This window comes from Ornithorhynchus anatinus, chromosome 3 (genome assembly GCF_004115215.2).
Source record: "Ornithorhynchus anatinus isolate Pmale09 chromosome 3, mOrnAna1.pri.v4, whole genome shotgun sequence".
Taxonomy (NCBI): Eukaryota; Metazoa; Chordata; class Mammalia; order Monotremata; family Ornithorhynchidae; genus Ornithorhynchus; species Ornithorhynchus anatinus.
This window is the reverse complement of record NC_041730.1, coordinates 14,893,200-15,459,758: the sequence shown is the minus strand read 5'-3', so window position 1 is coordinate 15,459,758 and position 566,559 is coordinate 14,893,200. Positions and strand designations below refer to the sequence as shown.

Genomic DNA, 566,559 nt, shown 5'->3' with positions numbered 1-566,559 from the left:
TCGAGTCAGTTGGGCGGAGGGGAGGGCCCCGACGGCCTTCGGCTGCTTCCGGCCAGGAGGCGCGCGCGCGCCCCCGGGGATTTCCACCTTCGGCTCTTTCCGGCAGCGCGCCGAAGCTCGAAGAGGGCGCGCGCCCCCGGGGATCGTCGTCGGCCGTTTCCGCCACCGGGCCGAAGGCGCGGCCCCGGCGGCTTCGGGTGTTTCCGGCGGCCGCCGGCGGAAAGAGCCGAGGGCCGGCGGCGGCGGCGGCCATGTTGGGAGCAGCGGGTCCGGCGGCGGCTGCCTGTGTGCCGGGCGCGGAGCGGAGCCGCTGAGGAGCGGGGAGGAGCGGAGCGGGCGGCCGGCGGCGGGGACCAGGCGGCCCGGCCCGGCCCGGCCGACAGCCGGGACCAGCCAGCCGGCGGCCGGGGGTCGCGGGGGGCGGCCCGGAGCCCGCGCGGCCTAGCCCCAGAGGCGGATCCCCGGGCTGGCGTGAGCGGCCGAGCCGGCCTCCCTGCCCCCCCGGCCGGGGCTGATGCGGCCGATCCCCCGGCTGTGAGCGCCCTCCCGCTCCTCCTCCCCCCGACTCTCCGCCTTTCCCTCCCCCGAGGCGCCGGCGCCATGTCCAGCGCCCGGACCCCGCTGCCCACGCTGAATGAGAGGGACACGGAGCAGGTAAGGGACTCCTGGCAGGACCTGCCCACGGACGGCCTTCCCTCGCACCTTCCATTTAAGCCCCCTGCGCTCCTGGTCGCCTGGCCCCGGCTCTTCCTCCCTCAACCCCGGCGTCCACCCCTGCCTCTCTCTCCCCTTCTTCAGGATCGCCTTCCTTTGCTCTTCCGTGTCCCCCATTTCCCCTTTTTTAATCCCTGGCTGTCCCCCTCTTCCTTCCCTCTCCTCCCCCTCTTTGGCTAGTCCCCTTTAGCTTCCTTCCTGCCCGACCCTCTTTCCCCTCCTCTTCTTTCCCCTCCTCAATATCACCTTTGAGGTTTTCAGTTGCCCTTTGAATCCCTGGTTTATATTTCTTCCGTATATCATTTTCCTGTGCTCGTCTGTTACCCCCTTTATCTCTTCTCTCCCCCCCCCCCCCACCAAATTCAGCACCTCCCTCCTGCATATCACTTGCCAAAGCCGCCCTCATCACCTTCCCATTTCATTCGCCCACTCCTTGCTCATTACCCTTCTGTTTCTCTCCAGTATCATCCTTTTTCTCCCCCCACCCCCAGCCCTCATTTCTTATGGTTTTATTGATCTTTGCCCTTTACCTCCCCCTTTATTAATCCCCACTGTCCTCCCTCTCCTCGTTTTTCTGCACGTTATGCTCAGTTCTTCCCCGCTGCTACTCTGTTTTCCTCCTCCTCATACTCCTGATCCCCGGCCTGTTGTCATTTTACATTGTGCTCTTCTGTCCCCTTCCCTAAGGTAGATAGGAATACCCCACCTACTTGCCTCTTCTGCGTGCCACTTCGTCTGGTCATTTTTTGAGCCCCCGGGTATCGATCACTCTCCTTATCAAGTCGGCAGCCCGTTTCCCCACGACGTCAATCTCCCCAAGATGCCCTTCCAGCCATTCCCTCGTGTTGCCCCTCTTGGCAGGATCCTGCTGCTCTTCATTCATCCCTCTTTCCCTACCCTCGTTTTCAGGCCTCAGTTTCCAGCTCGTTAGTGTTCCACTGCTCTCACCTTCTTACCTCACATGTTGCCCTCCTTATTCTCCCCGTGCCTTCCTTCTATCCTCTCTAATCCTGCTCTTCCCTGCATGGGTATCACCCTCCCAAGTGGTCTCTTATCAGCTCTGGAGTGTCTGCATCACTCACACCTCAGTCCTGACCATCACAGGTTTCCTTTGTCTTCTAAAATATCCTTTTCCTCGTCACCTCACTGGGAGATGTGACAGGCCGTACTTGCGCATCCCTCCCCGTCTGGTTGTTGTTCACCCCAGCTACCAAGGCTTCGGATTTCGTGAGGATTCTCTGAGCGCTGAGGGAACCCTCCGTGAGGGATCCTTTGGCTGCCGTACCCCTCGCATCAGTGAACTGGCAAGCAGAAAGGGATCTGTCTTCATCGTATGGCTTCCTTCTATTTTGATAATAATAATAAAAGATATTAAGCACTTACTATGTGCCAAGCACTGTTCTAAGTGCTGGAGTGGATACAGGGTTATCAGGTTGTCCCACATGGGGCTCACAGTCTTAACCCCCATTTTACAGATGAGGTAACTGTGGCACAGTGAAGTGACTTTGCCCAGAGTCACACAGCTGACAAGTGGCGGAGCCGGGATTAGAACCCACGACCTCCGATTCCCAAACCCATACTCTTTCCACTAAGCCACGCTGACCTCCCTGGTACCACTTATGTCCTTCCTTCCCCCCATCCCCAAACCTTTCCTTGATTACCCTTCCTTCTGTTTTACCCACATGCTGCTTTCATGAGAACTCCCACCTTTTCTCAGGGAGAAATCCTGCTTAGTCATTTGTTTACCTTATATTAAGATATTCTTTTTCTTCTTTCCTAGTTTTGTTCTTGGTATTGCATTCCCCCTTTATATAGTTTCTTCCCCCCACTCCCTCCCCAATTTTGTTTGTACTTAGTACCTCTAACAAACACTTATCCCCCTGGCAATCGACACGTTTTTCCTTGGAGGGATTGCTTGTTTCTTGGTGAAGAGGTGCAAGTTGAGCCGGGTATGGGTTGAATTCTGGAGTCTGGTAGTTGGTTCAGCCTGGAGCTTTGGTCTCAAACATAAGAAGAGCTCTTTTTTTTTTCCTACCCATTACACTTGTCTCGTTCCCAATATACCTCTCCCCACTTCACCTTCCGCCTCCATTCATCCTTCCCTGTCAACCCTCCCACCTTTACCCTAGCCAAGACACCCTTCATTTCGAGCTAACTTTCCCAGTTTCCTGATTTTTGGGTTTTGGGAATCATAAATTGGAAGTCAGAGGTGTTTAGAGAGTGGTGTGAAAACCTGCTCTTCCAGAGAGGCCGTGGGCATCTCCCGGGAGTCCCTTTTGGATGCTGTTGCCTCAGGGGAAGCGGGATACCCGAAGTGCTGAGGATGAGAGCTCTAGACTGAACACTGTACTTGCCGAGGAGGTTTGGTGAGTTCTTTCTGCTGTCCGGAGTAGGATCGGCACGGGTTGTCCAGGGTCTGAATCGAGAGAGAAATACCGCCGCCATTTTGTTTCCTAGCTTTGTCCCAGCCAAAGCTTGATGAGGGCTTACCCTCAGGGCATTTGGGTGTTTAACTTGCCCCCACATGTGGATCCCTCGCCTGGACCCTTCAATTCATCACTGTGATGTACGTTTGCCGCTGAAGCTTCACTTCCCTTTTTGGGCAGGGATCCTCTAGGGTGCCCAGACATACCCAAGACACTGACAGAAATTCACCAGCTCCCCGCAATTTCCCATCTCAGGAGAAGGAACTGACCCCGGGCAGTGGCCAGCCAATCCTCGAAGGCACCTGTTACCGGCAGCCGAATAAAGAGCTTCTTGTAGGGTTTCCCGGGGTGAGGGAAGCAGTGTTCTTCAGAGTGGACGCTTATCCCCGAGAAAGGGATTATGTGGTACCCGTTGGCATCCCTTTAGAGAAGGTCCCAGGGGCTGCTGGAAGAGCAGGGCCCCATCTTGGACTGCCATTTCTCCATCTGGAAGCCCGGCACTCCTTGGCTGGAGAAATGAGCAGGCTGCCTCTTCTCGTTTTGTGTTGTAACATGATCGGGCAAAGGGAATTGGAAGGAGAGACCCTCTCTGTTAAAGGCTCGCCTCCTCCTTGTAGAGATTGAAGCTGCCTCAACCATTTCTCCAGAAATAGGTAAACAAACTTGACTGGCTCTTTCTTTTTCTTTTTTTCTCTCTCTCTTCTCCTTTCTTTTTAAAATGCGGTTGATGTGAAGCTGTTTCCAGGAGCTCTTTGATCACGTCTGCATTAAAAAAAACAAACCACACACACAACATCGAAGCATAAAAATAAACCTCGTGTTGCAGGGAGGAGATTGCCCGTTTGCTGTCGAGTCTGGACTGTGAACGCATCAGATCAGAGGAGTCAGACTTTATCTCTTGGGTGATTTGGTGACACCCGATCCCGGAAGATCTCCTGTCCAATCTGCACGGCCACAGACCCGGCGCCCCCCGCTTTTCCACTCCCTGTTTGCCGAAGGGGGTTGCTTGGGATTAGAGCTTGTTAAGTGCGCGGGTGGGGAGCTGGGGGAGGGGTTCAGGCTGTGGCGGTTCGTCCTCCCAAGGCGAGCTTTCCACCTTTTGGTTCCCTTTCAAATGGGTTTGCTGGATGGAGGCTTGGCAGGCATGAAAGCAATCAACAAGATGACAAGGTTGTCTTCCAGCCAGTGGAGATAGAGGAAGGTGCGTGATGGGACACGGCTCTGAACCCCTTAACTGCCAGCTAGGGCTCGCCATAGTAAAACGGAGGGGCCCTAAGCTGGAAACCCGGTCTCCTCTAGGGCCAGATGGGCCCGGGGCCGAGGGAGGAGAATTAGGGAAGACCGGGTGAGTGACGGATCGCTAACCCAGGCCTCTCCTGCAGTCAACTGACCGATGGCATTTATTGAGCACTTACTGCGTGCAGGGCACTGTACTCAGCGCTTGAGGGAGGACAGTACAACGGAGTCGGTAGACACGATCCCTGACCATATGGAGGTCTGCCTGCCGAGTAGTGAAGGAGTTGTTTTGGGTCTTCCAGGGGGCTGGTAGGATTGCTTCTTTCCCATGGTCCCTCTTCAGGAAAAGTTTCACAAAGTCCCAGGGAAAGGATCAGACCCAGCCCAGGAGATGGATGAGCCACAGCTGGGACCAAGCCCCTCCAAAACTCAACCCCCTGAGCTGGCTGCAGAAAGCCTGGAGTGCTGGTTGTCTTTCGTGCTATGGTTTTGGGCTTGGTTTTCACTTAAGCTTAGGTTTTTGACCGTGGCGGTTTTGGAGGGTTTTCCAGCCTGTCGGCACTGTCTTAGTTGATAGTTGATTCTCGGTCACTCCTTCCCAACCATTCGGATAGCTTTCGGTTGCACTTCCTGTTCTCTACTGTCCTTTGAGGTTCTGTCCCAGTAGCGCAGCCGTGTTCTCAGGGCACTACTTCCTGCTTGGGGGTGTGAGGAGAGTGTTGAAGTGAATGTCACATCGTGGTTTCTAATTTCACACTTGACTTGGAAAGGCAAAGAACCGAAGCTAAGGAATCTTAGGGAGACAAAACATTTGAGTCCCTGAGCGTCAGATGGGTCAAAAGGGACCCGAAATTTTCATCCGTTCTTCCCGTCCTCGAGCAGGTGAATGCCGAGGGGTCCTCTCCTACCTTCGGTTGGCGTGGGCAGGAGGGGGCAGCCGAGCTGATGGATGGGCTTGACTTATGAATGTCGTGGGCGCGGTCTAGTGGGTTCCGGTCACTGGTCAGCCAGCCCCAGGTCTGGGCCCGGCTGGCCTGAGGAAGCCAGTCTCGGGACGAGTTGGGTGATTTGACCGGTGGTTGTTTGAGGTAGGGCTTGGGAAGAGAACGGAGCTCCAAAACAGACAATGGAACGTACGTTCTGTAGGTTGGATGGGGCCGGGAGAAATCCTCTGAGCGAGTGGTTCTCCAGAGAGTCAAGAGTCGCTCCAGACCAGGTTATTTCTCCTTTGGATGGGATGACCCAAATGTCAAAGGACAGCTGACTGGGCCTAGGTTGGGTCTCCAGTAGCATTGTTTTTGCCTACCAGGGGCTAGTCATGTGGCTGGCATTTTTGCTTTCCCAGGAGTTTTTCTCTCTTGGGTATGCATTATGTCTACGAGAATGAATATTTTATGCCCACAGCGCAGCCGAGCTCTGGGCTCTCCGGCCCATTACTGACAAGTTGAGAGGAGGGGAGGGACCTTTGGCCTGTTGATGGAGCTTCTCCGCCAAATGGACTCCCCCAGCAGGGCCTCCACTGCCCGCTAATGGAGGGGAACGAAGGCCCCTCGGCAACCTCGGCGTCCTCCTCTGGCTTCGGCTCGTTGAAAGGTTCGGCAGGGGCCTCGTTTTCCCCCCTGACTCCGGTCGGGGCTGGGCGGCCGGGCCCACCCTTCACCAAGGGGAGCATCCCCCTCGGCTTCGTTTCGCTCGATCCCCTACCCGCGCGATGGTGCCGAAGAGAATCTGCGTGCCAGAGGCCGCGTGGGAAGGGTTGGATTCAGTTGTGCGCGTGATGCCTCTTCAGTGCTTTCCACTTTGAGAGCCCAGTAGGCTCTCCGGGGTCGGGGAGGAAACTGATTAAACTTGCCAAAATGATAGACCGATTGTGTTAAGCCCCACGGCTTTTTCATCTCTTTATGGGAGGCTTGGAACCTACCCGTTTTCACTGGGCCTGTGGGAGGCAGGGAAGCGTCGCGTCTTACTGAGGAGTAATCTGAGGCCCAGGGACCTGAATCATCCAGCAAACCCCTGACAGAGATCAGGTGAACGACTGGGTTTCCCTTCGTGGCCCAAACCCCCTGGACTTTGGTCCCCGCACCTAGGAAAGAACCAAGGAGTCCTGCCTCCCCGCACCCTCTCTTGCCCTCCAATCCGGCTCCTCTCTTCAGAGTATAAATAGACTAGATCCCTTTATCTGCATGTCTATTTTGGTCTTGGTGTTGGAAGTTTCTCAAGCCTTGCTAAGAAGCTTTCTCCAGAGGGGTCTGTCCTAAAGTCGGCACTCGTTTTAAGAATCGTTCTCTCCCCGACCCTTGTATTCCTCCCATTCATATTAGGAATTTCTCGGCGGGCAGAAACAATTGCTCCTTCCTCCCGTGTCCCAACTGGTTTTAGTCCTGAGAAATCTCGTACTCTCCAAGTCAGGGGCCAGATATTGGCGGGAAAGCGAATCCCAGAGGGAGAATGGAGCGGGAGCATTAGTCGACTGAGAGGCCGCCTTTCTCCTTTTACACAAGGGAGGTAGAGCGGGACTGGGGGCTTTTTTGCCAAACCAGTTAAGCTGGTTTCAGTTGCGGCCTAGGAAAGCCTGGAGCACAAAAGTCTCTTTCCACTGGGGCTGGGCTCACTGAGGCGTGAGCCCTCTCGAATCAGAAAGTCTTCTGCAAACAAACACCCAATGCCTAGTATGGAGATTTGAGCTTGGCCTCCTAGCTCTTGGGAGCGAACCCACTTTTCCATACCTCGGGTAGCCCTTTCTTTCCTGCATGCCTCCCCCACCCCCACAGGAGCACAGAACCCAACCCCTCGCCTTGCCCTTAAATTATTCGCCCCAATTTACAGGCCCAGTGGGAGCATTCAGGTAAGTGGAGAGGAGGGAAGGGGGGCAGTCTGAGCGGGGGAAGCTGGGTGGGGACAGGGTTGGCTCGAAAGGTTCCGGACGCCCCGATTCCCGGCTCTTTTTGCCGCCGTAATCTGACTCAGCAAAATCAGGTCTGGCCTGAGACCTCTCTTATTTTATTCAGAGCTGTTGCGGCGACGTGTTCGAGCCTGCCGTGAAAAGAAGCGAATGCTCTTTGGTCTCAGGAAACTAGGGCGGGTGGAAGCAGGTGGAATCCTCCACTCCCCCAAAGTCCCCCAAAACAGGGACGTCACCAAAGGAGGGGTGAGCCTCCCCCCTCTCCACCCTCCACCATTGTACCTAGGGCCCTGAGGACCTCCCCTCGACCACAACTGGAGTCCCCATGGCTGGAGCAGGTGGGAGCCTGCTCCTCAGAGATGGGACCGTGGGGAGGTTGTGCCAGGATTTTCAGCCCAGACGAAGTGTGCTGCTAACGTGGCCGGATTGTTTTCCCAGGCTGGCTGTGGAACTGAGGGAGCCCTCTCTGAACCCGGTGTCATTAGCCAGGAGAGCTGTATGTGAGCAGAACCCCCTGCTTGAGTCACCCAAGGCATCAGGGGACAGACCGCTCCCTCTACCATCAGAGCGACTCTTTAATTACAGCTTCCCTTGAGCACCTTCCCGCAGGGGTTTTGTTTGCTAACTGATATCCTGGACGAGGCACTGGCCCCTGTTTCCTCCACGCCTCTAACCGGACGTTCTGCTTTCTCCCTCTTTCTCCTCCCCCACCTCCCGCCAGCGGGACCCACATGCCCGTTTGTTCCCTCCACTGTCCATGTGTTTCCCTCTCATCTGCCGGAATGATTTTACCTATGAACCCCAGAACTTTGGCCCTTGTGAGGATTATTCATCCCGTGGCATGGCGGGGAAGTGAGGGATGGAGTACTGGGGTGGGACCAGCCCCGGGGCAGGTTCCTGCATTGGTCCTCCCTCCGCCCCTCTGCTGACATCACTGGCAATATGGCGCAGGGGAAGGAAGAAGAGTGTGTTAACTCCTCTTTATCTATCTATCAATCAATCAATCAGTGGTATTTACTGAGCACATGGTGTGCAGAGCACTCTACTAAGAGCTTGGGAGAGGACAATTCAGCAGAGTTGGTAGACATGTTGCCTGCCCACAAGGAGCTTAGAGAAGCAGCGTGGCTCAGTGGGAAGAGCACGGGCTTTGGAGTCAGAGGTCATGGGTTTGAATGCCGGCTCGGCCACTTGTCAGCTGTGTGACTTTGGGCAAGTCACTTAACTTCTCGGTGCCTCAGTTACCTCATCTGTAAAATGGGGATTAAGACTGTGAGCCCCACGTGGGACAACCTGATTCCCCTGTGTCTACCCCAGCGCTTAGAACAGTGCTTGGCACATAGTAAGCGCTTAACAAAAACAAATGCCAACATTATTGGAGGTCCAGCTGCTCCAGTGGCACAAAATGGTGGGGTGGTCTGGGCCAGCACTCCAAAAACCCTAACAGAATTGAGAAATGGTGAGGCCTGGTGGGTAAAGCATAGGCCTTGGAGTCAGAGGACTTGGGTTCTAATCCTGGCTGCGCCACTTGTCAGCCACGTGACTTTGGACTGTGCCCGTTACCTCATTTGTAAAATGGGGATAAAGACTGTGAGCCCTATGAGGGACGTGGATTGGGTCCAACCTGATTATCTTGTCTCTGCCCCAGCTTAACACAGTTCAAAAAAAAAAAACTGGGAAGCAGATCCCAGTCTTTAAACTTCGGTTCAGCTTCTTGGAAAGGTTTATGTACATATGCACATATTTGTAATTTATATATTCATATTGTTTGCCTCCCCCTCTAGACTGTAAGGTCATTGTGGGCCGGGAATATGTCTGTTTTTCTATGTTGTACTCTCCCAAGCACTTAGTACAGTGTTCTGCACACAGTAAGTGCTCAAATACAGTTGAATGAATGACTGAAAAGATTTAGTACCAGCCATGCTTCTTTCTCCCTTGAGTCATCAGCCTGGATTTCCCAGTTAATCGGTGCAGGGGAAGTTAGCCTGTAATGCCTCTGGAGTCCGACAAGGGACTGTTTTTATTCCTGGGCTGGTCAGGGGGACGACTTGTTCCATTACCTTCCTGTTCCTCTGGCTTAAATAGGTGGATTTGCTGAGTGTTTCCTGCCTCTATCCCTCTTTCATTCTGTAGCCGCTCCTGTTGGCTGGGAGTTACTTGAACGACCACCTGCAACTGCCCGGCCCTGCGGCCTCGCCCATCTGCAGCAGGAGGAGAGAAGGCCGCTGCTGGAGAGGCTCGTGCAAGGCTCAAGAGGCCTTGTTGGTCTCAGAGCACGGACCTGGGGTGTGTCAAGCAGCCCTGAGCTTGTTTTTTTCTTCTTTTTTCTCTCTCTCTCTCTCCCCACCCCCTTCCCTCCCCAACTAACTTTGGTTCTTCTCAAGAGATCTGACCTGGTGCTGGCCAGGATGCATAGGAAAAGAATGCAATATTTGTTGCCCACTTTCCCCTCTGGTCCTTGTCTTTTTTCACTTCAGCAGTGCCTCCTCCTTTCAGAGATAGCAGTGGGCACCTGGCCTTTTGGACCTTAGGTCCCACATTGAGGCACATAAGGTAGGCCTGTGTTTTCAGAGCTTATTCCCCCATGAAATAGAAAATGCATTAATGGCAGGGATCCTGACTACTGACTCCCAAGCACTCAGGGCAGTTCCCTGCACGTAGAAAGCACTCAATAAATACCACTACTTGATTGATTGGTGTGTATAACTATCAGTCAATCAATCTTTTGCATATGGAGCGTTTACTGTGTGAAGAGTACTCAAAAAAAAATATGTGGTATTTGTTAAGCACTTACTATGTGCCAGGCACTGTATTAAGCGTTGAGGTGGATACAAGCAGATTGTGTTGGACACAGTCCCTGTCCCACATGGGGCTCACAGTCTCAATCCACAGTTTACAGATGAGGGAACTGAGGCAGCAAGAAGTGAAGTGACTTGTCCAAGGTTACACAGCAGACAAGTCGGGGAGCTGGGAGCCCATGATTTTCTGATTCCGAGACCCATGGTTTAATCACTTTGCCATGCTGAATGCTTGGGAGAGGACAATGTAACAAGTGTTAGAAATGTTGCCTGCCCAAGAGGAGTTTCCAGTCTAAAAGGGGAGACAGACCCTAAAATAAATTACAGCAATGCATATGTTTTGGGGTGGAGAGTGGGATGAATAAAGGGTATAAATTCAAAGGCACAGATGATACAGAAGGGAGAGGGAATAGGGGAGATGAGGGCCTTGACAGGGAAGGCCTCTTGGGGGACATATGATTTTAATAAGGTTTTGAAGGTGGGGACAGTGATGGTCTGATGGATATGAAGAGGGAGGGAATTCCAGGCCAGAGGCAGGACATTGGTGAGGGGTCAGCAGCAAGAGCGACAAGGTTGAGGTACAGTGAGTAAGTTGGCATCAGAGGAACCAAGTTTGCCTGATGGGTTGTTATAGGAAACCAGGGAGGTAAGATGGGAGGGGACAAGGTGATCAGGTGTTTTAAAGCCAGTGGTCAGGGGTTTCCGTTTGATGTGGAGGTGGATGGACAGTGACAGAAGGAATATGACAAAGCTCTTGAAGAGCTTAAAGTTGAATGATCTATGGATTGGTCTACCTGAGAATTAGTTTATTTGCCCACTCCTCCCCTCCTCTTTCTTGCTGTTTTCTCTGGTCCTTCAGGTTTAGAAGGAGAGACTTTTCTGTATTTTCCCACTTTGAAACAATGAGCAGAAGACAGATTCTTTGAATATCCAGAATGCACCTGTTTTTCATTCATTCATTCAGTCGTATTTATTGAGCGCTTACTCTGTGCAGAGCACTGTACTAAGCGCTTGGAAAGTACAATTCAGCAATAAAGAGAGGCAGTCTCTGCCCTCACCGGGCTTAGAGTCTCATGTTATCTTTTTTGGCTTTTAAAGCCTTTGCTAACTCCTGTCTTGTGTTTTCTGTCCTTAGACTGTGAGTGCCATGGGGAACAGGGACCATCTTTAATTTCCATCTGTGTGTTTTCTCCCAATGCTTAATGCAGTGCTCTGCACACAGTAAGCTCTTAATAAATAATTACTTCTCCTGTGGCCTAGAGCAATACTTTCTTGGTTAGGAGGAACTAATTAGTACTCTTCCTCCTCCTCCTGCTACTAACAGTAATAATAATCATGACGTTAAATTGTGAGAAGCAGGTGGCTTACTGGGTAGAGCACAGACCTGGCATTCAAAAGGACCAGGGTTCTAATCCTGGCTCTGCTACATGCCTGCTGTGTGACTTTGAGCCTCTATCTGTAAAACAGGGATTAAGAGTGGGAGCCCCATGTGGAACAGGGACTGTGTCCAACCTGATTAACTTGTATCTACCCCAGTGCGTAGAACAGTGTGTGGCACATAATAAGCGCTTAACAAGTACCATATAATATAATAGTAATAGTTACTATCATTATTAAAGCGCATGGTGTGCACCAGGCACTGGGGTAGATGTCACATAATCAGGCCGGACACAATCCATCTTGCACATGGGGCTGCTAGTCTGAGAGGGAGTGAGAATGAGCATTTCGTTCCCATTTTACACATGAGAAAACTGAGGCCCAGTGAAGTGGGGGGTGGGGCCTGACGTCTCCCTGTTGGCAAGTGGTGGAGCTGGGATTAGAACCTGTGCCAGTCCTGTGACTCCTGGTCCCAGGTTGTTTTCTCTAGGCCCCACTGCTACTGGGGCTAGAATAATAATAATAATAATTATTATGATATTATTATGTGCCAGGCACTGTACTATGCACTGGGGTGGATACAAGCAAATCGGGTTGGACACAGGCCCTGTCTCATGTGGGTCTCACAGTCTCAATCCTCATTTTACGGATGAGGAATTTGAGGCACAGAGAAGTGAAGTGATTTGCCCAAGGTCACCCAGCAGACAAGTGACGGAGTCAGGATTAGAACCTGTGACCTTCTGATTCCCAGGCCCATGCTCTCTCCACTATGCCATGCTGGTTCTAAGCACACTAGTGCTTTCCTCTTAGTGCCTGCTCCCTCATAAACCTCTGAGGGCAGAGCGGTGAGGTCTCTGGTCCCGGAATCCTCGACCTCGGAACCACCAGGTTCTTGTTTCTGGAAATCGCTTGCTTTGATTTTAACCCCGCATGTGTGGGAAACTGTCAACGATGGGCAGTCAAATTGGGACAGCACTCCCAGTTTTCTTCAGCACCCTTCAGGAAAGAGCATGGGCCTGTGAGTCAGAGGACCTGGGTTCTAATCCCGGCTCTGCCACGTACCTCCTGTGTGACCTCGAGCAAGTCACTTCACTTCTCTGTGCGTCAGTTCCTTCAACTGCAGAATTGGGTTCAAACCTGTTCTCTCTCCTACTTAGATTGTGAGTCCCAGGTGGGACCTGATTATCTTGTACCTACTCCGGCATTTAGTACAATGCTTGGCACGTATAGGTGCCTTAACAGATACCACAATTCATATTAGTACAGTGGTTGGCACATAGAAAATGTTTTTTTAAAAAATACCCCAATTGTGATGATTTTGATTACCCTGATGGGCCACAATATATCATTCCTAATAACTGGAGTTTAGAGCCCCTCTTGCCAGGCTGTTAGGAGTCACCCTCTTGTGTCCTCATCTGATAAAAAGCCCCCTTTCTCTGTCTCTCTGTAAAATCGCAGAATTCCCGGGGGAACAGCTTTCCGCCCCAGGGCCGCTTCTGGGGCGGAAGAGTTGGGAACTTTGGGGTAAGCAGGGATGACACCTCCAATTCCCTATTGACTTGCAGCGGGCTCTTCTTTTCTCCCGCCTATCCTGCATAGTCCAGACCATCTCTTGAGGGAGGCAACTTGTGGTTTGGGACAGTGCTGTATTGTAGGCAAGACCTTGGGCCCTTTGTCCCGGAGCTGGAGCCGGGGTTGGTTTCTCAGCAGGACGGCATAATGAACCTTTGTTCCACACTTTCCCAGCTCCTCCTGCCCCTCGGCTTTCATAGCGTTCTCTAGGAAGGCGGTTGGGACTTACCTGGTTACCGACACCACTCCTATCTGGAGAAGATCCGCCACCATCAAGAACCTCCTTGGCCTTGAGCTGGGATTGCCTTTCAAGCCTTAGGTGGGTCTTTGTGTCCCCACTGACTCAACTCCCTTTAGCAGGCCATTGTCTTTTTTCAAGGACAGTTGTTAAGTGCTTACTCTGTGCCAGGCACTCTTCTAAGTGAGACCATCCTGAGATCATCAGGTTGGACACAGTCCCTGTCCCACATAGGTCTCAGAGTCGTAACCCCCATTTTGCAGATGAGGTAACAGAGACACAGAAAATAATAATAATAATGGTATTTGTTAAGTGCTTTCTTTGTGCCAGGCACTGTTCTGAGCACCGGGGTGAATACAAGCAAATCTGGTTGGACACGGTCCCTGGCCCTCATGAGGCTCACAGTCTCAATCCCCATTTTACAGATGAGGTCAAGGAGGCACAAAGAAGTGAAGTGACTTGCCTAAGGTCACAAGACAAGTGGGAGAGCCGGGATTAGAGCCCATGACCTTCCACTCCCAGGCCCGTCCTGTAGCCACTACGCCATGCTGCTGAGAAGTGAAGTGCTTTGCCCAAGGTCACGCAGCAGACAAGTTTTTGAAGCCAGCGCTTGACTACTGGTAGAGATCCAAATGACCGACTTTTTTCGGTAGTCTCAGGGCCGGTAGCCAGGCAATAAACTGCTACCGTCCCAACATCATCCTTGTGTTCCGGACTGAGCCCCGGCAAGTTGGGCTCCTGAGCTGTTAATGTAGCGTGCCCGCGAGGTACTACCCATCAAGCTCCGCTCACCTCGTAAAAAGGAGCTGAAGCTGCACCTTTGCTAGTCTGTAGCCTAGTTTAAAAACTAAACTCTTTCCGAAGAGGTTCCCAGTTCTTCCTTTCTTTGAGATTCGCTTATGCTCCTTCTCTTCAATTCCACGACATCCCCAACTTTATAAAGTACCGTATCAGGAACGTCAGTGACGGGCATTAGCATTAACTCAATGGTCAATCAGTCAGTGGTATTTATCGAGTGCTTACTGTGTGCAGAACACTGTACTAAGCACTAGGGAAAGTACAGTATAGCAGAGTTGGGGACCTGCACTTTGCCCAGGCTTTTCACTTGGGCTAGCCTCTTGTCCAAAGGCCACAAACTGTCTTCCAAAGCACCCCCTCTGTAGCCATCACAATTCCCAGCCTCTTCATTCATTTATTCAGTCACATTTATTGAGCGCTTACTGTGAGCAGAGCACTGCACTAAGCGCTTGGGAGAGTACATCATAACAGACAGCTGCAGTTCCTGGCCGCAATGAGCTTACAGTCTGGTGGGGAGACAGATGTTAATATAAATAAATGACAGATATGTACATAAGCGCTGGGAGAGGGGATGAATAAAGGGAGCAAAGCAGGGCAATGCAGAAGGAGTGGAAGGAAAGGAAAAGAGAGCTTAGTTAGGGAAGGCTTCTTGGAGGAGACGTGCCTTATGGTAGCCAGCCTGCGGGACTTGAGCTTGAAAGTCAATCAGTTGCATTTATTGAGGGTTTATCATCCACTTCTTAGTTATTATCCACTTATTTACTTCCTGTCATCTTCACGGTGGGAGGGTTTTATGTCAACTTCAGTGGTTTCCTTTTTGAACCTGGGAGGGGCAGGAGGAGGGACTAGATGACCTTTTCATTCATTCACTCAGTCATATTTATTGAGTGCTTACTCTTTGCAAAGCACTGTACTGAGCACTTGGGAGAGTACAATATAACAACAGATGCATTCCTATTCACAACGAACTCACAGTCTAGAGGGGGAGGCAGAAATTAATATAAATAAATTACAGGTATATATGTGGTGTGTGTGTGTGTGCTGTGGGTTTGGGAGGGAGAATGAATGAAGGATCAAGTAAGAGCAGCGAAGAAGGAAGTGGGAGAGGAGAAAAGGAGGGCTTAGGGAAGGCTTCTTGGAGGAGATGTGCCTTCAATAAGGTTTTGAAGTGGGGGAGAGCAATTATCTGTCTGACATGAGGAGGGAGGGTGTTCCAGGCCAGAGGTAGGATGTGGGTGAGAGGTCAGCGGTGAGATAGACTAGATGAAGGTACAGTGAGAAGATTACCATTAGAAGAATGAGGTTTGCGGGCTGGGTTGTAGTAAGAGAGTAACGAGGTGAGGTAGGAGGGTGCAAGGTGATTAAGTGCTTTAAAGCCAATAGTAAGGAATTTTTGTTTGATATGGAGGAGGACGGGCAACCATGGAGTTTCTTGAGGAGCGGGGAAACACGGTCTGAACGTTTTTGAAGGAAAATGGTTTGGGCAGCAGAATGGAGTATGGACTGGAGTGGGGAGAGACAGGAGGCAGGGAGATCAGCAAGGAGACTGATACAATAATCAAGGCGGGATAGGATAAGTGCTTACATTAATGTGGTAGTTTGGACAGAGAGGAAGGAGTGGATTTTGGAGTCTTCAGATCCCTTCTAGTCTGAAGACTTTGTGCTCTTGGGATTCCTTTAGAAGATAGAAGATAGTCCTCTCTCCAGAGAACTGCTGGCATCAGTCCCGTCATTGAACCTAGGGCTTTGCCTTCCCAAGTGTCCACTCTGTGTTGATTAGGAAATGAAAAAGGAAAGCTCACGTCCTACTCCTTGTGAATGCCAAAGGAGTAGTGGTACCGTGTTGTGAGTAGTGAGACCACTACTGCTGGTCTCGCCTTCACAACATCACCAAGATCCACCCTTTCCTCTCTGTCCAAACCGCTATCTTGTTGGTACACTCTCTCATCATATCCCAGCTGGATTTCTGCTTCAGCCTCCTTTCTGATCTCCCATCCTCCCTTCTCTCCCTGCTTCAGTCAATAATTCACTCTGTGCCCAGATCATCTTCCTACAGAAACACTCTGGGCATGTCATCCCCCTCCTCAAAAATCTCCAGTGGTTGCTTATCAACCTTCGCATGAAGCAAAAACCCCTCCCTATTGGCTTCAAAGCTCTCCACCACCCCGGCCCCTCCTTCTTCACCTCCCTCCTCTCCTTCTACAGCTCAGCCCGCACACTCCGCTCCTCTGCTGCTAACCTCCTCACAGGGCCTTGTTCTCGTCTGTCCCACTGTCGACCCCTGGCCCACATCCTACCTCTGGCCTGGAATGTCCTTCCTCCCTCACATCCACCAAACTAGCACTCTTCCCCCCTTCAAAGCCCTATTGAGAGCTTACCTCCTCCAGGTGGCCTTCCCAGACTGAGCCCCCCTTTTCCTGTGCTCCTCCTCCCCTCCCCATCGCCCCTACTCTCTCCCTCTGCTCTGCCCCCTTTCCCGCCCCACACCACTTGTGTATATTTGTACATATTTATTATTCTGGTTTTTTTATTTGTGATATGTATACATCTATAATTCTATTTATTTTGATGCTATTGATACCTGTCTACTTGTTTTGTTTTGCTGTCTGTCTCCCCCTTCTAGACTGTGAGCCCGTTGTTGGATAGGGATTTTTTCTATCTGTTGCCGAATTGTACTTTCCAAGCGTTTAGTACAGTGCTCTGCATACAGTAAGCGCTCAATAAATACAACTGAATGAATGAATAAAAGCGTTGCAAGCTCTCAAGGCATTTCCAGGTTGGCAACCTGATCGCCCGGCATCCTGATGGCGAAATACTGTTTTATTGGGACGAATTCATCCTTTCTCCATCCCTCTGGGAGACTGATGCCCAACAGTCAATCAGTGGTATTTATTGAGTTCTGGCTGTGCTCAGAACACTGTATTAAGCACTTGGGAAAGTTCAGTGCAGCAGTACAACTACCACCCATGGACCCTAATAATAATAATAATGATAATAATTAAGGCATGTACTAAGTGCTTACTGTTTGCCAAGCATGTACTAAGCCCAAGAGTAGATAGAAGATAATCAGGTCCCACCTGCAACTCACAGAGCAGTATTGGATCCCCATTTTGCAGATGAGAAGCAAATAGACTTGTCCAAGGTCACACAGCAGACAAGTGGCGGAGTCGGGATTAGAACTCAGGTCCTCCGACTCTGAGGCCCGAGCTCTTTCCACAAGACCATGCAGCTTCTCAACCGTGATCTGGTCCGAACCCGACATGTTCCTCCTATCTGATCTTGATTCTTCTTCCAGTCACCACTCTATAAGTCTTGTTTTATCAGCTTTTGTTTTATTGGGAACGTAACCTCCTCAGGGACGGGGATTGTGTCTTGGGCTAAGCTTTCCCAAGTGCTCCGATCAGGGCACTGCACCCGGTAGGGGTTCAGTAAATACCGCCACTCCTAAAGAGTTGGTTTCTTGGCCAGAGAACCCTTTTTATTCACTCAGATTTCCAGTTGAGCCCAGGCTTCGGGCAGTGAAGAAGGAGATGACGACCCATCCTTTTGAGTTGGCTTTTAGTCACCCTTGAGCCAAGATCTCCCAGGGGTCAGGTCCAGAGGAGCCCTGGTCATATGCCCCTTCCCCGTTTCTGTCTGGGCCGAGGGTGGTCAGTCCCTCGTCCAAGCGGCTGAGTACAATAGCAAGACAGCCAGGAGATAACACCATAGCAGCTTCAGCCGGACCTTCTACAAAACTCAAGGCACAAGTATTTTTGGCTCACAGCAAGCCGGGAATCAAGGAGCAGGGGAGACTCCACCTCCATGTTTAATCTCCGTCCGTGGCTCCCTTTGTCTGGCCCCCTTCCTCCTTCCCTTACTCCCTTCTTCCCTCCCCTTCCCCTGAGATTTTAGGAACAAGTACTACAGTGCCATCAAGGCCCTGGAAGCTGTAGAGCCGTGTGTCTTATCAGGTGGGAGTGAGAAGGTTGGTCTCTGTGGCCAATTTGCCCTCCCCACTGTGCCTCGCTCTGGGCTGCAGGTTCCAGACTTGCCTGAAAGTGCCCCTCTTCTCCCCTCAACCTCCCTCTCTCTCTCTCTCTCGAGAGAGAGAACGAGAGACGACAAGGGGAGGAGGAAAAACAAACTCCTCTGCCCCGAAACCTGTCTTTTGTGTGACGTTCCAAGGCTTGTACATGTTGTCCCATTAAAACCAGCTTTCCCTTTTCTCCGCTTCTCTGCGTGGTGCAGTCTGACGCCCGAATGATAACTCCTGGCCTTGGGAAGCCGGCCACTGGTGTTGCCAAGCCATTGTCTGTGCTGTTGCCAGTTCATCCCCGGGAGCCGAGAAGTGGCTATCTCCTCCAGTTCCCATTGATTGTGTAATGTGCCACTCCAGCGTTTCCTGTTTGCTCCTGTTTGGTCTCAACGCTTGTGTGTTCTCGCTCCTGTCTCTTAAGATGGTAGCAGTGGCCACTCAAAGCAGTGGGGCCCAGCGAGTAGACCAGTGGGCCTGGAAGTCACAGGACCTGGCTTCTAATCCCTGTTCAGCCACCTGTGTGCTGTGTGGCCATGGGCAAGCCACTTACAGTCTCTTTGCCTCAGTGTCCTCATTTGTAAAATGGAGATCATTCAGTTGTCTGTTGAGTGCTTCCTGTGTGCAAAGCATTGTGCTCAGTACTGTCGTCCTCCCTCCAATGACTGAGAGCCCCAGGTGAGATAGGTACTGTGCCAAACCCAATTATCTTGAATCTACCCCAGTGCTTAGTACGGCGCTTGGCACACAGTGAGCGCTTGACAAGCACCATTAAAAAAAAAAATCCTGGCAGGTTAGGTGGCTGATTTTACTCCGGGTCCATTGCTCATTGAGGACGGACTGTGCTGAGCGAGGATAGGTCATCTGAGTTTATAGTGTGATTCACCAGCACGGCCTTTCTACTGTGGGCTCACTACTGCTGCATGGGAATAGTGAAATACCATATACAAATCCATTCTTCCTTTTCTCCCTGTGAGATGGAAATGAAACCGAGGCCCAGGTTTTTCTCCATCAAGCAATCCACAGATTGTATTGAGCACACTTACTGGGTGCAGGATAGTGTACTAAGCGCTTGGGTGAGGGCCATACAGTAGAGTTGTTAGACCAGATCCCCGCCCAAAAGGAGCTGGACACTCTCAAATGTTCAGTTGGTTCATTTGTTGGAGATTTTTTAAAACGCCACCGTATGTCAGTCATATTTATTGAGTGCTTACTGTATGCAGAGCACTGTAATAAGCACTGGGGAGAGTACAGAACAATGAGCAGACACATTTCCTGCCCACCGCGAGCTTACAGTCTAGATGCTCATGTGTCATTGAGCCTCCTCAGTCCATCACTGCCCGAAACAGCGCCTTGAGCGGGTTACAGGTGAACCTGTCTTCTGCCCTGAATTCCACAGTGGCGGTCTCCAGAGATGACTGGACGTTTCCATCTGGCTTTCTCAATCAATAGTATTTAGAGATTACCTAGGCCAGGGACAGAGTATTCCGCTAAGTGGTCGAGAGAATGCGAGAGAGGGAGAAAGCACAATCCCCGCCCACAAGGATCGAATGAACTACAGTGGGGAGGAAGCAGATCTAAAAGAAATGAAAGGAGGAAGGGCCCAAGGAGTAGAGTGTATAAATGGAAAAGTGCAAAATTGATCAGGACAAAAGAGGTTGGGACGACAGACGTGCTACTGTAGTGCAAAGGGCCGCAGTGAAGGTTGGGAGAAGACAAATCCATCAAGGATAACCTTCTAGAGAAGGAGGAGGGTTTTCTGAAGGACTTTAGAGATGGGGGAGACCTGCCATCTGGCAGATTTGAGATGGAAGGGAGTTGCAAGGTATCTGTTAAGCGCCTACTGTGCACCAAACACCGTGCTACGCGCTGGAGTACATACGACATAATTAGGTTGGACACAGTCCCGGTCCCTCGTGGAACTTAGAGTCTGAGTTAGGTGGGAACCAACAGATCAAGGCAAAGGAATTGAGAACGAGGCAGTTAGGTGAGCCAGGGACATCTGGAAAGGGTAAGCTGGGGAGTAGTGGCGGGGGAAGAGTGGACGATTGATCCGAGGGAGAGAACTGGTGGACTGACTTCAAGTCAACAGAAAGGAGTCGGTTGGAGGCAGAGATGAATGGGGAATGGGGGTGTGTGCCGAGTTGTGGTTTAGAAAGACCATCCGGGCCACGGCGGAGTAGGGAGAGGCCTGAGGCAGGTACAGTATCCATTTATTGCTCGTCTTTCATGTGGAGAAATGGAGTTGAGTGAAATGATCAATCAGTTGTATTTACTGAGCGCTTACTGTTTGCGAGGCATCTTACTTAGTGCTTGGGAGAGGACAGCACAATAATATAGCAGGCACATTCCCTGTCCACAATGAGCTTACAGTCTAGAGGGGGAGACAGAAATTAATATAAGTATATATGGATGCGTACATAAGTGCTGAGGATGATTTGAGTAGGGCAAGGTATTGATTTTGCTCTTTATGGAGGGGAGTTGTTGGGATTCTTTGTAATAATGATTAAACATAATAGTGCTTACTGTGTGAAGAGCACTGTACTGAGCACTGCGGAAGTACTAAGATTTGAATTAGACATGGTCCCTGTCCCTCAGGGGGCTCAAGAGGGCATTTTTTTTTGTTTGGTTTTATTTTTTTAACCCTGCCTTCTTTAGAGGCAGCAGTAGAATCAGTCGCTTATTGAGCATTTACTGTGTGCCGAGCACCATACTAAGCATTTGGAAGAGTACAGTGTAACAGTTGGTAAACAGGTTCCCTGCCCACGATGAGTTTACAGTCCAGAGGGGGAGAAGCACCAGTTGTTTGAAGGCCGGTATTGTTGGGCTTTGGGGAAAGCTGGCCACTGGGTTTGGAGCTGTTCTCACTGATGTCAGTGACCGCCTTAACGGGTGGGTTGGGTCCAAGGGGGTCCAGCCCTGCCCTGCCTTGCCCTTCCCCATGCCTCCCCTGTGAATTCCCCGAGAGGAAAAGCTTACCTCAATTCCTGTCACGCGCTGCCAGCGGCTGCCAGAGAGGTGTGACTGCCAATCGATGAGGTGACCGTCCCTGGCATTGCTTTGGAGCTGACTTTTTTATTTTTTAAAGCTCGTAGGTTAAAGTAAGAGACAGTTTTAGTATTAATAATAATAATAATAATAATAATAATAATAATATGGTGTTTGTTAAGTGCTTACTTATGTTACTTGTTAAGCACTTAGGTATTATGTTACTTGCGCTTTCTGTGTGCCAAGTACTATTCTAAGCGTTGGGAGGAGGTACGAGTTTATCAGGTTAGGCACAGTCCCTGTCCCACATAGGGTTCATAGTCATCCTCATTTTACAGATGAGGTGACTGAGGCCCAGAGAAGTTAAAGTGACATGCTCAAAGTCACACTGCAGACATGTGGTGGAGCTGGGATTAGAACCTAGGTCCTTCCGACTCTCAGGCCCATGCCCTATCCACTAGGCCGTGCTTCTTCTTGGGGCAGTTTATTTGGGGAGGAAAGAGTAAAGCAGAGGGTGGGGGTGTCTCCCCCCCAAACACCCTCCCTCCACCCCCTGAACACCCCCCACCCCATCAAGCTGTTGTGTCTTCAATCTTACAACGTAGTGGATAGAGCACGGGCCTGAGAGTCAGAAGGCCATGGGGTTCTAATCCAGGTTCCGCCACTTGTCTGCTGTATGAGCTCAGGCAAGTCACTTACCTTCCCTGGGCCTCAGCTTCCTCATCCGTAAAATGGAGATTGAGTGTGAGCTCCATGTGGGGCTGGGACTGTGTCCAACTTGATTAACCTGTATGCACTCCAGCACTTAGAACAGTGCTTGGCACGTAGCAAGGGCTTAACAAGTACCATAATTATTACCTTCTAACTTTGTGGCCACCAAATGCACTGGCCGTAAGTCGATCCTCTGGTTGTTTGTTCCCCGCGGTGAGTAATATGCACTTTCCTCTCTGCCTGCAGGAGCATTTCCCCAGTGTCCAAATGCCTTTATTTAGTTGGGGCTTTATTCCCCACCCCCTGCCCCATCTCTGAAATATATGTATGACAGAGCTGAAAACCAAACACTCTGCCTGCTTTGAAACCACCAAAACCTGCTCGTGAAACAGTCGGCGTGGCCGCCAGCCAAATCCAGCCTGTTCAAGCCAATCCCTTAATGACAAAATGGCAAGCGCTGGATGTTTGGCCTTCATTAGTGCTTTATATGGGGCGTGGTAGTGGGGTTTTGGGGTGTTTTTTTTGAAGTAATAAATTAGGGACTTTAATCCCCATTTTCCCCCATAATCTACTTGAATGATTAAAAAGTTCTCCTGGTCAGACGACCTGTCCAGAAATGTTTGGTTGTGGTTGGTCTGTTTTCATCCTGAAGCAAGGGGAAGAGTTTCTGGGTTAGTAAGAATGGTCTTCTAAAACAAATCAGCTTTCTCCCCTTCCCCTCCTTCCGTGCTTTCTCTCCCCCCTCTCCTCCTCTTCCCTTTCTCCCTTCTCCCCCACCCCCCAGAGCAGGACTCCGAGGGGAGTTGTGTGGGAGACCTTCCAGGTGTGGCTTCCAGGCCCAGATCAGCCCTTATCCCTCGGAGCTAGGGGCCACCGGCTCTGCATCCAGATCCCCATTTTGCCACAGAGGGAGGATCCACCTTTGCCGAGATCTTACAAGGACCTGGGTTCTAATTAAGTGAGACGCAGACCGTGTCCAACCTGATTATCATGTATCTAGCCCAGTGCTTAGTGCAGTGCCCGGGACATAGTAAACATATAACAAATCTCATTTTAAAAAAAGCCACAGCCTCATGCTAGAGGCTGGGGTTTGAGCAGGTGCTCCGTAAAATCCCCCACGAGGTCGGTATTGTTGGTGTCACCCAGCCGAGTGGTGTGGGTCAGTTGGAATGCCTCCCTCGAGCCCTCTGTGTCTTAACCCCAGGCCGTGAACAGCAGAAATTGCTAATAATTGAATTTTGAAAAATCCCACAGGCCCCAGAAAGGAGCATCCTCACTTAATTCCGCTGGGGAATTTGTTCTGCCACTTAACCTTCTCTTGCACTTTCAGGGGAAAATGTTTGTTTGTTGGTTTTTTGTTGTTGTTTTTTTTCCTTTCCATCTTCCTGAATGGTTTGTTCAGAAAACCTGTTAAACTCCTATGGAGTAGTGAGGGGGTGAATGATGAGAAGCCATGTGGCTTAGTGGAAGGAGCATGGGCTTGGGTGTCTGAGGACATGGGTTCTAATCCCGGCTCTGCCACCTGTCTGCTGTGTGAGTTTGGGCAAGCCACTTAACTTCTCTGTGCCTCAGTTCCTTCATCTATAAAATGGGGATGAAGACTGTGAGCCCCACTTGGGACAACCTGATGACCTTGTATCTACCCCAGTGCTTAGAAAAGAGCTTGGCACATAGGAAGCGCTTAACAAATACCATTATTATTATCATTATTATTATTATGAGAGAAAGATTGAAGGAAAAGAGAAATTAGGTGGCTAAAGAGCCTGAGGCCAGGGAGAAGGATCACAGATGTAAATCATTTCAGCCTCCTCCCCCCAGAGTGGAAATAAAGGTGGGATGAGCAGCGCTGGTCCTGGGCCTAGCAAGAGTTGGTGTTTCTGGACTACCCAGTTTTTATTACATCCATTGGTCACCACTTTCCCTTTGGGGCCTGTGCTCCTCTCGCCAATTGTTTTACAGACCCCTGATTTATTTCCTCAGCCAGGAGGCCAAACTTTTCGTTGGAGACAGAGCTGGTGTTGCCAAAAGTTGGATCCCTCCGGAAGCTATTGTGGATAGAACATGGGCCTGGGGTCAAAAGGTCATGGGTTTGAATCCCAGCTCTGTCACTTGTCTGCTATGTGACCTGGGGCAAGTCGCTTCATTTCTCTGGGCCTCAGTTACCTCGACTGTAAAATGAGGATCGAGACTCTGAGCCCCACGTAGGACAGGGACTGTGTCCAACCTGAATTGCTCGTATGTGCCCCAGCGCTTAGTACAGTGCCTGGCACATAGATAATAAGTTAATAATAATTGTGGAATTTGGTAAGCACTCACTGTCACCCAGGCACTGTACTGAGCACTAGGGTAAGCTAATTCAGTCAATCAGTCATATTTATTGAGTACTTACTGTGTGCAGAGCACTGTATTAAGCACCTGGGAGAGTACAATATAACAATAAACAGACACATTCCCTGTCCTCAGTGAGTTGTACAGTCTAGACAGGGAAAGCAATAAGATTAAACACAATCTAAGAGGAGGGAGAGAAGGTACTGAACCCCCATTTTACTGATGAAGAAATTGGAGCATAGAGAGGCACAGCGACTTAGCCAGGGTCATGCAGCAGGCAAGCAGCAGAGCTGAGATTAGGACCCCCTGACCCTAATCCCGGCTGTGCACTTGTCTGCTGTGACCTTGGGCAAGTCACTTAACTTCTCTGTGCCTCAGTTACCTCATCTGTAAAAGGGGGATTAAGACTGACTCTTACGTGGTAAACCCGCTTACCTTGTATCTGCCCCCAAACAGTGCATGGCACATAATAAGCGCTCAGTAAATATTGTTATTATTGTCATTATTATGCCCAAACTCTTCCCATTGGGATCAAGTGTCCTCATTTCTGATCGTTAGCAGTGGGCTGGCGCCCAGAATTATTGAACCCCCCTCCCATGGCACCTCTGGTCGATAGGTGGCTGGTGCTGGTAATGTCATTTTACCGAGACCCGCCCACGGTCGTGACTCAGGAAGTCTCCGACAGAGCTGGCTTGCTGGCTTGTGGCCTTTCCTCCCTTGGCTGTACTTACCAGACCACTACCAATTATGGAGTCGAGGAGTTCTTGTCCCCTGGAGGTCTCTTTTTAAAGTTAGAATGCAGATACCATCTGTTGGGGATCGTTTAGGTGTAGTTCCCTGGGGGGGTGGACTGACTAGGCCACTTCTCTCAGTTCCTTCTATTCCAATTATTCTGTGCTTAAGAAAGGACAAAGGGGATTAGGGAAGAAAAACCCTCCCTAGGGATTGGCCACAGCCCAGATCCTTGGTGTTGCAGAGCTGAGCCAGAAACTTGGGCAGCTAAAGTCACAACTCAAGCCTGAGCGATGCTTGAGAGTACGGGAGAGAGGTTCCTCCCGTATCCCTGGAGGCCTGCTATTCTGGGGGCTGGAAGGAAAGTTTGGCACCATTATTTGCTGGGCGATAGAAGAGGGAAACAAATTGATGCAAAAATAGATGATTGCTAAGAAACAGTCAGTTTGCTGTCTCCGGTTGTCCGGGCCTACCCCTGGGAAAAAACAATCGATCAGTGGTATTTAGTGAGTGTTTACTGTGTGCAGAGCACTGTATTAAGCACTTGGGAGAGTATAATATAACCAAGTTGGTAGGCATGTTCCCTGCCCACAACGAGTGTACTGTCTAGAGAAAAGCAGGCTAGATTAAGTGGGCTTGGCCTCTGCAAAGTGATCAGTAGCATGTACCAGTGGTAATACAGTAGGGTGCCCAGCACCCAGTACACGGATTGGTGTGGGATTTATCTACGGCTTCACAGCCAGGCCTATGTGATTCCCGATCCCAGGAAGCAGTAGCCCAGAATTTGCCAACATGACTCAAAGTAGCCGAAACCAAGTGGGCCGGGGTGAGCGGTTTCAGCAGTGCTCCTGGGCTGGAATTCTTCAGGCCCAAGGAGGGCAAGTATAAGTATTACCCACTCCCTGGGGACCGGGTGGCTCTTCGGAGTCAGCTGGAGGAGACTCGTTCGCCGATTGTAATCAGGGTCTCTGCTGTTCTCTTAGCCCCTGGAAGGAATCACTTTCCTTCCCCTAACTCAGCCCGGTCCGGAGGCCACAGTAGAGATCTTTCTCTTTGCAGTCGTCTGAGGCTTCCGGGCAGGCCCCACCCAACTTGCAGACCTTCAGTTTTCTGAGCCACCAGGTGCCATTGTTCCAGCTGCAAAAGATGGCGGAACTCGGACCTGTTAAACTGGTCTGTTTCTCCCCCCTTCCCTCCCCGTTCTGGGCAGGGAGAGTGAAACTGCTGCTCGTCCGGTTGTGTTGAGTCAGTTTCTCCCCTAGATTACACTGTCGAAGGCAGTTCCTTTCCCCGGAGTCACCTGGGTAGAGGCTGGGGTGGGAACTGAAGAGGGGCGGGGAGGGAGGAGGTTGGGGAGGAGAGGAAGAGCAGGGAGAGGGTGGCACTTAGGTGCCAGGGCAGGTGCTGGGTGTGGCCCAGGCTCAAACCAGCCCTGGCAAAAGTAACAGGGGTTGTTCTTTCATTAATAATAATAATAATAATAATAATTACTCGTTAAGCGCTTACTATGTGCCAAGTACTCCTCTAAGCACTGGGGTAGATACAAGGTAATCAGGTTGTCCCTCGTGGGGCTCACAGTTTTAACCCCATTTTACAGGTGAGGTGATTGAGGCACAGAGAAGTTAAGTGACTTGCCCAAAGTCACACATCTGATAAGTGTCGGAGCTGGGATTAGAGCCCACAACCTCTGACTCCCAAGCCCCAGCACTTTCCACTAAGCCACACTTCTTTTTTATATAGCTTTTTCCCAGTGGTATTTGTAAAGCGCTTACTATGCTTTATGCACTGTACTAAGCACTGAGATACAAGCTAATCAGGTTGGACACAGTCCATGTCCCATAAGGGACTCACAGCCATGATTCCCGTTTTACAGATGAGGTGGCTGAAGCACAGAAAAGTTAAGCGACTTTCCCAAGATCACGCAGACCAATGTTGGAGTCGAGATTAGAACCTGAGACCCAGGCCCGTGCTCTTTCCACTAGGCCGCGCTGCTTTGTGTCTGTGGGCTTCCTTCGGGTCCACAGGAGCCCAGGCCGTGGAGTCCTGGGAGGTGGGAGCGATAAGGGAACTATCTCCCCTCTATTATTCATTCATTCAATAGTATTTATTGAGCGCTTACTATGTGCAGAGCACTGTACTAAGCGCTTGGAATGAACAAGTCGGCAACAGATAGAGTCAGTCCTGCCGTTTGACGGGCTTACGGTCTAATCAGGGAAGGCGGACAGACGAGAACGATGGCAATAAATAGAGTCGAGGGGAAGAACATCTCGTAAAAACAATGGCGACTAAATAGAATCAAGGCGATGTACATCTCATTAACAAAATAAATAGGGTAATGTAAATATATGCAGTCGAGCAGACGAGTATAGTGCTGAAGGGATGGGAAGGGAGAGGGGGAGGAGCAGAGGGAGATGAGGGGAAAAGAGGGTTAAGCTGCGGAGAGGTGAAAGGGGGGCGGTAGAGGGAGCAGAGGGAGAAGGGGAGCTCAGTCTGGGAAGGCCTCTTGGAGGAGGTGAGTTTTAAGTAGGGTTTTGAAGAGGGGAAGAGAATTAGCCTGGCGCAGGTGAGGAGGGAGGGCTTTCCGGGACCGCGGGAGGACGTGGCCCGGGGGACGACGGCGGGATAGGCGAGACCGAGAGACGGTGAGGAGGTGGGCTGCAGAGGAGCGGAGCGTGCGGGGTGGGCGGTAGAAAGAGAGAAGGGAGGAGAGGTAGGAAGGGGCAAGGTGACGGAGAGCCTCGAAGCCTAGAGTGAGGAGTTTTTGTTTGGAGCGGAGGTCGATAGGCAACCACTGGAGGTGTTTAAGAAGGGGAGTGACATGCCCAGAGTGTTTCTGCAGGAAGATGAGCCGGGCAGCGGAGTGAAGAATAGACCGGAGCGGGGCGAGAGAGGAGGAAGGGAGATCAGAGAGAAGGCCGACACAGTAGTCTAGCCGGGATATAACGAGAGCCCGTAGCAGTAAGGTAGCCACCTGGGTGGAGAGGAAAGGGCAGATCTCGGCGATATTGTAAAGGTGAAACCGGCAGGTCTCGGTAACGGATAGGATGTGTGGGGTGAACGAGAGAGACGAGTCAAAGATGACACCGAGATTGCGGGCCCGAGAGACAGGAAGGATGGTCACGCCATCCACGGTGATAGGGAAGTCTGGGAGAGGACCGGGCTCGGGAGGGAAGATGAGCTCAGTCTTGCTCATGTTGAGTTTTAGGTGACGGGCCGACATCCAGGTGGAGACATCCCGGAGGCAGGAGGAGATGCAAGCCTGAAGGGAGGGGGAGAGGACAGGGGCAGAGATGTAGATCTGCATGTCATCTGTGTAGAGATGGTAGTCAAAGCTGTGAGAGTGAATGAACACTACCCTCTGTTAGTGGGTAAGTGGAGCAGAGGGAGAGGAAGGGATTCACCCAGCCCGCATTTGAATCCGGGGCGGAACTGGGTCTAGAGCCAGGACTCTCTTCTAAACCACACTGCTACCCGGTGCCTTTATTTTGGGGCCTGCCAGCATCCCATCCTGGGAGGCTGCTGACTTGCTGAGCCCTGAGGTCCCAACCTCAGGTTGGGACCGGAAGAGGAAGAGAGAAACCTGGAGGAGGACACAAGATAGGACACTCACCCTCAGCTTGGGCTCAGATTTCTCCATGTGGGCTCTGAAATCTGGCCAGTGGCATAGTGCCTGGGCAGCTCTCCCGGGAGGGGAAATAAAGCCCTAGTGCCCGAGGGCATTTATTTAAAGCGTGTCACTCTTCTCCCAACCTAGTCCTTCAGGCTCAAGTGCCTCCGATCCAGTACAACAAGAGGGAATGAGGATTCAGGGAGCTGGCGAGGGCCTCCCGGAAGAACCCTGCTCCAAAACTGAGGTGTTGCCTCTCTTAGACTCAAGAAGAGCACGACGGATCTCCGGGTAGATCGGGACGACAGGGCACAGGTGCAATCTGTGCTCACAGTCGGAGTGTCCGTTCTGAGACCTCTCCATCTCCTGCCTGAGCCATCCACAGGAGGTGGAATGATGGGAGAGTTCTCTGACCCATCTCGGATGAAAAAGTCATTTGATTCCTTCTCATCTGCCCAACTGCCCCTCGATCTGGGCAGAGAAACGAAATTGGCAAGTTTGGCTTTTTATCAGAAGAGAAGCCTATGGAAGCAGGGCCTGGCGTTCCTTCCTGGAATCTCCCCCGAAGATCGCCAGGCCTTTGTTGAAATCCAGTAAAAAAAGCTTCTCTCTCTCAATTTGGGAATTCGTGGCATTGAGAGGGGTACCAGGTGTGGGCCTAGAAGAGGTTGGCAGGGGGAGGCTTGACTATCAGCAAGTGAACAGGTTCCTTCGCTTCAACTGTGATGTTCACGTTTGGTCACTGTGTGTATTGAGCACCAACCGTGCGCAGAGTGCTGCATTAAGCACTTGGGGGTGAACTCAAGAGCTAGAATACAACCCCAAGCACTTAGTCTTTAGGTTGGATGAGTGTCTGTGCATTCATCGGTACTGAGGATCTGCTAATAATAATAATAATGTTGGTATTTGTTAAGCGCTTACTATGTGCCGAGCACTGTTCTAAGCGCTGGGGTAGACATAGGGGAATCAGGTTGTCCCACGTGGGGCTCACAGTCTTAATCCCCATTTTACAGATGAGGGAACTGAGGCACGGAGAAGTTAAGTGACTTGCCCACAGTCACACAGCCGACAAGTGGCAGAGCTGGGATTCGAACTCATGAGCCCTGACTCCAAAGCCCGTGCTCTTTCCACTGCGCCACGCTGCTTCTCTAGCAGCGTGCTATGCATCTGCTATGGGCAGAGTCCGTACTAAACCCCGGGACCAGGTAACGAAAATAAAATCAATCCGAGGCATGCAGTAAATGGCAATAATGGATTCAACTCTGCTCACAGCGTTGCCTCGGAGAGAAGGGGTGCGGAGCAGGGGGCAATTTACCTGCTTCTGTCTGGTTCAGAAGCCCAGCATTGACCCTGAGGGAAGCCTGGGCCCTCAGGGAAGCGGCTGGCCTTACTCGGACTGAGCCGCTCTCCCTTTTCCCACGGAGACTGCAGCCCAGGTGGCCGCTGCCAGTGCTGGTCCGGCCGGTTCTGTGGGGCAGCCGGGAAGAGGAAGCTCCTGACGCTCAATTCCCTGCTGCTCCTGCTAAGCCTTACAACACCTCTCTGCACTGGCTGCAGGCATTCATCTAATCCTGGGGGGCTGGGCGGCTAGAAAAGGGTGGGGAGAGAAGGCAGGCGCCCCTGACCTTTGGGAGGAGTCGCCAACGTAACATAAACGTTTGTTGGTCTGGTCTCGGTCCCTGTTCACCAGCTGTATTGCCAAACGCCGGCTACCTGATTTCTCCCGCTTCCCTGCTTCCGCTCCAGGGCTCTAGTAGCCGACGGGGCACTAGACCAGGGATGGAAGCATAACCCGCCGCTCCCATGGCTACAGAGGAGAGAGCTCTCACATCCGAGCTTGGCCCCGACATAGGGCACGAAGAGGCAAGACGAGGGCTGTGAAAGGCAATTTTTGAGGTTGTCTTCATCAGAATGGAGAGATTTTTCACCTTTCCAGAGCAGGAGTTGCTTCAGCATAGTCAGCAGTGACATCTGCGTCTTAAAATGTCCCTCTCCCTGGGAAAAATTCTGTCTATCTTAGGGGCAATTTCACCCTTGACTGCTGAAGGCAGGGCTGTTGCCATGAAACGGTTGGTTGGAGCCTGTGCTTGCTGTCTCTCTCTCCTTCACTCTTAGAGAAAGCTGCGTTCTCCCTCTCTCTTTCTCTTTCTCTCTCTCTCTCTCTCTCATTCTGAGAGAAAGCTGCGTTCCCACGCCAGCCGTGGTAAACGGACTCTCTCCTCTCTCTGCCTTCTCCCTTAGACTGTAAACCTCCCCCCACCTCCTCCCTATTTGAGCTTGGGTTCAAAAATCCCTGGCAGGCAGCCAGCCCACCCCTGCCTGGCCTGGGTTGGTCTCACACCCTCCCCTCCCCCACTCTTCACAGCGGGTTTGATTCGGACACACAAAGTCCCAACTCTCTCCCCCGGCGAGACTCGTTGGCCGGAAGAAGGTCTATGCAGTGTGAACCTAAAAGCTCCGCTCAGGGCTGGTGGAGGAAGGGGCTTAGGAACAGGGCAGCACACTTTCTCCTCCTCCTTCCTCTCTCCCCCTCCTCCCCCCCCCCCCCCCCCCCGCCCTGGGCCGAGCAAACCGGAGGGACTGGCTCCCGGGGCACGGGAGGGAGCCCGCCTTAGCGCGCCCCGTGACGGCAGCGATCCGCAGGAAGATTAATGGCCGTGTCAGCGTGTGACTCGGCAGCTGGGCTGACCGGGGCAGTTGTGAAGCCGTCCCGGCGTTAGTCGTGGCAGGTGGTGTTCCAGAGAGATGATGGACCAGCCAGGTGTGTACGTCCGAACCCTTCTTGGTTTCTCCCAGCTCGGCTCAGGGAGGGCACTGGGGCTGGGGGTTGGAGGGGCGGTGGGGCAGGAGGCACCCTCCCTCCCTCCTTTGGCCCGTTCGTCATTTTTCTGGTTTGGGTGCCTTTCCCAACCAGCTGCCTTCAGTTTTACTCGGTGTAGGCGTGACTTCCCCCACCTGGGAAGGTGCCGGGATGGAGAGTCAGGGGAGCTGTAACCTCCTCCTTCCGTCAGAGGAATCGGGAGATCGAGACGGGTGTGAGTCGGGCATGGTCTTCCCAAGAGTGTGAGTTTCCGGGGGGGCAGCGGGGGAGATTGAGAGAGGCTGCCAGCAGAACCAGGATAGTCTGGGGTGGGGGCCCTGATGAGGTAGCGTCCTTTCAGTCCCTCAGGGCTGTCCATTGCCGAGGCACGGGACCCTGAGGCCAATATTTGCAAAACTGGGAGGGTTGGTTATTTAGGGTTTGGGACAAAGAGTCCCGAGAGGAGGCGAAAGAGGTCCAATTTCACCACCCGCCCCAATGGCGGGGTCGACAGCCCCTGATTCCCCGGAGCCCTCGGCTCAGTTGCCACCTGGCGCACCTCACTCTTGCCAGGTCCCCCAAGAGAGAACCCACGCTATCCGTCTGATGGGGGACAGGAGGGGTGTTGCCCCAGGCCTGACCCTTGAAGAGTAATCCGCTATTCTCTCCGCTCTGCTCCCACCAAGTAGCAGCATCTGGAGGTTGGGGGACTCTTTGAATGCGTGGGGAGACTCACAAAAAGGCTCCGTAGAGGGGACCGGGTTCCTGAAAATGATCGAGGGGGCGAGGAGGTTCTCACAACGTCTGCCACCTCCACTCCCCCAGCCTTCTTCCCGAGCCTTCCGTCCAATCACTTCCTCTTCCATCGAGACCAGGAGACTTTGCCCACCAAGACTGTGTGAAATTCATTCTTGTGGGTCTTGAGGAACTCTTCCCCCCTCCCTCCCCCCGCCATGCCCAAAAAGAACAGCGGAAAAACTTAACCATGTCTCAAGGTCACTCGATCGTAAGCGGCATCTGGCCCAGTTTGCTGGTTTGGCGTCCAGTGAGAGGTTTCTGTTTTATATTTGGGTAAAGACTTCTTGGCAGGAGGCCACCATGCTGTGTTCCCAGAGGGCACCCCTCCACCTCTCCTCCCCCCACCCCTCCCAGGTTTGGGGTGTACATGGCTGTGCCCCATTCCCTCCCCTGGTGGGTTGTTTTAATCCTTTTGCCTGTAAACAAGTGGAGCAGAACGGGCCTGCCCAGCTCACGTGAGCGTGGTTATCTCTCCGTGGGGTGGCTGGCACTGGAGCTGGAGATACTGCAGTCACGTGACCCGGCAGAGTTGTCTCCCGGAGGAGTGGCAGGACCCCTACCGGAAACTCAGAAGGGAAAAGGGAGTCTTGGAGGGGACTCTTGCTCCTTGTGGGGAGAGTAAATAGGGAGATGTGATTAAGGCCTCCTGCAAGGGAAGGGGAAAACGTGCCTTTTCTTGGTGGAATGGAGGCAGTTTGGTTCTTTGTTTCACTCTCCGGGTCCTAATTCTCGGTTCCTATTATCCCCCTCGGTTCTGTAGGTGCCTCTCAATTCTCCTTGCCTTTACTGCCCTCTCCGTAAGGGCTTAGGGCATCTCAGGTGGTCAGTCCATGAAATACAAAACCTAAGCCCCCAGCCTCCCTCTAGAATGTAAACTCATTGTGGGCAGGGAATATGTCTGTTACATTGTTACATCGTACTCTCCCAAGTACTCAGTACAATGCTGTGTATCCAGTAAGAGCTCAGTAAGTACAGTTGACTGACCATTCATTCAGCAGTATTTATTGAGCACTTACTATGTGCAGAGCACTGTACTAAGAACTTGGAATGTACAATTCAGTAACAGATAAAGACAAACCCTGCCCATTGACGGGCTTACAGTCTAATCGGGGGAGATAGACGGACAAAAACAAGACAACTACTCTTGGTCAATGGAAGACAGGTGGTAAGGGGAGGCTGCAGTGCTGGATGAGATTCCAAAACCAGAATGGGGAGTGATTCTTTGTGGGTTTTTTTTTTAAATCAACCTTTATCCCCTCCAGCTGTATGCTCCTCAGAGCCCAGCTTCAGCTAAAAGCAAACGAGAGACTTTGGCCACACTAAGTGGGATTCTGCTCCATGTCACGTCGTGTACCTAAGTGACCCTCAGAACTCAAGCGTGTGAGTGTCCTGTCAGCAAGGACAGTTCCGAAAGCCAGGCTATAAATTGTGCAATTTCTTAGTGGGGCTCCTCTGCTTGTCCAGGGAAGGATCTGGAAAAGAGCACTGTCCTAGCAGTTGGAGTGAGCTCCTTGAGGACAGGCACCAAGTTTACTGGCTCTGTCATTATTGTCCTCGCCCAAGCTTTTAGTACAGGGCTGTCTACACAGTGAACACTTGATAAAGACCACTGGTGATTAATTGATTATAGGTGAAGAGGGGTTCTGGTCCCTTTCCTGGTGGGCTCGAAATCCTCCATTTCCCTCTTGGGAAACATAGATCCCAAGAGCTGAAGGAGCGTGTAAGAAGCATTGGTCACAGCTCAAAGCTGTGCAGCTCATCCTCTGGAAATCCCAGACTTTGTTTGGAATCCGTGCCCTCCCTGGCTAGTTTTCTGGTCTAGAGCATGGTAGAGTGGTTTTGAGAGCTGCTTGCCAGCAGTCAGTGTGGGAAATGACCACTTAAAAGGGAATTCTTAGCTTCTGGTTGTCTGACTGACTCTTTAAGAGAAATGGGGGGGGGGGGGTGTGGAAAGGGGGAGGTTGTGCCATCTTGACAGGATTAGGTAGGTGGAGATCACACTTCACCTTGTGCTTCTCTGCTCAAGCAGCCCAGACTTCCTGCCTCTTGCTGGGAGTGGCCTGGGTGGGATTTGATTTGCCAAGGGCTGCCGTGCTTCCCTTCACTCCCGGAGCGAATTTCGAGGTGGAGACCCGCAGGCCTGGGTCCTTGCCGGCTCCAGACCAACCAACAGTCCGTCATCCTCAGCCTGTGCATTTGGACATGGGACGGTGCCTGCCATCTGCCTTCCCCTTACCGAACCTCTCAGCGGGGGTTTTTCATCTCTCCACTACCGCACCCTGCCTCCTCAACCACTTAGTATAGTATTCAGAGCTTTGCACTCAATAAGCACTCAATAAATACAATTGAATGAATGAATACCCTCAGTCCACTTCTCAGATTGTTTTGGTCAGTTTCCCCCTGCTCTGAGCTTTCCCTTGCCTCCGTCTTAGAAAATAGGACCAATTGGGCCCTCTTTTCCAGAGGCAGGAGGAAGTTGAATTCACTTTAGAAAGCACTTGGAAGAGGGAAAGTGCTAGGTAAGTGGAAGTGACTCCAAAGCTGGCCTCGGCTTCTTCCTGCCCGGGCCAAGAGGCTAGATGATGAAGGTACTTGTTAAACGCTTCCTATGTGTCAAGCACTGTTCTAAGCACTGGAATAGATACAAGCTAATCAGGTTGGACACAGTTCAACTTCACAGTGGAGTGAAGCCCACACGGAGCTCACATTCCTAATCCTCATTTTACAGATGAGGTAACTGAGACACAGAGAAATTAAGTAACTTGCCCAAAATCTCACAGCAGACAAGTGACAAAGCCGGTCACTTCTGACTCCCAGGTTCATGCATTCTCTATCCACTAGGCCATGCTACTTCCATGACACCCTAGACACCCCGGCCCTCTTAGGGGATGGCCTAGAGTTAGAATCCAGCACCACTGCTCTCATTCATAAAGGCAGAACGTAGGACCTCTGGAATATCTCAATGTCCGACCGTGGTTGGCCTGCACCTACCCCCCATTCCTGGCTCCCCCCAGTCCCCTCACTTTTCCTGTTCCTCTTTCTGAGGTACAAGCAACCCCTAGCTGGGAGTTGTGGTGTGTGTGCGCATGTGTATGTATACATATGTGCTTGCGTAGAGCTCCGTCCCTAATTTGTGATCGTTTAATAGAGCCAGGCCCAGGATCCTAATGTCATTCATTCAGTAGTATTTATTGAGCACTGTACTAAGCACTTGGAATGTACAGTTCGGCAACAGATAGACAGTCCCTGCCCAGTGATGGGCTCACAGTCTAAACGGGAGAGACAGACAGCAAAGCAAAACAGAACAAAACGAAAACAAGACATCGTCAAGATAAATAGAATCAAGGGGATGTACACCTCATTAACAAAATAAATTGGGTAATAAATAATATATACAAGTGAACACAGTGCTAAGGGGAAGGGGGGGGGAGCAAAGGGAAAGGAGGGCTCAGTTTGGGAAGGCCTCTTGGAGGAGGTGAGCTCTCAGTAGGTCTTTGAAGAGAGGAGAGAGTTCAGGACTAGTAATCACATTGTGGGGAACTTTCACCCCCCACCTCTCCTCCCTCACAAATTTGCAGCATCATTGCTGTTAGCATCAGTTGTATTGATGGGCAGATTTGCGTGGCTGCCTGAACTTGGAATTGTAGGTGCAAGTGGACCTGTTGCAAGGCAGAACAGGTCGGGGGGCACTTGTTTTGTACTTTCTAAGCACTGAGTTAACTGCATAAATACCAGTAATATAATACCAATTGTGTCTGTAATTTATTTGCAATGATGCCTGTCTCCCCTTCTAGACTGTAAACTGGAGGTAGGCAGGGAATGTGTCTATTTACTGTTATATTGTACTCTCCCAGTTAGTACAATGTTCTCCACATAGTAAGCGATCAATAAATGCAACTAACACTAAATACCACCACCACTACTATTTGGGTGCCCTGAGCTGCACAGGTTTTTAATGGCCTGTTATATAAGGGAGAAAAAACTTTCCCCTGTAGGCCGGAGGCTGGTGGGGTTTTGCTTTATTCAAAGAGCAGCCATTTGGATTGTTAATGGTCACTTAAGCAGCAAGTGGTGAGGCTGCAGTGAAGCCTGGGTGTGCAGAGTCAAGGATGGGTTGTGTCGGCGGCAGGGGTGGTGGGTGGTGGATCTGGTGGCTTAGACAGTTGCTGACGGCATTACCGTCTCACACCCTGACTCCGGCCTCGCCTACCTAAAGCCCAAGCCAAGAAGGCTCACTCCTGTTTGGTCCTGGGCCGACTGGGTCTTGTCCTGAGCGGCCAGCAATAACACCCCAATCTTGGGTTTAGCCTGCCCCTCCCCCTGAAGAGACCAAAATGCACACACACACATACACCCCCGCCCACTGGCCAACCCCGCGAAGAAGATATGGGTCGCTCTTCCCATTTTCCCACCTGAGGAACTGAAGCCTGGAAAGGTGCAGTGACTCAGCCAGGGTCATCCAGCAGGTGCATAATAAAGCCACTATCAAGATCCAGTTATCATTGTAACCCACAGTCCGGTCTCCTCTGCCCCTTCTGACCCCGGTGTGTCAGTTCTGCTGGAGCAGTTTAATCCGGGGTCTGCTTATAATCAGGGGTAGGGGTTGAGAGATGAACAAAGAGTTAAACCCAGGTGAGAGGCTGTTGCATAAATGCTGAGAGAGGTTTTCCAAGACCCCGTGTTTCTTTTTTTTTTCCTGGGTGTTGGCAAAACCCCCAGGAGGAGACTGGAGATTCAGGGAGGAGATGATTCTGCTTGGGTGAGTCAACCGGGCTCCCCAGCTGCCGTTTTTAGTTCCTCTGCCTCTCTGGAAGGAAAGTCGGCTCTGGGGGAGGGGGTGGAGGGGGCCGGCCGCGGAGTGGGAGGCGGGGAGGGCTGAGTTCTGCAGCAGGATGGGAGGCAGGTGTGGCTTAGGGCTGATTTTTGGCGGGGGTGGTTGAGGGACCATTTCATTGACAAGGTCGACCGGTCAGAATGTTGACCTGACAAGGAAATACTAAAATGAAGCTAGCAATTTAAGGAACATTGATAATATCCCCTTTTTGGGGGGAAATCACCCATCACTTCTCCAAATGGTTAAGGATGAGAGAAGCTGCTGTTTCTCAGTGGTATTCAATCTGTCCCTGTTAAGACAACAGTGGAGGAAAGAAGCTAAAGAGGCAGAAGGGGAAATGGTATCTTGAGGGACCTTGCAGTTGTACTAATTGCAGATGCTGGGGAAGAGAAGTCTCCCACGGTAGCAAGGTGGTTGGCAGAGGAATTGGGGTCAGGGGAGATGCTACCCTCGCCAATCCGTGTTACGGTGCCCAAACCCCAAGGTGCCATCCGGTGAGCCATTTCCTCAGACACATGGCGTGGATCTATCTCCGATACCTCCCCCCAACTTCCTTAGGCCCTTTGTCAAGAAAATCTCTATTTTATCTTCAGTAAAATATCTATCTACAGTAGAAAATATCTACTGTAAGTCTGCCATCTCTGTTATACTGTCTCTCAAAGGCTCAGGACAGTGCTTTGCACACAGTAATTGCTCAGTAAATCCCATTGATTGATTGACTCGGGCATCCCTAAAACGCATGGTCATTGAAGGGCGACAGTACTCCACCCTTGATTCCTCTCCCCCTCCAGCCTCACTTCCCCTCCCTCCCATTCCCAATGGTTCCAACCTGACTCAGAAACGGGTATCCCGCTAACCCCCATGAGCCTGCCCCAGACCCTCTTAGAGCCCCTCCTGGTTCTGCTGTTCGGATCTCCCCGCCAGCGACCGGGATCCCACGGCCTGGGCTTTGAGGTTGGTAGGCTGGTTCTGATGTAGTAGAATTCGATGACGTGAGCACCCGGCAAGGAAAAGAGATGTCCCTGCTCTATCTGGGGTTAGGCCACCTGGAAGATGGGGATACATGATTATCTTCTTTATGCCTCAGTTTCCCTCCTCTCAAAAAGGCAAACAGTGCTCTCCCCACCTTCAGGTGGGAGAGCTGGAGTCCTGTCAAGGGAAATGAGGTGAGCTGTGGGAAGGGCTCCGCGCACCCCAGAGGTGTGCTGAAAACACAGGATGCAGTTGTCACTTTCCCACCTATTTCAAAATTTTGGTTTAGAGTCCACCCTTTCGTCATTGTGCTTATTCGTGTGTGAATTGAGAACCGGAGTTTCTAGATAAGTAGTTCACCCATTTTGCCAGCTGTCAGCCCAGCCGGAGCAGGTGAGAACAAGACCTCTCTAACTCGTCCCAGGCTCTGCCCAGTTCTGAACTGGGGCTACCTGTGGGATGCGGTTGGCTAGAAGGCCTTAGCTGAGGGAGATGAAAGGGAGCTCAGACCAGGTGACTAAACCGAAGGGAAGAGTTAAGAGATCAATCGATCCACAGTATTTATCGAGCAGCCCTTGGAGAGGACACCGCGACGGAGTTTGAAGACACGTTCCCTGCCCTCAAGGAGCTTATAGTTCTAGAAGGGAGAGGTGAAAAGGAGCGGGGAGACTTGGCCTTGTAAATGAAGTTTTAACGAAGTGACTGGGTGGGGGTGGTGTCAGAAGTCTGCTCCTCTCGCTGATTGTCCCACAGATCTTCCCGGGGTTCTTTGGCAATCCACCACAGCTTTCTGCTGTAGTCGGCCGGTGCCACACAGCAAGGCCTGCCACTCCCACCTTCCCAAATCGGAGGACGAAGAAAGAGCAGAGGAGAACAGAGCTCAGAAAATACGCTGGGCCTCCTCGAAGAAGTTGTAACCCCCAAATATTTATCCATCATCCTGAAAAATAATCCCCAGGGTGAAATATGACCCCACTGTATGAAAGGGGAAACTCCAACAGAGTGACGAACACAGCTACACACCCAGCAAGCCTGGGCAGGGCTGGAACCAGGGCTGGAAGAGACCGCCGGGCCCCTTGTCTCGGGGGAAAAGGCTCTTATCATTCCTTGGCCTGACCTGGCCGAGGCGGAAGCTGCTGTAGTTCATGGTGCCCAGAGACTGGAAGAGCCTCCTCTGGAGACTTCAGCAGGTGCTGGAAGTTTCTGTTTTGCAGCTGGTCTGCCCTTTGTATTGCCACAACAGGTTAGGCACAATCCCTGCCCTCAAGGAGCTTACGTGAGGGTGCGTGGGCAGAGGCTATTACTTTCTCCCCCATGGCCCAACTGAGGGTGCTCCCGTTTCCTCAGGTGACTGTAAGGGCATCATCTAGAGCTGCGTTGTGACAGCTCTCGAGTTTTCCTGGCTCCCGGGGCGGCGTAACTAGGGATGGAGGGTGAGAGGAGGGGTCCGTACAGGAAGAGCCGAAGCCTGCCGCATCTAGTCCCGACTTCGCCAGGTCTTGCTCAGTAACCCCGGGGCCAGGGCCGCTTCCTCTCTGGCCCTGGTCTTCCCTTTACCCAACTCTCTCCCCAGCTAGCTTATGAAAACGATAAAGATCCCGTGAGCCCCTTGTGGGGCAGTCCCTATGTCCGAATCGACTATTTACCTCAACAGTTTTTGCCAGGCTGTTGTTGAACCGGATGAGTAGGGTGTGAAGATGATGCTGTCGACGGGTATCATTTAGAAGCCATCTCTTTCGCATTTTCCCTGTCAAAAGTCGAGGCCTTGTTTTCTGCCCCGATAGCCAATGGGGGCGCGTTCTGCATCCCTCCGGGAGGCTGCTTAGATTCCCTCCATGTTGCCAGTGGTGTGTCTGGCTCTTGGGCTTCCAGAGGCTGCTGCTTTCCTAGGATTTAAATTTCAGCTTTGGGGAAGGGGAATCAGTCAGTTAATCGTATTTATCGAGTGCTTACTCTCTGCAGAGCCCTGTACTAAGCGCCCTGGAGAGCATAGTGCAACAGAGTTGGTAGGCATGTTCTCTGCCCACAAGGAGCTTACAGTCTAGAGAGGAAGAGAGTATCCTTCCTGTCCAGAATTTGCAGTTGAGTTGTTTTTTCCAGTAGTAGGGAGGGTTTGCACACTGCCATCCACACTCTATCCTAAGCCTGGTACTAGGTAGTCAATAGTTCCAGTACAAGATATCACTCCAGGTTTGCGGCAGCAGCCAGTGGTCGTCACGGGACAAATGAACAAATGCCCAGAACATGCATTATCATTGAGTGGCACTCCAGCTGTCTTTCTGAGGGTGATGGTCTCTCAGCTTCTTGCTAAAACCAGTGGAACTGAACACTTCAGTCAGGTGGATATGTTGTGTTATAGAAATGGGCATGTGTTTTTTTCCTTTGGGTTTTTTTGTTGTTGTTGTTTAATGGGATTATGGGGTGGTGGGGGGATGTCTACTAATTTGATAACCTCCCCACCACAGGAAGGAAGAGGGGAAATTGGAGTTGTGTTCTTTAGGGGATGGGGGGCAACAAAAGGGGAAAGGGTTTGGCTCCCAGGATCACCTCAATTCTGGGGTTTCTGGAAACTGAGTTTCAGGGTCCCGAAAGTCTCTGCTCCAAGAGCCAATAGCTGTCCAGGGTGGGAAGGGAGGGAAGGACGAGCTCTGGACTTTCTCTCCTTCCAGAGGCCTCTTTGCAAAGTTAACCTGGGTGATGTCCCCTTCTACCGCCTCTTCTGCCTCACAGCCCAAACTGCCGGCATGGTGGCAGAGCCGTGGCACGGAGGAACTTGTTCGTTGCCATGGATACAGCAACCGGCTGGTGCGGGGCGGGGAAGCTAACACAAGACTGTGTGTGTGCGTGTGCTCACGCACACGTGCGAGCACACGCGCTTCCCTCCCACACCATGTGGCACCAGGGAGCCAGCAGCTCTTTTGACCTTTCCAGGGACGAGAGAGAAGAAATTGGGTTAAGCAGGGTGGGGTCGAGGGGCAGGACTTGGTCCAGCAGGATCTCCGTAAACCGGCTCCTCTTGGGAGCAAGTGTGCCCTCCCCGCCTCCCCCGGGTGGGGTTTTGGGGGCTCAGCCCAGCTCAGATTTGGTCCATCTGCCGAACCTCGGGGTCCAACTCCCCCCGGACACCGCCGACTCACGTGAGGGCTAAGGGCTTTGTGACACCGGCAAGCTTGTCCCTAAAAGAGTGTCTGCTTCCCGGAGTGGAGCAGATCTAAGTTGGCCAGGCTGCCTTAGCAGGCTGGAGAACAGCAGCACTCCAGGGAAATTGGCATTTGAATGTCTCCTTTCATTTTGGAGGAGAAGCATTTCTCTATTCATCCACCTTTTCGTCAGTTCTCCCCCACCCCCCAGTTCTCTGTGCCTCAGTTCCCTCATCTGCAAAACAGGGGTCCCATACCTGTCCTCCCTCCTTCGTAGACTGTGAGCCCCACGAGGTACCTGATTATCTCTCTCTATCCCAGCACTTAATGCAGCGCTTGACACACAGTAAGCATCTAACAAATACCACAGTTGTTATTGTTTTCCCCCACTCTGCCACCACCTAGATCAGGAGGGACCAGGGTGGGGAGATGGCCATTGCAACTCTGCCCAAATCCAAGTGAGCCAGCTCGTAGCTGACCTAAACTGGCCCCAGAACCCATGGGTTGAACACTGTCACACACCTGCTCTTGCAGGGAATGGGTTCAGTGGAAAAGGTTTTGGTGTTTGTTGTTACAGAAAAATCAGAACGAGGCAGCTCTGGTCCTGAAGTGTGAAAAGCAGCGGTGGATAGAGCCCGGGCCTGGGAGTCAGACGTTCATGCATTCTCGTCCTGCCTCCACCGCTTGTCCGCTGGGTGACCTTGGACAAGTCACCTTTCTGTGCCTCAGTCACCTCATCTGTAAAATGGGGATTGAGACTGGGAGCCCCACATCGGACAGGGACTGTGTCCAACCTGATTTGCTTGTATCCACCCCAGCGCTTAGTACAGTGCCTGGCACATAGTATGTGCTTAACAAATACCATCATCATCATTATTATTATTAACCCACACATCTTTGGGTTTCGGTAGTGGATGGCCAGCCTCGGGGAGGCCCAAAGAAACTGGGATCCCCAAGGAATGAAGCACTATGCACGGTGCTCTGCACACACTAAATGCTTAATAAATGCCGGTGATTGATTGAACGAGGTTGCTTCGAGTCAGGCGAAGTGTCACTCCCGGGCTCCTTCCTCCTCTGTGTGGCCCTCTCTGGAGCCCTAAGAGCCAAGAGTAGTTGAAAGCCCTGGTGGATGGATGTGAGAGTGAACCCAAATGTCTCCCGCTGGGCACATCTGTCTGGGCTGTCCTCTGAGTGTCCCCTGGGCTCCAAGGGAGAGATTAACATGACACTAAGTACATTATGGCTTTCGGGCACCGAGGGAGAGCTGGGGATGGCTTTTTGTTCTGTTCTCTGTCATTCTGGGTCACCTCTTCTCGCCCCTTGTCAGACTGACTCAGGCTGCTCCCGTCAAGTCTTCATTCCTGTGCGGCTCTTGCCGCCGGACCCGTTCACCTGTGCTGCCACAGGGTGGGCGATGGGGCCACCTCTCAGAGCGGGCTGGAAATGTGCCTACCTCCTTGCCCCTGGGGGAAGTGGGAAAAGAAGAGCTTTGGTTCCAGTCCTGGGTCGAAATGGGGGAGAACAAAAAGGAAGTGGGAGGACAGATCCTTCCGGTTGCGCTCCACGGTCTCAGCTCCAAGCTGGCTGGCTCCCCTTTTTTCTGCTCTGTTACGCTCTTCCCAGAATGCTCTTCAGCCTTTTTGAATCCTAGCAGAGATGACTGTTGCCTGAGCAGCACCACTGCTCAGGGAGACAAGGTGTGAGGGAAGAGCCCAAGCTCCATGGAGGATAAAGAAGTTCCCTCAGCCATATAATTTTTATTCTTTTGGGGAGCCCTGGAGATGGCAGTGGCCCTGACGAGACATCCCGCAAACCCTCCCGTCGGGCCGTGCTCACAGAATGAAGAGCCCCCTCTGCTCTTTTGCACAAAAGTGGGGCTTTGGAAATAGCCCCGCCAAGGTACTGGCCTTGAGCCTGGGCATCGGAGAGATGGAGCATTGTCATCATCATCATCATCATAGTAATAGTAGTATTTAGGAGAGCAGCATAGCTTGAGGGAAAGAGCACAGGCCAGGGAGTCAGAGGACCTGCTCTATGTGACCTTGGGAAAGCCACTGCTCTGTGCCTCAGTGTCCTTATCTGTAAAATGTGGATTCAACACCTGATCTCCCGCCTGACTTAGACTGCACCCCGTGTGGGACGGGAACTGGGTCTGACCTCATTCTCTTGTGTTTGCCCCAGCACTTAGAACTCCGTTTGGCCCAAGGTAAATGCTTAATGGGTACCATCATTGTTATTGTTAAGGATGGTATTTAAGTGCTTACTATGGGTAGCTATAGAATATGCAGATGGGACACAGTAATGGAGTCCTGCGTTTCAGTTCCACTCGCTTGGTGAACTGCCAGGTGGTTCTGGCAGATTCTGGGGCCAGAGAGTTCTGGAGGAAACCGCTTCTTACCCGAAGGTCTTGTCATTTAAGGGCCGGTGACCAGGCTGAAACAACCTGCCTCCTCTGTCTGGCATCGCCCCCGCTGGCTGTCCTCCCCGTTGGACTCTCTGAGAGCTTTCTGGATGCTCTTCCTCTTCTCTTCCTCCCTCTCCACACAGGGGAGAGAGAAGCAAGCATTTTCCTTCCAATTTGAACAAGCGGAGGGTGGAATGGGGAACTAAAGCTGCTCTACTGTTCACTTGTATTCATCTTTCCCATCTGCCCGAGGGCATTTGAGCCCGGCCTGGCCAGCTCAGCGGCTCTTGGAAGTCTTTAGGACCGGGCTGTGGCCAGAGCCCAGAGAGGTGGCATCCTGGAAAGGAGAAAGACCATCGTTTTGGGTGGGGTCGGGGGGCCTTCCTGCGGGGGGGCCTTCCTGCTTGCTGTTCAAGACTGTCACTCAAGACTTCTTAAAGGAATCTTACGCGCTTACTGTGTGCAAAGTACTATACTTGGGAGAGTGCTTGGAAGAGTACAGTATAACAGAGTTGGTAGACTCTGCCTAGAAGAAGCCTACACACAAGTCCATGTCAGAGCTGGGATTAGAACCCAGGTCTTACCTGCCACTCAAGGGATTTCTACTTTGTCGCCCAAGAGTTCTTAAAGGACGGTAGAGATAGGAAGAAGAGGGAAGTTGCAAGATGCAACTCATTGATGATTCCTGAAGCTGTGGAGCTAGATTATTTTAATAGTAATAATTAATAATTGTGGCATTAAGCCTTTGCTATGTGCCGAGCACCGTATTAAGCACTAGGTAGATACGTGATAACCAGAGCCTACATGGGGCTCACAGTCTAAGTAGGAGGGACAGAATCCCCATTTTGCACATGAGGAAACTGAGGCAAAGAACAGTATGACTTGCCCAAGGTCAGTCTATCAATCAGTCAATCATTTGTTGAGCACTTACCCTACGAGAGTACTATACTTGGAGAGTGCTTGGAAGAGTATGGTATAACAGAGTTGGTGGACATGTTCCCTGCCCATAGCAAGCTTACACACAGGTCCATGGCAGAGTCGAGATTAGAACCCAGGTCCTCTGACTCCCAGGCCTGGGCTGTTTCCACAAGGCCACAGTGCTTCTCTAAAGGATTTTAAGGGATCATTTAGAATCTTCCCCGCCTGCTTCCAAGGAAGACTGCAGCGTCCAGACATTCCACCCCCAAAAAGGCTTTAAGGAGAAAAATTGCTGATTTCTGCCTCATTTGAGTTGATAGAGATATTTCTTTCAGCCATTTCTCATAACCTCTGGTTTTCCCATTTTTGTTGAGAAAGCCACTTCCAGGTGTTCAGTCTAGGTGTCCCCTCTAGATTGTAAGCTCCTTGTGGGCAGTAATGCCTCTACCAACTCTGTTGCATTGTACACTCCTAGGCGCTTGCTACAGTGTTCTGCACACAGTAAGTGTTCGAAAGATACAACTGATTATCCTCTACCCCGTGGGGTGTCTTATCCTCTGGATGAAGCTGGGCCGTGCCGAAACCTCATCCGGTGCCCAATCCCAAGTCCCAGATCCAGAGTCCTGCCTGGGAGCGGCAGGGCCCACCTGCTGCAGGTGAGATAAGGACTTGATGACGCGCCCTGCTGAATCTCCTCCCCTCGCCCTCTCACCGGCCGTTACCACAGCAACACACCTCAGAAGGGTGGGGCAGCCCACTTCCTGGGGGGTGGTAGCGTGGAGGGAGAGAGAAGGAAGTTGACGCAAGTGTGTCTCTCTCCTTCTCCCCTTCCTGTCTCTCCCCTTCCCCCCCAACCCCCCCACCTCTCCCCTTTCCTCCCATCTGGCTGCAGTGAAGTGCTCTGGAATTGCCCTTCCTGGCACCGGGGCCCTGGGGAAGGCTTCTGTCTTCTCCCCTCTTTTCTCTCCGCTTCCCCCCGCAACCCCCAACCAAACCCAGTCTCTTGCTGCTGGTGGTGGTTTCGGTTGCGAAATAGCCAAAGTCGCTCAGCTTGGCTGCTGAATTACCTCTCTGGTTGAGGAGGTGGTGGAAGGTGTCGCCTGCTGAGCGGAGCTAGGGTGTGGACCCAGCCGGCTCCCTTCCTCCCTCCCTCCACCCTGGGCCCTGACTCTTCCCCGGCCTCTGTACTTTGCCCTCTCTCGTCGGCAGGCTCCGCTCTGGGCCCCACCGAATGGAAGAGGCCGTCGAGCCGGGCCCCTTACTCAGATCGGGTAGGTTTCCTTCCCCTTCCTCCCCCCCCCCATGTCCTCCACGCCCCCCACTCCCGCTTCGACCCTTTGCGCGGGGACTTGGGGGAGTGGAGTGTCCAGCCAGGGTGGTCAGACCCAATGGAAAATGCCTCGGAGAATAAGGAAAGGGACGAGGTGGAGGGAAGAGAAGTCGAGACTGTCAGAGAAGGAAGATCCACCGAGCCTCTCCCTGAGAGACGGCAGGCCAGGGTGTCACGCAGGGGGCGAGGAAGGGAAGGCTTTTACCCGAGGGGGCCGTGGAGCCGGTGGCCAAGACGGCCAGCTGGGAGAGTGGCTACAGGGGGATGGGCGGCCAGGACAATCAGGGTTCTGGGTAGCAGGGAGTTGTTCGGATCAGGCACCGCACTTGCTGGGCCCTTGAAAAATACCATTATCACTACCAGGAAAAGGAGAGAGTGGCCATGAAAGCTCCCAGTCACTCATTCGTTCATTCAATAGTATTTATTGAGCGTGTCACCGAGCACTGACCCAGCTGCGAAGGACGACGGCGGGCGGGGGGGGGCGGTGGTTGTTTGGTACACACTCAATTAGAGATCGAGATCGGGGCTCCCAGGGAAGCGTGTAAAAGTCGAGTGTCCTCTTGTCCTGGGGCGGTGGGTTGAGACCTTCCCTTTGAGAGCCCCTCCCCCTCTGTGCGGCTCACCTCTTCCTACCACAAACCTTTTGGAAATGAATGCCTCCTCACCTCCTAACCTCCTCACTGTGCCTCGTTCTCACCTGTCCCACCGTCGACCCCTGGCCCTCTCCCTCCTCACATCCTCCAAACAAGCTCTCTTCCCCCTCTTCAAAGCCCTACTGAGAGCCCACCTCTTCCAGGAGGCTTTCCCAGACTGAGCCCCCCATTTCCTCTGCTTCTCCTCCCCTCCCCATCGCTTCTACTCCCTCCCTCTGCTCTACCCCCTTCCCCGCCCCACAGTACTTGTGTATATTTGTACATATTTATTATTCTATTTTATTAATGATGTGTATACCTCTATAATTGTACTTACCTATTTTGATGCTACTGATGCCTGCCTACTTGTTTTGTTGTCTGTCTCTCCCTTCTAGACTGTGAGCCCATTGTCGGGTAGGGATTTTCTCTATCTGTTGCTGAACTGTACTTTCCAAGCGCTTAGTAAAGTGTTCTGCACACAGTAAGTGCTCAATAAATACTACTGAATGAATGAATAAATGTGATTGAGTGAATGAATGCCTTTCAGTCCCCTCCATGCTCCACTTCTCTCTCCTTCCCTTATCCTTTCCTGTTGAGCCCTACTTGCTGCCTCAGGTGCCTCCCCTCAAAAAACTGGAGAATAGAAGTTCTAGATTCCACCCCACCGCGAGGGCTCTTCAGGGAAGCCTGTGCCCCTCAGGCATTGGGGGAGGGGCCCTCCCTGCGTGCCTGCCTGAGTCAGGGCCCGTTCCCTTGGGGTGGGGCCGGCAGCCTGGCGCCCTGCCTGTGCCCGGCTGAGAGATCCCGGTCTGACATTCCCATTGGACCACAGGTCCTTTCTTTCTTCTTTCACTCTCTCCATCTTCCTTGTTCCCTCTTCCTCACAGGAATGTTGAAACTTTCCAGCTGCTGACCCTGGATCAAGCCCCACTTTTTTGACCAGCCAACGCCGTCTTCTGGGCCTCCAGTTCACCCAGTTCATTATCTCTTTCTTTCCCCCAGTTCCTCTTTCCCTGTCACTCATGCTCTTAGTCACAGGTCAGGGGCCGGACCTTGTATCTAAGGTGATGAGCGTTCCCCAGGGCTTCTCTGGATGGGTGTCTGGGTCCAACGGGTTCTGGAGGGTTGCAAATCCTCCCAATAACAATAATAATAGTAATAATAACATTAATTGCTATTGTTAAGCCCTTGCCAGATGCCAAGCGCTGGAGTAGATAAAAGGTCATGCCTGGCATATAGTAAGCGCTCAACTAATACAGTAATTGCCATCAGGTCAGACACGGTCTCTCTCCCACATGGTGCTCACTGTCTATTGGGGAGAAAGAACAGGAATTGAATCCCCATCTTACAGATCAGGAAACTGAGGCCCAGAGAAGTGAAGCGACTTGCCCAAGTTCCCACAGCAGGCGAGTGGCGGAGCTGGGATTCAAAGCCAGGTCCTCTGACACACAGGCCCAGGCTCTTTCCACTGTGCTGCTCTGCTTCCACTTCCCCTGAGCAGAAAAGAGATCCCGGGAAGTAGAGATGGGAGGAGACGAGCCCCTTGGAGAGGGGCAGGCTGCCAGGGGTCGGGATTGGATCTTCCTGCGGGGTGAGTGGCTGTGCTTTGCCCCGTATGCCGTGTGTATGTAGGTGGGGGACAAACCCGTCTCCCACTAGCCAGAGCAGCTTGAAGGAAGTACTCACTCTTGTCCCTCTTGAGCAGCAGTCAAAGTGAGAAGGAGTTTTGGTTCTCGCCAACAGGTGGAGACCGGTCTGGAGATGATATTTTGTGCCTCTACCTTTCCCTCAAGCGGCCCAGGTTGTCCACCCCCATTTATCTGGTCTCATCTACACCTTTGGTAATGCTTTCCCTGAGGCAGGCTGGGAGAGGAGAGCATGTTTGGTGACTTTGTTTGGTGGGTAGGTTGCTACTTACAGTATTTGTGTGGGTCTCTCGTCTTCACCGCGGGACGGCCACCCAGGCCGCCCAGCCTTCCTCTCTCCATGGGGCAGAGGCCGGAGGGAGTGGGCAGGGCCGGCCCAGGAAGGAAGGGGAAGGGACAGAACAGGAAGTGGTAGATGATCTCAGCGTGGGTCACAGCCCACTCAATCAATCATTTGTATTCATTGAGCACTTCCGGTGTGTAGAGCACTGTACTAAGCACTTGGGAACGTACAGTATGACAGAGATGGTGTTCACATTCACTGCCCACAAGGAGCTTACCATCTAGAGGAGTCCTAGCCAATAGGAAACCCAGGGATGCTGAGGGCGGCGGCGGCCACCCTTTCATCCAACAGTGTGCCCGCCTGTGGCCTCCACCTTCCTGACCCAACCCCCGACTTTGCCGTGGGCCCCGCGGACTGGGCCAGGCTAAGGGGAGATAATAATAATAATAATAATGTTGGTATTTGTTAAGCGCTTACTATGTGCCGAGCACTGTTCTAAGCGCTGGGGTAGACATAGGGGAATCAGGTTGTCCCACGTGGGGCTCACAGTTTTCATCCCCATTTTACAGATGAGGGAACTGAGGCACAGAGAAGTTAAGTGACTTGCCCACAGTCACACAGCCGACAAGTGGCAGAGCTGGGATTCGAACTCATGAGCCCTGACTCCAAAGCCCGTGCTCTTTCCACTGAGCCACGCTGCTTCTCCTGCTGGTCTTCCTTGGGATCTCTTCCAGGAAACCCCCTGACAGCTTGTTGGTCCCTGGCTCTGCAACGAAGGCCAAGCAAGTTCAGTGATCAGCGAGTGGAACAGAGGAAACAAGCCTTAGAGCCGGGAGCTCCGTCTAGGGGAGGGGCCAGCAGCTGTTGGAACAAGTCATTAAGCAGCCAAAAACCAGTACTTCCCTCTCTTCCGAAGCTCTGCGCCGGGGGATTACGAGGGGAAACCCTGACTCTCCCACTGATTATGCTCTCTACCCCTCTGATGTCCTGGCACCCTTTCACTTGGATTTAACCTTTGGGAGGGGTCCAGAGGTTGACCGTCTTGGGTTTCATGTATTGATGCCACCCGCCTCCCACCAGCATCCTGATCCCAGAAGGGCTCCCCGATCCCTGGGATGTCTTGGAGTTGGTGGGGGGATGGTGTGGTGGGCGGGAGTTGGGGGGCTCCAGTTGAGCAGAGAGCAGTGCCGTCCCTGCCCCCTTGCTTTTCTGTATCTACTTTTGGGCTCGTAGCCGCCTCTCCCGTGGGGTTCTGGATCTTGGGCTCTCTTTGGGCAGGAGGAGAGGACCTGGTTGCCATTTGATGGCTACATACCTCCTGCAGGCTGATGGTGGCCAAGGTGAGGCAGAAGGAGCTGGTGGTGCCGGGCCTGCCCACCTTGTGAGGATTGAAGCTTGTGGGCAGGGAATGTATTTATATTGTACTCTCCCAAGCGCTTGGTCACTTAACTTCTCTGTGCCTCAGTTCCCTCATCTGTAAAATGGGCATTAAGACTGTGAGCCCCACGTGGGACAACCTGATTCCCCTATGTCTACCCCAGCGCTTAGAACAGTGCTCGGCACATAGTAAGCGCTTAACAAATACCAACATTATTAGTGCTCTGCAGACAATAAGTGCTCAGTAAATATGGTGGACTGACGGGAGTGGCGCCTGTCATGTTCTTTCCGCGCCCCTGTGTTCCCTTCGGAGGCAATGCCATCCCACTCTCGGACATGTCAGGAGAGTGAATGAGGCAGCATCTCCCCGAGGCAAGGCTCCGTTCTCTCTGACGTGCTCCTGATTCGGGGTGTGGGGCTGGGGCGGAGCGTGCCTTTTTCCCCAAGGTAAACCAACTCAGGAGCCAAGGTTTTGGGTAGAACGTTAGATTCCTACATGATTCTGGTGCTTTTGTGAGGTCCTCGCGGGCAGGGAACGGACCTACCAACTCCTTTACGTTGTGCTCTCCCGATTCCACAGGACAGTGCTCTCTCACAGTAAGCCCTCAATAGGTACACTCTGGTCTCGGGCAGCCAACCCCCTCCCTGGCCCCTGCGGCTGGATTATCGCCTTCCATTCTCTAAGAAGTTTTCCCCGAGCAAGCCCTGACGGAGAGATCCTTTGCGAGTGGATTTGTAGCCCCTTCATGGGCCAGCGAAACATCTTGGAGCACACGGGGGGTGGTACTCAGGTCTGGTGGGGTCATTTACATCTCAGATGTGACGTGATATTTGCTTCGGTTTGCTTCTCAGTCTTATTGGAGAGGCAGGAGGGGAAGGAAGGAGATCTTTTCTCTTTCTGGGCAGAACGCTTGCAGAGACTAGAGCGCCACTGCTAGAAAGAGAGGAGTGGCCGAGGAAGTTCCCTCTTTGTCTCTGGGTATGTCCGGGCCTCTGGGATCCTGCAAAGTGGGCAGAGATGAGAAGCTACAGGAGCCCTTTGGACTCTGCAGTGGATTCGCATTTGGCATAGACCCTGTGGGGTGCAGGTGCCAGGGGACAGGCAACGGCCGGCTTTCCGTTGATACGCCCGGTCGGCCACCCTACCCTCTAGATCCTTCCGGGCCTTTCCGCCGTGGCCTGTCCATCCCACCAGGAGATCACGTAGGGGGCAATGAGTAGGGAAGGCGAGAGGTTTTAATGACCAGACTTGTGGGTTCCGCTCTTGGCTTTGCTGCTGGAACCCGGGTCCCCCGGCTTCTGGGGCTTTTCTGCCAGGCCTTGATGTGGGCGACCTCCCTCCAGGCCTCCCTGCCGTCCTCTGTGCGGACAGCTACAGTCTGGGGTTGGTGGATGGGCCTGAGAGGCTTGGGCAGCAGGATGATCTAGTGGATAGAGCATCGGCCTCGGAATCAGAAGGATCTGGGTTCCAAACCCTGCTCCACCACTTGTCTGCTGCTGTGTGACCTTGGGCAAGTCAGTTCACTTCTCTGTGCCCTAGTTCCCTCATCTGTAAAATGGGGATTAAGCCTGTGAGCCCCTTGGAGGACAGGGACTGTGTCCAACCTACCCTAACGCTTAGAACACTGCCTGAAACATAAAAAGTGCTTAACAAATACCATCGTGATTTTTATTATTGTTGGTATCCAACTATGAGGAGGAGACTATTTTTTATGCCCCGCCTGTGCCCCGGCTCAGCCTAAGTGGCTACTAAGTGATTTGTTACTGCTATGATTCAGGCAGGCCAGCTCTCCATGGAGCAGTGGGGAGGTCACAGAGGGCAACACAGACTCAACTCTGCCTGGCTCACACTCTCCCCTAATCCTTTCGGCACTGACCAGAAGGTTGGGTTGACTGTACCCTCGGGGCCTCCTGGAATTTGGGGAAGCAGCATGGTATAGCGGGTAGAGGACAGGCCTGGGAGTCAGAAGGTGTTGGGTTCTAATCCCAGCTCTGCCACTTGCCTGTTGTATGACCTTGGGCAATCACTTCACTTCTCACTGCCCCAGTTCCCTCATCTGTTAAATGGAGATTAAGATTGTGAGCTCCATGAGTCCCATGAGTAGGGACTGTGTCCAGCCAGTTTGCTTGTATCTACCCCAGTACTTAGCACAGTGCCTGGGACAGAGTAAGCACTTAACAAATACCACAATTATTATTATCATTATTATAATAACTTGAGGCTGGGCCTCCAAACCAGGGTGTTTGAGAGCTGGGCAGTGGGTCAGGTCCCGCACAGCAAACCGGAAAGAGTGAGGTGGCTTGGGAGACGCCCAGAGCGAAACTGGTTTGGGTCTCAGCTAGGAGTGCCAACTTTCATTTTGAGTACAGAATGGTCTTGTGCATAGAGTTTGAAGAGATGGGGAAGGGAGGAAATAGAAGAGGAAGAAGCTTACCATGGGCAGGCAATGTATCTACCAATCTTGTTGCATTATACTCCCCCAAGCGCTTTATACAATGCTCTGCACACAGTAAGTGCTCAGTAAATACCATGGATGGATTACAAAGGGAAGGAGAGGATGGGGGGAAGAGAAAGCCAAAAGAGCCAAAGGAGGAGCACCTACATCTCCTAAACTTCACCTCCCATACCCCGGCAGCTCCCTTTGCCCCCGCCGACCTGTCTCACCCCCACCTGATGGTACATGCAGCTCTAGATGCCCAGCTTCCATCTGCACCCCCAGGAGAACCCACCTGCCCGTGTTCGCGCCACGAAGCCCCCATGCGACCGGGGTCGGGGAGTAGAGCTGCCAACTGGGCTCCTCACCTGTGATTCTTTTTCAAAGCCAAGGGCGGGGCAGGCTGGTCATGCCACTCTTCTTACCTAAAAACTGGGCCTGAAAGATAGTGGCATACCCTTGCCCTACCTCATCCACCACACACACAGTGTAGGGCCATGGACGCCATTGTCCCCATGTGGTGGGTGCCACGGGTGGGGTCTCAATGCCTGAAGTCCCCAGGAGGTAGGAGGTGAAGATATCAGGCCAGGGGAGCCTCGGCCCTTGGCAGTCCTGAAGCCGCTGAGCAAACTGCTCAGATCAACCTGGTCTCCTTCCCTCTCCCTTCTCCTCCTTTCTTCCTTTCCTCCTTCTCTCTTCTCTCTCGTGGTGCTTCCCCAGCCCCTTTGCTAGGCCAATTGACTCTCCTCTAAGGTCATCGGACAGAGGGTCGGAAAGGCGAGAAGGCAGTCGGTGTGTCTTGCTGAGGCCTGAAGAATGACGATGATGATGAGCATCTGTCTTCTTCTTTCTGTCCCCAGCAGCCAGTCCTGGGACCCCTGGACCCCAAGCCCGGCGGTAAGTCCAATATGCTGCGGGGCCGCAACTCCGCCACTTCCGCCGACGAGCAGCCCCACATCGGCAACTACCGGCTCCTCAAGACCATCGGCAAGGGGAATTTTGCCAAAGTGAAGCTGGCGCGGCATGTCTTGACCGGGAAAGAGGTGAGTGCCCGCAGCAGGGAGCACAGGGTGAGGAGGGACGTTTTGTGACGACGATAATGATCATCGGTTAAGCGCTGGCTTCGTGCTGAGCCGAGCGCTGGAGCAGATACGAGACAATCGGGTTGGACAGAGTCCCGGACCCACGGCGCGTTCACAGTCTAAGTGGGAGGGAGAACGGGTACCGACTCCCCATTTTACAGATGAGGAGACCGTGCCCGTGTTCCCACAGATCCAGATGAGGCCCAGCCGGGTTTAGAACGCGTTCCCCCGACGCCTCGGCCCGTGCTCTTTCCCCTGGGCCACCCGCGCGGCAGCCGTTGTTCCTTTTGACCTGAAAGAGCTGGGGTCTGACCAGTGAAGGTCGTAAAGGGTGGGGATGGGCCTTAGTCCCACACTGAGTGTGGCCTTGATAGGTCAAAATCCAGTTTCTGAAGCCTCCCTTCCGTTCAGGTGGCGGTGAAAATCATCGACAAGACGCAACTCAATTCCTCCAGCCTTCAGAAAGTAAGCAACAGCGCCACCTGTCCCCAGCGCCGCCCCCTACCCCTTCCTCTCTCCCTCCCTCTCTTTCTCTCCCCCCTCCCTCCTTTGGGGGTCTAATTTCATGCCCCCTTCCTGACCCAGAACAAGTCCCTCTACTGGCAGCTTTGGCTCCTGGCTTCAGCCTTCGGTGGCAGGACAACCAGCCCTTGCCTCAAGATCAACTCCCTACCCAGCTGGTTGGCGGGCTTCCTGGATCTTACGTCTTGGGGTGGGTGACACTAGGCCAGGACCTGAGCAATGCCCCCTCTGGGGGTAGGGGTTACTCTGGGCCCCAGGGATCCTGCTGCAGAGTGGGAGAGAGGAAGCTAGGGGAAGCCTGTATGTTGCAGGGAGCTGGGAGAAGGGCTGGTTCTTAAAGCCCGACTGGACTCCAAGCCCTCCGATGCTAGGGTAAGTGTTGAGGATGTGGGCACCAAAGTTTATTCCGAGTCCCTCGCTTCCTAGCCCAGGACCTCGCATAATTTGCCAACTACCTCATAGACCAGACTGGTCCTTTTTTTCCCTCGCTCATCTCAGTCGGGGGTGGGAGGGGGGACTGTGGCTGACAGAAGAGTGCCAGGGAGGGGTTAGTTCAACCCAAGAAACAGTGACAAGTCAGTGGGAGCACGAAAGGAAGGGAAGCCAGCTTTTTTATTTGTAAAAAGGGAAAGCTTGCCAGTGGCTGGTTGTCGTAGCAACCCTGGAGCTGGGGACTCTCTGCAGGTCCTAACAGTGGAGGAGGGAGTCTCTCCCTCTCACCCTTTCTCCCCCCTTTTTTCCTTCCCTCCCTCCCTCTCTCCTGCCCTTCCCCCTTCCTTCCTCTGTGTGTGTGTGTGTGTGTGTGTGTGTGTGTGTGTCTCTCTCTCCCCCCCTACCCCCTACCCCCAGCAGAGAGAGTTTCTGATCTTATTAGCCCCATTTCCCTTGAGTCCTGGCTGGTAGCCCCAGTGCCACTTAGACTCTGTCCCTTCCTGCCACTCAACCCTCAGGCTTCCCCCGTCCCCCCTCCTATTCGGAGTTTTCCCGGAGTCTTTCTGGGAGAGAGGAAAAAACAGAGAACCATTCTTAGGCTGTTGGCTCCCAACCCTCTCCGGCATGTGTGCCTTCAGCCGGAGAAGTCAGAGTCGCCGCCCCAGTGACCGCCAGAGACTTGGAGCCAAGTTCCCACTTTTGGGCCTGCCCGGGCTGGACATTCCCCATTCCATTGCACCCACCCACCCCAGCCTGGGATTTTGGTCAAGATTTGCTCTCCCTTCAGCAGTGGCTCTAAAGGAGAACTGCAAGAAGCAAACGGGAGCCGGGGGATGAGAGTTTGGGAACCAGCTCACCCAAGGCAGACTTGCATTTTCCCCTTTGTGGGCCACGGAGCAGGGAGCTCTGGAATCGAAGCCTGAATCTCCGTCAGCACTTGCCTCCACCTTAGTGCCCTGGATTCTTGCACCACTGGAAAGGCCTCTCCCCCCACCCCCCCGCACTGTTAATTTCTTTCCACCCCTCCCCCCACCCCCCATTGCAGTGTGTGACTTTGGAGCCCCAGTTTCTGTTTCCCAAAGTGAGCATGCATGTGGGGGTGGATTTGATTAGAATCGGCATAAGCTATATATGTGTAGGAGGAATGGCTTCCTCCGTAACCAGACCAGGGTAGAGGCAGCTGGGTTGAGGGAAACTGACGATCCTTCTATCTCCCAGGAAAACCCTTTACCCCAGAGGAAACAGCTCTCTGGAGAAGAGACCTCTCTTTGGAAAACCCTCCTTTACTCCCCTCCTAAAACAAACCTGGTCAGGACGAGGATATTCCCTTCGCCTGTATGCACACACACTCACCCATCTTTCTATATGTCCATCTGCGTATGCTCTTCTATTTCCCCTATCTGACAATGATTTTAATGTCCTCCTCCCCCCATAGACTGTAAACTCCTTGTGGGCAGGGATCATGCCAACTCTCTTCCATTTCCCAAGTGCTCAAAACAGTGCTCTGCACACAGTCTCAATATATACCATCAAAATGATCGATTGATTTCTTGCTGCCTCGGAGGAAACCTGGGGTCTGTGCTCACCAAACCAGTGGTTGGGCAGATGGGGAGGCTTTCTGGGTACTTGACCTCAGGGCAGGAAGTTGGAAAGGAATCCAGTTGTCCCCTACCCTCACCCCAGCTTCATCCTCAGCCTCTCCTTTCCCACCTATTTCATTCAGCCATCTGGCACTAAAGTGAAGGAAAAAGAATGAATGCCCCTGTGGGGGAGCACTGGATTTATTCATTCATTTACTTCATTCATTCAGTTGTATTTATTGAGCGCTTACTGTGTGCAAAGCACTGTACTAAGCGGTTGGAAAGTACAGTTCAGCACAAATAGAGACAATCCCTACCCAACAACGGGCTCACAGTCCAGAAGGGGGGAGACAGATATCAAAACAAGTAAACAGACATTAGTAGCATCAATATAAATAAACAGAATTATCGATATATGCACATCAATAAATAGAATAACAAATATGAATGCATGTACACAAGTGCTGTGGAGTGGGGAGGGTGGTAGAGCAGAGGGAGGGCGATGGGGCGATGGGATGGGGAGGAGGAGCAGAGGAAAGGTAGGGGGCTTAGTCTGGTAGCCCCAGGAGGTGAGCCAGGGCGATGGCATAAGTCAGTGACGCATGGAGCAGAGGGAAACCATTCAAACGGTATGGGCAAGGGTGACCTTCAACTTCTTTTTTTGCAGCTTTTCCGGGAAGTGCGAATAATGAAGGTTTTGAATCACCCCAACATAGGTGAGAGCGAATACCCTGTGAGCGAATACACAGTCCCCTCTCCCACAGAAGATCGCATCCCACTTGCAGTTGCTGTGGACCCCCACCCCCAATCCTGCTCCTCCTCATTCCAGCCCTCTGACCACCCCCACCTCCCACAGCACCCCTCAGCTCACGGTTCCACCTTCCCCTCTGGCTTACTCTGCTGTATGTAGTGTGGACAAGAGAAGCCCATCCCTGGACGGGCGGGGAAAAGAAAAGGGCCATTGCATGTTGGGGTTTGGAAGGGGGAAGGGTCCCCTGCCGCCTCAGTGACGTGCTACCTGGGCTTTTCCTCTCTTGCAGTTAAATTATTTGAAGTGATTGAGACGGAGAAAACACTGTACCTTGTTATGGAGTATGCTAGCGGAGGTGAGCAGGGCTGGAACTCTGTCCCATTCCTTCCTTTCCTTGCCCTTTCCCTTCCCCCTCCCCAGTTTGCCGGCCCACTTCCTTCATCGTCTGGGACTCTCTCTCACCGCTGTCTCTTTCAGGGGAGGTGTTCGACTACCTGGTTGCCCATGGCAGAATGAAGGAGAAGGAGGCCAGAGCAAAATTTCGCCAGGTAAGTTGGCCTTCTGCTTTGGCTTTGGGGCTGCCCATCCTTCCTCCCCCTGGGAGCCTATAAGAGGGGAAGTGGGCTTCTGAGAGGTCCCTCCTACCCTGTTATAGGTTGGCAATCCCAAAAGAGTCAGTCGTATCTTTTGAGCACTTAGTATGTGCAGAGAACTGTACTAAGTGCTTGGGAGAGTATGGTATAACAGGTACGTTCCCTGCCCACAACGAGCTTATAGTCTAGAGGACTAGAGCCCTAGACTAGCTCGTGGTGGGAGACGGGGAGGGGGAACCTCTGGGTCCAGAGGTTCTCACCCTGCTCCCACATTTCCTTTCCAGATAGTATCTGCCGTGCAATACTGTCACCAGAAATTCATTGTACACAGAGACTTGAAGGTATGTGCTTCGGGGAAGTGGGGTTTCTGGTCCTCCATTCTTCATCTTGCTGTCGTGTTTGTGGGATGAGCTTGTCGCAGTTTTTTTTATTTGTCATAGAACTTGTGTCCCCCTGCAACCACTCCTTCCCTTCGTTGTTGTCCTGTTCCCTTGCAGCCCCCGACACCTGGGACCCCCAAAATGTTTAGTACAGTGCTCTGCACAGAGGAAAAACCATTGAATGATTGGGGTTGGGGATTGGAATTGGGGTCAGGGCTGGGGAGGAATGGTCTGAAAAGGCACAGCCACCCATCCCGGTCCCTTTTTGGTCCTTCCCCGGGTACATCACCCGCAGCTTCTTGGGGGGGTCGTTGGTGGCCCAGGTTGTGAGGGATCTGGCGGGGGGCCTGGAGAGACGTGAGCAGGGGTCATTGCAGTGCAACAAAGCTTTTAAAAAAGCTGTGGGAGTGGAGTTGATGTGTGCAGGAGGGGCGGGAGTTGGGGGGAAGATCAGGGTGGCCACTGAGATAAGGAGACATCACCCAAGTTAATGCCGGGCAGAAAACCTAATGTGATGACATCACAGGCAGGTACCATTTTCAGGGGCTTTGCCCATTTCATGCTATCATAGAGCAGTTTTTTGGAGAAGGACTCCCCCTTCCTCCCCCCGGGCCCTCCCGGCTTTCATGTGCTCCAAGAGCTTTGACATTCTCCTGCCAGGTGGAGTGCGACATCTGGCTCATGAGCTGCGGCAGAGAGAGGCTCAGGGACCAAACTGTAAAAAGGACATAAATGTCCGGTTCCGTGGCAGGACCAGCTGAGAAGCAGGCCAAGCCGCAAACCAGGCTGACCGGTGGAAAATCGGATGACTGACACCCCCCCCCCCCCCCCCCCCCCCCCCCCGGTAGGGATAGAGGGGAAGACAAGAAAGAAGAAAAATGCAGTGGGTTTATTTGGGCAACAGACAGGCCATGCAGTAGTCAAGGCAGTATATTCTCACTCTCATTCAGCCCGCACATTCAGTCTGTCATGAAATCCTGTAGATTCCACTTCCACATCATCTTCAGAATCCTCTCCATCCAAATTGCTACCATGCTAATCCAAACAACCTCATCTCCAACCTTGACTACTCAAGCCTCCTTGCTGACCTCCCTGACTCCTGTCTCTCCCCTCTCCAGAACATACTCCACTCTGCTGCCCAGATCATTTTTCTAAAAAAAAGTTCAATCCAGGTCTGCCCACTCCAAAGTCCTTCCCTGGATGCCCATCCACCCCTGCCACAAACACAAGCTCCTTACCATCAGCTTTTAAGGCATCCCATCAGCTCGCTTCCACCTTCTCACTTGGCTGATCTATTACAACCCAGTCCACACCCTCCTTTCTTCCAACTATCTTGTCCATCCCGCCGCCGACCCCTTGCTCATGCCCTTCCTTGAGCCTAGAACTCACTTCCCTTTAACATTGTACAGTCCACCTCTTTCCCTATCTTCAAAGCCCTCCTAAAATCGCATCTCTTCCAAGAGGCCTTCCTTGACTAAGCTGTCATTTCCCTTATTTGCCCTCTCCCCCTGCCTCAACTATACACCTGGCCCTTTACCCCTTCAGTACTTTAATAAACACTCCAGCCCCGCCATACTTCTGTAAGTATCTTCATGCTCTACTATTTCACTTATCTGTATTTTATTTTAATGTCTGTCTTCCCCTGAAGACTATAAGCTCCTTGTGGGCAGGGATTGAAACTACCCCTTCTGTTATTTTAATAATAATGGTATTTGCTAAGGGCTTCTTATGTGCCAGGCACTGTACTAAGCGGTGGATGTTCTGCACAAAACAATCATAATAAGAATTGTGATATTTGTTAAGCAATTCCTATGTGCCAGACACTGTACTAAGCGCTGGGGTGGATACAGGCAAATGGGGTTGGACACAGTCCCTGTCCCATGTGAGGCTCACAGTCTCAATTCTCATTTTACAGATTGAGACATCTGAGGCCCAGAGAGGTTAAGCGACTTGCCCAAGGTCACACAGTAGGCAGGTGGTGGAGCTGGGATTAGAACCCACCAAGACTTTCAGTTCCAGGCCTGTGCTCTCTCTACTAGACTACTCTGCTTCCCCAATAAGCACCCAATAAAAACCACTGATTGATTGATATGATAAATGCTTGGGTCAGCTTAGTTGCAGTTTGGATGGAGAGGAAGGGGCAAATCCTAGAGATTCTTTGAAGGTTGAACCAACAAGATTTGTGACAGATTGAATATGTGGGTTGAATGAGAGGTAAGTGAGATAATGGCAGGTTGTAGGGGCCTGTGACGCAAGGAGGATGATGGGGTTGTCTACGGTGATGGGAAAGTCAGGGGGTGGATAGGGTTTGGGTGGGAAGATGAGTAGTGGTTTTGGACACGATAAGTTTGAGGTGTCAGCAGGACATCCAGATAAAGATGTCCTGAAGGCAGAAGGAAATGTGAGACTGCAGAGAAGGGGAGAGGTCAGAGCTGGAGAGGTAGATTTAGGATTTCTTTGCTTAGAGATGGTAATTGAAGCCGTGGGAGCAAATGAGTTCTCCAAGGAAGTGGATGTCAATGGAGAATAGAAGGGGAGCTTAGGGACCCCCACCGTTGAGGTGGGAGGCAGAGGACCAGCCGGCGAAAGAGACTGAGAAGAAGCAGTCAGAGGGGTAGGGATAGTGTCAGTGAAGCCAAGATTAGTGTTTCCAGGAGAAGGGGGTGGTCCAAAGTGTTGAAAACAGCGGAGAGGTCGAGGATTAGTTTGGAGCAGAGGCTGTTGGATGTGGCAAGATGGAAACCACTGGTGACCTGCGTTTTCTGCGGAGTGAAGGGGATGGAACCCAGATCTTAGAGGTCAAGGAGAGCGCTTGGGAGAGAGGAAGTGCAGGCAGCGGGTATAGAAGACTAACTAGAGTTTGAAAAGGAATGGTAGGAGGGAGTTTGGATAATAACTGGAGGGAGCCGTAGGGTCAAGGGACTTAGTTTTAGGATAGGGGATACATGTATGTGTTTGAAAGCAGTGGGGAAGAAGCTGTTGGAGAGTGAATGGTTGAAGATAGGGAGGAAAACAGGGATGGGGTTTTGTTAAGGTATGGAAGGGTGGTGTCAGAGGTGCAGATGGAGGAGGTAGAATTAGAAATGAGGCAGGAGAACTCTTTTTGAGTTCTGGGAAGGATGGGAGAATTGAAGAAGAGGCAGGAGGGGGAAGGGACTGGGAAGGAGTGGGAGAGACTTTAGGGAGATCGCGCCTAATGATTTCATTTTTATCAATGAACTGTGTGACCCGATCATTAGGGGTAAGAGATGGAGGAGGGATTGAGGGGATGGGGTTGGAGGTTAGAGTTAAAAGTTTGAAACAGCTGGCTTGGGCAATGGGCATGAGATTCAATAAAAATGGAGAACTATTATTGCCGGACGGAGGGGAGGGCAGAATTAAAGCAGGTGAGGATGATATTGAGATGGATAAGCTGGTGTGTATGTATGTTTGGTGTCGCGCACGGGAGCAGAGGAAACGTACTGTGGAGGTGTTCCAGGGCCGTTCGGTTAGTGCCATAATAATAATAATAATGATGATGGTATTCATTAAGCATTTATTGTGTGCCAAGCCCTGTTCTAAGTGCTAGGGTAGATACAAGGTAATCAGATTGTCCTTCTCATGGCTCACAGTCTTAATCCCCATTTTACAGATGAGGTAACTGAGACACAGAGAAGTCAAGTGACTTGCCCAAAGTCACATAGCTGATAAATGGCAGAGTCGGGATTAGAACCCATGACCTCTGACTCCCAAGCCTGTGCTCTTGCCACTAAGCCATGCTGCTTCTTAGTCCATGAGGTTGGCATAGTGATGGGGGAGTGAGGGCGTTGAGTTCAGTGGAGTGGGCAGTATCGAGGCGTGGATTTGTGTATCAAGAGAAGATAGGTTGAGTATGGAGACCGAATGGGGCTTGATGTCTTTGGAAAATTGAAAGAGGTCAAAAGGTTGGAGGTCTTGGGGTGGGAATAGGAGGGAAGGCAGGTCGGGAGGTTATGATTAGAGAATACAATCTCAGGGGTTGGCCAAGTTGGAGGTCGTTCAGTGACTAGGGATGATGAGATGGAGCGTGGGAGCAAGTTGGAGAGTGGATGAGGTGGGGCCAGGGTAGTGTGGCTTGGGCCACATACTGCACCCTAGACTCCCTGAGACCCAATTTGCTTGTTTTTTGCACCATAAGAAACAGCGTGGCCTAGTGGATAGAGCCTGGGCCTGCAAATCAGAGGATCTGGGTTCTAACTCCTGCTCTGCTGCCTACCTGATTTGTGATCGTGCACAAGCCGCTTTCCTTCTCTGGGCCTTGGTTTCGTTATCTGCTTCCTTGAGAAGCAGCATAGCCTAGTGGATAGAGCACGGGCCTGGGAGTCAGAACGACCTGGGTTCTAATCCCAACTCCGCCACTTGTCTGCTGTGTGACCTTGAGCAAGTCACTAAACCTCTCTGCTTCAGTTACCTCATCTGTAAAATGGGGATTGAGACTGTGAGCCCATGTGGGACAGGCACTGTGTCCAACCTGATTAGCTTAAATCTACCCCAGCATTTGACACATGCTTAACAAATACCATTATCATCATTATTATTATTGTTGTTACCTGTAAGATGGGGATTTGCTACCTGTTCTCTTTCCTACTTAGAGCGTGAACCCCATGTTGGCCAGGGGCTATGTCCAACCTGGTGATCGTGAATCTAACCCAGTGTTTAGTACAGTGCTTGGCCCATAGTAAGCATTTAGCACTACTGTTATCATCATCATCTTCTGTCCGCTCGATCTCAGAAAAGCAAACTTCTGAAGTTGGGAGAGAAAACTTACAGGCCAAAGTCAGCTCCAGCTATGTTGCTTTACCCCCTCCTTGGCCACTTCCGTTCCTTCCCCTGATAGTTGTACCGGGGCTCTGCTGCTCCACCGCCACACTTCCCCTTTTCCATCCAGGCCGAGAACCTGCTCTTGGATGCGGACATGAACATCAAGATCGCCGACTTTGGCTTCAGCAACGAGTTTACCTTCGGCACCAAGTTGGACACCTTCTGCGGCAGCCCCCCCTACGCTGCTCCCGAACTCTTCCAGGGAAAGAAGTACGATGGGCCGGAGGTGGATGTCTGGAGCCTGGGGGTCATCCTCTACACTCTGGTCAGCGGCTCGCTGCCTTTTGACGGCCAGAACCTCAAGGTGGGGCCAGGTGCAGCCTCTCAGCCGGTCTCCTCTCCCACAGATCTGACTTTGGCCACCTCCCCTCTTCCCTTTTGTGCCCCACCCGCGACACATACAAGCTTTTCTGCAGGGGTGGTGGCCCTGTCCTGCCTCCCCCGGCCCAGATGCCCGAGTCGTCTCCAAAGGTGTCCTGACAGAGCAAGGTGAAGGGAGCCAGCAGTTGTTCTCGCTGACTTACCCCCTGTCCTCTGCGAGCATGGGTTAGTCTTCTTGTCGAGGAGGCCGCACGAGCTCTAACCCTCCATCCTACCTCCCCTCCAGGAGCTGCGGGAGCGGGTGCTGAGGGGCAAGTACCGCATCCCCTTCTACATGTCAACGGACTGTGAGAACCTCCTCAAGAAATTCCTCATCCTCAACCCCAGCAAGAGAGGCACGTTAGAGGTGAGAGGCTGGGAGAGTGGGGTGAGGGAGCAGGGGTAGAGGCTCCCGGGGGCAACCGGCCACCTTGACCCTCGTTCGCTTCCATAGCAAATCATGAAAGACCGGTGGATGAACGTAGGCCACGAGGAGGACGAGTTGAAGCCCTATGTGGAGCCGCTCCCCGACTACAAAGACCCCCGCCGGACAGGTGAGGCCGGCCCCGGGCCGAGATAAAGGCTCAGAAGCCGGGTCAGGTGGGAGTGAGCGGCCCAGTCATTGACGATCGTCTGTGGATGTGTCCGCCCTCAGACCTGATGGTGTCCATGGGTTATACGCGGGAGGAGATCCAGGATTCGCTGGTGAGCCAGAAGTACAATGAGGTGATGGCCACTTACCTGCTGCTTGGCTACAAAAGCTCTGAGGTGGGTGACCCTCCGCTCTGCCCTCTCTTGCTCCCTTTCCCCTGTGGGTGGGTCCCTCTTCTGGGCCATTTAATTCTACCTTAGTCACAAAACTGCCATCTGTCTCTCCTCAGCACTGACCGGGACACAGTGCTCTGCAGTCAGTCGATCAGTGATGTTTACTGGGCACCTGCTATGTGCAGAGCACTGTACTAAGCATTTGGGAGAGTACACCATAACAGTTATATGGTAGTGGAGTGGAAATTTTTGTTCTCAAATCTTAGCCTCAGGGCCTCGGTTTGGAAGTTCCCCTTGGCCTGCTTGCTCTCTGTCTTCACCCACTTTCTGTCCCACCCATCCTTTCGTCCCCTCTCCCCCCATTTGACCCGCCCCCCCAACCACTCTGACCGGGGACCTTTCTTTGCCTGCAGCTGGAGGGCGATACCATCACTTTAAAGCCCCGGCCATCAGCTGAGCTGACCAATAGCAGCGCCCCATCCCCATCCCACAAGGTACAGCGCAGCGTCTCCGCCAACCCCAAGCAGCGACGCTTCAGTGATCAGGGTGAGTGCCCGGCCGTGGGGGCGGGTGATCTGAGGGTCCCCTAGGTGGGAGTCGAGTGAGTGCTAGGATGTAGCCCCCGCGCTCACTCGCGGGCCTCGCCTTTCCTACTGGCCTCGGCCTCACACGCTTTCCTTCGGGCCCTTCTAGCTGGTCCTGCCATCCCCACCTCCAATTCCTACTCCAAGAAGACCCAGAGTAATAATGCTGAGAACAAACGGCCCGAAGAGGAGCGGGAGTCCGGGCGCAAGACTAGTAGCACTGCTAAAGTGCCTGCCAGTCCCCTGCCTGGCCTTGAAAGAAAGAAGACCACACCCTCACCTTCCACGGTCAGCCTTGCCCACCCTTCCCCAGCGTCCCAGGTCACACATGCTCTGATCCCTCTCCTCCATCCATCTGGCCCCTCCTTTTGAAAGAGGCGGCCCGCCTTGTCCTGACAACTGTAGCTTTGTCTTTCCCGGAATCCCTTTGGGGAGAAGAGTCCCTTTCCCCGGGGAGGGCCGGGGGCTGAGCACAGTTCTTGCCAGAGCTAAGAGGGCTGGGGAGGAGATGCTGAGGGCGGAGTTCCCCAGGCTTCCCTTTGGGGCAGAACCTTGCTGAGATGGGAAAAAACACCTTTGGCCTTCTGAACAAGGCCCAGCGTCGCCTGGCCCTCACCTCTCGTGCTGCTGCTGTGCCCTACAGAACAGCGTCCTCTCCACCAGCACAAACAGGAGCCGGAACTCCCCCCTCCTGGACCGTGCCAGTCTGGGCCCGAGCTCCATCCAGAACGGCAAAGACAGGTGAGCGTGCCACAGAGCGGGACAGGCCCCAGGGCCCCGTGGATGGTCTCGGAGTCCGACCGATCCCCTGGGACACCTGCCTCAGCCTCAGATGGGACTGGCCAAGGCAATCCCTTAGGGCCCTGAGAAAAATCCCCTGAACCACCCACCCTTTGGTCTTCCCCATTCCCTCACATCTGGGGTGCTATCCACCTCTTCTGGCTCTCCTCTTCCCCACTTCCTTCTTTCTCCCTGACACCTGCTCTTCTCCCAGTGCCCCCCCCCCCCCCCACCGGCACCCCCCGCTCCAGCTTCGCGTTTGTCCACCGACTGGCCCTCTCTCTCCCGGGAGCTGTCGCCGTGACTCCCAGGTGACTTCTTCAACCCTGGTGCTTTCCCAGCCTGGAGGGTGGAGCTCCTGGCTGCTGTGGAGAGCAGGGCGGGGACCACCGAGTAGAGTCCTGGAGATTGCGCTGGGCCTAGTGGGTGGATGCCTGGGCTCCCTTTCCGGCTTTCCCACCGAGCGAGCAAGCTAGGGATCCCAGCCAGCCCAGCCTTAGGAAGCCTCGGTCATTTTGGGGCAGTGAAGGACCTTCAGCCACACCCAAGCCACGACTCGGAAGCAGACGGTCTTGAGTTTCAGCTACCTCCTTGGTCGAACCCTTCCCCACCCCAACCCTCCTTCCCTTCTCCCTAGTCTGAAGAACCACGGGTCATGTCCTTGGAACTCTTCGGAGACAGTTGCAACTTGCAAACAATCATCTCCCGCTGCTCACTGTCTTCCTCCCTTCCTGATTTCCTGCCTACTGCTGCCTCTCTGTATGATTACTACTACTGTTGCTCACCTGCTTCCTGGTCCTCTTCCTCATTTCCCTCCTCTCCCCAGCTCTTGGGTTGTCTCCCTGGCCCCGCTTCCCTCCCTGGGACGTCTGAGCACCTCTGCTTCCCTCCCCTGGGCCTCTCCCCGCCCTCCCCCCGACCCCGCTCCCTAACCCCGGGCCTCTCCGCTGCTTTTTGTCTCCTAGCCTAACCATGCCGGGTTCCCGGGCCTCCACGGCTTCCGCTTCTGCCGCTGTCTCCGCGGCCCGGCCCCGCCAGCACCAGAAATCCATGTCGGCCTCCGTTCACCCCAACAAGGCCTCCGGGCTGCCCCCCACGGACAGTAATTGTGAGGTGCCGCGGCCCAGGCAAGTGTGCCGTGGCCTGCCCTGCCCCTGCTGCCTCGGCTGCTGCTCCCGGGCTGCCCCAGCCTCCTCCCCAGCCTCTGGCCCAGCCTCCTCCCCAGCCTCTGCCCCAGCCTCCACCCCATCCAAAGAGTCTGCTCCATTCTGGTTGCCCTGGCAACGCTGGCTGGCAGTGGCTCCACGTTACACAGTCAGGAAGCGGAGAGGATGGGCTCAAGGGGTTAAGGAGTTGGTTGCCCGCTTTCCCCTTCCCTACTCACAGTTGGAGCCAAGCTGCAGGAAGCATGGGGGAGAACAAAGGTGGCTCGGGCCAGAGACTGCTGGGGCACCGGGGCCTGGGACCCTCAAGGCCTTCCCAGTCTGTCCTGCTCTGGCGTCCCTGGGCACAACCTTCCTGTTTTTACCCCTCCAAGCCAACTAACTCCAGCAGCCCCCCCTAGTCCAGATGCTTTTACCCTCCGTGCCCCCTCTCAACCCATCTCCTCACACTGCCCTCACCCTCCCCCCAGGCAGATTCTACCCTTTTACCCCCCCCCCCCATCACCCCTCCGTGGTCTCCCGTTTCCATCAGCCCCCTCCCTCCCTGCCCGCCCGAGCCAGGATGTAGCCCCACCCGGGTGAAGGACCCCTGGGGCAGCTCCAGGCTCCACCTGGGGACTGACGGCTCTCCACCCGCCTGTTTCCCCACAGCACGGCCCCCCAGCGGGTCCCCGTGGCCTCTCCCTCGGCCCACAACATCAGCAGCAGCGGGGGCGCCCCAGAGAGGACCAACTTCCCTCGGGGCGTGTCAAGCCGCAGCACCTTCCACGCTGGGCAGCTCCGCCAGGTGCGGGACCCTCAGAACCTGCCCTACGGCGTGACCCCCGCCTCTCCCTCGGGCAACAGCCAGGGCCGGCGGGGCGCCTCGGGCAGCATCTTCAGCAAGTTCACATCCAAGTTCGTGCGCAGGTGGGTGACAGGGCCGGGTCCTGGGTGGGGTGGAGGGGGGCGGTCCAGCGGCTATAAACTCCAGCCCGAAGGCAGGGGCGCCCGAGGGACGGGGCTGGGGAAGGAGGAGTCGTGGAACTTGGGAAACCCCGGGGAATTGAAGCCAAACTTGGGGTGCTGAGGTGGGGGGCAGGGAGGAGGGTGGCAGAAGGCCCTCCACTCCACTGGGCCAGCCAGACCCAGCACTCCTTTTCCCCAGCCTTCACACAAACCTGCCGCTCCCAGGCCCCAGATGGCTGTTGCCGCCTCCTCCCTGAGAGTGTGAACGCCGCTGCTGCTAAAATAAAAGTCCCTCTCTTCGCCCCTGGGTTCCTATGGCAACGGGTGCCCTGGTGATGTAGCTGTGGAGTTGCGAGGAGGAGGCCTGCCTGGGGCTGGAGGGGAGAATGTGCCCTCTCCTGGTCTCTCCTTCCATCCCATTTTTATTCCGCCTCTCCCCCCAAGACCCTGTGACTCTGAGATTCTTTGGCCCCTCTCGGGGACTGAGGCCAGGACTCGGGGCCAGGCGAGGCCTGCTAGCCCTCTCCCTTTCCCCCTGCATCCATTGGGCAGTGCCCTTTGTCCTCATGGAGGACCATGGAAGCGTGGGGGACGGGGAGAAAGAAGTAAGAGGTGGCAGGGCCCCGAAAGGAAGAAGAGCTTGTGGTTTTGGCCTCCGAGCCACAGTCATTTTTCTCCGCTGGGCCCCAGAGCAAATGGTTTCATGGCTCCTCTGGTGACAGGGCCGCCCCCCACCCCACACCCCGAGCTTGCTGTCCTGCAGGGGACTTCGGTCCGAGGACCCCGCGGCAGAATTTTCTTCAGTGGTTTTTCCTGCCAGTCTTCCCGCTGCCTGGCGGGTCCCCCCTCCCACCAACCTCAAGGGCCCAGGCCAGGAGTGAGACGAGGGCAAGGAATGCTGAGTGACAATCTCTCTATCCCCTCCCCCACCTTCACCAGGCTTTTCCTCAGCCTATCCTGGTCCAGAAACCAGCAGGGTGGCTTGGAGATACGGGGGCCCTTCCCGCCCGCTTGTCCACCCCCCCCTCCCCCCCCAGCTGTCCAATGTCCCCCAGGCTCCCCTGAGCCACTGCTGCTCTTTCTGTTCTCCCAGGGACCCGGCCCTTGCTGGGCTTCTCCTTCTGGAGCGCCCCTGAGGAACTCCGTCCCCTTCGGGCCCCAGGGGGAGAGCTGGGAGATGGGGGCAGCGGGCCTGGGAATCTAGTCTCGTTGAGCGGCTCTCCCAAGAACAGGGTAACACTTTGTTCTACATGTAAAGCCCTCTCTTTCCCCTCCCCCACCCCACCCCCGCCACTTGTCCACACACCGTCTTGTTGTTGGTTTTTTTATTTTATTTTATTTCTTTTTTTCTTTTGTCTTTTTTTTTGTTTTTGTTTTTGTTTTTTTTTGTTTTTTTTTTTTTTAGAAATCTGTCTTTCAGGTTTGCCAGAAGGTAGGCGTCGAGCCCGTTGTGTGTCTGTGCCCCAGGTCCCATCTCCATCACTAACTCCCTTTTCTGGTTCCCCCTTCCTCTCCTATTCCCTCCTCCATCTTCTAACGGAGTCTGTGTGACCCTTCCCTCCCCTCCAGATGCCTTAAAGGGACGGTGGCCACCTCTATGTCTCTGGGAAGGGGACCAGCCGGGCTCTCTTCCACTCCGTTCTTTAGGATATGGGGTTGGGGAGAGATGCAGATTGAGGGCTGGCTGCCTGGGTGGGAGCCTCGCTGGCCAGGTTTTAACTCTGTCTCCTCCTCCCCTTCTCCCGTATGATTTTGGGAGAATCGGGGACCCCGTGATGACTCCAGTGAGATAGATCAGAGGGTTGGCTGCCAGTTCTGTTAGGGTAATAGCCAAAGAGAAGGATGCACAGTCTGCTGGAGTCAAGAGGAATCAATTATGTCTACCTAACAGAGAAGCCTTCCCAAGAGATGTCCCTTTAAGATTATCTTTCTTCTCTCCCCTCAAGCCTGATTTCTGGTTCTTGGTCTTCACCATTGAGCTGCTTTTTTCCCTTCCTCCCTCTCCTCTCTTTCTCTGCATTTTTTTCCTCTCTCCTCCTGTCTCTCTCTTCCCCTTCCCTCCCAGCCCCGCCCCCCCCCGAATGCATGTGGTGCAAGGAGTCCTCAGGGTTTGGGAAATCTGCAACCACATTTTGTTCTGCGTGTCCCCTGTTCACTCCCTATCCTCTTGAGCCTCTGAGGTGTCTGTTTTAGGGGAAGCATTATTGAGACACCTCAGAGAGGCTCCACCCCTCTCTGTCCTTCGGTAGGTGGTTATTGTCCACCCGCCCCACTGAGACAGAGCAACAAGCTGGGTTGGGGAGGGCGGGGAAGCATGGCATTGGGGCCTCCTGGCAGCCCCCCGTTGGGCAGTTAGACCCAAGATCCAGCACACACACATACACGCCCACGCCCTCCCTGTCCCCAAGATCTGCACTCCCCACTGCTGAGGCTGAGCCTTTCCACTTCCTCTGCGAGGACCTCAGAGGAACGAGGGGTTGGGCCGAGGGGTGGGGACGGCGCCAAAGATGCCATACCGTGGGGAGGAGGAGCCCGAGGTACACGGGCACCACCAGGAGGACATGTTCCCTGACCTCCCTCCTGCCTGTTGCAGTGGCTTTCAGGCCTGACCCTGGAGCCCGCCCTCACCCCCCCCCCCCCCCCGAAAATCTGAGCTCTCTCCATCCTCTGAGAGCCGCCTGTCACCAGGACAGGCTTCCCACTCTTCCTCAGGCCCTCGGCTCTTGCCAAATTGTCTCTGCTCTCTCTGTGCTGCCGTGTCGCCCTCTCGCCTCCCGTGTGTGCGTGCATGTGTGTGCGCGTGCACGTGTGTGGGTCTCTGTGCGTGCTTCTTTTCATGTTCTCCCCACACACACACCTCCCCGACCTCACCACCACCCATCAGCAACCAGAGAAGCCGCTCAGCGGGGCCAGAAGTGCCCCCAGTCCTGGGCCTCTCCCCAGGCCCCGGGGTGCTCCCAGCCACTGGAGCAGATGGCCTATCAGCTTGGCGGGCGGAGAGCGGGGTGCTGCCGGGGAGGAGAGGGCAGTCTCTCCCCCAGCTGCAGAAAGGCCCGAAAGCCCAATGGGCCGCCCGGCCGGAGCCTGCTGTGTCTCTCCTTTCCTCCCCCCACAGCCCTGGGCCTCCTGCCAGCTGGCTCCCACCCAGGATGCCCGACAGGGCCGTTCCGGTTCTCACCTCCTGGTGCCTGGATGACAGGCGATGGCCCTGCCCTCCCCTGGCCTGCTGCTGCCACCCGCCGCTTTCCCAGCCCCTCTTTAGCGGGGGGCCCAAGGGCATCCTGCCGTCCCTCCCCTATTCCTTCAAGGATAGCAGGCCTCTTTTGCCCTGAGCGAGCCCAGAAGAGAAAAGAATCAGGCCCCCTCCATTCCACCATTCTTCCCCTCTCCCTCCCTTTCCCCTCTCTCTCCCCACCCGCCTCCCAGAAATAGCTGCAGACCCAATTGCTGGAGACCCCAAGGGTAAGGTAGAGAGGGGTGGTTTCTGACCTTCAGCTTCGAGAACTCCCTTCCTTTTCCGTCATGTGCCCCCATCCCTCCCACCCCCACCCCATTCCCGTCAGCAGCCTGCCTGTGAGCCATGTTTAGTATGAAAGAAGCAAGAAATCACCTCCTGCCGAATCCCTGGTTGACCCAATACTGATAGCAGAGACAGACACACACTTCCCTTCTGCTCCCCATCAATAATCTGGAAAATAATGGTTTATCCTTCCTAGCCTGTGGGGGTTGGGGGGGAACTTGGGAGTCCAAGACCATCTTCCATACCTCAGTGGGATGGGAGAGTCGGTGATGGGAGGCAGGGGCCTCTCTGGGCCTAACCCCTTTCCCAGGTGGTGGCAATTTCCTTTGGTCCTGATTCCCACCAGATGGTGGCTCTTTTCCCATCCTTTCCTCTCCCCTCCCCCCTTCCCTTCCCCCTGGGGCTGGCCACGGTGAAAGGAACCATTGGTCTCGGCACTAAACTCTCCCCAACTCTGTTTTTTGAGGAACCCGAATGAGCCCGAAAGCAAAGACCGAGTGGAAACCCTCAGGTGAGAGAGAGCTGTGAGCCAGCAGCTGGTCGGAGGGGCCAAGCTCTAACCTCCTGCTCTTCTCTTCCTTCCACTTGGCTCCCTCCTCCTCTTCCTCCTCCTCTTCTTCCTCCTCCTCCTCCCTCCTCTTCCTGGACTGCCGCCTCTGGGTCCCTCCTTTTGTACATTTGGAGTCCGGGTGCTGGAGCTCCGGGCTGGAAGTAGGGGCTTCCTGGCTTGGGTTCCTGGCTCTGCTCCTAATTACTTTCCCTCCTTTTCTGTGCCTCAGTTTCTTCCTTAGAGAAACAAGGAGTGAGTGTGAGCTTTTTGGAACCGGTCAGAGGAGCTTGCTCATGCTCACTCTGCCCTCTCTGCTCTCACAGAGACCAGGCCATTGCAGCCGGGGACCCGGGGACTGCCCACGTGACTGCTGGGGGCAAGGCAGGGCCCTCCGGTCCCCTCTTACCCCTCCCTTTCCTCTCCCCCCAACTTTCGGTTCTCTTTCCCTCCATGTCCGGAGATACTAAAACCTACAAAAGGTTAGGGGAGGGAAGACTGAACGAAGCCAGGGTTTAAGGTTTCCTGTTCTCCTACCCCCTTTTTTCTTCACCTCCTTCCTCCTCTGCCCCTCCCCTCCCCACCTCAGCCCCCCAATCTAGGAACTGTTCCCTCTTTCCACTCATCCTCCCGCCCTCTCCCCCTCTGTTCCCTCTGGTACCAGGGTCTGGCAGAGGGGTTGGGGACTCAAACCTTCAACCCTTCCCCCGGGCCCTCACACTTGGCCTTTCCCATTACCAGCCCCCCGCCCCTGGGTCCCCCACCCCCACCCCGCCCCACGTCCAGCAGCCTGACAAGCACCCGTCTCTCCCCTTCCGGCAGACCTCACGTGATGGGGAGCGGGGCCGCCGACAAGGAGAAGGACGACAACAGGGAGGCCAAGCCCCGCTCGCTGCGGTTCACCTGGAGCATGAAGACGACGAGCTCCATGGAACCCAACGAGATGATGCGGGAAATCCGCAAGGTGCTGGACGCTAACAACTGCCAGTGCGAGCTGCAGGAGAAGTACATGCTGCTGTGCATGCACGGGACGCCAGGCCACGAGACCTTCGTGCAGTGGGAGATGGAGGTGTGCAAGCTGCCCCGCCTCTCCCTCAACGGGGTCCGCTTCAAGCGGATATCCGGCACCTCCATGGCCTTCAAGAACATTGCCTCCAAGATTGCCAACGAATTGAAGCTTTAACAGGCGGTGGGGGGGCGCGGGGGGAGGGGGCGGGGGCTCCCCCCCTCCACAGGACCAGCACGGGACAGAGCCCAGCCTCAGGGGCAGGGGTGGTGTACCCATCCACCCGGTGGGGCCAGGGGGGGACTGGATTTTTGTGTGTGTGACCTGCTGGCGTCCCCCTCCCGGCCCCCCCCTTTGTTTTTCTTTCGGCGGTGGGTGAGGAATATAGTGCCTCCCCACCCCAATCCCCCCTTGAGCTGACAGAATTAGGGGGGCGGGGCCGGGCAACCCCTGGGTACCGCAGTTGCACAGAGTATTTCGCGAAACCAAGAAATTTTTTTATAACCAAAAAAAAGAAACCCACCAGCCCCCCTCCATCCCCGCTCCTTGGGCTCCTTCCCCCCTGCACGGGTGGGACGTCCCCCTTGGTGGAGTGAGCCCGGGGCCGGCCTTCCCCCCCCCCCCCACCAGGGCCAAGAAGAGTACAGGGTTGGGGGCGGGGGACTGCCTGGGCTCCCTTAGAGCATCCATCCATCCGAGGAGGCCATCCCCACCCAGCTTGGGACTTCGAAAGTTGTTTTCCTGCACGACCCCATCCTGGACAGATGGGATGGAAGGGCGGGGGGTGGGTGGGCAGGGGGTGCCCTGCTTCCACAGGAGGCCGGTGGGGTTTGGGGGGGTGGGTCCGGCCCCTCCCTCGGGATTGCGGTTCCGGGCGGTGGCCACAGGAGGGCGAGCTCCTGCTGGGGCATCAGTGCGGTCCTGGCCCCGAAGCTGGCCTTCCTTTGCCCCAAAGCTGCTGTTGGGGGAGGGCAAGCTCCCTCATCCCCCCACCGCCTCCCTCTCCACCGAGGAAACCGTGCCATCCCCTTCCCCCCCAGGGGAGGGTGGGCCTCAGGGTGTCCCTTTGTCCCTCACCTCGTCTCCAGCCACCTGCCAAATACCCCAGGAACACGGTCCAGCGGGCAGCCAAGTGGTGTGGGGAGAAGTCCAGAGGGGGTGGGAGGGGTGTCTGTTTCCTATCCCCACCCTTGTCCCCATCCCTCGGGGGTGACACAAGCTCCCCCCACCCTTGTCCCTGGGTGATGATCTCCATTGTCGGAGAGCCCCTCGTCTGAAAGCACAGACCCCACCCCCAGTCCGCCTTTTCCCCTCCCCCTGCTCCCGTTCGTTGGCATTAATCCGGGCACTGGCTGGTTTCGTAGCAGTGGCTTCTTGGGGGTCCAAGCCCCGGTTCCCTGTGAGACGGTTCAGTTGTTTTCTTTCTCTCGACTTTCCGCTCCCTCCCGTGCCCCCCTCCCGTGGCAGACCGAGGGTCGGGTCTCGCCCCCTCCCCGCAGGGTGGAGTGGACGAGGTCTGCCCCGGTGCCCGAGGCCAAGGCAGGCCGGGGTTGGGGTGGATGGGGGGGAAGGTGGTTTCCAGTGGGCTAAATCATCCCCCTCTCCCCTCCGCCCCCCGGGCCTTTCGCAGTCGGGGCCCGGTGGGGGGGAGAGCAGCTATCGCAACCCTTAATTTATTTCTCTGCTGTTTCTAGTTTTGAGAAGCTGGGGCCGGGCTGACCCTACCTTTTCGGAGATGTACATTTTTTTTTTTGTGATGGGTTTTTTTTTTATTATTATTATTTTTGATTTACGGCTCTTCCTCCCCTCTTACCTCCCCAGCAAGAATTGGGGGTAAATCGAGCCACTGGTTTCCAGGAGCCACGCCCCCTCCCCCCCTTTCCAGCCCCCCCAAATGAGGGCTCCGGCTCCAGACCAAGGGCTTCACACCCCCCACCTCCCCTCCCCGGCCTCCCTCTCTCCCATCCCCCTCGAGGCCTTTGCCGGAGAGGACCTTCCCACCCCCCACGTCGAGGGGAAGGGGACGTGGGGGGGGGGGAGGGGGCACAGCGAGCCGGAGAGGTTCCCCTCTCTCCCACCCTCCCAGACCCCTTCCCGCACTTACTTTCTCCTCTGGATCAGACACGTAATAAAGAGAATGTTTGGAATCTGAACCGTCGCTGCCTTCCGCGGCCTCCTTTCCTTCCCCTAGGGCCCGGGGGTTTGCCCGCTGGCCCCCAGGGGTTGCCCCCCTCCCATGCCCAGGGGGCACGGCCCGGTCATCTCCCCACCCACGGGTGCCACCCGGCCTCCTCCTGGCTTGCCCAGAAGAGAGGCACGGAGGGCCCGTGGCCTATTTCCCCCACTCCGGCCAGCCCGGGCTCCCGCGAGGAGTCCTTCCTTCTCTTCCCTCCTTCCAAGCAGGAAAACGCCCCCAGACCCAGTGTGGCCGGAGAAGCCGCGGACCCCGTCCGAGCTGCTCCCCCCCACCCCCAACCCCTGCAGCGGCCTGGGACTGCGGCCAGGGGCGAAACGAGAAGCTCCGTGGGTGTTTTCCTTTTTATTTAAAAAACCGACGAAAAATAAACCCCGGGTTTGACTTTTCTTCTCCCCTCTCCCGAACGGGCCCGCTCCGGCCACGGAATGGCTCGTTCCTTTCCCGGCCGGGCGACGGGGCACGGCCCAAGTCCGGACCACCATCGTGGCTGCCTTGGCTGCGGCCCGGGTCGGATGCTGCCCAGTCCCGCCCACCCCCCTCCCCTCTACCCACCACGTGCCCCCCTCCCCTCCCCTCCCACTTGCGTTTATTGCTAAAACAGAAAGGGAAGGTGGCCCTCCCCCTCTACCGCTCCCCCTCCCACCCCACCTCTGCCCCTGCCCCTCCAGGCGGCAGGAGTCCGGTTCAGTCTCCCTTCCCCTTTCCTACAACCCTCCTCCCGCTCCCCTACCTTGCCTTGCCTTACCTTACCCCCTTTATGCTACTGTCACTAACACCCACTACTGGGGAGGGATGAAGCCCCGGAGCAAAGTGGAAAATCCCAGAGAAAATGTTCAGCTGGGGGGGGGGGGAGCCCGTTCCAGGTCCGAGCCCCAGGGCCGAGGCCCGGCGCGCGGGGCCCGGGACGCCGTTTCCCGGACGGTTCCGAGCAGGGAGGGTGCAGGCTGTCCAGGGGTGGGGGTCCCGGCTGTCCGGCACCCTAAGTCCGACGCCGCCCACGCGTCTCCCGGCGTCGAGGCCGGGCCGATCCCCAGAGCCGCGGCCCGGCGCGGGAGCCGGGTGGCAGCCGTCCTCGCTGATGCCGGCAGCGCCCACCTACGCGGCGGGGTACCCTTCCCGCTCCCCGGAGCTCAGAGTGAGGGGGGCGGGGGCTCAGGCGGGCCGCCCAGCAACGCGGGCGGGGGCTGGGGGCCGCCCCGGGTGTTGTGCCGGGAAGCGGCGAGGGCAGGACGGATGAGGGGGGGCGGGGGCTGGTTGGGGGCCAGCCGCGGCTGCAGGAAGCGGCCCTGCTGCAGGGGAGGCGGCTGGCGCAGGAGGGTGGGGGCCGTGGGGAGCGATGGGCGCAGGAGCGGAGGGGGCTGGGACAGGGATGCCGGGGGCGGCGGGGCCGGAGGCAGGGCGGGTGCCGCCGGCGCCAGGCAGGACACCGACGTGATCTGGACCTGCAAGAAGAGAGCGGCGCCGTCACAAGACGGGAAGGTGATCCCGTCTGGGTCCCGTCACCCCAACCAGCGGACCCCTGGACTGGTTTGGGGCTTTTTTATGGGACTTAATAGTAATAATATCAAAGGTACTTGTTAAGCGCTTACTCTGCGCCAAGCACCGTTCTAAGCACCGAGGTAGATACAAGTTAATAACGGCGGACACGGTCCCGGTCCCACGTGGGGCTCCCACTCTTAATCCCTTTTTTTTTTTTTTTACAGATGAGGTAACTGAGGCCCAGAGAAGTGAAGTGACTTGCCCAAGGTCACATGGCAGACAAGTGGTGGAGTCGCGATTAGAACCCTTGACCTTCTGATTCCCGGGCCCGTGCTCTATCCACTAAACCATGCTGCTTCTTGTTAAGCGCTTACTATGTGCCGGGCACTGTCCTGAGGACTGGAGTAGATTCAAGATAATGACATCAGACACAGATTCTGTTCCACATGAGGCTCAGAGTCTTAACGCCCATTTTACGGTGGAGGGAACCGAGGCCCAGAGGAGTGAAGTGACTCGCCCAAAGGCACCCAGCGGACACGTGGAGGAGCCGGAATTGGAACCCCGGTCCTTCTGACTCCCAGGCCCGGGCTCTATCCACCGGGCCCACGCCGTTTCTTTTCCCCAGGGCGACACAGCTCGTCTGCAGCCTGGGTGCCGTTCCCTGTCCTGGCCCCAGACCTTCCTCTCCTCTGGGAGGACCAAGAGGGCAGAGCCAAGGCCCAAGGGGAGGCTGGCGGGCCTCGCGCCTCACCTCGTCGTCCTCTTCGCTCGGGGGCGGGGGGGCGGGGGCTCCCCTGCGGGCCTCCTCTCCGGGGGACCCGTCCTGCTCCGCCTCCCACTCCTGCAACACCTCCTCCAGGTTGAAGCGGCGCCGGTAACTCACAAAGAAAGTCTTCACCTGGGCCAGGGTCTTGTTTCCGATCACTTCGGCAATGGCCCCGAAATCCTTCCCGTAACGGCGGATGGCTGCGGCCGGTGGGCATCGGAGGCGTGAGGCGGGGGGCGAGGCAGGCACCCGCGCCCTCTTCCTGGGGCTCCGCCGCCCCCCGTCTCCTGCTGCTGGGCCGCCCGCCCCCCCACCCCCTCCGACCCGCTCCCCTGCCCCTCCCCGGCCCCACCTTGCACGGCCAGGAGCTGCTCGTCCGTGGTCCAGCGGGAGTTGAACTTGGTGTTGGCCTGGGAGGAGGGGGAGGAATGGGGAGAGAGAAAGGATGCTGGGTCTCCCCAGATAAACCTCGGCGATGGCCTGCTGTGAGAAGCCAGCTCTCCCCGCCCCACTTCCCGTGTTGGGCCCTAGGCAGGCCAACCTCTCTCCCTGCCCTCACCTCGGGGGGCCGCAGGGGGTCGATTCCACCCTCCAAGACCTGGCGCAGGCTGCTGTTGGTCTGCTTCATGCTCTGCACCTGAGGAAACACGGCGGCAGAGATGACGCTACCGCCTCCCCGGCTCCCGGCTCCAGCCCGCCCCCGACAAACCCCTGCCACGGCTGCCCCGGGGAAGCGGCAGCGTGGGCTGGTGGTTAGAGCACGGGCCTGGGAGTCAGAAGGACCTGGGTTCTAATCCTGGCTTCTCCACTTGTCTGCTGCTGTGTGACCTTGGACAGGTCACTTCACTTCTCTGGGCCTCAGTTCCCTTATCTGTAAAATGGGGATTAAGACGGTGAGCCCTCTGTGGGACAGGGACTGCGGCCAACCTGATTTGCTTCCATCTACCCCACTGCTGAGTACGTTACCTGGCATACAGTAAGCACTTAAATAATAGCCCGTTGTTGGATAGGTTTTGTCTCTGTTGCCGAATCGTACTCCCCAAGCGCTTAGTACAGTGCTCTACATACAGTAAGCGCTCAATAAATACAACAATGAATAATACCACTTTTAATATTATTATTATTAGGGAGAGCCCTCTCTCTCCCCCCTCCGAGGCCACCCTGGGGCACCCCTGGATCGACCCTTCACCCCTTCCCTTCACGGGGACCGGGCCGCCCACCTGGCGCTTCAGGGCGATGAGCTGGGAGTCGAGGCCCCGCAGGGTGAGGCTGGCGAGGTCGGGGCTGCCGGAGACAGCGGCGATGCCCTCGGGGCTCAGGTACATGCCCTTGGGGGGGCGGCGGCGGGTGCGCAGAGGGTGGTGCCGGTACTGGGACAACTGGGCCTCTTTCTTGCCAGGGCCGGGCCGGGAGCTCAGGGGTCGCGGCGGGGGCAGTTGCTGGAGAGGCCGGGGGAGCAGAGTCAGAGTCATGGCCGGGGGTGGGGGGCTTGGGGACTGTGAAGGTTGGGGAGGGTCTAAGGGGTTGGGGAGGAGGTGGGCCTCACCTCTCTCTTGGGATCCCCGCCATCCGGTTCTCCCTCGCTAACAGCTCCTCTGCTCTCCTCCACCTCATCGCTGCCGGCAGAAGCCAGAGAGTGGGTAAGATGGGGGAAAAAACTCCCCACCCTCGCGATCCCCACAGATCCTTTCTCCACGTTCCACCGTGTACCCCGTCATCTCCCCCTTCCTCCTCTCCTCTCTGCCCCATCTCCCCTTCTCCTCTCCTCCTCCTTCCCCTCCTCTCTGCCTCATCCTCCCCTTTCTCTTTTCTCCCCTCTGCCTCATCTCCCCTTCCGGCCCGGCCCCGGCCCCCGAGCCGTTGCACCTGTCATCCCGCTCCTTGCGGCCGCCCAACCTCCGGGCCTGCCTGTCCATCACACTGGTGCGGCTCCGGGTCTTCTTCCAGGAGTAATAGTACTTCACCAGGCTGGGGATCAGCTTATCTGGGAGCTGGGGAAGGGAGAGCCGGACGACTGGGTTCCGGGGGGCATTGGGGATGGAGCGCTTGGGTTAGGGATCCTCGAGTTCGGGGCTGGGGGTCGGGGCCGTCGCGTCGTCCTCCCCAAGCGCTTGGGACAGTGCTCTGCGTACAGTAAGCGCTCACTGAATACCACCGATGGACCGACTGACTGACAGGGTGGCCAGGCCCGTACCATCTGCTGGATGCGCTGAAAGCACTTCCCGTGGAAGCCGAACGCCTGCTCGAACAGCACCTTGTCCTCCACCGTCCACTCGTCCGGGAAGGGGGTGAAGTTGGCGAGGTCGGCCAGAGACTTCTCCACATCGTGCTTGTGCCACAGCAACATGCCCAGCGCCTGTCCCAGGGGGCCCCGGACCCGCTCAGCCTCCGCCTCCTTCCCTCCCTACTCCCCATCTCCGCTCAGCCCGGGTCCCGCCCCCGACTCCACCCCTGTCCCTCCCCGCTTCGGTTCCTCCTCCCCTTCTGGTCCCTCCCCGCCCTTCTGGTTGTCCCCCTCTGATCCCTCCCTCACCCTGGTTTCCCTCCTCTGGTCCCTCCCCCAACCAACCTCCCCCCACCCAGTTCCTCCTCTCCGATCCCTCATCCCTTCCTCCCTCAGCCAGCTACCCGGCTCACTCCCATCCTTCTACCCCAGCCCCTCCCTGCCTCCCCTCCGGCCTCCTCCCACCCCACCCCTTCCTCCCGGCCCCTCTCCGACTCTGCCAGGGCCCCTCGCCACCCCTCCCCGGGCCCCCGGGTACCTGCTCAATGTTGTAGCCATGCTTCTCCTTGGCCATGGCAATGTACTTGTCCACTGCGGGCGGGGGAGGGGGAGTGGCTGGTCAGCAGGAAGCAGGGGACTGGTTCCCCTCCCCGGGCCCCGCCCCTCGGACCCAGGCCCCAACCCCCGCCCCGAGGCCCGGGGCCTGGCCTTACGTTTGGCATCGGATACACAGTGGTTGGGGGACCAGACCAGCATCCCCTTCAGCTCCTTGTTGCTGTAGCGAGCTGGGCTCTCTGCAGACAGACACATGGGGGGGCGGAGGGCTGAGAAGGGGGGGGTGGAGCCAGGCCGGGGGTGGGGGCGGGCTCCGGGAGGGGGGCTGAGGGGATCTCAGGACGGTGGGGCGGGGGCAGTGGCCAGGTCAGGGAAGGCGGAGGAGAGCCACACGGGCGGCCCACGGGGCTAATCGACCATCATCCCTTTAGGCCCCGGAGTCTAAAGGCCTCGGCCCTAGCCCAAGCCCCACGGGCTCTCCGGGCGGCCCCCTTACCTGGCTTGCACTCAGGAATCACCGCCTGGTAGTTGGTTCCAACCCGGATCATACTGTCTGGGGAGCCAGAGAGCGGGAGGCAGTCAGACTTCAGCTGAAGAGGCAGGGGGCGTTGGGGAGGCCTTCTGGGCCCCCCCAGGACAGAGGGCTTTGGCCTCCGGGGCTGTCCCGACCCCCTCCCCTAGGCTGGGTGGGAGGGGCCTCTGGCTCTGTGCTGGGAATGCGGGAGCTCTGGGAAGGGAGGGGGGCGAGGGGACAGCTGTGGCCCCCTTCTCCGGCCCCCCTACTCACCGCTTGGGTGTAACACAAGGGGCACAGCCCCACCTCTGACCTGGCCACAGGGGGACTCTCCAGAATCATCCCTCCCGCCCCCCACATCCCCAGGCTGGGCCCTGCACTGAAGAGGATGGGGGCTTTTTGGGAGGGTTGGGGAGGGATGACCACCATTCTCATTTCCTCTGTCCCTGCTTAAAAGGCTTTGTCCCAGACGGGAGGGCACCTGGGGCCGAAGCCGGGCTGGGGTGGGGAGGGGGGGCGGAATAGAGGCGCGGAAGGCATCTGGCTCCCGAGGAGGAGGAGGAGGAGGAGGAGGAGGAGGAGGAGGAGGAGGAGGAAGCAGCAGCAGTAAGGGCCTGGGTCCTGGCTCCAGTCAAAGCAGCACCAGCAGCCTCCCGGGGAGAGCCAGCTGTCCTGGGGGCTGGGCTGGAGCTGCCCCACCGGTGAGAGCCGCCGGGAGCCCGGTCTCCCCAGACCCCCTCCCCTCCAGCCCCCCCGGGTGGGGAGAGTCACCCCCTTCTAGCCCCCCTCCTTCCCTCCCTCCCGCCACCAGGGAGGCCTCCATCTATCTATTAGTGCCACGAGAGTAGAGGTCTCAGCTCTTGGCAGTGACCCCCCTCCCTCCAAAGCAGGGAGAGGATCCCTGAGCCTGCCACCAGCCACGGGCCAGCTCCCGGCCACCGGTCACCGGCCAACCAGGCCCGGGCCAACGGCCCCCGGCCAGTCAGAGCCGGCCAGCAGCCCTCCCCGGTCCCTTGAGATGGCATTAACCCCCGGCCCGGCGGGCTCTCACCATGGGAGTGCTCCTCCTCGCTGCTGTCATCCTCCGAGTGGGGCTGGCCGCCGTTGGGAGCCGTCTTGGCCCTGCTCCGGGACAGGATCCCCGAGCCGGAGCCCGGCTTCTCCATCACCGAGGGCATCGCCTGGCCGGCCTGCCCGCCGCCGCCACTGCCGCCGCCGCTCCTGGCCCAGGGAGGTGAGCTGGCAGTTAGTCCTTCCGGGAGCCGCGAGGCTCACCCCAGATGCCCCCGGAGAGGTCACCCCGAGAAAGGCAGGAGGGGTCCTGAGCGAGGCCGGAGGGCAACCGGAGGGGACGGGAGGGGAGCACCACAGGACGGTCGCTCCTGTCTTCCCTCCCTCTGCCCCCACCAAGCGGGTCACCAGAAAGTTTTGGTGTGTTCGGAGGAGAGTCGGGAAGGGGCTGGGGGGCCAGAGCGCCTGGGTCCTGGAGGGGCACCGGCCCTCTCTGCCCTCCTCCCCGGGGGGAGCCGGGATGCTCTGGGGGAGTCGGAAGGCTATGGCCCGGCTCTCTCCGTGTCCCGGCTCGCCCGGCCCTTGCCCCCCTGGAGCCTCCGGCCTTGCCTGCTGTCCCCAGCTGGGGGTGAAATCGGGGTGTGGGGGGTGGGAGGAATTCCCTTGGCTAGCCCCCCTCCCCCCAGCACCCAGGCTCCAGCCCGCCCTGGGGGCTGCTGCTCCTTCTTCTCCTCCTCCTCCTCCCAGGGTTGGAGCTCTCCTTTCTCTCCTGAGGAAGAAGGCGGGGACCCCCCCGCCCCTGGGGTGACCCTTCCCCCTGAGGGGCGTCAGGCCGGGGCAGGGGGGGCGTTTAGGGCCGGGGGGAAAGTTGCAGGGACCCAGGCGGGGAGCAGCGGCCCCTGCCTCCTCCTCCTGTCCCTCCTCCTCCTCCTCCTCCTCCTCCTCCTCCTTCCATCCCTCCCTCGCCTGCTCTCTCTCCTCCTCCTCCTCCTCCTCCTCCTCCTCCCTCGCTCACACAATGAAGCTGCTGGCAGGGAAGTAGTGCCGGCTGCGGCCTCAGCACCCCTCCCCCAGCCGATGCCTCCGCCAGATGAACATCTGGCCCCGGGGTGGGAGGCAGGGCCCGGCGGGGAGGGGGGCGGGGCCGGGCCTGCCCAGGGAGGTGGGGACGGGCCCGGGAGACCCGAGGGGTCTCGTCGGGGTGGCCGCTTCCAGGGGGCGCCCCCCATCCATCCTGGAGCACCCCGAGCTGGAATTTGGGGAGGGGAGGAGGGGGTCACAGCACATGCACTCACACGCCCCCAGACTCACAAAGGGGCACCCGCTTCCAGAGGGCACCCCCCTCCCACCCGTACACACACCCACACCCCATCCATCCTGGAGCACCCCGAACTGGAATTTGGGGAGGGGAGGAGGGGGTCGCAACACATGCTCTCACACGCCCCCAGACTCACAAAGGGGCACCCGCGTGACCGTCCTGGGAGGGGGCTGCCCCCTCTGTGCTGCAGCCCCTGACATCTCCTCATAAGGGGCGTGGGACCCCTCAGAGGCTGGTTCAGAATTAGGAAGTCTCTGGGGATTGGGGGGGGTTGGGGTCTCCTTGGAAATATTTATTTTCCCCTTGTCCCTCCCCCACCCATCAGAGGCTGGGCAAGGGGGGTGGGGAGGGCCTGGAATTGGGGGGGGCGGTCCTCCGGGGTGGTGGTCTTTTGGGAGGAAAGTGAAAGGGGGCTGGTGATCGTGAGGCTCCAGGGGTGCAGAGGCTGGGCAGAGGGATGTTTTGGGGGACAGGGGGAGGGAAAGGTCACTATTCCATCTGCCCAATTCAGCAAGGAGGAGACCCCCGCTCCCAGACAGACACATCCAGACAGACGCCCCCCCCATACCCACCCCCCCACCCCCCCAGAGAAACCCGAGAGGGGGAGGGGAAGAGAGGGCCGCTCAGAGACCCGTCACACAAAGAGACCCGAGAACCCAGGGACCCAGATGCAGAAACGGTCACATGGACATGCCGGGGCACACGGAAACACGTACACACATGTACTCAGGCCTGCACCCTAACATACACACACACACACAAACACAGACCTACAGGACGCCACCTTCCCCGACCCCAAAAAAACTTTTCCAGGGGTGCAAACCTGCACACAGTGGAAGGCCCTTGCACCCACCCAGACTTAGTGGTGCCGGAACACATGCCAGCTACACACACACATCACACACACACACACACACATCCTCCCCTCCCTCCTCTTCCCTTCTTCCTGGGCACACTATAATCAGATTCCTAAATTTAGAAGCGGCTTGTCCCTGGCCTTCCCCGACTCCCCGCCCCCACGGTGGCCGCCCCCCCCGCCCTCCACCCCCCTACCCCCCCAACACCCCCCCCCGGACCCAGGGTCTGTGGTCTCTGTGGGTTTCCAGGCCGACCCCACCCTCTGGGTCAGGGCCCTGGGAGGGGGCCGGGGGGCGGGGGGGGGGGAATGGGGACTTGGGGGGCCTCAGCCTGGGTTACCAGGATTCTTGCCGCTCCAGACAGGAACCTCAGCTGTGTATGCGGCAGGAGGCAGAAACACAGGGGCAGTGTCAACCGTGTGCCCGGAGAAATGTAGAGACGCACGCAGGACGGTACACACAGACCCCGAGAGATACATCCTGTGTGCATATAGAGACACACACAGATTCACACTACACCCACGGAACCAGACGCAGGCACACTTCGCACACTGCACAACACTGCACGGCACAGCTGCATGAGGCAGATGATCACTGCATCCACATCGACACATCCAGACTCACGCGGGTTCTATAATACGCACAGATACACTGCATACAGAAGACCCATAGACTCAGAGACATCCAGAATAACCACATCTCTATTTTTTTTTAAATAAACCACAGAGAATACATCAAGTCTGGGAGTCCAGGAAAGAAGGGAGGCCTAGAGGGGAGGGAAGGAAGGGGGGAGGGACGGGGGGGGGTGAGGTGGGGGAGGGGAAAACAGGGAGGGGATGTGGGGGGAGCCAGGACCCTGAACAAAGTCGAAACGCTTCTGCCTCCAGAGAGATGAAAAGAGCAACCAGGCCTGCCCCACCCCCTTGCCTCCGTCTGACACCCCCTCCTACTGTGCCCCCTCCCCCTCTCTCAGTGTACCCACTCCCCACCTCTGTCTGATGCTCTGGGCCTATCTCTGATCTCAGAGTATCTCTGATTCTCTGCCCTCTTCTGCCTCCCCTTCTACGCCGACCCCTCCCCACTGCTCAGCCCCCACCCCAGACGCACCCACCCCCACACTCCCGCAGGCCAATTTCCCCTGTCAGAGTACCCCCAGCACACTTCTCTCCCCCTCCGCAAGTCTTCATGCCCCTCCCCAACAGACACAGACCCCCTGTCCCCCTCAGTGAGCCCCCTCCCCACCCCCCAGACCAGGCCCTCTCAGGAACCAGGTGCCACTAACAATGGGGACTCCCAGGACCGGCGAGGAGACGCTCTGACGTGGACAAGCAGATTGGGGGGTGGGCCCTAAGGGGACCAACACCCAGGAGGGACCCCGGGGAAGGTGGTCGAGGGGCTGGGGTGCAGGGAGGAAGAGGAAGGCAGGCTCCCCCCCCACCTGCTGCAGCCTCTCCTCTCCCTCCCTGCCTCAGCGAAGGCCTCTTGTCCTTTGTGCCTGCCACACAAAGGACATGGGGCCCCAGGCACAGGCCATCTGCTCCCTCCAGCCCCGAGGCTCTTAAAGGAACAGCACCCCCTTCCTCCCTCCACCCCCCACCCACCTCCCTGTCCCACCCCCCAACCCGCCCCTCCAGGGAGCCAAGAGGGCGCTGGAGGAAGTGGGGGCGCCCACTGCCCTGGGCCCCCACCCTTGATTCACCCTGGCAAAGTCTCATTCCCTGTAGACTGCAGACTGACCGGTTGGCAGAGGGAAGGCTCGCCTTGCTGGGGCTTGGCATCACCGGCTCCACAAAGCCCCTCCCCACCCCAGGGCCTTTCCAACCTCCGCCTGGCCTGGGTGCAAGCCTCCTTCTGCTCCTCCTCCTCGGGCCCACCCCCCAAGGGCATCCTAGCCACCCCCTGCTCGTCATCTCTCCATGGCATCTCCCCGTGGCCTACCGTGCCACTGAGGAAGCGGTCAGAGAGCAAGGCCCGAGGACGGGGGGACCGGTTTCCACATGGCTCCCGCCTCCCCTTTGCCCTGGGGTGGGAGGGTCCTGGGTCCCAGATGGGGAGGAGGGGGCTGGCCAGGGTAGTTCAGAAGCCCACCATCATCCTTCTTCCGCCCTCGTCGCAGGCCTCTGAGCAAATACAAACCCTCACTGCATCCTGGGAAACGAGCCCAGGCCAAGTGAGCCCCTCACCCCCTACCCCCACTCAGCCTGTCCTGCCCCCTCTGCCCACCTCCAGCTCAGGGCAGGGGCTCCCTGCTCCCCACCCCACCCCTGGCCTCCCATCAGTCACCCACAGGGTGACTGCTTTAGGGACAAAAGGGAGACGGGGTGGAGGAAGAGGGTAGGGACAAAAGGGAGACGGGGTGGAGGAAGAGGCATGCTTCAATGGGGGTCTTCCCGGTGGGGGAGGGGAGAGGAGAGGATGGGGAAGGGGCGAGGAGAGGATGGGGAAGGGGCCTTTCACATCCGGAGGACTTAGGATGGAGAGAGAGGAGCAGGGCAGTGGCGTGGGCCACCCCCATCCTCCGACCCCTTCCCCCCTTCACCGGGGCCAGTCCAAGGGCACACAAAATCCAGCCACATGGCACTGGGAGGCAGGCAAAGTTTGGGGGACAGGAAGGCTGGAGGAAGAAAAGACCCAGCCAGAATGGGCAGGCAGAGGGAACAGGCTGGGGCACTGAGCCCGGGGGAGGCGGGGGCCGAGGCCTGGGGGTCAGGGGCAGACCTGGGGGCCAGGGGCAAACCCAAGGCTCAGGGTGGGGGGTCAGGGGCCGGAGGGCCAGGGAGCCCAACGCCTAGCTAAGATTGGGCAGGGGTTTGTCTCTCCTTATTGCTATATTGTACTTTCCCAAGCACTTAGTACAGTGCTCGGCACTCAATAATAGTAATAATAATGATGGTGTTTGTTGAGCACTTACTATGTGCCAAGCACTCTTCTAAACGCTGGCGTGGATACAAGGTAGTCAGGTTGTCCCACGTGGGGCTCACAGTCTTCATCCCCATTTTACAGATGAGGTAACTGAGGCTCAGAGAAGTGAAATGACTTGTCCAAGGTTACACAGCAGACAAGTGGCAGAGCTGGAATTAGAACTCACGCCCTCTGACTCCCCAGCCCGTGCTCTTGCCACTAGGCCATGCTGCTCAATAAATACGATTGAATGAATAGAGGGGCTGATGGACGGACTGGGGGGGGGGGACTTTGGTGGTATGGGGCGAGAGGAGGATACTTTCCAAGTGCTTAGTATAGTGCTCTGCACTCAGTCAGCTCTCAATAAATATGAATGAGCGAATGAGTCCGAACTGCTCCAGCCGGTGGGGGGAAGCGGGAGATGGAAGAGGGTTAGGGAAGCCAGGGAAAGGGCCATGAGGGGACGAAGGGGGGAGGAGGCATAGGGGCAGGGGGCAAAGGCCAAGAGCTGTTGGGGGAGGGAGAGGGGCTGCGAGGAAGTGAGGCCGGACCCCTGCCCCCTTCAGCATCCCACGGTGGGGGAGGGGAGCCCGGCCTGAGGCTTCCGGTCAGATTCCCCCCCCCCTCCATCCCAGGCCTCCCCTTTGAGGCTCCTCCATTCCAGAAAGATTCCTGCCATTCCCAGGTGCTCGGCTCCCCGAGACTCCAGGGCCCTCTGGTGGCCGGTGGAAGGGCTCTCGAGCCGGAAGAATTCCCATTTTCCCATCTCGGGAATACTCCGTTGTAATAATAATAATGTTGGTATTTGTTAAGTGCTTACTATGTGCACAGCACTGTTCTAAGCGCTGGGGTAATACAGGGTAATCAGGTTGTCCCCCATGAGGCTCACAGTCTTAATTCCCATTTTACAGAAGAGGTAACTGAGGCACAGAGAAGTGACTTGCCCACAGTCACACAGCGGACAAGGGGCAGAGCCGGCATTCGAACCCATGACCTCTGACTCCCAAGCCCGGGCTCTTTCCACTGAGCCACGTTGTATGGCACTCTGTCAGTAATAATGATAATTGTGACATCTGTTAAGCGCTTCCTGTATGTCAAGCTCCGTACTAACCACTGGGATAATGTAATAATAACTGTAGTATTTATTAAGCTCTTACTATTCATTCATTCAATCATATTTATTGAGCACTTACCGTGCAGAGCACTGTACTAACCGCTTGGAACGGACAGTTCAGCAACAGAGAGAGACAATCCCTGCCCAACAGCGGGCTCACAGTCTAGAATAGGGGAGACAGACAAGTAGTCAGGCATCAATACTGCCAAAATAGATAAATAGAATCATTGATTCCATGTGTTTACTATGTGCCAAGCACTGGTCTAAGGACTGGGGTAGGTACAAGGTAATGAGGCTATCCCACGTGGGGCTCACAGTCTTAATCTCCATTTTCCAGATGAGGTAAATGAGGCTCAGAGAAGTGAAGTGATCTGCCCAAGGTCACCCAGCAGACAAGTGGTGGAGGCGGAATTAGAACCCACGTCCTCTGACTCCCAAGCCCGGGCCACTAAACCACACACGAGTTATTCAGGCCTCGACATGGGGCTCACAGCCGGAGTAGGAGGGAGAAGGGGGACTGAATCACCATTTTGCAGATGAGGGAACTGAGGCCCAGAGAAGTTAAGAGACTTGCCCAAGGTCACGCAGCAGATAAGTGGTTGGAGAGGAAGTAGAATGCAGGTCCTTCTGACTCCCAGCACACTGCTTCTCCTGAAGTCTTAGTAGGGTGCTCTACATACAGTAAGCATACAGTACTGAGCAGTGTGGCTCAGTGGAAAGAGCCCAGGCTTGGGAGTCAGAGGTCATGGGTTCGAACCCCTGCTCTGCCCCTTGTCAGCTGTGTGACTGTGGGCAAGTCATTTCACTTCTCTGGGCCTCAGTTATCTGATCTGTAAAATGGGGATTAACTGTGAGCCTCACGTGGGGCAACCTGATGACCCTGTATCTACTTCAGTCCTTAGAACAGTGCTCTGCACATAGTAAGCGCTTAACAAATGCCATTATTATTATCTCTGCTGCCCAAACCCTATTTTTCTAGGGGAAGATGGAGGAGGCCAAACTCAAAGGGAGCTTCTCTGGGAGAGCCCTTTTCTCTCACTCTCTCTCACACACACACCTAGAGCCACACAAAGCCCCTCCACCAGGGCCCTGTGCCGGGGTGAAATCAAAGCAGGGAACCCTATCCGGGTCTCACTACCACGTCCCGTTGTCCCTGTGACTTGTAGCCGGGGACGAAGACCCAAGTTTCCTGACCCATGAGCTCGGGAGGTTGGAATTCCAGAGCGGGAAGAAGCCGAGCTGTTAGATTAAAAGGGGATACAAACTCTGGGAGTTAGCAGCATGGCTTAGTGGAAAGAGCACAGACTTGGGAATCAGAAGATGTGGGTTCTAATCCCTGCTCCCTCACTTGTCTGCTGTGTGACCTTAGGCAAGCCACTTTGCTTCTCTGTGCCTCAGTTACTTCATCTGTAAAATGGGGGTTCATGCATTCAATAGTATTCATTGAGCACTTACTATGTGCAGAGCACTGTACTAAGCCTTGGAATGTACAATTCAGCAACAGATAGAGACCATCCCTGCCCATTGACGGGTTTACAGTCTAATCGGGGGAGACAGATGGACAAAAACAAGACAACTTTATCGCGATAAATAGAATCAAGGGGATGTACACTTCATTAACAAAATAAATAGGGTAATAAAAAATATATACAAATGAGCACAGTATTGAGGGGAGGGGAAGGGAGAGTGGGAGGAGCAGAGGGAAAGGGGGGAAAGGAGGCTTAGCTGAGGGGAGGTGAAGGGGGGGCAGAGAGGCAGCAGAGGGAAAAGAGGAAGCTCAGTCTTGGAAGGCCTCTTGGAGGAGGTGAGCTCTCAGTAGGCGTTATGACTGTGAGCTCCACGTGGGACAATCTGATTACCTTGTAAACACCCCATCTTAGAACAGTGCTTGGCACATAGTAAGCGCTTAACAAATACTATAATAATAATAATTATTATTATTACAAGCACCTGGGAGCCAGAGGCTGGGGATACACAGAAGCAGTGTGGCTTAGTGGAAAGAGTGGAAATGCCTGTCTACTTGTTTTGAGATCTGTCTCCCCCTTCTAGACTGTGAGCCCGTTTCTGGGTAGGGATTTTTTCTATCTGTTGCCGAATTGTACTTTCCAAGCACTTAGCATAGTGCTCTGCACACAGTAAGTGCTCAATAAATACAAGTGAATGAATGAATGAATAAATCAGAGGTCATGGGTTCTTATCCTGCCCCTTCCACTTGTCAGCTGTGTGACTTTGGGCAAGTCACTTAACTCCTCTGTACCTCAGTTACCTCATCTGGAAAATGGGGATCAAGACCGTGAACCCCACGTTGGACAACCTAATAACCTTGTATCTATCCCAGCGCTTAGAATAGTGCTTGGCACATAGTAAGCAGTTAACAAACATCAACATTGAACAGAAGGCTCAGGGGGGATCAGGGAGAGGTGGGAGAATGAGGTGCACAGAGCATGCTGGATAAACACATGAGAAGCAGCGTGGCTCAGTGGAAAGAGCCTGGGCTTGGGAGTCAGAGGTCATGGGTTCAAATCCCAGCTCTGCCACTTGGCAGCTGTGTGACTGTGGGCAAGTCACTTAACTTCTCTGTGCCTCAGTTACCTCATCTATAAAATGGGGATTAACTGTGAGCCTCACGTGGGACAACTTGATTACCCTGTTTCTACCCCAGCGCTAAGCACAGTGCTGTGCACATAGTAAGCACTTAACAAATACCAACGTTATTAAGAAGCAGCATGGCTTAGTGGAAAGAGCCCGGGCTTGGGAGTCAGAGGTCATGGGTTCGAATCCCGGATCTGCCACATGTGTGCCTGTGGGCAAGTCACTTAACTTATCTGTGCCTCAGTTACCTCATCTGTAAAATGGGGATGAAGACTGTGAGCTGCACGTGGGACAACCTGATTACCCTGTTTCTACCCCAACGTTTAGAACAGTGTTCTGCACATAGTAAGCGCTTAACAAATACCAACATTATTATTATTGCGCTTTATTTCCCAGGTTTATTCTGGGAGGGATGAGAGGGGTCTTCCCTGAGCCCTCCACCATTCCCAGGCTCCGCCTCCGCTGCCTGGATTTTCTGGAGCGGGTTTGGCGCCCTCTAGTGGGGAGGGGGCAACATCATCCTTCTCTCCATCGGACACGCAGTGCATTCATTCATTCCATCGGATTTCATTCATTCATTCATTCAATCCTCTTTCCGGGTGCAGAGCACTGGACTAAACGCTTGGAAAGTACAATTCGGCCACAGATAGAGACCATCCCTACCCAACAGGGGGCTCACAGTCTGGAAGGGGAGGGGGAGACAGACAAGAAGACAAAACAAAACAATGCCCTCCCTCCTCACATCAGCCAAACTAGCTCACTTTCCCCCTTCAAAGCCCTACTGAGAGCTCACCTCCTCCAGGAGGCCTTCCCAGACTGAGCCCCCCTTTTCCTCTGCTCCTCCTCCCCTCCCCATCACCCCGACTCCTTCCCTCTGCTCCAGCCTCCCACTCCACAGCACTTGTGTATATATGTACATATTTTTTATTCCATTTATTTTATTAATGATGTGTATATATCTATAATTCTATTTATTTACATTGATAATAATAATAACAATGATGGTATTTGTTAAGCACGTACTATGTGCAAAACACTGTTCTACTAGCCGGAGGGATACAAAGTGATCAGGTTGTCCCAGGTGGGGCTCACAGTCTTAATCCCATTTTACCGAAGAGGTAACTGAGGCACAGAGAAATGAAGGGATTTGCCCAAAGTCACACAGCTGACAAGTGACAGAGCCGGGATTAGAACCCATGACCTCTGACTCCCAAACCCGGGCTCTTTCCACTGAGTCACGCTGCTTCTCCAATTGATGCTATTGATGCCTGTCTACTTGTTTTGAGGTCTGTCTCCCCGTTCTAGACTGTGAGCCCGTTGTTGGATAGGGATTTTTTTCTGTTTCCGAATTGTACTTTCCTAGCAGTTAGTACAGTGCTCAGCACACAGTAAACGCTCAATAAATACGATTGAATGAATAAATGACAGGCATCAATAGCATCCATATAAATTAATAGAATTATAGATATATTCACATCATTAATAAAATTAATAGAATATGTACAAATATATCCAAGTGCTGTGGGGCGGGGAGAGGGGGGTAGAGCAGAGGGAGGGAGAAGGGGGAATGGGGAGGGGAGGAGGAGCAGAGGAAAAGGGGGCCTCAGTCTGGGAAGGCCTCCTGGAGGAGGTGAGCTCTCAGTAGGGCTTTGAAGGGGGGAAGAGTTAGTTTGGCGCATTTGAGGAGGGAGGGCATTCCAGGCCAGAGGTAGGACGTGGGCCAGCGGTCGATGGAGGGTCAGGCGAGAACGAGGCCCAGAGAGGAGGTTAGCACCAGTATTTGTTGAGCGCTTGCTGCGTGCAGAACACTGTACTAAGCGCTGGGTGGAGTACAATACAACAATAAACAGACCCATTCCTTGCCCTCAACGAGCTAGCAGTCTAGAGGGGAATGACTAGTCAAGTGAAGCATTACGAGTGGAGAAAGAACAAAGAAATCTGTAACGGACTGTGATGGATTAATTAAAAATTCCCGGGCATTCGGACCAGGCAAGTTGCCTTGAATAAGTGTTTAGTTACGGTATGAAAAGGGGGGGAAACCCGCGGGTCTAGGAAAGGAAGCGTGAAGCAAGGTGGCTAGGTGGACAGAGCCTGGGCTTCACAGTCAGAGGTCATGGGTTCTAATCCCGACTTTGCCACTTGTCAGGTATGTGACCTTGGGCAAGTCACTTCACTTCTTGGGCCTCAGTTACCTCATCTGTAAAATGGGGATGATGACTGTGAGCTCTACGTGGGACAACCTGATTACCTTGTATCTATCCCAGCGCTCAGAACAGTGCTTGGCACGTAGTAAGCGCTTAACAAGTACCAACATTATTACTATTATTATTATTATTATTAAAGCTGCATTGCCTTGGGCTTCCCCTGGACCCTTCTCAAAGAACACAAAGTTTTTGACCATAATTGTGCAGACTATCCAGCGTGGTTTAGTGGCAAGAGCCCGGGCTTGGGAGTCAGAGGTCAAGGGTTCTAATCCCGACTCCGCCTCTTGTCTGCTGTGTGACCTTGGGCAAGTCGCTTAACTTGTCTGTGCCCCAGTTCTCTCATCTGTAAAATGGGGATGAAGACTGTGAGCCCCACGTCAACCCGATGACCTTGTATCTCCCCCAGCGCTTAGAACAGCGTTTGGCACATAGTAAGCGCTTAACAAATACCACCATTATTATTATTATCCTCCTCATCCCTCTTCCTTGCGTTCAGGTTTTGTGGTGGTGTTTTTCCCCCCCAAACCTTGCTGTCTGGCAAGTTGCTATATCCTCCTCTGCTTCTGTAGATCTCTCTCTCTTTATTTTTAACATTTTAACCGTAGACCGGCAGATTTGGCTTCCTCTCCCAGGACCGTGGGGGGAGGGATGGGTGGGTAGTGGCATTTAAACCACAACAGACACACCCACTGACCTCGAGGCTACGGGCGGGGAGGGTCCCCCCCGACCCATTTCCCGGGCAGGGGCATTCACCCACCCCCTAACCCTTCCCACTCCCCCACTCCAAACCCCCCTGGCTCACCCTCATGAGGATCCACAGTCATGCACCCCCAAAAGGTCCCATGCAAGGGGAAAATCCTTACCTAAGGCCGCAGGGACGGCAGCAGCAGCGGCGGTAGCATTGGCAGGAGCAGGTAAGGAAATGAGGAGGGGGAGAGGGAGGGGAAATGAGGGAGAAGGGGGTGGGACTTCGCCATGTGGAGGGAGAAAGGGGGTGGGGGCCTTTGCCACGTGGAGGGGAGAAGGACAGAATGAAGAGGGCAGGGGAGGCTTCAGCTCAGGCCCTTAAATGTCTGTGCGGATGTGGGGGGCATGGTGGAGGGGTGGGGGGAGATGGAGGGGAAAGCCTGGAGTAAGGGGGTCGAGCTCTTATAACGCCCCTTCACCCCAACCCACCAATCAGTCGAAGCCTCTGCCAGGGGAAAGCCAGTCAGTCAGGGCTCTTTGGTGGCCACGCCTCTTCCCCCCCCCGCCCCTCATTCACAATTAGATCGAGAGGATTTTAGCACTCATTTAATTAATAATAAGTAATAATGATGGTAGTTGATAAGCGCTTACTATGTGCAAAGCGCTGTTCTAAACGCTGGGGGGAATACAAGGTCATCAGGTTGTCCCCCGTGGGGCTCACAGTCTTCATCTCCATTTTCCAGATGAGGGAACTGAAACACAGAGAAGTTAAGTGACTTGCTCAAAGTCACATAGCTGACAAGCGGCAGAGTCGGGATTAGAACCCATGACCTCGGACTCCCAAGCCCGGGCTCTTTCCATTGAGCCACTCTGCTTCTCTTGAGGGCTTACCCTGTGCAGAGCACTGTACTGAGGGCTTGGCATACATGTTTAACAACAACCCCTATGAACAGTGTAACTTTTTCTCTCTTTTTTTTAACCGTGTGTGTTAAGCACTTACTACATGCCAGGCACCCTGCGAAGCACTGGGGTAATAATAATAATAATGATGGTATCTGTTAAACTCTTACTTTGTGCCAAGCACTGTTCTTAGCGCTGGGGTAGATACAAGGTCATCAGGTTGTCCCATGTGGGGCTCACAGTCTTAATCCCCCTTTTACAGATGAGGGAAATGAAGCCCAGAGAAGTGAAGTGACTTGGCCAAGGTCACACAGCAGAGAAGTGGTGGAGTCAGGATTAGAACCCATGTCCTCTGACCCCCAAGCCCAGACTCTTACCACTGGGCCCTGTACAAGCTAATGACGTTGGACACAGTCCATGTAATAATAGCTATGGGATCTGTTAAGCGTTTACTATGTGCCAAGCCCTGTTCTAAGAATTGGGGTAGATACGAGGTAATCAGGTTGGATCCAGCCCCTGTCCCAGTTGGGGCCCACAGTTTTAATCCCCATTTAACAGATGAGGTAACTGAGGTACAGAGAAGTGATAGGACTTGCCCAAGGTCACACAGCAGACAAGTGGCAGAGCCAGGATTAGAATCCATGTCTTCTGACTTCCAAGCCTGTGCTCTTGCCACTAGGCCATCCTGCTTCCCTACTCATGTGACTCACAGTCTTAATCCCCATTTTGCAGATGAAGGAACTGAGGCACAGAGAATTTAAGTGACTTGCCCAAGGTCACAGCAGAACGGCGATTGGAACCCAGGTCCTTCTGACTCCCAGGTCCAAGTCTTTCCACTAGGCCTTGCTGCTGCTTCTTAAATTTAGGCAGGCTAGGAGAATGCCTGTTTACTTCAGCATTTCTTTTCATTTCCTTGCATCACTTCTAAGTTAAAAGTCCTAGCCCCATGGATTTCCTTTACAAACTCCAACTTCTCGCACAACTACTCCACTGTCAAAACGGGGCATTAACCCTGGAATAATGCCAGAGAATGTTTCTCTCTTGAAGGTTTTGCTTTCAAAAAGAGTCCGTTGGTTATTTAACTCTATTTCCTGCTCACCTATTTGACTGAGAATGTCCTAGGGTGGAAGTAACATTCAGGAAGTCAGATTTCTTTGCAAATTTCTAAATTTCAAGATTACCCATTTTAACAAATAATGGTATTTGTTCATTTATTCCCCCCACCCTCCCCCCACCTTCTGCTCTTCCCCCTTCCCCTCCCCTCAGCACTGTGCTCATTTGTATATATTATTTATTACCCTATTTATTTTGTTAATCTCCTTGATTCGATTTATCTTGATGAAGTTGTCTTGTTTTTGTTTTGTTCTCTTTTGTTTTGCTGTCTGTCTCCCCCTTTTAGACTGTGAGCCCGTCACTGGGCAGGGATTGTCTCTATCTGCTGCTGAGCCCTTAGTAATAATGTTGGTATTTGTTAAGCGCTTACTATGTGCCGAGCACTGTTCTAAGCACTGGGGTAGACATAAATGAATGAATGAATAAATAAATGATTAAACAAATAAATATATATATATATTCAATAGTATTTATTGAGCACTTACTGTGTGCAGAGCACTGGACTAAGAAATTGGGAGAGTACAATACAACATTAAACAGACACATTCCCTGCCCCAGGCTCTGTACTAAGCAGTGGGGTAGATACAAGATAATCGGGTTGGACACACTACCTGTCCCCCATAGGGTTCCCAGTCCCAATCTCCATTTTGCAGATGAGGTAACTGAGGCACAGAGAAGTTAAGTGATATGCTTGAGGTTACACAGCAGACAAATGGCAGAACCTTCTGACTCCCAGGCCCATTCTCTGTCCATTAGGCCATGCTGCTTCTCTGAATTATGTATTATGTATCTATTAAATGCACCCTGTGTGCAGAGAACTGTACTAAATGCTAGAAAAACATACAGGGCAGCGTGGCCTAGTGGAAAGACCGTAGGCTTAGGAGTCAGAGGTCCTGGCTCCTAATGCCGGCTCCACCACTTGTTTACTGTGTGATCTTGAGCAAGTCACTTAACTTTCTGTGCTTCAGTTCCTCCTCTGTAAAATGGAGATTAAATCCTACTCCCTCCTACTTAGTCTGTGAGCCCAGTGTAAAACGGGGACTGTGCCCAATCTGATTATTTTGTATTTACCCCAGCACTTAATAGAGTGCTTAACACATAGTAAGTGCTTAACAAGTACCATACTAATAGTCATAATAAGGTGGGAATTAGACATGGTCCTTGTCCCTTGATTTCAATGATCACATTTAGTCTTGCAGTGCTAGTCAGTATTGCAATTTCTGTCTTTCCTAGCCTAAAAAAAAACCCCTCCTTTGACCCCCATGGCTCTCTCCAGTTATCACTTCTTCTCCCTCCTACCATTCCAATCCAAACTCATTGAGCGAGTTGTCTACACCCACTCTCTCAAGTTCCTCTCCTCCAATTCTCTCCTTGACCCCTGCCAATCTGGCTTTCATCCCTTTCACTCTACAGAAAGCGCCCCCTCAAAGGTCACCCATGGTCTCCTACTTGCCAAATCCAGTGGCCTCTACTCCATCCTAATCCTCCTCGACCTCTCAACTGCCTTCAACACTGTCGACCACCCCCTTCTTCTGGAAACATTATCCAACCTTGGTTTCACTGACACTGTCCTCTCCTCGTTTTCCTCCTACCTCTCTGGACGATCATTTTCAGTCTCTCAGGCTCCTCCTCTGCCTCCCACCTTTTGACTGTGGGACTCTCCTAATTCCGGGTCCTCGTCTATTCTCCACCTACACCCAGTCCCTTGGAGAATTCATCCACTCCCAAGGCTTCAACTACCATCTCTATGTGGATGATTCCCAAATCGTCATCTCTAGCCCTCATCTCTCTCCTTCTCTGCAGTCTAGTACTTTCTTCTGCCTTCAGAATATCTTGGATATCCTGCCGACCCCTCAAACCTAACATGTCCAAAATAAAACTCCTTATCTTCCCACCCAAACCCTTTCCCCCCAGCAACTTTCCCATCACTGTAGACAGCTTCACCATCCTCCCTGTCTCACAAGCCCATAACCTTGACGTTATCCTTGACTCCTCTCTCTCATTCAACCCATTCATTCATTATTCATTCATTCAATCATATTTATTGAGTGTTTACTGTGTGCAGAGTGCTGTACTAAGTATTTGGAAAGTACAATTCAGCAACAGAGACAATCCCTGCCCACAACGGGCTCACAGTCTAGAAGTGGGGAGACAGACATCAAAACAAGTAAACAGGCATCAATAGCATCAATATAAATAAATAGAATTAGAGAGATAAATACACACCAGAACAAATAAAACAGGCAATACTATAAATAAATAGAATTGTAGATAAGTACATATTTACACAAGTGCAGTTGTGGGGCGGGGCAGAACAAAGGGAGCAAGTCAGGGCGATGTGGTGGAGGGAGGAGGAGCTGACCCACGTATTCAATCTGTCACCAAATTCTGTCAGTTCATCCTTTGCAGCATCGTTAACAACCACCGTTTCCTCTCCATCCAAACTGCTACTATGTTGATCAAAACATTTTTGTCTATCTTGCCCTGATTACCGCATCAGCCTCCTTGCTGACCTCCCTGCCTCCTGTCTCTCCCCAGTCCAGTCCATACTTCACTCTGCTGCCTGGGTCATTTTTCTACAAAAACGTTCAGTCCACACTACCCCTCTCCTCAAGAACCAACAGTGGCCGCCCATCCACCTCTGCATCAAACCTAGACTTCACAGCATTCGATATCCGTACCCCCTTTTACTTTACCTCACTGGTCTCCTACTACAATCCGCCCACACACTTCACCTCTCTAATGTTAACCTTCTCACTGTACCTTCATCTCCTCTATTTCGCTACCGACCCCTCGCCCACGTCCTGACTTTAGCCCAGAACACCCTCCCTCTTCATATGTAACAGATGATCACTCTCTTCACCTTCAAAGCCTTATTAAAAACACATCTCCTCCAAGAGGCCTTTCCCGACAGACCCCTCAATTCCTCTTCTCCCACTCTCTTCAGCATCAAGCTTGCACTTGAATTTTCACTCCTTTATTCGCCCCTCCCTCAGCCCCACAGCACTTATGTATATCTCTGTAATTTATCTATATTAATATCTATACCCCCCTCTTGAGTGTAAGCTCATTGTGGGGAGAGAATGTTTCTACCAACTCTGTTATACTGTACTCTCCCAAGTGCTTAGTACAGTGCTCTGCACGCAGTAAGCTCTCAATAAACACGATTGATTATAATTGTGTTATTCATTAAGCATTTACTATGTACCAAGTACTATAATAAGTGCTGGGGTAGATGTGGCGTAAGCAAGTTAGACACAGACTGTCCCACACGGGGCTCACATTTAAGTAGAAGAAATACAGGTGGTGAATCTCCATTTTACAGATGAGGCACAGAGAACTTAAATGACTTACCCAAGGTCATACAATGGGGAAGTGGCAGAGTTGAAATTAGAACCCAGGCTGGCTGACTCTTTCCACTAGACCACACTGCTACTCATGTAACATGTTCTAACATGTCCAATCATACAGTAGTCAATGCTTAATACAGTGCATATAATATAATGGTGGATATAATAGGTGCTCAGTCAATACTAGTGTAGAAGATAGTACCATTTGGTTACCCTTTTTTAATAGTATTGTTAAGTGATTACTATGTGTCAAACACTGTTCTAAGCACTGGGGTAGGTACAATTAAACTAATAGCAATAATAATAATAATCGAGGTATTGGTTAAGCAGTTACTATGTGCCAGGCACTGTACTAAGCCCTGGGGTGGATATACACAAATCAGGTTGGGCACAGTCCCAGTCCCACATGGGGATTACAGTCTCAGCCCCCATTTTACAGATGCGGTAACAGGCCCAGAGAAATGAAATGATTTGCCCAAGGTCACATAGCAGACAAGTGACAGAGCCACGATTAGAACCTACAGCCTTCTGACTCCCAGGCCTGTGCTTGATCCACTATATCATGCTACTTCAGACATAGTCCCTGCCCTGCATGGGACTCATGGTCTAAGTAGGAGAAAGAACCAGTATTAAATCCCCATCTTACAGTTGAGGAAACTGAGGCACAGAGAAGTTAAGTGACTTGCCCTTAGGTCACACAGCAAGCAGTTGGCAGAGCCATTATTAGAACCCAGGTCCTTCTGACTCTCTTTCCACTAGACCATGCTGCTTCTTTGAAAAGTATCCCATTTATTATTCTTAACACAAAACTAAATTTCTGATAGGGTAATTGAATTCTGTTTGTGAAACTTCATACTTAAATTTCCCTCACCCCTTTTTTTCAGCATGTCATCTGCAAAAATCTTCCACAGTTTATCTTTGATCCAAATTTTAAAAATTAATTTGCATGAATGATATACAATTCAGACTCCAAGTTTATATTTATTTCACCACATGCTCTACAATTTTGCCTGTAGTAATTCATTAGCTTCCTGGAAGTCCACACAGCTCCTTATCATATAATTGCAGTTGAAAAAAAATAGGTTTTATAATCACAAAGGTGAGTTCACAGAAAATTTTCTTAATTTTTTTCCCAATGCTTTGCTTTCAATTTCTGTAAGGAAAAAGCTTCAGCACCAAGAGGCAGGAAGTTGTTTACATGCAAAACCAAGTACAAAAGGTTTCAATTCTATCTGAGCACAGTGATTTTCTGTCATCATCTTAGCCCTCAGGGTGTTTGTTTAACATTGGCCCCGACTCTGATTTATATATCTGTTTAAATTTGGCTCAATCAATCAAAATTATTTATTGAGCACCAGAAGTGTATAGACCAGTATACTAAGAGCTTTGGAAGCATACAATAGACTTGCCCAAGTATACAGGATCCTTGCCCTCGAGGAGCTCCCGCCTAGCCGGGGAGAGAGACGCAAAAAAATTTATGAGGTAGGAGGAAGTAATAGGGAATGTTGTGAGGATTTAAGTGCTTAAGTGGCATAGAGAAGCTGAGGTGACAGTTGAGGGATATGAAGTGCGATGACTAGAGATTAATCAGGGAAGGCCTCCAGGAGGAGATGGGATTTCAGAAAGGGTTTTTTGTAAATAAAGGAAAAAAATGGTACTTGTTTCTATGTGCCAGGCATTGTACGAAGCACAGGGATAGATAAAAACCAATCGAGTTGGACACAATCCCTGTCTCACCTGGGGCTCAGAGTCTTTATCCCCATTTTATAAATGAGGTGACTGAGGAACAGAGAAATTAAGTGACTTGCCCAAGGTCACAGAACAGACAAGTAGCAGAGTCGGAATTAAAACCCAGGTCCTCTGCCTCTCAAGCCTGTCTTCTTTCTACTAGGCCACACTTCTCAAAGATATTTTGAAATAATTACAGAGATTTTAGTTTATCAGCGTCACGATACCTTAATGTTAGTACTGTTTTAATCAACAATTTCCATTAATCAAGCTCTAATAGATTTCTCCCAATGCCACTGCACTTTTGGAAAAAAAGGTTTTAAATGTCTCTTTCTATTTTCCAGATTTGGATTGTACTTTCCAACAAAATTAAACAGTCCCAATGCCTTCTGTAATCTTTCTTTGTCTTCTGGAACAATGATATTTGTAATTGCATGTATTCTATTTTGATCTATTTCTACACCATCTGGAACCATTTTTTCCTCCAAATATGAAATGTTCTTCAGTCTAAATTTACATTTACTTTTATTAAGTTTTTTATGATATCTATGTGCTTACTGTGTGCAGACCACTGTAGTAAATGCTTGGGAGACAGTACCATCGAAACAGTGTGGCCTAATGGAAAGAGCATAGACCTGGGAGTCAGAAGGACCTGCGTCTAATCCCGGCTCTGCCACTTTTCTGCTGTGTGACTTTGGGCAAGTCACTTAGCTTCTCTGAGCCTCAGTTACCTCATCTTTAAAATGAAGATTAAGACTGTGAGCCCCATGTGGAACAGGGATTGTATCCAACCTGATTATCTCATATCTAGCCCAGCGCTTAGTGCCTGGCACATAGGAAGAGCTTAAAACAAACCATTTAAAAAAACAAACAAACTAAAACAGGTCTGGTAGACGCATTCCCTGCTCCCAAAGAACTCATATGTACTTATGGAATTTAAATAAATATCTGTCCATGTCTTCTATCATATTTCTCTAGTGATGCTCCCCAAGTCTTGTTGCCAAGGCATTCTTTGGTTTGGGATAAAATGGTATCAAGGAGTCAGGGAAGGTTCTTCCCACAAAGTACAGCTTCCTGGATGCGTCGGAAGAAGCAGTTGTGCACGTGGTCACAGAATCAATCGAGGCATGAGTATTATAACACGAGCTTCTTGTAACACAAGATTCTTTGGGAACGTAACTTCCACATTCTAGGATTGACCGTACTAATTGATGGAAAACTTTAAGGACAGAGCGCAACCTAAATGCCAACCAATAAGTCAATCAGTGGTATTTCTTGAGTGATTTCACTGTACTAAGCACTTGGGAGAGTATGATGCAACAGAATTAGCAGACACATTCCCTGCCCATAAGGAGCTTACAGTCTAGAGGGAGAGACAGACATTAATATGAGTAATTTATAATATATAATTTAAAGAGATGTACAAAAGTGCTGTGGGGTTGGGGGTGGGGCAAATATCAACTTTCCAAAGGTCACAGATCTAAGTGCATGGATGACGTAGCGGTGAACTCATTCGCTCTCACGGCTTTGACTACCATCTCTACGCAGATGACACGCAGATCTACATCTCCGCCCCTGTCCTCTCCCCCTCCCTTCGGGCTCGCATCTCCTCCTGCCTCCGGGACGTCTCCACCTGGATGTCGGCCCGCCACCTAAAACTCAACATGAGCGAGACTGAGCTCCTCATCTTCCCTCCTGAACCCGGTCCTCTCCCAGACTTCTCTATCACTGTGGATGGCACGACCATCCTTCCCGTCTCTCGGGCCCGCGATCTCGGTGTCATCCTTGACTCGTCTCTCTCGTTCACCCCACACATCCTATCCGTTACCAAGACCTGCCGGTTTCACCTCTACAATATCGCCAAGATCTGCCCTTTCCTCTCCCCCCAAATGGCTACCTTACTGTTACGGGCTCTCGTTATATCCCGGATAGACTACTATGTCAGCCTTCTCTCTGACCTCCCTTCCTCCTCTCTCGCCCTGCTCCGGTCTATTCTTCACTCCGCTGCCTGGCTCATCTTCCTGCAGAAACGATCTGGGCATGTCACTCCCCTTCTTAAACAACTCCAGTGGTTGCCTATCGACCTCCGCTCCAAACAAAAACTCCTCACTCTAGGCTTCGAGGCTCTCCATCACCTTGCCCCTTCCTACCTCTCCTCCCTTCTCTCTTTCTACCGCCCACCCCGCACGCTCCGCTCCTCTGCCGCCCACCTCCTCACCGTCCCTCGGTCTCGCCTATCCCGCCGTCGACCCCCGGGTCACGTCCTCCCGCGGTCCCGGAACGCCCTCCCCCCTCACCTCCGCCAAACTGATTCTCTTTCCCTCTTCAAAACCCTACTTAAAACTCACCTCCTCCAAGAGGCGTTCCCAGACTGAGCTCCTCTTCCCCCTCTACTCCCTCTGCCATCCCCCCTTTACCTCTCCGCAGCTAAACCCTCATTTTCCCCTTTTCCCTCTGCTCCTCCACCTCTCCCTTCCCATCCCCACAGCACTGTACCCGTCCGCTCAACTGTATATATTTTCATTACCCTATTTATTTTGTTAATGAATTGTACATCGCCTTGATTCTATTTAGTTGCCATTGTTTTTACGAGATGTTCTTCCCCTCGACTCTGTTTATTGCCATCGTTCTTGTCTGTCCGTCTCCCTCGATTAGACTGTAAGCCCGTCAAACGGCAGGGACTGTCTCTATCTGTTGCCGACTTGTTCATCCCAAGTGCTTAGTACAGTGCTCTGCACATAGTAAGCGCTCAATAAATACTATTGAATGAATGAATGAATGAACGTAGAAGGGAGAGCGAGCTGGGGAAAAGAGGGCTTAATCGGGGAAGGCCTCTTGGAGGAGATGTGACCTAAATAACGCATTGATGGTGGAGGGAGTGGTGGTTTGGTATATATGGAGGGGGAGGGAGTTCCAGGGCAGGGGGAGGATGTGGGAAAGGAACCAGTGGTGAGAGAGACGAGGTCGGGGCACAGTGAGTAAGTTAACATTTAAGGAGAGGAGTGTGCGGGCTGGGCTGTAGCAGGTTAGTGAAGTGAGGTAGGATGGGCCGAGCTGGTTAAGTTCTTTAAAGCCAATACTAAGGAGTTTCTGTTTGATGCAGAGGTGGATGAGTGGCCACTGGAGGTTCCTGAGGAGTGGGGAGACATGGATTGAACCCATCCCAACTAGTGAATAGACTACCCTCTGTTCTTCCGTAATGTATTTAGGATAGATTGTCATTTGGGGAATGTTCTTCCAACACCCATCTATCTGGATAGCTCACGCCACAGTGTCAGGAGAGATGGTTATGTGCCTATGCAGTGCCTGTCAAATCGCATGTACTAGAACCTGAGTTTTTCTTAACATGGATTTTGGCAAAAATAAAATCCTCAAGTTCTAGGAGAACTGAGAGTCCAAAGTTATATCTAGAAAGGAAAAATATCTGGCCACTGCTACTTGAGGAAATATTTGTCTCTTCTAGGAGTGGAAAAATACCCTTTTTTGATACATTTGTTCAGTTTAATGGGATCCAAATAATCTAAATAGCCCATATGAGTTTTCTACTATCAAACGAATGAATCTACTATTTAGGACTGACTACTTTTATAATATTCCTTATTGGATTGGATCCTCTACACTGTAAACTCACCGTGGGTGGGGAATGTGTCTATTTACTGTTATATTGTACTCTCCCCAGCACTTTGACAGTACTTACTGTGTACTTTGCACACAGTAAGTGCTCAATAAATATGATTGAATGACTGAATGAATCCCTAAACCAAGTATTGATGCAATACAAGCAGAGTGGGCACAGAGAGGCTCACGTCTAAAAGGGAGGGAGAACAAATGTTTGATCTTCAATTTCCAGATGAGGTAACTGAGGCACAGAACAGGGAAATGATTGCCCAAGGACACACAGCAGGCAAGAGGGAGAGCCAGAATTAGGACACAAGTCTTCTGATTCTAAGACCCATGCCCTTTTCAGTAGATCACACTGCTTGGCAATTAATCATGAAGAACAGCAAAGCTCCTGGAACTAATGCTGAGATCTGCAAGAATGGATGAAGTACATGCTTAATAATAATAGTAATGATAAGTATGGTATTTGTTAAGTGCTTACTATGCGCCACACACTGTACTAAGCACGGATAATAATAATTATGGTATTTGTTAGGCGCTTTCTATATGTCAGGCTGAGGTGGACAAAAGCAAATCGAGTCAGACAGTCCCTGTCCTAAGTGGGGTTCACAGTCTCAGCCCCCATTTTACATGAGGTAACTGAGGCACAGAGAAGTGAAGTGACTTGTCCAAGGTCACACAGCTGACAAGTCGTGGAGCTGGGATTAGAACCCATGACCTTCTGACTCCCAGGTCCATGTTGGGACTATGCTATGCTGCTTCTCTATCCCCTAGGCTGTGAGCTCATTGTGGGCGGGGAATGTCACCATTTATTGTTGTACTGTACTTTCCCAAGGCACTTGGTAAAGTGCTCTGCACACAGTAAGCACTCAATTCATATGATTGAATGAAGGAATGAATGAATGAACAAATTAATCTTGTCCTCATTCATTCAATAGTATTTATTGCGTGCTTACTTTGTGCAGAGCACTGTACTAAGCGCTTGGAATGTACAATTCGGCAACAGATAGAGACAATCCCTGCCGAATAATGGGCTCACAGTCTAATATGGGGGAGACAGACAGCAAAGCAAAGCAGAACAAAACAAAACAAGTAGTCTGGCACAGGCATCATCAAGACAAATAGAATCATAGATAAATACACATCATTAACAAAATTAATAGAGTAATAAATAATATATACAAATATGTGGACACAGAGGAAATGCTTTAGGTTCCATCGTCACCATTCTCAAAGAGAAAGGTGAAAGATCTTCAATCGTCAGTGTTATTTATTGAGCACATACTGTGTGCAGAGAACTGTAATGAGCATTTGGGAAAATAATAATAATAGTCATAATAATGGCATTTGTTATGCACTTACTATGTGCCAAGCACTGTTCTAAGCACTGAATGGATACAGGCAAAATGGTTAGAAACGGTGTCCCTGCCCCACATGGAGCTCACAGTCTCAATCCTCATTTTACAGATGAGGGAGCTGAGGCCCAGAGAAGTGAAGTGACTTGCCCAAGGTCACACAGCAGACAAGTGGCAGACCTGGGATTAGAACCCATGCCCTCCTGACTTCCAGGCCCGTGCTCTATCCACTACACCATGCTGCTTCTCAGGAGCTGGTAGACAGGATCCCTGCCCATACAAGCTTCTGACTATGTGGCAACCTTTTTTTATAGTATTTGTTAAGTGCTTACTATGTGTCAAGCACTGTTCTAAGCACTGGAGTAGATACAACTCAATCAGGTGAGACAGAGTCCCTATCCTATTTGGAGCTCACACTCCAAGAAGGAGGGAGAACAGTTATTTAAACCCATTTTACAAATGGGGTAACTGAGACAATGAGAAGTTAAAATGTTGCTCAAGGTCACCCAGCAGGTAATTGGCAAACCCAGATCCTCTGATTCCCAGGCCCATGTTCTTTCCATTAGGCCATGCTCCTCCTTTTGGTTCACCACATGTCTTCTGTATGACCTTAGGCAGATCACTTCACTTCTCTGTCTCAGTTACCTCATCTTTAAAATGGGGATTAAGACTGTGAGCCCCACATGGGAAATGGACTGTATCCAACCTGATTAGCTTGTATCTACTCCTGCACTTAACATTCATTCATTCAATCATATTTATTGAGCACTTACTATGTGCAGAGCACTATACTTTTTGTTCTGCTTTGCCTTGCTGTCTGTCTTCCCCGTTTAGACTGTGAGCCCATTATGGGGCAGGGATTGTCTCTATCTGTTGCCAAATTGTACATTCCAAACGCTTAGTTCAGTGCTCTGCACATAGTAAGCGCTCAATAAATACTATTGAATGAATGAATGAATGAATACGATTCGGCAACATATAGCCAACTATAACTACCCAACAACGGGCTCACAGTCTAGAAGGGGGAGACAGACAACAAAACAAAACAACTAGACGGGCATCAGTAGCATCAAAATAGATAAATAGAATTATAGATATATATGTCATGAATAAAATAAATAGAATAATAAATATGTGCAAATATACACAAGTGCTGTAGGGCGGGGAGGGAGGTAGAGCAGAGGGAGAAAGTTGGGGCGATGGGAAGGGAGGAGGAGCAGAGGAAAAGGGGGGCTCAGTCTGGGAAGGCCTCCTGGAGGAGGTGAGCTCTCAGTAGGGCTTTCAAGGGGAGAAAAGAGCTAGTATGGTGGATGTGAGGAGGGAGGGCATTCCAGGCCAGAAGTAAGAAGTGGGCACGGGGTCAATGGCAGGACAGGTGAGAATGAGGCCCAGTGAGGAGGTGAGCGGCAGAGGAGTGGAGTGTGTGGGCTGGGCTGGAGAAGGAGAGAAGGGAGGTGAGGTAGGAGGGGGCAGAGTGATGGAGAGCAAATCCATTTTTCAAAAAAGGCATCTCACAACTCTCTGGTATCAGCAAGATACTAGCCAGAGTCCTTTTGGACCAGTTAATGAAGACTATCATTGACTACATGCTCTCAAAATCCAAGAATGCTTTCAGACCACAATGTGGCATCGGAGACAATTTGTTTTCTTCACATATCACCAGGTCAGTTGCTGAATGAGCTATTAAAAATACAAATATCTTCTTTATTTACTGGTTTTAACCATGTCTGTGTCTGCCTCTCAAAGTCAGTTCTTTTGCTGATGGGTTTGAATGGGTTTATTTTGTTTTAGAGGGATAAGGAATAGGTTACATTTTGACCGTTGGTAGATGAGCAAATTATCTTAGGTAGCTGGGAATTGGGTATTTGAGAGACTTAATGTTGCACATTTAATCGGAGATTTTCTTGAGAGAGTCAGTTCACAATATTAAGGGCTGTGTGCAGAGCATTGTACCAGTCACTGAGAGAATCATAAAGGAGAAAAAGACCAATGTTTGTTCTCAATTTGTTTATAACCTAATGGAGAACTCCAGGTAGGCATTAAAATATAACACAAATGAAAGAATCACATAAACATATAAAAGAAACATAAAATCACGAAGGATAGTAATGTAAAGATAACATTTAGTGAAATCAACAGTACTCTCATGGATGGGAATTATTTTTTTTCTTAAATGGGCTATTTATGTATCTGTGCAGGATAGTAATGCCTAAATGAAACAGCCAAGTTTGTTGCAATTTGGGCAAACATTTCCATGGATGGGAAAGTGGTTGAGATTTTCAGTTAATTGGTCTGCCTCCCTCTTCTTACCGTCGCCTGAAAGGGGGGTGAAGTAGCACAGAGCTGAACTACTGGTGTTAGTTACTTTTCCATTTGCAGTGATCTTTGGTTTAAAAAAATTAAAAACCTCCCAAGATGCTGCATTCATTTTGCTTTTTTGTTTGCTTTGAAGATGCCTGTAAAATGTTTTCTTCTCTCGCTCCCTCTTAGGCATCTCTTGGGTGAACTCACGGAAGGGGGAGGTGGGATGTGTGTGTGTGTGTGTGTGTAAAGGGTTACAAGGATTTGGAGAGGGGTCAGGGATGAAAAATCTCATAGAGAAGAAAAGGTTTCAGAAGCATTTTGAAGGAATGTTTAGCGGAGAGGAGCAGAGGGGAAAACATGTGCATTAATATTGAATTTGGCAGCAAGATGGGAGAGACTTCCTCTTTTGTTTCAGGGTCCCAAGTTCCCAGTAAAGTGTTCTGCTCCTATTAGGTGCTCAGTGAACTGTTAATGCTGAAAATGGATTTGGGGCTTGTTTCAAAAGACTAAACCCTCATTTCCCCATCCATCCTCCCCTCCGCATCCACTATGATCTGGCTCTGTACTCAAATATTTTGATACTCTCTCCATCCCCTCAGTTCTTATGGACATAATAATAATTATGGTACTTGTTAAGCCCTTACTAGGTGCCACACGCTGTTCTAAGTGCTGGGGTAAATACAAGTCAATCAGGTTGGACACAGTCCCTGTCCCACATGGGGCTCATCTCCTTATATCCCTGTCTTACATGGGCCTCATCTCCTTATACTCTATTTCTCTTATCTGTAATTTATTTTAATGTCTGTCCCTCATTATAGATTGAAAGCTCCTTGTGGTCAGGAATCATATTTTCCCACTCTACTAAATTATAGTTTCCCAATCAATCAGTAGTTTTTACTGAGTACTTACTAATATTATTATTATTATGCAGAACACTGTGCTAAGAACTTGGGAAAGTACAGTAAAATGAGTAGGAGTGATTCCTGCCCACAAAAGACTTACAGTCTGTACACAGTAATTGCTCAATAAATACAATTGATCAATTGATTGACTGAAAGAGGGTAAGTAGGGTTTTGATGATAGTGAAGTGGGTGGTCTTTCTACACATGAGAAGTGAACCATCCAGAAGAAGCAGCATGGCTTAATACTAATAATAATGTTGGTATTTGTTAAGCACTTACTATGTGCCAAGCACTGTTCTAAACACTGGGGTAGATACGAGGTTATCAGGTTGTCCCATGTGAGGCTTACAGTCTTAATCCCCATTTTACAGATGAGGTAACCGAGTCACCGAGAAGTTAAGTGATTTGCCCAAAGTCACACAGCTATGTGGCGGAGTTGAGATTAGAACCCATGACCCCTAACTCCTAAGCCCTTGATCTTTCCACTGAGTCACGCTGCTTCTCAAGACCCTTTTGGGGGGGGTGGGGGATGAGGAAAGAAGCAGTGTGGCTAAGTGGCAAGAGCCCGGACTTGGGAGTCAGAGGTCATGGGTTCTAATCCCACCTCCGCCACCTGTCAGCTGTGTGACTTTGGGCAAATCACTTCCCTCAGTTCCCTAAGAGCCCGGACTTGGGAGTCAGAAGACGTGGAATCTAATTCCAGGTCCACCGCTTGGCTTCTGTGTGACCTTGGGCAAGTCACGTAACTGTAACTCTATGCCTCAGTGACCTCATCTGCAAAATGGGGATTAAAAGAACAAGCCCCTCGTGGGACAACCTGATTACCTTGTATTGATCCCAGTGCTTAGAACAGTGCCTGGCATAAGGTGAGTGCTTAACAAATACCATCATTATTACTATTCAGGGAAAACGATGGAAAATGTCCTGACAAGGATGAATAAGATAATAATAATAATAATAATAATGTCGGTATTTGTTAAGCACCTACTATGTGCCAAGCATGTAGGATGTGGGCCAGGGGTTGATGGTGGGACAGGTGAGAATGAGGCACAGTGAGGAGGTTAGCAGCAGAGGAGCAGAGTGTGTCCAAGGTCACAGCAACAAAGTGGAGAGTAGGATTAGAATCCAGGTCTTTGGACTCCCAAACCCGTGCTCTTTCCACGAGGCCAAGCTGCTTCTCAACTTAATAATAATGTTGGTATTTGTTAAGTGCTTACTATGTGCCGAGCACTGTTCTAAATGCTGGGGTAGATATGGGGTTATCAGGTTGTCCCATGTGGGACTCACAGTCTTCATCCCCATTTTCCAGATGAGGTAACTGAGGCATAAAGAAGTTGTGACCAAGGTCACACAGCTGACAAGTAGCGGGGCCGGTATTAATAATAATAATGTTGGGGTATTTGTTAAGCGCTTACTATGTGCCAAGCACTGTTCTAAACTCTGGGGAAGATACAAGGTAATCTGGTTGTCCCACCTGGGACTCACATTCTTCATCCCCATTTTACAGATGAGGCCCAGAGAAGTGAAGTGACTTGCCCAAAGTCACACAGCTGACAAATGGTGGGGTCAGGATTAGAACCCACGACCTCTTCCTCCCAAACTCGGGCTCTTTCCACTGAGCCACGCTGCTTCTCAAGACCCTTTGGGGGGGATGAGGAAAGAAGCAGTGTGGCTCAGTGGCAAGAGCCCGGGCTTGGGAGTCAGAGGTCATGGGTTCCAATCCTGCCTCCGTCACCTGTCAGCTGGGTGACTTTGGGCAAGTTACTTCACTCAGTTCCCTCATCTGGAAAATGGGGCTGAAGACTGTGAACCTCAGGTGGGACACCCTGGTTATCTCCCTCAGCGCTTAGAACAGTGCTTGGCACATAGTAAGCTTTTACCAAATACCAACATGATTATGATTGAAGAATAAGGGAGCAGAGGCCCGTTGAAGCAGTGTGGCTCAGTGGAAAGAGCCTGGGCTTCGGAGTCAGAGGTCATGGGTTCGACTCCCGGCTCTGCCACTTGTCAGCTGTGTGACTGTGGGCAAGTCACTTCACTTCTCTGTGCCTCAGTTCCCTCATCTGTAAAATGGGGATTAACTGGGAGCCTCATGTGGGACAACCTGATGACCCTGTATCTCCCCAGCGCTGAGAACAGTGTTCTGCACATAGTAAGCGCTTAACAAATAACACCATTATTATGATTAAGGGCATAGGACATTATCAGGAATTAGGGTAGGCCTGGAACCTGCGTTGCCATAGTAACAGACCCAGACGTGGGGGGCGGACTACGTCATTCCGTACGCGACGCTGCCCGCGTCTCCCGCTTCTTGGGGGGGAGCCGGCGCTAGGGGGCGGAGCGAGGCGCGCCCCCCCCCCCCCGCTCGCGCTCCTCACGCTTTCACACCTGCCGCCCCCTCCCGCGCCCCCTCAGGCTGGAGCGCTTCTGCGCCTGCGCGGCGGGAGGGAGGGCGAGGGAGGCGCGCGGCGCTTGCGCGGTGTGGGCCGCCGTCTCAGCAGCCGGTCCTGACGCCGCCGTCGCCACAACGGTTGCCGCCGGCGGGGGGGTGTGTGTGTGTATATTTGTGTGTGCAGAGGTGTGTGTGCAGGAGTTGGAGCCGCTGCCGACATGGGGGTGAGTCCAGGGGCTCCCCTCATCCCCCCGCTCCCCTCCCCCATTGTTCCCTGCCGCCCCCCACGTGACCCCGACCCCCTCCCAGGGACCCTCCCCACGTGACCTCCCCTTGTTGCCCCCCTGCCCCCTCCCTCGAAGCCCCCCCATCTTTTGCATCTTTTCATTCAGTTGAGTGTCCCACCCCCTGGTTTACCACCCCCCCAAAAACCCTCATGTGCCCCCTCCCTCACTGGAAGCCCCCACAGGATCCCTCAACTCCAACGAACCATCCCCCTGCCTCCGCTCTCTTCCTCTGCAGGCCCACCGCCCCCTTTTCCCAAAATAATGATGGTGTTTGTTAAGCGCTTCCTATGTGCCAAGCACTGTGCTAAGCGCAGGGGGCATACGAGGTGATCAGGTTGTCCCTCCTGGGGCTCTGGGCAAGTCACTAAACTTCTCTGTGCCTCAGGTACCTCATCTGTAAAATGGGGATTAACTCTGAGCCTCAAGTGGGACAACCTGATGACCCTGTATCTCCCCCAGCGCTTAGAACAGTGCTCTGCACATAGTAAGCGCTTAACAAATACCAACATTGTTATTCATCCCCATTTGACAGACGAGGTCACTGAGGCCCAGAGAAGTGACTTGCCCAAAGTCACCCAGCTGACAGGTGGTGGAGCTGGGATTCGAACCCATGACCTCTGACTCCCAAGCCCTGGTTCTTGGCACGGAGCCACGCTGCTTCTCTAAATGACCCCAAGGTCCCTTCCCCGTCTGCATCGCAGCTCATGTTGGGGGGGTTTCCCAACCAACTCTTTCCAAACCTCCCCCCAACAGGCTTCCAAGCTGGGACCACCCCTTCTCTTTTCTCCATCCTTCCTTGGAAGGGGGTGGTCTGCAGGGGACCAAGTTGCCCTTTTCATCTGGAGCCTGAAAGCTAAGCTAAGGAAAAAGCTAAGCTTTTTCCTCCTTTTTGGGCATATTTATTGAGCGCTTACTATGTGCAGAGCACTGGACTAATGGAGCTAAGCTTTCTCCACCCTTTCATTCATTCAGTCGTATTTATTGAGTGCCCACTATGTGCAGAGCACTGGACTAATGTGGGAGCTAAGCTTTTTCCTCCTTTTCATTCATTCAGTCATATTTATTGAGTGCCTACTATGTGCAGAACACTGGACTAATGTGGGAGCTAAATTTTTTCCTCCTTTTCATTCATTCAGTCGTATTTATTGAGCGCTTACTATGTGCAGAGTTAGGAGGGGAAGTGGAGGCCCCGCCGACTTTAAAGGGGTGGGGATAAAGCCGGGCCAGTCCCCCCTTTTGATTCTGCCCTGTCGCATTTTTTGGAGGGGAACCAGAACTTTACATTCCCTGCCTTTTTGCTTCTGGGACTAGGCAAGATGCGAAACTTTCTGAGTTCTCTCAGTGGAGCGAGACCCTGCCCAACTGCAATGGAAAAAAAGCAAGCCTAGTTCTTCGAAAGTTGATCATTTCCCCAGAAATGTGGTAGGATGTTGGGTTGCCGTCTAAATACTTCATTCAGTAGTATTTATTGAGCGCTTACTATGTGCAGAGCACTGGACTAATGTGGGAGCTAAGCTTTTTCCTCCTTTTCATTCATTCAGGCATATTTATTGAGCGCCTACTATGTGCAGAGCATTGGATCATGTGGGAGCTAAGCTTTTTCCTCCTTTTAATTCGTTCAGTCGTGTTTATTGAGCGCTTACTATGTGTAGAGCACTGGACTAATGTGGGACCTAAGCTTTTTCCTCCTTTTCATTCATTCAGTCGTATTTATTGAGCGCTTACTGTGTGCAGAGTATTTATTGAAAATAGAGCTTGTCGTTCTTTCCACTGGATGTTGTTTGTCCCTCCACTAACACCATTTTTCTGGGAACATTTAGAGGCACAATAATGTCAAACCCACTCTCCCCACCTTCATAACCTTATATATTAAAAGCATGTCTCCTCCCAGAGGTCTGCCCTGACTGATCCCTTATTTACTCTTCTCCCACTCCCTTCTGCAGCTTTTGGACTTTCATTCATTTATTCAATCGTACTTATTGGGCGCTTACTGTGTGCAGAGCACTGTACTAAGCGCTTGGAATGTACAATTCGGCAACAGATAGAGACAATCCCTGCCCAACAACGGGCTCACAGTCTAAAAGACTTGGATTTGCACTCTATTCAACCCTTCCTCGGCCTTAAGGCACTTATGTACATATCCATAATTTATACTATTGTTTGTCTCCCCCTCTAGAGTGTAAGCTCGTTGTGGGCAGGGAATATGTCTGTTATGTTGTTAAAATGTACTCTCCCAAGCGGTTAGTACAGTGCTCTGCATATATTAAGCACTCAGTAAATACAATTAATTGATTGGTTTCCTGTAAATGACCTAAACTAATATCAAGCACTGTAGCTAATAAGGTGCTGGAACACCACAGAGAAAAAGCCATTCCCCACTGGTTGAAACAGGCATCAAAGCTAATTTAATGCCTTTGGCCATTTCCTTTAAGTCACCCCTTAGTGCTGGAAGTAGCATTTTTACTATAACACTCTGGGTGATGCTTTCCTATTTGAAAATTTTTATTCGTGGTATTTGTGAAGTACTCCCTGTGTGCTAGGCAATGTTTGAGTGACGCTTTCCTTTTTGAGAACTTTGTTAATGGTATTTGTGAAGTGTTTATGATTTACCAAACTCTATACTAAACACTGGGGTAGATACAAGTAGGTTGGACACAGGTCCTGTCCTACATAGGGCTCACAGTCTAAGTTGGAAGGAGGAGGATTTAGTCTCCATTTTGAGATGAGGTAATATGAAGTCCTGAGAAGTGAAGTGACTTGTCCATTCATTCATTCATTCAGTCTTATTTATTGAGTGCTTACTGGGTGCAAAGCACTGTACTCTTGGAAAGTACAATTCGGCAACAGGTAGGGAGAATTATAGGTATATACACATCATTAAAAAATATGTACAAATATTCACAAGTGCTGTGGGGAGGAGGATGGAGCAGAGGGAGGGAGTCGGGGTGATGGGGAGGGGAGGAGGAGCAGAGGAAAAGGGGGCTCAGTCTGGGAAGGCCTCGTGAAGGAGGTGAACTCTCAGTAGGGCTTTGAAGGGGTGAAGAGAGTTAGTTTGGTAGATGTGAGGAGGGAGGACATTCCAGGCCAGTGGTAGGATGTGGGCCAGGGGTTGACGGCCGGACAGGGGAGAGTGAGGCACAGTAAGGAAGTTAGCAGTAGAGGAGCGCAGTGTGTCCAAGGTCACAGCAACAAAGTGGCAGGGTAGGATTAGAACCCAGGTCCTTGGACTCCCAAGCCCGTGTTCTTTCCACTAGGCCACACTGCTTCTCAACTTTATAATAATAATGTTGGTATTTGTTAAGCGCTATGTGCAGAGCACTGTTCTGAGCGCTGCGGTAGATACAGGGTAATCAGGTTGTCCCATGTGAGGCTCATAGTCACAGATGAGGTAATTGAGGCACCGAGAAGTTAAATGACTTGCCCAAAGTCACGCAGCTGACAGGTGGCAGAGCTGGGATTAGAACCCATGAACTCTGACTCCTAAGCCTTTGTTCTTTCCACTAAGCCACACTGCTTCTCTACTTCACACATTTATAGTAATGTGTGTCTCCCTATCTAGACTGTGAGCTTGTTGTGGGCAGGAGTGTGTCTGTTGTTATATCGTGTTCTCCCAAGTGCTTAGTACAGTGCTTTGCATTCATTCAATAGTATTTATTGCACGCTTACTATGTGCAGAGCACTGTACTAAGCGCTTGGAATGAACAAGTCGGCAACAGATAGAGACAGTCCCTGCCGTTTGACAGGCTTACAGTCTAATGGGGGAGATAGACAAGAACAATGGCAATAAATAGAGTCAAGGGGAAGAACATCTCGTAAAAACACACAGTAAGTGCTCAATAAATATGAAATGAATGAGTGCAGCACTTACTATGTAACAGGCACTGTAACAAGCATTGGAGTAGATAAAAGCTAATCAGGTTGGATCCAGTCTCTATCCTATATGGAGCTCACAGTCTTAATCTCCATTTTCAGATGAGGTAATTGAGGCACAGAAAAGTGAAGTAACTTGCTCAACACCCCCCCCCCCCCCCGCAGTCAAGCGGCAGAGCTGAGATTAGAACCCAGGCCTGTGCTTTATCCATATGGCCACTCCAACCCAGTCCCTGTCCCACAAGGGACTCACAGGCTAAGGGAGAAAGACAACAGGCCTTTAATTTCCATTCTTCAGATGAAGAATCCAAGACATAGAGAAAAGCAGGCATGTAGCATTTGCAGGTCTCTGTACCCAGACGCTCATTGTTGCACATCTTCAATTCCCTTACCTTGGTTGGGAGCAGTTCTTTCTGAAAAAGCCTTTTAATAATTCCTTGGGTTTTAGGAGTGCCTGTCTAAAAACCTGAAAAATTTCCATATGTGTTATTTTCTCCCTTTATTTTCCTAAAATCTCTGTGAGGTAGGAAGCAGCCTTATCATTATGCCCATTTTACAGACTTTTGTATTCTTTCAAGAGCATAGTACAGTGCTGTGCACATAGAAAGCACTCACTAAATGCCGTTGATTGATGGATTGTTTTTCCCTGATATTGGCATTCTGGCCCGTGAGGTCCACATTTTTTTTCTACTGGTATTTAAGTGCTTACTATGTATCAAACACTGTTCTCTCTGGGGAAAGTACAAATTAATTAGATTATTAATAATTATTATTATGGTATTTAAGTGCTTACCATGTGCCAAGCAGTGTTCTAAGCACTGGGATAGATGCAAGGTAATCAGGTTGTCCCATGTGGGGCTCACAGTCTTAATCCCCATTTTACAGTTAAGGTAACTGAGGTTCAGAGAACTTAAGTGACTTGCCCAAAGTCACACAGCTGATAAGTGGCGAATCCGGGATTAGAACCCACGACCTCTGACTCCCAAGTCCGTGCTCTTTCCACTAAACCACCCTGCTTCCCTGGATTAGACACAGTCCCTGTGTAGATTAGAGACAGTCCCTGTTCCGTATGGGGTTCACAGTCATGGGAAGAACAGATATCCCTATGTTATAGTTAAGGAGGTAAGTTCAGAGAAGTTAAGTGACCTGCCCAAGGTCACACAGCAAGCATGTTGAAGAGCCGGGATTAGAACCTAGGTCCTTGTGGCCTCCCGGGCCCATTCTCTTTCCATTAGGCCACGCTGCTCCTTGTTGCTGCTAATCCTCTTGACAGGAGATCTGACTTTAATGTTTTTTTCCCCAATAATAGTAATTGATGTATTGGTTAAACCATTCCTTTGTCCAAACACCATTCTGAATGTTGGGGTAGATACAGTATAAGCAGATAGGACATGGTCCCTGACTCACTTAGGGCTCATGGTCTAAGGAGGAGGGAGAACAGGTCTGTTCCACACCAAATCATGCTATTTTGATTGTGGGTTGGAAGTCTGAATGAGAATTCAAGTTTTGCAGAGTTCTAGTGTGTACGTTTTCTCTCTCCGGTTTGTTGAATATTTCCTTTTAAATAAATAATCTTGCACAGACCGTATGCCTCTTTACATTTCCCTAGTCTGATTTCTATGCTGGTGAGAAGAAAAGAAATTGGGTTTGGGTGATATGTATTTCATCCCAGCCCCCTTGCTGGTGTCAGAATCTTTCTACCTCGAAAATAAGAGGTGCAAGTCTATTTTATCCTAAAAAACGACTCTGCCTTTGAGCAGCCCAGCTTCTGCCTTTATGCTTCAAGTGCCCCCTCCCCACCAATTACCGGCAACCACTTGGCTTCAGGCTATGAAACTTAATCTTCGACGAGATTGATAATGGGAACCAGGTTTACAGCCTTGGAGTGAACTTGTGTCTTCTCTCACTGGGCTCTTTTCACTTCTTGCTGGATGAGTCTTCAAGATTTTGTTTCCCTGCCCTCTGTGGCATTTCCTTTGGCTGGTCGGGTGTAGGAGCAATTTTGAAGCAGTTGGATATCCTTTTTCCTGATGTTTTAAGAGCTCCTTACTTACTTGGGGCCAATAAGTCGATAGTATTTGAATGCTTACCAAATGCTTGGTAAGCTCCTTATGGGCAGGGAAGGTGTCTGCTAAATCTGTTGCATTGTACTCTCCCAAGTGCTTAGTAAGGTGCTCAGCACATAGTAAGCACTCAATAAATACCATTGATTGATAAGAACAGTACAATGCAATAAAATTGGTAGGCATGATCCCTGCCCTCAACAGACTTAGTCTTGAGCCCCATGTGGGACAGGGACTGTGTTTAACCTGATGATCTCATATCTCCCCCAACGCTTAGTACAGTATTTGGCACATAGTAAGCTCTTAGCAGATACCATCATTGGATCCATGTCAGGTTTTAGGCCTGGAGAACTTCCTCCAGGAAAGGGGTCCATAAATCTTCCATTGGTTATTAGCAGAGAGATGGCTAGGGATGCTCAATGCTCTTGGAAATCTGGATATAGAATATAGCATGTATCTAGAAACCTGTGTTGTGTTTTTTTTAATGGTATTTGTTAAGTGCTTACTATATGCCAGGCACTGTACTAAGCCCTGGGGTAGATACAGGATACAAGTAGAAGTTACGGTGCTCTGCATGTAGTATGCGCTCAATAAATACTATTGAATGAAGTTAATCAGGTTGGACACAGTCCATGTCCCATTTGGAGCTCAGTCTTAATCCTCATTTTTCAGAAGAGGGAACTGAGATCTAGAGACTTGCCCAAGGTCACACAGCAGTTGAGGAGTGGAGTCAGGTTCAAAACCCAGGTCCTCCGACTCCCAGGTTCATGCTCTTTGCACTAGATCACACTGCTTCTCTAAAGAAGTTTTAGAGTTTAGAATTTATTCTCCAGGTTTGTGCACAGTAAAGAGCCTCAACTGTGTCGGGCCCCATTGTTACTTCAGGAACAGTGGCACCCGATATTCCTCCTCCTGGGAGCTGAGGGATGGGTAGCGTGACTGGATGCCTTCTGGGTCAGCTCCACTCCAACTTCAACCTCACCCACTGTGGAGTCTGAGCCGTTTTCAGGGGAAAACAAAGAAATGGACACACCTGATTGAAAGAAGGGGCAAGTGGTCCCGGGCCTGGGGCAGGATGGAGAATTTATTCGTAGACGCTCATCCTGCAAGACAGTTTTGATAGCCAGTAGAAGTGGTAACAAATCCAATGGCCAGCTTCAGAATAGCCCGTCCAGGGCTAAGATGGAGCTTGTCTTCAGAACCGAGAGGGGACGAAATTTTCCTACCTTTCGGCCAGATGTAAAAAAGTGGTGGGGAAACGGAGCCGTCGAGCCTTTCAAATCACCAGGGGCAGCTTCTCTTAATATAGACGGACAGAACGAACACAGGCTGATAATGAAAATCAAGTGAAATGCAAAATTTATTTTGCCTGGGGTATCGCAGTCAGGACCGACAAGTGTGTTGGCCTCGGTTGCTCATGCGGGGCCGTTCACAGCAGGGAAACTTGGCATTCTCTCAAGTATCCTCTCCACTCTGGGGGTTGGCAACTGTGAACCCGGGGAAAGTTTACCCCCTGCCGACGACTGGCTCACTAAGAGAGAATCCCCACCCAGTGTTTAAAGTTGACCCCTGTAGGTGACATCAGAAATAATTTTCCATTGGATTCCCACAAGCCAAGGAAGAATGAGGCCTTGCTCCCATTTGCACTCCCTGCAGTTGGCAGGACTCCTGCCCCACTTCCTTCCCCTCGTGTAGACGGATCATTCTTCCTGGCCTCATGTCAGAGCCGCCACTGTCCCGGCTTGAACTCTTAGGTGTGCTTTGCAGCCCGATGACGGTGTCGACGATGTTGCTGGGGCCATGCTCCGTGCTGGGCTTGGCCACCTCGCCTCGGCTTCGGGAGGAAGGTGGGCCGGTAGATCCGCTCCAGCCTAAGAAGCCTCGAGCCTCACAGGGTTCTCGGCTTTTAGCCTTCGCCTGTAGGCACAAGCAGGTCAGGCAACCTTTGGGAAGCCCGGCTGTGGCCTGCAAGATGCTCCAGTGAGGCCTCCATAAGGCCGATTTCTGGTCGCCAATGCCATCAGGCATTAGGGGGATGCTTCCAACGGGGGTGTGCTTATGCAGAAGGGTTAGGGGCCTCCAATTGAGTAGCTCCGGTCCTACATAATTTCCAGAAGATCATCTGGCCTCTGAGAATTCTAGTTCCGAAACCCAGAAGGGCAAGATACCCTAGCTCACTGTCGTAGCTCGGTCCAATTACTGATGGGGAGAAAGGGGATGGGGGGCGGTTATTGGGGTGGACAGAATGAATCCCTGGTTCCCGGGGGCTGGTGGGAGGTGTCACTGCCATTTTTGGGCTCACAGGCTGTAGATATGGACTCCCATGGCACTATCTCACCGGCCTCCCCTGGGTGCCCCTGTCACCTGATCATCAGAACGCGTACCTAGAACTGTGGGTCCAAAGGAGAGGTGGTGCTTTCACCCTGGAAATGGGTGTAGCCAAAAGGTGGTGTGCCAGCAATGGTGGCTTGTCATGTCATCCAGGTGCCCACAGCAGAAGTTACCACCCCAGGGCCTTCCAGCTCTAATTCATCAAATGACCATAGTGGCCTATGGCTGTCTGGGATCTATTGTTCCCCGGGGGCAGCGGGTAATGAAAACAAGGGCAGCCATTCAGTTCTACGCAACCCCTCAGGCTCTAGTCTGGTTTTTGGTATAACATCCATGTGTCTGTGTCTCTCTCTCCCCCACCCCCTCACGTGTTGCAGAGAAAGTCAAGCAAAGCCAAGGAGAAGAAGCAGAAGCGGTTGGAGGAACGGGCAGCTATGGATGCTGTCTGTGCCAAAGTGGAGGCTGCCAACAAGGTGAGTCTTTCCCCTTTTCTAGCCATGCCATCCCACTCTGGCCAGGGCTGGCAGAAAACTGGGCTAGAGGGCAGATTTCATGTTGAGTCTTTAATGCAATTGATTTTGGCTCCCCCAAGTGGCCTGAAAAATGGTCCTGCTTTCTAAAGTCACCTCTCTCCAAACTGTTGGGATGGTGAAAGATGCTAAGATGCTGTGGGGAAATCAAAGCTTTTCTCTGGTAGTAAGATGGCCAGGAAGTACTTTCTGATCAGAGCTTATCATCAACAGTCAATCTAGTTCTAAAACTGTCCCTCTGCCATACTGCAGTGCAGTTTGGAAACCGGGGAAGGTGTTTGGTTAGGCTCTTTTCTTTCCAGTCAGAAAGATCCCCTCCAAAAGGGCCTGGCATATCAACCAGTGAGTGGAATTTATTAAGCGCTTACTGCGTGCCGAGCAGTTGGGGGAGTACCGTATAACTGAGTTGGTAGACACGTTCCCTGCCCACGAGAAGCTTACAGTTTAGAGGGGGGAATGACTGTTGTCTTTATTGCTGTTGTTGAGTGCTCATTGATCACCCAGCAGTGTGTCAGCCTGGGAGTTGGGACATTGAAGGAAGGACACTGGCTGGAGCCGGCCCATTTATTTCAGCTCCAAGCACTTGGTGCAGTAACACACGGCTTCATTCTGAGCCCAGTGAGCCTTCTGGGCTTCCCCAACAGCCCTGTCCAGGTTATTGTGGCCTTCGCAGTCTTCCCTCTAGATTGTAAGCTCATTATGGGCAGGGAACCTGTCCACTAATTCTGTTGTATTGTCCTCTCCCAGTTGCTTAGTACAGTGCTCTGCACGTAGTTATAATAATAATGGTTTTTGTTAAGTGCTTACTATGTGTCAAACACTGTTCTAAGCTCTGGGATAGACAGGATCATCAGGTTGGACGTAGTTCATGTCCCACATGAGACTCACATTCTTAATGCCCATTTTACAGATGAAGTACCTGACTGAGAAATGAAGTAAGTTGCCCAGGGTCATACAGCAGGCAAGTGGCGGGGCCAGGATTAGAACCCGGGTCCTTCTGATTCCCAGGCCAGTGCTCTAGCCTCTGGGCCATGCTAAGTTCCATTGTTTGGTTGACTGATCCACAGAGTTGAACAGAAGTTCTTGTGGAGGAAATCATTTCCGCAAGGGGGTGAGGGGAAAGCTTCCCACGCTTCACTCCTTCGCCAGTTTTAGAACCCATCCGGGCTGGAATGCCAGTGCTAACTCCAGGAATATTGGCCTTACTCCCCAGTCAGGTGCAGCTTCTAGGCTGGGGATAAGGCTGCCTATATGAGATGCACTGAGCATGTGAAATTGCCTGGATGTTCTGCTGGAGTTTGCCATCTCAGCCGGTGCACGATGGTTTTTATGCACATGGGATGGCGATTACTGATAAACCATCATTGCATTTAAAGTCATTTTCCTTCTCACACGGTACATTCTGCCCCTTCTATCGTGCTCGTCAGTAGCTACGGTCTCCATTGGCCTAGACCCACAAAGGGGAGACCCAAAATTGGAAGGGGCGTAGCCCTCTCCAACTGTTGCTGGTACAGTGCTTTGCACACCGTTAGAGGTCAATAAACAGAATTAAATTGAATGTCCAGGCCCATGAGGTGCTGTGCCAAGTTAGCCCACGATCTCCCACGTGTATATATATATATATATATATATATATATATATATATATATATATATATGTATTTCAGTGAAGACCCCACCAGTGGATGGTCCAGTGGATGTGAGCCCCTCACTCAATAATGGTCTACAGCCAGATGAGAGCACAGCAGAATCTGCTGCTCCACAGAGGATGCCCCCATGCCCTAACCAAACATTTCACAGTACATTCTGGGGACTGCAGGAGACTGCGGATGGCTCATCACAAACCATCACCATTACTGAAAAACAACTCAAGCTTGGTGGGAGATTCTGTGGGTGCAAAGTGTTATTGTGTTTGGGACTGGGGGTTCCCCAATGGCCTTCTCAGGCACACACACAATCCTGGGCCTTCATCCACCCCCAACTATCTCTACTCCTCTCCCCCGCTGTTTCCTTATTTTCCAGAAATTGTCGACAGCTAATCAGGAGGTGGAGTTTCCACCCGCATTTTCCCCTGCTACCTTCTGGGTCAGGAGTATGCTGGGAATTTTTAGGTTCTTTTTGGATTTGGTCAGACTGGATCCTTTCTAATCTGTCCAGGGAAAGGACAAGCGGTGATGTGTAAGTGAAGAAGAGTAAGAAGTCTTACTCGTTCACTGTGTTCCAGCCCCTAAGTAAAGTTCCCCTTTATTCTTCATTTTCAAGGGTGCACCACCCCCTTCCTCCCTGTTTTTCTCAAAACCTCCCACACTTTGAAATCAAGGGAAAATGTGAAAGATACCCCTTGATGAATCCTGTTGATGACGTGAATTGAAATCTCCCAGTGTTAGACTAGAGTTAGTAGAGGGCAAAAACCTGTTAAGTGAGGGCTGTAAACTTACCAAGGCCCATACTCTCTCTGCTTTGTCAAGTGACCTGTCTCTCTCTCTCTCTGTCTCCCTCTGTTTACAGCTCGGCGATCCCTTAGAGGCCTTCCCAGTGTTCAAAAAATACGATCGAAATGGGTGAGTTACAGAGCTCTTCTTTCTCCAGCTGAGTTGAACTGGTCCTATTTGGCTTTCGTCAGCTGGCACCCCTCTCCCCATTATTGTTGTCCTTCTCATTCGCTGGGAAAAATCAGCAGCTGTGGCAAGTTCTCAAATCTCCTGTCAGCAGTTGTCTGATTAACTTTTGGCATCTCAACGTGAATGTCTGCAGCCTTGAAGAAGGCTTTTGAATGCCTTAACAGGCCTCAGATATTCTCTAGTATTTAATCCACAAAACATATGCCAGAATATAGAGGGTATAAAACCGGTCTAGGCTCAGCGGATTCCAGGAGCCTTCCCATGGAACAGTCCCACATCCCCATTCCAGACAGATCATATATGCCCTATTATAGTTAACCTAAGAGTCCCAAGCCAGAAACATTCCAGGGGGTCATTCTAATAGAGAAAGTGAGAGCGCTGTAACTGGAAGTAAAAGTTTATAATATTGCCTGATCAGTACTTATTAAGGAAAGAGAGGCCTTCAGTAAATCCTATAGAAAAAGAACTCAGAATTTACCATAAGGGTAGAACTAGTGGATAGAGCATGGGCCAGGGAGTCAGAAGGACCTAGGTTCTAATCCCTGATCTGCCACTTGTCTGCTGTGTGACCTTGGGCAAATCACTTCACTTCTCTGTGCCTCAGTTCCCGCATCTGTAAAATGGGGATTAAAACTGTGAACCCCATGTGGGACACGGACTGTGTTCAACCTAATTAGCTTCTATCCGCCCCAGTGCTTAGTACAGTGCCTGACACGTAGCACTGAATAAATACCATTAAAAAAAAAAAAAAAAACCCAGAAAACTGAGGGATCCGAAGGCTCTTCTGAAGTTGCTTGTCTGTAATAATCAGGTGGCATCTGTCTGAGCTACATTCCAACAGGTCCTCAACCTCTGAGGCTTAGAGCTGCGTCTCCTCATGGAATAGTGAAATGGGAGAGTCTTCTCCTTCAAGGAGCGTGGAGTTTGTTTCAGGGCCCGATTTCAAACTTCAAGCCAACACTTCACAACTGCTAGTGAAGTTCCACACCCCACCCGTTAACCTGCTTCAACGCTACATTTTCCAGGTTCGGACAACGTCCTAGAAATTGTAGAGAAGATAAAATTAAACATGGCCCACAGTCCAAATTCAGGACTGGAAATTCAGGAGGAGAAACAGCTCCGATGAAAGGAGAGGGACCTCTACAGGAAGGCAGGTGCCAAATTGGCATCACAAAAACATACATTGTGGAAAAGCCAGGTGCATTTGAGTTCCCTCTGGCCAACTTTTGGGGTCTGCCATGGCTCGGGGTGGGCTCGGCAGAAGTGTATCCTGTAGAGGCTTTGAAAGAAGAGTGAAGGGACTTATTGGAGTGGGCATTGACAGGTTGTATGGGACATTGGGGTTTACAGGAAGAATGCCTGTGGGAGGGAGTCAGAGAGAAGAACACAGTGGGTGGGTAATAGGAGCAGCAGAGAAGAACAGGAGGGGAACCCAGCTTTGCTTTTAAGGCAAGAGCAAAAAAGTCCATGAAATTCAGTATTGATCTAGAGGAAGGAGGCAGTTCCAGTATGGATCTTGTGCTCTTGCCTTAAAAGCAGGAGGGAAGAGCATGGTGAGGTTGGAGCAGCAAGCAGGAGAATAACCATATTTTAGCGAGGGAGCCTGGGACAGAAACCCCTTCTAAAATGCCCTAAGCTCTGCCCAGGGAAACATAAAGATCCCAGACAGTGTATGACCCTCTGGCTCCCTTTTGAGCTGGCCTGGGTTTTTGTCTCTGAGTCAGACAAGAGATGGTGCTTTGGGCCCTGATGACCAGGTCCTCTGCCAGGTCCGTTTCAGGTGTGAGGCTTCCCACAGATGTTCATGTTTTCCCTCTTGACAGGTTAAATATCACCATTGAGTGTAAGCGAGTCTCCGGGTTGGAGCAGACTACAGTGGACTGGGCTTTTGAACTCACCAAAACCAATATGCAAACCTTGTAAGTGTCACCCGAAGGAGCTGTCAGCGATTTTTCAGAGGGTGCCAGGGAGGGTCAGGGTTGCCAGGTGTGTTTGGTTGGAGGCAGCCTGGCCTAGTGGAAAGAGCAGAGGATGGGGATCAAGGGATTTAGGGGATCAAGTCCCAGCTCAGCCACTGGCATGTCTGGGGCAGGTCCTTTAACCTCTCTGGCCTCCTCATCTGTAAAATGGGGGTGAGGTAGACTGGGAGCCCCCTGTGGAAAAGGGATGGTGTCCGGTCTGGTAACCGTATATCTACCCTACCTCTTGGCACATAGTAAGCACCTAACAAAGTCTATAATTATGTTTTATGTAGATTGTAATGGTAGAAAAGAGAGTAGGAAAGAAGGGAAGAAGCAGAGGGAAAAGGAGTACCGATGGGGAAGTATCAGGACAAGTATTGTTGGGTGTCCAAAGGGTGCCTGGGCTCTTGGGGGCTTTTTTTTTTTAATGGTTTTTGTTAAGCGTTTACTATGTGCTGGGCACTGTGCTAAGCACTGGGGTAGGTGCAAACTAATCAGTTTGGTCACAGTCCATGTCCCACATGGGGCTCACAGTCTTAATCCCCATTTTACAGATGAGGTTGCAGAGGAAGTGACTTGCTCGAAGTCACACAACAGACAGCAGAGCTGGGACCAGAACCTAGATCCTTCTGACTCCCAGGCCTGTGCTCTAACCACTAGGCACGCTTGCTTAGTAGTGAAGGGAATTCCTGCCCTCAGTGTGTGTGAGTGATTGAGTGGTAGGATTGGCCATTGTTTATATTAGCCAGTTAGTGAGAGGTAGATAGCATTAACAAGGAAAAGCATGCTGGAGGAAATGAGGCCGTGAACCGAGATTGAAGAGGGGTGGGGATTGGTATGTCAAACAAGCATGCCAGGGGATCTTGGGAAGGGGTGGAAGGGCTGGGACAAGGAGAATCCAGTCTCAGGCAGCGAGAAAGCAAGCTGAGCTGTAGCGGGTTGCAGGGATGGCTGGGGAGGAGAAAACATATGGTCAGCCTGTGATGAGCTTGGAGAGTAAGTCAGAAGTCTGTCCAGACTATAGAGTGGCAAGCTTCAGAAGAGCCTGAGAGACAGTAAGCTCCCTGTGTGCAGGGAATGTGTCTGTTATATTGTTCTGTCCTACTCCCCCAAGTGCTTGGGTCAGTCCTCTGCACACAGTAAGTGCTCATTAAATACAACTGACTGAGAGACAGTGACAGGGTAAATGCAGCAAGCAGGGAAACTGGTCCTGTCAGAAGAAAGAAACACAAGCTCTTTGTATGGGAAGATTTAGCAGAAGCCATATCTGAGTGACTACTTTGATCGAGTGTTGTGCCAGGTGTTGAGGACAGTTCTGAAAGGAGGGTCATCGCCAGTTACCTGAAAGGGAGTCCCCTCCTTCTCTGCAAGGATTGTAGTTGGGACTGTACTTCAGAGAATTTGACCAGCTTGGCTCCAAGAAGTTCTCAAGTTTCAGATTTGGGCTCGGAGCCCGGGTGTGCTGTATTGCGAGGGTGATGAATCCTGGAACTTCCCATGTTTGACCACCTCCCCCCCACCTCCTTCTCTCCCTCTCTCTCATTCCCTAATGTTAGAAGAGGAGGGTTGCTAAATGGCGAGTTCCACCAATAGGAACTGAAATGTTCAACAGAAATATACTCACGAGATTATCGGGGGAAATGTAAGTGTGGGGACAGCAGGGCCTGAGACCAAAGCTTCAGCCGGAAGCGGGGTTTTCTCCTTCCAAGGAGACTTGGTTTGGCAAGGAGAAGATGGAGGCCTCCCTTCCTTAAAGGCCGGCCGGACTAGTCGTTCCCTGCTGCAGCACAGCTTTGCATGGGTTTGGGGTGACGAATGTTAGGAGTGGGAGCAGACCCCTCTGAGCATCGACAGCAGCAGGGATGATTGTGGAGGAGCCCAGGCTTAAGGAGGCAGGACTCCCCGCTTCCTCCCTGGGGGAGTCCCTGGCCGAACCGGGCTCAAATGAAGCCTCCGAGTCCTGACATTCCCCCCGGGTGCCAGGACCCACCCCCGCCCAAATCTGCCCTCCTTTCCCTTTCTCCTTCCCCAGGTATGAGCAAAGCGAGTGGGGATGGAAGGACAGAGAAAAGCGGGAGGAGATGACAGACGACCGGGCCTGGTACCTTGTTGCTTGGGAGGAGTGCTCCGTCCCTGTCGCCTTCTCTCACTTTCGGTTTGATGTGGAGTGCGGGGATGAAGTCCTGTACTGGTATGCGCTTACCCGTGGACGGAGACACTCCCCGATCCTTTGCTCCCCACCACTTCCTCAACCCGACGGGCCGCCGTGCAGCGAGGGAGGGAGGGAGGGGCAGGGGTTTCTCACATCGCTTAGCACCAGGGGCCCAGGAGCCATCTTATCATCACTCTGCACCCCCCACCCCTGGAGGACATGAAGCTGTGGGGTAGGGGCTGTCAGTGGATGAGCCCAGCCGTAATATATTGTCTGTGTTGGTCCATCTGGGAGTCTGCCCTGTGTGCATGGGTTCCGTGGATGTCTCCTGCCTTCCTCGTGGCGAGCCCTCGGTTAAAGCCCTTCTTTCTTAAAACGTAGCCTCTCCCTTTCTCCCTCTCGCTCTTCCCCTTCTCCTTGTCGTCTAGCTATGAGGTGCAGTTGGAAAGCAAGGTGCGGCGGAAAGGTCTGGGGAAATTCCTCATCCAGATCCTCCAGCTCATGGCCAACAGGTAAAGTCTCCCTGGAAGGAAGGAAGGAAGTTTGGGAGCCAGGCAGACCTCACCTCCATCCCGCTTTCTAAGGAGCAGTCACTGCCACCCAGGGCTCCTTGCAAACCTGCCCTCAAGGAGGCTGGAGTTCCAAGAAGCCCACCACAAGCTCCCCAAGGCACTCTGCCATGCTAGATCATAAACTGCTTGTAGGCAGGAATCCTGTCTCCTAAGTGCTTCGTAGAGAAGCAGCTTGGCTCAGTGGAAAGAGCCCAGGCTTGGGAGTCAGAGGTCATGGGTTCTAATCCCGGCTCCGCCACTTATCAACTGTGTGACTTTGGGCAAGTCACCTAACTCCTCTGTGCCTCGGTGACCTCATCTGTAAATAATAATAATGATTTGGTATTTGTTAAGCGCTTACTATGTGTCAAGCACTGTTCTAAGCGCTAGGTAGATACAAGGTAATTAGGTTGTCCCACGTGGGGCTCACAGTCTTAATCCCCAGTTTCCAGATGAGGTAACTGAGACCCAGAGAAGTTATGTGACTTGCCCAAAGTCACACAGCTGATAAGTGGCAGAGTCGGAATTAGAACCCATGACCTCTGACTCCCAAGCCCGTGCTCTTTCCACTGAGCCACGCTGCTTCTCATAAAATGTAAAATGGGGATTGAGACTGTGAGCCCCATGTGGGACAACCTGGTTACCTTGAATCCCCCCCAGTGCTTAGAACAGTGCTTGGCACATAGTAAGCGCTTAACAAATACCATCGTTATTACAATGCTCTGCCCGTGATAAGTGCTTGGTGAATTCTCTCAACTTATTAACTGACTCCCCCAGCCAACAAGGAGCTGCTCCCCGTCTTTCCTAGCAGTAGGACTAGTTTCGCCGCGGCATGGGATAGAAGACACATCTGGTCTGACTCGTGCTTTCGTCTCTGGCCTTTTCCCTCCCCAGCACACAGATGAAGAAAGTCATGCTAACAGTATTCAAACACAATCACGGAGCGTACCAGTTCTTCAGAGAAGCGTTACAGTAAGAGGCGGGGCCCCCGGTTGCAGAGTGTGTGCATGTTTGTGTGAGCAGGGACCACCCTCCAGGGTTTGCCCCCTTGATCCCTTGGGGCTGCGGCCAGGGTGACGGGCAGAGGATCCAGCCCTCTACAGGTGGAGCCCCCAGGGTTGGGGGGCGGGGGAGCCGATCGGGCCGCCCTTCTACCTGCTCCCCCCGACCCTTTGCCAAATTTTGTGTCTTTGCAACCCTCCCCCGGATGAGTGTGGTGGGGCAATGAAGGGAGCCAGAGCAGCCCTCCTTAGCCCACCCCCCTCGCCTCCTCCCACAGGTTTGAAATTGACGACAGCTCCCCCAGCATGTCAGGCTGCTGCGGTGACGATTGCTCCTATGAAATCCTGAGCCGGAGGACGAAATTCGGGGACAGCCAGCACTCCCATCCCGGTGGGCACTGTGGCGGCTGCTGCCACTGAGGCTTCCCGCCCCAGCCCGAGCCGCTTTTTCCCGGCGCCCATCCCCTTTCGTCTCGCCTCTCGCCATTCTACCGACCAGCCACCTCTGCCTCTCAGGTTCCCCCAGGGCCCTGCAGGTGCCAGACTGCACCCCAGAAGCACAGAGTCGTGCCCCTCCCCACCGGGCGAGGGACACGCTGAGCTCCTCTCCCCTCCCCGCAGACTTGAAGGAGGGGAGCAGTACCCGGAGTGAGCGCTCAGGGGACAGAACCGTGTGGCACAAAACGGGGGAGTCCCCTTCCACTTCTCCAAGCTCCCCCAGGTAGGGGGGAGCCCTTGGGATCGAGCCAGCCTGTCGGACAGGTGTGTTTCCTGCTGCGTCTTTGGGAGGGGGCTTTTCCCCTCCCCCACCTGCCTGGAGCTTCCCCTCCTGCTCCCCGCAAAGAACAGGACTGTCCCATTCTCTTCCTCGGCACACACACTTCAAGCTGGACCTACTGGCCTCTTTGCGGTTTGCTCCCCCTGTTGAAGATGGGGTGTGGGGGCTCTTCACGGCGCTCAAGGGGGAGCACCCTGGGGGTCCGATGGCAACAGAGACACTGGAGCAGTCCCTGCCGGTGGTGATTGAGTCTTTCCTTTTCACGGCCCACAGCTCCCTTCCGGGGGCGATGTGGTGAAAGATCTTTAATGCAGGGATCAGGAGAAATAAGGAAGATGATTTGTGGAAAATTTTTTTAACATTTTTTAATGGAACACTTTTTTTTTTTTTTTACTTCTCTGCAGTTAAATGAAATCATCCCCTAGTGTCTGTGAAGGCCTGTGGGTCAATCACTTGATGCAGAAGTTTTCTGCGGCCTCCCCGCACATACACACACAAGTGTACACTCTCCTGCCTGGGGTCTTCTCTCCCTGGTGCCCGACACAACCCAACTGAGGGATAGAAGCAGTCCAGCTTGTTTGGAAGAGTCATGGAGGCAGTCGGGCGGTCAAGGCACCTGCTGAGTTGGGACTTACGGTTCCTCCGATCCTAACTTCCTGGTGCTGGGACATCATGGAAGAAAACCAGAGGACATCTCTGTTCCCTTTTGTCTTCCCCGCCTGCCCCATTCCCCTGAAGACTTCTGGGAGAGACAACCATCAGGAGGTCCCCTGAAGAGTTCTTGCCCCCCGTTTGTGTATGGACTGTCATTTTGCCGCATCCTCCCCCGATAACTTGGTGCTGATATCTCTCCGAAGGTGGGAACTCCTTCCTTCCCACTCCCCTCGGAGAGCCCCTGGTGGCCTGCAGATCCACGCTGCCTATAGACTCTCACCTCGCCCCATCTTTTGCCTCAATGAGGCAGTAGTGCCACTATCCCAACGCCCCCTCGCTGCCCCTCGAGACGACGAGGTGCAGATCTTCTAGGCCATCCTCGATCCGACCAGTCCTGGGCCGGAGGCGGGAGCAACCGTCACCCGGAGACCAGCCCACCCGGAGGGCTCCTCTTCTCCGTGGCTGCATGTCAGCTGAGCAATAGTCAAGGGAAGGAGAAGTGGAGGGGAGGAGAGCCGGGTGGAGCCGTCTTGTTGGTTGGCGCTCCCTGTTGTCCCTTTCTGTCTCCTTCTCCCCCGACCAGGAGAGGAGATGAACCTTTTCCAGAAAAACAGAACTCGTGATGTGCCCACATCCCCCACTCCAAGGGTAATTCTGCACAATCCTTGATGAAAATGGTAATAGGGAAGGCCTGCCTGAGGCCATTCTTTCCCCCGCAGATAAGGGGAAAGAAAAACTGGCTAGGAGCAGTTGCAGCCACGGATGGGATCTTCCCTTGAGCAGCTTCATCCGTAGATGTCCCCTTTAAAACACACATACAGACACGTGAAGACACGTGTCTCTTCCCTGACACCAGCCCTTGATCTACTGTAAACCCAGCAACCCAGGGTTGTGCCTGAGAGGTTTTTCCTTCCCCTTGCTTTGATTCAATCTTTATCCCCCATTCCCATGAAAAAGATGAGATTTTAATTTTTTGTTTTGTCTCTGAAGCTTTTACACTGGATCTCTGTCCCCATTTCCCCCAGTCCCTGGGGTTTCCCAGAGAATCTGCCAAAGGGTGAATTTTCCTTGCGTTTAGAAGGAGTTTGCTGGAGCTGCTTCTGAGAAACTAGTCAGATAAATTACAGGAGAGAACGGAGCACTGGGGCATGATTTGAGGTGTACTCAGATCATGGATTTCCCATAGTGCTGCCATTCCCTCAGACCAAAAGACAACCCTACAGAAATCCCAAGTAATTTGAGTTGGTACATTTATCTGTGTGTCTCCCTGTTGCTTCTTCCCTCCCTCCTGTCTCTTGGGTCTGTTTCTGTTAAGCAGGCCCACAACCTGAAGGCTCATTTTTTTCAAGGGGTTCTTAGAATTCACCCCCTCTCCCCTTTTCCTTTCTACCCCTTCCCCTCTCTCTACCATCCCTCCTGTCACCCCTCTCCCCATCTTTCTCCCACCACCCTTTCCTCTGTCTCCTCATCCCTCTCTCCCTCAACCTCCCCTTCCCCTTCCTTTCTCCACCCTTTCCTCTCTGTCTCCCCATCTCTCCACCCCTTCCCTCTCTCATCCTCTTACTCTTCTCCCTCTCCACTCCTTTCCCCTGTCTCCCAATCCCTTCTCTCTCTTCCCCTTGCATCTCTCCCCTTCCACTCCTTTCCTCTGTTTCCCCATTCCCTTCTCTCTGTCTTTCCCTCTCCCTCTCTCTTCACCTTGCTCCTTTCCCCCTCCACTCCTTTCCTGTCTCCCCATTCCCTTCTTTCTGTCTCTCCCTCTCTTCCCCTTGCTCCTCTCCCCCTCCACTCCTTTCCAGTCTCCCCATTCCCTTCTTTCTGTCTCTCCCTCTCTTCCCCTTGCTCCTCTCCCCCTCCACTCTTCCTCTTTCTCCCTATTCCCCCTTCTCTTTCTCGTTCCCTCTCCCTCTCTCTTCCCCTTACTCCTCTCCCCCTCCACTCCTTTCCTCTGCCTCCCTGTTCCCCTCTCTCTCCCTCCCTCTCCTCCCTCTTCCCATCCCAGCCCCATTCTCCAGTTGGCTCAGGGCTTCTCCGAGACCTTCTCCTGGTGGGATGGGATAATTTTGGTTTCTTTCTGTCCTCTGTTTTTCCTTTCAATTTTTTTTTTTTTTCCACCCCATCCACCCAGGTCTAGTTTTGAGAGATGTAGCTGGCTGTTGTACTGTTATCACTTTTTTTTTTTTTGGTTTGTGGCATGTTCAATTTTTTTCCCCTATGACTGATTTTTTTTGGTTTTTTTATGTTGTACTCGTCCTGTGTTTGTTCCTCGGGTTATTTTTGTTGGTGAGTGAGTGTGTGTGTGTATGTGTGAGAGAGAGAGAGAGAGAGACTCTTTTTAACCACTTTCTGTCTTTAGAAGAAAATTTGAAGAACTCCCCACCTCTTTATATATATATATATTTTTTTCTTAGTAAACTTCTCACTGGAATCAAAGGGAAAAAGCAAACCTTTTTTTGCATCAGTTTTATTTGTATGTTACAAATAAATGACACTTTGTTCAGCTGCTGGGTTTGCTTCCTGGCACCAAGGGAGGGTGAGAGATTGGAACTTAGTCAATGCATGCACCCAGTGGGGGCCGATAATAATAATTGTGGTATTAAGTGCTTACTGTGTGCCAAGCACTGTACTAAATACTGGGGTAGGTGCGAGATAATCAGTCCACATGGGCCTTCCAAAAAGTAGGAGGGAGAACAGGTATTAAATCCCCATTTTGCTGATGAAGGAATTGAAGCACCAAGAAGGTAAGTGGCCTGCCCAAGGTCAAACAGCAGACAAATGGTAGAGCTGGGATTAGAACCCAGGCCCTCTGACTCCCAGGCCGTGCTCTTTGCATTAGCCATGCTGCCCATCCCAGAGGTAAGCCCCAGGTCACCAGCCGGGGCTAGCGTTTGGGTGGGATGTCGACTCTTCCCAGCTGTGCTAACCACCCCTCCTGACCCAGCCACTTCCTCTTTGCACGGGGCTGGGGAGGGACCCTCGAGCGAAATCTGAACAGTTTCTGGAGCGCCTACAAAAGGAGCTTCTGGAGGCCAGACAATGCGGAGGGTGGCTTGGGCCAACCCTGATGCAAGGCCCGGGTCTGACACCAACCGCCGCCTCCTCTCTTGGTCTCTCCCAGCTGCCTCTCAGCCCGGAACCTCTTAGGGCCCAAAAGACATTGCTTTTGGCACCTGGGCCCCAAGACAGTTGGTCACAGTCCCACAAAGAAATTCCTGACAGTGTTGAGGATTTCTCCTTTTCGGACACTTTATTTCATTAGCGCAGTTGATGGTTTTTCTTTATAAATAGCCCATCCACCCAACCCTCAAAGAGTTCCATTAAAGTGAAAGAGCCTGCCCTCTGGCTGGCAGACCCCGGGTACTTCCCACTGTCGATTCCTCTTAGCAAGCAGACGAGTGGGTGGTCCAGGAGGCAGGGTGGGTGTGGGAGACTTGGGAGAATGAGGAAAAGACAGTTGACCCGAGGAGGAAAGAAGGGGGAAAAACGAAAACAAGAAACGGAGAGACAGGGTGGAAGCTGAATTGGGGAGGGGGCTCAGAAGCACTTCCGGTGGACGATAGAGGGGCCGGCCTCGTCGTATTCCTGCTTTGTTATCCACATCTGCTGGAAGGTGGACAGGGAGGCAAGGATGGAGCCCCCGATCCAGACGGAGTATTTGCGCTCAGGGGGAGCGATGATCTGGTGGAGAGACAAAGACAGGAAGTAAGTAAATGCCCCTCTACTTGCTCTTCCTTCTTGAAGGTGATCTCACTGCCAATGGGGCAACAGTCTGTCGGGCCCAGCCTGAGGTGGCCAAGTCAGGCCACCCCAGGGCGGTGATAATCATTTATATTTACTGAGCACTTACTCTGTGCAGAGCACTGTACTAAGCCCTTGGGAGGATACAGTATCACGATATAGCAGTTGGTACCCACATTCTCTGCCCACATAATGCGGAGGTTATGTTCTTAAACCTCGCATTAAGGAAAATGCTGTCCATACAGATGAGCCTAATTAGGCGTGGCCTAATGCCAAAAACAAGAGCCTGGAGTCAGAGGACCTGGGTTCTAATCTAGGCTCCACTACTTGCCTACTATGTGACCTTGGGCAAGTCACTTCACTTCTCGGCCTCAGTTTCCTTAACTGTTAAATGGGGATTCAATTTCTGGTCTCCTTTCTATTTAGACTGTGAGTCCAATGTGGGATAGGGATGGTGTCCAACCTGATTAACTCGTATCTACTCCAGCTCTCAGAACCATAATTGACACATAAGTGCTTAACAAATACCATTAAAAAAACCAAAAGACCCTTCTAGATTGTGAGCCCCATGTGGGGCAAAGAATGTTTCTGGTCTGATTATATTAGTACGCTGCTTGGAAAAGAGGGAGTGCTTAACAAGTAGCATTAGAATCACGTCTTCAGAAATGGCATTGTATTTTATTCAGGCACACGTGGTTAGAAGAAGTAGAGTGGCTTACTGGAAAGAGCAAGGGCTTGGGAATCAAAAGACTTGGCTTCTAATCCCACCTCTGCCATGTATGTATCTGCTTTGTGACCTTGAGCAAGTCACTTAATTTCTCTGGGCCCCAGTTACCTACTCCTTCCGACTTAAACTGTGTCCAACCTGATTTTTTCAATGGTATTTGTGTTTACTATTTTCCAGACACCGTACTATAGACGGTGGGGTAGATACGAGCTAATCAGGTTGGACGCTGTCCCTGTCCCACATGGGGTTTACAGTCTTAATCCCTATTTTCCAGATGAGGTAACAGGCACGGTGAAGTTAAGTGACTTGCCCAAGGTCACGCAGCAGACAAGTGGCAGAGCTGGGGTTACAACCCTGGTCCTTCTGACTCTCAGACCCATGATCTAGCCACTAGGCCAAACTGCCACTATGAATGACCTGTATCTAACTCAGTGCTTAGATCAGTGCTTGGCCGAGAGCGGTTAACAAGTACTATAAAAAAAGAAGAAAACAAGGGCATTCTCTAACTCCTTAATAGTGTTCTGGCCAAAACTTGTAGTAAAATTGCCCATTATGGGAAAACGGGGTCCTCAACCAACAGTCCCATTGATTCTGGGGACTCGCATGTGGGTCTTTTAGTTTCCAGCTGACCCTGCCACTATTTCAACTGCTTTACAGATTATGTAAGTAAATAAGGGAAACATTGTCAACCAAACATTTAGAAAAAATTAAAATACCCTCACATTTTTCCTTTCCCTCGCTAAACAGTTCTGCCTACAGATTGGCATTCAATCCATGGTATTTACTAGGTGCTTACTGTGTGCAGAGTACCATATTAAGCGCTTGGGAGAGTTAGTACAATTGAATAGGAATATGTCTGTTTATTGTTGTATTGTAGTCTCCCAAGCACTTAGTACAGTTTTCTGCACACAGTGAGTGCTCAGTAAATACGAGTGAATGAATGAATGCATTAGTTGACGTGATCCCCAGCCTTCAAAGAGTATACAGTCCCCAAGTTGATAAGCGGATAATCCTTCTCCAGGATTACCTGTCAGGACCGCAATTGCTAGAGAAGACCTTTGCCCTGGATTGCCAAGGGTACATGACCTCAGAATTTGGCTCTTTTCTTTTTCTTTATGGTATTTGTTTGGGCATTTACTACATGCCAGGTATGGTACTAAATCCTGATCATCATCATCAGTAGTATTTTTGAGCACTTACTGTGTGCAGAGCACTCTACCAAATGCTTGGGAGAGTACAAGAGACTTGTAGAGGTGTTCCCCGACTTCGACAAGCTTACAGTCTAGAGACCCAAGATAATCAGGTTGGATAAGGTCCTTGTCCCACATGGGGCTCACAACCCTAATTCCCATTTTACAGATGAGGTAACTGAGGCACAGAGAAGTTATGAGACTTGCCCAAGGTCATGCACCCAGTGGGGGCTGATGATGATAACTGTGGTATTAAGCACCGTACTGAAGACCGGGGAAGGTGCAAGATAATCAGTCCCCCAAGGGGCCTTACAGTCTAAGTAGCGAATCCCTTGCCCGGGCTCCATCCCTTAGACCTCGCTGTTTCTCTTCCCAATGTCCCCCTAACCACCGCCCCCCCACTCCACTGCCAGAACCCTGTTCTCGACAGCCAAATCAGCTAATGCAGTCAAATGGTAATTTGAGCCCAGCCAGGAACCCAGATATTTTCTTAAACCTCTCTGAGGGGAGGCCCTCACTCCATGTTGCTCCCCTGGGCTGGCCTTCCTTAGTCCAATCTTCTCTCTGGCCCCAGGGTGGGGATTTTGGACCCGGAGATTTAAGCAAGATGCTGGCTGGAAGGTTGTTTCTTCTACCCTCAGGCCAGTCCTCCTGGCCACAGCTAGCTCATGCCATGCTCTCTCTTTCTCCCTCTTCCTCTTCTCCCTTCCACTCTCTCTCTTGCTCGCTCCCTCTTTTTATCCAGCCAGGACCAGCCAAGAGCTCTCCCCCTGGAGCTGGAAGCCAGTTGAGAAAATCACATTTGATAGTGTATTATTATTATTATTGTTATGGTATTTGCTAAGCACTTACTGTGTGCCAAGCACTGTCCTAAGCACTGGGATGGATACAAGGTCATCAGTCTCATAGCTTACGTAGGAAGGAGTAGGATTTAATCCCCATTTTACAGATGAGGAAACTGAGGCACAGTGAAGTGACTTGCCAAAGGTCACACAGCAGATGTGACAGAGTTGGGATTAGAACACGGGTCCCCTGACTCCCAAGCCCATACTCTTTCCTTTAGTCCACACTGCTTCCCAAGGCTTTTTCTTTTTGAGCTGCAGCTGACGTGGCTCCGGATGAGTCCCGATGAGTCCCAGCCTGGACAGGGAATGGCGCTCCCTCCTTCTCTCCCACCCTCCCTCTCTCCCTCACCTCAGCTGCTCCAGGACTCACACCCTTCAGGGAACGCAGACAGTTGAATCCAAGGCACGTGCCATTCTTGGCCCTTAACCAGTCCAGAACTGGGCGGAGCATACGACTCCACTCCGCCTGGTGTGAAAAGGGCCTCTAGCTTGGTGTGACTCTTGGATAGGGGATTCTAAGTTTCAAATTACAGCCAGAGGGCCGCTGCTCCAGGTGATTTTCCCCAGGGATTCTGGCTTCCCTTCCCTTTCCGCCTACCTTGATCTTCATGGTACTGGGGGCCAGCGCCGTGATCTCCTTCTGCATCCGGTCAGCGATGCCGGGGTACATCGTGGTCCCTCCAGACAGGACGTTATTGGCGTAGAGGTCTTTGCGGATATCGATGTCACACTTCATGATGGAGTTGTACGTTGTCTCATGGATCCCGGCGGACTCCATGCCTGCAGGAGGGGATGGGGGGCAGGGAGGAGAAGAGGTGTTGGCTTCTGCTGACTCCCTTATCCATGGGAGATCCACCCTTCCCAGGCTTGGCTTGAGGGGTCCGAGAAGCCTGGAGAGTGCTTCTTTTTTTTTATTATTATTTATTGTGTTTGTTATGCGCTATATGCCAGGTGCTGTACTAAGCTCTGAGGAGATACAAGCTAATCTGGATGGACACAGTCCCTGTCCCACATACGGCTCACAGTCTTAATCCCCATTTTACAGATGAGGTAACTGAGGTACAGAGAAGTGAAGTGACTTGCCCAAGGTCACACAGCAGACACGTGACTCAGCAAGAATTAGAACCCAGGGCCTTCTAATTCCCAGGACTCTGCTTTATCCACTAGAAATGCTACATCTGGTCCAAAGCTTCTGGGCTTCCCTCTTTGCAAGGGACAAGGAAACCCCCTTTCGTGTAGGGTCAGAGCAAAGCAGCATGGCCTGATGGTTAGAGAATGGGCTTAGGGAGTCAGAGGACCCAGGTTCTAATCCTGGTTCTGTCACTCATCTGTTGAGTGGCCTTGGGCAAGTAATTAAGCTTCTCTGGGCCTCAGTTTCCTCATCTATACAAAGGAGATTCAGTACCTGGCCTCCCTCCTACTTAGACTATAAGTCCCGTGGGGGACAGGGACTGCGTCCAACCTGATTGCCACTTGTATCTACCCCAGTGCTCAGTACAGTACTTGGCACATCTTAGCTCTTAATGAATACCACAGTTATTCTACTTCTTTTTATTATTATTAGAGCAACAACCAAGATTTGGACTTATTCTCTGTTTGCCTGCTCTATAGAGCCTGGCGTGGGCAGTCCTTTATCATTGTTTTTAACGGTAATTGTTAAGCACTTATTATGTGCGAGGCACTGTACTAAACACTGGGGCAGATTCAAGCTAATCAGATTGGACACAGTCCATGTCCCACATGGGGCTCACAGTCTTAATCCCCATTTTACAGATGAGGTAACCGAGGCGCAGAGAAGTGAAGGGACTAGCCCAAGGTCACACAGCAGACAAGGGGTGAAGCTGGGATTAGAAGCCAGGGCTTTTGACTCCCAGGCCCATGTTCTTTCCCATGAACTATGCTGTTCCTCACATGAGGCCAAGCTGCTTCTCCTCTGTCTTCCCCACTGAGCCCTTGAAATAAAGGGAGAGATGGAACTAGCCAGGGGGATAGAGAGGAGGAGGGAGCGAAGAGACAGAAGGGGGTAGGAAGAGGGGAAAGAGGAATAGCAATCCCTCTGCTGAGGTAGCAAGGCGATGGTCCGGGAGAGGAGAGGCCCCCCGAGATTTCTGTGTGGCTCCCCGCCTGGAGGGGCTCTGGCCACGGGCTCACCCACGAATGACGGCTGGAAGAGGGTCTCGGGACAGCGGAAGCGCTCGTTGCCGATGGTGATGACCTGTCCGTCGGGCAGCTCGTAGCTCTTCTCCAGGGAGGAGGAGGAGGCAGCCGTGGCCATCTCGTTCTCAAAGTCCAGGGCCACGTAGCCCAGCTTCTCCTTGATGTCCCGCACGATCTCCCTCTCCGCTGCGAGCCAGGGCAGAGAACGCCGGTCAGGGCTTCCTGCCTACCTGTCTTGCCTCCGGTTCCCCGCCCCGTCCATACTCTCCCCTGGCCCTCAAGGGGGGTAGTCAGTCAATAATATTTATTGAGCGCTTACTGTGTGCAGAGGACTTTACTGAGCACCTTGGGAAAGTCCAACACAACACTGTAATAAACACATTTGCTGTCCACAATGAGTTTACAGTCTAGAGGGTGATGACGGACATTAATACGTTAGGCATGCTAGACACGTTAGATGTGTTAAACATGTTGGATTTTACTAGTCCAGCCTCACACTCTCTCCCCGCCTCGTCTCCTCAGTTGGCTTGGGCCAGGGAGGATGGGGAGGTGGTGGTCCCCAGCCTCAGGGACCTTGAAGAAGAGACTGTGGGGGGACTGAGCCTGGGCGTCCGGAGCCCACGGGCCATACCGGTGGTGACAAAGGAGTAACCACGCTCGGTGAGGATCTTCATCAGGTAGTCGGTGAGGTCCCGGCCGGCCAGGTCCAGGCGCTGGATGGCGTGGGGCAGGGCATAGCCCTCGTAGATGGGCACGTTGTGGGTCACGCCATCTCCAGAGTCCAACACGATGCCTAGGGGAAGGGGGACAGACCGACTGGTGGTTCAAGGGGGAGAGGTGTTTCCATCTGGGGGCTGGTCACCCACCTGCCGCCATCCCAGGCCACCGGCCCCCAGCGAGAGTGGAGAGAGGATGTGCGGGGGGATGAAGGGGCCAGTTGGAGGTCCAGCCGCCTGTCTGGGGGTCTCACCAGTGGTGCGTCCGGAAGCGTAGAGGGACAGCACGGCCTGGATGGCCACGTACATGGCGGGGACGTTGAAGGTCTCGAACATGATCTGGGTCATCTTCTCGCGGTTGGCCTTGGGGTTGAGCGGGGCCTCGGTGAGAAGGGTGGGGTGCTCCTCGGGGGCCACGCGCAGCTCATTGTAGAAGGTGTGGTGCCAGATCTTCTCCATGTCGTCCCAGTTGGTGATGATGCCGTGCTCGATGGGGTACTTGAGCGTCAGGATACCCCGCTTGCTCTGCGCCTCGTCGCCCACGTACGAGTCTTTCTGGCCCATGCCCACCATCACTCCCTGGCCGGGGGAGAGGTCAGGCAGGGGAGACCGTCAGGGGAAGCCCCGGGCTCCCACCAGCGTTCGTCTCCAGCCGACGCCCTCCTCCCCCGCTTCTCCCCGCCCCCCGCCTGGGCAGCTGCAGCTGAGGAGCGGCGGAGAGGGCCAGCGAGTCAAGCAGGTGGTCCCAATGGGGGTCGGGGGAAGGAATGCATGACGCCGGACAAGGCTGGCTTGAAATATTTGGGAAGAACAAGGAAAGGGTGGACGGAGCCAGAGGGGAGGGAAGGAAGGAGCGAGTTGATGGAGACGGCTGGGGGGCGGGGGAACCTCAGCCTCTCGGTAGGCCTCCGTCCCCCGATCCTCAAGGGCCCAACCGTCCTCCCGTACCTGGTGGCGGGGCCGGCCCACGATGGAGGGGAACACGGCCCGGGGTGCATCATCCCCGGCGAAGCCGGCCTTCACCAGTCCGGAGCCATTGTCACACACCAACGCGGTGGTCTCGTCCTCATCGCACATGGTAGCGGGCGGGTGGGTGGGTGCTGTGTGCGAGAAGGGGTTAGTTCCCTCCCAGAGGTACCTGTCCTCCAATCGCCTTTCCCTCTCAGAGGCTGCTGCGGCTGCTCCTCTCCCATCCGTGCCCTCCCAGCCTCTATCTCCTCTATCCCACCGCCTCCCATCAGCTGTCTCTTCTCCCCACCTCGTCTCTCAGTCAATCAGTGGTATTTATTGAGCACTTACTGTGTGCAGAGCGCTTTACTAAGCGCTTGGTAGAGTCCAACACAGCAGAGTTGGTAGAAGCATTCCCCGCCCACAACGAGTTTACAGCCTAGTGGCTCCCTCCAACAATCCTTCCTTCCATTCACCCCTACAGGAAAACCTGGTGGGAGGTTTAAAAGGACACTTCTCCCTCAGAGACAAACAGGCCAACTGACCCAGAAGTTTCCTCCTTCTTAGCCGTGGTCGCTCAGCTAACCTGCCTCCCTCCGCCGCCTTTCTCTTTCCCCCATCTCTTCCCCGTCCTTTTCCCATAGGGGCGGACCTCTCTTTGGAAGAGTAGAAAGGGTCCTCATCTTAGGAAGGGGACAATAATAATAATATGGCATTTGTTAAGCGCTTACTATGAGCCAGGCACTGTACTAAAAGCTGGGATGGATTCAAGTAAATCGGGTTGGACATAGTCCCTGTCCCACGTGGGACTCACAGTCTCCCTCCCTATTTTACAGATGAGGTAACTGAGGCACAGAGAAGTTAAGTGACCTGCCCCAGGCCACACAGCAGACACATGGCAGAGCTGGGATGACCCATGACCTTTTGACTCCCAGGCCCGTGCTCTATCCACCACATCACGTTGCTTCTTAGAGAAAGCGGTCTAATAATGTTGGTATTTGTTAAGCGGTTACTATGTGCAGAGCACTGTTCTAAGCGCTGGGGTAGATACAGGGTAATTGGGTTGTCCCACATGAGGCTCACAGTCTTAATCCCCATTTTCCAGATGAGGGAACTGAGGCACAGAGAAGTTAAGTGACTTGCCCACAGTCACACAGCTGCCAAGTGGCAGAGCTGGGATACGAACCCATGACCTCTGACTCCCAAGGCCGGGGTCTAGGGCTGGGAGATGGCAGACAGGTTTCAGAGTCCAGATCTGGGGTCTCTACTGGGAATTTTTAGCTCTTTTCTGCTCTACTCAGAAGCAAGGTCTGGTCAGAGGCCTCAGACAGCTGAGGCCGGGAGCCCAGCCCCAAGAGCAACGGCTTCAACCCCCTGCTAGAAAGCCGGGGGGGGCGACCTCCATCGCTCTCATGGAGCTGACATCTGTCTTGGGCCTTTTCCCTTCCTCTCCCCCACCCTGGCCCCTGTCCATTCCCCAGGTCCGGCCAGCGAAGACCTAGAAGCTGAATCCTCCCCGACAGAAACCGGACCAGCCGGCTCCTCATTCACGAGGGCCTCAGCGCGGCTTCCTTCTCCAGGGCGGCTCTGGCGTCAGGTAGTTAGCCAAGAATGGCTGTTTCGTTTCCTTTTCCCTGGGGCACAGGTCGGGGGGCACACCTCAGCTCTTGGAGCAGAAAAGTCGGGACCTGAGGGACCCTGGCACCATTGGCAGAGGCATGCGGCGGCCCCGCTTACTGCAGGAACTGGGCCTCCGGCCTCCAGGCATCTTGGTCCCCAGCTTCCCACCCTCCTGAGGGGGAGAAACAAAGAGGCGGCCAGGCAAGCCTGGCTTCTTACCAACTCCGGGGAACAGAAGCTCAGAGGAGAGAAACTAGCAGGTGGGGCCGGGGCATTCAGGGCCTGGGGTATTTATACGGTGGCCTTCCCCGGGGGCCTAGCAGGGACCCCCCACACAAACATACACGGCTCCATCTGTCCTGTTCCCCCCACTTTCCTCTACCCCCACCCCTTCCCGACGGGGGCCTCGTGGGCTCCATATTTGGATAAGGTCCAGAGCAGCTGTCTGGCTGGAGCCTTTCATGGGCAACAAGCCCAAGGTGGCTGTCCAAGTCTCAACTCCCCAGGCCCGTCCCCCTCCCCTCCCACCGGCCCTCTTGCCTATGTATGGGTAAAGAGGGGACTTGACGAGGGGGAAGCCTAACAAAGCCAAGTGTAGTGACCGAACCTCTCACCTGTCTTCCCTGGGCCCTAGGGGAAATTTCTCTTCTTACGAGAGGAAGTCTGGGGGAGACAGAGGGTCAGAGGTCAGATGAGATCGTATTGGGCAGAAGGACCGATGGTTCTCTCAGCTAAGCGTCCGAGTTCTTCCTTGCAATTCCCAGGGAGAGAGGGAGAAGGCAAAGCAGCATGGGCAAATGGAAAAAGTGGAAAAAGCCCAGGCCTGGGCTTCGGAGGACCTGGGTTCCAATTCCAGCTCTGCCACTTGCTTGCTGGGTGATCTTAGGCAGTCACTTAACTTCTCTGGGCCTCCATCACCTCATCCGTAAAATGGGGATTCGATGCCTGTTCGTCCTCCTACTTAGACTGTGAGCCCCATGTGGGTCAGAGAGGGGCTGTGTCCCAACTGTTGATCTACCCCAGCGCTTAGGACAGTGCTCGGAGTAGAAGCAAATGTTTAATGAACAGCGCAATTATTGTAGCTGCTATTGTTGTTATTATGAACAGGGAGAATGGGCTGAGTGGTAGATCTAATTGATGCTCCCTCAAACCCTTCTCTGATTTGCACATTACCCTCGTGGCTCCCCCATATCACCAGGTAACAACTGGGAAAAGAGGGGGTCACAAGGGGATTAGCTGGGGTTCCGATCTGCTCCTCTCTTCTCCCCTGTCCGTGTCTCAGCAACTCTGCTTCTCTCTGATGTCAGCTTCACATCAATCAGCTCAGAGAGTGAATGAATGGCCATGTTTACATTCTCCCTTTCCCAACCCTCACGGGGGAATGAAAGGATCGAGGAGGATCGTGCTAGGGTGGGGTGGAGTGGGGTGAAGGGAGGGAATTCCAAGTCCATTTGTGACTGAGGACATTGATCCTCATCTAGAGGAGGAAGGGAGAAACAGAGAGAATATGTATCTGCATGCATGGGGAGGTGGCTTGGTGTGAGAATGAAGGAGAGATTGACACAGAGGTCGAGAGATGTCTGCTGCGGCGCCTTGTCTCCTAGAAGAAGCTGAGAGCAGCAGAGATTAAAAATATCGAGGATCTAGGGTCCGGGCTGATGTAGGGGGCTGGGGTTGGTGGGCAAGGCCAGGAATAGCTTGAGGGGCCTCCTCCTAACTTCATCCCTTTTGAGGAAACAACGGGGCCTGGGAGTTACTGACTGAAGGGGCTGACTTGGCAGCCTTTTAGGGGAGGCCTGAAGGCAAGAGTGGTCTTGGTGATGGGGCCGGGGAGGGGCTGCAGGAATTGGAGAAAGTTGACTGCAGGGACTTGAGAAGTGGCTTAGACTTAATAGAAAGAGCCCGGGCCTGCAAGTCAGAGGACCTGGATCCTAATCCCCATTCTGCCACTTACCTGTTCTGTGACTTTGGACAAGCCACTTTCATGCATTCATTCATTCAATTGTATTTATTGAGCGCTTACTGTGTGCAGAACACTTTACTATGTGCTTGGGAGAGTACCATATAACAGTAGAAACATTCCCTGCCCACAGCGAGTTTACTTAACTTTTCTCTGCCTCAGTTGCCTCATCTGCAAAATAGGGATTCAATAAGTGCTTAGTACTGTGCTTTAAATACTTCAATAAATACTTCAATAAATGCTTCAATAAATGCTTCAATAAATACAACTGAATGAATGAATACCTGTTCTCCCTCCTACTTAGACTGTGTGAGCTCCAAGTGAGACATGATGATTTTGCACATACCCCAGCGCTTAGTACAATGCTTAATGATTACCATTTTTATTGTTATATTATTATCGTTATTACTCAGTGGAAAGAGCAGGGGCTTGGGAGTCCGAGGTCATGGGTTCAAATTGCAGCTCAGCCGCTTGCCAGCTGTGTGACTTTGGGCAAGTCGCTTAACTTCTCTGTGCCTCAGTTCCCTCATCTGTAAAATGGGGATGAAGACTGTGAGCCCCATGTGGGACAACCTGATCACCTTTCCTCCCCAGCACTTAGAACAGTGCCTTGCACATAGTAAGCGCTTAACAAATGCCATCATTATTATTATTGTCTTAATCCTCACTTGAGCAGCAGCAAATGAACCCCTTGGAGATTGTTCCTCCAGCACCCTGAATGGGTGGGGGCTGCAGGGCTGGAAGGAAATTCTCAGCTCTGGCGGTGATCCTTGTTCCCCTTCCTCCTCCCCCAATGCCCTCTGACACCGACCTCCCATCTCATGCGTCAACCTTCGTGCTCTGTTTGCAAACACTCCCATGAGCCGGGCCCCCACAACGATTCTAGGGAGTGAAACAAGGACTGCTAGTTGGGTCACTTTTGAGATCAGGAAATATTGCACTACTTGGGAAACTCTGATTTGTTCCCACCTGCCCAGTGCAGCACCTTAAACTGTGCCATCTGAGGTTAGCACCCAAGACTGTCCCTCCTGACCTCCTTCAGGATAGTAACCACTTTTTACTGACCACAAGGACAGTAACAACCCCCCATTTACAAAGCTGTTTGGGGCAACTGCCCAGGTCACAAGCTCCTGCCTCAGTTCGCCTTACCTTACCTGCCCCCTTTGCCCCTCACCATAAACACAGTGGAAACTTCTTTCTGCCCACCCTCCTTGAAAAAAATCGATCTATAGGGGCTTCTGCTAGGCCCACTAATGTCTCCTCCCCACCTTAAGGGCTGCTTTTTTTGGTCCAACTTAGTGCACAGCCAACATGACCCTGGGCAGTTTGCTGCTGATGGCGATGATAATAATTATTATGGTATTTGTTAAGCGCTTACTATGACCCAGGCACTGTACTAAATGCTGGGGTGGATACAAGCAAATTGGGTTGGGCACACTCTCTGTCCCACGGGGGGTTCACAGTCTCAATCCCCACTTTACAGATGAGGGAACTGAGACCCAGAGAAGTGAAGTAACTTGCCCAAGGTAACAGAGCAGACAAGTGCCAGAGCTGGGATTAGATGTCTGTGTTGTCCCTCACAGTGTCATGACCAACCATGATACGGTCAGGAATCCCAGGGGAAACGCTTCCATTTCCAGCCCCGACCTCTCCGGCACTAAGGAGGCTTGGGATTGGGTGAAGGGTCCCCCGAGGTGGGATGATGGGGAACTCCATAGTCTCAGGTCATGACCATCCAGGGTTACAGGAGAATTCCACGGGAAGATGTGTTGCCTAGTAGAAAGAGCACAGGCTTAGGAGTCAGTGGGGGGAGACCTGGGTTCTAATCCTCCCTCTGCCCCTTGCTTGCTGTGTGACCTTGGACAAGTCACTTTTTCTGTGAGTCAGTTTTCTCATCTGTAAAATGGGGATCAAATCCCTGTTCTCCTTCCCCTTAAGATGGAGAGCCTACCTTAATATTAATAACAACAACAATAATAATAATAATAATGATATTTTCAAAATCCTTACTACATGCCAAGCATTGTACTAAGTGCTGAGACTGATACAGGATAATCAGGTCCCACACAGGGCTCCCCATTCATTCATTTGCATTTATTAAGCGCTTACTGTGTGCAGAGCATTCATCTAAGTAGGAGGGAAAATAGGGACTGAATCCCCATTTTTCCGCTTGAAGTAACTGAGGCACAGAAAAATGAAGTGATTTAGTCAAGGTCGCACAACAGACAAGTGGCAGAGCAGAATTAGAACCCGGGTCCTTTGACTGCCAGGCTGGTGCTCCTTCTACTAGGCCACACTGCTTCCCATCTGGGACAGGGACTGCATCTGATTTGATTATCTTGTATCTACCCCAATGCTTAAACCAGTGCTTAGCACATAGTACATGCTTAATCTATTTTTTTAATTATATTTTTAAATGGTTGCCATGTGTCCAACACTGTTCTAGTGCTGGGGTAGGTACAGATTAATTAGGTCAGACACAGTCCTTGTCCTGTGGTCTAAGTAGGTGGGAGAACAGCTATTGTTAATGGGTACCATGTGTCAAATACTGCCATAATGCTGGGGAAGGTACAAATTAACTAGGTCAGACCCAATCTTTGTCCTGCATGGGGCTCACTGTTTAAGTACGAGGGAGAAGACCTATTAGGAGAAGCAGCGAAAGGGCTTGGGAGTCAGAGGTCATGGGTTCTAATTCTGATTCTGCCACTTATAGTAATAATAATAATTATGGTATTTGTTCAGCCCTTACTATGTGCCAAGCACTTTTCTAAGTGCTGGGGTAGATACAGGGTAATCACATTGTCCCACATGGGGCTCACACTTCAATGTAATGTAATTACATTTTCCAGCTGAGGTAACTGAGGCTCAGAGAAGTGAAGTGTCTTGCCCAAGGTCACACAGCAGAGAAGTGGCGGAGACAGGATTAGAACCCACGTCCTCTCACTCCCAAATCTGTGCTCTTTCCACTAAGTCACACTGCTTCTCAGCTGGAAAATGGGGATTAAGAGTGTGAGCCTCATTTTGGACAATCTGCTTATCTTGCACCTACCCCAGGGTTTAGAACAGTGCTTGGCACATAGTAAGTGCTTAACAAATACCATCATTATTATTATTATTATTATTGAACACCCATTTTTACAGTTGAGGAAACTGAGGCTCAGATAAGTGACTTGCCCAAAGTCACCCAGCTAGCACTTGTCAGAGGTGGGATTAGAACCCAGCGTGGCTCAGTGGAAAGAGCCTGGGCTTGGGAGTCAGAGGTGGTGGGTTCTAAATCCGGATCCCCTACTTCTCTGCTGTGAGACTTGGGGCAAGTCATTTCACTTCTCTGTACCTCAGTTACCTCATCTGGAAAATGGGGATGAAAACTGTGAGCCCCATGTGGGACAACCTGATTACCTTATATCTCCCCCCGTGCTTAGAATGGTGCTTGGCACATAGTAAGTGCTTAACAAATGCCATTGTTATTATTATTGAACACACATTTTTACAGTGGAGAAAACTGAGGCACAGCGTGGCTCAGTGGAAAGAGCCTGGGCTTGGGAGTCAGAAGTCATGGGTTCGAATCCCAGCTCTGCCACTTGTTGGCTGTGTGACTGTGGGCAAGTCACTTCACTTCTCTGTGCCTCAGTCACCTCATCTGTAAAATGGGGATTAACTGTGAGCCTCATGTGGGACAACCTGATTACCCTGTATCTACCCCAGCACTTAGAAGAGTGCTGTGCACATAGTAAGCGCTTAACAAATACCAACATTATTATTATTATAAGTGACTTGCCCAAAGTCCCCCAGCAAGCACTTGTCGGAAGCGGGATTAGAAGCAGCGTGGCTCAGTGGATAGAACCTGGGCTGGCTCAGTGGATAGAGCCTGGGCTTCGGAGTCAGAGGTCATGAGTCCGACTCCCGTCTCTGCCACTTGTCAGCTGTGTGACTGTGGGCAAGTCACTTCACTTCTCTGTGCCTCAGTTACCTCATCTGTAAAATGGGGATTAACTGTGAGCCTCACGTGGGATGACCTGATGACCCTGTATCTACCCCAGGGCTTAGAACAGTGCTCTGCACATAGTAAGCGCTTAACAAGTACCAACATTATTATTATTATTATTATTAACCCATTGTGGCTCAGTGGAAAGATCCCGAGCTTGGGAGTCAGAGGTCATGGGTTTGAATCCCGGCTCTGCCACTTGTCAGCTGTGTGACTGTGGGCAAGTCACTTCACTTCTCTGGACCTCAGTGACCTCATCTGGAAAATGGGGATGAAGACTGAAAGCCCCACGGGGAACAACCTGATGACCCTGTATCTACCCAGCGCTTAGAACAGTGCTGGGCACATAGTAAGGGCTTAAAAAAGACCAAAATGATTATGATGATTCTTTGACCTCGCGGGCTCCCAGGCGCGCGCTGGGCCAGGCAGGGGGCGGAGACAAAAGGTGACGTAACCGCCGGGGGGGTTGAGTGACAGGAGCCGTGCCCGCCTCCCGCCTCCGTCACTTCCGCTCCGGCCCGCCATTTTGTCCGGCCGCGCCCGTCGTCCTGGTCGACGGCGCCTGCGCTGTGGCCGCCGACCTCCCCCCGCCCCCGCCGTGGTTGTGGTCGCCGCCGCCATGTCCGCGCTGTGGTCGCAGCTGTTGCTGAAGGGTCTGGTGGCCCCGGGCCGGGGGCTCCTGCGCCCCCCGAGGGCCCAGCTCCACGCCAAGGTCGCCCGGGACCAAGTGGGGCCTCTGGTGAGCGGCCGCGGGGGATGGCGGGAAGGGGCCGGCCGCGGGGGATGGCGGGAAGGAGCCAAACAGGCCAGGACCGGCCAGGCCTCACGGCCGCCTCCTCCCTTCTCCCCTCCTTCTTCTTTCCGTGTCGGGGCTTCGGTGGGCGCCTACCATGGGCCGGACACTGTACTAAGCGCCGGCGTACATACAAGCTACTGAGGATGGGCCCAGTCCGTGTCCCGCGTGGGGTTCACGGTCACCATTCAGTCGTATTTATGGAGCGCTTACTCTGTTCATTCAGTAATAATGATGTTGGTATTTGTTAAGCGCTTACTGTGGGCGGAGCACTGTTCTAAGCGCGGGGGTAGACACCGGGGAATCAGGTTGTGCCACGTGGGGCTCACAGTCTTCATCCCCATTTTACGGATGAGGGAACTGAGGCACAGAGAAGTCAAGTGACTTGCCCACAGTCACTCAGCTGACAAGTGGCAGAGCTGGGATTCGAACTCATGACCCCTGACTCCAAAGCCCGGGCTCTTTCCACAGAGTCACGCTGCTTCTCGATAGTATTTACTGAGTGCTTACTATGTGCAGAGCACTGTACTAAGCGCGTGGAATGGACAAATCGGCAACAGAGACAGGCCCTGCCCATTGACGGGCAGAGCACTGTGCTAAGCGCCGGCGTACAGACAGGCTCATGAGGATGCGTCCGGTCCGTGTCGCACGTGAGGTTCACGGTCTCCATAATAATAATAATAATGTTGGTATTTGTTAAGCGCTTACTATGTGCCGAGCACTGTTCTAAGCATTCAATCGTATATATTGAGCGCTTACTATGTGCAGAGCACTGTACTAAGCGCTTGGAATGTACAATTGGGCAACAGATACAGTCCCTCCCCAGCGATGGGCTCATGCTGTAAACGGGGAGAGTAATGATGGTATGAGTTAAGCGCTTACTGTGTGCCAATCTCTGTTCTAAGCGCTGGGGTAAGGTAACCCACTTAATAATAATGTTGGTATTTGTTAAGCGCATACTATGTGCAGAGCACTGTTCTAAGCGCTGGGGTGGATACAGAGGTAATCAGGTTGTCCCATGTGAGACTCACAGTCTTCATCCCCATTTTACAGATGAGGGAACTGAGGCATAGAGAAGTGAAGTGACTTGTCCACAGTCCCACAGCTGACAAGTGGGAAGCAGTGTGGCGCAGTGGAAAGAGCACGGGCTTTGGAGTCAGGGCTCATGAGTTCGAATCCCAGCTCTGCCACTTGTCAGTTGTGTGACTGTGGGCAAGTCACTTCACTTCTCTGTGCCTCAGTTCCCTCATCTGTAAAATGGGGATTAAGACTGTGAGCCCCACATGGGACAACCTGATTCCCCTGTGTCTACCCCAGCGCTTAGAACAGTGCTCTGCACATAGTAAGCGCTTAACAAATACCAACATTATTATTAAGTGGCAGAGCTGAGATTCGAACCCACAACCTCTGACTCCCAAGCCCGGGCTCTTTCCACTGAGCCACGCTGCTGCTTCTCCGACTTGTCCGCCACTTGTCCGCTGTGGGATTTTGGACAAGTCGCCTCACTGCTCTGGGCCTCAGTTCCCTCAGCTGGAAAATGGGGATGAAGACTGTGAGCCCCACGTGGGATGGGCAGGGACTGTCTCTATCTGTTGCCGATTTGTACGTTCCAAGCGCTTAGTACAGTGCTCTGCACATAGTAAGCGCTCAGTAAATACTATTGAGTGAATAACCTGATCACCTTGTATCCTCCCCAGCACTTAGAACAGTGCTTGGCACGTAGTAAGCGCTTAACAAATGCCATCATTATTATTACAAGCTAATCAGAATGGGCCACATGTGAGGTTCACGGTCTCAATAAAAATGATGGTATGAATTAAGCGCTTACTGTGTGCCAACCTGTGTTCTAAGCGCTGGGGAAAGAACCCACTTGTCTGCTGTGTGACTTGGGGAAAGTCACTTCACTTCTCTGGGCCTCAGTTTCCTCATCAGTAGTAGAGTGCACATAGTAAGCACTCAATAAATACGATTGAATGAATGAATAAAATGGGGATTAAGGCTGTGAGCCTCATGTGGGGCAACCTGATGACCTTGTATCTACCCTAGCGCTTAGAACAGTGCTTGGCACATAGTAAACGCATACCAAATACCAAATAACAAGGCAGCATGGCCTAGTGGAAAGAGCATGAGCTTGGGGGTCAGAGGCTGTGCGTTCTAATCTCGGTTCCGCCGCTTGTCTGCTGTGGGACCTTGGGCAAGTCACTTTCCTTCCTCTGTGCCTCAGTTACCTCATCTGTACAATGGCGATTAAGACTTTGAGCCCCACATGGAACAAGCTGATTACTTCTGTCTACCCCAGCGCATCGAACAGTGTTTGGCATTTAGCGCTTAACATACCGCTATTATACGAGGTCATCAGGTTGACCCATGTGGGACTCACAGTCTTACCGTTTTAGTGGTGAGACTATAAACTCATTATGAGCAGGGAACGTGTCTGCTAATTCTGTTGAATTGTACTCTCCCAAACGCTTAGTAATAATAATTCTATCTGTTAAGCGCTTACTATGTGGCAGGCACTGTACTAAGCGCTGGGGTGGATATAAGCAAATCAGATTGGGCACAGTCCCTGCCCCATGCGGGGTTTATGATCTCAGTCTCCATTTTCCAAATGAGCTAACTGAGGCACAGAGGAGTGAAGTGGCTTGCTCAAGGTCACACAGCAGCAGACAAGCAGCAGAGCTGGGATTAGAACCCGGGTCCTTCTGACTCCCAGGCCCAGGCTCTATCCACTCGATCATCCTGCTACTCTAGGCCACGCTTCTGAGCGCTCTGTGGAGAACAGTAGTGCAGTGGAGGGGGTGGACGTGACCCCGGCCTTCCAGGAGCGGACAGTCTTAGAGATAAACGCTCCATAAATAGGATTGACTGATCGATCTACCAGAGGAGTGGAATTGGAGCCCTGGGGAAAGTAGACGAGAAAGACCCCGGGGTTGGGGAAAGACCCACGGCCAGGATCCGGATGGACTGTGGGGTGGGAGCACTCTGAGAACCAGAAGGCGTGGAGGTCGTCCTTTTTGATGATATTTAAGTGCTTACTCTGTGACAGGCACTGTGCTAAGCCCTAGGGTAGGTGCAAACTAATCAGTTTGAACACACAGTCTTAAAATCTTAATCACAGTCTTAAAGAAGCAGTGTGGCCTAGTGGAAAGAGCGTGGGCTTGGGAGCCAGAGGTCATGGGTTCTAATCCTGGCTCCGCTACTTGTCAGCTTGGGGCAAGTCACTTCTCCGTGCTTCATTTACCTCGTCTGGAAAATGGGCATTAAGACTGAGCCCCACATGGGACAACCTGAATATCTTGTATCTACGCCAGCTCTTAGAACAGTGCTTGGCACATAGTAAGCGCTTAGCAAATGCCATTATTATTATTCCATTCATTCAGTAGTAGTTATTGAGTGTTTACTATGTGCAGAGCACTGTACTAAGCACTTGGAATGTACAATTTGGCAACAGGTAGAGACAATCCCTGCCCAATGATGGGCTCACAGTCTAAACGGGGGAGTTGTTATTAATCCCCATTTTACAGATTGAGGTAATTGAGGCCCTGAGGAGTGAAGCGACTTGCCCAAGGTCACGTCGGGCAGGTTTGAAAATGTTAAAGGAGGTGGCAGGGGAGAGGCTTAGAAACACCCACTGTTTTCCAAGGGCGCGCTATATAAGGAGCTGTGGGACTTGAGCCCAGATGTCCCCCCGCAAATTCCACTCCCTGACCCCTGGGCCATGTCAGCTGGGTGAGGATTTCCCACCCTGCCCTAAATCGTGGTGTCAGACTTCTTCTGTGCAGCTGTTTCTCCTCTTCCTATGTCCTCCCCCATCAGGATGGGGACTGTGTGTTGCTGGGTGGAGGGGTGAGCTGGTTGAATCCCCTAGCAAGGTAATGGAGTGCCCAGTCCTTTTGAAGCATCATCTGCCCTTCCTTCTCCTTTCAAGGGGCTTGGGACCTGCGTGAACCCACAGCTGAAACTGCTTTATCGATCAGTCGATCAACAGTATTTATCAAGTGCCTACTAAACTCTGCTTCTCAGGTTGCTATTGCAAAATGTCGTTCTGTACACATCTCCCCGCTCTTCAAAAAACCCCTGTGTCTGGCTAGTTCTCTCCACATTACTTGTCCAAGTCAGAAATGCCTGGGTTCTAATCCCCACTCTGCCACTTATCTGCTTTGTGATCTTGGGCAAGTCACTTAACTTCTGTGTGCCTCAGTTACCTCATCTGTAAAATGGGGATTAAGACTGAGAGCCCCATGTGGGACAGGGACAGTCCAACCCAATTTCCATGTAATAATAATTATTATGGTATTTAAGGGCTTACTATATGCCAAGCACTTTTCTAAGCATTGGGGTAGATACAAGGTAATCGGGTTGTCTTAATCCCCATTTTACAGATGAGGTAACTGAGGCACAGAGAAGTGAAATGACTTGTCCCAAATCCCACAGCTGATAAGTGGCAGAGCTGTGATTAGAACCCACGACCTCTGACTCCCAAGCCCGTGCTCTTTCCACTAAGCTACGCTGCTTCTCCCGTATCCACCTCAGCGCTTAGTACAATGCTGAACACTTAGTAATCGCTTAAATTCTATTTATTATTTTGCAGAAACTCCTCAGGATCATCTTTCAGGCACACAGCATTCTCCCACCTATCCTTGCCCCCTCCCTTTGCTTCCTAGTTTAAATTCCTCATTCCTCACATTACTGTGCTTCACTCTCATCTCTCTTCCCTTGTCAACCCCCTGCTCATGCCCTCTCCCTTCAAACTGAGCAGACGACAGCTTTCCCCATTTTTTTTTTAAAGCCCCTCAGAAATCACGTCTCCACTTAAATATTCAAAACCTCCGGTGACACTTCTGCAAATATCTTTTTACTTAGCACAAGTCACGCACCTATCCCCTTTTCCCCTTCTAGCTCTAATTCATTTTAGTATCTGTCTTCACCTCTTGCAACTGTCGTGTTTTTCTCTCCCAAGCATTTAGTACAATGCTGTGCTTTCAGTAAGTGCTCGATAAGTGCCATTGTTTGATTCAGAAGATTGTAAGCGTCTTGAGGACCGGGATGGTGTCTACTAATCCTGCCATAGTCTCACAGATATGTAGTTCGGTTCTCTTTGCAAAGTAGGGGTCCACAAAATACTAGTTGATCCCCAAGGAGTTTTTGAAAGGAGGAAGGAATTATCCTGATAAGGACCAGCCTTCAGCAGGAATGATGGCAACTGATTCTTGTCGGTCTCTGTCCCTTTGTGGTGTGTGAGGGGACAACTTGATGCTTACCCTGGGTATCTTCTTCCCCCATGCAGGAAACTTCCGTTGGCCTGACTTCCTGCTTCCTGTGTGTCCTCTTACCTGCGGCCTGGGTCTTGTCCAACCTGGAGTCGTACAAGAAGAGGGAATGAAGCGGGGAGAGGCCCCCCAACTCCCCCGGAGTCTGCACCTCCCACGACCAAACCGTGACCACATGCGGGCCCCACCGTGCTGACCTCGGCCCCCATTCCTCACGCTGCTGTTACATTCACTGACCGGGACCTCTCCGTGCTTCCCTGCCGGCTTCCTGGGACCAGAGACATCACCTCCTGAATTCCGTCGCTGTTAGGCGGGATCCTGGCCTGTTACAATAAAGTCTATTTAAATCTCTTCCTGCAGCGGGTCTGTTTTGTCTTCCTGGGTCTCTCGTGGGTTTGCCTGGGCTTCATTCATTCATTCAACCATATGTTTTGAGCGCTTACTGTGTGCAGAGCACTGTACTAAGTACTTGGGAGAGTACAATTCAGCAACAAATATAATTGTCGTATTTAAGCGCTTACTGTGTGCCAGGCACTGTACCAAGCGCGGCGGTGAATACAAGCAAATCAGGTTAGAGACAGTCCCTGACCCACGTGGGGCTCACGGTCTTAATCCCCATTTTACAGATGAGGGAACTGAGGCCCAGAGAAGTGAAGTGACTTGCTTAAGGCCACACAGCAGACAAGTGGAGAGGGAATTGGAGCCCTGACTCCCAGGCCCATGCTCTATCCACTATGCCATGCTGCTTCTCCGTTCTGATTTGGAGCAGCAATAGCCGATAGCCCCCATTATCCGACATACCCTCTGGGGGTCCCTTTGGGTGGTCTGAGGATGGGTCCCCCTCTCACTGATCCGGAGGAGACGCCAGGCCCCATTTGTGGGGGGGTGACTCTCGTACAGGCTTTTCATTGTTTCCCTGTTCATTGACTTCTTTGCCATCCTTGGAGTCTTGTCTTCATTCCTCTTACCTTTTTTCCCCATCCTTTCTTTGCTAAGTCATGGGGGTGATAGTGTCCTTCCTGGCTTGTTGGAGATACTGGGTTATCAATGGTATTTTTGAGTGCTTACTGTATGCAGAGCACTGTACTGAGCGCTCTGAAGAGTACGGGAATATCAGGGCATTTATAGAATAATAATTATGGTACTAAGTGCTTACTATGTGCCAGGCACTGTATAAAGCACAGGGGTGGATACTAGCAAATTGGGTTGGATGCAGCCCCTGTCCTGCATACTCAGTCTTAATCCCCATTTTACAGATGAAGTGATCGAGACACAGATAAGTAAAGTGACTTGTCTTGGAGAAGCAGCGTGGCTTAGTGGAAAGAACGGGCTTGGGAGTCAGAGGTCATGGGCTCGAATTCCGGCTCTGCCACATGTCAGCTTTGTGACCTTGGTCAAGTCACTTCACTTCTCTGTGCCTCAATTACCTCATCTGCAAAATGGGGGGAAGACTGAGCCCTATGTGGGACAACCTGATTACTCTGTATAATAATAATAATAATGTTCGTATTTGTTAAGTGATTATGCAAAGCACTGTTCTAAGTGCTGGGGTAGATGGGAATCAGCCCCATGTGGGACAACCTGATGACCTTGTATCTACCCCAAGGCTTAGAACAGTGTTTGGCACATAGTAAGCCCTTAACAAATAGCCATATTATTATTAAGGCAGGCAAGTGGCAGAGCTGTGATTAGAACCCATGACCTTCAAGTATTGTGGGGGTGGAGGGGAAGTACCTAAGTGCTTAGGGTGGCTTTCTCTTTCCATAAAGGGGCTGGCGTGGGTGTTTAGATTGTCTTCCTCCTTCATTTGAGTGTAGTTGGCCTCACCAGAGCCAGTTTTCTGTTTAGACCCTCTTCTTCTGATGGCATCGTCACCCACCTGCTGCCCTGGTTTCCAGCTGAGCAGCCCCCTGCCTACCCTTCCCCCTAAAACCTCCTTTTCTGATAATAATGTTGGTACTTGTTAAGCGCTTACTATGTGCCAAGCACTGCTCTAAGCGCTGGGGTAGGCAGAAAGTCATCATCAGGGTGAAGCCTCGCCAGCTTGAAGATGGGGGGGGGGGGCGTTGCTAGGGGCGTTGCTAAGGCGCGGAGGAGGCCGTGCACTTCCGGGAGGAGGCGGGCTCATAACCCGGAAGCAGTCGGACCTGCGGCGCTGTTTAAAGATGGCGGCGGAGGAGCCTCAGCAGCAGAAGCCGGAGCCGCTCGGAGGCGACTCCGAAGGTACCGGCCTCGGGGAACGGGACTCGGCGGGGGCCGAGGAGCCGCCGCCCGCCATCGCGCCGGCGACGCGGCCTGGAAGAGGGGGCGAGGGCGTCGCCCTCGAGGCGTGGGGGTTGGGGGCGGGACGTACGCACTAGACATCGCTCGTCCCCGCCCCGGGGGAGGAGGAGGAGGAGGAGGCCGCCCGAGACACCCCCCTCCACGACCCCCGCACCCCGATTGCGTGGGGGAAAAGCGGACGAAGGGAGAGGGCGGGAAAGAGGGCCCTGAGGAGAAGGCCTCGGGGCTGGGGGCCGCGCCTCGCGCGCACCTACGTAAGGAGGCGCGCGCGCCCACGCGCAGAGGCGCGCGCGCCCCCGTCGTCCCCCTTCCTCCCCCCACCCCGCAGTGCGGCCGGGTGGAGTTGAGGGGCGGGGCCCCCGCCTTCGCGCCTCAGGCCTCGCGCCTCAGGCCTCGCGCCTCAGGCCTCGCGCCTCAGGCCTCGCGCCTCAGGCCTCGCGCCTCAGGCCTCGCGCCTCAGGCCTCGCGCCTCAGGCCTCGCGCCTCAGGCCGCGCGCCTCAGGCCTCGCGCCTCAGGCCTCGCGCCTCAGGCCTCGCGCCTCAGGCCTCGCGCCTCAGGCCTCGCGCCTCAGGCCTCGCGCCTCAGGCCTCGCGCCTCAGGCCTCGCGCCTCAGGCCTCTCAGGCCTCGCGCCTCAGGCCTCTCAGGCCTCGCGCCTCAGGCCTCTCAGGCCTCGCGCCTCAGGCCTCTCAGGCCTCGCGCCTCAGGCCTCTCAGGCCTCGCGCCTCAGGCCTCCCCCCCTCCGTGGCCGAATTGGGCCTCCCAAGCGCTTAACGCAGTGCCCTGCGCATGGTGGGCGCTCAATAAGTACGACTGAATGAACGATTGGACCGTCAGGCCCCGCACGCCACCTCCGCCAGGATGGCCACGCCAAGTTCTCATGTCAGCGGCCATGTTGCTGCTCCTTGGCCATCGGTCTCCTCGGCCTTTCCCTTGCCCGGCCCCCTCCTCAGTCGCAGTCCCTTACCCCCCCAATTCATTCAATTTATGGAGCGCCTACTGTGTGCAGAACACAAAGCACTTTGAAAGTACAGTTCAACAACAGAGACAACGATGACGATGATGGGATTTGTTAATGTGTCGGTCTAAACACCGGGGTAGATAGAAGGTCATCGGGTGGTCCCCCTTGGGGCTCCCAGTCTTCACCCCCATTTTCCAGATGAGGTCACTGAGGCCCAGAGAAGTGAAGTGACCCGCCCATAGTCACACGGTGTGGCTCAGTGGCAAGAGCCCGGGCTTGGGAGTCAGAGGTCGTGGGTTCTAATCCCGCCTCCGCCGCTTGTCAGCTGTGTGACCTTGGGCAAGTCACTTATCTTCTGGGCCTCAGTGACCTCATCTCTAAAATGGGGGTGAAGATTATGAGCCCCATGTGGGACAACCTGATCAGCTTGTATCCCCCCCCCCCCCAGCGCTTAGAACAGTGCTCAGCACATAGCGCATAAATACCATCATTATTATTAAGTGGCAGAGCAGGAGTAGAACCCACAACCTTTGACTCCCAAGGTTGGGCTCTTTCCACTAAGCCACGCTCCTTCTCCGACAATCCTTGCCAACACCGGGTTTACAGTCTAGAAGAGGGAAGGCAGACATCAAAACAAGTAATCAGGCATCAATATAAATATAAATAAAACCTCTCCCTTCCGCCCCTCCCACCCCAAGCTTAACTCTCCCCCAACCACCCAAAAGCCATGTCAGACCTGGGCTCTTTTCCTCCTCCCCCCACATGCCCTCCCTGCAAACCAGACCCAGACTTCTTCCTAAATTATAATAATGATGGCATTTAAGTGCTTACTATGGGCAAAGAACTGTTCTAAGCGCTGGGGAGGATACAAGGTGATCAGGTTGTCCCACGTGGGGCTCACGGTCTTAATGCCTATTTTACAGACGAGGTGACTGAGGCCCAGAGAAGTTAAGTAACTTGCCCAAAGTCACACAGCTGACAAACGGCAGAGCCGGGATTTGAACCCATGACCTCTGACTCCCCAGCCCGCGCTCTTTCCACTGAGCCACACTGCTTCTCTTAACAAATACCAAAATAATAATGTTGGTATTTATTAAGCACTTACTTTATGCCAAGCACTGTTCTAAGTGCAGGGGTAGATGCAAGGTAATGAGGTTGTCCCCCGTAGGGCTCACGGTCTTCATCCCCATTTTCCGGATGAGGGAACTGAGGCCCAGAGAAGTGAAGTGACTTGCCCAAGGTCACAGCTGATAAGCGGCGGAGCAGGGATTAGAACCTGTGACCTCTGACTCCCAAGTCCGGGCTCTTTTCACTGAGCCACACTGTTTTCCTAACCCTGGGTCTTCTCTCCCCCCACTCCAAGCCAAGTCTAGTCGCCTCCTGCCACCCCCACATGGAGGCTCAGCTTCTCCCCTCACATACCAAGTCAGATCTGGGTCTTCCCCCTTCCCCAGATTCCGCTCTTCCCCCCGCCTCAAGCCCATTTATCCTCTCCCTGCCCCCAGCAGAGGTGGTCACTCTGTTTCCCGGCCCGTCCACCCCCAACCCCTCGAACCCTCAGCCCGGGGCCTCGACCTTACCCTTTGAGCCCAGCCGCACCAGGGTTCTGCGGCTCTGCCCTGCCTGACTTTTTCCAAGTCTCAGAGGAGGAAAGCCTCTCTGGCTTTTTACTCGTCCCAGAGACGTTGGAGCAGAAGTTCCTACCGGCCAGGGTGCCGCTAGTAATGGAAGGTTCCTAAGTGCTCAGTAAGTGCTCTATACACAGTAAGCACCCAATAAATACGATTCAGTGAATGATATCTGTTAAATACGTGCTATGGGCCAAGCACTGGTGAAAATCTAGAACAAACAACTCAGATTCAGCTTGTCCCTCGTGAGGCTCACAGTCTTAATCCCCATTTTTCAGATGAGGTAACTGAGGCACAGAGAAGTGAAGTGACTTGCTCATAGTCACACAGCCGCCAAGTGGCAGAACTGGGATTCGAACCCATTACTGTTGACTCCCAAGTCTGTGCTCTTTCCACTGAGCTATGCTGATTAGAGTTCCCAGTACCTGTAGGTTGTAAAACCTACTCACCAAGTGCCTAGTATAGTGCTCTGTACTCAGTAAGTGCTCAGTAAGTACCACTGATGACGTTATCGGCCAACTCTCGGCTGAGGTCAGCATTTAGGTGTAGATGTTTTCTCAGTTGTGCATTCATTTGAAGACTCTATTTGTACATTTGTATTTTTATATTGTATTTTTGTATTTTTACATCTTTCATTTCCCCATCCAGCCCCCATCCCTGTTAGAGGGTAAGCTCCTTGTGGACTGGGAAAGTATCACATCTCTGTTCTCTATTTCCCCAGCACTTAGTGCAGTGCATTGCACCCAGTGGCTGCTCAGGAAGTGCTGTTATTACTACTAAATTGACAACGATCCTCTATTAATTTTTTGTCTTCTGGTGTCCGTTAAGTGCTTGCTTCGCGCTAGGCACTGTTCTAAGGGCTGAGGTAGATACAAACTAATCAGGTTAGACACAGTCCAATTTACCACATAGGGCTCAGAGTCTTAATCCCCATTTTACAAACGTGGAAACAGAAGCACAGAGAGGTTACCTGACTTGCCCAAGGTCACACACAACAAACGAGTGGCGGAGCCGGGATAAGAAACCAGGTCCTTCTGACTCCCAGGCCCAGGCTGTATTCACTAGGCCACACTGCTTCTCGGTGCATAAACTCTCCCTCCTTCCCTAGAAGGGGCGAGAGTGAGGGGAGATTGAGCAGGCCACGTGGGAAGGGAAAACTCCATCCCGAGGGGCATCCCAGCCTGGGTTGGGCAGAGAGGGACAATGCCGGGAGCCGAGGTGCGCCAGGAACTCTGGCAACATCGTGCTTTGTTTCCTTTCTCTTCAGGAGTTAACTGCCTGGCCTACGATGAGGCCATCATGGCTCAGCAGGATCGCATTCAGCAAGAGGTGAGCGGGATGGGGAGGGAGCAGGGTGTGTTTCGGGGTGAAGGGTGGGCACGGGCACAGTCGTGGCCAGGGGAAGGTGGTACCGCTGGGATTTCTTGTTCTCTCCGTTTTGGAAGTCATCTTTCATTTACTCATAATAACTGTGGCATTTGGGAAGCGTTTTAGTAGTGCCAAGCACTGTACTAAGCCCCGGGATAGATTGGACACGGGCCCCATCCCACATGGGACTCAGAGACCTCGGTGGGAGGAGTATAGGTATTGAATCCCCATTTTACAGATGAGGTGGCTGAGGTTCGGAGAAGACAAGTGAACTTGCTGATGGCCAAGAGGCAGTCCGAGGGTTGGGCTCTTTCACCTAAATCATGCTGTGGGCAAAGACCCACCCAGGGGCACCAGAGTTGCCGCCAGCTGTTCTGTCTGCTTGTTGTGCCTACCTTGGGCCTTCAGGTTATGGCGTGCTCCCAGACCCTTCCCCTGCCGTGGGCTGTTACGGGATGGGTACCATGGTCAAAATTACTCCCGGGCTACAGCGAGTTGGCTTCGGAAAGAAGAAGCAGTATGGCCTAGTGGAAAGAGCGCCCGGCCTGGGAGTCAGGAAGACCTGGTTTCTAATCCCGGCTCTGCCGCTTGTGTCTGCCGCGTGACTTTGGGCAAGTCATTTAATTTGTCTATGCCTCAGTTACCTCCTCAGTAAAATGGGGATTAAGACTGTGAGCCCCTTGTTGGGCACTGACTCTGTCCAATCTGAATATCTTGTGTCTTCCCCAGCAAGTACAGTGCCTGGCACATAATAAGCACTTAACAAATAGCATTTAAAAAAAACAACAAAAAAACACCACACAGAAAAGAAACCAGATGGGGGATTTGTGAAATTTCCAAAGGCTGTTCCTGGAGAGGTTGTTCTTCTCCCCGGCCTCCCCCGTGGCTTCCCGCCCTCCCCCCCACAACTCCTCTCCATCCTCTTTCTCCAGATCGCTGTCCAGAATCCACTGGTCTCAGAGCGTTTGGAGCTCTCGGTTCTGTACAAGGAGTACGCCGAAGATGACAACATTTATCAACAGAAGATCAAGGTTGGTGTCCTCTGGGTTAATGAGGGAGCTGTCGCTCTCTGCCAACTACCCAGGCCCTGCCCCTGTCCCCTCCACCTCCACTCCCACCCCCACCCCCCGGTCCCTGCATCCCTGGGGAGGAGTAAAAACAGGTGGCTGCCCCTTCCAGGCAGAGGGTAGAAATAGCCAGCCCTGGAGGCCTGGACCTCTGTATCGGGGGAGATGAAGAAAGTGGGGGGTGTTGTAGGGAAAGGGTATTTCCCATAGCTTGCACTTGACACTGAGTCAGGAAGAGAAGTCAGATTTTTGCTTTTGTGGAGGAATATATGGAGGGTTAGTTTGGTCAGGGTGCTTATCCATTCATTCAGTCATATTTATTAAGCACTTACTCTGTGCAGGACTTGGGAAAGTCGACCCCTGGCCCACGCCCTACCTCTGATCCGGAATGCCCTCCCTCCTCACATCTGCCAAACTAACTCTCTTCCCCTCTTCAAAGCCCTATTCACCTCCTCCAGGACGCTTTCCCAGACTGAGCCCTCCCTTTCCCTCTGCCCCTTTTCCCCTCCCCCTTCTCCCTCCGCTCTACCCCCTTCCCCTCCCCACAGCACTTGTGTATATTTGCATATATTATGTATTTCTCTTTTTATTAATGATGTGTGTATGTCTATGATTCTATATCTATTTTGATGGTATTGATGCCTGACTACTTGTTCTGTTTTGCTGGCTGTCTCCCCCATTTAGACTGTGAGCCCGTTGTTGGGCAGGGATTGTCTATCTGTTGCTGAATTGTACATTCTGAGCGCTTAGTACAGTGCTCTGCACATAGTAAGCACTCAATAAATACGATTGAATGAATGAAAGAATAGTACAACAATAAACAGTGACAATCCCTGCCTTCAGTGAACTCAGAGTCTAGAGGAGGGGAGACAGACATAAATACAAATAAAATTAAAATTAAGTGCTGTGGGGCTGGAGCCGGGATGGAGAGCAAAGGGAGCAAGTTAGAGTGACAGAAAAGAGAGTGGGAGATGAGGAAAAGTGGGACTTAGTCTGGGAAGGACTCTTGGAGGAGATGGGCCTTCAATAAGGCTTTGAAGTGGCGAGAGAGTCACTGTCTGTCAGATATGAGGAGGGAGGGCGTTCCGGGCCAGAGGCAGGATGTGGGCCACGAGTCAGTGGTGAGACAGGCGAGATGGAGGCCCAGTGAGAAGGTTAGCACCAGAGGAGCGAATTATGCGGGCTGAGTTGTAGAAGGAGAGAAGCGAGGTGAGGTAGGAGGGGGCAAGGTGATGGAGAGCTTTAAAGCCAATGGTGAGGAGTTTTTATTTGATACAGAGGAGGATAGGCAATCACTGGAGATGTTTACTGAGCGCTTACTGTGTGCAGCATACTGAACTAAGCACTCAGAAGAGTACAGTAGATTTAGTCGACCTGATCCCTGCCTTCAAGGAGCTTGTGGGACTCCACTAGCTAATTATTTTGCGGACCAAAAAAAATCCTTCCGATCTGCCCTCTGACTCCAGACATCCCCATCCCTTTCTAGGATGAGGATCCCAACCCAGCTTGCCAAGCTGGCAGCACCAACTCAGGCCACCGCTGCAGGTCTGGCAGCCCGACCCCACCTGGCCTGGTCCAAACTGACTTGTCCCAGCCCGACCTGGCTGAGCTGCAGGGAGGTCTTTTGGGATGTGATGTCATGGCAAGCCGAATGTTGGTATTTGTTAAGCGCTTACTATGTGCAGAGCACTGTTCTAAGCACTGGGGGAGACACAGGGGAATCAGGTTGTCCCACGTGGGGCTCACAGTCTTTATCCCCATTTTACAGATGAGGGAACTGAGGCACAGAGAAGTTAAGTGACTCGCCCACAGTCACACAGCTGACAAGTGGCAGAGCTGGGATTCGAACTCATGAGCCCTGACTCCAAAGCCCGTGCTCTTTCCACTGCGCCACGCTGCTTCTCAATGCAGCCTGTTCATTTGATGCTGCTAGGGTCTTAGCATTGTTGGAGAGAGAAGGGGTGAGGGCTGATTTGGCTCATCTGTCCCATTCCTATCATATGCGGAGTAGGGACTCTGGGTCTTCCCCAACTCTCTGGGGTGTTAAAGCATTCTCTAGCAATCCACAAAACCAGAATCTTACATCAGTGTCCTAGAAGGCAAAGGGCTCAGGTCCCGTGGCCAGATCAGTGGTGATGATGCAGGTGGGAAAACTCCCCTCGCACCCTCTCCACCCCCCCGAAATCCTGCCTCCTCCTCAATCCGGGATCCCCCTGGGGACACCTCCCAGTGTGTTGGGGGTCATGCGGGAAGTGTGTGACCACAGGCTCTCAGAGAGAAGCTGAGGTGACTGGGAGTTGGAGTGTGAGCAGGATCGGGTTCTGAGGGAGACTCCTTGGTCCCCTGCAGGATCTGCACAAAAAATACTCATTCATCCGGAAGACCAGACCCGATGGCAACTGTTTCTACCGAGCCTTTGGCTTCTCCCACCTGGAAGCCCTCCTGGAGGACAGCAAGGAGTTGCAGAGGTGAGTTGGGCCAGGTGGGGGATGGGAGAAGAGGATGACTCCTCCTTCCCTCTTTCTGCCCTAAGCACGTCCTGACTCCCCAAATTCTCTGGACTCCTCAGCCTGCAGGCTGCAGCCCCAGCGGACTGGAGCCTAAAGTAACCAAAACTGAACCCAGCTCTCAGAGCTAAGACTTGCCATTGGCTACTTTTTTTAATATACTGTGTAAAATATATATAATCCCAAAAGCACTTACTCTGTATCTGCTTCTGTACTAAACGCTGGGGAAGAGACAAGCTAATCAGCTTGGACCCAGTCCCTGTCCCACATGGGCCCCTCAGCCTTAATCCCCATTTTACAACTGAGGAAACTGAGGCCCAGAGAAGCAACGTGACTTGCTCCAGGTTATGCAGCAGACAAGTGGCAGAGCCAGGCTTAGAACCCAGGTCCCTCTGACTCCCAGACCCGTGCTCTATTCACTAAGCCACGCTGCCCTGAGGGATCTGTGCCCCTGAACCCCTGCCTTCTCTTCCCCTGCTGAATCAATTGCCCACCCCCCTCCACCCCGCCTTTCAGGTTTAAAGCCATCTCTGCCAAGAGCAAAGAGGACCTGGTGTCCCAGGGCTTCACCGAGTTCACAATTGAAGACTTCCACAACACGGTGAGCCAGCCCCTTCTCTTTCCCTTCCTCCTCCACCCCACCTCCCACTGTCCGTCCGTCCCCCCACCGCCGGATTGTCCATCTGACCCTTGTCCCTCCGTCGGGCAGTTCATGGACCTGATCGAGCAGGTGGAGAAGCAGACCTCGGTGAGCGAGCTGCTGGCCTCCTTCAATGACCAGAGCACCTCGGACTATCTGGTGGTCTACCTGCGGCTCCTCACCTCCGGCTACCTGCAGCGGGAGAGCAAGTTCTTCGAGCACTTCATCGAAGGCGGGCGGACCATCAAGGAATTCTGCCAGCAGGTGCCACCTCCTCCCCTGTCCCCGGTTTCTTCCCTTGCTCTTGGCCAAGTGGTTCGGGCCCCCTCTGGGTCCTTCCCTGGACCTTGGCCAGACCCTCTGGCCAGATGTGCCCTTCTCAGTCTCGTCTTTCTTTCCTTGGTTGCTGGGCGGTGGTGGGGGTATGGGTGGGTGTGGGTGGGTATCAGATACACACTTCTTCTTCCTAGGAGACACTATGGTCCGCTGCAGCGTGGCTCAGTGGAAAGAGAACGGGCTTTGGAGTCATAGGTCATGGGTTCGAATGCTGGCTCTGCCACTTGTCAGCTGTGTGACTGTGGGCAAGTCACTTAACTTCTCTGTGCCTCAGCTACCTCATCTGTAAAATGGGGATTTAGACTGTGAGCCCCACATGGGACAACCTGATTCCCCTGTGTCTACTCCAGCGCTTAGAACAGTGGTCTGCACATAGTAAGCGCTTAACAAATACCAACATTATTATTACACGTCTGCTGTGTAACTTTGGGCGAGTCACTCCACTTCTCTGGGCCTCAGTTCCCTCATTTGTAAAATGGGGATTAAGACTGTGAGCCCTAAGTGGGTCAGGGACTGTGTCCCACCTCACTTGAATCTACCCTAGTACTTAGAACAGTGCTTGGCACATGGTAAGCGCTTAACAAGTACCATTATTATTATTATATTATTGGGACCACAGGTGCTGATATAGCTGGAGTGCAGAGAGGCTCCCACCGCCCCACCCAGCCCCATCCCTCTTGGCCAAGTGACTCTCCTCCCCCTCACCATGTTCATCATCAGTATTTAATAATAATTATGGTATTTATGACACACTTATTAGGTACCAAGCACTGTTCTAAGTGCTGGGGTAGGTACAAGGTAATCAGATTGGACACAGACCCTGTCCCACATGGTGCTCCCAGTCTTAATCTCCAAGTTACAGATGAGATAACTGAGACTGAGAGAAGTGAGGTGATTTGCCTAGGTCACACAGTAAACAAGTGGCAGAGTGGGATTAGAACCCTCATCCTCTGACTCCTAAACCCGTGCTCTTGCCCCTTGGCCATGCTGTTTGCCCATTTCCTATGTGCAGAGCACTGTCCTAAACACTTTGGGAGAGGACGGTACAACAGAGTTGGCAGACATGTTCCCTGTCCATAAGCTTACAGTCCCTCTCCTGCTCTCTCTCTGTCTCTCTCCGGCCAGGAAGTGGAGCCCATGTGCAAGGAGAGCGACCATATCCACATTATCGCGCTGGCCCAGGCCCTCAACGTCTCCATCCTGGTGGAGTACATGGACCGGGGCGAGGGCGGCACCACCAATCCTCACGTCTTCCCCGAGGGCTCGGAGCCCAAGGTCTATCTACTGTACAGACCCGGACACTACGACATCCTCTACAAATAGGTGTCGCGCCGCCCCTTCTCTCCCTCCCCGCCCGCCTCCCCTCCCCTCCCGTGCTCACAGGCGTTAGACATGTACAGAGGTTTTTTTTGTGGTTGTAAATGGTAATATTTCACTTTTTTCCCTTTCTCGGCTCCCCCCCCCCAATCCTATCCCACATGACCCTGCGTGTTTTATTAAAGGGGATGCTGGCGGTGAGGCTGTGTGTGAGTGTGTGTGTGTGGGGGTGGGGGTTGTGAGTGTGTGCGTGGGGGAGTGTCTCGCCGCTGGGCTCCTTGGGGCCTCCCCCAGCTGGCTTGGTGGGGCCGGGCCTCTCCGTCCCACCCTCACCTGCCTCTTGGTCCTCCCTCTTTCAGACTCTCAGTGACCAAATAGGACCTTGAGCCGGGCTCGGCCGTTTCCGTCCGTGAGGGCAAGGGTCGCGGCCCGTCCCCATCAGGTCCGGGTTCGGCCTTCCCGGCCGGCCGCTGCCCCGGGCTTCTGGCGGAGCTGTCGGGTGAGGGCGTGCGCCTCTGCCACTGCAGTGCCCCACTGTGCCTACCCCATCCTTGCCCCGTTCCCCTCTCCCCTCTTCAGTCGGCCGGTTCAGCCCAGTGCCCCTTTCGGGCGCTGGTCTACGCTCGGTCGGAGCGCGCGGCTTGGCCTCGGTTCCCCTGCCCCAATCGGTGCTGCCTCGGGGCCGGAGGCCGGACCCCATCGTGGGGGCCCGTCGGCCCCGACGTGCTGGCTTTTCTTTTATTCTGGCGGCCGCCAGGCCGCCCCGATGGTGAGGGGGGTGACGGAGCCCCCTGCCTCCCAGAGAGCCGCCTCCTCCCCCCCTTCTCCTCACCACGGGGCGGATGCTCCAATCGCCTCCCCGAACGTCTCCCGGCACGACTCGGGGGAGGGCTCCGTCCTCCCGGGTCCGGCTCCCGCCGTGGGCCCGTCTGCCGGGCCCTTTCCGTTGCACGGGGGTCCCGTGTCCTGGCCCACCGTCCCCCTGCGCGGGGCCGCGGCTGGCTTCTTGCTGGTGGTTGCTGCTAGGTCGGTGCCCAGCAGAGGGCACTGCCCCTCCAGCTGGGCTCTGCCTGGTGCCCTGCAGGGACCAGGTCCCCCCCCCCCCATCTCACAGCCCCTTCCCCTTTACCTCCGGGAATGCCCGCCTCCCCATCCCAACCCCCCGCCCTTGGCCCACGTGGAGGGGAGGCGGGGCCCTGTAGAAACAACCTCCTCCCCCTCATCTGATGCAAAGGCTCCCGCTTTGGACTCCGGACTCGGGCCGAACTGGGGCCTCCAGTTCCCTTCTCTCCGTTGCCCCCCATCTCTGTCCGGAAGCCTAAACGGCCTCCTGGATCGGAGGCTGGAGAAGGGGGTCCCACGGGGCCGGGGGGGGGGAGCCCACCCTCTCTGCGCAGCACCCACTGGGAGCAGGAAGATAATGTGTGGGGGAGAGCCCACCCTTCTGTTACCCATTTCCCCCTCCTCCCCTCCCCCTCAGTTTTGAGACCTTTACTTTAGTCTCCTTTCCTCCAAATTCCCACTAAGCTTTCTCCCAGCCCCCTCCCTCTGCACCCAATTCCTGCTTTGCCTTTGGTGTCTGGCCAAGGGTCCCCGTCCTCTCTTTTCTTTCTCCTCTTCCCGCCACCACTCTACCCTTCCTTCCCCCCCCTTTCTGGATTCTTCAAGACCCCCCAGCATGAGGAAAGGGGGGAAGTGAACTCTCACCTTCCCAAACTCAACCACCCCAACCTCCCTTCCTCCCATCAGGAAGTCAAAGCAGAGACCGGAATCCCTCCCCAGAAAGAAAATCAGCGGTTTGTCCAACTTGACTCCTTAGGACTGTAAGCTCCTGGAGGGCAGGGTGCATGGCTCTGTGTGGTGTGCGACTGGCTGCGCCTAGCACAAGGTGGGCATTCAATAAACGTCGTTACAAATGGCAAATTGCCCTGAGCCCCTGCTCTTCTCCCTCAGCCAGCCGTCCCGCTCGCTCTTGCCTCCTCTCGTGGGCCTTGCACTTGTCGTTACTCCTTGGCTGGAGTCCGACCCGGCGCTACCGGGGCCGCGCTGTGGAGCTGTTCTGTCGTAGTCCCGTCACTGAATGCTTTCTGTGTGCCACAGCGCTGTGCTGAGCGCTGGGGTAGAGACATGATCGGACTGGTCTCCGGGGCTGCTCGGGACGCGTGATTTTAGGAGTTCCGGGGAGAAGCGGATCATCACTCCCGTTTCGCCCCAGGTCAGTCATGTGACAGAAGTGGAGTCCCCTGCCTTCATCCCGTATGCTTTCCACTGGGCCAAGCCAAAACCCCCCCCCCCCCCACCTGTATCGCTGCATGGAACCCTTCCCTCCCAGCCCGTGGATTGTGTGCCTTTTTTTGTTTTCTTTGTCACTCCTTTCCTCTCCTATGCCTCAGCCCAGAGGGAGGGGAACAGGGTTTAGTCCTGCAGCTGGGTTTGAGTTTGGGATGGTTTCTGAGGCTGATGAGCCCACTCAGCTTCTCCCCAGGCTGCTGTGGATTAAATTCTTCATCCTGCTAATCTCTCTCCACTAATCCTCAGGCTTGCCTAGGGCCTGGCGGGGTGGTGGGAGAATAATCGCCTTATATGGTTGCCATGAGGCCTCCCCTCCAGCTCCCACCTAATGTAGCCCTTCTTCCCCACTGGCCCTGAAGGGAAGGGAAACTGAGAGCGGGTCCCAGCTCGACAGACCCGGCCTGGCCGCCTCCCTACCCCTGCCCTCCTGCCCACGGTAAACAGCCCACACCCCTGTCTGGAGAGGAGGTGAGGAGGGTCAGCAAGCTGAATTTTTTAATTGGGAAGGCCACATGCTTACATTTAAGTCAGGAAAGGCGGGGCCCCCCCCCACATTCGAAGGGGCGGTTTGAACCTCCATGCTGGCTCTGACTGCTCTGTATGTCGTCGTGCGTGGCTTCAGAGCTGGGATTGCAGCCTTGGCGAGTCTGAGGAGAGAGGCCAGGCCCCCCAGGGGGCCTCTCATTTAGCAGAGGCCACGCAAACGGCCCCCTACCCCAGCCCCCCACCCGGCCTGGCCCTGTTTGCATGCACAGGAGGGCACCCTCCCACCACCCTGCAGGGATCGGCGGCTAGAGGACGAGGTGGGGCTTAAGGAACAAATCCCACTGGCCTCAGCCACTTCCAGGGCCTCCTCGTCTTGGGACATTGGCGTGTTGTGGGGTCAGTGTTAGCTGGTGAAGGGGACGGGGGGGGGGAGTCATGTTCACTGCACACGGGGTGGGTGGGGAGGGTGGCCAGAGCCTCTTACCGGTCCTAAGCTGAGGGCCTGCATCAGGCTGGAAGGCAGAGGAGAGTGAGGGCTGCTGTCCGGGACAACTGCCCTCGACCCCCTGGCTCCCCTTTAGCCCTGCCCTGCTCTGCCCTTCCTTCTGCCTCCAAGTAGGGCCCGGGCAGCCCCGACCTCTGCTGCGAGGGTGAGGGGTCATCTGGGGCTGGGGGCGCGTGGGGCGACCCGACTGGCATGGAGACTGGAAGGCCCAGTCCGGGGGGGGGGGGTTGGCTGGCCCTCCCAAGGGAGGGGACAGTGGGGCTGGGCACTGGAGAGGGCTGGGGGAAGGAGGAGTCCCGGGGTCTGCCCCCTGGAAGACGGGGAAGGGCCGGGTACCTGCCGGGAAGAAGTGGGGCAGCTGCTGGCGGTAGATCTCCTCATCCTTCTCCAGGAACACACACAGCACCAGCCGCTCCACCTGGGGCCAGGGGAGCCTCTCAGCTGGGGGGCCCCAGCACCCCCAAAATGAGGATCCCAGAGCCCGTGGGGGAGGCAGAGCCCCGTCCGTCCATCCAGGCCAGCGGCCCCGTGCCCTAGGAAATGGCTGGGGACGGGCGCTGTACCGACTGGGACGAGGAAGCTCCTGGCTCTGAATGGTCTGCCCACCCCCGACACAGACACCCGGGGGGCCTGGGAGCACAAATCCCCTCCTGTCTGTCCCACAGACACCCCCCTGCACCCACAAGAACCCCCAGCCCCCAACTGCACCTTGTCCTTGTGCTCCTCCAGCCACTCCCGAAGGGCGGTGAGCACCACCTTTGCGGCCGCCTCGTTGGGGTAACCTGAAGGAGGGGGTGACACGGCTTCATCCACACCACCCCCCCATCCTCTAGCTCTGCCAGTCATTATGCGCTTACTCTATTCCAAGTACTGGGGGAGATGCCACACAATCTAGGCTGTAAGCTTGTTGAGCTTGTGGGCAGGGAACATGTCTACCAACCCTCTTTTACTATTATAATGACATTTGTTAAGCGATTACTATGTGTCAGACACTGTACTAAGCGCTGGGTGGGTACAAGCAAATCAGGTTAGATGTAGTCTCTCCCACATGGGGCTCAGAGTCCCAATCCCCATTTTACAGGTGAGGGAACTGAGGCCTAGAGAAGTGAAGTGACTGGCCCAGGGGTCACACAGCAGGCAATTGGCGGAGCTGTGATTAGAAATCATGACCTTCTGACCCCCAGGCCCATGCTCTATCCACTGCGCCATGCTGCTTTCCATAATTCTGTATATAACTCTGTTATACTGTACTCTCCCAAGTGCTTAGTACCGTGCCTTGCACACAGTGAGCACCAATAAATATGATTGACACAATCAGGCTGGACAGTCCCCCAGTCTCCCAGGGAGGAAGAGCAAATGTCCGGTCCCCCATTTACGTCACCTCTTTTGGGAAGAGGGGGACGCCTGGCCCGGGGCTTGGTGGGGGCAGAAGGGGTCGGGGTGAGGCTCCCGGTGCCCAGCCCTGGGCCCGGCCCTTCGGCCGCCGGCCGCCCCTTGCGGGACGCTCACTCACCAAAGACGCCGGTGGAGATGCAGGGGAAAGCCTGGATGAGAAACAAGTGCCACTGTCATTTCCTGGAGCCCCCGGGGGCCCCCTCCAGACCCAAGTGCCCACTCCTGGCCCCGGCCCTGAGGGCGCCGAGCCAGCAGGGTCGGAGGAGGGCAACCCCATCCCGTCCCCCACCCCCAGCCTCCCGGCCCCCACTCACCACGGAGCGGAGCCGGTTCTCCAGCACCAGTTGCAGACTGTTGAGGTAGCAGCTGCGGAGCTCCTGGGCCTGGCTGGGACTGGGCTCCCCCTGGGCGATGGGCCCCACCGTGTGGATGACATCTGTGGAGAGAGGAGAGGGGGCTCGCGGGTGGGCGAGGCCTGCCTGCTGGGCAGGACTGCCCACACTCAACCCCCATGGCACAGGACCCCCCCCCCCCCGCCCACTCCCTTCCATGTTCCAACAGGACCGGAAGGATAAGGGCAGGGCATGGAGGGGGAAGGAGATACAGGGGATGGGGGACCCTCCTGCTCCTTTCCCTACCTGCTCTGCTCCTTTCCTCCCCACGGTCACCCCACTCCAAACAATGGCACTGTGGTGGGAAGCTGGGGGGTGGGGGGTGGGACCTGAATCCCTCCCCTCCTTCCCTGACCCCTGGTCACACTCACGATCCACCTGATGGTAGCTGTGGGGACCCAGCTCCCCTCGGGAGACCCAAGGTTTCAAAGGAAACCCCCGTGCCAATCTCCTCCCTGACCCACCTTCCAAAGGGGAGGAAGTATTTCCTAGGCCCTGTCCCCTGCCGGGGCAGAAGGATCCCCAGAGGGACCAATGGAATTGGCCTTCTTTGCCCCCCACCCCCACCCGGCTGAGTCCACACCTGCTGTGCTTTCCCACCTCAATCCCAATATCAGGCAATCATCAATCAATCATATTTATGTGCTCAGAATCCTTTCCAGTGCCAGGAAGGGAGGAGAGGGGACAGGGATCCTGGGAAGGGGAAACTGGCCAGAGTGTGTGGGCCAGCAGATTGGAAAGAAACTGGATGGAAGCATGGGTCACAAGGGAAGGAATGTGGCCTAGTGGATAAAGTATGGGCCTGGCAGTCAGAAGGACCTGGGTTCTAATCCTCAATCTGCCACTTATCAGCTGTGTGACTTTGGGCAAGTCACTTACCTTCTCTGTGCCTCAGTGACCTCATCTGTAAAATGGGGATGAAGACTGTGAGCCCCACATGGGACTACCTGATTGCCTTGTATCTACCCCAGCGCTTAGTACAGAGCTTGGCACACAGTAGGCGCTTAACAAATACCATCATTATCATTATTATTGTCTCCTGTGTGACCATGGGCAAGTCACTTCACTTCTCTGGGCCTCAGGCAACTCATCAGTAAAATGGGGATGAAGACTGTGAGCTCCATGTAGTACATGGACTGTGCCCAATGGCGATTAACTTGTACTTACCCCAGGACTTAGTAAAGTGCCTGCACATAGTAAGTACTTAATGATACCATTTTAAAAAGAAGAGAGAGAAAGGGAAGCCCTTGGAAGGGAGTGGTGATGTCAGATTGGGTCTGGGTGGGCCAGAATCTACAGCGAGGCCCACTGGGAGACGGAACCTGTGCCCAAGATCCCGCCCTCCCTCTGTGCCCCCTGCCCGGCTGGGTCCCTGCCAAGACTGTAGCCATGCCCCTGGCCACCCTGGGGGCTCCCCCTGGGTGGCCTGGCAGTCTTGTGCCCCCCCCGGGCAGTCCTGCCTCTGGAGAAGCTCTGCCCTGAACTCCAGGCCCAGCCACCTCTCCTTTATGGAGAGCTGCCTGGAAGAGGAGGCTGCCTGGCCTGGGGTTCTGGGGCGGGGCTGGGGTGGGGCGTCTAGGAGGGGATAATAGTAATAGTAATGTTGGTATTTGTTAAGCGCTTACTATGTGCCAAACACTGTTCTAAGTGCCAGGGAAGATACAAGGTGCTCAAGTTGTCCCACGTGGGGCTCACAGTCTCAATAGGTAACTGAGGCACAGAGAAATGAAGTGACTTGCCCAAGGTCACACGGCTGACAAGGGGCAGAGCCGGGATTAGAACCCACCACCTCTGACTCCCAAGCCCGGGCTCTTGCCACTGAGCCTCGGATGGAAAGCGGGGTCCCCGGGGGTGTGTCCTGTCCCCCAGCCCTGTTTCTTTGAAAATGGTATTTGTTAGGAGCCGTTCACCTCCTCGGGAAGGTCGGGGAGAGTACCGAGCCCTCACCTGGGCTCACGAGGAGAAAATGGGGCTCCTTTTTCTCTGGGTTTTTCTCTCCCGCTCCCCAAATAGTAAACACAATCTGGCCCTGTTAGCGGCTTGTTTTCGATCGGCAGCTGCGAGGACATTATCAACTCAGGGAAATCACTCGAGAGAACAGCAGGGGCTCAACCGCACAATTAAGGCGAGGAGTAAAATACACAGGCCCAGCGGGGGATGGGGGGGACGTCCTTCCCCTTCCCCCCTCCTCCTCCTCCTCCTCTCTTCTCCCCATGAAAGCCCCTGTCCCTGCCCCATTCAGCCTCTCCTCCAGCTCCCAGGGGGCAGCCTGGGCCTCCCTCTCCTGCCTTGACCCCTAACCCCGCCGCCCAGTCCCCTGTCCAGTTCCCGGCCTTCTCCTCCTCTTCCTCCATCCCAACACGTTCTCACGGACTCTTCCCCCAGCGTGGCTCAGTGGCAAGAGCCCGGGCTTGGGAGTCAGAGGTCACGGGTTCTAATCCCACCTCCGCCATTTGTCAACTGCGTGACTTTGGCCAACTCATTCAACCTCTCTGGGCCTCAGTTTCCTCATCTGGAAAATGAGGATGAAGAGCGGGAGCCCCACGGGGGACAACCTGATCACCTTGTATGCCCCGACAGTGCTTTGCACATAGTAAATTTGGTATTACCAAATACCATTTCATCATTATTATTATTCTCTCCCCTACCCCCACGCATGTCCGCTGACTCTTCCTAGGACCTCCTCTTCTCCCCCTCCATCCCACGCGTGTCCGCGGACTCTTCCCTAAAGCCTCCCTCAAAGCCTCTCTCCCTGTTCATTCTCGCCTCTGTGTCCCTCTCGGTCTGCACCCCCTTTTCTACTCTCCGAGTCTCCCGCTCTCCGGGGGGGGCTCACCCCACCCCTGGCCCTCTCCCCGGGTCTCCCCTCCTCCTGTCCTTGGGGCTCCCCCACCCCCGGGACTCCTACAGGGGCAGCTCGCCAGCATTGTCTCCCTCCCATCCAGGGGCTGACCTCATTTACCACTCTGGGTGGGAGGGGGCTGGAGGAGGGGGGTGATGGGAAAGGGGCGGAGAAGAGTCTGGTGGGGAGGGGGGGCCGAGGAGGACAAGAAGGAGGCAGGATGATGGTGGAGTCAAGCAGGTGGAAGAGGGGAATTAAGAGGCAAAGGGGAAGATGGAGGAAAAGGGAGGGAGAGGGAGGGATGCTCAGGAAAAGAAGCCAGGAGAGTCGGGGGAGAGTCAGGAGAAGAGCCCGACCTACAGGGACAATTTGGGGGGTGGGGGGCAGCAACCCCTCCCTCCTCACCTCCGTCAAACCAACTCTCTTCCCCTCTTCAAAGCCCTTCTGTGAGTTCACCTCCTCCAAGAGGCCTTCCCAGACTGAGCTACCCCTTTTCCCTCTGTTCCCTCTGCCCCCTCTCTGCTCCCCATCTGCCCTCTGCTCCTTCCCCTTCCCCCCTTCACCTCCCCTCAGCTAAGCCCCCTTTCCCTCTGCTCCTCCCCCTCCCCTCAGCACTGTGCTCATTTGTATATATTTTTCATTACCCTATTTATTTTTGTTAACGAGGTGTACATCCCCTTGATTCTATCTATCATGATTATGTTGTCTTGTTTTTGTCCATCCGTCTCCCCCGATTAGACTGTGAGCCCGTCATTGGGCAGGGACTGTCTCTATCTGTTGCCGAACTGTACATTCCAAGGGCTTAGTACAGTGCTCTGCATACAGTGAGCGCTCAATAAATACTACTGAATGAATGAACAAGGCCCCCAGACTCTAGCCTTTCCAGTCCCGGGAGGAGTGGGGGACAGGGGTCTGTGAATAGGGCAGACTGGGTCAGGGGCTTGATTGGGTCAGGGGGCTGGTGCTCTTCTAGGGCAGGGCCAGGGTTGGGCCAGATAGCAGGGTATGGCGGGTGGACGGGGGACAGGAGGTGTGTTTGGCAAGGGGCAGACTGGGCAGGCTGGACAGATTGGCTCTAAATCCCAGGCTCTGCCCCACTCCATTTCAGTTCAGCAACTGGTCTCTGGACCCGTGAGAGATGTTCTTCCCCTTGATTCTATTTATTGCCATTGTTCTTGTCCGTCCGTCTCCCCCGATTAGACTGTAAGCCCGTCAAAGGGCAGGGACTGTCTCTATCTGTTACCGATTTGTACATTCCAAGCACTTAGTACAGTGCTCTGCACATAGTAAGCGCTCAATAAATACTATTGAATAAATGAACACAACCCAGACTCACCTCTTCACTCACCAAGACAGCCACAAATATACCCATGTCCCCCCCTGCCGCCCCACAGACACACATGCAAACACTGCATGGGGCCCCCTGGGTCTGTAGAAAGAGAAGCAGCATGGCCTAGTGGATAAAGCACGGGCGTGGGAGTCCAAGGGACCTGGGTTCTGATCCCGACTCCACCGCTTGTCTCCTGCGTGACCTTGGACAAGTCACTTCACTGCTCTGTGCCTCAGTTACGTCATGTGTAAAATGGGGAAAAAAACTGGAGCCCCATGTGGGACAACAGACTGTGTCCAACCTGATTAGCTTGTATCAACTCCAGTGCTTAGTACAGTGCCCGGCACACGTAAGCGCTTCACAAATACCAGTATAAAAAGGAGGTTGGGGGAAATCCCGGGACAGAAATGGCCCCACCTGAATGACAGTTGTCTGGGATGGGGCATTCTGGACCAGCCCTCCCCTCTCCCCTCAACCCAAGCAGCCTGGTCTCCTAACATCACTAAAATCCTCCCTTTCCATCCAAATTACTACCACGTTAATCTAATCATTGATGATGATGGCATTTGTTAAGCGTTTACCATGTGCAAAGCACTGTTCTAAGCGCTGGGGAGGATACAAGGTGATCAGGTTGTCCCACGTGGGGTTTATAGTCTTAATCCCCATTTTATAGATGAGGTAACTGAGGCCCAGAGAAGTTAAGTAACTTGCTCAAAGTCACACAGCTGAAAGTGGCAGAGCCGGTATTAGAACCCATGACCTCTGACTCCCAAGCCCGGGCTCTTTCCACTGAGCCACACACTGATCCTATCCCACATTGATTACTCTGTCAGCCTCCTTGCCGACCTCCCAGCCTCCTGTCTCTCCCGTCTCCTGTCCATACTTCACTCTGCTGCCTGGATCATTTTTTTGCAAAAATTTCAGGCCACGTTTCCCCAGTCCTTAAAAACTCCAGGGGTTGCCCATCCACCTGCGCATCAAACAGAAGCTCCTTACCATCGGCTTTAAAGCACTCAACCCCTTTACCCCCTTCTACCTTGTCTCTCTACTCTCTTACTACAACCCAGCCGGCACACTTTACCCCTTTAGTGCCAACCTACTCACTGTACCTCGATCTCATTTATCTTGCCACCGACCTCTCACGCACATCCTACCTCTGGCCTGGGACACCCTCCCTCTTCATATCTGACAGATGATCACTCTCCCCACCTTCAAAGGCTTCTTGAAGGAATATTTCCTCCAAGAAGCCTTCCCTAAGCCTTCATTTCTTCTTCTCCCACTCCCTTCTGCATCTCCCTAACTTGCTCCTATTATTATTACTATCATTATTATTATCATTGTATTTGCTAAGCACTTACTATGTGCCAGACACTGTATTACATCCTAGGATGGATGCAAGCAAATAGGGTTGGACACAGTCCCTGTCCCTCGAGGGGCTCACACACCCTCCCAGCCCCACAACACTTTTTTGTTGGTATTTGTTAAGCACTTACTATGTGCCGAGCACTGTTCTAAGCGCCGGGGTGGACACAGGGGAATCAGGTTGTCCCACGTGGGGCTCACAGTCTTCATCCCCATTTTACAGATGAGGGAACTGAGGCACCGAGAAGTTAAGTGACTTGCCCAAAGTCACACAGCTGGCAAGTGGCAGAGCCGGGGTTCAAACCCATGACCTCTGACTCCAAAGCCCGTGCTCTGTACACAAGTATATATCTGTACTTGTACACAAGTACATATCTGTAATTTATTTATATTAATAACTGTTTCCCCCTCTAGACAGTAAGCCCCTTGTGGGCAGGGAAGGATTGTTTATTGCTGTATTGTACTCTCCTAAGCACTTAGTACAGCGCTCGGAATACAGTAAGCGTTCCATAAATATGATTGAATGAATGAATAAATGAATGACTCCAGCCCAAGATTCTGTCGGTCCTTAGAGGTGGGGTCCGAGATGACAAGCCGGTTCCTGGCTCTGAGACTGGAGTGGGAGGGATGGAGTGAGATAACAATAATGATTGTGGCATTTGTTAAATGCTTATTAGGCACCAAGCACTGTGCTATGCGTTGTAAGTACAAGATAGGCTGGCTAAAGTCCCTGTCCTACCTGGGGCTCGTAGTGTAGGGGAGAAGGGAGAGCAGACATTTAAGAACAATTTTACACATGGGGAAACTGAGGCAGAGAAGGTAAGCGACTTGCCCAAGGTCCCACGGTGGGCAAGAGGCAGAGCTGGAATTAGAACCCATGACTCCCAGACTTCTGCTCTCTGCACTAGGTCAAGCGGCTTCTCAATCCACCCCGGGGGCCAGTGCAAAGGAGATACCAGAGGCGGCACTTTGGGGGTGCCCCGAAACAAATCGGGGGTGCACTTTGGGAGGCCGTATTTTGGGGGTGCTCCAAAATAAATAGAAAGGGAGAAAAATTTAGGAACTCAGCCTGGAGGTTGGGTTGGTAGGAGGAGGAGAAAGGATCTGGGGGGTGAGGTGGCGGGGAGTGGGCCAGAAGAAGGGGGCGTTGGGGAACAAGGAGCCCAGGTTGAGGGTCTGTCTGGGCAGGGGCAGGGCAGTCAATAGCTCCTGTGTGAGTCTGCCCTGGGAATGTGTGTGCCGCATATCTTTGTGGGTGTGTGGCTGGGTTTGTGTGTGAGTTTCTTCTGCCAATATGTTTGTGAGAGTGTGTGTGTGAGTACAGTCGCCCGGGCTTGTGCGTGCCTCTGTGTGCATAAGCTCGGTTCTGGGCGTTTTTGCGTTTCACCGGACTGAACGATGGAGCTGTGGGCGGTGGGTTTTATGACCTGGCAGCTCCGTCTGTCCGCCCAGGCCTGGCCTCCTGCCCACAGCCCAACCCAACAGCCTCTGGCGGGAGGCTCCTGGAGAATTTTTTGGCTCGGAGTAGGCCAAGTCGTCCCCCACTCCGACACCAGCCTTTCAGGTGAGAAAGTCTACGGGGCAATGGGGTGGGGGTAGGCACTGGGGGGCAACTTCCCCATCCTATCCTGTGCCCTTCCCTGCTCTGCCCTGCTGAGGAGCTGGGGAGCTGAACGGTTGGTTCTCTGGCCTGGTTGAGCCATCGGCCTGGGCAGCCTGTCTCCGTGGTTTGAATGGGGATGGGTGTTGGGGAGGGGGTGGAAGCAGGGATAAAGCCTGAGGGCTGCCTGGGGACGGTGTGGCCTGAGGTGGGGGCCGGGAGACCCGACCCAGGGATGGTAAGGGGAGTCCGGAATAGGTTATGTAGGCCAGGTTCCTGTCCGAGTGGTTAAGGCGTTGGACTTAAGATTCAGTGGACGTATGTCCGTGTGGGTTCGAACCCCACTTCTGGTAAGGATGTTGCCTGACTACTTGCTTTGTTTCGTTGTATGTCTCCCCCTTTTAGACTGTGAGCCCGTTGTTGGGCAGGGATTGTCTCTATCTGTTGCCCAGTTATACACTCCAAGTGCTTAGCTCTGCACATAGTAAGCGCTCAATAAATATGATTGAATGAATGGAGACTATTAATGTCATCTGCTTGGGGGCCTTGAGGGACAGTCACTGGGAAGGAGGAGGAGGGGGAAGGAGGAGAAGGAGGAAGAGGAAGAGGCGGAAGATTAGGGAAGAAGAAGAGGAGGAAGAGAAAAAGGAGAAGAGGAGGAGAAAGAAGAGAAGAAAGAATAAGAGGAGGAGGAAGAGAAAAAGGAGGATGAAGGGAAGGAGGAGGAAGAGAAAAAGAAGGATGAAGGGAAGGAGGAGGAAGAGAAAAAGAAGGATGAAGGGAAGGAGGAGGAAGAGAAAAAGAAGGATGAAGGGAAGGAGGAGGAAGAGGAAGAAGAGAAGGAAGAGGGGAAAGAGGAGGAGGAAAAGGAGGAAAGACCTACATTCCAGGTTATGAGGTGGAGGGATCCCCCTGGAGTAGTAATAATAATAATAATAATGTTGGTATTTGTTAAGCGCTTACTATGTGCAGAGCACTGTTCTAAGCGCTGGGGTAGATACAGGGTAATCAGATTGTCCCACGTGAGGCTCACAGTTAATCCCCATTTTACAGATGAGGTAACGGAGGCACAGAAAAGTTAAGTGACTTGCCCACAGTCACACAGCTGACAAGTCGAGTACAGGGAGGTGGAGAGATTCACATGCAGTGAATGCAAGGAAGGTCCCCGTAGGTGGACAGTAGAATACAATTCCTGAGAGGGACTGAGGACTGGTGGCTGGGGGGAAGTGGCAGGGTTTGGTTTGGGGGAAACCCTCAGAAGCTGTTCTAGTAGTTGGGGGAAGGATATATGTTGTGTGATCATCTAGGGAAGGTTACAGGAGGAGGAGGAGAAAGAAGAGGAGGAGGAGGGATTCCTGAGGTGCCCCTATCTCCCACCCACCCTGAGGACGTGGATGGAGATGCATTTTTCTTGGCTCCAACTCTGTGCCTGAGCCCCAGCTAGAGCTCTCTGGTGTGTCAGTCACTACGCCGGGTGAGCGTGGGCCTGGGGCCGGGGGGGAAGGATCAGGGGGCGAGGGGAGGCAAAAAGGACGCAATGGGGTTAAGGATCCGGCACTCACATTTGGCTGGCAGGCGGTAGCCTCCGGTGATCTTGGCCTTGCCGGTGTCACAGCTGTTGAGGGTGCGGCACTCCTCGGTCAGCAGCGGCCCCGCCGCCCGGTGGATGCAGCCGTCCACTGTCGGGGAGGGGAGAGGAGAGGGTCACTATTCCGGGGACGCTCCTGATCCCTCGGCCCGGCCAGGGCCCGAGCCCCTTTCCATCCCCGGCTTTTCCTCCCCACAAAAAATGCTCACTGAATCCCCGAAAGGACACCATTCTCCCCACCCAGAAGACAAGCCGGGAGTCCCGGCTCCAGCAGCCTTCCCCCGGGGAGACCCTGGCTCTGGGATGGATGGGGGGCAGCCCAGGCCGGACTGCGGCTCTTGGGCCCTGAGGGCTGTGGATGAGGCGGCAGCTGGGGAAGAGCTGGGGTCCTCCGACCCTCCTGAGCTGAGAGGGGCTGCAGGCATGGGGGTGGGGAGACAGGCCTGGAGGGGGAGACCAGCAAAGAAATCCCTCTCTCTCTCTTTGTCACTCTCCGTCTCTCTCCATCTCTCTCTCTGTCTCAGGGCATCAGCCAGAGAAAAGCCAGCCCCTCTTTCTCCTTCTCTCTCCTGTTCAAAGAGCCTCTGGCAGCTTGGCCCTAATAATAATAATGATGGGATTTGTTAAGCACTTACTATGTGTCAAGCACTGGGGTAGATACAAAGTAATAATAATAATGATGATAATCATACTTAAGTGCTTACTAAGTGCCCAGCACTGTTTTAAGCACTGGGGTAGATACTAGTTAATCAGGTTGGACACAGTCCCTGTCCCACCTGGGGCTCATCCTTTTAATCCCCATTTTACAGAGGAACTGAGGCATGGGGAAGTGACGTAACTTGCCCAGTGTCTCACAGAAGACAAGTGGCGGAGCTACAATTAGAACCCAGGTCCTTCTGACTCCCGGGCTCTGTCCACTAGGCCATGCTGCTTCCCACGCCGGAGTGCCGGCGGCTGCAGGCTCCCCGGGTTGGGCAGGGTGGGATCGGGCCTGGGCAGGGTTTCAGGGCAGCTGCCCTGGCAAGCAGACAGGCAGGCAGGCAGGCGCCTAGCAGGGGGTGGGAGGTGGGAGGCTGGGGGATCCGGGCCAGGCTCATGAGGCAGAAGAAATGCCTTCACAGGCTGCCAGCCCCTAACCACGCCAGGACATCCAGCTGGCTGGGGGACTTCAGCCAATCAATCGATCAATCCGATTTATCGAGCACTTACTGTGTGCGGAGCCCTGTACTAAGCGCTTGAGAGAGAACGATATTCTTTCTTCCTGGGGGGGACTGATGGCGTGTGACCCTCTTGGGATCGAGGTGGGGGTGGGGCAGGGAGAGGACCCAGCCCCTGCCCAACCCCAGCGCTTCTTGAAGTTAGGCAGACATTCTCGCTGCCTCCAGGCTGGCTGGGCTGAGCTGACTGAGAAAAGTCCAGAGGAAACCAGGGATGCTTTCCACAAATCAAGGCTTCCCCCTCCTGCTGCCCTCTGCCCTCCATCATCTCCTCCCCCTCCTCGATCCCCCTCCAGGCTGAGCCACCCCCCCACACCTAGACAGTCTGGCCTCTTGCCGAGGGAAGGGCCCAGGGGTCTGCTGGCCCTGACTGCCCAGAGGGGAGGAAAGAGGAGGGGAGGGGCGTCGCTGGCCTCGGGCCGGCCGCCCAGACCATCGATCGCCTCTCTATTATTCTCTCGTTCTCAGTCTATCTGCTAATCCCAGAGACAATATTTCACGGGCAGTCAGCGTTCCGGCCCCAGGCGGGTGGCGGGGTGGCCGGAGGAGAGCAAGGCCCCAGCCCACCGCTGCCCACCACTGGGGTGGCTCTGATGAGAAAGGGAGCAGGTGACCCCCCTGAGGGTGGGATCTCCGGGGAGTGGGGTGGGGGGTTGAGGGGAGCGGTCCCAGGTCAGGGGGAGCAAGATGGTGGGGGCAGCAAGAGGGGACAAGAGGAGCCCTTGGTCAAGCTTCGAACCTGGGGTTGGTTCCCGACTCTCCATTCCCCCGGGGCTCACACCCCCTTTCCCCTTGCTCCCCGGAAGCCCGGGGCCTGGGCCAGTCACCCACTGAGACAGAGGGACTGAGAATGAGGCCCAGAGCTCCTGGCTCCAACCTGACCTCCTGTTCTCTCCTGCCCACCCTGGCCAGGAACTCCTCCCAGCTGGGCCCCGGGCAGGTGGAGTGGGAAGGGAAGCGGGGAGGGGCAGGCTCAGCTGGGCCGGGCTGAATGCTCAGCCTGGGTTTATAGGCTTGGCCCAGTTTCCCATTCCAACAGTTCCTCCTTACTACTTCTCTTTTCACCTTTCTTTCTCTTTGTCTCTAGCCTCTGTTTCTGGATTTTACCTCCAACCTTTTCCAGCCTCTATTTTCCTGCTCTCTTTCCAGTGCCTGACTCCAGTCTCAGTTTATGGCCTCCACCTCCCTGCTCTATTTCCAGCCTCTACCTCCAGCTTCTGTTTCTGAGCTCTACCTACAACCTGCTCCAGCATCTGTTTCCAGCCTCTACCTCCAGTCTGCTTCTGGCCTCTGCCTCCCACCTCTGCCTATGTTCTCCTCTGCTCCCTGGGGGGCCTGGGCTTCCCTGCTCTTCTGTCTTCCTTCTCCATCCTGCCTCTCCCTCTCATCTGTTCAGCTGGCCCCAGGACTCTATCAGCAGCTCCCAAGGCTACAAGGGGCAATACTCACCTCACAGAGGAGAAATGAGGCAGAGTGTGGAGGGTAGAAGGGAGGAAGGAGAAGGGGAAGAAATGGGGAAAAGAACAGGGAGAAAAGCAAGGTCAGGGAAAGGAAGGCAAAGCGGCGGGAAGAGGGAGTCAGTTTCCAAATATCCTCTCTCCTGGTTCTCCAGAAAACTCCAGGCCCAGTGACCCAAGGACCGGAGGCCTCCCCTCTTCTTCTGCCCACCAAGGGTGACCGGATGAAGATCAAGCAAAACTCACTATTGGTTTTAAAGCTCTCCATCATCTTGCCCCCTCCTACCTCACCTCCCTTCTCCTTCTACATGTCAGCCCTCACACTCTGCTCCTCTGGTGCTAACTTTCTCACTGGGTCTTGTTCTCACCCACATCAACCCCTGGCCCACATCCTACCTCTGGACTGGAATGCCTCCTCCATCCTCACATTTGCCAAACTAGCTCTCCTCCCCCGTTCAAAGTCCTACTGAAGGCTCACCTCCTCCAGGAGGCCTTCTCAGAATAAGCCCCCCTTTTCCTCTGCTCCTTCTCCCCTCCCCATCACCTCGCCTAGCTCCCTCTGCTCTACCCCCTCTCCCCGCCCCACAGAACCTATAATAATAATGTTGGTATTTGTTAAGCGCTTACTAAGTGCCGAGCACTGTTCTAAGCACTGGGGTAGCTACAGGGTAATCAGGTTGTCCCATGTGAGGCTCACAGTTCATCCCCATTTTACAGATGAGGGAACTGAGGCACAGAGAAGTGAAGTGACTTGCCCACAGTCACACAGCTGACAAGTGGCAGAACCTGGATTCAAACCCATGACCTCTATGTATATAATTCTACTTATTTAAATTGATGCCTGTTTATTTGTACTGATGTCTGTCTCACCCCCTCTAGACTGTAAGTCTGTTGTGGGCAGGGATTGTCTTTATTTACTGAATTGTACTTTTCAAGTGTTTAGTAGTGCTCTGCACGGAGTAAGCGCTCAATAAATACGACTGAATGAATGAAGATCCAATTTCCCAGGGAGCTTCTGGGTCAGGGAGTCAGCTAACTGTCAGCCCTGCCCACTGAGCCGAAGGGAGAGTTCAACAAGTAACTGGGGCAGTCCTAGTCAGTCCTCCAGGCCTGCGGACTCCCATCCCTTTCTGACTCAGAGGGAGGGGAAAGGGCTGGGGCCAGAGGGCTGACCCACCTGGCCGCTAGGATGGCTGGCTGCAGGAGAGGAGGAGAGACAATCAGAGCAAAAAAAGAGGAGATGAGGAAAATGAAAGCTCAGGGACAGGAAGACTATCTCCTCCATCTCTCCCCTTCCCCCCACCTGCCAATCACAAATCACAGCTCTTGAGGTGCTGGAAATTAATTCAGAAGTCTTTTCTCCTTCCTGGGTTGGGGCCAGGGTTGGGCTGGACCGGGGCTGGGGCTTGGCTTGGGCTGTGGCTGAGATGGGATTGGGGCTAGGGTTGCGGTCTGGCCTGAGATCTGCCCAGGGAGCATCGCTGGGGTGCAGGTTGTGGCCTGTGAAGGGGAGGGTGAAGCTTCTGGCAGTTTCCAAATTTGGCAGGAGGGGAAATGCTCTATAAACACTGTGCTCCCCCTGCCCCCCGCTTTCTCCCTCCCCTCCTCTCCCAACCCCCTGGAGAGAGAGACACACACACACCTGCACTCTCTCCCCCCCCTCCCTCCCCACCTCCCAGGACTCATTGACTGAACTGATTTAGTGACAAGGAGAGTGAAAGAGAGAGATGGGGAAGGGCTCGGAACTACCTTATCTGGGAATTCAACTCAATTCAACTCCCGGCAGCCGCAAGCCACCCCGGTTCCAGGTGCAAGCCATCTGGCCTGAAGGTCAAAGTTCAGTCAGAAGTGTGGGTTGCTCCCAGATGGGCAGGCTGGGGCTAAGAGCCCAGGGTGGCCTCGGGCAGGGAGAGCTGGTAACCGGAACATGAGGGCAGGGGACGGGGGCCTGACTGACACCTCTGGACTCCAGAAGCAGCGTGGCCAACTGGAAAGAGCCCAGGCTTGGGAGTCAGAGGATCTCGGTTCTAATTTCAATTCCGCCGCTTGTCTGCTGTGTGACTCTGGGCAAGTCACTTCACTTTTCTGTGCTTCAGTCACCTCCTCTGTAAAATGGGGACTAAGACTTTGAGCCCCATGTGGGACACGGACTGTATCTAACTGATTAGCTTGTGTCTACCCCAGTGTTTAGTATAGTGCCTGGCACACAGTAAGGACTTACAAATTAATACCATTAAGGAAAAAAAAGCACAAGGTCCTGCCTTCCCAGTCTCCTGGTCCCATCCTTTTCTCAGCAGTAAGAATTCATTTATTTATTTATATTAATATCTGGCCCTCTCTCCAGACTGTAAACTTGTTGTGGGCAGGGAATGTTTCTGTTTATTGTTATAAAAACAAATACCAAATACAAATATCATCATCATCATCATATTGTACTCTTCCAAGTGCTTAGTATAGTGTTTTGCACACAGTAAGCGCTCAATAAATACAACTGAATGAATCAAAGAATGAAAGAACCAGGGTCTCAACTTGCCATTTTCCCAGATCCCAGCTGGGGCCCCTCCCCACCGCCCCCACTCTTCCTGTGCCTCTGAGGGGGAGAGGGGAGCAGGCCAGATACCCCTCAAGGTATGTCGAGGGTCAGTAAGTCTGCCCTAGGCCTCAGAGCACTGTCTGGGGTGGTGGCACCCCTGAACAGCCAACCCCCAGCCCTAGCTCTTGCTAGCTTTTGGGGGTTTTTAAATGGTATTTGTTAAGTGCTTACTATGTGTGTTCAATATGTGCCAGGCACTGTACTAAGTGGTGGGGTAGATACAAGCTGACCAGGTTGGAAATAGTTCATGCCCACATGAGGCTCCCAAGTCAAACCCCATTTTACAGATAAGGGAACTGAAGCCCAAAGAAGTGAAGTGACTTGCCCGAGATCACACAGCAGACAAATGGAAGAGCCGGGATTAGAACCCAGATGCTTTGACACTCAGGCCCATGCTCTTTCCACTAGGTGTGCTTTGCAAAGGAACAACCCTGTGCCCAGTGTCAGTGAGCAGAGCAGAGCCTGGGTAGAAAATGGCTAGCCATTTTCACTGGTGTGGTTGGGGGCGCAGTGACTGTAAAAGTCCGGTGTGGACGGGGATTGTCTCTCTTTTTTGCTGAATTGTATTTTCCTAGCGCTTAGTACAGTGCTCTGCACACAATAAGCACTCAATAAATGCGATTGAATGAATTAATGAAGGAAGGAAGGAAACAAGGAAGAGGAGGGGGAGCCCTAGGAGGACAAAGCAGGGCAAAGTCAGAGGTACCCCCTGGGATCCTTTGTCCTCTGTTCCCTGGGGTCTGTCCCCTGCCCAAGTTATCTGATAACTGCCTTCTGAGGTGAGATGGGGGCCAGAGTCAGAGCAGAGCCAGCAGGAGGGCAGGGGGGAGAGGAGAAGATGGAGAAAGGGGCTGGGGAGGATGGGGTGGCATGGAGAAGAAGGAGAAGACGGGGATGACATACAAATTCGTGAAGTGTTCCATATTTTTCAAGCGCTCCATATTGTTGAAGGCACATCTCCTCCAGGAGGCCTTCCCCAAATAAGCCCTCATTTCCTCTTCTCCCACTCCCTCTTGTGTTGCTCTTCCACTTGGATTTGCACCCTTTAATTCACCCTCTCTCAGACCCACCGCACTTATGTCCATATCTGTCGTTTATTTATGTATATTAATGTCTGCCTCCCTCCCTAGACTGTAAGCTCATTGTGGGCAGGGAACCTGTCTACCAATACTGTGATACTGTACTCTCCCAAGAGCTTAGTTCAGTGCTCGGTACAAGGTAAGCACTCAATGAATACTACGGATTGACTGACTGATAGGAGGAGGGAGGAAGAGATGAGGGGTGAGAGGAGGAAGGAAAGTAAAAGACAAGGAGAAAATACAACAAATTGCCTGATGGGACTGGAAATGATCTGCCAGCTCCTTCCCAAGAGAAAGCGCCTGCTCTGAATCTCAATGACAAAACTGAGCCTCACGGTCAGGAGTCTTGAGGGGAGTCGGGAGGGGAGAGGAGAAGAGGAGCACTGTCGGGAATGGAGAGGGGAGCAGTGAGAGGATGGGGGGGCTAGGTAGGGAATAGCGAGGGGAGCACTTGAGGAGTAGCAAGGGGAGCATTAAGTAGAGAAGTGTGGAGAATGAAGCATTTAGGCACATGCCTAGTATTTATTTTTTATTGATGTCTATCTCCCCCCACAAAGCTGTCTAAACTGACTAAACCTTGTCGGCAGGGAATGTCACCGTTTATTGTTGCATTGTATTCTTAGTAAAGTGCTCTGCACACAGTCAGCGCTCAGTAAATATGATTGAATTAATGAATAAATGGGGGGAGCGGCAAGGAGAGCGGGGAGGGAAATGGCAAGGGGAGCACTGTGGGAAATGATGAGGGGAGCAGTGAGCTACGGGGGGCTGCCGGTGCCATCTCTGGGCACCCCCACATCTGGCGGGTGGCGGTGGGAGTGGCGGGCAGGGGCAGGGCAGTTGGCCGTTTCCATGGTTTCAGGGCCCCTTGGTGGGGTGGGGTGGAGAGAGGGGGTGGGACCGGGTTCCCCCAGGACAAACGTCATCCTTGTCCATCCAGAACGCTTTTGGGGCTTGCCCTCCAACCTCCCCACCCTCACCCCTCCTTGCTCCCTCGGTCTCGCCCATCCCGCCGTCGACCTCTGGGCCACGTCCTCCCGCGGTCCCGGAACGCCCTCCCTCCTCACCTCCGCCAAACTGATTCTCTTCCCCTCTTCAAAACCCTACTTAAAACTCACCTCCTCCAAGAGGCCTTCCCGGACTGAGCTCCCCTTCTCCCTCTACTCCCTCTACCACCCCCCCTTCACCTCTCCGCAGCTTAACCTTCTTTTCCCCCCATCTCCCTCTGCTCCTCCCCCTCTCTCTTCCCATCCCCTCGGCACTGTACTCGTCCACTCGACTGTATATATTTTCATCACCCTATTTATTTTGTTAACGAAATGTACATCGCCTCGATTCTATTTAGTCGCCATCGTTTTTACGAGATGTTCTTCCCCTCGACTCTATTTATCGCCATCGTTCTCGTCTGTCCGTCTCCCCCGATCAGACCGTAAGCCCGTCAGACGGCAGGGACCGTCTCTATCTGTTGCCGACTTGTTCATTCCAAGCGCTTAGTTCAGTGCTCTGCACCTAGTAAGCGCTCAATAAATACTATTGAATGAATGAATGAATGAATGCTCCTCTTCCCAGAAGCCAGAGCCTTCTCCTCTGCGACATCCATTCCTACGGCTGCTCCCTCCAGGCTCTGCTTATTTTTCCTGCCTCTGTTTCCCCCTCTCTCAGAGCCTGGAAAAATCCAGGTTCTTCTCAATTCCCCTCTCCTCTCCGGCCTAGGACGCAAGCTCTCAAGACTTGACAGCCAGCTGCAAACCACTGGCTCGGAGCCCGGTGAGGTCTTCGTGCTTCATCCCAGGGAGCCAATTAATCAACCAATTGATCAATTGTACTTCTTGAGTGCTCACTGTGTGCAGACAACCATACTAGGTGCTTGGGAGAGTTCAATAGAACAAAATGACAGATACCTTCCCTGCCCCCAGAGAGCTTCCAGTCTAGAGGGGAAGACAGACATCAATATAAATAAATGATGGATTTATACATAGAACAAGTGGCAAGAGCACAGGCTTGGGAGTTAGAGGACATGGGTTCTAATCCTGCCTCCGCCACCTGTCTGCTCTGTGACCTTGGGCAAGTCACTTCACTTCTCTGGGCCTCCGTTACCTCATCCGTAAAATGGGGATGAAGACTGTGAGCCCCACGTGGGACAACACGATGACTCTGTATCTACCCCAGTGCTTAGAACGTACTTGGCACATAGTAAGCGCTTAACAAATACCATTATTATTAATATTACATCAGTGCTGTGCTACTACTGCTAGGCAGGGCCAGGGTCGGGAGGTGGGGGAGGAAGGGGACTGAAGCATGTGGAGAACGTGGGTGTGTAGGTTTCAGCCTAATCCCCAGCAGCTGTCTGCCTCTCACCTCCAGGAGCTGGGCCGGCTGCCTCACCAATTCCAATGTGTGAATCGACTTCCCCAGGGGCTCTGCTCCCCCTCCCCTGCCTGCCCTCCTCCTCTCTTCCCCCACATAGCTCTGCTCTCCCTCTCTCCTTTGCCCTGCTCCCTCTCACACTTGTCTCCCCTCCATCTCTGCTCCCTCCTGTGCCTTGCTCCCCCTCCTCCCCCCAGCTAGGCTCCCCTCGGTGGCCCGCTCCCCGTCCGGGCCGGGCTGAGGAGAAGACAGGGCTCCGGGAAATGGCACCGAGGCCCCGCCAGGGCCCCATCTTGGCCTTTGGGACTGACTTCCAGACCCAGAGAGTCTCCGGGGGCATCAGACCCCCACGGGCCTGCCACCTTGCAGGGGGCACCACAGGCCGGCACGTCCCAGGCCTCGGAGCCCGGGGTGTGGGAGGTGGGTTGGGGGTGTGGGGAAGGTAGACGGGGACCCTGGCTGTGCCGCCCCCTCCCCTCCCGAGGTGGCCACCCACTGGATACGAGTTTGCCTCCTGCGCTGCCCGAGAGGGTAAATGAATCAGTGGTATTTACTGAACACATACCATGTGCAGAGCACTATAGTAAGAGCTTGGGAGAGTTCAATGTAACAGCTCTGTCAGACACGTTCCCTGCCCATCTGGTCCACCAGGTCGGGAGTCCCCCTACCCCGGGGCCACAGGGGACAAATCTTCTCTGTCCTGCTGCTGGCTGTGCCCACCTCCCTCCCCGCTAGGCTTCCCTCTCTCCCCCCTCCCTCCTGTTGTTTTCTCTTGTACCCTGTGGGGCCCAATTAAATATAATTCCATGATTTCATTCTGCAGTGGCAGAGTACAATTTCCCACTCCAACCAAATGGCAGGCCGGAGAGCAAGGAGGGGGCAGGAGGGGCTCGCCTAGGCCAGGAGAGCCTCCAGAAGGCAGCAGTGTGGCCTAAATGGCTAGAGCTCGGGCCTGGGAGACAGAAGGATCTGGGTTCTAATGCCGCCTCTGTCTCCAATCTGCTGGGTGACTCGGCCAAGTGATTTCACTTCTCTGGGCCTCAGTTACCTCATCTGTGAAATGGAGGGTAAGATCGTGAGCCCCATGTGGGCCATGGACAGTTTCCAACCTGATTAGCTTGAATCTACACCAGTGCTTAGAACAGTGCCTGACATATGATAAGCGCTTAACAAATACAAAATAAAAAAACAAGGCACATGGCTGGAAGAGTCCTTGGTGAACAAGATCAGGCCAGGGCTCCCCTCCCTTGTGGGTGCCAACCCACCCCCACATGTGACGATGGCAAATCTGGGCCCAGGCCCCAGGCGGAGGTGGGAGGGGCTGGGGCAGCTGCTGGCAGAGACTTGGACACCGAGTAAGAGGGAGAGAGGACCTTCCTCAACTTTTTTTTGTTTTTTTTATGGCATTTGTTAAGTGGCAGGCTCTCCACTGGGAAAGATACAAGATATTCAGGCTGGACCCAGTCCCTGTCCCTCAGGGGGTTTAACAAGCGCTTACTATGTGCCAGGCACTGTTCTTAGCAATAATAATAGTGATGGTATTTGTTACGTGCTTACTACATGTCAAACACTCTTCTAAACGCTGGGTTAGATACAAACTAATAATAATAATAATAGTGGCATTTGTTAAGCGCTTACTATGTGCCAAGCACTACTCTAAACACCGGGGGCGGGATACAAGGAAATCAAGTTGTCCCACGTGAGGCTCACAGTCTTGATTCCCATTTTACAGATGAGGTAACTGAGGCACAGAAAAGTTAGGTGACTTGCCCCAAGTTCACAGCTGATAAATGGCAGAGTTGGGACTAGAACCCATGCCCTCTGACTCCCAAGTCCATGGTCTTTCCACTGAGCCCCATTTTCCAGATGAGGTAACTGAGACTGGGTAAGTGACTTGTCCCAGGTCACACGACAGACAAGTGCTGGACCTGGAATTAGAACCCAGGTCCTTCTGACTCCCAAGGGATTTTGGGTCTTCAGGAAAGAGCACAGGATTGGGGAGTCAAGGGACCTGGGTTCTAATCCTCATGCCTGCTGCTTGACCTTGGGCAAGCCAATTCACTTCTCTTTGCCTCAGTTTCCTCATCTGGAAACTGGGGATTAGATATCTGTTCTCCCTCCCCCTTACATGGTGAACCCCATGTGGGACAGGGCCCGGGTCTGAGCTGATTGTATTCTAACTTCACCAGTGCTTGGCACAGTATGTGCTTAATAAATGTTGCAATTATGATCATTATTTCTCTCCAGGAGCCCTTGCTGTCTCCACAGCCCATCCTCAGACCCAGCTGCCCAAGGGCACTACTCTAGTAAACCACAGATTCTCCTTCTCTTCACTGCTTCTTGCCCTTGAGCAGAGAAGTTAAGGGACTTGCCCAAAGTCACACAGCTGATTCTCCTTCTCCTCATTGCTTCTTGCCCTTGGTCCCGTCCCCCTGAAACCTACAGGGCTTGGGGCAGTCAAAGGGGATGGGCAGGGGAAGAGCTTTGGATCTCATTCATCTACTTTGGAGGCCCTGAGGGAAACTGGGACTGGGAAAGGCAGGGGCCAAGGGGGAGGGAGACCCCATCTTCTATCTGCTTCTATCTTGGAGAAGCAGCGTGGCTCAGTGGAAAGAGCGTGGGCTTTGGAGTCAGGGCTCATGAGTTCGAATCCCAGCTCTGCCACTTGTCGGCTGTGTGACTGTGGGCGAGTCACTTCACTTCTCGGTGCCTCAGTTCCCTCATCTGTAAAATGGGGATGAAGACTGTGAGCCCCATGTGGGACAACCTGATTCCCCTATGTCTACCCCAGCGCTTAGAACAGTGCTCGGCACATAGTAAGCGCTTAACAAATACCAACGTTATTATTATTATTATTATCTCCCCTGCCCTGGGAAAGCCCCCAGCCAGCTCCTTAGCACTGTGTGCACAGAAGCTGGGCCTCCTTTTTTTTTTTTTTTAAAAAAAGGTATTTGTTAAGCACTTCCTATGGGTCAGGCACTCTACTAAATGCTGGGGTAGATAGAGGCTAATGAGTTTGGAGGCAATCCATGTCCCACATGAGGCTCACAGTCTTCACCCCCATTTTACAGATGAACTAACTAAGGCACACAGAAGTGAAATGACTTGCCGAGTCACACGGCAGCAAAGTGGCAGAATGGGATTAGAACCCACTTCCTTCCCACTCCGAGGCCCAGGCTTTATCCACTAGACCACGCTGCTCCTGTAGGACCTCTCCCCACCCCTCCCTTTGCCGTGGTTGAGCTTGGGCGCTCCTTCCTGCTGCTCTCCCATCTTCCCTGTCTCCCGGTGACCACGCCGAGACCGATCTCTCCTCAGGGTCCCCGTCCCGGGAGGCCTGGTCCGGCCTCTCCCGGAGCTCCCGGGCCTCATTGGCGCTGCCCTTGGCCGGTCTCCATCCCAGCGGAAGCCGAGGATGGGGCTAATTTGTATTTAACGGCCTTAATGTTTCCTGCGGAGATGGCGGCGGGCGGCGGGCGAGAGAGACGGATGGGACCCAGGAGAGGAGACCCTCGGGACCTGACCCCGACACGGCTCTGGTTAATTGGGGCTGGCGGGCGCTGCCAGTGGGGACCGAAGGCTCTCGGCTGACCGGCGCTGGGGAATTGCTCTAGGCTGAATGGGAAAATGGGGCCTGGACTTTTCTCCTTGCTGTGCCCGGGTGGGATCCGGCCCGGGACATCCCGGCTTCTCCCAGTGCAGTGCCCTGGAAGAGGAGGGGCTGAGGGTACCCCGGGGGTGTGTGTGTGTGGAGGGGTGGCAAGGAAAAGGTTGTCCCCCACACAGCCTGGGGGTTGGGAATCGTGAGAGAGTGGGATCAGGACTCAGACCCCCTGGGATGACAGTGCTCCTGGGGAATCATGAGCTGTGGGAGTAAGGTCAGGGGTCAGGCTCTCTTGGGGGGGGGAACGGAGTCTCCTGGGGTGGGGGAGGCTGTAGGGAAAGACCTTGACTCCTGGGAAGGGCCTAGGCCCGGTGGGGGTGGCCACCGCTCACCTGTGTAGAAACTGACACACGGATAGTCACACGCAGTAATAGTAATGATGGTATTTGTTAAGCGCTTACTATGTGCAAAGCACTGTTCTAAGCATTGGAAGGATACAAGGTGATCAGGTTGTCCCACGTGGGGCTCACGGTCTTAACCCCCATTTTGCAGATGAGGGAACTGAGGCACAGAGAAGTGAAGTGACTTGCCCAAAGTCACACAGCTGACAAGCGGCGGAGCCGGGATTAGAACCCTTGACCTCTGACTCCCAAGCCCGGGCTCTTTCCACTGAGCCACGATATGTGTGATGATGGTATTTGTTGAGTCCTTACTATGTGCCAAGCACTGTTCTAAGCTCTGGGGTAGATACAAGGTAATCCGGTTGTGCCACCTGGGGCTCACAGTCTTAATCTCCAGAGGACGTAACTGAGGCGCAGAGAAGTTACGTGACTTGCCCAAAGACACACAGCTGATAAGTGGCGGAGCTGGGATTAGAACCCACCACCTGTGACTCTCAATCCCGGGCTTTTTCCACTTAACCAGGCTGCTCCCACATCACATGGCATCACATTAGACTGTGAGCCCATCACTGGGTAGGGGTTGTCTCTATCTGTTGCCGAACTGTACATTCCAAACACTTAGTACAGTGCTCTGCACATAGTAAGCGCTCAATAACTACTATTGAATGAATGTGTCTCCTACATGTCACATCTAACTCTCATCTTGTTCCAGCATCTTTGCTCTCCCGCTCTCTCTCTGTCTCCAACCCTGTCTCTGTCTCTCTTCCTGGAGGCGGGGCCATTCTTTCATTCACTCAATCGAATTTACTGAGCGCTTACTGTGTGCAAAGCACTGTAGTAAGTGGTTGGGAGACTGTAACACAACAATAAACAGACACATTCCCTGCCCAGTTGGTTCTTGGAGAAAGGGCATTGGGTAGCAGGGCGCAGAGACCTCTTCCCTCCTCACCGCATCCCTATGGGCAGGGAAAGACCATGAACTTGGGAGTCAGAAGACACAGGTTCTAATCCCACCTACATCTCTTCTAGGACATCCCGCTGACACCTCAAACTAAATGTGTTCAAAACAATTCGATTAGACTGTAAGCCCGTCGAAGGGCAGGGACTGTATCTGTTACCGATCTGTACATTCCAAGCGCTTAGTACAGTGCTCTGCACATAGTAAGCGCTCAATAAATACTACTGGATGAACGAATTCCTTTTCTTCACACTCAAACTCTGTTCTACCCTGCTTTTTTTCTGTGGTATGTTTAGTGTTTACTATATGACAGGCATTGTGTTAAAGGCTGGGGTAGGTAGGTAGGTAGGACATAGTCCCCTCTCCCACAAGGGGCTCACAGTTTCAACTCCCATTGTACAGATGAGGTAACTGAGGCACAGAAAAAGTCACTTGCCTTCTCTGTGCCTCTGTGTGACTGTGGGCAAGTCACTTCTCGGTGCCTCGGTTCCCTCATCTGTAAAATGGGGATTAACTGTGAGCCTCACGTGGGACAACCTGATGACCCTGTATCTCCCCCAGCGCTTAGAACAGTGCTTTGCACATAGTAAGTGCTTAACAAATACCAACATTATTATTATTATCTGTAAAATGGGAGTTAAGACAGTAAGCCCCACGTGGGACAATCTGATGACCTTCTATCTACCCCCACGCTTAGAATAATAATAATGTTGGTATTTGTTAAGCGCTTACTATGTGCAGAGCACTGTTCTAAGCGCTGGGTTAGATACTGGGTCATCAGACTGTAATAATAATAATAATGTTATTATTATGTTATATGTTATGTTATATTATAATAATATGTTATTATTATGTTATAAACATATTATAATATGCTATAGAGAAGCAGCGTGGCTCAGTGGAAAGAGCCCGGGCTTTGGAGTCAGAGGTCATGAGTTCGAATCCCAGCTCTGCCACTTGTCAGCTGTGTGACTGGGGGCAAGTCACTTAACTTCTCTGTGTCTCAGTTACCTCATCTGTCAAATGGGGATGAAGACTGTGAGCCCCACGTGGGACCACCTGATTGCCCTGTGTCTACCCCAGCGCTTAGAACAGTGCTCGGCACATAGTAAGCGCTTAACAAATGCCAACATTAAACTATGTGCCGAGCACTGTTCTAAGCGCTGGGGGAGATACAAGGTCATCACTTTGTCCCCCGTGGGGCTCACAGGCTTCACCCCCATTTTCCAGACGAGGGAACTGAGGCCCAGAGAATAATAATAATAATGTTGGTATTTGTTAAGCGCTTACTAGGTGCAGAGCACTGTTCTAAGCGCTGGGGGAGATCCAGGGTCATCAGGTGGTCCCACGTGAGGCTCCCAGTCTTCATCCCCATTTGACAGATGAGGGAACTGAGGCCCAGAGAAGTGAAGTGACTTGCCCAAGGTCACACAGCTGACAGGTGGCAGTGCTCGGCACGCAGTAACAAATACCATAACTACTTACTCTCCCCAGCGCTTAATACAGTGCTCTGCACACAGTTAGCGCGCAGTAATTCGATTGACAGGGAACTGGGGGGGTCCCTGCCGCCTGCCAGCCACACAGGAGCACCTCCCCGCCCCCCCATATCAAGGCAGTTAGGTAAATAATTAATTAGCTGGCGGTTGCTTGTTTGTTTAGCATGAAGAATGCTCCACCACCGTGTGTTTCTTTTATTGCGGAATAAATTTAAATATTTAATCTTCCCTTCATGAATATTACAGCCCCCTAAATATCCAGCAACAGCTCCGTAAACTGCTCGGATTAAACTTCTCCCCGAGGAGCCTTAGCAGAGGCGAGGAGAGTTATTCTTAGGCCTGACTGAGGAGGGGGGAGGATGGAGGGCAAGTGAGGGCTTGCGGTCTCCAGGCTTCCCCCCCCCCCCCCCCCCCGCGTTCTGCTCCAGATGGTCCGGTCCGCGATGCCCCGCCCCTCCGGCACGCAGAGCACGCCCTCCTAGGCCCCGCCCACTCGGGAACGGGCCTATCCGATCACGCCCCAAAGGCCCCGCCCCCCAAAAAACCACAAATAAGCCCCGCCCATTCAGGGACGGCCCTATCGGATCACGCCCCCCAAAGGCCCCGCCCACCACCACACAAGGCCCCGCCCATTCAGGGACGGCCCTATCAGATCACGCCCCCAAAGGCCCCGCTCACCCCACAAGGCCCCGCCCACTCAGGGACGGCCCTATCAGATCACGCCCCAAAGGGCCCCGCCCACCACCACACACAGACCCCGCCTATTCAGGGACGGCCCTATCAGATCACGCCCCCAAAGGCCCCGCCCACCGCACACAGGCCCCGCCCATTCAGGAACGGCCCTATCCGATCCCGCCCCCCAAAGCCCCCGCCCACCACCACACATAAGCCCCGCCCATTCAGGCACGGCCCTATCAAATCACGCCCCCCAAAGGGCCCCGCCCACCTCCCGATCAAGCCCCGCCCACTCCGGAACGGCCCTATCAGATTCCGCCCCTTACGACACACCACGCCCACTAAGGCCCCACCCACCACTTACGTCACACAAACGACCACACCCCCTAAGGCCCGACCCCAACACGTCACGAACAGACCACGCCCCCTCAGGCTCCTCCTCCTCCACTCTGCTCCTACTCCTAATAATAACGATGGCATTTGTTAAGCGCTTACTATGTGCTGAGCACTGTTCGAAGCGCTGGGGTAGATACAAGGTCATCAGGTTGCCCCATGCGGGGTTCACCGTCTTCATCCCCATTTTAATAATATTAATAATGATGGTATTTATTAAGCGCTTACTATGTGCCGAGCACCGTTCTAAGCTCTGGGGGAGATACAAGGTCATCAGGTTGTCCCACGTGAGGCTCACAGTCTTCATGCCCATTTTATTGATAATATTAATAATGATAATAATAATGATGGTATTTGTTAATACCTTACTATGTCCCGAGCACTGTTTGAAGTGCTGAGGGAGATACAAGGTCATCAGGTTGTCCCATGTGGGGCTCAGAGTCTTAATCCCCATTTTCATAATAATAATAATAATGTTGGTATTTGTTAAGGGCTGTTCTAAGCGCTGGGGTAGATACAGGGGAATGAGGTTGTCCCACGTGAGGCTCACAGTCTTCACCCCCCATTTTACAGATGAGGGAACGGAGGCATAGAGAAGTGAAGTGACTTGCCCACAGTCACACAGCTGACAAGGGGCAGAGTGGGATTTGAACCCATGACCTCTGACTCCCAAGCCTGGGCTCTTTCCACTGAGCCATGCTGCTTCTCTAGTAATGGTAGTTGTTAAGCGCTTTACTACGTGCTGAGAGCACTGTTCTAAGCACTGGGGGAGATACAAGGTCATCAGGTTTTCCCACGTGAGGCTCACAGTCTTCATCCCCATTTTACAGATGAGGGAATTGAGGCCCAGAGAAGTTAAGTGACTTGCCCAAAGTCACACAGCTGACAAGTGGCAGAGCCGGAATTTGAACCCATGATCTCTGACTCCCAAGCTTGTGCTCTTTTCACTAAGACACACTGCTTCTCCTAAATTGCTCCCTAAGGAGCCCTAGTATTCATTCAATAGTATTTATTGAGCGCTTACTAGGTGCAGAGCACTGTACTAAGCGCTTGGAATGTACAATTAGGCAACAGATCGAGACAATCCAGAGGTGAGAACAGTCATTCTTAGGCCTGACCGAGGGGGTGAGTAATAATAATAACAATAATAATAATGATAATGATGGTATTTGTTAAACACTTACTATGTGCCATGCACTGTTCTAAGCACTGGAGGAGATACAAGGTCATCAGGTTGTCCCACGTGGGGCTCACAGTCTTCATCCCTATTTTACAGAGAAGGTAACTGAGGCACAGAGAAGTGAGGCGACTTGCCCAAAGCCACAGAGCAGACAAATGGTGGAGTCAGGATTAGAACCCATCACCTTCTGACTCCCAGGCCCGTGCTCTATCCACTGCGCCATGCTGCTTCCACTTCACTTCTCTGGGCCTCGGTTTCTCCATCCGTAAAAGGGACTTCAATATATGTTCTCCCTCCTATTTAGATCAAGAGCCCCATGAGTGGCTGGGACTGTGTCTGACCTAGTGGAACCTCTCTGTACCTCAGTTACCCCTTCTGAAAAATGAAGGCTGTGAGCCCCATATGGGACAGGGGCCGTGTCCAACCTGATTATCTTGTATCTACCCCCCCCATTTAGTACAGTGCCTGGCATAGAGTGAGCGCTTAACGAATACCATTTTACAAAACAAAACAATAAAAGCCCGACTATCCAGCAAACATCGCAGCAGTTACTACAATGTAGCCACCCCCACTACTATTATGTATTTGATCCACTGGCCTCAATGGGGGCATTGGATTATTTGTTGAGCCCGGAGTGGGTCCGCACTGTGAAAAATAAGGAGGGTAATGCTGACCTCACTCGTCCTCAAAGCTCCGGCTTATTGGGAGTCAGAGGTCATGGGTTCGAATTCCCGCTCTGCCACTTGTCAGCTGTGTGACTGTGGGCAAGTCACTTAACTTCTCTGTGCCTCAGTTACCTCATCTGTAAAATGGGGATTAACTGTGAACCTCACGTGGAGCAACCTGATGACCCTGTATCCCCAGCTCTTAGAACAGTGCTCTACACATAGTAAGTGCTTAACAAATACCAACATTATTATTATTATTAATGAAACAATAGCATTTTTTGAGTGCTTACTATGTGCAGAGCACTATACTTAGCACTTGGAAGAGTATAGTACAACAGAAATAGTGGACATGTTCCCTGCTTACAGTCTAGAGGGAGAGACAGTGATATAAATAAGTTATATAATTTAAACATGTATATAATTAGAAATTAATGTATGGATATGTACATAAGTGTTGTGGGGTTGGAGGTGGGGCGAATATCAAATGACCAAAACTAGAAGATCCAAGTGCACAGATGATGCAGAAGGGAGAGGAAGCTGGGGAAAAAAGCGCCTTTTTGTCCCAATGGTTTCTGTTTTGCGCTTACTATGTGCCAGGCTCTGTTCTAAGATATAAGATAATTACAGTGGACACAGTCCATGTCCCACAGGAAGCTCAGTCTTCATCCCCATTTTACAGATGAGGTAGCTAAGGCACCGAGAAGTGAGATGACTTGTCCAAGGTCACACAGCAGATAAGTGGCAGAGCTAAGAACTCAGGTCCTTCTGACTCCCAGGCCCATGCTCTTTCCAGTTTCTCATTCAGGGAAGGCCTCCTGGAGGAGATGTGAGGGAGTGGTGGTCTGATGCATATGAAGCAGCATTAGATGCATTAGAGAGGCAGCGTAGCTTCGTGGAAAGAGCAAAGGCTTGGGAGTCAGAGGACGTGGGTTCTAATCCCGCCTCCGCCCTTGTCTGCTCTGTGACCTTGGGCAAATGGCTCAACTTCTCTGTGCCTCAGTGACCTCATCTGTAAAATGAGGAGTAACTCTGTGAGCCCCATGTGGGACAACCTGATTACCTTGTAGCTACCCCAGTGCTTAGAACAGTGCTCGACACATAGTAAGCATTTAACAAATACCATAATTATTATTATTATATGAAGCAGAGGAGGGAGTTTCAGGCTAGGGGAAGGATGTGGGAAGGGGGTTGGTGGAAGGAAAGATGAAATACCTCTTAATGCACCTCCCATTTACCCTGCAGGCTGACCTCAAAGCATCCATGTGAGGCAGGCTGGCTGGGCGGGGACAGGTTTTGTCCATCTGTAAAATGATTCCTATTTTACAGATGAAAAAACCAAGGTCACACTCTCTGGACCTCAATGTCACAGAGTTGCCCAGGGATCAGGGCCAGCATTGGTTTCCTTTCCCATTTCTGTAAATGATGGGGAAGAGGACATGCTTGGGGAAAGTTCCAGGTTTGCAAATAACTCTAAGCCTTATTACTGCTACTAATAATATGTGACATTTGTTAAGTGCTTGCTATCTGTCAAGCCCTGTACTAAGCACTGGGGTAGATGTAAGTGAAAAAATCAGGTTAGACACAGTCCCTGTCCCACATGGGGCTCACAGTCTTAAACCTCATTTTACAGATGAGGAAACTGAGGCTCTGAGAAGTGAAGTGATTTGCCGGAGGTCACACAGCAGACACGCGAGGGAGCAGGGATTAGAACCCAGGTCCTTCTGACTCCCAGGCTTGTGATCGATCCACTAGACCACACTGCTTCTCAATGCAGTGTGGGCTGATTTCACAGAGCTCGGTAGATTTGGGCGGAATTGGGATAAGTGAGTTTTGGAGTGATGCTCCCAGGGACAACATGGAAAGGCACCTGAAGGATAAATATGGTAACGAGCCTAGGGGAAAATAAGATACTGCACCTAGCGGGTAAATAGTCAGTCAGTAGGCACAACTAGTCAGTCCTGGCCCAGAAAAAAGGTTTTCGAATCACAGTCGACTCTACTCACAAATGATCAGCAATATATACTGTAGCAGTCAAAATAATAATGATACTATTTGTTAAGCACTTATTATGTGCCAGGCGCTGTTCTAAGCGCTGGGGTAGATACAAGATAATCGGGTTGGACACAGTCTCCGTCCCACACGGGGCTCACAGTCTTAATCCCCATTTTACAGATGAGGAAACAGAAGCACAGAGAAGTGAAGTGACTGGCCCAAGGTCACACAGCAGACACGTGCCAGAGCCGGGATTAGAACCCATCCCAGAAGCACAAGACCTACTCCTGGTCCAAAGGAATTCACACTCTAGTGGAGGAAACAGACCTTAAAAGTTTTACAAGCAGTGGATTCTGAATAAATAAATGGAATGTTCGATCGAATACCCATACAGACGCAAGTGTTGAGGACAGGCATAAATTAATTGAAAAAAGCACTAGAGGCAGCTGTTGGGCTGATAGGACTCGGAGTTTTGGTCAGTTAGTCAGGGAAGCCTTGAAGGGGAGGTAGGATTTGAGGAGGGATCTGATGGTGGGGAGGGCCGAGGTTGGGTGGATTTGTCGGGGAGAGGAGTCCAAGGGTGGTTGGGGAATAACATGGATTGAGCAAGGGGACGGAGCTGGGAGAGGCAAGAGAGGGATCTGGTTAGGAAGAGGTCTTGGGAAGAGTCGGGAGAGTGAGCTGCAGGCAGAAAGGACTGTTGAGGGGGCTGTCCCTATCTACAATTAATAATAATAATAATAATGATAATAATAATAACAAAGGTACTTGTTAAGTGCTATGTACCAAGTACTATTGTAAGCAGTGGGGTAGATATAAGTCAATCAGGTTAATTAGAGAAGCAAAAGAGCCTAGTGGATAGAGCAGGGGCCTGGGAGTCAGAAGGACCTGAGTTCTAATCCCTGCTCTGCCACTTGTATGCTGTATTACCTTGGGCAAGTCACTTCACTACTCTGGGCGCCTCAGTTACCTCATCTGTAAAATGGAGATGAAAAACCGTGAGTCCCCTGTGGGACGTGGACCGTGTCCAAGCTGATTAACTTGGATCAACCCCAGCATTTAGTACAGGGCCTGGCACATATGAAGCGCTTAGCAAATTCCATCTAAAAAAAAAATTGGAAACACTCCCTATGCCACATGGGGCTCACAGTCTAGGTAATGAACCCCCATTTTAGAGAAACTGTGGCCCAGAGAAGATAAAGATGATGATGATGATGGTATTTGTTAAGAGTTTATTATGTGTCAGGCACTGTACTAAGCACTGAGTTAAGTGACTTATATCCAAGATACCCAAGATGGCATAGCAGGCAAGAAGTGGAGTGGGGATTAAAAGCCAGGTCCTCTTACTCCTAAACCCGTGCTCTATCCATTAGGTCACACTGCTCCTCTTCACCTGGAATACTGCTTGCAGTTCTGTTTGCTGGGTCTCAGGAAGGACAGAATAGAGTGGGAGAAGGTTGAGAGGAGGGCAACCGGGATAATAATAATAATACTTGTAATTATTTTTGTATTTATTAAGCACTTTAATATGCCAAGCATTGTTCTAAGTGTTGGGGTAGACATGAGATAATCAGATTGAACACAGTCCCTGTCTCACATGGGGCTCACAGTCTAAATAGGGAGGATTGGGATTTCACCCCCATTTTACAGATGAGGAAACTGAGGCACAGATAAGTGAAGTCACTTGCCCAAGGTGAAAAACAGACATTTGGCAGAGTCAGAATTAGAATCCAGGTCCTGACTGTCAGGCCCATGCCATTTCCACTAGGCCACCCTGACGACTGGGGGGATGGAGCAGCTTCTGAATAATTTTAATAATATTGATTAAGTGCTTGCCATGTGCCAGGGACATCAGCCCCCTTCTCCCCTGCTCTCAGCAGCCCGCGCAGGGTGGTGACTCCAGCCTCCCAAGCTGGGCCTCCTTGTCACGGGTCTCTTTGCCCCAGGGAGAAAGGACAAGGAAGGATGAAGAGGAAGCCCACCTTTGTAGCCCCCTGCTAGAGGAGGAGGTCAGGGAGGTGGGGAGTGTTGAGACCGCCTGCTGAGAGAGGCGGAGCGGGGATGAGGCGGGGGTAGAGGGGATAGTGGGTTCTGACAAAGTTGGCGGAGTCAAGACAAGAGCAACCTGACTCGAAGGGACGGCAGGAGCCAGAAAGCGGGGACTCAGGGCTGACCCTGCCGATGGAGCCGGGAGAAGGGGAGGAGGCAGAGAGAGAAAACGTACCGGAAAGAGTCCAGGCCAGGCAGCTGGGGGCATGAGGCAGGGGACAGTCGGCAGGACCCCGCTAGCCCTACAGTTGCCGGCGGATTTGAGGACGGTGCGACCTCTTCTCCCTCCAGAAGTCCTGTGACCTTGTTTGTTTATTTGTTTTATGGTACTTGTTAAGGGCTTACTAAAGAAGCAGCGAGGCTTAGTGGATAGAGCACAGGCCTCAGAGTCAGAGGATCACGGGTTCTAATCCCAGCTCCGCCACTTGTCTGCTGTGTGACCTTGGGCAAGTCCTTCACTTCTCTGGGCCTCGGTTACGTCATCTGTAAAATGGGGATGAAGACTGTGAGGCCCCCGTGGGACAACCGATTACCTTGTATCTACCCCAGTGCTAAGAACAGTGCTTGGCACATAGTAAGCACTTAACAAATACCATAATTATTATTATTATTGTCTTATGCTGTCACCTCCGACCCATAGCGACTCCATGGAAACATCTCTCCCAAAATGCCCCAGGCACCATCTGCAATCGTTCTGGTAGTAGATACAAGTTAATTAGGCTGGACACAGTCCCTGTCCCACATGGGGGCTCACAGTCTTAAACGGGAGGGAGAACAGGTATTGAATTCCCATTTTACAGCTGAGAAAACTGAGGCACAGAGAAGTTAAGTGACCTGCTCAAGTTCACCTAGTAAACAGTTGGCAGACCAGCTGACTGAGCTGGGATTAGAACCCAGTTTCTTCACTTTCAGGCCCGTGCTCTTCCCATTAGGCCACTCTGCTTCTCTTGTTCTTACTGTCCCTCTAGACTGCGCTCACCATGGGCGGGAATGAGTCTGTTTGTTGTTAAGTGTACTCTTCCAAGTGCTTAGTACAGTGCTTTGCACACGGTAAGTGCTCAGTAAATACGACTGAATGAATGAATGGGAAGGTGGCGGTTTTTGGCTTCCTCCCCAAGTTACCGTTCCCTCTCTCCCAAAGCCACTTGATTCCACCCTGGCAGGTCCTACCTGCTTCCCTACCTCCCCCTCCCACCCCTACTGCCGCCCTCTTGCCCACCCCGGCTCCCAGACCCGGGGTTACTCGGGAAACCACAGGCTGGGGAAGAAGGGGCTGGAGATGGATGGGCGCGGGCTCAGGATACGGTATTTGATATTCATTATTGAGTGAGATCAGCTCCTTAAATGGGGATTTGCAAACATTACGCCTTCATTATGTATACAACGGCAGGCAGGACGCCATTCATCACGCAAAAATCACTTCCGTTATTAAAATCCGAGGCAGCTGCCTGCGTGGATTTGATGAGCATCTTCCGTGGTTGGCATCCCAGCCCTGCTGCCTCCCCAAGCCCCTTCCCACCGTGCTTGCCAGCCCGAGGTTTTCCCCGCCATCAAGGAAGACGTCTGAGGTAGGGAAGCCCCTGAGCTGGGGTGAGGGCCGGCGGTGGGGGAGGGGACGTCCAGGAAGGTCCTCAGCCCACTCTACCTCAGGGTTTCTGAAGCGAGCGAAGGGCTTCCATCAGTGGTATTTACTGAGCATCTACTGGGTGCGGAGCACTGTACCAAGGTGAGTACAACAGAAAGACCATACATGATCTCTGCCTTCAGGGAGCCCAAAGCAGGGGAAATAGACTCTCAAATGAATGACATATAGGAGAAAAAGGGAAAGAGGAGATGTACATACACGAGTTATTGCCTAAGTTAGAGGGCACGTAAGGGATACCCATAAGGGATGTTGAGAAGAGTTAGGTGAGGAGGAAGTGCTGAAATGGCAGTTGGGGAGATATAAACTGGAGAGCCCCTTGCCTACGTTCTGCCTCTGGCCTGGAACTCCCTCCCTTTTTGCTCGTTATGGGCAGGGAACCTGTCTGTTTATTGCTATATTGTACTCTCCCAAGTGCTTAGTACAGTGTCTGCACACAGTATGTGTTCAATAAATATGACTGAATGAATGAATTTCCACAAATTACTCTCCCCACCTTCAAGGCTTTACTGAAGGCACATCTTCTCCAACAGACCTTCCCTGACTATTCCCTCATTTCCTCTTTTCCTACTCCCTTCTGCATCACTCTGACTTGCTCCCTTTAATTCCCCCCAGCAACTCCACAGAACTTATGTACAAATCCTCACTTTATTTATTTATATTAATGTCTGTCTCCCCCTCTAGACTGTAAGCTCGTTGTGGTCAGGGAATGTGTCTGTTATATTGTTGTATTGTTCTCTTCCAACACTAAGTACAGTATAGAGCTCTGCCCAGTACAGTGCTCTGCACATGGTAAGAGCTCAATAAATATGATCGATTAACTTTGGAACTGTGGGAGCCTCAAGGCTCAGTTCTGGTTCCTCTTCTATTCTCCATCTACACACACTCACTTGGAGAACTCATTCGCTCCCACGGCTTCAACTACCATTCATTCATTCATTCAATAGTACATATTGGGTGCTTACTATGTGCAGAGCACTGTACTAAGTGCTTGGAATGTACCAGCTACCATCTCTACGCGGATGATTCCCAAATCCACCTCTCCAGCCCAGCGCTCTCTCCATCTCTGCAATCTCATATTTTGTTCTGCCTTCAGGATATCTCTACTTGGATATCCTGTCGAAACCTCTAACTTAATACGTCCAAAACGGTGCTCCTCCTTTTCCTGCCCAAACCCCGTCTTCCCCCTGACATTCCCATCGCTGCAGACACCACCACCATAGTCCCTATCTCACAAGCCAGTAACCTCGGCATTATCTTCGACTCATCTCTCTCATTCAACCTGCCACCAAATCCTTAAATGGTGGTATTTGTTAAGCGCTTACTATGTGCAAAGCACTGTTCTAAGCGCTGGGGGATACAAGGTAATCAGGTTGTCCCACGTGGGGCTCACAGTTTTAATCCCCATTTTACAGATGAGGTAACTGAGGCACAGAGAAGTTAAGTGACTTGCCCAAAGTCACACACCTGGCAAGTGGCGGAGCCGGGATTCAAACCCATGAACTCTGACTCCCAAGCCCGCGCTCTTTCCACTGTACCACGATCCTTCATTCATTCAATAGTATTTATTGAGCACTATGTGCAGAGCACTGTACTAAGCACTTGGAATGTACAAATGGGCAACAGATAGAGACAGTCCCTGCCCACTGACGGGCTTACAGTCTAATCGGGGGAGACTGACAGACAAAAGCAATAGCAATAAATAGAATCAAGGGGATGTACATCTCATTAAAACAATAGCAATAAATAGAATCAAGGTGATGTAGATCTCATTAGCAAAATAAATAGGGTAATAAAAATATATACAAATGAGCGGACGAGCACAGTGCTGAGGGGAGGGGAAGGGAGAGGGGGAGGAGCAGAGGGAAATGGGGGGAGAAGGGGGCTTAGCTGAGAGGAGGTGAAGGGGGGGGTATAGAGGCAGGAGAGGGAGCAGAGGTAAAAGGGGGAGCTCAGTCTGGGAAGGCCTCTTGGAGGAAGTGAGCTCTCAGTAGGGCTTTGAAGAGGGGAAGAGAATTAGTTTGGCGGAGGTGAGGTGTCTGTTCTACCTACCCAACATCTCTAGAATCTGCCCCTTTCTTCCCTTCCAAACTGCTACTATAATGATCCAAACACGTACATCCTGCTTTGATTACTGCATCAGCCTCCTTGCTGATTCCCCTACCTCTGGTCTCTCCCCCCTCCAGTCCTCCTCTGCCTTGATCATTTTTCCAAAAAAAATGCTAGGTCCACTTCTCCCATCTCATCAAGAACCTCTAGTTGTTGCCCACCCATCTCTGCATCTTATAGAAACTTCTCAGGATTGGCTTGAAGGTAGTCAGTTTGTTCTCCCCTGCATAGTTTACCTCACTGACCTCCTCTTCTTATCCAACCCACACACTTGGCTTCTCTAACACCAATCTATCTTGTCTATCTCATCACTGATGATTTGCCGCATCCTCTCCTGGGTCTGGAATTCCCTCCCACTTCATATCTGACAGACCACTACTCTCCCCACCGTCAAAACCCTACTAGAATCGTATCTTTTCCAATACACCTTCCCTAAGCCCTCACTTTCCCTATTTGCATTCCCTTCTGCGTCGTTTTTGCCCTTGGGTAAAAATTTTGATTTCACCATCTCCTCAGCGCTTCTGTACATATCCATCTCTGATTTATTTTAATGTCTTTCCCTTTAGACCATAAGCTCCTTGTGGGCAGGAATCAAGTTTACTTACTCTGTCACACTCTCCCAAGTGCTTAGTACAGTGCTCTGCACAGTAAGTGCTCAATAAATACCATTGATTGATTAAGTGGGGTGAGCCTCCTGGTAGATTTCTGGAGGGCTTTGAAAATGAGAGCTGTGGATGTGGAGGGGTAGGGGATTCCGGGCCAGAGGCATGGCTTGAGCAAGAGGGCAGTGACAAAAACAACATAAATAAGTCAGAGTGAGTCGGTTAGCTTGAGAATGAAGAGTGCGAGCTGGGGCACACTGAAAAAAGAGAGAGCGTAATTAGGAGGGAGAGAGTGGATTGAGTCCCTCTAGGCTGTAAGCTTGTTGTGTGCAGGGAATATGTCTACCAACTCTATTTTATGTACTCTCCCGAGTGCTTAGTACAGAGCTCTGCACCCAGTAAGCGCTCAATAAATATCACTGAGTGATTGATCGACTGCCTTAAAGCCAGTGGTCAGGAATTTCTGCCTGATGCGGAGAGGAATAGGGTAACCATTTGAAATATCTGAGGAGTGGGGAGACATGTGCAGAATGATGTTTTGGAAAAATGATCCAGGTGGAAGAGGGAAGTATGGACCGGAGGGGGAGAGACAGGAAGTAGGGAGATCGGCAAGGAAACTTAGGCAGTACAAGTGCCTAGACCACCATAGTGGCTGCTTGGGTGGAGAGGGAGGGAAATCCTGGGAAAGAAAAACTGGTAGGGTTTGTGACGGCAAGTCATTTCACTTCTCTGTGCCTCAGTTCCCTCATCTGTAAAATGGGTATTAAGCTCCAGGTGAGACATGGCCTGTGTATACCTGATTAGCTTGTATCTACCCCAGTGCTTAGTACAGTGCTTGGCACATAGTAAGGGCTTAACAGATATCCTAAAAAAGTGAGGGAGACAAGGATAATGCCAAGGTTGTGGGCTTTGGAGAGAGGAAAAATGGTAATGATAGTAATAATAATGAAGGTATTTGTTAAGTGCTTATTATGTGCCAGGCACTGTACTAAGCGCTGGGGTGGATACAAGCAAAGTGGGTTGGACGCAGCCCGTCCCACATGGGGCTCATAGTCTTAATCCTCATTTTACAGATGAGAGAACTGAGGCCCAGAGAAGTGTACTGACTTGCCCAAGGCCACAGAGCAGACAAGTGGCTGAACTGGGATTAAAACCCATGACCTTCTGACTCCCAGGCCCGTGCCCTATCCAGTAGGCGGTTTCCTCATCTGTAAAATGAGGATTTGAAATCTGTTCTCTCACCCGCTTAGGCTGTGAGCTCCATGTGGGGCCGGGGCTGTGTCCGACTTGATCGTATTCTGTCTATCCTGGCATATAAATGCATAGTAAATGCTTAACAAGGACCACCATTTTTATTATGAGTAACTGGTGATGGCATTGGGTAAGGGCTCCCAAGAGGGTGAAGTAATATTGCTCAGAGGAAGGCAAAGCAGAGTCATAGCGGTGCTCTGCATACAGTAAGCGCTCACTAAATACCATTGATGATAGCATGTGAAGGTGAATAGAGATGCAGTGTGGCTGAGTGGATAGAGCACGGACTTGGGAGTCAGAAGGACCTGGGTTCTAATCCTGGTTCTGGCACAGGTCTGCTGGGTGACCTTGAGCAAGTCACTTCACTGCCCTGGGCCTCGGTTACCTCATCTGGAAAATAGGGATTAAGACTGGGAGCCCTATGTGGGACAGGGATTGTGACCAACCCAATTACCTTCTACCTATCCCAGTGCTTAGTACAGTGTGTGGCACATAGTAAGCATTTAAGAAATAACACGATCATTATTATTAATGCTAGTAATAATAATCATTTGAAGTGGCCAAAATTGTGCTGGTGACTGCATTTCTGCCCACAGTGCTCTTCCTTCTAGTTCCCCTTCCATCTTCCCCATCTTCTCAGTGTCCCCACCAGGGGCTCCAAAAGATGGCACTTTTATCTTGACCATTTCTGCCTCCCTCCCCCTGCAATCAATCAATCCATCAATGAATCGTATTTACTGAGCGCTTACTGTAGGCAGAGCACTGTACTAATACAACAGAGTTGTCAGATACCACAAGGAATATAGAGATGAGAGAGGGGAAGCTAGACACTGAAATACGTTAAAGACGGGAGAAATGGCAGACTGTAAGGACAGGGATAGAAATATCGTGGGACTGGGGATGGCAGGAGTATCGGACTGCTTAAGAGACACAAACCCTAGTGCATAGTGACCCAGAAGGGAGGGCGAATAGCGGAAATGAGGGGTTAATTGAAGAAGGTGGGCTTTCAGGAGGGCTTCGTAGTTGGGGAGAGGGGTGATCTGTCAAATGTGAAGGGAAGGGCGTGGGTTCGGGGTCAGCCTCGTGATCTATAAGACGGTGGTACAGTGAGTAGGTTGGCGTTAAAGGAGTGAAGTGTGTGGGCCGGATTGCAGTAGGAAATCAGCAAAGTAAGGTAGGAAGAGGAGAGCTGATTGAGTGACTCGGAGCCGACGGTAAGACGTTTCTGTTTGATGAGGAGGTTTAGTATTTGACACCAGGTTCAGTGTTTGACGGGCCCCAGATGTGTGTACACCAGGAGGGCTTTGACCTTGCACACCCAACCTAGTCTTTCCTATTCACATCTATGTACACACTCCCTACTGTGTTCTCTCTCTTTCTCTCTCTCTCTCTCACACATGCACAAAGACACTCAAGCTGGGGAGGATTAGCTGAGGAGCTCAGAATGTATTCAGGCCATGGCTTCTTCTCATTTCCTTCTCTAATAATAATAATAATGATGATGGTATTTGTTAAGCACTCACTATATGCCAAGCACCGTTCTAAGCTCTGGATCCTCCTGATGCCCCCCTCCCTGGGTTGCTTTCTTTCCAGTCGGCCCTCAGCTCTGCTAATCCTTTCCTGGTCTCTATGACCTGTTGTGGACTATGATTCTGTTCCGGTCTGTCTAGATTGGACAAGGCTGGGGCCGGGGGTTGGGATGGGGAGGGAAAAGGGGACTTGGAAGAGGGGCAGAAGCTAGTGGAGGAGCAACGTGGCCTAGTGGATAGAACACAGGCCTGGGAGTCAGAAGGACCTGGGTTCTAGTCCGGGCTCTGCCACTTGTCTGCTGTGTGACCTTGGGCAAGACACTTCATTTCTCTGCACCTCAGTTACTTTATCTTTATATGGAGATTAAGACTGTGAGCTCTGTGTGGAACAGGGACTGTCGTGGCTCAGTGGAAAGATCCCGGGTTTGGGAGTCAGAGGTCATGGGTTCGAATCCCGGCTCTGCCGCTTGTCAGCTGTGTGACTTTGGGCAAGTCACTTAACTTCTCTGTGCCTCCGTTACCTCATCTGTAAAATGGGGATTAAGATTGTGAACCTCATGTGGGACAACCTGATTACCCTGTATACGCCAGCATTTAGAACAGTGCTCTGCACATAGTAAGGGCTTAACAAATACCAACATTATTATTATTATCAATTTGTATCTATCCCAGCCCTTAGTACAGTGCCTGGCAAACAGTAAGTGCTTAGCAAATACTGTTAAAAAAATCCAAAAACAAACCTCCCCTCTGACCCGTCTCTCCAACCCATCCCTCCATCCTGAACTAAGTACTGGAGCAGATAGAAGCTTGTCAGGTTGGACACAGTCCATGTCTCACGTGGGGCTCACAATCTTAATCCCTGTTTTACAGACGAGGTAACTGAGGCCCAGAGAAGTCAAGTGATTTGCCCAGGGTCACCCAGGAGACAAATGGCAGAGTCCGGACTAGAACCCAGGTCCTTCCGACTCCCAGGCCCGTGTTCTATCCACTAGGCCATGCTAGTTCCTCTGTCCCGCCCCTCCGGCCTGACCTTCCTGCCTGTCCTTTCAGACTGGCCTCTCCGACCCAAATCTCTTGCCCGCTTCTCTGTCACCGCCCCCTCCCCGACCATCCCTCTCACCCAAAATTGGGGCTGAGCAGTGGATTGACAGCCAGGAGGGGGAGAGATGGCAGCTCTCACACTGTGTCACTCCAGCAGGGCCACCTGGGCAGAGTTGGCATCCATGCCAGCCTCTGGCTTTGCCAAGAGCCGTCCGCGGCCCTGGCTGGGCCCTGGCTGGACCCGGAGGCGTGAGATAGCAGGTCCGGTGGCTGACGGCTGGAGGAAGGAGCCCCTGAATTAATCTGTCACTAAGCACGGTGTGGTGGCAGGCACATTCATGATTTAGATGAATAATTGAAACGCTCCGATACATTTATTATCCCTTTAGTGCAAAAGTGGCAGAGAAAGACTAGTGGTAATTGAAAAATAGAACACAAATCTCCCAGTGAAAGCACTGTTTCTTATCGCAGAGTAAACATTTCAGTCCTAATAAACAAGAGAGAAGCTTGTCAGGGGTTTGTTGATTTAGCTTCTGATTTAAAGCCCCTACCTCTATTTTTTAACATACAATAAGAGAGCTTTTTAAAAATCTTTATTGACCCGGTAAAAGGCTTTCACTGAAGCTGTAAAAGCTGGAGTAGGTTTGGCATCACCTCCACAGAGCAATGGCTGCTCCAGACAGCCAGGCCAGGCCCGGGATGGGGGGAGGAGGAGGGGAGAGAAGGGAGAAAGGTGGGGGTCCAGGGAGGCGGGACACCTTGGGCCTCTGAAGCCTGGAGGGGTCCCCTGGGCCAGGAGTGAAATGAGTGAGCTGAGAGTTGGGGGGAAAACGAATCGGGTCAACAAGGTCTGGGGAAGGATTTTCAAAATGGCCACCAATTCCTGCAGGCCCAGGTCCAGGCCCACGTTTACATGGACAGAGCTGTTAAAGGGATCTTCCTTGGGGACAGGGAGGAAGGGTCATGGAGGGGAGTGCCTTTTTTTTAAAATGGCATTTGGTAAGCGCTTACTATGTGCCAGGCACTGTTCGAAGTGCTGGGGTAGATACACGCTAATCAAGTTGGACACAGTCCATGTCCCACGTGGGACTCACAGTTTTAATCCCCAATTTACAGATGAGATAACTGAGGCATAGAGAAGTAAAGTGACTTGTCCAAGTTCACACATCAGACAAGTGGCGGAGCCAAGATCAGAACACAGATCCTCTGCTAAGTCCCTAGACTTTGGCACCGTGGCAGGAGAGTGGTTGCCACTCTGCTGCTCCCAAGCATCCTGTTACCCTTTCTGAGACAGGTTCCTGGGCTGGAAGGGACCACTGGTAATATTATTATTACTTAATTATTACTTAATTATATTACTTAACTACTACTATTATTTGTAATAGTAATCTTATCATTACTATTATTAATAATAATAACTGTGGTATTTGTTATGTGCTTACTACATGCCAGGCACTGTACTGAGCGCTATGATAGATACAAGCTAATCAGGTTGGACATAGTCTCTGTCCCATATGGGGCTCACAGTCCCTCATAGATGAGGAAACTGAGGCACAGAGAAGTTAAGTGACTTGCCCAGGTCCTCTGACTCCCAGGCCCGTACTCTATTAGGTCATGCTGCTTCTTGTAGTAATGATAATTATGATAAGACATTGGTTAATTTCTAACTCTGTGCCAAGCACTGTACTAAGTGCTGGGGTAGATGCAAGGTAATCAGGTCGGACACAATCCCCGTCCCATGTGGGGCTCAAAGGCTAAGGAGGGGAGAACAGTTATTGAATCCCCATTTGCAGATGAGGAAGCTGAAGCACTGAGAAGTGAAGTGACTTGCCCAAAGTCATATAGCAGGCAAGTGGCAGAGCTGGGATTAGAACCCAGGTCCTCTGACTCCCAGGCCCGTGCTCTATCCACAAAGCCACGCTACCTCTTGGCCTGACCCAGCATTGGCATCTCTTCTGGTCCGCTGTCGGAGCTCTGGGTTTGGATCCCAGGGGGCTGGGTCCGAGCCGGGGAAGCGAGTCGGGAATAGAGAAGAGAGCAAGATTCCCCAGGAAAAGCTTTGAGAAGGCCAAGCTGCTTTTGCAGCAAAATTCTCAGTTACTGTTGACATGGGGAAGACCAGCAGAATGACAGGTTCTCCAAACCGATCCTCATGTACCAGGAGAGCGGCGTGTGTGCGTATTCGTGTGCGTGTGCATAAGGTAACCCAAGTAAAGTGGGGAGTAGAAGACCTTGGAGCCTTCAGATGAGATTGGAGCCGGGGCCCCTGGCCCTGTTTCTCCCCTTCAGCCCGACCCTTCGGGGGCTCTAGACAAGCAGCGTGGCTCAGTGGCAAGAGCATGGGCTTGGGAGTCAGAGGTCATGGGTTCTAAACCTGACTCCACCACCTGTCTGCTGTGTGACTTTGGGCAAGTCATTTCACTTCTCGGTGCCTCAGTGACCTCATCTGTAAAATGGGGATTAAGACTGTGAGCCTCATGTGGGACCACCTGATTACCCTGTATCTACCCCAGCGCTTAGAACAGTGCTCGGCACATAGTAAGCGCTTAACAAACACCACCGTTATTATTATTATTATTATCTTTAAGAAGTGAGTGAGGCTCTGGCCAGGCAGTCCCAACCCGAGGGTCCTCAGCAGTCCCGCTCCCCGCTGTCTCCTCGCCCAGGGTTTGCAGGTCAGCAGTCCCAACCTTCTCTCCCCGTGGAGTGCAATCCCATTAAGTTGCTAACAGTCTCTCTGGCGGTGGTGGTCTCACACCGCTGGGCTCATAAATCTCCAGCGGCATTAATAGGCCGGACGGGACGGGGACGGGGACAGGAATGAGGACGGGGCCTGGCTTCCTCCCCACTGGAAGATCCCCTCTGTCTCCACCAAGGGCAGCGAGGCACAAGGCGACTCTGGCGGACACCTGCCGCCCAGGCCCACTCTGGCTCCTTCCCTCCCTCAGAGGGAGGCCCGCTGGGACCCCCAGGGAAGACAGGGAGAGTTGTTCCCAGGCCCTAATCCGGTGTGCAAGGGACACCAGGCCAACATCCCCGGGGGACCCGCCCACTTCCTCCCTGGAACCTCAGTGAGAGGGCAGCACCGGCCAAGGCCAGCTCAGGCCAACATGGACTGATCTGGGCCAACATGGGTCAACATGGGCAACCCCGGCCAAGGCAGGCCATCATGGGCCAACATGTGTCAATGGGGGGCAACGCAGGCCAACATGGGCCAACACTGGCCAAGGTGGGCCATCTTGGGCCAATTTGGGCCAAAATGGGTGAACGAGAGTCAGCGAGGATCAGAGTGGGTATCCCCATATAGAAGCAGCATGGCCTAGTGGATAGAGCATGGGTCTGGCAGTCAGAAGGATCTAGGTTTGTCTGCTGGGTGACCTTGAGCAACTCACCTCACTTCTCTGGGCTTCAGTCACCTCATCTGTAACAGGGACTGTGTCCAACTCAGTGCCTGGCACAGAGTATTTAACAAGTACCATTAAAAAACTCAACAATAATAACAATAATAATGCCAGACACTGTACTAAGCACTAGGGTAGATACAAGTTAACTGGGTTGGACACAGTCCCTGTCTGAAATCGGGCTCACAGTCTTAATCTCCATTCTATAGATGAGGTAACTGAGGCACACAGAAGCCAAGTGACTTGCTCAAGGCTGAGAAAATCATCGCAGTCGACAGCTTATGAGACAACTGTACCTCGATCTTGTCTATCTTGACGCTGACCTCTCGCCCAGATCCTACTTCTGGCCTGGAAAGCCCTCCCTTCTCATGTCAGATAATTGCTCTCTCCCACTTCACAGCCTTATTGAAGGAACATCTCCTCCAAGAAACCTTCGCTTCCCTTCTCTCCTCTTCTCCCACTCCTTTCGCACCGATCTTAATTGCTCTTTCATTCATCCTCCCTCCCATCCCCACAGCACATATGTATTTAATGTGTATATATGCATCTGTTATTTATTTATGTATTTATATTAATATCTGTTTCCCCCCTAGACTGTGAGCTCGTTGTGGCAGGGATGTGTCTGTTTGTTGTTATATTGTAGTCTCCCAAACTCTGAGTAGTGCTTTGCATACCCTAAGTGCTCAATAAATACAACTGAATGAATGAATGAAAGCTGTGTTTGGCTGCTCCTTTAATTAATCGATCAGTGGCGTTTATTGGGTACCTACTGTGGGCAGAGTGTAGTACTAAGCGCTTAGGAGAATACAATAACCATAATTGTTGGGCAAGGAGTGTGCCTACCAATTCTGTTATACTGTATTCTCCCAACCTGTCAGTACAGTGATCCGCGCACAATAAACACTCAATAAATTTGATCGATTAATTGATAATTGTGGCATTTGTTAAGTGCTTATTATGTACCAAATATAGGGGTAAGTTCTCAATGATAAGGTCAGACACAGTCCTTGTCCCACATTGTTGTGTAGGGATTGTCTCTGTTGCCGAATTGTACATTCCAAGCGCTTAGTACAGTGCTCTGCAAAACAGTAAGTGCTCAATAAATACAATTGAATGCATAAGCGCTTAGTACAGTGCTTTGCATACAGTAAACGTTCAATAAATATGATTGAATGAACATGGCATTCACAGTCTGAGAGGGAGAAGAGGTATTTAACCCCCATGTTGCAGATGAGGAAACTGAAGCACTTAGAAGTTACATGACTTACCCAAGGACACGCAAGTGGCAGAAAGTGGATTAGAACCCAGGTCCTCTGACTCTCAGGCCTGTGCTCTTTCCACTAGGCCACGCTGTTCCCTAATGTAAGAGAAGATCCATTCCCTGCCCTCAGGACCTCACCACTCTCCCTCTCCTGCTGGGGTAAAGAACACCAGGAAGAGCAAGTGTTCCGGCCTTCACCATTCCCCAGTTCTCAATCACTCAGTCAATCAAAAGTATTTATTCAGCGCTTACCGTTTGCAGAGCACTATAATAACGCTTGGGCGAGTAACTATAACAGAGTTGGTAGATACGTTTACGTTCCCCGCCCACAGTGAGCTTACAGTTTCTCCTTCACCATCACCACCACCTCCTCAGCAGGGCTGTCGAGAGGTTTCTCCTTTGCCACCTCCCTGCTTAAAGACCTGGGATTTTTTTGTTGTTCTTTTTTAATGGTACTTAAGGGCTTACTATGTGCCAGGCACTGTCTTAAGCACTGGAGTAGATAGAAGGTAATCAGGTTGTCCCATGTAGGGCTCATAGTCTTCATCCCCCATTTTACAGATGAGGTAACTGAGGCACCTTAACTGACAAGTTAAGTGACTTGCCCAAGGTCACACAGCTGACAAGTGGCGGAACAGGGATTAGAACCCACGACCTCTGACACCCAAGCCTGAGCTCTTAGCTAATCAGGTTGGACACAGTATTGAGCACTTACTGTGTGCAGAGCACCTGTACTATGTACATGGAAGGGTACAACAATAAACAGGCACATTCCCTGCCCACAATGAGTTTACAGTCTCACAGGGGACGCATATTCTTCATCCCCATTTTACAGACGAGATAAGTGAGGCCCAGGGAAGTGAAGTGACACGCCTGCGGTCATACAACGGACAAATGGTGGAGCCGAGATCAGAACCCAGGTCCTTCTGACTCCCAGGCCTGTGCTCTTATCCACTAGGGCCACCGAGACCGAGGCCCCTGGACACGGGTGGAGGGGAACCCACAGCCGACGGAGCCCCAGCCAGTCCACAGTTCACGGAAGGTTTCTCTGGGTCAGCGAGGAGCCCACCGGCTCTCCCCTACGCTCGACCCCTGTAGAGGGGTGGCCAGCACACCCCTCCGGACCCGTGGACCGGCCCAGACATCTTACGGCCTGCAGCCCCAACAATGGCCCCCGGCCGGGATCCCGGGACGCGGTGTAGGAGGGAGGACTGGAGCAGGGGGAAGGTGTGGAGGGTGGGGGGACCTGTAGGCAGCTCCCAGAAAAAAACAGCATCCACACCCAGTCTCCAGATCCCAGGGCTCAGGCCTCACCTTCACACCTGGGGGCTCTTTGGACCCTCCCCAAGTTGGTAGGAGAGGCCCAGGCCCTTCTCCCTCTGGAAGGTGACAAGGGTAGGGCAGTGCAGGGCAGTGCCCTGGGGGTCCCTGAGGGGCTAAGGAGTGCCAGCCTTCCCTGGCCCAGCCCCCGCTGTGCCCCCGCTGTGACCAGGGCCTTGTGCCCCTGTCCCGCTCCCCTCCTCCCCCCAACCCGGCCCCGTCGCTGTGCTCCCCTCACCCCTCCCTGCCTTCCACGTGCCCACTCCTACCCCGCCGCCCCCATCCCGTCCCACCCCACCAAGCATCGACAGCTCTTAATGCGCTGTTTATTTATCCGTGACCCCGCGGCCCCTTTCGGCGTGCCCGCTTTTAGAGCCTGGCCCGGGCCCCGGGCCCCCCGCCCGCCCACCCCTCGCCCCCCGCCCGTCTGCCCGCGGGAAGCAGGCGGCCCGGGGATTGATGCTCCGGCGCATTAACCTCCGCTCCCCGGCTCACCCATCATCCGCTGACACGACGGCGGTTGACAGCCGGGCCCGACAGACGGCCGGCGGGGGACCGGCACGGAGTTGGGCACGGAGCTGGGCACAGTGCTAGTCCCAGTGGAGGCACAGAAGGGGACTCAGGCTCCAGGGACCCAGGTACAGAGGGGACACAGTGGGGGCCGGGTCTAGCCACTCGGGGACCCCCAGAGATCCTCTAGGTGCTGCCCTGCGCTGCTCTGCTCTCGTCACTTTCCAGAGGGAGCAGAGCCTGGGGCCCCTGGTCACCAACTGGGGGAGGGAAGGTCAGAGGACTCCCAGGTGTTGAGGTGAGGCCTGAGCCCTGCGACCCGGAGTCTGTTTTGGGAGGGGGTCACATGTCCCACAGGGCCACAAAAACACCAAAGGCATCTCTCGTGGTGGGACAAGAGGGCCCAGGGTAGATGGTGGGCAGGGCAGAGAGGGGGTGGACAGCAGGAAGGGAGAACAGAGGAAATTTGAGTGTATGTGTGTGTGTATTGGGGGGGGTATATGGGCATGTGTGTGTGTGGAGGTGGGGGCAGGGACCAAGGGAAAGAGAGGGAAAAGAAGAGAATAAAAGAGGAGGTGGAGAGTAAGAAGAAGAAAAGATGAAGGGAGACAAAGATGAGGAAGAGAAAGGGAGGGAAGAGGAAAGGAGGAGATAGCAAAACTGGCGAAGAGAGAGGAAAAGGGGGAATGAGAACAACAAAAATAATGAGAGGCTGGGAAAGACAGGGGGCAAGGGAGACAGTGGGAAGGGGGAGGGGACGATTTCTGGAGGATGGAAGGAGGGGCAGATGGAGGGAGAGAGGAAGGGAAAAGGGGTGGAAGTGGGGGAACCCAACCCAAACGACGCCAAGAGAGACCGGCAAGGTCAGACTCACCTCCACCACCGCCCAGGAGGGAGCTGTTGGCTGCAAGAAAAGAAGACAAAGCCAGGTTAGTGAGATGCCACCAGCCCCTGCCCGCTATGTGCCCCTGCATATTTCCCTTCCCCCGGAACCGAGAGCTGCAGTGCGGGGATGGATTGGCCCCCTTTTCGGTCAGCATGGGGAGGGCTAGCAAGGCCAGGACAGGCGGGCACAGGGACCCAGGCCTTGTCAGGGAGCGGGGCAGGGGCAAGACAAGGTGCTCCGATTCGGAGGCTGGGAACGAGGATCCTGGATATGTACAGGGAGCAACTCTCTCATTATGGGGCAGAGTCTTGTCCAAGGAAAGGAGGAGTGATCGTAATCCTGGGAGGAGGAGGAGGCCTGAGAGCTGTTTCCTCTAGCCATTGCTAGACCTCAGGTCCCCTCCTGACAGTGATGATGATAATTGTGCCATTTGTTAAGTGCTTACTACGTGCCAGGCACTGTACTAAGTGCTGGGGTAGATAAAAAGCAATCAGGTTGGACACAGTCCCTGTCCCACATGAGGCTCACAGTCTCAATCTCCATTTTTCAGACGTGGTGAGGCATGGAGAAGTCGTGACTGGCCTAAGGTCTCACAGCAGACAAGCGGCAGAGCCAGGATTAGAACCCAGGTCTCAGGTCTGTACTCCATCTACTAGGCCATGCTGCATCTGTGCTCAAAACCAGCAAGGAAACTCCCCAGATGAGAACGGCAGTGAGCACTATGAACAACATCTCCAGGCTGCTCCTCCTCCTCTTCCTCCAAGTGACCACCATCCTGGTCCAGGCCCTTGGCAGATGCTGATATGTCAACTGCAACGGCCTCCTCTCTGACCTCCCTGCCTCCGGTCTCTCCCCTCTCCAGTCCATACTTCACTCTTTTGGCTGAATCATTTTTTAACATCTCTTTACACACGTCTCTCCGTTCCTCAAAAACGTCCAGTGGCTGCCCAGTCCTCTCTGCATCAAGCAGAAACTCTTGACGATTGGCTTTAAGGCACTCAGCTCTCTCCCCCTACACCCCACTCTTCTCTAACTACACGCCAATTCATATTCTCTGTTCCTCTTAAGACAATCTACTCTTTGTGCCTCATTCTTGTGTCTCTTGCACAGCTCTCCCCATCTTCAAAGCCCCTCTGAAATCACTTATCCCGGAGGCCTTCCCCAATTAATTTCCATCTCCCCACCTTATATCCTCCAACTGCCACATAGGCACTTTCACACCACTTAAGTAGTCAGAACCCTACCTGGTATTTATTAAGCGATTACTATGTGCCAGGCACTGTACTAAGCGCTGGGGTGAATGCATGCAAATTGCGTTGTATACAGTCCCTGTCCCACTTGGGGCTCAGTCTTGATCTCCGTTTTACAGATGAGGGAACTGAGGCTCAGACAAGGGAAGTGACTTGCCCAAGATCGCAGAGCAGACAAGTGGCAGGGCCAGGATTAGAATCCATGACCTTCTGACTCTCAGTCCATGTACTATCCACTATGCCAGAAGTTAAGTGACTTGCCCAAGGTCATAAAGGAGACAAGTAGAGGCACTGGAATTAGAACCTAGGTCCTCTGATTCCCAGGCCCGTGCTTTACCCACTAGGCTATGCTGCTTCGCACTTAATTATGTTACACATTACTTTATAAGCTATACACTTTCTTTTTACGCAATATACATACTTTATAGTTTACATAATCTATTACTTCCTCCTATCCGTAATTTAACTTAGTGCCTGTCTCCCCAGTTACACTGTAAATTCACCGATGGCAGGGATTGGATCTACTATCAATCAAGCGATCATATTTATTGGGCGTTTACCGGTTGCAGGGCACTACACTCACAGTCTCAGTCTCCGTTTTACAGATGAGGTAACTGAGGCTTAGAGAAGTGAAGTGCTCAAGGTCACATAGCAGACAAGTGGTGGAGGCAGGATTAGAACCCATGACCTTCTGATTCTGGGTGTGTGCTCTATCCACTACATCCAGGCCAGGAGATCCTGTGGTCCAGGGGGCAGGTCAGATGCCCCTGGTCTCTGGCAGGGGTGGCCCGATATGTGCCCAGTTTGATACGGCTTAAATGATGACAGTGACCATGCCTGACTAAACCCAGAACTATAGGTGGGTGGATGGGTGGGTGGGCAGGCAGGCTGCTGAAGTGAAATCACTTCACTTCTCTGTGCCTCAGTTATCTTATCTGTAAAATGGGGATTGAGACTGTGAGCTCCATGTGGGACAGGGACTATATCTGACCCAATTAGCTTGTATAATTATGATATTTGTTTAGCATTTACTATAATAATAATAATAATAACGATGGTATTTAAACGCTTACTATATGCTGAGTACGGTTCTAAGCGCTGAGCACTGTATGTGTCAGGCACTGTACTAGGCACTGGGGTGGATACAAGTAAATCGGGTTGGACACGGTCCCTGTCCCCTGTGGGGCTCACATCTCGATCCCCATTTTACAGATGAGGAAATCGAGGCCCAGAGAAGTGAAGTGACTTGCCCAAGGACACGCAGCAGACAATTGGCGGAACAAGGATTAGAACCCATGACCTTCTGGCTCCCAGGCCCATGCTCTATCCACTAGGCCAAACTGCCTCTCATAGCTTGAGAAGCAGCGTGGCTCAGTGGAAAGAGCATGGGCTTTGGAGTCAGGGCTCATAAGTTCGAATCCCAGCTCTGCCACTTGTCGGCTGTGTGACTGTGGGCAAGTCACTTAACTTCTCTGTGCCTCAGTTCCCTCATCTGTAAAATGGGGATCAAGACTGTGAGCCCCACGTGGGACAACCTGATCCCCCTATGTCTACCCCAGCGCTTAGAACAGTGCTCGGCACATAGTAAGCGCTTAACAAATACCAACATTATTATTATAGCTTGTATCCACCCCACCACTTAGTACAGTTGAGAAGCAACGTGGCTCGGTGGAAAGAGCTCCGGCTGAGGAGTCAGAGGTCATGGGTTCTAATCCCAGCTCCGCCACCTGTCAGCTGTGTGACTTTGGGCAGTCACTTCACTTCTCGGTGCCTCAGTGACCTCATCTGTAAAATGGGGATTAAGACTGTGAGCCTCACGTGAAACAACCTGATGACCCTGTATCTACCCCAGCACTTAGAACAGTGCTCGGCACATAGTAGGCACTTAACAAATACCAACATTTTTATTATTATTATAGTAAGCACTTAGAAGATACCCCCATTATTATTATTATTATTATTAGCTGTGGGGCAGATGGGCCGGGAGAGAGAGAGAGTCATGCCGGGAATGGTAGGAGACCAGGTGGGGAAATGGAAACCTCCTGAGGCTGCCGGATCCCATCTGCTGCACACGGGGCCTGAGGCCTGGGGAGGACTAGGCTCAACCCCCTGGGACCCAATAGTCCCGGTTGCCAGCACACTGGGCATAATAACAATTTTGGTAGCTGTTCCGAGTTTTCTATGGGCCAAAAACTGGGGTAGGTTCAATCCGATTAGGCGCAGTCCCTGCCCTCTTTGGGGCTCACAACGTAAAGGGGAAGGAAAACCAGTATTTCAGCCCCATTTTATAGGTGAAAACTGAGGCAGAGAAATGAAGTGATTCGCCCAAGGTCACACAGTAGGCTAGTGGTGAAACCAGGACTAGAATCTCATCTGTAAAATGGGGATTAAGACGGTGAGCCCCATGGGGGACAGGGACAGTGTCCAACCTGATTACTTTGTATCTACTCCAGCGCTGAGGCCTGGAACATAGTAAGCGCTTAAGAAATAACCATAAAAAACCAACAAACCAGGCCCTTTGACTCCCCCAGGCCTGTGCCCTTTGCACTGGTCCACGCTGCCATCTCCCGACTACTGTTCCTTCCGGAGCTGAGCCTAGAACCGGCTGCCCTGCCTTTTTCTATCCTGCTCTGTTAGGATGTTGGCTCTCCTCTGCCCCTTCAACTCCCAAGCCCAATTCTTGGATGCCGTCTGGTGCCAGCTGGGTTTGGACCATTACAGGTCAGATCAATGATCCATCCAGCCCGCGATTCTGTCTTTAACACTGGGATGCTTGGGGAGGACCGTGAGAAAGTGGTCTTCCCAGAAACAGAAGTCACGAAGGGGAGAGATCGGCTCGATGCGGGGGATGGCGGGGGCGGCGGTGAGGGGAGGGTGCTTAGGGAGGGGGAAGAAGGAAGTGTATGTGAGGGGAAGGGAGGGGCGAGGGGAGAGAGGATGGTGAGGGAGGGGGCGGAGGTCCACACAACCCAGCTTGTGGAATGGGCTAAGGGGCATCGGGAGCCATTCTCAGCCGTTGGTCTCTCCAAGCTGACAGCTCTGTGCTTGGGGAATAATTAATTCCACAGCCCGAAAACCAAGGCCTGCAAGTTGCTACGTTACTTGTGAGATTAATACCAGCAGCTAATTAAGATGGAGAGCAAGCGAACAAGTCGGTCCTCCCAGAACATGGGAGCAGGAGCCCCAAGAGACAAGGCAGAGAGGGACGGGACCGGAGAAGCAAAAAGACGGAGGAAGAGATGACCGAAAGACAGAGTTTCAGAGATAGGGTTGGAAACAGTAGGTGGAGACACAGCGAGGGACAGAGACTCACAAAGAAACACAAAAACACTCCCAGATGAAAATGGGTCCTGAGAGGCAAAGAGGAAGACATGGACACAGAAAGATTCTGAGGCAGAGAGGAGCACGAAGAGACAGGGGAGAGACCCAGAGACCCGGAGCAACTGGGGACCCCTGTTGAAATCAAGCAGCATGGTCTAGTGGATAGAACAGAGGCCAGGGAGTCGGAAGGACCTGGGTTCTAATTCCGACCCTGCCTCATGTCTGCTCTATTACCTTGGGCAATTCACTTCACTTCTCTGTACCTCAGTTCCCTCATCTGTAAAATGGGGATTAACACTGTGAGCCCTTTGGGGGACACAGGGACTGTGTCCAACCCGATTATCTCGTATCTATCCCAATGCTTAGAACAGTGCCTGGCACACAGTAAGCACTTAATCAATACCACAGGTATTATTATGAAATCAATCGGTGGTATTTATTGAACTTTTACTGTACACAGAACACAATACTGAGCAACCCAGCCCTCCCATCTCTCTCTGCTTACTTGGGCTTTCCTCCGCAGGGATTAGGATGTACGTACCGGTGGCGGTGGATGTGGGTCTGATGCTGGTGGCGGAGGTGGGAGTGGAGTCTGGGGGAGGTTAGAGTGACTCGTTCACCTTCCAAAAGATTCCTTCTCCAGATCTGGCCTCCTCCCCTCCAGGCATCCTGGTCAGGGCAGAGCTGCTTTTGTGGAACGCAGAGCAGAGATGCCCTGACCTCGGCATGCCCGGGGCACCCCCTATGGGGGCCGCCCCCCCTGTGTGTGCGGGGAGGGATGGTGGGGTGAGACGGGAAAGGGGTGAGGCAGGGGGAAGGGGTCCATTGCCGGTTCCTCTTCCCCTGGCCCCGGGGCCAGGGCCAGGCCCGGTAGGGTTGTCAGAGCTTGCCCTTTGTAGCCCTTCCCCACCTCTCTCACTAGCCAGCCTGCTCTCTCTTAATTAACACCTGCTGCAAAAAGAGCTCCCTGCCAAATGGGCTGGAAGCTGAGAGTAGGAGGAGCGGGGAGGAAGGGAGGACAGGGAAAGTAGGGAGGACAAGAGGACGAGAGAGAATGAAGGGAGGGGAAGAGTAAGATGGGGGGGAGAGAAGGAAGAGGGGAGGAAGGAAGGAAGGGAGAGAGGAAGCTGGGAAGGAGGGGAAGAAAGGAGGAGGAAGTGAAGGTCCAGGCCTGCCTTGCTGGGCCCCCACTTGATAATAATAATTACAGTACTTGATAAGCGCTTACTATTTTCCAAGTGCTGGGGTAGATACAAGTTAATCAGGTTGGACACAGTCCCTCTCCCACATGGGAATCACACTCTTATCCCCATTTTACAGATATGGTAACTGAGGCCCAGAGAAGTGAAGTGACTTGCCCAAGGTCACAAAGCAGACAAGTGGCAGAGTAGGGATTAGAACCCAGGTCCTTCTGACTCCCAGACCCATGCTCCATCCACTATGCCATGCTGCTCTCTGAGGGCCCTGCCTGAAGAAGACTCTGGCCCACCGGCCCCTGCCCCTGCCCAGCTCTCCGGACCCCTCCGGACCCCCGTTCCTCTGTCCCTCTCTTCCCCTCTGTCCAGAGGGCAAAACTCTGGGGTTCAGACCAGCTGGGTACTTCTGAGGGGAGAGTGCTCAATAAATACGACCGACTGACTGACAGCTGGCTTACTGGGAGAGCCCTGGCTGGCCGGCCTCCTCCAGAAGTGGCCAGGGAGCCAGAGAGACTGACCTGTGGGGGCCCTCAGCGTCACAGGCGTTGAAGCCGCAGGGAAGGCCCCCTGTCCTCCGCTAGGGCTGGCCAACTGGCTTCTCCCTGTCAGGCCCTCAGAGGCCCCAATGCCTGGGGAAGAGGAAATCTTGCATTCATTCATTCAATAGTATTTATTGAGCGCTTACTATGTGCAGAGCACCGTACTAAGCACTTGGAATGTACAATTCAGCAACAGAGAGAGACAATCCCTGCCCATTGACGGGCTTAGAGTCTAATCGGGGGAGACAGATGGACAAAAATGAGACAACTTAATCACAATAAATAGAATCAAGGGATGTACACCTCATTAGCAAAATAAATAGGGTAATAAAAATATATACAAATGAGCACAGTGCTGAGGGGAGGAGAAGGGAGAGAGGGAGGAGCAGAGAGAAAGGGGGGAAAGGGGGTTTAGCTGAGGGGAGGGGAAGGGGGCCAGAGAGGAAGCAGAGGGAAAAGGGGAAGCTCAGTCTGGGAAGGCCTCTTGGTGAGCTCTCAGTAGGGCTTTGAAGAGGGGAAGAGAGTTAGTTTGGCGGAGACGAGGAGGGAGGGCATTCCAGGTCCAAGGGAGGAAGGGAAAGGTCGGGACCCATTCATTCAATTCACTCAATCTTATTTTTTGAGTGCTTAGTGTGTGCAAGGCACTGTACTGAGCACTTGGGAGAGTCCTATATAAGAATAAACAGACACATTCCCTGCCTACAGTGAACTTATAGTCTACACCCAGGCAAGCTGTCAAAGGAAGAAGGAAAAGCTGATGAAGAAATGATGGGTCACCTCAGACCTCTCAAATACAAGTCCCTTCCCGGGCAGGGCTGTGGCCTCGCCTGGCATGGGGGTGGATCCTGTGGGGAGAGAAGGAGGGGGACATGCCCAAGGTGTCCTGGACTGGGCGCTGGGGGCTGAGGGGCGAGGAGGGGAACGGTGGGTGGTGATTCAATCAATCACTCGACTTCATTTATTGAGTGATTATTATTTATTTATTCATATTAATGTCTGTCCCCCCTCTAGATGGTAAGCTCATTGTGGGCAGGGAATGTGTCTGTTTATCGTTATATTGTACTCTCCGAAATGCTCAGTAAAGTGCTTTGCACACAATAAGTGCTCAATAAATACAACTGAATGAACGGATCGAGTGCTTACTGTGTGCAGAGCACTGTGCTAAGCGCTTGAGAAAGGACAGTACCACAGAGTTGGTAGACAAAGGGTCAGAAAAAAGTTGACATGGGGTAAGCTCCCTCCTTCCCCTTTCAGGGTCGCACCTGGAGAGTTTCCAGTTCTCTACCGGTCTCGACTACGGGAGGGAGAGTCAAGCAGAGGCCTGTCCATTCCATTCCTAGCTTGGGCAGTGGCTAGCGAGTGAAAGGCTGTCTGCTACAAATCCAAATTCACCTGTGCTGGGCAGCAGCAGCACGGGAGAGAGTCGAGGGTAGAGACTTAAGTTTACTGGGCAGAAGAAGGCAGTGGTAAACCACTTACGTATTTTTACCACGAAAACTCTATGGATCCACTACCAGAACGACTGCAGAAGGAGGTGGGGCGTTCTGGAAGAGATGTGTCCATGACGTCGTTAGGGGTCGGAGATGAGTCGACAGCATAAGAGAAGCTCCCTTCTAGACTGTAAGCTCATTGAGGGCAAGGAATGTGTCTGTTTATTCCTGTATGGTACTCTCCCAAGCGCTTAGTACAGTGCTCTGCACATTGTAAGCGTTCAATAAATATGACTGAATGAAAGAATAGGAAGGGAAATGCCAGCAGCGGGCATGAGGCCTGCAAGAGGAAAGAGGGCAGGGAATGACTGGGTGGGAAGGAAGGGGTCTTGAGTCCTACTCCACCTGGGGAAGGGGCTGGCAGATCCCGAGCCAGACTGGCATCCCACTACCAAAGCTACTTTTCAGTGGGCTGGGGGACTGAAAAGGAGGTGTCAGTCAGTCAGTCATATTTATTAAGCATTTATTATATGCAGTGCCCTGTACTAAGCACTTGGGAGAGGATGATACAACAATGACATGCAAATTTGTGAAGCATTCCATATTTTTCTGTAATTTTATTTACTTACATTGGTGTCTGTCTCCCTCCTCCTAGTCTGTAAGCTCACTGTGGGATATTGGTGTCTGTCTCCCTCCTCCTAGTCTGTAAGCTCATTGTGGGCAGGGAATGTCATTTTTTATTGTTGTTTTGTACTTTCCCAAGTCTCTCCCCACTAATCATCCTCCCTGATCTCCTACTCCAACCCAGCCTGCGCATTTTGCTACTGTAACACAAGTCTTCCCACTATGCCTCAATCTCTCCCATCTCGGAGTATTATGGTGAAGGGTGTCAGTAAGGTGGTCAGTATGGTGAAGGGTGTCAGCCCTTGGGCTGGGGCTGAGGGCCGGGGGGAGCTGGCCGAATATCTGGGGGAGCCGGGTGGAGTCCTCAGATTGTTTTTTTGGCTTTATGTATTCATCCACGTTGTACGTCATGGCATTTTGTTTCATCTCTCCCTATGGATCTGTTGTCAGTTGCCTTTCCCCTATTTTTTAGATTGTGAGCCCCTGGAAGGCCAGAGACCAGAGCTAATTTCCAACTTTGTATTCTTTCCCAGCATTTAGGACTGTGTTCTCCACATAAGTGCTTAATAAAGCTATTTCTCCTTACTATCCTCCTTCTCCACCCCACCCCTCCTCTTCCTTCTCCTTTTCCTTTTCCTCCTCCTCCACTTCCTTCTACAATCTACATCTACTTCTACATCTACATCTACAATCGATCAATGGTGTTTACTGAGTGCTTACTGTGTGCAGAGCTCTGTACTAGGCACTTGGGAAAGTACACGTAACAGAGTTGGTAGATACATTCCCTGCCCACACCAAGCTTACATTCTAGAGTTGGGAGACAGACAGACAGACAGGGGTAGGGATTTCCAGGCAGGAGAGGTGATAGCAGGGGACAAATGATTAGAAAGATGAGAGTGAGGCACAGTGAGCAAGTCGGTATTAGAGGAGTGAAGTGTGCAGGTGTGGTTAAGGAGGGTTTCACCCACCCTGGGCAGTTACCGGAGCTGCCCCCCCTCAAAATAGCCCCGGGCATGCCCACCTGCCCAGCTGTGTGCAAGGATGGTTGACTGGATCTCTCCCTAATCTGTTTTCCATGACCTTATTGAACACCCTGGCATTCCATGGGGTGCTCTAGGGAATTAATTGCCACCTGAATGGACAGTGGGTGTTCATTTCCAGGTGTGCATTTACATCTGTGTGCAGGTGCCTTGATCTTCAAACAATATCTATTTGTGTGTGTGTGAGTGTGTGTGTGTGTATGTGAATTTGCATGTGAATGCATTTGTGTTAATGAATGAGTACTGCGTGTTTGTGCCCTTGCATGAGTCTCGGGGGCAGTGAGTGTTTGTGTGTGCACACACACTTATGAGTGTTGCCCTGTAGGGTCTCAAAGACTCCCTGCTTCTTGTTGCCCACTCACCCCTCAGTGGGCCACCAGCTGGGCTGGGAGGGCAAAAGTCCTGCATCTGCTGCTCCTCCACAGAGACACCACCCCACAACACACACACACACACACACACACAGCGGCACAGGCAGAGAAGCTCTGTGCCAGCTGGAAACACTCCTAGGCCTTGAGGGGTGGGTGTTTTTTTTTTACCTTAATCCACTGCTGGGAGAGTCTCCAGAGCTCCGAGCCATCAAGGGGCTGGGGGGAGGAGAGAGGTCTCTCTCTGGAGTTGGGACGGGAAGGGCGGGAGGGAGGTAAGGAGATATGGGTTTGACTTGCGCCAAGCCAAACCCCGGGCAGGAGGCCTGGAGGGTCAGGAACTGGAGCCAGTAGGGGCTCATGGCACAGAAGTCGATGTCTTCCCCTTTCCAGAATCCCCCTTGTTAGCTGGCTCAGCTGAGCTAGAGATGCTGAGGGTTGCTTTTTTTCTTTTTAATAGTATTTGTTAGCACATACTATCTGACAGGCATTGTACTAAGTGCTGGGATAGATTACAAGATAATCAGGTTGGACATAGTCCATGTCCCATATGGGGTTCACAGTCTGAATCCCCATTTTACAGATGAGGTAACTGAGGCAGAGAGAACAACAATAATAATAATAATAAAGATGGCATTTGTTAAGAGCTTATTATGTGACAGGCACTATACTAAGCACTGACAGGAACTGTACTAAGAGCTGGGGTGGATACAGGCAAATCGATTTGGATACAGTTCCTGTCCCATGTGGAGCTCATAGTCTCAATCCCCACTCTGTAGATGAGGTAACCGAGGCAAAGAGAAGTGAAGTGACTTGCCCAAGGTCACACAGCAGACAAGGGGCAGATCCGGTATTAGAATCCATGACCTTCTGACTCCCGAGCCCGTGCTCTACCCACTACGCATGCTGCTTCTCTTTTTTTGAGGAAGGCAGAAAAGGCCAGGCTGGCAGACTCCACAGGGCCCTGTTCACTGCGCTAAACAATAGTCATTCCCACCTGAAATTCCAACTCCCAGACCCCTTCTCTTCCCTGATCCCTGACCACCCCCTTCTTCTCCCCAGAAAGAGTACAGAGCTGGAGCTGTAAAACTGGAGCTTTTAAAAACATGATCAAAAGAACTAAAGCCACCTACGGAAACCCCCTGTGGGAGGCTGGGAGGGAGAGGCCTGCTCTTGCAGGGAGGGGCAGCAGCCTGTCTCCGCGGGCGATGCCAGGGATAAAGATCATTCAATTCAAGTCAAGACCCAGCCAGCCAGGGGCTGAGGGGAGGCCCAGCCAGATGGGGGCTCGGAAGGGGAGGCCCAGCGAGATGTAGGATTGGGGGAGGGCAGGTCGAGGGGTTTGGGGGGAGGCCCAGCCAACTAGGGGCTCAGAGGGGGAGGCCCGGTGAGATGTAGGATCGGGGGAGGCCCAGCCGTCCAGGGATTTGGGGGGGAGGTCCAGATGGCCGGAGGCTCAGGAGGGGAGGCCCAGCCAACCAGGGGCTCATTGGGAGGGACTCAGCCAGCCAGGGCTTGGGTGGACGCCCAGTGGTGGGTGGACTCAGGTGAGACTGGCAGTCCCTAGGGCTGAGGCCCACCGGTAGGGCTCACACGTAAGGGCACTAGGGGGTGACCATCACTGAGGCACTGCCCCCATTGGCCTCCCTACTCCTGCCTCACTGTGTGAAGCTGCAGGGACAGAGGCTGGGGCAGCTGACGATTCCCTCACAGTGATGAGGGGGGCAGAGCCCCGGCTGGAGGGGTGAGGGGGGAAGAACAGCCCGGGCTGGGAAGGACTCTGAAGGAGCAGACTCAGTGGGCTCGATCCAGTGCTTCTGGCCTCCCTTCTCACCTCCCTCCATATCCTCCCCACCAGGTGTACACACTCCTCTGCCCACAGACCATCCTCACTTCCTACAGACTGCCAGACCACCCTCATCCGCTGCAGACCAACAGACCACCCTCAGTCTCTGCAGACCGACAGACCACCTTCACTCTCTGCAGACCGACACAACACCCTCAGCCTCTGCAGACCGACAACTCTCACGAGCAGCGTGGCTCAGTGGAAAGAGCCTGGGCTTGGGTTCGAATCCTGGCTCTGCCACTTGTCAGCTGGGTGACTGTGGGCTAGTCACTTCACTTTTCTGTGCCTCAGTTCCCTCATCTGGAAAATGGGGATTAACTGTGAGCCTCACATGGGACAACCCGATTACCCTGTATCTACCCCAGCGCTTAGAACAGTGCTCTGCACATAGTAAGCGCTTAACAAATACCAACACCATTATTATTATTATTATTACCTCCTACAGATCGACAGACTACCCTCACCTTCTGCAGACAGAACTCCCTCCTTCACATCCTACAGACAGATAGACCACACTCACTCTCTCTTCAATCAATCAATCAATCAATCATATTTATTGATTACTTACTGAGCACAGAGCACTGTACTAAATGCTTGGGAGAGTACAATACAACAGAGTTGATAGACATGTTTCCTGCTCACAACGAGCTTACAGTCTAGAAGGGTCTTCTTCAGCCCCTCTAGACTGTAAGCTCCCCTCTAGATTGAAAGCTCATTATGGAAAGGGAGTGTGTCTGCTAATTGTGTTGTGTAGTACTCTCCCAAGCGCTTAGTACAGTGCTCTGCACATAGTAAGTGCTCAATAAATATGATTGATTAATTCAGGACTGGGAAATAGCTCTCAATGGAAAATCAAACAGTCCCACCTTTCCTCCCCAGGACTCCAGCTTTCCTTCCCAGTATCCCAGCTTTCCTCACCAGACCCCAGTTTTTACATATATTCTCACTGCAAACACTGTAATAATAATAATGTTGGTATTGGTTAAGCGCTTACTATGTGCCGAGCACTGTTCTAAGCGCTGGGGGTAGACACAGGGGAATCAGGTTGTCCCACTTGGGGCTCACAATCTTAATCCCCATTTTACAGATGAGGTAATTAATCCCCATTTTACAGATGAGGTAACTGAGGCACCGAGAAGTTAAGTGACTTGCCCAAAGTCACACAGCTGACGAGTGGCCGAGCCAGAATTCGAACCCATGACCTCTGACTCCAAAGCCCATGCTCTTTCCTCTGAGCCACGCTGCTTCTACTGTGGCCATAGACGCATTTGTTGTCTTTATCCTCAAGGGGAATCCACTGAAGGGGAAAGTCAATAATCCAAAATAATGGAGACAGACGACTTCAAGGAACGAAAGTCCAGGTAACTGGATTTTGGCTGTTTCAAACAGGCACTCCCAATTTTTTTTTTGATTAGCCAATTTTTTGTGAGTGTGATTTTCAGGTTTTACGTTGGGTTGAATAATCTGTTGATTGAGATCATAGATGTCTAGTGGACTGGCTTTCTACTTTTACTGCCTCTCAGTAATCGCTGGCAGAGGACAAGAGGAAATGGGCTTCATTTGCAGCACGAGGGACTTTGATTCGGCACTTGGAAGAACTTCCTGACAGAGAGGAAAGTCCACTCACCGGACAGTTCTCTAAGAATGAGACAGACCAATGTCCATGTCTTTTAAACTGTGTTCCTTCCCTCTACCTGTCCTGTATTGTAGGTGTCTGTCTGCCTGTTAGACTGTAAAACCCTTGAGGGGAAGGCTCGTGTCTATAAAACCCTTGAGGGGAAGGCTCGTGTCTACGTACTGTCTTGTACTCTTCCAAGGCCAAGTACTGTGCCCTGCACAGAGTAAGCACTCAATAAACACAATGTTGATTGCTTGACTGATTCATTCATTCAGTCATATTTATTGAGGCTTACTGTGTGCAAAACACTGTACTAAGCGCTTGGTAGAGAGAAGCAGGGTGGCTTAGTGGAAAGGGGACGGGCTTGGGAGACAGAGGATGTGGGTTTTAATTCCAGCACTTGTCTGCTGTGCTACCTTGGGCAAGGCACTTCACTTCTCTGTGCCTCAGTGACCTCCTCTGTAAAGTGGGGATTAAAAGTGTTAGCCCCACATTGGGACAACCTGATTACCCTCTATCTACCCCAGTGCTTAGAACAGTGCTTGGAACATAGTAAGTGCTTAACAAATACCCTTATTATTATTATTATTATTACAATAAAAAGACACATTCCCTGTCCACAATGAGCTCACACTCTAGAGGGGGAGACAGACACCAATATAAATAAATAAAATGACAGATATGGACAAAAGTGCTATGGGGCCGGGAGGGGGGAATGAAAAAAGGAAACAAGTCAAGGTGACACAGAAGGGACTGGAAGAAGAGGAAAGGGGGGCTTAGTCAGGGAGTAATTGATTGTAGTCTCAGGAGATAAATCAGGCAGGGAACATGTCTACCAGTGCTATTATATTGTATTCTCCCAAGTGTTTAGTACCATTCTCTGCACAAAGAAAGCACTCAATAAATACCACTGACTGATTGATTGGAGGGATAGGGTCCAGTCCCAGGGAGGAGAGCCAGGCAGGGATGGCATCTACCAATTCTGTTGTATTGTATTCTGTCAAGCGTTTAATGCAGTGCTCTGCACACAGTAAGCACTCAGTAAACACCATTGAAGATTGAGAGGATCTGGGTAGTGATCACCCACTCTTGAAGATTCTCAGGGCTCAAATGCACTTGCCTTTGAAGAAGATACTATGGAATAGTATAAAGCCTTTCCCATGTGCCAAAATACAGTGCAAAGACTGGGGAAGAATAAGATAATCACCTCAGTCCTGTCCCACCTGGGGCTCACAATCAAAAAGGTGTCAGGGAACCTGGTATCTTATTCCTATTTTACAGATAAGGAAACTGAGGCTCACAGAGGTTTACGTGACCTGTCTGAGGTCTGAAAGCAGGCCAGTGGCCGAGCTGAGATCAGAATCCGGGTCTCCGTCTCTCGGTTGCCCCAGATCTCGTTGCCCAGGAGGGCGGCAAACCGATTCCCATCCCCTCCCCAGAGCTTCTTTCCCCGGCGTGATCCATACCCTTCTTCCTGAGGTACCAGGAGGCAGCGTGGCCTACTGGACAGACCACAAGCTTGGGAGTCAGAAGGGCTTGGGTTCTAATCCCGGCTCTGCCACTTGTCTGCTGTGTTACCTTAGGCAAGTCACTTCAATTCTCTGGGCCTCAGTGACCTCATCTGTAAAATGGGGATCGAGACTGTGAGTCCCACGTGGGACAGGGATTGTGTCCAACCCAATTTGCTTGTATCCAACCCAGCGTTTAGTACAGTGCCTGGCACATAGTAAGCATGTAACAAATACCATTATTATTATTGTTATTATTGTTGTTACCTGGCAGGGGGGTCGGCAGGAGCTGCTGTTAGCACAGCTAGAACAAGCCTTCTGTGGTTGCCGACTGCCTCTACTGCTAATACCTAGAACAAGCCCCTGCCTCTCTCCCTCCTATCCCCACCCCCCGGGGCCCATTAATTCATTTATTCGTTCATTCAATCATATTTATCGAGCACTTACTGTGTGCAGAGCACTGTACTAAGCACTCGGGAGAATACAATATGACAATAAACAGACACATTCCCTGCCCATGATGAGCTTACAGTCTAGAGGGGGAGACAAACATTAATAGAATGAAATAAATGACAGATATGGACATAAGTGCTATGGGGCTGGGAGGGGAATGAGTAAAGGGAGAAAGTTAGGGCGACGCAGAAGGGAGTGGGAGAAGAGGAAAGATGGGGCTTAGTCAGGGAAGGTCTCTTGGAGGAAATGTGCCTTCAATAGCATTTTGAAATGGGGGAGAGTAATTGTCACCCCCCACAAGCCTCTGGGTCTGGACCCTGGCCTACAACACCTGCCCTCTGGAGCTCTCTGAAGGCCGCCCAGTCTGGACCCTCACTGGTTGGATTGGGGGGAATTGGGTCTGGTGGATGGGTCTATGGTGGTGGCGGTGGGGAGACAGGGAGACCCACTCAACTGCTTCCCCTTGCTTCATACCACCTTCTTGCCCCTTATCTTTTTTTTTTGTAATGGTTTTTGTTAAGGATTTACTACATGCAGGAAACTGTATGAAGCGCTGGGATAGAGACAAGGTAATCGGGTTGGACACAATCCCTGTCCCACATGGGGCACACAGTCTCAATCCCCATTTTTTCAGACGAGGTAACTGAGGCCCAGAGAAGTGAAGCGCCTTGCCCGAGGTCAAATGGCAGCAGCCAAGCGGCGTAGCTGGGATTAAGACTCGGGTCCTTCTGACTGCCAGGCCTGGGCTCTATCCCTTAGGCCAAGCTGCCCAGGCCTTGCCCCTGCCCTCTGCCCTGTTTCCCTGGCAGCGACTGCAGGAAGGAAGGCTCCCCGGGGGAGGCCCTGCTGAGCAGCTCCTCTGCTCTTTCCACAGGCCTTGGCTCTCCGGCTCTCCGGCGTGGCGGCCGGGCCTGATATTGGTATGCTGAGCGACCGCCTCAGCTCGTAGCAAGCCCCAGTCTTTCTGCTCGGCCTGTTTAAGAATCCCTCCTTGGCATCAGGCGTTGCGGTTGCTGGGGCAACCACCGAGCAGACTTTTCTTCTCCCCCTCCTCCTGCTCTCTCCCTCCCTCTCTCTCTCCATCTCTCCCTCCAGCTCCTTCTGCGCCTCCTTCCCCGGCTCCTCTCCTCTCTCTTGCCACCAGTTTAACGGCACTGATCAATTTCACCAGTCATTAGTTTAGATTGCGGTTCCTGCTCCGCTCCACCTTGGGCTTTGTGTTTTATTTTACCTGTTGCCGTCTCCCAGGTGTGGGTGGCGGAGTGGTCTTTTGCTTAGGGCACCGCAATTTCTCTCTCCCTGGCACCGCACAGTTCAAATCACCACCAAGTGAGAGCACTTCCCCATGGGCATCCACAACACTCACACACACGCACACACACACCCCACAACACCACAACACGTCCACAACACATAAACCCACCTGCGACATGCACAAAACACACTTATGTCACGCAACATTTAATCCATTCAATCATATTTCCTGAGTGCTTACTATGTGCAGAGCATTCATTCATTCATTCGTATTTATTGAGCGCTTACTCTGTGCAGAGCACTGTACTAAGCACTTGGAATGTACAAACTGGTAACAGATAGAGACAGTCCCTGCTCTTTGACGGGCTTACAGTCTAATCGGGGGAGACAGACAAAAACAACAGCAATAAATAGAATCAAGGGGATGAACATCTCGTTAAAACAAGAGCAAATAAATAGAATCAAGAATAAATATAATCAAGAGCACTGGACTAACCGCTGGGAAGTACAACACAGCAACAAAGAGAGACAATCCCTGCCCACAATGAGCTCAAAGCCATAACACACAGTAACACCCACAACATATACAACGCACCCACAAAACAGACAACACACACACGCACACATACACACAAACTCCAGACACCCACAACAATCAGTCAATGAATTAATCAATGGTATTTATTACTCTATGAGGAGCACTGTATAAGGTGCTTGGGAGAGTAAGAGAAGCAGCGTGGCTTAGTGGAAAGCCCACTTAGTAGACTTCCATAGGTTTGGTTTGGGAGTCAGAGGTTGTGGGTTCTAATCCCAGCTCCTCCACTTGTCAGCCGGGTCACTTAATTTCTCTGTGCCTCAGTTACCCCATTTGTAAAATGGGGATTAAAACTGTAAGCCCCACATGGGACAACCTGATTACCTTGAATCTACCCCAGTGCTTAGATAAGCGCTAAACAAATACCATTATCATTATTATTATATAATACAACTGGGTTGAATGCATTCCCTGCCCACAAGGAGCTTATAGACATTAATACAAATTCATAAATTATGTCTATGTACATAAGTGCTCTGGGGCTAGGATGGGGTGAATATCAAGGTCATTCATTCAATTGTACAGAAGCAGAGTGGTTCAGTGGAAAGAGCACGGGCTTGGGAGTCAGAGGTCATGGGTTTGAATCTCGGCTCTGCCACTTGTCAGCTGTGTGACTGTGGGCAAATCACTTAACCTCTCTGTGCCTCAGTTACCTCATCTGTAAAATGGGGATGAAGACTGTGAGCCTCATGTGGGACAACATGATTGCCTGTACCTACCCCAGCGCTTAGAACAGTGCTCTGCACATAGAAAGCGCTTAACAAATACCAACATTATTAATTGTATTTATTGAACACTTACTGTGTGCAGAGCACTGTACTAAATGCTTGGGAAAGTACAAAGTCCTTAAGGGGTACAGATTCAAGGTCGTGGGCGAACGCAGAAGGGAGAGGCAGCTGGGGAAAAGAGGGCTTAATCGAGGATGGCCTCTTGGAGGAGATGTGATGTTGATAAGGCTTTGAAGGTGGAAAGAGTTGATGGTATGTCAGACATGGAGGGGGGTGGGAATTCCAGGACAGAGGGAGAATGTGGATAAGGGGTCAGTGGAGAGATCAAGGTATGGAGAGTAAGTTGGCATTAGAGGGACGAAGTGTGAGCTGTAGTATCTTACTCAGGGTCTGGGATTCTCCCAGGCGGTAGCAGGCGACCCAGCCGAGATGGCAAAAATGGGGGTCCGTGACTGGGTAATAATAATAATAATAATGTTGGTATTTGTTAAGCGCTTACTATGTGCAGATCACTGTTCTAAGCGCTGGGGTAGATACGGGGTAATCAGGTTGTCCCACGTGAGGCTTACAGTTAATCCCCATTTTACAGATGAGGTAACTGAGGCACAGAGAAGTGAAGTGACTTGCCCGCAGTGACACAGCTGACAAGTGGCAGAGCTGGGATTCGAACCCATGGCTTCTGACTCCCAAGCCCGGGATCTTTCCACTGAGCCACGCTGCTTCTCTGCCTGTCAGTAGCCCCCATGGTCCCTGCGCTGGCCCCATCATTCCTAGCCTATTCACAATCTCTCTCTAGGGAAAGGATGTTCAAAGAACTAAAAAGAACTGAGAAGCAGCATTGCCTAATGGATAGAGCACGGCCCGGTCCCAGCGCTGTCTCTTAGCTGCTGCCTTAGGCAAGGCACTTCACTTCTCTGTGCCTCAGTTCCCTCAACTGCAAAATGGGGATTAAGACTGTGGGCCCCATGTGGGACATGCACTGGATCCGACCTGACTAGCTTGAATCTACCTTAGCTCTAGGTACAGTGCCTGGCACATGATAAGTGCTTAAACAAATATAAATACATTGAACTCTCCCAAGTGCTTAGTACAGTGCTCTGCAAAGAGTAAGCATTCAATAAATATGATTGATTAATTGATTGGTGCTGTTCTTTCCCTTCCTGCCCATCTCTGAGTCTGCAGTGGGTCTGATACTGGGCCAGACTGGCTGGGACCATATTTTTCCTTCCCCAAATCAGACTGTGTCTAACCTGATTTGGTTGTACCCACCCCAGTGCCGGGCTTGGGAGTCAGAGGTCATGGGTTTGAATCCCGGCTCTGCTACTTGTCAGCTGTGTGACTGTGGGCAAATCACTTAACTTCTCTATGCCTCAGTTGCCTCATCTGTAAAATGGGGATTAACTGTGAGCCTCACGTGGGTCAACCCGATTACCCTGTATCTACCCCAGCGCTTAGAACAGTGCTCTGCACATAGTAAGCGCTTAACAAATACCAGCATTATTATTATTGCAGTGCCTGGCACATAGTAAGCGCTTAGCAAATACAATTACTATTGCTAATATACAAGATAATTGGGTTGGACACAATTCCTGTCTCACATGGGGCTCACAGTCTTAATTCCCATTTTACAGATGAAGGAACTGAGGCCCAGAGAAGTGAAGTGAGTTGCCCAAGGTCCCCCAGCAGACAAGCGTGGAGCTGGGATTAGAACCCAGGTCCTTCTGACTCCTAGGCTGGTGCTCTTTCCACTAGACTACGTTGCTTTCAAGAGCAACTGGGAGAAGAGAGTAGAGGAAGCAATAGATAAAGACGCAGCATGGCCTACTCCTTCCTAGCTACCGTGTTCAACCTGATTATCTTGTACCTACACCGGTACATAGTACAGTGCTTGGCACAAAGTAAGCACTTAACAAGTACCAGAAAAAAAGTCTGCAGGGTCAGGGAGCCCAGCAAGATAGGGAGAGTGGGAGAAGCCAAGAATCAGAAATGGATGGAGGCCAAGATGTCTGGAATAACCTGCCTCTCTTCTTCTCCTCCCAGGATAGGCTAGGATGGGGTAGAAGGAGGGGTGAAGAGGAAGAGCAAAAACTCAAAGGCAGAAACATCAACTCTCATCTTTCCACTCCATTTTCCTTCCTGCCTCACCCATGTACTTGAGCCCATACCCCTTAATCGGTCAATCAATCAATCAACAGTATTTATTGAGCACTTACTGTCTGCAGAGAATTATACAAAATGCTTTTGGTAGACACGTTCCCTGACCACAACAGTCTAGAGGGGGAGACAGATAATAATATACATAAAAATAAATTATTGATATGTATGTGTGTGCTGTGGGGCTGAGGGAGGGGTAAATAATATTCTTATATTGTACCCTCCCAAGGGCTTAGTACAGTGCTTTACTCACAGTAAGTACCCAATAAATACAATTGAATGAATGAATGAATAAAGGGAGCAAATCCAAGTTCAAGGGTGACACAGAAAGGAGTGGGAGAAGAGGAAATGAGGGTTTCTTTAGGGATAGCCTCTTGGAGGAGACGTGTCTTCAATAAGGCTTTGAGGGTGGGAAGAGTGATGGTCAGTTGGTTATGAAGAGGGAGACTATTCCAGGCCAGAGACAGGAAAGGGTGAGAAGTCGGTGGCGAGTTTGATGAGATGGAGGTACAGTGAGTAGGTTGGCATTTAGAGGAACAACTGGGTGGGCTGGGCTGTAGTAGGAGAGAAGTGAGGTGAGGAAGGAGGAGGCAAAGCTATCGAGTGCTTTAAAGCCGATGGTAAGGAATTTCTGTTAGATGCTGAGGCGGAAGGGCAACCACTGGAGGCTCTCGAGGAGTAGGGAAACACGGACTGAATGTTTTCGTAGAAAAATGATCTGGACAGCAGAGTGAAGTACGGACTGTAGCGGGGAGAGACAGGAGGCAGGGAGGTCAGAACGGAGGCTGATACAGTATTCAAGGCGGGAGAGGATATGTGCTTGAATTAATGCGGTAGCCGTTTGGATGGAGAGGAAAGGGCAGATTTTAACTACGTTGTGAAGGTTGAACCGACAGTATTTAGTGACAGATTGAATATGTGAGAGGTAAGTCGAGGATAATGCCACGGTTATGGGGTTGTGAGACAGGAAGGCTGGTGGTGCTATCTACAATGACAGGAAAATTAGGGGGAGGCCAGAGTTTGGGTAGGAAGATAAGGGGTTCTGTTTTGGACATGTTAAGTTCGAAGAGTCAGTGGGATATCCAAGTAGACATGTCTTGAAGGCAGGAGGAAATGCGAGACTGCACAGAGGGAGGGAGATCAGGCCTGGAGATATTGATTTGGGAATCATCCGAATGAAAATAATAATAATAATGCTAATAATGATATTTGTTAATCGCTTTTACTATGTGCCAGGCACCATTCTAAGCGCTGGAGTAGATACAAGATAGATCAGATATAGTCCCTGTCCCACAAGGGGCTCACAGTCTTAATCCCCATTTTACAGATGAAGTAACTGTGGCCCAGAGAAATTAAGTGACTTGCCCGAGGTCACACAGCAGACAAGTGGCGGATCCAGGATTAGAACCCAGGTCCTCTGACTCCCAGTCTTGTGCTCCTTCCACTAAGCCATGTGTACCACCTAGAGGTGGTAACTGAAGCCATGGGAGCGAATGAGTTCTCCATTCATTCAGGAAATCACATTTTTTGAGTACTTACTGTGTGCAGAGCACTGTACTATTTGGAAAGTACAACACAGCAATAAAGAGAGACAAATCTTGCCCACAACAAGCTCACAGTCTGGGGGAGGGAAATGACACACATCAAAACAAGTAAACAGGCATCAATATAAATAAATACAATTGTAGATATATACATACATACATAAGTGTCGTGGGGCAGGGGGAAAGAGGAAAGAGAGTGAGTCAGGGTGACACGGATGGGAGTGGGAGCTGAGGAAAAGTGGGGCTAAGTCTGGAAAGGCCTCTTGGAGGAGGTGTGCCTTCAGTAAGGCTTTGAAGGGAGGAAGAGTGATTGTTTGGCGGATTTGAGGAGGGAGGGTGTTCCAGGCCAGAGGCAGGACGTGGGCCAGAGGTTGGTGGTGAGACATGCGAGATGGAGGCACAGTGAGAAGGTTAGCACCAGAAGAGCGGAGTTTCATGCAGACTGGGCTGTAAAAGGAGAGAAGGGAGGTGAGGCAGGAGGGGGCAAGGTGATGGGGAACTTTAAAACCAATAGTGAGGAGTTTTTGTTTGATACGGAGGTGGATAGGCAACCACTGGAGATTTTTGAGGAGGGGGGTGACATGCCCTGAACGTTTCTGTAGAAAGATGATCCGAGCAGCGCAGTGGGGTATGGACTGGAGTGGGGAGAGGCTGGAGATTGGGAGGTCGGAAAGGAGGCTGATGCAGTAATCTAGGGCGGGATAGGGATAGGGTGAGTGACTGTACTAATGTGGTAGTTTGGATGGAGAGGAAAGGGCAGATCTTGGCGATGTTGTGACTGTGTGATGTAGTTAGAGAATGGAAGGGGACCCAGAACTGAACAAAAAAAGACTCCCACAGCTGTGCGGTGGGAGGTAGAAGAGGAGCCCACAAAAGAGACAGAGAATAATCATCCGGAGAGATGGGAGGAGAACCAGCGTGAGCTGGAGCCTGATTCCCGAACCCGGGTTCCAAAATCCAGCTCCACCACTTGTCTGCTGTGTGACTTGGGCAAGACACATCACTTCTCTGTGACTCAATTACCTCATCTGTAAAATGGGGATTAAGACTGTGAGCCCTACGTGGGACAGGGACTTTGTCCAACCCGATTAGCTTGTATCTACCCCAGTGCTTAGTACAGTGCCTGGCACACAATAAGTGCTTAACAAATGCCATTAAAAAAAACCCAAAATAGTGCCTGGCACATACTAAGCACTTAACAAATACCATTAAAATAAAAAACCCAAAACAACCAGGAGAGGACAATGTCAGTGAAACCAAGGTTGGATTAAGTTAGCAGGAGAAGGGGGTGGTTGACAGTATCAAAGACAGCTGAGCGATGGAGGAGGATTAGAACGGAGTAGAGGTCAGTGGATTTGGCAAGAAGGAGGTTATTTCTGACCTTTGAGAGAGCGGTTTCTGTGGAGTGAAGGGGATGGGAACCAGATTGGAGAGGGTCAAGGAGAGAACTGGAGGAGAGAACTCAAGACGATGGGAATAGACAACTCGCTCAAGGAGTTTGGAAAGGAATGGTAGGAAGGAGATGGGGTGATAACTGGAGGGGGCTATGGGGTCAGGAGAGAGTCTTTTTAGGATAGGAGAGACATGAGAATTTTTGAAAACACTGGGGGAGAAAAACCATTGGAGAGCAAACAGTTGAAGGTGGGGGTCAGGGAGGGAAGAAGGGAGGGGGCGAGTGCTTTAATAAGGTACTAAGGGTTGGGGTCGGATATGCAGGTGGAGGGAATGGATTGTGCGAGAAGGCAAGAGATCTCCTCTTGAGGTACTGCTAGGAAAGTTGGGAGAGTTGAAGAAGGGGCAGGTGGAGGAGGGGTCCGGAGGGGAAAGGAGAGGTTTTAGGGAGATCACGCCTGATGGTTTCAATTTTCTCAATAAAGTAGGAGGCCAGGTCTTTAGGATGGGGGCGGTGGGGGAACAGGGGGTTTGAAGAGGGAGTTAAACGTCTGCACTTTATTGATTATTAAAAGCCCTAAGCACTTTAATACCTACCCCCTATCCTCACAGTATTTATGGACATCCAAGTCCTTATACCCTATTATCCCACTATCTGACTTTGAATTTGCTATCTGCCTGGCTAGACTGTAAAGTTCTTGAGGGCAGGGACTGTGTCTACCTTCTCTTTTAAACTCTCCCCAAATCTCTCTGAAAACTCCCCTGCTCCTCTCCAATCTCCCCCTCCTCCACCACCCTCTTTGACTCTCCCTATATTCCCTGCAGTAATTTAAGATGAAATCTCTTACCTCCTCTTTAAATATTCACCCTCCACCTGTGCTTCTGACCCCAACCCTTCACACCTTTTTAAAACACTCGCCCTCCCTCCTTTCTTCGCTCCATGACTGCCATCTTTCATTATTTACTTTCTAATGGCTTCTTACCCACTGCTTTCAAACATGCTTATGCCCGATCCTAAAATAACCCACCCTTGACCCCACGGCTCCCTCCAGTAATCACCCATCTCCCTCCTACCATTTGACTCCCAATTTCTTGAAAGAGTTATTTACACCCACTGTCTCCACTTCCTCTCCTCCAATTCTCTCTTAGACCCCCTCCATTCTTGCTTCAGCCCCCTTCACGCCCCAGAAATAGCCTTCTCTAAAGGCTCAGTGACCTTCTTCCTCGCCATAGTCTGAATGGCCTCTACTCCATCCTCATTCTTCTAGACCTCTCAACTGCCTTCGACACTGTAGACCAGATTACCGGCACTGCCCTCTCTTGGTTATTCTATTATTATCTATTATTTGGATTATCCTATTATTCTGACCACTCCTCAGTCTCTCTTACTAGCTCCTCCTCTGCCTCCACCCTCTGACAGTAGGGGTCTTTCAAAACTCAGTTCTAGGTCCTCTTCTATTCTCCTTCTACACCTTCACTCCCATGCCTTCCATTACCATCTCTACAAAGAGGATTCCCAAATCTACATCTCCAACCCTGAACTCTCTCCTTCCCTGCTATCTCTCATGTCCTCCTGCCTATAGGACATCTCTACCAGGATGACCTGCCAGACACCTCAAACTTAACATGTCCAAAAACCAAACTCCTTATCTTCTCACCCAAACCCTGTTTGCTCGCATTTTCCCCCTCGCTGTAGGACAAAACCACTAATCTATCTCACAAGCCCGTAACCTTGGCCTTGTCCTCTACTCGTCTCTCTCATTCCACCCACATATTCAATCTGTCACCAAATTCTATTGGTCCTACCTTCACAACATTGCTAAAATCCACCCCTTTCCTCCCCAACCAAACTGCTCTCAGGCAGATGGAAACACTTAACCTATTCTGCCTTGACTACTGCATCTCTCTCCTTGCTGACCTCCTGGCCTCCTGTCTCTCCCTACTCAAATCCATACTTCATTCTACTGCAAGGATTATTTTTCAACAAAAACATATTTTTCAACAAAAACGTTTGGTCCACGTCTCCCCATTACTCAAGAACCTCCAGTGGCTGCCCATTCACTCCATGTCAAACAGAAACTCCTTACCATCGACTTTAAAGCACTCAATCAGATCACCCCCTCCTAATAACAGTAATAATTACAGTATTTGTTAAGCACTTGTGGGCTTGTGTGCCCATAACTGTACTAAGCTCTGGGGTGGATACAAGCCAATTGGGTTGGACACAGTCCCTGCCCTATGTGGGGCTCGCAGTCTCAATCCCTATTTTATAGACGAGGCAACTGAGGCACAGAGAAGTGAAGTGACTTGCCCAAGGTCACACAGCAGACAAGGGCCGGAGAGAAGCAGCGTGGCTCCGTGGAAAGTGCCCGGGCTTGGGAGTCAGAGGTCGTGGGTTCTAATCCCAGATCTGCCACTTGTCAGCTGTGTGACTTTGGGCAAGTCACTTCACTTCTCTGTGTTTCAGCTAGGAGAAGCAGCGTAGCCCAGTGGAAAGAGCATGGGCTTGGGAGTCAGAGGTCATGGGTTCGAATCCCAGCTCTGCCACTTAGCTGTGTGACTGTGGGTAAGTCACTTGACTTCTCTGTGCCTCAGTTACCTCATCTGTAAAATGGTGATGAAGACTGTGAGCCTCATGTGGGATGAGCCTCATGTGGGATGTAGAGAAGCAGCGTGGCTCAGTGGAAAGAGCACGGGCTTTGGAGTCAGAGATCATGGGTTCGAATCCCGGCTCTGCCACTTGTCAGCTGTGTGGCTGTGGGCAAGTCACTTAACTTCTCTGTGCCTCAGTTACCTCATCTGTCAAATGGGGATGAAGACTGTGAGCCCCATGTGGGACAACCTGATTCCCCTGTGTCTATCCCAGCGCTTAGAACAGTGCTTGGCACATAGTAAGTGCTTAACAAATACCAACATTATTATTATTATGAGCTGATTACCCTGTATCTCCCCCAGTGCTTAGAACAGTGCTCTGCACATAGTAAGTGCTTAACAAATACCAACATTATTATTATTATTATTAAAATGGGGATTAAGACTGTGAGCCCCACGTGGGACAACCGATCACCTTGTATCCTTCCCAGCTCTTAGAACAGTGCTTTGCACATAGTAAGTGCTTAACAAATGCCATCATTATTATCTATTATAGCCCAGCCCTCACATTTTGCTCCTCTACCGCCAGTTTCCTCACTGTGCCCCAATCTCGTCTATCTCACCGCTGACCCCTTGTCCGTGTCCTCCCTCTGGCCTGCAACTCCCTCCCTCCTCCCTGTGCACCAGACCACAACTCTCTCCACCTCCAGAGCATCATTAAGGTCACATCTCCTCCAAGAAGGCTTCCCTGATTAAGTCCTCTTTTCCCCAGCTGGCTCTCGCTTCTGCGGCATCTATCCACGTGGATCTGTGACCTTTGGACATTCGACATTCGCCCCACCGCCAACGCCATGGCACTTATGTACATATCTTTAAATTATATTTTTTAATGAGTTCATTCATATTAACGTCCAACTCCCCCTCTAGATGTAAGCTCCTTATGGGCAGGGAATGTGTTGGCTAATTCTCTTGTACGGTACTCTCCCTAGTGTTTGGTACAGTGTTCTGCACATAGTAAGTGCTCAATAAATACCATCAATGGATTGATTGATCCCAAGTGCTCAAAACAGAGCTTCGCACATAGAAAGCGCTCAGTATAAGCCATTGATGAATCCATCAAAAAGCACAGGCCTGGGAGTCAAAGGACCTGGGTTCTAATTCTGGCTCCACCACATACCTCCGACACAGCAAGTCGGGCCTCAGTTCCCTCATCTGCAAAATGGAGATTCAATCCCTGTTCCCCTTCCTATTCTGACTGCGAGCCCCATGTGAAACCTGATTATCTTGTGTTTACCCCAGTGCTTACTTAGTACATGGCTTGGCAAATAGTAAGCCCTTAACAGATACCCCGATAATAACGATATTTACTATCATTATCATCCATTAACTGGATAATAATTATATAATAATTGCAACAGTACAATACAACTGAGTGATTTAGGCGTTCCTTGCCCACAAGGAGCCTACAGTTTAGAAGCGCCGCAGGCATTAATATAAATAAATAAATTACCGATATGTACCCAGGTGATGTGGAGCTGAGGGTGGGTTGAATATCAAGTGCTTCATTGATACAGATCCAAATGCATGGATAATGAGAAATGAAGGCTTAGTCAGGGAAGACCTCCTGGAGGAGGTGTGCTTTCAATAAGACTTTGAAGGGGAGGCGAGTGATTGACTCCTCTGCCACTTGTCTGCTGTGTGACCTTGGACAAGTTACTTAACTTCTCTGTGCCTCTGTTCCCTCATCTGTAAAATGGGGATTAAGACTGTAAGCCCCAGGTGGGATAACCTGATTGCCTTGTATCTACCCCAGTGCTTAGAACAGTGCTTGGCACGTAGTAAATGCTTAATAAATACCATCATCATTATTATTATTATTATATGGAAGGTGAGAGAGTACCAGGCCAGCGGGAGGACGTGGGCTAGGGATCAGTGGTGAGATAGACAAGATCGGGGCACGGCGAATAAGGTGGCTCTGGGGGAGCGGAGTGGGCCCGGGTCCGCCACTTATCAGCCGTGTGACTTTGGGCAAGTCACTTCATTTCTCTGTGCCTCAGTTCCCTCATCTGTAAAATGGGAATAAGACTGTGAGCCCCATGTGGGACAACCTGATTACCTTGGATCTACCAGCACTTAGAACAGAGTTTAGCATGTAGTAAGCGCTTAGCAAATACCATCATTATTAATTAGTATAATTGTTAGGTTGTAGGAGGAGATCAGTGAGGTGAGGTTGGATGGGGAGAACCGGTTGGGTGTTTTAAAGCCGACGGTAAGGAGTTTTTATCTGACGCGGAGGATGCGCTGCAACCCAGCCCAGCTCATCACAGTTTAGTTCAACCCACCCCAGCTAGGTAGGGTCCCGTGCAGCCCAGTCCAGTCCAGGACATCCCAGTCCAGTGCAGCCAGAACCCAGTCCAGCGCAACCCATCCCGGCCCAGTCCAGGACAGGCCAGCTCAGTTGACCCCAGCCCAGTTTAACCCAGTCCAGCTCAGTGCGGCTCAGCCCAGCTCATCACAGCGCAACCCACCCCAGCTCAGTACGCTCCTGCACGGTCCCGTGCAGCCCAGTCCGGTCCAGGACAACCCAGTCCAGTGCAACCCATCCCATCCCAGTCCAGTGCAACCCATCCCAGCCCAGTCCAGCCCAGTGCAACCCGGCGCAGCCCAGCTCAGCTGAGCCCAGTCCAGTCCAGTGTAGCCCAGTCCTGCAAGAGCCAGGGTAGGGAGGAAGGGGGATGGGGAGAGGGAGGGAAGAGGCAGGAGAGCCCACCCCCCCCGTCTCCCTCCCCCTCCCTCTCGCGCACGCACAGACGCGCGCACACACACACACACACACACACACACACACTCACACACACACACCCCCCCCCCGCGCATCCCCGTCCCTCTCGGATCCGCTCATTATATGAGCAATCTCGGGGTTCTGCTCCGCCGCTCTTGCAGTCTATCGCAAGGACCCGGCGGCCTCCTCCCCCCCCGCCCCCAATCTCTCCTTATTTATTATTTTTTCTTTTTCCTCCCATCCATTATTTCCTCCGCCCGCCTCTCTCCCCCACCCCCTTCTCCTCCCCCCACCCCAGCCCCTTCCCACATTCCCGGCTCCTGTCCTCTTACTGGAATAATCACTGAGCGCCTGGCTGGAATGGCAAACTTTACCACCGAGACCCCTTCCCGGCGGCGGCTACGGAGCAGGTGAGGATTTCCGAGAGGGGCGTCGAGACCCAGGGGTCCGGGGAACCAGGTGGGGTTGGGGGGGGGGGAGTCTGTGGCTGGGGGGGGTCTGCGGGAGTGTTGCTTTTCGGGGTTGTGCAGGGCCGGGTCCCGAGTAGGGGTGTGTGATGTGGGTGGGTGTGATGTGATAATAATAATGATGATGATGGTGGTATCTGTTAAGCGCCTACTAGGTGCCAGGCACTGCACTAAGCGTTGTGTGGTGTGTGTGTGTGTGTGTGTGGCACAGACTTCTTCTCCCCGATGAAAACACAAGCAGTTGGGCGCACTGGGGGCCGGCTCCTGGAAACACCTGAAGGCAGGGGAGGACGCCTGGGTCCGGTCCTGGCCGGGGCTGGCCTCGCCCTCCCCCCTCGGGGTGCCCACTTTTTTGGAGGGAGGTGGGCCGACGCTTAGAACAGTGCCGGGCACGTAGGGAGCGGTTAAGCAAGAGTATCAGGAGCGGTGGGCGGCGCGGATTATTGCGCCATTTTTCGGGGGGTGGCAGCCGGTGCGGCTCTGGCCCGGGCCCGGGCCGGGGGCGGGTGGGGGCTCCGAGGAGCCTCGCAGCCGACGGGAAGGCCGACATGGATCCATCTTCCCATTCGGGAGCGGGGAAGAGGGAGGAAGGGAGAGTCGCCGCTGCCGCCGGCGGGTCCTGAGGCTGGGGGCATCGCTGCCCGGAGGGCATCCAGGTGGGCATCGCTGCCCGGAGCGGGGGAGGGGGGTGGTCTCCGTCCCATCGCCGGCTCCGTCCAGCTGCGAGGTAGACGCCTCTTGGACGACCCCTGACCGGAAAACACCCTACCTGGGGAAGAGAACTGGAGGGAGATCCGGAAAGGCGAACGCAACGCCACGAAGGAACGGGGAGAGGAGATGGGCTGGGCTGGCCACAGGGCCGCCCTGGGGAGCCCAACTCCCTCCAAAACACACACGCAAACACACACATCCACCCCCTCCCCCCCCACGTTGCAAAGCTCGCCAGCCAGGCCTGAAGCCGAAGGGAAGAGGAAAAGCATTAGAATTTCTAACCGAAAGGGCCGTCCACTGTTGAGGGATGGAAACCGCAAGAAAGGCTACTTTGCTCCCTCTGTCTCTCTCTGTCTCTCTCTTTTTATGGTCTCTGTTTCTGCGAGTCTCTGTCCGTCTCTCTTCCATCGGTTCCCCACCCCGGTCTGCCTCTGGTCTGCCCCGGGAGGGAGGGAAGGCTCCGATTTTGCAGTGTTTCGGGGACACGCGCTCCACGAAAGGCGGCCGTTATCAGTCCGGAGAAGCTCCCTGATGAGGGAGGGAGGGGGGAAAACCTATTTCCGAGCAGAGGGATAAAGCCGCAGCTGGAGAGTGGTTGGGTTGGGAAGGGAGGGGGGAGAAAGAGCCAACTCGGCCAGATCTCCCGCTCCCGCCGCCGCGATGGCCCCGGGGTAGGCCTCGGGCCCCGGCGGGGAACGACGGGGGTGCGAAGCCCGGGGTGACCGGACTCCGGGGTCCCCCTCCGCCCGGGATCTCTGTTTTTCTCGGCTTATCTTCGTCCGTCCCACCGGCCGGGGGTGAAGTTGAAGGAGGGTGTTGGCGGGCCGGGGGCTGGACTGAGGGTCTGCCCGCCTGTCGTGCCCCGACTGTGCCCTCCTGGACACGGCTGGGTCGCTGGAAGGGACGGTGGGGGTAAGCGGTCGGGGGGCGGCAAGCAATCCCTTCCCACGGACCGGGGGTCCTGGACCAGGCCGCCCTTTGGAGAGATGCTTTCCCCGGCCCGGCCTGCCGAGGGGGGTGGGCTGGGGTCCCCGGCGGAGGGGAGCCAGGAGTCCGGGTGACGGCCGAGGGGAGCAGGGGGTGTGGGATCCAGCGGAGGAGAGCGGGGGGTCTGGGGTCCGGTGGAGAGGAAGGGGGATCCGGAGTCCGAGTAGAGGGGAGTGGGATTCCGGGACGCCCCGGGGTCTCGGTCTCCGTAGCATGGAGAGGCCACCCGGGTTTTGCCTCTACCCCGCCGGAGGACTGGGCCGGGGGACTGGCCCAGGGTAATAATAACAATAATGATGATGGTATTTGTTAAGTGCTTCCTGTGTGCCAAGCACTGTTCTAAGAGCTGGAGTAGAGACAAGCTGATCAGGTGGTCCCACGTGGGGTTCACAGTCTCAATCCCCCTTTTGCAGATGAGGTCACTGAGGCCCAGAGAAGTGAAGTGGCTTGCCCATGGTCACACAGCAGACGAGCGGCGGAGCCGGGATTAGAACGCACGTCCTCTGACTCCCAAGCCCGGGCTCTTGCCACTAAGCCAGCGGGGGAGCGGGCCGGGGGATGGCCCGGGGAACCAGGCCTGGGGATGGTCCGGGGGACCGGGGCCGGCGTTTCCCGATGGGATTTCCCGCACGAACAGCCGGAGAGATGCGGAGCGGGCGAGGGCGAAGGGCGAGGAGGGGCACGGGCCGGTGGGCGTGGGGTCCGCAGCCAGGCCGGACCCAGGGCCTTAGGGAGAGGGCCTGGTCCTGGGGGCCTTAGGGAGAGGGGCTGGTCCTGGGGGCCTTAGGGAGAGGGGCTGGTCCTGGGGGCCTTAGAGAGAGGGGATGGTCTGGGGGTTTAGGGAGAGGGGCTGGTCCTGGGGGCCTTAGAGAGAGGGGCTGGTCCGGGGTCTTAGGGAGAGGGGCTGGTCCTGGGGGCCTTAGGGAGAGGGGCTGGTCCTGGGGGCCTTAGGGGGAGGGGCTGGTCCCCGGGACCGGCGGGGGTAGGGCTCTTGTCGGCCTTGGGGCCGGGAGCGAGTCACTGGACCGAAGGACAGAGGCGGCAGAATACCTGAGCAGAAGCGGGAGCCAAACTGGAGGGATTGTTGCCGAATTGTACTTTCCAAGCTAGTAGTACGGTGCTCTGCGCACAGTAAGCACTCAATAAATATGATTGAATGAGTGAATGAATGCAGAAGGGAGGCTGGAGGGAGGCTGGAGGCCGGGATTTTAGTGTATGCATGGGAAGGGTTCCATCTCCAGCCCTCACCTCTCCACTCCCCACATCCAGCCTTCCACAGAGGAGCATCCAGTTACAGACAATGGATATATACTACACTCTCCCCTCCTCCAAAGCCTCATTCAAGGCACATCTCCTCCAGGAGGCCTTCCCTGACTAAGCCCTCCTTTCCTCTCCTCCCTCTCCCTTCTGCATCGCCCTTTTTCATCCCTTCTCCCAGGCCCACAGCACTTATGGACATACATATCTGTCATTTATTCATTTATATTAATGTCCGTCTCCCCGCCTTTGACTGTACGTGTCTGTTTATTGTTATATGGTACTGTCCCAAGCGCTTAGTACAGTGTTCTGCACAAAGTAAGCGCTCTATAAATACGATTGACGGATTGAACGCTCAGAATCCCGTGCGTGTTTGCAGGGTGAGGCCACCCCCAACCCCAGCCCTGCACCCCGGCTGCTCTTAGACCAGAAGGGGAGTTTTTCGGCATTTCGGGTTGACCCAAGTGGCTTTTAGACCCAGGCACTGGCTCAGAACCCGTCACTGGAGAGGCAGGAGAGGAGGCGATAACAGAAACGAAGAAAAAGCTGGATATGCCTAAGCACTCGGGTGCGCACCCCTCCCTGCCCACCACATACGGATATACAGATCTTTATTTTATCCGATCTTTATTACACTGCTCCCTCCTGCAATTTGTCTGCCTCCCGGTTGGACAGGCATCGCATTCATACTAATTCTATTGCACGCTCCTAAATGTTCCACCCACAGTAAGTGCTCAATGAATCAATCAATAGTATTTATTGAGAGATTACTGAGTGCGGAGCACTGTACTAAGTGGTTGAGGGAGTACGATACAACAGAATGGTAGACACATTCTCTGCTCAAAATGAGAAGCAGCGTGGCCTAGTGGATTAGAGCATGGCTCCAAAAATCAGAGGCGTCTGGGGTCTGATCCCGGATCCGCACTTGTCTGCTGGGTGACCTTGGACAGGTCACTTACCTTCTCTGTGCCTCAGTTACCTCATCTGTAATATGGGGATTAAGACTGTGAGCCTCCTTTGGGACAGGGACTGTGTCCAACCTGATTAATTTGCATCTACCCCAGCACTTAGTACAGTGCCTGGCACATAGTAAATGCTTAACAAATGCTATTAAAAAATGAGCTTAGAGGGCTACTATAAATTGATCGATCAATTGATTGATGGTGGTCCTGGTGGCCCGGCAGCTTGGAGAGAGCCCCACAGCCCGAATCCTCTCCCAGGCCAACTCCGAGGTCAGCCGTGGGACCCGCAGCTTTCCCTGGACTGTTCGTGGTCACGGGCTAACACTGTTCCTTTCGCCTCCTCCCTTACTCTTTCCCTCTGGGCTTGCTTTTCTTTCTCATCCCATGGTACCCCAAACCTAAACTCTACTGCTGCTGGAATATAAAGGCTGGGGGCAGGGCAGTGGGGCCACAGCCCTCTTCATTCACCTCGCACCGGTCGCCCCGGCACTGTTCTCTGGCTTCTGCGCTAAACAGAGCCTTCTCCCCAGACAAGGACACACAGTGCCACTAACCACTCTGCCCTACAGGGGCCACACCTGATCCTGTGTGTTGGGCCGGGGGGTAATAATAATAATATATGAGGCTAAAAATAAAAATAATAGATATTATTATGGTATTTGTTAAGTGCTTACTATGTGCCAGGCACTGTACTAAGCAGTGGGGTAGATACAAGCGAATCGGGTTGGACAAAGTCCTTGACCCTCACGGGGCTCACAGTCTTAATCCCCATTTTACAGATGAGGTAACTGAGGCCCAAGGAAATGAAATGGCTCACCCAAGGCCAAACAGCTGACCAGTGGCGGAGCCAGGATTAAAATCTATGACCTTCTGACTCCCAGGCCTGTGTTCTATCCACTATACCTAATATACCCGCCACTGGCCTGGAAGCACTGCGGATCAACACCAGGATGGCAGGGAGTAGGTGCCCGACAAACCCCACCTTGGCGAGAAGAGGGATGTCCTGGGGAAGGGGAGGCGGAGCAGGGGGTCTCGGACAGAGCAGGCGGTTTCCTCCGTCCAGTCTAGCAGTCCGGAAGGGGCGGGTTGGGGTGGGTTGGAAATTGGAATGGGAAGGTGGGGGATGGGTCGGCGTAGGAACTTGGCGGCCCCTCCAGTTACGTGACACGTGTCTGGGACGTGTATGGAGACCGCTCCTTGGCTTTCTGGGGAGGAAGGGACCACAGGCCAACCTGTGGCCCTCTCTGCCCTCTCCACCACCTGCACCCTGAGAGCCAAGCAGCAGAGACCAGGTTCCAGGAGGCCAGGCCCGGGCGAGCTCCTTGCGCTCTGGGAAATTAGTCGACTCCCCCGGGCACCTGTGGCTCCCCAGCCAGGTCGCTGGGGTTGGTAAACAACAGAAAGGGCGTGGCAGCGCCTGGGCATGGCCTTCCTCTGGGTCTGGAGGGCATTGGTAGGTGAATGCTCACAGAGGTGTTTTGTGCCACCCTGGCACCACCCTCCCAGGCCCGGCCCAGGGAGGCCAGTGTCTGCGTCGGGCCCCTGGGTCTCGGGCCTTTCCAGGATCTTTGGTTGGATGGTTTCGGGAGGCAAGAGGAGGCCGGGGGTCGCTAGCTATCTCGTCGGGAGCCCGCACGTTGGAGTTGCGTCACCTGAGGGAGCCTGGGGGTCCCCAATGCCTGACTCTGATCCCTCCCTGCTCCGACTCCCGGTTTGCTCTTGCTTAAGTCCCCCGACATCTCCCCTCCAGGTCCAAAGCTTTTAGCCATCCTCCATCTGAGCTGCAGAAGTCAACCCCAGGAGGACTCCTTCCAAGCAGAAATAAAAATAATTATGGTATTTGTTAAGTGCTTACTATGTGCCAGGTACTGTACTAAGTGCTAGGTTGGATACAAAGCAAATGGGGTTGGGCCCAGTCCCTGTCCCACATAGAGCTCACAGTCTCAATCTCCATTTTACAGGTGAGGTAAATGAGGCACAGAGAAGTGAAGTGACTTGCTAATTAGTGATATCTAATACACCCACCAGTGGCCTGGAAGCACTGAGGATCAACTCCAGGATGGCAAGGAGTAGTGCCCGACAAACCCCACATTGACGAAAAGAGGGATGTCCTGGGGAAGGGGAGGAGGAGCGGGGGTGGTCCACGTCACACAGCAGACGTGGTGGAGCCAGGATTAGAACCCATGACCTTCTGACTCCCAGACCCGTGCTCTATCCACAGCTTTGACCAGAGGCGGCCATCCCCACCGCTGACTTTGAGCAAACTGTCCCCCTGCCCACCCAATGACAATATGGGGCAGGGGCCAGGGGCCAGGGGCAGAGAAGTGGAAAAGGCAGCAGGAACTTAGAGGGGAGAGAGAAGGAAAGGAGAGCGGGAGAAATGAGGAAAAGGTTAAAAAGAAAGAAAAGGGAAGGTTTTTTTTTAAAAAAACAACACACCACCCAAGAGAGATCGAGCACCTGAATTCGCTCCAGGAAACTGTTCTGCCCAGATAAATGGCATTAAATCACATCGTAGGATAAGCAGGATTTCAAATTAACTGTGCATGAGATGCAACGATAGCACCTTTCCGCTCGCTTCCCTTGCTGCGCTGCCTGCACAGACAGACACACTAGAGCGGGGTTGCTTTCCTGTGTGGATGGGGAGTGGGCGGCCGGACTGGCCTGAGGGGTCAGGAGGTGGGGGCGGGCCAAGGGGCAGTTTCCGATTGCCCCCACCTCCCCCTCTATCTTCTAGTTCTGCCCACGTCCCCCACTTTCCCCTCTGACTCCAACTGGGGGATGGGGGGATGTGACGGGCTCCCTCAGTCCCCCAATGTAGCAGATTGGGTTTACAAGCCCAGCTGGGACAGGGGGAAGGGTGGAGGGCAACAGAGAGGGTGGCAGGATGAGCAGGAGTGGTGATGGCAGTCTGCTGGGCATCTCCCATCGGCACTTTAGCCTATCGTTGTTACCACCCTGTCACCTCCGCCACTGCCATCCTGAGGCAAGACGGTGGGCGGAGGGGATTAAGAGGTGTAATTATTATTATGGTATTTGTTAAGTGCTTACTCTGTGTCAGGCACTGTTCTAAGCGCTGGGGTGGATGCAAGCAAATCGGGTTGGACACAGTGCCTGTCCAACGTGGGGCTCAGAGTCTCAATTCCCATTTTACAGATGAGGTAGCGAGGGCATCTCTTTGTGAATGGCAGGGGTAGGAGGGAGGGCGAACAGCATTGGCCACCTGCTCCGATCTGGCTTCCTGTTTGTGTTGGGACACCGAGAACTTCGGGGCAGGATGTGCTAGGGCTGGGGACCTTGGGAAGGGCTGGTTTAGGGTCCTGGGTGCTGGGAGGGTTGTGGGAGCAGGAAGAGGCTTGCCAAATAGTTCCTCACCCACTAGGTGATCTCTTCAGGCCTGACTGAGGAGGACGAGGAGACTGTGGAAAAACAAGTCAGATAGGCTGGTGCTCTCTCAGCAACTAAGCTGCTCCTGGTTTTGCCTCTGGGTCCAGTGAGTCAACTACTCGGTGTGTGTGGGGGGTGGGCACTTAGCAAGTCACTCAAGGTCGGACATGCAGGACACTTTCCCCCAGCTCACGCACACTGCCCACCTTCTCCTTTCCCGTTCCAATCCCTGGAGGCCCAGAAGGATTTCACTTATCTCAGCTGGTGCCTGTAAAACCTCTCTCCTGGGAGAGTGACATCCTGTAACTGCAGGAAGGGGTTGAGACAGCAGATCTGGGGAAGGGATAGGGGTGGTGAGGGGGAGCCCAGTGGCCTGGGGGTGGGCTGGGCTTCTCCGGATCCCGGGAACTCAGGGCTCAATGATCCAGCGTGAACTGGACAGAGCCAGACCTTGGAGGTTTCACGGGCATCGGGTGCCCGTGAGGGTCAGTCCCTTTGCAGCCTCCATTTCCACTTGGGGAGGGAGGGTCCACCCCTCCAAGGTTGCTTAAGGGGCAGAGGACACCTGCCCTCCCCCTCCCACACCTGCTTTCTTGCTGCAGAGCTGCAGCCAGGGCCCGCCCCCAGGGGACCCCATCTCTCACTTCACTGGAGCTCCTGAGCCTGGAAGATCAGAGATGTAGACAGACAGCAGCCAGTTTGCCCTTTCTCTCTTTATGGTATTTGTTAAGCACTTACTACGTGCCAGGCACTTTACTAAGCATCACGGAAGACACAAGCTAATCCGGTTGGACACTTACGCGTCTCTCAAGGTCACTGTCCCATATGGGGCTCACAGTCTTAATCTCCGTTTTACAGATGAGGGAACTGAGGCACAGGGAAGTGAAATGCCTTGCTCAAGGTCACATAACAGCAGGCAAGTGGCAGAGGCGGGATTAGAACCAGGTCCTTCTGTCTACCCGGCCTGTGCTCTATCTTCTGGGCCCGTTTAGGCTCCTCTCGCCAGGCCTTGCTGACTGGGCTGTTCCTCATCCACCCGAGGAACAACTCTTCTCCCACATTCCTTCCTCCTGTGTTTCTTTGCAGTCGCGTCTCGAGGTTAGACGGGGAGGGTAGCTGCAGGCCTGGGGACCCTGTGCTCCCCACGCCCTACAGCAGTTCTCCCTCTTGGTGGAGGGAGGGCTGTGGTGACTGCAGCCTCTCCAAATCCAAGCCCCAGCCTCCCCCCCATCCCAACCTCGTCCACCCTCACCCGCGTAGATGAGCCCCGGCCTAGCCGAAGGAAGCCCGAGAACCTTTGGTCCAGGGGCCTTGCTGGGGTCTGCAGCAATCAATCAATCGGTTGTATTTATTGAGTGCTTACTGTATGCAGAGAACTGTACTAAGCGCTTGGGAGAGTACAATAAAACAGAGTTGGTAGAGACATTTTCTGCTCACAGCGAGCTCAGCCTAGGGGAACTGCTCCAGGATTCGGGCATCATCACCCACCTCAGAGCTCTCCAAGTGAATAATTGATTTCCGGTTCTCTGTGATGGGGAGACCAATCCTTCCCAGAATCTGTCTGGGAGAGTGGACATCAAGCCTGGAGGCAGGGGGATGGACTAAATTATTCTTTCAAAGTTCCTGCCAGCCTTAAGATGAATAGAATATAGGGATAGAGACTGTTGTTACCCCTCTGAACTCCCCTGCCCCCCACCCCCCGACACCATCTCTCCAGAGTTAGGGGACAATTGTCCCCCATTCTTGCAGCCGGAGTGTCTAAAAAGGTGCAGGTGTGGAGTCAACAAAGAACAGAGAGGTGTTTGTTGCCAGGGAGGCAACATTTATGTGGATACACTGATTTGTGCATGTGTACAGATGTAAATTGATTTTTATGTAAACTAATTTATGTGTGTGGGTGTTTGTATTGGTGTAAGGGTGCATGGATACACTGGTGTGTGTGTGTGTGTGTGTGTGTGTGCGAGCAGTTATTCCTCTGGTGGTGTGAGCAGCTGGAAGGAGCAGCAGGATGATGTAATAATTTGCGATCATTTAATCACTTTGTTAAAGTTGTTTTCTCGTTCTGTAGCGGTGTTTATTAAACTTCTAACTTCGGCTCCGTTCCTTCCCCCCCCGGCTCCCCCAACCGCCCGGCCAAGCTGCCAGGTTGCGAAGGAAAGATGAATGGGAGGCTCTTCTCTATAAACCGCTTCCCCGCCCCTGGCTCCATCACTGCTGCCTCCTCCACCGCCGTCTTGGAGACGTGCGGGGCTGCCGGGGTCTGGAGGGTTTCAGGCAAACACAATTTAAAGTTTTCCGATCACCTGAGCGGCTTGGGGTTGGGGAACGCATAGGACCCGATAGTCCCTTCCGGGCCCCCGCACCACCACACACAAACACTCACACACACACCCCCTGACTTGCTCCCTTTATTCATCCCCCCTCCCAGCCCCACAGCACTTATGTACATATCTGTAATTAGTTTATTTCTATTAATGTCTCTCCCCCTCTAGACTGTAAGCTTACTGTGGGCAGAGATGGGGAAGGCTGGCCAGAGTCCAGATGGGTCCACTCATCAGGTCCCCCAGCAAGAGACCATTTTTTGGGTGGCCAAGTTCTACAGCCGCCTCCAGGCAGAGCAGTTGGCCACTCTCTCCCACTCCTCCAACCAACCCTCAAGCTCCCCGGGGTGCTCACGGCCAACAGGTCTCTCGTGGTTCTCAAGCCACCCGACCTGGTCTGGGTCCAGGCTCTCGGAAGGGCATGGCCTGTGAACGTGGAGAGAGGGGGCCAGAGTCCTCAGAGGAGCTGGGTTGGGGAGCCAGATGAGAGGAGGGCGCCTGGACTGTCCGTCCACTCAGGTGTAGCCCTGGCCAAGTGGGTCCGGGCTGGATACGGGCGGAGGAGGTGCCCAGCCCCACCCGGACCTCTGATTTACCCAATCCCAAGCGCCGACCCCAGTCCGTGCTGGACGTTCAGCCGAGAGTCGGAGCAGGGGAAGCAAGCAGGGATGGCTGTTGTGGCCTATAGAGTGTCTTCCTCCTATATGTTGTTTCTTTCCTCAACCCTTGCGCTGACCGCTGGCTAACACCACCATCCCACCCTTGATGGCAGAGCCCAGGAGCTCACCCCATCTCTTCCCCTCCATGCTCTCACCCAAGTGAGCTCCCTGCCTCTCTGCAAGGACTCCTGTGGACGTTCCCAAACTTCCTCTCTCAGCAGGGATGCGGGAGGGAAGGGAACGGACACGAGAAGGCCTTAGCTGTGCCCGGGCAGCTGCCGGAGCTCTGGATTCAGTGGAGCGGGCTCGGCAGTCAAGTGTGAGGTGTTATTTTAGGGCCTGTTTTGTATTTAATTAAAACCAGGGTCACCAGGGTGCTAATCCTGGCTATTTCTGCCTCCATCACTTTTAAGAAACGACTTGGTGGCATTTTTCTCTACCCGTTCCCTCCTCCTGCCTGAATTAGTCGCTGGCACCAGATTGCAACAGATTTAGCAAACTGTAAAGAGAGAGAAAGAAGAGAGAGACAGAGAGGGAAGGGGGGGAGAAGGGGAGAGAGAGAGAGAGAGAGAGAAAGAAAGAGAGAGAGAGCACTGTGTGTGTGAGAGAAAGAAAGAGGAATGTATTCTGAGGAAACGGATGGCAGCTATCTCCTCAAGCAAATTTCCCTGTTGGGAGCATTCCCTGGTCTTGACTTCCCCCTCACCCTCCTTCCACACCCTCACTCCCTTTCCCCACCCTCCACTTTCAGGGCAAAGTTCTCCCCTGAAAAAACCCCTCTTCAGCCCTCCCCGCTGCCTGCCGGAGACGGTGTTTCCCGCGGGAGCTTCGGCTCAGAGCTCCCCTGCAGGAGCAAAGCACATCTGCGGTCCCGGGCAGGGAAGTCTAGTGGTCACGGGGTGCGTGGAGGCTGCAGACATAAAACCTGAGAGCGCCGAATCTTCTAGGAGCCCAGGGCCTGCTCGCGGCCACTCTCTGGCTCACACCTCAAGTGCTCATTTAGGGGAAATAGCAACTGTGGCCAGACTCCTGAGGGTCTAGCTCTTGCCGGCCCTGGCCCTCCTCCCCCCTGCCTGCCGACGGCTACCATCTGGATGGCATTATGCCTGCGGCCTTAGGCCCCATCCCCACTCTACAACTAGGAATCCAGGAAGGGAGCAAGGGCAGCCAATCAATCAATCGCATTTATTGAGCGCTCACTGCATTCAGGGTGCTGTACTAAGCACCGGGGAGAGTACCGTCCGACAGTATAACAGACACATTCCCTGCCCACAGTGAGCTTACAGAGCAGAGACAGGAGCTGGAGGGGGACATGGAGGAATGACGGGGGCGGGGTAGGTGGGGGGAGAGCAGGGCAAGGCAGAGGAGGTAGACTGTTCTCCCCCGATTAGACTGTAAGCCCGTCAAACGGCAGGGACTGTCTCTATCTGTTGCCGACTTGTTCATCCCAAGCGCTTAGTACAGTGCTCTGCACATAGTAAGCGCTCAATAAATACTATTGAATGAATGAATGAATAGTCCCCAGATCAGATAGAAGGGATTTAGGAGTTTTGGATTGGGGTAGATTAACCTCTGACCCCAGGGAGCCCTCCCTGGTCTCCGGAGGGGAGTCACCTGATGGGGTCCACTTGGCCGTAAGAAGAAGGATCGGCAGGGGGAGAGCTGGATCCAGCCCGCTCTCCTCTCCCATCCCTCGTCCCCTCCCCCCCAGCATCACACCCTCACACTTTTGCTAGAGAGACACTTTGTATAGAGGGGGAGTTCCTACTACAACCCAGTCCGCACATGTTGCTCCTCCAACCTTCTCACTGTACCTCGATCTCGTCTGTCTTGCCACCGACCTCTCGCCCTCATCCTGCTTCTGTCCTGGAACATCTCCCTCTTCATATCTGATGGAACATCACTCTCCCCACCTTCAAAGCCTTCTTGAATATCTCCTCCAAGAGGACTTCCTTGACTAAGCCCTCCTTTCCCCTTCTCCCACACCCTTCTGAGCTTCTTTGATTTGCTCCCTTTATTCATCCCCGCCTCCCAGCCCCACAGCACTTATATACCTTTCTGTCATTTTATTTACTTATATTAATGTCTGTTTCCCCCTCTAGACTATAAGCTTGTTGAAAGCGGGGAATGTGTTTGATATATTGTTGTATTGAATTCTCCCAAGTGCTTAGTACAGTGCTCTGCACACAGTATGCTTTCAATAAATATGATTGACTGAATAACAATGATAGTATTTGTTAAGCGCTTACTATCTTCCAAGCACCGTTCCAAGCACCGGGGTAGATACAAGGTGATCAGGTTGTCCCACGTAGGGCTCACAGTCTTAATCCCCATTTTACAGATGAGGTAACTGAGGCACAGAGAAGTTAAGTGACTTGCCCAAAGTCACACAGGGGACAAGTGGCAGAATCGGGATTAGAAACCAAGACCTTCTGTCTCCCAGCCCGGGCTCTTTCCACTAAGCCACACTGCTACTCTAAATGACTGAATGACTGCCTCAGTGCAGGGGAGAGGGGTTGGGGTGGAGGGTAGAGCAGTAAAAAATCTGGATAATAATGATGGTATTTGTTAAGTGCTTACTATGTGCCAGACACTGTACTAAGCGCTGGGGTGGATACAAACAAATTGAGTTGGACACAGTCCCTGTCCCACATGGGGCTCACAGTTTTATTCACCAATTTACAGAGGAGGCAACTGAGGCAGAGAGAAGTGAAATGACTTGCTCAAGGTCAAACAGCAGACAAGTGTGGAGCTGGGATTAGAACCCATGACCTTCTGACTCCCAGGCCTGTGCTCTTTCTACTAGCCACACTGCTTTTTGTTGATGTTCATGCTCTGTGGGCAGGGATTGTGTCTCCCTCCTTTAATAATAATTATGGTACTTGTTAAGCGCTTAACTTTGTGCCAGGCACTGTACTAAGCGTCAGGGTGGATTCAAGCAGACGGAGTTGGACACAGTCCTGGTCCCACGTGGGGCTCACAGTCTCAATCCCCATTTTACAGATGAGGTAACTGAGGCCCAGAGATGTGAAGTAACTTGCCCAAGGTCACACAGCACACAAGTGGCGGAGCCGGGATTAAAAACCATGACCTTCTGACTCCCAGGCCAGTGCTCTATCTGCTACGCCATGCTGCTTCTCAAAATGGTATTTGTTAAGCGCTTCCTATGTGCCAAGCCCTGTTCAAAGCGCTGGGGTAGATACAAGGTAATCAGGTTGTCCCACATGGGGCTCACAGTCTTCATCCCCTTTTACAGATGAGGTCACTGAGGCCCAGAGACGTGAAGTGGCTTGTCCAAGGTCACACAGCAGATGAGTGGTGGAGCCAGGATTAGACCCCACGACCTCTGACTTCCAAGCCCGGGCTCTTGTCACTAAGCCGTGCTGCTTCTCTAATACTTTAATGTGCTGTACTCCCCCAAACCCTTAGTACAGTCCTCTGCCCACAGTAAGCACTCAATAAGTACCATTGATTGACTGATTGAGTGTTCCACCCAAAGGAGAGCAGAAGCCCTGACCCCTCCCATCATCCAGACACTCCCCTGTTGCCACACCACGTCCTGCCGTGACCAGGGCACACTCATTTTACTTTGGGCACACTCATTTTACATTTTACTCTAAATACATTTAGAACAACCCTCCCTCCAGAGGGAAATTAATCCCAGCCTGGCCTCCCAACTCTCCAGGGCACCATGATGGTGAATATTATGGACGGTGAATATTATGGAAGGTGAATATTATGGATGAAGAATATTATGGACGGTGAATATTGTGGTGTTTATTAAACCCTCTCTTATGTGAAGTACTGGCTCCAGATAATCAGATCAAAACAAGCTCACTAAGACCAGGTATCTCATTTCCATTTTAAAGAGGAGGAAACTAAGGCACAGAGAGGCTAGCTGGGACTAGAACCCAGGCTTCCTGACCGCCCACCCAAGCTCTTTCCATTCGTTCGGTTGTATTTATTGAGCACTTACTGTGTGCAGAGCACTGTACTAAGCGCCTGGAAAGTACGATTCGGCAACAAATGGAGACACCCCCTACCCAACAACGGGGCTCATAGTCTAGAAGTGGGCCACGCTTTGGCTTTGCTCTTGTATCAGTGGTACATTTGACAATTACTTCATTCAATAGTATTTATTGAGCACTTACTATGTGCAGAGCACTGTACTAAGCGCTTGGAATGCACAATTCGGACAGATAGAGACGATCCCTCCCCATTGACGGGCTTACAGTCTAATCGATGTCCTTATTGCTCCTTATAAGATCGGAAGCAACTTGAGGGCAGGGACCAGGTCTTCAATTTCTGCCTGAACAGTACTCTATCCCCGCAATTTTTTTTTGGAAGTTACTTGTTAGGTGCTTACTACGTGCCAGGCACTGTACTAAGCACTGCGGTAGCAACAAGCTAATCAGGTTGGACACGGTTCCTGTCCCACATGGGGCTCACTGCCTAAATCGGAGGGAGGAAGATTTAATCTCCATTTTACAGATGAGGAAATAGAGGCACAGAGAAGTGAAGTGACTTGCCCAAGGTCACACAACAGACAAGCGGCAGAGCCAGGTTCAGAACCCAGGTCCTCTGACTCCCAGGCCCGTGCTCTTTCCACTCGGCCACGCAGCTTCCGCAGCACCTAGTACATCGTTCTGTACATGATACTGTCTATATTGAAGCAGATAATGCTCAGTAACTTTTTAAAAAATTTTTTTATGTTACTTGTTAAGCATTTACTATGTGCCAGGTGCTGAATCAAAAACTGAGGTAGATACAAGCTACTTGAGTTGGACGCAGTCCCTGTCTCACATGGGACTCCCAATTTAATCCCCATTTTACAGATGCAGGTACTGAGGCCCAGAGAACTGTTAAGTGTTGTTGATGATGGTGACGGTGGTGGTGTGGCATCCTGAGAGGGAGAGAGAGCATGCCCAGGGGCCTGGTCTCCATGGAAGAGAGAGAAAGAGAGAGAGAAAGAGATGAGAGACAGGGAAGAGAGTCTCTGGAGGAGGTCGCTGTACCGTGGTCCCTCAGCGCTCAGAGCACGAAACAAACATGGCTCTTCCCTCCTCCCACCACCCCTGGGACCGAGCAGGGATTCTGCCTCCTCCCCGCTTCGCTTGGCAGTTGAAGACCCAAGCACAGACTCTTGACAGCGAGTCGGGGAAGGGAGGGGCACGTGGACGGTGACCTCTGCCAGCCCCTGCCAGTCAGACCTGGAAATCCCAAGAGTTCAGCCCTTTAGTGAAGGGCAGGCCTGACCTTTGCCTCCAGCCACGGAGATCCTGGGGGCAGATTTCGCCTTAAAGCGGGCAGAGCTCCACGCCTCAGTCTAGAGGAGGAGCGGTCTAATGGATAGAGCCTCGTCGTCTGGTTTCCTCTTTCTCCGGAACAGGGAAAGCAAAAGAGAAGGGATCCTGTGGGATCCGATCCTACCGGAGGACGGCCGGGGTGTGGAAACGTCCGCTCTGCCCACCTCCCTCCCCTCCCCCAGGGATCAGTCTTTTCTCTGAGCCAGGCCTTCGGTGATGTCAGCAGCTGGCTGGCACGGACCCGGGCCTCATCACCTGCTCTGTGCCAGGCGAGAAGCTGGCAGCTCGGGGAGGAGGAGCCGAGGTCGGGGGTGGAGGAGGGAGGCCCAGGCAGGGGCCTGTCGAGAAGAGATGGAGGAAGAGAGATGATGGAGTGCTTCTGACTGGAGTCATTCACTCAACCCTCGTTAGCAGCCCCCGGTTACAGAGCAATCTCCATTATGGGGCGAGCGAGGCTGTGACTCCCGGCTCCTTTAAATCCTATTAAAAGCTTTTTCATTGTACGGAGCGATACGCTCAGCTCCGCTGGGACCTGGTCATGTTGATAATTTATTTGTGGAAGGGAAAGGGGGTGAAAAATGAATAAGAGGAGAGTGAAATTTCATTATTTACTTAGTTGGCTTTCTGCAAGGCTTTATCTGCCTCCCAACTTTTGTTGGGTCTAACCCTCGAGGGGGCGTGGTGGATAGAGCCCGGGCCTCGGAGTCAGAAGGTGGTGGGTTCTAATTCCGACTCCGCCACTTACTTGTCTGCTGTGGGAGTTTGGGCAAGTCACTCCACTTCTCTGTGCCTCAGTTTCCTCATCTGTAAAATGGGGATTGAGATTGTGAGCCCCACGTGGGACGGGGACTGCGTCCATTCTGATTTGCTTGTATCTACCCCAGTGCTTAGTACAGTGCCTGGCACACAGTAAGTGCTTAACAAGTACCACTATTATTATTATTAGAGGTGGGGCTGAGGCAGGGGCACCTCCCTTTCAGAGAAGGAGAAGGGTCAGGGAGCAGGAGGTTGATGGGGCAGAGAGGGCAGAAAGGTCACTGTGCCTTGGGGCTCCCTCCCCCCTCCCCCAAAGGGGCTGTGGACTAGTGTCTTGGGCCCCTTGGCTAGAATGGGGTTCAGGTTTCCCCCACCTGGGACCTGGTTGTTTTCCCAAGCTTCCCTCATACTTATCCCTCTGGTCCCTTGGCCATTCTTCCATCCATCAATCAATGGTATTTACTGAGCTCTTACTGTGTGCAGAGCACTGTGCTAAGCATTTAGAGTGGGTAGACACATTCCCAGCCTGCAAGGAGCTTAGAGTCTAGAAGAGGAGTTTACAGTCTAGAGGTTCCCGGTTGTGCCAGGCTCTGCCCACGTCTCCGATCCCTCCCACCAGGCTTCCCGTTGGGCCTCCGGAGGCTGGCCGGGCATCCAGCAGGTCACCCCAGGGGACCCCCATTTGAGCAAACCTTGCTGGCCAAGCGGCTTTAAGATAATTTATGAGAAGGTGCTGGGGTAGATAGAAGATAAACAGGATGGGCACAGTCCCTGTTCCATATGGGGCTCATAGTGTAAAGGGCAGGGAAAACAGGTTCCACTGAAAGATAGGGACTGGGTCTGACCTGGTTATCTTGCATCTATCTCAACACTTAAGACAGTGCTTGGCAGAGTAAATGTTTAACTGGAGTAAAACCATGGTAATGATACTGGTAATCATGATGATGATGATGAAGTGGAAAGCTTCCTGGGGGAGATTTCACCATCCCAAGTCCTGAAAGAGTCCCAACTCCTTCCACCCTGGGGCCGTCAAAAGAGTAGAGACTCCTTTGGTGCTAAGACCATGGTGGGTGGGGGGAAGAGGCGAGCTGAGGGCATTCCCTTCATCCCCCAGTTTGGGGGTCCAGGCTTCCAGCCCAACTTCCTCTGCCGTGTCTCTGACAAGACTGGACTGCTTTTGAGCGGGCTGAAAAGGTTCTTAAATTGATTTTTCAAGCCACACCCCCCCATCCTCCTCCCCTGACCCCTGGGGCCGCAACCCTTTGCTCCCCCAAACTCCCAATAGAAAGCTGGTTCATTTGAGCAGGATCAAAGGAAAGTGCTGCTGCATGCCCCCATCCCGCAGTGTGCTGATTCAGAGGTGGGGATTATAATAATAAAAATAATGATAATAATAATTGAGGTATTTGCTAAGTGCTTACTATGTGCCAGACTTACTAGTACTAAGCGCTGGGGTGGATACAAGCAAATCAGATTGGACACAGCTGCTGTCCCACAGGGGGCTTACAGTCTTCATCCCCATTTTACAGTTGAGGTAACTGAGGCACAGAGAAGTGATTTGCCCAAGGTCACACAGCAGACAAGTGATGGAGCCAGGATTAGAACCAAGGTCCTTCTGATTCTCAGGCTTGTACTCTATTCATTAGGCCACGCTGCCTCTCTCCCATCCTGCTCCCTAGACCAAGGGGACCTTCGTGCTCTGCCCATCACCAGTCATCAACAATGGTATTTATTGAGCGCTTACTGAAGGGACAGCATTGTACTAAGAGCTTGGGAGTATAGTGCAACAGAGTTGGAAGGCAAGTTTCCCTGCCGACAACAAAGCATCACGGCCTAGTGGAAATACTAAAAATAATAATGTTGGTATTTGTTAAGCGCTTACTATGTGCAGAGCACTGTTCTAAGCGCTGGGGTAGACACAGGGGGATTAGGTTGTCCCACGTGGGGCTCACAGTCTTAATCCCCATTTTACAGATGAGGGAACTGAGGCACAGAGAAGCTAAGTGACTTGCCCACAGTCACACAGCTGACAAGCGGCAGAGCTGGGATTCGAACTCATGAGCCCCGACTCCAAAGCCCGTGCTCTTTCCACTGCGCCACACTGCTTCTAGAGCACAGGCCTGGGAGTCAGAGGGTTCTAACCCTGGCTCTGCCAATTGCTTAAGTAAGTCACTTAACTTCTCTGTGCCTCAGTTTCCTCAACCGTAAACTAGATATTAAATCCTGCTTCCTCCTCCTTAAACTGTGAGCCTCACATGGGAGAGGGACTCTGTCCAACCTGATAAACTTGTATCTATCTCGGTGCTTAGAACTGTACCTGGCACAAAAAAAATCCGACAAAAAACAATCTTACTGTCTAAAGGAAATCTCCAGTGCACTCCCTGTCCCTCTTTCTCAAGACTCTCACCACCAACCTTCAGCCTGCCCCTGCCCCTCTGGAGGCGAGGGAGGCCTCCTACTCTGTGTGTGTGTGTGTGTGTGTATGTGTGTGTAACAGCCACTATTCCTGGCTGACATTCCCTGAGGCTGACTGTCAATCAATCAATCAGTGGTATTTATTGAGCACCTACTGTGTGCACAGCACTGTAGTAAGCACTTGGGAAAGGACAATAAAACAGAGTTGGTAGACGTGTTCCCTGCACCAGGTTCTTAAGGCAGTCACATAAGAAATGTACTCTCGATAGCTCTCATTCTATACCCTCGATCCTGGGGAGGTTTGAGGGGGCCCTCAGGACCCCCAGCCGCCCCCACCCCCCACTCTGGGCCTGCCCCACGCAGACCCCCAGCATCCCTGTTGAAAGCCACCCGTGGAAATGGGAGATTTGCACCCTCGATTAACCCAGTTGGCTGCTCGAGGGAGACGAGGCCGTTAGCCGGGCCATTACAGCCCTGCCTGCGCTTGACTAATGATCGCAACCAAATCTGGCGAAAACTCAAAGGGAAAAAAAATAATCCCCGAACCTGAAATCATCCCAAGGAAGTGCCGTCCCGGCAGCCGCCTCCCATCACTTACCGGGATGTCAGGTTGTTTCCTGAAAGGATCCCTGCTGCTGCTTTGGATTTATGCTGCCTCTGCTGCGATTGAGACACAGCAGCGGGGGATCTGGACATGGTGCCTGAGGTTGGGGGGGTGGAGGGGGCTCGGCTCTTTCAGGAGGTTGGGGGGGGGGGGCGGGTTTGCTGAGAGCTCATGCCCTTTGAGATGCCTCCATCTGTAGGAGGGGCAATGTTAGAGGATAGAACTGGGGGATGGGAGTAGTTCTCAGTAGAGTCTCCACAATCTGAGAGGTGGGGAGGGATGCAGGACCATCTTGGGTGGAAGAAAAGCCCCAGTAGAAATTTGGTCTTTTAAGACAAAATTGCCACCCCCAAAACACAGCCACACACATGCACACAAACATATGTACTCTCCCACGCACTTAGTACAGTGTTTTGCATACAGTAAGCGCTCAGTAAATACGACTGAATGAAACGTATGCACATATCTGGGCCACTTGTACACATGTGGACACACCCCAGCCACTCATGCACACATGTGGACACATGGGCCACTTATGCACATGTGTGACACAGCCAGGCCACACGGCTGCCCACACTCATGGGGGAAGTAGCACGATGTAGTGGATAGAGCACGGGCTTGGGAGTCATAAGGTCATGGGTTCTAATCCCAGCTCTGCCACTTGTCTGCTTTGTGACCTTGGACAAGCCACTTTGCTTCTCTTTGCCTCAGTCACCTCATCTGTAAAATGGGGATTGAGACCGTGAGCCCCATGTGGGACAGGGACTGTGTCCAACCTCATTTGCTGGTATCCACCCCAGCAAATGCCCGGTACAGTGCCCGGCACATAGTAAGCGCTTAACAAATACCACAATTATTATTATTATTATTATTGTGCATGTGTGTGGGCACACCTAGGCCAATGTCTCTTTGCCTGTTCCCCCTGAGAATGAGCTCTGCAACTTGGGCAGCAGCCAGAGGAGGCAGCTTGTGTTCTACTTTACAAAAGCTGATCCTGCCCTCCGGAAGAGCGAAGCGGCTCTTGTGGCCTGCGGGGACCAGTGGGATGGCTGAGGCCAAGCAGTGCGCCCCAGGTTCCCAGAATATGCAGCTCAGAGTCCCTGTCTTCCCACTCACCTTTGCAGAGCCGCTGGTGAGAGAGCTGCCATGGTCCCCCCTACCCATTCCCTATCTAGAAAAAGCTCCTCACTCTTGGCTTCAAAGCTGTCCATCACCTTGCCCCCTCCTACCTCACCTCCCTTCTCTCCTTCTCCAGCCCAGCCCGCACACTCCGCTCCTCTGCCGCCGCTAACCTTCTCACTGGGCCTCGTTCTCGCCTGTCCCACCATCAGTCCCTGGCCCACATCCTACCTCTGGCCTGGAATACCTTCCCTCCTCAGATCCACCAAACTAGCACTCTTCCCCCCTTCAAAGCCCTGTTGAAAGCTCAACTCCTCCAGGCCCCCTCTAAGCCTCCCTTTTCCTCTGCTCCCCTTCCCCTCCAATCGCCCCGATTCACTCCCTTTGCCCTCCCCCCAGCCCCACAGCACTTATGTATATATGTACATATTTATACTTACAATTCTATTTATTTTTTATTAATGATGTGTATATATCTATAATTCTATTTATTTATAATGATGCTACTGATACCTGTTTACTTGTTTTGATGCCTGTCTCCCCCCTTCTAGACTTTGAGCACATTGTGGGCAAGGATTGTCTCTATTTGTTGCTGAATTGTACTTCCCAAGTGCTTCGTACAGTGCTCTGCACAGTGAATGAATGAATCTCCCCGCCACTCTGAATGTTCAACCTGGCCACCCTTTTGCCCGTCTCTGCACCCTGCGACTCTTGAATGACTCTCCTGACATCACAGAGGCAGCAGTAACAACAGTAGGTGGGATGAGGGGAGCCTCTAACGATAACTGTGGTGTTCGTTAAGCGTTTACTATGCCAGGCACTGTACTGAGCGCTGGGTTGGACACAGTCCTTGTCCCACATGAGGCTCACTGTCTTAACCCCCATTTTACAGATGAGGTAACTGAGGCACAGAGAAGTGAAGCGACTTAACATGTCACACAGCAGACATGTGGCAGAACCAGGATTAGAACCCATGACCTTCTGACTCCCAACACTGGGCTCTATCCACTGAGCCATGCTGCTGCTTTAACAGAGACGGGCTGGAGGTTTGAGGGGAGTTGTGAACTCTCCTTTCCCAGAGAGGTCTACAAAACGGGCAGATTCTCTGTGGTCTGGGGAGGTCTTGCCTAATGCTACTGATCAGGATTTCCCTGTAGACAGGGGCGGGAAGGAGAGGCAAGAGGAAGAGTGAAATGTTTTCATTGTGGGCAGTGAATGTGTCTACCAACTCTGTTCTATTGTACTCTCCCAAGCTCTTAGTATGGTGCTCTGCAAACACTAAGTGCTCAATAAATACAATTGAATGATTAGGTCCACCATGACTCCCTGTCCCCCCACAAGTCCACACCCATGATTCCCTCCCAAGGAAGCCGATCCACATCCCTTCCTGTCAAGGCGTGAGAAGCAGGGGGACCTAGTGGATAGAACAAGCACTTGGGAGTCGGAAGGATCTGTGTTCTAATTCCACTCCGCCAGTTATCTGCTGTTTGACTTTGGTCAAGTCACTTCACTTCTCTGTGCCTTCGTTTTCCCATCTATAAAATGGGGATTAAGACCATGAGCCCATCTGGGACAGGGGGACTCTGTCCAATTTGATCAGCTTGGCCTAGTGGATAGAAGACGGGCCTGGGAATCAGAAGGTCATGGGTTCTAATCCCGGCTCTGCCACTTGTCTGCTGTGTGACCTCGGGCAAGTCACTTCACTTCTCTGGGCCTCAGTTACCTCATCTGTAAAATGGGGCTTGAGATTGTGAGCCCCACATGGGACAGGGACTGTGTCCAACTCAATTTGCTTGTATCTACCCCACTGCCTGGCACATAGTAAGCGCTTAACAAATACCATAATGATTATTATTAGCTTGTATCTACGGTGCCTGGCACATAGTAAGCGCTTAACAAACACCATAATTATTATTAGCATTATTATTAGCTTGTATCTACAGTGCCCGGCACATAGAAAGAGCTTAACAAATATCACAAAACAAGTGGTGCCTCTTAGCCAGTGGGACTGTGTTATTTTTGACCCATTTCTCCTCAGCGGCTCCCTCCCCCAGAAGTTCCCCCCTCCTGCCCCTCGTTTCCCGGGCAGAGCGGGCGGTGTGGACTCAGACCGAGCACCCAGCAGGGACACGCTCACACACACAAAGCAAATAGCGCTTTCAGGAGCAATCTCATAATGCGAAGACAAACGTATTTATGTTGCCATTTATCTCACACAAAGAGGGAGCGCTCTGCCATAGCTGCAGCAGGCCTGGGAGGGGAAGAGGAGGGGAGGGAGAAGATGATGATTTCCCCTCTTTAAGATCACGAATGCAGGCAGGCCCCTGCTCCGGAAGGGATCTGAGCCCCAATCAATCGATCCATCGATCATATTTATTACACCCTTACTGTTTACAGAGCACTGTATTAAGTGCTTGGGAGAGTATAATGTAGCACATTCCCTGTCCACAGTGAGCTTCCAGTCTAGAGGAAACCAAGGCCCCAAGGCCTCGAGGCCTGGCTGGGGTGGAGGCTTCCCCCAGTGGGCCTTGACTGGAGAGTCCTCCTCCTTTGACCCCTCAGCTCGGGGTGACCAATGATCCTATAGATTTCTTTTTGAGATGAGAAGCAGCGTGGCTCAGTGGAAAGAGCACGGGCTTTGGAGTCAGGGCTCATGAGTTCGAATCCCAGCTCTGCCACTTGTCGGCTGTGTGACTGTGGGCAAGTCACTTAACTTCTCTGTGCCTCAGTTCCCTCATCTGTAAAATGGGGATTAAGACTGTGAGCCCCACGTAGGACAACCCGATTCCCCTGTGTCTACCCCAGCGCTTAGAACAGTGCTTGGCACATAGTAAGCGCTTAATAAATACCAACATTATTAAAATACCAACATTATTTTTATGTTATTGGCAAAGTGCTTACCATGTGCCAGACAATGTACTAAGCGCTGGGGTCGATAGAGGTTGGACACAGTCCCTGCCCCATCTGGGGCTCACAGTTTTCATCCCTCCTTTACAGATGAGGTAACCGAGGCCCAGAAAAGTGAAGCGACTTGCCCAAGATCTCACAGCAGATAAGTAGAGGAGGCGGGATTAGAACCCAGGTCCTTCCGATTCCCAGGCCCGTGCTCTATCCACTAGGCCACGCTGCTTTTCTAGATTGTTAGTTCCTGGAGGATCGGGATCACGTCTACCAAGTCAGTTGTAGTGTACGCTTACTATGTGCCAAACACTGTACTAAGCAATGTGTCTTAGAGAAGCAGAATGGCTTATTGGCTAGAGCACAGGCCTGGGAGTCAGGAGAACCTGGGTTCAGTGCGTGGCACATAGTAAATGCTTAACAAGCACCATTATTATTATTATTATTAAGCTCTGGGGTAAAAACTGGACAATCAGGTAAGACACAGTTCTTATACAACTTTATTGGGCTTACTATATTGGAGGGAGAAGCAGCATGGTGTAGTGGATAGCACATGGGCCTGGGAGTCAGAAGGTCATGGGTTTTAATCCCAGCTCCTTCCCTTGTTACCTCATCTCTAAATTGGGTATTAAGACTGTGAGCCTTATTCATTCATTCATTCATTCATTCAATAGTATTTATTGAGCACTGATTATATGCAGAGCCCTGTACTAAGCGCTTGGAATGTACAAATCGGTAACAGATATTATGCGGGACAGGGATGGTGTCCAACCTGATTACCTTGTATCTACCCCAGTGCTTAGAACAGTGCTTGGCACATAGTAAGTACTTAACAAATATCATAATAATTATTATTATTAACAGATATAGAATCCCCATTTTACAGATGAGGACACCGAGGTATACAGCAGTTAAGTGACTTACCCAAGGTCCCACAGCAATTTAAATGGTGGATTAGAAGCAGATCCTCTGACTCCTGGACCTGTTCTCTTTTTTCCCTAGGCTTCACTGCTTCTTTAATTTCGCTAACCATTCTTCTGCCAGGGCCCGGCTCAGCCTCTTGGCTATCACTTTCCTTCCCCTCCCTGCCACACTGGAGAGCAGAGAGCTTATCCTAAATGTCACCTCAGACTCAATCATATTTATTGAGTGTTACCAAGTGCAGAGCACTGTACTAAGTGCTTGGGAGAGTAGAGTACGAGATATAAGATATAAGAGATACGTTCCTTGCCCACAGTGAGCTTACAGTCCAGTCCCTGGCCCTCAGGACCTGTGACTATGCTCCCCTTTGCCCTGCTCTGCCTCTCCGTACCCCACTGATGCCTTGGTAGAGGTGGGTTTTCACGGGCACTCGCCCCATCGGGCTGCCCAGCTGGTCTCCCACTATGTCGCTAAGCCCAGGACCCCCCATCTCCCATCTTGGATCCTCTGCGGCCCCCGACCGGGCCCCTTTTTTAAGGCCCAAACGTGGTACAGGGGAAGAACAGACTAGACCAGAGGGGAACAAAGAGGCGAGTGGTGGGAGAGAGGCCCTGCCCGAGACCTCCGACTTTCCCACACCAAACCCGCTGGGTGCGTTTTCTGCCTGGTCCGGTCCCCTTCCTCCAGCGGGCAGCACTCAGGGACCCCGGGGGGAAGGCTCAGCCAGCAGGCTTGAGTGACGGGCCAGTGACACCGAGGCCCCAGCCTCCCTGGTTGAACTGAGGTCCAAGGCCCTGCTCTGTGAGGGGAAGAGGGAGGGAGGGGGACAGAGGACAGAGTGGGGACGAGGAGGATGCCTCTGGGTGATTTGGCCCCTTGGAGGGGGCGGATGCCCCCGCCCCCAGCTCTGCAGCTGCCTGCCCCCAGGCATGCGGAAGCCTCACACAAGCCCAGCTTGTGCCCGGGAAGAAGCCCGTGAAGGGGGCCCTAGTTCTCCCGTGGCAGACGCTCAAAGGCCTCTTTGTGGCAGCCCAAGGCCCCTATTCCAGGGGCCGTTCTCCCCATTCGTTCAGACACAGGGCGGCCTTCATCTCTGCACTGTCACCCCCTGCCCTGACCGGGGGTCAGGCGCCCCGGCGAAACAGGGGCCTTGTCAGAGTGGGGCTGGAGAGAGCCCCCCGAACCTCAGAGAAAACCCAGACGGGGCCTCCCTCTCCGGAAATGGGGCCTTCTTCCCCGATGGGCCAGCCTGCCCTGTCCTGACCCCTGCCTGACAGTAGGCCTGGAGGGAGGGATGCGATTGTTTGAGAGCAGTGCTAGGATTCGGGTCTGCACTTGTGAGGATGGGAAACCCTGAGGCCCTGGAGCTGTGGGGCCAGAGGGCCAGGAAGGGCAGCCAGAGCCAGAGGGGAGCAGCCTGGATCTGAGGGAACTACTCTTCCCCGGCCTCCCTTTCCAGCCTTTTGTCGATCAATCTGTGTATTTATCAAGCACTTACCACGTGCAGGTGACTGTACTAAGCGCTGGGGTAAATACAAGATAATCAGGTCCCACAGGGGGCTCACAGTCTCAGTAGGAGGGAGAACAGGTATTGAATCCCCATTTTGCAGATGAAGGAACTGAGGCACAAAGAAGGGAAGTGACTTGCCCAAGGTTACACAGCAGGAATGTGGCAGAGCCAGGAATAGGACCCGGGTTCTCTGGCTCCTAGGCCTGTGCTCTATCTGCTAGGCCCCACTGCTTCTCGCTCCTGGGGATGATACTAGTCTGCTCCTCCTTTGTGTTTACAGTCCAGTACCTCCCCAGAACCCATCTGAGGGGAGTCATGGGGTAGAGAGAGGCTAGGGTCTGACTGGCCTCCCCAACATTTGCCCCGAAGGGGGGGCTTCCAGGAGAAGCCTGGGAGCAGTATGGAGAGTTGGGTGGCCAGGGGTGGAGGGGTGTCCTTATGGCTAGGGGATGTGGTAGAGAAACTGAGGCTCGGCAAAACAGACCTGCAAGTTTTGAGAGCTCCCGGGAGTCCCTCTTTGGTCATTGAGTCCCCGCTCCTCCCCTCGGCACCCCCTGGCTGAGGGACCCCACAGCAGGCTCAGCAGAGCACCAGCAGGGGACCCCATTCTAATGGAAGTAAACCGGCAGGATAGGAGGAAACAAAACCAACAGGAAAACAGGGAGGAAGGGAGGAGGAAACCCAAAATGTGGTTTGTTGTGAATGATTCGGGTGGGTGCCCGGGGCCCGGGCCCAGGTGGGCGCGGGCACCCCGAGAGGTGGGGCAGGGCCCCCGCTGGCCTCCAGCTGGGTCTGGGTTGGCTCTGGGCACCTATATGGTCTGGACAGAGGAGAAATGACCAAGTGAGGAGGGCAGCGGACACCCGCCTGGGGGCAGGGCCCGGAGTTGGCTGTCGGCTTGGCACCGTCCAGAATGGCAACCTTCCCCAACATGGCTTCTGCCTGCTTTTTCCTCTGCCTTCCTTGCCACCACTCTTTCCAGTCAGCATTCCTTCCCAGTCAGCATTCCTTCCAAACCACCTCTGTGCAGTAGACTCCCAAATCTACAATTTGGAATCTGCAATTCTGGCCCCGTTCCGGCGGCTGCGTCACCATTTCACATCTACCCCTGGCTCTGGGACATCTTGGTTTTTTATTATTATTTTTTTAAAGTGGTATTTGTTAAAGCACTTACTATGTGCCAAGCACTGTATTGAGAGCTGGGATATACCCAATATAAGCTGATCGGATTTGGAGATCGCGGCCTAAGGGGGGGGGAGAACAAGGCATCTTATCCCCATTTATAAAGGTGAGGAAACTGAGGCACAGAGAAGTATAGTGATCTGCCCTAAGGTCACATAGGCAAGTAGCAGAGCTGAGATTAGAACCCCCGACTCCCAGGTCCGTGCTCTCTTCACCAGGCCGTGCTCTTACCCACTGGCTCTTTAAACTCAGAATGGCAGAAACTGAATTTTGCATTTCCAAACCTAACTTCTATGCTTCCTATCATTCCCAAAGCTGTCAACAACACCCTCATTCTCCTTGTCTCAGAAGCTCACAACTTTATAGTGTCATCTTTGCCTCTTCGCTTTCACTTACCATCTACATTAAGTTGATCTCTATATCCCACCAGTTCTTCCTCTATAATGTTTCACCGATCTGTCCCTTCTTCTCCACCATCCTATGCGTATCCCTCCCAACCTCAAAACAATCAGTCGATCGATGATATTTACTGAGTGCTTATTGTGGACTAAGTACTGTACTGAACATATGCGAGAGTACAATACGACTGTTGGTAGACAAGATCCTTATCCACAAGGAGTTTACAGTCTACAGGGGGAGACAGACATTAAAAGCATTAGAGAATTGGAGAAGCAGCGTGGCTCAGTGAGTGGAAAGAGCACGGGCTTGCGAGTCAGAGGTCATGGGTTCGAATTCTGGCTCTGCCACTTGTCAGCTGTGTGACTGTGGGCAAGTCACTTCACTTCCCTGGGCCTCAGTTCCCTCATCTGTAAAATGCGGATTAAGACAGACTGTGAGCCTCACGTGGGACAACCTGATTACCCTGTATCTACCCCAGCACTTAGAACAGTGCTCTGCACATAGTAAGCGCTCAACAAATACCAACATTATTATTATTATCAATAAAAGAAATTACAGACAGGAGAAATTGTAGAGTGTAAGAATATTTACATAAATCTTGTGGGACTGGGGTATCGAAGTGCTTTAGTATGTGGCTAAGTGCGGAGTCGATTCAGAGGGGAAGATAGGGAGGGGAAATGAAGGGCTTAGTCTGACAAGGCCTCTTGGAGGAGGTGAGATTTTAGGGAAGTTTTGAAGGTGGAGAGAGTGGTGGTCGGTCATATATGAAGGGGGAGGGAGTTCTAGGCTTGAGGGAGAAGTGGGCAAGCGGTCAGTGGCGGGACAGATGAGATCGAAATACTGAGTAAAGTGGTGTTAGAGGGGCGGAGTGAGTGGGTTGACTTGCAGTAGGAGATCAGCGAGGTAAGGTAGGAGGAAGAGAGCCCATCGAGTGCCTTAAAGCTGATGGTTGAGGAGTTTCTGTTTAATGTGGAAGTGGATAGGCAAAGGACCTCCAGTGGAGGCCCGTTCCTTAGCCTGAATGAATGAATGAACCCCCTTTCCCCTGCCTGGAACCTCCTTCCCTGACCCAATACGCCAAACTGCATCTCTCCCCACCTTCGAGACTCTCCTAAAAAGTCATCTCTTCCAGGAGGCCTTTCCTAGGAAGGACTTTGATAATGGGACTCTACAGAGGGGAGTGTCAGAGTGTCATATTAATATCATATTAATCCCTGTCTCCCTCCTAAAGACCGCTAGTTTCTACGCAGCCCACTCCAACCTCCCTGGTTCCCAGTCCCCTTCTCCTGACTTGGCTCCGATTGACTCTTCCAAAGCAGCGTGGCTCAATGGAAAGAGCTCGGGTTTGGGAGTCAGAGGTCATGGGTTCTAATGCCGGCTCTGCCGCTTGCCAGCTGTGTGACTTTGGGCAAGTCACTTCACTTCTCCATGCCTCAGTTACCTCATCTGTAAAATGGGGATTAAAACTGTGAGCCCCACATGGGACAACCTGATCACCTTGTATCCTCACCAGCGATTAGAATGTGCTTTGCACATAGTAAGCTCTTAACAAATGCCATTATTTTTATTATTTTTTTTTCCATCCCTGACACTAGACAGATAAGTGCTCTTCTGCTCTTCAAAACCTTATTGAAGGCACATCTCCTCCAAGAAGCCTTCCCTGACTAAGCCTTCCTCTCCTCTTCTCCCACTGCCTTCTGAGCCATTCTCACTTGCCCCTTCATTCATTCTCCCTCCCATCCCCATAGCACATATGTATATATCTGTTATTTATTTATTAATTTATTTACATTAATGTCTGTCTCTCACTCTAGACTGTGAGCTCGTTGTGGGCAGGAATGTGTCTGTTGTTATATTGTATTATCCCAACGCTTAGTAGAGTGCTTTGTACACAGTAGGTGGTCAATAAATACAATTGAATGAATGAACACCCCCCTTTCCCCTTCCTGGAACCTCCTTCCCTGAACCAATTCGCTAAACTGTATCTCTCCCCACCTTCAAGACCCTCCTAAAAAGTCATCTCTTCCAGGAGGACTTTCCTGGGGAGGACTTTGATAATGGGACCCTGCAGAGGAGAATGTCAGAGTGTCATATTATAATATCATATTAATACCTGTCTCCCTCTCGAGACTGTAAATTCTCTATGATCGGGGAATATGTCTGTTCTGTTGTAATAATAATAATGATGATGGTATTTGTTAAGTGCTGCCTATGTGCCAAGAACTGTTCTAAGCACTGGGTTAGATACAAGGTAATCACGTTGTCCCATGTGGGGCTCACAATCTTAATCCCCATTTTATAGATGAGGTAACTGAGGCACAGAGAAATGAAGCAGCTTGCCGAAGGTCAGACAGCAGCAAAGTGGTGGAGTCAGGATTAGAACCCACACCCTGTGACTCCCAAGACCGTGCTCTTGTCACGAGGCCATGCTGTCTCTCTCTCCCAACCACTTAGTACAGCTCTCTGCACACAGTCAGTGCTCAGTAAATACGACTGATTGACCTCCTCTGGCCTCTGGGTTTGGCTTGGCTGGGTCCCTCCCAGGGGGCTGCACTGCTACTGGGCCTCAAAGACGCCTGACGTTGTTTTTTACATCTCTGCCAACGTCTTCCTTCTAATTAACCAGGTCAGCTCCTCCAATTAAATCCGGTTACCACCTTTTCCTAGCCCCCAACCTCTGACTTGTGGATTTCTAGGGGAGGCGTTAAACCGGCTCATTAGCAGCCCCGCTCCCTGCCGGTTTCTCCCTGATGCCTCCATTAGCTGCTCCAGTTATCCAACTGCAACCTGCCATTGACTCAGTTGCACAGGTGCCGGGCAGAGGGGGTGCGGGGCAAAGACCCTCACACCGGATGCCCGATCCAGGCGCACCCCCATGCTGAGCTAGACTGGAGGCTCCTTGTGGGAGGGGAACGTGTCCACCGATTCTGTTGGATTGAACTCTCCCACCTAGTACGGTAAATGCTCAATAAATAGGATTGATCGATTGAGTTCAACGAGTGATGGCGATAGACATCGTCCCTGTCCCACAAGGAGCTCACAGACTTAATCCCCTTTTTACAGATGCGGGGACTGAGAACTGAAGCGACTTGCCGGAGGTCGCACGACAGATGAGTGGCAGAACGGGGACTAGAACCCAGGTGCTCTGACTCTCAGGCGCGGGCTCTATCCACTAAGCCACGCTGCTTCGGATTTCAAGCCTGGCGGGAAGGACTGGACAGCCACACCTGCCCTCTGAGTCCCACCCCCACAATCCCAAAAGGATGCGAGTCGAACAGAGGGTTCAGAGAGAAAGTCGGGGAGGACTGGAAGGGGCCAGGGAGCAGGAGGGAGGGTGGGAGTGAGAGTCATTCAATGAATGAATGATGCAGCCGGCCAGGTCCGGTGCCCTGCCGGGACCGAGTTCGAGCACTACCGGGTGCGTTGGCTGTGAGCGGTGGGAGGTGGTGGCGGGGTTCTGGAGGAAGATCAGGCCAACAGCCGCTCACCAGACTAAATTTGTACCTTTCTGACAGGTGTCCAGATCCACCACTAGACCCGCATTTCCAGTGTCAGAGTGGGTAGATAAATGACCAGGGAGTTCATACGTACTCTACCTTCTCCCCGTCTCCCCCCAGCTCCCCCAGCTTCCCTGCCTTCACGCTCTACCCCCAGCTCCCGTCTCTTAGCGTTCTGGCTCCCTATACTATGACCCCTCACTAGAAGAGGTCAGTTTTTTCTTCATGGTATCCATTAAGCTCTTTCTAGGTGTCAAGTACTGCTCTAATCATTATCTTAAGCACTGGGGTCAATCAGGTTGGACACAATCCTTGTCCCATATAGGGCTCATAGGAATAATAAGAAGAATGATAACTGTGGTATTTAAGGACTTAATGTGTGCCTAGCACTGTACTAAGCACTGGAGTGAATACAAGATCATTAGGTAGGACAAGCTCCATCTTCCACAGGGGCCTCCCAGCTTTAATCTCCATTTTACAGATGAGGTAACCGAGGCCCAGAGAAGTGATTCGCCCGAGGTCACGCAGCAGACCAGAGGCAGAGTCGGGATCAGAACCCAGGTCTTTCTGACTCCCAGGCCCGTGCTCTTTCCACTAGGCCACACTGCCAGGGGTCTTCGAGTATTCTCCCTTTACCCACTGCGGGTGTCTTGGGCTGTCAGAGCACACACCAGGTGCCTTGCTGCCTTGGTCCAGACTGGGCCTAGGCCCTGGCCACAAAAGGGCCCCAAAATTGATTGACTGGGCACTGGTCCCTCTGTGTACCAGCTCAGAACCAGCAGGTCACAGGCCCCAAGAGCCTAAAGTTGATGATGATGGTATTTGATAAGCACTTACTACTTACTTACTTCACCCCCATTTTACAGATGAGGTAGCCGAAGCACACAGAAGTGAAGTGACTTGCCCAAGGAGACAAGTGGTGGAGTTGGGATTAGAAGCCAGGTCCTTCTGACTCCCAGACCCATGCTCTATCCACTAGGCCATGCCGCTTCCTTAAAAATAAAACCCAGGGCCCCATGGGCATCCTACAGGCACCAAGTCCTCTCTTGAAGTGAGAGCTTTTTCTCGGTCTCAGGGACCCTCTCTGCTGACTGGATTTCCGGCAGGGCCTTGCTCTCCCCTGCCTGGGTCTGGAGGTCTTGGCATTTCAGCCTCCTTCCTTGGGTAGCCGGTGGAGGAGGAGGGGGTGCAGGGCGATTTTAATTAGTTAATGCGTGTGCAGCCAGCCTGGGGAGATACAGCTGGCTCCTGAGTGCAAAGCATTCCATATTCATATTGCCTCCACAGCTCAGAGGTTATCTGGACAAGCCCCCCACTTTTGCCCTTCCCCACCTTTCTGAAGGGAGGTAAGTCTGGGGCGACCCCCTCCCCTAGCAATTCCAAACATCCAGAGCCACTCTGGGAAGTACACTTGCCTCCCGAAGCAGCCACAAAGAAAGATTCAGGAATTGAAGTTTTGCGAGATACAAAAATCAAACCTCTAAAATGTGACCTTGCACTCCCCGCCAGAGCGCTGACATCCCCCTCCCCCCCACCAATACACACACCCTCCTTCTCCTCCCCCACTCCCGGCCAGGCTCCAGGGCCAAGTGTGAGCGTGTAGTGGCTTCAGCGCCCAGCTCTCCTCCACCCCCTCCTCCGCTAACCTTTACCAGCAGAAACCTGCCTAATGCACTGGGCCGTTAATTATGTGGCCTCTTACATTCTGTACATTTAGCTCCAGCCAAACGGCACTCTGGGTGGAATATAAATTAGAGACTTTCACAGTTCGGAGAGGAGGGCGCGGGGCGGAGGGGAAGGGAGAGGCCAGAAGGGCCGGAAGCTGTGGTTGGACCAGAGGTCACGGGTGGAAGGAGTCAAAGAAAACCTGATTCGGTCCACCCTTCATCTCCTCCTCAAGCCCCGTCCGTGTCCGTGTCCGTGTCCGGAGCGGGACGGATGGCCGGCTGGACCTGGGCCCGAGTTTCATGGTACAACAGAACGGTTCCAATCCCATTCCTTCCCGAGCCAGCCTGCTGTACATTCCCCCCAGCCCCTCTGGCCCCTGACCCCAGGCCCAAGCTCAGTGCACATTTCCCCAGCCTCCTGACACCTGATCCCAGTCCCAAGCCCAGTGTACACATTCCCCTAGCCCCCCTGACCTCCAATCCCGGTGCACTTACCCCCATCTCCCTGACCCCCGATGCCAGGCCCCAGCCCTGTGAACACTTCCCTGCCCCCTGACCCCCTCAGCTCCTGACCCTAGGCCCAGTATTGTATCCCTGGGGGAGTCTGTCTCCCTTGATCCCTTAATCTAGCAGTAGGAGGAGGAGGCGGAGGAAGGTCTCTGGCCCCTCTTTCTCAGAGGGAGGAGCCAGACCACATCCCCTATCCCGTCCTGAAGGAGACCCTTCCCAGCCAGCTGTGAGACGTCCAGGTTGGGGCAGGGCAATGGCCCGGCAAGTCCCAGGGACCCCAACTAACATGGGACAGAAGCAGCAGAGCTTAATGGATAGAGCACAGGACTGAGAGTCAGAAGGATCTGGGTTCTAATCCCAGCTCTGCCACTTTGCTGCCATGTGCCCTTGGGCAAGGTGCTTCACGTCTCTAGGCCTCAGTGACCTCATCTGTAAAATGGGGATTAAGACTGTGAGCCCCATGTGGGACAAAGACTTTGTCCAAACTGATTAGCTTGAACCTACCTCAGTGCTTAGTACAATGCCTGGCACATAGTAAGCGCATAACAAATACCATTAAAAAAAAAGGGAGGGGGCATGGGGTGGGTCTTGTTAAGGGTTTACTACGTGCCAAGCACTGTACTAAGCACTGGAGTAGATACAAGATCATCCCCCTCCCCACCCTCTTTCAGTTTACTGCCTCTTCCCAATCCCAGTGCAGCTCTAAGGTAATAATAATAATGATAATAATAATGCTAACAATAATAATGGAGGTATCTGTCAAGTGCATAATGTCCTCTAGGCCGTTAGCTCACTGTAGGCGGGGAAGGTATCTACCAAACTCTGTCGTATTCTACTCTCCCAAGCGCTCTGCATTCATTAAGCACTTAATAAATACCATTGATAGATCAATTGATTACCATATGCCAAGCACTGTACTAAATTCTAAGGTTGATTCATTACAATCAGTACAGACACAGTCCCTATCCCACATGGGGCTCACAGGCTAAGAGGGAGGGAGAAGAGGTATTGAATCCCCATTTTATAGATGAGGAAACTGAGGCCCAGAGAGGTTAAGTGACTTGCCCAAGGTCACAGAGCAGGTAAGTGGCGAGTCAGGATTAGAACCCAGGTCCCCCGAGTCCCGGGCCTCTGCAGAGTGTTGGCCTGGGACCGTGTGAGTAGTCCCCGGGCCGGGCGGGGGCCGCGGAGGGCAGAGGCCCAGTCGGGCCGGCAGGGCCTGGGGGGCAACCGGTCCCGGCTGCCAGGTTTTCGCCACAGACTCTGGCTTCTCATTAGAATGAGGTTCTGCCTTCTCCGAGGTTGCCCGGTAATTAAACAAATTAATTAAGGTTTTAATTAAGCAAATTAATGGAGGTGAGGGTTTCCTGACAGGGGGTGGTTGACTCCTGCTCACAGGCGCACACTCCCTCCTTCCACTACTCCAGCCTGTCTCGCTGCTCCGCTCCAGGCCTGTGACTGCTTCAGAGGAGCGCTGTGCTTTCTATTTTTTATACGGTATTTGCTAAGCGCTTACTATGTGCCAGGCTCTGTCCTAAGCACTGGAGTAGAAACAAGTTAATGAGGTTGGACGCAGTCCACTTCCCACAGGGGACTCATAGTCTTAACCCTCATTTTCCAGATGAGGTAACTGAGGCGCAGAGAAGTGACGTGAGTTGCCCAAGGTCACACAGCAAGGCAAGGGGTGGAGCCGGGATTAGAACTCGGGGTCCTCGGGCTCCCGGACTAGTGCTAGTGTCCCTTCCAACCTTATCCAGCCAAACAGCACAGAGGCCAAGCCCGTGAATAAGTCGGGAGGTGGGGAAGACCCCCACGCCCTTTGCATCAGGGGTCTCCCCATCCCAGTCCCCCCCACAAGCCCATGCCAGCCCAGCCAGGAAAACACCAGTCGGCATTTCTCCTTCCCTCCCAGTGCCTGGAAGGGAGAAGCCGGTGCCGCTTCCAGAGACTTTAAGGCAGAGGGAGAATCTTCAAAAGGAATCTTTCTGCAGGGAATCTACCCTGGGGAGAGACAGCTGGGAGAAAACAGAAGGAGGAGCAAACACCAAAGTCAAGTAGAAGTGTTCAGACAGTGTTTGTTATCTCATCAAAAAAAGATTTGGCAAAACAAACGTGGTGGTTGAGAGGAGAGGAGAAACAGGGACACACACAGACAAATGCACGCATGCATGTCGACATCATCGGCAAAGTGGATAAATCAAGAGTCTACTTGAGCCCAGAGGTGGGCTAGAAGGCCAGGCAAAGCACCGGCTATAAAGCCATCCCAGTCGCTGCCTTCTAGGAGCTTACATCTAAATATGCTGAGAGAGATACTGGAACGGAGGCTAAACACATACCCGTAGAATCGCACGTAGAGAAACCTAAACATAAAATCATCTCACACACAAGCACACCCACGCAGATAGAAGCTCGACAAATACACTCATCTATCTACTCCTCAGCAGCTCTGAAAAATCAGGGTTGACAAGCGAAGGGCCCTATCGGTAATTAACAGGCGGCAGCTGGAGGCAGCGAGCTATCGAGAGAATTGCAGCCGTTCCAACAAACTCAAATGTACGAGCGAACGGTGAAGCCGGGGTGGACTAGCCATCAATCAATCACGTTTATTGAGCACTTATGGTGTGCAGAGCACTGTACTAAGTGCTTCGGAGCTTACAATACCACAGAGTTGACAGATACAGGCAAGGGCAGTAGGCATCTTTCTGTGGTGGTTTGGTTTCACTAAACAATCGATCAACCAGTGGATTTTACTGAGCACTTACTATGTACAGAGCACTTTACTCCCCCTCTAAACTGTAAGCTCATCGTGGGCAGGGAATGTGTCAGTTATATTGCTATATTATACTCTCCCAAGCACTTACCGTCCAGACTGTAAGCTCGTTGTGGGCAGGGAATGTGACTATTGTTGTATTGTGCTCTCCCAAGTGCTTAGTACAGTGCTCTGCACACAGTAAGGGTTCAATAAATATGACTGAATGAATGAGTGAACTTAGTACAGTGCTATCCACACAGTTGAGCGCTCAGTAGGTACGAATGACTCACTAAGCGCTTGGGAGAGTACAGTACAACGGAGTTGGTAGGCACATTCCCTGCCCACAACAAACTTCCAGTCTAAGCCTCCTGAGTTGAGCCCTGGTCCCATTAACAGGATAGTGTAGTGAGAAGCAGCATGGTGTAGTGGATAGAGCACGGGCCTGGGAGTCAGAAGGTCATGGGTTCCAATCCAAGCTCTGCCATTTGTTTGCTGTTTGGCCTTGGGCAAGTCAGTTCACTTCTCTGTGCTTCAGTTACCTCATCTGTAAAATGGGGATTGAGACGGTGAGCCCCACTTGGGACAGGGACTACTATCTCCAACTTGATTTACTTGTATCCACCCCAGGGCTCAGTACAGTGCCTAGCAAATAGCAAGCGCTTAACAAATACCATTATTATTGTTAGAAGCCCAGAGGCATACTCCACTTGAAATAGCATTTTGGTCCAGACATTTTTCCAGGCGCAGAGAAGCCGGGTGGCCTAGTGGATAGAGCACAGGCCTGGGAGGCAGAAGGATCTGGGTTCTAATCTTGCCTCCGCCACTTGTCTGCTATGTGATCTTGGGCAAGTCACTTTACTTCTTTGTGCCTCAGTTACTTCGTCTGTAAAATGGGGATTAAGACTGTGAGCCCTATGTGGGACAGGGACCATCTCCAATCCAATTACCTTGTATCTACCCCAACACTTAGTACAGTGCCTGGCACATAGTAAGTGCTTAGCCAAACCACAGTTATTATTATTATTATTATCATTTTGATGACCACCCAATGAGAAGGGGGCCTTCACTGAAGCCGAGATCGGCTACCAAGTCGATCGGCGCCTGGGAGGGAAGCTGTGAGCCGGGTTTGAAGAAGAAAGTTCCTGGGATCCTCTGGTTTCTATCTCTCCATTTTAGACAGCTCAGGACAAAGTGTTGTCTCTGCACTTCAGCTTCTGACTCCCCAAGTTCCTCCTCCCCTCCCCGCCGCCCATCTATCCCACTCCACCTCCTTTGCCTCCTCTTCCTTACTCCCTTCCTCCCCTTTTCTGGCTGCCTTTTTCTTCAGAGATTCCATGATGCACCCCCAAGCCGCCGCCCTCCCCGGATCTTTCTGACCCGTGCCATACATCAGGCAACTGATAGTTCTGTTTGTTTCTTCTTTTACTGTGAACTATGGTCTAGTCACTGAATTTCATCTGTTGGCTAAACTTGCGATTGTAAACTCCTTGAGGACAGGGATCATGTTTTTGTAGGCTGTTACCCTGCCAAGTGAAAGGACCGGGATGGGGGTAGACAGCATCTCTGGGGGAGTCTGGAAACCAGGGATCCAGTCTTTCATTCATGAGTGATTCATGGAGATGAGCCCCGTGTGGGGCATGGATTGGGTCTGACCTGATTAGCTCGTATCTATCCCAGCACTTAGTACAGTGCCTGTCATATAGTAAATGCTTAACAAATACCGTAAAAAAAAAATTGCCCCAAAGGGCCAAGTGCAAGGGAAAAGGAGGAGATTTGAGGATCCCACTTAAAAAATCCTATGAGCATTTGGGCATGGGGAGGGAATGTCTTGTAACTGAGGTCGTTGGAGGGCACCAGCTTTCCCGAAGGAGTTGGGGCGGGGGTGGCACCCACATGGGACTGGCACACAGTGCTCGTGAAGACACCCCAAAATGTGCCACCTCTTACCCAAGCACAGAGGGTTTGTTGCTGTGTCTGTGTCAGATGTACCAGGTTCTCCAGGTTTTCTGTGAATAAGTCTGTTTTCTGGTGCCAGTATTCTAACCACACAGGCAGTGCCCCTCCTGTTCATCCTTCTGGTTGGCTTCTACCACCATCTCGGTCTGTTTGCAGGTTTCCCGCATGGTCCGTGGGGAGGAGGAGTATCAGGGGAGAGGATGGAGGGTCTTCCGAGAGGCAGAAGGGTCTTTTCCTCACTGGACCTGAGCACAAGAGCATGGTCCAGTGGAAAGAGCCCAGGCCTGGTAGTCATTAGGAAACTTGGAAGTTGGAACTTGGAACTTGGAAGCTGTGCCCCTTGCCTGCTGTGTGACCTTGGCTAAATCTCTTCACTTCTCTGGGCCTCAGTTTCCTAATCTGGAAAATGGGAATCCAATCCCAATTCTCCTTCTCCCTTAGACTGTGAGCCCTAGGAGGGACAAGGGCTGGGTCTGACCTGGTTATCTTGTTTGTACCCCAGTGTTCAATATTGTGTTTGCCACATACGCAAAAACACAATTATTCTTATTAATAATAATATTACATATTCCCTGCCCTCAAGGAGCTTACAGTCTACATGTCCTACAATACCAGTGAGCCCCATGTGAGACAGGGATTGGGTTTAATCCCTGGGAGTCAGAGGACATGGGTTCCAATTCCGGGTCTGCCACTTGCCTGGTGTGTGACCTTGGGCAAGTCACTTAACTTCACTGTGCCTCAGTTCCCTCATCCATGAAATGGAGATTCAGCATTTGTTCTCCCTCCTATTTGGACTGTGAGCTCCATGTGGGACCTAACGATCTTGTATCTACTCCACTGCTTGGGGGACAGTCAGCGCTGAACAAAAACCACAGTTATTCACATTATTATTATACAACCTGATTTTCCTGTATCTAACCCAGAGCTTTAGTAGGCTTAGTGTGGTGCTTGACACATAGTATGCACTTAACACCTATTAGTCAGTGATGTTGGCTGCTGAGACCACTGGCCTTTTTTTTTATATATGAAATTTGTTAAGCGCTCACTATGTGCCAGGCACAGTTCTAAACTCTGGGACAGACACAAGCTAATCAGGTTGGACCCAGTCCCTGTCCCACATAGAGCTCACAGTCTCAATCCCCATTTTACAGATGAAGTAACAGAGGCACAGAGAAGCAGCGTGGCTCAGTGGAAAGAGCCTGGGCTTTGGAGTCAGAGCTCATGAGTTCGAATCCCAGCTCTGCCACCTGTCAGCTGTGTGACTGTGGGCAAGTCACTTCACTTCTCTGTGCCTCAGTTACCTCATCTGTAAAATGAGGATGAAGACTGTGAGCCCCACGTGGGACAACCTGATTCCCCTGTGTCTACCCCAGCGCTTAGAACAGTGCTCTGCACATAGTAAGTGCTTAACAAATACCAACATTATTATTATTAAGTGAAGTGAATTGCCCAAGGTCACACAGCAGACAAGTGGGGTTGCCAGGACTAGAACCCAGGTCCTTCTGACTCCCAGGTCTGTTCTCTATCCATCAAGCCAAACTGCTTCTTCTGGATTTTCCTTCGAGGGTCACCTCACGCTCACCCCCTGCCTGAAAGGGACACTTCCGTGGGGGGCTTCCTGCCCCAGCCATGCCTCAGTCCCGAACCCTTTACAATCCCCCTCCCTGTGGAACCTCAAGACTTTTTACAAATCTCAGAGCGATCTAATATCGCATACGGTAATCCTATAATATTTGACAGCATTATGTACCATCGCGAACCCATTATAATCCTATTCCCATAATATATTAGAGCCTATTCCAGTCCCACAGTAATCATATTCCTGAGGTTTACCGTGGAGCGTGGCAAACCCACAATAATATTAATCCTCTAATATATTGGGCGCTATTACCAGCCCACAATAATCGGAGTGCTGTGATACATTATAGACGATAGCAGATTCACACTAATCGCATCTCGGTGATTTAGTACCTGAGAGGACACATCCTGTAATCCCCTGGCTACATTAGCCCATTATCGGGCAAAGCTCCTCTGTGGGATTATATACCACTGACGGGCCATATGAGCAGAGAGTAAGCGGTCCTCTACTATGCTCACCTCTAACACGGGTTCAAACAGAGGCATATTTCCTTCCGCCCCAGAAGAAGAAAAGACAGGGAAAGGGCCAAGGAGGGTGCTGGTGAGCTCCTTCGGTGGGAGAGCGGTGAGTGAGAGCTAGAGGGAGGCACTGGTCAAGGGCTTGGGGTGGTGATGGGGGTGGGGAGAGGCTGTGTGCCTAGGAACCGGTGCCAGTGTCTGCTGGGATTTGAGGAAGGAGACCCATTAAAGCTCTAGAGGTGCTTAGCGCAGTGCCTGGCACATAGTAAGTGCTTAACAAATATTACAGGACCCACTTCCTCTACTACATCCTTTAGACTCTAAGCTCGTCGTGGGCAGGGAGTGTGTCTCCTAAACTACATCCTTTAGACTCTTAGCTTGTCGTGGGCAGGGAGTGTGTCTATTACATATTGTTATTTTGTCCTCTCCCAAGCGCTTAGTACAATGCTCTTCACACAGTGCTTTTTCAATAAATGCCATTGATTAACCAATTGATTGTGGGCAGGGAATGTATCTGTTCCATTGTTATATTGTACTCTCCCAAGTGTTTAGTACAGTGAGCACACAGTGAGCACTCAATAAATACGACTGATAGATTGATTGACCCATTTGGGTCTTTCATTTCTCTCTTTTGCTCTCTCTTCTTCTCTCATGCCCTCTCTCCTCCCCTCTCCTTCTCTTCCTCTCTCTCTCCCCGTTTTGCCACATTAAGCACTATGGCAGAAATTCTGTTCAAGGGACCTGAGATAGGTGGCATCTTGCCCAGGAGATGGCAAAGGGCAGAGGTGGTGACTGCTACAGCCAAGGGGCTCTGCCTCGAAGGATGGGAGGTGGGCATCAGTGGGAGGAATAGAGAGGAGGGGGTGCTCGGGGAGGATTGGGCACTCAGTCAGGGAAAGCCTTTTGCAGATGTGCCTTCAATAAGGCTTTTAAGGTGGGGAGTGTAACTGTCGGATTTGAGGAGGGAGGGTGTTCCAGGCCAGAGGCAGGAAATAGACAAGATGGAGGTGTAGTGAAAAGGTTAGCGTTAGAGGAGCGAAGGGTGCGAGCAGGATTGTAGTAATAATAATAACAGCGGTATTTGTTAAGTGCTTATAATGTGCCAGGCACTGTACTAAGCGCTGTGGCAGATACACACAAATCAGATTGGACACAATATCTGTCCCACGGGGGGCTCAGAGTCTCAGTCCCCATTTTATGGATGAGGTAACTGAGGTCCAGAGAAGTGAAGTGATTTGCCCAAGGTCACCCAGCAGACAAGTGGCAGAGCCAGAATTAGAACCCATGACCTTCTGATTCCCAGGCCCGTGCTCTATCCACTACGCCATCCTGCTTTCCAAGTAGTATGAGCGTAATGAGGTGACCCGACTTCATCAGGCCCTCCAAAAAAGTGGCCTCCTGTCCAGGCCACTGCCCGGTCACTTCATCACTCACTTAGGCACCCATTTGTGATTTATCTACTTGCGTCTCTAATGTATATCTAGTCTTTCCATAGATTGAAGCTCCTCAAAGGCAGGGATTGTATCTCTTACTCCTATTCCATGTTCCCAAACCAGCACAGCCCTACTGAGCCATGTCTTCACAGTAAGTGTTTGACAAAGCTCTGATTCTGACTCCTTGCTCATCATCACCTTCAAATTCATCACTAGTATTTGTTCAATACTGTGTACGGAGGATTGGGCTAGGCACCTACTATGTGCAGAGGACCGGACTGGGCATCTTTTGTATGCACATGACTGAATTGGGCATTTGCTGTGTGCAGAAGACTGTACAGGCCACCTTCTATGTGCAGAGTTCTGTTGTTGGGTGCCTTCTGTTTGCAGAAGATTGAACTGGACACCTACTATTATTAAAAAAGCACATCTCCTCCAAGAGGCCTTCCCCGATGAAGGCCTCATTTCCTCTTCCCCCATTCCTTTCTGCGTCACCCTTGCAATTGAATTTACTCCCTTTATTCACCCCACAGCACTTTTATGTCCATATCTGTAATGTATTTATTTCTATTAATGTCTGTCTCCATCTCTAGACTTTAAGTTCCTTGTGGGCAAAGGACATGTCTACTGACTTTTTTATATTGTAGTCTCCCAAGTGCTTAGTTCGGTTCTCTGCACACCCACAGTAAGCTAAGCACTCAATAAATACGTTTAGTTGATTGACTGATGGATGGATGGATTACTGTGTTATTATTATTATTATCATCATTATTATTGAGCTGGAGGCCCTCCTAGGAAGCTGGGGTCCAGGATCACTGGGACCCATGGGGGAGTTGGAGGAGCTGGTTGTCCCAGGGAAGCTGGGGTCCAGGATAATAATAATAATAATGGCATTTGTCAAACACTTACTATGTGCCAAGCACTGTTTCAAGTGCTGGGGTACATACAAAGTAATCAGATTGTCCCATGTGGGGCTCACAGTCTTACTCCCTATTTTGCAGATGAGGTAACTGAGGCTCAGAGAAGTTAAGTGGCTTGCTCAAGGTCACAAAGCAGACAAGTGGAGGAGCTGGGATTAGAACCCAGGTCCTCTGACTTCCAAGCCCATGTTCTTGTCACTTAAACCATGCTGCTTCTGGGAGTCCTGGGGGAGCTGGGATCTAGGATAGCTGGGGTCCCCTGGGGGAGCTGGAGGGGGTGGGAGCCTGGGGGAGTGAAGAATTAGGGGGCCTGGGGGAGTTGAAGGGGCTGGGGTCCCGGGAAACCTGAGGTCCAGGATAGCTGGGGGCCCTGAGGGAGCTGAGGGGGCTGGGGCTCCCGGGGGAGCTGGGGTCCAGGATCATTGGGGGCCCCAGGAAAGCTGGGGGCCTGAGGGAGCTGAGGGTCCCGGGGGACCTGGGGACCAAGATAGCTGGGGGTCCTGTGGTGCTAGAGGAGCTGGGGGTCATTCATTCATTCATTCAATAGTATTTATTGAGCGCTTACTATGTGCAGAGCACTGTACTAAGCGCTTGGGATGAACAAGTCGGCAACAGATAGAGACAGTCCCTGCCGTTTGATGGGCTTACAGTCTAATCGGGGGAGACGGACAGACCCTGGGGGAGCTGTGACCACTCATTCAATCGTATTGATTGACTGCTTACTGTGTGCAAAGCACTGTACCAAGCACTTGGGAGAGTGCAATATAACAATAAACAGACACATTCCCTGCCCACAAAGAGCTGGAGGGGCTGGAGGTGCCCGGGGAGCTGGCGTCCACGATACTTGGGGGACTGGAGGTGCTGGAGGGACTGGGGGGGTCCTGGCAGGAGCTGGCAGGGCTGGGGTCCAGGATAGCTGGGGACCCGGGGAGAGCTGGGGGTCTGGGGGAACTGGAAGGATTGGGGGTCGTGGGGAAGCTGGAGGGGCTGGGGGTCCCAGGGGAGCTGGAGGGGGCCGGGGTCCAGGACGGCCGAGGTCCCGGGGGAGCTGTCACGGCTGCAGGTCTCCAGGGAGTGGCAGGGGAGCTGGGGTTGCCTCGGATGCCTGGACGCTGGGGTCCCGGTGGTGGGGTACTGGTTCCCCATGGAAGGCCAGGTTGGGGGGTGGGGGGCGGGCAAGAGAAGGGTCCAAGTCCAGGCCTCCGGGCCCAGACCCAGGCAGTCTCCCCAAAGGGGTCCGGGCCCCCCAGCTTCCCGGCCTCCCCCGTTCCCGGGGCTCCCTTGCTACCCCACCCGCTTTGAACTAAACCCGAGAAGCCGCAGGCGACCCCGGCCTCCGTCCCACCACCAGCCGGGCCCAGGGGACAGGGACAGGGACAGGAGGAGACGGAGAGAAGGAGAGGGAGAAGGAGACCGGAGGGAGGAAGGAAGGAGAGGGAGAGGAAGAAGGGAGGGAGGGAGGGAAGAAAGATGCCAGAGGGAAGGAGAGGGAGAAGGGGACGGAAGGGAGGGAATGAGAGGGAGAAGGGAGAGGGAGAAGGAGACCTCGGGAGGAAGGGAAGGAGAAGGAAAAGGAAGGGAGGGAAGAAGGATACTGGAGGAAAGGAGAGGGAGAAGGAGACCTCGGAGGAAGGGAAAGAGAGGGAGAAGGGAGGGAGGGGAGAAGGATATGGGAGGGAAGGAGAGGGAGACAAGAGGGAGGGAGAGAAGAAGAGGGAGAGGAGACAGGAGTGAGAGAGGAAGGAGAGGGAGAAGGGAGAGGGAGAAGGAGAGGGAGAGGAGACAGGAGTGAGAGAGGAAGGAGAGGGAGAAGGGGAGGAAGAAGGAGACCTCGGAAGGAAGGGAAGGAGAGGGAGAAGGCAGGGAGGGAAGGATGATACAGGAGGGGAGGAGAGGGAGACGGAGACCCGAGGGAGAGAGGAAAGGGAGGGGGGGAAGAAGGATACCTGAAGGAAGGAGAGGGAGAAGGTGACCGAGGGAGGGAAGGAGAGGGAGAAGGGAGGGAGGAAAGAAGGATCCCGGAGGGAAGGAGAGGGAGACGGGAAGGAGAGGGAGGAGGGAGGGAGGGAAGAAGGAGACATCGGGAGGAAGGGGAGGCAGAAGGGAGGGAGGGGAGAAGGATATGGGAGGGAAGGAGAGGGAGACGGGAGGGAGGGAGACAAGGAAAGGGAGGAGGGACAGGGAGAAGAAGGCGGGGGAGAGAAAATTTAGGAGTTTGGCAGCAAAAAGGGGGCCCAGGATCCCCTATCCAACCTGGCCAAAAGCCAATCTTTTCCTTCCTCCCCACTTTCTCCTCCCACTCCCCACTGTTCCCCCCACCTCCCTTCTCTTCTTGCTCCCCTTCTTCCTCCTCCTCCTCCTCTTCCTTCTACCCTGAGTCTGGTCCAGGGGGTTGGAACAGTGTGGTCTCGTGGTTAGAGCAGGACCCTGAGAGTCAGAAGGACCTGGATTCTAATTCGGACTGTGCCACTTGTCTGATGGGTGACCTTGGGTAAGTCACTTTACTTCTCTGTACTTCAGTTTCCTCAACTGTAAAATGGGGGGTTAAGACTGGGCACCCCATGTGGGACGGGGCAGATCCAACCTGATTAGCTTGAGTTATAATAATATAATTGGTATTTGTTAAGCACTTACTATGTGCCAGGCACTGTACTAAGCACTGGAATAATAGTAAAATAATAGTATTTATTAAAAACGTGGAAGAGGCAGGCCAGCAGCTGGATGGCTAGAGACCTTAACAAAGATAACGGAAGAACTGTTAGAAAGGTTACGGATTATGGCAGAAGACAGGACGTTCTGGAGAAAATAGATCCCTAGAAATCCATGAATCGGAAAGGACTGGACGGCACTTGAAAATAATACTACTATGTGCCAAGCACTGTACTAAGCACTGGGGTGGATACAAGCAAATTGGGTTGGACACAGTTCTACCCCAGTGCTTAGTACAGTGCCTGGTATATAGTAAGCATTTAGCAAATGCCATTAAAAAATCCATTAGAGGGACACTTAGGACAGTGCTCTGCATACAGATAGTGCCCAATAAGTATGATTAATTATTAAGCGCTTCCTGTGGGCCACCGTACTACTACTAATAATAATAATGTTGGTATTTGTTAAGCGCTTACTATGTGCCGAGCACTGTTCTAAGCGCTGGGGTAGACATAGGGGAATCGGGTTGTCCCACGTGGGGCTCACAGTCTTAATCCCCATTTTACAGATGAGGGAACTGAGGCACAGAGAAGTTAAGTGACTTGCCCACAGTCACACAGCCGACAAGTGGCAGAGCTGGGATTCGAACTCATGAGCCCTGACTCCAAAGCCCGTGCTCTTTCCACTGAGCCTAAGTACTAAGTGCTCTGGGGAGCACAGTAACCTGAGTAATAATAACAATGGCACTGGGGTAGATATAAGGTAAGCAGGTTGTCCCATGTGGAGGTCACAGTCTTATCGGAGAAGCAGCGTGGCTCAGTGGAAAGAGCACGGGCTTTGGAGTCAGGGCTCATGAGTTCGAATCCCAGCTCTGCCACTTGTCGGCTGTGTGACTGTGGGCAAGTCACTTAACTTCTCCGTGCCTCAGTTCCCTCATCTGTAAAATGGGGATTAAGACTGTGAGCCCCACGTGGGACAACCTGATTCCCCTATGTCTACCCCAGCGCTTAGAACAGTGCTCGGCACATAGTAAGCGCTTAACAAATACCAACATTATTATTATTATTATTATTATTATCCCCATTTTACAGATGAGGTAACCGAGGCACAGAGAAGTGAAATGACTTGCTCAAAGCCACACAGCCGATAAGTGACAGAGCCAGGATTAGAACCCAAGCCCTCTGACTCTCAAACCCAGGTTCTTGCCAATAAGCCACGCTGCTTCTCTAAGTATGGGACCACTAGGGACCCACCAGGCTGTGGATTGGGGATCCAGGGTGGGTGGGGAGAGTGGGGCAGAGGGTGGGGAGAAGAACCTGCACTTGGGACCTCGGGGGGACACCCTGGTCTGGGGTGCGGAGCCGCTTCTCTTCAGTCATTCATTCAATCGTATTTATTGAGTGCTTACTGTGCACAGAGCACTGTACTAAGCTCTTGGGAAAGTACAATACAGCAATAAAGAGTGACAGTCCCAACCCACAAGGAGTTCACAGTCTGAGGGCGGGGAGGGTGGGGAGACAGACATTAATAAAAAGAAACAGACATCAAAGTAAATAAATGACAGCTACATATATTCTGTGAGGCAGGGAGAGGGGGGAAGAGCAAAGGGCGATGCAGAAGGGAGTGGGAGATGAGGAAAAGTGGGGCTTAGTCTGGGAAGGCCTCTTGGAGGAGGTGGGCCTTCAGTAAGGCTTTGAAAGGGGGGAGAGTCATTGTCTGGTGGATTTGAGGAGGGAGGGCGTTCCAGGTCAGAGGCAGGATATGGGCCAGGGGTCTGCGGACAGACAGGTGAGATGGAGGCCCAGTGAGATGGAGGCCCAGTGAGTGGACCACCAAGGAGCCAAAAGTGCAGGCTGGGATGGAGAAAGAGAGAAGTGAGGTGAGGTAATAATAATGATAATAATGATAATAATGGTTTTTGCTTAGTGCTTACTTTGTACCGAGCACTGTTCTAAGGTAGGAGGGGGCAAGGTGATGGACTGCTTTAAAGCAAATGGTGAGGAATTTTTGTTTGATGCAGACATGTTTGATATGTCCTTTTCCCTGACGGGTCATTTTATTTCATGAAAGCAGACAAAGTCACCACTTTCCAGCCTCCAAAGTGTCCAGCAACTGACCTGTCCCCTCGGCCCCCTCCCCACCCCAAAGCACTCCCCCTCCCCCAGCAACCCAGGGCACTCATAGGAGCCGAGCAATTTCCCCCACGCCCACACTGAGTTCCGTGCCGGGTGCCGTCAGGAAGGGAAACTGGGGTGGGGGCGCGGGAGGACAAGGAGACGGAAGGGGGAGAGAGGAAGGGAGCTGGGGGAGAGAGGGAGGGGAGATGGTGGGGGGGAGATGCGGGGCAAGAGGCTTCAAGGAGGGGAGATGGGGGAGGAAGGAGAGATGGGGGCTAGAGGGACTGGAAGGAGGGGAGACATACGAAGGGGTGGGGAGATTGGGCCAGATGGAGGAAGGGGGGATGGGGAGACCGGGAGAAGGCGGGGGGGCTGGTGGGAGGGGATCCATGGAGGAGGGGGGTGGGTTAGGGGGAAGGGAAGGGGTCTGGGGTCCCGGGTCCTCAGTGGGCAGTGAGCCCAAGGCCGAGGCTTCGGTGGAGCAGAGAACAAGTTCTCGGCCTCGGCTGCGGCTCCCTCCCCCACTGCTCCGGGGGTACCGTACAACTCCCCACGGGGCAACTAACAGACCAATTAAACTGCCAATAAAAAATTTAATCAAGTAATAATGCACCTTACTTTGTTTAATTAGTGTTCTGTCAAGTGAATGAATATTTAAGGCGCGCGCGGCGGCGGGTGCCAGGCTCGGCCCGGCGGGCCAGGAGCCGCGCTGAGGGAGGCCGAGGCCCAGGCCGAGGAGGCCGAGGCAGGGCCTGGGCCCGAGCCTCGTGGTGGTGGCGGCTCCCGCCAGGGTCCTCAGTGAGCATGCGGGCCAGAAAGGCCAGAAACTGCGGTAAAACTCGTCCAGTGGGGACGGGGACCTCCGGGCTTTCCGGGCAATGAGCGCAGAGTCCGACCCCAGACCCAGGAGTCGCCACTTGCTAAGGGCGAAGCGCAGCCCTCTGTCCTCCCCCGACCCCTGGGGGACCTCAAGAGGACATGGGGACCCAGTTCTGAGCATCAGGGGTACGGGCAGAATGAAATGATATCTTTATTCATACTTCATGTGTTTAATATGGATTCATATCAATCTCCTCCTCTGTAAGTTAGTTAATAGTAGTAATAATAATAATAGTATTTGTTAAGCGCATGCTATGTGCCAGACACTATACTAAGCACTGGGGTGATTCCAAGCAAAGCAGGTTGGATACAGTCCCTGTCCTTCATGGGACTCACAGTCTTAATCCCCACTGTACAGATGAGGTCCAGAAAAGCAAAGTGACTTACCCAAGGTCACGCAGCAGACAAGTGGCAGAGCCAGGATAAAAACCCATGACCTTCTGACTCCCAAGCCTGGGTTCTATCCAATTCACCATCCTACTGGATACATGTCTGCCAACATTGTTATACTGTACTCTCCCAAACCCTCTGTACAGTGTTCTGCACCCAATTAAGCATTCAACAAATTCAACTACTTGACTAATTAATGTCTGTCTCCCTCCTAGACTATTAGCTCATTATGGGCATAGAGTGTGTCTGTTAATTCTGTCAAACTGTATTCTTCCTAGCGTTTCGTACAGTGCTCTGTGCATAGTAAGGGCCCAATATAGACCAATAATTGATTGAGTGACAGAGGGGCAGCAAGTCCGGGGGCGGCCCCCGACAGCTCCCAGAAACCCTTGTGCCCTACCATTGTGGCTCTGTGGAAAGAGCCCGGGCTTGGGAGTCAGAGGTCGTGGGTTCTAATTCCGGCTCTGCCACTTGTCAGCTGTGTGACTTTGGGCAAATCACTTCACTTCTCTGTGCCTCGGTTACCTCATCTGTAAAATGGGGATTAAGACTGTGAGCCCCACGTGGGACAACCTCATCACCTCGTAACCTCCCCCCCAGCGCTTAGAACAGTGCTTGGCACATAGTAAGCGCTTAACAAATGCCATCATTATTATTATTATTCTCTGTGCCTCGGGTACCTCATCTGTAAAATGGGGATGAACACTGGGAGCCCCATGTGGGACAACCTGCTAACCTTCTTTCTATCCCAGCGCTTCGAACAGTGCTTGGCACGTAGTAAGCGCTGAACAAATACCATCATTTATTATTATTATTATTATTATTATTACCTTAACCAGACGGCAGATGTCGGCTCGGGTTCAAGCAGGTAAATTTACATATTTATGAGAGGGCGGGGCCACGATCCGGCCACAGTGCACATGCGCAGAGCTCTGGGCCGTAGGGCCCGTGGGCGTTATGAGAGGCAATGTTAAGTGCGAAGCCCCGAAGGCTCCTAGCCCGGTCTCTCTGCCCTACTAGCCACGGATCTGCAAAGGGAGCAAACAGGCCCATTTTTCTCCCTCGTGGTTTTTTTTTATTTTCTTAAAAAGGCCTCATCCTTCACCTGCCTAAGCTCCCCACTCCAACCTCAACTATGACCACCTGAAAGCAATGGAAGGACTTCGGTAATTATTTGTTTCACTTGAGCTGTTTTCAGTCTAGGGTAGGCTGAGTCTTGTAATGAGTATGGATTTGCCAGTAAATAAGTCCCCTGCTTCTAACCCCTGTAATAAATGCATTTGGAGTAATCTGGCTATCACACAGTGTAATTGCTAGCTGTCAGGGTAAATTGATGTGGTGTGCGCTGACTTTGCTGCCTGTTTGCCCTTCCTTCACGCTGTGGGTTTGGTTTTGTTCCGTCTCCCTCCCTCCCCCATCCTGAAAGTTGTGAACATCTTCAGTCCTGTTGGTGGCAGGGCAGGGAGCAGAGGATTTGGTGTGAGCCCTCCCTGGCAGAAGCAGCTTCAGGATGGCGGGAGAGAGGAAGGGGATTTACGTTCCAGACTTGGAGCACGGCAGGTTAAAATAAACCTGACCGTTGGGCTTAAAGGCATTTGCCTAATGGCTATCTTTTTTTAGTGGTGTATGTTAAATGCCTACAATGTGGCTCAGTGGAAAGGGCTTGGGAGTCAGAGGTCATGGGTTCTAATCCCTACTCCGCCGCTTGTCAGCTGTGTGACTTCGGGCAAGTCACTTAACTTGTCTGGGCTTCAGTGACCTCATCTGTAAAATACGGATGAAGACTGTGAACCCCACATGGGACGACCTGATCACCTTGTATGCCACCCCCCAGTGCTTAGAACAGTGCTTGGCACATAGTAAAGCGCTTAACAAATACCATTATTATTATTATTATGTGTTAGGCACATAGAGAAAGATGCAAGCAGTTAAGGTTGGACACAGTCCCCATCCCATATGGGGGTCACAGTCTTAATCCCCACTTTACAGATGAGATAACTGAGGCACAGAGAAGTGACTTGCCCGAGGTCACACAGCAGATAAGTGGCAGAGCCAGGATTATCACCCATGTCCTTCTGATTCCCAGGCCCGTGTTCTATCCATTAGGCCACGCTGCTTCTCTTAACGCTCTGTTGCTCACAGTACCTTCTTTGTGGCTTCAATCCAAAGCTGTTTGTGGAGAGTGACTTCAAGGGAAATCCCTAATAATAATTGTGGTACTTGTTAAATGTTTACTTGGTGCCAGGCACTGTACTAAGCACTGGGGTAGATTCAAGATAAATCCCTTCCAAGGAGAGGGCAGGCCTGGGGACAGATTTCTTCCCACAGCTTCTTTAGCACTGAGCTTCTGACTAATAATAGTGATGGTATTTGTTAAATCCTTTTACTATGTGTCAGGCACTGTACTAAGCACCAGGGTGGATACAAGAAAATCAAATTGGACACAGTCTCTGTCCCATGTGGGGCTCACAGTCTCAATCCCCATTTTCCAGATGAGGTAACTGAGGCCCAGAGAAGTGAAGTGACTTGCCCAGGGTCAGAACAGACAAGTGGCAGAGTCGGCATTAGAACCCATGACCTTCTGACTCCCAGGCCCGTGCTTTATCCACTATGTTAAGGCACCCGCATCTCCAAACGCCCTTTGGAGAGTGGGGTGTGTGCGTGGTGGGCAGAGGCAGACTTGCGTGTCCCAAAGTCTCCGTTTGCCTCAGGACCCAGCCGAAGCTCCAAGCTCTCTTCCGGAACCCTCTGGGATTCAAGTCCCAGCCCCTAAAAATCCTGGCTTCTTTTTAGCCTTGGGATCTGTGGGTGAGCAGCAGGAGGCTCTAGCAGGGAAGGGGATGAATACATTTGGGCTCGTCACAAGCTGAGGATGAAGAGAACCCGTCTACTGTAGGAAATCACCATTCAGAACCTCCTCGGGGCCTGAAAGTCACCCTCCTCCACAGAACCAGAAAAGAAAACTAGGTTAATGCGACGGCTGAACGTCATGCGGCCAAAAGCATTCCGAGAGACGGTCACGGGGGAACTTTTCTCCGTTTCTCTCTGACCCCAGGCTGCAGGCCCCAGACCCCGGAGGCTCTATTTACCTAACCCAACCCGGAGAGGCAACCTAGCACAGGGCCTCCAGGGCTCCAACTTGGAAACATCCTGGGTCTTGGCCTGAGAAGAAAAACGATTATGGAGTCAAGTTCCCTCTGTGCTGTTTGCCAACACCCCTCAGAGCCTTCTAAGCTTTTGGCAAATTTGCAGGCCTGGGACAGGGAGCCTTATGAAGTGGCTCTTCGTACTCCCTTGTCCCCTGTCTCTAGCCTCTGAACCACTCTTTTTATGGTATTCAGCACTTACTCTGTGTCAGGCACTGTGCTATATGCGGCGGTAGATACCAGATAATCAGGTTGGATCCAATCCATGTTCCCCATGGAGTTCACAGTCTTAATCCCCATTTTACAGATGAGGGTACCGAGATACAGAGAAGTGATACAGATGAGGGTACCGAGATACAGACAAATGGCGGAGGCAGAATTAGAATCCAGGTCCTTCTGATAGTCAGGCCCGTGCTCTATCCACTAGGCCACACTGCTTCTCTGGCCCAACTTCTGTGTCTCATACAGTGACCCACCCCAGTCACCACCTGCTTTTTTTGGCTCTAATCTCTGCTACCTTGGATGCCTTGTAGCGCCTCTTTTCCCACAGGGATCCCAGCAGTCCTTATGGTTCAAGAGGTGGTTTGGGTGAAGGTGTGGGCACCAGAGATGATAATAATAATAATGATTATGATGGTATTTGTTAAGCACTTACTATGTGCCGAGCACTGTTCTAAGCACTGGGGTAGATACAAGGTAATCGGCTTGTCCCACGTGGGGTTCACAGTCTTCATTCCCATTTTACAGCTGAGGCAACTGAGGCACAGAGAAGTTGAGTGACTTGCCCAGTCACACAGCTGACAAGTGGCAGAGCCAGGATTAGACCCCTCACCCTCTGACTTCCAAGCCCGTGCTCTTTCCAAGAAGCCATGCTGCGAGAGGTCCACACTAGTGTCTCATGGTTAATTGTTCTTTTTCGGCGCACAATATATAGGCATTCATTCAGTTACATTTATTGCACGCTTACTCTGTGCAGAGCACTGTATTAAGCACCTCTAAACTGTAAACTCATTGTGAGCAGGGAATGTGTTTGTTTACTGTTGTACTGTGCTCTCCCAAGCCCTTAGTACAGTGCTCTGCACACCGTAAGCGCTCAATAAATACGACTGAATGAATGAATAAATGACAGGGCACCATAACAATAAACAGACACATTCCCTGCCCACAACGAGCTTTCAGTCGAGAGCATCCGGACACCTCACCGACACTGGGGCTTAGCACAGTGCTCTGCACACAGTAAGCACTCAAAAAATACCACTGATGGATGAGTTCTCGATGCCGGTTCCCACACAGCTGTCAGCCAGCAATTGTGTTTAATAGAGGCACCAAAATTAGACGACTGAACATGAGTACTTTCAGTCTAACAATGCAATTAGCTGAGACGATGCCTCCCTCTTCCCTCCGCCAAAGCACCAGAGGGGGGTGAGGGGAGTGGGGAGGCCCTGCCCGGCTCGGAGCTTCCATTGGAGGGAGCTGAGGAGGGAAGATGGCAGGTTGGAAAAGGGACCAGTCCTAGACTATTAGGAGACAATGAATCCCATCAGAGGAAAGCCTGCCTCTTGTTGTTAAGCAGTCAGTAGTAAAAAAACAAACAAACCACAAAACAAAACCTGACAGCACGTTTTAGGCTCTGCAGCCTTGAATACAGACAGGCATTCACATCTCATCTGTCTCTTTCTTGGGGGTCTCTCTGGTGCGGTCCCTTCCTCATTTTATGTCTCTCGTTCTCAGGACAGATGCAGGCTGGTTACAAATGAATAAAACGTCTAGGAAGGGGGAAAAAAAATCCACACCGCATTGGCCCCGGGTTGGGGACAAAAAGCCATTCCTGTTTCATAATGAAGCCCTTTCCAGGACGAGAGGCCGGTTCGTCCACTTAACCCCGCACACAGCACTCCTGGCTCAGGGCCCATCTGGCCCTGAAGCACAAAAGTTGTTTGGGAGGTTATCCAAGGTCAGAGCCTAGCTGGGACCTGGGACCCAGGAGCCCTCACCTCCGGCCCTCTCCTCTAAACACGGCATTTGTGGTTTCTTTTTTTTCCTTTTGGTCAAGGAGATGGACCCACCCCCCACGATCCTGCCTCGCTGTGCATTCGAGCTCTGCGTGTCTCTCACTGGAGTCCTGCTTGCTTGAGGATTAATATTTGGCTTCTCTTTTCCTGTCCTATTAAAATCCTAAGCGTGTCCTGACAACACTACTGCATGATGCAGGGAGCTGGGACTTCAGTCAGGCATTAAACGGCGCCAGGAGAGACTTTCTGTGGGTGAATCAGGGGAAAAGGCCCCTTGGCAGAGATGTGGGGCACTCGCCAGGGCCGTGGATAAGCCCCTCGCCCGTCTCCCTCCCTTGGCTGGAGGCCAGACCTAAATTACAGGGCACGCAGAAGATACGGTAATTCCTTTTGAATCGAAGATTACAGGTGGGCATAGAGCTGAGGGGCCGGAAAATACACCCTTGGTTGACAAGGTTGTTTTGTATTTATTATCAAGTGCCACAGAGAGCTTTCAGAGGACTTTTTCTGAATGCATCTGTAAACTTACGATGAGATTTAGCATTAAGGTTCGGGATTCATTGCTTTATTTTCTGTTTTTCTCCCTTAGGAGGCTGGTTATGGATCAAACAGGGAAGATTGTATCTCTGAGCCCCATGAGGGCCGGGGGACCTTGTCCCAATTTCCACCTATGTATTCTTTCCCATGGCTCAGTACAGTACTCTGCACACAGTAAGCACTTAATATTATTATTATTATTATATTTGTCAAACACTGTGTGTCAAGCACTGTTCTACGCATTGAGCTAGATAGAAGTTAATCAGGTTGGGCACAGTCCCTCTCCCATGCTGGGCACAGAGTCTAAATAGGAAGGAGAATCCCCATTTTATAGTTGAGGAAACTGAGGCTCGTCGAAGTGACTTGCCCACGGTCACACAGGAAGGAATTTGCAGAGCCGGGCTTAGAACCCGTTGACTCTCAGGCCCGTTCTTTTTCCACGAAGTCACGCTCCTCCTCTAATAAATGCTCTTACTGCTCCTTCAATTGTGAGATGTGAGTCAGGAGGCATCCAGCTTCTTTTCCCCAGAATTGGGAAAGGTTGAGGAGCACTGTGGGAGGACTTCTTCCTTGCCCCCAGAATGATGCTGACACCCAATCTCAATGGCCTCCAAGCAACAGGAAGAGCCTCACTAACGTCATCACGTTTGCTACCCAGCTTCCTTACAGTGATGAAGAAACTCAGCATTTTCTGGAGAAATCACAATTTTTTCCCAAGGTCACCCCACAAGACACCCTCCCCCCCACCCCCAGCAGTCATGGCTAAGACAAGGAGACAGGTCTCTGCATTCCTTGACTGCTACTTTCCACTTGTACTCAAAGAAGCAGCGTGGCTCAATGGAAAGAGCACGGGCTTGGGAGCCAGAGGTCATGGGTTCGAATCCCAGCTCCGCCACCTGTCAGCTGTGTGACTGTGGGCAAGTCACTTAACTTCTCTGTGCCTCAGTTACCTCATCTGGAAAATGGGGATTAATAATAATAATAATAATAATGTTGGTATTGGTTAAGCACTTACTATGTGTGCAGAGCACTGTTCTAAGCGCTGGGGTAGATACAGGGTAATCAGGTCGTCCCACGTGAGGCTCACAGTTAATGCCCATTTTACAGATGAGGTAACTGAGGCACAGAGAAGTTAAGTGACTCGCCCACAGTCACACAGCTGACAAGTGGCAGATCCGGGAGTCGAACCCATGACCTCTGACTCCGAAGCCCAGGCTCTTTCCACTGAGCCACGAGCCTCACATGGGACAACCTGATTACTTTGTATCTACCCCGGCGCTTAGAACAGTGCTCTGCACATAGTAAGCGCTTAACAAATACCAACATTATTAGAGGGCTGCACCAGTGTGGAGGGCCCCTTGAGAAGCAGCGTGGCGCAGTGGATAGATGACAGGCCTGGGAGTCAGAAGGCCATGGGTTCTAATTCCAGCTCCTGGCTGCTGTGTGGCCTTGGGCACGTCACTTCACTTTGCTGGGCCTCATTTACCTCATCTGTAAAATGGGGATTAAGACTGTGAGCCCCATATGGGACAAGGACTGTGTCCAACCCCATTTGCTTGTATCCACTCCAGTGCTTAGTACAGTGCCTGGCACATAGCACTTAACGACTACCATCATTATTATTATTACTGGGTCATTGCCATTTCCTCTGAGGCGAAAAAAATTATAATTGTGGTATTTCTACATATCTTAAAATTATATATTAGAAATTACTTATTCGTAAAATTGTCTGTCTCCCCCTCTAGACTGTAAACTCATTATGGGCAGGGAACATGTCTGTTAATTCTGTTGTATTGTACTCTCCCAAGTGCTTAGTACAGTGGTCTGCACTTAGAAGTGCTCAATAAATACCATTGATTGATTGATTTGTTAATTGCTTACTATATGCCAAGGACAGTATTTTTAAGTGCTGGGGTAGATACAAGATAGTCAGGTCAGTCACAGTTCCTGTCTCACATTGGATTCACGGTCTAGAGGAGAAGGAGAACAGGTATTGAACCCCCGTTTTTCAGGCGAGGCAACTGAGGCACAGTGAAGTTAAAGGACTTGCCCAAAGTCACACAGCAGACAAATGGCAGAGTTGGGATTAGAACCCAGGTTCTTCTGACTTCTAGAAGGAGTGGGCAAAGCACTGTATTTAGTGGTTGGGTCTTGGGCTGTGGAAAGTCTTTTTTGGTAAAGTCATGTTTTAAAGTACTTACTATGTGCCAGGCACTGTACTAATTATAGGGGTAGATAGAAGCTAATCAGGTTGGGCACAATCCATGTCCCATATGAGGCTTACAGTCTTAATCCCCATTTTACAGATGAGACAACTGAGACACAGAGAAGTGAAGTGACTTTCCCAAGGTAATGCAGCAGGCAAGTGGCAGAGCTGGGATTAGAACCCAGGTCCCCTGACTCCCAGATCCGGAGTCATGCTGCTTCTCTATTCCAGGTGAACTCTTGAGCATTCCAGCCATAATAATAATAATAATAATAATAATAATGATGTGGGTATTTGTTAAGCGCTTACTATGTGGTGAGCACTGCTCTATCACACCCAGGGCCAGTCACCAGGAAATTACTGTCCCTAAAAGGTTGCAGGAAAATCCTCCAGCTCCAGAGGAGGTTAAGGCTATCCCAATTGCTTGGAAAATGGCAGTGCTGCTTGAGGACGACGACGGGAAAATGGCGGTGCTGCTGAGGACGAAGGGAATATGGCGATGCTGCTGTGGTGAGGGAAAATAGTGGTGCTGCTGAGGGAGTCAACCAGCGGGGAGGGGGAAGGGAAGGTGGACCAGAGGGATTTTCTATTTTAGGACTCACGATGAACGAGACATCCTAGAATGAGAGTTCCTAAGATCTGGCTTCTGCCCCCCGCCCCCGCCACGCTCCCAATCTAAGTAAAAACCTGCGTGTACTGGTGTTGTGCTTTTAATGTTTTAAAAGAAGGGATTGCTGAAAGGGCCGATTTGACAGAAACCCTCTCCCTGCTGACCTCGTGGAGGAGAGTTTTCCTGAGAAGGGAGGGTTTAGGGGAGATTTGGAAATCAACTGAGGGAGAGGATTGGAGAAGGCATGAAGTTGGGCAGAAGAAAGGTGGGATTAGCTGGGAGAAGTGATGTCCCCGGGGGGATTGGTTGACAAACATGGACAGCAGGGAAACAATTTTGGAGGAGAAAGTTGCAGGGAGAGGAATAAGGGGGAAAAGGCTTAAAGAGAAGAAGAGGAAGAAAAGAGCCAGGATGAGGAGAGGGATAGGTGAATTGGCAATATCAGCAAAAGGCAGCAAACCTTTCCACAGAAGGCTTGGAGGGGAACTGGGGGAGGCAGGAAGAGAGTTTAGGTAAGCATGGGAGTGGACAGGATTTGTTCCAGAGGATCAGTCTGACTTGTTTTATGGACTACGCTGTCCCCTGGGGCAGCCCGGAGCATCGGGTGTGATGTGGATTGCCCAGGAGACTTCCCTGATGTCCACCTGTGGCCCTGCCCAGTTAGGAGATGGGCACTTCAGGACTGGATGGAATTGGCTGGCTCATCGCTGTGGCTCGGAACACTCCGAGGCTGAGGAGTGTAAGCCCGTCAAAGGGCAGGGGCTGTCTCTATCTGTTACTGATTTGTACATTCCAAGCGCTTAGTACAGTGCTCTGCACATAGTAAGAGCTCAATAAATACTATTGAATGAATTAATGAATGAATATCCCTTCGGACGAAGTCTCCTCAGGTGTGGTACCGCCTCTGGGGGTCTGGCAAAGCCCTTCAGCTCTGTGACTTTGGGCAAATCACTTAACTTTTCAGTGGCTCAGTTACCTCATCTATAAAGTGGGGATGAAGGCTGTGAACCCCACGTGGGACAACCTGTTTACCTTGTATCTCCCCCAGTGCTTAGAACAGTGCTTGGCACATAGTAAGCACTTAACAAATACCATTAAAAAAAAATCCCAATTGCAGATCTGTCATCCCCCTCAGGGCTAAACAAAGGGCGTCTGGCCTTTGAAAGGGCCAGGGCATATTGCATTCACTGGTCTGGAGCCACCCTAAGGGCTTTCCGAACTTGACTCGGCCCAACTCATGGGACTAGGGAAGATGGGCCCCTCTAGACCGTAAGCGTTTGTGGCCAGGGAACGTGTCTATTTATTGATATATTGTACTCTCTCAAGCGCTTAGTAATGATGATGATAAAAATGGCATTTGTTAAGCACTTACTATATGCCAGGCACTGTACTAAGCACCGGGGTGGATACAAACTACGGTTGGACACAGTCCCTGTCCCACATGGAGCTCACAGTCTTGATCCCCATTTTACAGATGAGGTAACCGAGGCACAGAGACGTTAGGTGACTTGCCCGAGGTCACTCGACAGACATGCAGCAGAGCTGGGATTAGAACTCACATCCTCCGACTCCCAGGCCCGGGCTCTATCCACTAGGTCATGCTGCTTCTCAGTACAGTGCTCTGCCCACAGTAAGCGCTCAATATGATTGAATGAGTGAACGAATGAATGAATGTATGAATGGGCTAAGATCACACTGTGGATCAGAGCCAGGCAAGAAAAAAAGAACCAGGGTTGAGGACTGGTGAAAGGCACAGGGACGCTGGCTGGCTCTCTTGGTAAACGGAAAAGCGTTCTCTCGGCAGCATGGAGGTCTTTTGTCTCGATTCCCTCCATGCAGGAGAAGGGCATCGTGGCTCAGACTGGCGAGAGTTTCTGTCACTGAGGACAGAGGCCCAGTTTCGAATTCCAAGGTCCTAGGGCCCATTTCAATTTTCAAGAAGCAGCGTGGCCTAGTGGAAAGAGCCCAGGCCTGGGAGTCCGAAGACCTCTAGACTGTAAGCCCGTTGGGGAGAGGGATTGCCTCTCTTTATTGCTGTATTGTACTTTCCAAGCACTTAATACAGTGCTCTGCACACACTGAGCACTCAGTAAATACTCAGTAGGAGAAGCAGCGTAGCTCAGTGGAAAGAGCCTGAGCTTGGGAGTCAGAGGTCACGGGTTCGAATGCCGGCTCTGCCGCTTGCTAGCTGTGTGACCGTGGGCAAGTCACTTAACTTCTCTGTGCCTCAGATACCTCATCTCTAAAATGGGGATTAAAACTGTGAGCCCCACGTGGGACAATCTGATCACCCTCTATCCCCCAGCGCTTAGACTAGTGCTTTGCACATAGTAAGCGCTGAACAAATACCGCCATTATTAAATACGACTGAATGAAGCCACAGTGTCCCCCTCCATCCCAGTTATTGTGAGATTGCCCAGACTCACTCTTCGGTTACAAGAGAGAAACAATGTGGCCTAGTGGATAGAGCACAGACCTGGGGAGTCAGAAGGATCTGGGTTCTAATCCCATCTTCTCCACATGTCTGCCGCGTGACCTCGGGCAAGTCACCTAACTTCTCCGGGCCTCAGTTACCTCATCAGTAAAATGATGTTTAGGAGTGTAAGCCCTATGTGGGACAGGGACTGTGTCCAACCTGATTAGCTTGTATTTATCTCAGTGCTTAGAACAGTGCTGGGCACATAGTAAATGCTTAACGAGTACTATTATTATTATTTACTTCGCTCAAGGTCGCAGTGAGTCCACTGTTCTAAGTGCTTGGAAGAGTACAGTAGATTTAGTAATCCTGACCCCTGCCCTCAAGTAGCTAACAATATAGCGGGGAAGACTTTAGAAGCAGCAGAGCCTAATGGATAGAGGATGGACCTGGGTTCTAATCCTGGCTCCACCAAGTCTTCTGTGTGACCTTGGGTAAGTCACTTCGCTTCTCTGTGCCTCAGTTACCTCATCTGTAACTGAGCTCCCTATGGGACATAGACTGTGTCCAACCTGATTAACTTGTATTTACCCCGGCGCTTAACAAATACCATAAAAAAAAATGAGAAACCACGATCCCTGCCCTTATGGAGTTTACACTATAGTGGGGAAGACAGACGCTAAAATACATCACAGATAGGAAGAAGTAATAGAGTACCAAGACATGTACATAAGTGTTACGGGGGTGGTGTGAGAACCCAGGTGCGGAAGTGGTGAAGTGGTGAAGGATAGAGAGTGAGGAGATGAGAAATTCATCGGGGAAGGCCTCTTGGAGGGAATGTGATTCCAGGAGAGTTTTGAAGGTCAGGAGAGCTGTGGTCTATAGAATGTGAAGGGGGAGGGAGTGCCAGCCAACAGGGAGGGGTGAGGAAGAGGTTGGCAGCAGGAGAGAGGAGAACAAGGAACAGGGAGTGAGTTGGCTCGAGAGGAACGAGGCGTGCGAGGGGTTTGCACTGGAAAAAGAGATTGGCTAAGAAGGAGAGAAGTTGATCGAGTGCCTTAAAGTCGATGGTTTCTGTAAGAACGGTAGTTGTCCAACAGAATCTGATACTAGTATCTAAAACTATTTAAACGACGTGTATAATAATAACGTTGGTATTTGCTAAGCGCTTACTATGTGCAGAGCCCTGTTCTAAGCGCTGGGGTAGATACAGGGTCATCAGGTTGTCCCACGTGAGGCTCACAGTCTTAATCCCCATTTTACAGATGAGGTAACGGAGTCGCAGAGAAGTTAAGTGACTTGCCCACAGTCACACAGCTGACAAGTGGCAGACTGGGATTCGAACCCATGACCTCTGACTCCCAAGCCCGTGCTCTTTCCACTGAACCAAGCTGCTTCTCCACACCCACTGCCTTTCAATTCCCTTCATCTGTGACCTTCGGACAGCTGCTGTTCACCTCACCCTCAATCCCACAACACTTACCTAGATATCTTTTAATTATATATCATAAATTATTTATATATATTCCTGTCTGTCTCCCCCTCTAGACTGTAAGCTCATTGTGGGCCGGGAACGTGGCTGCCAACTCTGTGGTGGTGTATTTTCCCAAGCGCTTAGTACAGCGCTCTGCATACAGTAAGTGCTCAATAAATTCCACCGGTGACAGATCCTCTACAATCTGGTTTCCTCCCCTTCTCTCTGCGGAGACCTCTCTCTCCATGGTTATCAATGGCCCCCTTATTACTAAAACGATTAGAGAAGCAGCGTGGCTCAGTGGAAAGAGCAAGGGCTTGGGAGTCAGAGGTCATGGGTTCGAATTCCGGCTCTGCCACTTGTCAGCTGTGTGACTGTGGGCAAGTCACTTCACTTCTCTGTGCCTCAGTTCCCTCATCTGTAAAATGGGGATTAAGATTGTGAGCCTCATGTGGGACAACCTGATTACCCTGTATCTCCCCCAGCGCTTAGAACAGTGCTCTGCACATAGTAAGCGCTTAACAAATAACATTATTATTATTAAATCAGCATGGCACAGTGGAGAGAGGATGGGTCTGGGAGTCAGAAGGTCATTGGCTCTAATCCTGGCTCCATCACTTGTCTGCTGTGTGGCCTTTGCTTCTCTGGGCCTCAGTTATCTCATCTGTAAAATGGGGGTTAAGACTGTGAGCCCCCCAGGTGGGACAGGGATTGTGTCCAACCCGATTTGCTGGTATCCACCCCAGTGCTTAGTATAGTGCCTGGCACACAGTAAGCGCTTAACAGATACCACGATTTTTATCTAACCGACTCTTCTCTGTCGTAATCCTCCAGGACCTCTTGGCTGCCTTGGACCCTGTGGACTTCTCCCAGGAACACTTTCTAACTAGACCGGTCAAGTTGTAAATATTTTTATATTTGGTAAAACGGGCAGGGAACATGTCATTTTGTTATTCTGTTCTTCTCAAGCTCCTAGAATAGCGCAGAGCACCAAGTACTTGGTCAATAAACACTGCCAATACTTAGACCACTAGTACAAGCAGCATGAGGCAAGAGCCTGGGCTTGGGACTCAGAGGACGTGGGTTCTAATCCCGGTTCCGACACCTGTCTGCTGTGTGACCTTTGGCAAGTCTCTTCACTTTTCTTTGCTATGGTTACCTCATCTGTAAAATGGGGATTAAAACTATGAGCCCCTCATGGGACAGGGACTGCGTCCAGCCTGATTATCTTTTAGCTACCCCAGCGCTTAGAACAGTGCCTGGCACATATTAAACGCTTAACAAATACCATGATTACTATTATTATTACTCAGACATCCTGTCACTCACCGGCTTCCCATTCATGTTCCTTTCGGAGGCCTAACAGACTCTTCTCCTCACGATTCCGAGTTTTCCTGCCACTTTCCCGGCCCCTCCCTCCCTGCCCGCATCCTCCAGTCGGCTGTGCTCCGGCTGATGTCATCAGATGAGTGATTGACATCCCATGGGAAAAGCTCTTTCCCCTAGGAGACTCCTCCGTGTAACCTTTTCTAGAAACTTCTCTGTCCTGGAGCGTCTCTGTTTCTCTATTCTGGAAATTTCTGGGTCTCCTCCCCTTAACCTACGTCTAGGTTTAGCCTGTGTCCCCAACTCCTATTTCAGACCGAACGAGGGATTTCTGATACCCAATCCGAAGTGATCTCTACCAGACGAGACCGAGCTGAGGGAAAGAAAGCAGGATTCATTAAGATGATGAGGTAACCTCCTCCCCTCCCCTGCTGTCTTTCCGGGTAGCAGTGAGAGGGAATCCATTATCAGGCAAAATAGCAGCTGCTGATGTGAAAATGAAATATAGATTCAATACCTGTGCCTTTCAGCTCGCACATCATGCTGGTAGCACAGGTGACAGGTCTGTGTTGAGCTCCCCGTGTCAGACACTCACTTCAGATAACCAAAAAGATGAGCGACAAAAGGGGACGAGGAATTCGTAACATCCAGTCCTGGGCATCCAGAATCATTATTATTATTATGTGCCATCGAGTCGTTTCCGATTCATAGCGGCCCCATGTTTATACTTTCTCCGGAACGTCCTGTCCTCTGCCATAGTCCGCGATCTTTCTAATGGTTCTTCCGTTATCGTTGTTATGGTCTCTATCCATCTAGCTGCCGGTCTGCCTCTTCCACCTTTTCCCTGGCCTTTTCCTAGCCAAATACGATCGATTAATTGATTGATTGAGCGCTTACTGTGTGCACAGCACAGTACTCAGTAAGTACTTGAGAGAGTACAATTCGGTAGAGTTGGCAGACGCGATCTCTGCTCACCAAGAGCTTGCAGTCTAGAGGGGGAGATGGACGTGAAGAGAAATGAAGGATCTGTACAGAAGTGCCGTGGGGCTGATGGTGGGGTGATTCTAGGGTACAGATATAAGTGCAGTGAGGGACGGAAGCAGAGCACTAGATGCTCTGGTATCTCTAAGTCGAGGGAGTGATGGGATGCCACCCCGTCTCAAACACCAAAAGCCCTGGCAGGCAACCACCACCCAGAACTATCAACGGTATTTGCCTGCGGGCAGAGCGATGCACCGGATACTTGAGAAGCACGCTGGCCCTAGTGGGGATAGCATGGGCCTGGGAGTCAGAGGACCTGGGTTCTAATCCTGGCTCTGCCACTTGCCTGCTGTGTGACCTAGGACAAGTCACTTAACTCAGCGTGGCTCAGTGGAAAGAGCACGGGCTTAGGAGTCAGAGGTCACGGGTCCTAATCCCGGCTCCGCCACCTGTCAGCTGTGTGACTTTAGGCAAGTCACTTCACTTCCCTGGGCCTCAGTTCCCTCATCTGTAAAATGGGGATGAAGACTGTGAGCCTCACGTGGGACAACCTGATTACCCTGTATCTACCCCAGCGCTTAGAACAGTGCCCGGCACATAGTAAGCGCTTAACAAATACCAACATCATCATTATCATCCTTAACTTCTCTGGGCCTCAGTTTCCCCATCTCCCCCCCAGACTGCAAGCTCGTTGTGGGCAGGGAATATCACTTATTGTTGTATTGTACTTTCCCAAGCACTCGGTACAGTGCTCTGCGCACAGTAAGGGCTTACTTAATACGATTGAATGAATGAATACAATGGGAATTCAATATCTGTTCATCCTCCCCCTTAGACCATCTCTACTCCAATGCTTGGCACATAGTCAATGCTTCACAAAAAATCAATGGCATTTATTGAACATTATTACTATATGCAAAGCAATGTAGTAAGAGCTTGGGAGACTACAGTACAGTAGAGTTGGTCGACACGCTCTCTGCCCATGAAGAGCTTACAGTGTAGAGGGGGAGGCGGATAATAAAATCAAGTACACAATTCTTATGGGGGAACATACAACGGGTGGAAATTGTGCAATCCCAGCCCTGCTTATAGGGGAGACTGTGGACCTTCAGCCAGAGAGGTGGACCCCAGAGAGGAAGCAGCAGGGAGGATGAGGAGGCAGAGCGCGGGGAAGAAATGTAATAATAATAATAATAATGTTGGTATTTGTTAAGCGCTTACTATGTGCCGAGCACTGTTCTAAGCGCTGAGGTAGATACAGGGTAATCAGGTTGTCCCACGTGAGGCTCACAGTTAATCCCCATTTTACAGATGAGGTAACTGAGGCACAGAGAAGTCAAGTGACTTGCCCACAGTCACACAACTGACAAATGTGGGGGGGCAAGCTGAAGAAAGCCCCAAGACCAGGGCCTGGACTGCCTCCAGGATCTGCAGCAAAGCTGGAAGCCCCAAATGAGGCCTGACCATCTTGCTCTTCTTTCGGAGAAGCGGCCTGGCCTCGTGGAAAGAGCACAGGCCTGGGAGGTAGAGGACCTGGGTTCTAATCCCGGCTCTGCCAATTGCTTGCTGGGTGACCTTGGGCAGATCGCTTCACTTCTTTGGGCCTGAATTCTGTTCTCCCTCCTACCTAGGCTATGAGCCCCATGCGGGAGAGGGACCGTGTCCAACCTCTAGTCTGTCCTCTAGACTGTGTCCTCTACACTGTAAGCTCGTTGTGGGCAGGGAGTGTGTCGGTTATATTGTATTCTCCCAAGTGCTTATTTCAGTGCTCTGCACATAGGAAGTGCTCAATAAGGGCTCCTAGCACAGTGTTCTCCCAATAGTAAGTGCTCTGTAAATACAATTGACTAATTGACTTGTATCTACCCCAGCGCTTAGGACAGCATTTGACACTGAAACTCCCTTCTTCCTCAGATCTGACAATTACTCTCCCCTGCTTCAGAGACTTATTGAAGGCACATCTCCTCCAAGAGTCCTTCCCCAATTAAGCACTCCTTTCTTCTTTTCCCTCTCCGTTCTCCGTCGCCCTGATCTGCTCTCTTTATTCATCCCCTCCTCCCAGCTCCACAGCACTTATGGCAATAACTGACATTTATTTATATTAACGTCTGTCTCCTCCTCTAGACTGTAAGCTCGTTGTGGGCAGGGAATGTGTCTATTGTTTATTGGACTCTTCCAAGCTCTTAGTACGGTGCTCTGCACACGGTAAGCGCCCAATAAATACAATTGACCTATGAATGCCTAACAGATACCATAAAACAAACCAACAAACCGTATTGCACCTACCCCAGGGCTTAGTACAGTGCCTTGTAGATGAGTACTGTGAGTAGAGTGAATGCTGTCCCTGCTAGTGGGAGCGGGAGGAGAGGCTGCTGGGATGGCTGGGCCTGGCTCTCCCTCTAAACTGTAAACTCGTTGTGGGCAGGGAATGTGTCTGTTTACTGTTGTATTCTCCCAAGCGTGCAATACTCTGCACACAATAAACGCTCAATAGATACAATTGGCTGATTGACTGCCTGCTTTACCGAAGACCACGATTACTATTAACTCGGCGAGCACTTGTTCAGGCTGAGCCAAAGAGAAACCAACCAATGAGCGGTTTCTCCCCCAGTGCTTTGGGCACCACCCACCGCCGCTCCCGAAACGGGCACTGGGGGCCACGGGGGAGCATCCCGATCCTTCCACTTCCTGTGTACCCAGACATTTAGCCAGCGGTTCGCTCAACTTTTATGAGGGGGTTGGCAGTGAACTCATCCCTATTACCGTGCACCGTGGGGCCCAGCAACTAATTTAATTTAAAACAGGCTCGTAATAAAAGCTCCGAACGAAAAACCACGGAGTCTTGGGGGTTATTTAACAAATTGCCTCGCAGAGAAAGGCATTAAAACGCTTTTCAGATCAGAGTGGTGCAAATCTGAAGGAAAATTAAGGAAGTCGAATCGCAACGTAAATTATCGGCACGGAGCCTCGGCATGGAAGTCGTCTCCGGGGTCATCCCCGGGAGGTCCGGAGTCGGGTCCCTTTCTGCTCAAGTGACCTGGAGGATGCTCGCGGAAACCCCCAGAGAGGGACTTCAAGCCCCCCCGCAGGTGAGGAGGGCACGAGGGAAACTCCCTCGAAGCTCGGGTCTCTCCTCCTTTAAGGGACTTTAAGCCGGATGGGTCGTTAGCAGCACAGTCAAGTATCCTGTGCCCCCTTTTTCCTAATTGCCATTTGTTAAGTGCTTATTGTGTGCCAGACACTGGATTAAGCACTGGATTAGATACAGGACAGTGGCATGGGACACAGTCTCTGTCCCACAAGGGGTTCGCAGTCTTAATCTCCATTTTAAAATTAGGGACCTGAGGGCTAGAGAAGTAAAGTGACTTGCCCAAGGTCACAGAGCAGACAAGTGGCGGAGCCGGGATTAGAACCCAAGGCCTTCTGACTACCAGGCCCGTACTCTATCCTTTAGATCATGCTGCTTCCCTGACCCTTGTGAAGAACGGGGAAGCCTAAGGCCCAGAAGCAGCATCCACAAATGATCCAAAACTTTCAATTGACTTCCACCTCCCTCTTGCCCCATCCTCCTCTTTTCAAGTAGCAGCAAAATGGCTGGTTCTTTTCCTCAGCACCTGATGTACATTGCTGTGGCGGCGGGAGCTTAATGGAAAGAGCAGAACACAGGGCTGGAAGTCAGGGACACCTGGGTTCTAATCCTGGCTCCACCCCCTTGCCCGCTGTGTGACCTTAGGCAAGTCACTTACCTCCTCTGCGCCTTGGTTTCCTCACCTGTGAAGTGGGGGTTGAATACTCCCCCTTAGACAGAGAGCCCCGTGTGGAGCAAAGACTATATCTCATCTGATTATCAATCAATCACTGATATCTACTGAGCGCTTAGTGTGTGCAGAGCCCTGTGCTAAGCACTTGGGAGAATACAATAGAATTAGCAGACATGCTCTTTGCTCATAGCGAGCTTCAGTCGGATAATCCTGTACCTAGTTCAGTACTTGACTTAAATAATTTTGACAATTATTTTATTTCTGTGTATATTTATGTACACATTCAATTACTGATTTAGCTATTTCATGCTGATATAGTTCTAGTTTTCCCTATTACATCTCTGTCCTTCCTTCTGCTTCATCGCCTAGTGGACAGAACATGGGTCTAGGAGTCAGAGGTCCATGAGTTCTAATCCCGGCTCTGCCACGTGTCTGTCGAGTGACCTTGGGCAAGTCACTTAACTTCTCTGTGCCTCAGTTACCCCATATGTAAAATGGGGATCCAGACTCTGAGCCCCATGAGGGATATGGACCGTGTCCAACCTGATTACCCTTGTATCCACCCCAGTGCTTAGTACAGTGCCTGGCATATAGTAAGTGCTTAACAAATGCCATCATCATCATCATCACTAAGCGCTTGGGAGAGTACAATATAACAATAAACGGACACATTTCCTGGCCACAAACGCTTACGGTCTAGAGGGGCCCATCTTCCCGAGTCCCATGCTTAGAACAGTGCTTGGCACCTAGTAAGCACTTTGCAAATACCACAGTTATTATTATTATTAAATTATTTTTTTCTCTCCCATTTGATTGTAAGCTTCGTGAAACTCTTGCTTCTGTTGTTCTTTGCTAAGTTGTGAGTACAGTGCTCTACACACAGCAGATGCTCAACAACTGATTGAGAGACTGATCGATTAGCACTCAGAAGACACTCACTGAATCCCACTACATTCTAATCGATTGATGGTAAGCGGGATGGGGGTTCATTCATTCATTCAATCATATTTATTGAGTGCTCACTGTGTGCAGAGCACTGTACTGAGTGCTTGGAAAGTACAATTCAGCAACCCAATAGAGACAATCCATACCCAACAATGGGCTCATAGTCGAGAAGGGGGGAGACAGACCTCAAAAAAAGTAAACAGACATCCGTAGCATCAATATAAATGAATAGAATTATAACTATATACACATCATTAATAAAATTAATGGAATAATAAATCTGTACATATCTGCACAAGAGCTGTGGGGCGGGGAGGCGGGTAGAGCAGAGGGAAGGAGTCTGAACGATGGGGAGGGGAGGAGGAGCAGATGATTTCCACCAACCACCATGTAAATTCCCTCTTCTACACTTTCCCTGGAGAGAGGCACTGATAAGCAAAGACCAAAGGAACTGCAGGAGGGAGGAGAAGGAGAAAGAGGAATGAGATGGCTGGTCCAACCACTTATCCTCTCTCACCTAGACTCCGGAATCCTGTCTCCTGCCTCCCGTCTCTCCCCTCTCCAGTCCGGATTTCACTCTGCTGCCAGGTTCAGTTTTCTACAGAAACATTCAGTCCACATTTCCCCGTTCCTCAAGAACCTCCAGTGGTTGCCCATCCGCCTCTGCATCCAACAGAAACTCCTCACCGTCGGCTTTAAAGCCCTCAATCAGTTGGCTCCCCTCCAACTCAGCTCCCTGATTTCCTACTACCGCCCGGCACGCTCAGTTTGCTCTTCTAAATACCAACCTACACACTGTACCTCAATCTCATCTATCGCCGCCGATCCCTCGCCCACGTCCTGCCTCTGACCTGGAACTCCCTCCCGCTTCACGTATGACGGTTCGTTCTCCCCCTCTTCCAAGGCTTATTAAAACCACATCTCCTCCAAGAAGACTTCCCTAAGTCCTCATTTCGCTTACTCCCTCTCCCTTCTGCTTCGCTCCTGCACTCGGATTTGCACCTTTAACTCACGCCACTCTCAGCCCCGCGGCTCTTATGTACATATCCATAATTTATTGTAATGTCTGTCTCCCCATCTAGACTTTAATAATAATGTAATAATAATAATGTTGGTATTTGTTAAGCGCTTACTATGTGCAGAGCACTGTTCTAAGCGCTGGGGTAGGCACAGGGTAATCAGGTTGTCCCACGTGGGGCTCACAGTTAATCCCCACTTTACAGATGAGGTGATTGAGGCACAGAGAAGTTAAGTGACTTGCCCTCAGTCACACAGCTGACAAGTGGCAGAGCCGGGATTCGAACCCATGACATCTGACTCCCAAGCCCGGGCTCTTTCCACCGAGCCACACTGCTTGTGGGCCGGGAACATATCACCCCACTCTGTTATATTCCACTCTCGCAAACACTTTGTACAGTGTTCTGAACACAATCAGCACTTGATATTTATATTTTTAATGGTATCTGTTAAGTGCTTACTATGTGTCAAATATTGTTCCAAGCACTGGAATAGGAACAAGTTAATTAGGTGGGACACAGTCCCTGTCCCACACAGGGCTCAAACTCTAAGTAAGTGCTAATAATATGAGTAAGTGCTAATAATATGATTGATCGATTGATTGGAGAGTTCTCAGAGAGGTGGTCCCCCCTTTCTGAAAGCGGCGCGGGGCTCAGTGACGGGAGAGAACCCAGTGAGAGACCCCCTGAACCCACACAGCCCAGCTCAGTTACAGTCCACTGGACTGTCAGCTTCTTGAGGGCGGGGAACACGTCTACTACTATTGTCCTCTCCCAAGCGCTTAATACAGTGCTCTGCACACAGCGCTCAATAGGTACAATCGATTGATTCATTGATTGACTGCTTGAAGACCTTCTAGGGACTCTTTCAGGGTTTGTCCCCGAAATGATGGTTAGAACTTGCTTCAGTGTTTGACTCTGTCAAATATGGTGCTTTTAACCCTCAGAACGGGAGGAAATGAACTGTGCATGAAATTCCCCTCTTCGCCCTGGAGAAGCGACTGCCGCAAACAGCTTCTTTCCGTCTTCGAGGGGAAGATGATCTTGAACTGCCAGGTTTTTGAAGTTCTTGAGTCTGGTACAATTTCGGCAGCTTTCAAGCACCCAGGATAATACTCTGTACACAGGCCCTCAATAAATCCTGTTGGTACCGAGGCTCTCTTTCCCAGACAGATTAGGGAGAGAGGAAGAGAGGGAGAGAAACCCAATGAGAAGAAAAACCAGAGGAGGATGAAAAACAAGCAGGGAGAGTCAGATAGAGCTGAGTTGGATAATGAAACAGGACAGAGAGACATTGACACAGATAAGGGGTGGGGGGTGGGGGGGAAGAGAAGAGGAATAGAATGAGGGAGGAGGAGGAGGAGTGAGGGAGGCCGGGAAGCAGGAGAGAATGCAATTTCATCTGACCCTTGAGACAGCTCTAATCCTAGGTAAGAAACTTCCGCTGACATTACTTGGGCTGTTAGATGTCAGGAGGAGGGTTGGCATCTGACAGCCCAAGCCATGTCAGCAGAAGATGGGAAACAGCATGGCCTAGTGGAAAGAGCAAGGGCCTGGGAGTCCGAGGGTGTGGGTTCTAATCCTGGCTCCGCCACTTGTCTGCTGTGTGGCCTTGGGCAAGTCACTCAACTTCTCTGTGTCTCACTTACCTTATCTGTAAAAAGGGGATTAAAAGTGTGAGCCCCACAAGGTAATCTACCCCAGTGCTTAGAACAGTGCTTGGCACATAGAAAGCACTTATTATTATTATTATTATTATTATTATACCTCAGTCTCCATACCCTGAACCCCGTACCCCAGACACACACCCCGATCTCCACTCCCCAAGCTCCGCACCCCAATCCCAATCTGAGCCTCTCTTTTCCTCTTTCCCAATCTCCTGTCCTGCCATTCCCTGTACCCACACCCCTTCACCACCCCCTAAGCTGGCAATGTCTGTGGTTTGAGTCGTGTCCGTAGGTCTTTTTCCACCGAGTGGAGAGAGAGAGGGAGAAAGAAGCGAAGCCACGAATAATTGGAAAGGTCAGCTTCCCCCCCTCCCTTCTTCTCCCCCTTCCCTTTCCCTCTAAAAGGAGGAAGAAAATCCATAGCTGGTATATTACTGCAATCAGATGACGAGAAAACACCATAACTAATCCAGACATGCAAGGAGCCACCACCGGCCTCCCAGCTGATCACGGGGAGCTTTAACGGGACTTTGAAAAATAATAAAATAAAAAAGGTAAAATGCTAAACCACCACCCGCTCCTCCTGTTGCAATAAAAATGGATTTATTTTTTTCATGGGATGAAATTTAATAACTTTGGCAGAAGATGAGGTGTGAACAATAACAGGGTCCTTTTTTCCCTTCTGAAAGGGGAGAAAAAGGGAGCAGGGGGCAATCCATCAATTAATCATATTTATTGAGTCGGTCGGTCAATAATATTTATTGAGCTCCTACAGTATCCTACACTGTTCTAAGCACTTGGGAGAGTACGATACAACAACAAACTGACACATTCCCGGCCCACAGCGAGCTTACTGTCAGTCAGTCAATCGTATTCATTGAGCGCTTACTGGATGCAGAGCACTGTACTAACTGCTTGGAAGAGTACAATATAAAAATAAACACATTCCTTGCCCAAAGCGAGTTTACAGTCTAGAGGAAGAGACAGACATTAATAGAAATAAATATTGAGCACTTACTGTGAGCAGAGCACTGTACTAAGCACGTGGGAGAGTACAACACAGCAATATAACAGACATTCTCTGCCTACACGAGCTTACAGTCTAGAGGGGGAGACAGATGTTAATATAAATGAATAAATGACAGATATGTACATAAGTGCTGTGGGGCTTGGGAGGGGGGAAGAACAAAGGGGGTAAGACAGGGAGATGCTGAAGGGAGTAGGAGAAGAGGAAAGTGTTGGGGGGGGGGGGGTTAGTCAGAGAAGACCTCCTGGAGGAGATATGCCTTCAATAAGGCCTTGAAGAGGGTGAGAGTAATTGTCTGTTGGATTTGAAGAGGGAGGCCGTTCCAAGCCAGAGGAAGGACGTGGGCGACGGGTCGGCAGCGGGATAGATGAGATCGAAGCAAAGAGAGAAGGTTGGCATTAGCGGAGTGAAGTGTGTGGGCTGGGTTCTATTAGGAGAATAGCATCCACTACCGCTAAATCAGTGTAGTGGATAGAGTCTGGTCTGGGAGTGGTCTGGGAGTCAGAAGGTCATGGGTTCTTATCCCAGCTCCTCCACTTGTCTGCTGTGTGACCTTGGGTGAGTCACTTCACATCTCTGAGCCTCAGTTACCTCATCTGTAAAATGGAGATTAAGACCGTGAGCCCCATGTGGGACAGGGACTGTGTTCATTCAATAGTATTTATTGAGTGCTTACTATGTGCTTACTGTGTCCAACCTGACTAGCTTGTATCTACCCCAGTGCTTAGAACAGTGCCTGGAACATAGCGCTTAACAAATACCACTATTATTGTTATTATTATTATTATTGTATGTGCTCGGGAGTACAACAGAGTTAGCAGACATGATCCCTGCCTTCAGGGATCTTTCAGTCTGGCAGGGGAGACAAGGCCCTAAAATGCATGACAGATATGGGGGAATGTGAGTAACCAGGGGCTTATACGGCACAAAAGTGCTGAATTGGCAGTTGGGAGATGGTTGGTGGGAAAATTAAAAATTAATCGCTGAAGGTCTCCTGGAGGAGATGTGATTTCAGAAGGGCTTCCAAGATGGGAAGGGCAGTGATCTGTCAGATGTGAAGGGAGCGGGAGTGCCAGGCAAGAGGTTGGCGATGGGAGAGACGAGAGCGGGGCACGGGAAGTTGGCTTGAGAAAAAAGTGTTCGAGCTGGGGTGTAGAGGGAGAAGTGAGTAGGTAAGTAGGAGGGAGAGAGCTGATTGTGTACCAAAGCCAATAGCCAGTGGTTTCTGTTTGGTGCAGAGAGGAACGGGCAACCGTAAGAGGTTTTTTAGGAGTGGAAAGACACCCGCAGAGCACGCATGCTGAGAAGCAGTGTTGCCTTGTGATCAGAGCACAGGCCTGGGAATCAGAAGGACCTGCTTTCTAATCCCTGCTCTGCAACGTGTCTGCTGTGTGACCCTGGGCAAGTCACTTCACTTCTGTAAAATGGGGATTTAGACTATGAGGCCTCTGTGGGGCACGGATTGTGTCCAACCTGATCATCTTGTATCTACCCCAGTTCTTAGTACAGTGCCTGGCACATACTAAATCCTTAACAAATGCCATTAAAAAAACCATCACTTTAGAAAAATGACCCTGGCAGTAGAGTGAAGTAGAGGTTGGAGAGGGGAGAGACTGGAGGCCATATGTGAGTGTGTTTAGGGGGAGGTCACTGAAGAGGGCAGGGTATGCGTCTGTTTATCGTTACAGTGGACTCTCTCAATCGCTTAGTACAGTGCTTTGCACACAGCACTCAATAAAAATGACTGAATGAAGGAAGGAATGCAGAAGTCAAAGTGGAATATTACAAGGGCCCGGACCGATGTTTGGATGGAGAGGAAGGGGAAGATTCTGGAAGTGTAGTAGAGGAAGAACCTACAGCGACAGGCTGAACATGGAAGCTGAAAGAGAGGGAGGAATCAAGGATAATGCCATGGTTACAGGCTTGAGAGAAGGGGAGGTGTTGGCTTGGTCACCTGTGATCGATCGGAAAGGTAGAAGGAAGAGAAAATTGGGGAAGGGAAGATGAGTTCATTTTTGTATAGTGAGTTGAGGTGTCGACGGGGCAGCCGGGTAGAGGTATCCTGAAGGTAGGAGGAAATGCGAGCCTGCAGAGAAGGTCAGAGGTCAAGAGAAGCAGCATGGCAGAGTGGATAGAGCACGGGCCTGACAGTCAGAAGGTCATGATTTCTAATCCCGACTCTGCCACTTGTCTGCTCTGTGACCGTGAGCAAGACAGTTCGTTACTCTGGGCCTCAGTTACCTGATCTGTAAAATGGGGATTGAGACTGAGAGCCCCATGTGGGACAGGGACTGTGTCTAACCTGATTTGCTTGTATCCCAATACTAGCTAATCAGGTTGGACGCAGTCCATGTCCCACGTGGGGTTTGCAGTCTTAATCCCCATTTTACAGAGTACAGTGTCCTGCACACAGTAAGTGCTCAATAAATACGATTGATTGATTGATTCTCTAAGGGAAGGATAGAGAAAAGGAGGGAAGGAGGGAGGGGTGGAGAGAGAAAGGGAGGGAAGAAGGGATAGAGAAGCAGCGTGGCTCAGTGGAAAGAGCACGGGTTTGGGAGTCAGAGGTCAGGGGTTCTAATACCGGCTCCCCCGCTAGTCAGCTGTGTGACCTTGGGCAAGTCACTTAACTTCTCTGTGCCTCAGTTACCTCATCTGTCAAATGGGGATTAAAACTGAGAGCCCCACGTGGGACAACCTGAACACCTTATATCCGCCAACGCTTAGAACAGTGCCTTTGCACATAGTAAGCGCTTAACAAATACCACAATTTTTTATATAGAGAGAAAGGGAAGGGCTTGGCACATAGTAAATGCTCAATAAAACAAAACAATTAACAAATCAATTGATTGATTGACTAGGGAGGTAGATTCAGGACTCGACTGTGTAGAGGTGGTAACTGAAGCTGTGGGAGCAGATAAATCCCTCAAGGGAGCGAGTATAGATTGAAAAGAGAAGAGGATCCAGAACAGAGCTTTAAGGACACCCCTCAAACCGCCCACAGTCAACTGTTAGAGGGTGGAAGGCAGAGGAGAAAAAGACCGAGGAGTGGCTGGAGAGGTAGGCGGAGAGCCAGGAGAGGACTGCGTCAAGAAGCAGTGTGGTCTAGTGGATAGAGCACGGGTCCGGGAGTCAGAGTGACCAGAGGTCTAATCCCAGCTCCACCACTTGTCTGCTGTATGACCTTGAGCAAGTCACCTCACTTCTCTGTGCCTCAGTTACCTCATCTGTAAAATGGGGATTAAGACTGTGAGCCCATGCGGGACATGGACTGTGTCCAACCTAATCAACTTGTATCTACTTCAGCGCTTACAACAAATACCAACCCTCCTGCCCCAAAATAAAACAACCAGTGAAGTCAAGGTTAGATGGTGTTTCCAAGAGGAGGGGGTGGTCCCCAGTATCTTAGGCAGCAGAAGGATCGAGGATTAGGACAGAATAGCGGTGTCCTGGGGGGGATGTCTCAGTGCCGGCCGCCACGGCCGCATCCCCAGCCCGGCTCCCAGCTCTGCCGCTCGGCCTTCCTTGGAGGCCCATGGCAGTGTGGGTTCTCTGAGACAGGATCTGGTTGGAGTCTGTCCTCTGCCTAGAGGTCATGACCGGGACTTCCAATGAAGGCCATCAGTCCACAGATCAGTCCTTCTTGCTAATTGCTCAGGGCCGCGGGGGTGGCCGGGCACGGTCTCTGTCCAGTCGGGGAAAGCTGGGGGCACTCATCCTTCGGGCCAGTGAGCCCAGGCAGGTCAGACCACTCTGACCGAAAGTGAGGCTCTGCTTCCCCGCCCCTATTCCTGGAGGAGGAAATGGAGCTGGGCCCCACAAAACCTGAGGTTTTGCAGCAGCGGACTGAGGCCCGATCAAGTCCACTGACGCCCGGCTCTGTCCCAGGGGTCTCACGGCGCCCAGGGCAGCGGGTCTAGCAGTCAGCTCGGGTTTATTTGAGCCGGGTATCTGGCCTCGATTTCGTATCCTCTCCCCCGCCTTCCCCTCCCAAGATGGCGGGTGCCCACGTCCCCGTCCAGTCCCCATGCTGGATTAAGGAACATGGCAGCAGCTGGGGGTGTCTCATGGTGGAAGCAGGGATTCCTCCACTGAGGTAAAAGTGACCCTCCGTCTCTCCTTCCATGCGTCCTTTCTCTCTGCATCCCTTCTTCCTTCCCTGTCTCTCTCCACCCTTCCCTCCTTCTCTCCTTTTCTCTATTCATCCCTTAGAGAATCAATCAATCGTATTTATTGAGCGCTTACTGTGTGCAGGACACTGTACTCTGTAGAATGGGGATTAAGGCTGAGAACCCCATGTGGGACATGGACTGGATCTAACCTAATTAGCTAGTATCTGTGCCTGGCACATAGCAGTCAGTTAATAGATACCATTAAAAAGAAAATCATTCCATCCTCTCCTCCAGACAGTAAGCTTGTTGTGGACAGAGAACGTCTCTACCAATTCTGTTACATTGTACTCTCCCAAGCACTTAGTACGGTGCTCTGCGCCCAGTAAGTGCTCAGTGAATATGACGAGAAGCAGCATGACGTAGTGAAGAGAGCACGGGCCTGGGAGTCAGAAGGTCATGGATTCTAATCCCGGCTCCGCCACTTGTCTGCTGTGTGACCTTGGGCAAGTCACTTCACTTCTCTGGGCCTCAGTTACCTCATCTGGAAAATTGGGATTGAGACCGTGAACCCCATCTGGGACAGGGACTGTGTCCGACTTGATTATCTTGTTTCTATCCCAGCGCTTAGGATAGTGCTTGACACATAGTGAGTGCTTATCAAATACCATAATTACCCAGCACTTAGAACAGTGCTCAGCACATAGTAAGCGCTTAACAAATGCCATCATTATTACCAAGCCCAGCACTTAGTACAGTGCCTGGCACATAGTTACGTGCTTAACGAACACCACTATTATGATGATGATGGATTGATTGATTCTCTTCTCTCTCCATCCTCCCTCCTTTTTCCTATCCATCCCTTCATCTCTCCATCCTTTCCTCCTGCCCTTCCTTCCTTTCGCCATTCAACCCTCCCTCTTCTCCTTTTCTCTATCCATCTCTTCCTTCCTTCTCTCTCCAACCCTCTGTTCTCCTCTCCTTTACTCTACCCATCCCTTCCTCCCTCCTATCTCCATCCCTCCCCCCACCCCTCCTTCTCTCTCTCCATCCCTCCCTCCTTCCTTGCATTCTGTCTCCCTCCCTGCTTTCCCCCTCTTTTTCTCTCCATCCCTGCCACCCTCCCGGCTCTAAGTCCCCGAGGGGGAGAAACCAGCCAGCGAGCGGGATCCACTGGCATTGCGGGTCGATAAAAAAACAAACGGGCTATTGAGCGGCCGCACACTAAATCCTCCCGGCAGACAAGATGATGTGAGTCCGCATTGACTGCTGAACTAATAACCCGCTCCTCCCCCGTGAGGAATGGGCTCCTCCCGACCAGCTGTCCGCCCGGCCAGAAGCGGCACGGCAGAGGAGCAGCGTGGCCCAGTGGATAGTGTCCGGGCCTGGGAGTCAGAAGGACCTGGGTTCTAATGCTGGCTCCGCAGTTTATCTGCTGTGGGACCTTGGGCAAGATGGTTTGCTTCTCTGTGCTTCAGGTCCCTCATCTATAAAATGGGAATTAAGACTGTGAGCCCCATGGGAGGCATGGATGGTGTCCAATCTGATTAGTTTGTAACTACCCTAGCACTTAGTACAGGGCCTGGCACAGACTAAGCATTTAACAAAGACCATAAAAAAAAAAAAGCTGTGGGGCAGATCCCTGGGCGCTGAGGGCAGGGAGAGGAGGTCTGAGGGGGCCTTCCCTCGAGGGCTGCTGGGCAGCCTGCTCGGCTTTCACCTCCATGCCCTCCATGGTCTGACTCCGAATAGCCTTCTTTCTCCCTGAAAGTTGCAGAGTTTCAGAGGGAAGAACTCCCTGATTTCCTGCTACGACCCAGCCCGCACACTTCGCTCCTCTAATGCCAACCTACTCACTGTACCTCCAACTCGTCTACCTTGCCGTCGACCTCTCGTCCGCGTCCTGCCTCTGGCCCGGAACGTCCTCCCTTTTCATATCCGACAGAGACAATTACTCTCTCCCATTTCGAAGCCTTATTGAAGGCATATCTCCTCCAAGAGGTCTTCCCCGACTAAGTCCTCATTTCCTCTCCTCCCACTCCCTTCTGCGTCGCCTTTACACGTCGCCTTTGTTCACCCCTCCCTCGGCCCCCCCCAGCATTTATGTACATGTCCACCATTTATTTATATTTAATGTCTGTATCTCCCTCTAGACTGTCACTCATTGTTCTTCTGACTCTGTCATAGTGTCCTCTCCCAGGTGCTTAATACAGTGCTCTGCACACAGTAAGCGTTCAGTATAAAACAATAGATTGATAGAGGAAAGGAGGGACAACATGCCAGACCATCTGGAATCTCTTTCTGCCCAGGGGTGGGGGTCTGAGCCACAGTCCATGATTCAGACCCAGGTCCTAGAAGTCTCGTGGAACTGCCCATCTCCAACACAGCAGACTTGGCCCGTATAACGTTTGCATTACTCTAGACTGTAAGCTCTTTGTGGGCAGGGAAGGCATCTGCTGTTTTGTCCTCTCCCAATCGCTTGGTTCAGTGCTCTGCACTCAGTAAGCGCTCAATAAATACCACCGACTCATTAATTACTATGGGGTAGCCAGGTGGTCCCTCTGCTGCCGATCCTAGCTGCCAGGTCCACGAGGGCATATGGACTAAGTGACCCTATGGATTTCGAGCTACGGGGTGAGGGTCGGGGGGGTGAAGCAGTTGGTTTCTCCCCACAGCTTTCGGGGTTGAACTCCTAGCCTCACTTAACCCAGATCCTGAAAATTCCCGTACAGAACTGAAAAGATCGGAGTCCCAGAGTGTGTCGGGGAGGGGTTGGGGGCTCAGTTCCTAAGCCTTCCTAGGCTTGCCAGCCACCTAAAACCCTCCCTCCCAACTTGAAGTTGGCACCTACGTGTTTGAAAACTGCTGCTTTAGTTGACAGAGTCAACGACGGTGAGAATTGGCGGCTGCCAGGCTGCTTGGACTGCCACCTGAGCGCTCTTGGACAGGTGTTTCCTTCCTATTTACTCACACCTGTAACTGTCTCCCCTCTCAGGGTTGCAACTGGAGAGTTTCCAGTACTCCCCCAGTCTCGACTAAGGGAGAGAGAGTCAAGCAGAGGCAGACCCATTCCATTCCTAGCTTGGGCAGTGGCTAGCGAGCGGAAGGCGATCAGTTACAAGTCAAAACTCCGCTGTGCCGGGCAGCAGCGGCACGGGACAGAGTCGAGGGCGGAGACTCAAGCTTACTGCGCGGAAGGAGGCGATGGTAAACCACGTCCGTACTTTTACCAAGAAAACTCCTTATGGATCCACTACCAGAACGATTGCAGATGGAGGTGGGGCATCCTGGGAGAGATATGTCCATGAGGTCGGAGACGACTCGACGGCATGAGACAAGACGAGTGACTGTCTACTTAGATCTAGTCGCTCATTCCTAACTGTGGTATATTCGCCGGCTCATATCTATTGTCTCCGTTAATTTGTCAGCTCCTCGAAGTAAGGGATCTTCAATCGGTCCATCGATGGTATTTATTAAGTGGGTCCTCCGGACAGAGGACTGTACTAAGCATTTAGGAGATTACAATACAAAATGATAATAGTAATATTAATAACAATAACAGTGGTATTTGTTAAGGACTTACTATGTTGTTCCAAGTGGTATTCTAAGCGCTGGGACAGATTCAAGGGAATCAGGTTGGACGCAGTCCCTGTCCTACATGGGGCTCAAAATCTTAATCCCCATTTTACAGATGAGGTAACTGAGGCCCAGAGTAGTGAAGTGACTTGCCCAAGGTCACAGGGCAGACAAGCGGCGGAGCCGGGGTTAGAACCCACGTCCTCTGACTCCCAAACCCGTGCTCTTAGAGAAGGTGCAGATGATCCCCGCCCTTATAATCCATCAACCAGTGGTATTTATTGAGTGTTTATTCTACATAAAGTACTGTACTAAGCACTTGGGAGAACACGATAGAGTCTTATACTTCTGGCTAAATCCCCGAGGGCCTAACACAATGCTCAGCACACAAGGGGCCCAATCAATTCCGATGAGGGCAAGTGTCGATTTGAGTTCTGCATTCTGAGGGAATCGGCAGTTTCCTCCTTCCACAGAGGCAATCAATCAATCAGTCAATCGATCGATCGAACAGTCACCTTCCAGATTGAGGATGGGGTCCAACCATCAGCTGAGCAGGACTCTTAAGAGGAAATCCTCCCCCTTGCCCACCACTTTACCCGACGCTTCTCTTTCCCAGTACTTAGTACGGTGCTCGGCACAGAATGAGCCCTTAACGAATACCACAGTTATAGAGAAGCAGCATGACCTAGTGGGAAGAACAGAGGCCTGGGAATGGGAAAAATTGGGTTTAATCCCAGCTCTGCCATGTGCCTGCTATGTGGCCTTGGGGAAATCATTTCACGTCTCTGGGCCTCAGTCTCCTCAAGGGCATAACGGGTATTCAATACCTGTTGTCCCTCTTACTTAGACTGTGAACGCCATGTGGGGACAGGGACTGTGACTGACCTGATTTACCTGTATCTACCGCAGCGCTTAGAACAGTGCTTGGCTCATGGTAAGTGCTTAATGAGTACTATTATCATTATTATCACTATTATTCTGATTTGCCAGGGCCAGAAGGAGACTGGTTTTAGGTTCCGTTCCCAGTTCTGCTCTTGAGTCACGGATGGTCTCTCTCTCTCTCTCTTTCGGGACTCATTCGCACCTGGACACGGTGGGTGTCCCTTCCTTCCCCTGGAACCAGTGATGGAGAAAAGCAGAGGGATGAGGCAGAGCTGCACACTTGGCTGCCTCCCACCTGCAAGTGTAGGCCTCAGACCTCGAGGATTATTTATTGCCAGCTCTGAAAAAGACCTCTAGGCCTGTCGATCTTTCTCTCAGGAAGCGCCTTGGTAGGGAGGGGGGAAACAGCTGGGCAATCCAAGGGATTGGATTGATACCCCAAAGATGGAGTGGCACCCCAACTTGCCCCAGAGGGCAGAGAACAGGAGATCGTGAGCCCCATATGGGACAGGGACTGTGTCCGAACTTCCTTCATTCAATCGTATTTATTGAGCACTTACTGTGTGCCGACCACTGTACTAAGCACTTGGGAGAGTACAATTCAACAATAAACAGACACATTCCCTGCCCACAACGAGCTTACAGTGTCGAGAGGGGGAGACTGACATTAATATAAAGAAATAAATGACCGATATGTACGTAAGTGCTGTGGGGCTGGGAGGGGGAAGAGCAAAGGACGACACAGAAGGGAGTGGGAGAAGTGGAAAGGATAATCTGATAACCTTGTATCTATCCCAGTGCTTAGAACAGTGCATGGCGCAGAGTAAGCAATTAATAAATACCATAAAAATAATGCTAATAATAGTAATAATAATAAGAAGGCCTGCACGTATGTGACCTTCAGGTCTCTGTGTGCCCTTCTGTGCGTGCAGAAGCTGCGTTTCTGTTTATCACAACAGAAAGAAAAAAAGTACACGGTACCCAGGAGTCTAAATTTTAAGGATTTAACCAGGGAAGGGTAGGGGGCAAAGAGGGGAGGAAAATGCCATGTGGGCTTTTCTCCATTTCGGTCACTCCACTGTCTTTGGTCTGCCTAGGGTGGCTCTGTTTTAGCTCTGGGTCTCGTTTTTAGGTTCCGCGCTTTACAAAGGATGTGGAGAAGCTGGAGAGTCCACATCGAAATGGATTGCTTGGAGAAAGGCTGAAGGAATTGGGATGGTTTGACCTAGAAAAGCAGGCTAAGAGGTAACGAGTTAGCTTATGGGAAGTTTTAATGAAGAGGCTGCATCCTTAGAGGGCAGGACAAGGCAAAAGTGGCTCAGACTGCAGGAAGGAGTTGCAATGAGAAAGTTCAGCAAGACTTAGAGAAGACCCGTCAGCATTGTTTGACACCGGCCTGGGCTCAAGGGGAAATCTGCAGGGCAGCCATCCTGGGAACTTTGAAAAGAAGACAAGACATGTGACCCAGATGGATAAAATGTTGGTTCGTCTTGAAGCGGAGTGTTCAAATGACCTTCTAAGATCTCTTCTGGGTTTAGGATTGTCTAAAGAGGAGAGACTATTCAGGGGAGATGGAGGAGAGGAGGAGAAGAGGTTATTGTTTGGAGGAAGTCAAGAGAGAGGGGGTCTGAGAGAAAAAAATGGGGGGGTTGCTACACTGAGCCCATGCTGGGGGTTGGATGCTGGGTCTCTTTTGGGTCCAGGGGTGGGGTGGGAGAGGCTGGAAAATTGGGAGAGGGTGAGGCTGGAGGACTGGGGGGAGTGAGGCTGGAGAGTTTTGCGGGGGTGAGTCTGGAGAGAGGTGGGGGGTTGAGGACAGAGAGTATGGGGAAGTGAGGGTGGAGAGTTGGGGGCAAGGCTGGAGAGTAGTGGGGAGTGAGGCTGGACAGTGGGGGGCAGGGGTGAGGCCTTAATAAAAATAACAATAATAATTGTGGTATCTGTTAAACACTTACTATGTGCCAAGCACTCTACTAAGCACTGGAGTAAGCAAATCTGGTTGGACACAGTCCCCGTCCCGCCTAGCGCTCACAGTCTTCGTCCCCATTTTATAACGAGGTAACTGAGGCACAGAGAAGTGAGGTGACTTGCCTAAGGTCACACAGCAGACATGTGGCAGAGCACATAGTAAGCGCTTAACAAATACCATTAAAAAATTTAGAAAAGGGAGCCCTCGTTTCCACCTCTTTTGTAATAATAATAACAATAGTACTTATTAAAGCGCGTACTGGGTCCCAAACACTGTTCTAAGTGCTGGGGTAGATACAAGCTATTTAGGTTGGACACAGTCCCTGTCCCACATAGGGTCACACTCTTAATCCCCATATTCCAGATGGGGGAACGGAGGCCCAGAGAAGAGAAGTGACTTGCCCAAGGTCACACAACAGACAAGTGGCGGAGCTGGGATTAGAACCCAGGTGCTTCTGACTCCCAGGCCCGTGCTCCGTCCACCGAGCCACACTGCTTCTAAGCCCCTTCTTTCTCCCGTACTCCCACCCGTCCCCTGTAGCTTGCGCAGGCAGCCGCCTGCCCCCCACCCACGCCTCTGTGGTGTCTTCCTGCTCGTCGCTCGGCCCTCCGTCCCACCCCCGAAGCCCCGCCATCCCACCTTCCCTCCCGTCCTCGCGTCCAGCGGCCCCGGGCCCGGGGAGACGCTCTGTCAGGCGGCGGCCAGGATCCCTCCCCCCGCCCGGGGCCCAGGCCAAGAGGCCCAATTAATAACCAGTTAATAACCAGTATCGATCGGGTGTCCGGGGATGCGTGCGTGACGGCTGCAGAGGCTTGTCTGGCTATCCATAAACCTGTGGCCTTCCCCCACTCTTGCTTTCCCGGCACCTAGACTGGTTTGAAAAGGCTCTGGCCAGGCTGGCCAGGCTGCCCTCGCTCCCTGCCCCCTGCCAGGCTGCGCTGCCAGCCTTCGCTCCCTGCCCCCTGCCAGGACTCAATTCCTGCCCCCTGCCTGCCCTGCCAGCCCTTCTCCCTGCCCCCTGCCCAGCTGCCCTGCCAGCCCTCGCTCTCTGCCCCGTGACCTGCCGGCCCTCCCTCCCTGCCCCCTGCCCAGCTGCCCTGCCGGCCCTCGCTCCCTGCCCCCTGCCCTGCCAGCCCTCCCTCCTTGCCCCTTCCCGGCTGCCCTGCCAGCCTTCACTCCCTGCCCCATGCCCTGCCAGCCCTCCCTCCCCGCCCCCTGCCCAGCTTCCTGAACTGAACCAGTCACCTCCTCCACCTCCCACCCCCTGATTAACCAATACCACCCTGTCGACAGGAAGCAGTAGGGCCTAGTGAAAATACAGTGCGGGCCTTGGGAGTCATGGGACCTGGGTTCTAATCCTGCTTCACCATCTGTCTGCTTTGTGACCTTGGACTAGTGGCTTCATTTTTCCAGGCCTCAGTTTTTTTCATCTGTAAAGTGGGGATGAGCAGTGTGGCCTAGTGGGGATGAGCAGTGTGGCCTAGCGGATAGCGCACAAGCCTGGAGTCAGAAGGCCCTAGCTTCTAGTGCCGGCTCCGCCACCTGCCTGCTGTGTGACCTTAAGCGAGTCACTAACTTCTCTGTGCCTCGGTTACCTCATCTGTAAAATAGGGATTGAGACTGTGTGCCCTATGTGGGACAGGGACCGTTTCCGACCCGATTTCCCTGTATCCACCCCAGTGCTTAGAACAGTGCCTGGCATGTGATAAGTGCTTAATAAATACCACGATTATTATTATTATCAATAATAATATAATTATTATATAACATTGTATGTCATTACATCACGATTAATAATAATTCCTCATTACTAACAATAATGATAAATACTTTTCTCCATCCTCTTTTGGACTGTGAGCCCGTGAGGGATGGGGACTCTGCCCAATATGACTAACCTGTATCTCGTAGTGCTTAGTTCAGCGCTTGGCATATAGTATTAAAATCACATCTCCTCCAAGAGGCTTTCCCCGGCTAAGTCTTCATCTCCTCTCCCTTCTGCATCACCCTTAAACTTGGATTTGTAGCCTTTATTCACCCCTCCCTCAGCCCCACAGCACTTACGTACCCATCCTTCATTTATTTTAAGATCTGTCTCCCCTGTAGACCGCAGGCCTCCTGTGGGCAGGGAACATGTCTACCAACTCTATGTTATATTCTCAAAAGTGCTTAGTACAGTGCTCTGCACACAGTAAGCCCTCAATAAACGCAACTGATTGACGGAGGGCTTGCTTAACAAGTATTATTAACAGATCTCTACCATCAGCATAAACGCGGAACTAGAGATGTAATAATTATAAAAAGGAGCTTCCACATAAAAGGGAGAAAAGAGTCACGGATTACAAAACTGGACTAGACGATGGGTGGTGTTAATGAGAAAAGCTTCCTGGAGGAAGTGAGCCTTAACTGGGATTTTATTTCTGTCATATATATATCGAGAGAGAGAGAGAGAGAATCTGGCCTCTGTGTTTGAAGTTGGTGAACTTTATCTATGTGAGTGGGTGGATGAAAATACCAATTCAAGACTGACAGGCCAGTGCCCGTGTACAGCTTGTCCTTTGTTTAGCTGGTGCCTTAGCTGGAAGGCTCTGTTTCCAATTTTTGCTTCTTAATGTCATGATCTTTCCGAGGCCTCTGCTAGAAAAGTGTCACCCCATTTCCGGTGCCTACCCAGCTCAGGTGCGTCCGCTACTGCTCTGGCGGTGGAGTGGATAGAGCCCGGCCTGGGAGTCAGAGGTCATGGGTTCTAATCCCGGCTCCACCACTTGTCTGCTGTGTGACCTTGGGCAAGTCACTTTATTTCTCTGGACCTCAGTTACCTCATCTGTAAAATGAGGTCTGAGGGATTAAGACTGTGAGCCCCAGGTGGGACAGGGACTGTGTCCAACCCACTTGACTTATATCCACCCAGCGCTTAGTACGGTACCCGGAACATAGAAAGTGCTTAACAAATATCACGATTGTTATTATTATTATGTCCCGTGGAGCTGTGCTGCTCTTTACTTGTGCCCGATGCCAAGGGGCAATTTGGACTAAGGCTCAGAGGCAGGAAGGGACTATTCAAAAGGTTACTGGAGATCGGGGCGGGGGTAATCCCTGGAGTCAGTGAATCAATCAGTGCTTTTTATTGAGCTCTTACTTTGCGCAGAGCAGTGTACTAAGCATTTGGGAAAGTACAGTACAATAAGAGCTGGGAGACATGATCCCTGCCCCCAAGGAACTTACAGTCTTGGAAGCAGCACAGCCTAAAGAATAGAGCACGGGCCTGGAAGTCAGAGGACCTGGGTTCTAATCCCGGCACCGCCACGTCCCTGCTGTGTGACCTAGGGCAAGTCACTTCACTTCTCTGTCCCCAGTTCCCTCATCCGCAACATAGGGATTCAAAACCTGTTCTCCTTCCTACTTAAACTTAACTTAAACGTCCTCATAACTCCTTGGTACAGTGCTCTGTAAGTACCATTGATTGATTTGAAAGACAAGGAGGAGGCAAGAGTCACGACCCTATTTTATGGACGGGAAACCGAGGCAAAACTAGAACCCAGACCGCGGCTTGTATCCACGGAGAGTCCGGCAATGGGTGGACGGGTTGGGTACTGATCGCGAAACTCCCAAATCCTCAGCTACCGGACCTGTTTCTTCTCTCCCCTTTTCCAACTCCCCCAAACCCTTCTCTCTCTCTCCCTCCCTACTTCTCACCCCTTCCACCTCCCTTTCGCCAGTTTCCCTCTCCAAAACGGCTCCTGGGCGAAAACTTCATTTGTGGAAGGATCAGAATGGAGTGAATTTTCACAGCTGGCGTATAAACTCCTAAAAATAGAGACGGGTGATGGATTAGAGCTGTCGCTGAGATTCCAACCGTGGGGAAGGGAGGGGGCGGGGAAGGAGGAACAACAGGCGGGGTTCTCAGGGAGCTGAAGCTCCCCCCCCCCCCCGCCAAACAGGTTAGGGTCTGATGAGTGGGTGACCTTCCCCCGCTCTCCCTTGTGCATGGGGAGAAAAAGGTCCCAAGTGGCTGATCCTCACTGACCTCCCTGCCTCCCGCCTCTCCCGTCCCCAGGCCACACTTCACTCTGCTGCCTGGATCATTTTTCTAAAATGAGAAGCAACGTGGAATCGTGGCTAGAGCACGGGCCTGGGAGTCAGAACTTGTCTGCTGTGTGGCCTTGGGCAAATCACTTCACTTCTCTGGGCCTCGGTTCCCTCATCCGTAAAATGAGGATTGAGGCTGTGAGTCCCACAGGGGACAGGGACTGTGTCTAACCCGATTTGCTTGGATCCACCCAGGACTTAGTACCGTGCCTGGCACATAGTAAGCACTTAACAAATACCATTATGTTTTGTAATTTTTAAAACATCATTTAGCACACGTCTTGTCACTCCCCAGAAACCTCCAATGGCTGCCCAACCATCTCGGCATCAAACAGCAAATCCTGACTTGTGACCGTCGGTTTAAGGCAGAGCCAATCAGCGCTGTCTTCTGACAGATCCCTGGTCTCCCCGTCTTCTAAGCCCTACTAGGAAAACTACACCTAATATTATTAATAATAATTCATAATAATTACATTACTTTGTGAAGTGCTTACTATATGCCAAGCACTGTTCTAAGTGCTGGGGTAGATACAAGTTAAGCAGGTTGGGTCCCTATCCCATTTTACAGATGAGGTAACTGAGGCCCAGAGAAGTGAAGTGGCTTGCCCAAGGTCAAACAGACATGTGGCAGAGCCAGGATTAGAACACAGGTCCTTCTGACTCCCAGGCCGGTGCTCTATCCCTAAGCTGTGTTGCTCCTCCAGGAAGCCTTCCCTGACTAAGCAATCATCTCCCCACCCTATTTCCTCCCCGTACTGGATCACCTATAATAATAATAATTGATAATTATGGTATTTGTTAAGGATTTACTATGTGCCAGGCACTGTTCTAAGCCCTGGGGAGGATACAAGCAAATCAGGTTGGACACAGTCCCTGTCCCATGTGGGGATCACAATCTCAATCCCTATTTTACAGATGAGGTAACTGAGACCCAGAGAAGTGAAGTAACTCGCCCAAGGTCACACAGCAGACAAGTGGTGAGGCCGGGATTAGAACCCATGACCTTCCGACTCCCAGGCCCGTGCTCTTTGCTCTAGGCCAGGCTGCTTAAATCCTTAGTCCCTGAGGATTTCGATGCTTCCCTCTCCCCCTGCCCCAGTAACCCGTCTGTACAAAACTCCCCGTGTGCCGGGCAGCAGCGGCACGGGAGAGAGTCGAAGGCGGAGACTCGAGTTTACTGCGCAGAAGGCGGCCGTGGTAAACCGCTTCCGTGTTTTTACCAAGAAAACTCTCTGGATCCACTACCAGAACGATTGCAGATGGAGAGCGGGGCGTTCTGGGAGAGATATGTCCGTGGTGTCGCTATGGTTCGGAAATGACTTGGCACAAGACAAGACAGATCTTTAAATTCTGTAGCTCCTGTCTGTAATTTATTTTAACATCTACCTCCCCTGCCAGACAGTAAGGGACTCGAGGGCAGGGACTGTGTCTATTTTGTCTGTTGTTCCCTCCCGAGCGCCTACTACTCTTCCAAGCCCAGGATGGGCACTTAATAAATACTGCTGATTGATTGATTCCCGGGAGAGCTGAGAGGGTGAGTGAGTTTGCCTTAGAAGTGCCTTGGGCTCCTGAGGAGGAAAGACGTGAGACTGGATTAATCGTCTATTTATTTGCCGATCCGTAGACAGCTAGGAGGAGGTGGAAGGGAGCCAAACTCCGAGAATATACGGTGTGGGGACGGGGGCGGCAGGGAGCAGTGGGAGAGGAAAGCGGGGAGGGAAAGAGGAAAGCAGTCAAAAAAAGGTCACAAGTCATGAGATGTTGAGAAGCCATGAGAAACTGCATGGCGTAGCGGATAGAACACGGGCCCGGGAGTCGGAAGGTCGTGGGTTTTAATCCCGGCTCCGCCATTTGTCTGCCGTGTGACCTTGGGCCGGTCACTTTTAATTCCCTGGGCCTCAGTTACCTCATCTATAAAATGGGGATTGAGACTGTGTCTATTGAGACCGCATGGGACGGGGACTGTCCAACCCGAGTTGCTTGGATCCACCCCGGTGCTTAGTACAGTGCCTGGCACATAGTAAGGGCTTAACAAATACCATTATCATTATTATTATTATTAAAGATCACTTGGTCTCAACATCACCTCCTCATGCTCCACCCCTTCCTCCCTCCCCCACCTTCTCTCTGCTTCTTTACAACTTCGGGTCTCCCTACATTTCATGTTTTAAAGCCCTCCCCAGCAAGGACCAAAATAGAGGCACTTAAAACTCCTTCTCAGAGCCAGCCACGACTTCTCCTGGCGGCTAAAAGTTCACAGACACCCACAGACGCACACCCACGCGCACCCGTGCGTGTTTCTGGTTCGGTCTCGGCCGGTTCCGCCGCGGCCCCCGCCTGGGATTTACCCTCCGAGGGCCAGGCCGCCGAAGGAATTAAAATATTAAATGCAGCTGCGCTGAAACATGGACCAAATCCAATTACACCAGGAAACAAGAAGGGCCGTTTAGGATAATTCGGTTATTCCGCCCCTGCCTCCCAGGCCTCGGCTCGTCAACGGGCTCATACGGGGAAGTGAGGGAGAGGGGGTGCGAGCCGCCAGTGGACGAAGGCCCCGGCCCCTTGCTCTTCCCCCGGCCCCGGCCACGCTCTCCCTCCATCCCCGGCCCCTCTCTCCCTGCCCGAGGACCTGCCGAAGCCCGGGACCCAAAGCCACCAGGAACTCTAGAAGGAAGACCCTTCCTCGTCCCTGGACGCTTAAGGGTCCGCAGCCCCAGGCCCCCTCCGTCGGTCGCCCCTCTTCCAAATCTTCTCCGCCTGCCCCCAGGGCCACGGGCGGGGCTGCGCCTCTCCTCCCATTCCCTGAGCAGCACACTGGGCTCAAGAGGAGGATCCGGGATTAGAACCCAGGTCCTTCTAACTCCCAGGCCCGTGCCCTATCGGCTCAGTCGCGCTGCTCCTCCAGGAAGCCTTCCCTGACTAAGCACTCCCCGCTCTACCCTATTTCCTCCAGAGTACTGCATCACCTATGCACTTAAGCGCTCATTCCCTAAGGATTTAGGTATTCCCCTAAACGTTCAGGTACCATCTTTAAATTCAGTTGCTCCTATCTGTAATTTATTTTAATGCCTACCTCCCCTGCTCGACAGTAAGGGATCTGCCTCCCTTCCCTCCTCTGTCCAATCCTTTTCCTCCCTCCCTCCCTCTCACCGGAGTTAGGCGAAGATGCAGCGGATAAGGCAGGGGCTCCCAGCTCCCTCTGTGCATCCCTCTGGCTTTGGGATGCGCTTGTTGGGAGAGGGAATGTGTATGTATCTGAGGGACAGTAGTGGGGATGGGGATCCTTCTCTCCCCCTCTAGACTGTACGCTCGTCCTAGGAAGGGAATGTGACCGTTTATTGTTGTACTGTACTCTCCCAAACGCTTAGAACAGAGCTTCTGCACACACTAAGCGCTCAATAAATCCGAGTGACTGACCGCCTTCCTCAGCGATCAGGCTTCCCCTCCCCACGCGGAATCCTGTCTGCCTTACAGTGGAGTCGGCCCGCCATCCGCCATCCCCTTTTTCCAGATATTTTTTATGGTATTTGTTAAACTCTGACTATGCGCCAGACACTGTACTAAGCCCTGGGGAAGGTACAAGGCGGTGAGATCTGACCGTCTCTGTCCCGCATGGGGCTCACAGTCTTAATCCCCATTTGACGGATGAGGCAACTGAGCCCCAGAGAAGTGAAGCGACTCGCCGAAGGACACAGAGCAGACAAGCGGCGGGGCCGGGGTTAGAACCCAGTTCCTTCTTGACGCACAGGCCCAGGCTCTATCCACTGGGCCACGCGGCTTCTCTGTGGACTGGTGGACAGATGCGGGGAGGAAGGGAAGCAGAAGAAGCAGCGTGACCTAATGGATAAAGCACGGACCTGGGTTCATTAATTCATTCATTCAATCATAGTCACCCAATCGCATTTATTGAGTACTCACTGGGGAGAGCACAGTATAACAATAAACAGTCACATTCCCTGCCCACCACGAGCTCTCAGTCTAGAGGCTAAGTGCTTGGGAGAGTACAATACAAAGGTATAGCAGACACATTCTCTCCCCACAATGAGCTGACAGTCTAAGGGGAAGTACAGTGCTCTGTACATAGTAAGCGCTCAATAAAAACCATTCGCTGATCGATCGTTCGGTCAAACCAAACGACAACTGAAAGGCGCCTTCTGCCTTTGCCCACTCTGTTGTACCGTACTCTCCCAAGTGCTTAGCTCCCTTACTGTGCTCCCTTACTGTGGGCAGAGCACTGTACTAAGCTCTTAGGAGAGTACAACGATATACTGACACATTCCCTGGCCACAGGGAGCTTACACTCTAACAGGGGAGATGGATGTAAAAATATACGCCAATGGAATAAAGTGAATAATCGAGGGAAGAATGACTATACGTGTGTACACGAGTCCTGGGTTGGGTATTGATAATTATGAGTGCTGGAGCTGGCTGATGGATGCAAGGGATAAACACGTGTGCCTCAGTCAGTCAGTCAGTCGTATTTATTGAGTGCTTACTGTGTGTGGAGCACTGTACCTAACGCTTGGGAGAGTACAATACAACAATAAACAGACACACTCCTTGCCCACGGTGAGCTTAAAGTCTATTACGTATGTAGGCGCTGGAACTGGCTGATGGGTAGAATGAATAAACCTGTGTACCTGAGTCCCGGGATGGGTGTAAATGAGTATCTGAGCGCTGGAGCTGGCTGATGGGTTTGGATGGGACCTGGGGTGAGCTGGGAATTGGAGGAGGAGAGGGGGGAAGGGCATAAGACAGAGATGGGAGGGGAGGGGGAAGGGAACAGGGTGGGAAACGAGGAAGGAAAGGGGGTTCCTGGAAGAGCAGTCAGGCTGAAGGTGTTTAGCAGGAAATGGGGAAATGAAGAATGGAGGGATGAGAAGGAGGGAAGAAGGGAGGAATGAGAAGGAAGGGAAGAAGGGAGGGATGAGAAGGAAGGGAAGAAGGGAGGGATGAGAAGGAAGGGAAGAAGGGAGGGATGAGAAGCCTGTTTAGGTTGAAGAGAGAAGAGCTGGGAGTATCTGGGGATGTGGAGAGAGAGGGAGAGAGAGAGAGAGAGAGAGAGAGAGAGAGAGAGAGAGAGAGAGAGAAAGTGTGTGTGTGTTTATGGTGTCCAGCTCTCTTTTCTTCCACTAGAACACACTGAATACATTCTTATGTCCATATCTATAAATTATTTATTTCTATTAATGTCTGTTCCATCCCGCCCCCCAAAACTGTGCACTTGTTGTGGACATGGAACTTGCCTACCAACTCTATTGTACTCTCCTAAGCACTCAGTACAATGCTCTATAGAGAGACAGTGCTCAATAAATACCATTGATGATGATGATGATGATGATGATGATTCTTCCGGAATTTAGAGACCTCGGAAAGTTCCGTGACAGGATCCTTCCTACCCCAGCACCACGACGCCTTGGGTCAGAAACCAATACACCAGCGTCTTTGATCTTTGAAGACCGTAAGCCCCCTGTGGGCAAGGAACGTGTCTACCGAGTCTGTTATGCTCTACCCTCCCAAGCACTTAGTACAGTGCTCTGCACACAGTAAGTTCTCAAAAACATGATCGATCAATGAGGCCGCTGACAAAGCTACTTTATTTCCCGCCCTGGCTCCTTCCCCGGAGCAGGAGACCGCGATGCTTTGCAGCGCACCATTCACACTCTCTGGCTGGAGATCCTGAAGCCCCACGGCCCCCAGAGCTGCAGGGCTGGCAGAGAATGGTGCCACCCAAGGTCCCTGCCAGGCTTTTGCCCAGTGCCCTCTGTCGGCAACCTGATCGCTACGGCCACGTGCCTGGGACGCATTCCCGTGACCCAGGGCAGTCGTGAGCCCGGAATAACTGAATACCCAGGGAACTGGCGCTCAAGGGCATGTGTTTTGGGGGCGACGAATGGAGAGGGAAAACTCCAGGAGTGAAGGCAGAGTGACTGATGGGAGTGAGGGGAGAGAGTGTGTAGAGAAGCAGCGTGGCTCAGTGGAAAGAGCCTGGGCTTAGGAGTCAGAAGTCATGGGTTCGACTCCCAGCTCTGCCACTGGTCAGCTGTGTGACTGTGGGCAAGTCACTTAACTTCTCTGTGTCTCAGTTACCTCATCTGTAAAATGGGGATTAATTGTGAGCCTCACGTGGGATGACCTGATTACCCTGTATCTCCTCCAGCACTTAGAACAGTGCTCTGCATATAGTAAGCGCTTAACAAATACCAACATTATTATTATTATTATTCAGGGGAAGAAAGGCTGGTCAAATTGGGGGTTGGGCAGGGGACGGCTTTGAGACGCCCCTCCTCCCCCACATGCCAGTCGTAGCGCCCCTCACACACAGCCTACGGTCGACGACGGTATCTGCGAGGCGCCCCCCTCCCCAGAGCCTACAGTCATCGACGGCATCCATGAGGTGGCTTTCCATCTCTAGGGGGTCTGGATGGAAGGGGAGAGTCCTCGGGGCCGTTTGGAAAAGCGTGAACGGACACCCCGTCTGACAGCCATCGGGCCCGAGCCCCCGCCCGCCTCCGGCCGAGCGGGCACCCCGACCTCAGCCCGCTTCGCCTGGCACCGCCAGTTTCAACCTGCAGCTGCTCGGGTCCCTGGGGACCGGAGAGTCTGAGCCTCAAACTAAATTCTGTCCTGTTCAATTTCATACCGAAGTGCAAACAAGGCTCCCCACCCCGGGCCCAAATCGAATTCTGTTTTATTATTTCATTGCGGGCGGCTGAATATCTTCCGGTGGTGGAGACCAATCACCTAAACAAGAAGCCAGAAGGGGTGAGGTTGCGGGGGACGGGCAGAGGGGGGAGGGCAATCCAACTCCAAGAAAGCAAGCAATTAACCTGTGCCAGCAGAGGCACGACTGGACAAGATCTTCCCTCCGAATTAAATTTTTCATCATCGCAAAAATCTGCAGTCTCCCCATCCGTCACAAAGCCCACAACCCAGGCTGGATTTGGGGGAATCAAGGGGCTTGGGGTTTTAGGGGATCCTAAGGCTGGAGGTCTAGATCCCGGGCTGAGGAGGGAGGGACCCAGACCCCCAACAGCTCCAGAGAGGCTGCTGTGCAGCTCTGTCTTCTCAGAAGTGCTCCTTTCACAGGCATGGCTTGTCTGGCATGGCACTGGGCCCCGAGTGACTGCCCCAACTCCTCTGACCCGCCAGAGGCCGGGGGAGGCAGCGTGGTGGACTGGAAGAGCTTAGTCTGGAACACAGAGGACCCGGATTAGAGTTCGAGCCCTGCCACAAACCTGCTGTGTGACTTTGGGCAAGTCGCTTAATCTCCCTGGCCCTCTTCCGGGTTGGAGGCGGTGAGCTGCTCAAGAAGGTTGGGGTCATCCTGGAAGAGCTCATGGGGGAGAGGAAAAGAAGGAAGGAAGGACGGAAGGGAGGGAGGGAGGGAAGGTGGAGGGAGGAAGTTAGGAGGAAGGGAGTGAGGGAGGAGGGAAGGAAGCCAGGAAGGCCAAAGGGAGGGAGGAAGGAAGGGGCAAAGGAGGAAGGGAGGAAGTTAGGAGGAAGAGAGTGAGGGAGGAAAGAGGGAAGGAATTCCAAAGGGAGGGAGGGAGGGGGAAAGGAAGGAAGAATAAAGGAAGGAAATTAGGAGGGAGTGAGGAAAGAAGGAAGGGTGAAGGGAGAGAGAGAAGAAGGAAGGGGGGGGGTAGGGAAGACCGTGGCCTGATGAAATGAAGGTGGGAGGAGCACTCTAGCCAGGGGGAAAAGTAGAGCGATGATCAGTTTGCCTAGCAGCAAGAGGGACAAATAGACAAGCAGGATGGTTGGTTTCGGGGAGGAGATAATAATAATAATGATAATGTTGGTATTTGTTAAGAGCTTACTATGTGCAGAGCACTGTTCTAAGTCCTGGGGTAGATACAGGGTAATCAGGTTGTCCCATGTGAGGCCCACAGTTAATCCCGATTTTCCAGATGAGGAAACTGAGGCACCGAGAAGTTAAGTGACTTGCCCACAGTCACACAGCTGATAAGTGGCAGAGGCAGGATTCGAACCCACGATCTCTGACTCCCAAGCCCGGGCTCTTTCCACTGAGCCATGCTGCAAGCATGATAGGGGAGCCGGCTGTGGTATTTCCCCCCTTCTCCTCTGCTCCTCCTCCCCTCCCCATCTCCCAGACTCCCTCCCTCTGCTCTACCCCCCTCCCTACCCCACAGCACTTGTGTATACATATACATATTTATTATTCTATTTATTTTATTAATGATGTGTATATATTTATAATTCTATTTATTTATATTGATGCCTGCTTACTTGCTTTGTTTTGTCTTGCTGTCTGTCTCCCTCCTTCTAGACCGAGAGCCCGTTGTGGGGCGGGGATTGTCTCTATTTGTTGCCGAATTGTGCTTCCCAAGCACTTACTGGAGTGCTCTGCACACAGTAAGCGCTCAGTAAATACGATTGAACAAATGAATGAATATTTGTTGTGTTTACTATGTTCATTCATTCATTCATTCAATAGTATTTATTGAGCGCTTATTATGTGCAAAGCACTGTACTAAGTGCTTGGAATGTACAACTCGGCAACAGATAGAGACGATCCCTGCCCAATGACAGGCTCCCGGTCTGTCTCCCCCAGTTAGACTGTAAGCCCGTCAAAGGGCTGGGACTGTCTCTCTCTGTTACCGATTTGTACATTCCAAGCAGTTAGTACAGTGCTCTGCACATAGTAAGCGCTTAATAAATACTATTGAATGAATGAACGAATAAACGGGGGAGACAGCAAAGCAAAACAGAACAAAACAAAAACAAGACAACATCATACTATGTGGCAAGCAATATACTAAACACTGGGGTAGATACCAGATAATCAGGTGGGACACAGTCCCTTGCCCCCAATGGGCTCGCAGTCCGGAGAACAGGTATTTAATACCCAGTTTACAGATGAGGGAACTGAGGCCCAGAGAAGTGAAGTGACTTGCCCAAGGTCACCCACCAGGCAAGTGGCAGAGGCGGGATTAGAAGCCAGGTCCTCTGATTCCCAGGCCCAGGCTCTTCCACTAGGCCACGCTGCCTCTAATTAGTTATGGCATTTATTAAGTGACGACTAGATCCTAGGATACCTAAAAGCCAATTATCCGGTCTTGTCCCTGCCTCCTCTCCATGTCCCTACCTCCCCAGAGCTCATAATTTAAGTGGGGAACCTTGAAGCGTAGGAGTTTTGATTTCATCTGAGGAACAAGGGGATATATCTGTTTATTATTTATTTGGTTTCTTACTCGTGGTTTTATCCGTTGAATCAATGCCCTCGCTCTCTTATCCATCATATGCTTGGGAATTTATGTCCACTTTGTCTCCCCGTTGCCTATTTTCAAGGAAGCTTATGTCTTTTATTTCTGTTCCAGGTTCCCGACCGCCTAGTACAGGGCCCCGTAGTAGCCACATATTACGAGCGCCTGATCTTATACTGGGGTTTGGGAATTTAGGAGTAAAATTCCTCATCAGGGAACTGGCAGATTGATAGACGAGGGAGGTGGATGGTGGCAAATTGCTAGGTATGAAATAAATAAGAGGGTGAGAACAGAGATACAAACAATAAAACAAAATGTACACCGTTCAGCTGAGGGATAAACAGATCAATCCATCAGTGGTATTGACTGAGCACTTACTGTGTGCAGAGCACAGTACTGAGCGCTTGGGAGAGTACATTCATTCAGTCAGTCGTATGTATTGAGCGTTTACTGGGTGCAGATCACTGTACTAAGCGCTTGGGAAGTACAATTCAGCAACAAATTCAGCCGATCAGTACTTAAGAGTTGGTAGACATGATCTCTGCCCGCAAGGAGCTTAAAGTCTACAGGGAGGAGTTTACGAGTGTCCCCCCAGGAGTCTTAAAGTGACCGATAGGTTGGTTTGATCGGGAAGCTGATGATTAATCAAGGAATGCCTCTTAGAGGAGGAGGTAGCTACGTAGGAATCAGTCAGTCAATCAATTGTATTTATTGAGCACTTACTGTGTGCAGAGCACTGTACTAAGAACTTGGGAGAGTACAATACAGCAATATAATGGACACCTTCCCCACCCACAACGAGCTTACAGTCTAGAGGGGGAGACAGATATTAATATAAATAAATAAATTGCAGATATATACGTTAGTGCTGTCACGCTAGGAATGGGAGATGAATAAAGCGAGCAGGCTAGAGCGATGCTGAAGGGAGTGACAGCGATGCTGAAGGGAGTGGGAGAAGAGGAAAGGAGGGCTTAGTCAGGGAGGGCTTCTTGGAGGAGCTGTGCTTTCAGTAAGGCTTTGAAGAGGGGAAGAGTAATAATAATAATAATGAATAATGTTGGTATTTGTTAAGCGCTTACTATGTGCAGAGCACTGTTCTAAGCGCTGGGGTATAATCAGGTTGTCCCACGTGAGGCTCACAGTCTTCATCCCCATTTTACAGATGAGGGGACTGAGGCACAGAGAAGTGAAGTGACTTGCCCAAGGTCACACAGCAGGCAAGTGGCAGAGCGGGGATTCGAACCCATGACCTCTGACTCCCAAGCCCGGTGAAGAGAGAGCATGTTCCAGGCCAGAGGCAGGATGTGGGCGAGCTGTGGTGTAGGGGAAGGAGATGGGGGTACATGGTAGCCGAGAGACAGAAGGCCCTAAAGCATGGAGGAGGCAGCATTGAGTAATAACAATAATAATAATAGTTAAGCACTTGCCGTGTGCCAAGCACTGCCCTAAGCCCTGGGGTAGACACAGTGTGTGAAGGTTGGACACAGTCCCACATGGGGCTCACAGTCTAAGCAGGAGGGAGAACAGGTATTTAGCAAAGGCAAACCAAAACCCTTCAGCCTTTCAACGGGAAAGGCCCTGGCGGGCCGGGAGGCAGAGAAAGCAGATGAAGGTGGGGGGATCCCCAATTGTTTCCACAGATAATAGCGAGGCAAGCGAGAGGCCAAGAATAGTTCTCCTTGACTACGCAACCTATCGACTCTGTTGGATTGTACTCTCCCAACTGTTTAGGACAGTGCTCTGCACACCACTGATTGACTGACTCCTTGCTCTTGCCCTTCCTCCTGCCTGGAACCCCTCCCTCTTCACCTGTCAGATAGCTGCTCCCCCATCTTCGAAACCTGACTGAAATCACACCTCTTACAGGAACTCTTGCTTGATTAACTCTGCTGGCCTACGTCCCTCCCTACTGCATCCCCCACATCCCCAAGTCCTTACCCTCCGAACGCTTAGGGTCTCGTTGTTGTCCTATGCTGTCGAGTCGCGTCCGACCCGTAGCGACGCCACGGACACATCTCTCCCAGAACTCCCCACCTCCATCCGCGATCGTTCCGGTAGCGCGCCCTTAGAGTTTTCTCGGTCAAAATCCGGAAGCGGTTGACCGTTGCCGCCTTCCACGCGGTAAACCCGAGTCTCCGCCCTCGACTCCCGTGCCGCTGCTGCCCGGCACAGGTGAGTTTTGACTTGTAACGGATGGCCTTCCACTCGCTAGCCACTTGCCCAAGTTAGGAATGGAACGGGTAGGTCTCTGCTTGACTCACCCTCCCGTAGTCAAGACAGGTAGAGTCCTGGAAACTCTCCAGGTGTGACCCTGAGAAGGACTTAGGGACTTACCCCACTCTTTATCATTGTGGACAGTTACATTCTACTCTCCCAAGCGCTTAGCACAGTGCCCCGCACGCAGTAAATGCTCAACAAATACGATTAAATGAATGAATGAATGAATGCGTATCAATCTACTCCGTTGCTTTCCTTACCTGTAATTTATTTTAGCATCTGTCTTCCCTGCTAGATTGTAAGATCCCTGAGGGTAGGGGTCGTGTTTTACCAACTCTGTGGTAGTGTACTCTCCCCAGTGCTGGGCATAATGGATAGAGCACGGGCCTGGTAGTTGGGTTCTAATCCCAGCTCCGCCACTTGTCTACCGTCTGGCCTTGTGCAAGTCACTTGACTTCTCTGGGCCTCAGTGGCCTCATCTGTAAAATGGGGATTGAGACTGTGAGCCCCACGCGGGACCGGGACCGTGTCCAACTCAACCTGCCTGGATCCAACCCAGCGCTTAGTACAGTGCCTGGCACAGAGTAAGCACTTAATCGATATCATCATTGTTATTATCAGTAGGAGTAGTCAGTATAGTGGTAGAGCAGGGGAAAAAGATCCTGAAAAACCAGGAAGCCCAACATAACCCTGTGTCGGGAGGGGGGCAGGCCCAGAATTGGATGGAGCCATGGCATCGGAAGGGGGTGGGCGGAGGAGGAGGGAGAGAGAGAGGGTCCTGACCCCCTGAAGCAAGAGTAACATCAGCGCACTGGCTGTCCAACTCTCCGACCCCGCACACTGCCCCCGGGAAGGATCTCGCTGGAACACCCAGCTTCTTTCTGCACATTGTGAAAAAATAAACAAGCCCAGCATTTTTCTGTGGTGGAGAATTTACTGACTCACTGTTTCTGAAGCAATCTTGAAAATGCTCTCTCTCTCGCTCTCTGTCTCTCCCAGCCTCACCCCAAATCTTCGACAGCCCATAGGAAATCTGCACTCGTCTACTCACAAACTGACTCCCCCTGGCCTCCCCCTCCCCGCCTCCAACTCCACACCTGTGTTTCATTACACTGAGTCCTCTTCTCCTGCCCTACAAAGGTCCTTTTATGCCGCCTTTTATTTCCTTTCCTTTCTCCACGCGGTCGCCATGCCGTTAATATAAAGTTATCTGCAGTGGTAATAGACGCCGCCAAAGTGCTTGTTTTCCCTCCGCCGGCGGAATACAATTAACGGGCCCTGGTAAAAGATGCAGGATGGATATTTATCGGGAGGAAGCGGGCACCAAAGTGGGGACCAGAGAGACATTAAAATAAATGATTACAGCAGTTAAGTCGCCGATTGATTTGCATCTCTGGCAGACTGCACCTATGCCCGACACCCCTCTTCTTCCCCTTCTCACCCCTATTTCCATCCCTCAAGTCAGGGAACAGAGAAGTCTCTGGATGGTTTCCCGGGCAATGAGGTAAATAAATAAATAAGTCCCGCCGTCCCCGCCTCCCACCTGCTCTTTTCTCTCGGCTCCTAGGCCCTCGGGGAACCACGAGCTTCTTGGTTGGGTGTTTTTCCGGTTTGAATCGTTCCGGTTCTTTGCTGGCGGGGCCTAGGACGGGGGAGACCCTCGAGGCTGTGGGTCCAAGCCCTCCTGGGGCCCAAGACTCCCGCCTGCCTGAGCCACAGCCGCTGCTGGCCTGCCAGGACGAGGGATGGGATCATCTCTTCAGTAATAATAATAATAATGATAATACTTGTGGTATTTGCTAAGCACTTACTATGTGCCAGGCACTGTACTAAATGCTGAGGTGGATACAGGTAAATCGGCTTGGATACTTTCCCAGGCCCACATAGGGCTCACGGTCTTGATCCCTATTTTACAGATGAGGTAACTGAGGCACAGAGAAGTGAAGTGAATTGCCCAAGGTCACACAGCAGACAAGTGGTGGAGCAGGGATTAGAACCCATGACCTTCTGCTTCCCAGGCCTATGCTCTATCCACTATGCCACGCTGCTTCCAGAAGGTCTTCTTTTTTTTTTCTTAAATGACTTTCGTTAAATGCTTACTATGTGTCGGGCACTGAGGAGTAGATCATAGATGAATCTGGTTGGACACAGACACTTGTCCTGCACGGGGCTCACAGTTTTAATTCCTGTTTTACAGATGAGGTAACTGAGGGTCAGAAAAGTTAAGTGACTCACCCAAGATCCCACAGCAGACAAGTGGTGGAGCCAGGAGAATAATAATAGTGATAATTATTATTATTATGGCATTTAAGTGCTTACTATGTGCCAGGAACTGTACTAAACACTGGGGTGGATAGAAGCAAATCAGGTTGGACACAGTCCCTGTCTCACACGGCGGCTCCCAGGCTCGATCCCCACGTAACAGATGGGGTAGCTGAGGTCCAGAGAAGTTAAGTGACTGGCCCAAGGGCACACAGCAGACAAGTGGTGGAGCCGGAATTAGAATCCATGACCTTCTGACTCTCATGCATGTGCTTTATCCACTATGCAATGCTGCTCTGGGCTCTAGCCACTAGGCCACACTCTGCTTTCCATTCTCAACCCCAATCAACTGTATTTATTGGGGGCTTACTGTGTGCAGAGCACTGTTCTAAGCGCTTGGGAGAGTACAATATAACAGAATCGGTAGACACATTCTCTCATGAGCTTCCTGGAGGTTCTTCCTGCCCCACCACTATCAATCTCTCTGGACATAGTACAGTGCTCTGCACATACTAAATAAATAATAAATAATTATGGTACTTTGTTAAGTACGTACTATGTGCCAAGCACTGTTCTAAGCACTGGGGTAGATACAAGGTCATCAGTTTGTCCCACGTGGGGCTCACAGTTTTAATCCCCATTTTACAGATGAGGTAACTGAGGCACAGAGAAGTGAAGTGGCTTGCCCAAAGTCACACAGCAGACCAGTGGCGGAGGCAGGATTAGAAACCACGTCCTATGACTCCCAAGCCCGTATTCTTACCACTGAGCCACGTAGTAAGCACTCAATAAATGCTATTGATAATGATAATCAATCAGTAGATCAATGGTATTGAGAGCTTACTGTGTGCAGAGCACTGTACTAAGCTCTTTCATTCATTCATTCAATGGTATTTACTGAGCACTTACAGTGTGCTGAGCACTGTACTAAGCACTTGGAAAGTACAACACAGCAATAAAGACAGACAATTGCTGACCACAACAGGCTTACAGTCCGGGGGCAGTGGGAGACAGACGTCAAAACAAATCAACAGGCATCAATATCAATAAATAGAATTATATAAATAAACATATATACCTAAGTGCTGCGGGGCAGGGAAGGGGAGAAGAGCCAAGGGAGTGAGTCGAGGTGACGCGGAAGGGAGAGGGAGTTGAGAAAAAGGGGGCTTAGTCTGGGAAGCCCTCTTGGAGGAGGTGCACCTTCAGTAGGGCTTTGAAGGGGGGAAGAGTGATTGGTGGATTTGAGGAGGGAGGGCGTTCCAGGCCAGATGGAGGACGTGGGGCAGGGGTCGACGGCGAGACAGGCGAGGTCGAGGCCCGGTGAGAAGGTTAGCGGCAGAGGAGCGGAGTGTGCGGGGTGGGATGTAGAAGGAGAGAAGGGGGGTGAGGTAAGAAGGGACAAGGTGATGGAGAGCTTTGAAGCCAAGAGTGAGGAGTTTCTGTTTGATACGGAGGTGGATAGGCAACCACTGGAGATTTCTGAGGGGGGGGGGGTGACATGCCCCGAACGTTTCTTTAGAAAAATGATCCGGGCAGCGGAGTGGAGTATGTAATAACAATAATAATGTTGGTATTTGTTAAGCGCTTACTATGTGCAGAGCACTGTTCTAAGCGCTGGGGTAGATACAGGGTCATCAGGTTGTCCCGCGTGAGGCTCACAGTTAATCCTCATTTGACAGATGAGGTAACTGAGGCATAGAGAAGTGAAGTGACTTGCCCCCAGTCACACAGCTGACAAGTGGCAGAGCTGGGAGTCGAACCCATGATCCCTGACTCGAAAGCCCTCTTGGGAGCGTACAGCAGGGCTACCCACAGTGAGCTTACCGTCTAGAGGGGAGACAGACATTAAAACAAGTGCTGTGGGGCTGAGGGTGGAGTGAATGCCAAATGCCCAAAGGTCACAGATCCAAATGCGCAGATGACGCAGAAGGACGAGGGAGCCGGGGGAAAAGATGGTTTAATCTGGGAAGGCTTCTTGGAGGAGATGTGACCTTAATACGGCTTTGAAGGTGGGGAGAGTGGTGGTCCGGTGTCTGTGGAGGGGTAAGAAGTTCCCCATCCTCGGAAAATAGTTCTTGCCCAGATTACAGCCTGGGAGTCACCTTCCTCAACGAATCCAAGTGTTTACTCTGAGCAGAATGCTGCGTGGAGCCGAGGTTGAGAAAGAACAATAGAGGTAGTAGGCATGATCCCTGCTCTCTAGACTGGAAGCTTGTTGGGGGCGGGGAATAGGTCTGCTTATTGTTATATTGTACTCTCCCATGTGCTTAGTACAGTGCTCTGCACACAGTAAGAGCTCAATAAATATGACCGAATGAATAAATGAATGAAAGACATTTACAATCTAGTGGAAAAAGACATAAAAATAAATTTCAAGTAGGGGTAAGCAACAGAATTTCAAGCTATTTACGTAAGTGCTGTTGGGGGTGTACATAAGGATTTTGCCAGTGAAGACTCCACAGTCTAAGTGATGCAGAGAGGGTGGGGAATAGAGTGGAGAAATGAGTTCTATTTATTTTTATTAATGATGCGTATATAATTCTGTTTATTTATATTGATGCTACTGATGCCTGTTTACTTGTTTTCATTCATTCAGTCGTATTTATTAAGCACTTACTGTGTGCAGAGCACTCTACTAAGCGCTTGGAATGTACAATTCGGCAACAGATAGAGACAATCCCTGCCCAACAACGGGCTCACGGTCTAAAAGGGGGAGACACAACAAAACAAGTAGTCAGGCGTCAATAGGAACAAAATAGATGAATAGAATCACAGATATATATACATCATTAACGAAACAGAGTAATAAATAATATATCCAAATATGTACAAGTGCTGTGGGGAGGGGAAGGGGGTAGAGCAGAGGGAGGGAGTAGGGGGAATGGGGGGGGAGGGGCAGAGGGAAAGGGAGGGCTCAGTGTGGGAAGGCCTCCTGGAGGAGGTGAGCTCTCAGGAGGGCTTTGAAGAGGGGAAGAGAGTTAGTTTGGCAGAGGTGAGGAGGGAGTTCGTTCCGGGACAGCGGGAGGACGTGGGCCGGGGGTCGGTGACGGGACAGGCGAGAATGAGGCCCAGTGAGGAGGTGAGCGGCACCAGAAGAGCGGAGTGTGCCGACTGGGCTGGAGGAGAGAAGGGAGGTGAGGTAGGAGGGGGCAAGGGGATCAAGAGCTTTGAAGCCAAGAGTGAGGAGTTTTTGCTTCATGCAAAGGTTGATAGGCAATCACTGGAGGTTTTCGAAGAGGGGAGTGACATGCTCAGAGCGTTTCTGTAGAAACATAAACCGGGCAGCGGAGTGAAGTGTAGACTGAAGTGGGGAGAGACAGGAGGATGGGAGATCAGAGAGGAGGCTGATGCAATAATCTGGTCAGGATATTATGAGAGATTGTACCAGCAAAGTAGCAGTTTGGATTGAGAGGAAAGGGCGGCTTTCGGTGATGTTGTGAAGATGAGACTGGCAGGTTTTGGTGACGGATTGGATGTGTGGGGTGTTTTGATATCTGTCACCCCCCTTCTAGACAGTGAACCCGGTGTGGGCAGGGATTGTCTCTATTTGTTGCTGAATTGTATTTTCCAAGTGCTTAGTACAGTGTTCTGCACGCAATAAGTGCTCAATAAATACCATTGAATGAGTGAATGAATGAGTGAATAGTCAGGGAACACATCTGCTAATTCCGTTATATTGTACTCTCCCAAGCACTTAGTACAGTCCCCTATAGACTGTAAGCTCGTGATAGGCAGGGAATGTGTCTGCTAATTCTGCTGGATTGTACTCTCCCAAGCGCTTAATACAGTGCACTGCACGTAGGAAGCTCTCAATGAATACCATTGATTGATTGATTGATTGACCGGAAGGCTTCCTGTGATTCTCTGTGATCTGTAGCACTTCAAAAATGTCCCAATGTCACTCTGGTTTTCAGGTTTTCGGTTGGGAGTAGGGGTGACGTTGCCTATTGGCAGAGCCAGTAGGTGTAGAGGAAAGTTAAATTTTACTCTCCTCACTTGGCCTTCGGATGTCTTTGGGCAGCCACCTCTGAAATTTCTTTAGAAAACCAATACTCTAGGAGAATATTCTCATTTAAGAAAAGTGAAAATATTTACCAAAATACCGATGAAAAGGGGTAAACCCCTCTAGACTATACATGTTGGGGGCAGGGAATGTGTCTACCAGCTCTGTTGTATTGTACCCTCCCAAGCGCTAAGTACAGTGCTCTGCACACAGTAAGCGCTCGATAAATATCATGGATGGGTTGATTGATTCCTGGAGGAGATGTGATTTTAGTAGAACTCCAACTGCAGCTGCTCTTAGTTTCTCTCTGGTCTACCCATGCTGACTCTTCTGACCTCACCCCCAATTGTGACCGCACGGCCCTCCCCGAAAGCTTCACCCCTCGCCCATCGCCCACGTCTCGTGGCTACCGGGCTCGGAAGGGAGGCTGGCGAGGCTAGTAGGAATTCAGGGTCCGCGGGTCTTGTGCGCTTAGCCTCGCGACTGGCTCACCGGACGACCGCCTCACCATAGTGTCTGTCTGTTCTCCCTGCAGTGCAGAGAGACTGATCGGTGCCCCTGTGGGGCTGGCATGAGGATGGGCTGGGAACCCCAGAGAGAGGACAGCCACGGCCTCCCCCACGTACCACCCAGAGGGGCACTGAACCAAATGTGCAAAAGGCCAGCCTGTACCCCCTGGGTCCGAGGCAGGAAGCACTCCTACAGAGAGCTCACCCCCACATAAACCTCACCCCCACCGAGAACTCACTCCCACAGAGAGCTGTCTTCCTGGGCCTTTTGGAAGGGAGGCTGGATGTGGTGAATGGCAGGGTGTGAAGCACTCTCTGCGTTCCCCAGAGGGGAGGAGCAGGAGTGGTGTGTGGCTTGTGTTTGGGCAGATGGGAAGCCCGTTCTCATTTCTATTTAATGAGGGTACGCTTCTTGGAATGATGGAGGGAGGAAGGGAGGGAAAGAGAGGAAGGAGGGAGAAGGGAGGAGACGTGGGATGAGAGATGGTCTCAGGCTCAGGCCCAGTGAGTTAGAATGTGCAGGGGGAGAAATGGGAGAGAAAACAGTGAGAAGCAGTGTAGCCGAATGGAAAGAGCACCAGCCTGAAAGTCGGAGGACCTGAGTTCTCATTTCGGCTCCGCTACCTGTCTGCTATGTGACCTTGGTCAAGTTACTTAACTCCCCTTGCCTCAGTCGCCTCATCTGTAAAATGGGGATTAAAACCATGAGTCCTGTGCAGAATAGGGACTGTGTCCAACCTGATTATCTGTATCAACCCCAGCACTTGGTACAGTGTCTGGCACAGAGTAAGTGCTTAAAAAAATAAAAGAAGAAAAAATGGGGAGGGGGGCAAAAGGTGGCTTTCTTGCCTCCCAGGAAGAGGCCAGGAGGGGCAGAGGGATGGGAAGGGTGGGTGGCGAGGGTTGGGTGGCAAATCTCAGCAGCCTCTACTGTTTATCACACCCAAGGAGCTGATGGGAATTTTCCCAGCCCATCTCTCTGAGGACAGCCATTTTCTGCCTCTTTCCAAACCGTGGCTCCCCATCTCATTTCAAGCCTCCACTGGAGCTGGTTTCTTCTATTTCTTTTGCCTTGATCGTTCTGTTTTCTCCCTCCTTCAGCTGCTTCCAAACTCTGACAAGGAGCTGGCTGTCACTGGGAGAGCATCTCGGGGGGTAGAGGGGAAAGTTTGCCCAGAAAACTCTCACCTAAAAGTTGTGCTGCCTGGGGCTCTGGAGCCAGGCTGAACTTTTGCGGCTTCAAGTTGTATAGCTGTGTGTGTGTCCCTACCCTCGGGGGAGAGGGCTGGAGCTCCCTGGCTGGCCGTAACCAGGAGACGGGGAGAGTGTGTGCGTCACCCTGGTTGCTCCAACTGGGAGCCTGAGGCCTGGGACCCTGTCTCTCTGGCTCCAGCCCAGCCAGCCCAGCCTTTGTGGAACGGGGAGTAGGGGTTCATTCATTCATTCAATAGCATTTATTGAGCGCTTACTATGTGCAGAGCACTGTACTAAGCGCTTGGAATGTACAATTCAGCAACAGATAGAGACAATCCCTGCCCAAGGACCTGGGGGGTAAAGTGAAGACAAGAAAAGGCAAAGTTCGGCCTTCTTCCCCCATGCTGGGAGAGTCCAGGCTCTCTAGACCTCAAGCTCATTGTGGGCAGGGACTGTGTTGTATTATTATCTAGTACTCTCCCAACTATTTAGTACAGCGCCAACCCCTATCTAGAATGTAAGCTTGTTATGGGCAGGGAATATGTCTGTTACATTGTACTCCCCAACTGCTTAGTACAGTCCCAGCCTCCCTCTAGAATTTAAGCTCGTTATGGGCAGGGGATGGCTTTCTTAAATTGTTATATTGTACTCCCCCAAATGCTTAGTACAGTGCCAGCTCCCCCGCCAAGCGTAAGCACGTTATGGGCAGGGAATGTGTCTGTTATATTGTTATACCATACTCTCCCAAACTCTTAGTACAGTGCTCGGCACCCAGTGAATATGACTGATTGATTGTTTGATTGAAAACAAAGTGGGAAATTGAGGCAGGCTCCTCCTCTGCCTCCCATCCTCTAACAATGGAGGTCCCTCAAGTCTCAGTTCTGGGCCACCTTCTATTCTCCCTCTCCATCTCTCCCTCTCCCTTGGAGAACTCATTCGCTCCCACGGCTTCAACTTCCCTCTCAGTGTGGATGATTCCCAAATTGACATCTCCGGCCCTGATCTCCCCACTTCCTACCTTTCCTCGCCAATCTCCTACTACAACACAGCCCACACACTTCACTCCTCTGATAACATCCATCTACTCAATGTACCTCAATCCCATCTATCTGGCCACTGAACTCCCTTGCTCACATCCTCCCTCTATCCTGGAACTCCCTCCCCCTCATATCTGACAGTCCACCACTCTCCACCTTCGAAGCCCTCCTAAATCCACATCTCCCCCAAAAGGCCTTCCCCGATTAAGCCCACTTTTCCCCTACCCACCTTTCCTTCTGCATAGCCTAACCACTTGAATCTTTATCCACTAAACACTTGCTATTCACCCCGCCCTCAAGGCACTTGGTATTCTGTCCACAGCCTCAGCCCCACAGCACTTTTCTCCATATCCCGACCCTCTGCCATTTTCCCTGTCGGTAATTTATTGTACCGTCTGTCTCCCCACTAAGCTGTGTGTTCCCTCTGGTTAGGGATCACTTCTACCAACTCTATATTGTACTCATCCATGTGCTTAGTACAGTGCTCTGCACACAGTAAGTGCTCACTCGCCTGTCCCGCCATTGACCCCTGGCCCACATCCTACCTCCCTCCCAAATCCGCCAATCACTCTTCCCCTCACTTCAAAGCCCTACCAAAGGCTCACCTCCTCCAAGAGGGCTTCCCAGACTAATCCCCCCTTTACCTCAGCTCCCCCTCCCTTCTGTGTCACCTCGACTCGCTCCCTTTGCTCTTCCCCTCTCTCCCCGCCCCACAGCACTTATGTATATACATATATATCTATAATTCTATGTATTTATATTGATGCCTGTTTACTTGTTTTGATGTCTCTCTCCCCTCTTCTAGGCCGGTGTGTTTATGGGGATTGTCTCTCTTTACTGCTGAATTGTACTTTCCAAGCACTTAGTACAGTGCTCTGCACACATTAGTAATAATAATAATGGCATTTGTTAAGCACTTACTACGTGCCAGGCACTATTCTAAGTGCTGGAGTAGATACAAGGTAATCAGGTTGTCCCACGTGGGGCTCACAGTCTTAATTCCCATTTAACAGAGGAGGGAACTAAAGCACAGAGAAGTGAAATAGCTTGCCCAAGGTCACAGAGCAGACAGGTGGCGGAGCCAGGATTAGACTCCCAGGCCTGGACTCTATCCACTAGGCCATGCTGCTTCTCTGAGTCCCCGGGTGGTAGAAAAAATGTGCCTCCCAGAAGTCCAGAGCCCAGAGTTTTTTCTGGAAAGGCACTAGGCTTCGGGTCCTCTGGGTTTCCCACGTATTCCTGAGTGCCCCACCCCCCGACCATGAGGCCCAAATAGAGGGGTGGGGCAGGGCTTCGTAAAGTGGGGGACCCCACGGGTCTGGATTTGAAGGGCACTGGCCAGTCTGAAAGGGAGTAAACCCACCTGAACATTTTCTGGTGAAGATGTATCCGCCGGGCCGGGCCGGGCCACTATTTTCCCTCCCCGGCGGCCTAGGCAGTAGTTATTTATCGTTGCGCTTCCCGGGGGAAGAAAGCCACAAATAAGTAAATTTAGGCGGCCGGGCACAATTACCGAGCTCGGTGCTTTATTTCCCCAACTAATCTCCAGCCTGGCCCGAGCTGCGGGTCGATAATAATTTACGCCGCGGTCCCCGCGGGTAGAGGAGCTGGGCGATAATGCGGCTGCTAATCGGTCCGGACCCCCGCACCCGGGCCCCCTGCGCCCCTCGACTGGGCAAATGGGTCTCCCATACCCAGCCCCCCATGCAGCCCAGCCCCCCATTCCCCACTCCACTCGCCCCTCACCCTCCCAGAGATGCGGTCCTATGGCCACCTCAGCCTCCCGGAGAGAAGGCAGGAAGGGTCCATGGTGTGGAGTGGACCGAAACCCTTAAGTCCCAGGGTGGGGGACGCGGGGCCGGGGGCAGGGGTGCAGAGGGCAGCTGGGAGCAGCGAACCGGACTCCGTTGCTCAGGGTTGAGCGGAGGCCCGGTGCCGAGAACCACGCCGGAGCATGAGCCGAGGACGCGGAGGGGTGGCAGAAAAGGGTGGGTGAGGAGGGAAGGAGGGAAGGAAGGAGACAGAGAGACATGATGAATGACAATCCTTGCATAGAGATTTACTGTAAGGCAGATAATAATAATTACGGTATTTGTTAAGTGCTTACTGTGTGCCAGGCACTGTTCTAAGTGCTGGGGTGGATACAAGCAAATAGGGTTGGACACAATCCTTGTCCTATGTGGGGTTCCCAGTCTCAATCTCCATTTTACAGTTGAGGTAACTGAGGCACAGAGAAGTGAAGTGACTTGCCCAAGGCAGATGGGGATGCTGCATGGGGGCTCTGTCCCGTCCACTGAGGGGTAGCATCCCATCCCCCTTGCTCTGTATTAGCCCCCGGCCCACCCCCACCCCTGAGTCTGGGGAACCCCAGAACCACACCATTCCTGGAAAAAAAACACACCGAAAAAACCACCCTGAAATAGCAAACAATAGGAAATAGGAGGAGGACCCTTCCTCCACTTTATGATTAGCTATGATAATAATCGTGATATTTGTTAACGCTTCTTACGTGCCCTGTACTAAGCCCTGGGGTAGATACAAGATCCCACGTGGGGCTCACAGTCTCAACAGGAGAGAGAACAGATATTGAATCTCCATTTTGCAGCTGAGGGAACTGAGGCACAGAGAAGTGAAGTGACTTGCCCAAGTGGTACTTGTGCTGTGTGACCTTGGGCAAGTCACTTCACTTCTCTGTGCCTCAGTTCCCTATCTGTAAAATAGGGATTCATGGGGGCTCACATGATTAACTCGTATCCATCCTAGAACTCGGAACAGTGCTTGGTTCATAGTAAGCGCTTAACGAATATCATAGTTATTATGTTGCCGAATTGTACATTCCAAGCGCTTAGTACAGTGCTCTGCACATAATAAGCGCTCAATAAATACTATTGAATGAATTATTATTATTGGAATCCCAGTCCTCCGTCTCCCAGACCTGTGCTCTTCCCACTAGGTCACGCTGCTTCTCTTGCTAGCGACTTCCACCAAAGCCACTCTGCCGCTTAGCCGAAAAGACCACTGTTAAAAATCTCGCTCGGCTCGGTCTAAGGCAGGTTGTCCCTGCTGTGTCTTCTCCCTTCTCTGCCTCTTGCTCTCTCCCTTTGGAGAGTTGACTGCAGGGCCCAAACCTACATCCAGAGAGCGGAGGTTAGCTGCCCGGGAAATAGCCGGTCTTTCAGTGCGCATTTTCAGGGCCCCGCCATCTTGACAAGAGGCTTTCGAAAAGGAGCTTAGGAGAGCTCCAAATTCTACCCCTGATACTGCCTCTTCCGCTTTCTCCTTCTCATTTTCTCATATTTAAACGTGGATGGTTTCAATGCGGAAGAATTAGCAGTCTCGGCAGGCCTGCATAATATCAGCCGACTGCCGGGGCTGAAGTCGGATTCAGACGTGGCAGAGTATAAGAAAAAATAAGCACATAAAAGCCCGGAAGTCAGGCTGTTGCTGAAGGGTACTCGAGTGAAATTAGATTCCCTGCACATGAGGGACACTACGAGCTAGAGGATCTTGGGTGTGGGAGTGGGGGGTAAGGGGAGGGAGAGAAGGGGAAGAGAATCTGTATATGGGCCCCTGGGCTCTCAGATCCGGGACTTCCCATTCTGTAGGTAGGCTGACCCACAGAGAAGCCAAAGGTAGAGGTTTGGGGTGAAATTCTTTATTTATTAGACTGTAAGCTCACTGTGAGTTTGGAATGTGTCCGCTTATTGTTATATTGTCCTCTCCCAAGCACAGTGCTCTGCACACAGAAAACGCTCAATAAATATGACCGAATGAACGAATGAATGAAACACTCTATCTTATTGGTCCTAGGAAAGCACTGGTTGGCAGGAAGAGGGCCAGACTCTCCTGCTGCCAATAGACTTAGATTCCTTTTCCAACAGAAACAAGATTTTTTTTCTTATTTCTTGTTAGGTGCTTACAATGTGTCAAACACTGTTGTAAGCACTGGAGTAGATTCGAGTTTATGAGGTTGGATGCAGTCCCTGTCCCCCATGGGACTTGCAGTTTACGTAGGTGGAGGGAGAACAGGGAGGGATCTGTAAAATCTCCATTTTACAGATGAGAAAATTGAGGCACAGAGGAGTTGAGTGACTTGCCCAAGGTCACACAACAAGCAACTGGGGAATTTTACCTTCCTTCCTCCCTCAGTCCTCCCATTTCCCAGCGATGTCAACCGAGACCTAGAGGCAGGGGCTGGTCCCAGGCCACTCTGGATCTCACCGTGTCCATCAGTGGCCTCCCCCGTTGAGACCGGCCACCCTACAGGCAAACCCCATCCCTTCCTCTCTGCCCCGGAGTGACCTGCCTCTTTCAATAAACCTCCCTCCTAGCCATCTTTGGCCTAGAAAGCATGTTGTTCATGGACCGCTTCCCCAGTCTAGAGAAGCAGCGTGGGTCTAGTGGTTAGAGCACAGGCCTGGGAGTCAGAAAAACCCGGGTTCTCGGCTCCACCACTTGGCGGCTGCTGTATGACCTTGGGGAAGTCACTTCACTTCTCTGGACCTCAGTTCCCTCATCTGTAAAATGGGGATTAAGACTGCGAGCCCCATGTGGGACAGGGACTGTGTCCAAACTGATTACCTTTCCTTTGATTCTACCCAGCGTTTAGTACGCTGCCTGGCAGCTGGTCTGGACTGGCCCAGACTGATGATCCTGGTGCTTAGTCCGCTTCCGGCCTCACCGGCCAGGTCTGAGTCCTTCCTACCTGGGAGGAAGGAGGATGGAAAAAGGAGGAAGGAAGAAGGAAGAAGGAGGAAGAGGCTTGACCTCTTTAACCTTTTAGACAGCAAGCCCATTATGGACAGGGAGCAAGTCTGCTAATTCTGCTTATCATACTCTCCCAAGCGCTTAGTACAGTGCTCTGCTCATAGTAAGGGCTCAATAATATGATTGATGATTGATAACAGATCAAGAGAAACAGTGGGGCCTAGTCTAAAGAGCCCGGACCTGGGAGTCAGAGGATCTGGATTCTATTCCCTGCTCTGCCACATGTCTGGTGCGTGACCTTGGGCAAGTCACTTTACTTCTCAATGCCCGTGTACCCTCATCTGGAAAATGGCAATTATAACTGTGAGCCCCACACGGGACGTGGATCGTGTCCAACTGGATTAGCATGTAGCAGGGAAGCAGCTTGTGTTAGGGAGGCATCATGACCTAGTGGATCGAGCACAGGCCTGGGAGTCGGAAGAACCTGGATCTAATCCCGGCCCTCCGCGTATCTGCTGTGTGACCTTGGGCAAGTCACTTCACTTCTCTGTGCCTCAGTTCCCTTATCCGTAAAGTGAAGAACAAGCCTGTGAGCCCAGTGCGGGACAAGGATTCTGTCCATCCTGATTACCTTGTATCAACCCCAGTGCTTAGTAAAGTGCCTGGCATGTAGTAAGCGCTTAACAAATACCACAATTACTCTAATTATAATTATCAGTTATCTGTTATTATGTAGAGCTTAGTACAGTTTTGTGGACTTGGGTCGAGGTAGCGTTTGGGGTCTTCTCCCCCGGTGTCCCCGTTGGGGCTGTCGAGACCTCCCCCAGCCCCTCTTTCTACATCAGCTAATGTCGGGACTGGAGGGTTACCAGCTCGGCATTCAGGCTTCATAATCTATATCTCCTTCGGCGCCCTGGTCTCAGATACTGAGTCAACACTTCCAGTCCAAGAGGATTCAGACTGGCTTTTAGCTTTCTGCTTTTGCCCTTTAAAAGTAAGAGGCTCGGCTTTATTGCTAACTGCCTTCCGAACGGATTTCTTTTCCAGTGGGGGTTCCTGGGGAACTATTAGAAGACTCATAATTTCTCACCAGAACACCATCTCCTTACACGGATTTAGACTTTTGAGGATATTCTTGGTTGTTCCTATTTTTATAGAGGCTTTTTTGTTTGGTTTGTTTTTTCCCCCCCCAGCAATCTTTTGATCCACTTCTGCTGAGCCCCGCAGACTGCTACTCTGGACTTGGTTCAAGCCGGGTTGTGTCCGGACTCCGGTCCAGTTCTGCTCCACCCCTCGAGGGCTTAGGGTAGAACCCCAAGACTCGGAGTCCCCAGGAGGGAGCTGGGGAGCTGGTTGGTTTGTCAATCCCCTGGTTCCATCTCCCTTGACACAACCCATCATTTCTCTGGCACGGGGTTCGGTCCAAGAGGGGCCTGGCCTTGGGTAAGCTTGGGGGGGCAGGGCAGAGCCAGGGAACAATCCTCCAGGTGCCCACACTGGCACCAACGTGCTCCTTTGGATTGGCGGTGGGGGCATTCATTCATTCAATCGCATTCATTGAGCGCTTACTGTATGCAGAGCACTGTACTAAGTGCTTGGGAGAGTACAATAATAATAAACAGATACAGTCCCTTCCCACAATGAGCTCAGAGTCTAGAAGGAGGGGATCACACAGCCACGATTTGCACACGTTCTACAGAATGTGTTTCTTTAGAATTGATGTATTTCAATCAATGGTATTTACTGAGCATTCCCTGTAGGCAGAGCACTGTACTAAGCACCTGGAGAGCACAACAGGATTAGCAGACACATTCCCCACCCTCAACAGGCTGACAGTCTGGAGGGGGCTTCCGCCTCTCCCCTCGAGTGTTCAGACACCCCATCCCCCCGTCCCTCGAGGCCGGGAGGTGTGGGGGTGGAGGGTTATGAGGTGCCTCTCAGGAGGATCTGCTCCCCCCGTCCCAGGCAGTGGGGGCTCTGTCCGAGGGTGGGGTGGGCCCTCCATGGGTCAGGGTTCTGGGCCTGGATGGCCAGCGCGTGGACAGGGCAGTATCTTGAGTTCCGCAGCTGTGGAATTCTTCCATTCTTGTTTTGTTTGTTTGCTCATTCTCCAGAGAGCCTGAAGCCCGGAGAAGTTAGGTAACCCCCTCAAGGTCACACAGCAAGTCAGTAATGGAAGCATCCTTACCATTATCCTTATCATAAAAAGCATTTAATAACACTAAAGAAGACTAGAAATCCTTTGAAATCTCCCCCTCCACCACTCACCCCGCTCCTCCCCCACAGCTTCCAGGACCACCCCCCCCCCATCCCCACCCCCTAGCACTCCGGATAGGTCAGGAGGATGGGTTTGCTGGAAGACCCTGGTTTGGGTCGACCAGGGAGGCAGAGGGTCAGTCCTTTCTCTGTGTTCTCACTGCCGTGACACCAGAGGCCTTGTTAGCACGAGCTTCAAAGTGCCTCGTTATTAACAAAAGCGCTCCTTCTCTTCTTTTCTCCCACCGCCTTTCCTTTCTGCCGTTGCCAGAATGAAAAGGAAAATGTACAATGAAAGGCGATAAGGGAACCTCAGAGGATAAATGGGCGTCTGGCAAGACAGGCGGAAAGCATAATTCCATCCTTCGGGTGGGTTTTTTTATTTATTTAAAATTCTTTTTTTTTTTTCCAATTCAGCTGGTCTCACAGACGGCGCTTTAAGTCCTTTTGAAGTCATACAACCATTTTCCCCCTTTCAATTAACAGCAAGAAAAGGAAGCCAATAGCCCCGCGAGTCACCCACTGTAAATATTAACAAATTCTGGCCACCCAGGCCACAGGAAGCAGTGCTTAAAAGGAGAGCTACATGGGCTCCTGAGAGTAGAGTCTGGGGAGTTTGTTTACGAGAACTGGGGGCCATTTCCAAAACCCTGGCGAACTCCCCTGGCACAGGTCTCTGCCGGTGCGGGGAATTGAGAGAGAGAAAATGGAAAGAGAGAGAGATGGAGAAAAACAGAAGGAAAGAGAGAGAAACAGAGGGATGGAGAGGGAGGAAGGAGAGAGACCAAAGCCCCAGGAGAAGTTGTTGTGCTTCTATATAGCTAGCTATGGCCAAGCCCTCATTGGCAAAGCAAAGAGAACTGTGATAATAATCTAGATAACTCAGGAAAATAAATATGTTCAGCTTAATTTGCCAGGTAATTTGGGTTTAAGCAGGATTTGGATTGGGTCTAATTACCTGGCAAGTGATTTAATTCTCTGCTCCTCTTTCTTAATGTTGACATAGGCCCGGGGTCAGTCATAAGCCTGGCAGTGCTCCCATGAGCATTTTGCTGGCATTTTGGGAGGCTTGCAATCAGTTCATCAACTAGTGGTATTTACTGAGCACTTACTGAGTGCCGAGCACTGCACCGAGTTGGTAGTCACCTTCCCACAAGGAGCTCCCAGTCTACAGGGGGAGACAGACAGTAACATAAATTACAGACAGAGGAAGTAGCACAGTGGTAAGATACGTTAAACCCTATGGGGCTGAGGGTGGAGTGAATATCAAGTGCTTAAGGGCACAGACTCAAGCAATAGGCGATTCAGAAAGGAGAGTAGGGGAGTAGGTATTATTAGTCGGCGAAGGTCTCTCGGAGGATATGTGGTTTTGAGAGGGCTTTGAAGATGGGGTTAGTGGTTGTCTGTCGGATCTGACGGGGGGAGGGAGTTCCAGGCCAGAGGGAGGATGTGGGCAGGCGGGGAGACAGACGAGAATGTGGTACAGCGAGTAGACTGGCGGTAGAGGAGCGTAGTGTGCATGCCGGGTTGCAGTAGGGGAGAAGCGAGGTGAGGCAGGAAGGGAATTGTCTTTGTGGAGTTGGGGACAGTTTTTCACATTTACAAAGTTGAACGCTGGACCACCTACAGCATCTCAACTGTCAAATCTTCACTGCGAAAGGTCGACACTAATTCAACCCTAACTCTAACTCTAATTCAACCCTATCCTTACTTTTTGAAAAGTCTCGGCAGCACCCAGCTTCCCATCGTCGATGCTGCCGCGTTTCTCCCGGTGCCAACCTCGGGCCATTCCAGAGGCTGATGTTTTGAATTATTATTTATTGATTGATCGGTTGATTGGAAGGGAGAGGAAAAGGCTTATCATCTCTGGAGGGAGCAGGGGATGACTCGCCATCTGTGGAAAGGCCAGGGAAAGAGTGGAGAAGCCAAAGAAGGACCTGGGCCCCTGCCTGCACCTCTCTCCCCCTCTAGACCGTAAGCTCCTTATGGGCAGGGAATTCTGTTGCATTGTACTCTGCCAAGCGCTTAGTACAGTGAGCAGGGGTAGCAATCGTTTGTGGAGAGAAATGATCCGGGCAGCAGAATAAAGTATGGACTGGAGTCGGGAGAGACAGGAGGCGGGGAGGTCAGCAAGGAGGCTGATGGAGTCATCGAGGTGGGATAGGAAAAGTACTTGGATTAACGTGGTAGCAAGCGCATGATTTTTCCCCTAGACCACGTCGCTCCCCAGCATGGGGAAGACTCTTGGGGTTGATTCTGAGCCCAGCCCCTTACTCTTCAGCCAGAGGAGGAGGAGGAGGTTGGGGGGGGGGCGGTGCCTCAGGTGCTGAGGAAGTTAGCACTAATGCTTGTTAAAGGAGAGCGCGGAGAAAAGAGGGAGGGAGAGGAAAGAGAGTGAGAACACAAATGTGAGCAAATTCTACACTATATCACTTTGACTTTGACTCCGGTCGCTCAGAATCCAGTGCAACGTCCATAATGGCCGAAAGGTCCCCTGTCTCATTCATTCATTCATTCGTTCACTCGGTATTTATTGAGCACTTACTGTGTGCAGAGCACTGTACTAAACGCTTGGGAGAGTAAAATACAACAGTAAACAGGCACCTTCTCTGCCCACAACGAGCTTACAGTCTAGAGGGCGAGACAGACATTAATATATACAAATAAATTACAGAAATGCACATAAGTGCTATGGGTCCACGAGAGGGGATGAATAAAGGGGAGCAAGTCAAGGCGGCACAGAAGGGAGTGGGAGAAGAGGAAAGGGGGACGTAGTCAGGGAAGGCCTTTTGGAGGAGATGTGCCTTCAGTAAGGCTCTGAAGTGGGGAGAGAGTCATTGTCTGTCGGATTTGAGAAGGGAGGGCGTTCCAGGCTAGAGGCAGAACTTAGGATAGGGGTTGGCGGCGAGCTAGACGAGATGGAGGTACAGCTAGAAGCTTAACATTAGAGGAGCGAAGTGTGCCAGCTGGCTTGTAGTAGGAGGGTAGCGAGGTGAGGTGGGGGGGCAAGGTGATGGACTGCTTTAAAGCCAGTGATGAGGAATTTTTGCTCCTGCTCCTGAAAAGATCTAACCCTGTGAGCCAGGGACCATTTCAATGTGGGTGTGGACTAGGAGATTCCATCAAGCAGTCAACTGTATTTATTGAGTGCTGATTGTGTGCAAAGCACAGTACTAAGCACTTGGGAGAGTACAAAATAAGAAGACGACAGAGTTGGTGGGTGCGTTCCCTGCCCACAACAAGCTTACAGCCTTGAGGTCATAAGACTGATGTCATGAACCGTCCCGGTCTATAAGAAGACCTCCCGTCCAGCTGCTGGTAGAGAAGGAGCATATTGGAGAATGAGGAGGGGGGCAACCACTGACATTTTCATCTTGATTTTGCCATCACCCAAGGCTTCGCAAAGCTCTGTAGATATCAGGCTCTTGGACTCTCTTCCCAGCTCTGCCCACCAGGCCTGGTAGTTTTCACCTCTGTACCTCCATTCTCCCTCACTGGCAGAAATATGGCATGAGAAGCAATGTGAACCATTCATTCATTCAATAGTATTTATTGAGCGCTTACTATGTGCAGAGCACTGTACTAAGCGCTTGGGATGAACAAGTCGGCAACAGATAGAGACAGTCCCTGCCGTTTGACGGGCTTACAGTCTAATCGGGGGAGACGGACAGACAAGAACAATGGCACTAAACAGCGTCGAGGGGAAGAACATCTCGTAAAAACAATGGCAACTAAATAGAATCAAGGCGATGTACAATTCATTAACAAAATAAATAGGGTAACGAAAATATATACAGTTGAGCGGACGGGTACAGTGCTGTGGGGATGGGAAGGGAGAGGTGGAGGAGCAGAGGGAAAAGGGGAAAATGAGGCTTTAGCTGCAGAGAGGTAAAGGGGGGATGGCAGAGGGAGTAGAGGGGGAAGAGGAGCTCAGTCTGGGAACGCCTCTTGGAGGAGGTGATTTGTCAATAGGGCATGGGCCTGGGAGTCAGAAGGAACTGGGTTCTAATCCTGACTCCACCACTTGTCTGCTGTATGTGACCTTGGGCGAGTTACTAAACTTCTCTGGGCCTCAGGTACCTCATCTGTAAATGGGGGTTGAGACTGTGAGTCCCACGTGGGACAGGGATCGGGTCCAACTTGATTTGCTTGTGTCTACCCCTGTGCAAGGCTTGGCATATAGTAAGTGTTTAACAGACACCATTAAGAAAAGTACAGATCTGCTCCTCCATTTCCTCTGGGTTGAGCGCATAACTCAGATTAAGAACTCAACCCCTCTAGATTGTAAACTCTGTTACTCTATTGTACTCCCCCCAAGCACTTCGTACAGTGCTCTGCACCCAGTAAAGAGCATGGCGTAGAGGATAGAGTACGGGCCTGGGAGTCAGAAGGACATGGGTCCTAATCCTGGCCCCACCCCTTGTCTGCTGTGTGACCTTGGGCACGTCACTGCACTTCTCTGGGCCTCAGTGACCTCATCTGGAAAATGGGCATTGAGACTGTGAGCCCCACGTGGGACAGGGACTATGTCCAACCCGATTTGCGGTTTCCACCCAAACGCTTACTACAGTAAAGCACTTAACAAATACCACAATTATTATTAATAGTAGTAATATGTTCTCAATAAATAGGATCGAATGTTAACATCACAAAGGTCCTTCCCCAGGGGACCTACGAATTGCGTCTTCAGCGAAGAGGAAATCGGGCACCAAGAGAAAGGGACTGCAACTCCACGCCCCCCCCCTCCCCCCCCCGGAGCCTGGGAAGTAATCATGGGAGAGACTCTTAGACTTTTGCAGTGCAAGAATGGAAACAGACCTTTATAGCTGCTTCTCTCAGAAGAAAAGCTACATCAGCAAAAGAGAAAGGGACGGGAAAAGAAGATAGGGGATTTGTTTACCTCATGGGATTTCAAGACTTCTGACAAAGGCCAATTCCCAGAGAGATGGTGAGAGCTAGGAAATATACCAGGTGGCTTGAAAAAGACTCACACAAATATATGCATACATGCATCCACACAGACACACACATGTATGCCCACAACACATACCACACTGGACCCTTACGTAGGTAGGAGGCAGAGTGTTTCAAACATTCCTCATGTGTCTCCCCTGAGGGTGGACTGCAAAGACAAAAATTTCAGCTGTGCTATGGATTCCAGAAACCACACCAAGACAAAGAGGTGCATTTGGACACACACAGACACACTCTCTCTCCACACACACACCCCCCCAACCACCCCAGATCAGCTCCTTTTAAATCTGGTTTTTGTTCTAGAAGATGTTTAATTAGCCAAGTTGCTTGCTTGGGTTCACACTGCCTGAACGGTGCTCTCTCGCCTCCGCCTCTTCTCACCTTACTCTGCGGCTCCTGCTCCGACTGTTCTGAAGACGGTGGGGGAGGGGACGGAGGAGGAGGAGGAAGAGAGGGAAAAAGAGGAGAAAGAGGAGGCTGGAGGAGGCCTGGCTGAACAGCTGGAGGAAAGGACAAAGCCTTGGAAACTTTGCCCCAACTCCTGAAGCAGAGGAACCCGGGCACCCTCCCCTCATCGTCATCTCCCTCCTGCCCCCTCTGGAACCCCACCAACCCTCCACCCTGTAAGGCATCAAGGAAGATACACCCCTAGACTAATCGAGCCCGTGGCTCCCAGGGCCGAGGAATCGCTCCCTGGAAACTGGGCCGCATCCCAACATCTCAGAGCAATTCTTGGCAGGAGGAACATTAGAGAGGATCGTAGAGTGGATTGCTTTCTTGGGGGAGACTGTGCCGAGAGGATGCTGGGAAATCCCTCTTGCTTCTTCTTTGGGGGTTGGGGGGCGGGGATCTGGATTTCACTCATTCATTCATATTTATTGAGCGCTTACTGTGTGCAAAGCACCATACTAAGAATTTCAGAGAGTACAATGCAGCAACAAACAGACACATTCCCTGCCCACAACGAACTCACAGTCGTCTCTAGACCGTGAGCTTGTTGTGGACAGGGAATCTGTTTGATGTTATGTTGTACTCTCCCAAGCACTTAGTACAGTGCTTTGCACACAGTAAGTGCTCAATAAATACGATTAATAATAGAGGGGGAGATGGACATTAATATAAATACATTTATTTGGACTGCAGGGGTGAGGGGAAGCACAGAGGGATGTCTACCTGGGTAAAGAGAGTTCGCTGAGTTCAGATAGGGGTGTGGGGTGTTCTGCAGAAAGGTTAGTGACTTTCCTGGGGTCCAGCCCCCCGGAAATCAGCTGTTCCATCATCCTGGAAGGTCACCCTGCCCCCCACCCTCCCCACTCCCCACCCCCGGCAACCTCCAGTCTAGGGTGCAGCAACTGTGTGACGGTTCTGCAGAAGACAGGGCACCTTCCAATGGGGAATGGGGAATGACAGCAATACATCTCACTCTTCCAGGAGTGGAACCGGGTTGGCCTGAGGCAATCAGTCGTATTTATTGAGCACTTACTGTGTGCAGAGCATCGTACTAAGCGCTTGGGAGAGTATAGCATAACAGTACGATTGAGTTGGTAGACATGTTCCCTGTCCACAACGAGCTTACAGTTTAGAGGTACTAAGAAAAGAGAAGAAGGAAGCGGCCCCTTCATCACAAGGCTATTTACTCATTCATTCGATCGTATTTATTAGAGTGAGCAACAGAACCTGACTCTCCCCAGTGTACAGAGAAGAAACTGAGACCCGGAGAATTTGAGTGACTTGCCCAAGGTCATACAGCTAGCCAGGGGTAAAGCAAGGACTAAGAGGCGGTTCTCCCGACCCCAAGGCTCTCGCCATCCTGCCCTGACTAGCTGGACTTTTGACCCAGGCCACTGCTCTGTTCACCACATGGGCTTCCTTCCCTAGCGATGGACATTTCCTCGGGAAAAGAAAATGGTGGTGCCCGATCCCCTTCCCGCTTTGGCAGGGCCTAATTCATTTGTCCACAGAGGGAAGGAGCTTAGTATCTGCTATTGACAGACATGAGAGAGGTGGCCCGAGTTGGATCTGGGCTGCGATGGGGGTGGGGGGAAGAAAGCTTTTAATAAGGGACATGAGTGGGAACAGGAAAAAAAATTCAGCAGCCACAAAATGAACTCCAATTTCAGAGTCACAAAGGACCTTTTACATCTCTAAAGGTCTGATACGAAATCCAACCTGAGCCAGGAAATTCCAACATGAAAGCAAACACCAGGTCCCTTAACACTCAACAGCTCTGACCTGTTTAAAATGATCTAAACTCGGGCTCTCTTATGGTAGGCTGAGTGGGTTTTTATCATTGAAAAAGCAAAAGTTTTTAAAAAAAAAAACCGTGAAGCAAATATCTAGCAGCAGAGACAAATGTCTCTCATTAATTATATCCACGAACCACATCCCCAAGAAAAGAAGGATGAAATTTAGCAGGGAACATACTCAGGAGTATTCCCAACTAACAAGTTTATTCGTTTTTCTGAAACCAATGGCGATTCTGAACGCACAGCCTAGGCAGAAGATGGTGTGAAAACTGAGAGGAAGCGTCACCAAGGCTGTCTTTAGACATTTGGCCGCCTTGAGGAAGGAAAAAAAAATCGCCTCCACCCCTCCACCTCACTACCCATCATGTGGTGTTCCCTGGACACCTGACACATGCGACGTTACGTGTGTTACGCGGGACGTGACATCGTGAGATCTTAGAGGAGAGTGCAAATGCCCCCTTGAAGGAGTGCCCTGAGGCGGCTGTTTCTCTTGCTTATCGACTGAAGCCGGCCCTGGCCATCGCTGAAAGACGGGAAGGCCCAAGAATGCCAACCCGGTGATTAGGCAGGCTTTTCCCTCAGGGCCACAAGTCAGGGGCCTAGCTCAGTTACCGGGCCTGAGCTCAGATGCGATTGGTGAGGTAATGATCCATCAGAGAGGCGCCTCACGGAGCAAGAAGCGTCTAGTTCCGAGCGGGGCTAAGTTCGGGACCGTGCTCAAATGGTAGTCGCCCCCAAAATGGGGATGATGAGGGTGATAAATGAGTTATTTATGCTAGAATGACAGGAATGGCCCAAGCACGGACCGGTGAAGTTATGAAGTAGAGCAAGAGGGCTAAAGCACACAGCCAAGGGGAAGAAGTGGGTTGTAAATTATCTGGATAATTCTGATGTTCAAAGCTCTCTTGGGCCTGAGCTAACTGGAATCCCTGGAGGGCAGCATCATTTCTCATTTCCCTCTGACCGGATAACCCTGGAGGAGTAGGGCCATTTTATGCATTTTTGTGTTTCCCAGTTTTCCAATTTGATGTATTTTTTAAAGGGCTACAATTCCATCACATTCTCAGACATTCACTCGCCCACCGGGGACCACTTGATTTAATAAAAACATCATCATCCGCAAATAACATTTACCAAGCACCTGGATTTGCGAGGTGCTGAGCCAAGCAAGATGAGTAGGTACAGTCTCTGGTCTCTAGGATTTTAAATTCTAAAGCAGATGGCTGGGTGGCGGACTTTAAAAAAAAAAAAGAAGAAACATGTGCATTATACAAGCGAGGCTAGAGGATTGCCCGCTCAGAGAAATCAATTAAAGAATAAATATTTTCAGTGACTATGATGGCTGTCGTGGGTGGCATACTGAGGAGTAGAGTGTTGAGCGACTGAGTCGAGTGGGCGGATGGGAATCTCGGGCCACTCATCTTTTTTTATGGTATTTGTTAAATGCTTACTATGTGCCAGGCACTGTACTATGTGCTAGGGTAGATACAAGCTAATCAGATTGGACACAATCCATGTCCCACTTGGGGCTCACTGTCTTAACCCCAGTTTTACAGATGAGGTAACTGAGGCCCAGAGAAGTCAAGTGATTTGTCCGAGGTGGTCACTCAGCAGCCAACAAGTGGTAGAACCAGGAGTAGAACCCAGATCCTTCTCCGCTAGATCCTGCTCTATCAAATAGGCCATGCCGCTTCTTAGCCAAAGGGGAGGCAGACTGCCTAGTCCCGAGTCAAAATGGTGTCCTTTGAGGTGAAGGAGGGGAGGGAAGAGGTTAAGGGGGGCGGCTAACTCAGCGTCCCCCTCTCTGACCCCACAGTTTCTGTTTATTGAGCTGACGGAAAGGTGCGGGGAGGCACTTAACTAAGGAGAGCACTGATTAGGTTAGAATGACAATCTCGGCCTCCCCTCCCCTCTCTTCACCCTTCTTCTGCTCACTGGGCCGTCGACTAATGGAAACTCCTAGTGAGGGATGAGGGGAACCCTGAAGACTGACATCTGGACACTTCCGGCCCCTGGAGGAAAACCGGTGTGGGGCAGAGGGGAGGGCAGGGAGGCTGGAGGGAGAGGGAATTCCGAGTCCACGGCGCAACCCAGGGGACGGTGCGGGGCTGAGACGGGGGCACCTGGATGAAGGGGCCGGCAGAGAGGCTTAGTTGGAGTGCAGCGCAGGGAATGGGGAGCAAAATGAGGAAAGACGAATCAGTGGTCCTACCGTTTCGGGGGGTGGGACAGAAGTCAGGTCTCCATAGGGAAAGTGAAGTGGAGGGTAAAGAACCAAGCGGGTTTGGGGCCCAGAAAACTGCCTCCATCGTCATCTTACTCGGTCAGTGAAGAGGCAGCCGACCGGATCCATAACTTCAAAACCAGGGTGGGCCCTCCTCTCGGGCCCCTGTCCTGCCGTAGGAAGGGCTGGCCTGGGTGCCTGAACCCCGGCCACCCCCTCGAAATACAAAAATCCCCCTCTCCGCTCCCCTGTTAAAGCGCCAAAGTGACGCCTGAAGCCAGAACGGCCTCCCGCGGCCACGTGGACGCCTTGGCCAGGGAGACGGATGACCTCGCCGGCCCTTTTTCATCTCTAATTTACGTGGTGAAATTACAATTTATAATTGGATGAAATTGCGCTGGCGGTAATGGCTATAATGGCTCGCAGCGCGCCACGTCTTTCATTCTTGACGCGCCCACAGGCTCCCCCAGGGCTCCCGTCCTCCTCCTCAGCGTCTCTGACAGACAGCCATTTCTGCGGCGGGGGTGGGGGGGTGCATGGCTGCTCCTCACCCGTTCTCGGGCAGGGACAACCCCAACCACTTTGCCACTAAGGAGCCACAAAAGTGACTCGCCTTCCCCCATCTCTGGTCTCTCAGGTACTTTGATCAAGCAATCAATCAATGGTATTTATTGAGCACTCACTAAGCACTAAGCCCTGTACTAAGCACTTGGGAAAGTACAATAGAACAGAATTAGCAGACACATTCCCCGCCCATATCATCAGGGACAAGGTGGGGATTTTTTTTTTTCTTTCTAGGGTGAGCATTTTTTTTTAATGGCATTTTTTAAGCGCTTACTATGTATCAAGCCCTGTTCTAAGCACTGGGGAAGATACAGGGACTCACAGTCTAAGTAGGAGGGAGAGCAGGTATTAAATCCCCATTATACAGTTGAGGAAACTGAAACAAGGGGAAGTGAAGTGACTTGCCGCAAGGTCAGCCAGAAGGCAAGTGGCAAGGCTGGAATTAGAACCCAGGTCCTCTGACTCCCAGCCCTGTGCTCTTTCCACTAGGCCATTGCTTCCCTGAGTTGAGCTGAGAAGAGTGGCTTTCAAACAAACTTTATTAAGTCCCCTTTGCCCCTCCTCTTCTTCCAGTCCCCACTCAAGGCTCTCTCTTTCTCGGAAGCTTGTCCCGAGAGCCTTCAGTACAACGCAGATGAGCCGAGGCCTGGCCAGCTTGGCCCTGGACCCCCGGAAACTCCCTCTCCCCTCCCCCATTGTAACCCCTCAATTTTTATGGCATCTGGTAAGCCCTCACTATGCGTCAAGCACTGTTCTAAGCCGTCAGATGCATTCCCCGTCCCACATAGGGCTCACGATCTAAATCGGAGGGAGTAGGATTTAATTCCGTTTTACTTATGAGGTAACTGAAGCACAGAGAAGTGAAGTGACTTGACCAGGGCCACACAGCAGACAGGTAGCAGAGCTGGGATTAGAACCCAGGACTCAGACTCCCAAGCCCATGCTCTTTCAGAGTTGCCCGTTGATCACCGATCGTGAGTTCGGCAGGTGGAGGCCGTGTCTGCTTTCCTCTCCTGGACAGTGGCCACTGACCCCGTCCTCAATAAAAACCCTGCATCATCAGCTTTCCCGTCCTTCTCCTGAACAGAAATGAACAATTTTTAAGGCGCCCGCCCCTGAGGAGAAACACCCTTGAGCAGCTGAGTCCTCCTAGCTCAGATTTCCAACCAGAGCAAACCTTCTCCGATGTGTAACGGGAACCTCGTCCAGGGAGGGGCTCCTGCAGGGGAAACGCTGACACCACAGGAACCACAGGGCCGGGAAATACACCACTCTAATGAGGGCCGATTTTGTTGTGTGGTTTTTTGTTGTTGCTGTTGCTTTAGATTTGGGGAGAGTCCGCGTACACGCCGCCCGAGCTCTTGCATGGAAACCCAGGGTCTGTCGGGAGGGTCCGGATCAGTACCTGGACCGCGGCATGACCCCTTGGATGGAATCCGGGACTCCGGAGTCTAGAGGGATGGTAGCCTGGGGATGGAGGGGGAGACCGTAAACTCGGTCTGGGCAGGGAATGTATCTCTTCATTCATTCATTCAATCGTATTTATTGAGCCCTTACTGTGTGCAGAGCACTGTATTAAGCGTTTATTATTAGACTGTACTCTCACAAGCGCATAGTGCAGTCCTTTGCACATAGTAAGTGCTCAGTAAATACAGCTGAGCCAATGACTGAAAGGGGGAAGACTGGGATTCAAGCCCAACCTTTCATTAAACCTGAAGGTCCACCTATCTCCCTTGGGCTCACCCATCCTACCCTTCCGGAAACTCGGTTGGCATTGGTTTACTCTGGGAATATTGACTGCATCCCCGTTGAATCCTTTCACTCTTCTGATTTATTTGGCCACTGATGGGACCAGGAGATGCCGGGAATGAGCCTATCTCCTTTCCATCTCACCTTCCTTCCACCGCTGGGAATACTGGAACTGGGAACTGATGGTGGGCATGGTGGGGCTGGGCATCAGATCGGAGACTGCGTCGTAGTCTCAGTCTCCCCAAATGACAGGCCCCAAGTTAGTTCCTGGCTCTGTGGCTAGCTCTAAAGAAGCAGCGTTGCCTAATAGAAAAAGCATGAGCCTGGCAGTCAGAAGGTCATGATTTCTAATTCTGACTCTGCCATTTGCTTGCTGTGTGACCTTGGGCAAGTCGCCTCACTTCCCTATGCCTCAGTTACCTCATCTTTAAAATGGGAATTAAATACCTGTTCTCCCTCCTGTTCAGATTGTGAGCCCCTTGTGGGACAGTTACTTTGTCTGCTCTGATTAACTCGTATCTGTCCTAGTGCTTAGTTCTGTGTTTTACACGCAGTAAGTGCTTTACAAATACCATAATAATACTAATTGTTATTATTAGGACTTGATTTCCCCAGATATCAATTGAGGAGAATAATCCCTGACCCCGACTCCTTCCTATCCTATGAATGAAATGGATCATGTTTCTTCAGCACTGTAAGCTCCACAAAGAGACCCAGAAATAATAATAATTATTCTTATTATGAAATTCGTTAAGCACTTACTCTGTTCCAGGCACTGTAATGGGCGCTGGGGTGGGTACCAGAAAATTGGGTTGGATGCAGTCCCTGTCCCACATGGGGCTCCCAGTCTCCATCCCCATTTTATAGATGAGGTCACTGAGGCTCAGAGAAGTGAAGTGATTTGCCCAAGGTCACACAGCAGACAAGTGGCGGAGCCCGGATTAGAACCACTACCTGCTGAGTCTGCCTCTAGGTCATGACTTCACAACCCCTGATACTAATGCTATTAGTGACATTTCACAGACACCTGGTGAAACGAATGGAATATATTGAGCACTTACTAAATGCAATGAACTGAATAAGCACTCGGGAAGAACAACAGATTTTTCCTGTCCACAAGGAATTTGCATTCTAATGCGTGGCGCAGTTGAGAGAGCACGGGTCTGGGAATCAGAAAACCTGATTTCTAATCCTGGTTCCACCACTTGCCTGTTGTGTGACCCTGGGCAAGCGCTTGACTTCTCTAATCCTGAGTGTCCTCATCTGTAAAATAGGGATTCAATTCATTTTCTCCCTCCCTCCCTCTTATACTACTATGAGGGCCATGAGAGACAGGGAGTAGATCGGGTCCAACTAACTTATATCTATCCCAGTGCTTGGCGCATAGTAAAGTGCTTAACTAACACCATCATTAATATTAATAATAATAATAATTGTAAAACTTAAACCCTAATGAATATCTTAGTAAGGGCTGATAAAAGATAACTGTTATCTCTCTTTAATGTCAAGGGTTTTTCCTCACTTTTTTCTAATGGCATTTGTTAAGCACTTACTGGGATGGATTCATTCATTCATTCATTCAATAGTATTTATTGAGCATTTACTACATGCAGAGCACTGTACTAAGCGCTTGGAATGTACAATTCGGCAACAGATAGAGACAATCCCTGCCCAAAGACAGGCTCACGGTCTTAACGGGGAAGACGGACAGCAAAGCAAAACAGAACAAAACAAAAACAAGACAACATCATCAAGATAGGTAGAATCAAGGAGATATACATCTTATTAACAAAATAGTGTAAAAAAATAATGTATACAAATGAGCACAGTGCTGAGGGGAGGGGAAGGGGGAAGAGCAGAGGAGGGGGGAGGAGTGGGAGCAGAGAGAAAAGGGGGCTCAGTCTGGGAAGGCCTCCTGGAGGAGGTGAGCTCTCAGTAGCGCTTTGAAGAAGGGAAGAGAGTTAGTTTGGCCGATGTGAGGAGGGAGGGCATTCCGGGACAGCGGAAGGACGTGGGCCAGAGGTCGACGGCAGGATAGGCGTGAACAGGGGACGGTGAGGAGGTGAGCGGCAGAGCAGCGGAGTGTAGGGGGTGGGCAGTAGAAAGAGACAGAAGGGAGGTGAGGTAGGAGGGGGCCAGGTGATGGAAAGCTTTGAAGCCAAGAGAGGAGTTTTTGTTTCATGCGAAGGTTGATAGGCAGCCACTGGAGGTTTTTGAGGAGGGGAGTGACATGCCCAGAGCGTTTCTGTAGGAAGATGATCCGGGCAACGGAATGAAGAATAGACTGGAGTGGGGAGAGACAGGAGGAAGGGAGATCCGAAAGGAGGCTGACACAATAATCCAGTCGGGATATTATGAGAGCTTGAGGATAGCATGGATAGTCTATGTCCCACAAGTTTTAATCTCCATTTTACAGATGAGGTAAAAGGCATAGACAAATTAAGTGACTTGCCCAAGGTCACACAGCAGACAAGTGGTGGATCCAGGATTAGAACCCAAGTCCTCTGACTCCCAGACCCTTGCTCTTCTCAATAAGGCCATGCTGCTTCACGGTGTTAAAGTTTGCTCCGTCTCATGTCCCTGAAAGGTCTGTTTTAGTTCTCTTTCTGGGTCCGGCAGCCAATACCCAAGTCCTGTAGGAGACCAGATGCTGACCAACAGATGCTTCAGGGGGACTCTCAAAACAGGTTTATGGGAACCATTCTCAGCCTCCTCGCCACCCCCACACCGGGAGGCCCGGAAGATGTAATGTGGGGGCAAGGGGGAGGCTAATAATAATAATGATGATGGCATTTGTTAAACGCTTACTATGTGTCAGGCACTCTACTAAGCTCTGGGGTGGATAGGAGCAAACCGAGTTGGACCCGGTCCCCGTCCCATGTGGGGCTCACAGTCTCAATCCTCATTTTACAGGTAAGGGAACTGAGGCCCAGAGAAGTGAAGTGACCTGCCCAAAGTCACAGAGCAGACAAGTGGCAGGTCCGGGATTAGAACCCACGACTTTCTGACTCCCAGGCCTGTGCTCTATCCACTTGGCCGTGCTGCTTTCCCGGGAGGAGATCTCTGGGCTTAATGGTTTCTGTTGAATTACTTTTCAGATGAAGGAAGATCGGAAGTCTTGTACCATGCTCCCGGGAGGAGAGTCGAGGGGCGTCTACTCCAGCCTTCCTTCGGAGGATGTCCTCACTGTGAACAGACGTCCCTGAGCCGGCTACAGGCCCAACCCAGACCTCCGCAAAGGCGCTCTCCAAAACGGGGTCTAAGGAGCCTTGGCAGCTTAGCATCACATGTCAAATGGGTCAGAGCCACTGAGGTTAACATCTGAACTCCACAGCTGGGTAATGGCCCACCTCCTTCTCCCCGGAGACACATCCTGAGTGGCATGAATACAGATTCTTCGGTGAGCTGAGCTCTCTCCCTCTCTTTCTCTCTCTCTCTCTCTCAGCTCTGTCATGCAAGAACGCTCTCTGCACCGATCTGCTCCTGCCAAGTGACTTTAAAGGGATTAAAAAAAAAAAACTTGGGGAAGAAAGAGGAAAAAAATACGCATAAGCTTTTTGGAGGGCGGTGGGCGATCGAGGTGGGAGGGTGGTGGGGAAGATTACGAAGAAAGAGTTTGACAGCCCAGCCCAAGTCCCAAGTGGCCTTCGGGTCCTGGGCTGTGGGGATGGGCGGGGAGCGAGGCCCGAGGGAATGAGCGGCGGGAACGGGGCAAGGAGCGCGTGGAGACAACGCAGAGGCTCTTTGGGGCTGAGGGGTTCAGCCCCCGCCTCAGATCCAGCTCCAGCCCCGACCCCGGCTCCTTTCCCAGGCCACTACCTGCTCCCCTCCCCGAGGATGGATTTACAAATGCCCCCGGCCCCCTGGGAGCCACAAAGGAGGAGGAGGATGCCTCCGCCCCGAGCCGCCAGCCCCTTCTGAGCGAGCCCGGGCGCCACCAGGGTGAGAGAGGCCGGGCGATTGGGGGTCCCCGCTCCGACTGGCCAGGGGGGCGAGACCCCTTCTCCCACCTCCCCCGGCCCACCCTGCCACCCGGTCGTCTCCTGCCGACCCAGAAGTTCCACGTGGGTGCCGGCAGCCCCGGCGGATAGAACCGGACCGGACAGGGCCGGGCCAGGCCTGGCCCAGAGCAGGCCCGGGGAGCAAGCGGCCTCCTCCAGGCCTCCAGCTCGGCACCCACCGCGAGCCGGACCGAACTCCACGCTCGGCCGGGGTCGCCCGTGCCGGGGCATCGAGCCCGCGGAAAGGTAAGGCCGCGGCCCGGGCACATTCTCCCCCATCCTCCTCCTTCTCCACCTTCTCCTCCTCTCCTTGGACAGTAATCATAATTCAAATTATAGTATTTGTTAAATGCTTACTATGTACTAGGCCCTCTACTGAGCGCTGGAGTGGATACAAGCAAATCAGGTTGGAAACAGTCCCTGTCCCATGTGGGACTCACAGTCTCAATCCCCATTTTACAGGTGAGGGAACTGAGGCCCAGAGAAGTGAAGTGACCTGCCCGAGTTCACACAGCTGACAAGGGGTGGATCCAGGATTAGAACCCATGACCTCCCTGCCCAACCTGGGTTTCTCTCCCAATGGCTCGGGGCCAGGGGAAGTGGGAACAAGGCAAGGAGGGCCAAGCGGGGGGTCAGAGTGGGTGGGAGCCCGGGGGTGACTCTCTGGCTCTCGGTGAGGCCCACAACCCGGGACACAGAGACTGGTCAGCAAGGTTGGAGGCGAGCTTGGGCAAGGGGCCGGCGCGGGCTCGGGTTGGGGGGCGCGGGCGTTGGCCCAGGGCCCTCGGGCGCTTGCTGCGTGGTGGCGAAAGCTGCCAGGGGGCTGATGGCCACTGGAGCTAGGCCCACCCCACCGGGAAAGTCACGTCACTTCTCTGTGCCTCAGTGGCCTCATCTGTAAAATGGGGACTGAGATCGTGAGCCCCAGGTGGAACAGGGACTGCCTTCAACCCGATTTCTTTGTATCCATCCCAGTGCTTAATACAGTGCCTGGCACACAGTAAGCACTTAACAAATACCATAATTACTATTATTACCATTACCGCACACACCCACTCTGCCACAAGCCCACAAAGACACATGTACCCCGGCGTTATGTGCACCCCTGGCTCCCTGTCGTCCCCTGACCCCGCACTCCATGCCCGAATCGAGCCCTCCCCGGGGTCCTGCTGCTGCTGCTGGACTGGATGAGTAAATGGGGGAGGAGGGGAAGAGGATTTGGGGTGCTGGGTCAGGGGCTAGGAGAGACCCAGAGTTGGGGAGACCCGGGATCACGCTGTGGGGTGGAAGAGGGGAGGGAGAGCTGCCTTCTGGTCTCGCTGGGGGTTGCGGCCCTTCTCAATCAATGATGATAATAATAGTGGTACTTGTTAAACGCTTACCAGGTGCCAAGCACTGTTCTAAGCACTGGGGTACTACAAGCTAATCAGGGTGGACACTGTCCCTGTCCTACATGGGGCTCATATTCTTAATCTCCATATTACAGATGAGATAACTGAGGCGCAGAGAAGTGATTTGCCCAAGGTCACACGGCAGACAAGTGGCGGAGCCGGGATTAGAACCCAGGTCCTTCTGACTCCCAGGCCCATGCTCTATCCATTTGTACCCTCCCAAGCACTTAGTGCAGTGCTCAGCACACAGTAAGCACTCAGTAAATATGACTGAATGAATGAATAAATAAATTAATTGAGTGCTTACTGTGTGCAGAGCACTTTACTAAGCCCTTGGGAGAGTACACTACAACGGAGTTGGCAGACACGTTCCCTGCCCACAACGAGCTCAATCTTGAGGGGAAGATAGATATTAATATAAATAAATCGATTACAGATAACCATATAAATGCTGCGGAGCTGAGGGAGAGGTGAATAAAAGGGAGCAAATCCAAATGCAGTGGTGACGCAGAAGGGAGAGGGAGGAGAGGAAATGAGGGCTTAGTCAGGGAAGGCCTCTTGGAGGAGATGGGCCTGAAATGAGGCTTCGAAGGTGGTGAGGGTCATCGTCCGCTGGATATGAAGAGGGAGGGCGTTCCAGGCCACAGGCGGGACGTGGGCGAGAGGTCAGCGGTGAGATAGTTGAGATGGAGATACGGTGAGAAGGTTGGCATTAGAGGAGCGAAGTGCGCGGGCTGGGTTGGAGTAGGAGATGAGCCAGGTGAAGTAGGAAGGAGCGAGGGGATCGACCGCTTTCAAGCCGCTGGTGAGGAGTTTCTGTTTGACGAGGAGGAGGATGGGCAACGGCTGGAGGTTCCTGAGGACGTGGGGAATCATGGACCGAGCTTCGGTTGGGGGAATGGAGAGGGAGGGAGGGAGGAAGGGAGAGAGGCAGTGGTGACCTTCCATCTCTGATCGGCCCCCCGAGGGGCCTTGGCCGCTGTGCTGAGGCTGGGCAGGGAGAACCCCCAATTCATAACCAAGCTGGAAAATGACACCTTCCCGTGGAGGGCGGGGGTGTGTGTGGGGGGAGATTTATGGTTGCGACAGACCCCGCACCATCATTCAGCGCGGCTCCGCCTGCGAGGGCATTAATAGCCGTGTTATTAGCCCCCGGCGTGAAAGATGCCCTGCGGATCGGCTATTTACCGTTATTTATTAGAAAGGCAGATGCAGCCCGGCGGGGACGGGCCTCGGAGCTGCTGCCCAGGCCTGGTGAGGGATGGGGACAGTTGGAGCTAATGATTACTGCTCAGAACCTTCCCCCCACACCCACCCCTCTCCTCCTCCAGCCCCCCTTCCTCCTCCTCTTCTTCTTTTTCCTCCTTTTCCTTCACCTGTTCCTCCTTCTCCTCCTTTTCCTTTCCTTCTCCTCCTCCTTTTCCTTTTCTTCCTCCTTTTCCTCAGTTCCTCTTCCTCCTCCTCCTCTCCTTTTCCTCCTCCATTCCTCCTCCAGACTTTCATCTCTGGCTTTCTCCCTCTCCAGACTGTGAGTTTGTTGTGGGCAACTCTATTCTATTGTACTCTCCCAAGCGCTTAGTTCAGTGCTCTGCACACAGTAAATGCTCAGTAAATACGATCAATTGGTTGATTGACTCTTTCTCAGCATTGACGGCTCCCTTGTCTTCCCTCCCCCAGCTGGACGTCTGGCCCGGGGTGCCGCAGGGAAGCGACCTAGCCTAGTGAGTGGAGAAGGGGCCTGGGAGTCGGAAGACCCGGGTTCTAATTCCGGCTCTGCCTTTTCCCTGCTGCTGTGTGACCTGGGACACATCACTTCACTTCTCTGTACCTCAGTTCCCTCATCCGTAAAATGGGGATTAAATCCTCCTTCCTCTGACTTTGACTATGAGCAATATGTGGAAGAGGGACCGAATCCAACCTGATGATCTTGTATCTACCCCTGTGCTTAAAACAGTGCTTGATACATACTAACCACTTGAAAAATACCATAAAAAGAAAAAAAAAAAAGCTCTCCTAGCGAACCTCTGGGCCTGCAGCCCTACTGTTCCCCTGAGCAGTTTCTAATTATTTCATCCCTTCCTTGCACCTCACCTCCCTTGGGAGTCAGAGGACCTGGGTTCTAATCCCACCTCCTCCACATGTCTCCTGTCTGAACCTGTGCAAGTCACTTCACTTCTCTGGGCCTCAGTTGCCTCATCTGTAAAATGGAGGTGAAGACTGGGAGCCCCATGCGGGACAGAGACTGTATCCAACCTGATTACTTCGTATCTACCCCCGGTGATTAGAACAGTGCTTGTCACATAGTAAGCACTTAACAAATGCCACTGTTATAATTATTATTATTTCATCACAAAACACACAGGGAACTTGTCTACCAACGCTGTTATATTGTACTCTCTCAAGTGCTTAGAACAGTGTTCTGCACTCAGAAAGTGCTCAATAAATACAATTGATCGATTGAAAACACACAACCCTACTCTACTGTAAGTTCCTTGTGGACAGGGAACATATCTTCCAACCCTGTTATACTGTACTCGCTCAAGAGCTTAGTATGTACCTATCTGTAATTTATTTTTTATTTATATTAATGTCTTTCTCCCCCTCTAGACTGTAAAGTCGTTGTGGGTGGGGAATGTGTCTGTTTAATGTAGTATCGTATTCCCCCAAGCACGTAGTTCAGTGCTCTGCACACAGTAAGCGTCAATAAATACAACTGACTGACTGGCTTAGTACAGTGCTCTGCACACCGTAAGCGCTCAGTAAATACGATTGACTGACTAGCTTAGTACAGTGCTCTGCACACAGTAAGCATTCAATGAATACAATCAACTGACTGGCTTAATACAGTGCTCTGCACGCAGTAAGTGCTCAATAAATATGACCGATTGATTGATTCCCCAAGCCACCTGTCTCCGCTCTACTCTCTCCCCCTAAGTCAGGCCTTCGCCCCCTCCCCTCCGCTGGTGTTCAGCTGCCGATACCCTTCTTCCTAAAAAAATTTAAAAATGAATGTGTTGCCAGATTTCTGAAAGTCAGATAGGGCCACGAATTCCAGTTTCATATGCAGGTAGCTGACGAGGGGGAAAAAAATCAAAATTGCATGTGTCTCCTTTCATCCCCTATTCGCGCGCGGCCCGGAACGGTTTAATATCAGCTGCTGTTATCAACATAATTAACCTCCCTAGGCACCATTTTAAAGTTTTACTTTTAAAACGCGCTGCCTCCTCTGAAGTCCGGCGATCCCACCGCCAGACAGCTAGCGCAGTTAGGTGAACCGGGGGTACTTTTGAAAGCATTTGCATACCTGCCTCCAATTACAGCTGAGATAACAGCAGATGCATTATGCATACCGCATGAAATTACCAAAGTAATTAACTTCGGGTTTAAAAACACCCACCCTGGTGGTAAAAAAAGGGGGGGGGGGTCCCCCACCCAATATAAGGCCGAAGCTGAGACGCGGCTAATCTGGGTGGTTTGTTCAACTCCACCGACGCGGGAATGTTCTTCCGGAGCCTGGCAGCCGGATTCAGTCAGTCAATCGTATTTATTGAGTGCTTACCGTGTGCAGAGCGCTGTACTAAGTGCTTGGGAGAGTCCAATAGAACAATATAACGGACACATTTCCTGCCCACGATGAGCTCACGGTCTAGAGGGGGAAACAGACATTAATCTAAAGAAATAAATGACAGTTATGATCAGAAGTGCTGCGGGGCTGGGAGGGGGCATGAATGAAGGGAGCAAATCAGGGCGACGCAGAAGGGAATGGGAGAAGAGGAATGGAGGGCTTAGTCAGGGAAGGCTTCTTGGAGGAGATGTGTCTTCAATAAGGCTTTGAAGCAGGGAGAGTGATGGTTTGTCGGATATGAGAAAGGAGGGCGTTCCACGCCAGAGGCAAGATGTGGGCGAGAAATTGGCATCGAGATAAGCGATATCGGGTACAGTGAGAAGGCTATTCATTCATTCAGTCGTATTTATTGAGCGCTTACTGTGTGCAGAGCATTGTACTAAGCGCTCGGAAAGTACAATTCGGTAACGGATAGAGATGATCACTACCCAACCACGGGCTCACAGTCTCCAAGGGAGGAGGAGAAAGACAACAAAACCATTAGACAGGCATCAATAGTATCAAAATAAATAGAATTATAGATATGTACACATCACTAATAAGATAGTTATTAATTCATAGTAATAGGTTAGCATTAGAGGAGTGAAGTGTGTGGGCTGGGTTAATAATAATAATTATGGTACCGGTTAAGTGCTTACTATGTTCCAAGCACCGTTCTAAGCACCGGGGTAGATACAAGCTAATCAGGATGGACACGGTCCCTGTCCCACACGGACCTCACGGTCTTAATCTCCATTTTCCAAATGAGGTAACTGAGGCCCAGAGAAGTGAAGTGACTTAGCCATAGCAGCAGACATGTGGCGGAGCCAGAATTAGAACCCAGGTCCTTCTGACTCCCAGGCCGGCGCTTTAGCCACTAAGTGAGGTAGGAGGGGGCGATTCAGTGCTTTAATCGATCAATCAGTGGTATCTATTGAGCGCTTGGGAGAGTATGATACAGGAGTTGATAGACATATTCCCTCCCCATGATGAGTGGACAATCTAGAGGGGGAGACAGACATTAATATAGACAGATGAATTAGGAGTATCATTTATCCCTCTGTCCTGGAAGAAGCATTCTTGGGTCCCACCCGCCCATTCTAGCACCCTGCGCTTCCCCCGTACCTCTCCTCCACATCCACCTTATAGCACTCGTTTGTCCCCTCAACCCTCCCCGCACCCCCTCATAGCCAGAAGAACGCGCTCCGGAGCCTTCCGCCCTCTCCGCCCTCCGCCCTCTGCCCAGCGCCTCGCAGCTGGCCCGAAAAACCCAAGCCCGGCGGAGCGAGACGCACCTCGTTTAAAACAAAAAATGTAAGTTGAACAAAACTGTTGGGGGGCAGTTATAGCCTCCTGGGCCGGAGGCCCACGTGCTTATCGGGACACCGGCGGGATAGGAACGGGAGCGGGTCCGGAGCCGTGGTCTCTGCCCTCCGGCCGGAGAGATGGAGCACTGCCGGAAAGGGGGTGTTATCTCCTCCGAGTATAGCCTGATGGGGGAGGGCTGCCAAAGCGGGGATCAAAATGAGAAGAGGGAGGGAAGGAAGCCTCGTGGACAGAGCGTGGGCCTGTGGAGGTAGGAGGACCTGGGTTCTAATCTCGGCTCCACCGCTTGGCTGCTGCCGTGTGAGCTTGGGCGAGGCACTTCTCTGGGCCTCAGTGACCTTACGTGTAAAATGGGGATTAAGACTGTGAGTCCCATGTGAGACGCGGACTGTGTCCGAACCGATTAGCTTGTATCTACCCCAGCAATTAGCACGGTGCCGGGCACATAGTAAGCGCTTAGCAAATACCTTAAAAAAAAAGCCCCACAGGACCCTGTCCCTCCCACCACCAGGGCGCCCCACGGGCACGACGTGAGCTCCTGGAAGGGGCAGACCGGGCCGGGTCAGGGATCAACTGCCCCAGGTCCCCTCAGTTTCTCCGCCAGCCTCGGGGGAGGGCCACTCTGGTACACAACTATCCTGGAAGAACAACTCTGATGGTTGGAACCGATGTCCAGAACGGACTCTATCAGGGGTATTTAATAATAATAATGATAGTATTTGTTAAGCGCTTACTATGTACAAAGCACTGTTCTAAGCGCTGGGGGACAGTAAGCGCTTAACAAATACCATCATCATCATCACACAGTAAGCGCTTAACAAATAGTTTTAAAGAAAGAAAGGAGGGTACAAGCAGCAGCGTGGCTTAGGGGCAAGAGCCCGGGCTTGGGAGTCAGAGGTCGTGGGTTCTAATCCAACCTCTGCCACTTGCCATGTGACTTTCGGCAAGTCACTTCACTTCTCCGTGCCTCAGTTACCTCATCTGAAAATGGGGGTGAAGCCTGTGAGCCCCACGTGGGACAACCCGATGACCTTGTAGCTACCCCAGTGCATAGAACAGTGCTTGGCACATGGTAAGTGCTTAACAAATACCATCATTATTATTACAATACAAATGTAGTACTCATTTGATGAATCGAGGAGTGGTTTCAATCAATCCATCGTATTTATTGAGCGCTGACCATGCGCGGCGCACTGTACTAAAGGCTTGGGAGAGCACAATACAACAGAATTAGCAGACATATTTCCTGCCCACAACAGTCTTCCAGTCTAGAGGACTAGGTTTCGTTCATTCAGTCGTATTGCTTGAGCGCTTACTGTGTGCAAAGCACTGTACTAAGCGCTTGGGAGAGTACACTGCAAAAAGAGACGCATTCCCTGCCCACAGTAAGCTCACGGTCAAGATGTCCTCACTCTCTCTCCCCTCTCTCCGCCTGCCTCCCCCATCCAGAAACAAAGTCCCGAGCCCTGGCTCCGGCCCAGCTGGGCTTTCATCCACGGAAAGCCGGCAACAAATCCAGCTTCCCCCCAAGCCAAAGGCTTTCGCCCGAGAAGCAGCGTGACCTAGTGCATAGAGCACGGTTCCGAGAGCCAGAAGGACCTGAATTCAAATCCTAACTCTGCCACTTGTCTGCTGTTGGTGACTTTGGTCAAGTCACTTCATTTCTCTGGGCCTCGGTCTTAATCCCCATCTGTAAAATGAGGGTTAAGACAGTGAACCCCATGTGGGACAGAGATGGGTCCAACGTGACAACTTTCTAGCGACCCCAGTACTCAATACAGTGCCTGGCACATAGTAAGCGCTTAACAAATATTAAAAAAACAAACAAGGTCACTTGCTCCTCTAGCCCCTCAAACTGGAGCTGAGATTTTGCCAGGCTGGAGCTCTGGAGGAGGCGTAAATCCACAGTGTGGGGGTCAGGCCCAGGGGACCCCATTCCTCCCTGGAAGCAGGCCCCCCCAAGAGCCCCCTCTACCTCTCAGGCCAGCCTGGCTGGAGGTGCAGCACGACCTAGTAGAAAGCTTGTCCTGGGAGTCAGAGGGCCTAGGTTCTAATCCTGCTCCACCACTTGTCTGCTGTATGACCTCGGGCGAGTCACTTCTCAGTTCCCTCATCTGTAAAATGGGGACTAGGACTGTGAACCCCATGAGGGGCATGGACCGCATCCAACCGAACGACAGTGTATCTACCCCCCAGCGTTTAGAGCGCTGCCCGCCGTTAACAAATGCCATAAAACCAAACGAAACAAAAAACCCTGCCGCTGTTTGAAACAGCAGGTGACCGTTGTGTGTACGGGGCTGGAAATGGGAAGGAGCTCCCCCGGGAGCTGTCATCGTTATCATGAGAAAATCGACTGCAGGGTCGCTGGGCCTGCTTGCATCCTCTGCTTCCTTTCCTCTCTAGCGGAGCTTAGCCCCGAGTGGAAAAGACCAAAGCGCTCAGAATGACAGCCCCACTCCCCCTCGATCCTGCCCTCTCCCACTCCGTGCCCCAGCCCCTCTGAGCTACAGAGAGACACGGGGTTGGGGGGGGGGGGGCTCCTCCTACCACAGCCTTCCGGCCGGTGAACAACGGGAGCGAGCGGGGGAACGAGAGGACAGGGGAAAACAGTGGGGGTGGGAGGAACTGCCGGAGAGGGAGAAGAGTGATTTGGGAAACAAAGCCATTTGACAGGTTTTTTGGAATCCAATTAGTCTTCAAACCAGCTCTGTGCTGGGAAGGGGACAGGGTTCATTAAGTCCATTTTACAGAAGAGAAAGCAAGGGCTCAGGGAGGCCGCGGCAGGGCCGAGCAGCTTTGCAAGGAGCACAAAGAACTCGAGGCCGGGGCCACCCACCAGACTGGGAGGAGGAGGGCAAAAGGAACGAGGCAAAAAAGAAGAGGAGAAAGACCCTGAGAGGCTGCAGGGAGAAGGAAGGCCTGGAGAAATGTGCTTAGGGATCCCTCCCCTAAAGCAGCGTGGCCTAGCGGAAAGAGTACGGGCCTGGGAGCAGAAGGACTTTTTATTCTCTTGTTGTGGAGTTAGAAACTTTATGTGATCCATCAAATTAATCCCAGTAAATCGCTTTTCGTTATGGGGTCGTTGTAAGCCTCGTGCCTTCTATGGGTTTAGCACGGGTGAGTTTCGTTCCTTCAGAGATGGATGATAGACGACATCAGGATGTCGCTTACCTGCTGAGAGACCTCGGGCAGGTCACTTAACTTCTCTGGGCCTCAGTTTCCTCATCTGCAAAATGGAGAGTCAATATCTGTTCTTCCTCCTACTTAGACTGTGGGATCTGATCAGCTTGTATCTTCCCCAGTGCTTAGTATAATGCTTGGCACATAGTAAGTACTCGACAAATACCAGTATTATAATATTATTAATATTATTTCTAAAGAGATGAATCTGTAGCTTGCAGAGAGGTCCTGGCAATATGGCCTAGTGGATAAAGCATGAGCCTGGGAGTCAGGAGGTCATGGGTTCTAACCCCTGCTCTGCCACTTGTCTGCTGCTGTGTGCGTGGCCAAGTCGCTTCACTTCTCTGGGCCTCAGCTACCTCATCTGTAAAATGGGGATTGAGACTCTGAGCCCCATATGGGACAGGGACTGTGTCCACCATGGTTTGCTTGTATCAATCCCGGGGTTTAGTACAGTGCCTGGCACATAGTAAGTGCTTAACAAATGCCCTCATTATTATTAAGGATAACATGGTATTTGCCCGGGCTTGGGAGTCAGAGGTCGTGGGTTCTAATCCCAGCTCCGCCACTTATCAGCTATGTGACTTCGGGCAAGTCATTTACCTTCTCCTTGCCTCAGCTATAGCCTCTGTAAAATGGGGGTGAAGATTGTGAGCTCTCGTGGGACAACCTGATGACCTATCTACTCCAGCACTCAGAACAGTGCTTGGCACATAGTAAGCGCTTAACAAATACCATTATTATTATTATTATTATTATTCTGAATGCTTACTATGTTTCAAGAACCGTACTAAGTCCTGGGGTAAGGTTCTGAACCCCACAGAGAAGGTGTGGGAAGGTAGTTCCCCGCCATCCACTAGGTGAGAGGGGCAGATTTTGTCTGTGGTTCACTCTGACCCAGGACATTTCCTTTTCCCTTTCCCATTTGGGAGGGACAGAGCCGGGGGTGGGCCAGAGGGAGGGAAGGAGGAGGAAGGAAGAGGCTCCCGTAGACGCCCTGATGTCCAGTCAATCATCCATCTCTGAAGGAACAAAACTCAGCCATGCTAAACCCACAGAATGCACGAGGCTTACAACGACCCCATAAAGAAAAGCGATTTACTGGGCTTAATTTGATGGACCACATAAAGCGCCTAATACCACAACAAGGGAATAAAAAGGCCCTCGGCAACCGATGGACCAATTAAAACAGTTAAACCAACGGGCAGAGTTTTTATCATTATGTTTTCACCCGTAACTCAGTTTTTCCCTGCCCGCTCAGGGGGTGGCTGCACCAGTAGGTGGGTCAGTCTGAGGTCCGCTAAGACCAAGGGTTTCTGGGGACTGACCCTGGGAGGAGGAGGAGGAGGAGGAGGAGGCCACAGAGGAAACCACATCAAAGATGAATGAGGCTGACACAGGCAAGGGAGCTGGAAGCCCTTCAGTCCCTGACTCCATAAACATTACTTGGTTATCCATCAAGCATCCGTGAAAGGTGCAATTTAGACTCTATTATGATTCTGGGCCCTCTGGAGGCTGAGAGAGTGTCAGGAAGCTAAACAGGAACCCCGAGTGACATATTACCTGTAAAGGAGAGCGGCTGGCCTTGTCCTCGCTCTACTTCAACCGCCAGAAGTTTGCGCTCTGCTCAGTACACCGCCCTCCACGGCGGCGATAAATATGTGGTAGCGAGAGCTGTCCCCGGGAAGGCCACCCACACGACTCTGGGCTCGGTCCCCGGAACCTGGCTGAGGCAGGCAGGAAGGCAGACAGGCTGAGGAGAAAAATTCCTTCTCCCTTCAGACCTCGGACACTGCGGGGTAGCGTCCTGTGAGCTACCTAGGGGGTTCTTTTTTCCACCCGAAATATGTTTTGGGTTTTTTTTTTGAGTAGCGCTTGGGAGAGTACAATCTAAGAGGCACAGTCCCTGCCCACAATGAGCTTACAGTCTAGGTGGCCGCCTGACCACATTTCCCCTTTTTAAGAGTCTCACACTCTCGGCCCATTCAATGGGTGCCCTCTTGCAGCTCCTACGTGTCTGATCCACGGAGGTCTCTTAAAGCTAGAGTGACAAGTGATATCTGGTTGCTCAGAGCACTCCCGGGGTGGGGTCGGGGAGGTCCCTTAAAGAACAAGGCTTGCTTGGCTTCCTTTGAACAGTCTAGGCCCTGGCTACCAAGCCCTAGGACCCGGGCAGTACAGTAGCCCTAGTCTATTTACATGGAGTAGCCCATCTCCCAGAGTTTGGGAACTTTCCCTTAAAGAACGAGGCTTGCCTAGCTTCTTTTGATCAGTTTAGGCCCTAGCTAATGAGTCCTAGGACCGGGGGAACATCATAAGCACTGTTCTAAGCATTGTTAAGCACTTACTATGTGCCAAGCTCTGTTCTAAGCGCTGGGGGAGATACAAGGTCATCAGGTTGTCCTACGTGGGGCTCACAGGCTTAATCCCCATTTTACAGATGAGGTAACCGAGGCACAGAGAAGTTAAGTGACTTGCCCAAAGTCACACAGCAGACAAGTGGCGGAGCCGGGATTAGAACCCACAACCCAGAGGTGCCCGTGCCCTTTCCACTGAGCCACGCTGCTTCTCACAAGGTAGCCTTAGTTTATTTGCATGGAATAGCTCATCTCCCAGCGGCGGGGAACTTTCCCTTAAAGAACGGGGCTTGCCTAGCTTCCTTTGGGCAGGCTAGGCCCTGGCTTCCGAGTCCTAGGACCAGGGGAAAACATTAGCCCTAGCTTATTTCCCTGGAATAGTCCATCTCCCAGCAGCGGGGAACTCTCCCTTAAAGAATGAGGCTTGCCTGGCTTCCTTTGGTCAGTCTAGGCCCTGGCTACCGAGTCCTAGGACCAGGAGAACCTGGTAGCCCTAGTTTATGTGCATGGCACAGTCCATCTCCCAGCGGCAGGGGAGAGACGGGCTCAGAGAGGTAAAGCTGAGACAGGGCACCTGATCCATCACTGCCTTTCTCGGCTGCCTCTTCCCGCGCAAACCCTCCATCTCATGGATTTGTTTTCCTTTCTTTCAGGGGCTCCCCTCCTTCTCCCTTCCTATTTACGGTATTTGTTAAGCATTTACTAGCATTTGCTAAAGGTCACATCTTCTCCAAGAGACCTTCCCCGATTAAGCCCTCTTCTCCCCGGCTCACTCTCCCTTCTGCATCCTCTAGGCACTTGGATACTGACCTTTGGAGATCTGACATTCACTCCACCCCAAGCCCACAGCACTTATATTCATTCAATAGTATTTATTGAGCGCTTACTATGTGCAGAACACTGTACTAAGCGCTTGGAATGTACAATTCGGCAACAGATAGAGACAATCCCTGCCCATTGACGGGCTTACAGTCTAATCGGGGGAGACAGACAGATAAAAACAATAGCAATAAATAGAATCAAGACAGACAGATAAAAACAATAGCAATAAATAGAATCAAGGGGATGTACATCTCATTAACAAAATAAATAGGGTAATAAAAATATATACAAATGAGCAGAACAGCACAGTGCTGAGGGGAAGGGAAGGGGGAGGAGCAGAGGGAAAGGGGAGGAAAAGGGGCTTATCTGAGGGGAGGTGAAGGGGGGGCAGAGAGGCAACAGAGGGAAAAGGGGACACTCAATCTGGGAAGGCCTCTTGGAGGAGGTGAGCCCTCAGTAGGGCTATGAAGAGGGGAAGAGAGTTAGTTTGGCGGAGGTGAGGAGGGAGGGCATTCCAGGACAGCGGGAGGACGTGGCCCAGGGGTCGACGGCGGAATAGGTGAGAACGGGGGACGGTGAGGAGGTGGGCGGCAGAGGAGCGGAGCGTGCAGGGTGGGCGGTAGAAAGCGAGAAGGGAGGAGAGGTAGGAGGGGCAAGGTGATGGAGAGCCTCGAAGCCTAGAGTGAGAAGTTTTTGTTTCATGCGGAGGTTGATGGGCAGCCACTGGAGGTTTTTAAGAAGGGGAGTGACATGCCCAGAGCGTTTCTGCAGGAAGATGAGCCGGGCAGCGGAATGAAGAATAGAGTGGAGTGGGGAGAGACGGGAGGAAGGGAGATCAGAGAGAAGGCTGACACAATAATCCAGCCGGGATATTATGAGAGCCTGTACCAGTAAGATAGGTGGAGAGGAAAGGGCGGATCTTGGCAATATTATAAAGGTGAGACCAGCAGGTTTTGGTGTGTGGGGTGAACGAGAGAGCGGAGTCAAGGATGACACCAAGGTTGCGGGCTTGAGAGATGGGAAGGATGGTCGTACCATCCACAGTGACAGGGAAGTGAGGAAGAGGACAGGGCTTGGGAGGGAAGATGAGGAGCTCAGTTTTGCACATGTTGAGTTTTAGTTGGCAGGCAGACATCCAGGTGGAGACATCCCGGAGGCAGGAGGAGATACGAGCCTGAAGGGAGGGGGAGAGGACGGGGCAGAGATGTAGATCTGAGTGTCATCTGCGAAGAGATGATAGTTGAAGCCGTGGGAGCCAATGCGTTCACCAAGGGGGTGAGTGTAGATGGAGAAGAGAAGGGGGCCAAGAACAGACCCTTGAGGAACTCCTACAGTTAGAGGATGGGAGGGGGAGGAGGAGCCTGCGAAGGAGACCGAGACATACATATATATATATACATATATATATATATATATATATAGCTGTAATTTTCGTTATTTGTATTGGTCTGTCTCCCCCCGTCTAGACTGTGGGCTCGTTGTGGGCAGGGAATGTCACTGTTAATTGTTGTATTGTACTTTCCCAAGCACTCAGTACAGAACTCTGCACACAGTAATGCTTAATAAATACGATAGAATGAGCGAATGAATTTAGGTACACATCTTAAAATTGTATATTGTAAATTATTTATTCATATTAATGTCTGTCTCTCCTTCTAGACTGTAAGCTCGTTATGGGCAGGGAACATAACTGCTCATTCTGTTGCAGTGTATTCTCCCAAGCGCTTAGTACAGTGTAAGCACATAGCTTAGCACATAATACATAGCTTAGCACAGTTTAGCACATAGTAAGCGCTCAATAAATACCTCTGGTAGATTGGAGAAGCAGCGTGGCTCAGTGGAAAGAGCACGGGCTTTGGAGTCAGGGCTCATGAGTTCGAATCCCAGCTCTGCCACTTGTCGGCTGTGTGACTGTGGGCAAGTCACTTAACTTCTCCGTGCCTCAGTTCCCTCATCTGTAAAATGGGGATTAAGACTGTGAGCCCCACGTGGGACAACCTGATTCCCCTATGTCTACCCCAGCGCTTAGAACAGTGCTCGGCACATAGTAAGCGCTTAACAAATACCAACATTATTATTATTATGATTCTAAGCACTGGGGTAGGTTTAAGTTAATGAGTTCAGATGCAGTCCCATCTCACGTGGGGCTCACAATCTAAGTAGGAGGAAGAACAGATATTTAATCCCAGTGGAGGAACTGGGGCGTAGAGAAATTAAGTGGCTTGTCCAAGGTCACACAGCAAGCAATTGGTAGAACAGGGATTAGAACCCAGGTCCTCTGACTCCCAGGCCTGCACTCTTTCAATCAATCAATCATATTTATTGAGGATTTACTGTGTGCGGGTGTACGCTTGGGAGAATACAACACAACAGTATAACAGATACATTCCTTGCCCACGAGCTTACAGACTAGAGGGGGAGGCGGACATTAATATGAATAAATAAATTATGGATATGTACATAAGTGCTGCGGGGCTGGGCAATGCAGAAGGAGTGGGAAAAGAGACTTTTTTTCACTAGATCATGCTTCTGCTTGCTCCCGTTTCCTTCTTCTCTTCACCACCCTCCCATCTCCCTCCCCACTGGACAGCCTGTCCTCCTTGCCCCGACCTCAAAGGATCTACTGCAAATGAGGAAAGTATCGCCTAATCAGAAAATGGAGGGCTTTGTGAAGAAACAAAAATCTCGTCTGAATTGAGCCCACTACCCTGTGTGGGTGATTTGTTTTAAATGTAATAACCCCGACCGCACCAGTATAATTATGCTAATACATCTATGACTATATATTATTCAGCATCGGATTAAAAAGGAAAAAAAGCTGGAAATCGAAAACAAACATTAGAAAGGGTTAAATGTTTCTTGTCTGGGTAAACCGCAAACTCTATAAAAGCAACTGAGCGGCAGAACAAACACACTAATGAAAATAACTGCAAAGCACTTGGCAAAATATAAAATGCAACATAAATGCTAAATAATAGTAATGAGCGCTTCAGACTCTGCTTTAAAGAACTGAACTGGGTTGAAGAGGGAAAGGGATAGAGGGGGAGAAGTCCTGGTTTTATACCAAAGAAATCAAGCCCACACCCACAGGCTGGAATCAGACCTTCCGTGTCCCTGCCGGGGCGTTGGACTTCATCTAACACGTCCACCTCATTTCTGGCCCGGTTGGCTTCCCTCGCTTCAGAACCCTTACAGAGATGGGGTTTTTAGCTCAGGCCTCACCTCTACACCTTCCCCACAAAAATCCCGGGATGATGTTTTTGCTCTAATTGATTTTTACCACTACCAATGATGAAAAAAGTGAGACGACTCCACTTTGCAATTTTTTCATTTGTTAAAAATTAAAATTACACCTTGCAGACAACTTACTGAGCAAGCACGTGACGGTTTTTAGAAGGTTTTCAGAAAGCAAAACACAACCCAAAAAAAGGCTGAAAATTTCCTGGATTTTCTACTAAGGGGAGAGGTGAGTTCAGCCATTTCCCATAAAAATCAGCTAGTATATGAAGGGTCTTGAATGAATGAATGAATGAATCCCCCTCACACACAGTCACCACCACCATCACCACCATAAGCTGAATGATTTTGTAAATATATGAGGAAAAATTTTCCTACGGCCGAGTTCCCCAGTCGGAAAAACATGCAGGCTAATGGTGCATAAAATAACGTCCATATCTTGGGAAGCCCATCCCGCTCGATATCGTCGTTCCTCGATAGCACCTGCTTTCTCTAATGATCCCGGGTGGCTTCGGACTACCCTAATGCAACATTGATGCACACAACATAATGTGACTACCCAGTTCCATTTGCGTAAGCTTGTTACGGGCAGGGAACGTGTCTGCTAACTCTTTTGGATCGTGCTCTCCCAAGCGCTTAGTACGGTGTCCTGTGAGTACGTAAGCGCTCGATAAATACCACCGACCGATCGATTTAAGAGCTGGCCGCACCACACATCCCGTCGCCAAGAAGCCCGGGACCGGTGTTCTATGCTTCCGAACCCTCTCCCGGCCCAAATCCAAGCCAGAACAGGGGTTGGACATAATTCGTACAATTCGTACAATCTCACCCGACCTGTCGGGTCTCCAGATGTGTCTCTCACCTGACCCGTGCCCCGTAAATTCAAAATATTGTACTCTCCCAAGTGCTTAGGACAGTGTTCTGCATGCAGTTAAGTGCTCAGTAAATACCACTGATTGATCGATTTCCTCCATTTGAAAGGTGATGATAATACAAAATAACTGTGGTATTTCTTATATGTACCAAGCGCCCTAAGCGCTGGGGTAGGTATGAGATTCCAGATCCCACACGGGGCTCCGGGTCTAAGTAGGAGGGAGAACAGGAATTGAATCCCCATTTTACAAGTTGAGGAAACTGTGGCCCAGAGAAACAAAGTGACTCGCCCAAGGTCACGCAGCGGACATGTGGCGGAGCTGCGATTAGAACCCAGGTCCTCTGACTCCCAGGCCCAGGTTTCTTCCAATAGGCCACGCCGCTACTCTGAAAGACTTCTCAAAGAAGCAGTGTGGCCTAGTAGGTAGGCCTTGGGACCGGGATTCAGAAGGACCTGAGTTCTAATGCCGGCTCCCACCACTTGTCTGTTCCCGTGTGACCGAGGGCAAGTCACTTCACTTCTCTGGACCTCAGTTTCCTCATCTGTAAAATGGGAATTAAGACCGGGAACCCCACACGGGACAGAGACTGTGTCCAACCTGACTAGCTTGTATTTACCCCCGTGCTTAAGACAGTGCCCGGCACATAGTAAGCGCTTATTGAAGACCGTAAAAAAATACCACCCACTAACCCGCACGCCAGCTGGGCTTCCCTCATGTTGGACGGGTGTAACGGTGGTCTGAGCTGCTGTGCAATCAGCCTCTTGGAGGCTGGGAGTCAGAGGACCTGGGTTCTAACCCCGGCTCGGCCACATGTCTGCTGCGTGACCTCGGGCAAGTCGCTTTGCTTCTCTGGGCCTCAGTCCCTTCCTCTGTCAAATGGGGATTAAGACAGTGAGGCCTCGTGGGCCAGGGACCGATTACCTCGTAACTACCCTCGTGGTTAGAACAGTTCACCTTTCATCCATCCATCCATCCATCCATCCATCCATCCATCCATCCATCCATCCATCCATCCATCCATCCATCCATCCATTCATCAGTGGTATTTACGGAGTGCTTACTCTGTGCAGAGCACTGTACTAAGCTCCTGGGAGAGAACAATGGAACAATATAACAGACAGATCCCCTGCCCATAACGATCTTACGGGGAGACAGACGTTAATCAAAATAAATGAATGACGGATATGGACATAAGTGCCGTGGGCCCGGGAGGGGGGATGAATGACGGGAGCAAGTCGGGGCGACACAGAAGGGAGCGGGAGAAGAGGAAAGGGGGGGCTTAGTCAGGGAGGGCCTCTTGGAGGAGATGGGCCTGAAATGAGGCTCTGAAGCGGGTCGGGAGAGAGTCACTGTCTGTCAGATTTGAGGAGGGAGGGCGTTCCGGGCCAGAGGCGGGACGTGGGCGAACAGATCCGCCGATTCTCGTGTCGACGATGAGGACGCCGTCTACCGTTAGCCCCTGGTCTGACCCGGCCCGACCGGTTGTCTTCTACTCCCCGCAGGGGCCGCGGACTCCGGCGGGGGGGCCCCCAGCCGTCCCGCGCGGCCACCATGGCGCCGGTGGCGGCCTCCGCCCCGGCCCCGGCGCCCCCCGGCGCCGGCCCGGCGCTCCTGAGCCCGGCCGGCGTGGACCTGCGCGACTGGCTGCTCCTGTGCTACGGGCTGATCGCCTTCCTGACGGAGGCCATCGACAGCACCACGTGCCCGTCCGTCTGCCGCTGCGACCGCGGCTTCGTCTACTGCAACGACCGGGGGCTGACGGCCGTCCCGGCCGACATCCCCGACGACGCCACCACCCTCTACCTGCAGAACAACCGCATCGGCAACGCGGGCATCCCCCAGGGCCTGAAGAGCAAGGCGAGCGTGCGGGTCATCTACCTGTACGAGAACGACCTGGACGAGTTCCCCGTCAACCTGCCCCGCTCGCTGCGGGAGCTGCACCTGCAGGACAACAACGTCCGTGCCATCGCCCGCGACTCCCTGGCCCGCGTCCCGCTCCTGGAGAAGCTGCACCTGGACGACAACTCCGTGTCCACGGTCAGCATCGAGGACGACGCCTTCGCCGACAGCCGGCGGCTCAAGCTGCTCTTCCTGTCGCGCAACCACCTGAGCAGCATCCCGTCGGGCCTGCCCCGGACGCTGGAGGAGCTGCGCCTGGACGACAACCGCATCTCCACCATCCCCCTGCACGCCTTCCAGGGGCTGGACAGCCTGCGGCGGCTGGTGCTGGACGGCAACCTGCTGGCCAACCAGCGCATCGCCGACGACACCTTCAGCCGGCTGCGCAACCTGAGCGAGCTGTCCCTCGTGCGCAACTCCCTGGTGGCGCCCCCGCTGCGCCTGCCCAGCGCCCGCCTGCAGAAGCTCTACCTGCAGGACAACGCCATCAGCCACATCCCCCCCGACAGCCTGGCCCGCATGCGCGAGCTGGAGCGCCTCGACCTGTCCAACAACAACCTGACCACCCTGCCCCGCGGCCTCTTCGACGACCTGGAGAGCCTGGGCCAGCTGCTGCTCCGGAACAACCCCTGGTTCTGCGGCTGCGGCCTCATGTGGCTCCGCGACTGGGTCCAGGCGCGGGCGTCCGTGGTCAACGTGCGCGGCCTCATGTGCCAGGGCCCCGAGAAGGTCCGCGGCATGGCCATCAAGGACATCACCGGCGAGATGGACGAGTGCTTCGAGGCCGGGGCCGCCGGCCACCCGGCCCCGGCCCCGGCCCCGGGCCCCGCCGAGGCCACGGCCGGCGCCGCCCCCGCCTCCTCCTCCGCGACGCCCCAGGGCTCCCTCTTCACCCTCAAGTCCAAGAGGCCCGGCGTCCGGCTGCCCGACTCCGGCGCCGACCGCCCCGGGCCCGCCGGCGACGGGGCCAAGGCCCTGGTGATCCACGTCAAGCCGCTCACGGCCGACAGCATCCGCATCACCTGGAAGGCCGCCCTGCCGGCCGCCTCCTTCCGCCTCAGCTGGCTGCGGCTGGGCCACAGCCCCGCCGTGGGCTCCATCACCGAGACCCTGGTGCAGGGGGACAGGACCGAGTACCTGCTCACCGCCCTGGAGCCCAAGTCCACCTACGTCATCTGCATGGTCACCATGGAGGCGGGCAGCGCCTACCTGGCCGACCAGACCCCGGTCTGCGCCAAGGCCGAGACGGCCGACGGCTCCGGCCCCGCCCAGGCCACCCTCGACCGGGAGCGGGGCGGGGACGCCGCCCCCGGGGCCGGCCTGCCCTGGGCGGGCATCGTCGGCGGGGCCGTGGCCGTGGTCTTCCTCTTCCTGGTCCTGGGCACCGCCTGCTGGTACGCGCACCGGGCCGGGGAGCTGCTGACCCGCGACGGGGCCTACAGCCGGGGCAGCCGCAAGAAGGACGACTACGTAGAGTCGGGCACCAAGAAGGACAACTCCATCCTGGAGATCCGGGGCCCCGGCCTGCAGATGCTGCCCATCGACCCGCGCCGGGCCAAGGAGGAGTACGTGATCCACACCATCTTCCCCTCCAACGGCACCAGCCTCTACAAGAGCGCGCACACCGTCGGCTACGGCACCAACCGCGGCTACAGAGACGGTGGTATCCCCGACGTAGATTACTCCTACTCCTGAGGGGCCGGGGGAGAGGCGCGCCCCTCCCGCGCCCTGCTCTTCTCTCCCCGGCCCCGGGCCCGTGGCTTCTCCCTCCGTGGGCGAGAACTGGCTTCCGTCCACCCGCGGCCGGCCGAGAGAGGAATGGAGGACTTTAAAAAAGAAAACCCGGAAAAATTCCAAACCTCTAACCGACCCCACCCGTGGTGATCTTCAAGCGGAAAACCCGCTTGGCCGGGGATGCGGGGAGGGAGGGAAACCTTTTCTAGAAAAAGAAAAACAGAAAACCTTAAAAAAAAAAAGAGAGACAGAGAGCGAGAGATAGGCAAGGAGGGAGAGAAATGACATTCTTGAAGACATAATTTATATTTAATAGGCCGAGTCGTGGGGAAGATCATTAAAAAAAAACAAACGAAACGAGAAAAATACAAGAAATGTTTTTTGGGGGGGAACTGGAAAGATACTACCTGTACGACAACTGTGTAAATCTCATATTTTGTTCAGGGTTAGGGTGACGAAGGAACCGTCTGCAAAACCCCTACACACAAGCTCTCTCTTTCCTGGCTGCTAACTGTTGATGTTGGGAGAGTTTTTCAAGCTTCATACAAAGGAGAAAAAAAAAAGAGAGAGTGATCTTTTGCTATGGAGATATTGTACCTGAAATCTCTTTCCCGGTTTTTTTCCATAACCGTTTTCCTGACGGGTCTGCAGAACTCTGCGTTTAGCATCGCATTATCTGAACGATTACGTAGTTGACGAAAACACAGACTTTTTCTACACCGAAACCCAATCTGGTTCCGATGCACACTATTCAGTAGATACCTGGGGGAGTGGTACTAACTCTCTCTGATCGTCGATATATGTATCGATCTATATATACATATATACACATACGTATGTGTGTGTATATTTATATATCTATCTATATATATGTATATTTAAAAGAGAGAAAGACAGAAAGAGAGTGAGAGAGAGAAAGAGGACGCGCTCCAGGTATATTCTCAGCATTTCTTTGATTAGTTCGACCCAGATGCCCTTCCTATGATTTCTGAAGCAGAATCAAAATAAGGGTCTTCTCTTCTAGAAACAATTCACTAAGTAACGTTTAAGGGGAAGGGAGCGGGCTGGGGGTTGCCGGGGGGGCGGGTATTTGAAATCTTCTGGCTAAATAGGTGCCGGGTTAGGGAAGGGAGGGCATTTTCTGATTCCTACCACATCTCAGGTTCCATTGGCGTATACTTTGCAAGAGCTGTCTTCCTTTTTGTAGGTCTACCATAGGGAGCGGGGTGCCCTCTCCCCTACCCCCACCCACGAGGGGCAGAGACGGGGAGTTTCCCTCTGAGAAAAGTCGAGCTGGTTTTGGAGATCCAGGAGATGGGCCCGGTCATTCCCTTGGCTGCTCGAGAGGAGACCGGGAAAGAAACGAGAATCGCTGAGCAAGGCCCACAGAGCAAAGAGAGCTCCTCTGCCCTGACCTGTCCTCGACCCACGGCTACTGCCCGGGAGGAGCCTGTTGGGGAGAACTTCAGTCTTAGACAGGAACGAGTCCGCGCCTTTGGGAGGGAGCCCATTTTACTTCCTCCCTCGCCCAACGAAAGCTGCCGTTGCGAGAGGCTGATTCCCTCGGGTGACACCTTCATCGAGTTGTGCTACAGATCGGAGTGCTGGGGAGAGTAGGAGAGAGGGAAGAGATGCGTTCCCTGCCCTCGTCGAGTTTCCCATCCAGGAAGGAGAATCAGTGGGTTAAACAGTGAGGAAATACTGAAATTAACTCTGGGGAGGAGAGCGAGACAGGCTTCTTGGCTGAAGAAACATCGTGTCTTAATGGGTGGCAAACTTGGACAAGTCCTCTCTCCTGCCTGTTTCCCTGCCCGGGAAACCCAAGTTGGAGGCCACGGAGAGCGGGTCCATTTATCGGGGCAAGATTTCCAGATGACGATGGCAAGTGTCTCTGGGGGGGATTCAGTGGGGCGTAGGGAGAAGTTAGGCGCTGTTACCTGGCGCTTAACCCGGGTCTCCGGTGGCAGAAAGAGGAGCCCGAGAGGCTTTCTAAAGTTTCAAAGAGTCAAAGATCTTGCCGATTTCCTAATCCGAAGGAAGACTGGGGCTGGGAGAGGTGGAAGGAGCATATGCTCTGATGAGAGGCAAGAGGTGAAGAGGGGGCAAGAGAAAGAGAGAGAGAATCCATTTCAGAGCTTTCGCACCAACACAGGAAATCAGCACTTCCCCAGAAAAAGCCTTCAAACTGAAATGGCAAGCATCTCAGATCCGGTCAGTTCTTATACCCCATTTGGTTTCCCATCTTATGCCACTTGAAGGGATTTTTTTCCACGCGGGGAGCTTGGCAGGACCTATTTTCCAAACCCGAGCTTCGGAACTGTAAAGAAGCCAAACTCTTCCGTTTCGGCGACCCCGGCGACCCGGCCGTGAGAACGGGTGTCGGTTTTCAGGCCCCGGATCCGGACGATCCCGCGACCTTCCACCTCCAGGACTGGAACAGGCGAGACAGCGGGAGCCACGCGGAGGACGGTTCGAGAAATGGGACCCAGCCTAAGTGCCTAAGGAGGAGCCACCTGCCAAGCCAACTCATCCTTGAAAGCCTCGGAGAAGAGGCTGCCCTTGGCCGTAAGTTGGAAGCGTGATTTTGAGTCCAGGAATCTACCTCTGAGTGGGCGCTGCTCCTTGTTCCCCCAAAGACCACCTGACCTTGTGCGGATGTTCCTGAATTAGTAACGAGAAACAGTCCCCCAGAAAATGGATATTTCTAAAAAAAACAAAAAAAAAAAGAAAAAAATCCAACGGAACTAGCAACTTGCAGCTGCAGAGGTGACCTTCCTCCCTGACCTCATCTCAGTAAAATTCTAGAGTTTGGGCTCTGTTTCAGTCAGGATGAGGAACATTTTCTGCTTTCCCTGTTACCCCCCGCCCCAAAAGTAGGGCCCTGCAAAGCTCTTGAGAGCGGGTGGGGTGCTCAGGAGCAATCGGTCAATTAATCAATCTTATTTACTGAGCACTTACAGTGTCTAGGGCAGCACTGAAAGGAGGAATCTGTGCTTCCTGTGGGGAAAGACGATTCGGTCCAAACCCAGCCCCATTCAGCCCACCCTCCGACAAGAAAGGGCTTCCGTAGATGATGTCAGCTAGAGGGCAGGAAAAGAAGCGGAGGGTGGGGGGAGCTCCTTCTCCCCTCGATCTTGACCTTTGAGCTTCTCCGATAGTAAGGCTTATAACCCTAAAAAGATTTATTTCCTCTTCAGCAAACTCCCCCGACTCACCAGAAAGAAGTCAGAGAGCAGCCCTGGGTCATGCGGGAAGGACTTGGCTGTGCTTCCTCCCGACAAAGGAAGCCTCGAATGGACTAGCCCAGGAGGAGACGCTGAAGCCCGCTGGGTGTGAAGGCACACCCAGAAGGTGGTCTGGCCTGGTCTCTTTGTCCCCACCAAAGATGCTTTTTAGGCAGCCCCTGGGTCTCCTGGGGACTGCCCAGATCCCCTTGTTGCAGGCATCCTTTCTGGAGGACTGGCCGTTCGTCTGCGCTACCTGTCACCGGGTACCCCAGGGACTGCAAGGCCTTCCAGCTGCCATCTTGACGCCGGTCCACCCTGCCGACCCCAAGCAGGACGGCACCTCGGTCATTCGCAGGCAGGCAGACGGGATGTCAAACCTTCCCTCGGGGGTCTCTGGAGAAGGAGAATCTGCTTGTCCTCCCTTCTCGCTTCTGTAGTCTGGCCATCTTGGGTTTCCCTCAGGAAGGGGGACCAGCGGGTTATCCCATGAGAAGAGGGGCAGGAAGAAGAGGAGAGACTGGTTCAAACAGGAGCAACTTAGGGGTGTAGGGGACTTGTCAAACCCAGAGCCTCACCATCTGAGTAGCCTGCTCCTCAGGACCGGCTTGGCCCACACTCCCACCGGGCCCTGCCCCCATAAAACTTTTGCTCCTGTACCCCCACGAGAGCAGTCACCCCAAACCCTGGGAGCTTTTTCCTCCCACAACCGGCCCAGGCAGTGTCGCTGACGACCCAGCTCGCCCTTTTGTTGTGCTACATTTAAGGCAGGTTTAAAAAAAGAAAACATTTTTTTCATTAAGCGGTTTACCCTTGCTGGTAATTAGAGTGATTAAAATCTCTTTTCTATTCCGTGGCAATTTTCCTTTAAATTTCCCCATAAAATAATAGGAAAGAAAGGAAAAAAAACCCCAAGAAGCAGAAGATTCATTTGCATTTTACGAATGAGGTCTCTTGTAAGCTATATCTCAAGAGCTGCCTAACGTATGGAATGCTTAAGAGATTACTAAGAATAAAATCTATTAATTAGTCATACTCAATTCTGCAGGCATGATGTGCATCAAAAAGCCTTTTTTTCCTCTTTTTTTCTTCTTCCAGCCTCCTGCTCAAGCCTCCATCTTCTAGTCTAAATTGGTTCTGGACTTCCTGCCAGGATCCGCGTTAGAATGGTGTTTGGGTTCTGGCGCCAGAGAGACTTTGCGATGAATTTTGTTGGTCAAGGGCTAGTCCCTCAGACCCCAGACTGCGAGCTCGTAATGGGCAGGGAATGTGTCTACTAATTCTGTTGTATTGTACTCTCCCCAGTGCTTAGTACAGTGCTCTGCACGTAGTAAATGCCACCGACTGATTGTTGAGTTTGCAGCCCCTTTTGTGGCTCTGGCTGGTCAGTGTAACCGCAAGTCATACAATTGTATTTACGGAGTGCTTACTATGTGCAGAGCACTGTACTCTGAGCTTGGGAAAGTACAATATAAAAATAAACAGTCACATTCGCTGCCCACAACGAGCGTGTAAGTGGGCGGTGAGGCTAGCGGCCCTCTGGCCCATTTACTAGCCAGGCCCCGGCTTTAAGAGCTTCAATCAACGGTATCTATGGCATGTTTACGGCAGGCAGAGCTCTGTATTCAGCGTTTGAGAAAGTACAGTCTGACGGAGTTGGTGGATCTGATCCCTGCCCACAAGGAGCTTACAGTCTAAAGGGGGAAATGTCATTAGATTAGGACTAGGGGAAACAGGAGAATAAGGCTTTGGTTTTCTTGGGCCTCTGGGCAACCAGTAAAAAAAAAATAAATAAATGGAAGGGTCATTGTTCCCAAAGGCAATTAGTAATAATAGTGATGGCAACTGTTAAGCGCTAAGCATTGTTCTAAGCGCTAGAGTAGATACAAGGTAATCAGGTTGTCCCACGTGGGACTCACAGTCTTAATCCCCATTTTCCAGATAAGGTCACTGAGGCCCAAAGAAGTGAAGTGCCTCGCCCAAGGCCACACAGCTGACAAGTGGCGGAGACGGGATTAGAACCCACGGACTCTGACCCCCAAGCCCGGGCTCTTTCCATGAAAAACCAAGCTGGATCTGGAGATTCAGCAAGTCCAATAATAATGATGGTATCTGTCCAAGGCAGGCTGAAGTCCCAGGCACAGGCAGCACTGAGGCCAGATGGAGCACCACCAGACTGAAAAGCTGGCAGGGGCATGGGATGGTAGGAGGGGTGGGAGGAAGAAGTTGAGTAAAAGCGGAAGGTCTTCTCTCACTCCCAACCAAGGGGAAAATGCCCGTTAAGTGTCTCCCAATCAGCACAGAGTACATGCAGGCAGCCGGGGGAGGGGAGGATGAAAGCGATCCAGATAAGGACGCCAGGAAGCTTCACCACCCCTAGGCCAAAGTGGGTCTCACCCCCACAGCTGGGCCATGTTAGGAAAGGAGAGGAAATTGGGGGAGAGGGAGAGATGGGCCTCCCTTGGAGACAGACCTCAAAGGTCCCTCCAGCCTTTTTCAGGTGGTCTCTAAAAAGCAGTGAGCTTCTTCTTCCCCAAACCATTACAGGTTTTCTACTTGAGTCTCCTAAGGAAGTCTACATAGCTAGGACTTGGGAGGATGAGTTAACTTGGTTCCTCCTCAGTGCTCTGGCCCAGACCCAAGATGCTAGGCAGGGTCCCTCTCCAAGGTGCGGGGACAAGGAAGAGGGAGAACTCTCCCTCAGAGAGGGCGTTGATAACAGAACAGTGCTTGGCACATAGTAAGGGCATTACAAATACCATCACTAATAACGATCACGATTCTATATGCCAAGCGCTGGATCGATCAATCGTGTTTAGTGAACACTTACTGTGTGCAGAGCACCGTACTAAGCAATCGATCGGATTTACTGAGTTCTTACCGTGTGCGGAGCACTGTACTAAATGCTGGGGAGAGCACAACACATCAATATAACAGTTGCATTATAACAATATCACACTGTACTAATAATAATGTTGGTATTTGTTAAGCGCTTACTATGTGCAGAGGACTGTTCTAAGCGCGTACTAAGCCCTTGGGGGAGTACAATATAACAGAGTTGGTAGGCATGTTCCCTTCCCACAGAGAGCTTACAGTCTAGAAGGGGAGGCAGACATTCATATAAGTAAATAAAGGATATTGGCATAAGTGTTGTGGGGCTGAGAGGGGAGTGAATAAAGGGAGCAAATCAGAGCAACGCAGAAAGGAGTGGGAGAAGAGGAAATGAGGGCTTAGTCAGAGAAGGCCTTTTGGAGAAGGACCAGGCATCCCAAAAAGCAAAAAAACCTGCACAGAGCATTAACACCCCTCCCCCAGATGTATTCAAGAAGCCTCCAACCCCAGCAGAAGCCTATTAAAAATGCAACAATTAAAATTGAATGAGTCAGAGAGAGCTCGTAAGCTAAGCCGGTAACTGATATTTATTAAAATACCCAGCACTTTCAATAGCTATCACGGCTTCCTTCTTTCAGAGCCAGACTGCTCTCGGCTCTCCACTCCGAAGTATTTAACTCTCTTCTCCTCCACGCATTTAGCAGCCGGGCTGCTCTGAGCTGGGTGGCAGAACAGCTGTGTTTATTGCCCCGTGAGCCAACCCCCTTCCCTTGAACCCTCTTATTAGTGCAGGTGACGGAGGCAGGGGTGACTTCCGTCTGTCTGGAGAGCCTCAGTCCAGAGTATATGCTAACAAGCAATTCACGGCTCCTCTTGCGGTGGTTTCTATCACTTAAAGATAGGAGTTTTTGCAAAAGAGAAAATCATAAGAAGGCTTCAAAATGCAAATCATTATCATTTTACAACCAAGTTTGTCTGCTAAATTGATTAGGTGAGATTAAACTCCTGGAAGGTGAAATGAGAAGGATTTTTTTGTTTTGCTCTTGTGCATTTTTCTTAAAACTGCTAGAGCCTCAAGTGTCCCAGACTGGGGTTTTCCACGGTTCCCGGAGGAGGTGCCTCCCCAATTCTTTCAACAATGAGGGTTCAATCGATTTCAGTGCTAGAGCTTACTGCGTGCAGAGCACTGTACTAAGTGCTTGGGACAGTTTGGTAGACATGCTCTCCGCCCCCAAAGAGCTTAGAGTCTAGAGGAGGAGACAAGCATCAAAATAAGTTACAGATAGGGGAAAGGGGGGTGGATAGAAAATGCTTACGTCAATCGATCAATTAATGAGTAGTATTTACTGAGTGCTTACTGTATGCAGAGCACTATATTGAGCGCTTGGGAAAGTACAATATAATAGAGATGGTAGATGCGATCCCTACCCGCAAGGAGTTTACAGTCTAAAGGAGGAGACAAGGCGTTAAAATAAAGATAGGGGAAATGGGAGAGTATAAGGAGATGTCCATAAGTGCTGTGGAGCTGAGAGCATGCAGAGCACATGGCCAAGTACATAGTCGCAGCAGAGGGGAGGGAGAGTAGGAGAAATGAGAGCTTATTCAGGGAAGGCCTCTTGGGGACGACGGCATTTTAGGAGGCTTTCGAAGTCCTCAAACTTTTGGCCTGTGCATCCCCACATCCCTGACTGCTTCTCCAACTGAAGAAAACATCGAATTCTAACTTCAAGTCTTGGCAGGCTGAGCCTAAGAATCAAGTGAATTTCCTACTATGGGTCATAGAAAAACAAGTTGATGATCTTTAACCTTGGAAAAATGCCTGAATTGTATTTTAAAAAACCAACAAAAAAACTCAACAAGAAGAAGAAAAAAACCTGCCCCCCAGGATCTCAGTGTCTCGCTCAGATTTCAGTGCTCCCTTCAGCCTATTCCATTTGTTTGCCGTCTGTGAAGATGCCACACTATCCCTGTTTGGCTTTGTTTTTTGGTTTTTCCCCATTCAGAGAAAGGAAGGGTTGTGAAGCAACCGGGGAGCAACGCTATCTTCCTGATGCCCCTGATCAGTGTCGGACATTAGCCGTGGACATACTATTCCTTACTCCCAAACATGCTGTGGACATGTCCGGTGTCAAAATCGCTCGCTCTCTCTCTCTGTACATAAGCGAAGGGAGACAACGAGCAGCTATCATGTACTGCATGAACATCACTTCCTCCCACTCTGTCTCTGCTTATGCTCCAAATCCAATTGTTTCCTAGGTAGGTTCCCCTCGATCTCGATGGATCCCAGAATCAATCTAGTTGAGAAGTAACTATAATAATAATGATGGTATTTGTTAAGCGCTTACTCTGTGCCAGGCACTGTACTAAGTGTTGAGGTAGATACAGGTTAATCAGTTGGACACAGTCCCCGCTCCAGGTGGGGCTCACAGTCTTAAAGTGAAAAAGTGAGATGAGGAAAAGAACTTCCCAGACAAGAACGGTCTTGGTCCAGGAGAAATTCACCTTATCCTCCCTCCCCCTCTCCCTGCCCCTCCTTCAGCCCATTTCTGCCACATTAACGCACTTGTCTAACTGCCTGTAAGAATCATTCATCCCGGCTGCCGGGGGCATTTTTCTTCCGCGGTTCTGCATTTTTCACTGTTTCTTTGGAATGAACGCCAGTGTCGCTTTGCCTGAAATTCTCCATTTGCTCTTTGCAAAAAATGTCAAGCCTTCCTTGGCTTTTTTCAGTCTGTGTTCCCTGGTTTTCAGAAATTCAGTTATCACGAGGACCCAGCTCCTGTCCGACTGTTCCTTTCTCCAGCTCCACCAGATCCCACCTAAATCTGCTTCGGAAAGTTTCGCCGAGGGGTTTTTCGGAGCCCTCCCCATGCCGCCGTCACGGACTGGAAACGGTTGGCCCACGGGCTGATCCCCTGAAGAGGGGGACTGGGAACCGGGACTCCTGGGCCCTGGTCACATCACTTGACGTCTTAAGACTCTCTTGGGCCTCTTCCCCTTGGCGATCTCTGGACTGCGGGGCCTGGCCGGTCCTCTGACCCACGGCATCCCAGATGGGCGCGACCCTTCCTGGGCTCTCAGCCCAAGGCCGGTTGGAGAGCTGGGATCCGGGAGGCTCTCGCTTCTTCACCGCACCCCTCCTCGTCAACGCACCCACCGAGGCATCCCCTGAGCACCCGCGGAGTCCTTGCCAGAAGGACTCGGCTGCCCGGGTGACCTAAACCACTTTCACGCTCTTCAAGCCGGGCAGCCATTCCGTTTTAATCGTTCCTCTTGCTCCGGTTCACCGCCCCCAGATGTGCTTGCTCTGGTTGATCGTTAATAAATTGTGTTTGTCCCTTTCACCTACGTCGCCCCTGACTCCTCTGCCCTTCACGCAACCACCGGCTCCATCCTCTGACTTTGAGGCTCTCGTCGTCCTCTTCCTTCGCCGGCCGCTAACGACCGCGGCTCCGGCCCCGCTTGCCGGGACTTTGTCCGTGCGTGAAAGAGGGTGGATTCGTTCAGAAAGCCGGGCGGCGGGGAGGTAACCCAACGCGGACGGTGAGCCGGGGCGGGGGAAGGCCGCCGTCGCTCCCGTTTCATCTTTTCAACCCCAAATTCTTCTTCAGCTTGTTATCCAGGGGGTGAGAAGAGACAGGCCCTGTGAGGGACCTGTGCCAGGACCCCTTGATTTTATTCTTGCTCCAGGTCAACCCACCACTTCCCCCCCGCTTCCTGCCAAAGGGAGACACCCCTTCCAGCAGCGCCTCAGGGAAAGGAAGAGAAGTCAACCGACTGGGTGAGTGCTGAGCTGCTCTCGGAAGAAGACCCACCTGAGGAGAGCAGCTCATTAGCGAACCACTGAAGACCGACCTCCTTCCTGCCGCGTTCTTCACAACTCCTAGGCCCCAACTGATTGGCCTCTCCCTTCTCGAGATTCAACCGACGACGACATGGCCCATCAAAGCGGCGGCCGGACCCACCGGGGTTGCAGTCGTGTTTCTCTCCCCGGGCCGATTAGCGAGACAGACTCCGGGCCCTCCGGGGAACTCCTGGTTGATCTTTTCTTCCTTTGCTTCCAGCCAACGAGTCACCACGGGTGCCCCGAAGTACCCCATCTCCGACGGCCTACCGTTCTCGACTGCTATTATCGCAACACAGCCGCCTCTGCCCACCTGACCACCCGTCCCAGCCTCGGACCCTCTCCCTTCCCACCCCCTGCCCCTTCCACCAGTTCTGCGGCTCGATTGGGTAGAGGGGGAGAGAGTCCCCTTTGGGGCTTAGCTTGGAAAAGAGGCACCAGGTGTCTTCTGACTTAAGAGACAGCTGCTAAGCAGATGTAGTAAGGATGGCGTCTCACTCATTAAGCAATTATTTCCCTCAGTGTCTCCGCTGGGGTCTCTCACGTGGCAAGTGTGCAGGATCGGGGTTGGGGGCAGGGGTAAATGGCGTATTCCGCGGACAATTCAAGCGGCACTACAGTCCAGCCTTACAGTCACACCGGGCCCTCCGGAAAGATGGTTCAAATCGACAGATTCTCCTACAACGGCAGAAGTTGAGGAATCACGTGAATGTCAAAAGAGGTGTGTGACGGTGGGGGTGTAAAGCACTACCACATACACACACGTACACACGCACACAAGAAAAATTAAAAATATCCACACTCCAGCACCGCAGAGCGAATATGTCAGAGAATGCCGCTAGCAACTCCCTTTTCTGATGTTAAAAAGGTTACTTGTATCCTGTTTGATATTGCAATGCGTTCCGAAGTAACAGTGCACTACCCTGTCTGTATAATTCCTCCCTCGGCTGGTCTTGGGGGAAGGCGGGCGGAAAATGGGAGCGGAAGCCTGGAAACTTCAAAATGATTTCTAATGCTATCTTGGGATTGGAGAAATCAAAGGGCTATGAGCAGGTGTTGCTATAATAGGGGAGAAATGGAACTCTGCAGCAGAACATATCATAAAATGCGAGAGCGTTTTATACGGAGGAGGGGATGGACAGAAATTAGCACTGTGAAGATAAGTCTCGGGAGGAGCTCTCTCTCTTCCTAGTCTCCCGGCCTGGTCTCCAAGGGTGAGTTCTTTGCGGGGAGAGGGCACGCGTTGGAAACCGGGTGCAAACCCCCCACCCGCACACACACACAACCTCCCTCCCTTCTTCGGATGCACTATCAGGAAAAGACAAGGGAGGATGGACTTTTTGGCTTCTTCCAGGCCCTCCCTGGCCCTCGGGAGCGGAGGTCAGCACCCCACGGCCCCCTTCTCCCAAATCGCCATTCACTGTCAATCACCCTGCTGCCCGCTAAGAACCCCTGCGGATCACAGGAGCCAATTCCGTTGCGGGCTTTTTCTTTTTCCTCTTTTCTTTTTTAAGGGAAAAAAGACTCTTGTATACCCAGTGCAGGAGGCGATCCCTTGCTGCTGTAATCCTCGTCATCTTGAGGATTGGCTGATGAAAACAGGAAAATTCTGCATCTGGGCAGATAGGCCCGGTTTTGTGTGGCCAAGGCTGGGGCGGGGGCGGGGGCTTAGCTGGGGACATTGTCTTCTGTGGGTTTCATTCCTCACCTCTCCACCAAAACAAGGGTTTTCAGAAAAAAAAAAATGAAACAAACAAAAAAAAACCCAACGACAACAACAAAAAAAAACCAAAGTGCACTGCTAATCGCCCTTTGGCCTCCTTGTAGGTGCCTTGAAATTTTCGATGTTGAGATGAATGTGTTTAATTCTTTTGTCCTTTTTTTCATATGAAATGTACAAGTACACTTTCCTTGTCCTTTCTTGAAATAAATAGAAAGATTTAACTTTTACAGTTGTCTTGAGCTAATAGTATATCTCTGCGTCCTCTGCCTCCTCCAACTGAGACTCTGGCTGGTGTTATTTTCCCTGCCAGACTTCCCATTTTCAACAAAACTTCTGTAGGAGTTGATGCAGCAGAGAAGCGGCGTGACTTAGTATATAAATAGAGCACAGGCCTGGGAGTCAGAAGGACCTGGGTTCTAATCCTGGCTCCACCAAGTGTCTGCGGTGTGACCTTGGGCAAGTCACTTCTCATCTCTGGGCCTCAGTTCCCTCATCTGTAAAGTGGGGATTAAGACTGTGAGCCCCACGTGGGACAGGGACTGTGTCCAACCTGATCTGCTTGTAAATATATAGAAAAGCCGCATGGCGTAGTCGGTAGGGCACGGACCTGGGCTTCAGAAGGTCGTGGGTTCTAATCCCAGCTCCGCCACTTGTCTGCTGCTTAGTACAGTGCCTGCCACATAGTTAAGCGCTTAACAAATACCCTAATGATTACTATTATATACCCCAGCACTTAGAACAGTGCTCGGCCTATAGTCAGCCCTTGACAAGTACTATAATTACATTATTATTATTATAATTATGTAAAAGGGGGGAGATTTTCACTATCCACAGTGCCTCTGTGTGTGTGTGTCTCTCCCTCTCTCTCTCTCTCGCAGCAGCATTCAAAGTTAGTTAGCAGCGTTGGAGTACTTGGGTTAATAAGTTCCCTGGAGGAGTGGGGAGTTGACGGACAGAGGTTAATAAAAATCATAATTCCTCTCCTGGAACGGGAAAGGGCGCTCTCCTGGCCTCCCAGGGGGCCACAGTGGCATGTCGGCTTAACTACATGCACGATGAGATAAAGGCCCCGCCGCCGGCGTTGACTAAGACCCCAGCAGGTGGACGGACAGCTTTAACTCAGGCGTCAAAGGCCTTTCCGACTCGGAGATGTATTAATGGGAGCCGTAGATTATCCCGGAAGGCCCCGGTGGCGACCATGTGGACGTGGAGATAAATCCGGAAATGTACGGTTCCCCTCCCCACAGACACCAAGGTCCCAGGCCCTGTCTCCATCTCTCACTGCAAAAATTCATTCATATTTATTGGACGCGTACTGTGCACAGAGCACAGTACTGTTTGAGAGAGTACGCTATTGCAATAAACATTCCCTGCCCACAAAGAGCTTACAGTCTAGAGGGGGAGACTGGAGGGGGAAAAGGGAAAAAGATTAAAAAAAAGATCCATCTCTCCCTCCAAAAATGAAAGGGGAGGAGGGAAAAAGATTTTAAAAGGATATTTTCAGTTGGAATAATAGCAGTTTCTGCTAAATTTAACATAAATTAGGACCTCATTACTTTTGCATTAGATCTGATTTCATGTCTGGTTCCAGGTTAATGGGTTTTTCCTTACGCTCAGATGAAACAAAGTTATTTCTCCACCTGAAAACTTGACTTGGTGGCAGCTGGCTCCTCTCCAAAGCAGATGGCCACCTGACAGGAACATTCATGAGGAGAGGGGAGAGAGGAGATTGAAGACAGGGCTGGAGCCAGCCGGCCGGGCCTTAGTCCGCTCAGCCCGGTGCCCTGGCTGCTTTGGGTCGAAGCTCGGACACAATTCAGCCCTTTCTTCTCCAGAGTTTAGAATCAATCCATCAATCAATGGGAGAGTACAAAATAATAACAGAGTCGGTAGACACACTTCCTGCCCAGAGTGAGCTTACGGTCTAGAGCGGGAGACAGGCGTTTATATGAATAAATAAACGCCGGATCTGTGCATAAGGGCTGAGGGAGGGGTGAATGAAGGGAACAAATCCAAGTGTGAGGGCGATGCAGAAGGAAGTGGGAGAAGAGGAAATGACGGCTTATTCGGGGAAGACCGCTTTAGAAAGACCTTGAAGACGGACGGAGCTGTGATATTTGTTAAGCCCTTACTATCTGCCCAGCACTGTGTTAAGCATGGGGTAGATACAACACAATAATGATAATAGTAGCATTTGTTAAGAACTTACTATGTGTCAAGCACTGTTCTAAGCACCGGGGTAGATACAAGATCATCAGGTTGGACACAGTCCCTGTCCCACAGGCAATTTTAATCCCCATTTTACAGATGAGGGAACGGAGGTACAGAGAAATTTAGTGACTTGCCCAAGGTCACCCCACAGACAAATGGCAGAGCCAGGAACAGAACCAGGTCCTTCTGACTCCCAGGCCTGTGCTCTATCCCGTTGTTGGGTAGGGATTGTCTCTATTTGTTGCTGAATTGTAATTTCCAAGTGCTTAGTACAGTGCTCTGCACACAGTAAGTGCTCAAAAAATATGACTGAATGAATGAATATCCACTAGACCATACTGCTCGGACACTGTCCCTGTCCCACACAGGGCCTCAGAGCCCTAAGGGGGAGAAAGAACAGGTACCGAATCCCCATTTTACAGATGAGGTAACTGAAGTCCAGAGAAGTTAAGCAACTTGCCCAAGGCCACCCGGATCAGAACCCAGATCTCCCGACTCCCAGATCCGGTCTGTTTCCGACTGGCCGGCAGTGGGTTGGCCTGCCAGCCGTCTGCCTGGGCCATCATTCCCAGGCAGAGAAGTCAGAGACTGGAGAGCCATGGGAGAGACAAAGCTGGGAGATGAGCCCTGGAGGAGGAAAGAGGGTGAACTGGGGAGGGGTGGGTCAGTCAGCCAATGGTACTTATTGAGCTCTTACTGTGTGCACAGCACTGTGCTAGGCGCTTGGGAGAGCACCATATGACAAAAACAGACACACTCCCTGGCCACAATGAGTCTGCTGTCTAGAGAGGGAAATAGACATTAATATAAATAAATTACCGATGTGGACCAAAGTGCTGGGGAGCTGGTAGATAAAGAGAACAGATATGGAAGATGGAGCATTCATTCATTCATTCAATCGTATTTATTGAGCGCTTACTGTGTGCAGAGCACTGTACCAAGCGCTTGGAATGTACAATTCGGCAACAGATAGAGACAATCCCTGCCCAACAGCGGGCTCACAGTCTAAAAGCGGGAGACAGACAGCAAAACAAAACAAGTAGTCAGGTATGGACACATGTACATATTCAAACACTTATGTACACATTTGTAATTTAATTATTTAATAATAATAATTAAGACATTTGTTAAGCACTTACTATGTGCCAGGCCCCGTACTAAGGGCTGGGGTGGATACAAGCAAACTGAGTAGGACACTGTCCCTGACCCACGAGGGGCTCACAGACTCAATCCCCATTTTCCAGATGAGGCAACTGAGGCACGGAGAAGTGAAGTGCCTTGCCCAAGGTCACACAGCAGACAAGTGTCAGAGCCGGGATTAGAACCCAAGATCTTCTGACTCCCAGGCCGGTGATCTATCCAGTGCACCATTAATGTCTGTCTCCCGTTCTAGACTGGAAGCTCACTGTGGACAGGGAAAATGTCTATTATATTGTACTCTCCCAAGTGCTCAGTCCAGTGCTTTCCACACAGTGAGCGCTCAATAAATACGATTGAATGAATGGATGGAGTGAGCTGGTGCACAACCTCGAAGTCAACGATGATGATGGTTTTGTTAAGCGCTTACTATGTGCCAGACATCGTACTAAGCACTGGAGTGGATGCAAGCAAATTGGGTTGGACACCGTCCCCTGTCCCACGTGGGGCTCACAGTCTCAATCCCCATTTTCCAGATGAGGTAACTGAGGCCCAGAGAGTGAAGTGACTCGCCCAAGATCACACAGCAGACAAGCGGCGGAGCTGGGATTAGAACCCACGACCTTCCGACTCCCGGGCCCCTGCTCTATCCGCTACACCGTGAGGAGGGAGTCGGGGCGCCGCTGGGTGTATCTCCAATGGGAGCCACCGAGTCCTGTTTCAGTGGGGATGCAGGAGGCAGAGCCCCCCACCTCCCCACCGTCCCCCCAGTCCCTCCCCTCAATCTGTTCCCCAAGGTGCTTTCAAAAATCAACTCCCCCCCGCCGGCTCCTGGACTCCGCATCCTCTCCAGACGGGCCCAGGGCATTCCATTTTCCCCGCTTTCGCTCTGCGTCGATTTCCGAGTTCCGAAAATACGAGACCCTCCCAAACCGAACACATCTCTCTCCCTTCCTCCGCACCCTGCCTCATCCTGTCAATTCCGACATCGCTTCTCCCACCTCCACATAGCCCCCTTCCCCCCTCCCCGACCGCCACCTCCGAAATCACTCTCCTCCTGCAGCAGAGTAAATAGGCTCTCTCATCGCCGCTAACTGACAGCCGAATGAAATCCCGGCTCTCCCCCCGGTCGGAGATTTACAGGGGAAGTGAAATCTTATTTGCACCGCTGCCAAACCTAGGAAGCGATGAAATTATACCTCGGGAACAGCCCCAGAACCCGGGCTCCGCGCTGAATTCTCCGGCCTCGGAGACGGGCTCATTAAAACGGCCTCGGCGGTCACGTTTCAACCCATTTCGGGTGTTAAGTAATTTACTGTCATCCAGAATCCGGTGGCGGATTTTGACCATTTCTCCTCGCGGGGCAGCTGGTGATTTTCCAGAGAAAGGGACTCCGATTCCTAATGTTTTCTGGCGGGCAGGGGAGAGTGGACAGGTGGACGGGAGGCGAGGCTGTTGCGGAGGGAAGCCAGGGAGGGAGCAGAAAGGGTTGTGCTCTTTTTGGTGCTCCGCCCGTGCTCTCCTCAGGGGCAAGTTCCTTCTCCTGGATGGGCTCCAGCTCCCGCCCAGCTGGGAAACTCAGCAAGAAGCAGCTTGGCCTAGGGGACAGAGAATGGGCCCAGGAGGCAGAAGGACACGGATTCCAATTCCGCCTCTGCCATTTGGCTGCTGTTGTGTGACCTTGGGGGAGTCAATTCATTTCTCTGTGCCTGTTACCTCATCCGCTAAATGGGGTTTGAAACTGCGAGCCCTATGTGGGACAGGGACTGTGTCCAACTTGATTAGCTTCTAACTACCTCGGCGCTTAATACAGTGCCTGGCATGTAGTAAGTGCTTAACAAATACCATTAAAAAAAAAAACAGGGGCGTGAAGTTGGACTTTTCGTCCTCTTCTGGAGCGTACGTTCACTGTGGGACGAAAACATGTCTACCAACTCTATTATGTTTTTACTCTCCCAAGCTCTCAGTATTATGTTTTATTCTCCCAAGCTCTTTGCACACGATAAGTGTTCAATAAATACCATTGATTGATTCCAAGGCCTGGGGAAAACTTTGCTGTCTCAGGGCTTGTCTATACAATAGGCATCAAACCTCCCGAGATTCTTCAAGCTTCTACTCGTGACCCCCCAATTATTTTTCTGGTATTTGTCAAGCACTTTCTAGGCTCTGTACTAAGTGCTGGGGCAGATGCAAAATAATCAGGTTGGACACCGTCCATGTCCCACAGGGGACTCATGGTCTTCATCCCCATTATACAGATGAGGTAACTGAGACATAAAGAAGTGAAGTGACTTGCCCGAAGTCACACAACAAACAAGTGGCGGAGCCAGGGTTAGAAATCAGTTCTCTTTTTATGGTATTTGTTAAGCTTTCACTACGTGCTAGGCACTCTACTAAGCACGGAGTAGATACAACCTAATCAGGTTGGACCCGATCCATGTCCCACATGGGGCTCACTGTCTTAATCCCCTATTTTACAGATGAGGTAACTGAGGCACAGAGGAGTAAAGTGACTTTCATTCATTCAATAGTATTTATTGAGCGCTTACTATGTGCAGAGCCCTGTACTAAGCGCTTGGAATGTACAAATCGGTAACAGATAGAGCCAGTCCCTGCCCTTTGACGGGCTTACAGTCTAATCGGGGGAGACAGACAGACAAGAACAATGGCAATAAATAGAATCAAGACTTGCCCAAAGTCTCACATCAGATGAGAGGCAGGACCTGCATCAGAACCCAGGTCCTTCTGACTCTGAAGCCGATGCTCTATCCACTAGGCCACGCTCTAGGAAGGAGCCTGTGAAAGTTCCCACAGGAGATGGACAATACGAGAGGGCAGTGGGAGTAGGCCGTGTTTAATTCCCACCTCTGTATTCTCTTCCAGCGCTTAGTACAGTGTTCTATACACTGTAGGCGTTTAATAAATACTATTACTGCTTGACTCTTCAGGAATGGTGGCTGGGGGACAGACAAAGGAAGGTCCATTAGCATCCTGAGCAAATGGTCCCAATCAATTGTATTTATTGAGTGCTTACTGTGTGCCGAGCACAGTATTAAGCGCTTAGGAGAGTACAGTAAAACAGATTTGGTAGACACTTCCCCTGCCCACAAGGGGCTTGTAGGCAAGAGCAGTTTTATCTCCCACCTATCCCAAAATACTCCCTGGCCACAATCAGTCAGTCAACGGTCTTTATTTATTTTTTTCATGGTATTTATTAAGCACTTACGAAGTGTCAAACACTGCTCTAAGCGCTGGAGTTGATACAAGTGAATGAGGTTGGACACAGTCCCTGTCCCGCATGGAACTCACAGTCTAAGTAGGAGGGAGAACCGGAGACCTGAGGCACAGAGAAGGTAAACGACTTGCCCAAGGTCACACAGCAAACATTTGGCAGAGTGGGGATTAGAACTCAGGTCCTCTGGCTCCCGGGCCCGTTCTCTTTCCACTAGACCGTGCTACTCAAGACCGTGAGAAGCAGCGTGGCTCAGTGGAAAGAGCATGGGTCGTGGGTTCTACTCCCGGCTCCACCACTTGTCAGCTGTGTGACTTCTGGGCAAGTCACTTGACTTCTCTGGGCCTCGGTGACCTCATCCGTCAAATGGGGATGAAGCCTGTGAGCCCCACATGGGACGACTTGATCACCCTGTATCTACCCCCACGTTCAGAATATTGCTGGGCACATAGTAAACGCTTAACAAATACCAGCATCATTATTATCTCTCCGAGCGAGTACCTCCTGTGAGCGGAGCACTGTCCTGGGCGCTTGGGAGAGAACGACAGGGTCGGCGGTCACTCACCCAGTCCTCGATGAGCTTACGCCGTTTCGGGGGCTAGGGCGTCACGGGGTTTTGAGGAAGGGGGCGAGGATGACTTCACTTTCACCGAGCAGCCCAGATCTTTTCTGGATGGTTGGAGCCGTTCCAATCAAAGTGCCCTCTGGTGCATGCACAGATTTTTTTAAAGCCTATTAAAGAGGGCCAGGGTTGGGGATAAAAGCGCCTCCATCCCTTTCCCTCACCTGGTTGCCGACACACGCGGAAGACCAAGGGGAGCCTTCAAAGCCCGGGCCGAGCGGAGAAAGGAGATTCTCTAATGAGCTTACTTCTGGAGCCAGGCCCAAATAAATGGATTACTCTTGGTGAAGAGGCCAAAGAAAGCGATTTTATTTCCCCTCCTAAACCTGGGATTACAAGGGAGGGGGCTCGGGGCCAAAAGCCACAGGAGCTGGGCGGACCTGGCATTTTTTTCTCCAAGCCAGCCAAAATCCCCTGGCCACCCCCTGCTGGTTCTCGGCCCGCCCCCTGAGCGCGTAGGAACGTCCCCCCGCCAGTCGGGGGAAAAGGAAACGCTTCACGCTGAGGAACTAGCAAGATCCCCAACCAATTAATAATGATTATAACGATGGCATTTGTTAAGCTCTTGCTATGTGCCAGACACTGTACTAAACGCTGGGGCTGATACAAGGTAATCGGGTTGGACACGGTCCCTTTCCCATGTCAGGTACACAGTCTCGATGCTCATTTTACAGTTGAAGTGATTGAGGCCCAGAGAAGAAAAATAATAATAATAAAAAATTGTGGTATTTGTTAAGCGCTTACTATGTGCAGAGCACTGTTCTAAGCGCTGGGGTAGATACAGGGTAATCAGGTTGTCCCACGCGAGGCTCACAATCTTCATCCCCATTTTACAGAGGAGGTCACTGAGGCACAGAAAAGTGAAGTGACTTGCCCACAGTCACACAGCTGACCAGTGGCAGAGCAGGGATTCGAACCCATGACCTCTGACTCCCCAGCCCGGGCTCTTTCCACTGAGCAACGCTGCTTCTGCTGGGGAGAATGACAAGCAAATTGGGTTGGACACAGTCCTTTTCTCTCATGGGATTCACGGTCTCAATCCCCATTTTACAGTTGAAGTAACTGGGGTCCAGAGAATAATAATAATAATAAATTGTGGTATTTGTTAAGCGCTTACTACGTGCCAGGCACTGTACTAAGCGCTGGGGGAGAATGAACGCTAATTGGGTTGGACACAGCCTCTGTCCCACTTGGGGTTCATAGTCTCAATCCCCATTTTCCAGATGAGATCACCGAGGCACAGAGAAGTGATGTGACTCGCCAAGGTCACACAGCAGACAAGTGGCGGTGCCGGGATTAGAACCCATGCCCTCCTGACTCCCAGGCCCATCCTCTATCCACTACGCCGCGCTGCCAACTGTCCAACTTCCAGGGCACAGTGGAAGGTGGGCCACTGTGTGGGACCCTGCTCCGGGTCATTGGTCATCCAGATGCTCGGTCCCTTCCCGGAGATGCTTTTTTTATCTTTAATGGTATTTGTTAAGCGCCTAGTATATGCCAGGTGCCGAGATAGATACAAGCTAATCAGGTTGGACACAGTCCATATCCCACATGAGGCTCACAGTCTTAATCCCCATTATTCAGTGAGGCACGGAAACGTGAAGGGACTGGCCCACGGTCACAGCGGACAAGTGGGGGAGCCGGGAGTAGAACCCAACTCCTTCTGACTCCCAGGCCTGTGCTCTATCCAGTAGGCTACGCTTACCATGTGCCAGACACTGTACTAAGCGCTGGGGTAGATAAAAGCTAATCAAAGTGGACACAGACCACGGGCCTCACGGTCTTCAACCTCATTTTTCAGAAGAGATAGGCACAGAGAAGTTAAGTGACTTGCCCCAGGTCATCCTGCAGACAAGTGGCGGAGTTGGGATTAGAACCCAGATCCTTCTGACTCCCAGGCTCGTGCTGTATTCACTGGGCCACTCTGTTTCTCACGCTTCTTCTCGGATGAATCACTCAGTGGTATTTATTGGGCATTTACTGTGTGCAGAACACTGAACTAAGTGCTGGGGAGAGGACGATAGAACAGAGATGGGAGACGTGGTTAGGATTTTCGGGACCCTTGCGAACTTGACCCGGAGGGGCGACGAGGCTGAGATGATGCCACTAGACGAGTCCTACTAGATGCTCCCATAATTATTACTATGTGTCAAGCACTGTTCTAAGCGCTGGGGTAGATACAAGAGAAACAGGTCCTACGTGAGGTTCACGGTCTAAGTAGGAGGGGTCTTGAATCCCTGTTCTGTAGATGAGAGAACTGAGGCCCAGAGATGTGAAGTGACTTGCCCGAGGTCACACAGCAAACACGTAGAAGGATAGAGCCCGGGCCTGCGAGTCAGAAGGTCATGGGTTCTAATCCCGGCCCTGTCACTTGTCTTCTGGGTGACCTTGGGCAAGTCACTTCACTTCTCTGGGCTTCAGTGACCTCATCTGTAAAACGGGGATTGAGACTGGGAGCCCCATGTGGAACAGGGGCTGTGTCGAACCCGATTTAATTGTATCCACCCCAGCGCTTAGTACAGTGCCTGCAAACGCTTAACAAAGATCATAATTGTTATTATTATGTGGCAGAGCCCTGGTTAGAACCCTGGAATTCTGACTCCCAGGGCTGCGCTCTCTCTACCGGGCCACACTGCTTCCACGATGCCACCAAGCGACGGGGTAGATACCAGATAATCAGGTCCCACATGGGGCTCCCGGTCTAAGTAGAAGGGAGAACCGGTCTTGAATCCCCATTTTGTAGATGAGGGAACTGAGGCTCAGAGAAGTGACGTGACATGTCCACAGTCACCCAGCAGTCATGTGGCGGAGCCGGGATTCGAACCCCGGTCCTCTGACACCCAGGCCTCTGCTCCTTCCGCCAGGCCACGCTGCTTCCGCGCTGCCTCGTGGAGAGGAGCCGTGAGGGACGGCAATGGGACACCGCGTCAGTTGGGCTGGGGAAGAAGGGAGAGCGTGAGGGGAGGTTCCCATTCCAGTTGTGGGCATGAGACATTGTGCTCCACGGCTGCAGCCTTGAGGGAAGGAGAGAGAGAGAAAGAGGGAGAGGAAGGAAGACGCGCACACATGCATTCCCTCCCTTCCCTCCCTCCCTCCCTCCACAGGGCCACCGAGGATGATTCAAGGACTCCGGGAACTAGTTAAACCAGGGCTGCAGTTATTTGAAATATGGCTCCTACTCCCGACTCTCCCTAACTCAGCTTAAAAGGCAGCTTGGCCTAGAGCTAAATCACAGGGGCTCAAGAGATAAGGGCTGCTGGAGTCCCGCCACCAAGGGAAGGAAGGGAAGGTCAGGGCTTGCTGTTCCTCTGCCTCCGGCACCTCCAGCCGCTGACTCGGTGGCAGTGATAATAATAATAATAATTGTGGAATCTGCTAAGCCCTTACTACGTGCAAAGCACGGTACTAAGCGCTGGGGTAGATATAAGATAATCAGGTCCCACATGGGGCTCACACTCGAAGTAGGAGGGAGGACAGGAAGCGACTCCTCATTTTAGAGATGCCCAGGGTAGTGAAGTGACTGGCCCAAGGCCCCACAGCAGGTAAGCGGCCGGGTTCGGAACCCAGGTCCTCTCCCAGTCCCGTGCTCTTTCCGTTAGACCAAGCTGCTTCCTAATGGTGGACGCCAAAGGGATAGAATTTCTAAGGATTTTCATTAGAAGAACCTCTAGACGGTAAGCTCGTTGCGGGCGGGGACCGCGTCTATCAACTCTGTTATACTGCACTCTCCCAGACGCTTAATACAGTGCTCTGTACAGAGCGGGCGCTCAATAAATACGATTGACTAGATGAGAAAAAAAATCCTTCAATTTCCCTCTTTCCTACTCCAGGTGCCCCATCTCCTTCACACTCTTCTCCACTCCATCACGACCCTTCACACCTTTCTCTAGGGCAAATAAAATAGAAATTAGAAAAGGCCCCAAGAGTAGATCAGGCTGCCCACACCCTTCTCTCCCAAATACGATGATTTTACCCATCAATGGGCGGAAACAGAGGTGATGATGGTGGAGGAGAGTGGTAGAGTCAACACAGAAAACCACCACGCCGTATCTGACAGTCAGTAGACTCAAGCAAGCAGATGGTGAAGACGTGGAATCAATCAATCGTATTTTTTGAGCGCTTACTGTGTGCAGGGCACTGTACTAAGTGCTTGGGAAAGCACAACAGAGTTGATAGATACATTCCCTGTCCACAGTGAGCTTACAGTCTGAGCCAGGGGCTGCTTGGGAGGGGATCGGCAGCATGGCCTAGCATCAAGAGCGCGGGCTTGGGAGTCAGAGGATGTGGGTTCTAATCCCGGCTCCGCCACTTGTCTGCTGTGTGACCTTGGGCAAGTCACCTCACTTCTCTGGGCCTCAGTTACCTCATCCATAAATTGGGAATTAAGACTGTGAGCCCCACGTGGGACAACCTGATTACCTTGCATCTCCCCTAGCTCTTAGAACAGTGCTTGGCATGTAGTAAGCGCTTAACAAATACCATCGTTATTATTATCGTCATCACCCAGGGTCAGGAATGAGGAGTTTCACGCAAAGGAAGAACAGTATCCCTCGGTTCCAGGTGTGGATTATAACCCTCCACTCCAGTGATAGACGATAACCATAAAGAGAATTCCAATTATAATCACAATAATCAGGGCAAATGACACCCCTGACATGTTCCGATTGAATGCGCCACCCCTGGAAGCAGAAGCAGGGCCAATTCCGTGCTGGCGGTGCCCATGGCTGGCACCGAAAGGCGGGCCGTGGGCCAGACTGCCCGCCCCATCGCCCCTGCAATTCGACGGCGGGGGAGGAGGAAGGGGTCCCGTAAGCATACGACTCTGAACGCGACCTTCCAACGCTCCCGCCGGCCGGGTGACCCGAGGAAGGGTGGCAGGGGACGGTGTAATCCTGGCAGTCGGAGGAAAGGAGACAGGCCTGGCAGTCAGAAGGACCTGGGTTCTAATCCCGGATCTGCCCCTTGTCTGCTGGGTGACCTTGGGCAAGTCACTTCATCTCTCTGGGCCTCAGTTACCTCATCTGTCAAATGGGGATGAAGACTGTGAGCCCTATGTGGGACAGGGACTGTGTCCAACCCAGTTAGCTTGTATCTACCCAGCACTTAGCACCGTGCCCGGCACCTAGTAAGCGCTTTAAAAATACCACAGTTATTACTATTATTTAGAATATTCGATGTCAGCAGCCTTTCCCTGGGGTGGGGGTGGATCCTCCCTTTCTGCCCGCTCCCGCCCTGCTCCTGGGACCCCCAAAAGGGTGCTGCTGTTATTTCGCACTCTCCCAAGCGCTCTGCACACAGTAAGAGCTCAATAAATACGACTGACTGACTGAAATCCCTTCTGCAGGTGGCAGCCCCGGCCTGGTCTGCGTCGGCTGCTGGCAGAACCCGGGCAGCTTATTTTGCAACCCCATCGGGCAGACCAGCCCGGGAGCTGCTGGCTGCGGGCCGCGGATGGCCATCGGGGGAGGGCGGCTGCAGACGGCCGGACAGCTGGGAGCCCCGTGAGCAGAAGGCCGGGGTGACTTTCACGGGCCCGAGGCACCGAGCCAAAGGGGACCCGAGGTATGGACGGGGGAGAATGGTGAAACTGACAAAAGAAAAGGAAGATGCCCTCCTCTCCCTTATACGCAATACTCGGCCCCAGCTCTATCAGTCAATCCATCAGTGGTATTTACTGAGCGCTTAATATGTGCAGATCAATCAATCTGCCCAGTCTGAGAAGCAGCATGGCCTAGTTGGGGTTGGGAGTCAGAGACTGTGGGTTCTAATCCTGGCTCTGCCACTTGTCTGCTGGGTGACCTTGGACAGGTCACTGTGAACCCCACGTGGGACAACCTGACTACTCTGTATCTACCTCAGCGCTTAAAACAGTGCTTGGCACATAGTAAGTGCTTAACCAATACCATCGTTATTATAATTATTAATAATCAATCCATGGCATTTATTGAGCACTTATTATGTGCAGACCACTGTACTAAGCACTTGGAAGAGCACAGTACAACAGAATTAGCAGGCCCGTTCCCTGCCCATAACTAGCTTACAGTTTAGAGGGGGAGATGGACATTTGTATAATCATAATGATGATGATAATAATAATATTTGTTAAGCACTTACTATGTGTCCGGGACTGTACTAAGCGCTGGGGTGGATACAAGCAAATCGAGTTGGACACAGTCCCTGTCCCACATGGGGCTCGGAGTCTCAATCCCATTTTTACAGATGAGGTAACTGAGGCTCAGAGAAGTGAAGTGACTTGCCAAGGTCACACAGCAGACACAGAGCCAGGATTAGAACCCACGACTTCCTGACTCCCAGGCCCATGCTCTATCCACTATGCCATGCTGCTTCTTTATTTAATATGAATACTAAATTGGTTATTTAATATTTAATTCTTTATTTATTATGAATAAGTAATTTTGCAGAGTGCTGTAGAGTGCAGAGTGCTGTAGAGTGCAGAGCACTCTGCATATGCACAGCGCTGTATTAAGCGCTTGGGAAAGTACAATACAACAGAGTTAGCAGAATTCCTAGAATTAGGCTCTGGGAACAGAACTCAGTACCCTAAAAACCATCACCACATCAAAAGTATGTCACCATGGCAAATGTCATGTGCATTTCTTCAATAATAATATTTTTAATGGTATTTGTTAAGCGCTTACTGTGTGCCAGGCTGGGGTAGAGGCAATCCAGTCAGGTTGGGCACAGTCCCTGTCCCACATTGGGCTCCCAGTCTTGATTCTCATTTTACAGATGAGGCAACTGAGGCCCAGAGAAGTGAAGCGACTTGCCCAAGGTCACACAACAGACAAAGGGTGGAGCCGGGATCAGAACCCAAGTCCTTCTGACACGCAGAACCCTGCTCTATCCACTAGGCCCTGATGCTTCTTATCATTATTATATTATTATAATTATAGTATAATATAAAAATGGCATTTGTTAAGCGCTCAGTACGTCGTACCAAGCACTACACTAGATCTGAGGGAGATACAAGATAGACATGACCGACAGGGGCTCACAGAGTAGGTAAGAGGGAGAATAGGTATTTAATTCCCATTTTGCAGATGGAAGAACTGAGGCGAGAGAAAAGCGTGGCTCAGTGGAAAGAGCCCAGGCTTGGGAGTCCAAGGTCATGAGTTCGAATCCCACCTCTGCCACTTGTCAGATGTGTGACTGTGGGCAAGTCACTTCACTTCTCTGTGCCTCAGTTCCCTCATCTGTAAAATGGGATTAACTGTGAGCCTCACGTGGGACAACCTGATCACCCTGTATCTACCCCAGCGCTTAGAACAGTGCTCTGCACATAGTAAGCGCTTAACAAATACCAACATTATTATTATTCTCCAAGATTACACGACAGACAAGTGGCAGAGCTGGAATTAGAACCCAGGACTTCCAAGTCCCAGGCCCCATGTTCTTTCCATTAGGTCACGCTGCTTTCAGAGGGGGCAGGGTCTCTCACGGGGACTGTGACCTACAGTAGGAGACGGGATCGCCCGCGAGGCTGACCACCAGGTAGGACACCGCGGGCAAGTCTTTGCTGTGAACTACGTCGTCCCCCCTCGACGCTGGCGAAGCTCAGCGGGCAGTGGAGAAGAGCAGCAGGTGGTGGCCATTTCATGGGGGTTTTGCCCTGAGACCCAAAGTAGCCCTTCCCCTCAACTCCCCCTTCGCATCTCCTGAGCCCAGCTATGGACGACAACGTGGACGTCTCCTCTAGGAAAAGCTTCGGGGATCCGAGCTCTCCTTCCCCGCACCCGCCAGGTTTGGGGTTGGATCACTGTGGCTGCCACCGTCACATCCCTCCCACGCTTTTTGTGTTTCTCAGCAAAAACAACCCCGACCCTAAAACTGATTTCCAGGCAATGCCGTTTGGCGAGAGGGGTGAACCGAGGCCCCCGGTGTCCCACGGCCGGGGCCTTCCCGGGCCGGGCCTCGTCCGCCAGCCGGGGGGCAGAGCCGGACAGGGAGGCCCCGGCCCTTCAGACTCTGCCCTTCGCCATGTTATCATGGGGAAGCAGGGCTCACAGGCAGAGATTGCACGCTGCATTCATGGAGGCTGTCAACTGCCCATTTCACCTTTCCCCTGATTCCCCTTCCCCTCTAACACACATATATGCCCTGGCCGGTACTGGCCGCCCTTCCCTGGCTTCTCTTTCCCCTCATCCAACCTGCTGCTCTTTGGAAAAGCATGTGACGTTCCCTCGGTTCTCCCTCTCTCCTCCTCTCGCTTTCTCTTCTCCCTTATCCTCCCCGCCTTCTTCCCTCCCTCCAAATCTCTCTCCCTTCCTCCCTCCCTATCTCCCATATTCCCTCTCTCTTTCCCTTCTTCCCTCTCTCTTTCCCTCCTCCCTCTCCCTACTTCCCTTCCCGCCCAGCCCCGCTCTTTTCCCCCTTTCTCTCTCTCCAGCCGCCTGTCCCACCATTTCTCCTGCATATTAGAGCTGAGGTCCCAGCAGAGGTCAAGTCTCCTATGCGAATCCCAGATCCCACCGGGCACCAGATAGGAAGTGGCCGGGCGGCAGCAGGCCTTATCCTGGAGCAAATCCTGCCTGAAAATTGCCTTCACTTCCCCCTTGCCCTCTCGCGGACACTACAGATGAGGAGGTCTCAGGCCCCGGAGCAGGCCACGGTAGCCACTGGCCAAGATACCAGGCCAGGCAGGAGGAGCCCAGAGGCCTCTCCCCTGCCTAGCCCTGCCAGGCCCTGCCTCCCCCATCTACGTTCTGAGTTCTGAGCTGTGAGAACACGCTCCGATAGGCAGTAGTGCTGCTACTGACCGCTGAACTGCAACAGGGAGGAAACCAAAGCAGCTCAAGTGAATCCTATCCAATTTCCTACTTCAGCCCAGCCCACACACTCCACTCTTTTAGCATTAGCTTACACCCTGTGCCCCCATCTCGTCTATCGCGCCGCCGACCTCTTTCCCACATCCTCCCCCTAGCCTGGAACTCCCTGCCCCGCCATATACACCAGACCACCACTCTCCCGGGCCTTTAAACCCTTATTAAGGTCACAACTCCTCTAAGAGGCCTTCCCTGATTAAGCCCTCTTTTCCCCAGCTCGGTCTCCCTTCTGCGTCATCTAAGCACTTGGATCTGTGACTTTGGGGCATTTGTTATTCGTCCCACCCCCAGCCCCACAGCACTTATGTACAGATCTTCAAATGATATAAATTACTCAATCATTCATATTAATGTCCCTCTCCTCCTCTGGTCTGTAAACTCGTTATTGGCAGGGAATGTGGCTGCTAATTCTGCTGTGTGGTCTTCCAAGTGCTTCGTGCAGTGCTCTGCACATAGTAAGTGATCAATAAATACCAATGATTGACTGATTGAATCGGCAAGCAATGCGCACTCACGTACACTCCGCTGAGATCCTTCCCTCTTTCACCAGTCTTCTCCAGAGCCATGTAGTGGGGGCCAAGACAATCAACTTTGGGGCATTTGTGCTAGTCAATAATAATCAATCCATCGGTGGAATTTATTGAGTGTTTACTACGTTCAGAGTACTTACTAAGCCCTTGGGAGAGTACAATACAGCAGAATTGGCAGACACGTTCCCTGCCCACAACGACCTTAAGAATTATGGTATTATTAAACTAGGGGCCAAGCACTGTACTATATAATAATAATAATAATGTTGGTATTCGTTAAGCGCTTACTATGTGCAGAGCACTGTTCTAAGCGCTGGGGTAAATACAGGGTAATCAGGTTGTCCCACATGAGGCTCACAGTCTTGATCCCCATTTTACAGACGAGGTAACTGAGGCACAGAGAAGTTAAGTGACTTGTCCACAGTCACACAACTGACAAGCAGCGGAGCCGGGATTCGAACCCATGACCTCTGACTCCCAAGCCCGTGCTCTTTCCACTGAGCCACGCTGCTTCTCTGCTGGGGTAGATAAAATCTAAGAAGATTGGACCGAGTTCCTGTCCCGCATTGGGCCCACAGCCTAAGGGAGATGCGGACAGGTATTATTAAACCCTTACTTTTACAGAGGAGAAAACTGAGGCCCAGAGTAGCGCAGTGACTTGCCTAAGGTCACACGGCAGGCAAGGGGTGGACTCTCTCATAAGAAAGTGCTTAACAAATACCAATCAAAAAAAAAAAAAGAAAAGAAATAGCCTCTGGTCTTATCACCAAGGGCTAGAGGGCAGAGAAGAGAAAGGAAGAGACTGGGGGAGGAATCTAAAAAAACCACTGGGAATTATGAACTGCTGAGGAGGAGATGCAAAGTGCCACGAAGGGAAAGAAGAGAGCGGCCCAGATCTGCTGAGCCGGCAGAGTCTCCCTTGAAGAGAAGCCAGCAGCACCAGCCCAAGGAGGCTGAGAGGCAGGAGAAGCCCAGGGATGGAGATAAGAGAAAGAGTTAGATAAGCCTGAAGGGGGCCCAGGCGCACGGACGGAAGACTGCTGTCTGTGCTGGTTGGAATTTACGCAGATCGTCACAGAAAATGAGGCGGCCCCTGTGATTCCTGAGGCGAGACGAATCCCCAGGCCGCCCTGCTCAGTGGGAACAGGCCTCTTCTATGAATGGATGGTGACATATTATTCAACGCTACTAAGAGGGAGGGAAAGGTTCTGCCTGCCCCCCAGAGGCAAATGCCTTATTAGCTCTGGGCTCTGAGAGAAAGGCAGAGATAGAAGGAGCTCGCTGCAGCAGTGCGGCCTTGCTGGCTCCGGGCAGGGAGCTTGGCCTCCAGTCTTGGAGCTGGAGCCCAGAACGCTGACATGTGCGCCCGGTGTTGAACGGTGACCGTGACAAATAAGCCGGAGAGACGAGGCGGGAAGGGTGCTCACTGGAGCGGCCTCCCCCGTAGTTCGGCTCATGAGTGATGTCTGGAGGGGAGGAGTGGGGATGGAGAGAGTGAGACGGGGGAGGAGGAAGAGGGAGGAAGGAAGAGAGAGAGGGGAAAAGGAAAAAGAGCGGGAGGAAAGGAAAAAGGGGGGAAGGAAGAGAGAGAGGGGAAAAGAAAGAGGGAAGAGAGAGGGGAGGGAAGGAGAGAGAAGAAGGGGAGAGAAGAGGGGGGAAGAGGGGAAGAGAGAGAGAAGAAAGAGGGACAGAGAAAGAGAGCAAGCCCAGAAGAGCACTGGAGGGAAGAGGAGGGGACATATTTGTGAGAGGGAAGAAAGAAAGGGGAGAAGGAAGATGGCCCAGTCCTCTGAAATCCAACTCCAGTCCTGGGTCCATCCTGGGTCCACTAAAAAGGTCAGGGAAATGGGATCGGGATTCAAAAGTCCTAGCAGCCCCTTACCCTCAACACCCACTACCCTACCCAGATCTACCCCCAAAACAATGGAAAATTCTGCCCACCCCAAGCCAGGAATAGAACCCAAGAGTGCTGGCCCCTCGTCCCCAGCTCTAACCAATGGGGAAGCCTCCCTCCCTCCTTATTATCGGGGATAATGAAGCTGGCCCCACGGGGGTGGGGGTGGGGGTGTCATGAGGATTAATTAACGTCTGAGAAGCACTTTGAAGAAGCGAGGAGCTTAGACTAACTAATAACAAGTGAATTCCCCTTCTCCCCAACTCCATCCACAGGTCTCCAAGGGGCGGGGCTCCCCTTGGCCGGCTCCTCAGCTCCAGACTCGCCCCATCTCGGCTTTTACCTCAGAGGGAGATTCGCTGCCAGCTTCTAGGACGAGGATTTATTTCCTCTGACAGTTAAAGCTGCAAAAGCCCACATCGCAAATGTCAATTTGGGACCATTCGCTCTGTAGATTTTAATGTTCCTGTTTCTCTTAAACATCTCCAGCAAGGTCGCTTCTGCTCTTCAAAAGGGACGTGTCATTTAACGATGTTTAAACCTTACGTGAAATACAGCCAGACGGCAATAATAAAACAGAGCAGAACCCCGCTGATGGGGGAATGGCTGACAGCCGGGCCTTCTCTTTCCCACAAGTCATATTACGGCAATCTTCTATTTTTATGGCAATTATTATGTCTAAAGGGTGGGGAGATGAGAAGAGGAGGGGGCGGGATGGGAAAGCACCGACACTTGTTGCAGTCGGTAACGAGCTGGTGTTGATGGGCTTTTTGAGGAAAAAATAAATCCAGGATCTGTAACTCTTCCGATTCCCTGATGGCAGGAAATCGGTCCGAGACTCCAAAATAAATGTAATTTCAGGGGCGCACACCTGCTGATTCCCTTCTTGTCATTTTCCTCTTCCTTAGTGTTGCTGACTGCTATCCTTCCTTCCCACTTCCCTGAAACCAGTTCCGCAGCTCAAAGTCGACGGACTAGGAGCTGCTAGAGAAGTAACGTGACTTAGTGGACAGAGCCGGGGCCTGGGAGTCAGAAGGACCTGGCTTCTAATCCTGGCTCCATCACTTGTCCGCTGTGTGTCCCTGGGCAAGTCACTTCTCTGCCTCAGTCACCTCATCTGTAAAATGGGGTTTAAGACTGTGAGCCCTATGTGGGACATGGATCGTGCTCAACCTGACTACACTGTATCTTCCCCAGTGCTTAGAACGGTGCCTGCCACAGAATAAGCGCTTAACAAATACCATTTTTAAAAAAAGCTGTCAGTCACAATTCAGGGAGGAGATCCCGGTGTCACTGTTGAACAGGCCTTTAGACCCTCGGCCTGACACATAGCAGCAGGCAAGAAAGCCGGCCAAATTCTGGGCTTTGTCAGGAACGGGACAGGAAGCAGAAGGTAGAGTTTTGCCAGACAAAAAAATGAGGCCAGGCCCACACCTGGCATATTGCCTGCAACTACCCTAGGGAGAGCTGAGAATAATAACAATAATAATAGTAATAATAGTATTTGTTAAGCACTTACTATGCACTAAGCAGCATGGCCTAGTGGAAAGAACCCAGGCCTGGGAGTCGGAAGGACCTGGGTTCTAATCCCAGCTCTACCACTTGTCTGCTATGTGACCTTGAGCAAGTCACTAAACTTCTCTGGGCCTCAGTTACCTCATCTGCGAAATGGGGATTAAGACCGTAAACTCCATGTGCGACAGGGACTGAGGGACTGTGTCTGACCTCATTATCTCGTATCTACCCCAGTGCTTAGAACAGTGCCCGGCACGTAGTACGCGCTTAACAAATACCATTTTAAAAAAAGAAAAGACAACCTAACTGCTGGGATAGATACAAGATCAGCAGGTCAGACGTAGTCCCTGTCCTTCATCGGGTTCAGGGTCTAAGCAGGTGGGAGAACAGTTGGTGAATCACCACTTACAGATGAGAAGGAAACCGACGAACCGAGATCTTAAGCGACTTGCCCAGGGGCAAGTGGCAGAGCCAGGATTAGAACCCAGGTCCTTCTGACTCCCAGGCCCGGGCTCTAACCACTAGGAAACGCTGCTTCTCTAGTTGGCAGCGACGAGACGGAACTTCCCTCTACCCATCTGTCTCCCGTCCTCCCTGTCAGGCCTTCCCTCTGGACCCCAGAGGAAGGAACGAGGCAGACGCTAAAAGGCTGCCATCACCCTAGACAGCTGCACCCCGGCTGCCCGGCTAATTAATCAAGATTGCCAGGGGACGGGGAGAGGGGCGAGGGAGAGGGGACACCTCAGGCAGAGGCGGGAGGATTATGGGAAACAGCAGCTGCCATCAGATCCCGCTGAATTAACGGAGAAAAATCACTGGGGCCACAAATAAACAACCAGCCCAAGAGGTGAGCCTTTGAAGCATGTGTAAAGTGTGAGAAGAAGGCAGGGGATGCAAGGGCGGAAATCTGTGGGAGTCTGCGGGAATACTTTTGTTTCATCGGCAAGGCACGGATCGGCCTCGGCCCTCGGAGACCCGGTGTCAAGGTCTGACGGGGTGAAATTCAAGCCCTCTCCCTCGCGCTTTCTCTCCCCAAGGACATGTTCTGAAGAAGCTTCCCTACCCGTCTCCTCCCTCCCTGCCGCATCCACCCCTATCCCCCACCCGGGTAATCCTTCTTGCTCTCAGATTCTTCTCCGGGAGGGGAGCGGAGGCTCTGCCAGACCCTCCCCGCTGCAAAATGAGCAGCTAGAGCCTTCCGGGTAAAACAGCAGGCGAGGAAGAGATGCGCCATGGATTTCCACTCCAAAACAGCCTTGGAGACCGCAGAGGCCTGCTGCCTACTAACTCCACGCCCTTCAGTTATCCCAGAGCAAAACGCCAAGAGGCAGAGTGGCCTGGAGGAAAGAGTATAGACCTGGGAGTCAGAGGACCTGGGTTCTAATCCCGCCTCTGCCAAGTGCTTGCTGCGAAACCTTGCGCAAGTCACCTCACGTTCTCTGGGCCTCACTTTCCTCAACATCAAAATGGGGATTCGATACCTGTTCTTCCTCGTATTTAAGGACTCTGAGCCTCCATGTGGGACAAGGACTGTGTCCAACCTAATTAACTTGTACCTATCCCCGTGTTTAGAACAGTGTTTGACACATAGTAAGCACTTAACATGTACCATCAAACAAACAGTCAAGACCAAGTCTTAATTGAGGCCAATCACACCCGCCCCACCCATCTCTTCAATTCTCTGTCGAAGACAGAGGACGGAGCTCGGAGGAAGGAGACGCAGGTTGGCGTAATAGCACACGATAGCCCATACAGAGAAGCAGCATGACCTAGTAGAAAGAGCATGGTTCTGGGCATCCGAGGACCTGGGTTCTCATTCCAGCTTGCTGCGTGACCTTGGGCAAGTCATTTCACTTCCTCTGTGCCTCGGTTCCCTCATTTACAGATTGGGGATTCAAAACCTGTTCTCCTTCCTACTTAGACTGTGAGACCTGATTACCTTTACCCCAGGACTTGGCACATAGCAAACGCTAAAACACCACAGTTATTGTTGTTATTATTATTATTAATTAATAACAATAATAATTGTGGTATTTGTTAAGCACTTACTATGTGCCAGGCACTGTACTAAGCGCTGGGGTAGATACAAGGTAATTGGGTTGGACGCAGTCCCTGACCCACAAGGGCTCACAGTGTAATCCCCACTTTACAGATGAAAGAACTGAGGTACGGAGAAGTGAAGTGACTTGCCCAAGGTCACACAGAAGACAAGTGGGGGGGCCGGGATTAGAACCCAGGTGCTTCTGACTCCCAGACCCGTGCTCCATTCGCTAGGCAAGAGGAGTGACTTGCCCAAGGTCACACAGCAGCAAAGTGGTGAAGCCAGGATTAGAATCCAGGTCCTTCTGACTCTCAGGCCTGTGTTGTATCCACTAGGCCACGCAGTTTCTATAATTCTTACTATTTGGACCCAAGAGCACGGGGGCTGCCCAAGGGAGGGAATTGTAAGGGGCAAAGCTTATCGGCATTCAGGATCCAGACCCCGAAGACCCCTGGTAAGGGAGCCCCAAGGAGACCAGGTCCAGCGTGGTGAGCTCCACTGCCCGGGAGACACTCTGAGGCCAGGACTTGAGAAGCAGCGTGGCCTAGCAGATAGAGCACAGGACTGGGAGTCAGAAGGACCTGGGTTCTAATCCTGACTCCTCCACTTGTCTGCTGCTGGGTGACCTTGGGCATGTCACTTCACTTCTCTGGGCCTCAGTTCCCTCATCTGTAAAATGGGGATTAAGATTGTGAGCCCCACGGGGCACATGGACTGTGTCCAACCTGATTATCTTGTAACTACCCCAGTGCTTAGTACAGTGCATAGGAAGGGTTTAACAAATACCATTTTAAAAAAAAGGAGTTCTAAACTTGCCTCACCCACCACTAATTCACAGCAATTTTAGGGCAGCCCTTTTATCTCCTTGAGGTATTCTGTGCAGGGTACTGTGCTAAGCACTTGGGAGAGTACAACATGACAGTATAACAGATACATTCCCTGCCCGCAACAATCTTACAGTCCACAGGTGGAGACAGATGAGGATTAGGGGAAGTAGTAGTGAAATAAAGAAATGTAATAAAGTGGGGAAAACAGGGAGACCATTGTGGGGACAGGTCGGGGGAAGCAGCGTGGCTCAGTGGAAAGAGCCCGGGCTTGGGAGTCAGAGGTCATGGGTTCAAATTCCGGCTCTGCCCCTTGTCAGCTGTGTGACTCTGGGCAAGTCACTTCACTTCTCTGTGCCTCAGTTCCCTCATCTGTAAAATGGGGCTGAAGACTATGAGCCTTACGTGGGACAATTTAATTACCCTGCATCTACCCCAGCACTTAGAACAGTGCTCTGCACACAGGAAACGCTTAACAAACACCAACATTATTATTATTAAAGCTGAATAATAATAATAAGAAGAATAATGGTATCACTTAAGTGCTTACATAATGGTATTTGTTAAGCGCTTACATAATAATGGTATTTGTTAAGTGCTTACTATGTGCGCTGGGGTAGATAGAGGTAATCAAGTTGTCCCACATGGGACTCACAGTCTTAGGTCTGAAAAGCAGTGCAGCTTAATGGTGAGAGCCCGGGCTTGGGAGTCAGATGTCATGGGTTCTAATCCCGGCTCTGTCTCTTGTCTGCTGTGTGACCTTGGGCAAACCACCTAACTTCTCTGTGCCTCAGTTACCTCATTTGTCAAAGGAGAGTGTGAGCCCCATGTGGGACAACATGATCACCTCCTATCTACCCCAGTGCTTAGCACTTAACAAATACCATTATTATTATTAATCCCCATTTTACAGATGAGGTAACTGAGGCACTGAGAAGTTAAGTGGCTCGCCCAAGGACACACAGCATACAAGTGGTGAAGCTGGGATTAGAACCCACATCCTCTGACTCCCTAGCCCGTGCTCTTTCCACTAAGCCACGCTGCTTTTCATAACAATAATAATAATAAAAAAGACAATGATGGTATTTCTAAGCACGTACTATGTCCCAGCACTGTGCAAAGCACTGGGGCAGACACAGGTTAATTACCTCAGGCACAGTCCCTGTCCCACGCAGAGCTCACAGCCTCAGAGGTACGGAGAACAGAGATCGGATCCCCACTTTTCAGGTGAGGAAACCGAAGCCCGGGGAGGTTAAATGACTCGCCCAAGGCCACCTGGCAGGCCAGCTGCAGAGCCGGGATTAGAACCCGGGTCTCCTGCCTCACAGTCCAGTATTCTTCCCCCCAAGCCTTTCCGCCTAGGTGCAAACTTGATAAAGTCTGGCTCGACCCAGCAGTTCAGCACTTCATTAGTTCTCCCCTTTCAGGTTGAGATTCTGGATGAAGAGGAACTCGGGAGAGAAGAGGGGAAGAGTTACTGAAGAGAAAATTGCAGGAGAAGCCTGCCAAGATCCCTTCCTGGTTCACTGGTCATCTCAGGGCAGGGAAACAGACGTTGGCGGGAGAAACTAAGAGGCTGGTTGGTCTGTGCTTCGGAGCCTGAATGGCAGTCACCCCGGTTCACTGGTTCTACGCCTAGCCCGTTTAGTTGTGGCCAGAGGTCCTTCGGTCCCGCAGCCTCTCGTTCCCCCGACGTTAGCCGTGGCCGGCAGTCCCCGGTAGCCCCTCATTCCTCGCACGTTAGCCGAGAGCATCAGCCCCTCCCGTCAGGTAGCCCTTCACTCCCCCGACGTTAGCCGTGGCCTGCAGTCTCTCCCACTGGCTAAGCCCTCGCTCCCCTCACATTAGGCGATGACATCAGTCCCTGCCGTCAGGTAGCCCCTCATTTGCTACACGTTAACCGTGGCCAGCAGTCCCTCCTGATGGCTAGCCCCTCATTCCCCCCACATTAACCTTGGCCAGTAGCTGCTCCTGTTGGGTAGCCCCTCCCTCCCTCCATATTAGCCTCGACCAGCAGTTCCTCCGGTCAGGTACCCCCTCATTTGCTACACATTAACCGTAGCCAGCAGCTGCTCCTGTTGGGTAGCCCCTCCCACCCCCCATATTAGCCTAGGCCAGCAGTTCCTCCGGTCAGGTAGCCCCTCATTTGCTACACATTAACCATAGCCATCAGTCCTTCCTGTTGGGTAGCCCCTCGTCCCCCCATGTTAACTGTGGTCAGCAGTCCTCCCATCAGGTAGCCCCTCATTCCCTCCACATTAGCTGTGGCCAGCAGTTGCTCCTGTTGGGTAGTACCTCACTCTCCCCAGCATTAGAGGAGGTCAAAAGTCCCTCCCATCAGGTAGCCCCTTCATTCCCCCCACGTTAGCCACGGCCAGCGGTCACTCCCACTGAATAACCCCTCACTCTCCCCACAATAGCCAAGGACATCAGCCCCTCCCGTCGGGAAGCCCCTCCAACGCCCCCATGCTAACCGTGGCCAGCAGTCCCTCTCATCAGGTAGCCCCTCCTTCCTCCCTCCTGAAGCATCACCGGGTGGAGGGGCTCAGGCTGGAACTTCCTCTACCCATTATTGTTACTACTGTGGTACTTGTTAAGCGCTTACTATGTACCAGGCACTGAACTAAGCATTCATTCAATAGTATTTATTGAGCGCTTACTATGCGCAGAGCACTGTACTAAGTGCTTGGAATGTACAAATCGGTAACAGATAGAGACAGTCCCTGCCCTTTGACGGGTTTACAGTCTAATCCCTGGGGTGGATACACGCAAATAACGGTGGACACAATCCCTGCCCCACGTGGGGCTCGCTGTTTCAATCCCCATTTTACAGGTGAGGTAACTGAGGCAGAGCGAAGTAAAGTGGCCTGTCCAAGGTCACAAGGCAGACAAGTGGTGGAGCCAGGATTAGAACCCAAGACTTTCTGTCTCCCAGGCTCGTGCTCTATCCACTACACCATGCTGCTAGTGTCCACAGGGTTGAGGAAGGTATTCCCATCACACCTCCTTCACTAAACCTGTGCCTCCCCCATCCTAATGATAATTATTATTATTATTAAGGTATTTCTTAAGTGCACACCACGTGCCAGGAACTATACTAAGTGCTGGGAAGGATACAAGCACATTGTGTCCCTGTCCCGCACAGGGCTGACAGATCTAATCCCCATTTTCCAGATGAGGTAACTGAGGCAAAAAGAAGTGAAGTAATAATTAATAATAATTATGATATTTTTAAGTGCTTACTATGTGCAAAGCATTGTTCTAGGCACTGGGGTTAGAAGCAGCGTGGCTCAGTGGAAAGAGCCCGGGCTAAGGAGTCAGAGGTCACGGGTTCTAATCCCAGCTCTGCCGCTTGTCAGCTGTGTGACCTTGGGCAAATCACTTAACCTCTCTGTGCCTCAGTTACCTCATCTGTAAAATGGGAATGAAGACTGTGAGCCCTGTGTGGGACAACCTGATTACCCTGTATCTAGAGAAGCAGCGTGGCTCAGTGGAAAGAGCACGGGCTTTGGAGTCAGAGGTCATGAGTTTGAATCCCAGCTCTGCCACTTTGCATCTGTGTGACTGTGGGCAAGTCACTTAACTTCTCTGTGCCTCAGTTACCTCATCTGTAAAATGGGGATTAAGACTGTGAGCCCCACGTGGGGACAACCTGATTCCCCTGTGTCTACCCCAGGGCTTAGAACAGTGCTTGGCACATAGTAAGCGCTTAACAAATACTAACATTATTATTACCCCAGCGCTTAGAACGGTGCTCGACACATAGAAGCGCTTAACAAATACCAACATTTTTATTATTATTAGATCATCCCACATGGGGATCACAGTCTTCATCCCCATTTTACAGATGAGGTAACTGAGGCAAAGAGAAGTTAAGTGACTTGCCCAAAGTCACAGAGCGGACAACGGGCAGAGCCAGGATTCAAACCCACGACTTCCGCCTCCCAAGCCCATGCTCTTGCCACTAAGCCACGCCTTCCCTACCCACAAAAAGCTTAACCTCTAGAAGTGGAGACAGACATCAGTAGAAATAAATAACTTATAGATTATGGACATGAGGGCCTTGGGACCGGGAGGAGAGATGAATGAAGGGAGCAAGTCGGGGAGACGCAGAAGGGAGTGGGAGAAGAGGAAAGGAGGGCTTAGTCAGGGAAGGCCTCTTGGGAGGAGATGTGTCTTCAATAAGGCGGGAGGGCATTCCAGGCCGGAGGCAGGACGTGGGCGAGAGGTCGGCGGTGAGATAGACGAGACCAAAGTACAGTGAGTAGGTTGGCATTAGAGGGGTGAAGTGTGCGGGCTGGGTTGTGGTAGGACAGTAGCGAGGTGAGGTAGGAGGGGGCAAGGGGATTGATGCTTTAAGGAGTTTCTGTTTGACGCGGAGGTGGGTGGGCAACCACTGGAGGTTCTTGAGGGCGATACCTGGGGTCCCCGGGGCTAACAACCCGATTATCAATCAGTGGTATTAATGTAGCGCTTACTCTTCCTAGAACACTGTACTAGGTTCAGTACAGGGTTGAGTTGACGCACACGATTCTTGCTCTCCATCTATTCTTCTGGCTACCTGTGGGGGAGGGGAAAGTCCTTACCATGGTGGGAAAAAAGAAAAAAAAGAACCAGGGAAAGGAAAAGAAACCGTGATCTGAACTACAGTTAACGCTGCCTTTTTATCTCCTTCGTACTCTCCAGAGTGCTTAATATAGTGCTCTGCACATCGTAAGCGCTCCGTAAATACCACCGATTGGTAGATTCTGTATGAGCAGCATTAACTGAGCCCCTTCTGTGTGGAAGGGGCTTGGGAGCATACCACAAAAGCAGAAGGAAGACCTGATATCCTTTTTATTTTATGGTATTTGTTAAGCACTTTCTATGTTCCAGGCGCTGAACTCAGCACTGGGGTAGACACGAGATAATCAGGTTGGACACAATCCGTGTAATAATACTAATAATACTAATAATAATATTGTTGGTATTTAAGCGCTTACTATTTGCAGCGCAGTGTTCTAAGCGCCAGATTGTCCCACGTGAGGCTCACAGTCTTCATCCCCATTTTCCAGATGAGGTCACTGAGGCCCAGAGAAGTGAAGTGACTTGCCCACAGTCACATAGCTGACAAGCGGCGGAGCCGGGATTCAAACTCATGACTTCTGACTCCCAAGCCCGGGCTCTTTCCACTGAGCCACCCTACTTCCCAGGTAAAAATAAATGGTGGTACTTGTTAAGCGCTTACTATGTGCAAAGCACTGTTCTAAGCGCTGGGGGATACAAGGTGATCAGGTTGTCCCATGTGGGGCTCACAGTTTTAATCCCCATTTTACAGAGGAGGGAACTGAGGCCCAGAGAAGTACAGTGACTTGCCCAAAGTCACACAGGTACCACACTGCTTCCCCCGTGTACCACAGGGGGCTCACAGTCTTAATCCCTATTTGACAGATGAGGTAAGTGAGGTGCAGAGAAGTGAAGTGACTTGCCCAAGGGCACAGAGCAGACAAGTGGTGGACCTAGGATTAGAACACGGGTCCTTTTCAACCTCAGGCCCGTGCTCGATCCGCTAGGCCCTGCTGCTTCTCTACAACCCTGGGTCATGAAAATGGGAAGTTTGGCTCCCTCACTGCCCGGCTCCTGACCTGGAGGAAGAAATCTGACCCTTCTTTCCCATCTGAGAGCCAGGGACCCGAAGGCCGGATCCCACACAAAACCACCTCATGTCCACACCTCCCCCCGACCCGGTCAGCCCGGCCTTAACTCTGGCCTCCCTGTGGTCAACCTGACACAAACAAGGCTAAGTGTGGCCGCCCAACACAATCCTCAGAGATAATTGTCTTTTTTTTGCTATTGTGGTTTGGTCGATGAACACGGAGAAGACAATTATTCATGGCTAATGATTATAATCAAGTCAAATACGATTTAATGGACAAGTATTATATTCCTGCTTGAAACTTTACATATGAATTAAGCACATATGGATTTCATGAGGCACAGAGGCAGATTAATGAAGCACCGGCAGAGCCCCCTGTTACTTAAGACTTTTATTCCGCTAATAAACAGGTTGATTTATGGCCTTGGAATGAAAACCTCCTCGGCAAAGCTGGATGTCTGCTGCCCTCTGGTGGAAGCCCGAACGGAGGGGTGGAATTTATTATTAATAATAATAATAATAATAGTATTTGTTAAGCACTTAGTATGTGCCAGGCACTATTCTAAGCGCTGGGGTGGACAGAAGCAAATCAGGTTGGATGGGAAGCAGCGTGGCTCAGTGGAAAGAGCCCGGGCTTGGGAGTCAGAGGTCAGGGGTTCGAATCCCGGCTCGGCCACTGGGCAGCTGTGTGACTGTGGGCAAGTCACTTCACTGTGCCTCAGTTACCTCATCTGGAAAATGGGGATGAAGACTGTGAGCCCCACATAGGACAACCTGATTATCCTGTATCTAGCCCAGTGCTTAGAACAGTGCTCTGCAAATAGTAAGCGCTTAACAAATACCAACATTATTATTATTACCACAGTCCTGTCCCACACAGGGCTCACAGTTTTCATCCCCATTTTTACCTCGTCGGTGAGCTAACAGACACAGAGAAGTGATTTCATTCATTCGATAGTATTTATTAAGCGCTTACTGTGTGCAGAGCACTATACTAAGTGCTTGGAGAAGCAGCTTGGCTCAGTGGGAAGATCCCGGGTGTCAGAGGTCATGGGTTCCAATCCCGGCTCCACCATTTGCCACCTGTGTGACTTTGGGCAAGTCACTTAACTTCTCTGTGCCTCAGTTCCCTCATCTGGAAAATGGGGATTAAAACTGTAAGCCCCACGTGGGACAACCTGATGACCTTGTATCACCCCAGCGCTTAAAACAATGCTTTGCACATAGTAAGCGCTTAACAAATACCACCATCATTATTATTATTACAATTCGGCAACAGATAGAGACAATCCTGCCTAACAACGGGCTCATGATCTAAAAGACTTGACTTGCCCAAGGTCACAGAGCAGACAAGTGGCAGAGCGGGGAAGAGAACCCATGACCTTCTGACTCGCAGGCCCCTGCTCTATCCACTTACACCATGCTGCTTCCCATAACGATGGGATTTATTATGCGCTTAATGTGTGCCAAGCACTGGGGCAGATACAAGTTAATCAGGTTGGACATAGTCTCTGTCCTACACGGGGCTCATAGTCTTAAACCCCATTTTACAGATGAGGAAACTGAGCAACAGAGAAGTTACGTGGCTTTCCCAAGGTCACACAGCAGACAAGGGGCAGAGCTGGGATTAGAACCAAGGTCTTTCTGACTCCCAGGCCCAGGCTCTTTCAAGGGTTTAAAACAGTGTCCTGCACCTGATAGGTGCTCAATAAATACGAACGATTGAAAACGCACCATAACGTGGGCGGCAGTGCGGCCTAGTAGAAAGAGCATCAGGGCTGGGAGTCGGGAGACCCGAGTTCCAACCCCGACTCCACCACCTGCCTGCTGTATAACCTTGGGCAAGCCTCTTCTTAACTTCTCTGTGCCTCCGTTCCCTCACCCGCCAAATAGGGATTCAATACCTGTTCTCTCCCCCTCTTATGCTGTGGGATTGGGATCAATCTAATCATCTTCTATTGATTCAATCGTATTTACTGAGCGCTTACCTTAGTACAGTGCTTGATACATTGGAAATGCTTAGCAAATACAGCAATTATCAGGCGAGGGACCCCCAAAAAAAGCATGGAGACTGCTACAAGGATTCCTCCCTGGCCTATGGTTACACCAGACACAAAAACACACACACATAAATACACACACACACACACACACACACACACACTCAAGCAATATAATGAAATGGAGATCGGGCACTGAATTAAGCTGCCTAAAAGGGAGAGAGCTAAAGAGCGACATCCAACTTCCATGAGGTAGCTAACAAAAGACGCCACATTCGGAAGGGTTTGGCTAGTCACAGGACACTTAAGAAGTGCAATTAATCACTTCTCCACGACTTTAGAAAATACAGCCTCTTTCTAATTCTCCATCTCCCAGCCCTCTCCACCCCCGCCTTCTCCCCCGGCCCCTCGACAGGTTTCTGGCACTTTCTCTGAGTTGCCCGGGGTTGAGGTCGGCTTCCAACCCGCCCTGAAAATTAGCTGATAAGACGCCACCCCCGCCTTTTTCTTCCCTTTCTTTCCCATTTGCAGCTCAGCAAGAAAAAGACCCGAATGCAGTGGAGCTCTGCACCGAGCCACCAGACAAAGGGGATGGGGAGGAGGCCTGCTGTCTGCTGTGTGAACGTGGGCAAGCCACTTCACTCCTCTGTGCCTCAGTTACCTCCTCTGTGAAATGGGAGGAAGCAGCGTGGCTCAGTGGAAAGAGCTGGGGCTTGGGAGTCAGAGGTCATGGGTTCGTATCCTGGCTCTGCCACTTGTCAGCTGGGTGACTGGGGGCAAGTCGCTTCACTTCTCTGTGCCTCAGTGACCTCATCTGTAAAATGGGGATGAAGACTGTGAGCCTCACGTGGGACAACCTGATTACCCTGTATCTACCCCAGCGCTTAGAACAGTGCTCTGCACATAGTAAGCGCTTAAACAAATACCAACATTATTGTTATTATTATGGGAATTAAGCCTGTCAGCCCCTCCTAGGTCAACCCTATATCTACCTCAGCGCTTAGAACAGTGCTTGGCATATAATAAGCACCTAACAAATACCATAGTAATAAGAAGAAGAAGGGGGTGGGGAGAGGAGGGCTGGGGACCCCAGAGGGGCATGAGGTGGGGCATGAAGGGACAGGAGCTTAATAATAATAATAATAATAATAATGTTGGTATGTGTTAAGCGCTTACTATGTGCAGAGTTCTAAGCGCTGGGGGAGAAACAGGGTCATCAGGTTGTCCCATGTGGGGCTCACAGTTAATCCCCATTTTACAGATGAGGGAACTGAGGCCCAGAGAAGTGAAGTGACTTGCCCACAGTCAGACAGCTGCCAAGTGGCAGAGCCGGGATTCAAACCCATGACCTCTGGCTCCCAAGCCCGGGCTCTTTCCCCTGAGCCAAAAAGAGCTGGTAACTCTCCACTGGGTCACCGACCAAAACCCCAACGAGCAGGGGCTGCATCCCAATCAAGAGAAGTTAAAGAGACTCCTCTCTGGAACGGTGCTCCGCACACAGTAAGCGCTCGATAAAAACCCTTGATTGAGTGATTAAGTTTATCGGAGTTGAATTTGAATTTAAGGCCCTCCCCTCCACCAAGTCACCAGATCGGCTTTCCCTTTCTCTCCACACCTGCTTTCCCCCGAGAGTCTGCTCTCCAAAACTCAACTTGAGTTACAGCATTATTATTTATTATTATTACTACGTCTCAGTTCCTCTTCTGCAAAATGGGGATTCAATAACTGTTCTCCCTCCTACTTTCCCTTTCTCTCCGCACCCGTTTCCCCCTCAAGAGTTGGCTCTCCAACCTCATCTTGAGTTACATCATTACTATTTATTATTATTTTTATTACTATTATCACAATGTCCCAGTTCCCGCCTCTGCAAAATGGGGACTCAATAACTGTCCTCCCTTCTCCTTAGACTGCGAGTCTCATGTGGGGCTGATTATCTTCCATCTACTCCAGCACTTAGTACAGTGGCTGGCACATAGTAAGCGCTTTAACAAGAGCCATTAAAAAATAAATAACATCGTTTCTTAGGTGTTTATGATGGCCAAGCACCGCTGAACTAAGTGCTCGGGTAATAATCAATCGTATTTACTGAGCTCTTACTGTGTGCAGAGCACTGTTCTAAGGAGGTTTTGGGAGAGTACAATATAACAGAGCTATAGAAGTGTTCCTTGACCACAACGAGCTTACAGTCTAATAGTAATACATTTATTGAACCCTCACTGTGTGCAGAGCACTCTCCTGAGCGTGTGGAGAGCACAATGCAATAGAGAAGTTACATTTCTCTCTCCTGTTTCCAGTGTGAGCTCCATATGGGATCTCATGATCTTACATGTGCCCTAGTGTTTAGTACAGTGTTTGGCACAGAGTAACCACTTAAAGCGTACCATGATTATTATTATTATTATTAGACTGTAAGCTCATCGTGGTCAGGGAACATATCCATCAGCTCTGTTAAAGAAGCAGCATGGATATAGAAGATAGAGCACAGGCCAGGGAGTCAGAAGGACCTGGGTTCTAATTCCGGTGCTTCCATATGTCTTCTGTGGATCCTGGGCAGGTCACTTAACTTCTTTGGGCTTCTGTTGCCTCATCTGTAAAATGGGGATTAAAGAGTGCAAGCCCCTTGGGGGACAGGGACTGTGTCCAACTCGATTAACTTGTATCTACCCCAGCACTTACAACAGAGTTTGGCACATAGTAAGTGCTTAACGACTACCGTAATAATAATTACTATATTGTACTCTCCCAAGCACTTAGGACATTGCTCTGCACACAGTGTCCAATAAATAGCCACAAACCCTGCCGTCAAGGAGCTATGTCTGTCTCCCCCACTCTAGACTGTGAGCTCGGTGTGGGCAGGGAATGTCACTTGGTATTGCTTCACTGTACTTTCCCAAGCATTTATTACAGTGCTCTGCACACAGTAAGTGCTCAATAAATACGAAAGAAAGAAAGAAAGAAAGAAAGAAAGAAAGAAAGAAAGAAAGAAAGAAAGAAAGAAAGAAAGAAAGAAAGAAAGAAAGAAAGAAAGAAAGAAAGAAAGAAAAAGACTCCATGCTCCACTCAAGAATATCTGGGCCAGGGACAGGGTCAAACTTGCCTTATACCCCAAGATCTACCAAGCACTCAGTACAGCAGTAATAATAATGTTAGTATTTGTTAAGTGCTTACTATATGCCAAGCACTGTTCTAAGCGCTGGGATAGATACAGGGTCATCAGGTTGTCCCATGTGAGGCTCACAGTCTTAATCCCCATTTTACAGATGAGGTAACTGAGGCCCAGTGAGGGAAGTGATGTCCACAAGCACACAGCTGACAAGTGGCAGAGCCGGCATTCGAACCCATGACCTCTGGCTCCCAAGCCCAAGCTCTTTCCACTGAGCCATGCTGCTTCTCTGCACACAGTTAGCACTCAATAATTACTGATGATTGAATCACTGATTGACTCTTCGGGGTCCATGCTACCTCCTCAGGTCAGTGAGGGGAAAATTAGTATTTCCTCTGCCCTTTCCTCTCCCCCACCCTCCAGCCTATTGGGAAATGCTGTGGAAAAGGAACCCTAAAGCCCACTCCCCACCTAATAATAATAAGGATGGTATCTGTTAAACCCTTATAATGTGCCAAGCACTGTTCTAAGTACTGGGGTAGATACAAAGTAATCAGGCTGTCCCACGTGGGGCTTCATGGTCTTCATCCCCATTTTACAGATGAGGTAACTGAGGCCCAGAGAAGTGAAGTGACTTGCCCAAAGTCACACAGCTGCCAGGTGGCGGAGCCGGGATTAGAACCCAGGACCTCTGCCTCCCAAGCCAGTGTTCTTGCCACTAAGCCACGCTGCCCGAATCAACCAGTAATCTCCCACTAGACTGTAGGCTCATCATGGGCAGGGAACGTGTTTGCTAACTGTGTTTTAATAATAATAACCACGGTATTTGTTAAGCGCTTACTACGTGCCAGGCCCTGTACTAAACGCTGGGATGGATACGAGCAAATCATATTGACTACAGTCCCTGTTCCGTTGGGGCTTACAATCTCCATCTCCATTTTATAGATGAGGTAACGGAGGACCAGAGAGGTGAAGTGATTTGCCCAAGGTCACACAGCTGACAAGTGGTATCGTCCTCTCCCAGGCGCTTTACAGTGCTCTGCACATAGTCAGAGCTCAATAAATACCAATGATTGATTCCCAGCAGCCTAACATTCGTCCCTCTAAAACTCTCGGTACCCTCGTCCTCACGGCAACTTCTAGGCAAGGGGAGGGAGAAAGATTCGTCAGCATCACCGTACCGGCCAGACGCTCCAGACGCTTACCCAAGCACTAAATTCCATCCTTTCCCTCCCTCCCGCTGGAGTCAAGGAACATTTGACTCCCTTCCTTCTCAACGGAATCATGGGCAGAGCCAGCAATCGGGTTTTTGCAGGAAGGAGCCGTCTCCCATTACCCAGACTACCAGAAACTGCCGAATCTCATATTGCCCCGTTCCTCCGCCGTCTCTTCAGTCGGTCAGTTGTATTTACTGAGCGTTTACCGTGCGCAGAGCATCATATTAAGAGCTTGGGAGAGTGCAATACAACAATAAACACACACATTCCCTGCCCACAACAAACTTACAGTCTAGTGGAGGGAGACAGACATTAATAGAAAGAAATAAATGACAGCTACGTCCGTAAGTGCTGCGGGGCTGAAACGGGGGAACGGATAAAGCGAGCAAGTCGCGGCGACGCAGATGAGAGTGGGGTTGGTCAGGGAAGGCCTCTTGGAGGAGCTGGGCCTTCAATAAGGCTCTGGAGATTAAGGTGGAGAGAGAGCGGCGGGTGGAGGGGGAGGAACAGAGAGGAATCAAACCAAAGGGAAGGAGAGGCGCCCCCCGAGAAGCCTCTTGGGCTCCCAGCGGCCTCCCCGACTCCTGAAGCTTCGACCCAGCATCCTGCATTCCTGGCAGGGACCCGCCAACTCTGTGCGCTTCTCATTTCCCTTTCCCCTCAGGCTAACGCGCTCCAGACGCTCAAGAGCGGCTCGGGTTTTACTCCCCTGACCCGGCAGGTCAAGATTCCGAGGGAAGCGGAGCGCTCCCGGCTGACGGCCCGCACGGGGCCTGGGCTGACTCTGGTCCGGCGCCGGCAGCCGCTTCGGCCCCTCGCCCTCCTTCGCCGCCCCTTGGCCCCACCGGGTCAGTCTGGGGCGAACCGGCGCGGGCCGGGGGGACCGAGGAGGCCCCGGCTCCCTCGGGGAGCAGCCTGGCTCTGACCTGCATTGACGATGGCGTCCACCTCCAGCTTGGTGATGTCACCTCGAAGGAGAGAGATTTTCTCATTCAGTTGTTTGTCCTTCTTGTACTTGGGCTCTTCCACCTTGGCCTGCACCCCTGGAACACGCACGGGGAGGCCGGTCGTCACCCCGCCGGCTCCCCTCCTCCCCGCTGCCACCCACCCGTCCCGGCTTCCCGCTCCCTGAGCCCCCCGACTCGGGGGTTACGCTCGGCCCGGTCCCGCCTGGAGACCCTCTGGACGCTGAGGATACCGCTCGCTCCCCTCCTCTGTGGACTCAGTTGTACTCTACTATCCCGAGTGCTCAATACGGGGCAGGGGAGTAATAATAAGTTCAGTAATAATAAGTGCTCGATTATTATTACTAATAATGATAACGGTATCTGTTAATAATAATAATGTTGGTATTTGTTAAGCGCTTACTATGTGCAGAGCACTGTTCTAAGCGCTGGGGTGATACAGGCTAATCAGGTTGTCCCACGTATGGCTCACAGTCAATCCCCATTTTACAGATGAGGGAATTGAGGCCCAGAGAAGTGAAGTGACTTGCCCACAGTCACACAGCTGCCAAGTGGCAGAGCCGGGATTCAAACCCATGACCTCTGACTCCCAAGCCTGGGCTCTTTCCACTGAGCCACGCTGCTTCCCCAAATGTGCCCAACCTGATTACCTTGTATCTCCCCAGCACTGTTCTACGCTCACAGTCTTAATCCTCATACTATGTGCCTGGCCCTGTACTAAGCGCTGGGGTAGATACAAGACAATAAGGTTGGACACAGTCCTTGTCCCACCTGGAGCTCACAGTCTTAATCCTCATTTTACAGATGAGGTGACTGAAGCACAGAGAAGTGAAGTGACTTGCCCGAGGTCACACAGCGGACAAGTGGTAGAGCCGGGATTAGAACCCAAGTCCTCTGACTCCTAAGCCCGGGCTCTTGCCACTAGGCCGTGTTGCTTCCATTTGTTGGCTCCACCTCTTGTCTGCTGTGTGACCTCTGGGTAAATCACTTCATTTCTGTGGGCCTCAGTTACCTCATCTGTAAAATGAGGATTAAGACTGTGAGCTCCAGGTGAGACGTGGACTGTGTCCATTCTGATAAGCGCTTAATACAGTGCTAAGCGCTTAGTACAGTGCTCTGCACACAGAAAGCACTCAATAAATATGATTGAATGAATGAATCCTGATTGCCTTGTAATCAGGGCATAAGAATAATAATAATAATAATAATGGTACTTTGTTAAATGTTTACTATGTGCCAAGCACTGCACTAAACTCTGGGGTGAATACACGTAAATCGGGTTGGACACCGTCCCTGTCCCGTTTGGGCTCATAGTCTCAATTCCCATTTGACAGATGAGGTAACTGAGGCCCAGAGAAGTGAAGTGACTTCCCCAAGGCCACAAAGCAGACAAGTGGCAGAGCCGGGATTAGAACACATGACCTTCTGATTCCTGGGCCCGTGTTCTATCCGCTACGCCATGCTGCAGTAAGCGCTTAACAAATGCCATTTTTTAAAAAATGAATAAATACCACTAATGATGTTTCCTGAGTGGATTTTCATGGGGCAAAAAGGCCTTACCTTTTGCGGTCTCTTTCCAGGTGGGGATTTTCTTCAGTCTGACGAAGTCTCGGCAGAAGTAGTGCTCCTCTCGCTGCTTGTCACTCAGGCCCTTCAGGAAAGCTGCCGGGGGGCGGGCAGAAAGGATTCCATATTGGGAGTTTCGAAGGGACAGACCCGCCAGCCATCGCTACCGTGAGGGGGATTTCCCGATCCCATCGTTACGTCTCCGTAATGTATGCCTTCAAGTCAATGTCTGTCTCCCCCTCTACACTTTAAGCTCGATTTGGGCAGGGAATGTATCTACCAACTCTATTAATTTAGCCTCTCCCAAGCACTGAATACAGTGCTCTGCACCTAGGAAGCGCTCGATAAACACAATTGATTGATTCACAATCCTGCTCTCCTACTATGCCATTTCTGCCCAAGAGCTTTAAAACATAAATATCTTTCTTCCTGACCTTCTTCCTGGGAAACTAGGGCATAGGAATAATAATAATGATGGTGTTTAAGCGCTTACTATGTGCCATGCACTGGTAAACACTGGGGTACATACAAGGTAATCAGGTTGTCCCACCTGGGGCTCACACTTTTAATCCCCATTTTACAGATGAGGTAACTGAGGCCCAGAGAGGCGAGGTGACTCGCCCAAGGTCACACAGCAGAGAAGTGGCGGAGCCGGAATCAGAACCCAGGCCCTTCTGGCTCTGTCTGCTACTCCACACTAGTTGCTGGGGGGAAGGAGGGTGAGGAAGAGAAGATTAATTTTCCCACGAGGTCAGTCGTGCTGTTCGGCTCCAAGCTAAGACCTTGAACAGTTATAGGAATTGGAACTCCTGGGGTCTGTTTCCAGTCATGATGATGATGGCATTTGTTAAGCTCTTACTAAATGCCAAGCACTGTTCTAAGTGCTGGGGCAGATACAAGGTCATCGGGTTGTCCCCTGTGAGGCCCACAGTCTTTATCCCCATTTTCCGGACGAGGTAACTGAAGCACAGAGAAGTTAAGTTGCTTGCCCAAAGTCACACAGCTGACAAGTGGCGGAGCCAGGATTAGAACCCAAGACCTCTGACTCCCAAGCCTGGGCTCTTTCCACTAAGCCATGCTGCTATCTTAACCCCTGCCTCACCCTCTCCCTCTCCGCAACTAGGGATCCAGTTCATTTTGTTTGTTTGTTGGATAGTACCTGTTATGCGCTTACTATGTGTCAAATACTGTTCTAAGCCCTGGGGAAGGTACAAGTCAATTAAGTCAGATACAGCCCCTGTCCCGCTTGAGGCCCATAGTCTTAAGTGGGAAGGAGAACAGGTATTGAATCCCCATTTTACAGATGAGGTAACTGAGGCCCAGAGAAGTGAAGTGACTTGCCCAGGGTCACATAGCTAGCAATTTGCAGGGCCAGGATTAGAACCCAGGCCCCCGTTCTGGAGAAGCAATATGGCTTAGTGGATAGAGCACAAGTCTGGAAGTCAGAAGGACCTGGGTTCTAATCCTGGCCCTGCCACACGGCTGCTGTGTGACCTTGGGTAAGTCACCTCACTTCTCGGGGCCTCAGTTACCTCATCTGTAAAATGAGGATTAAGAGTGTGAGCCCCATTTGGGACAGGGACTGAGTCCAACCTGATTGACGTGCATCTACCCCAGCGCTTAGAACAGTGCTTGGCACACGGTAAGTGCTTTACAAGTACCATCATTATTATTATTTCCACCAGGCTTTCCTATTTATGTATCGAGAAACAGATCTGCTAATTTTCCCCAACTTCGCTGTCTTTGAACATGGGCTTTCCAGGTAATCCAGCTCACTCCTACCACTTATAGGTCTAAATTAATAATAATAATAATAATAATAATGGTATTTATTAAGTGCTTACTATGTGCCAGGCACTGTACTAAGCAATGGGGTGGATACAAGTAAATCGAGCTGGACACAGTCCCTATCCCGCACAGTGCTCGCAATCTCAATCCCCATTTTACAGGTGAGGTAACTGAGGCAGAGAGAAGTGAAGTGGCCTGTCCAAGGTCACACAGCAGACAAGTGGCAGAGCCGGGATTAGAACCCATGACCTCCTGATTCCCAGGCCTGCGCTCTATCCACTACGCCATGCTGCTCCATGCCACACTGTTGCATTGTACTCTCCCAAGGGCTTAGGAGGGTGCTCTGCACACAGTAAGTGCTCAATAAATACCACTGATTGACTGCACAGACGAAGGTCAAGGGTGTGGCCTAGTGGATAAAACAGGGGTCTGGGAGTCAGAAGGACCTGGGTTCTAATCCTGGCTCCGCCACTTCTCCGCTGTGTGACCTTGGGCAAATCGCTTCACTTCTCTGTGCCTCAGTTATCTGATCTGAAAAAATGGAGATTAAGATTGTGAGCCCCATGTGGGACAGGGACTGCTACCGTGTCCATCCCAATGACCTTGTATCTACCCCAGTGCTCAGCTCAGTGCCTGGCACATAGTAAGCGCTTATCAAATACCCACAATATTATATTATTATATATTATATTATTATATATTATTTGTATTATATATGATTATATATTAATATAATGCATATTATGTATGCTACTATATTAGAAGGGGCAATTACTTATTTATTCGTATTAATGTCTGTCTTCCCTCTTTAGACTGTAAAACCTTTACAGTTATTCTGTTAATTCTGTTGTATTATATTGTCCGAAGCGGTGCTCTGCACATAGTAAGCGCTCAATAAATACGACACTGATGGATTGGTGGTGAGTTACAAGAGAAGAGTCCTTCAGCAAAACCTCCACCCTCCCCTCCAAACCAGCTGATGGGAAGGCCAGAGACAACATCCCACTTATAAAGAGAAAGAACAATTCCACAGCCTTCGTGAAGATTAGGCAGACATTTGGGTTGCATGAGGATTGCAATAATGGCGCCTTGAAAATCCTCTCGGGAAGCGCTAATGAAGAGTCTAGTTTGGATCCGAGCCCCCGGCACCGTCTCACACTTCTCTGCCTTCCATAATGAAGAGGAAAGAGGAAGACTGCTTCATTATCGAAGATTCTTTAGCGGTCCGTCCCTTAACTCGCGCGCTTCTCTGTCTTCCATAATGAAGACCACTCCATTACTGAATAATCCTTAGCTGTACGTCCCCTGACTCTGAGGAACTCCCTATTTGGCATAGTAAGATTCCCCCTCATTTTTATATTCATCTGTCAGCAGAGGATAGCCTTTTATCTTTAATCGATCCATCCGTGGTCTTTATTGAGCGCTTACCATGTGCAGAGTGCTATACTAATAGTTTGGAAATGACAATTCAGCAATAGAGACAATTCCTGCCCCCAACGGGCTGACAGTCTAGAGACCCCCACAAGTCTCAGATAATAATAATTATTATTATTATTATGGCATTTGTTAAGCTCTTACTACATGCCGTGCACTGTACTAAGCACTGGGATAGATAGGAGGTAACTGAATTGGACACCATCCCTGTCCCGTGAGGGGCTCACAGGCTTAATCCCCATTGGCCAGATGAGGGAACCGAGGCCCAGAGAAGTGAAGTGATTTGCCCAAGGTCACCCAGCAGACAAGTGACGGAGCCGGAATTAGAACCCAGGTCCTTCTGACTCCCAGGCCCTTGCTCTAGCCACAGGGCCACGCTGCTAAACCCAAGCTAGCTGATAAAGATGAAGGCACCTTTCACATATTTCTTTAACTTCCTATGAGAAATGGCCACGAGGCCAGAAGCGTACTTGAAGTAGGAGTTTTATTGATTGATTGATTGATTTGGTGGTGGGTGGGAAGTGTGGAGGACATTAAAAATACATTTTTAGTTTGGGGAGCAAATAGGGCATTTTGCTGTGCAAGGAAACAGATGTAGTTAAAGGATGTTGGCCGTGAATCTTAATAGGCCAACGTGACCTTAGAAAAGACTTCACCGATTCCCCGCCCCAGCTGCTCAGACAAGAGTTCAATAGCCAGAAGGGAATGCATTCAGCCAGAACCATAAAACACCAGCTAACATTAAATGATCTGTTTTTAAAAGTGCCTTCCTGCACTTTCAGGTCACTGCTCAGAGAGGAAGCAGCACTTTACTCCTTTTTTTCTCTTTTTTTTTTTTAAAGTACTTGTTAGGCACTTACTATGTGTCACAGTTAGGCGCTAACTGTAGGGGTTCTTCAAGGGTCAGTTCTTGGCCCTCTTCTGTTCTCCATCTATACTCACTCCCTCGGTGAACTCATTCCCTCCCATGGCTTCAACTATCATCTCTACGCAGATGACACCCAAATCTCCATCTCCTCCCCTGTTCTCTCCCCCTCCCTCCAGTCTCTTATCTCCTCCTGCCTCCAGGACGTCTCCACCTGGATGTCTGCCTGCCACCTAAAACTCAACATGTCCAAAACTGAGCTCCTCATCTTCCCTCCCAAACCCTGTCCTCTCCCTGACTTCCCGTCACCGTGGACGGCACGACCATCCTTTCCGTCTCACAGGCCTGCAACCTCGGTGTCATCCTCGACTCGGTTCTCTCATTCACCCCACACATCCAATCCGTCACCGACGCCTGCCGGTCTCACCTTTACAATATCGCCAAGATCCGCCCCTTCCTCTCCATCCAAACGGCTATCGTACTGGTACAAGCTCTCATAATATCCCGACTGGATTATTGGGTCAGCCTACTTTCAGATCTCCCTTCCTTCTGTCGTTCCCCGCTCCAGTCTATTCTTCATTCCGCTGCCCAGATCATCTTCCTACAGAAACGCTCTGGGCATGTCACTCCCCTCCTCAAAAACCTCCAGTGGATGCCTATCAACCTTCACACGAAACAAAAACTCCTCACTCTTGGCTTCAAAGCTCTCCATCACCTGGCCTCCTCCTACCTTACCTCCCTTCTCTCTACTTCCCAACCCCTACACTCCACTCTTCTGCTGCTCACCTCCTCACTGTCCCCCATTCACGCCTGTCCCACCGTGGACCCCTGGCCCACATCCTACCGCTGTCCTGCAATGCCCTCCCTCCTCATGTCCGCCAAACTCTCTTCCCCTCTTCAAAGCCCTACTGAGAGCTCACCTCCTCCAGGAGGCCTTCCCAGACTGAGCCCTTCCTTTCCCGCTAGTCTCCCTCCCCTTCCCCTCAACACTGTGCTCATTTGTATATATTATTCTCATTTGTATATATTATTTATTACCCTATTTATTTTTGTTAATGAGGTGTATATCCCCTTGATTCTATTTATCTTGATGATGTTGTCTTGTTTTGTTCTGTTTTGCTTTACTGTCTGTCTCCCCCGTTTAGACTATGAGCCCGTCACTGGGCAGGGATTGTCCATATCTGTTGCCTAATTGTACATTCTAGGCACTTAGTAAAGTGCTCTGCACATAGTAAGCGCTCAGTAAATGCTATTGAATGAATGAATGAATGTGTCAAGCACAGTCTTTTTTATGGCATTTGTTAAGCTCTTACAATGTGCCAGACACCGTAGTAAACACTGGGGTACGTATCACGTTGTCAGGTTGGATAGAGGCCCTCTTCTACACTGGGCTCACAGTCTTACTCTCCATTTTACAGATGAGGTGACTGGGGCAGAGAAGTGACCTGCCCAAGGTCACACAGCAGCGGCACAGTCGGGATTAGAACCCAGGTCTTTCTGACTCCCAGGCCCGTGCTCTATCTACCAGGCCACTCCGCTTCAAAGGTAGATAGAAGCTTATCGGGGTAGACATAATTCCTGTTCCACATGGGACTCACAGTCTAAATAGGAGGGAGTAGGATTTAATCCCCATTTTAGAGTTGAGGAAACTGAGGCACAGAGAAGTTAAGTAACTTATCTGAGGTCTCACAATGAACAATCGGCAGAGCCAGTTTTAGAATCCAGGTCCTCTGACTCCCAGGCCTGTGCTCTATCCATAAGGCCATGCTGATTCCTGTGGAAAACAGCTGGCCCGTCAGGCCCAGACAGAGCTCTTGACCCCAGCCATTTCTGGGTCCTGATCGCTGGGCAGAATCAGGGCCGGATAAATTCTGCCCATCTTTCCATGTTCACGAATTTGACAGCTAAGTAAATCACTCTCTGTTCCTCTCATCCCTCCGCCCTCCCCAGTCCCCAACATGGGCCTGGGAGTCAGAGGAGCTGGGTTCTAATCTCAGCTCCACCACATCTGCTGTGTAACCGTGGGCAAGTCACTTTTCTTCTCTGGGCCTCACTTAGCTCATCTGTAAAATGGGGATTAAGACTGTGAGCCCCATGAGGGACAGGGGACTGTGTCCAACCAGATTTGCTTCCCAGCCCTTAGTACAGTGCCTGGCACATAGTAAGTGCTTAAAAAAATACCATAATTTATTATTTTCGATCTCTCCGATGCTCCCCAAATTTGCCCCCACCCCATCTACCCACGATGCTGCCCTCAGCCACGGATTCCATTTCTTTTTTAAAATATTCTTTGTTATTTAGCACAGTCGTTTCTCCCCCACCATGCTCCCCTTGGCCCCCCTCCAGCCCAGCCCCCCATGATCCACCTGGCTTGTTTCCGTTTGAGACGTTTATTTTTAACTCCTCCGCTCCCAAGGCTGTACCTGCCATTTATGTGCTGAGAGCCCCAAATCTAGACCCTAGCTTCATCTGACCTCCCTCCTTCTCTGCAACCTCACATTTCTTCCTAGAGCCGGGGCATCAGAAGGACCAGCGTTCTAATCCCGGCTCCGCCACTTGTCTGCTGGGTGACCTTAGACAAGTCACTTCTCTGGGCCTCGGTTTCCTCATCTGTAAAATGGGGATTAAATCCTAGTCCCTCCGATTTAGACTATGAGTTCCATGTGGGACAGGGACTGTGGTCCAACCTGATTAGCTTGCATCTACTCCAGCAGTTAGAACAGTGCTTGGCACATAGTAGGCGCTTAACAAGTACCATTCTTCTCATTATTATTATTAACCAGGGAGGCCAAGAATCACCTCAACAGGAAGTCCATCATGAACAACGGTGGTGATCATGGCTCCTGCACTGTCTGGTAACTTGCTTGGATGAAGTGGCAAAAGAATCGATCGACTTCCGTCCGCCCGCCCTCCATGGCTTGAAGCATTGATCAACTTCCATCCTTCTTTCCCCGTGGAGCTTAAAGAATTGATCAACTTCCAACCGCCATTCCCTCTGTTCGCTAAACCTTAAAGGGCATATGTGACAGGAAAAACAGAGCAGACAATCCCCTGGGGTCTTGGGTCCTTTCCTCTCTCCCTACACTTACTCTGCCATCATTCAACATAGGTGGCCTTTCTGAGAATTTATGGAAACAGAAGCCCCCCAGGACTAAATACCATCTGGTGTCCTGGGTGCAGGGGGATGGACTGTCTGTTTTTGCCTGTCTACTTGTTTTATTGTCTGTCTCCCCCTTCTAGACTGTGAGCCCGTTGTTGGATAGGGATTGTCTCTGTTGCCAAAACTGTACTTTCCAAATGCTTACTACAGTGCTCTGCATAGAGTAAACGCTCAATAAATACAATTGAATCAATGAATGAATTCTGCATCCTATTCGAAAAGTTAAGTCAAAACATCACAGAATGTGTGAGAGAATGGACTCATCGATAGGTGTGTCAAGAGCAGAGTCCTGGGCTTCTGGCATACTGGGGGTAGACTGAGGTAACCCAGATGCCTTTGAGCGTAGAGAATAACCAAAGGAGGAACTAGTCCTTTGAGAAGCAGCATAGACTAGTGGACAATAATAATAATATTGGTATTTGTTATGCACTACTGTGTACCAGGCTCTGTACTAAGCACTGGGGTGGAAACAAGCAAATTGGGTTGGACACAGTCCCTGTCCCACGTTGCTCACAGTCTCAAAGTAGGGATTAAGACCGTGAGCCCCATGTGGGATGGGGTTGGGTTGTAACTACCACAGAGTTTAGTAATCAATCAATCGTACACTGTTCGAAGTGCCTGGATGAGTACAATATAACAACAGTTGGTAGACATATTCCCTGCCCACAACGTACAGTACTTGGCATATAATAAGCGCTGAAAGAAATACCAAAAGCCATGGCCAGTGGAAAAAACACGGGCCTGGGAGCCGAGGAACCTGGGTTTTAATCCCAGTTCCACCATTTGACTACTGGGTGACCTTGGGGCAAGTTACTTCGCTTCTCCTGGCTTCAGTTGCCTCATCTGTAAAATAGGGATTAAATAACTGTTCTCCCTCCTATGTAGATGGTAGCCCCGTGCGGCACAGGGACTGCGTCTGACCTATCTTGTATCTACCTCAGCACTTAAATACCACAATTATAACTTTTCCTCATCTATATAACAGTAATTAGGTAGCTGGCTTTTAAGACAGTGAACCCTGAGTGGAACAGAGCCTGGATCTGCTCTGATTATGCGGTTCATTCATTCATTCACTCATTCATTCATTCATTCAATCATATTTACAGAGCACCGACTGTGTGCAGAGCGCTGAGTTAAACGCTTGGGAGAGTACAACATAACAATAACCAGATACGTTCCCTGCCCCCAACGAGCTTAGAGTCTAGAGGGTTCCTTAGCAGTGTCTGTCACATGTCAGATGCCAATCCCGGCTCCACCACTTGTCTGCTGTGTGACCTTGGGCAAGTCACTTAACCTCTCTGCACCACAGTTACCTCATCTGCAAAAATGGGGGTTAAAAAATGTGAGCCCCACGTGGGACAATCTGATTACCCCATATCTACCCCAGCGCTTAGAACAGTGTTCAGCACATAGTAAATGCCTAACAAATACCATAATTATTATTCTTATTATATTTGGAGTGATGAACCTTCAGGCCCCCAGAATCCCTTCAGGGCTTAGTCACTCCGCTGCCCGGCTCATCTTCCTGCAGAAACGATCTGGGCCTGTCACTCCCCTTCTTAAACAACTCCGGCGGTTGCCTATCGACCTCCGCTCCAAACAAAAACTCCTCACTCTAGGCTTCGAGGCTCTCCATCACCTCGCCCCTTCCTACCTCTCCTCCCTTCTCTCTTTCTACCGCCCACCCCGCACGCTCCGCTCCTCCGCCGCCCACCTCCTCGCCGTCCCTCGGTCTCGCCTATCCCGCCGTCGACCCCCGGGCCACGTCCTCCCGCGGTCCCGGAACGCCCTCCCTCCTCACCTCCGCCAAACTGATTCTCTTTCCCTCTTCAGAACCCTACTTAAAACTCACCTCCTCCAAGAGGCCTTCCCAGACTGAGCTCCTCTTCTCCCTCTACTCCCTCTGCCACCCCCCTTCACCTCTCCGCAGCTAAACCCTCTTTTCCCCCTTTCCCTCTGCTCCTCCCCCTCTCCCTTCCCCTCCCCTCAGCACTGTACTCGTCCGCTCAACTGTATATATTTCCGTCACCCTATTTATTTTGTTAATGAAATGTACATCGCCTCGATTCTATTTAGTCACCATTGTTTTTACGAGACGTTCTTCCCTTTGACTCTATTTATCGCCATCGTTCTCGTCTGTCCGTCTCCCCCGATTAGACCGTAAGCCCGTCAAACGGCAGGGACCGTCTCTATCTGTTGCCGACTTGTTCATTCCAAGCGCTTAGTACAGTGCTCTGCACCTAGTAAGCGCTCAATAAATACTATTGAATGAATGAATGAATACAGTGCTTGGTACGTAATAAGCGCTTAACAAATAACTTAACAATTAGAACTTGCCCTTTTCATGGGATCTGGATTCCGAGTGAGTCTCCTTGTTGTGGGGGGAATTTGGGGAGCAGTTCAGGGACTGGCCTAACCTCAGTAATTGCTTCCTGAATTTAGTTTCCATTTTTCCTATTGGGTAGACAGGGGTCGGCAGGAATGGAGATAGAATCGCCAGATGCACTGGGCAGAAATCTCCAGCTGAAAACAGCAGACAGAGACAGACCTTTGGACTGATTTGTTTATGCCAATGAACGAGATGATACAAATTAAACCAACTGTGCTCTCCAGGCAGGGTTGGTGTTATTTATTCCTTCAAATGTATTTATTGAGTGCTTACTGCGTACTAAGCACTTGGGAGAGTACAATTTAACAATAAACAGACACATTCCCTGCCCACGATGAGCTTATAATAGAGGGGGAGAGTTTTAAACTTCTGCCTTTGCAAAGGTAGGCCAGTCACTCACACAGACATTCATGTTCACTTTTCCTCCTTCAAACTAACACAGTAAGTGTCATTTTTTCTTCAAGATTTAGAAAGCATGGTAACCACCTTCCAAAATGTGACCGGTCTTCAAATAACCCTGTAAAGCACTCCGCCTGTACAGGGATTTATTATGTAATAGCAAAAAGATGGTACAACTAGAAATAACAGAAACCATACAAACAACACAGTGTTTAATATTTCTTTTCCTCTGGCTACTTCTGCTCAGTTTGACGATGCTAAACATTTTTTAAACTGGTTATAAGCCCACATCACAACCACCCATAGCACCTCTGTCCATAGAGTCTTGCAAAGTCTATTACTAATGATAATAATGGCATTCGTTATGCACTTACTATGTGCAAAGCACTGTTTTAAGCACTGGGGAGGATACAAGGTGATCAGGTTGTCCCACGTGGGGCTCACCGTCCTAATCCCCATTTTACAGATGGGGGAACTGAGGCACAGAGAAGTTAAGTGACTTGCCCAAAGTCATACAGCTGCCAAGCGGCAGAGCCAGGATTTGAACCCATAACCTCTGATTCCCAAGCTCGGGTTCTCCCCCTCTGAGCCACGCTGCTTCTCATTTACTATTTAAGCAGTTCCTCATCCACATATCAGTTTTTCCTCCTATCTGTAATTTTGTTTGTTTCCCTCACTAAACTGTAAGCTCTTTGAGGGCTGGGACTTTGGTGCTTAGTGGCCTAAGAGGAAGTTGAGGGAGGCTGGATGTTGAGCATAAATCGTGACTCGTTGGAAAGAGCCTGGGCTTGGGAGTCAGAGGTCATGGGTTTGAATCTCAGCTCTGTCATTTGTCAGCTGTGTGACTGTGGGCAAGTCACTTAACTTCTCTGTGCCTCAATTACCTCATCTGTAAAATGGGGATTAAGACTGTAAGCCCCATGTGGGACAACCTGATTACTCTGTATCTACACCAGCGCTTAGAACACTGCTCGGCACATAGTAAGTGCTTAACAAATACGAACATCATTATTATTATTATTATTCTAAGTGCCTCCGTTCCCTCAACTGTAAAACGGGCCTCATGTGAGAAAGGGACAGTGTCCAGCCTGATTAGCTTGGATGTACCCTAGGGCTTAGAACAGTGCCTGGCACATAGTAAGTGCTTATTTACCTTAAAAAAAAAGTACAATACAGAGTAAGGGTTTAACAAATAGCATAAAAAAAGGATCTCCCTAAGCAGCAGAACACATTGCATCCATGCCCCCAACCCCACACTCCTCCTACTTCTAAAACCCTGGGCTGCTCAAAGCTAAAGGAGCAGAAAAAATCCCCACCAGGAACAGATGTCTCTCAGCTGCCTGGGGTTGAAGGACAGCAGCAGCTGAGCAATAAAGACAGGCTGCCCTTTCAGCCAAGTTTGTGGCGACCAAGTTGTGGAGCACAGCTCAAGGTGAGCAAAAGGTCAGTTCCCTGATTTAAATTTTTTTTATGGCATTTGTTAAGTGCTTACAATATGCCAGACACTGTAGTAAGCGCTGAATGGTGCCCTGTCTTCTTGGGGCTGGGGCCCCTTCATAAATGCCCGGCTTTTTAATGGTGTTTGTTAAGCACTCACCATGTGCCAGACACTGGACTAAGCGATGGAAACTGTCCATGTCCTACATGGGACTCACGGTCTTAATCACCGTTTGACGGATGAGGTAACTCAGGCCCAGTGAAGTGACTTGCCCAAGGTCTCACACCTGACAAGTGGCAGAGCTGGGATTAGAACCCAGGTCCTTGCTCTATCCTACCGCTGCTTCTCACTAAGGGAAACCACCCCTCTCTCCACCTTCAAAGCCCTCCTAAAATCACATCTCCTCCAAGAGGCCTTCCCTGACTAAACCTTTATTTCCCCTATCTGCCCTCCCCTTTGCATAAAAAATAATGATGGTATTTGTTAAGTGTTTACTATGTGCCAAGCACTGTTCTAAGCACTGGGGGGGGGGAAACGACAAGGTGATCAAGCTGTCCCATGTGGGGCTCACAGTTTTAATCCCCATTTTACAGATGAGGTAACTGAGGCACAGAGACATTAAGGGACTTGCCCAAAGCTAAGGGAGACCATCCTTCTCCCCACCTTAAAACCCGCCTATAAACCACATCTTGGGCCTGGGCGTCGGAAAGACCTGGCTTCCAATCCCAGCTCTGTCACACGTCTACTGTGGGACCTTGGGCAAATCACTTCACCTTTCTGGGCCTCAGTTAACCCAACTGTAAAATGGGGATGAGAGTGAGCCCCATATGGCTCAACCCGACTACCTTGTATCTATCCCGGCACTTAGAACAATGCTTGGCACATAGTAAGCACTTCACAGGAACCATTTTTATCATCATCATCACCTCCTCCAAAGGGCCTTCCCTGACTAAGTCTTCATTTCCCCTCTCGGCCTTCCACTCCACATCGACTAAGCACTTGGTTATGTTCCCCTTAAGCACTTTGATATTCAGCCCAGCATCCAGCTCATATGTAACTCTCCTTATAGTCTAGACTCCTTTCCTGTAATCTCTTTGAACGCCTCCCTGTAAACTGTATGTGTCTTGTGGGCAGGGAACATGTCTACCAACTCTATTGTATTGTACTTTCTCAAACGCTTAGCACTTACTGCACACAGGAAGTGCTCAATAAATACCACCGACTGGTAGAGCGCTGTGCTGCGTTTAGGTTCACCAGGCCTCGTACAGCCCTACCACTTTTCGGCAATACCCAGATAAAGCTCTAGAGATCAGTCAATAAGTAGTATTTATTGAGCGCTTTCTTTGTGCCGAGGACTGGACTAATCACAATAAAGTCAGTAGACATGAACGCTGCCCTCAAGATTTTATAATCTGATAATCTTCTAAACCTGGAGTGGACAGGGATGGTCGCTTTTTACCACTGAATCATATTTTCCAAGCGCTTAGTACAGTGCTCTGCACCTAGTAAGCGCTCAAATACGACTGAATGAAGTAAACGCTCAATTAATATGATTGAATGATTGCATGAATAATCTACAGACACTAAAGTAAATTTCCTTGTGAGCCAGGAACGTGTCTACTAGCTTTGTTATATTTTACTCTCCCAGGCATCTATCACACATTAAGTGCTCAATAAATACGATGAATGAACTACAACATACTGTAAGGTCGTGGATCTACAGTTCACAGGGTGTGTGCGCATGTGTAGGGGGGAAGATGGAGAGAGGGAATTTATCAGGAACTTTTTAATGCCAGATTATTCCCTTCTGGAATACGCGAGAAGGAATCTCACATCCTCACCCTGAGGATGTCTTTCTGGGAGCTGAATGGATCCCTGCTTCTTGAGTGTCTGATGGTAATAATAATAATGATGGTATTTGTTAAGCGCTTACTACATGCCAAGCACTTTTCTAAGTGCCGAAGGGGAAAATAGAAATCAATCTTCAAGTCCCAACACAATGTCACTGACCCGCTAGGGCGGCCCTTAGCAAGGGCAGCAGAGAGGGTGGACAGGATCGGGGAAGTTTGTATCTATGCCAATGCTTAATATAGTGTCTGGCACATAGTAAGCATTTAAATACCATAAACAACAACGGGTGGGGGAAGAGAAGCAGCGTAGTCTAGTGGACCTGGATTCTAATCCTGCCTCCGCCACTTACCTGCTGTCTGACCTTGGGCTTAACTTTTCTGTGCCTCAGTTCCCTCATCTGCAAGTCCCACCGTATTTGTGTATATATCTTTAAATTATTTATGATAAATTTCTTATTCATTTTAATGTCGGTCTTTCCCTCTAGATTATAAACTTGTTATGGGCCGAGAACATGTCTACAAACTCTGTTGTACTATACCCTTCCAAGTGCTCAGAAAGGGCTCTCCACCTAGTAAGTGCTCAACAAATACCACTGATTAATTGCCAAGGTGGGGTTTCAATCCCTGTTCCCCCTCCTTAGACTGGGATCTCCTACTTAGCCACATGTGGGACCTGCTAAACTTGTATCTACCCCAGCACTTAGTACAGTAAATGCTTAACAAATCCCATCCTTATTATTATTATGAGGAGGAGCGGTGAGGGGGAGTGTGGCACGGGGGGTCCCGAGTGGGGAGCCCCACTCTGGGGGGTGTTGGCAGGGGGTGAGGGGAAGCTGGAGGGGGGTTCCAGGGGTACCTGTTAGGGAGGGGGAGCAATGGGGGTCCCTGACACTTACATTTTGCCTCCTTCCAGTGGGTGGAGGTGGCAGGGGGTGTTGGCAGGGGGTGAGGGAAGTTTGGGGTGGGCGGTCCCTGGGGTCGCTTACACTTACATTTTGCCCCCTTTCAGTGGGTGGAGGTGGCCAGGGAGTATCAGGAGTGGGTGAGGGCAGTTGGAGAGAGGGTACCAGAAGTCCCGGAGAGGAGGGGGTAGGGAGTGGGGGTCCCTGACACTTGCATTTTGCCCCCTTCCCGTGGGTGGAGGTGGCTGGGGGGTTTTGGCAGGGGGTGAGGGCAGTTGGAGAGGAGGTCCGGGGGGTCAATGACCCTTACATTTTGCCCCCTTTCTATGGGTGGAGGTGGCCAGGGGGTGTTGAGAGGGGGTGAGGGCAGTTGGGGGGGGTCCCAGAGACAGTGGGGGGGGTGGGAGTGCTCCCTAACCCTTACATTTCACCCCCTTCCAGTGGGTGGAAGTGGCCGGGGGGTGTGGGCAGGGGGTGAGGGCAGTTCGGGGGGCGGTCCCAAGGAGAGTGAGGGGTGGGAGTGGTCCCAACACTTACATTTCGCCCCCTTCCAGTGGGTGGAGGTGGCCGGGGGGTGTGGGCAGGGGGTGAGGACAGTTGGAGGGGGGTCCCAGGGGTGGCTGACCCTTACATTTCACCCCTTTCCAGTGGGTGGAAGTGGGCAGGGGGTGAGGACAGTTGGAAGGGGGGTCCCAGGGGTGGCTGACCCTTACATTTCACCCTCTTCCAGTGGGTGGGTGTGGACAGGGGGTGAGGACAGTTGGAGGGGGGGGTCCCAGGGGTGGCTGACCCTTACATTTCACCCTCTTCCAGTGGGTGGGTGTGGACGGGGGTGAGGACAGTTGGGGGGGGGGTCCCAGGGGTGTCTGACCCTTAAATTTCACCCCCTTCCAGTGGGTGGGTGAGGGCAGGGAGTAAGGACAGTTGTGGGGTGGGGGGTCCGGGGGTCCGGGGGGTCCGGTGACACTTACATTTCGCCCCCTTCCAGTCGGTGGAGGTGGTCAGGTCCACTTTGGCCGCCATGGCCAGGGCGGGGGAGGCCGGCCCGGCCCGCGACCCCGCCCCGCGCCCCGCCCCCACCCCGGGCCCACCCCGACCCCCCCACCTCCCCGACCCAGGGGTCACCCCAGGGGTCAGCCCCGAGGTCACCCCAGGGGTCACGGACCGGACCAGCCGGGCCCACAGCCCGGGCCCTCGGCTCAGCAGGGACATGAGGGGGTCTGGGGGAGGGTCTCTCTGTCTCTCTCTGTCTCTGTCTGGGTGTGTCTCTCCAGGCCGAGGGGGGCCGAGGACCCGAACCCCAACGACCCCCGAAAACCGCCCCCAAAATACACACAGGCAAAGGCCGGGGCCCCTCCCCTTGGCCCTCCCCTTTCTCCTCCTCCTCCTCCTCCTCCCCTCTGCTTCCCTTCCACTTTGGGCCTGTGTGCATCTGCTTTTAGCACTTGCAAGCAGCCTCGCTGCCCCGTGGGAGCCAAGAAAGAAAAGTAATAATAATAATGTTGGTATTTGTTAAGCGCTTACTATGTGCAGAGCACAGTTCTAAGCGCTGGGGGAGATCCAGGGGAATGAGGTTGTCCCACGTGAGGCTCACAGGCTTCATCCCCATTTGACAGATAAGGGAACTGAGACACAGAAAAGTTAATAATGTTGGTATTTGTTAAGCGCTTACTGTGTGCAGAGCACTGTTCTAAGCGCTGGGGGAGATACAGGGTCATCGGGTTGTCCCATGTGAGGCTCACTGGCTTCACCCCCATTTGACAGATGAGGGAACTGAGGCCCAGAGAAGTGAAGTGACTTGCCCACAGTCACCCAGCTGACAAGTGACAGAGTCGGGATTCGAACCCATGACCTCTGACTCCCAAGTCCGGGGGCTCTTTCCACTGAGCCACACTGCTTCTCTGGCTCACTGCCCCTTGGGGGCCATGAAAAATCTCTCCCCAAGGCGACCCCCTCCTCTTTCAAGTCATTTCACTCTCTGCACCTTCCTAGGTCAGTTCGGGATCGTTGGTCTCTTGCCCTCACCTCCCTTGGGCAGTGAAAGTTAGCCTGTGGTCAACTTCACCTAAATGGGTGGACCGTGTCCGCCCTCTCACCATCTCATAACACTCCTGAGACCTTGGGCCCTTTATAGAAGCGGCACTTACTACTTCTGTTATTCATCTCGAGGCTATTGCAGTGCTTTGAAAAAGCGGGGGAGACTCACATCACAGTGTAGGTAAACATCTTTTCAGCAGAACAAGGAGAGAGAAAAAGGAAGCATTCAGTTCTAATAATTTTGCCAACTTCTGCAGAGACAGCTCACCTGAGCTGTACGGGTTTGCATAGACAGAGCACATTTTTTTAATGGCATTTGTCAAGTGCTTCCTATGTGCCAGGCACTGTACTTAGCTCTGGGGTAGATACAAGCTATCAAGTCAAACACAGTCCCTGTCCCGCATGGGGCTCACAGTTTTAATCCCCATTTTACAGATGAGGAAACTGAGGTTCAGAGCAGTGAAGTGATTCTCCCAAAGTCACCCAGCAGACAAGTGGCAGAGTCAGAATTAGAACAAATACCATCATTACAACTATTATTATTATTATGTCCCTCTGACTCCAAGGCTGGGGCTCCAAACACTAGGCCATGATGCTTGGAAATAATTTCTCCAGAGGAAAGTTTTTCTGGCGACTGAAATCTGCACAAGGCAAGAACCATCTCAATACCATCCCGGAGGGCTCTGCAGAGACGAGTCGCATCAGTCCCACCCTCAGGAATCCTGACCTTGGCCTGATTTGATATTTTGTGTTTTGGCCTGGGCCCTCCCACCAAATCGTCACGATGGGCAGCCTCAAGACTTTATTTTCTTTTCCACATGTCTCATGTCTCACATGTCTCCCCTGTAGCCGCACCATGAAAGTCCAGGTCACTCAGCTCTCGAGTTGGCTTCTTGAGTGGAAGCTTCTTTGAATTTAAAATGTTATTTCAGCGTAACTATCTGGAAAAGAACATGTAATTTCTGATTTGCTCCCTTGTTCTTCCCTCCTCCCAGCCCCACAGCACAGTCCATAGCCCCACAGTCCATAGCTATAATTGATTTATTTATATTAATGTCTATCTCCCCACTTCCAGACTGTGCTTTGAGAGCAGGGAATGTGTCTGATTATTGTAGTATCGTACTCTCCCAAGCACTTAGTACACTGCTCTGCACACAGTAAGCGCTCAATAAATAAAACTGACTGAATGACTGAATATGTGGGTTGAATGAAAGCGATGGGTCAGGGATAATGCCAAGGATACAGGCTTGTGAGAAAAGGAGGAAAGTGCTGTCATCTACAATGATGAAAAGAAAGGGTTTGAGAGGCAATCAATAAATCAGTGACTGGTATTTATTGAGTACTTACTAAGTGCAGTGCACTGTACTCAGTGGGAAAGTATGGTTCAACGGAATTAACAGACACGTTCCATGTTCATAACGAACTCGCAGTCTAGAAAAGATGAGGAGTTCAGTTTTGGACAAGTTAAATATGAGGCGTTCGTGGGATGTATAGAATAGAGATGCCCTGAAGATAGGGGGAAATGTGAAATTGCAGACAGAGGTCAGGACTGGGCTTAGTACAGTGTTCTGCACACAGTAAGCACTTAACATATTATATGTTATATGTAACATATATATATATATATATTATATATATAACATATATATATATTATATATATAACATATATATTATATGTTATAACAACATATTTATGATTAAATATGATTGAATGAATGACTGGAGAAGTAGACTTGGGAATCAGCCACTTAGAGTTGGTAGATGAAGCCCTGGGAGTGAATGAGTTCTTCAAGGAAGTGAGCGTAGATAGAAAATTGAAGGGGACCCAGAAATGAGCCTTGAGGAACTCTCTCAGTTAGAGGGAGGGAGGTAGAGGAGGAACCTATGAAAGAGACTGAGAATAAAGACATCCCTACCACCAAGGAGTTTACAATCAAGTGTCGGAAACAAACATTAAAATCAATTACAGGTAGAGGAGGCAATAGAGTTTGAGGATATGTCCCTAAGTGCTGAGAGGATAGCGGGGAGGATATCAAAGTGCTTAAGGAGTATGGATTTAAGTGTCTGGGTGAGGCAGAAGGCAGGGAGAAGAGAGTGGGGAGAGGAGAGATTAGTCAGGGAATGCTTCCTGGAGAAAATATGTCCTTGTTGTCAAAAATGGTCTCAGCTCTTCCCTGGTCCTTCTTTACACCCCAGTGTCCCAAGCTCTTTCCACAAAAATTCCTTGAATTTTCCTAGCAAGCCCAGAGGAAATAACCAGTACAGCTGTGTGTAACCTAACCAAACTTTGTTTCCTCTATTTCATCTTCACTTAAAATGCACTCCTTTGGTGGACAAGAGCACTAGAGGCTGCTCCATTCTTGCAGTTTGGTCTCTGTTCTCTGTCTAGATGCTGCAGGAGAGAGAACCCAGGTAGACCAAGGTTCAGTTTCTGCCTTAAAAGGGCTAACAGACTAAAAGGAAAAAGAATATTTTTTGCTTAGAGTCTATTCCTCTCCCTTTTTTTCCCTCTCTCTAGTTTCTGATATTGCTGTACACATTATTTGCTGTTTTTCTCCCTGCGCTTATTTGTGTATTCTTTTTCTGCCCACACCTTTAGGTTGCAGACTATTATGACCCGATCTGCATATTCCCCTCCTATAACACCAACCTACTCTCTGTGCCCAGATCTCGTCCATACCATCGCCGACCCCTTACCCACATCCCCCTTCATATCCTGATTTTCCCATCACTTTAGCTAGCCCCACCATCCTTCCTGTCTCACGAACCCATAACTTTGGCATTTTCCTTGACTCCTCTCTCTCATTCAACCCACATAGTCAATCTGTTACCAAATCCTGTCAGTTCAACCTTACAGCATCACTAAAATTCACTACTTTTCCATCCAAACAGCGTATTAATCCAAGCGCTTATCCTATCTTGCCTTGATTTCTGTATCAGCCTCCTTGCTGACCTCCCTGCCTCCTGTCTCTCCTCCCTCCAGTCCATACTTCACTCCGCTGCCTCTATCATTTTTCTACAAAACTGTTCCAATCCAGGTTTCCCCACTCCTCGAGACCCTCTAATGGTCACCCGCCCACCTTCACATCTAACAGAAACTCCTTACCATCGGCCTTAAAGCACTCATTCACCTTGCCCCTTCCATCTTGCCCTCTCTGATCTCCCTCCCCCTTCATATCAAACAATCCCTCTTCCCATCTTCAAAGCCTTGTTAAAATCACATCGCTTCAACGAGGCCTTCCCCAACTAAGCCCTCATTTCCTCTTCCCACCCTCCTCCCTGCCCTGTCAACGGACTTGGCAGTGCACCCCTTAAGCACTCTGATACTCATCTCAGCCTCACAGCACTTATATATGCATCTTTATATCTTCTATTTCCCTTATTTGAATTTGTTTCAATATCTATCTTCACCTGGAGACTGTCCAGGCGGGCAGGGATCACATCTACGATTCTATTGTATTGTGCTTTCCCAAGTGCTTAGTAGTACAGTGCAAAAGTAAGTGCTCGATAAATACTACCGATGAATTGAACGAACGTTGCTGATATTATTATTGCCGGCTCTTCCTCCAACTTTGCCAAAAGCTTTGGCTGTTTTTCTTGCTAACACTCCACTTTATGCTAATTCTGTTGTACTGTACTCTCCCAACCTCTTAGCATTCAATCTGTCACCAGATCCTGTCGGTTCCACCCTCAAAACACTGCTAAAATTCAATTCCTCTCCATCCAAACTGCTACCACGCTGAACCAAGGACTTATCCTATCCCACCTCGACGACCGCATCTTCCTCCTCGCTGACCTCCCGGCCTCCCGTCTCTCCCCACTCCAATCCATGCTTCATTCTGCCGCACCAATCATTTATCAACAAAAACGTTCAGTTCACATCCCCGCTCTCCTCAAGAACCTCCTCGGCTGCCCGTTCGCCTCCGCATCCCACAGAAACTCCTTACCACTGGCTTAAAGCACTCAATCAGCTCGCCCCATTCTACTTCATCTCACTGGAAGTGGAAGGACCCCGGGCTTGGGAGTCAGAGGTCATGGGTTCTAATCCCGCCTCTGCCACTTGTCAGCTGTGTGACTTTGGGCAAGTCACTTCACTTCTCTGGGCCTCAGTTCCCTCATCTGTCAAATGGGGATGAAGACTGTGAGCCCCACATGGGACAACCTGCTTACCTTGTATCTACCCCAGCACTTAGAAGAGTGCTTGGCACATAGTAAGCACTTAAGAAATGCCAACATTATTATTTCTCCAGCCCAGCCGGCACCATTCCGCTCCTCTAGCGCCAGTTTCCTCACTCTCCACTGATCACGTCTGTCTCGCCGCCGACCCCTTTCCCACGTTCTCCCCCTAACCTGGAACTCCCTCCCCCTCCATATATGCCAGTCCGCCACCCTCTCCCCCATCCAGAATTATTCAGATCACATCTCCTCCAAGAAGCCTTCCCCGATTGAGCTCTCTTTTCCCCCGGGTCCCTCTCCCTTCTGCTTCATCTATGCACTTCTATCTGTGACAGTTGGACATTTGATATTCACCCCCAAGCCCACAGCACTCATGTATGTATCTTTAAATTATATATTATTAATCACTTATTTATTCATATTAATGTCTGTCTCCCCCTCTAGACTGTCAGTTCTGTGTCTGCTAATTAATGCCTGCTAATTCTGTTGGATCGTACTCACTCAAGCGCCTAATATAGTGCTTTGCACATAGTAAGCACTCAATAATTATGATTGATTGATTAGTACAGTGCTCTGTATATAGTAAGTGCTGAATAAATACCATTGATTGATTGATTGTTTACTTGTTTGTTTTGTTGTCTTCTCCCCCCTTCTAGACTGTGAGCCTGTTGTTGGGTAAGGGTTATCTCTATTTGTTGCCAAATTGTACATTCCAAGCGTTTAGTACGGTGCTCTGCACACGGTAAGAGCTCAATAAATATGACTGAATCCATAAATGAATTGATTGAACCCCCTCACAATAGTGCATGGGACAGAGCGAGTTCTAGCAAAGTGGGTTCGGAGGAATCAGACAAGGAGGGCTATTTGTGTGTGGAGGCAAAACCCAAGTACCAAAACCCAAGTACAGAAGTCATATTTTAGACTGTAAGCCCGTCATTGGGCAGGGATTGTCTCTATCTGTTGCTGAACTGTACATCCCAAGCGCTTAGTACAGTGCTCTGCACACAGTAAGCGCTCAATAAATACATTAGAATGAATATCTGACGGACCTTCTGTACCGTGACTTAGTGGATAGAACATGGGCCTGGAGGTCAGGACCCTGGTTCTAATCCATGCTCTGCCACATCTCTGCTGTGTGACCTTGGGCAAGTCATTTCACTTCCTCTGTGCCTCAGTTCCCTCATCTGTAAAATGGGAATAAGGGTGCCAGCCCCCATGTGGGACAGAGACTGTGTCCAAGCCCGTTGTGGGGCAGGAATTGCCTCTATCTGTTGCCGAATTGGACATTCCAAGAGCTTAATACAGTGCTCTGCATATATAGTAAGTACTCAATAAATATGACTGAATGAATGACCCTGATTAACTTGTATCTGAAGCAGCGTGGCTCAGTGAAAATAATAATGTTGGTATTTGTTAAGCGCTTACTATGTGCAGAGCACTGCTCTAAGCGCTGGGGTAGACAGGGGAATCAGGTTGTCCCACATGAGGCTCACAGTCAATCCCCATTTTACAGATGAGGGAACTGAGGCACAGAGAAGTGGAGTGATTTGCCCACAGTCACACAGTTGACAAGCGGCAGAGCCAGGATTCGAACCCATGACCTCTGACTCCCAAGCCCAGGCTCTTTCCACTGAGCCCCACGGGCTGGGGAGTCAGAGGTCATAGGTTCAAATCCGGCCTCTGCCGCTTGCCAGCTGTGTGACTTTGGGCCAGTCACTTGACTTCTCTGTGCCTCAGTTCCCACATCTGTAAAATGGGGGTGAAGACTGAACTCTACGTGGGACAACCTGATGACCCTGTATCCTCCCCTGCGCTTAGAACAGTGCTTGGCACATAGTAAGCGCTTAACAGATGCCATCATCATTATTATCACAGCGCTTAGTACAGTGCCTGACACCTAGTCAGCACTCAACAAGTACCATCCTTATTTTTATTAGTCTGAGAGACAGAACCCTGCCTTTAGAACAGCGTGGCTCAGTGGAAAGAGCCCGGGCTTGGGAGTCAGAGGTCATGGGTTCGAATTCTGACTCTACCTCTTGGCAGCTGTGTGACTGTGGGCAAGTCACTTCATTTATTTTGCTAATGAGATGTACATCCCCTTGATTCTATTTATTTGCTATTGTGTCAATGAGATGTTCATCCCCTTGATTCTATTTATCGCTACTGTTTTTGTCTGTCTCCCCCGATTAGACTGTAAGCCCGTCAAAGGGCAGGGACTGTCTCTATCTGTTACCGATTTGCCCATTCCAAGCGCTTAGTACAGTGCTCTGCACATAGTAGGCGCTCAATAAATACTATTGAATGAACTTCTCTGGGCCTCAGTGACCTCATCTGTCAAATGGGGATGAAGAGTGGGAGCCCCACGTGGGACAACTTGATGACCCTGGATCTCCCCCAGCGCTTAGAACAGGGCTCTGCACATAGGAAGCGCTTAGCAAATATCAACGCTACTATTTAGAGGGCAAATACACTGTGCAAAGCGTAAGTTATTAGGTGTTCACTAAAGCAGGAGGGTGAGCATTAAAAAAAAAAAAAGGAGGCCGCCGCGCTTGCGCAGACGCTTCCTAAGGAAGACGAGCGCCCATTGGCCGAGCAGCCTCGTTGACCTATCGCCAAGGGCGAGACTCAGCGAGCCAATGGGAAGGGCGGAAACTTCCAGCCGGGCCCAATGGCTTCGGCCGCGGCGGCGCCGATTGGCGGCCGGATCGACCAATCGCCTTTGGAGGCGCCCTTCCCTTGGCCAATGACGAAGCAGAGCCGGGCGGGCCGCGGGCGGCGGCGGCGCCCAATCCCGAGGGGAGCGGCGGGAGGGCGGGCCCGCCTCCGGGCGGAGGACCAATGGGCGGGCGGCGCCGCTGAGCGACGGGGCCGCCGACCTATGGCCGAGAGGCGCTCGGGGGGGGCCCCCTCTCGCGGGAGCGTCGGCCAATGGCGAGGCGGGGAGGGGGGGGCTTCTAGTAGGTTCCAGAAGGCGGCGCGTGCGGCGGTGGGGGCGCGCGGAGGGGACGCGGTCGCTTCAACGGGTCCGGCGTCGGAGCATGGAGCAGGTGAGGGGGGAGGGGAGGGGAAAAGGGCGGGAAAGGAGGCGGGTGACGTCACCGGGGGGGGCAGGGGACGAAGGTGTGAGGGAAATTTAGGCCCGCGAGGCCTGACGAGGCCCATGGCGGCCGAGGGCGACGCCCGGACCCTCACCCTCCGCCCCACGTTGTGCTCGGCCTCGGACCCCGCCCCCGTGGGAGAGCCGGGGGTCACCCCCATTTTACGGATGAGGAAACCGAGGCCGCCGGGCCTCGGGAACCTCGTGGGCCACGGCGGGGGGGGGGGGTCTTGAAGTGACGGGGAAGCCCTCACGACGGTTCGGGCACTGTGCTGAGCGCCGCGGGCGGGGCGACGCCCCCGGGGGAGCTCCATTTTGCAGATGAGGGAGCCGAGGGATCGAGAAGGGAAGGGGCAGATCGATCGTGATCGATCGATCCATCCACGAGAAGCAGAGGGGCTCGGTGGAAAGAGCCCGGGCTGGGGAGTCAGAGGGCATGGGTTCGAATCCCCCCTCTGCCCCTTGTCAGCTGGGTGACTGTGGGCAAGTCACTTCTCTGGGCCTCAGTTCCCTCATCTGGAAAATGGGGATGAAGACTGGGAGCCTCACGTGGGACCACCTGATGACCCTGGATCTCCCCCAGCGCTTAGAACAGTGCTCTGCACAGAGTAAGCACTTCACAAGTACCAACATAAATCTCAGGGCCTCAGTTCCCTCATCTGTAAAATGGGATGAAGACTGGGAGCCTCATGTGGGACAACCTGCTGACCCTGTATCTCCCCCAGCGCTTAGAACAGTGCTCTGCACATAGTAAGCGCTTCACAAGTACCAACATTATTCTCTGGGCCTCAGTTCCCTCATCTGTAAAATGGGGATGAAGACTGTGAGCCTCACGTGGGACAACTTGATGACCCTGGATCTCCCCCAGCGCTTAGAACAGTGCTCTGCACAGAGTAAGTGCTTTACAAATACCGACATTATTATTATAATGATGTTGGTATCAGTTAAGGGCTCACCCTGTGCTAAGCGCTGGGGGAGATGCAAGGTCACCAGGTTGTCCCCCCGTGGGGTCACGGTCCTCATCCCCAGTTTCCAGATGAGGGAACTGAGGCCCAGAGAAGAAGAAGAAGAAGATTATGTGCAGAGCACTGTTCAAAGCGCTGGGGAGATACAGGGTCATCGGGTGGTCCCACGTGGGGCTCACAGTCTTCATCCCCATTTGACAGATGAGGGAACTGAGGCCCAGAGAAGTGAAGTGACTTGCCCAGAGTCACACAGCTAAATGGCGGAGCCAGGATTAGTAATAATGCTGGTATTTAAATGCTAAGCACTGTTCTAAGCGCTGGGGAGGATACAAGGCGATCAGGTTGTCCCATGTGGGGCTCACAGTCTTCATCCCCATTTTCCAGATGAGAGAACTGAGGCACAGTGAAGGGACTTGCCCAAAGTCACACAGCTGATAAGTGGCGGAGCCAGGATCGATAATAATAATGCTGGTGTTTGTTAAGCACTTACTATGTGCCAAGCACTGTTCTAAGCACTGGGGGAAGATACAGGGTCACCAGGTTGTCCCCCGTGGGGCTCAGAGTCTTCATCCCCATTTTCCAGATGAGGGAGCTGAGGCACAGTGAAGTGACTTGCCCACAGTCACACAGCTGATAAGTGGCGGAGCCAGGATTAATAATAATAATAATAATGCTGGTATTTGTGAAGTGCTTACTATGTGCTAAGCACTGGGGGAGATTCAGGGTCATTAGGTTGTCCCACGTGGGGCTCATAGTCTAAAGGGAACTGAGGCACAGAGAAGTGAGGTGGCTTGCTGAAAGTCACACAGCTGATAAGTGGCGGAGCCAGGATTAATAACAGTAATGCTGGTATTTGTTAAGCGCTTACTATGTGCCAAGCACTGTTCTAAGCACCGGGGGAGATACAGGGTCATCAGGTTGTCCCCCCGTGGGGCTCACAGTCTTCATCCCCTTTACAGATGAGGGAACTGAGGCACAGAAAAGTGAAGTGACTTTCCCAAGGTCACACAGCTGACTAGCGGCCGAGTCGGGATTAGAACCCACGACCTCTGACCCCCAAGCCCGGGCTCTTTCCACTGAGCCACGCGGCTTCTCGATACTTGTCCTTTCCTTCTACTTAAAATGTGAGCCCCATGTGGGACCTGATTATCTCGCATCCACCCCGGCGCTTAGTACAGTGCTTGGCACACAGGGCTCGACAAGTACCACAGTTACCGTTATAACCGTTATTAAGCGGAGTGATGTGCCCAAGGTCACACAGCGGGCCAGTGGCGGAGCCAGGATTAGAACCCAGCTCTCCCGGGCCCGGGCTACTTCCACAAGTCGTCGCCGACCGTCTTGGGATGGGGGAAGGAGCTGACCCCTGAGAAAAGTGGGATGAGGCAGTGTGGGGGGGAAAACTGAGGCCAGAGAGAGGGTGACCTGGGTGGGAGAAATTGAGGGTAAGCCAGGGGACCTTGTCAAAAAAAAAAAAGAGCTGAAGTCACCAAGAGAAAGAGAGGTTGAAGCGAATAGTGGGGGATTTGGCTTTGAAGGAATTTGAGGTACCGGCATATTTGGGCTGATGGGCAACCCCAAAAACGGTAGCCACGGTATATGTGAGAACTTACATCTCCCCAAAGTGTTAATAATTGTGGAATTTAAGTGCTTTACCGTGTGCTGAGCGCTCTACCAGGTGCTGGGGTAGATAACCGAAGGTCAGCCTGGACACAGTGTCCGTCCCGCAGTGGGTTTGTATCTTATCCTAGTACTTAGCACAGTGTTGGGCGTATAGTAAGAACTTGGGTACCACAGTTATCGTTTGGCCATCAGATCAGGCCCGGCCCTCACCCCGTATGGGGTTCGGTTTGAGGCGGGGGAGAACAGACACTTAGTTTCCATTTTGCAGATGAGGAATCTAGAGAAGTAATAATTGTGGGATTTTTTTAAGCGCTTACTATGTGCCAAGCACTGTTCTAAGCACTGAGGTAGATACAAGGTAATCAGATTGTCCCATATGGGGCTAACAGCCTTGTATCTACCTCAGTGCTTAGAACAGTGCTTGGTTGGACACGGTCCCTGCCCCACTTGGGGCTCTCAGTGCCAGTCCCCCATTTTTACAGATAGGGTAACTGAGGCCCAGAGAAGTGAAGTGACTTGCCTGAGGTCACACAGCAGACGGGTGGCAGGAGGCGGTATTAGAATCCACATCCTCTGACTCCTCGGCCCGTGCTCCTTCCACTAGGCCATGCTGCTTCCTCAGTGAATGACTGGCCCATGGTCCACCCTGCAGCGGGGAAGCCGGAGTAATAATAATAGTAGTGATAATTAGGGTATTTGTTGAGCGCTAACCATATGCCAAGCACTGGGGTAGATACACTGTAGAAGCAGCGTGGCTCCGTGGCAAGAGCACGGGCTTAGGAGTCAGAGGCCGTGGGTTCTAATCCCGGCTACGTTACTTGTCAGCTGTGTGACTTTGGGCAAGTCACTTCACTGTGCCTCAGTTTCCTCATCTGTAAAGTGGGGATGAAGACTGTGAGCCTCACGTGGGACAACCTGGTTACCCTGTATCTCCCCCAGCGCTTAAAACAGTACTCTGCACAGAGTAAGCGTTTAACAAATACCAACATTATTATTATTACAGGGTAATGATGTTGTCCCCCCTGGGGCTCACACTTTTAATCCCTGTTTTACAGATGAGGTAACTGAGGCCCGGAGAAGTGAAGTGACTTTCCCAAGGTCACACAGCAGACAAGTGACAGCCTGACTCCCCGTCCCGGGCTCTTTCCACTAGATGACTCTCTGTGCAGGGTTGGGGAATCAATGGGCAGATAATTATCTTTCCCTAAGGCAGAGGGGGACAGCAAAATCACCCAGAAGAAGCCCCAAATCATTGTTTTTCAGAACCTTACGGGTAGGCGAGGAATTGTTTCCGAGTGTCGGAGAGGAGGGCTGCAGTTCACGGTAACTGAGCTATAAACTTTTTTGCGTGGAGTAAGCTGGTTTCCACCGCCACGGTCTCTCACCTCCCTCCATCCCTCTCAGCCATTAAGATTTTTAATGGACGTGAAGGTGCCGAGTTCCTCCTAAGAGCGGTTTGGTGCTGTCGATGGTAGTGCCTGCAAGATGAATCATGGGCCTGTTTTTTTATGCGGGAGTGCGTTGCGGGGTGGGAATTACGGAATGAAAAATGCTTTGAGGGACTCTAATCCCAACTCTGTTTCCCAAAGTGTGGTCCAGTGGAGACTTAACCTGGCCCGCTGTGACTAAAGAGGTTTCTTCAGACCCCAGATGTTTTATTGGCAGGGCCAGCGGAGAAAAAGAATATGGAAGGTGTTTGGAAGTAATAATAGTAATAATGTTGGTGTTTGTGCAGAGCACTGTTCTAAGCGCTGGGGTAGATACAGGGTAATCAGTTTGTCCCACGTGAGGCTCACAGTCTTAATCCCCATTTTACAGATGAGGGGACTGAGGCACCGAGAAGTGAAGTGACTTGCCCAAAGTCAAACAGCTGACAGGCAGCGGAGCCGGGATTAGAAGTAGGGGTACGAAGTCGCTAAAGACCCGGAGATACGGTGTGGCTTTAGAAGCTTGAGCTGTAAGGGGACCTTCATGGGTTAAGGAACTGAAAAAGACTTTGCGAAGTTCAGATACCAAGGACATCCTTCACAAAATTTAGAGATGACTTCATTGGACTGCAGCATTTGGTGGAAATCTTGGGGGGTAGTGAGTTTCTGTGGTTCCATAGCCCTTCTACATCTCTGAATCCCTTGTAAATAGAAATTTGCCTCCAATTTTCCATCTTTCCTCCATTTCCCAAGCCTTTTCTCAAAGAGGGACGGAGCCCCGCTCTTCTGTTTTAATATGGAATAAGAATAATAATATGTGGGAGAAGGTGAGTGAATTAAACCAGGACTTGGGAGCTCTGCTCTTGTTCCCTAAGTGGCTTTAGCAAACAACAGCACCCCAAAACGGACAGCTCAGGGGACCGGAAACACTCCCTTTAGCATAAATAGGTTGCATTCATGTAAAAAAAGTGTTTTTTCCTACCTGAATGTATCAGACGTACCTCTGCACTCCTCTGGGCCTAGTTTGAACTGTTTGCTTGTCAGTGGGAGTGACTACTTCTGCCTGCCCTATAAGGGCCCTGGTAACCCAGAACTTAAGTTGTTTCCTTTCAGAATTGAAGCAGTTGGAGGGGGAAACAATCTTAATTTGACTCTGTAGCACAAAGATGTATGGCACTGAGACCCTGTTCTGAAAGTACCCCATAATCTGTGCTTTTTTTATGGTATTTGTTAAGCATTTACTATGTGCCAGGCACCGTACTCAGCCCCGGTGTAGATAGAAGATAATCAGTTTGGACGTGATCCACATCCCACATGGGGCTCACAGTCTTAAGCCCCATTTTAAAGATGAGGTAACTGAGGCACAGGGAAGCGACTTGCCCATGTATGTGTCAGATGGTGGATCTAGGATTAGAACCCAGGGCCTTCTGACTCCCAGGCCCGTGCTCTACCCATTAAGCCACGCTGCTTCTCAGCTGAGGCAGAGATGACAGGAGGAGCAGATGTTCCCTCTGGAGAAAAAATGTCCGTTCTGGAAAAGACTGCCAAGGTAGTTGGGTGAAGGAAAATTGACAATCTTCCCAGGCCTGGAAGAGCATCTTAGTCACAGTGAGCCAGGGCAGAGCGTGTGGCATCTCTCTCACACTGCTTTCTTTAACTTTATGCCTGCTCCCGAATGACTGCTTAACTAGCAGTCGTTCCCCTTTAGCTACAAATCTCTGTTTTAGCAAACATCTCGATCTGGTGCCACCAGGAGAAACGTATTCTCCATGATTCCCCTCGAATGAGAGAAGCAGCGTGGTTCAGTGGAAAGAGCCCGGGCTTGGGAGTCAGAGGTCATGGGTTCGAATAGCGGCTCTGCCACTTGTCAGCTGTGTGACTGTGGGCAAGTCACTTCACTTCTCTGTGCCTCAGTTACCTCGTCTGTAAAATGGGGATTGAGACTGTGAGCCCCAAGTGGGACAACCTAATTACCCTGTATTTACCCCAGCGCTTAGAACAGTGCTCTGCACACAGTAAGCGCTTAACAACTACCAACATTATTATTATGATTATGATTTTTCTGAGGGGGAAGCTCAGTTTCCCATGCCCAGTTCTGCCCTTCGCCGTTTCCTCCTCGCCCCGTCTTATGACCCAGTTGAGACTAATTCCTGCCTCCATCCCAGACCTTAAGTCTCATTTGACTCAAGATAGGGAGCTGCCGTGTCCATTCTAGCTCGTGCTCTTCTAGTGCTAGAACAAGAGTCATTTTTTCCCATCAAGCTTGCCTTGGCTGTGTCCATACCCATTTCCTGCCGGGTGATACGAATCAGGGTGTTCTCCGTGACTCACCCCCACCTCTGAGGGTGGAAGGAGCGGGGAGGGGAGTGGGAGACTCCTTCAGTCTACAAGAAAGTGAATCTGCACATCCTCCAGACCTCTTGAAGAAAAAAAGTGTGGGGGGCGGGGGAATGGGGTGTCCCTGAATTAAGCACAGCATAGATAAAATTGCCTTGGGACTCGTAGCAAATCCCGGAGCGGCTCCTCCTCTCCTGGCCTGTCCCCTCACTTAGGAATCTGGAAGGGCCAGTCAGATCTCCCCAATCTAGCTTGAACGCTGGGAGGGTTCTTTATTCTGAGACAAAGTAGATTGTCATTGAAATAATAAGCAATTCTACGGCGGCTCGTGGTTTAAGAGTGGTCCTGCCGATTCTCTAAAGAGCCCGTGCGTTACCTAAGGCCCCAGAAGGGTGTCTCTCCTCCCGCCCCCTCCCCTCCACTTGGAAAGACTGGTTCCTTCTTCCAGTGGTTTGGGGCGGGAAAGGTGCTGATGGCTTTCGTCGTCTTCGCGGGTTCTAGAAAGCCAAGGGCGTATGCGAGGTGGTTTAGGGAGACGAATTACGCCCCTTTTCCTTTCATTCATTAAATGGTAATTATGGAGAGTCTACTGTGTGCAGGGCACTGTACTGAGTGTTTGGGAGAGCACACCATAACGGTGAACAGACACGTTCCCTGCCCACAATGAGCTAAGAGTCTAGGAGGGGAACAGACATTAATATAAATAAAATATAACTACAATAAGTGCTGTGGGGCTGGGTGGGGGCGATGAATAAAGGGAGGAAGTCAGGGCGACACAGAAGGGTGTGGGAGAAGAGGAAAGGGGGGCTTAGTCCGGGCAGGCCTTCATGTTGTCTTCTGTGTCCTCCAGGTAAATGAGCTGAAAGAGAAGGGCAACAAAGCCCTGAGCGCTGGTAACATTGAAGATGCGGTGAAGTTTTACTCCGAAGCAATCAAGCTGGATCCCAAGAACCACGTGCTGTTCAGCAACCGTTCTGCGGCCTACGCCAAGAAGGGAGACTACCAGAAGGCTTACGAGGACGGCTGCAAGACCGTCGACTTGAAGCCCGACTGGGGAAAAGTAAGCTTAGAGGGGGAGCCAGGCTGGGGTCTCTAGCTCCCCTGGCTTCAGCCGCAAGCCCCGGTTCTTGAGGATGCTGGGGGTTTTAAGTCTCGTCTGGCCAAAGGCCTCAGTGAACTTTGAAGAATGGATGTTTTCTTTCTCCTCCGTCTTTTTTGTTTTTTTAAATTATATTTTTTGAGCGCTTACTATATGCCAGGCACTCTACTAAGTGCTGGGGTAGATGTCAGCTAATCAGGTTGGGCACCGTCCAACCCACATGGGGCTCACAGTCTTAATCCCCATTTTGCAGGTGCGGTAACTGAGGCTCAGAGAAGTGAAGTGACTTGCCCAGGGTCACACAGCAGATAAGCGGCAGGGCTGGGATTAGAACTCAGGTCCTATTGACTCTAAGGCCCTTGCCGTATCCAATAGGCCATGCTGCTTCTCTGGTCTGACACCGAGCACCAGACAGACGATCGGAACACGTTATTCACCCTGTTCAGCAATACCCGCTCTAGCTAGGTCTTCCCCTAGTCACTCCGTCATCATTCCCCTGGGCACCTTGGGAAATGGGCTGTAACCTGCTTGAATTCTTCCCCGAGGAGAGGTGGGACCTGAATCCGGGATGTCCCCTCACACATCTTCCCCCCTCAAATTGACTCCTGTGTTCTCTTTGCCGATTTTAGGGTTACTCCCGGAAGGCAGCCGCTCTTGAATTCCTAAACCGGTTTGAAGAGGCTAAGCGGACCTATGAAGAGGGCCTGAAGCATGAAGCAAACAACCCGCAACTCAAAGAGGGTCTGCAGAACATGGAAGCCCGACTGACAGGTAGAAACTTTTGCAGTGCTTCTTTTCCTGTTCTCTCCCTCTATGGGGTCCCAAATCTCATAGTCTGTCCCTGCCGCCTAGGAATGCCACTCGAGGCTTGAGCTTCCCCTGGTCTTCCCCACCAGTCTCCTTGGTCTCCACTTGAGCAGCGGAGGCACACTTTCTGAATCACAGGGCTCTGGGGGCATTTCTGATGGGAGAGGAGCCTATGCTGAGGCTTCATACAAAATCCCAGAGCACCTGTCTTCCGTAGTCTATCCTACCTGGGATTCTGGAATTCTTGAGTGCTAGGAAAGAGGGGTGTTGCCAAAAACGGGCCACAGCCTCCATTTTGAAGCCGGGACCTGCCCCCTCCAGTACCCCTCCGTCCTCTTCTCAAAATACCAACGGGTATCTACCCCAGCGCTTAGAACAGTGCTTGACCCATAGTAAGCTCTTAACAAGTACCACTATTATTATTATTATTATTATCAAGCGGGGCAAAACTTGTGTCGGTGTGGCACCTTGCCTTAGCTCTGGCAGACGACGAGGGAAGCGTGATCTGTCCGAACGTTTGCTCCACCCGATAAAGTGACGGCTTGTGCTTGTTTCCGGGCAGAGAGGAAATACATGAATCCTTTCAGCACACCCAACTTGTACCAAAAGCTGGAGAGCGACCCTAGGACCCGGGCCCTGCTGAGTGACCCCAGCTACAAGGAATTGATCGAGCAGCTTCGCAACAAGCCCTCTGACCTGGGCGTGTAAGTAGAACAGGGTCCTCCATCCTTCCCCGGGAGGGGCGTCTCTGTCCCGGAGCAAGGGACAGAAGGAAAGAGGATGCGGTATCCTTTTTTCTTGGACCTTTAGTCAGGGTTTTCCGGCCACAATTCCCCATCTTCTGCCTGCGCCTCTCCTGGGTAGAGGAGGACGATCCTACGTTTGGAAAGGACACGATTGAACTGTTCACTCTGTACCCCTTGCCTGGGAGATCTGAGCAGCTATGTCCTGTAGTAGGCCCAGCTGATCTCAGAGGGTCTAGAAAAGGATTTCCCTGTTCCTTCAGTGGTGAGTTGGAGTCGGGGGGACCTTGAGTGTAGAGGAGCCCCAACTCCATCTCCCCTGCCCCACTGAGACTAAATAAAGTTTCCCGTCACCCCAAGAAACACTCGGAGATCTAGGTAGTTTTGAGAGTATCTACAGAATTTCCCGTGTCTCTGTACTCTCCACTTTATAGTTTGTCTGTTGACCTACCCACCCCCGAGCCCTTGCTCATGCCGTTCTCCCAGCCGGGACCTCCCATTTCCACTGAACCATCAAACTCCGAACCTCAGCCTTCCCTTCTTGTCTTCAAAGTCCTCTCTGAAAATCCCATCTTGTCCAGCGAGTCCTCTCCACTTCCCAGCACCCCCCGAATTGTATGGTCCCAGCAGCCATCCCAATAACCACTTGTGTATTCGGTTATACATGTAACCATTTATTCCTATATTCCATCCGGACCAATCTGTTCACCTCCACTCTTTGATCCCCATTCTTCCTACTGCTCCTACTATCAGTTAATATGCCCGTGTCCCTCCTCGGACTGTAAACTTCTGTTAGGCAGGGGCCGAGTCATGTATTTTTTTGTCGTATCGTCCCAGGCCCATAGTACTGGGCCTCGCGTTCAGTAAATCTCATCACTATTACTAATCCAGAAAGCTGCAAGACCCCCGGGTCATGACAACGCTGAGCGTCCTCCTGGGAGTGGATCTTGGTAGCATGGATGAAGAGGAAGAGGTCGTGAGCCCTCCGCCGCCACCTCCTCCCAAGAAGGAGACCAAACCAGAACCCATGGAAGAAGATCTCCCAGAGAACAAGAAACAGGTATGTTTCTCGCCCTCTTGCCCTTACCCGTGGACCAGATAATCGGATTTTTATGAATTCAACTAAACCGGTGGGAGAACTCCCTTTCGTCTGAGTGAAAGACTTGCTTCCTAGACACTGTTTTTAGATTCCCGGATTCAATTCTCAGGGGCACCTTCCCACTCCCTTCACAATCCCGTGGCTTTTGTGTTCCATCCACTGACCAGAGGTAACGGCCTTGACGTCAAATTTTTTAAACCAGCTACTTGAGTCATACCTAAATGTGTAGACGGTTTGAGGGTCTGAAGAAGTGTGTGTACAGTATGCTCAAGTCAGGCGAAAGAATTTTTTCTGCCTTACAGAGAGTTCTGAAGTAACTGAAAATGGTTTGAGGGTTTTTTGTTTGTTTTTCTTTTTGTGTGTGTGTGTGTTTGGGTTTTGTTTTGTTTTTTAAACACACTTCTGAGGGTTACAGTAGGCTTCGCATTCCACCGTTCTGGGCATCCTTCCCTTCCCGCTCCTTCCAGCCCCTCCTCTGTTTCTGGTGCTGGCCAGTAGGGCAGTGGGTCATTTCTGTTCCATTGTTTGGCTCGGTGACAAAAAAAAAATCTGGCAGAAACCTTCTTCCTTTCGGTGCCGAAGCAATGGACTCCACCTTCCCCAGTCACCGCACTGCTAGTCTGACACCCGTGTGCTCAGCCGGGGCAGGTCACAGTTGTGCTCGTGGTTCCTCTCTGGCCCTACCTCGGCTACCCTTCCCAAGAGAGAGAAGGTTTTCGCCCCACTTTTAAAGTGGGGGGGGCGGGCTTGCCCCGAGCAGAAAGCTTTCAGTTGTAACATTGTCCCCGTAGCTACGCAGTCTTCCAGCACTTGGCGTGGGCCTGGGTACCTCATGATTTTTCCTATTGAAAACAGCAGCCGCCGGTGGTTGTTTCCCTCTTTAGCATCCTGCCCAGAGGAACGAGCGTGGGCTGTTTCAAGGGGTCTCAAGGCTAGTAATAGGCTCTTAGAATGGGAGGTGGCGAGCCAGTGACTTCTGCCAGGAGTGAAGGACCTTTTCTGTCTCTTCCCCCTGGCTTATTGTTCCCTAACGGCTGAGATCCTGAGGCTATGTGGGTGGCCAGCAGTCTTGAGCCAGAAATAGATCTCTGACTTCCCACAACCCCTCCGAAATTAGGCTGGTGGGTGCATTTCAAAAAAGAATACCAGACATTTCTCCCCCCTAGGTTCCTTTCCCCCACCCCCCCACCCCCCGAGGGATCCCCTTGTATCGCAAGAAACCTCCTTTCTGGCAGGGATTCAAGTGGGTAGGAGGAGGTGGGGATGACTGCAAGAGCAGAATATGATACTTCCGGCAATTTAATTTCCGGCTCCAATGTGTCGCTGCTGACAGAGCAGCGACAGTTTAGGAGGAGACTTCTGTGATGTGGAAAACCTGCCACTTGAGGCTTTGTTCGTCAGCTTCCCTAGTTAGTCCCATCAATGGCCCGTTTTACTTCATTCTCGCCTGCACCGTGAGCTTGATCACCCTTTCTTCTCTTTCTCCTCCTTCCTCTCTCCCACCCAACTCCCTCCAGGCCCTGAAGGAGAAGGAGTTGGGCAATGATGCCTACAAGAAGAAAGACTTTAGCACAGCCTTGAAACATTATGATCGTGCGAAGGATTTGGACCCCACCAACATGGCATACATCACCAATCAGGCGGGTGAGTGCTGAAGAGGGGGCTCGGGGAGCACCCGGAGGGGCCGAGCCTAAGTGAGACCACCGGCCAACCTTGATTCCTTTTCTCTTCCTCCCTGGGGCAGCGGTCTACTTTGAACAGGGCAACTACGACAAGTGCCGAGAATTGTGCGAAAAAGCAATTGAGGTGGGGAGAGAAAACAGAGAGGACTACCGACAGATCGCAAAGTGAGTGTGACTTTCTCGGAGCCCTGGAAGGGTGCCGGGATGGAGGGTCGGGTGGGTGGGCGGTCAGGACCGTAAACACCTGCGGTCACGTTTACTGGCTTGCGATCTTGGGTCGGATCCCCGGGGGCCGTGTTTGTGCTAAAATGGCATCAGATTCCCACAGAATCGGGGAGGTGCGGGATGTGACTTTGCCTTTTCCGAAGAGACCGAACTTGATTTAATCTCTCCCTTCCCCGCCCTTGTACGCACGCACGACCCTTACTGTTAAAATCTCTCCTAAACTTAACCCCTACCAGAGCTTATGCCCGTATTGGCAACTCCTACTTCAAAGAGGAGAAGTACAAGGAAGCCATCCATTTCTTCAACAAGTCCCTGGCAGAGCACCGGACCCCAGAAGTCCTGAAAAAATGTCAGCAGGTGAGTGGGAAAGGCATGTGGTAGATTGATTCCTTTCTCCTCCAAGCAGCAGTGCTCCTCCAGAGAGGCCTGGTGCCATGACAGGAAGCCTTGCTATGTAATTTTCTTCTGCTTTTTTGGCCAGTGACTAATCATTAAGCCTGAAAATGCATAAACAATTGGGTTTTTTTTTTTCAGTCTGGAGTGTTAAATTCTATTTTCACATTAATAAATAATGTAAAAGAGTAGAACTTCTTCTCTGGCTATTTCCCCTGTCAGGCGATGAAAAGAAGGAATTTTCAAACCAAAGAGTTCTGATAGAACAGGTTATCATGTTGCCAATAGGTTATCAACCTTTCTTTTGAGGCCTCTTTATACCAAGTACAGGATGCACCTCTCTCTATAGCCCACCCGGCTTTTGGGGGTCATTTAATGATGAATGTTATCGTATTAGATTTTTAGTTCCACGAATTATTTAGGAACTCTTGATCCCATGCTGAAAGCAGGTCTTGAGAAGGGTTTGTCCCTAGCCCCCCATATGTTTTCTCCTCTCCTATCTCAGGCTGAGAAGATCCTGAAGGAGCAGGAGAGACTGGCTTACATAAACCCTGACTTGGCTCTGGAGGAGAAGAATAAGGGCAATGAGTGTTTCCAGAAAGGTGAAGATCTTCAGGGAGGTTGGATTTGGGTGGATTCGTGTGGTTTGGCTGGGGAGGAAGGGCACCCTGGATTTCCATTTCTTAGGAAAGAGAATCTGATCTTGTGGTGGTTTTGAAAGCTCTGATTTTAAATATTTTGTTGCTTTTTTTTCTCCCCTTTTCTCCCCCTCATTCCCTGTGTAGGGGACTACCCCCAGGCCATGAAGCATTACTCGGAAGCCATCAAACGGAACCCACGGGATGCCAAGCTATACAGCAACCGAGCTGCCTGCTATACTAAACTCCTTGAGTTTCAGCTAGCGCTCAAGGTGAGGGCGGAGCAGATGGGGAGGGACAGGAAGCGGAGCCATAAATGAGACTCAGCAGTGGCCTCCTGAAAAGAACACTGGCCTGAGAATTTTGAAGACCTGAGTTCTAATTCCGGCTCTGCCACTTGCCTGCTGTGTGACCTTGGGCGAATCACTTCTCTGGGCTTGGTTTCATCATCCGTAATACCTGGAGTTTCCTACTCCCCCAGAGTGTGTCAGGGGCACTATGTCTGACGTGATTATCTTGTAGCTACCTGAGCGCTTAACTGATAATAATAATAATAATAATGGTATTAAGTGCTTACTCTGTATCAAGCACTGTACTAATCGCTGGGGTGGAAGCAAGCCAGTCGGGTTGGACGCATTCCCTGTCCCACATGGGGCTCACGGTCTCAATCTCCATTTTACAGATGAGGGAACTGATGCACAAAGAAGTGACTTGCCCAAGGTCACACAGCAGACACAGCGGGTCCGGGATTAGAATCCGTGACCTTCTGACTCCCTGGCCCATGCTCTATCCACAATGCCATGCTGCAACGAATTAGACCCCACAGAAAAAAAATAGGGCTGTTTCTGTCACTGACCCGATCTCCCCGCCCAACCCTTCGACCTGCTGCTACTGCAGTGAAGGTCATCCCAGTCTTCCTCCATATTCCTGACTGTTCCAAAATCCCCGTTCTCCCCACTCACCCTCCACCACCTCCTCCGGTCCACCAGTTTCTGATCAGGCAAGGAGTCGAGCACGGAAGGGGCTGGGCGAGTACAAAATTTAGTGTGCTGAGCAAAAATCACGTACCTGGCACCTCGTTCAACTCCCAGGTTGAGGGGACTTTGGGGCCAGAAGAGCTGGCGTCAGGTACCAAATCCATGCCCTAGAGAAGCTGGAGTCTCCCACCCTGGAGAACAGTGGGCATGGGTGAGCGCCTGCCCGCTTTCCTCCCTCCTCAAGATCTGGATCTGACCCTGTGTTTCTTCACCCCTCTAGGACTGTGAAGAGTGCATCCATCTAGAGCCCACTTTCAGTAAGTAGTCTATTCCCACTGCTCCCATTCTCTCTGTGCCCTTCACGTCGGGGAGGATCCCTCCTTTGGGCTTCCATCTGCGGTTTCCCCCTATTCCTCCAGGCCCCGGAGTGAAGGTGGGAAAATTTTAAGGGCCAGAGAGGCCCCCTCGTTCAGCCTGGCATAAGGGCCTTGCTTTGTGGCTGTCCTGCCGCAGTCCTGCATTCCGGTATCCCCCACACTCGAGAAGGCCAAGCTCTGGTCCCCTCAGGGTTTGAGAAGTCACATTTCATTTATCTCAGCAAGGGGTTGATTTAGGGAGGGCACCTGCATAAGAAGGAAGTCGACCTCTAATCGATGAGTGGTATTTAGTGAGCGGTTACTGTGATCACATTCCCTGCCCACAACAAGCTTGTGACTTAGAGGACTTTTTTAGAAAGGGCTTCCGAGAGATCTACATCTGCCAAGCTGGCTGAGGCCGTAAAGCTTCAAATGATGACAGGAACTCTGTTGAAATGTCAAATGATGAAACTTGGAGGAAAATCGTTTATGTCGAAGCGATACTAGTAATGTCAAGGGGTGATCTCAAAGGGGAAACCCTCGATGGCCCAGAGTGTGGCCTGGAGCACTTGAGTGGACTCGTCTGGGTACCTTTTGGTGCCTTTGGAGACAGGACACTGGATGGGATGGACTTTGCTTAGATTTTTCTCTAAACCACCAGGTGGGCTTTTACTATATCAGTGGTTCCCGAGTTGGATAGATGGTAGAGTGGAAGAGTGGTAGATTAGAGTGGTGAATCGATAGCCTCGGGCAGCCAGACCGTGTACCCCCGGATGCTTCCTCACCCCGAATTTCCTTACAGTCAAGGGCTACACCCGGAAAGCAGCGGCCCTGGAAGCCATGAAGGACTACACAAAAGCCATGGATGTCTACCAGAAGGCCCTGGACCTGGACTCCAACTGCAAGGTTGGCGGCCTTTCTTTTCCTACGCTTCCTCATACGGCTCGGTGACTCTCCTTTCGCGTTCCTCCGACCTTTTGGAAACGATAAAGAAATGAGACAAGTAGCACTGATGCGTGTCCTTGTGTCTTCTGTCTCCCCTCCCTCCTCCCCCTCCTTACCCCGCCCTTTCTCCCCGGGATCCAGGAAGCCGCAGATGGTTACCAGCGCTGCATGTTGTCCCAGTACAATCGGCATGACAACCCGGAGGATGTGAAGCGACGGGCCATGGCAGACCCCGAAGTGCAGCAGATAATGAGCGATCCTGCCATGCGCCTCATCCTGGAACAGATGCAGAAAGACCCCCAGGCGCTCAGCGAGTGAGTGGCTTTCCGGGGGCCATAGAAGGGCCTTTTTCATTATGGAATTTAAGTGCTAACTATGTGCCGGGCACTCTGCTGAGCCCTGGGATAGATATAAGCTGATCAGGTGGGACACAGTCCATGTCCCACGGTCTGAGTCCCCATTTTACAGGTGAGGTGCCCGAGGTAGAGTGAAGTGACTTACCCTAAGTCACACTTCGGACGCGTGCCAGACACTGTACTAAGCCCTGCGGGAGATCCAAGCTGATCAGGTTGAGCACAGTCTGTATTCACGGTCTGAATCCCCATTTTGCAGATGAGGTACCCAAGGCGTAGTGAAGTGACCCGCCCTAGGTCACAGAAGAGACACAGAGTAAACGCATGGCAGCGCTCCATCCCCTAGGCCACGCTGCTTCTCGACTCAGGGAACTGGAGGCCGGGTCCTTTTGTCAGGACGAAGCCGGGTGGGGAAGGGGGCCGGGGCGGGTCCTAGGCAGCTCAGAGCCGGCCGCAGGCGCACGTAGCAGACCCCTTGGTGGGCCACGCGGCCTCGAGGAGGAGCGTCCGGACTAGCATTAGCCTGGGGACTACCGACTGGGCGGCGGGCCGAGAGCCAGGGACAAGCCACCGCAAGCGGAAACGTCTGCTCCCTCCCCGCCCCCCCCCGCCCCCCCCCCCCCCCCGCAAAGCTCCGGGGGGCTGCGTTTTGGCCGCCCCTGCCGTAGTAATAATGCTGGTATTTGTTAAGCGCTTACTATGTGCAGAGCACTGTTCTAAACGCTGAGGTAGATACAGGGTAATCAAGTTGTCCCACGTGAGGCTCACAGTTAATCCCCATTTTATAGATGAGGGAACTTAGGCCCAGAGAAGTTAAGTGACTCGCTTACAGTCACACAGCTGACAAGTGGCGGAGCTGGGATTCGAATCCCTGACCTCTGACTCCCAAGCTCGGGCTCTTTCCACTGAGCCACGCTGCTTCCCATAAACCCGCCCCCCCTCCCGCTTGAGCACCAGGAGGAGGGGAAGCACTTTGTGACCTTGGAATATTTTGTGATAACTCTCTCTGTTCCCCACCCAGACATCTAAAGAACCCCGTAATAGCTCAGAAGATCCAGAAGCTGATGGACGTGGGTCTGATCGCAATTCGGTGATGACTCCTCCCAGCCCTTCCCTTCCCCTTCATCTGTGGAAAGAGGAGCTGGGGCCGCAGCGGCAGCAGCAGCACGGAGCAGAAACGAGGAGGGGGGAGAAAGAGAAAACAACGATCTCTATATATTTATACATATATATATATATAATTGTGTGTGTGTATGTGTGGGGAGGGGAGAGACACAGAGATTGACACTAGCGCCCTTTGTACAGTCACCGCACATGACACTCGCATGGTTTCTTCACTGCTGCCCTCTCCGTGAATCCGCGGCCCCCCCTCCCCTCTACCTCTGTCGCAGCTGCTCTCCTCCACAGGTGGTTATTTTTTATTTGGGGCAGTGGAAGTGCGTGAGAGGTGCTCCTCTGGGTCACGACTCCATCCCCCACTCCCCTTCCTTCCCCCTTTCCCCCAGTTAACTCTGCGCCCCCACAATAAAAGAAGAACAAGCCAGCCGGGCGTGGTGATGGGTTGCTGTGGCCTCGGGTCGTGCTTTCGGGGGCGGGCAGCTGTGTTTGGTGGCTGCCCCGGGCCGGGGTCCCGACGCCGAACGCCAACTGGTGTTTTGGGGAGATTCTCCTGTTCCTCGTCTGGGTGCTGTACGCTAGGGGGCGCCCTCTTCCTTGAGCCGAGGCCGTGGGGCGGGGGCAGCCCAGTGGCGTTCAGTTGGTAGTCCGAGTGGGCGCCGTTGGTTTATTCCCCTCTTTCTGCCCCTCCTCACCGTAGGCCGAGTGCGGCTTTCCGCTGGGTTCCCGGCTCCGCCGCTTGTCCGCTGTGTGACCTCGGGCACGTCGCTTGATTTCTCTGCCCCTCAGTGGCCTCGTCTGTAAAATGGGGATTGAGACTGGGAGCCCCACGCGGGACGGGCAGTATCCAACCCGATTTGCCTGTATCTACCCCAGCGCTTAGAACAGTGCCTGGCACATAGCGTTTAACAAATACTGGAATTACTATGTTGGTATTTAAGTGCTTACTATGTGCAGAGCACTGTTCTAAGCCCTGAGGTAGATACAGGGTCATCAGGTTGTCCCACGTGAGGCTCACGGTCTTCATCCCCATTTTACAGGTGAGGTCACTGAGTTGCCCCCAGTCACACAGCTGACAAGTGGCAGAGCTGGGAGTCGAACCCACGACCTCTGACTCCCAAGCCCGGGCTCTTTCCACTGAGCCACGCTGCTTCTCTTACTCTCCCAACACCAGCCCTCCAAACTAACTCCGTCTCCTCGCAGAAAGATTTGATTTCGGTGGGGAGGGGGAGACCTCTGAGCAGACAATGAGCAGGTCTTTCTAATAATGATTTTTCCGCACCTCCTTTCTTCAACGTGCTGAATTGAGCCCCGAGAGGTACTGCGGGAGAAACGAGATGAGTTGTAGGGCGGGGGCTTAGGCTAATAGTCTTCCTCTGTCCTTCCGCCTGTCCTGCAATTGCTGACCCTAATAATGGCGGCACTTGTTAAGCGCCTCCTAGGTGCCAAGCGCTGGGGTAGATCCAGGCTGATTGGGTTGGACGCACGGTCTTCAGCTCCATTTTAAAGGTGAGGTGACTGAGGCACGGAGAAGTGCCTGGCTCAAGGTCACCCAGCAGATGATAATGTTGGTATTTGTTAAGCGCTTACCATGTGCAGAGCACTGTTCTGAGCGCTAGGGTAGATACAGGCTAATCAGGTGGTCCCACATGTGGCTCACAGTTAATCCCCATTTTCCAGATGAGGTCACTGAGGTCCGGAGAAGTGAAGTGACTTGCCCACAGTCACACAGCTGGCAAGCGGCGGAGCTGGGATTCTAACCCATGCCCTCTGACTCCCAAGCCCGGGCTCTTTCCACTGAGCCACGCAGAGCTGGGATTAGAACCCAGGTCCTTCCGAATCCCAGGCCGGTGTTCTAGCCGCTGGGCCGTGCTGCTTCCCGGGCGTGAGGTCCATAGCGTGGACAGCTGAAGTAGTGGTGTTGGATTGGAAGGCGTCCTTCTGTCGACCCGTGGAAGAGGGGCGTGAGCTTACTCTGTGGTACTCACCCAGACCTCTTAATAATAATGTTGGTATTTGTTAAGCGCTTACTGTGTGCCGAGCACTGTTCTAAGCGCTGGGGGAGATACAGGGTGATCAGGTTGGCCCACTTGGGGCTCACAGTCTTCATCCCCATTTTACAGATGAGGCCACTGAGGCACCGAGAAGTGAAGTGACTTGCCCAAAGTCACACAGCTGACAGGTGGCGGAGCCGGGATTGGAACCCATGACCTCTGACTCTTAAGCCCGGGCTCTTTCCACTGAGCCACACTGCTTCTCTACCAATCAGTCCTCTTTCCTGCAACTCCTTCCCCCTTCATTATAACAACGATGTTGGTATTTGTTAAGCGCTTACTATGCACAGAGCGCTGTTCTAAGTGCTAGGGGTAGATGCAGGGTAATCAAGTTGTCCCGTGTGAGGCTCACAGTTAATCCCCATTTTCCAGATGAGGTCACTGAGGCACAGAGAAGTGAAGTGACTTGGCCAGTCACACAGCTGACAAAGCGGCAGAGCTGGGATTTGAACCCATGACCTCGGACTCCCAAGCCCGGGCTCTTTCCACTGAGCCACACTGCTTCTCTGCTGCTTTATAGTGGACAGGTGATCATTCTCCCCACCTTCCAAGGCTTTCCTGCCTAAACCCTCATTTCTACTCCCTCTACCTTCCGCGTAGCCCTTGTGTTGTACTTTATTTACCCCCACCACACAACATACATATCTATAATTTCTTTGATTAATGTCCTTTCCCCTATAGATGGTAAATTCCTTGCAGGCAGGGAAGTTGTCTGCAAATGGCTCAGTGGAAAGAGCTCGGGCTTGGGAGTCAGAGGTCGGGGGTTCAAATCCCAGCTCCGCCACTTGTCGGCTGTGTGACTTCAGGCAAGTCACTTCACTTCTCTGGGCCTCAGTTCCCTCATCTGTAAAATGGGGATGAAGACTGTGAGCCCCACGTGGGACAACCCCGATCACCTTGTATCCTCCCCAGTGCTTAGAACAGTGCTTTGCAAATAGTAAGCACTTAACAGATGCCATCAGCATCATTATTATTAATAAAAACCATCATTATTATTATTCAAGGAGTTCATAGGGTCCCTCTTGTGACTCAGGCAGATGCGTGGGTCTTTCAGGAGCATTTCAGGAATCTGGAAGTTGTCTGCTGCTTAGTTCCAGCCTGTTCTGGCAATGTGATAGCCCCTTGGACGACGGCAAATAATAACCTTGGCATTCGTAAGGTGCTTGCTATGTGCTAAGCACTGGGGTAGATATAAGATAATGGGGTCACAGAGGCTCCCATTCTAAGTAAGAGGGGGGACAGGTATCGAGTCCCCGTTTTGCAGATGAAGGAACGGGCGCAGAGAAGTCAGGGGAGGGCCGGAGCTTAGAACGATGCTTCGGCGCTTAGAACAGTGCTTGGCACATGAGCGCTTAACGAATGCCGTCGTCATTGCCCGGGGTCACGTGGTGGGGTTGGGATTAGAACCCAGGCCCTCAGACTCCCAGATCCGTGGCTTTCCCACTAGGCCACGCTGCCCCCGCAAAGGAGAGGGAGATCAGATGGTTGGAACGGGCCTGAACTCCCCTGTCCTCCGTAGGGACCGAAGGCGCTTTTCTGCCCGAGTTGAACAGGAGGGAGCGAATTGCCTTTTCCGTGCGCCGCTCACAGCGATCGCTTGGAAGGTGGGGTGGAGGTAGCGAGTTTGCAAAAAGTAAGTAAAGAAAATATAGACTCGCCCGAAGGCAGGAAGGACCTGCAGTGCGGGTTAGAAGGTGTTGGGTTCACAACTGTTCATCTTGTGAGAAGGGAACTAAACTTGGAGTGGGGGAAGGTCAGGTTGCCCGTTGCGGCCGTGGCCTCGGTGGTTTCTCCTCGCCCTCGCTGGCAAGGCCGCCGGGGGCAGGGGCTGTCGCTCTTTATGGTGGTATTGTGCTTTCCCCAGCACTTAGTACAGTGCTCTGCACACAGTAAGTGCTGAGAAGCAGCGTGGCTCAGTGGAAAGAGCACGGGCTTGGGAGTCAGAGGTCATGGGTTCGAATCCGGGCTCTGCCACTTGTCAGCTGTGTGACTGGGGGCAAGTCACTTCTCGGTGCCTCAGTTACCTCAACTGTAAAATGGGGATTAACTGTGAGCCTCACGTGGGACGACCTGATGACCCTGTATCTACCCCAGCGCTTAGAACAGTGCTCGGCGCATAGTAAGCGCTTAACAAATGCCAACGTTGATAAATACGATCGAATGCATGAAGAGACGGCGGCGTTCCCCCTTTGCCTCTCCTCTGGTCTGTCCGGGCCGCCCCGGGGAGTGTCCCGACTGAGGAGGGGGTCACAGCTCCGGGAGACGCCGTGTGGCCTAGTGGGAAAACCTCAGGCCTGGGAGTCAGGAGGCCTGGGTTTTGATCCCGGCTCCTCCACTTGCCTGCCGGATGACCCTGGGCAAGTTATTTCTCTGATCCTAGGTATCCTTCTCTATAAACTGGGGATTAAAGACTTATTCTGCATGAGAAGCAGCGTGGCTCAGTGGCAAGAGCCCGGGTTTGGGAGTCAGAGGTCATGGGTTCGAATCCCAGCTCTGCCACTTGTCAGCTGTGTGACTGGGGGCAAGTCACTTCGCTTCTCTGGGCCTCAGTTATCTCATCTGTAAAATGGGGGTGAAGACTGTGAGCCCTACCTGGGACAACCCGATTACCTTGTATCTACCCCTGCACTTAGAACGGTGCTTGGCACATAGTAAGCGCTTAATAAATACCAACGTTATTATTCCCCGCTCTGCCACTTGTCTGTTGTGTGACAGCGGGCGAGACACTTCTCTGCCTCAGTTACCTCACCTGTAAAATGGGGATCAAGACTGAGTCCCAAGTGAGACTGGACTGTGCCCAACCAGATTAGCTCGTATCTTCCCCAGCGCTTAGTACAGTGGCTGGCCCAGAATAAGTACTTAAAAGATACCGCAATTATATTGGCAGCTCTACCCACCTTCGTCGATGCAGAGCACGAAAACTGGGATAGAAGTCACTGAACCAACAGAACAGCCGTCACTCCCCGTGGGGCTCTGAACTAGAGTCGTTTCTGGAACCCAAACCCCACCTCATTCCAGGGGACTGGGGCAGCTCCAATCCCAGAATCTGGAAAGGGTAAGGGAGGAGCCGAGGTCTGTCAACAGGAGGCAAAGGGGTGTGCCAAGACCCGTCAATCAGTCAACTGTACTTATTGAGTGCTTACTGTATGCAGAGCACTGTACTGAGCACAGGGGACAGCACAACACAAAAATAATGTTGGTATTTGTTAAGCGCTTACTATATGCAGAGCACTGTTTTAAGCGCTGGGGTAGATACAGGGTGATCAGGTTGTCCCACATGAGGCTCACAGTTTTAATCCCCATTTTACAGCTGAGGTCACTGAGACACAGAGAAGTTAAGTGACTTGCCCACAGTCACAGAGCTGACAAGTCACACAGCTGACGATATATCAGACACCCTGCCCACAGTAAGCTTACGGTCTAGAGGGGGAGACAGATGTTACTATAAAATAAATTACGGCTATGTACGTAAGCGCCGTGGGGCTGGGAGAGGTGAATAAAGGAAGCAAGCCAGCAAGTCAAATGAGTAAAGGATGCAGAAGGGAGTGGGAGAAGAGGAAAGGGGGGCTCAGTCAGGGAGGGCCTCTCAGAGGAGGTGTGTCTTCAATAGGGCTTCGAAGGCAGGGAGAGTAATTGTGTGCCAGATATAATAACAATAATAATAATAATGTTGGTATTTGTTAAGCGCTTACGATGTGCCGAGCACCGTTCTAAGCGCTGGAGTAGATACAAGGTAATCAGGTTGTCCTACATGAGGCTCACAGTTAATCCCCATTTTCCAGATGAGGTAACTGAGGCCCAGAGAAGCGAAGTGACTTGCCCACAGTCACACAGCTGACAAGTGGCAGAGCCGGGATTCAAACCCACGACCTCTGACTCCCAAGCCCGGGCTCTTTCCACTGAGCCACGCTGCCTCTCTGTGAAGCTATGAAGAGGCAGGACGAGGGCGAGAGGTTGGCTGTGAGATAGATGAGATGGAGGAGTAAAGTGTACGGGCTGGGTTCAAGTAGGAAAGTAGGGAGGTGCAGTAGGAAGGGGCCAGGTGATAGAGTGATTTAAAACCAGTGGTTTAGTAAGGACTTTCTGTTGCAGAGGTGGATGGGCAACCAGCGGAGGTTCTAGAGAAGCAGCACGGCTCAGTGGAAAGAGCCCGGACTAGGGAGTCAGAGGTCATGGGTTCGAACCCCGGCTCTGCCACTTGTCAGTTGTGTGACTGTGGGCAAGTCACTTCGCTTCTCCGGGCCTCAGTGACCTCATCTGGAAAATGGGTATTAACTGGGGGCCTCATGTGGGACAACCTGATGACCCTGTATCGACCCCAGCGCTTAGAACAGTGCACATAGTAAACGCTTAAATACCGACATTATTATTAAGGAGTGGGGAAACATGGACCCTATGTTTTTGTAGCAAAATGACCCAGGCAGCAGAGTGAAATGTGGACCGGAGTGGGGAAAGACAGGAGGCAGGGAAGTCAGCAAGGAGACTGATAATCAGGGCGGGATAGGATACATGCTCGGATTAGCACAGCAGTTTTGGATGAAGAGGTAAAGGGTGGATTTTAGCGACGTTGGGAAGGTCGAACCGACCGGATTTAGTGATGGGTAGACTATGTGGGTTGAATGAGAAAGAGGAGTCAAGGATAATACCAAGGTTACAGGCTTGGGAGACAGGAAGGATGGTTGTGCCATCTACAGTGACGGGAAAGTCAGGGGAAGGACAGGGTTTGGGCAGGGAGATAAGGAGTTCTATTTTAGACATGTTAAATTTGAGGTAACGGCGGGACTTCCAAGTAGGGATGTTCTGAAGGCAGGAGGAAATGCCAGACCAGAGAGGGAGAGAGAGAGAGAGACCAGGGTCGGAGAGGTAGATTTGGGAATCATCCGCGGAGAGGTGGTAGTTGAAGTCATGGGAGCGAAGGAGGTCTCCAAGGGAGTGGGCGTAGATGGAGAATAGAAGGGGACCCAGGACTGGACCTCGAGGGGCAGCCACGGTTAAAGGGCGGGAGGCAGAGGAGGAGCCCGCGAAAGAGACGGAAGATGAGTGGCCAGAGAGATAAGGGGAGAACCGGGAAAGGGCTTTGTCAGGGAAGCCGGGGTCGGATGATGCTTCCCGGAGAAGGGGGCGATAGACGCTGTCGAAGGCAGCTGAGAGGGCGAGGAGGATTAGGATGGAGTCGAGGCCACTGGATTTGGCAAGAAGGAGATCACTGGTGACCCCTGAGAGGGTCAAAGGAGTGAAGGGGATGGAAGGAGAGGAACTTGAGACAACGGGGGTAGACAACTCGCTCGAGGAGTTCGGAGAGGAATGGGAGGAGGGAGATGGGGCCATAACAGGAGGGAGCCGGGGGGTCCAAGGGAGGTTTAGCGTTCCGATCCCGGTTCCGCCGCTTGTCAGCCGTGTGACCTTGGGCGAGTCACTTCACTTCTCTGGGCCACAGTTACCTCATCTGTAAAATGGGGATTCGGACTGTGAGCCCCACATGGGACAACCTGATAACCTTATCTCTACCCCAGATGCTTAGAACAGTGCTTGGCACATAGTAAGCGTTTAACAAATACCAACATTATTATCATTATTATTATTATTCTCTGGGCTTCAGTTACCTGATCTGGTAAATGGGGATCAAGACTGTGAGCCCATGTGGGACAGGGACTGTGTCCAACCCAATTTGTTTGTATCCACCCCAGCGCTTAGTACGGTGCCTGGCACTTAGTAAGCGCTTAACAAATATAATTATTATTATTATCATTATGCAATCGGATGACATTCAGTCTATGTCCCATAGTGTACCGCTAGGCGATGCTGCCCCTATGAACTGGGGGTGCTGAGGGGAAGGGGGAAGATCAACAATTTATTTCCAGCTGGTGAGAGAAGAGAATGGTGCTTCTTGTCTGATGAGGTAGACAGGGTTTCCATCCCCTAAACCCAGATGTCCAGTGCTTAGTTCTTGGCCCAATGACCTCGAAGTCCTTATAGTTATTATTAGTGGTAGTAATAATAATAATAATTTTAAAAAGTTGGTATTTGTTAAGTGCTTACTATGTGCAGAGCACTGTTCTAAGCGCTGGGGTAGATACAGGGTAATCAGGTCGTCCCACATGAGGCTCACAGTTAATCCCCATTTTACAGATGAGGTAACTGAGGCACAGAGAAGTTAAGTGACTGGCCCACGGGCACCCAGCTGACAAGTGGCAGAGCGGGGAGTCGAACTCATGACCTCTGACTCCGAAGCCCAGGCTCTTTTCCACTTAGCCACGCTGCTTCTCTGTTTTGCGTACAGTGATTTTCTTCCTAAAGTGCTGCTCTCACAATAATCATTACCTTTTGTCCACACAACAACTCTGTGAAGTTGGCAGAAGAGCAGTTGTGTTTATCCCCATTTTGCAGAAGAGGAAACTGAGGTACCGAGAGGTTAAATAACTTGCCCGCAGTCATGCAGCAGGCCGGTGGCAGAAATCAAACTCGAAACCAGATCCTCCAGCTTCCAGACTGATGCTCTTCAGTCCATCAATAAAAAAAAAATAATAATAATGATAATAATGGTACTTGTCAAACACTTTGTATGTGCCAAACATTGTTCTAAGTGCTGGGATAGATACAAAGTAATCAGGTTGGACACAGTCTCTGTCCCTCATGAGGCTCACACTCATCCCCATTTTACAGATGAGGTAGCTGAGGCCCAGAGAATAATAATAATAATAATGTTGGTATTTGTTAAGCGCTTACTATGTGCCGAGCACTGTTCTAAGCACTGGGGTAGACATAGGGGAATCAGGTTGTCCCACGTGGGGCTCACAGTCTTAATCCCCATTTTACAGATGAGGGAACTGAGGCCCAGAGAAGTTAAGTGACTTGCCCACAGTCACACAGCCGACAAGTGGCAGAGCTGGGATTCGAACTCATGAGCCCTGACTCCAAAGCCCGTGCTCTTTCCACTGAGCCACGCTGCTTCTCTAATAATAATGTTGGTATTTGTTAAGCGCTTACTATGTGCCGAGCACTGCTCTAAGCGCTGGGGTAGACAGGGGAATCAGGTTGTCCCACGTGGGGCTCACAGTCTTAATCCCCATTTTACAGATGAGGTAACTGAGGCACCGAGAAGTGAAGTGACTTGCCCAAAGTCACACAGCTGACAAGTGGCAGAGCCGGGGTTTGAACCCATGACCTCTGACTCCAAAGCCCGTGCTCTTTTCCACTGAGCCACACTGCTTCTCTTGAGAAATGAAGTGACTTGCCCAAGGTCACACAGCAGACATGTGATGGAGCTGGGATTAGAACCCAGTACCTTTTGACTCCCAGCCCTGTGCGGTATCCACTAAGCCACACTGCTTCTCAATCAATCAATCAATAGTGATTATTGAGTGCTTACTATGTGCAGACTACTGCGCTAAGGCCTTGGGGGAAGACAATAATAATAATGTTGGTATTTGTTAAGCGCTTACTATGTGCCGAGCACTGTTCTAAGCGCTGGGGTAGACACAGGGGAATCAGGTTGTCCCACGTGGGGCTCACAGTCTTAATCCCCATTTTACAGATGAGGGAACTGAGGCACAGAGAAGTTAAGTGACTTGCCAATAGAATCCATATTCTATTTTCCTATTTTTTCCTGGAGCAGAGCCAAGCCACTGGGCCTGACCTAACTTTCCGAGGTCCCTGCAGAGAAGACAGGGTCCAGGCCAGAAGTGGACCCCCGGTGGGCCGATTAGACTGTGAGCCCATCACTGGGCAGGGATTTTCTCCAACTGTTGCCGAATTGTCCATTCCAAGCGCTTAGTACAGTGTTCTGCACATAGTAAGCGCTCAATAAATACTACTGAATGAACGAATGGTGGGCCCAGTACCGGACCAGCCTCTGGTGGCCGAGTCCCTGCCTCAGTGGACTTCCTCTCCGTTTTCACTCCTCCCTTTCACCTCAACCCTTCAGGTCTCTCTCAGAACCCGCCCTCTCTTTCCCAAGAGAAGCAGCGTGGCTCAGTGGAAAGAACAGGGGCTGGGGAGTCAGAGGTCATGGGTTCAAAACTCGGCTCAGCCGCTTGTCAGCTGTGTGACTTTGGGCAAGTCACTTAGCTTCTCTGGGCCTCAGTTACCTCATCTGTCAAATGGGGATTTAGACTGTGAGCCCCACGTGGGACGACCTGATCACCTTGTAGCCTTCCCAGCACTTAGAACAGTGCTTTGCACATAATAAGCACCTAACAAATGCCATCATTAATCATTAATTAATAATAATAATAATAACTGTGGTATTTAAGTGCTTACTACATGCCTGGCAGTGTTCTAAGTGCGGAGGTGGTTAAGAGCAAATTGAGTTGGACACAGTCCCTGTCTCTTGTGAGGTTCACACACTTAATCCCCATTTGACAGATGAGTCAGTCAGTCAAAGGTATTTATTGAACACTTACTGTGTGCAGAGCACTGTACTAAGCACTTGGGAGAGGACAGTATAACAGTAAATAGAAACGTTTCCTGCCCACATTGAGCTTACAGTCTAGACAACCGTAAGCAGGAGCTGTGGACTGACCTCCTGTCCATTTCCTGTGCAGAGCACAATAATAATAGTAATAATAATAATGGTATTTGATGAGAATGACTGTGATATTTCTCAAGCATTTACTAGGTGCCAGGCCCTGTCCTAAGCTCTGGGGTGGATACGAGCACATCGGGTCGGACACAGTCCCCGTCCCCCGTGGGGCTCCAAGTCTCAATCCCCACTTTCCAGAAGAGGAACTGAGGCCCAGCGAAATGAAGTGGCTGGCCCGAGGTCACACCGCTGCCAAGTGGCAGAGCTAAGATTAGAACCCGGGTCCTTCTGATTCCCAGACCCGGGCTCTATCCGCTAGGCCACACGGCTTCCCTTTCCTCTGCCTGCTTCTCCTCTTTCCTGTGTGACCCGTTGACTGATAGGGAGACGACTGGGTGTCCCCGTGGGCCCTCCCCCATGTCACCCCGCTCTCGGGGGAAGATAGTCAGAGGCGAGCGCTCTGCTGAAGGAAGTGCAACAGAGGACGTGGCGGCCTGCGGCTCGGGGGGAGGAAGTCCCTAGTGCTGGATCCAGAGGGGGACCTGCCAGCCCCGGAGACGCCCCGACCCCCCGACTCGCCCCGAGGAAGGTAAGGACCGACTTCCGGAGGAGCTCGGCGCCCCGGGTGCTCCGGGCTGCCCCTTTAGGTGACCCGGCTAGCCGGCGTTGGCTCCCATGTGGCCGCACCAAGCGCCCCGGCCCTTTCCCACCGGCGTCGTCTGCGAGGATGGGGATCGAAGGGAGGGGGGGCGGGCAAAGGGGGGAAGGTGGCCACCTTCCACTGTCGTTTCCTGTGCAGAAACCTGTGCACAGCTTTCTCTTTGAGGAGCAGTCAGGGGTCAGCTCTTCCTTTCGGTTGGTCGAAATGGAGGGAGCCCAAACTCCTGGCTCTCCTGCCCTAGCAATAATAATAATAATAATTGTTTCTTAAACACCGGCTATGGGCTAGTCACAGGACCAAGAGCTGAGGCGGGTACAAAATAATCAGGTGGGACCAGGCCCTGTCCCAGATGGGAAGGGAAAATGGAGATTTAATCCCCATTTGGCAGATGAGGAAACTGAGGCATGGAGAAGTGAAGTGACTGGTCTAAGGTCACCCAGGAGGCCAGTGGCGGAGCCAGAATTAGAACCCAGGTCCTTCTGACTCCCAGGCCCATGATCTTTCCACTAGGCCACAGTGCAAGTTCTATTCTCCGGAGCTCTCCGTACGGGGGTCTGAACACAGTGAGCGCTCAGTAAAGTTTATCGAGGGGTTCATTTGGGGTGAAATAGTGGGGCTTGAGCAGCGGCTCCTATACGTCCCCAGGACTGAGGTTTCGTCCCTTTGAGTCTCAGTTCCCCCGGCTCCAGATCCTCTTCCTTGCCCACAAAACCCATTTCTCTCCCTCCCCCTGACCTCGCAAACTGCCTGCGGGCTAGGAAGTGGAGCGGGCAACGGTGGCGCCAGAGGCGGGGAGGGGAAGACGGATCTTCACCCTGCCCCTCTCCGCTCTGCCCTGCCAACAGGCCTCGGGGCCCGCGGCCATGGCAGGCCTGAAGACTGCAAGCGGAAATTACATCGACTCGACCTGGGAGCTCCAAGTGCTCGTCGGGGAGCAGGAGACAGAGTGTGACTCTGTGGTCCTGAGGGTCACTGGGGAGATGCACATCGGAGGGGTCATCCTGCAGATCGTGGAAAAGATCCGTGAGTGGCCTCGGGCCCCTCTTTATCTGGGAGGGTGAGGCGCCCCCCTCTCGTCCAGCCCAGAGCTCCACTGTGGGCGTCCGGGGGGCGGGGGAGGCCGGGGCAGAGGGGAAGATGTCCCCATCTCTCTCCTTCCTCCGAGGCGGCTCCCGGAAACCTGGCCCCCATCGACTCCCCCGGCCTGACCCTGCCGTGCCGCTTACGATAAGGCTCCCTGGGTGACTCAGCCTCCATTTTAATCATTTGTTCCCAAAACAGAAATTCCCCCAACTTCCCCCTTCTCCCTCCCCCTCTTCCTGTTCTCCCCACCGCTTCCCCTGCCGGCGGTCAATCCCTTCCCGTTCCCCATCAGTCACCCTCCCTCAGAACCCCGGGCCGGGCTGGGGAAACTCCCTGGTCCTTCCCGCCTCGGGGGGGCCCAGCCCGTCTCGGGGAGCCCACGCCACCCTGGGGGTAGGGTGTTTGGGGGTGATGGACGGCGGTTCCCGGGAGCCCCCCGGGACCCGGGCGGTCCGGAGGGGGGCCTGCCGATACCTCTCGCCCTCCGTCCCCCTCCACCCCGAGTCAGAAGAAAGCGGGTGAAAGAGCGGATGGGAAGGCCCAAACCACCCCTCACCAGGAAGTTGCAACCATGTGCCGTGTGGGCGGCTGGTGTTGGGGGAAGAAGGCGCAGCTGTGGGGAGCGGGTAGAGTTCCCCAACTCTTTTCTTAACCTGCGGGGGGCAGGGAGGAAGGGAGGGCCTTCCCGCCAAAACCTCAAACTTTAATGTGTCCGTAACAGAACTCCTCGTCTTCCCATCCGAACCCCGTCCTCCCCGCGTCTTTCCCGTCGCTGTGGACGATACCACTACCCTCCCCATCTCCCAGGCCCGCACCTTGGCGTTGTCCTCGACTCATCTCTCGTTTTCAATCGGCCACCAAAACCTGTCGGTTCTACCCTCGCGGTAGCGCCAAGATCTTTCCTTTCCTCTCCATCCGATCTGCTACTCTGTTGATCCGGGCACTTATCCCCTCCTGCCTCGATTAATAATAATAACACCCGTGGCATTTTTTAAGCTCTTACTATGTGCCGGGCATTGTACTAAGCGCTGAGGTAGATACAAGATAATCAGGTTGGACACAGTCCCCGACCAACTGAGGGCTCGCAGTCTTAATCCCCGTTTTCCACTGAGGCACACAGAACCCAAGTGACTTGCCCAAGGTCAGGCAGCGGCGGACAAGCGGGCGAGGTGGGAATCGAACCCGGGTCCTTTTGACTCCAGTAGGCCACGCTGCTTCTGCGTCGGCCTCCTTACTGACCTCCCTGCCAGCCTGTCCTCACAGTAGTCATTTTTCCAGGGTCATTTTTCTACACGAATTCCGGTCCGTGTCTCCCCACTCCTCCAGGACCTCCCGTGGTTGTCCATCCACCTCCACGTCAGACGGAAAATTCCTTATCGTTGGCTTTAAAGCGCTCAGTCGGCTCGCCCCATCCTACCTCACCGATCTCCTCCTACAGCCCAACCCACACACTCCGCTCCTCTAGCGCCAGCTCACTCACTGCGCCCGACCTCGTCTATCTCACCGCCAACCCCCTTCCCACATCCTCTCACTAGTGGGGAACTCCCTCCCCCTCCAGATATGCCAGCCCTCTAATTCTCCCCACCTTCAGAGCTTTATTGAGGTCACGTCTCCTCTAAGAGGCCTTCCCCGATTAGGCCCTCTTTTCCCCAGCTCCCTCTCCCTTCTGCATTGTCTGTGCATTGGATCTCTGACCTCTGGCTTTTGCTGTTTGCCTCACCCCCAGCCCCAAGGTATTTGTGCACATGTCTATAAATTGGATAGTAGAGATTATTTATATTCTTGCCTGTCTCCCCCTCTAGATCGTAAACTCTTTATGGGCGGGGAGCGTGTCTGTTAATTCTGCTGCATTGTAAGAATGATAATAATAATCATGATGGTATTTGTTAAGTGCTTACTATGTGCGAAGCACTGTTCTAAGCGCTGGAGGGGATACAAGGTGATCAGGTTGTCCCACGTGGGGCTCACAGTCTTCATCCCCGTTTTCCAGATGAGGTCACTGAGGCCCAGAGAAGTGAAGTGACTCGTCCGAAGTCACACAGCTGATAAGTGGCGGAGCCGGAATTGGAACCCTTGACCTCTGACTCCCAAGCCCGGGCTCTTTCCACTGAGCCACGTGGCTTCTCTGTAGTCTCGTTCATTCATTCAGTCTCCCAAGCTCTTAGTGCAGTGCTGTGCACGTAGTGAGCGCTCGATAGATATGATTGATGACGATGAGAGCAGCAGCTGGCCACGTTTGATAGGCCCAGGGAAATCTGCTTTGGCCTGATGTTTCCTGAGGGCAGGAGAGTGGGGTGACTAAGGGCGGGAGAGAAGGGAGATAGGGCCTGGGGAGCGCGGGTGAGGGAGGTGGGAGAGAGGAGTGACCAGGTGCAGGAGAGAGGGGTGACAGGTAGTGGGGGAGCAAGGTGACAGGGCGTGGGGAAGCAGCGTAACAGCAAAGGGGACTAGGGAAGACAGGGCGAGGGAGCGCAGGGTGACCGGTTGCAGGAGATGGGGATGATGGTGCAGGAGAGTGAGGCGAGCGCATGGGAGAATGGGGAGGTGACAGGCACGGAGGAGCAGGGAGATAAGGTGAGGGAGCGCAGGCTGACGGAACGGGAGGGCAAGGGAGTGGGGCGATGGCATGGGAGAATGGAGAGCGGGGAGACGAGGTGTGGGAGAGCAGGGTGACAGAGCACAGGAGAGTGGGGAGACAGTGTGGGGGAGCAGGATGAGTGTGCGGTAGAGTGACATGTCAGGGTGGGGGAGCGGGGTGGCAGGTCGTGGGGAAGTTGGGTAACAGCGCAGGGGAATGGAGAAGATAGGGCACGGGAGAGCAGGCTGACCGGATGCAAGAGAGCAGCGTGACGGGGCGCGGGAGAGGGGGGCGATGGTGCAGGAGATGGGGATGATGGTGTCGGAGAGTTGGGCGAGCGCATGGGAGGGTCCAGAGGCGACGGGGCACGGGACAGCGGGGAGCTAAGGGGTGGGAGAGCAGGATGATGGAGAGAGAGAGAGAGCAGGGTGATAGGGGTGGGAAAGTGGAGTGACCAGGTGCAGGAGAGAGGAGAGAGAGGGCGAGAGAGAAGGGGTGGCAGGGTGCGGGAGAGCGGGGCGACAGGCCGTGGGGGAGCGGGGCGGAAGGGCAATGCGGTGACGGCGCAGGGAAATGGGGAAGACAGGGCATGGGAGAGCAGGGCGACCGAGTGCAGGGGAGCAGAGAAATGGCATAGGAGAGCAGAGAGACGGAGCGTGGGAGAGAGGGGCCGTGGGGTAGGAGTTGGATGATGATATGGGAGAGTTGGGTGAGCACGTGGAGAGGTTTGGAGGTGACGGGAGAGCACGGTGGAGGGCACAGGAGAGCAGAGAGACAAGGTGTGGGAGAGCAGGGTGGAGGAGAAACGACTTGCGCCTTTTGCTCTTCCCCCCACCCAGCCCCACACCACTTACGTACCTATCTGTAATTTAATTTATTTGTATCGACGTCCGTCTCCCCCGGCTCTAGACTGCAAGTCCATCGTGGGCAGGGAATGTGACCTTTTATTGTTGTATTGTACTTTCCCAAGCGATTAGTACAGTGCTCTGCACACAGTAAGCGCTCAGTAAATACGACTGGATGAACGAGTGAATGAATGAACGAGAACAGCGTGGCTCAGTGGAAAGAGCACGGGCTTGGGAGTCAGAGGTCTTGGGTTCGAATCCCAGCTCTGCCACTTGTCAGCTGTGTGACTTTGGGCAAGTCACTTAACTTCTCTGGGCCTCAGTTACCTCATCTGTAAAATGGGGGTTAAGACTGTGAGCCTCACGTGGGACAACCTGATTACCCTGTATCTACCCCAGTGCTCAGAACAGTGCTCTGCACATAGTAAGCGCTTAACAAATACCAACGTTATTAGAACAGGGTGATAGGGTGGGAGAGAAGAGAGATGGAGTGGGAGAGCAGGATAACAGTGCAGGAGAGTGGGGAGGTGACGGCATAGGAGAGCAGGGTGACAGAGCATAGGAGAGTGTGGGGGAGCAGGATAAGTGTGTGGTAGAACACTGAGGGAGAGAGACGAGACACGGTGTATTCATTCAATCGTATTTATTGAGCGCTTACTGTGTGCAGAGCTCTATACTAAGCGCTTGGAATGTACAATTCGGCAACAGAGACAATCCCTGCCCAACAACGGGCTCACGGTCTAAAAAAGGGAGACAGACAACAAAACAAAACAAGTAGTCAGGCATCAATACCATCAAGATAAATAGAATCATAGATATACATCATTAATAAAATAGAGTAATGAATAATATGTACAAATATGCGCAAGCGCTGTGGGGAGGGGAAGGGGGAAGAGCAGAGGGAGGGAGAGGGCGGCCGTGTGGGAGAATGGGGAGGCGACGGTAAGGGAGAGGGTGGAGACGAGGTTTGGGAGAGCATAGAGACAGAGTGCAGGGGGATCAGGGTCACAGGATGCAGGAGAGGAGGGAGGGGGGCACGAGAGAAGCAGCGAGGCCTGGCGGATAGAGCCCCGGCCTGAGAGCCAGAAGGACCCGGGTTCTAATCCCCGCTCAGCCACGTGGCTGCTGTGTGACCTTGGTCAAGCCACTTAACTTCTCTGGGCCTCAGTGACCTCATCTAATTGGGGATGAAGATGTGATTCCCATTCATTCAGTGGTACTTACTGAACGCTTACTGCGTGCAAAGCACGGTTCTAAGCGTGTAGGACGGGGACTCTGCCCAACTTGATCGGCTTGTATCTACCCCAGCGCTTAAAACAGTGCCTGGCACATAGTAAGTGCTTAACAAATGCCAAAAAAAAAAGAGAGAGGGAGTAGAAGAGAGGATTGATGATGTAGAAGAGCTGGGAGGTAGGATGCAGTAGAGGGAAGACAGGGTGTGGGAGAGAGGGAGCTATCGAGAAGTTCAATAATGAATTCAATCGTATTTATTGAGTGCTTACTCTGTGCAGAGCACTGTACTAAGTGCTAATCATAATGGTATTTGTTAAACCCTTACCATGTGCCAAGCACTGTTCTAAGCGCTGGAAGTAGATACAGACAAATCGGGTTGGACACGGAGTCCCTGTTCCATGTGGGGCTCACCGTCTCCATCCCCATTTTACAATTGAGGGAACTGAGGCCCGGAGAAGTGAAGCGACTCGCCCAAAGTCACCCAGGAGGCAAGGGGCAGAGCCGGGATTAGAACCCGCGACCTCCTGACTTCCAAGCCCGGGCTCTGCCCACTAAGTTCCGCTTTATGGCCTCTCCCCGGGCCGTGGCGTCCCTTGAAGGACCACGTGCCCAGGCAGTTGGAGTGGGTCAGGGGGCGCGTGGGCGATGCCCATCAGGGCGTCTGCCTGAGCCCCTCAGGGACAGCTCCTTAGCAGAGACAGAGGGATGAGGATGTGAAAGGGGAAGGGAGTATTTTTGAGGAGGCCCCAGGGGCCTTGAGCGGAGCTCAGCCAGGCGCCCTCCCCCCACCACACCACCTGACAGCAGAGCTCACCAGCCCCCTCCCCACACTGGCATCTATTCAGTGCTGACTCTGTGCCAGACGCCGTCCTGAGCACTGGGGCGGACGGAAGACAGCGGGGTCCGACGCGATCCCCGTTCCACGCGGGGCTCCCGGTCTCGATCCCCATTTTGCAGATGAGGGAGCTGAGGCCCAGAGAAGTGAAGTGGCTTGCCCCAGGTCACCCAGCAGCAGACGAGTGGCAGAGCTAGGATTAGAACCCAGTCCCTCTGATTCCCAAACCCGTGGGCTTTCCACTAGGCCAGGCTGCTTCCTCACCTTAACTCGTAAGCTCGTGGCGGGTGGGAAATGTGTCCGTTATATCGTTCTAGCGTGCTCTCCCGAGAGCTTAATACAGTGCCGCGCACACGGTAAGCACTCAGTAAATGCGACTGCCTGACCGAGGGACGACCCTCCCAAAGTATTTGCTCCGTTTCCTCATGAACCGGCCTCAACCCTCAGAGACGACAGTGCTGAGGTGGACTGGGATGGGCTGGGACAGAGGAAGTGCTCCTCCCGTCCAGCCTCCCTCCCCCTCGGCCCGAGCCGGCGGGGGTCGGGGGTGTGGGTTGCTTCCTCTCTCCACCGAGGGGGTGGTGGCCAGGGTGGCCGGTCTCCCGGCCGAACACCGGCCAGCCCCTTTCTCAGCTGGCCTCTCCCGGCCGCGTCAGGCCATGGCCCGGTTGCCTTTCTGGGCGGCGTTTGACCTTTCACGCCCCACTTCCCCCGTCGAGGCACGGAAGCCCCATCTGAGTTGGTGGAGAGCGACCGGGAGCCCGGGCTTGGGGGTCCTCACTGCGCTCCTACTGAGAGCTCACCTCCTCCAGGAGGCCTTCCCAGACTGAGCCCCTCCTTTTCCTCTGCTCCTCCTCCCCGTCGCCCCGACTCCCTCCCTCTGCTCTACGCCCCACAGCACTTGTGTCCATATGTACATATTTACTATTCTATTTATTTTATTAATGATGTATACGTAGCTTTAATTCTATTCATTTATATTGATGGTATTGATGGCTGTCTACTTGTTTTGTTGTCTGTCTCCCCTTCTAGACTGTGAGCCCGTTCATTCATTCAATAGTATTTATTGAGCGCTTACTATGTGCAGAGCACTGGACTAAGCGCTTGGAATGAACAAGTCGGCAACAGATAGAGACGGTCCCTGCCGTTTGACGGGCTTACGGTCTAATCGACGGGTCCGTTGTTGAGTAGGGACTGTCTCTGTCTGTTGCCGAATTGTATTTTCCATGTGCTTGGAACGGTGCTCTGCACACAGTAAGCGCTCAATAAATACGATTGAATGAAGGGATGGATGAATGGCCTCGTGGCATAACGTGAATTCTATTGCCAGGCGGCAACAGGGAGACCGAAGCCCTCTGGTTACTATGTGCCAGGGACTGTACTAAACGCTGAGATGGATTCACGATGAGACCGTAAGCCTGTCAGAAGGCAGGGACTGTCACTATCTGTTACCAATTTGTCCATTCCAAGCGCTTAGTACAGTGCTCTGCACATAGTAAGCGCTCAATAAATACTATTGAATGAATGAATGCACGCTAATCAGATTGGACGCAGTAAGCATGGCTCAGTGGTAAGAGCATGGGCTTGGGATTCAGAGGTCATGGGTTCTAATTCCGGCTCTGTCACTTGTCAGCTGTGACTGTGGGCAAATCACTTAACTTCTCTATGCCTCAGATACCTCATCTGTAAAATGGGGATTAAGACTGTGAGCCTTGCCTGGGACAACCTGATTACCCTGTGTCTACCCCAGCGTTTAGAACAGTGCCCTGCACGTAGTAAGCGCTTAACAAATACCAACATTATTATTATTAAGCGCTCAATAAATACGATTGAATGAAGGGATGAATGAATGACCTTATGGCATACCGTGACTTCTGTTGCGGGTCGGCAACAGGGAGACGGAAGCCCTTTAGTTACTGTGTGCCAGGGACTGTACTAAACGCTGGGGTGGCTACACGCTAATCAGGTTGGACTCAGTCCAAGTCCCACTTAGAGACTCACAGTCTTCATCCCCCTTTTACAGGTGAGGGAACTGGGGCAAGAAAATCCCAGTCCACCTCAGCATTTTTATTCATTCAATACTCATTCAATAGTATTTATTGAGTGCTTACTGTGTGCAGAGCACTTTACTAAGCGCTTGTCTCCCTCTGGGAGACTGTGAGCCTTCTGAGGCCGGGGAGCATGCTTGAATCAACACCCCTGTGTTCGTCCCGAAGTTTAGCACAGGGTTTTTCCCGTTGTAAGCGCTTAGTAAATGTTATGGTTGGTTACACCCATGTAGCATGGACACTTTCCCCTTCCCAGAGGCTTGAAAACCTGGCTGCTCTCAAGTAAATTATAAATGAGTAGAGATAGATAGATAGATAGATAGATAGATAGATAGATAGATAGATAGATAGATAGATAGATAGATAGAGTCATTCATTCAATAGTATTTCTTGAGCGCTTACTATGTGCAGAGCACTTTACTAAGCGCTTGGAATGTACAAATTGGTAACAGATAGAGACAGTCCCTGCCCTTTGACGGGCTTACAGTCTAACCGGGGGAGACGGACAGACAAGAACAATGGCAATAAATAGAATCAAGGGGAAGAATAAATAGAATCAAGGGGAGGGGTGAGGCCAGTTTATGAGTAAACAGAGTAAATACTTTGGGGGGTCGTCCGTCGGTCAGTCAGTCGTATTTACTGAGAGCTCACTGTGTGCAGAGCTCTATATTAAGCGCTGGGGACAGTACGATAGAACGATATATCATATACATTCCCTGCCCACAAAGGTTGCACAGCAGACAAGTGGCAGAGCCGGAATTAGAACCCAAGCCCGGGCTCTAGCCACTAGGCAGAGTTGCTTCTCTAAGCATCCATGGTATTTACTGAGTGCCTAGCACGTGCTTGGCAGAGCTGATGCTATTGATGCCCATCTACTTGTTTTGTTTTGTTGCCGTCTCCCCCTTCTAGCCGTGAGCCCGTGGTTGGGTAGGGATTGTTTCTGTCTATTGCCGAATTGTACTTTCCAAGCGTTTGGAACAGTGCTCTGCACACAGTAAACGCTCAATAAATACGATTGAGTAAATGAATGAATGACACAATTGGTAGATTTGATCCCTGCCTCAAGGACCCAACAATCAACCTGGGGAGGGGGGCACTAAAATAAAAGACAGGCATTTAAGTTACAGGCGTTTACCAGGTGTCTCTACCCCGGTAGCCTGAGGGTCCACGTGGAGCCAGCTGTCTTTGAGGGTCCTTGCTCGGCTCTCTTTCAACCTTAACTCTATTCCCATTTCTAATCATAATAACTGGTGTCTGTTGAACGCTTACTAGGTGCCGAGCACCGTACGAAATGCTGGGGTCGATACGAGATCCCACTTGGAGGGGTCACATTGTAAGTAGGAAGGAAGGCAGGAATTGAATCTCCATCTCTCCTCCACACTCTCCCATGCGCTCCCACACCGTCTTCCCCTTCTCCTGCACCATCACCCCGCTCTTCCACGCCGTCTCCCTGCTCTTCTATACCATCTCTCTCTTCTCCTGTACCCGGTCACCCTGCTCTCCCATGCTCTGTCTTCCCCTGTGTCGACACTCCACTCCCCAGTGCCCTGTCACCCTGCTCCCCCATGCCCTATTGCCCCATTCCCCCGCACTCTGCCACGTCTCTCCCCCGTGCCCTCTCTCTCCCCTCTCCCTGACCTGGTCATGCCATTCTCCCACCCCTATGACCCTGGAACTGATGAGGCCCAGAGAAATTAAGTGACTTGCCCAAGGTCACATAGCAGACGAGTGGCAGACAGGATTAGAATCCAGTCCCTCTGACTTCCAGGCCCGGGCTCTTTCCCCTAGGCTACGCCGATTCTCAGTAGGTCACAACGATCCGGGAGTCTCCAGCCATTTTTTATAGATGAGGTAACTGAGTCATAGAGAAGTGACTTGCCCAAGGTCACACAGCAGACACGTGGCAGAGCCGGGATTAGAACCCAGTCCCTCTGACTCCCTGGCTGTTGCTCTAATAATAATTAGACCATTATTTGTTAAGCGCTTACTCTGTGCCAGGCACTGTACTAAGCACTGGGATGGATACTAGCAAATCGGGTTGGACACAGTCCCTGTCCCACGTGGGACTCACAGTCTCAATCCTCATTTTACAGATGAGGCACAGAGAAGTGAAGTGACTTGCCCAAGGTGACCCAGCGGACATGAGGCAGAGACGGGATTAGAACCCAGGTCCTTGTGACTCCCTGGCCCGTGCTCTAGCCACTAAAGTCCCTCTGGTTCTCCGACGTGCGAGTGTCAGTCTCGGGCCGTTCCTCGTTGGGCTTGGGCCCAGCTGAGCCCTCCCATCGACCCCCCTCGCCCCCAGAATCCTGCCCCCCGACCCCACCCCGCCTCTGAGTCGCCCCAGCTCTTGGTTTCGCGGCAGATCTCCGGCAGGGAAAGAATCCGGATCAAGAGGCCGCCTCTCGCCCCCCCGCCCTTCCTCTCTTTTTATCCTTCTGAAGTAAAACACCTTTTCCTCTCCAAGCGCCCGAACCTCATCCCTCCCATCTGTCCTCCCCAGACCCTGGAGGGATGAGGGGGCTGCAAAGACCATCCTTCCCACCCCTTCCCGAGGGGAAAGTGAGGCAGGGAGAGGTTCGTGTAAGGTGCCCCCCCGCCCCATGTCAGGCCGCAGCTGGTCCAGGACCCAGGTCCCCCGGCTTCCAGCCCTGGGCTCTTTCCACTGGACCGACTGTTGGCAACAGAGCTTCAGGATGCTGCAGGTCTGGCCGGGGACTGCTTTGGGGAATATAAGTGTCGGGCTGGGCTAGGGGCCTGGGGGATGAGGGGAGGGGAGCCCGGAGGCGGGCTAGGGGTGGAGGTTTGGGGCCGGGTTGGGGCCGGGCTAGGGCCACGCTAGGGCCTGGTGACCGGACCAGGGGCTCTGAGGGACATGGGAGCCAGTTGGGTGTGGGCGAAGAGTCCAGTCGCTGTTTATGCGTCACGTGGGGCTCCACCAGATCTTGGGGCGAGCGCTGAGCCCTCCCAGTCAATCCCCCGCCCCGGCCCTGCCCTCTGACCCCAGAGACTCCAGAGAGGCTCAGGCCGGGGGCCCCGGGGCCAGCGGAAAATTGGAGTAAGAAGACGCTCCTCCCCTGCCGACACCGTGCCCCCTTGTCGTCTCCCCCGTCCCCCCGCCCCTCCAGAGAAGAAGCAGGACTGGTCGGACTATGGGCTGTGGTGGGATCAGAAGAAGCTCTGGCTGCTGCAGACGCACTGGACCCTGGACAAGTACGGGATCCTGGCGGACGCCCGCCTCTTCTTTGGACCCCAGCACCGCCCGGTCATCCTGAGGCTGCCCAATCGCCGGGCCCTGCGGCTCCGGGCCAGCTTCTCCCGGCCCCTCTTCCAAGCCGTCGCCGCCCTCTGCCGCATCCTCAGTGAGTACCCTGGGCCCGGCCCCTCTGCCTGGCCCCTGTCTATCGATCAGTCGTGTTGATCGAGCGCTTACCGTGTGCATCACACCGTTCAAAGCGCACGGGAGAGTGTGGTATCGATCCATCAGTCAGTCGTATTTACTGTGTGCAGAGCACTGTCCTAAGCACTTGGGAAAGTACAATACCCCAATAAAGAGTGACAATCCCTGCCCACAACAAGCTCACAGTCTAGAGTGGGGAGAGGTAGACATCGAAACAAATAGACATCAAGACAAATAAAATGACAGATATAAACATAAGTGCCGTGGGCTGAGGGCGGGGGAAGAGCGAAGGGAGAAGTCAGGGCGATGCAGAAGGGAGTGAGAGATGAGGAAAAGCGGAGCTTAGTCTGGGAAGGCTTCTTGGAGGAGATGGGCCTTCGGTAAGGTTTTGAAGGGGGGGAGAGTAATTGTCTGGCAGATTCGAGGAGGGTATTCATTCGATCATATTTATTGAGCTTTTCCTATGGTATTTGTTAAGCGTTTACTGTGCGCTGGGCACTGTACTAAGCACCGGGGTGGATCCAAGCAAATCGGATTGGACACAGTCCCTGTCCCACATGGGGCTCCCAGTCTCAATCCCCATTTTACAGATGAGGTCACTGAGGCCCAGAGAAATGAAGTGGCTTGCCCAAGGTCACACAGCTGACAACTGGCAAAACCGGGATTAGAACCCATGTCCTTCTGACTCCTAGGCCCATGCTCTATCCACTACACTATGCTGCTTCTCACCATGCTGCTTTTACTAAGTTGTACTAAGCACTTGGGAGAGTACAACACAGCAACAAACAGACACAGTCCCTGCCCACAGCGAGCTCGCAATCTAGAGCAGAATTGGGAGACGCGTTTCCTGCCCACAATGAGCTCACAGTGTACAGGGGGAGAGAGCTGTGAATAGAAATAAACAAATGGCAGATACGGACATAAGCGGCAAGGGGCCGAGGGGGAGAGAGGGGAATAAAGGGAGCAAATCCAAGCGTGAGAGTGATGCAGAAGGGAGTGGGAGAAAAGGAAATGAGAGGGCTTAGTCAGGGAAGATCTTTTGGACGAGATGTGCCTTCTGTAAGCCTTCGAAGCCATATTTCCTCCTCATGTCTGCAGGGTGACCTTGGGCAAGTCACTTTGCTTCTCTGTGCTTCAGTTCTCTCATCCGTAAATGGGGATTAAGGCTGTGAGCCCCATGAGGGACCCAGAATGCGTCCAACCTGATTAGTTTGTATCTACCCTAGCCATTAGAACAATGCCTGGCACATAGTAAAAGCGTAACAAATATCAGGGGGAAAAAAGGGTGGCGAGCGTGATCATCTGTCAGATAAGAGAAGGGAGGAGGGCGTTCCAGGCCAGAGGCAGGACGTGGGTGAGAGGTCCGCAGCGAGATAGACGAGGTGGAGCCCCTCCCAAGCCCTTGACCCCAGAGCCCTTGCCCCAGGAAGCTGTAGGGCAGGGATGTCGGGGTGGGGGGGCACAGAGGTCAGGATGGCAGAACAGCGAGGGACCACGAGGGCCCAGAGGCCGAGGGTTGGGATGCAGGGGTGGCTGGCGCCGTCATCTACGTCCCCACCGATCAATCAATTAATCAAACTTCCTTATCTTCTCCCAGGCATTCGGCACCCCGAAGAGTTGTCCCTGCTGCGAATCCCGGAGAAAAAGGAGAAGAAGAAGAAGGAGAAGGAGCCTGAAGAAGAGGTTTTTGATCTCAGCCGGGTCATCATTGCTGGAGGTGAGGAGGCCCTCAGCCGATCGATCGGTAGGATTTGCTGAGCGCTTACTGTGTGCAGAGCACTGTACTAAGTGCTGGGGAGAGTACAGTTGGAAGACACATTCCCTACCCACAACGAACTCAATCTAGAGGGGGAGAAAGCTATGAATAGGATTAAATAAATGAATGACAGAAATGGACGCAAGAGGTGTAGGTCTGAGGAAGGGGTGGATAAAGGGAGCAGATTCAAGTGCAAGGGCGAAGCAGAGGGAGTGAGAGAAGAGCCGATGAGGGCTCAGTTGGAGAAGACATCTTGGAGGAGATGTGTCTTCAACGAGGCTTTGAAGGTGGGGAAAGTAATTGTCGGATGTGAAGAGGGAGGGCGTTCCAGGCCAGAGGCAGGTCGTGGGCAAGAGGTCGGAGCGAGATTGACGAGATGGAGGGACAGTGAGTACGTTGGCATTAGAGGAGCGAAGTGTGAGGGCTGGGTTGTAGTAGGAAAGTGGCGAGGTGAGGTAGGAGTGGGCAAGATGACTGCTTTGAAGTCGATGGTAAGAAGTCTCTGTTGCACGCGGAGGTGACTGGGCCACAACCGTAGGTTCTTGAGGAGTGGGGAAACATGAACTGAATTTACATTTTTGTAGAAAAATGATCCAGACAGCAGAGTGAAGTATGGACTGGAGTGGGGAAGACACAGGAGGCAGGGAGATCGGCGAGGAGGCTGATGCAGGAATCAAGGCAGGAAGAGGATAACTTGGATTAACATGATAGCAGTTTGGATGGGAAGCAAAGGACGAGTTTTAGGGACGGTGTGAAGGTTGGACCGACGGGATTTAGTGACAGATTGAATATGTGGGTTGAATGAGAGAGATGAGTCGAGGATGATGCCGAGGTTTCGGGCTTGTGAGTCAGGAAGGGTGGTGGTGCTGTCTACAGTGACGGGAAACTCAGCTGGAGGACAAAGTTTGGGTGGGAAGATAAGGAGTTCTGTTTTGGACACGGTCAATTTGAGATGTTGGCAGGATCTAATAATAATAATATTGGTATTTGTTAAGTGCTTACTATGTGCAGAGCACTGTTCTAAGCGCTGGGGGAGATACAGGGTCATCAGGTCGTCCCAAGGGAGGCTCACAGTTAATCCCCATTTTACAGATGAGGTAACCTAGGCACCGAGAAGTTAAGTGACTTGTCCACAGTCACACAGCTGACAAGTGGCAAAGCCGAAATTCGAACCCATGTGTCTAGGGCACAGAGCACGGGCCTGGGAGTCAGAGGACCACCCCCCGGTTGTGGGAGTCCCTCGGGGATCAGTTCTGGGTCCCCTTCTATTCTCCGTCTACTCACTCACTCCCTTGGAGAACTCGTTCGCTCCCACGGCTTCAACTACCTCCTCTGTGCCTGCTCGGCCTATTGCTTGCTGTGTAACGTCTCTGTGCCTCAGTTCCCTCAACTGTGAAATGGGGATTAAATACCTGTTTTCCCCTCCTACTTAAGTCTGTGAGCCCCGTGCAAGATAGGGACTTGTGTCTGCCTTTATTACCCTGTAATAATGATAATAATAGTGTTGGTATTTGTTGAGCTCTTACTATGTGCAGAGCACTGTTCTAAGCACTGGGGTAGATACAGGCTAATCAGGTTGTCCCACGTGAGGGTCACAGTCTTCATCCCCATTTACAGATGAGGAACTGAGGCCCAAGAAGTGAAGTGACTTGCCCAAAGTCACACAGCTGAGAAGCGGCAGAGCCGGGATTCAAACCCGTGACCTCTGACTCCCAAGCCCGGGTTCTTTCCACTGAGCCACGCGGCTTCTCTAATAATAATAATAATAATGTTGGTATTTGTTAAGCGCTTACTATGCGCCGAGCACTGTTCTAAGCGCTGGGGTAGACATAGGGGAATCAGGTTGTCCCACGTGGGGCTCACAGTCTTCATCCCCATTTTACAGATGAGGGAAGTGAGGCACAGAGAAGTTAAGTGACTTGCCCACAGTCACACAGCCGACAAGTGGCAGAGCTGGGATTCGAACTCATGAGCCCTGACTCCAAAGCCCGTGCTCTTTCCACTGAGCCACGCTGCTTCAGTTTTGATGCAAAGTAAGCGCTTAGCAAATACCATTTAAAAAGAGGACAGTGTTAGTGGAGGCAAGGTTCACCATCAGGAGGGTCTGTCCCTCCCCTCAGTAGGGGACCACAGGGAAGATGATGATGATGATGATGGTATTTGTTAAGCACTTACTGTGTGCTAAGCACCGTACTAAGTGCTGGGGTGCATATAGGCAAATCCAGTTGGACACTGTCCCTGTCCCATGTGGGGCTCATTCATTCAATTGTATTTATTAAGTGCCTACTGTGTGCAGAGCACGTAGTAGACGCTCGGGAAAGTACAATACAACAATAAAGAGCAAAATCTCAACCCTCATTTTACAGATAACTGAAGCCCAGAGAAGTGAAGTGACTTGCCCAAGGCCACACAGCGGGAGCAGCGTGGCTCAGTGGAAAGTGGCTTAGGAGTCAGAGGTCATGGGTTCTATTGCCGGCTCCACACCTTGTCATTTGTGTGACTTTGGGCAAGCTGCTTAACTTCTCTATGCCCTCATCTGTAAAATGGGGATTGAGGTTGTTAGCCCCATGTGGGACAATCTGATTACCTTGTACCTCCCCCAGGGCTTAGAACAGTGCTTGGCACATAGTAATAATTAATAATAATTAGAGAAGCAGCGTGGCTCAGTGGAAAGAGCACGGGCTTGGGAGTCAGAGGTCATGGGTTCTAATCCCAACTCCTCCTCTTGTCAGTTGTGTGACTTTGGACAAGTCACTTCATTTCTCTGTGCCTCAGTTGCCTCAACTGTATAATGGGGATGAAGACTGTGAGCCCCATGTGGGACAACCTGATCACCTTGTACCCCCCCCCCAGTGCTATGAACAGTGCTTCGCGCATAGTAAGCACTTAAATACCATCATTATTATTAAGTGGCGGACCTGGGATTAGATCCCGAGACCTTCTGACTTCCAGGCCCTTGTTCTACCCGCTAGCCCATGCCGCATCTCCAGGGATCAACTGGGAGTCAGGGAGGGTCCAGGCCCCTGACCTGGGAGGACTTGGGACAGGTCAGGAAGGAGGCGACGGGGAAGACCAGGTGATGCCTCCACTGCTGAGGGGACTTGGGTCTGAGGAATCAAACCCGCAACTGGGGGGTGGTGGCCTGGGAGGCTGCCCAGGGGCCTGCTTGGACGGCGGAGACCCCCTCCCTGGAGTAGCCGGAAGTCCAGGGAGCGAGGGCAAGGGCCCGGGGAGGGCCGGGGAGCGAGGGCAAGGGCCCAGGGCGGCCTGGGGAGCCAGGGCAAAGGCCCGGGGGAGGGTGGGGAGCGAGGGCAAGGGCCCAGGGAGGGCTGCAGAGTGAGGGCAAGGGCCCGGGGAGGGGAGGGGAGCAAGGGCAAGGGCCCGGGGCGGGCCGGCGAGCTCAACGGGTGACTGCCCTCTGCCCAACAGGGGTGGCCCCGGCCTTGTTCCGGGGGATGCCGGCCCACTTCTCGGACAACCCCGAGGCCGAGGCCTGTTACCACATGCTGAGCCGCCCCCAGCCGCCCCCGGACCCCCAACTCCTCCAGCGCCTGCCCCGGTCCGGAAACCTGCTGGACAAGACCCGGCTCCACAGCAGGTAATGTCCCGCCACGGTGGGGCTCGGCCCGCCCACTCCTGCCGGGGCCCCGCCACGCGAGACCTATGCCCCACCCTGACACATGCCCACTGCCTCCTTGGCCGAGCCCAGCCCCTCTTAGGCCACGCGCCCTCCACCTCAGGTTCGGCCCCGCTCACCTCCTCGGCCGCCTCCGGGTCCCACTGTGCCCGCCTTTGCCCCCACCCCCCCCGCCGCCCCTCGGCCTGCGCCCCTCCTCACCCCTCCCATCCCCCGGCCCCGTCCCCTCCCCCTTGCCCTCTGCCCCCTTCCCGCTGCCCCCTCCCCCAGGTGGCTGGACTCATCGCGGTGCCTCCTGCAGCAGGGAGTGCAGGCCGGGGACACCCTCCTGCTGCGCTTCAAGTACTACAGCTTCTTTGACCTGGACCCCAAGGTCAGAGGGCGAACCCGAGGAGGGAGGGAGAGGAAGAAGGGGGCAGTGATGGGGTGGCGGGTGGAGGGGGACCGGAAAGGACCTTAGAATTCGTCCCGTTACCCCAGACCGACCCGGTGCGGCTGACCCAGCTGTACGAGCAGGCCCGCTGGGACCTCCTGCTCGAGGAGATCGATTGCACCGAAGAGGAGATGATGGTGTTCGCTGCCCTACAGGTACCCGGGTGGTAGTCGGGCCAGGGCGTGTGGGCAGGGGAAAGCAGCAGCACGGCGAGGGGGTAGAGCATGGCGCAGCGGGTAGAGCAGGGGCCCGGGAGTCAGAGGGGCCTGGGTTCTAATTCTGGCTCCGCCGCTTGTCCTTGGTTCCGTCGTATTTATCGAGAGCTTACTATGTGCAGAGCACCGTACTAAGCGCTTGGAGTGTACAGTTCGGCAACAGAGAGAGAGACAATCCCTGCCCAACGACGGGCTTGTCTGCAGTGTGGTCTTCGGCCGGTCACTTCACTTCTCTGTGCCTCAGTTATCTCGTCTGTAAAATGGGGATTAAGACCGTGAGCCCTCTGTGGGACGGGGGTTCTGACCGACCCGATTAACGGCTATCTACCCCAGCACTTAGAACAGTGCTTGACACCTAGTAAGTGCTTAACAAATACCATCATTATTAGTAGTAGTATTATTGTTGAGCTCCCGCTGGGTCCAGCGTCCCGCCCTCAGTGCTTCAAAAAGTACAGTCGTGGCTCTACCACTTACCTACGATGTGACCGTGGGCAAGTCGTTTTGCTTCTTTGGGTCTCAGCTTCCTCATCTTTAAAATGGGGATTCAATCAATATCCATTTCGTCTTCCCCCTTAGACTGTCAGCTCCGTGTGGGACAGGGACTGTATCTGACCTGATTATCTTGTATCTCCCCCAGTGCTGAGCACATAGTAATTGTTTAACAAAGACCCCTCTAAACCGTCTGCTCGTTGTGGGCAGGGGATGTGTCTTTTTATTGTTACTTTGTCCTCTCCCAAGTGCTTAGTATAATGCTTTGCACACAGTAAGTGCTCAATAAATACAATCGAATGAATGAATGATTATTATCATTATTACTACTACTGCTAATGGCATTTGTCAAGCGCTTACTATGTGACAAACACTGTACTAAGCACTGGTGCAGATACAAGCCAATCGGGTCGGACACAGTCCCTGTCCCATGTGGGGCTCAGAATCTCAATCCCCATTTTACGGATGAGGTCACGGAGGCACAGAGAAGTGAAGTGACTCGCCCGACGTCACACAGCAGACAAGTAGCGGGGTCAGGATTAGAAGCCGCGACCTTCTGACTCCCAGGCCCATCCACTCCGCCATGCTGCTTGTTATCGTTATCGTTATTATTATTACAACCGGAGCAATAGCCCGTGGGATGCAGGAGAGCCGAGGGGCGTGGGGGGAAGCCAGACCCCTGTGCCAGGAGCCAGTCGGAAATGGGCAGAGCAGGACCCGGCCCCCAAGACGCCCCTCCTCCCGCTCCCCCGCCAGTACCACATCAACAAACTATCGGCCAGCGCGGAGCCGGGAGACTCGTCCGCCAACGATTCCGGCCTCGACGACCTGGACGCGGCTCTGAGCAACCTGGAGGTGAAGCTGGAAGGCTCAGCCCCGACGGACATGCTGGTGAGGAGGGGCCGGCCGCCGGCCCGGAGGGTTCCTGGGGGGCACCGGGGGGGGCGCGGGCAGGGCACGGAGCCCGGGCCGGGGCTGCAGCGGCCTCTTTCCTCTTACAGGACAGCCTCACCACCATCCCCGAGCTCAAAGATCACCTCCGCATCTTGCGGTGAGTCTTGGGGAACGGCCAGGGAAGGAGACCTCACCCTGCTGGGACCCTGAGGGGCGAGGAGGAAGCCCGGGGGGTCCCCCCCTGAGTCCCCACCCCCATCTCTTCCCGCCCCCAGGCCCCGCAAGCTCACCCTGAAGGGCTACCGGCAGCACTGGGTTGTCTTCAAGGAGACGACCCTCTCCTACTACAAAACCCGGGAACAGGCCCCCGCAGAGCCGGTCCAGCAGCTCAACCTCAAGGGTAAGAGCTGCCCTCTCCCCTGCGGCCCCGGCCTCTCCCCTCCCCATTCATTCACTCACTCAGTCGTATTTATTGAGCGCTTACTATGTGCAGAGCACTGTACTAAGCGCTTGGAATGGACAATTCGGCAACAGATAGAGACCATCCCTGCCCAATGAAGGGCTCACGGTCTAAACCCCTCCTGCCCCCAGCCCCCCCCACCGACCCCAGCCTCCTTCAGCCCCGCCTCCCGACAGCCCTCTCTCCCTCTTGCTCCAGGCTGTGAGGTCGTCCCCGAGGTCAACGTCTCCGGACAGAAGTTCTGCATCAAACTGTTGGTGCCCTCTCCCGAGGGCATGAGCGAAATCTACCTGCGCTGCCAGGATGTGAGGAAGGGCGGGTGGGCGGGCACATCTCCTTCCTGGGAAGAGTTGGTTGCGAGGATGGGGGCAGGACCACCGCTGGGAGCCTTTGGGGGCCGTTGCTGGGAGCGGAGTCGGCGTGTTGTTGGGAGTGTGAGGGTGATTCTGGGAGCACTGCTAGGAGTGTGAATGAGATGCTGGGAGCACCGCTGGGAGCGAAAGGATGTCGGTGAGAGGCCGCTGGACGTACGGCAGCGTTGCTGGAGCGTGGCGGCAAGGGGGTGTACCGGGGTCTTTGCCGGGGCGCGGGAGTGGAAAGCTGGGAAAGCCAGGCCCCGGGCAGGGCGGCCGGGGGAAGAGCTGGGCGGGAAGGGGGACTTCTGAGGCACAGGCGCCCCGCGATGCCCCGTCCCCAGGAGCAGCAGTATGCCCGCTGGATGGCAGGGTGCCGCCTGGCAGCCAAAGGTCGCACCATGGCCGACAGCAGCTACCAGAGCGAGGTGCAGAGCATCCTGGCCTTCCTCAACCTGCAGCGGGCAGGGGGCGGGGGCGGGGGCGGGGGCGGCGGCTCCGTCCCCGGCCAGGGCGCCGACATCAACCCCGAGAGCCTCGACCCCCACAGCCTCATCGCCCCCCGATTCCAGCGCAAGTTGAAGGCCAAGCAGGTAGGGGGCCGGGTCCCGGGAGAGGGCGCGGGGGAGCGAGAGGTGCCAAGACTCCTGGTTTCCGGGACGGGGAAGGAGGCGGAGGGAGGGGAGGGTGGCCGGGAGGGTGGCCGGGAGGACGGCCCCCCGGGGTTTCGGTCCTCAGAGTCCCCCGTCCCCGTCCCAGCTCACCCAGCGGATCCTGGAGGCCCACCAGAACGTGGCCCAGCTCTCCCTGGCCGAGGCTAAACTGCGCTTCATCCAGGCCTGGCAGTCCCTGCCCGACTTTGGCATCTCCTATTTCGTCGTCAGGTAACGGGGCAGTGCCCCACTCAGCCTCCTGGGGCCTCCAGCCTGGTAGGGGGGGCGGGGGGCCCTGCGGGGATGCCCCCCCGACCTTCCCCGCTTGGGTCCCCCTGCCCGGGCTCTGATGGGCACCGGTCAAGGCTCTTTCATTCATTCGGTCGTATTTATCGAGCGCTTCCCGTGTGCAGAGCACTGTAATAAGCACTTGGGAGAGTCCGACAGGACAATAAACCGACATATTCCCTGTCCACGGGGGCTCACTGCCTACCTCTCCCCAACTTGCCAACGCAGGGAAATGGTTCTTTTTCCGACCGCCGGGAGTGCCGGTTGGGAGCTGACTGCTCTCCCGGCAATCCAGTCTCGCCTCCTGATCCTCCCCCCCTCCTCTTCTCGCCCCCCACCACCGATCCCCCACCCCCCAACCTGATTCTTGCCCCTTTCCCCGATTCTCCCCCCACCTGACTCTCACACCCTTCCTTCCCCATGCAGGTTCAAAGGCAGCAGGAAAGATGAGATCTTGGGCATTGCCAACAACCGCCTGATCCGGATGGACCTCGCCGGGGGAGAGGTGATGAAGACCTGGAGGTTCAGCAACATGCGCCAGTGGAACGTCAATTGGGACATCCGGCAGGTGGGTCAGCGGACGGGGGCCCTCGGCAGATTGCGGCCCCCGGCGCCCCTGAACTCCCCTCTGTCCTAACCTGGCAGCCGTAAGAAGCTGGGCCCTGGGACCCGGGACCCTCTCCGGGAACGCCCGCTCCGGGCCAGGCCCTGGGACCCTCTCCGGGAACGCCCGCTCTGGGCCGGTCCCGCTCCCTCCGAGGCAGAAGATGCCCTCCGGCCTGCTGGGGAGTCTCGGAAGAGGTGCTGGCAGGGTCTAGTGAGGGCCCACCGGCCTCCACTCGGCAACTCCACCGTGGGACCTCCCCCCTGTGTCCCCTGCATCCCACGCTTTGGATTCTTCACCCCACGTGTCCCAACTGGGGTACTCCTCCCTGCATTCCCCGCTCCGGGTTCTCCACCCCACGCGTCCTCCTCCCCACGTCCCCTGCCCTGAGTCCCCTCCCTGGGTCCCTTGCCCACACATCTCCCACTCCCGGTCCTCCTCTCTGTGGCCCTCGGCCCGGGTCCTCTATCCCGCATCTCCCGCCCTGGGCCCACCTCCCCATATCTTCCACCCTGGCCCACCTCCCCCCATCTCATCCGTTCGTATTTATTGAGCGCTTTCTGTGTGGAAAGCACTATAGTAAGCGCTTGGGAGAGTACAATATAACAACCACCACCCAATTTGGCTGTATCCACCCCAGCGCTTACCAATCACATAGTAAGTGCTTAACAAATGCCACAGTAATTAATTATCATTATTAACGAACAGACACATTCCCGCCCACGATGAGCTCGGAGTCTAGGGGGGAGACATATATAAATAATAGAAACAAATAGAGTAGATATATTACAGATATAAACAGAACTAGATATATGTGCTGTCAGGATGGGAGGGAGGATGAATGAAGGAGGAAATAAGAGCGGCAGAAGCGGGTGGGAGAAGAGGGGAGGGCTTAGTCAGGGAAGGCCTCTTGGAGGAGATGTGATTTCAATAAAGTTTTGAAGTGGGGGAGAGCAATTATCTGTCTGATATGAGGAGGGAGGGTGTTGCAGGCTAGAGGTAGGAGTTGGGCGATGTCTGCCTCCCCACATCTCCCACCCCCAAGTCATCTTCCCCACGTCCTTCACCCTACATCTCCCACCCCGGATCCACCTCCCTACATCTCCCACCTTGGGTCTCCCACACCAAGTCCCTCTCCCCCAATCTCCCACCCCACCTCCCTCACCGTAGGTCCCCGTCCCCCGTCCTCCTCCTCCTCACATCTCCCACCCCTGGGTTCACCTCCCCGTGTCTTCCACACCGGGCCCCCCCCCCCACGCCCCCCCACCTTGATTCCTGCACCCCGGGTCCTCCTTCCCAAGTCTCCCACTCCAGGTCCTGCTCCCTAAAACCTCCATCCCAGCCCCTGTCCCCAGTGGGACCAGCAACTTGAGTCCAGGTCTCAGCTTTTCTCAATCTGATCTGGCAGGCCTGTAGGCCCCTAAATAACACCTCGGTTTTATTTCCCAAGCGCTTACACGTTACCTACCTCATTTTTGCCCCCACACCAACCCCTTGAGTGATAGAGAAAGGCAGGCATCATCATGCCCGATTCGCAGATACGGAAACGGGCCCAGAGAGGTTGCGTGACTTACCCGGCCTGGTGGCAGAGCTTGAGCCCGAACCCGGGTCCTCCGGCTTTCTATAGCCACACTCACGGGACCCCCCCAACTCAGGGCTGCTCGCCCACCTCACCCTCCTGTAGGGGACCCCCCCGGCCTCGGTCGAAGGACTGTTGGGTTTAGCGGGGGTGTTTCCGGTCCTCCTATAACCTGTCCTACGGCCCCCACGGCGGGCATCCGGGTGGCCCGGTCTGACGTCCACCCCCCGCCCCCGGTGCCCCGAGACCCGGGCCCGCTCTGACTTCAGCCCTGTCGCCCCCCAGGTGGCCATCGAGTTCGACGAGCACATCAACGTGGCGTTCGGCTGCGTGTCCGCCGGCTGCCGCGTGCTGCACGAGTACATCGGCGGCTACATTTTCCTGTCCACCCGTGAGCGGGCCCGAGGAGAAGAACTGAACGAGGATCTCTTCCTGCAACTCACTGGGGGCCACGAGGCTCTCTGAGGCCGAGGTCACTCCCCGGGGGACACCCCCTCTTCCCTCTACCAAGATTCCCCCGTCCTCACACACGGACCACTATTTCTCCTCCCCGTTCACTGCTGTTCACCGAGCAAGGCAGCCGCGGAGCTCACCACTTCTCCAGCCAGGACGGCCCCCACCTCCCCTCCCCGCCCCCGTCCCCGCCATCCCCGGCGCTCTGCAGAGATGGAAATGCCCATAGAGAGGGAAGCGGGGGCAGGAGGTCGGTCTCTTTCCTGAGATGGGATTCCCCTACTCCTGTCCACAAGTGGGTGAGGCAGGTCCGGGCCCCCGAGCCCCGCCCGTCCGTGAAATACAAGAGCAGAAACCGGGTTAGGGCTGAAGGGCCTGGACTTCAAGTGACCAAACTGGTATGCAGAAGGTTAGATGTAGCCCTGTGGCTTCCATTTTTATTCGTCTGTTTTTTATAAATAAATGTTTCAGAGTTGGCTACTCCCTCGCTCCTGACACGCTGGGCGCTGCTCGGACCCATCCAGCAGAGGTAGTCGTCGCCCTGAGACACGGAGGCAGAGACCGAGAACGGGGCCTCTCTGAAAGGCCGGCGGGGAGGGGGAGAAGGCGGGGGTGCTGGGGCTTGGCTAGGACAACAAACCCCAGGCCGGGGGGCAAGCTGGTGACGGGCAAACGGTGGTCTCTTCTTCTCGGGTGCCCCTCGTCCCTGAGCCCGGCGGGACACGGTGCAGGGGCGCAACGCCAGGTGGTTGGATGGTGGGTAGGGATTGTCTCTCTCTGTTACTGAACTGTGCTTTCCAAGCGCTTAGTACAGTGCCCTGCACACAGTAAGCGCTCAATAAATACGACTGAATGAAGGGAGGAGAAGCCGGTCCCCGGGCAGAGCTTAGGAGTCAGAAGGGCAGGATCCCGGGGTCCCGAGTTGGGTCAGGCTACTTACGGTGGGGCCCCAGCTGAATCACCTCCTTGAAGTACTTCGGGGGCAGGAAACCGTGGGCATCCCCCGGGGTCAGGATCACCCCGTTGGCCGAGAGGAAGAACTGGATTCCATCTGTGGACGAGAGGAGGAGGAGGAACTCTGGCCGAGGGGGAGTCGGCGAGAGGCGTCTCCCCACCGTGCCCCTTCACGAGGCACCGGGCCCAGGGCCCGGACACCGGGCACGGGCCCCGGAGACGAGCGCCCGCGCCCGCCTCCTCCTCCCCACCTGTCTCACCTGCCATCGCCGAGGGCCCGTCAACACACACGGCGACCTCGCAGTCCCGCCTCATGCCTGGGGGCGAGAGCCACGAGTCAGAGCCGGCGGGGCCCGGGACAGGCCGGGGCTCGGGGGGACCGGCCAGTCGGGGGCCACTAACCGCTGAGGACGTGGGGGTCGCCGGGCAGCCCAGGTGCCAGGTGGACATGGGTCCTCTTGCCGCGGGACAGGCCCCGCTGCCGGATGGACGGCCAGTGGCGCCGGTAGGTCCCGTGGACCAGCACGGGGGGCAGGTCCTGCGGCCCGCTCAAGGGGGTCAGCTCCAAGTCGGCCACCTGCCGGGGGAGGGTCGAGGCGACGTTCACCCCCTCGCCGGGGGACCCGGTCCCCAAGCCGCGGACGGGGCCCCTCCCGCTCCCCGGGACCGGCAGTCCTGATCCCCGGGGGCCGCCGCCCAGCGAGACCGGGCACCTGAAGGGAGTGGCCCTGGTTGGCGCGGATGAGCGGGCCGGAGCCCGGGGGGCCGGGCTTCAGAGCGAACCGCTGCTTCTCGTTGGTCTCCACCACCCGGTGCACGTCCTCGGGGGAGAAGTCTCGGAACTGGGGCAGCCGCAGGAGGGAGTCCAGGGGCACGAAGCCATCTGGGGAGAAACGGCGGGGGAGACGGGGGCTCCGGGTCCGGCCACGCACCACGTTCCTCTCGGGCTCCTCCGCGGCCTTCCCGCCGCGTCTGTCCCTCCCCAGCCCTCACTGCCCGGCCTTGTCGGCACCCCCATCTCCACCCACGCTCGCCTTCCACCTCCGCCATCCTCCCCGGGTGCCTCGCTCCGTCCTCACGCTGCCGAAAGATCCCGGTTGTGCCACGAGGACGGCAGCCCCAGCATCTTCCCCTTCTTACCCCCTGGAGTCCTCACAGACTCACAGACAACTCGCAGTTGGGGTGGGGGCAACTAAGTTATCCAATTCTCCTTTCCCCCTCAGAGGCAGGGTAGGTGGAATGGGGGCTGGCTCCCAAGAGATTGAGGGTAGCCACCAGAGGCAGAAGCGGCACCGGTCGACCCGCAGACCTCCAGAACGGGGATGGTTTTCCGCCTGCCTCTTTTTCCTACTGGTGGAGGGGGTGAGAGGTTCGGGAGAAGGGAGGTTCGGGTTTCGGGTGGAAAAGGTCTGAGACCCGCTAGGTCTGCCTTAAAGGCAGTGTCTCTCCTTCAGAAGGGTTCTGAGTTGGGCTAGTAGCCAACCATTAAATAACCGCCAAACTCCATTCAGACCTAGGTGAGCTCTTTGTGGGCAGGGAACGAGTCTGTTTACCGCTAGATCGTACTCTCCCAAGCATTAGCGCGGTGCTCCGCGCAGAAGAAGCGCTCAATCAGTACGACTGACCGACTCTGCCGGCCTTCCCCCGGACAGGACTCACCGGTGCCCATGGGCAACCCCAGTCTGACAGCTCCGTGGCGCAGGGCGTAAGAAAGGGCTCTGGAGAGCCGGACATCCCGGTCCTGAAACAAACCCCGGGAATGCGACTGGCTCTGGGGAGCGACCACCACGGTCCGGCTAGCAGACACGCCCTTTCCCGCAGCCTCCCTTCAGGACCCGGCCCAGGATTTGACACTGGCTGAAAATCTCCATGGACAGGTGTCCTTCATGCTCCAAGTGAGAGTCCCCTCTGGGTGCGTGGGACCGGGGGCCTGCAGTGGTCTTCTCGGTCCCGTCGGCACCATGAGGCCCGAACCTGAGAAACGCAGGGCTCATATTTCCTCCCTAGTGAAGCGGCGGGGCCTAGTGGACGGAGCACGGGCCTGGGAGTCCGAGGACCTGGTTTCTAATCCCGGCTCTGCCGACTGCTCGCTGGGTGACTCTGGGTAAGTCACTTATCTTCTCTGTGCCTCAGTTACCTCATCTGTAAAATAGGGATTTAAACCCCCCACCCCCCTTACATAGTCTGTGACCCCAGTGAGGGACAGGGACTGTCTCCAAACTGATTACCTTGTATCTGCCCCAGAGCTTAGAACAGTCTTGACACAAAATAAGTGTTTAACAAATATCGTGGTTATTCCTCACATCCGGGGGCAAGGCTACGTCTGGGCATACGGAATTGATTCTGTGAGCCGTGGGCATTCCCACACAGATAAAATGCATTGCATGCATTCTTTCTTTCTCTTTCATTCTTTCTTTTTCTTCCTTTCTTTCTTCTTTCTCTTTCTTTTCCTTCCTTCTTTCTTTTTTTCTCTCTCTTTCCTTTCTTTTCTCTCTCTCTTTCCTTTTTTCCTCTCTCTCTTTCCTTTCTCTTTTTTCTCTGTCTTCTCTCTTTTTTCCCTCTCTTTTCTCTCTCTCTCATATCACCGAGGTGGCAGAAGGCCTAGACTGACTTGGGTGGCCCGAAACAGGTGAAGCATAAGCCTGCTAGTCTCTCTGCAACTGAAACTCCCTGAGGACAGGAAACATGACTACCAACTCTGATACATAATAACTGTAGTATTTGTTCGTTCATTCAGTCGTATTTATTGAGCGCTTACTGTACTAAGCGCTGGGGTAGATACGAGACGGGATCATCGGATCCCACCTGGGGCTCACAGTCTAAGAAGGAGGGAGACCAGGTATTCTATTTCCATTTTACAGATGAGGTGACCGGGGCGCAGAGAAGCGAAGTGATTTGCCCGAAGTCACGCCGAAGACAAGTGGCAGAGCCAGAACTAGAACCCAGGTCCTCTGACTCTCAGGCCGGTGCTATTTCCACTGAGTCCCACTGCTTCTCAAGAAAGCCCTTTCCAAAGCGCTTAATGCAGGGTTCTCTGCATGTAGTAGGTGCCCGATACGTACCATGGATTGATTGATTGATTGGAGCCTGAAGAGGACTCTTGGCCGAAGAGGAAACGGTCCAGTAACAATAATGATGCGCCAAGCACGGTTCTAATCGCTGGGGTAGTTACGAGGTAATCAGGGACTCCCACGTGGGGCTCACAATCCCTCCGGGGGTTCCAGGAAACTACAGTTTCCATCAGGCTCTGGGGCATCGGCTTCCCTTGGCCAACGCCCTGCACAGACTTTATTTCTGGGGCCAGTTGGCCCAGTCCTTCCTTCTGCTTTCACATCTGAATCTCACCTGGTCCCGAGGTCTCTGCGCCCTGCGCCCTCCGCGCCTGGCCGGCTCCGGGCCCCCGGCCACAGGGGGGTTCATGTCGTCCTCTGCGGGAATCTGCCGCTTCTCTGCTGTGTGACCTTGGGTGAGTCCCTCCACTTCTCTGGGCCTCAGTGACCTCATCTGTAAAATGGGGATTGAGAGTGTGAGCCCCATGTGGGACAGGGACTGTGTCCAGCCCCATTTCCTTGTTTCTTCCCGAGTGCTTAAATGAAGTGCTTAACAAATGCCACAATTAATAATAAGGATGGCATTTGTTAAGAGCTTACTATGTGCAAAGCACCGTTCAAAGCGCAGGGGTGGATACGAAGTCACCAGGGTGTCCCAAGTCGGGCTCACAGACTGCATCCCCATTTTCCAGATGAGGGAACTGAGACCCAGAGAAGCGAAGTGACTTGTCCAAAGTCACCCAGCTGACAAATGGCAGCAGCGGGATTAGAACCCACAACCTCTGACTCCCAAGCCCAGGCTCTTTCCACTAAGCCACGCCGCCTCTCCAATTATTACTCTTATCCTCTCTGCCTTAGTTTCCTCATCTGTAAAACGGCGATAAGACCGTGAGCCCCATGTGGGTATTTGTTAAGCGCTTACTATGTGCCGAGCACTGTTCTAAGCGCTGGGGTAGACAGAGGGGAATCAGGCTGTCCCATGTGGGGCTCACAGACTTAATCCCCATTTTACAGATGAGGTAACTGAGGCCCCGAGAAGTGAAGCGACTTGCCCATGGGCCACAGGGACCGCGGCCAACCCGATGATCCTATCTCTAGCCTAGTGCTTAGTACAGTGCCTAGCACGGAGTAAGCAGTTAAAACCGCAATTATTATTATCATTTTGATCTGCGGAGCAGGAGAGGCTGGGAAGAAGCCTTTCGCAGAACTCCCACTTCGCACACCCCACCAGGCTGTGGCTATGATAATAATAATTGTGATATTATTATTATTATTATTACAATTCTGCAGTAGATATAAGCCGATCGGGTCCCGCATGAGGCTCGGGGTCTAAGTAGGAGGGCGCACATGTCGGAGCCCCCTTTCGCAGATGAGGGAAACGAGGCACCGAGAAGTCGAGGGACTCGTCCGAGGTCGCACGGCAGGCAAGTGGTGGAGCTGGAATCAGAACCCGAGTCCTCGGATCCTTAGGCCCGCACTCTTTCCACTTCCCCTTGCGGTCCCGGCCCGGCTCCTCAAGGCAGTGGAAATTTGAATCGCTAAGTGTGGTTAGGGCAAAAAGTCCCAGGTCAGAGGGGTGGAAGTCCCAGAGCACTGGGGGGGAGAAGCCATTCACGCCTCATTCATTCATTCAATAGTATTTATTGAGCGCTTACTATGTGCAGAGCACTGGACTAAGCGCTTGGAATGGACAAATCGGTAACAGATAGAGGCAGTCCCTGCCCTTTGACGGGCTTATGGTCTAATGGGGGGAGACGGACGGACAAGAACGATAGCAATAAATAGAATCAAAGTGATGTACATTTCATCCACAAAATAAATAGGGCGATGAAGATATATAGAGTCGAGCGGACGAGTACAGTGCTGAGGGGAGGGGAAGGGAGGGGGGAGGAGCAGAGGGAAATGGGGGGAGAAGAGGGTTTAGCTGCGGAGAGGTGAAGTGGGGGGGTAGAGGGAGCAGAGGGAGAAGGGGAGCTCAGTCCGGGAAGGCCTCTTGGAGGAGGTGAGCTTTAAGGAGGGTTTTGAAGAGGGGAAGAGAATCAGTTTGGCGGAGGTGAGGAGGGAGGGCGTTCCGGGACCGAGGGAGGACGCGGCCCTGGGGTCGACGGCGCGATGGGCGAGACCGAGGGACGGCGAGGAGGTGGGCGGCGGAGGAGCGGAGCGTGCGGGGTGGGCGGTGGAAAGAGAGAAGGGAGGAGAGGTAGGAAGGGGCGAGGTGACGGAGAGCCTCGAAGCCCTGAGTGAGGAGTTTTTGTTTGGAGCGGAGGTCGATAGGCGACCGCTGGAGGCTTTTAAGAAGGGGAGTGACAGGCCCAGAGCGTTTCCGCGGGAAGATGAGCCGGGCAGCGGAGTGAAGGATAGACCGGAGCGGGGAGAGACGGGAGGAAGGGAGATCAGAGAGCAGGTTGACACAGTAATCCAGCCGGGATATTACGAGAGCCCGTAGCAGTAAGGTAGCCGTTTGGGTGGAGAGGAGAGGGCGGATCTTGGCGATATTATAAAGGTGAGACCGACAGGTTTTGGCGACGGATCGGACGCGTGGGGTGAACGAGAGAGCCGAGTCAAAGACGACACCGAGGTCGCGGGCCCGAGAGACGGGAAGGACGGTCGTACCGTCCGCGGTGATGGGGAAGTCAGGGAGAGGACAGGGCTCGGGAGGGAAGATGAGGAGCTCAGTTTTGCTCATGTTGACCCACCGCCCCCCCCCCAAAGCGCTGGATGAATAGAGAAGCAGCGTGGCTCAGTGGAAAGAGCACGGGCTTTGGAGTCAGAGGTCATGGGTTCAAATCCCGGCTCGGCCATTTGTCAGCTGTGTGACTTCGGGCAAGTCACTTAACTTCTCGGTGCCTCAGTTCCCTCATCTGTAAAATGGGGATTGAGACTGTGAGCCCCACGTGGGACGACCTGATTCCCTTGTGTCTACCCCAGCGCTTAGAACAGTGCTCGGCACATAGTAAGCGCTTAACAAATACCAACATTATTATTATTTTTATTATTATTATAGTTTTAGGCTCACCCACCACACACTGATCGCAGCTCCACCCGCACTCCCCAAAAGTAGCACGGCCTCCTGGAAAGAGACTGGAAATCAGGGGACCTGGGTTCTAATCCCCGCTCCGACGCTTAATAATAATTATGGTACCGGTTAAGTGCTGTGGGCCAAGGACTGTTCTAAATGCTGGGGGTAGATGACGATAATAAGAATAATAATGGTACTTAAGTGTTTACTGTTTGCCAAAGAGCAAGTGCTGGGGTAGATACAAGTTTAGGGGTTGGTTTTTTTTAGGTTGGACAAAGTCCCTGTCCCACGTGGGGCTCACCCTCTTAATCCCCATTTTACAGATGAGGTGACCGAGCTGACTCGCCCAAAGTCACACAGCAGACACGTGGCGGAGCCAGAATTAGACCGTGAGCCCGTCGTTGGGCAGGGATGGTCTCGATCTGTCGCCGAATTGTCCATTCCAAGCGCTTAGTCCGGTGCTCTGCACACAGTAAGCACTCAATGAATACTATAGAATGAATGATTACTATTATTATTATTATTATTATTAACCCACACTTTCCCAAAGACCACTGCCCTCGCTGAACGCCCCGATGCCATGTAAGGCTGCTGTCCCGTCAAGCCGCGTGGCCGAATGGTTAGCGCACGGTCCTGGGAGTTGGGGGATCTGGGTTCTAATCCCACCTCCGCTCGTCTTGTCTGCTGCTGCGTGCCCTCGGACAGGCCGCCTCACTTCTCTGGGCCTCAGTGACCTCTCCTGTAAAATGGGGATGGAGACCGTGCGCCCCAGGTGGGACATGGGCGGTGTCCAACCCGATTAACTTGTAGCCACCCTAGAGTTTAGTACAATGCCTGGCACACAATTTGTTCATTCGGTCGTATTTATCGAGTGCTCAGTGTGTGCGAAGCACTGTATAGAGCGCTCGGGATTCATTCTGTCGTAGTTATTGAGTGCTTACTGTGCACAAAGAACTAGCTCAAGCGCTTGGGAGAGGACAAGATAACGGTCACTCATTCAGTCAGTCGTATTTAGTGAGCGTTTACTATGTGCGGAGCACTGTACCAAGCGCTTGGAATTGTACAATTGGGCAACAGATGGAGATCATCCCCGCCCATTGACGGGCTCACAGTCTAAACGGGAGAGACGGACGGCAGGGCGAAACAGAACGAAACAAAAAGAAGCATTCCTAATCGTGACAAGCTCACAGGCTAGAGGGGGAGATGGATGTTACTATAAAGAGATAAATGAGTAAATAATAATAATAATAATATTTGTTAAGCATTTTCTGTGTGCCAGGCAGTGGGGATGATAGAAGTCAATGAGGTTGGACACAGTCCCTGCCCGCATGGGGCTCATCCTCTTATTCCCATTTTACAGATGAGAGAGATGAAAAAAAAAATGTTGGTATTTGTGAAGCGCTTACTCTGTGCAGAGCACTGTTCTAAGCGCTGGGGGGAGATCCAGGGTCATCAGGTGGTTCCACGTGAGGCTCCCAGTCTTCATCCCCATTTGACAGATGAGGTCACTGAGGCCCAGAAAAGTTAATAATAATAATAATAATAATGTTGGTATTTGTTAAGCGCTTACTCGGTGCCGAGCACTGTTCTAAGCGCTGGGGGAGACACAGGGGAATCAGGTTGTCCCACTTGGGGCTCACAGTCTTCATCCCCATTTGACAGATGAGGTCACTGAGGCACTAAGAAGTGAAGTGACTTGCCCAAAGTCACACAGCTGACACGTGAGGCTCCCAGTCTTCATCCCCATTTTCCAGATGAGGTCACTGAGGCCCAGAGAAGTGAAGTGACCCGCCCACCGTCACCCAGCTGACACGTGGCAGAGCCGGGATTGGAACCCATGACCTCTGACTCGCCAGCCGGGGCTCTTTTCCACCGAGCCCCGCGGCTCCCCAGAGGGATTCATTGCATCGTAGGTATTGCGCGCTTCCTAGGTGCAGAGCACTGGACTAAGCGCTCGGAACGTAACGCCGCTAAGTCACGGCAGTGACGGAGCCCTTGCGATGCGCCCGGGCCTGTGCTAAGCGCTGGGGCGGGGCAACACCCAGGGGGTCGGACACACGAGGGGCTCGCGGTCTTCAGCTCCGTGTTGGGGATGAGAGACAGGAAGAGGCTTGGCCAAGGTCACCCAGGGGACAAGGGGCGGGGCGGGGCGGGGGGAGCCGAGCCGAGCCGAGCCGAGCCGAACCGAACCGCGACACTCACCCGCCTGCGCCCCGCCCCTCTAGGACAGGCCCCGCCCCCGGGTTACGTCACACCGACCGGCTCCGCCCACCACAGGCCCCGCCCCCGGGCCCAAGCCCGCCCCTGATAGGCCCCCGCCCCCATGCACGTCACGTTCCCCGACAGGCTCCGCCCACCGCAGGCCCCGCCCCCGGACAGACCTCGCCCCCAGGCCGAAGCTCGCCCCTGATAGGTCCCGCCCCCGGGCCACGTCACGTTCCCCGACAGGCTCCGCCCACCGCAGGCCCCGCCCCCGGACAGACCACGCCCCCGGGACGAAGCTCGCCCCCGGACAGGCCACGCCCCCGGCCCCGGCCCTCCCCGGATAGGCCCCGCCCCCTCGTACACGTCACGCCCCCGACGGGCTCCGCCCTCTGACAGACCACGCCCCCAGGGCCAAGCTCGCCCCTGATAGGTCCCGCCCCCGGCTACGTCACGTCCCCGACAGGCTCCGCCCACTGCAGGCCCCGCCCCCTTGCAGACCACGCCCCCAGATCAAAGTCCGCCCCTGATAGACCCCGCCCGTCACTCCCCCGCCCACCACAGGCTCCGCCCCCAATCTAGGCCACGCCCCGTCCGGGCCAGACCACGCCCCTGGCAGGGCCCGCCCCCAGACCCCGCTCACAACACAGCCCAGGCCACGCCCCCTACAGGCTCCGCCCGCCTCGTGCCACGCCCCTTGCCGGACTCCGCCCACCACAGACTCCGCCCCCTACCCAGGCCCCGCCCCTGAGCGGCCCCGCCCTCAGCCTCGCTCTCAGGCCCCGCCCCCCGGCCCCCGCCCCTCCGGGCAGACCCACCCCGACATTCATTCATTCATCCATCCATTCATTCATTCATTCATTCATTCATTCATTCATTCGTCTTTATTGAGCGCTGACTATGTGCAGAGCACTGGACTAAGCGCCTGGAATGAACAATTGGGCCACAGAGAGAGACCATCCCGGCCCAATGGCGGGCTCACGGTCTAAACGGCGTGGCTCAGTGGCAAGAGCCCGGGGTTGGGGAGTCAAAGGTCATGGGTTCGAATCCCGGCTCCGTCGCTTGCCAGCTGGGTGACTCTGGGCAGGTCACGCCACTTCACTTCTCTGGGCCTCGGTGACCTCTTCTGGAAAATGGGGATGAAGACTGTGAGCCTCACGTGGGACGACCCGATCACCTTGTCTCCTCTCCAGCGCTCAGAACAGTGCTTTGCACATGGTAAGCACTTAACAAATACCAACATTATTATCATTATTATTATTATTATCAGCGAGGCTCAATGGAAAGGGCCAGGGCTTGGGAGTTAGAGGTCGTGAGTTCTAATCCCATGGGCAAGTGACTTCACTGGATGGATGAATGAATGGATGGATGGATGAATGAATGAATGGATGAAGGCAAGTCACTTAACTTCTCGGTGCCTCAGTTCCCTCATCTGTAAAATGGGGATTAAGACTGTGAGCCCCACGTGGGACAACCTGATTACCCTGTATCTACCCCAGCGCTTAGAACAGTGCTCGGCACATAGTAAGCGCTTAACAAATACCAACATTATTATTATTATGAACGGATGGATGAATGAATGAATGGATGGATGAACGAACGAACGAACGAACGAACGAACGAACGAACGAACGAACGAACGAATGAATGAATGAATGAATGAATGAATGAATGAATGAATGAATGACAACTTCCCCCTCCCCCTTCACCTCTCCCCCTCCCGGTCGAGAAGGACCAATGGGAGGCTGGATGGGGAGGGGGCGGGACTTCCGGTAACGAAATCGGGGCAGGCGCATTTCCGGGGGGGCGGGACTTCCGGCGGGTGAAAGGGACGAGACTTCCGGGAGCGGGGGGTCGGGGCAGGGGCATTTCCGGGGGGCGGGACTTCCGGCAGGCGAAAGGGAGGGGACTTCCGGGAGCGGAGGTCGGGGCAGGGGCATTTCCGGGGAGGGGGAAGGGGGCCGGGGCGGCCGGTAGGTGCCGGCGGCGTAGCGAGCGCCCGGGCCGTTTGGGGCCGCGGCCATGCGGGCGGGCGAGGGGCGGGTGTGGCTGCGCTGCCCGGCGTGCGGGCTGCCCGAGGCGCGGGTGCGGGCCCGGCTGGACGCGGCCTCCGACCGGCGGCGGCTGCCCGGGGGCGACGCCCCCATCGCCCGGGCCTGGGCGTCCCGGCGGCGGGCGCAGCCCTGGCTGTTCGACGCGCCCAAGTTCCGGCTGCAGCGGGCCGAGCTGGCGGGGGCCGGGGCCGGGGGGCGGGGGCTCCTCCTCGCCCTGCGCCTCGGCCTCACCTCCTACAGGGACTTCCTGGGCACCAACCTGGGCGTCGGGGCGGCGGCGCTGCGGCGGGAGGGGGCGGCCCGCTGGGGCGACCCCCAGGCCTACATGGCCGACCCCCTGGGCGTCGGCGCCCTCCTGGCCACGGCCGACGGCCGGCTGGTGTTGCTCAGGCGCTCCCGCACCGTGGCCGAGGCCCCCGGGATGCTCGACGTGCCCGGAGGACACCCCGAGCCCCAGGTGAGCCCCGCCCCAGCTGAGACTCCCCCCCCCCGGTGTGTCCCCCCCCCCCCCCCAGCGAGCTCCGGTTAAGCCCACCCCAGGTGAGCCCCAGTTGAGCCCACCCCAGGTGAGCCCTGCCCCAGTTGAGCCCTGCCCCAGGTGAACCCACCCCAGGTGAGCCCCAGTTGAACCCCCCCAGCTGAGCCCCAGTTGAGCCCACCCCAGGTGATCCCACCCCAAGTGAGCCCCAGTTGAGCCCACCCCCGGGGAGCCCCGGGGAGCCCGCCCCAGGTGATCCCACCCCAAGTGAGCCCCAGTTGAGTCCCTCCCAGGTGAACCCACCCCGGGTGAGGCCTGCCCCAGGTGAGCCCCAGTTGTACCCAGCCCAGGTGAGCCCACCCCCGGTGATCCTGCCCCCGGTGAACCCTAGTTGAGCCCACCCCAGGTGAACCCGCCCCAGGTGAGCCAGCCTGGGGCCCTGCCACCAGGCCTGTCCCTGGAGGGCTGCGACGGCCTCCCCGTCCCAAGGGGGAGGCCAGAGCCCGGGGGGACGTTTGGACGAAGCCCGGAGTCCCGAATCCTTCACTCGGTCGAATTCCCGGAGCGCCTACTCTGGGCAGAGCGCCGGGCTGAGCGCTTGGAAAGGGCCGTTCGGCGACCGACAGGGACCGCCCCTGCCCCGCGGCGGGCTCGCCGTCCAAAGCGGGGAGACGGACGGCCAAGCGAAACGGGACAGAACCAGGCGGCGTCCTCGGATAGAATCGAGGAGACACGCACCTCGTTAACAAAATCAGTAGGGTGATAGATAATGTATGCAAGTGAGCACGGTACCGAGGGCAAGGGGGCTCAGTGCGGGAAGGCCTCCTGGAGGAGGTGAGCTCTCAGGGTTTTGAAGGGGGGGGAAGAGAGTGAGTTTGGCGGAGGTGAGGAGGGAGGGCGCGGCGGGACGGCGGGAGGACGGGGGTCGACGGCGGGACGGCGAGGAGGTGGGCGGGAGAAAGAGAAGGGAGGTGAGGTGAATCCCCAGAGTCCAAGGGAGTCGGACTAGAAGACCTCCAGACTTCTCGGACTCCCCTCCGAGATCCAGCCCCCCCCACCCCCCCGACCCCTATCTCCGCCACACCGTCGAAGGGCGGGGTGTCTCGGCGTTGCGGGATCTGACTCCTGGACTCACTGCAGGCCGTGTGCCCCGGGGACCACCCCCGGCATGAGGAGCTGCCCGGAGAGCTGGTGGTGAAGGAGCTCTTCTCCTCCATCCTCCGGGAGATTCGGGATGAGGTGAGCGGAGTCGGACTCAGCGGGGAGGGGGACGGGGTCCTGAGTGGCCCGGAGAGGGGCCGGGAGGCCAGCCGGAAGCCCCGGGGGACCGTTCGTTCACTCGGTCGTATTTATCGAGCGCCTGCTGTGTGCGGAGCACTGTACCCGGCCCCGCCGCTCGTCGGCTGTGTGACTGTGGGCAAGTCGCCTCACTCCTCTGGGCCTCAGTTCCCTCATCTGGAAAACGGGGATTAACTCCGAGCCCCACGGGGGACAACCTGATGACCCGTATCTCCTCCGGCGCTTAGAACCGCGCTCTGCACCTAGCAAGCGCTTCACAGACACCGACATTATTACCGAGCGCTTGGTAAAGTACAATTCGGCGACAGAGACGACCCCTGCCCGATGATGGGCTCGCAGTCTAAAACCGGGGGGGGCGGGGAGACGGCAAAGCAGAACAAAACAAGACGACATCAACGAGGTAAATAGAATGGTGGAGATAGACACCTCGTTAACAGAATAAATAGGGTAATGATGTACGCAAATAAGCACAGTGCTGAGGGGAAGGGGGAAGAGCAGAGGGAAAGGGGGGGCTCGGCAAGGAGGATCGGAATGGATGGGCGGGGGGGGGGGGGGTTCCTGCCGGGAACAGTGGAGGAAGAGGCTTTTGCGGCGGGCGGGTCTGAGGGGCACAAGGGATCCTTGGGGCTTTCCGAGGGCAGGCCGGAGGCGGTTGGTGCCCGGGCTAGAAGCCTCTGGGTATCTGCAAGGAGCTTTGTGTCTTCTTATGGTATCTGTTAAGCGTTTACTATGTGCCGGGCACTTTCCTGTGCCCTGGGGTAGGTACGAGCTAGTCGGGTTGGACACGGTCTCTCTCCCACGTGGGGCTCCCGGCCTTAATCCCCATTTTACAGGTGAGGGAACTGAGGCACAGAGGATTTAAGTGACTCGCCCGAGGTCACACAGCAGACAAGGGGCAGAGCCAGGACTAGAACCCAGGTCCTCTGACTCCCAGGCCTGTGCTATTTCCACCGGGCGACGCTCCTTCTCCTGCCGTATCGTATAGGCTCGCTCCTCCTCCTCCTCTCTCCGGACTCCGTATGCTGCTCTCGTCCTTCTCCCACCATCGTTCACCCAAACCCATCTTCGTCCCCTGGCCCATCTCTCACCCGCTGACGCCCAGGCTGAGCTGACTGTCTCTCTCCGTCTCCCTATCTCCTTCCTCTCCCTTTCTCCCCCCCGCCGACCACCCCCTTTCCAGGAGCTATAAAAATAAGTGGAGCAAGTGGGAGGGGAAAGGGAGTGGGTGGATTAAGGAATACGGGCACTTTTTCTGATGTCAGGCAGTCCCCGCAGTGAGGGATTTTTTTTCAGGATACCATTTGGGTGGGACTCGGTTGGCCTCTGTCTGTCTTTTTTCAGCCGAGGCGCTCTTGTGGCCTTCCGACAGAGAACTAAAACAACGTTCATAGGGATCTGGGAAACTTGACGGGAAGCTAACACTTTGCATTAAAGAGTCCCAACAGTTACCTAGAGATGCGTATAGACCGAAGAAGAGGATTTTTTTTCTTTCAGGGTACCGTTTAGGTGGTGTCGGGTTGGCCTCTATCTGTCCTTTATCAGCCGAGGCTCTCTTGTGGCCTTCCAGCAGGGAACTAAAATAACATTTATAGAGAGCTAGAAAACTCAACGGGACGGGTACACTGTCCGTTAAAGAGCCCCAGCAGTTACCTAGAGATGTGTGAGGACCAGATACTCCCCTCCTCCCGCCGCAGAACCAGCTAGTGATTTTTCCTGTGGGGCTTGGGCCGAGCACCGCCTGATGGGCCGTGCGGTTCCCCCGGGGCGACTCTACCCCCGATCGATCGAGAAGCCCTGGAGAAAAAGTGCCTGGGGACCGGTCCGTCGGTCAGTCATATTTACCGAGCCCTTACTGTGTGCAGCGCGTTGTACCTAGCACTTGGAGGGTGCAATATAATAATAATGATGGTATTTATTAAGCGCTTACTGTGTGCCAGGCACTGTTCTAATCGCCGGGGTAGATACGGGGTCATCAGGTTGTCCCACGTGGGGTTCACGGTCTTCATCCCCATTTGACAGATGAGGTAACTGAGGCCCAGAGAATAATAATAGTGACGACACTTAGGCGCATACTATGAGCAAAGTACTGTTCTAAGCACTGGGGAGGATACAAGGTGATCGGGTGGTCCCACGTGGGGCTCACGGTCTTCATCCCCATTTGTCAGATGAGGTAACTGAGGCACAGTGAAGTGACTCGCCCCGAGTCACAAAGCTGAGTGGCGGAAGCGGGATTAGAACCCACCACCTCTGTCTCCCGAGCCCGGGCTCTTCCCACTGAGCCACGCTGCTTCTCTGTGTCAGAGTCGTGAGACACGTTTCCTGCCCACAAGGAATCTAGAGGGGGAGACGGACATTAATCGAGGTAAATTACGGATATGGACAGAAGAGGGACTGAGGGAGGGGTGAAAGAAAGGGAGCAAATCCAAGTGCGAGGACGACGCAGAAGGGAGCGGGGGAAGAGGAAAGGAGGGCTAATAATAATAATAATGTTGGTATTTGTTAAGCGCTTACTATGTGCAGAGCACTGTTCTAAGCGCTGGGGTAGACACAGGGGGATCAGGTTGAGGGCTGTCAGGGAAGGCCTCTTGGAGGAGATGGGCCTTCAACAAGTCCCTGAAGGTGGGGAGAGGAGCTTCAGAGGAGACAGTTGTGGAGGGAGGGAACCTGATGCCCCTCTTTCTCGCTCCCCTCCCAGGTCAACCTCCCCCTGGCAACGCTAAGCCCCCCTCTGCTACTGGGCATCGTCCGCAACGAGACCAGCGCCGGCCGGGCCAGTGCCGAATTCTACGTCAGGTACCGCGCCTGCGGGTGCCGCCTCTCCCCTTCCCTCCCCAAATCCCCTCCCTGTGCCCCTGGGCGTGCAGGCGCGTGGGACCGCGATGCCCTGGGACCCCGGGGCAGGGCACCCGGCTCCTTTCCCGGGAGAGGGAAAGCCGGGATCGGAGGGAGCCAGGCGCACGCCTTCCCGGGAACCTCGATTTTCCTGCTCTCTGCCTGACCCGGCCCCTTCGCCCCGTCACGGGTCGGGGAGGGAGGGCGGGGGGGTGCGTGTGTGTCCCTCGGTGCCAGGGACGGGGAGGCTCCAACGCCTCGCCCCCCCCCCCCCCCCCCCCCACCTCCCTTAGGTGCAGTCTGACCTCTGAGCAGGTGAGGCAACTGTACCAGATTGGAGGGCCCGAGGCCCACGAGTCCTCTGAGATCATCTTCCTGGAGGTGAAGGTGAGATGCGGGGTCAGGACTCTTGGCATCACCCCCACCGGCCTCCTCCTCAACACCCATTGAGCGGGTGGCCTCCCTGCCTGCGAAACCCTGAACCCAGTGCTCGGGAACATGCACCGAGAGCAAATGACGTGACCCCCTGCCCTCCGGGGGCTCGAGGTCAAAGGGGGAAGACACGCGGACCCAAATTGCCCCCCTTAAGGCTGGGGGCGAGAAGCCCAGAGTTCTGGGACGGGGGAGCGGGTGACGCCGGGGGCGAAGAGGTCGGGGTGCTGCTTTCCTGATCCTTCGGGGGACGGGACGGGGTCTCCACAGGACTTGCCGCACCTGGAGGACACCCCGGAGGTGTGGGGAGAGCTGTGTCCCTCCGCCAAAGGAGCCGTCCTGCTCTACAACCTGGTGCGAGGCTCTGAGACTGAGCCCGCGGAGCAACCTGTGAATAAATAATAAAGGGATTCGTCTCTGGGAAATCCGAACCGAGGCGCCGTGTCTCGGCCGGAGGCCTGCCCTCCGCGCTGCCGGGACCCTCCCCGCCTTCAGAGCACAACTAAGGTCGCATCTTCTCCGTGAGGCCTTCCCCGATTAAGCCCTCTTTTCCTCTGCTCGCTCTCCCTTCTGCGTCCTCTGTGACCTCGGGACATCTGATATTCGCCCCCCCCCGTCCCCAACCCCGCAGCTCAAACTGTACGGACCTTGAAATTATTTATTGTAAATTACTTATTCGTATTAACGTCTGTCTCCAACTCTAGAATGTAAGCCCGATATGGGTAGGGAATGTGCCTGCTAATTCTTTTGTAGTGTACTCTCCCAAGCGCTTAGAACAGTGCTCTGCACATAGCGCTGTCAGTAAATATCATTCGTCGACCCCCATGGCTGGGTGCTTTTCAATCGATCCACGGTATTTAATGAGTGCTTACTGTGTGCAGAGCGCCGTACTAAGCGCTTGGGAGAAGGTGATACAGTAGAGGGGGTGGATTTGATCCCGGTCCACCAAGAGTTCATAGTCTGACTTGCTAGGGAACACGCCTACCAGTTTTGTGGTATCGTACAGTTCCCAGTGCTTAGTCCGGCGCTCTGCACACGGTAAGCACTCAATAAATTGGAGAAGCCGCGTGGCTCAGTGGAAAGAGCAGGGGCTGGGCAGTCAGAGGTCATGGGTTCAAATCCCCGCTCCGCCCGTGGTCAGCTATGTGGGCAAGTCACTTCACTTCTCTTGCCTCATCTGTCAAATGGGGATGAAGACTCATCATCCTTCCACTGTTCCTCCAGGGAGGGCGGGGCTCGAGGGGGCGGGGTCGGCTCCTCAGGGACTTCCGGGGGCGGGACTAGGGAACCATGGCAACGGTTGGGGCGTGGCCATTGGGCGGGGTTTGCGCGGAGGGGTGGGACCCGCGCATGCGTAGAGCTCGCCGTTGGGGCGTGGTCTGCGCATGCGCTACGATGCGGGGGCGGGGCCGGAGTGAGGGCAGAGCTCGCGGTTGGTGAGGCGGGGGCCGGGGGCGTGGTCTGTGCGGTGGGCGTGGTCTGATCGGATGGGGCGAGGGCGGAGCTCGCGGTTGGCGGGGTCGGGGGCGTGGCCTGAGATGAGGGGGCGTGGCCAGAGCGAGGCCAGCAGCTCGCGGTTGGTGGGGCGGGGATTGGGGGCGTGGTCTGATCGTGGGCGGGGCCAGAGCGAGGCCAGCGCTCGCGGTTGGTGGGGCGGGGGCGTGGCCTGAGATGAGGGGGCGTGGCCAGAGCGAGGCCAGCAGCTCGCGGTTGGTGGGGCGGGGATTGGGGGCGTGGTCTATGCGGTGGGCGGGGCCTGCGTGGGGGCGGGGTCAGCGCGGGGCCGGCGCTGGCGGTTGGTGGGGCGGGGCCTGGGGGCGCGGTCGGCAGCGCGTGGTGGGCGGGGCCTAAGGTGGGCGGGGCTTGGGGTGGGCGGGGCGAGAGCCGGAAATGGCGGCCGTGGCGGCGGCGTCTCCCGCTTCGGTGAGGCCTTGGCGGGGGGGGAGGGGCAGGGGGCGGGGGGGGAGGGGCAGGGGGCGGGGAGGAGGGGGGGAGGGGCGGCGGCGGCAGCCCCCGACCCCTCTCCTTTTTCTTTTTCTTTTTCTTTTCCCTTTCTGGTATTTGTAAGCGCTCCGTAGGGGCCAGGCGCTGTACTGACCACCCCCCTTCCCCTCTGCAAAGCCCTGCTGAGAGCTCCCCTCCTCCTCCTCCAGGAGGCCTGCCAGGACTGACCCCGCCCCCGCCCCCCCCGCACGGTGCTCACCTGTAGCTCTTATTGATTACTCGATCTGATTACTGATGGGTCTCTATCGCCAGGGCCCGGGCTGGAGAGTCGGAGGTCGGGGGTTCGAATCCCGGCTCTGCCACTTGGCAGCTGGGTGACCGTGGGCAAGTCACTGCACCTCTCTGGGCCTCAGTTCCCTCATCGGGAAAATGGGGATGAAGACTGGGAGCCTCGCGGGGGGACCACCTCATCCCCCTGTATCTAACCCAGCGCTTAGAACAGTGCTCTGCACGTAGTAAGCGCTTAATATCCACATGATTATTATTATTATTATTATTATTTATTTTGATGCTACTGATGCCTGTCTACTTGTTTTGTTTTGCTGTCTCCCCCTTTTAGACCGTGAGCCCGTCGTTGGGCAGGGATCGTCCCTATCTGTTGCTGAACTGTCCATTCCAAGCGCTTAGTACAGTGCTCTGCACACAGTGAGCGCTCAATCAATACGATTGAATGAATGAATGAATGAATGAATGAATGAATGGGGGATGATACAAGATGGGTTGGACCCAGCCCCTGTCCCACCTAATAATAACGATGGTATTTGTTAAGCGCTTACTATGTGCCAAGCACTGTTTTCAGCACCGGGGGGAGATACAAGGTGATGAGGTTGTCCCCCGTGGGGCTCCCAGTCTTCATCCCCCTTTTCCAGATGAGGGAACTGAGGCCCAGAGAAGTGAAGCGACTTGCCCAAAGTCACACAGCTGACAGGTGGCGGAAGCGGGATTAGAACCCACGACCTCTGACTCCTGAGCCCGGGCTCCGCCCACTGGGCCACGCTGCTTCTGGTAATGATGATGATAATAATGATGGTATTTGTGAAGCGCTTACTATGTGCAGAGCACTGTTCTAAGCGCTGGGGGAGATCCAGGGTCATCGGGTTGTCCCACGTGAGGCTCCCAGGCTTCATCCCCATTTTCCCGATGAGGGAACTGAGGCCCAGAGAAGTGAAGTGACTCGCCCACAGTCACCCGGCTGACAAGGGGCAGAGCCGGGATTCAAACCCATGACCTCCGACCCCCGAGCCCGGGCTCTTTCCACTGAGCTACTCAGGTATCTGTTCAGCGCTTACTAGGCGCCGAGCACTGTTCTAAGCGCTGGGGAAGGTCCAAGGTCATCAGGTTGTCCCACGTGGGGCTCACGGTCCTCATCCCCATTTTGCAGATGAGGTCACGGAGGCCCAGAGAGGTGAAGCGACTCGCCCAAGGTCACCCAGCAGACAAGTGGCGGGGATTAGAACCCAGATCCTTCCGACAGCCAGGCCCCATGTTCTTCCCACTGGGCCACACTGCTTCTCTGCGCTTTTTCTCTTGGTCCAGGAGTGCCGTCCCCCACCCCCGGGCACTGTAGTAAGCGCCCGGGTTGACATAAGATAGGTTTGACATCGTGCCTGTCCCTCCTGGGGCTCCCAGTCTTAATCCCCATTTTACAGATGAGGGAACTGAGGCCCTGAGAAGGCCTTCCCGTACTAAGCCCCCCCTTCGACTCGCTCCCTTTGCTCTAACCCCCTCTCCCCACCCCACAGCACTTCTGTATAAATGTATTTATCTATAATTTTCTTTATTTTGATGCCCGTTGACTTGTTTTGCTGTCCGTCTCCCCCTTCTAGACTGTCGGCCCGGTGGGGGCAGGGATGGTGTCTCTCTCTATTGCGGAACTATACTTTCCGAGCGCTCAGTGCAGCGCTCTGCCCCCTGGAAGCGCTCAGTAAAGACGATTGAATTCGTTCAGTCACACGGCAGACCCCCGGCTGCTGGCCTGGGAGTCAGAGGTTGTGGGTTCTAATCCGGCCCCGCCACTTGTCAGCCGCGTGACCCTGGGCGAGTCACTTCGCTTCTCTGGGCCTCAGTGACCTCATCTGTCAAATGGCGATGAAGACGGCGAGCCCCACGTGGGACAACCTGATGACCTTGCATCTATAGAAGCAGCGTGGCTCGGTGGAAAGGGCCCGGGCTTGGGAGTCAGAGGTCAGGGGTTCGAATCCCGGCTCCTCCGCTTGTCTGCTGCGTGACTTTGGGCGAGTCACGTAACTTCTCTGGGCCTGTCACCTCACCTGTCCAATGGGGACCGTGAGCCCCACGCGGGACAACCTGATGACCTTGTATCCCCCCCAGCGCTTAGACCAGTGCTTGGCCCGTAGTAAGAGCTTCACAGATATCATCGTCCTACCCCAGCGTTGAGAGCAGTGCTTGGCACAGAGTAAGCGTTCAACAGATACCATCGTTATTATCACCGGCAGATCCGTAAGATTAGATTAGACCGGAAGCCCGTCAAAGGGCAGGGACTGTCTCTGTCTGTTACCGATTTGTCCATCCCAAGCGCTTAGTCCAGGGCTCTGCACATAGTAAGCGCTCAATAAATACTATTGAATGAATCTGGGATTAGAACACCCTGGGTGCCGTCTGTAAAATGGGCATTCAGATCGTGAGCCTCACGTGGGACAACCTGATGACCCTGTCTCTCCCCCAGCGCTTAGAACAGTGCTCGGCACGTAGTAAGCGCTTAACAGATACCAACCTTATTATTATTATCGCTCCCCCAGCTCCCCACCCCTGGGCCAGGATCCCCCCCCCCAGGCCCTGCCCACCACCATCCCCTAGGCCGAGCTCTCCTCCGCTGTCGTCTCCTGAGGAAATGGGGACAGAGAGAGGGGCTCGGCGGCTGGGGTCTGAGCAAGGAGCCAGTCCTGAAGAATAATAATAATAATAATAATGTCGGTATTTGTTAAGCGCTTACTAGGTGCCGAGCACTGTTCTAAGCGCTGGGGGAGATCCAGGGTCATCAGGTCGTCCCACGTGAGGCTCCCAGTTAATCCCCATTTGACAGACGGGGTAACGGAGGCCCAGAGAAGTGAAGTTCATTCAACAGTAGTATTTATTGAGCGCTTACTATGAGTGACTCGCCCACAGTCACCCAGCTGCCAAGTGGCAGAGCGGGGATTCGAACTCCTGACCTCTGACTCCCAAACCCGGGCTCTTTCCACTGAGCCACGCTGCTTCCCAATGCGAGGGTTCCCCGATCCATTTCTGCCGGCCCTGGGAAGGGAGTGTGGATCTGGCTTTTCAAGGATCAGCAATTCCCCGTAGTGGAGCTCGTGAGGGGAAATATCTCCCGTCCCCTGGCGTGTTCTCTTGCCCATCTCTGCCCGTTTTCTCTGTCCCCCTCCTCTCTCCTCCCCCACCCTAGACCTAAGTCGTCGACCTCACCACGCCACCATGCCCCTTCTGCTCCTGGCCTCCCGCCTGGGCCAGCTGTGCCCTCACCGCCCTCTCTCCCGGCACCTTTCCACGACCCTTGGCCGGCGGTGAGTCTTTCATTCATTCGGTAGTATTTATCGAGCGCTTACTACGTGCAGAGCACTGTGCTAAGCGCTCGGGAACGGACAAGTCGGCAACAGACAGAGTCTTGAGGAGGGGCAACGGTCCTCGGGGTCACTCTGGGGAGAGGAGAGCCAGACGGGCTCGGGCCGAGGTTTCTCCTCCGAGCCTCCCACCGTAACGGCGTCCGGTGGGGGGGGCGGGGGGCCGGGGCGGTGGGGGGAAGATGGGGGAGGAGGAACTCCGTCATTTCGGGGCTCCTGTAGATATTCCCAGATCCCTTCTCTATAGATCCGGCCCAAGTAATTACTATGAGCTACTGGGGATCAGTCCGGACGCCAACACCGAAGAGGTTAAACGGGCTTTCTTCACCAAGTCCAAAGAGGTACCGTCCGTTCCGGTCCTGGGGGATCTGGGTTTGCTCAGGTGGCGCGCCGTTGGCCGTAAGTGCTTCGAGTTAATAATAATAATAATGATGTCGGTATTTGTTAAGCGCTTACTATGTGCCGAGCACTGTTCTAAGCGCTGGGGTAGACACGGGGGAATCAGGTTGTCCCTCGTGGGGCTCACAGTCTTCATCCCCGTTTTACGGATGAGGTCACTGAGGCACCGAGAAGTGAAGTGACTCGCCCACAGTCACCCGGCTGACAAGTGGCCGAGCCGGGATTCAAACCCATGAACTCTGACTCTAAAGCCCGTGCCCTTTCCACTGAGCCACGCTGCTTCCTGGGGGGCGGAGGATCTGGGGTTTGTTCAGGTGTGAGGCCATTGGCGGGGAGTGCTTTGAGTTCCTTGGAATGGACCGGAAGGAGAAGCAGAACACCGAAGCGCCCAATCAGCCGATCCATCCCGATGGATCCGATCGATCCAACGGGAAGCGGCGTGGCTCAGTGGAAAGAGCCCGGGCTTCGGAGTCAGAGGTCAGGGGTTCGACTCCCGGCTCTGCCACGTGTCAGCTGGGGGACTGTGGGCGAGTCACTTCACTTCTCTGGGCCTCAGTTACCTCGTCTGTCAAATGGAGATTAAGTGTGAGCCTCGCGTGGGACGACCCGATGACCCCGTATCTCCCCCAGCGCTTAGAACAGGGCTCTGCACACAGTAAGCGCTTCACAAATACCAACATCATTATTATCATTATCTGTTGAGTGTTTGCCGTGCGCAGAGCACCGAACCGAACTCTCGAGAGAGAGCACGGTATTACAGTTTATCAGAGTCGATAGACACGTTCCCGGCCCACGGTGAGCTTACATTCCAGAGGGGGAGCTGGACGGGAATAGAGATAAATCGATGGAGAAGCAGCGTGGAAAGAGCCCGGGCTTGGGAGTCGGAGGCCGTGGGTTCTAGTCCCGGCTCCGCCCCTTGTCTGCTGTGTGGCCTTGGCCGAGCCACTCTACTTCTCTGCGCCTCAGTGACCTCCTCTGTCAAATGGGGATGAAGGCTGTGAGCCCCACGGAGGACAACCTGATCACCCTGTAGCCATCCCGGCGCTTAGAACAGTGCTCGGCACATAGTGTGCACTCACTACAGGCCATCGTCGTTATTATTATTAATAGATGGCGGATCTGCACATAAGTGCTGCGGGGCTGAGGGAGGGGTGGATAGAGGGGGAAAATGAGGGGGACGCAGAAGGGAGTGGGAGAAGAGGAAATGAGGGCTTAGTCAGGGAAGGCCTCTTGGAGGAGATGGGCCTGAAATGAGGCTTCGAAGGTGGGGAGAGTCATCGTCCGCTGGATGTGAGGAGGGAGCGTGTTCCAGGCCAGAGGCGGGACGTGAGTGTGAGGTTGGAGGCGAGATCGAGGCAGGGTGAGCGGGTTGGCATTAGAGGAGCGAAGTGTGCAGGCCGGGGATGCCCGCCTTTCCCCGAGCCGTCCCCCTCCATCCCCTCCCCGGCGGGGGAACGAGGGGAGCAGAGTCTCATTCATTCATTCATTCATTCATTCATTCATTCATTCAATAGTATTTATTGAGCGCTTACAATGTGCACAGCACTGTACTAAGCGCTTGGAACGTGCAATTCAGCAACAGAGAGAGACCATCCCCGCCCAACGACGGGCTCACGGTCTAATCGGGGGAGACGGACGGACAAAAACAAGACAACATAATCACGATAAATAGAATCAAGGGGACGGACACCTCATTAACGAAATAAATAGGGGTTCTAACCCCGCCTCCGCTACTTGTCTGCTACGTGACCCCGGGCAAGTCGCTTCGCTTCTCGGGGGTCTCGATGACCTCATCCGAAAAATGGGGATTGAGACCGTGAGCCCCACGTGGGACAGGGACTTGTGTCCACCTCGGTTTGCTTGTATCCACCCCGGCGCTTAGTACAGTCCAGCGCTTAGAACGGTGCTTGGCGCATAGTAAGCGCTTAACAAATGCCATCATCATGATTACAGCCATCATCGGGCAGGGATTGTCTCTGTTGCCGAATTGTACATTCCAAGCGCTTAGTACAGTGTTCTGCACATAGTAAGCGCTCAATAAATACTATTGAATGAAGGAATGAGTTCTAGTGCCTGGCACAAAGTAAGCACTTAAACGCCATCATCATCATCATCATCATTATTCTCTGTGCCTCAGTTACCTCATCTGTAAAATGGGGATTAAGACTACGAGCCCCATGGGGGACAGGGACTGTGCCCAACTCAATTTGTTTGTATCCACCCTGGTGCTCAGTAGAGTGCCTGGCACATAGTAAGCGCTTAACAAATACCATCATCACTATCCAGATTTTTGAGAAGCAACATGGCATAGTGGATAGGGCACGGGCCCGGGAGTCAGAAGGTCATGGGTTCTAATCCCAGCTCTGCCGCTGGTCTGCTGTGTGACCTTGGGCAAGTCACAAGAGAAGCAGCGTGGCTCGGTGGAAAGAGCCCGGGCTTAGGAGCCAGAGGTCATGGGTTCGAATCTCAGCTCTGCCACCTGTCAGCTGTGTGACTGTGGGCAAGCCACTTCACTTCTCTGAGCCTCAGTTCCCTCATCTGTAAAATGGGGATGAAGACTGTGAACCTCACGTGGGACAACCTGATGACCCTGCGTCTACCCCGGCGCTTAGAACAGGGCTCTGCACATAGTAAGCGCTTAACAAATACCAACTTTACTTCTCTGGGTCTCAGTTCCCTCATCTGGAAAATGGGGGTTGAGACCGTGAGCCCCACTTGGGACAGGGACTGTGTTCAACCCGATTTGCTTGTCTACCCCAGAACTTAGTAGAGGGCCTGGCACATAGTAAATGCTTAACAAATACCACAGTTATTATTATTATTATTATTTACAATCGTCCATCTGACCACCTTGAAGCCCGTGGCCAGTACGTGAAGTGCCTGACCTGTGGAAGCAAACATTATCTGGGAAGGGACCAGGCAGGCTCAGTAGACAGAGAGAGAGAGGTCACAGTCTGTCTCGTACTTCTGTAGCGGGGTTTCTAGAGCCGGGTCACGTTTCTTTCCCGAGATTGTCTCTTGCTTCATTCTTTTTTTTTTTCTCTTTGGAGTAACTGCAGAAAGAGAAGATGCTTGACCCCTGGGAGATTTGTGTGACCCCGGGCAAGTTATTAATCTTTCTCTCTGGCTCAGAATCTCCATTTGCTTTCACATATTTAGGGATTCATTTTCAATCTTCAGATGAAAGCCCCGGAGTCAATTCACAGGCCCTCTTCACTATTGCTCGGGGCACTTAACGGGCCAGGTTGACCTGTTCTATCGCTTGTGAAGAACCAGGGCTAACAGAGAGAGCAAGAAAAAGGCTTGTGTTGGGGCTCTCCCGCTGCAGATTCTGAAGGAAGAATTCAGTGGAAATCATGGAGTTCACGAAATTCAGTCGCGTCCGTACGCTTTCCTTATTTTCTGCGGGAGAGAAATAAAAGCAACATGTCATTCATCACAGGGTTTATCTGTCTTTGCCCGGGACGGTCGTTTGAGGGGAATGGTACGGATCACGTAAACTGGCTTCTTTCACCCCATAAACCACGGCACTTATGTACATACCTTTAAATTAGATATCATAAACTTCTGTTTTTCATTCCTATTAATGCCCGTCTCCCCCTCTAGACTTGTAAGTTCGTTACGGGCGGGGAACGCGTCTGCCGATTCGGTTGGATCGGACTCCCCCCGGGTGTTTACACCTGGCAGGCGCTCAGTATATACCGTTGATGGATTGATTGAGTGGGGAGTCCCGGGTTCTGTGAGAGGGAAGTGAGGTTTCGGGGTGAAGGGCTTCAGGATGAACAGAGGAGTCGGAGGGGGCGGGGGGTTCCCGGGGCTCGGGGTCGCTTAGGGCAAACTCTTCCCTCCTGTCCTCTTGATTGGGAAATGCCTGGGCCCTTGGCCAGGGCATGTGTAAAGAGCAGGGGCCCCTCAGAGGACACGAGGGAGGGGAGAGGAGATCTATGCTTCTCTGGCCTTCTTTGCCGTCCATTTCCCTTCTCTCGTTCGAGGGAAACTGAGGCATGGGGAGAAATTTCACTTAAAGCTACCCAGCGTGCCGGGGTATTCTACTCCACATCCCTTCCAGAACCCAGAAGCTCAGGTTTGGACTTTGTCCAGGTGTGAGGAGAGATGGGGTTGAGGTGGTGAATGAGGAGTAACGGGGAGCCTGAAGGAGGGATCAGATGGTTAGGGTCAGTCCATCAGTGGAATTTATTGAGCACGTTCAGTTTGCAGGGCACTCAATTAGGTGCTTGGGAAAGTACAATAATAGTAATAATAATGGCATTTGATAAGCGCTTACTAGATGCCAAGCACTGTTCTAAGCGCTGGGATAGATGCAAGGTGATCAGGTTGCCCCACGTGGGGCTCAATAGCCTGAATCCCTATTTTACACATGAGGTAACTGAGGCCCAGAGAAGTGAAGTGACTTGCCCAAAGTCACGCAGCTGACAAGTGGCGGAGCCGGGATTAGAACCCGTGACCTCTGACTTCCAAGTCCACGGTCTCTCCTCTAAGCCACGCTGCTTCTCTATAGACTTAGAAGACACCATCCTTGCCCCCAAGGAGCCGACAGTCAATCTATTTTGGGCAGAGCGCTGTACTGAGCGCTTAGGAGAGTACAATACCGTAGAGTTGGTAGACTCGATCCGTGCCCACAAGGAGCTAACAGTCTACTGTGGGCAGAGCACCGTACCGAACGCTTGGGAGGGAATAATATGCCATAGAATTGGTAGACACAATCCATTCCCTCAAGGAGCTAAAAGCCATTCTACCGAGGGCAAAGCACTGTACTGAGCACTTACTAATAACAATAACGGTGGTATTTGTTAAGCGCTTACTATGTGCTAGGCACCCTTTTAAGCGCTGAGGTCGATACAGGCAAATGGGGTTGGACACAGTCCCTGTCCCACATTGGGCTCAGAGTCTCGATCCCCATTTTCTAGATGAGGTAACTGAGGCTCAGCGAAGTAAAGTGACTTGACCAAGGTCACACCGCAGGCAAGAGGCAGAGCCGGGATTAGAGCCCATGACCTTCTGACTCCCAGGCCCGGGAGACACGATCGGTAGACACGATCCGTGCCCGCGAGGAGCCGACGGATAGTTTACTGCGGGCAGAGCACTGTACTGAGCGGTTGGGAGAGTACAATCCCCTAGAGTTGGTGGCCACCAGCCCTGCCCTCAGGGCGTGAGGAGCGAAGCCGTGGGGAGTCACCCTCACGTTTCCGGTCCCCCCCGCCAGCTGCACCCCGACCGGGACCCCGGCAACCCGGCCTTGCACAGCCGCTTCGTGGAGTTGAACGAGGCCTACCGGGTGCTCAGTCGAGAACACAGCCGCCGCAGCTACGACAGCCTGCTCTACTCCAGCCCGCCACCCGCCCCGCGGCCCTCCGCCCGGCGTGGCTCCCAGGCCTCCTCCGCCTCCAGGTGGGCCGGCTAATCGATCGGTCGATCGATCGATCGATCGTACTTACGGTACGCTCGCCCTTGGGAGTTCCCTCCGGATTGGTGGTTTCCTCCCCCAGGGCCCCCCTCGTGCGGCCCCTTAAGCTCTTCCACTGGCTTTCCCTAACCGGTCGCTCATCATCGTCAGTGGTATTTATTGAGCGCTTACTGAATGCGGAGCACTGTCCCAAGTGCTTGGGAAAGTACCCTACAGTCGAGTTGGTAGACCCGTTCCCTGCCGCAACTAGATTATTTCAGATACCTGGCACTTCCCCACCATGGCCCCTTCTCTCCTCCCAGAGCCCCATTCCATTCCCCAAGACCCCCCCGTGTCTCCTCCTAGAACCCCGATCCATTCCCCCAAGGCCCCCATCTCTCCTCTCAGAGCCCCAGTCCTTTTTCCCCAAGACCCCCGTCTCTCCTCCTGGAACCCCAGTCCATTCCCCGCAAGACCCCGTCTCTCCTCTCAGGGCCCAAATCCATTTTCTCCAAGACCCCCGACTCTCCTCCTAGAACCCCAGTCTATTCCCCCCAAGACCCCCGTCTCTCCTCCTAGAACCCCAGTCCCTTTCCTCCAAGACCGCCACCTCTCCTCCTAGAACCCCAGTCTATTCCCCCCCCCCAAGACCCCCGTCTCTCCTCCTAGAGCCCCAATCCATTTTCCCCAAGACCCCCTATCTCTCCTCTTAGAACCCCAGTCCATTCCCCCCAAGACCCCCACCTCTCCTCTCAGAGCCCAAATCCATTTTCCCCAAGATCCCCCTGACTCTCCTCTTAGAACCCCAATCCATTTTCCCCAAGACCCCCGGTCTCTCCTCCTAATAATAATCATAATAATGTTGGTATTTGGTAAGCGCTTACTATGTGCCCAGCACTGTTCTAAGCGCTGGGATAGACACGGGGGAATCAGGTCGTCCCACGTGGGGCTCACAGTCTTAATCCCCATTTTACAGATGAGGGAACTGAGGCACCGAGAAGTGAAGTGACTTGCCCAAAGTCACACAGCCGACAAGTGGCCGAGCTGGGATTCAAACCCGCGACCGCTGACTCCAAAGCCCGTGCTCTTTCCGCTGAGCCACGCCGCTTCTCTAAGCAGCTTCCTAGAGCCCCCGTCCATTTGCCCCAAGACCCCCTTCTCTCAGAGCGCCGGTCCATTCCCCCCAAGACCCCCAGTCTCTCCTCCCAGAGCCCCGGTCCGTTCCCCCCGTGTGGCCCCCCAGCTCGGCTCCCGGGGCCCCAGTCCGCCTTTGTCCCTCCGCAGGTCCGGGCCGGCCTCCGACGCCAAGTACTGGTCCCAGTTCCGCAGGATGAGGCCCGAGGGGCCGGGGGAGCGGCGGCAGCAGCAGAGACGCAACCAGCGGGTCCTGGGCTACTGCCTCCTGCTGATGCTGACGGGCATGGGTCTGCACTACTTCGCCTTCAGGTACCCCCCCGGCTCTGGGAAAGGGGCGAGGCTTAGGTGGGTGGGGGGGTCGACGCGAGACTCTGGGGTGGCACTGGCTCAAGGGGAACCCCCCCCCCATTCGCCCCCACGCGTGGGGAACTGCTCTCCCCCCCGACCCCCACCCACCGCCACTCAGTCGGTGTGAGCGCCCGCTACGTGCGGAGCGCTGGGCTAAAGCACCCGGGAGAGGACGGTACCACAGAATCGGCAGACACGTGCCCCGGTCTAGAGGATGGTCCCAATCACTCGAGAACCGGTCCTTCCTCCCATCCCGTGGGTGGAGAGCCCTGGAAGATTCCTCCTCATCCTACCATCATCCCCACCTCTGGAATTCCCCCTTCAGGGTGCTGGAACAAGTCCATCGGAGATTCATGGACAAGAAGGACCGGGTCTTCACCGCCATCTACAACGAGACCAGAGCCCGGGCAAGGTCCTCACCCATCTCCTGCTCTTCTTCCCCTCCCTCCCCGGCCCCCGCCGTGCCCCGTCTCCCCCTCTCCTCCCTGACTCTCTCCGCCCTATCCTCCTGCCCACCCAGCAGTTTAACACTCAGTCGGTCGTATTTACTGAGCGCTTACTGCTTGCAGGGCACGGTACTAAGCACTTGGGAGAGTACATACAATATAACGGATTCATTCTCTGCCCACAACGAGCTTACGGTCTAGAAGGGGAGACAGACATGAATAGAAATAAATAAAATGAGAGCTAGGTACATAAGTGCTGTGGGGCCGGCGGGGGGGGGGGGGGGTGGATGAATAAGGGAAGCAAGTCAAGGTGACGCAGAAGGGAGTGGGAGAGGAGAAAAGGAGGGCTTAGTAATCAGTTGTATTTATCGAGCGCTCACCGAGTGCTGAGCACCGTATTAAGCGCTTGGGAGAGTACAACGTAACGGTCCCATTCCCTGCTTACAACGAGCTCACGGTCTAGAGCGGGAGACAGACGTTAATGGAAATAAATAAATGACAGCCAGGGACATAAGTGCCGTGGGGCCGGAGCGGGGATGAATAAAGGGAGCAGGTCAGGGTGACGCAGGAGGGAGCGGGAGAAGAGGAAAGGAGGATTTAGTCAGGGAAGGCCCCTTGGAAGACATGAGCCCTCATAAGGCTTTGAAGGGGGAGAGAATAATTTTCTGTTGGATATGAGGAGGGAGGGCATTCCAGGCCGGAGGAAGCACGTGGGCGAGAGGATGGTGGCGAGACAGATGAGACGGAGGTACGGCGAGTAGGTTGGCGGCGGCGGGGCCAAGCATGCGGGCTTTAGTAGAGTGGCAAGGTCAGGTAGGAGCGGGCGGGCGATTGCTTTAAAGCCGACGGTGAGGGGCATCTGTCGGATGCGGAGGCGGATGGGCAACCGATGGAGGTTCTCGAGGAGTGGGGAAACACGGCCCGATCGTTTCTGCAGCAAGACGATCCGGTCGGCAGAGCGAAGTACGGACGGGGGTGGGGAGAGACGGGAGGCCGGGAGGTCAGCGAGGAGGCCGAGACGGTCAGCGGAGAGGCGAGATAGGATAAGGTGCTCGGATTAAGGCGGTAGGAGTTAATGGCTGGAGGGGAGAGGGTGGATCGTGGCGACGCTGTGAAGGTCGAACAGACGGGATTTAGTAACGGATCGACTATGTGAACCCTCCCCTCGTCTCCCCGAATCCCCGTGCGTTCCGACCCGGGCCTCCTCTCCCTTCTCCTCCAGGACAAGCAGGGCCCGTCTGCTGCAGGAGCGAGGGCAGAAGCCGGCGGGGGCAGAAAAGTGACTCCTCCGCGGGCCAGACCGCCCGTCCCCTCCGCTTACCCCCGGGGGCTCCGGCCGGGACCCCCAAGCCAAGTAATAAACCGGGGGAGCGCGTCGCAGCCCGTCTTCTTCCTTCGAAGCCCCCCGCCCACCCTCGGCGGGCCCGGGCCCGAGCTCTCCGGGGGCTCTGGCCGGGACCCCCAAAAGTTGCAATAAACTGGGGAAGCTGGTTGCGGTCTCTTTGCTTCTAAGCCCCTCGCCCACCCCTCACCCCGCTCGGCAGGCCCGAGGTCCTCGGGGGCTCTGGCCGGGACCCCCAAACCGTGCGATAAGCCGACCGGGACCCCAGCATCACGCAATAAACCGGGGGAGCAACTAAAGTGCAGCCCGTCTCCTTCCTTTGAAGCCTCCCCCCGCCCCGGCAGTCCTAGCCCCGAGGTCCCCGGGAGCTCCGGGCGGGACCCCCGAAAGGTGCGATAAAGAGGGGGAGCGACATGGCGGGCCGCGTCGTTCCTTCGAAGCCCCCCGGCCCACCCTGGGCAGGCCCAGCCCCGAGGCTCGCGGGGGTCGGGGGTGGGGGGGTGGGGGGCCGCGGACGGGCTCCCCGCCCCCCGCCCGGTCCGGTCCCGTCCTGGCCGGTCCCGGCCCCTCCCCCTCGGGGCAGGTCGGGGCTGCGGGTCACACGAGAGACCCCCCGCCCAGGTTCCCCGCCGTCCAGTCCGGCCGGCCCCGGGTTAAGACCATGCCGGCCCCCCGGCCCCAGCCCCGCTGCCATGGGTCCCCTCCTCCTCCTCCTCCTCCTGCTGCACCAGCCGGGCCCGGCACAGGTAGGGGGGCACCCCCCGGACGGGCCGGGGGGACCCCAAACACACGCACACCCCTCCAGGGGGGCCGGCCGAGCCCCGCTGCGACGAGGGACCGGGCGCCGCCAAGGTGACCGCGGCCGCACCCCCTTCCCGGGGGCGGCCGGCCACCCCCCGGAGCCCCCGGGGCTGGGACGGGAGGCTCCGGGGTCCCCGGCCCTCGCCCAAGCGGGGCCCTCCCTGCCCCAGCCCGGCTGCAGGAACAAACGGCCGGGGGGGTGGGGGGCAGGGGAGCCGGAAGACGGTCTTTGGGGGTGGGGAGGTCTGGGGGGGCCAGGGAGCGGAGGCCCGCTCCCCCCACCCCCCAGCATCTGAAGCCCCCCAAGATGATGCTCCTTCCCCCGCAGCTGCTCGACTCCCTCCCCGCAGAGCAACCCCAACCGGGAGAAGGTAAGAGGAGAAAGTGGGTGGGGGGGACACGGGGGGGATGGGGGAGGTCGAGGCGGGGCCCGCTCAGTCCCCAGAGAAGAGCGGCGGACGGGGCGCCGGCCCCAGAGTCGGAGGATCTGGGTTCCGATGCCGGTTGCCTGCCGGGTGACCTCGGACGGGTGGCTTCCCTCGTCTGGGCCTCGGTTTCCGCAGCCCGTCCTCCACCCGACCGCTCGGAGGGCGAGCCCGTCCGCCCCGAGCCACGTGCGACGGGCGCCGGCTCCGTCCCGATGAAACCCGGGTGGACCCCGGTGCTCGACACACGGCGTGGCCCGGTGGAAGGAGCCCGGGCTTGGGAGTCGGAAGGTCGCGGCTCCTAATCCCGCTGGTCGGTGGGGTGACCCTGGGCCGGTCGCTCCGCTTCTCCGGCCTTCGGTGACCTCATCTGTAAGATGGGGATGAAGACCGGGAGCCCTATTTGATGACCTTTGCATCTACCCCAGCGCTTAGAACGGTGCCGGGCACTTAGTAGGGGCTTAACAGATAGCCACATCGCCGTTAGTAGTAGTAGCAGTAAGAGCGTACCACGTAGGCCGCTGGGGAGGCGGGCCGGGGCGAAGGGGCGGCGGGGTCTTGGGGGAGAGCCGGCTCCGGGCAGGGGGCGGAGGGCTGCCGTTGACCCTTTACCGTCTCGCCGGCAGCGGTGCCCTGGCTGCAGGTGTTCAGCGGCGCTTCCTGCCAGCCCGGGCAGGTGCCGGTGTCCCTGACCGTGGAGTTCCCCCAGGAGGTCACCCATCTGATGGTGCCCGGTCGCGTGACCCTGCGGCGCTGCGGCGGCCGCTGCCCCGACGAGGCCTCGGAGTGCTTGCCCACCGGGCAGCGCCCCGTCCGCATGCGGGTGCCCGGGGGGACCCGGGGGGGGGGGGGGGCCTCGCCGGATACTTCCGGAGTAACGGAGCGGGGTGGGCCCGGGGCCGTGCCGGAACAGCGGGGCCCGTCCGGCACGTGGCTCGCCGCTCCCGGGCAGGTGGGGAGAGAAAGAAAGAGAGACAGAGACGGAGAGTATGGGGAGGGGGGAGGTTTGTGAGAGAGACAGAGGGAGGGAAGGAGGGGCAGGAGGCAAGGGGGCAAAACCAAACTCTGCCAATCTTCCCCACCATGAAGAGCTCCTGCTCCCACCGGGAAACTCTCCTCCGGCCCCTTGGCCTCCTCCCCACCCCCTCTGTCTCTCTGTTTCTCTCTGTCTCTCCCCCCGCACAGACACAACCCTCCCTCCCTCCATTCCCCTTTCCCCCCGGCCCCACCTGGACAGATCCTAATGATCAAGGACCAGAGCAAACGACTGAAAGAGTTTACCCTCGAGGAGCACATCCACTGTGAATGCAGGTACCCAGAGGGACACGGGGGAAAAGAAACCCGTCCGTGTGCGTGTCCATATGTGTGTGTCTGTGTGCGTCCGTGTGTGCGTGCGTGTGTGTTGGCGGGGCACAGAGATGAAGATTGCTGGGCAGGGTGGCATGTTTTGGGGAGAGGAGGGCTGGGGCCTCGATTAGAGATCAGAATTCCTAGGTTCTCTTAGACAGTTTTTGTCTTTTTTGTTCTCTTCTCCGTTTTTCAGACCAAAGAAAAATAGCTCTGCGGTGCCAGAGAGGTAAGCTACCCACAGCGGTCTGCCCCTACCCCTACCCTGGTTGCTGAAGAGAGGAAAGCCGTTCATCTGCTGGCCTTCAGCGGGAACTCCAGGGCTAGAAAGGTCCGGCCGGGCGAGCCCTGGGCCCGTTCTTCTGCCGGGATCTCCCTCCCCTACGAACTACCTCCCGGAGGCTTGGTCCTGTCCCTTAATCATGGTGTTCGTTAAGCGCTTGCCATATGCTGAGCGGTGTTCTCAGGGCTGGGGTGGATACTGTGAGCCCCACGTGGGAAAACCCTATCACCTTGTATCACCCCAGTGCTTAGAACAGTGCTAGGCACGTAGTAAGCGCTTAACAAATGCCATTATTATTATTATTATTATACAGGTTAATCAGGTCGGACACGGTCCCCGTCCTAACCGGTGCTCTCGGTCTAAGCAGAAGGGAGAACAGGTACCGAATCCTCTTTTTACGCTTGAGCAGACCGAGGTCTTGACTTGCCCAAGGTCCCCCAGCGGGCAAGCGGCAGAGGCGGGATTAAAACCCAGGTCCCCTGACGCCCAGGCCCGAGCTCTTTCCACTAGGCCACGCCGCTTCCCTTCCCTGGCTTCAGCCCCTTTCTGGGGTGCTGACTCCATTGCCTCGCGCCCTCCGGAGCGCTTAGCTCAGCGCTCTGCACTCAGTAAGCACTCAGTAAACGCGATTGATGGATAAATACGCTTGGCGGCTGGGTCCCGTCCCCGTCGGGGGTAGGAGGACTGAACGGGAGAAACGGTTCCGCAGAGGCCCTTGTCCTGCCTCCTTACAGGCAGCGCCGTGACCCCTGCTCCCAGAGACAGCAGAGGCCCCGTCCCCGCACCTGCTGCTGCCGCTGCCGACGCCGCGGCCTCCCGCTCTGCCAAAGGCGGGGCCTAGGCCTCGACCCGGACACCTGCCGGTGAGGGACGAGGGCCCGGAGCTGCGGGGGGAAGGGACGACGGGGAACCGGCGGGGAGGCCGGGGAAGGGACCGGCCGAGGGAGAGGGAGTGGGGGGGCCCGGAGCAGGGGCACCGGGAGAAAGAGTTTCACCGGGGCACAGACTCTTTGAGCTTGGAGATGGGGATGGGGGGACTTCGCGGAACGGTCAAGAAGGGCGAGGCCTACTGGAGACGGGGTGAGGTGAGTGGGTGGGTCCCAGGGGGAACTGTCTGGGGCTCTGGAGACGGGATGGAGTTGGACCAGACGGGCCCTTTCTTCCCCCTCCTCCCTTTACAGGTGCACGGAACCGCGACGATGACTCCCCTGTCCCCCCGCACCCCCCGGCCCACGCAGGTGGGACCACTCCCCCAACCTCCTCCCCGGCCCGGGCACTTCCACCCCAGAAAACAGCGCAGCAGCCAAGCCTCCAGCCGAGGAGGAAGCTGCTCGGCGACGACGCTTCGGCCCCTCGACTCCAGGCGGCTGGGTCGGCCCGTACGGCCTGGAGGGGAGCATCGTTCGGGGGAGTGCAACGTCAGGGCTGACCCAGGCCGGCCCGGGGGAGGACGGGAACATCTCACCTCACTATTTACCCTCCGACCCTTTCTGGCCAAATCCCGTATGCCCTCCTGATGTCCCCTCACAACCAGCCCCCGCTCTGTGGGTTGGGGTGAAGACTTCCCAGAGCTTCAGTAAATTGGTTTTGGCTTCTGTTCACAAACTGTGCCGACCCTCCTACCCTGATTGACCTCATGATAGGCATATGGAAAAAGCTACTTGTCACCGTGTGTGTCGGTTTCCCCGTGAATGAATGACTCAATCGCTCAATAATGATAATAACAATCGTGGTATTTGTTAAGCGCTTACTATGTGCCGGGCACTATTATAATCGCCGGGGTAGTTACGAGACAATTAGTTTGGACACAGTCCATGTCCCACAAGGGTCTCCCAGCCTTAATTATCGATTTACAGAGGAGGGAGCTGAGGCACAGAGAACTCAAGCGATTTGCCCGAGGTCAAACAGCAGACGTGATGGTGTGAGGATTAGAACTCAGGTCCTGACTCCCAGGCCCGTGCTTTACCCACTAGGTTGCGCTGCTTTAGTGAGCACTTACCGTTTGGAGGGCACTGTACTGAGCACTTGGGAGAGTATTCGCCACAATAAAACAGACCCGTTCCCTGCCCGCAACGAGTTTACAGCTTTGAGGTGAGTTTACAGTCTAGAGTCAATAGGATTTATTGAGCGCCTACTGTGGGCAAAGCACTGTTCTAAGCCCTGGGGAGGGGGCAAAAACTCGAAGAAATCAGCTCCCCTTGGAGAGAGGAAAAGAGCCCTTCTTTAGAGTGTAACCTTGATGTAGGCAGGGAATGTGTCAGCTAACTCTTGTACTCTCCCAGGTGCTTACCACTGTATGCACTTACTGCTTACTTACTGCTGCTCTATACATAGTAAGTGCTCAATAAATACCATTCACTGATAGTCAATCTTATTTATTGAGCACTTACTGTGTGCAGAGCTCTAAACTAAGCGCTTGGGAGAGTACGCTGTAACAGATATATTCCCTGCCCACAGCAAGTTTACAGTCTAGAGGGGGAGACGGACATTAATATTACAGGTTTTAATCGAATTACAGATATGTACCTTTGTGCTGAAGGGATGGGAGGGGGAATGAATAAAGGAAGCAAGTCAGTGGGAGAAGAGGAAAGGAGGGCTCAGTCAGGGAAGGCCTCTTGGGAGAGACGGGCCTTCAATAAGACTTTGAGTGGGGAGAAGACGGAGAAGGAAGAAGGAAGAAACTCGTCTCTAGACTGTAAGCTCGTTGCGGACAGGGAACGTGACTGTTATATTGTTTTTTAATACTCTCCCAAGTGCTTAGTACAGCGCCCTGCAAACAGTAAGCGCTCAAAAAAGCGGCGTCGCTTAGTGGGTCCTGGAAGTCGGGACCTGGGTTCTAATACCGGCTCCACCACGTCTGCCGTGTGACCTCGGCCAGAGGCAGGGCAAGGGCAAGAGGTCGGCGGCAAGAGAGGCAAGATGGAGGTACAGCGAGGTGGGCATTAGAGGAGCAAAGTGTGCCCGCTGGGTTGAAGTGGGAGGTGAGGTAGGAGCGGGTAGAGAGATTGACTGCTTGAAAGCCGACGGTGGGGAGTGGAAGAGACTGTTCCCCCGTCCTACGCCCTTGGGCTCTCCTCCTTTCTGCTGAATCCGAAGCTGAGGCCGGGCAGCCGGACAGAAGGCACGGGGCCGGGAGCTTGGGAGGAAAGGGGAAAATGCGGAATCGGCAATCTCCCTCGGGGCCAGTTTCCATCCTAATTTCACTTCGCCAGGAGACGGGACGGAGACGGGCAGGAGGGAAGGGGGAGGCGGGAGGACGGCTCGTCCGTTTCACGGCTGTCGAGGGACTACTTCCCTCCGAGTCATAGGCTCCCAAGAGCCTGTTGAGCTGGAAGAGCTTATTGACTATTGATTGACTGATGGATGGTAGTTGATTCGTTCAGTCGTATTGAGTGAGCACTTACTGTGGGCAGAGCACTGTACTAAGCGCTTGGGAGACGTAGGTACAACAATAAGCCAGACACATTCCCTGCCCACCACGAGCTGTCTAGCAGAGGAGGCAGTCACTGAAATAAGTTACGGAGGAGGTGGTAACAGAGTCTATACAATAGACTGTGAGCCCGTCACCGGGCAGGGACGGTCTCTATCTGTTGCCGAATTGTACGTTCCAAGGGCTTAGTACAGTGCTCTGCACATAGTAAGCGCTCCATAAATACTATTGAATGAATGAATAGGTTCCCAAATACTCCTGAGGTGACTCAAGTGCTTAGGTGGCATGGAAGGGCTGAGGGTGGTTATTTGACGAAAGCCTCCTTGAAGAGATGTGATATAATAACAATAATCATGGTTTCTGTTGAGCGCTTACTACGTGCCAGGCACCGTACTAAACGCTGGGGCGGATAGGAGCAAATCGCGGTGGACACAGTCCCTGTCTCACGTGGGGTTCACGGTCTTGATCCCCATTTTACAGATGAGGTAACTGAGGCCCCGAGGAGTGAAGTGACTTGCCCAAGGTCACCCAGCAGACAAGTGGCAGAGCTGGGATTAGAACCCATGACCTTCAGACTCCCAGGCCCCTGCTCTTTCCACCAGCCCACGCTGCTTCGCGTGATCTCAGAAGGGCTTTGAAGATGGGGAGAGCAGGGAAGGGAGTTCCAAGCCGGGGGAAGGAGTCATGCAATCATACATTCATTCAATCGTATTTATCGGGCGCTTACTGTGTGCAGAGCACTGTACTAAGCGCTTGGAGAGTATGATTTGGCAACAGATAGAGACAATCCCTACCCAACAACGGGCTCCCAGTCTAGAAGGGGGGAGACAGACAACAAAACAAGTAGACAGGCATCGATAGCATCAATATAAATAAATAGAATTATAGATCTATACACATCATTAATAAAATAAATAGAATAACAAATATGTACACATATACACAAGTGCCGTGGGAAAGGGAAGGGGGATAGAGCAGAGGGAGGGAGTCGGGGGAATGGGGAGGGGAGGAGGGGCAGAGGGAAAGGAGGGCTCAGTGTGGGAAGGCCTCCTGGAGGAGGTGAGCTCTCAGGAGGGCTTTGAAGAGGGGAAGAGAGTCAGTTTGGCAGAGGTGAGGAGGGAGGGCGTTCCGGGACAGCGGGAGGACGTGGCCCGGGGGTCGACGGCGGGACGGGCGCAGACGAGGCCCGGTGAGGAGGTGAGCGGCAGCAGAGGAGCGGAGTGTGCGCGCTGGGCTGGAGAAGGAGAGAGGGAGGTGAGGTAGGAGGGGACAAGGGGATGGACAGCTTGGAAGCCAAGAGTGAGGAGTCTGGAAGTGAACAAGAAGCCTACAGCGCCTGAGAATGGGGCTTTCCATCGTCTTTGAGGGATCACTATCTCTCGAGTAGTAGGCGTGGTAACGCTTATTAAATGCTGACTGTGTGCAGAGCTGGGCTAAGCGCTGGGAAGTAGACATCGTCCCTGTCCCTCCGAGGGCTCCTGATCTAAAAAGTGGGACGCGTGGGATTAAGGTCCAGTTTTAGTAAGTGAGTGAGTGAGCTTCTTATGAAAGTGACACCGGTCCCAGCCACAAGGAGGTCAGCCTGACTTTAGCGTGGTTTAATGGAAAGAGCCCGAGCTTGGGAGTCAGCGGTCGTGGGTTCTAATCCCAGCTCCGCCACTTGTCTGCTGTGTGGTCTTGGGCGAGTCGCTTCGCTTCTCTGTGCCTCATTTACCTCATCTGTAAAATGGGGATTAAGACCGTGAGCCCCACGTGGGACAGGGACTGTGTCCAACGTTATTTGCTCGTATCCACCCCAGCGCTTAGTACAGTGCCTGGCACATAGTAAGTGCTAAACAAATACCATAATAGTTATTATTATTATTCACCTACAGTGTACTAAGCGCTGGGTTAAACCCTGGGGGAGATGTGACATAATCAGTCCTTTGACCCCAAGGGGCTTAAAATTTAAAAGGTAGGAAGAACGACCCCTCTCAGGGTGGCACCTGGAGAGTTTCCAGTCCTCTACCAGTCTCGACTACGGGAGGGAGAGTCAAGCAGCGGCCTGTCCGTTCCATTCCTAGCTTGGCCAGTGGCTAACGAGTGGAAGGCCGTCGGCTCCAAGGCAAAACTCCCCCGTGCTGGGCAGCGGCGGCACGGGAGAGAGTCGAGGATGGAGACTCAAGTTTACTGCGCGGAAGGAGGCATCGCTAAACCACCCCATAGTCTGATCAAGAAAACTCTACGGATTCACTACCAGAACGATTGCGGATGGAGAGTGGGGCGTTCTGGGAGAGATGTGTCCATGGCGTCGCTATGGGTCGGACCCAACTCGACGGCATAAGACAAGGTCAGATATTTTACCCCCATTTTACAGATGAGGGAACAGGCACAGACAATTAAGTGACTTATCCAAGGTCACCCAGCAGCCCAAAAACCAGGTTATCTGATTCCCAGATTCAGGTGTTTACAGCCCCAGGGCCCAAAGGTCCTCAGTAAAACACTGCCCCCATGGTAGTGATACTATTTACTAAGCGTGCGCTGTGTGCAGACCACTGTACTAAGTGCCGAGGAAGAATTCACGGGGGAGCGTTAGACATGAGCCCTGACTCTCAGGGGCTCACAGTCTAAAATAATAAATAATCCAACCCAAGAAAAAATGATCCAACCCGATTTGCTCGTATCCACCCCAAGTGAGGGCTCAACAAATACTATAGTTATTAATATTATTATTATATAAATAGATAGTGCAAGCTGACGGTGGGCAGGGAATGTGTCTTTTATATGGTTGTAGTGTAGTCTCCCAAGCGCTTAGTACAGTGCTCTGTACATGGTGAGTGCTCAGTAAATGCAATTACCTGAAAATAAAGCACCAGACCATACCGTTCTTGCGTCCATCTCCCAGTGACAAACAGGCCCCCAGGGTTCACATTTTCTTGGGATTCATTTTTGGCATGGGTGATGTAAGACTCTTCTCCAGGAGGCATAATCATAATAATAATTAGAATTATGGTAATTAAGTGCTAACTACATGCATTCATTCATTCCATTGTATTTATTGAGAGCTTACTGTGGGCAGAGCACCGTAGTAAGCACTTGGAAAGTACAATTCAGCAACAAGTAGAGACAGTCCCTGCCCACAACGGGCTCACGGTCTAGAAGCGGGGAGACAGGCATCAAAACAAGTAGACAGGCATCAATAGCATCAATAGAAATAAATAGAATTATTACACATCACTAATATAAATAAATAGAATTATAAATATGTACATATAGACACAAGTGCCGTGGGGTGGGGAAAGAGATAGAGCAGAGGGAGGGAGTCGGGGGAATGGGGAGGGGAGGAGGGGCAGAGGGAAAGGGAGGGCTCAGTGGGGGAAGGCCTCCTGGAGGAGGTGAGCTCTCAGAAGGGCTTTGAAGGGGGAAAGAGAGTTAGTTTGGCAGAGGTGAGGAGGGAGGGCGTTCCGGGACCGCGGGAGGACGTGGCCCGGGGGTCGACGGCGGGACAGGTGGGAACGAGGCCCAGTGAGGAGGTGAGTGGCACCGGAGGAGCGGAGTGTGCGGGCCGGGATGGAGAAGGAGAAAAGGGAGGAGAGGTAGAAGGGGGCCAAGGGATGGACGGCTCTGGAGCCCAGAATGAGGAGTCTTTGCTTGCTATAAAGGTCGATAGACAACCACCGGAGACTTTTGAGGATGGGGGTGCCATGCCCAGAGCATTCCTGTAGAAAGATAATCCGGGCAGCCGAGTGAAGTGTAGGCTGAAGTGGGGAGAGACAGGAGGGTGGGAGGTCAGAACTCCTCTGTACTAAGTCCTGAGGTAGATACAAGCTAAGCAGGTTGGACAGAGTCAACATCCCACACGTCCCACACGTCCCATATGTTCAACCTTCACAACATCGCTAAAATCCGCCCTTTCCTCTCCATCCAAACTGCTACTACGTTAATCCAAATGCTTATTCCTATCCCGTCTTGACTAGTGTCTCAGCCTCCTCCCTCTCCCCACTCCAATTCATACTTCACTCTGCTGCCCGGATCATTTTTCCTTAGAGAAGCAGCGTGGCTCAGCGGAAAGGGCTTGGGAGTCAGAGGCCATGGGTTCGAATCCCCGCTCTGCCACTTCTCGGCTGTGGGCTGACAACTTTTCTGGGCTTCAGTTTCCTTACCTGTCATATGGGGATGAAGACTGCGAGCCTCACGTGGGACAACCTGATGACCCTGTATCTCCCCCAGTGCTTAGAACAGTGGTCTGCACATAGTAAGCGCTTAACAAATACCAATATTCTTCTTCTTATTATTTTTCTACACGAACGTTCAGTCCAGGTTTCCACTTAAGAACCTCCAGTGGTTGCCCATCCAGCTCTGCGTTAAACAGAAGCTCCTTACAATCGGCTCTAAAGCAGTCGATCACCTTCCTCCCTCCTCCTTCCTTACCTCACTGCTCTCCTACTGCAACCCAGCCCCGTACACTTCGCTTTTCTAACGCTAACCTTCTCACCGTACCTCGACCTCATCTATCTCGTCTATCTCGCTGCCCACCTCTCGCCCAGGTCCTGCCTCAGGCCTGGAACACCCTCCCTATTCATATCTGATAGATAAAAATAATAATAATAATAATAATGGCATTTGTTAAATGCTTTCTATGTGCAAAGCACCATTCTGGTGGGGGGATACAAGGTGATCAGGTTGTCCCACGTGGGGCTCACGGTCTTCATCCCCACCATTTTACAGATGAGGGAACTGAGAAGTGAAGTGACTTGCCCCAGGTCACACAGCTGACAAGTGGCAGAGTCGGGATTAGAACCCATGACCTCTGACTCCCAAGCCCGGGCTCTTCTCTACTGAGCCACGCTGCTTCTCAGTCATCATTCTCCCCATGTTCAAAGCCTTACCGAAGGCCCACCTCCTCCGAGAGGCCTTCCCTGACTAAGCCCTCCTTCCCTCTTCTCCCACTCCCTTCTGCATCGCCCTGATTTGCTCCCTTTATTCACCCGTCCCTCCGCCCCACAGCCCTTTTGTACATAGCTGTCACTTATTTATACTAAAGACTGTCCCCTTCTAGTCCGTAAGTTCGCTGTGGGCAGGAATATATCTACCAACTCTGTTATTTTGTAGAGAAGCAGCATGGCTCAGTGGAAAGAGCCCGGGCTTGGGAGTCAGAGGTCATGGGTTCGAATCCCGGCTCTGCCACTTGTCAGCTGGGTGACTGGGGGCAAGTCACTTCACTTCTCTGGGCCTCAGTTCCCTCATCTGTCAAATGGGGATGAAGACTGAGAGCCTCACCTGGGACAACCTGATGACCCTGTCTCTACCCCAGCGCTTAGAACAGTGCTCTGCACATAGTAAGCGCTTAACAAACACCAACATTATTATTATTATTATTATTATTATTATTATTACTCTCCCAAGAGCTTAGTAGGGTGCCCTGAACCTGGTAGACAAACAGCACGGCCTAGTGAAAAGAGCATGGGCCCGGGAGTCAGAAGGTCATGGATTCGAACCCCGGCTCCGCCACCTGTCTGCTGTGTGACCTTGACCAAGTCACTTCACTTCTCTGGGCCTCAGTTACCTCATCTGTAAAATGGGGATTGAGGCTGTGAGCTCCATGTGGGACAGGGACTGTGTCCAACCCGATTATCTTTCCCCAAATTGAGCCCCCCTTTTCCTCAGTTCCCCCTCCCCATCACCCCGACTCCCTCCTTCTGCTCTACCCGCCTCTCTGTCCCACAGCACTTGTGTATATATGTATATATTTATTATTCTATTTATTTTGTTAATGATGTCTATACATCTATAATTCTATTTATATTGATGCTACTGGTGCCTGTTTTCTTGCTTTGCTTTGTTTTGTTGTGTGTATCCCCCCTCCTAGACTGTGAGACCGTGGTTGGGTAGGGGTTGTCTCTATTTGTGGCTGAATTGTACTTTCCAAGCGCTTAGTACAGTGCTCTGCACACAGTGAGCACTCAATAAATATGACTGACTGAATGAATGAATATGACATTGATAGGGCTCAGTCTTAATCCCCATTTTAATAATAATAATAATGTTGGTATTTGTTAAGCGCTTACTCTGTGCCGAGCACTGTTCTAAGCGCTGGGGTAGATACAAGGCAATCAGGTTGTCCCACATAGGGCTCACAGACCTCACAACCATTTTACAGAGGAGGTAACTGAGGCACAGAGACGTTAAGTGACTTGCCCAAGGTCACACAGCTGACAAGTGGCGTTGCCGGGATTAGAACCCATGACCTCTGACTCCCAAGCCCGTGCTCTTTCCACTGAGCCACGCTGCTTCTCTCTACAGAAAAGGTCACTGAGGCACAGAGAAGTTGAGACTTGCCCAAAGTCACCCAACAGCAGACAAGTGGTGGAGGCAGGATTAGAACCCAGGTCCTGACTCCCAGGCCCAAGCTCTTTCCACTGGACTTTTCATTCATTCATTCATTCATTCGTTCATTCATTCATTCATTGAGCGCTTACTGTGTGCAGAGCACTGTACTAAGCACTTGGAATGTACAATTCCGCAACAGATAGAGACAATCCCTGCCCAACGACGGGCTCTGGCTGATAGCATGATGAAGTTGATAGAGCACAGGTCTGGGAGTCAGAGGTGATGGGTTCTAATCCCGCTCCGCCGCCTGTCAGCTGCGTGACTTTGGGCAAGTCGCTTCACTTCTCGGTGCCTCAGTTACCTCATCTATAAATGGGGATTGAGACTATGAGCCTCACGTGGAACAACCTGATGACCCTATATCTACCCCAGCGCTTAGAACAGTGCTCAGCACATAGTAAGCACTTAACAAATACCAACATCATCATTATTATTATTATTATTGTCCTAATCCCAGTTCCCCCACTTGTCTGTTGTGTGACCTTAGGCAAGTCCCTTCACTTCTCTGTGCCTCAGTTCCCTCATCCGTAAACTGGGGGTTCATTCATTCAGTCATATTTACTGAGCGCTTAGTTTGTTCAGTGCCCTGTGCCAAGTGCTTGGAAAGTACATGGTAAACCCCATGTGGGACAGGGACCGTGTCCAACCAAATTGCCTTGTATCTACCCCAGAGTTTAGCTGGGCATATAGAAAGCGCTCAACAAATAACACAGTTGTTATTATTATATTTTATATATTATATATGTTGTTATATATATTATCTATAGTGCAATGAAATTAATATTATATCACTGACTGACTGATCAGAGACTGTAAGCTCACTGTGGGCACGGAATGGGTCTACCAACTGGTTGGTACTGTACTCTCCCAAGCGCTTGGTACAGTGTTCTGCACCCAGTCGGTGCTCGGCGCTTAGAACAGTGCTTGGTACATAGTAAGCACTTAACAAATACCAACATCATTATTATTATTAATAATATATACCGTTGATTGAGTTTTAGTACGGTGCTCTGCACATAGTAAGCGCTCAATAAATACTATTGAATGAAAAAATACTACTGAACAATTGAAGCAGCGTGGCTCAGTGGAAAGAGCCCGGGCTTGGGAGTCAGAGGTCATGGGTTCGAATCCCGACTCTGCCACTTGTCAGCTGGGTGACTGGGGGCAAGTCACTTCACTTCTCTGGGCCTCAGTTACCTCGTCTGGAAAATGGGGATGAAGACTGGGAGCCTCACGTGGGACAACCTGATGACCCCGTATCTACCCCAGCGTTTAGAACAGCGCTCTGCACATAGTCAGGGCTTAACAAATACCAACAACATTATTATTATTATTATTATTACTATTATTAGCACGTGGGACAACCTGATGACCCTGTATCTCCCCCAGCGCTTAGAACAGTGCTCTGCACATAGTAAGCGCTTCACAAATACCATCATTATTATTATTAGCACGCGGGACAACCTGATGACCCTGTATCTCTCCCAGCGCTTAGAAGAAGAGTGCTCTGCACATAGTAAGCGCTTCACAAATACCAACAATATTATCATTATATTGGTCGATGGATGGATTGATTGACAGCAGAGAAGGCCGCGCCAAATGGCGCCTCGCGCCCCCTCTCGGTTGCCCGTGGAATCGCCGCTTCCCCCTCGCCGGAAGGAGCTTTCGGCGGGAAGCCCCGCCCCCCGAGGGCGGAAGTGACGTCACAGCCACTTGCACGTGACAGGGGTCCCCCCCCCCCGGAGGGAGTCCGCGTGGCGGGCAGCTCGATTCCGACCAATGAGGGAAGGAGGCGTGGGGAGGGCGGGGCCCGAGGGGGCGGGGCCGGCGTCGGCGCCTGCGCAGAGGCGGTGCGGAGGGGGAGGGAGGCTTCGGGGCCGCCGTGAGGAGGTGAGCGGGCAGCGCAGTCGGGGCCGGGGAGGCGGAGAGGGGCAGGGCGGGACCCGAGGGTGGCGGGGGGCGCGATGCCGAGGGGGATGCGGAGCGCGGGGCGCGGGGGCTCGGGCCCGGGGGCGGCGCCTGCGCGGACGGGGGGCGGGGGCCCCGACCTGGGAGCGGGCACGGCGCCCCCTACAGGCGGGGCCGTCGCGGCGGGGGCGGGGACTGCGCCCCCTAGCGGCGCGGTCGACGAGGTGGGAGCGGGGACTGCGCCCCCTAGAGGCGGGACCATCGGGGGGGAGTCTGCGCCCCCTAGAGGCGGGACCGTAGAGGTGGGGGCGAAGCCCGCACCCCCAGAGGGCGGGGGCATCGAGGCGGGGGCGAGGGCTGCACCCCCAGAGCGTGGGGGCAGCAAGGTGGGGGCGAGGCCCGCACCCCCAGAGGGTGGGGGCATCGAGGCGGGGGCGAAGCCCGCACCCCCAGGGGTCGGAGCTGCTGCCCCTGGGGAGGGGGCTTCGGGGTTGAAGGGCCCAGAGCCCAAAAAGGAAGAGCAGGGGGCGGCGGGGGGCGGGAGCAGGGCCGGGGGCGGCGGGCCGGGCCGGGGAGGCCTGCTGGGGGGCAGGGCGTGGGGGCGGGGGCGGCCCCGGACCCCCCCCCGCGGAGGTGGTGTGGGTGGAGAGGGAGAAGACCCGCCCGGGCCCCGAGCCGCAGCCCGTGTGGGTGCCCCGCAGACCCCCCAGGGCCCAGAGCTGGGCGGGGGCGCCCGCGGGGGCGGGAGGGGGCCGGGGCTGGGGGGTCCCCCCGGGGGACGGGGGCTCCCCAGAACCCCCCGGCGACGTGTGGGTCCGCAGGGCGAGGCCCCCCTCCGTCGGGGAGGGCTGGGTGTGTTGGGTGGGCGGTGGGTGGGTGTGGAGGGATTGGGGAGAGACCCCGGAGGGCTCCCGGGAGGAGAGGGTCTGGACCCTGCGCAAGGGGGCGGAGGCGACCAAGAGAGCCGGGCGGGAGTGAGGGGTCCCCGGGGGGAGGGGCCGGGGGGCGGGAGGGCTGGGGAGGGCCCGGGGGTCCGACCCCCGGCCGCAGCGTCCTCCCCCGGCCCCCCTCTTCCTCCTGCCGGGGTCGGAGGTCGGCTTCCCTTTCGGCCAGAGGGGTGAGTAGAGCCGCCGAAGCCCCCCGGGACGGAGGGGACCGGCCCCGGCATCTTCAGGGGTCCCGGTCGCCCGTCCCCCCTCTCCCCTGACTCCCCTCCCCTGCCTCTCCCCGCAGGGTCATGCAGGTGAGCTGGATCCTGGCGCTCGGGTCCCTCTGCCTGGGAGCCCTGCCGGCCGGGGCGGCGGAGGGGAAGCGGAAACTGCAGATCGGGGTGAAGAAACGGGTGGACCACTGCCCCCTCAAATCCCGCAAAGGAGATGTCCTCCACATGCACTATTCGGTGAGGAGGAGGGGGGGAGGAAGGGGCTGGAGCCTGGGCCCCAGGGGGCGAGGGGGGCGCGGCGGGAGGTCGGCATGGGGGGCACGGGATTTTAAAATCCCACGGGGGAGCTGGAAAGCGGGCGAATCCGCACGGGCCGGTCCCTCCCCCGCTCCACACGGCGGCCCTGCCGGCCGCCCTTCTCCAAGGTCACCGGGACGGGGCGCGAGGCCGAGGGCACCCGCGCCCCCTCCCTTCCGCCTCCCCGCCCACGGGGCCGTGAGCTCTTGGAGGACGGGGAACGTGTCTGCCGACTGGGTGCGGCACCCTCCCGGGCGCCCCCCCCCGTACAGCGCTCCGCACCCAGGGAGCGCTCAGCAGACGCCACCCAGGGCCGGTCGACCCCCGCGGGATCCCGCCCCCGGCTCCCCGGCCCCCGGCTCCCCGGCCCCCCGGGGCGGCGGCGCCGCGGTCACGTGTGGGAACTGCCGGAGCGGCCACCTCTCCTGCCAGCGGCGACTGTCAGCCGCGAGACCCGTGTCGTTCCTTCGTTCGGGGGTATTTGCCGAGCGCTTACCGGGTGCGGAGGCCCGTACTAAACGCTTGAGGGAGTACAGTGTCGCAATAAACAGACACGTCCCCTGCCCACGGTGAGCTCGCAGTCCAGATGGACATCAAGGCAGACAAATCAGATACAGAGAGGGGCGTCAGTGCTGT

The 566,559-nt window shown here is 52.6% G+C and overlaps 13 protein-coding genes, 2 long non-coding RNA genes and 1 other non-coding gene across 32 annotated transcripts in view; 12 read left to right on the top strand and 4 right to left on the bottom strand.

The window, feature by feature from the left end:
• Positions 1 to 402: 402 nt before the first annotated feature.
• Positions 403 to 74,013, top strand: MARK2 (microtubule affinity regulating kinase 2). Of its 11 annotated transcripts, none has more exons than XM_029060417.2 (19): positions 403 to 654; positions 52,872 to 53,051; positions 53,502 to 53,555; positions 56,292 to 56,340; positions 56,665 to 56,730; positions 56,853 to 56,923; positions 57,253 to 57,309; positions 62,255 to 62,491; positions 62,795 to 62,914; positions 63,002 to 63,101; positions 63,203 to 63,315; positions 63,726 to 63,858; positions 64,006 to 64,184; positions 64,540 to 64,637; positions 65,642 to 65,803; positions 66,491 to 66,748; positions 68,193 to 68,219; positions 70,774 to 70,818; positions 71,677 to 74,013. In XM_029060417.2, exons 1-19 carry the CDS (start codon positions 601 to 603, stop codon positions 72,035 to 72,037), a joined length of 2,364 nt encoding a protein of 787 aa, XP_028916250.1. In that variant the 5' UTR covers positions 403 to 600; the 3' UTR covers positions 72,038 to 74,013. The 11 variants fall into 11 exon arrangements, with proteins under 11 accessions (XP_028916250.1, XP_028916249.1, XP_028916253.1 ...); XM_029060416.2 differs by having other exon boundaries at positions 52,869 to 53,051; XM_029060419.2 differs by lacking the exon at positions 403 to 654 and adding an exon at positions 31,063 to 31,200 and having other exon boundaries at positions 52,869 to 53,051.
• A 732-nt stretch (positions 74,014 to 74,745) lies between these two features.
• On the bottom strand, positions 74,746 to 81,531 carry RCOR2 (REST corepressor 2). The gene is made up of 12 exons (XM_029059287.1): positions 80,647 to 81,531; positions 79,578 to 79,634; positions 79,240 to 79,320; positions 79,065 to 79,117; positions 78,497 to 78,658; positions 78,169 to 78,293; positions 77,849 to 77,918; positions 77,523 to 77,741; positions 76,862 to 76,939; positions 76,655 to 76,712; positions 76,288 to 76,502; positions 74,746 to 75,499 (listed from the first exon to the last, which is right to left on the bottom strand). Exons 1-12 carry the CDS (start codon positions 80,771 to 80,773, stop codon positions 75,188 to 75,190), a joined length of 1,557 nt encoding a protein of 518 aa, XP_028915120.1. The 5' UTR covers positions 80,774 to 81,531; the 3' UTR covers positions 74,746 to 75,187.
• A 28,479-nt stretch (positions 81,532 to 110,010) lies between these two features.
• On the top strand, positions 110,011 to 130,181 carry NAA40 (N-alpha-acetyltransferase 40, NatD catalytic subunit). Of its 3 annotated transcripts, XM_029061794.1 has the most exons (9): positions 110,011 to 110,168; positions 118,873 to 118,968; positions 121,534 to 121,586; positions 123,470 to 123,565; positions 125,640 to 125,798; positions 126,188 to 126,271; positions 127,205 to 127,282; positions 127,590 to 127,702; positions 128,494 to 130,181. In XM_029061794.1, the coding sequence occupies exons 1-9, from the start codon at positions 110,163 to 110,165 to the stop codon at positions 128,499 to 128,501; spliced, it is 693 nt and encodes a 230-aa protein (XP_028917627.1). In that variant the 5' UTR covers positions 110,011 to 110,162; the 3' UTR covers positions 128,502 to 130,181. The 3 variants fall into 3 exon arrangements, with proteins under 3 accessions (XP_028917627.1, XP_028917626.1, XP_028917628.1); XM_029061793.2 differs by having other exon boundaries at positions 127,590 to 128,582; XM_029061795.2 differs by lacking the exon at positions 123,470 to 123,565 and having other exon boundaries at positions 127,590 to 128,582.
• A 1,783-nt stretch (positions 130,182 to 131,964) lies between these two features.
• Positions 131,965 to 139,193, bottom strand: LOC100088994 (actin, alpha skeletal muscle 3). The gene is made up of 6 exons (XM_029060586.1): positions 139,065 to 139,193; positions 138,371 to 138,695; positions 138,032 to 138,193; positions 137,395 to 137,586; positions 135,842 to 136,023; positions 131,965 to 132,421 (listed from the first exon to the last, which is right to left on the bottom strand). The coding sequence occupies exons 1-6, from the start codon at positions 139,191 to 139,193 to the stop codon at positions 132,278 to 132,280; spliced, it is 1,134 nt and encodes a 377-aa protein (XP_028916419.1). The 3' UTR covers positions 131,965 to 132,277.
• A 15,618-nt stretch (positions 139,194 to 154,811) lies between these two features.
• Positions 154,812 to 166,721, top strand: OTUB1 (OTU deubiquitinase, ubiquitin aldehyde binding 1). The gene is made up of 7 exons (XM_029061350.2): positions 154,812 to 154,915; positions 158,831 to 158,892; positions 159,864 to 159,962; positions 162,348 to 162,466; positions 163,022 to 163,106; positions 163,215 to 163,409; positions 164,607 to 166,721. The coding sequence occupies exons 1-7, from the start codon at positions 154,858 to 154,860 to the stop codon at positions 164,802 to 164,804; spliced, it is 816 nt and encodes a 271-aa protein (XP_028917183.1). The 5' UTR covers positions 154,812 to 154,857; the 3' UTR covers positions 164,805 to 166,721.
• Positions 166,722 to 167,567: 846 nt separating this feature from the next.
• On the bottom strand, positions 167,568 to 458,834 carry MACROD1 (mono-ADP ribosylhydrolase 1; the record flags this gene model as incomplete). Its single annotated transcript, XM_029059976.2, has 10 exons — positions 167,568 to 167,737; positions 168,418 to 168,499; positions 168,790 to 168,863; positions 169,595 to 169,625; positions 169,791 to 169,912; positions 178,565 to 178,681; positions 216,257 to 216,286; positions 441,928 to 442,044; positions 443,527 to 443,628; positions 458,729 to 458,834. Coding segments are annotated over 10 exons (810 nt in total), but the record flags the coding sequence as incomplete, so codon positions are not given.
• LOC114810917 lies at positions 223,819 to 223,956 on the top strand. The gene has a single exon (XR_003758606.1). It is a non-coding gene; the product is annotated as a small nucleolar RNA SNORA7 (small nucleolar RNA).
• On the top strand, positions 373,234 to 380,474 carry LOC114810118. Its single transcript, XR_005659836.1, has 3 exons — positions 373,234 to 373,486; positions 373,594 to 374,395; positions 380,335 to 380,474. It is a non-coding gene; the product is annotated as an uncharacterized LOC114810118 (long non-coding RNA).
• On the top strand, positions 392,493 to 394,931 carry FLRT1 (fibronectin leucine rich transmembrane protein 1). The gene has a single exon (XM_001516107.3). It carries the CDS (start codon positions 392,493 to 392,495, stop codon positions 394,533 to 394,535), a length of 2,043 nt encoding a protein of 680 aa, XP_001516157.1. The 3' UTR covers positions 394,536 to 394,931.
• Positions 458,835 to 466,921: 8,087 nt separating the features above from the next.
• Positions 466,922 to 484,284, top strand: STIP1 (stress induced phosphoprotein 1). 2 transcript variants are annotated; one of them, XM_029061125.2, is made up of 14 exons: positions 466,922 to 467,019; positions 474,269 to 474,478; positions 475,147 to 475,288; positions 475,887 to 476,028; positions 476,959 to 477,127; positions 478,684 to 478,810; positions 478,911 to 479,013; positions 479,310 to 479,430; positions 479,972 to 480,068; positions 480,252 to 480,376; positions 481,362 to 481,398; positions 482,240 to 482,343; positions 482,524 to 482,696; positions 483,757 to 484,284. In XM_029061125.2, exons 1-14 carry the CDS (start codon positions 467,011 to 467,013, stop codon positions 483,827 to 483,829), a joined length of 1,632 nt encoding a protein of 543 aa, XP_028916958.1. In that variant the 5' UTR covers positions 466,922 to 467,010; the 3' UTR covers positions 483,830 to 484,284. The 2 variants fall into 2 exon arrangements, with proteins under 2 accessions (XP_028916958.1, XP_028916956.1); XM_029061123.2 differs by lacking the exon at positions 466,922 to 467,019 and adding an exon at positions 471,882 to 471,908.
• Positions 484,285 to 494,791: 10,507 nt separating this feature from the next.
• On the top strand, positions 494,792 to 519,403 carry FERMT3 (FERM domain containing kindlin 3). Its single transcript, XM_029061147.2, has 15 exons — positions 494,792 to 495,015; positions 495,933 to 496,110; positions 506,838 to 507,071; positions 508,707 to 508,826; positions 512,295 to 512,463; positions 512,773 to 512,875; positions 512,983 to 513,090; positions 514,396 to 514,530; positions 514,641 to 514,690; positions 514,809 to 514,933; positions 515,192 to 515,298; positions 515,691 to 515,939; positions 516,106 to 516,230; positions 516,714 to 516,855; positions 518,756 to 519,403. Exons 2-15 carry the CDS (start codon positions 495,951 to 495,953, stop codon positions 518,933 to 518,935), a joined length of 2,007 nt encoding a protein of 668 aa, XP_028916980.1. The 5' UTR covers positions 494,792 to 495,015; positions 495,933 to 495,950; the 3' UTR covers positions 518,936 to 519,403.
• TRPT1 (tRNA phosphotransferase 1) lies at positions 519,334 to 523,376 on the bottom strand. Of its 2 annotated transcripts, none has more exons than XM_029061149.2 (7): positions 523,223 to 523,376; positions 521,537 to 521,618; positions 520,591 to 520,760; positions 520,280 to 520,454; positions 520,138 to 520,194; positions 519,864 to 519,974; positions 519,334 to 519,464 (listed from the first exon to the last, which is right to left on the bottom strand). In XM_029061149.2, exons 1-7 carry the CDS (start codon positions 523,295 to 523,297, stop codon positions 519,391 to 519,393), a joined length of 744 nt encoding a protein of 247 aa, XP_028916982.1. In that variant the 5' UTR covers positions 523,298 to 523,376; the 3' UTR covers positions 519,334 to 519,390. The 2 variants fall into 2 exon arrangements, with proteins under 2 accessions (XP_028916982.1, XP_028916983.1); XM_029061150.2 differs by lacking the exon at positions 523,223 to 523,376 and adding an exon at positions 522,940 to 523,205.
• Positions 523,377 to 530,088: 6,712 nt separating this feature from the next.
• Positions 530,089 to 536,068, top strand: NUDT22 (nudix hydrolase 22). Its single transcript, XM_029061735.2, has 5 exons — positions 530,089 to 530,659; positions 531,821 to 531,919; positions 534,675 to 534,772; positions 535,105 to 535,198; positions 535,514 to 536,068. Exons 1-5 carry the CDS (start codon positions 530,171 to 530,173, stop codon positions 535,643 to 535,645), a joined length of 912 nt encoding a protein of 303 aa, XP_028917568.1. The 5' UTR covers positions 530,089 to 530,170; the 3' UTR covers positions 535,646 to 536,068.
• Positions 536,069 to 537,109: 1,041 nt separating this feature from the next.
• DNAJC4 (DnaJ heat shock protein family (Hsp40) member C4) lies at positions 537,110 to 550,200 on the top strand. The gene is made up of 7 exons (XM_029061600.1): positions 537,110 to 537,166; positions 540,651 to 540,768; positions 541,073 to 541,166; positions 546,449 to 546,633; positions 547,913 to 548,074; positions 548,439 to 548,525; positions 549,782 to 550,200. The coding sequence occupies exons 2-7, from the start codon at positions 540,680 to 540,682 to the stop codon at positions 549,840 to 549,842; spliced, it is 678 nt and encodes a 225-aa protein (XP_028917433.1). The 5' UTR covers positions 537,110 to 537,166; positions 540,651 to 540,679; the 3' UTR covers positions 549,843 to 550,200.
• A 789-nt stretch (positions 550,201 to 550,989) lies between these two features.
• Positions 550,990 to 553,110, top strand: LOC114810310. 2 transcript variants are annotated; one of them, XR_003758016.1, is made up of 4 exons: positions 550,990 to 551,073; positions 552,365 to 552,438; positions 552,671 to 552,703; positions 553,071 to 553,110. It is a non-coding gene; the product is annotated as an uncharacterized LOC114810310 (long non-coding RNA). The 2 variants fall into 2 exon arrangements; XR_003758015.1 differs by lacking the exon at positions 550,990 to 551,073 and having other exon boundaries at positions 552,157 to 552,438.
• An 11,301-nt stretch (positions 553,111 to 564,411) lies between these two features.
• The window catches only part of FKBP2 (FKBP prolyl isomerase 2), a 7,265-nt gene continuing 5,117 nt past the window's right edge, over positions 564,412 to 566,559 (top strand). Inside the window, exons 1-2 of one of the 2 annotated variants that reach the window (XM_029059171.2) lie at positions 564,412 to 564,446; positions 565,698 to 565,863. In XM_029059171.2, the coding sequence (XP_028915004.1) occupies positions 565,702 to 565,863 (162 nt within the window). In that variant the 5' untranslated portion in view covers positions 564,412 to 564,446; positions 565,698 to 565,701. Of the gene's footprint in view, positions 564,447 to 565,505; positions 565,582 to 565,697; positions 565,864 to 566,559 lie in introns of those variants that run through there. The other variant, XM_029059172.2, reaches the window with a different exon arrangement.

Bases quoted from the DNA above. Each gene is read 5' to 3' on its own strand.
- MARK2 (XM_029060416.2), top strand. From the start codon at position 601: ATGTCCAGCGCCCGGACCCCGCTGCCCACGCTGAATGAGAGGGACACG. The intron at 57,310-62,254 runs GTATGTGCTTCG...TTTTCCATCCAG, and splicing joins TTGTACACAGAGACTTGAAG to GCCGAGAACCTGCTCTTGGA. The intron at 62,915-63,001 runs GTGAGAGGCTGG...TCGCTTCCATAG, and splicing joins GCAAGAGAGGCACGTTAGAG to CAAATCATGAAAGACCGGTG.
- RCOR2 (XM_029059287.1), bottom strand. From the start codon at position 80,773: ATGCCCTCGGTGATGGAGAAGCCGGGCTCCGGCTCGGGGATCCTGTCC. The intron at 79,321-79,577 runs GTAAGGGGGCCG...GTCTGTCTGCAG, and splicing joins GATTCCTGAGTGCAAGCCAG to AGAGCCCAGCTCGCTACAGC. The intron at 78,294-78,496 runs GTACGGGCCTGG...TCCCTTCCCCAG, and splicing joins TTCAGCGCATCCAGCAGATG to CTCCCAGATAAGCTGATCCC.
- NAA40 (XM_029061793.2), top strand. The intron at 126,272-127,204 runs GTAAAGTCTCCC...TTCCCTCCCCAG, and splicing joins CTCCAGCTCATGGCCAACAG to CACACAGATGAAGAAAGTCA. The intron at 127,283-127,589 runs GTAAGAGGCGGG...CTCCTCCCACAG, and splicing joins TTCTTCAGAGAAGCGTTACA to GTTTGAAATTGACGACAGCT.
- LOC100088994 (XM_029060586.1), bottom strand. From the start codon at position 139,193: ATGTGCGATGAGGACGAGACCACCGCGTTGGTGTGTGACAATGGCTCC. The intron at 138,194-138,370 runs GTGAGACCCCCA...CCCTTCCCCTAG, and splicing joins CGCTTCCGGACGCACCACTG to GCATCGTGTTGGACTCTGGA. The intron at 132,422-135,841 runs GTAGGCGGAAAG...TCTCTCCACCAG, and splicing joins CCAGTACCATGAAGATCAAG to ATCATCGCTCCCCCTGAGCG.
- OTUB1 (XM_029061350.2), top strand. From the start codon at position 154,858: ATGGCGGCGGAGGAGCCTCAGCAGCAGAAGCCGGAGCCGCTCGGAGGC. The intron at 154,916-158,830 runs GTACCGGCCTCG...CTTTCTCTTCAG, and splicing joins GCTCGGAGGCGACTCCGAAG to GAGTTAACTGCCTGGCCTAC. The intron at 163,107-163,214 runs GTGAGCCAGCCC...TCCGTCGGGCAG, and splicing joins TTGAAGACTTCCACAACACG to TTCATGGACCTGATCGAGCA.
- FLRT1 (XM_001516107.3), top strand. From the start codon at position 392,493: ATGGCGCCGGTGGCGGCCTCCGCCCCGGCCCCGGCGCCCCCCGGCGCC.
- STIP1 (XM_029061123.2), top strand. The intron at 475,289-475,886 runs GTAGAAACTTTT...GTTTCCGGGCAG, and splicing joins CATGGAAGCCCGACTGACAG to AGAGGAAATACATGAATCCT. The intron at 478,811-478,910 runs GTGAGTGCTGAA...TCCCTGGGGCAG, and splicing joins ATACATCACCAATCAGGCGG to CGGTCTACTTTGAACAGGGC.
- FERMT3 (XM_029061147.2), top strand. From the start codon at position 495,951: ATGGCAGGCCTGAAGACTGCAAGCGGAAATTACATCGACTCGACCTGG. The intron at 516,231-516,713 runs GTAACGGGGCAG...TTCCCCATGCAG, and splicing joins ATCTCCTATTTCGTCGTCAG to GTTCAAAGGCAGCAGGAAAG. The intron at 516,856-518,755 runs GTGGGTCAGCGG...GTCGCCCCCCAG, and splicing joins TCAATTGGGACATCCGGCAG to GTGGCCATCGAGTTCGACGA.
- TRPT1 (XM_029061149.2), bottom strand. From the start codon at position 523,297: ATGAACCCCCCTGTGGCCGGGGGCCCGGAGCCGGCCAGGCGCGGAGGG. The intron at 521,619-523,222 runs GTGAGATTCAGA...GGTTTGTTTCAG, and splicing joins CGCAGAGACCTCGGGACCAG to GACCGGGATGTCCGGCTCTC. The intron at 519,465-519,863 runs GTAAGTAGCCTG...TCCGTGTCTCAG, and splicing joins GATTCAGCTGGGGCCCCACC to GGCGACGACTACCTCTGCTG.
- NUDT22 (XM_029061735.2), top strand. From the start codon at position 530,171: ATGCGGGCGGGCGAGGGGCGGGTGTGGCTGCGCTGCCCGGCGTGCGGG. The intron at 530,660-531,820 runs GTGAGCCCCGCC...GACTCACTGCAG, and splicing joins GAGGACACCCCGAGCCCCAG to GCCGTGTGCCCCGGGGACCA. The intron at 531,920-534,674 runs GTGAGCGGAGTC...CTCCCCTCCCAG, and splicing joins TCCGGGAGATTCGGGATGAG to GTCAACCTCCCCCTGGCAAC.
- DNAJC4 (XM_029061600.1), top strand. From the start codon at position 540,680: ATGCCCCTTCTGCTCCTGGCCTCCCGCCTGGGCCAGCTGTGCCCTCAC. The intron at 546,634-547,912 runs GTGGGCCGGCTA...GTCCCTCCGCAG, and splicing joins CAGGCCTCCTCCGCCTCCAG to GTCCGGGCCGGCCTCCGACG. The intron at 548,075-548,438 runs GTACCCCCCCGG...TTCCCCCTTCAG, and splicing joins CTGCACTACTTCGCCTTCAG to GGTGCTGGAACAAGTCCATC.